This window comes from Dermacentor andersoni, chromosome 10, assembly GCF_023375885.2.
Source record: "Dermacentor andersoni chromosome 10, qqDerAnde1_hic_scaffold, whole genome shotgun sequence".
NCBI lineage: Eukaryota > Metazoa > Arthropoda > Arachnida > Ixodida > Ixodidae > Dermacentor > Dermacentor andersoni.
The window spans coordinates 116,592,855-117,169,570 of NC_092823.1; the positions used below are offsets into that span (position 1 = coordinate 116,592,855).

At 46.5% G+C, this 576,716-nt stretch overlaps 8 protein-coding genes, 3 long non-coding RNA genes and 5 other non-coding genes across 21 annotated transcripts; 6 read left to right on the plus strand and 10 right to left on the minus strand.

The window, feature by feature from the left end:
• Positions 1-28,718: 28,718 nt before the first annotated feature.
• Positions 28,719-33,566, minus strand: LOC129380316 (uncharacterized). The gene is made up of 3 exons (XR_008608315.2): positions 32,690-33,566; positions 31,988-32,050; positions 28,719-29,951 (listed from the first exon to the last, which is right to left on the minus strand). It is a non-coding gene; the product is annotated as an uncharacterized lncRNA (long non-coding RNA).
• A 100-nt stretch (positions 33,567-33,666) lies between these two features.
• Positions 33,667-33,739, minus strand: TRNAH-GUG (transfer RNA histidin (anticodon GUG)). Its single transcript has one exon. It is a non-coding gene; the product is annotated as a tRNA-His (tRNA).
• Positions 33,740-33,967: 228 nt separating this feature from the next.
• Positions 33,968-34,039, minus strand: TRNAH-GUG (transfer RNA histidin (anticodon GUG)). The gene has a single exon. It is a non-coding gene; the product is annotated as a tRNA-His (tRNA).
• Positions 34,040-34,127: 88 nt separating this feature from the next.
• Positions 34,128-34,199, minus strand: TRNAH-GUG (transfer RNA histidin (anticodon GUG)). Its single transcript has one exon. It is a non-coding gene; the product is annotated as a tRNA-His (tRNA).
• A 3,716-nt stretch (positions 34,200-37,915) lies between these two features.
• TRNAN-GUU (transfer RNA asparagine (anticodon GUU)) lies at positions 37,916-37,989 on the minus strand. Its single transcript has one exon. It is a non-coding gene; the product is annotated as a tRNA-Asn (tRNA).
• Positions 37,990-38,291: 302 nt separating this feature from the next.
• On the plus strand, positions 38,292-38,505 carry LOC126546458 (small nucleolar RNA U3). The gene has a single exon (XR_007602597.1). It is a non-coding gene; the product is annotated as a small nucleolar RNA U3 (small nucleolar RNA).
• A 4,956-nt stretch (positions 38,506-43,461) lies between these two features.
• Positions 43,462-83,243, minus strand: Stip1 (Stress-induced phosphoprotein 1). The gene is made up of 9 exons (XM_050192312.3): positions 83,133-83,243; positions 79,984-80,110; positions 78,522-78,624; positions 68,644-68,764; positions 67,443-67,539; positions 47,925-48,086; positions 45,979-46,082; positions 44,571-44,734; positions 43,462-43,811 (listed from the first exon to the last, which is right to left on the minus strand). The coding sequence occupies exons 1-9, from the start codon at positions 83,154-83,156 to the stop codon at positions 43,739-43,741; spliced, it is 975 nt and encodes a 324-aa protein (XP_050048269.1). The 5' UTR covers positions 83,157-83,243; the 3' UTR covers positions 43,462-43,738.
• A 1,807-nt stretch (positions 83,244-85,050) lies between these two features.
• On the plus strand, positions 85,051-94,107 carry LOC126544816 (uncharacterized). The gene is made up of 6 exons (XM_055077848.2): positions 85,051-86,112; positions 86,382-86,608; positions 88,364-88,535; positions 90,769-90,885; positions 92,112-92,224; positions 93,884-94,107. The coding sequence occupies exons 1-6, from the start codon at positions 85,518-85,520 to the stop codon at positions 94,034-94,036; spliced, it is 1,377 nt and encodes a 458-aa protein (XP_054933823.1). The 5' UTR covers positions 85,051-85,517; the 3' UTR covers positions 94,037-94,107.
• Positions 94,108-103,481: 9,374 nt separating this feature from the next.
• On the plus strand, positions 103,482-117,000 carry LOC126543655 (uncharacterized). Of its 4 annotated transcripts, XM_055061115.1 has the most exons (4): positions 103,482-103,680; positions 107,623-107,956; positions 115,791-115,913; positions 116,642-117,000. In XM_055061115.1, exons 2-4 carry the CDS (start codon positions 107,624-107,626, stop codon positions 116,846-116,848), a joined length of 663 nt encoding a protein of 220 aa, XP_054917090.1. In that variant the 5' UTR covers positions 103,482-103,680; position 107,623; the 3' UTR covers positions 116,849-117,000. The 4 variants fall into 4 exon arrangements, with proteins under 4 accessions (XP_054917090.1, XP_054917089.1, XP_054917091.1 ...); XM_055061114.2 differs by lacking the exon at positions 103,482-103,680 and having other exon boundaries at positions 107,207-107,956; XM_055061116.2 differs by lacking the exon at positions 103,482-103,680 and having other exon boundaries at positions 107,220-107,956; positions 116,657-117,000.
• Positions 117,001-121,144: 4,144 nt separating this feature from the next.
• On the minus strand, positions 121,145-143,867 carry LOC126544811 (3-oxoacyl-[acyl-carrier-protein] reductase FabG-like). 3 transcript variants are annotated; one of them, XM_050192302.2, is made up of 10 exons: positions 143,761-143,867; positions 136,529-136,616; positions 135,370-135,509; positions 133,324-133,416; positions 132,202-132,287; positions 127,775-127,868; positions 124,876-124,945; positions 122,133-122,169; positions 121,849-121,912; positions 121,145-121,499 (listed from the first exon to the last, which is right to left on the minus strand). In XM_050192302.2, exons 2-10 carry the CDS (start codon positions 136,578-136,580, stop codon positions 121,341-121,343), a joined length of 795 nt encoding a protein of 264 aa, XP_050048259.1. In that variant the 5' UTR covers positions 136,581-136,616; positions 143,761-143,867; the 3' UTR covers positions 121,145-121,340. The 3 variants fall into 3 exon arrangements, with proteins under 3 accessions (XP_050048259.1, XP_050048260.1, XP_054933824.1); XM_050192303.3 differs by having other exon boundaries at positions 136,529-136,598; positions 143,761-143,849; XM_055077849.2 differs by lacking the exon at positions 143,761-143,867 and adding an exon at positions 143,177-143,519.
• A 17,172-nt stretch (positions 143,868-161,039) lies between these two features.
• LOC126544807 (uncharacterized) lies at positions 161,040-398,419 on the minus strand. The gene is made up of 10 exons (XM_050192297.2): positions 398,049-398,419; positions 198,730-198,919; positions 173,581-173,973; positions 171,492-171,835; positions 170,581-170,724; positions 169,298-169,356; positions 168,508-168,576; positions 167,372-167,468; positions 165,832-165,878; positions 161,040-164,889 (listed from the first exon to the last, which is right to left on the minus strand). The coding sequence occupies exons 1-9, from the start codon at positions 398,139-398,141 to the stop codon at positions 165,834-165,836; spliced, it is 1,434 nt and encodes a 477-aa protein (XP_050048254.1). The 5' UTR covers positions 398,142-398,419; the 3' UTR covers positions 161,040-164,889; positions 165,832-165,833.
• Positions 398,420-400,701: 2,282 nt separating this feature from the next.
• tctn (tectonic) lies at positions 400,702-411,156 on the minus strand. The gene is made up of 2 exons (XM_050192287.2): positions 410,099-411,156; positions 400,702-403,541 (listed from the first exon to the last, which is right to left on the minus strand). Exons 1-2 carry the CDS (start codon positions 410,829-410,831, stop codon positions 402,301-402,303), a joined length of 1,974 nt encoding a protein of 657 aa, XP_050048244.1. The 5' UTR covers positions 410,832-411,156; the 3' UTR covers positions 400,702-402,300.
• Positions 411,157-411,181: 25 nt separating this feature from the next.
• B9d2 (B9 domain-containing protein 2) lies at positions 411,182-442,971 on the minus strand. Its single transcript, XM_050192308.2, has 3 exons — positions 442,620-442,971; positions 438,808-438,936; positions 411,182-411,513 (listed from the first exon to the last, which is right to left on the minus strand). The coding sequence occupies exons 1-3, from the start codon at positions 442,705-442,707 to the stop codon at positions 411,197-411,199; spliced, it is 534 nt and encodes a 177-aa protein (XP_050048265.1). The 5' UTR covers positions 442,708-442,971; the 3' UTR covers positions 411,182-411,196.
• Positions 442,972-457,318: 14,347 nt separating this feature from the next.
• Positions 457,319-471,212, plus strand: LOC140213735 (uncharacterized). Its single transcript, XR_011890660.1, has 3 exons — positions 457,319-457,763; positions 466,267-466,407; positions 471,033-471,212. It is a non-coding gene; the product is annotated as an uncharacterized lncRNA (long non-coding RNA).
• Positions 471,213-507,617: 36,405 nt separating this feature from the next.
• On the plus strand, positions 507,618-522,843 carry LOC140213736 (uncharacterized). The gene is made up of 2 exons (XR_011890661.1): positions 507,618-507,700; positions 522,691-522,843. It is a non-coding gene; the product is annotated as an uncharacterized lncRNA (long non-coding RNA).
• Positions 522,844-531,964: 9,121 nt separating this feature from the next.
• On the plus strand, positions 531,965-570,834 carry LOC126544806 (uncharacterized). The gene is made up of 8 exons (XM_050192294.3): positions 531,965-532,723; positions 552,899-553,037; positions 555,634-555,802; positions 560,036-560,233; positions 563,154-563,404; positions 565,952-566,158; positions 567,230-567,422; positions 570,588-570,834. The coding sequence occupies exons 1-8, from the start codon at positions 532,589-532,591 to the stop codon at positions 570,739-570,741; spliced, it is 1,446 nt and encodes a 481-aa protein (XP_050048251.1). The 5' UTR covers positions 531,965-532,588; the 3' UTR covers positions 570,742-570,834.
• The last annotated feature ends 5,882 nt before the right edge of the window (positions 570,835-576,716 follow it).

Sequence of the window (576,716 nt, forward strand, 5' to 3'; positions counted from 1 at the left end):
GAGGGTGCTAAGAATCTCTGCGTCCGGACAGGCCGCCAATGGAAACTGACCCTTGCAACGTTTAACTCCCGGACCTTCCCGAGTGAGGCTAGCTTAGCAGGACTCTTTGAGGAACTATCAGACATTGTTCGGGATGTCATCGGCTTTAGTGAGATAAGAACTGGTGAGGCTTATACATTGCTGAATAACGGACATTGTCCTCTGCTATAGAGGTCTCCTAGATAAGAAGCAATACGGGGTAGGATTCCTAATCTATAAGGACATAGTGCGCAACATTGACGAATTCTACAGCATTAATGAGAGGGTAGCTGTATTCGTAATCAAACTTAATAAGAGGTATAGATTAAAGGTAGTACAAGCCTACGCTGCAACATCCAGCTACGACGATGAGCAAGTAGACCAGTTTTATCAAGATGTTCAATTAGCGATGTGAAAAGTGCAAACTCAGTATATTGGAGTAATGAGCGACTTCAATGCAAAAGTGGGGGAAAAGTAGCTTGGTGAACAAGCAATTGGCAACTACGGCGTCGATTCTAGAAACACTAGAGGAGAGATGCTGGTAGAATTCGCCGAAAGGAATAAGCTTCGAATAATGAACACCTTTTTCATGAAGCGTAGCAACAGAAAGTGGACCTGGAAAAGCCCTCATGGTGAAACAAGCAATGAAATTGACTTCATACTTTCTGCTGATCCCAGCATAGTGCAGGATGTAGAAGTGATATGTAGGGTAAAGTGCAGCGACCATAGTTTAGTGAGGGCTAGGATTCACCTCAGTTTGAAGAGAGAAAAAGCAAAATTGGTCAAGAAGAAACAGGTCAACCTAGAGGCAATGTGGATAAAAGCAGACAAATTCAGGCTGGTACTTGCAAACAAATATGCAGCCTTAGAACAGAGATGAGGATGACATAGAGCTAATGAATGAAACCGTAACTGGCTTCAGAGGCAGCAATTGAAGTGGGAGGCAAGGGACCAAGGCAACCAGTAGGCAAGCTCTCCCAAGTAACAAAGAACCCGATAAAGAAACTAAAAAAAATGAAAGTATCCAACTCAAGAAATAAGATAGAATTCGCGTAACTGTCAAAATTGATCAACAAGGCGAAAATAAGTGATATTCGAAACTATAACGTGAGAAAGACTGAAGAAGCCGTAAAAATGGACACTGCCTGAAATCAGTGCGCAAGAAACTTGGCATAGGACAAACCAAGATGCATGCCCTAAAAGATAGGCAAGGTAATATCATCAGCAATCTCGATGATATAGTAAAAGCAGTGGAAGAATTCTATACTGACCTGTACAGTACCCAGAGGAGTCTGAATACCTCAACTGGAAACAGTAATGAGCAGGATACAGAAACTCCTTCTGTAATTAGTGATGAGGTCAGAAGGGCCTTGCAAGACTTGAAACGAGGAAGAGTGGCAGAATAAGATAGAATAACGGTCGATTTAATCAAAGATGGAGGAGACAATGCATGGAAAACTGGCGGCTCTTTAGACGAAGTGTCTATCGCTGCAAGGGTCCAAGAAAATTGGAAGAATGCAAACATTATACTAATCCACAAAAAGGGAGACGTTAAAGAATTGAAAAATTATAGGCCCATTAGCTTACTCCTAGTATTATAGAAAATATTTACCAAAATAATCTCCAATGGAGTAAGGGCAACACTGGACTTTAGTCAAGGGAACAGGCTGGGGCCGTATTCTGTAGCGGTTCGCTTTGGAACCGGTTCGGTTTGGCTGTTACGTCTGGATTACGTCACTCGGAGAAAGAGTGGAACGGGGCGGCGTGAGGGGAACCAATCAACGAGCGGCGGTCTGCCGGAAGATCACGTCATCATTTCTGTTTGTACTTGGGGGACGATATAGCAATTGAAGGATGTTGCTGGTTTGATAAAAAAAACATTGGTTTGTATAAAACACTTGCAAATATAAGTTTCAGTAATAAATGTGAGCTTGCGGCGCAGACGGCTACTGGGAGTTGTAATTTTATTTGTGTTGTTTTCTTATTTAGTCGCTAGGTGGTGTGCCATACGTTATGCAAACAACTTGCCTCGCTTTGTTTACGTTTTGGACTTGTTCGCGCGCCGAAAGTGAAACGACGTCGTCGCACAAGGACAGGCGGCTGGCTCCTCATGTTTCAGCGAGGCAGCGCGAAATACTCGTTTCATTTGTCGAGGAGCACCCCTACCTAGCAAAGGCGTCGTGTGTGTTGGGCCAGCACAGCTGACGGCGGCTTTCTGTTGCGCCGTGGATGGGAATCTAACCCATCCCTTTTCTTTGCCCACAACCGTAATGGCCTTGGCGACGGCTGTAATGATCCGGCTGACCGAAGGCTGCGACAGTGCAATCGCTTCTTCATTCCCGACGCACTGTTGAAAGCTCCCCGTGGCAAAAAACCGCAGCGCGCACAGCACTTTCATCGTAGTGCCGACACCACGAAATCTTTGAGGTCCGAGATGTTCTTCCAGCTCATCGCAAAGGCGTCGCACTATGTCTTTGGAAAGCCTGAATTCCCTTCGAAACTCTTCGGCCATGCCAAAAGCGTCGCGTCGTTGTCTTTCGGCGCTCGCCAGCAGCACAACCAAAGCAGCCGCCATTGGCGTCTCTGTCTCGCCTCGTCTAGGCTCGTCAGCTGACGCGAGACTAGCCGGCAGCCACGGTTGCCCTAGCAACCCTCGACATCATGCTCGCCACCGCGCGCGACCCTCGAGCAAACCACTTCTCCGCGGTTCCTCTCGTAGCTGGGAACCGGTTCCTTTCCAGATGATTGACAACCTGTGTGACGTCAACAAAATTTGTCGTCCCGCCCACCAGGGATGACCACAACGAAGCGCCGACCAATGGCAACAGCCAGACCGAACCGGTTCCAAAGCGAACCGCTACAGAATACGGCCCCTGACTCTACAATGGATCACATCCATGTCATCAATCAGGTAATGGAGAAATCCGCAGAGTACAATCAGCCTCTCTATATGGCTTTCATAGATTACGAAAAGGCATTTGATTCAGTAGAGATACCAGCTGTCATAGAGACATTATGTAATCAAGGAGTACAGAACGCTTACGTAAATACCTTGGAAAATATCTACAGAGGTTCTACAGCTACCTTAATTCTGCACAATAAAAGCAGGAAGATACCTATAAAGAAGTGGGTCAGACAGGGAGACACAATCTCTCTGATGCTATTCACTGCGTGCTTGGAAGAAGTATTCAAGCTATTAAACTGGGAAGGCTTAGGAGTAAAAATCGACGGCGAATATATCTCGGCAACCTTCGGTTTGCCGATGACATTTTTCTATTCAGCAACAATCCAGACGAATTACAACAAATGAATGAGGACCTTAACAGAGAGAGTGTGAGAGTGGGATTGAAGATCAATATGCAGAAGAGAAAGATAATGATAAATAGCCGGGGCAAAGGAACAAGAGTTCAGGATCGCCAGTCGGCCTCTAGAGCCTGTGAATGAGTACGTTTACCTATGTCAATTAATCGCAGGGAACTCCGGTCATGAGAAGGAAATTCGTAGAAGAATAAAAATGGGTTGGATCGCATACGACAGACATTGCCAGCGCCTGATTGGAAGCTTACCATTATCATTGAAAAAGGAGGTGTACAATCAGTGCATTTTGCCAGTGCTAACATATGGGGCAGAGACATCTAGACTTACAAAGAAGCTTGAGAACAAGTTAAGGACCGCGCAAAGAGCGATGAAATGAAGGTTGCTAGGCATAACGTTAAGAGACAGAAAGGGAGCGGTTTGTATCAGAGAGCAAACGGGTACAGACGATATTCTAATTGACATCCAGACAAAAAAAATGGAGCTGGGCAGGTCATGTAATGCGCAGGTTAGATAACCGTTGGACCATTAGAGTTACAGGATGGGTACCAAGAGAAGGCAAATGCAATCTAGGACGACGGAAGACTAGGTGGAGCAATGAAATGAGGAAATTCGCGGGCGCTAGTGGGAATCGGTTGGCGCAGCACAGGGGTGATTGGAGATCGCAGGGAGAGGCCTTCGTTCTGCAGTGGACATAAAACAGGCTGATGATGATGATGATGGTGATGATGATGATTGTGGTGTGGTGCTGCTGATGATGATGACCTACTTAGAAGCACGTCCAAGGTGGCATGACTGTTCGGTGGCATGATGCTCGTTTCGAAAAGAGATGCTCATGTCATCATCTCACGCATCTGCGGTCTTTTTTTTTTCTTTCGTGGCTTTCCGTCAGCTGATCTCTATGGCAACCGACAGTACCATACACGAATGTAGATTTTCCTGTTTCAGAAAGAGCAGGGCCGGGCGAACTAATTACATATGCAAATACGATAGCTTTGGAATTTGGTAGCTCGAAATAACACACTGGCAGGGAGGAGAAGTGAGACGACACGCCTGCTTACCAGCAACTGAAGGCTAGCTTATTCACAAAAAGAATGCTTATGTGTGTGCGTACCCAAATAAAACGCAGCGCAGGGGAAATTACTTTTAAATTTCCCCTGTGTTGTCTTTGGTGCCCTTGTTTGTTGGCTTCTTACGATATGATTAATAAAAATTGGGCCTCTTGGTTAACCCCCTCTCTTCTCGTGCGCCAACTGAGGGTCATTTACGCAACGAATAAACGGACTGCGAAGATTGGCTTTTCTGAAGAAAACAATATTATGCAGATTCCATGAACTGTGAAAGTCAATGTAAGCGAAACTTTCTGTACTGTTTGCTTTCATTTACGATAATTAACGATGTTGTTGACGGCGAATGTTTAATTTCTTCAAAGTTTAGTCCAACATGAGAGGGGTGAGCTGTGTTAAACGTTACCTTGTGTGCACCAGTGCTGTTTGTCTGCGTAGTACACACAGAACACACAGGGAAAGATGTTTGCTTGAGGCGTTGTTCTTCGTCATATTTCACAACCTCATGAGAGGGTTAAGCGTTGTCATTGCCTCACATGAGACATCGCATCATGGCAGAAGTATTAATGTTGAATTGGATTATGTCGCTGTGCGTGCCAAAATCACACTTGGATTATACGTACGCCGTAGTGACGGACCCCGGATAAATTTTGACACCGTGGTGTTCTTTAACGTGTCCCGAAATTTAAGTGCACGTGCTTTATCTATTTCGCCCCCGTCGAAATTCGGCTGCCGCGGTCGGGATCAAGTCCGCGACCTCGAGCAATGCCATCGCCGCAAAGCTGCCGCGGCGGGCACAAAAGTGTTGATTTGGCGTGCGACTGATTCCGTAGTGTCGCCTGGACACTGCGGCGCGCTTCAATTAATGTGGCTCTGCTCCTGCACGCTCCGCGTAGGTTGTCCGCTTGACATATTTGGATGGTGGTAATTTTTCAGAAATAGCAGAAACGTACCGTACCGTACCTTCAACTTTATCCAGTTTCCTCGCAACGACTGTCTTGTGTATAGTAGTTACGTTTCCTTGCCTTCTCACGCCACCTTTTCCCAATCCCCTCCCCTCACTTGTATGGGAATGCAAGCGAAGAGTGGCAAGGCTGTTATTCACTAGGTTCAAGACCGCTTTGATTCTACCAATTATCTGCCTCCTCTCCCCACTCCTCTAAGGGGTGTTGGCTCTACCAGCCTATCCAGCTTCCCCCTGGACTTGGACGTTAGTAGAAAGGTGGGAGTCGCGGATAATTACAGCTGTCATGAGGCTAATGTGGCGACGTCCAGGGAGTTCCAGAGAGCATTGTGCACATTCGATGCAGTGGAAATGTCCAAACGAGTTTCTCGCGTCTCCTCCTCACTGCCACGCTCCTGTCGTGTATGCACACGCTCTGAACAACCCCCGACGCGGCGGAGGTGGAGGCGGCGGCTAGTAAGTAAGCAAGGCAAGGCAAGGCAAGGCAAGGCAAATCAAAGCAAGGCAAATCAAATCAAAGCAAGGCAAATCAAATCAAAGCAAGTCAAATCAAATCAAAGCAAGTCAAATCAAATCATAGCAAGGCAAATCAAAGCAAGGCAAATCAAAGCAAGGCAAATCAAAGCAAATCAAATCAAAGCAAGGCAAATCAAAGCAAGGCAGAGCAAAGCAAGGCAGAGCAAAGCAAGGCAGAGCAAAGCAAGGCAGAGCAAAGCAAGGCAGAGCAAAGCAAGGCAAATCAAAGCAAGGCAAATCAAAGCAAGGCAAATCAAAGCAAGGCAAATAAGAGCAAGGCAAATAAGAGCAAGGCAAATCAAAGCAAGGCAAGGCAGAGCAAGGCAAAGCAAAGCAGAGCAAGGCAAAGCAAGGCAAGGCAAGGCAAAGCAAGGCAAGGCAAAGCAAGGCAAAGCAAGGCAAGGCAAAGCAAGGCAAAGCAAGGCAAGGCAAAGCAAGGCAAAGCAATGCACGCAAGCAAAGCAAGCAAAGCAGCAGCAGCAGCAGTGGCAAAGTATTGTTGAACAATAAATGAAATTTAATATTATGCATACATGGTTTTTTTTTACTCGGAAGCTTAGTAAGAAAAAAAATTAAGTGCATGACACTTGAGCCTGCGAACCTCTAGAGCTTTGGCTACAAAAACGTTATAGCGTGACAGTCATTACTTTTATCGATAATTAGATGCGGATATGTCCACCATGAATGTATTTTAATAACAGTACAGCCAGTACTTGCACTCAGCGACCACAGAATGTTGAATTATCTTTACCTCTTTAAACATAAGTGCGTTCAATTTAATGCCATAAGGATCTTTATTACTCGCAGCGCTAAAGAGTGGCTACATCATATTGCCTCTGAGCCCCAGGTCGGGGGTCGCGTCGTGTTAAAATCAGCAGCATTAACTTCTGAGGTAGCCTCTGTACAGCGGCAAACGTCGCAAGGCACATAAACGTTCGCGATAATTGGACGACAGTGCATGTTAACGCATGTGTGCGGCGTACATGCAACACTGCACCGTTCTGGACTAGCGATTTCTCGAGCCGTTGACTGCTGGTTGCCGGCGCTAGATCCCAAGTCCTCAAATGTGGCCTTCGTTTGCAGTGACGCTTTTTTTCGCGTGTACGGCTCTGCCCTCACTTCAAGGCTTCTTGGCACCCGTAAAGGAAGGAAGGAAATCAACTTCATTCAAGGTCCTGCAGGCCACGATAGCTTTGGGGCTCTCATGGAGTGGGCGTCTGCCTTGACGGAACCGGGAGGTTGAGTTTCCTGGCGGCGGCGTGAAACTGCCGGACGGCCCAGAGTTGGGGAGCGAGTTCTTCGCTCCGCAGCAAAACACTTGATGACGTCGATTTACGCGACGAATAAACGGCTTTGAACACACTGGTTTTTCCGGAAGAAGAAAGGTAAATCTGTAGCCCACTACAAGGTCAGCACAGCCAGGTCAACCCACTTATCAAGAAAGCGCGGGTTAGGCCGATGCCTCACTCTACAAGCTAATGCACTTGCTGACGTCGATTTACGCGATGAATAAGCGGATGTGAGCAGATTGGTTTTTCCGAAAGAAAAAAGGTAAGTCTAAAGCTCATTACAATGTCAGCGCAGTCAGGCCCAACCATTTCTCTGGAAAGCGTCGATTAGGCGGATACATCACTCTCCATGCTAATGAACTTGCTGAAGTCGATTTACGCGATGAATAGACGCATATTCACAGATGGGCTTTTCCGAATGAAAAAGGTAAGCCTATAGCCCATTACAATGCCAGCATAGCAAAGTGCACCCACAACTCTGGAAATCCCTGATTCGCCGGATACATCACTCGCCAAGTTAACTCTTACCACGCCAACGAGCTTTGGGAGAGAGCCTTGGCCAGCACCGACCTCGAGGATCAGCAACGGCTGAATGCGAGGGCCCAGGACGCGGCCCGAGCTCAAGGCGTTCTGGAATGAGGACGCCTCTCCAAAGCTGCATTCACCAAATAAAAATGTTTATTCTCTCTCTCTCACACACTCTCCATGTTTATGCACTTGCTGAAGTTGATTTCCGCGATGAATAAACGCATATGCAAAGATGGGCTTTTCCGAATGAAAAAGGTAAGCCTATAGCCCATTACAATGTCAGCATAGAGAAGTGCACCCACATCTCTGGAAAGAGCTGATTCGGCGGATACATCACTTTCCATGTTTATGCCCGTACTGACGTCGATTGAAGCGATTAATAAACTATATGCACAGACATGCCGAAAGAAAAAGTTAAGCCTAGAGCCCATTACAGTTTCAAAGCAGCCAAGTCCACCGACTCCTGTGGAAAGCGTTGGTTCGGCGGATACATCCCTTCCCACGCTAATGCACTTGTAAATAGGCGCAGAATAATTTTGTCAAATCAATGAAAAAAAATTTACATATCGTTTCAGAGAGGCAAACTAAATTTACTCGGAAGTGCATCTCACTAACTTCAGCGAAATAACTACGCACTATAACCTTGGTAGGAGGACTTCTCCCTCTCATTGCAAACTGGCTAGACATCTGGCGTCCACATTACGCATGCTTCAGACTAAGTGCTATCCAAAGCTGATCCTTTTCCATACGATCACTGTGGGGCGCTTAACCTAACAGCCCGACTGTGGGGCTGTTAGCAATCTCGCACACATGCTCTTGCAATGCCTCTCGTTACAGGGACCCAATCGCATCACGGAAAAAGAATGGAGCTCTGCCATCCATAGCTCAGAACTTTCACGGCAAACATGGGCTGTCCAGAGAGCCCACGATGCGGCGGTTAGGCTCGGCCTACCAGGCCCCACGTGTCATCGGCCCGCAGCTCTGACCTAGAGCAAAGCTTCCCAGGAACTTGTAAATAAAGTTCTTTGTCTGTCGAAAGCGCAGATTATTCGCAGAGAGGACTGCCCCCACAGATTTAGGCGATAAATAAGCGAATAGGCATAGAACAATATTCTCGAAAAAAGTGAAAAACAAGCCCATGAAAATGTCCTTTCGGAGGGGAAAAATTAATTTGCTCGGTAGTGCCGATTATTCGCAGACAGGTCTTCCCCCGCACGCGCAGACTACTATTTAGGCGGTAAATAAGCGAATAGGCAGAGAATAATTTTCTCGGCAAAATTGAAAAAACAGTAAGCCCATAGCCCAGGAAGATATCGTTTCAGAGAGGAAAAATTAATTTGCTCGGTAGTGCCAATTATTCGCAGAGAGGTTTTCCCCCGCACGCGCTCACTACTATTTAGGTGGTAAATACGCAAATAGGCCAAGTATAATTTTCTCAGAAAAATTGAAAAAACACTAAAATATCGTTTTTGAGACGAAAAATAAAGTGCCTCGAAAGCGCCCGCACTCGACATATATCAGTCCCTGGGCATGCGTAGAAGCCGTTTAAAGCGATTAGACAACGATCAGGCACAGAATAATTTCGCCCCGAAAATGGAAAAAACACTAAGCCTATAACCCAGGAAAATATCGTTTTTGAGACGAAAAATAAAGTGCCTCGAAAGCGCCGGCACTCGACATATATTAGTCCCTGGGCATGCGTAGAAGCCGTTTAACGCGATTAGAAAACGATCAGGCAAAGAATAATTTTCCCCGGAAAATGGAAAAAACACTAAGCCTATAATAGCCCAGGAAAATATCGTTTTTGAGACGAAAAATAAAGTGCCTCGAAAGCGCCGGCACTCGACATATATCAGTCCCTGGGCATGCGTAGAAGCCGTTTAACGCGATTAGAAAACGATCAGGCAAAGAATAATTTTCCCCCGAAAATGGAAAAAACACTAAGCCTATAGCCCAGGAAAATATCGTTTTTGAGACGAAAAATAAAGTGCCTCGAAAGCGCCGGCACTCGACATATATCAGTCCCTGGGCATGCGTAGAAGCCGTTTAACGCGATTAGAAAACGATCAGGCAAAGAATAATTTTCCCCCGAAAATGGAAAAAACACTAAGCCTATAGCCCAGGAAAATATCGTTTTTGAGACGAAAAATAAAGTGCCTCGAAAGCGCCGGCACTCGACATATATCAGTCCCTGGGCATGCGTAGAAGCCGTTTAACGCGATTAGAAAACGATCAGGCAAAGAATAATTTTCCCCCGAAAATGGAAAAAACACTAAGCCTATAGCCCAGGAAAATATCGTTTTTGAGACGAAAAATAAAGTGCCTCGAAAGCGCCGGCACTCGACATATATCAGTCCCTGGGCATGCGTAGAAGCCGTTTAACGCGATTAGAAAACGATCAGGCAAATAATAATTTTCCCCCGAAAATGGAAAAAACACTAAGCCTATAGCCCAGGAAAATATCGTTTTTGAGACGAAAAATAAAGTGCCTCGAAAGCGCCGGCACTCGACATAGATCAGTCCCTGGGCATGCATAGAAGCCGTTTAACGCGATTAAAAAACGATCAGGCAAAGAATAATTTTCCCCCGAAAATGGAAAAAACACTAAGCCTATAGCCCAGGAAAATATCGTTTTTGAGACGAAAAATAAAGTGCCTCGAAAGCGCCGGCACTCGACATATATCAGTCCCTGGGCATGCGTAGAAGCCGTTTAACGCGGTTAGAAAACGATCAGGCAAAGAATAATTTTCCCCCGAAAATGGAAAAAACACTAAGCCTATAGCCCAGGAAAATATCGTTTTTGAGGCGAAAAATAAAGTGCCTCGAAAGCGCCGGCACTCGACATATATCAGTCCCTGGGCATGCATAGAAGCCGTTTAACGCGATTAGAAAACGATCAGGCAAAGAATAATTTTCCCCCGAAAATGGAAAAAACACTAAGCCTATAGCCCAGGAAAATATCGTTTTTGAGACGAAAAATAAAGTGCCTCGAAAGCGCCGGCACTCGACATAGATCAGTCCCTGGGCATGCATAGAAGCCGTTTAACGCGATTAAAAAACGATCAGGCAAAGAATAATTTTCCCCCGAAAATGGAAAAAACACTAAGCCTATAGCCCAGGAAAATATCGTTTTTGAGACGAAAAATAAAGTGCCTCGAAAGCGCCGGCACTCGACATATATCAGTCCCTGGGCATGCGTAGAAGCCGTTTGACGCGGTTAGAAAACGATCAGGCAAAGAATAATTTTCCCCCGAAAATGGAAAAAACACTAAGCCTATATAGCCCAGGAAAATATCGTTTTTGAGACGAAAAATAAGGTGCCTCGAAAGCGCCGGCACTCGACATATATCAGTCCCTGGGCATGCGTAGAAGCCGTTTAACGCGATTAGAAAACGATCAGGCAAAGAATAATTTTCCCCCGAAAATGGAAAAAACACTAAGCCTATAGCCCAGGAAAATATCGTTTTTGAGACGAAAAATAAAGTGCCTCGAAAGCGCCGGCACTCGACATATATCAGTCCCTGGGCATGCGTAGAAGCCGTTTAACGCGATTAGAAAACGATCAGGCAAAGAATAATTTTCCCCCGAAAATAGAAAAAACACTAAGCCTATAGCCCAGGAAAATATCGTTTTTGAGACGAAAAATAAAGTGCCTCGAAAGCGCCGGCACTCGACATATATCAGTCCCTGGGCATGCGTAGAAGCCGTTTAACGCGATTAGAAAACGATCAGGCAAATAATAATTTTCCCCCGAAAATGGAAAAAACACTAAGCCTATAGCCCAGGAAAATATCGTTTTTGAGACGCAAAATAAAGTGCCTCGAGAGCGCCGGCACTCGACATATATCAGTCCCTGGGCATGCGTAGAAGCCGTTTAACGCGATTAGAAAACGATCAGGCAAAGAATAATTTTCCCCTGAAAATGGAAAAAACACTAAGCCTATAGCCCAGGAAAATATCGTTTTTGTATAGCCCAGGAAAATATCGTTTTTGAGACGAAAAATAAAGTGCCTCGAAAGCGCCGGCACTCGACATATATCAGTCCCTGGGCATGCGTAGAAGCCGTTTAACGCGATTAGAAAACGATCAGGCAAAGAATAATTTTCCCCCGAAAATGGAAAAAACACTAAGCCTATAGCCCAGGAAAATATCGTTTTTGAGACGAAAAATAAAGTGCCTCGAAAGCGCCGGCACTCGACATATATCAGTCCCTGGGCATGCGTAGTAGCCGTTTAACGCGATTAGAAAACGATCAGGCAAATAATAATTTTCCCCCGAAAATGGAAAAAACACTAAGCCTATAGCCCAGGAAAATATCGTTTTTGAGACGAAAAATAAAGTGCCTCGAGAGCGCCGGCACTCGACATATATCAGTCCCTGGGCATGCGTAGAAGCCGTTTAACGCGATTAGAAAACGATCAGGCAAAGAATAATTTTCCCCCGAAAATGGAAAAAACACTAAGCCTATAGCCCAGGAAAATATCGTTTTTGAGACGAAAAATAAAGTGCCTCGAAAGCGCCGGCACTCGACATATATCAGTCCCTGGGCATGCGTAGAAGCCGTTTAACGCGATTAGAAAACGATCAGGCAAAGAATAATTTTCCCCCGAAAATGGAAAAAACACTAAGCCTATAGCCCAGGAAAATATCGTTTTTGAGACGAAAAATAAAGTGCCTCGAAAGCGCCGGCACTCGACATAGATCAGTCCCTGGGCATGCATAGAAGCCGTTTAACGCGATTAAAAAACGATCAGGCAAAGAATAATTTTCCCCCGAAAATGGAAAAAACACTAAGCCTATAGCCCAGGAAAATATCGTTTTTGAGACGAAAAATAAAGTGCCTCGAAAGCGCCGGCACTCGACATATATCAGTCCCTGGGCATGCGTAGAAGCCGTTTAACGCGGTTAGAAAACGATCAGGCAAAGAATAATTTTCCCCCGAAAATGGAAAAAACACTAAGCCTATAGCCCAGGAAAATATCGTTTTTGAGACGAAAAATAAGGTGCCTCGAAAGCGCCGGCACTCGACATATATCAGTCCCTGGGCATGCGTAGAAGCCGTTTAACGCGATTAGAAAACGATCAGGCAAAGAATAATTTTCCCCCGAAAATGGAAAAAACACTAAGCCGCCCAGGAAAATATCGTTTTTGAGACGAAAAATAAAGTGCCTCGAAAGCGCCGGCACTCGACATATATCAGTCCCTGGGCATGCGTAGAAGCCGTTTAACGCGATTAGAAAACGATCAGGCAAAGAATAATTTTCCCCCGAAAATGGAAAAAACACTAAGCCTATAGCCCAGGAAAATATCGTTTTTGAGACGAAAAATAAAGTGCCTCGAAAGCGCCGGCACTCGACATATATCAGTCCCTGGGCATGCGTAGAAGCCGTTTAACGCGATTAGAAAACGATCAGGCAAATAATAATTTTCCCCCGAAAATGGAAAAAACACTAAGCCTATAGCCCAGGAAAATATCGTTTTTGAGACGAAAAATAAAGTGCCTCGAGAGCGCCGGCACTCGACATATATCAGTCCCTGGGCATGCGTAGAAGCCGTTTAACGCGATTAGAAAACGATCAGGCAAAGAATAATTTTCCCCCGAAAATGGAAAAAACACTAAGCCTATAGCCCAGGAAAATATCGTTTTTGAGACGAAAAATAAAGTGCCTCGAAAGCGCCGGCACTCGACATAGATCAGTCCCTGGGCATGCATAGAAGCCGTTTAACGCGATTAAAAAACGATCAGGCAAAGAATAATTTTCCCCCGAAAATGGAAAAAACACTAAGCCTATAGCCCAGGAAAATATCGTTTTTGAGACGAAAAATAAGGTGCCTCGAAAGCGACGGCACTCGACATATATCAGTCCCTGGGCATGCGTAGAAGCCGTTTAACGCGATTAGAAAACGATCAGGCAAAGAATAATTTTCCCCCGAAAATGGAAAAAACACTAAGCCTATAGCCCAGGAAAATATCGTTTTTGAGACGAAAAATAAAGTGCCTCGAAAGCGCCGGCACTCGACATATATCAGTCCCTAGGCATGCGTAGAAGCCGTTTAACGCGATTAGAAAACGATCAGGCAAAGAATAATTTTCCCCCGAAAATGGAAAAAACACTAAGCCTATAGCCCAGGAAAATATCGTTTTTGAGACGAAAAATAAAGTGCCTCGAAAGCGCCGGCACTCGACATATATCAGTCCCTGGGCATGCGTAGTAGCCGTTTAACGCGATTAGAAAACGATCAGGCAAATAATAATTTTCCCCCGAAAATGGAAAAAACACTAAGCCTATAGCCCAGGAAAATATCGTTTTTGAGACGAAAAATAAAGTGCCTCGAGAGCGCCGGCACTCGACATATATCAGTCCCTGGGCATGCGTAGAAGCCGTTTAACGCGATTAAAAACGATCAGGCAAATAATAATTTTCCCCCGAAAATGGAAAAAACACTAAGCCTATAGCCCAGGGAAATATCGTTTTTGAGGCGAAAAATAAAGTGCCTCGAAAGCGCCGGCACTCGACATATATCAGTCCCTGGGCATGCGTAGAAGCCGTTTAACGCGATTAGAAAACGATCAGGCAAAGAATAATTTTCCCCCGAAAATGGAAAAAACACTAAGCCTATAGCCCAGGAAAATATCGTTTTTGAGACGAAAAACAAAGTGCCTCGAAAGCGCCGGCACTCGACATATATCAGTCCCTGGGCATGCGTAGAAGCCGTTTAACGCGATTAGAAAACGATCAGGCAAAGAATAATTTTCCCCCGAAAATGGAAAAAACACTAAGCCTATTGCCCAGGAAAATATCGTTTTTGAGACGAAAAATAAAGTGCCTCGAAAGCGCCGGCACTCGACATAGATCAGTCCCTGGGCATGCATAGAAGCCGTTTAACGAGATTAAAAAACGATCAGGCAAAGAATAATTTTCCCCCGAAAATGGAAAAAACACTAAGCCTATAGCCCAGGAAAATATCGTTTTTGAGACGAAAAATAAAGTGCCTCGAAAGCGCCGGCACTCGACATATATCAGTCCCTGGGCATGCGTAGAAGCCGTTTAACGCGATTAGAAAACGATCAGGCAAAGAATAATTTTCCCCCGAAAATGGAAAAAACACTAAGCCTATAGCCCAGGAAAATATCGTTTTTGAGACGAAAAATAAAGTGCCTCGAAAGCGCTGGCACTCGACATATATCAGTCCCTGGGCATGCGTAGAAGCCGTATAACGCGATTAGAAAACGATCAGGCAAAGAATAATTTTCCCCCGAAAATGGAAAAAAAACTAAGCCTATAGCCCAGGAAAATATCGTTTTTGAGACGAAAAATAAAGTGCCTCGAAAGCGCCGGCACTCGACATATATCAGTCCCTGGGCACGCGTAGAATCCGCTTAACGCGATTAGAAAACCACCAGGCAAAGAATAATTTTCCCCCGAAAATGGAAAAAACACTAAGCCTATAGCCCAGGAAAATATCGTTTTTGAGACGAAAAATAAGGTGCCTCGAAAGCGCCGCCACTCGACATATATAAGTCCCTGGGCATGCGTAGAAGCCGTTTAACGCGATTAGAAAACGATCAGGCAAAGAATAATTTTCCCCCGAAAATGGAAAAAACACTAAGCCTATAGCCCAGGAAAATACCGTTTTTGAGACGAAAAATAAAGTGCCTCGAAAGCGCCGGCACTCGACATATATCAGTCCCTGGGCATGCGTAGAAGCCGTTTAACGCGATTAGAAAACGATCAGGCAAATAATAATTTTCCCCCGAAAATGGAAAAAACACTAAGCCTATAGCCCAGGAAAATATCGTTTTTGAGGCGAAAAATAAAGTGCCTCGAAAACGCCGGCACTCGACATATATCAGTCCCTGGGCATGCGTAGAAGCCGTTTAACGCGATTAGAAAACGATCAGGCAAATAATAATTTTCCCCCGAAAATGGAAAAAACACTAAGCCTATAGCCCAGGAAAATATCGTTTTTGAGACGAAAAATAAAGTGCCTCGAAAGCGCCGGCACTCGACATATATCAGTCCCTGGGCATGCGTAGATGCCGTTTAACGCGATTAGAAAACCATCAGGCAAAGAATAATTTTCCCCCGAAAATGGAAAAAACACCAAGTATAGGCCGCGTGCACCGCCTATAGAGGCGCCACTGATAGCCACCTAGCGGGCGCTTCCAACAATACGCGTGGGAGCAGTTGCAGACGACAACGCTTTGCAGCAAGGGTGACTGAAGTTCGCGGCTGCGATTTGTCCTTGGTTCGGGCGCCAGACTGATTCTTCTGCGGTGACATCTGTAGGGAAGACGCAGACCTCTGTGGGAGCGGGTATGAACAAGGTGTTACCGGTGTTTGGGGCAACATGGTCCACATACGCGCCAGGTGCGTCCCGCAGACAAACGCCATGAAGACCATTTACATGAAGTGGAGCTCATGTAAACTAGCCGACAAATTTTGTTGAGTAATGGGATTTCTCGACCGTTTTTTTTTTTCTTTAATTCTACCCTTGCCGTAATGCTGCTTCTGTACCTCAATAATAGGCACCCGTCGTTAGTGCAGACTTAGATAACAAATCCGCAGGGTGCGATGTCTGCATATACCGTTGTGATTTTTCTGCCGATGAATACATGTGACGCCGCCGAATAAGTGTAGTGAAAGTCGCCTGAAGTAGAATAATTGCGAATTTATTGATAGAAACGCGTACACTATAGTCAACGAAGCCACCAAACGCACGGGTTAATAAAAGCGCGTGTTAGCGCTGTACCGCCGATGAACTGCCGTTCGCGCTGCAGTTTTTGCAATTTTAAATTCTAAGGGAACTGCTTGGAAACGTACAAAGCTATAGTGTGACTAACATTGCAGTACTTTTTTTAAATGTTACTAGAGAGAATGGCCACATGATATATTTAAAGGCAGAGCAGCGCCAGTCAAATTAGATACAGCGCTGGCGGCAAGGCCGGGTTTAGTCCTATGCGGCGTAATCATAATAAGAAATAATTCAGCTGAGTGCAAAATTCACTTGCAAGAAGCGACTACGTTGTGAAACAAACAAATCACTCGGCGTGTTAAGTCTGCTCAGACAGCATCAATAAGGTATGATGATGTGACGCGAACTACTCAGCGAAAAATGGATCAGCGAAAAATAGAACAAAAATACCATATGCAGTAACTATTAGCAATTCTCGCCCTGAGCTACCTATTTTCTAAACACATTTCCCAAAAAACCACAATATCTAAGGTGCCCTCGGGCGAAATGAATAAAGCTGTTAAAGAAGCACTTGCTTGGTGTCATTCCGATAAGACACAGCGTGATTTATACCCTTTACAAACGAGGCAGGGTGAAAACCTCGCAGCTCAAAAGAATCAAGAGTTATGCATGAAGCAACTAGCAACAGTTAAACATGGGCGAAGCCACGCATAAAATAAATGTAAAAACATGAAGTGCGCGACAGCTGGTGCGAGGATTTACCGGGCCACATAAAACTAACAATTTCAGTTCTTGCAAACTTCTGTAGCTTTAACATGCAAAACAATGCGCTCATGCAGTCGTGCTGCCTAGCTAGCCCAACGCGGTAAAGAAGCGGAAAACAATATAAGCGGCAAACGGCATTCCGAACTTTAGCGAAATGCCTTTCAACCGCAGGTTGCACTGCAGACGAACTTCGTCGCTTACCCGTCTAACTACAATTGAGTAAAAAAATAATACCAAAAAAGAAAAAACACCGAAGCGACAAAGGAAAGGATGAGAACAAGAAATTTCGCGCCGAAGCTACGATCCATTGCCACCGTTGCTCCTGCTGAAGAGGCTTTGCGGGGAATAATTAGAACCGTATCACCGGCACGTTTTCGCCGGTATTTGAGCCCCCCCACCCTGCAACAATTCTTCTTCGACATTCTTCGGAAGCTTTGGCCATCCCACACATGCGAAGGGTGTTGCTTATTTTGCTCTGAAAACACAAATAAGACGGAGAAGCACTATCAGCGACGCAACAAACTACGGCGTGCTACGGCGCGCGGCTCGCTCCTCTCCCATGCGTTCTGCGCAAGGCCGCCACCAGTGGCGCGGCCATCGGCGTGCACGCCGCGTATAGCCCAGGAAAATATCGTTTTTGAGACGAAAAATAAAGTGCCTCGAGAGCGCCGGCACTCGACATATATCAGTCCCTGGGCATGCGTAGAAGCCGTTTAACGCGATTAAAAACGATCAGGCAAATAATAATTTTCCCCCGAAAATGGAAAAAACACTAAGCCTATAGCCCAGGGAAATATCGTTTTTGAGGCGAAAAATAAAGTGCCTCGAAAGCGCCGGCACTCGACATATATCAGTCCCTGGGCATGCGTAGAAGCCGTTTAACGCGATTAGAAAACGATCAGGCAAAGAATAATTTTCCCCCGAAAATGGAAAAAACACTAAGCCTATAGCCCAGGAAAATATCGTTTTTGAGACGAAAAACAAAGTGCCTCGAAAGCGCCGGCACTCGACATATATCAGTCCCTGGGCATGCGTAGAAGCCGTTTAACGCGATTAGAAAACGATCAGGCAAAGAATAATTTTCCCCCGAAAATGGAAAAAACACTAAGCCTATTGCCCAGGAAAATATCGTTTTTGAGACGAAAAATAAAGTGCCTCGAAAGCGCCGGCACTCGACATAGATCAGTCCCTGGGCATGCATAGAAGCCGTTTAACGAGATTAAAAAACGATCAGGCAAAGAATAATTTTCCCCCGAAAATGGAAAAAACACTAAGCCTATAGCCCAGGAAAATATCGTTTTTGAGACGAAAAATAAAGTGCCTCGAAAGCGCCGGCACTCGACATATATCAGTCCCTGGGCATGCGTAGAAGCCGTTTAACGCGATTAGAAAACGATCAGGCAAAGAATAATTTTCCCCCGAAAATGGAAAAAACACTAAGCCTATAGCCCAGGAAAATATCGTTTTTGAGACGAAAAATAAAGTGCCTCGAAAGCGCTGGCACTCGACATATATCAGTCCCTGGGCATGCGTAGAAGCCGTATAACGCGATTAGAAAACGATCAGGCAAAGAATAATTTTCCCCCGAAAATGGAAAAAAAACTAAGCCTATAGCCCAGGAAAATATCGTTTTTGAGACGAAAAATAAAGTGCCTCGAAAGCGCCGGCACTCGACATATATCAGTCCCTGGGCACGCGTAGAATCCGCTTAACGCGATTAGAAAACCACCAGGCAAAGAATAATTTTCCCCCGAAAATGGAAAAAACACTAAGCCTATAGCCCAGGAAAATATCGTTTTTGAGACGAAAAATAAGGTGCCTCGAAAGCGCCGCCACTCGACATATATAAGTCCCTGGGCATGCGTAGAAGCCGTTTAACGCGATTAGAAAACGATCAGGCAAAGAATAATTTTCCCCCGAAAATGGAAAAAACACTAAGCCTATAGCCCAGGAAAATACCGTTTTTGAGACGAAAAATAAAGTGCCTCGAAAGCGCCGGCACTCGACATATATCAGTCCCTGGGCATGCGTAGAAGCCGTTTAACGCGATTAGAAAACGATCAGGCAAATAATAATTTTCCCCCGAAAATGGAAAAAACACTAAGCCTATAGCCCAGGAAAATATCGTTTTTGAGGCGAAAAATAAAGTGCCTCGAAAACGCCGGCACTCGACATATATCAGTCCCTGGGCATGCGTAGAAGCCGTTTAACGCGATTAGAAAACGATCAGGCAAATAATAATTTTCCCCCGAAAATGGAAAAAACACTAAGCCTATAGCCCAGGAAAATATCGTTTTTGAGACGAAAAATAAAGTGCCTCGAAAGCGCCGGCACTCGACATATATCAGTCCCTGGGCATGCGTAGATGCCGTTTAACGCGATTAGAAAACCATCAGGCAAAGAATAATTTTCCCCCGAAAATGGAAAAAACACCAAGTATAGGCCGCGTGCACCGCCTATAGAGGCGCCACTGATAGCCACCTAGCGGGCGCTTCCAACAATACGCGTGGGAGCAGTTGCAGACGACAACGCTTTGCAGCAAGGGTGACTGAAGTTCGCGGCTGCGATTTGTCCTTGGTTCGGGCGCCAGACTGATTCTTCTGCGGTGACATCTGTAGGGAAGACGCAGACCTCTGTGGGAGCGGGTATGAACAAGGTGTTACCGGTGTTTGGGGCAACATGGTCCACATACGCGCCAGGTGCGTCCCGCAGACAAACGCCATGAAGACCATTTACATGAAGTGGAGCTCATGTAAACTAGCCGACAAATTTTGTTGAGTAATGGGATTTCTCGACCGTTTTTTTTTTTCTTTAATTCTACCCTTGCCGTAATGCTGCTTCTGTACCTCAATAATAGGCACCCGTCGTTAGTGCAGACTTAGATAACAAATCCGCAGGGTGCGATGTCTGCATATACCGTTGTGATTTTTCTGCCGATGAATACATGTGACGCCGCCGAATAAGTGTAGTGAAAGTCGCCTGAAGTAGAATAATTGCGAATTTATTGATAGAAACGCGTACACTATAGTCAACGAAGCCACCAAACGCACGGGTTAATAAAAGCGCGTGTTAGCGCTGTACCGCCGATGAACTGCCGTTCGCGCTGCAGTTTTTGCAATTTTAAATTCTAAGGGAACTGCTTGGAAACGTACAAAGCTATAGTGTGACTAACATTGCAGTACTTTTTTTAAATGTTACTAGAGAGAATGGCCACATGATATATTTAAAGGCAGAGCAGCGCCAGTCAAATTAGATACAGCGCTGGCGGCAAGGCCGGGTTTAGTCCTATGCGGCGTAATCATAATAAGAAATAATTCAGCTGAGTGCAAAATTCACTTGCAAGAAGCGACTACGTTGTGAAACAAACAAATCACTCGGCGTGTTAAGTCTGCTCAGACAGCATCAATAAGGTATGATGATGTGACGCGAACTACTCAGCGAAAAATGGATCAGCGAAAAATAGAACAAAAATACCATATGCAGTAACTATTAGCAATTCTCGCCCTGAGCTACCTATTTTCTAAACACATTTCCCAAAAAACCACAATATCTAAGGTGCCCTCGGGCGAAATGAATAAAGCTGTTAAAGAAGCACTTGCTTGGTGTCATTCCGATAAGACACAGCGTGATTTATACCCTTTACAAACGAGGCAGGGTGAAAACCTCGCAGCTCAAAAGAATCAAGAGTTATGCATGAAGCAACTAGCAACAGTTAAACATGGGCGAAGCCACGCATAAAATAAATGTAAAAACATGAAGTGCGCGACAGCTGGTGCGAGGATTTACCGGGCCACATAAAACTAACAATTTCAGTTCTTGCAAACTTCTGTAGCTTTAACATGCAAAACAATGCGCTCATGCAGTCGTGCTGCCTAGCTAGCCCAACGCGGTAAAGAAGCGGAAAACAATATAAGCGGCAAACGGCATTCCGAACTTTAGCGAAATGCCTTTCAACCGCAGGTTGCACTGCAGACGAACTTCGTCGCTTACCCGTCTAACTACAATTGAGTAAAAAAATAATACCAAAAAAGAAAAAACACCGAAGCGACAAAGGAAAGGATGAGAACAAGAAATTTCGCGCCGAAGCTACGATCCATTGCCACCGTTGCTCCTGCTGAAGAGGCTTTGCGGGGAATAATTAGAACCGTATCACCGGCACGTTTTCGCCGGTATTTGAGCCCCCCCACCCTGCAACAATTCTTCTTCGACATTCTTCGGAAGCTTTGGCCATCCCACACATGCGAAGGGTGTTGCTTATTTTGCTCTGAAAACACAAATAAGACGGAGAAGCACTATCAGCGACGCAACAAACTACGGCGTGCTACGGCGCGCGGCTCGCTCCTCTCCCATGCGTTCTGCGCAAGGCCGCCACCAGTGGCGCGGCCATCGGCGTGCACGCCGCGTATAGCCCAGGAAAATATCGTTTTTGAGACGAAAAATAAAGTGCCTCGAAAGCGCCGGCACTCGACATATATCAGTCCCTGGGCATGCGAGGAAGCCGTTTAACGCGATTAGAAAACGATCAGGCAAAGAATAATTTTCCCCCGAAAATGGAAAAAACACTAAGCCTATAGCCCAGGAAAATATCGTTTTTGAGACGAAAAATAAAGTGCCTCGAAAGCGCCGGCACTCGACATACATCAGTCCCTGGGCATGCATAGAAGCCGTTTAACGCGATTAAAAACGATCAGGCAAAGAATAATTTTCCCCCGAAAATGGAAAAAACACTAAGCCTATAGCCCAGGAAAATATCGTTTTTGAGACGAAAAATAAAGTGCCTCGAAAGCGCCGGCACTCGACATATATCAGTCCCTGGGCATGCGTAGAAGCCGTTTAACGCGATTAGAAAACGATCAGGCAAAGAATAATTTTCCCCCAGAAATGGAAAAAACACTAAGCCTATAGCCCAGGAAAATATCGTTTTTGAGACGAAAAATAAAGTGCCTCGAAAGCGCCGGCACTCGACATATATCAGTCCCTGGGCATGCGTAGAAGCCGTTTAACGCGATTAGAAAACGATCAGGCAAAGAATAATTTTCCCCCGAAAATGGAAAAAACACTAAGCCTATAGCCCAGGAAAATATCGTTTTTGAGACGAAAAATAAAGTGCCTCGAAAGCGCCGGCACTCGACATAGATCAGTCCCTGGGCATGCATAGAAGCCGTTTAACGAGATTAAAAAACGATCAGGCAAAGAATAATTTTCCCCCGAAAATGGAAAAAACACTAAGCCTATAGCCCAGGAAAATATCGTTTTTGAGACGAAAAATAAAGTGCCTCGAAAGCGCCGGCACTCGACATATATCAGTCCCTGGGCATGCGTAGAAGCCGTTTAACGCGGTTAGAAAACGATCAGGCAAAGAATAATTTTCCCCCGAAAATGGAAAAAACACTAAGCCTATAGCCCAGGCAAATATCGTTTTTGAGACGAAAAATAAAGTGCCTCGAAAGCGCCGGCACTCGACATATATCAGTCCCTGGGCATGCGTAGAAGCCGTTTAACGCGGTTAGAAAACGATCAGGCAAAGAATAATTTTCCCCCGAAAATCGAAAAAACACTAAGCCTATAGCCCAGGAAAATATCGTTTTTGAGACGAAAAATAAAGTGCCTCGAAAGCGCCGGCACTCGACATATATCAGTCCCTGGGCATGCGTAGAAGCCGTATAACGCGATTAGAAAACGATCAGGCAAAGAATAATTTTCCCCCGAAAATGGAAAAAAAAACTAAGCCTATAGCCCAGGAAAATATCGTTTTTGAGACGAAAAATAAAGTGCCTCGAAAGCGCCGGCACTCGACATATATCAGTCCCTGGGCACGCGTAGAAGCCGCTTAACGCGATTAGAAAACGATCAGGCAAATAATAATTTTCCCCCGAAAATGGAAAAAACACTAAGCCTATAGCCCAGGAAAATATCGTTTTTGAGACGAAAAATAAAGTGCCTCGAAAGCGCCGGCACTCGACATATATCAGTCCCTGGGCATGCGTAGAAGCCGTTTAACGCGATTAGAAAACGATCAGACAAATAATAATTTTCCCCCGAAAATGGAAAAAACACTAAGCCTATAGCCCAGGAAAATATCGTTTTTGAGACGAAAAATAAAGTGCCTCGAAAGCGCCGGCACTCGACATATATCAGTCCCTGGGCATGCGTAGAAGCCGTTTAACGCGATTAGAAAACCATCAGGCAAAGAATAATTTTCCCCCGAAAATGGAAAAAACACTAAGCTATAGACCAGGAAAATATCGTTTTTGAGACGAAAAATAAAGTGCCTCGAAAGCGCCGGCACTCGACATATATCAGTCCCTGGGCATGCGTAGAAGCCGTTTAACGCGATTAGAAAACGATCAGACAAATAATAATTTTCCCCCGAAAATGGAAAAAACACTAAGCCTATAGCCCAGGAAAATATCGTTTTTGAGACGAAAAATAAAGTGCCTCGAAAGCGCCGGCACTCGACATATATCAGTCCCTGGGCATGCGTAGAAGCCGTTTAACGCGATTAGAAAACCATCAGGCAAAGAATAATTTTCCCCCCGAAAATGGAAAAAACACTAAGCTATAGACCAGGAAAATATCGTTTTTGAGACGAAAAATAAAGTGCCTCGAAAGCGCCGGCACTCGACATATATCAGTCCCTGGGCATGCGTAGAAGCCGTTTAACGCGATTAGAAAACCATCAGGCAAAGAATAATTTTCCCCCGAAAATGGAAAAAACACTAAGCTATAGACCAGGAAAATATCGTTTTTGAGACGAAAAATAAAGTGCCTCGAAAGTGCCGGCACTCGACATATATCAGTCCCTGGGCATGCGTAGAAGCCGTTTAACGCGATTAGAAAACCATCAGGCAAAGAATAATTTTCCCCCGAAAATGGAAAAAACACTAAGCTATAGACCAGGAAAATATCGTTTTTGAGACGAAAAATAAAGTGCCTCGAAAGCGCCGGCACTCGACATATATCAGTCCCTGGGCATGCGTAGAAGCCGTTTAACGCGATTAGAAAACGATCAGACAAATAATAATTTTCCCCCGAAAATGGAAAAAACACTAAGCCTATAGCCCAGGAAAATATCGTTTTTGAGACGAAAAATAAAGTGCCTCGAAAGCGCCGGCACTCGACATATATCAGTCCCTGGGCATGCGTAGAAGCCGTTTAACGCGATTAGAAAACCATCAGGCAAAGAATAATTTTCCCCCGAAAATGGAAAAAACACTAAGCCTATAATAGCCCAGGAAAATATCGTTTTTGAGACGAAAAATAAAGTGCCTCGAAAGCGCCGGCACTCGACATATATCAGTCCCTGGGCATGCGTAGAAGCTGTTTAACGCGATTAGAAAACGATCAGACAAATAATAATTTTCCCCCGAAAATGGAAAAAACACTAAGCCTATAGCCCAGGAAAATATCGTTTTTGAGACGAAAAATATAGTGCCTCGAAAGCGCCGGCACTCGACATATATCAGTCCCTGGGCATGCGTAGAAGCCGTTTAACGCGATTAGAAAACCATCAGGCAAAGAATAATTTTCCCCCGAAAATGGAAAAAACACTAAGCTATAGACCAGGAAAATATCGTTTTTGAGACGAAAAATAAAGTGCCTCGAAAGCGCCGGCACTCGACATATATCAGTCCCTGGGCATGCGTAGAAGCCGTTTAACGCGATTAGAAAACCATCAGGCAAAGAATAATTTTCCCCCGAAAATGGAAAAAACACTAAGCTATAGACCAGGAAAATATCGTTTTTGAGACGAAAAATAAAGTGCCTCGAAAGCGCCGGCACTCGACATATATCAGTCCCTGGGCATGCGTAGAAGCCGTTTAACGCGATTAGAAAACCATCAGGCAAAGAATAATTTTCCCCCGAAAATGGAAAAAACACTAAGCTATAGACCAGGAAAATATCGTTTTTGAGACGAAAAATAAAGTGCCTCGAAAGCGCCGGCACTCGACATATATCAGTCCCTGGGCATGCATAGAAGCCGTTTAACGAGATTAAAAAACGATCAGGCAAAGAATAATTTTCCCCCGAAAATGGAAAAAACACTAAGCCTATAGCCCAGGCAAATATCGTTTTTGAGACGAAAAATAAAGTGCCTCGAAAGCGCCGGCACTCGACATATATCAGTCTTTGGGCATGCGTAGAAGCCGTTTAACGCGATTTGAAAATGATCAGGCAAAGAATAATTTTCCCCTGAAAGTGGAAAAAGCAGTAAGCCTATGAAAATATCATTTTTGCGATGAAAAATAAATTTGATCGGAAGTGTGGATAATTCGCAGAGACGACTCCCCGCGCACGCGCTGACTACTATTTAGGCGGTAAATAAGCGAATAGGCCAACAATAATTTTCTCGAAAAAAATTGAAAAAAAAAGAGTGAGCCTATAGCCCATGAAAATGTCGTTTCGGAGAGGCAATATAAATGTACTCGCAAGTGCCAATTATTCGCAGAGAGGACTCCCCCCGCACGGGCTGGCTACTATTTAGGCAGTAAATAAACGAATAGACAGGGAATAAGTTTCTCGAGAAACACTGAATTATGTGTTAAGGTTTTGTGAAAAAATAATTTTAAACAGTGGCGGCGGCGGCATGTAAATTGTTGTATGCCCATGTGTTCATGTACAGTACATTTTGTGCATGTTGAAAAAGCCGATGTGGTCAAAATTATTCCCCACTCCGTGCCTCATTATCAGATCGTGGTTTTGGCCCCTACCAAGGACAAACAATATTACCGACGGCAGGAAGAAGAAGGAAAATTGTCGCATAACTGGTCGGAACAAAGTGTGGTGTCAAGCAAAGTCGGAATGTCAGTTTTCATTATAAAAAAACAGCGAATAAAATTTTTGCTGTGACGAGGTTTCGAACCTGGGTTATTGCAGCCACAACCACCATAAATTCATGCCTGTCCCCAGGGACAGCCGTGATCGGTGTCTGGGAGAAATGGGGTGTCGACTACAGCATTACAAAACTTTTTACAGCAAAGCTGTTATAGGCTCTAGTTCCCCCAGGATCTCGTCCATGTGTCGACTCGAAACTCGAGCCTTCTCCCCCAGCGTCCGCGTCAGACGGCACCTGCATTCGCGCCGTCGGATGCGCGCTGTGATCGACGCGGTCATTCTATAATAAAACGTCGCCAATTGCGTGGGCCGATCTCAAAAATAGTGCAATGCCGCCGCTACCCACGGCGGAGGTGAAGCAGGTGTTAAGCACTCCCCATGCGTGGACCGATCCCGAAGATGGTGCAATGCCGACCCGACCCGCGGTGGAGGTCAAGCAGGCGTTAAGCACTCCCCATACGTGGGCCGATCCTGAAGATGGTGCATTGCCGACCCGACCCGCGGTGGAGGTCAAGCAGGCGTTAAGCACTCCCCATACATGGGCCGATCCCGAAGATTGTGCAATTCCGTGCTGACCCGCGGTGGAGGTGAAGCAGGCGTTAAGCACTCTTCATGCGTGGGCCGATCCTGAAGATAATTTTTCAAAAGAACATAGAACATATCACACAGTTGAAGCATACAGTAGAGAGAAAGGAAGAAACAAAGAAAAAGGAAAGAGGGAGAGAAAAAAAGGATGTTGCTAGGTTAGTGGTTTCATTATACGCTGAAGGATACATAGACGCAACGCAGCATAGACACGGATAAAAGAAGTATCAGGAAATCAACAAGAGCAGAGAAACTATCACGAAACTGGTTTAAGCGAGGTGTGGATCGGAATAAAGGGGGCGAATCAGTTTGTAATCCCCACACGCCAAAAAGAAACATTAAAAAAACTTGCCGCGACCAGGATTCGAACCTGGGTTATTAACCACTACTAACCACGGTACTAGTACTACCACTATACGATCACGGCTGTCACCGGGGACGATGAACGAGCAGAAGTAGTCAGTTTGTAATCCCCCACACGCCAAAAAAGAGAAAAAATTACCGACGATTACGTTACTTCCTAATGCGAAATTTGAGCGCAGCAAATAAGCTGTTTCACCTTTTCGATAGATTGAGGCAAAGAAATCGAGCAACACATGTATGCGCTATCACAGAATTTTTTTGTTGCATTTGTTGCACCCTGACTGTTTGCGAGCCTTTGTTTGCGTTTGGCCTCGGCCTCGGCCGCGCGAACGGTAGAGTCTTCTCTGCGACGGCGATGAGCTTCTGCTTCAGCCTCGCTTACTGCTGGTTGCTCTCGACGGCGGCGATGAGCCTCCGCTTCGGCGGTGCGAACGGCAGAGTCTTCTCGGCGGCGGCGATGAGCTTCTGCTTCAGCCTCGCTTACCGCTGGTTGCTCTCGACGGCGGCGATGAGCCTCCGCTTCGGCGGCGCGAACTGCAGGGTCTTCTCGGCGGCGGCGATGAGCTTCTGCTTCAGCCTCGCTTACTGCTGGTTGCTCTCGACGGCGGCGATGAGCCTCCGCTTCGGCGGCGCGAACGGCAGGGTCTTCTCGGCGGCGGCGCTTAGCCTCTGCTTCGGCGACGCGTACTCCTGGATCATCTCGACGGCGGCGACGGTAAGCTTCTGCTTCGGCGGCACGCACCTCTGGATTCTGACGGCGACGGCGCTGGGCCTCTGCTCTGGCAGCTCGTTTAGCAGCAGCAGCAGCAGCAGCAGCAGACGGAGGACTTCCATCGGTCGTCTCGCTCATGGCTCAGAAAGAACTGGCAGATAATTTCGCAGTGGCGAACGGCAGCGGCAATTTCGGCTCGGGCGGTGCACATATACAGATCCGCCGCCACCGATCTGGCTCTCTGATTGCCACCGCACAGGGCGAACGGCAGCGGCAATTTCGGCTCGGGCGGTGCACATATACAGATCCGCCGCCACCGATCTGGCTCTCTGATTGCCACCGCACAGGGGTTGCATTGGAGGAGGAGCGAAGAAAGGAATTAAGTTCGAGCCGGCGCTTTGACAACCGGAGACTCGCAGGAAGAGGGGGGAGGGGGGCGGCGTGTACACCCAGCGGCAAACGATGGGGGCAGAAGCGCGCGCAGCAAGCGGACAACACGATAAAGGGAGGAGGGAAGAGATAGCAGCGACTGACTGATGCCGCTGACGCCGATAGTGAGTCAACCCCAGCTGCGGAGTTGGTTTCAGGGACAACGCCGCCGATGCCGACACAAACAATATGATACCCTCGCTTCCGCAGCGCTAAGAACCAGGTCTAGCCGTGGGAAGGTGGTCACGTATTCGTCGACGTGCCGGGGCCTACGTGAAATAACCGGCGCGTCGGCAACTGAAGAGCACCCTATCCGCCACACAAGAACAGGGGGGGGGACCCTTTCCTCCTCTTTCTGCATGGCGGCGACGGTGTTCTATGCAGTCACGTTATCTTGAATCTCTAGCGGCGTCAGCGGCATCCAGCGGTATCAGTCGGTCGCTGCTAGCGCTGGGGGGATGAAAGGGGGCGGAGCTGGTTACGAGGCCGACGACAACGCCGACGACGACGCGAAACCCAGGAACGGACGCCAAAGAGCTGCGCTCTAAAAGAAAACTTTCCGTGGCCAGGATTCGAACCTGGGTTATTGCGGCCACAACGCAAACCACGAAACACGCAAGCAGCTATTTGATGTCTAAAAGATGTCTTGAACGGCTAATTCAAAAGCCTAGTAGCTGTCTTGATCAAGACATTTTGTAGCCATGGACGTCTAGAAGTACTTCAGTAAGCCCTGCTAACGTTACGCTAAAAGTTGGCTAATGGACAGCTTGACAAGAACAACCGAAGACTTTTATTAGACATTCCCTCAAATTTTTGCGGCAGCTGTTACAGTAACACGACGTTTGCCCACAGTTACAATTTATTTTAAACGAGGCATGGATATCAGAAAAATAAAGTTTATATTGTCGGATAGAGTGATGCACAGGTAGTTTTTCCAGATGTGAACCATGGGAATAGTGTAGTACAGCCTCATTGGTCAATTAGTGCTTTTTAATTAGACCAATCAATTGAATGCCGCCTGTCAGAATTATTTTGCAAATAAAACAAGATCTGTATTGTATGCTGATATCATTCTAATGTTCACCCATTGACCTAAACAAAAACATCTCTGCGTTAAACACGTCATTATTGACAAAACTTCGCCCTGCTGCGTCTCCACCAAATTGAAAGTTTCTAGCAAAGAAACATTTTGTCAGTGATGCTGCAGTTCAGGCAAAAATTACATCCTGGTTTCAGCTACAGGGGGCACAATAGCCTTACACCAGTATACGAAACAGAACACTGTGCTGCAATGAGTTAAGAAATAAAGGATAGTACATCTGGAAAAACACCCTGCAAACCACTCTAACTAGCAATATAAATATATTTTTTCTGATGTCCATGCTTCATTTAAAAGTAAATTGTAACTTACTTTGTGGGTGCCTCTTGTAAGGTAACGCCACATGCTTGCACAGCATCACACCGAAATAATGGCCAGTTCGTCGGCATACCATCCATTAGTGAATTGCTTGCACGTTGCATGTTACCAGAACTGAAAGATAAATCAAAATATGCTGTTATTTTTTTTCATAAACTGTACGATGAGCTTTTCATGCATAAAAGATGATTGCAAGTGAAAATGCAGCAAGACATCTACTTCACACCATGTCACATACTCATACTTTATTACCTAATAAATTAGAAAAGATGCAGAAAGTGCAATTAATAAGAGTGACAAATAGCAGCAAAGGTGATCATGGATAAATCTTGAAGATGATTGCCGCCGCTGCCAGAGTAGGCCAGCCTTCGTAGGAGAGCACTTGCTGCCCACAAAAGCTTGCTGTCACAGGCCACGCGTGACGGTTCTTGTAGACATAGGCAAGCAGTACCTGTACAGAAGAGGAAAAAAAAGGCGAGGGAGGAAATGGGAATATTGAAATTGGAACTTCAATTAGCAATATGTGCTAAGCAAGAAGTTTGGCTCAAATTAAAAATAAATTTAAGCACTCCTTTCTCTTCAATTACGGGTATCTTAAGGTATGTATGCGATGACGTTTAAAATGACTAGTATATTTCCTATCATAAGAAGCCAACAAACACTGACACCAAGGACAACATAGGGGAAATTACTTGTGCTTAATAAATGAAATAAAGAAACAATAAATTAATGGAAATTAAAGTGGATGAATAAACACCTTGCTGCAGGTGGGAACCGAACCCACAACCTTCGCATTTCGCGTGCTATGCTCTACCAATTGAGCTACAGCGGCATCGTTTTCCCATCCACTTTCTTGGGTATTTATGTGTCCTAGTAGAACCCTGGGAGTGTTAGCCAGCGCCACAACTCAGAGACCTTGTTCCTGTCATACAGTCACTAAGTTGCATAGCAGAGTCAAAGTCAGCCTTTAAATTATTTTATCGTGTTTTGTGGCTAAAAAGCCACTTATCAACCTGCGAAACAAGTCTCAGAAGTTTCCTGCAAAATATAATCAGTTTAAAACAGTAATTCACTCTGCAGGTAAATGGTGTACTAACTTAATTAAAAAGTGAAATAGCGTTTTATGTTGTTGAACTAAAAGCAAGTTTGGGATTTTGCGCTGCCTAGCTGTTGCCTTTCTTTCAAACTTAAACATGACACAGTACAGAGTAAGCAGGTAGCATGTAAAGGAGGACTGGTGATAAAGTAGTGTTCCAAAGCAACACTCCTAGCTGGATCAATCACTTTTGTTGATATATTTTCATGTGACCCTAATTGGCTTAGGGCAATACCTCACACAAATGATGCAACACCTTGGATGATGCGTCATACAATATTGAAAGTATCTCATGATGTGATCAAACGATAACATTGCCCATTGTCTTGGAAGTGTTAACATGCTGTTTGCGCGAGAAAGTGCAAAGTGATTCGTATAAGTGGCAAATTCATCAGTGCATCTATAGCCTCAGGTAATTCTGAGCATGTATGTTGACTTGCAATTGAGAAGCCACTGCACATAAAAAGGTGTATTCAAGTGATGGTCCATGCTGAACAATTGCCCACCTAGTGAAAAGGCAAATGTGGCAGGCTAATGGGCCAGGGCAAATAGATTGCTAAATTCTGTTAACACCTCCAATGATATTATTGAAGTAGGTGACAAAAAACAGCACAGGTAAAATTGCAGTTATGACAAAATTTTAAGAGCACCTCTGCAAACTGTTGGAACCCTCAGCATCATGCCTGTTCTACACGCACATATGTTGCAGCGCAATCTATATCTCAGACGCAGGCGCCTCCACACATCACTTTGCGATCTCCTCACAATAAGGTTAAAAAACAGTCTGGCACAAGCTACCTGATGTGATTCATTTTGCAAGCGCCAGCCAAGTGCTGATGGTGGTAGAGCGAAATTGAAGTTTGTCCTTGTATGAATGCCTCGGCCCATGTTTTATCAATTCTAGCGGCAAAGCACACCTTTTACAGCACACATAAATCTTAAATTAGACTGCTTGCTGATGCTGTACAGTAAATTCCTGTAAAGAAACTAGATCACACTGAAAACATTTAGAATACCAAACTAATCACATACTGGCTTGAATACAGTTGTGCATTAGGGAAGCAAGGTGTAATGTACACTGTTGTAGCAAATTTTTACTCATGTATGGAATACTTGTATGATACAGCAGAGTTAATTTTTGAGTTCTTACATAGCAATGACTACCTACAGGTACATTTTGTAAGGCTTAGGGAAACTAATTATTAGTAGAACTGTGTATGTACTCTGGCACTGAGTAATTGGTTATAAGAGTGGCAGCTTCTAACGGACCAGTGCAAAAAAATGCCCGTTTGTGAGACACCAACTAGCTATTTTACCACGAAGTGCTCCCTGGCCTTAAACCATATAGAAAGCACTGGGAGGACCAGAGAGGGTACAGTACATTGGCTTACACTGATCATGATGAGGTCCCGTCATCCAGCTAGCGCCAAGGTACAAGAAGGATGTCCAGCCGTCTATAGAGTGAAAGGAACAAAATAAGATAGCATCAAGTCAGTTGAAAGGCATATTTGCAGCTACAAATAAGGTGACCCAGTCACAGTCATTCATTAATAAATGCCAAGCTGTCGTGATTTCACTCCCACATGAAGCACCTACTAGGTTAAAGGTTTTGCTGCTTATTTAGAACAAAACACAAGTGAAATTTGTACATCAGCAGACGATTTAATTTGGAATTGTATAGATGAAGTTAACATTGCAGTTATATTTTTGTTTTGCTATAAAGTGGGAACGCTACAAACTGCATAGTCACTGACACACCCGCGCGCACACGCAAAAACAAAAGGACACAAAATAGGGCGAGTTCAGTCTGGTTCAGCATTACAGCCAGCGCGTCGTCTTCGAATGCACTCCTTTCGGTTGGTTCGTGCTACGTTAACCACAAAGACTAACAAGCAGGGCAAAGTTCTGACTGGTGTTGCGGAAGTCGTGGAGCGCGGTAGTGCTGAACGGCTGAACACAAGCAGAACCCTCGTATAAAAGTAATGACGAAAACTCGTAGGGCAGAAGAGCCCATATATCAAGAATTGTCGCGGGTAACACCTAAAAATATTCACATTGTTGACGAAAAACGAAGTGCAATGTATTTCACTTACCGGAAAAAGTGTTATCCGAACGTGCGACGTACAAAGACGCACCGAGACACGAAGGCGGCGAACGTAGATCCCGCCATTGTGGTAGTAAGCCGTCGGCGAAAACGCGCAATACAGCTGATGTCACGAAGCACTGATGCAAAACACAGGGCAAACAGCATCAGCACAGCTAAATGACTCCAGTTAATATCCAGTATAAATGTACATAACGGCTTAGAATGACACACAACTGAATAACGAACCCACGACCGAGACAGCGAGACATGGGCGGCAGTGGCCGTTTTTTCAAACTTCCTGCCTCCCAGTGTTTCCAGCACAGAATAAGATGTCCGGCAAATTTGGATTGTGCCGCCGAAGTGATCGCAGTGCGGTGGCTCTGTCACACCGCTGTGCAACGCCGGCGTTTCGCTCCTGATGCGGCGCGAGCATAGAATGGTTTCCAGGCGTCGTGTGCGCGCCCCGTATGGAAAACAATAACACGCCCTTGATTTTTGAAGTTCTGGTGTGAAATTATTTAATATTAAAGCCAATTAACTTATGTTGCTTCCAACGAGTTCGATTTGTCTGTGGCGTCTTTTATTCGCTAACGCCAACGGCCGACGGTAACCGCACTTTTAACACGTCGTTTGGCATTTTATGCACTTTTAGACAAAAAGATCTAGAAAAGTTCTTGAGTTAGACATTCTGAATGTGTTTACCAAAACAGACTCTAGTGACACCAGTAGTGGGTTTTGCCGCAGATAGAATATATACTAGCATATTGCAAGTGCTGAGGTCATGTTTAGAAAAAATTCTATTTTCTGTCTTATCATAGACCAAGACGTCTATAGCCGTTTGTAGCCGTTTCAAGAAGTTTTTAAGAGGTTCTGTGTTTCGTGGGAAGGTACTAACCACTATACGATCACGACTGTCACCGGGGACGATGAACGAGCAGAAGTAGTCAGTTTGTAATGCCCACGCGCCAAAAAGAAAAAAAAACTTGCCGCGACCAGGATTCGAACCTGGGTTATTGCGGCCACAACGCAAGGTAATAAACCACTATACGATCACGGCTGTCCCCGTTTTTTTTTTACTTTATGGCCTGGCTGTGGTACATAGTTTCACAAGAGGCAACGCTCACCAAAACGAATACGAAAGTAGAATATACATTTTCTCTATGTGCACATATTACAAAGCATTTTGCGGGCTCAGTCTAATCAAAATTCGCGCGGACGATGAACGAGCAAAAGCTTTCTGTTAAATTGTAATCACCACATGCCAAAAAGAAACACAAAAAAAACTTGCCGTGACCAGGATTCGAACCTGGGTTATTGCGGCCACAACGCAAGGTACTAACCACTATACGATCACGGCTGTCCCCGTGGACGATGAACGAGCAGAAGTAGTGTGTTGACAACAAATTTTTAATCCCCACACGCCCAAAAAAAAAGATAAAAAAACTTGCCGTGACCAGGATTCGAACCTGGGTTATTGCGGCCACAACGCAAGGTACTAACCACTATACGATCACGGCTGCCCCGGAGACAAGAAACCAAGAGAAGCAATGTGTTGACAACAAAATGATAAAACAGTTTTTTTTTTAAGTTTGTACACAAGAAATGTTGGCGCTCAAATGCGGCTTCAAAAACAGTTCTGCGTTCAAGGGCAGGAACGGGCAGAACCGTGACAACGTACAGTTAGAGCGGTGGCATGACGGACGAAGAGACAGCACTGGTGGCGCCATCTCATGCTACCGACATCAACTAGAGCACGTATAGCTCTACGCAAACAACGTTGTAACCCCTGGTGGTGCCAGAAGGGGAGGGGCGGTTTGGGAGCCTGCCTTCCCCCTCCCCCAGTGGCATAGCAAAGGGGGGGGGGGGCGGGGGGCCGATGGCCCCGGGTGCAAGGGGCCATTGGAGGGGGGTGTCATATGCGTCTGAAGACACCCGGAAATTGTCGATATCCTCGCCTTCCTCGACTACAAGCGGGGGTGGGGGGTGGGGAGGGGTGGCAAAAGACCTATGGGCCCCGAGTGCCAGACGACTTAGCTACGCCACTGCCCTCCCCTTCTAAAATACGGGCATTTAGCAGTCACACTACAAAGTATGCAGAGTTCGCCTCCGTGTCCGCCTATTTTGATGAGCTCCCCTCATCCCTCACTCATTGAGGCTGCCCTCAATTCGCCCTGCTTGTAACGAAAGAGGTTATAAAGAACTAATCGAGATAACGAAGTAATCATAATTCCCCTTTAAATTCTTATATATACACATGCATCGAGTGTTTAAAGTCAGGGGGAGCCCGGGGGGCCCCCACTCGCCAGGTATACAGTAGCACTGCGGCATATATATATATATATAAGAGCTTGTGTGTCTGCACTCGTGCTATACTGGTCGCCGCCCCACAACCCTCACCCGAAGGCAGACTTTTAAGAGGAAGCTTTAGGGGGCTCGGGCCCAATCCCGACGCGACCTATTGAAATAGATGTAAAACACAAGAATGTTTTTCTGAGTTGACCCCTGGGCCAATTTTAATGAAATTTATTGCATTCCAGAGAGAAAGTTAAATTCTAGTGACTGTTGGAAGCGGAATTTCGATCTAGGTCCTGTACTTTGTTAAAAAGATTGTCAAAAATTCGTAAGTTCGAAAAAAATAGAAGCGCGAAGTTTACAAATTCATATCTCTAGATTAAGAACAGATATCGCGGTTCTGTAAACGGCATCCGTTAGATCATTGAAAGCGGACAAATTCGGTATGTCATTTTATATCTTACGTGAATTGGTTACGTTGTGTACAAGGGTTCTGCAAAAGCAGTATTTATCTAGTACTGAATATTTTTAGATTCGTGTGTAACATAACAATTTTGTCCGCTTTAGATGGACTATTAGATGCAATTCACAGAATTGTATTATCGTTTTTCGGTGCTGAGTTACAGAGTTGTAAACTTTGATATAGTTGCGTTTTTTGAATATTTTCGATATTGCCAATTTTTAATAAACAATTGAGGACTTAAATGGAAAATTCAATACCAAAAGTCGCTAGATTTTAGGTTTCCTTTTAAATGCAACAAACTTCGTCAAATTTGGTGCAGTGGTTGCCGAGAAAAACGAATTCTCCTTTCACATGTATTTAGATAGGAGCGCACGAGCTAAATCTTCCCTGCATGCATCCCATTTGCTCCCGAGTTTTCGACGTTGCGACAATATGGTTTTAACGAAGTGAAAACCTGTAAAACAATATAATGGACTTTGTTTGTTTGTTTGCTTGCTTGCTTGCTTCAGAATGATGACTTAAATGATCATTTCGCAGCACAAAGCCATCACGGACTTCTTTGTTGCTAAGATGGCGCTCCCATGCATACTGCCGCCGACGTCTCTGGCTTTCTGGTATTCCGTAATCTGTATTATTCTCTCCATGTCTGCGAACTATGGCCTAAGAAGTGGAGCATCTGACCTATGTGTAGAGCATTAGAGTCGAGGGGCCCATGGCTCTAATCTCATCACCAGACACATTTTGCTGAAGAGGTCCCAAATGCGAGGAAGGACATGCCTTACCTAGCGCAAAATGCGCCACAGGCAGAAAAAAGTCTCATTAAGAACCTGTGTGACCGTTTAATGCTTCCTGGGATCATTGCGTTGAAGAATCACTTCACAACGCGCTTAGATCATCTACAACGTGCTCACCACGCGTCGACACCACATTACGGTGTGTAAGCCGAGACACGCTATTTCAGAGACATTCCCCCTAACGATATCTTTTTTTTTTTTCAGATATCGCTAATCGGACGAGAAATGTCCCTGAAGAGGTCGCCGTCACGCATATCGCCTGGTGGCCATCTGGCTTTCCCGAGGAGCCCATAACTAGCTCGCCACTTTCGCGAATAAACTTCTCTCTCTCTCTCTTCCTAAAGTAAGACTTTTTCACTGAAACGCCAGGCTCCAGCTCTCTTGAAAGCACGCACAAGGAGTCGTAGCGTGCTAATCGGCTAATTGAGCTAGTTTGCACAATGATCATCGTTACATCGATATATATCTGGCGCGCCGTCACGCAGTAGTATCTCACGATATGTAATCAATTCAGTATACTCAGTAATAGTATTCGAAAGAACTTTCCTAACGCAGCTTATGCGCCAACGGTTCATCACTTTGAGAGACAGGTGTATAGCCACGATAATGATGGCCTGCAGACTTCTGTTTCCCGAAAACAGCGCCGTTGGTGAGTCAGGATGACGTCACGGATTGCAGTGCATTTATTTTGGACGCATTATACAGTGTGTGCCAGTTATCATGCGCCAAGATTTAAAAATGTGGAAATTCCACGTAGCCAGAGAGAATTAACCAAGGTGTTTGCCGTCGCTTGCAGATACTCAGATTATATTTTGCATTCCGCGTAATTAAATCATTAGTATTAATTCATCAATAAACTTCTCAAAGATTAAAATGAGATGAAAAGTGTCAATGAGAAAATTGTCAGAGCAACATGAAGAACTGCCGATATAGCTTTCTGTTGCTCAATACATGTTACATAAAAGTGTTTTTACGAGCGTGAAAGAAGCCCGCGAATATATACACAAGGTGCCTCGATCGGCCAGTCGTGCGGCAATAGCCCATATGTTCACACAGATAGGCTTATCTAATTTTGGTTAGTCTGCTATTTTAGCATGTCCTCACTGATCGCTTGAGGACACATATTCACACTACGACGATATCGTGCGTGTTATCGTTCCTTAATTCAGACGAATGTGGATCGAGTCATTCTTGCACGCGTAGTTCTGCAGACTCGGGAACGCATATCGTATTTGATTCAGGGATAATTAGGTGAATTCCCAGACTCGCACAAACTCGATTTCACTGTGACCCCATCAGACTCAACTCCTCATGCATGTCCACTCTAACCCGACACTCACTCAAGCTGGGATTCACCTTGATTCTTTCGATTTTATTCAGCCGACCGACGAACATGCCACGTAGACGAGTTATATTGAGAACGGTTCGTATTATAACTTACTCAAGTTGCTTTATATGATAGGATAAGCATAACTGTTTAGGAACTGTGTTGAGCTACGAAAAGAGGAGCGTGGGAATTTCGATTTGTACGTACAGAGCCTTCATACAGATTTGAAGCGCTAGCAGCGGTAGCTTGATAGGCCTAGAAACAATGACGAGGTTTAACAAATGCACTCATATATAAAATAAACGTGAAAATAGCAACAGTGAGCAATGGCGAAAAAAAAATTGAAAAAAGAAAGCACGCCCCCGGGAGGGCTCGAACCTCCAACCTTTCGGTTAACAGCCGAACGCGCTAGCCGATTGCGCCACGGAGGCGGGACGACAACATTGTTCTAAAGGGCTATGTCTACGGTGGTCGCTACTCTGAAGTTGAACAACGTGTTTTTTTGCAGATTGCAAAATGCTTTTCCTAAAACAATTTTCTTGCATTTTAAACATCATTTACTACAATTTTAGCATAAAAGGCTGATGCTAGGACTACTTATAGCTTCCTTTCTTCAATTATGTTGGAAATTATATTGATAGTAGGTAAGAAATCTGTAATAAGTTTTCCAACCAACTTGTACTTTTGATAGGGCCATTATGAGTAGGCTGCGATCCTTACAGTGTGTCAGGTTAAGATCGTGCTTCATAGGATCATTTCTATAGTGCGATCGCCGAGACGCATCCGCGAACTCGGAACACACTCGACCACGATGACGAGTCGAGGGTCTCCGCCTGAGCGCGAAGCCGGCTTAGGAATTCCGGGTTTCAGCCCGGAGTCCAGCCATTGATGACCGTTCCCTCAGCCTTGATTGGCTGTAGGGAGGGCGGAGACTCAGTCTGAGTGGCCGAGTGAAATATTAAAGAAATCAGAGCTCAGCCAATCTTTGACACGTAAGTCGTCTACCCATCTGACAACGTCACCGGTACGCTGCACCGGGCGTACCTACACCCGGCGATTTGCTATCGATTGTTCTAGTAGCCAAAACCGGGGGAGGGAAGCTGTTTTCTCGCGTTCAGAATTGTGCAAGTTGGCGCGAAGCTTTTTAGAGGTGAACGCTGTCCACTTCCATTCTGTATGCCACACTTCCCGGTACGATCGGCGATATTTGCTTTCAGTGGTTTTGGTTGTCAAAACCTGGGGGCTGTATTTTAACGATGAATTTAGTTCTTACGTACTTTCGCCCTTCGCTAAGGACTCCAACTTGCCACTTAGATGAAGCCGCCGTGGTGGCTTAGCGGCTATGGCGTTGCCGCGAGCGCGATCCAAGAGCTAGGCCACATTTTCACGTGAGCAAAATTTCTGCAAATACGATCGTGTACCGTGCAATGGGGCGGGACGTTGAAGAACCCCTGGAAGCCAAAATAATACGGAGCCGCCCACAACTGCATGACATAATCATATCGTGGTTTTCGGTACGTAAGACCCCACGATTTGATCACTAGAAATGTGCTCATTGTCGGTTTTTGTTTTTTATTGTTTAACGCTTTATTTCAAGACGGATGGTAGTCTCAACGAGCACCGCGATACATAAAATTATAGCCTGATCCCTGCAACGTTTTGAAGGGGTGTATATCAGTAATAATTACTCATAAATTTTTTGAGAACCCCAAGGAACCCGAATGAAAGTAATAATTAGCTAGTTATAGGCTAAAAAAAGTGAAATAAACAAAATAGGCTCCTGGCTCCTAGTTTGTAACTTTTGTAAGTCAGATTAAAATATTATTATGATTTGTGGGAATCGGTACTAGCCACCGTGATGATGCCCATGCTATGCGGGAAAGCAGTAACTTCACAAATGTGAAAACGGGCAAGTTCCTATTACACAGGAGCATTTGTTTTTACTCACTGCAGCAGGCACCTGGTTCGTTTTTTTTACTGTATTCTTTAGGGTCGAGAAGCAATGGTTGTCAGGTCAGGGAGCATGCAGAATTTTCTTATTTGATTATTGTGTTCAATCAGCTTTTCTGTGAAAGCAATTAGGCAATCTAGTGCATGTTCAACTGGTGCTGGAGCCTCCATGTGCTTTGTTCAGTTCCTGTACAGGGCTGTACAGCAGTGTGGATTCCTGTGCAATAGTGTATAGTAATGCATTAAGGCACTAGCTGTGTAGAGATTAGACTGCTGTAGTCAAGCTTCGGTCAAAGCTCAGTCTGAAATTGACTGCATGCTTTTTTTGTGTAAGTGAAAACTGCACACGACGGGAAGGATTGCTCATAAGAATTTTTACATACACTGTTGAAATACTGATGGATAAAAGCAACCCACAGTAAAAAAATAAGTAGCAATTTATATTAACCGAATATAATTATCAAAATAACACATACTCATGAGCACCTACTGTTGTTTGAGACATTGTTAAAACAGCCTGGACATCAGATCAGAAAATTAGACAGCCCAACACAAGTTTCCGTGCCTTCACTGCTGCTGTGATTAAAACATTATGTTGCCGAGTCAATCAAAGCACAAAATTAGATTGCTTTATTGAGGAAGTGTTAGTAGCCCTGGAGGCTAGTTTCGACGATACCTCCAAATGAAGTTCTGTTCTTTCAGACTCCAATCTGCCAAAAATTGTCAAACCTGATAGTTAAAGTTCAGTCATCATTTCAGACGGTGCAAATAGCATTGTTGGTAGAATCATAAGCCAACAAACACTGACACCAAGGACAACATAGGGGAAATTACATGTGCTTAATAAAAGAAATAAAGAAACGATGAAAGAATGGAAATGAAAGTGTATGAAAAATCAACTTGGCGCAGGTAGGGAATGATCCCACAACCAAATCGGGCCCCTCGGTTTACCCCTTTTCTTCTAGTCGTTGGTAGAAGAATTTCAAGGGAAATGTTTAACAATACGAAGAAAAAAAATAGATCAAATCAATTTATTTCTGCAGGCACGATAATGAAATAGTTCATTTCCTCCCTAGATCGGCCACTCAAAGCGATGCCTGCATAGTAAGAGTGATGGAAAATGAAATGTAACCTTCTTCAAAGGTGTGAACACAGGTTGTCTGTTGGGGGACACATGCTTCAGTATGGCCGTGGTGTGTCATTAGAAGTGGTCAATTATATGGTCCCAAAATAAGCATTGTTCAATCACGGTGCACTCGATTGTGAATGCACGAATAGAGCAGTCATTAACTGAAGTCTTGAAGGCAAGTGGTGTCATCGTATGGCTCTTCAGGTGGCTCATGACAACACATGTTGCAGTCTGGCATGCCTTGAATAAGTAGTGAAATTTTCCACTAATGCAGGATTGATTAATCACTGCGAGAAGGTTTATATCCTCGAACGAAGATGTAAATGTCCTGAGCCACAATTAAAACGAGTCAGTATATGCGTGCTTTGCCGTCCACTAGTGGATCACGAGTATTGATGTTTGAATCTTCGTAAGTTGGGCAGTTCGATCCTTAGTGAATTTAAATGCCACATTATGCCAATGTCGCAGCAGGATGCAGTTCACTTTATGTCACTATATATATTCTGCGTTAAAGGCATTTTATAAATGACAGGTGATGCAATTCAGTGCAATTGGAGTAGCTTTGACAATCAGCTTGGTTTTATGCGAAAAGATGAAAAGCAACTTTCTTTCCTGAACACTTCTGTGGCAAGGCGAGTAGGCATAATGATATGACCCCGAGCATTTGCATTTACGTTCATTCTCGATCCTCTTATTACTTTTCCTACTACAAAGTTTAAACTAACTAGTGCCACTGCTGGTTAAGACAGAGTGAGAGCAAATTTTCATTAAACTGCAGCAGGAACCTGCTGCTTAACGTGTGGAAGATATTTAATGCCATGCCAACTTGCATTTTCCTGTTGAAATACAAATGTAATATGTACAGTAGTGCTCAGCCTAGGCTGTTGTGGAATGTGATGCACATATAAAAGAAATTAACTTATATTAATTTTTGTAAGCAGCACTTTGATGCAGGGTCTCACGGCTTAACAAAACTTTCATAGAACTGGTCAAATAAAAGGAAAAAAACAAGAGTGAAGCTTTAAATTTACGCGTAGCTCCATGATGTAATTCACGCCAAATACAGATACATAGTGCAATTCTGTAAAGTTTATTTGAGAATTCTCCTTCCAGGGAAGCTATCAAGATCGGAGACCAAGAACAGCTTTACCTCATCACCTTACATTTCAGTAGTCTCTCCTATGCTGGACAGAGGGTAATGAGGAACACTTTAATGGTGGGCACCACGTTAGTTTTGACCACCTGGGAATCTTTTAACCTGCAGCAAATTCCCAACGCAGAGCAATCTTTTTTCATCACCATAGCCATCAAGGTATTAACACTATTGTGGCTGGAGCACCCTATTGTGCAAATGATGAGGCATTTGCCGTACATACACTTCCGCACAAATTACCTAAAAAACTATTATCAAAACAACTGCTCTGTTCACCTGAGGGTGCTACAAAAAAACATCAGAGTATGTCACAGCTGCTGCCGATACCTAAAAGGTCACCAGAAGCATGGGCAAGCACTTATCCATGCAAAGAGCTTTGTGTTGGCATTTGAGGGCACAACAACATTGACAACTGAAATTTTCCACAACCAAACAAGATGCCTAGGCCCCTTGGCTGGAAGCCTGCAGGTTAAACAGTAATCCTGTTGCCAATCCAGCTGCCACTGCAGGCCCGGTATTTGGAACACAGCATAACGTGTAAACGCTATTGGGCCGCATGTAGTAGTGCAATAGTGACAATGCGGAACATGGTAGCACAGAATTTGCACTGCCTGTTCATTATATGCAAGCTACTACAGTCAGTCAAGTATTTAAACCTAGTGTTCAATGCACTTTTCTTAATAAGGTTGTTTACTGCTTAGTAAAATTTGCAGACACTGTTCTGTAGAAATGCTATGTAGAGACAGACTGCTCCACAGTCACAGCTTCAGTGATCTGTGCCACAGACAAAGGATACTCAGGTCTATGTTAAAAAATTTTGATGTGATAGCCAAAATTTCTGCTGCCGATATACATTTACACCAAGCGGGCAGCACTGCTATGTATGTCAATAATCAAGCAGTTGAAAAATGCACAGCTCAGCTAATACCGCTGGCAACTGTATTCACATCTTTCGAAATTACTTCCTTTGCGACACAAACACAAATAAACAAAATTATTGCTTTCACCACTACTGTAAACAAGCTCCAGAAATCGGGAACTGTAGAGTTCACAAATATGTCCGTGCCAATCCAGAAAATATTACTTGATGTATTCGCAATCAACACATACATAATGAATTGCGGGATTTGCCGCAAAACTACACAGTGTGTTACGACTTGACACTGTAGCGGAGGGCTTTGGTTAATTTTTATTGGCTGGGGCTCTTTGATCACCCGATGTATAGGAATGCAGCTGCTGGCGTCGGGGAATGGAACCCCGGACTTTGTGCTCAGTAGCCCAACACTGTAGCCACTGAAACACCGACGCAGCTACATCGACAACTACCTTTATTTCGGCAAAAGATTGTGCTGCTTTAACAAACACGTTGGAGTCTTATGTGAAGGTTTCGTAAAGCAAAGCCTTTGCAACGTATTCTCTCAAAGAGCCACTTGACGTCGGCACAAGAGAAATGTGCATGCAACTGTGGCCTAAAGTAATGGTTAGAGCATCAGGGTTGCCGCCCTGGGGTACCCAGGTTCGATCTCACCAGTGTACATCCAATTATTTTAGCTTTTTTCTAAGAGCCATTAGGCATGGCAGCAGCACTCTGCAACCACGGTCACTAAAGTCCGGGAAGGTTCGCAAAAAAAAAAACCGGCTAAATTTGAAAATGGACACGAGACAAAGAAATGCAACAGAGTTTCTTTTAATGTGTCAAAAAAACACAAGACTCAGATACAAAGTGCCCTCTGCAAATTGTACAGAAAAGGTAAACAATAATAATAATAAAAAAAAAGGGAAGAGAAACAAAGACACTTGACATTATATAAGCAAGAGTAGCCTGAAGGGAGCAGTCTGAGGATGTTACATTGTCCCAAGAAACAGGTGATGTTCTCTTGTCACTTCCCATCCTGCGGAAAAGTGGCGAGGCGGTGTTGCTTTTTCCCATCTGCTCGAGGTTGTCTCGTCAACGAATGGCAATGAGTCCGGATTCCAAGAGTTTCTGAATCTTGGCAGCAATGTCGGGATTCTTCAGATGCCTGCGTTTCGAAAGAAAACGAAAGTGCGCGCGCAGTTATTACTACCTGTACCCGCAACGATGATTGAACACACTAGCCGGTTAGCACGTTTAAATTCCGGGGCAGCTGCAACTACAATCCAAAACTGCAATCTACTTACGAGGCTTGCAGAGTTTGCGAAGCTTGCGCATTTGCAAGATTACTACAAAAAAGTGATTAAGTTTAAAGGGACACTAAAGTGAAAAATGATTTCTTCTGCATCAGTAAATTACTGTTCTACAACACCAAAGACAACCAAAGACACTCTTACAACGATAAGACGTTTGGTAAGCCAGATAAAGCGCAAGAACGAAATACGAGTGGTGACGCCTACATAAGTTCCCGCACCTGGGGGCTGTGACGTCTTGGATTTTGATGGCATCTTCTAGGGCCTACTAATCATATATAGCGGTGCAGATTGACTACATTGTGTTCTAAAGGAACCAAATATGAAACATGGCAAGTTTCGGAAACCTTTATTCAGCCAACCTGGCCCAAATGTGATAACATACTTTGGAATCCCTGACGTCACGCTGACGTACCGGCGCTGGGGTTTCGGCACAAAATTCAAATACTGATACTTGGACCTTCATTTTCTCATCTAATAATCAAACTGTATTTTTGATATGACTGCCTGCAGGGTTCTCAAACAATGCTCCATTAGTCTAAACTGATTTATTGTTTCGCTTTAGTGTCCCTTTAAGTATATATTCTGCTGTTCATGGTAGGTGGCATACTCACTCCTGCAACGCCTTGGGATCACTCTGCATCTGCTCCAGGATGATGCGCATGGCGGGGTCCCCCAGGATCTTCTGCACCTCTGGATCCATCATGGCCCGCTTGCGGACTTCCTCAGGGTCCGCGTCCGACGCCATCAGGCACCGCTTGTATCCATCTAGCGCGTCCTGCCAGCCAGAAGACGGCGACACAAGCCAACCGTGAACCATTGTTGCAATAAAGCCAATTGCAAGAACATGACGCACATTCCCTATGTAGAGCTCTATTCTGTTTGTGCTCACTAAGCTGCATTCACGTGACGGATCTAATCGCACGTGAATCAGTCGTGGTGACATATGTACATTAGATCACTTTGGATCCAGCATTTACAAGACATAAAAATGCTGTCTACGCATAAGACCTAACCCCACTCTCACTTCCCAAAGCATGGGCCATGGCACGGATGCATACTAACAGTGCAAACCAAGCATTTGTTTCACTAACTGGATCGAAGATGGCTTCTGCCAGACTAAAACATTCCGCGAGCATTTCTTGGCCAAAATCCCAAAAGAGATTTTGGCTTTTGGCCATATTATCAATTACTTCGTGCAGACCACACAAGTACAGGTGGAATGGGTGGTGGAAAATGCAGTGATGAGCAATCTGCAAATTGAAATTTAAATTCACTCCATCGCATGTATCCAGGTTTAAAAGCAGTGCAAATTTGACTTTGGCACAGCGAAGTACAATTTCACAACTCTTTCTCTGCCCATCAGTAGATATTTTTTCTTTCTTTGACATCGCACATGAAATCCTTTTTTCAAGCTCACCGCTCCTAATATTACAAACTGCAGAAATACTGTACTGCCTCCTGTAGTAAAAAAAAAAAAAATGCATGCACTTCATGCACTTGAACATCAAGGAAGTGTACAAAATGCTAAAGAGAGATATCATAAGACAGTGATCCCTTCTTATGGACAACTTTCCACTGCATTCTCAGCAGAGCTAGACCTACTATAACAGCAGTCATCCACCCCATTACTGCAATGGTGCCTCTCAAGCATTACCTCGCTGGTTTCTCCTCAAAACTAGGATGCCAGGAACTTTGGCCAATGCTCTCAATGTCGCCAGTGTCCAGTTCTTGAGGAAAAAGTGGCAAGAAAATGCTGTCTCATGGTGGGAGCCAATGCCACATGGAGACTAATTACAGCCATGTCGATCAGGCTCTATACTTCCCTAAAACATGAAGTCTGGCTAATTTGTGCTTAATAATAGGTGAACCAGAAGTGCATTAGGCAACGGAAGACTGCAGTGATCCCTTGGCACAATCCTTGTCCCCGCCTGCGGTCTAACAATGAGCGCAAGGAGATTGCGGTTGTCTCTTGTCTGATGCGGCTTTATTCATCTACTCGGCAGAGCACTGCAGCCTTACCTGATTGTTCGGGTCGATTTCCAGGGCTTTCTGGAATGCAGTGAGTGCCTTGGAGTGCTCCTTCATTGCCATGAGAGCCATGCCTTTCCTAACGTACCCCTTCACTGCAACAACGGAAGCAGAGGAGCAATAAACACAGCTGCTTCCTGACCAGAGCATACAGAAACCCAAATTAAGAATTTTCAACCAAAGCTACACATCAGTCATCAGGGAACATAGGAATCAACACAACTGCTTTCCGGCACAGCACACGAACACAGAAGTCTGAATGTTCAGGTTGCAAAGCCACACGTCAGCCCCTGTCAATGTCCCTCCTCGCATTAAAAAAAAAAATTGAATTGTTGGGCTTTCATGTCCCAATACTGCACAGTGGATTACGAGGGCCGCTGTAGTGGAGGGCTCCGAATAAATTTGTGCCACACGGGGCTCTCTACCTTTAATGTGCACTCAAAGCATGGTAAACAGGCATTTCTGCACTCCACCCCTATCACAATGCAACCGCTGTGACCAAGAATCGAACGTTGACCTCATTCTCAGCAGAGCAAGGCCGCAGACACTGAGTTACCGTAGCGGGCAACATCCACTTAAAGTGAAACATTCTTTGCCTCTTCTCTATACGTTGCAGGTGCATGTTTCTGGCTGTTTTCTTGTAGGGTTGCAGAGGACAGCGCCAAGCTTTCCCCCTTCTTATTCAGAATCACTTCTCATGTCGGGTATACAACTGAGGCCGCTGGGTATAGGTGAAAATTTTTGGCCAATCGCCCAGAATGGGTATGTACCGCTGGGCCGCTATGTACCGCCCAAACAGACAAGCAGGACGAGAGGCAAGAAGTGAGGAAGTCGCAAAGCTGACAACAGAAGCAGCCGAGCGTGGAGAAAGAAGCAGACAAAATGTAACCGGAGCATGCATTCGACCAGGAGCACTGGCCTACGTATAAGGAGAGGAAGACATTTTAGCAAACACCAAACGAAGCTTCACTTATCACTGATTCACAGGCATGCGTGGAATTCGCTGTTTTTTTTTTTAATTTTCTTCTTAGTGGCAGTTGACGTGGAGCTACGGTTTGTGCCAACAAGCTCAGAAAAAAAAGCAAGCATCTTGAGCTTTCCAAGCCAGACCACTGTGCCATATCTGTGTTCCCCGAGAACCGAGAAACACCAGAAAACAAGGTGGAACCAGCATCCGGAGAGCCAGTCAGATGACGCGCATGGTTTTCATCACAGCTTTTGGCCAGGCAGCTTCAGATGGAAGTGGCATGGGCTGGAACTGTACGCCCTTCAGTATGACACAGTTAGCCAGTTGGTGGGATTAGAAAAAGGCGTTCAGACATCGACACAAGAAGAGGGAAACGGAAAACGCCGATCAGAAGAGTGCAGAGTGGTGAACTTGAAAATGGAGGTGTCCATGAGAGTGATGGAGGAAGAACAGGTTTGACAGAGTGCAGTCGTCAGTTTGTACATGCGCTAAGGCACAGGTATGCCACACACATCGAACTCCGTTTAGTTTTCAGGTACTACAATGGCTCGGTTACTGCCTGCTGCTATGGTGCTTGTTCCAGTACCCAGCTCCACCCCTCTGGCTTGGTGAAAAAACGCAGCCCCCCCCCCCTCCCCCCCCATTATCTGTCAGCACTTCACATACCCTCAACAGGTATGGACATTGCAAATAGACACGTGCATTGCTTAGACAACATGTAACAAAATGCTGCACAGTGTGAAAACAGCTGAAATTTCTAAGTAGGATCCTTGCGCCCTTTTTCCATTACTGTGGAGAATCAAGGCTATTTGTGTGAACGCCTTAAACGTAGTCAGACTTCCTGTAACGTGACCAATTATGGCGAAAACCGAATTGTTACAAGACTACGGCCTCTGGTTCTGGAATGTGCCCCAATGAACCCTGCCCAAAAATAACCGTACTACAAGAAGGAAAGATGTTCAAAACATACGAAATTCGGGGTCCAGGCGTATGCACTCCTCGCAGTCCTTGAGGGCCAGGTGGAACTCAGCCAGCTTCTGATAACAGGCGGCCCGGTTGCTGTACAGCCGGGCATCGTCTGGGTTGCGCTTGATCGCCTCTGTGTAGTGACGAACCGCCGAAGGGTAGTCGCCTGCATGCAAGCACATTTAAAGGATAACTAAAGAGAAATGATAAAGGGCCAACCGCAACGATACTTCACTATGGCTAAATTGGTTGAGCAAGCAGTCACCCTGTTTGTGTCCACCGCAAGACAAAGGCCCCTCTCCCAGTGATCGCCAATTACCCCGTGCTGCACCAGCTGGCCTCACTTTATACCCATTCCAGTCATTTATTTCATTTGAGTCGACAACAAATTGGTGGTTAGCAGATGCGACAGCTCCGAGAATACGGCCTCCGAGATCCCCCAGTGAACTGGGGGCGGCACACCCAATTTCCAAGGTCATGTGCGGGTGCTGCCGCGCCCTCTTTCACCGTTCTCAGTTGTTGTCGTTTCCAATGAGTGGTAATGGCAATAAAAAAAAAATGCTCACTTTTGCAAGGTTCTCATGATGCATCGACTCACATTTCAGACAAAATTTTGCAAGGAGGCTACTCGTAGTTACACTATCTGGAACTAGGCTCTCTATGTAGTGTAAAATTTCGTTGCAGTTGGTCATGGCTGTGACTTGGCCGCCCACCTGGTATACACGTGTATACCAGGTCCTTTATTAGACTATACAGCACTTAAACAAATTGTGCGTGGCAGATATACCACTATTCCTTGAACTGCTCGAAGAGGCGGACACTACTCGCACATTAAATTTCAATGCGCAATTAAATCACAGACAAGATCTCACTGATTACTGCGCAGCACAAATTGCAATTTACAAATTGTAGCTAGTGAGGCTGCAAGGAATATCCACTGGGAATAATTCCGAGGATGGCACTGGTTTTGATATACGCACTGTTACGTTTCGCCTACAACGCGCGGTAATGCCGGCGCGGATGCAACGGACGCCGGGGCTTCGTTCAAAGCGGCGGACATTTTGGGCCGTTCGCCGCCGCCGCTACGCCTCCCCGCCAAGTGTGTCCAGGCGTGTTTCAGTGCCACGTGTCTTCGTATGTGCGTGTGTGTGTGTGTGCCCACGCTTGTCAAAGCGCGGCAGCCGGGCAGCGGAGCTCCCCAAGTGAGGAGCCAGCCGGTTTGTCCGTCGGCGGGTTGGCGATGCGTCACTACACTCGGTTCAGCAGGTCTCTCGGCTCGACCGTGCGCGCCGTCGTGGGCTCATGCTCCGCCGTGTCGTGGGCTCATCCCGTGACCTTCCTTCTGGCCCGCGACGCCGAGAGTATAAGAGCAGCTGCCCCCGGACGCCAGGAGAGAGGCTCCGATTTGTACTGTTGAACTACGTGCTCTCCCGTCTCTCCACTTCGGTCGACCTGACCGGCCGCTCTTTTGCTATGTTAGAATAAACAAGTTGTTCTGTTACCAGTCTTCTCATGCTTTGCCGGGACCTTCGGATGCTTCCAGTGCCCCAGGCCGCCAGGCCAACGCTACCCTTGGGGCTTGCGACCCATTGGCAATAACGGGCGTCAGCACCGAGACCCCAACAACTGGTTGCCAGCGGTGAGATCGCGACAACGGAGGCCAGCAGCGAAGAGATGCGGTTGACTGTATGCTGAGCAGCACATCGACCATCCGGGAGCAGTGCAACGAGCCCTGTGTGATGACTGGTTGCCTGCAGCGGAACGACTGCGCGGAATTCTTGGCTGCGAGGTTTGGTGAGTGCGGGACTTTCTTCTTCTGAGTTTTGCCAGGCTTTTGTTAGTGTCAGAAACAGAGCTGGTAATTGTGGTTGTCGTTGCTGCCGGGTTAGTTTGCGGCAAGACAATAGTAGGCAGTAGAGAAAGCAGCATTCAGAGCAGACATGGATTTGAAGTCGTTGCGCAAACCGAAATTGCTGGAGCTTGCAAGAGAGTTGGGTCTGGATGTCTCAGACAAACTCAGAAAACCAGAACTGCTAAGGGCTATTCTTGAGTTAGAAGCTGAGGATGACGAGCTGTCGGAATGCCTTGAGACCATTGAGGAGAGGGAGCGTGAACTTAAAGAACAGAAAGAGAAAGATGAGCGCGAACTTAAAGAGCAAAAAGAGAAACAGGAGCGCGAACTTAAAGAGCAAAAAGAGAAAGAAAAAGAAGAGCGCGACCGTCAACACGCTTTGGAAATGAAGCGTCTCGAGTTAGAGATGGAACGCGCTCGTAATGGAAGTCAGGCACACGGTGCAGGAGAACGAGTATTGTTCAAAATGACTGACCTGATGCGGCCGTTTAAGCTTGGAGAGGACATTGGTTTGTTCCTGGTTAACTTTGAGCGAACGTGCGAGAAGCAGGGGTTCTCTCGGGAAACGTGGCCACAGCGCTTGCTCACTTTGCTACCCGGCGAGGCGGCCGACGTAGTCGCTCGCTTGGAGAGAGAGGAGGCAGAGGATTTCGACAAAGTGAAATCGAGTCTGCTAAAAAAGTACCGGCTGTCAGCGGAGGCGTTCCGTCGGAAGTTTCGGGAAAATGAGAAAGGCAAAAGTGAGTCATATACAGAGTTTGCCTACAGGCTTATGTCAAACATGCAGGAGTGGCTCAAAGAAGAGAAAGCGTTTGGTGACCACGAGAAAGTTCTGCAGTGTTTCGGGCTAGAACAGTTTTATAGTCGGTTACCTGAGAACGTGCGGTACTGGGTCTTGGATAGGCCAGACGTTAGTACGGTGGCTAGAGCCGCTGAGTTAGCCGAGGAGTTTGTGACGCGTCGGGCTCGCGGAGCTAAGGACGGTCAAAAGGGTGAATTTGGCTCCAAGTTTGAGAGGCCGAAGTTCACGCCCATGAGAAAGCGGTTCGAGACGAGGCGAGCGCGCGTGTGTTATACGTGCCAGAAGCCGGGTCACTTTTCGGCGCAGTGTCCGACCGAACGTGAGGAGACGGCGGCAACCGAAGCCGAACGCAGAAAGCGGTTCGAGATGAGGCAAGCGCGCGTTTGTTATACGTGCCAGAAGCCGGGTCACTTTTCGGCGCAGTGTCCAGAAACAAAAACAAAAGTCGTGTTTTTGTCTATATGCAGCACTGACGAGAACATGAAGCTTCTCGAGCCTTACATGCGAGACCTCCTCGTGAACGGGAAAGAGTGCCGAGTGCTTCGCGATTCCGCAGCTACAATGGATGTAGTTCACCCCTCTTACGTAGAACCCGATATGTTCACGGGCGAGTGCGCATGGATCAAGCAAGCAGTGGAAGCTCATAGCGTGTGTCTGCCGGTAGCAAAAGTGCTTATTGAAGGACCTTTCGGAGCACTTGAGACGGAGGCCGCAGTGTCATCTATGCTGCCCCCCCAGTACCCGTACCTATTTTCGAACAGGTCCGATCACCTCCTGCGCGAGAAGGGGCTTTTGTTTGGTGAGGCTAGCGTTCAGGCCTTAACCAGATCGAAGGTTCGGGAGCTCGCTGCAAAGGCGGTAGTTGCGGGGCCGACGTTGTTGAACGATGAGAAAGGGTCAGAGGCGCAGCAAGCTGGTATTCAGAGCACGCCCGAACGGAATAAAATTGAGCCTGTAGCGTTAAAGGCACCAGATACTGGAGAGGAAAATCCCGACACGGGAAGGTTAGAAGAGCTGTCTCCAGATTTGCTCATCGCGCCTACGTCAGACGGACTAAACAGGTTGCTAAAAGTCAGCCGGTCGGCTTTGATAGCCGAGCAAAAGAAGGATGGCAGCCTAGAAAACATACGCTGCGTTATCAAGGAAGGTATCGCCAAGAAAAATGCTCGCTTTGTGGAAAGAGGTGGGGTCCTGTACCGGAAGTATCTAGACCGCAGGGGAGTGGAGTTCGATCAGCTGATCGTGCCTCAATGCTATCGTCAGGATCTGCTGCGCTTGTCGCATGGGGGTTCGTGGTCCGGACACCTAGGAGTTAAGAAAACTAAGGACCGTCTCTTGCAAGAGTACTATTGGCCAGGGTGTTTTCGGGACGCAGACCACTTTGTGAAGACATGCGACACCTGTCAGCGGGTGGGCAAGCCAGGGGACAAATCGAGGGCGCCGTTGAAGTTGGTACCTATCATTACGGAGCCTTTTAGACGGCTCGTTATTGATACAGTGAGACCTCTGCCGGTAACAGCCACGGGGTACCGACACATTTTGACTGTGATCTGCCCAGCGACAAAGTTCCCTGAAGCAGTGCCGCTTAAAGAACTCAGCTCAGTTGAGATAGTCAATGCACTACTGTCCATATTTGCGCGAGTTGGTTTTCCTGCAGAAATCCAGTCAGATCAGGGCACAGTGTTTACTAGCGCTTTGACGACAGCCTTTCTCGAAAGGTGCGGGGTAAGGCTGTTACACAGCTCAGTGCACCACCCCCAGTCGAATTCCGTTGAGAAGCTCCACTCCGTCATGAAGCGCGTGTTGAGAGCATTGTGTTTTGAACATCAAACTGACTGGGAGCTGTGTCTGCCTGGAGTGATGTTTGCGTTAAGGACCGCGCCGCATGCGGCTACGGGGTTTTCGCCAGCTGAGCTGGTGTACGGTCGCTCGCTGCGATCTCCGCTTCGCATGCTTCGAGAGTCATGGGAAGGCAGGGGCGACGACCCAGTCGTGGTAGAGTACGTGCTTAAGCTCCTCGAACGCTTAAGAAGGGCACAGGAGTTGTCAGGTGAAGCAATGGCAGAGGCCCAGCAGAGGGCCAAGGTTTATTATGATCGGACAGCCAGGGCCCGTCGTTTTGAGGTGGGCGATGAGGTCATGATATTGCGCACATCGCTAAAGAACAAACTCGACGTGCAGTGGGAGGGCCCAGCACGGATTGTTCAAAAACTGTCGGACGTTAACTACGTGGTGAGTCTGCCAGGAAAGTGGAAAGCACAGCAAGTTTACCACTGTAATCTGCTAAAACCCTATAAGCAACGGGAAGCAGTGGTGTGCATGATGGTAAACGTGCCCGAAGAGCTTCCGGTCGAGCTTCCGGGACTAGGCTCAGTGACGAACAGGAAAGACACCGATCAAGTCATTAGTGACTTAATAAGTAAAGCATCGCTGTCGCCTGAGCAGAAAACCGAACTACACCAGCTCTTACAAGAGTTTCAAGGTCTGTTCTCTGAGAGGCCTGGTAGGACTTCTGTCCTTACTCATGACATAGAACTTACCTCCCCAGAGCCAGTACGATCCAAGGCGTACCGGGTGTCACCCCGCCAGAGCGATATTATGGAGGCTGAGGTAAAGAAAATGCTACAGCTCGGTGTTATTGAAGCGGGTGAGAGTGATTATACCTCCCCTTTGATTTTAGTTGAGGTACCGGGCAAGGAACCTCGTCCTTGCGTCGACTACCGCAGGCTTAATTCCATCACTAAGGATCAAATTTATCCGATCCCTAACATCGAGGAGCGCCTTGAGAGAGTGAGTAGCGCTCAGTTTATTTCCACCCTAGATCTTGTCAGGGGTTATTGGCAGGTTCCACTTACAGAAGAGGCTAGTAGGTATGCGGCGTTCATTTCACCAATGGGGACATTCCGTCCTAAAGTTTTGAGTTTTGGTTTGAAGAACGCGCCATACTGCTTTTCAAGCCTCATGGATAAAGTGTTGCGGGGACAGCAAGAATTCGCTTTACCGTATCTAGACGACGTAGCGATATTCTCCGCATCCTGGCCTGAGCATATGGCGCACTTGCGGGCAGTGCTAACCCGCCTGCGCGATGCGGGCTTGACAGTCAAGGCTCCCAAGTGCCAGTTAGCACAGGCCGAGGTTGTCTACCTCGGACACGTGATTGGTCGGGGTCGTCGCCGCCCCTCTGAAATAAAGGTGGCCGCTGTGCGAGACTTCCCGCAACCGCGCACGAAGACCGATATTCGGTCGTTCTTAGGTGTCGCCGGCTACTATCAGAGGTACATCCCCAGGTACTCTGATATCGCGGCTCCCCTAACGGATGCTCTAAGAAAGACAGAGCCGCAAACAGTCGTCTGGGACGAGGCAAAGGAAAGAGCTTTTAGCGCCCTAAAGAGCGCCCTAACAAGCCAGCCTGTGCTACGATCGCCCGACTACACAAAAGGGTTCGTTGTTCAGTGTGATGCTAGTGAGCGAGGCATGGGCGTTGTACTGTGCCAACGGGAAAATGGAGAAGTAGAACACCCCGTCCTGTATGCTAGTCGTAAGCTGACGAGTCGTGAGCAGGCGTATAGCGCCACCGAGAAGGAGTGTGCGTGTATCGTGTGGGCCGTTCAGAAATTGTCATGTTACCTAGCCGGCTCGAGGTTTATCATTGAAACGGATCACTGCCCTCTCCAATGGCTGCAGACCATCTCTCCCAAAAATGGCCGCCTCCTGCGCTGGAGCCTCGCTTTGCAACAATATTCCTTTGAGGTGCGTTACAAAAAGGGGAGTCTCAACGGTAACGCCGATGGCTTAAGTCGAAGCCCCTAACGTGGGAATCAGCCTCAAAATTGCTTGTTACTGATGTTTTTCTTCCTGAGGCAGGATTTTTAACCTATTGCTTTCGTGTAGTGTTTCAAAGTGATGATGTGCTTTCTAGTGCAATTTTCCAATTTGTGGACGCGTTCTGACTGCTGCTAAACTACTGTAAGGAACTAGGCAGCAGTATAAAAGGGGAAAGAGCCTGGCAGGGCTTAGTGAGGGTTGTGCCGTGCTTGCTGACTGAGCGGTTGACTTTCAGGCGTGGTTCTAACGCTTGCCGGAAACGAGAACAAAAATGTCAACTCTCCCGAAGTCACTTTGCAGTGTCCTGTGTGAACCTGAACGTGAGAACGAGGCCTTCTCTGTGCGCTGCGCTCAAGAAACGCCAACGGACGCCCGACTTCGGTTATGAGCATCATCGAGCGACATCCCTCCGGACAGCGGATGCAGTCCCCTGACCATCGGGATCTCCTTCCCCCGGCGGGGCGGTCTGTTACGTTTCGCCTACAACGCGCGGTAATGCCGGTGCGGATGCAACGGACGCCGGGGCTTCGTTCAAAGCGGCGGACATTTTGGGCCGTTCGACGCCGCCGCTACGCCTCCCCGCCAAGTGTGTCCAGGCGTGTTTCAGTGCCACGTGTCTTCGTATGTGCGTGTGTGCCCACGCTTGTCAAAGCGCGGCAGCCGGGGAGCGGAGCTCCCCAAGTGAGGAGCCAGCCGGTTTGTCCGTCGGCGGGTTGGCGATGCGTCACTACACTCGGTTCAGCAGGTCTCTCGGCTCGACCGTGCGCGCCGTCGTGGGCTCATGCTCCGCCGTGTCGTGGGCTCATCCCGTGACCTTCCTTCTGGCCCGCGACGCCGAGAGTATAAGAGCAGCTGCCCCCGGACGCCAGGAGAGAGGCTCCGATTTGTACTGTTGAACTACGTGCTCTCCCGTCTCTCCACTTCGGTCGACCTGACCGGCCGCTCTTTTGCTATGTTAGAATAAACAAGTTGTTCTGTTACCAGTCTTCTCATGCTTTGCCGGGACCTTCGGATGCTTCCAGTGCCCCAGGCCAACGCTACCCTTGGGGCTTGCGACCCATTGGCAATAACGGGCGTCAGCACCGAGACCCCAACAGCACCGTCGGACTAGCAGTAAGAATACCGTGCTCCTCCATTTATTTTAATGACACGGCATTTTATGCACTGAAGAGCAAGAATAACTGATGCCAATGTATTCAGTTGCATAATTTAAAAAGGTATGTCGAAATTTGCGCCATCCAGAGAATTCATCCCAAGTAGGCAACTCACCAGCTACAATTAAAATATTGCAATATGTGCCGTAATCAGTTAAAAGTTAAATGAAATTTTCTTGTACAATTATGCATTTTAATTTCTGGTGCAAGTAATACCGCTTCTTTGAGTATACAAGCTAAAAGACTGGAATTGGGCTATTTGCCAACAGCGATTATTAAAGAAACACAAAGATTATATCAGTTTAAGACTGCTAAAATATTTAAGAACTTAATTTTCATTAATTTTGTGCTAACACATTGATTATTGAAAGAGTAAAATGAAAGTCATGGACTTCAAACCACTATATTGTGATGGGGCCCTTGATGCTCACCAAGGTTCTTGAAACTCGCTACATTCAAGTTTTTGACTCCCTTAGAACAGAATGCAACCAAACACTACCGATAAACAGGGCTCGTGCTGAACATTTGACACAAGTTCAACGACATCTCAAGGATACCGAAGGCCAAAATTCAAGGACGGGAAACAAGCCTTATTTGTGCAGATATACTGAGAAATGGTGAAACCTTTTTCGCAGCTGCAATTTGTTGTAGCTAAGCCGTTGCCAAGTCGTACACACGCTTCAAGCTCTTCAGGTCGCTTTTCCAAGTTTACGTCCCCATTCTAATGATTTCAACGCATTCTGGCACGATGGTCTGTTGTGTACGACTTCAGCTCGTCTTGTCAAAGCCAAGTGGCTTGAAAATGGACTCGTAATGGAGTTGATGTGAGCAATCAATTTTTCGTTTGTAGCGAAATAACGAATCAGTAGCACGGCTTGGTCACTTTGATCTAGCTTTGTCTAGCTCCACGATGGCAACGGTGATGCAAACAAGCATGTCGTTAGTGGCTTTGGACATGCCCCATTGCAATCGTGTGCTAACAATCTCAAAAGAAAATATCAAGGATTGCTTCCCAATAGACAGTGTCCATGTCATAGCTTTGATGCGGTTTGTCAGTTTAATGTTCAAAAAGTCACAACCCAACCCCAGTTTTCAAAGAATTCAAGCACATTTATTTTCAAGTTCTCGGTGCCATTGAATTTTTTTTCCCAAAATCGAAAGTAGCTTAGGGACTTCAATGATGTTGACGAACCCTGAAAAAAATAAACTGGGCTTGCTGCAAATATCGTCAAATCCACAATGCCACAGCGAACTGGTGCAGTAACTTCAAGGCAGCGTCGCCACCAGTCTTGCTTTTGCGCCTTCTACGACTTACCGGGTCATTTATCATGGCTAGAGTGGCTTTATTGGCATTGTAGAACTGTAATTTGATAATGAAAGTTAAATTACCTTTTCTCGTCTGTGCAATCTAAGAAAAAACACCTGGTATAATAATAACTCTTTGTTAATGCCTTTCTAGTTCAGACCAATGTTTTTGCCAAGACGCTCAGAAATAAGCCAGCATCTCGAGCTTTCCGATACCAGACCCTTCCGCTATGTATCTCTGCCCTCGAGAACCGAAAGGCACAGAAAAGCGAGGACGGGACGGCAGATGGAAAAGCCAGTCAGATGACGCGCATGGTTTTCATCATGGCTATGCTTGGCAAGTTTGTTAGCTATGAAAATTCAAGTGTACATGGGTCAGTACAGTTGAACCCATTTAACAATATTCACTGCGATAACCTGGTTTCGTGGAAAAAACAGTCGAACCCACTTAAGGGGGGACACTGCTCCTTGCGGCGAAAAAATCGCGAAAAAAAAATGATCTTTTGAAAACCAAATTTTCGATATCTACAGCTAATATTCCTTTTATTCACCAAGTTTCGAATCTCGGGGAAGAGTATTTCGTCCGCAATATCAATTTATAACATCACTGTGGGCTGAATTCCGCGCAAAAACAGCCCTTTTTATCGCGGCGCGTAGCTCTTTCTATGCGCGCGATCGCAGCCATCTTGGTCTCGTTGGAAAGAGGAGCTTTCCTCCTTGAATTTCCCGCCAAAAGTGACTCCGTCGGTGCGCCAGTGACGTTGCAATCCGGGGAGGAAAAAAAGCCCGAATGCGCGATTCGATTCGTTGACTAGCGCACGTGACCAAAAGTGCGTGCTGTGGTTGGCTGCGCGAGGTTCCCATCGTCTGCTCCACTCCGCAGGCGATGCGACGGCGCGTCTCGTAGGTTTGTTGGCACATGCCGAACGATGTCCGATCCACCGGGGAAGTTCGCCACGAGGCACAAGTTCGGCAAAACGAAGAAGCGATCAGCTTATAACTTTCAAAAGCGCTCCATTCCTTCTGAAAGCATCGAGAGTAGCTCGCCGCCAACCGCAAATGATACCGAAGCCGCGGACGATGCCGAAGTAGGCCTAGCCAGCTCACAAATGAGTGAAATCGTTACGGACAGCGGCCGCGTTCCGCGTGACACTGCAATGTTGCAGCGTGCGGATTTGTTGCAGAGGGAGATGAATGCTCAAAAAAACTTCAAGTTCTTGCGTCAACGCTAGCAACAAAGCGGGTGTTGGATTTGCTCACTCGCGCCGACGGCGTTGCAGCCGCGCCAGTCGACGCCGAGGCAGGCTTTGCTTTCCTCAGTAGGACTCGGTGAACGCACTGATGTCGTTTGTCAAGTGCAAGGTGTGCGGCGGCAGCGTCGCAGGAGGCAAAAGCGATCGGTAATCTGGCCTTGCCATAAAGATCGTTATCACGTGCGCGTGTTACGGCGATATCGCGTCGGCGTGAAGCTCGACCCGCGTGAACGACAACCTTGCCGCGCGCGCGGTGTAAGCCACCGGGAATCGGCGAAAGGTGCTAAACGATGTTTTTGCCGCATTTGGGTGGCCGTGGTCACAGCGACTACATTCCTGGTGGCTTTTAGCCACTTTCACTGCAAAATAATGCAAAATTATTTCTGTACTTTTGATTAAAAGTGAATGTATTCCTTTTTTCTCGTTTTCTCAAAACACCGACTTTTGACTTGTTGCTGATTTGCAGCGGCGATATCTCTGCCTTCAAAGCAGGTAGAGCCATAATTTTTGTTGTGGCTTGTAGCTGAGTGTGCAAAGTACACAGTGGTAGGGTCAGATTTTCGAATTTATGCTTTAAAAATTTTCAATTCTGCTTAAGATCAGACAGTAGGGTAGCCACAATTCGAACAGTAAAGATTGAATTGCTATAAAATTAGTAATATTTGATGTAACAAAATAGTATTCCTACAATTGTGTTCCTTATGTTTTCTAGAACCCAGGCATGTGCCAATATGAATTTCGTAGCGCATCTTTTCTCCCTATTGTTTCTGCAAATTATGAACAATGAATTTCATTTATCTTCAGAACTAAATGGCCTATTGTAAAAATAATTACATATTTGAAATCAGCACAAAAGTCTTAACAAGAATGGAAAGTTTCATGAATATTGATGGAAAACATCATGCACATTATTTGAAAAACAGTGTCTCCCCTTAAAGGGAAACTGAAGAGTCTGTCGAATTCAATAAGACGCTCACATACGGATGCGGGAACCTTATAAACCATGCAGGTAAAATTTTACGGGGGATTTTTCACTTAGGAGCGACGCAATCGTCGGTTAAAATTGCGCTGTAGCTCCGCCCCCCGTCGAGCGCCGCGCGCTGCTGCTGACGCTGACGATGCGAGCGGAGACCGGAAACCGCGGCGTAGTGACGTCAGCACTGGTGCTCCGCTCCTTCGCAGTCTCCGCGACCGTGCCTGACTGTTGGCCTGACCGGGCTTATTTCTGCGTGCGTGCCGTTCTAATCTGCTTCGCTAGACCCTACATTCCTTTGTTTGTGTGTATATAGGAGTAGTAGTTGACGTGCGCAGCATCAATTGAACTTGTAGGCCGATCATTCCGGCATTCTGTGCAGCCTACGCTTGCACGAACACCAGCGGCCGCGACGATGTTACGATGTTCCATTAGTTCCTGCAAGACAAAAAGCTTTCAGCTAAGTGGGAGGCTGCTGTGAAGCGAAAAAACTTCAAGCGCTCAAGAACAGTGTTGTGCTCTAACCACTTCCGTGACGATTACTACCGGAGTTTATCAATAATGCGTGCTTTGGGTTCTCCTTCGTGTTAGCACACTGAACGGAAAGTGCATGTTTATCTCCCACCCTTGACGCAGGTTTCATCGCCAAGCGCCGCGAATTTTCTATTCGCACGTGTGTTGTGAAACAGCCTGCATGCAGCTACCATAACGTAGTGCAAGCGTAAAGTTTGCATGTGTTGGAAAGCCTGCTCACGCCAGGACGCTGCGCTCCCCCTTCTCTCGCACACATAGAGAAACCGACCATCTCACGTAGCCGACAGAATTCGCCGGTTACGGGTAGCGTGCGGATGGCGCGCTGATGAAGGTTCTATACTACACGTGCTACAACAGCCGGTAAACTTTTCCCGCGTTTAAACCGTCTGTGTAGATTGCCGACAGCTTTGGGGCAGCGCACAAATGCTGAAGATCGCATCGCCGCTTACGTTCTACGAGGAGGCATTCATGAACATAACACTACAGTTGTTTGCCCGGAAACGTGCTCACTCGAACGCTGATTGCAGCTTAGCAAAAAATATACTCGCCAAACAACATTTCCAACACAAAGAGATGCTAACATTTTGGCTTCATTCGCGTGGAAAACAGTGCTTGCACCAGCATCTTTTGCTTCTTGGAGAGGCCGTCTCTTCGCAATCGGCTCGTACATGTAGGGAGTAAAGTATAAACCCCTTACAAGTGATCTTGCACGCGACAGCGCGACAAGCGAGGCGATGGCTGTCGCGTTCACTCGTCGCCTGCAAGCCGAACTCCACGCCAGCGACGGCTTTGAGCGACGACTTCCCGGTATGAGGGCAGCAATATACGCGCCGAAACTAGCGCGACGCATGCTTTATCAATTTAAGTTGATGTATTTTACTGAAAAAGGAGCATAAAATATTTCTGAAGGTCTTGCACTAGGTTCTTATTCTTGCACATGTAAAATTCTATAGTTTGCTCGTTCCGTGCGACAAACAGTAGTATTTGAGTTATGTACATTCCGACTTCGCACTATTGGCTAGTCGCTCATAGCACTTCCGGGCGACGAGCGACGAGTTCTAGATTTCTAGAAACGAGCGATCGAGCGACAACACCGTGCGATCTGTTCAAGTGACGGCCCGTTTTGTCGCTCGAAGCCGTCACCCGTCACCGTCGCGCGCAACATCGCTCTCGTGGAGTTTAGACTTAACACCGAACTCCTCAGAGAAACGCAAGCTCTCGAAATTTTCCATGACCGTCTCAGCAAAACAGCACCAAACTACCTTGCACCGTGCTTCGTGTGTAGCGGCAGCAGTCGGTCCGGACGAACACCATTGTTGACGTCACGAGGCGCCCGACCCATCACAGGCGGAAACGAGGCGCGCGAGCTGGGCGTGTCTGCTGCTGCACTTTTCGTCGAAATAAAATATGTTTGCGCAGTCTTTCGCTCAATTTCGATGCGATATTCGAATTCAGAGGGTTGAAAACCACGACGTACTGCTCATCACTCGTTTTTTCTGGAAAAGCTTTCAGCTTCCCTTTAAGGGGGACACGGGTTGTGGCGACCAAAAATCGCGAAAAAAACTCGTTTTTTTCTTGCATTTTTGGAATGTACAGCTATTATTGCATCTATATTGTTAATTTCATACCGATAACATCAGTATTTTAGCCGCAGTGACGCCTTATACGACATGTACTAGCTGAATTTCAGGCGGAACTTGCGCTGAAACGGCATATTTTCCAAAACGCGCGCCTGCTCTTCCACGTGTGCTAGCGTGGACATCTTGGTCTCATTTGAAAGAGGCGACTTTTCCCTTCAAATTCCCGCCAGAACGGGCCCCATTCAGCCACTGGCCACTTATAAAATGCGCGGCAAAGAAAGGTACTAGAACGCCCTCCTATTCGTCACTCGGTGCACGTGACTTGAGCTTGCCTCCCGATTGGCGGAACTGCATGGCCATCGTCTGCTCCGCGCTTGGAGCCGCGCACTGAGGTGCGCCATCTTGCCCCAGTGTCAACGCGATATCTGAAACGGAACGCAAATTTCGAACGCGGCACAAGTTTGGTGCGCAAAAAGTGGGACGGACACTCATCGAAAACTTCAAAAAACGCTGCTTAACACTGCAAAACGCTCAGGACGCCACAACCTCAGCGACCGATGCCGAAATCGTCGATGCAGCAACGGCAGGCCTAACGACCGCATCGGCTGCTGCGGATACTGTGACAAGTCCGCCTGCCGTTGACCCTTCGACCCAGCGCTCGCGTATGGCAAGATACGATCTACCGGCAACCCTCCAAGCGGGAGGAGGAGGAAGCGAAAGCCAAAGCAAAGCTATCGGAGTTGTCTTCCGCTCCAGCGACGGAGAGGAAACGCGAGTGTGGGTGACAGTACCGACGATGCACTTCGCCCGCCTCATGGGACTACGTTTACGATTGTGGATTTGAGTGCCGTGAACACTTTATTAACATTTGCGAACTGCAACATCTGCAGTGGTGCCTTATAAATCGTCCGAGACGAGCGGGAATACGGACTCGCTGTGAAGCTGCGTTTTATGTGCGCAAATTGTGGAGAGATTGCGTCGGTGTGGAGCTCGCCGCGCGTCCACAGTGCTGAACGAACGAAACCCTTTGCTGTGAACGTTTTGGCTACGCGTGCCATGCAGGAAACGGAGAACCGACAGACCGCGTTCAATGACGTTTGTCTCGTTGATGGGCATCAGCCGTCGGGCTCTTCACACGAAAACGTGCCAGAGCTACGTGAAGACGAAGTTGACGCCGGCGGCCGATCGCGCGGCGCGTAATCTGCCGAGCGACTGCGCGCGGTCGGTTCGCGAACTTTACGCCGAACTGAACGTGGGTCATACTGGGAACATCGTTGTGTGCAAGGCCAAGGGCCTCAAAGGACATAATGAAAGAACTATGTCTAAATCCAAGCGAGCAAAGTCGCACCCTCATGGCCGAGAAAGATAGGCGTCGAATGACAGCATCAGCCAAGAAATGCAAAGCATCAGAAAATTTGCGCCAGTCCCTCAAAAAGTGCCACACCGGGGCTGGGAGTCAGCAGGACTACATGTCTGGTGCCTACTGAGCTGTTACAGCTGTAAATTTGTAAATAAAGTAGGGTTTTGCACGTTTTCTCACTTTTCTCAAAACATGTTTTTGGGTCACTTCACTAGACTGTCGAAGTGATATCTCATGATCTAGAACAGCTAGAGCACTAATTCTTTCTTTAGCAGAAAGCCTAATCTACATATTACAAAGTGCTGAGAGCAGAATTTCAAATTTGTGCGTATGTATATTTCCATTTTATGAATTTTCTTTTGGTGTGGTAGCCTTAGGTCAAGGAAAGAATTTTGATCACCTGCAGAATGGCTAATTAAAATTTCATTTGAAAACTTTTTGCAGCATTGCAGTTATTGCACATTATAGTATCTAGCTAAGCAATAATATTCACTTTCTGCTGAGCAGTTTTTTTTCCATTGTCTCCGGAAACAAAAGAGTGGCAGCACCGTCAATCTCCTGAACTAATGAGCCTACAAGAAAGATTATTGCATATTTGAAATCAGCACGAAAAACTAAGTAAGCTTGTATATTTCCATCAGATTTGGCCATAAGATGCAGGTAATAATCTCCACAACCCATGTCCCCCCTTAAGGGGGGATGAGGGGATCGGAACTAACTTTTTCATTTTTTATCTTAGAGTGATGAAATTTGGCATACAGGTTCGAAATAGCATCAAACAGACAGCTGCAAAGTTTCACAATCATATCTTCAGTAGTTTTTATTTTATCATTATTTATATATTGCTCACATGTTGCTTGCTCGTGGAAAGCCTAGCGTGACAGCAAAATGGGTTATGGGTCTGTAAATGTTTTTAATAGTTACTAAGAAGTATAGTCTAAGTCAAGATTCTCTTAATTTCTTTTTAAATTTCTCTGCTCTTCTTCTAAACGATATAGTATGCACCTTCTCTTTATGTTTAGAATGTATCATGCTCCAATTATTGTGTAATAAAAAAATGGTGAGCCTAAATGGTAAATCTGAGACTGTCTTGACATAAGGCACACTTCACCAATTGCAGCAAAACAAACAGGATTAAAATCCGTGCTCCCATTGCCGTGCTATGCTTTCCACGAGCGAGGTGATAAGCTCAAAACAAACTTTTGAGAAAACAAGCCTCAAAGTTCCATACTGGCACACACTGTCTAGAATGCTCCTGCATTGTAGAATTTGGTGTCCTTGGCAGCAGGTGACTTCTTAGCCCTCTGTCCTTTCAGGAGATGGACTTTGTGTGCCTTCTTCATTCGCTGGGAGTCTTTCTCGACAGCCCGCTGAAGAGAGAGGGCACCAGGGCGCAGGCCCAATGTTGTGCACAGGTCTGAATAAGCTTTCAGACTGCCCGAGTTGTACTTTGAAATTGCCTCGTGCACTGCTGTTTCCACAGCAAACAGTGAGGCATGCTGGTCTTTTGATACTAGTGACCATATCACTGAATGGAGACTCTCAGCCGCGTTTTGAGTTTTGCCTCCTCTGCACCGGGCCAGCAACTGAGGGTCTGAGAGGCGCTGGTACACAGGCAGGAGTGCTTCAGCAACTTTAGCTGAAAGCTTGTACTTGTGAGCTGGTGCTGGCTGCCCTTCTGCCTCAGCTGACCGGTGGTTGCACCAGCTAAGGGGGCCAGGGGGACACAGCTCATGATGGGGCTCATCATCTGTTGATGTGATGTGGTAGTACGTTGCCATTACTGCCCTTTGCATTTCCTCGACTTCCGAGTGGTTCCGCAGAGCAAGGCCATAGTAGTTTGTCAGTTTTTTGATGAGCTGCTGTGTCAGGCCCCCCTTTCCACCTAGTGGCTCTCCTTTCTTTGCCTTGGCCACCAAAGAGCGAAGTGCAGCCCCCATTCGTTTTTTAACATGATTTATGCAGTCCTCTTTAGATAGCTGCACAAAACCATAAACTTCTTCATCACATAGAGTGCGAAACATGCGGCTGTCCCCGTCACAAACTATGTTTGTGTAACGTAGATCATTTCTGCTCAAGGAGCGCCTGAAGAGCTGTAGTGCAGCCTCAACCTCCATTCTTCCAGAATTCACATCAGTGTTTTTCTGGCACTGGTGTTGCTGCTTCCATTCAGCATAGTTGGGGTCACTTTCTGCTGGCTGTCGGCTGCACCCAAGGCAGAAGTTGGACAGAACTATGCAGTCCAACACAAGCCCTGTATGGAAATCAATTATACAGCCTACGCCGGTATGGGAGCTGTGGCCGCGTGTCAACCATGTGCCATCATACACTACTGTAATGTTCTTTGAAAATGTTGTCTCCATTTCAGTGTACACCTTTTTCACTGCCTCTACAGCATCTGTGAAGATGTTGTGTGCAGCTGCCGCTGCGGCAGGCTTGAAAGTCTTTTTGAGGTGCCCATCATATGTTTTGTGGTGTAACCCACGATGCGAGACATTCATGGTGGCCCAGAAGTCATTAAGAGCAGTTGGTCCTTTCCCAATGCTCTTTATTGCTTGCATAGCTCTGATGTTGACCTCGAAAGCTCTAGAGCCGCTCTTCCTTTGTGAGGACCACTCAGACTGTAGGGTACTACCACAGGAAATGCATGAAAGTACCATCTTCACAGCTAGTCCCAGTTCAGTCTCGCGGTGCACTGCTAGGCCGGGCTGCTGACAAGTTGGGCAAAGCGGGGAACCAATCAGCGAGTTCAAAGCAGCAACTTGAACAAGCATAAACTCCTCTTCTGGAGGTGCGGGAATGGCATTTTCCTGTGAGCCAGTCAGCCCGAACTTGCGCTCCGTTGCTGAAACCGCGCGAAGCGATTCACGAACTCTCGACGCTTGCAGTTCTGCAGTTTCCGCGGACACAAATCGTGTTTCCAGGTGAGCTTGAATAGTGCGACGTTCACTGGGCGAACAGTCAACACTGCGATGAGCGGCAAGGTCGGCCGCCGGCGCATCCGCGGCAGCGAGCGTGCGCCCGCGTTGCAGCTCCGTCGAAGCGCCGGAACTCGTCGATGACATGGGACTGCCTTCACTGGCGGTTGTTGGCTGCGGAGACATCTCGGCGTTGAACGACACACCGCGGAAGCGCGTCTCCGATGCTCTGCAGTCGGGCGGCGATGACCGCTGCAAGCTCACTCCGTAATCTGTGCTGGACGAACTTGCGACGGGACGCTCGCGTACGGCGAGACTCACTGGCATGTCGATCGTCACCGGTGAAGTAACACTGCGCCCGCGCTTCGACGGCAAAAGATCATGGTTCGTCTCACTATCGCTGGCTGGTGCTCGACTCGGCGCAAGATCCCGCAGCACGTTGGGCGAGAGATCGCACAGCACGTTGGGCGCGTACTCCGCCGATTCTGAACGGACGCTCGGCTCGGCCGAACCACCTGCTGACAATCGCCGCTTCTTCCTTGCTGTGACGGGCTTGCGTTTCCGCTTCCCGTAGGCATGCTTCGTCCGGTACTTCTTTTCGAACGTGCGCGGATCCATTGCACGTGGCCGACGTCCTCGAAACACAAGAGAAGGAAAGTCCAGAAAGGCTTCCCAGCAGCGGACAAAAGCAGACGCTCCTTGCGCTCCTTGCCTCGGCCGCCATTATGGCGCGGCGTCGACCAATGAGGAGGCGCCTTACAACGAGCCGCGGCGCAGAGCCAATCGGGGCGCGGCAGCCATTGGCTGCTCCGTGCTGCCACTCTCCTGTTTTTCTTTTTTTGTGCGCTTGCTGGCTGGCAGGGAAGGAAGGGAAGGGCTGGGACAAAGAGTCAAAGAGTCGGGCTTTCCAACGATACCAAAATGGCGGCGCTCCGTGGCGGGAAAGCCGAGCAGTCGCGCGTTGAACTTCGCGGCTTTTTCGCGATTTCGGGCGGATTTGTGGACGCCGGCACCGACAAATATATTTATTTTAAGTGCTTAGAGTTTGTTTTTCGGTGAAATATTTCAGTACAAGATAGAAATGATGCTGTAGATTCTGAAAAGCGTACTTTTCAAAAATCGATTTTTTTCGCGAAAATCGCGATCTGATCCCCGCTTCCCCCCTTAAGCCTCATTGGTTTTACCCTTCCCCCAAGTGGTGTGGACAATTACTCAGTTAAAATATTGTTTTTAAAAGTAATGCAGAGGACGGCTCTGTCTCGTCCACGTGTCTGGGCACTCAAGAGTTGCCATGCCAGTCGCAAAAGCGCGGTTTTCATTTCATCGAGCCATCAAGCCCCCTGGATGATCTGCTTTTGCATGAAAGCACTGACGGTGGTGGAACTGCTTTCTGTGCTATAGACGCATCCAGTGACTGATGCTGCCGATTACGACGACAGTTCCGTTATGGCAAGGCAAGGAACGAAGTTAGATGGGCAGAACCTTCTGGCAGTGCCCAAATTTGTGTACTTCAAGACACAGCCTTGTGAATTTACTACCCCCATTTATATTTCGAATTTGCAAAAGACACTATCCAAATGTGCGATAAAAATTATCTTCTGGACGCATTTCTGGATTTTTGGCCTGCACTTGGAGTGTTACCAATGCTTTGCAAGATTTCTGAAACTTGCCAAGTTCAGTCTTGGCACAGTCAGAATGCAATGTAGTTCATTTTAACATTACAAAATCAACTGGCCTAAGCAGATGGTGTCGAAATTCACGACGTTGCGGCAGACTGGTGCAACAACTTCAAGATTGCGTCGCCACCCCTGTCTACCGTTTTCTTTTCCCCTATTTACAATGCCCCTTTTCGTGGTTAAGAGCGACTTTCTTGGCATTGTAGAAGGGTAATTTACTAATACTGCTCAAGTTCTCTTTAGTGTCTCCTTTAACCCACTACAACGAACAGAGAAGTGGGCAGACTTGCCTTTCTGGAAGAACGTATTGCCCTGGTTCTTTTCTTCTAGCGATATTTCTGGGTTAATATATGCTTTTCTCTCCTGCTCCTTGATGATTTTCTCGACCTGTGAAAAAAAATGCAGGCTCATCAGCTCAAAGCAGGTATTACACTCTTCGAGCCCACTATGACAGTGACTAAATTGTCTAGGAACTGGTCGCAAATTAATAACCTGTGTTTCATAGAGATTCAAGTAAAAAACCATGCTTCTTAATTTTTAGAAACTACTTGTTGCACAGTAAAATCCCCTGCACAATTGAAATCAGCATGTCAAAGTGCATGAGTGATGAAAATTTTAACAAGATGTGAAATAAAAAATACCCACTGAGAAAAAAAGAATCAAAGAGATAAAAGTGGTACGATAAAAAGTGGTTCAGGGCCCCTTTAATCCTTTCTGGCCCAATGATTCATGTAGGAAATATGCAACAAAGAACGAATACCAAACTAATCTTGGAAATCTGAGAATCAGCAACTTCAATGACATCGCTTGCCAATTCGATGCCACAGATAAATGTGGTTCTCCCCTATATTTTGCAAATGTCTGCACGTTGCATGCCCACTGACGCTAGGCCTCTCCACAGTAATTTTGGAGCATGCTGCATGTTCTAATCATTTGCTATATGCTACGATCATGTTGTATTACTCGCCTGGGGCGGCATGAAAATGGTCTTCGAATATACTGAGGCTGCACTCCACACCATTACGACTGAATTAAGGAGTTCAAGGAACCACACGCTGCCTCCAATGCCTTGATTTGTTCGCAATTCATGCGAAAAGAGTTTCATAGGCTGCCGGAAACTGCAGTGAGCCTAAATATTGATCTGTGCTTGTCTACTGTCATTTAGATGCACGAAAAAAATTTCTCACTTCAGTAATAAAATACGCACCAGAAAGAAAGTTGAGGCATTGCCTTGCACAACTAACATGGAAACAAGAATGTTCAAAATTTCAACTACAAATTTGTAACAGCCTTTCTACTAGCTCATGCTTTTTTTTTTTTACAGGTACACTAAAAAGGTACATTGCACTAGTACTGAGTACTAGTGCAGTAGAGTGCAGTGTTATCAGTAGAGACTGATAACATTTTCTTGAAGAGCTCTACTTTTGCAGATTTCATGGTAACAGGTTTATTAGAAGAGAAAATGATGCTTCTAGTTTCACAATTGCACACCTCACTGAGCTTGGTCAACGTGTCTGGTATCCGGTGCTCGGTCAGGGACTTCTGGTAATAGGTCCTAGCATTGGGGTAGTCCTCTAACTTGACGTATGCTCCAGCCATTCGAGCGTAGGCCCTGTGGGAGAGTGGGATATTGCAAGCTATCAGAACACGGTGAAGGCATCAAAAAGATTTCAACATAACTTTTTAAAAAGGAAACACGGCAGTGATTTCCATAAAAGACTGTGCTTTTGCAAAGACCTAATAAAAGGATTTGTCTGGGTAATGGCAATGTGATGTGAAGTCTAGAATTTCACCGATGGCATTGAACATTTTTGCAGGGATGACAGCAGCTTTACAGAATGGGCAAAAAAAGAACCAGCTTGAACACAAAAGATTTTCTCCATACAGCATTTGTTGCAAACAGGTATATAAAGTTTGTTGTTAGATTGTACCCTTTTCTTTTTAAGGATTGCGGCAAGCTAACGGTCACGACTTGGCAATGCCTGCTGTAACCACACCCAACCACTTTATTTTACTGTACATTTCCTTCTCGTGATCAGAGACCCCAAGACTAACTGGCTTACATAAACCTACTTTTGCATATTCTTGAGGCTGACTGAAAAATCACAAATTCTTGTGATTGGAAGCCTTGTGACACACACACACTTGTCTAGCAAACCAACAGCAACTGAGTCTACGTGTATGGTGGCTTCACTGCACAAACATGCTGACCAGACTCAACCGGTATGCGCTAACGTTGGATCTACGTGTTTCAATAGAAAATATCAACGTGAGAATGTAAGGGCACACTGTCCACATTTGCCGGTTTTTCTCCTCAATAATAGCTCATGCTGTGTTCGAAGTTTTTGTATGCATACTTTCTTGTACTCCAGTGGGGGTTGATCTGCATGAAGATGTAGATTGTGCCCTGCAAGCTCAGAAAAAGCCAGCATCTTGAGCTTTCCATACCAGACATCCTCGCTAAAGTCTTTTGTCACCCGAGAACCGAGGGACGCAAGGAAGCAAGGATGACCTGACAGCTGGAATGCCAGTCAGATGACGCGCATGGTTTTCATCATGACTACAGGCAACACCTTCATCAACTCCGAGGTGGAACGCTTCAATCACATGGCAGGGTATAAGACAAACTTGAGCATTCTAGCTAAACAGACGTTCTACTAGCTTATTCTTCATTCTGGTTGAGGCTGGAAAATTGATAACAATAAAAAGAAAAGCTACTCAATTTCAAGTTTGTCACGTTGGTCTAGTTACTGACAGTACTGCTCTTGTAGACCCCATTCCTAACAGCCATGGCACTTGTTACAACTACTGCAATCTAATAAATTTTTGAAATTTATTGCAAGGAGCCAACATTTTAAGAAGTGTTGCTTTTGCAGACAATTTCCTTTAGTCCCAATACACAGAAGGTCATCAAATTTCAAGAAGCCAAGAGCCCAAGAAAGGCACAGAAGAAGGCTTCACAAGCAAACCTATGCCAAACTTCAAAGATACAAGAAAGCTAGTTCCCTTGGACAAAGTTGCCAGCTAGACTGAATGGTTTGCATCAAATCTGGATCCATGTGTCCATATAAAGAGCACCCCATACAGTGGAACCCCACTGATATGTTCCTCGCTGTTGCAATTTCCCGGCTACTATTCGTGTTTCAGTGGTCCCTACCTGAATCCCATGTATTATGTTCCTATTGTGCAATGTTCCCGCTTCATAGGTTGCATTTGAACATGGCAGCAAGGTAAATTTAGCAGAGGGATGGAAATTTGCTTTCAGTTGTTTTACTAAGCTGATAAATGTATACACTGAAACATTCAAGCAATCGGTACATTGCAACAGTCAACCAAAGTTGGCGAAGCACCCGAAGAATTGTGCATCAACTAAAATCTATTGAGAACAATGCATGCTGGGCCAAGTTCTCCAACCGCATGGCAACATTCATTTTGGGTGTGGCAAGGATCTTATATGCATTGCATAATTGCTGGTTCGCTTAAGTCAGCTTTGCCGCGATAAAGCTGTGTTATGCGGTGAAGCATATTGAGAGTTATAAGAGGCCACTGTCACGGAAAATTGTATGTTGTCTGTTAACTATACACGTGCACACGCAATGCCCCTGGTGCCAGTGAGAACGCCAAAGCGTCGAATAGTAACTGCACTGGCAGCCATTCAGAGCTGTCACCGATGCTGCTGTAGCAATCTGCAGCTTTCACAACTGTTTTTTCCCAGTCATTACAATTTTCCCCCCGAAGTCCCTTGAAAAACATATCGCTGCTATACTGTACACAAGTGCACAACACACACATTCACTATAAACAAAAATACACAAAAGAGCATTTTTCCTAATTTTACTGGCTTTCCTCCTCAATGATAGCTCATGCCACGTTCAGTGTCTGTGCACATGCACCTTTTGCGGTACAATGGGAGTGCCTTGTACAAAAATTTCGATTGTGCCCTGTAAGCTCAGAAAAAGCCAGCATCTCAAGCTTTCCATGCCGGACCCCCTTGCAGAATCTTTCGTCACCCTGAGAACCAAGGGACGCAAGGAAGCAAGGATGACCCGACAGTTGGAAGGCCAGTCAGATGACGCGCATGGTTTTCATCATGGCTGCGGGCAACCGCTTCAACTCAACAAGGATGGAATGCAGTCCTATCTACCGGCCGTGTAACAATACGTGTTGAACATCATAAGGATGTTGGGTGCGCCGACAAAAAGCCAGTGAGAAGGCTTGATATATCGATGCTATGCTGTACTCAAATGCACAACACACACATTCACTATAAACAAACATACACAAAAGAGCATTTCCCCCAATTTTACTGGCTTTCCTCCTCAATGATAGCTCATGCCACGTTCAGTGTCTGTGCACATGCACCTTTTGCGGTACAGTGGGAGTGCCTTGTACAAAAATTTCGATTGTGCCCTGTAAGCTCAGAAAAAGCCAGCATCTCAAGCTTTCCATGCCGGACCCCCTTGCAGAATCTTTCGTCACCCTGAAAACCAAGGGACGCAAGGAAGCAAGGATGACCCGACAGTTGGAAGGCCAGTCAGATGACGCGCATGGTTTTCATCATGGCTGCGGGCAACCGCTTCAACTCAACAAGGATGGAATGCAGTCCTATCTACCGGCCGTGTAACAATACGTGTTGAACATCATAAGGATGTTGGGTGCGCCGACAAAAAGCCAGTGAGAAGGCTTGATATATCGATGCTATGCTGTACTCAAATGCACAACACACACATTCACTATAAACAAACATACACAAAAGAGCATTTCCCCCAATTTTACTGGCTTTCCTCCTCAATGATAGCTCATGCCACGTTCAGTGTCTGTGCACATGCACCTTTTGCGGTACAGTGGGAGTGCCTTGTACAAAAATTTCGATTGTGCCCTGTAAGCTCAGAAAAAGCCAGCATCTCAAGCTTTCCATGCCGGACCCCCTTGCAGAATCTTTCGTCACCCTGAAAACCAAGGGACGCAAGGAAGCAAGGATGACCCGACAGTTGGAAGGCCAGTCAGATGACGCGCATGGTTTTCATCATGGCTGTGGGCAACCCCTTAAACTCAACAAAGGTGGAATGCAGTCCGATCTACCGGCCGCGCAACAATATGTGTTGAACATTGTAAGGATGTTGGGTGCGTCGACAAAAAGCCAGCGAGGACTGATGAGGCCAATTGCATCCTACAGCTGCTTGGTCGTGGTACATGAGAAGACATAATTGTGGGCGCATTAGCTTTTCGTTCATTTGTCCAAATATATATATGGAGAGAAAATACATTCAGTGAACATCATAATGGACATTTACTGAATACAGAACAGCTACAATTTGCTCTTCATTCCTGTTTGCATTACAAACATGGAATTAATATGAGGTGTAACACCCCAAAACTGAGCAGCGGGATGCCATAGTGGAGGGTAACATTCACGTAAATCAAAGTACCTGTACAGTTTTGGCTTCTATCACCATGTAGCAGCAGTGGGCAAAAGCCGAACCCAGGACCTCAGCGGCAGAAGGTCACAGCCACCAAACCGTTGCCAAAGGTGATTGGGAAATTGTTAATAATCAACGACTTGTATGGAAGTGCCACATCCCATGTCTCGAAATTTCCCAATGCACATATATAGTATATATATATATATATATATATATATGAAATTTAATTCCGGGGTTTCATGTACAAAAACTATGATCCGATTGTGAAGCACGCTGTAGTGGGGGACTCCGGATTAATTTCCACCAGCTCGGGTTCTTTAATGTGCACCAAATGCATGGTACAAGGGCACTCTTGCATTTCGCCCCCATCGAAATGCGGTCGCCACGGTCAAGATTCAATTCCATGACCTCGCAAAATTTCAAAATTTCATTGCACTACCGAGTTGTCTGCTGCCCTTGACTGCGCTTCCCTCCTCTTGGAATCTATTATGAAACTCTTCACTGACCACCGGTCATCTGCCCTATGCTTTACATGTCCCACCAAACTCTTTCTTCCTCCTCATGTGAACTAAAATATTGGCAACACCTGCTTGCTTCCTAGTCTACCCCAATTTGCTGCGGTCTCTCAACATTACGCCTATTATTTTTCACTCCAACTCTCATTGCACATTCCCCAATTTCTCCCAGTCCCAGATGGCCTGAAAGTAGCAAAATTTTAAATTACCCCTTTTCATGACCCTGGGAATATGCCACGCTTGCAGAGGTCACATATAGGCTTCAGATAGACATATGCTATATTTCAAATTATTTATATATCAAACTATTTCACTATCCTCTTCAAGTTCAATACATCATGGATTGACTGTGTATGAACACCCCCCTCCCCCCCAAATTTCCTCCTTGTGATCCAGCCCCCCCCCCCCCCCCCCCCCCCCCAAACTCTTGTTATTGGCCAATTTGCGACACCTGCATACGCATTTAAGCAAGCAAACCAACACGAACTGTAAAAAGTAAGGTGGCTTCCTTGCACAAAGTTGCCGATCAGACTCGACTGGTATATATAAACTGTAGGTCCACGTGGCCATACAAAATGCGCACACGCAAGGAAAGTACTCTGCCTAATTTGCTTGACTTTTATACTCAATAATAGCTGGTTCTACGTTCCATGTTTGTGCACGTGCACTTTTCACACCATGGTGGGGGGGCACTCTGAAGGTGGAGTATGTGCCCTATGAGCTCAGAAAAAGCCAGCATCTTGAGCTTTCCATGCCAGACCTCCTCGCAGAGTCTTTAGTCCCCCGAGAACCGAGGGACGCAAGGAAGCAAGGAGGACCTGACAGCTGAAAGGCCAGTCAGATGACGCGCATGGTTTTCATCATGGCTGAGGGCGACCCCTTCATCAACTCCAACGAGGAACGGTCCAGTCATGTGACAGGGAATAAGACAAACTTGAGCATTCTAGCTTAACAGACATTTGGCGCAAAGTTCTTGGACGCAGCTAACAACTTATGGCGAGCTGTCAGCGTCTCGACAACGATGGCGGCGACAAGTTGTGCCTTCACATCTCCGTGCGCTCGAGCCAGAGCAGTAGAGAACGTCCAGGCAAGATCGAAGGGTCCCGTGGTTGTCTGCGTTTTGAGCGAAGATAAATAACATGTGGGACAAGAAACTCCTCACGTCTCCCCAGAAGTGGTGACCCGGACGGCAACGCACCACCTGCTCATACCTTCTCCATCGCTTTCCGGGTCACGACAGCAAATGCCTTGAGTACGGACCATCACAGCAGATCATGGACACATCACCCCTCAATGACGCAACGCCGAATGCCACGGTAACTGACCCTGTCGTCGCTACTATCAAGTTATTGGAGTTCTGGCAATCCGACCCGGAACTCTAGTTTCTGAGCGTCGAGCCACTTTTCTGACGACACCGCATGGCGCCACAAACTGCGAGCTATGACTATGTCATAAGTGTGCCACTGCCTGCTGTCACTGCCATCGTCAGGGGCATTCAGTGCTGTCCGCCTCCTGAAAATCCAGACTACATTGCGAACCCGGAACTTATACGGAAAACCACCGAGTCAGAACAGCGTAGGCTGCAGCGGAGAGCGACCAAGAGGAATGCGACCAAAAGTCCACGGAGCTTCTGCATCGCATGCGGTGTCTCATTGTCGATCACTCTGCTGCGCTGGACGCATCGATTCTATGCGAACTCTTCCTGCAGAGACTGTCTCAGCAGGCGTGGATGGTTTTGAGTGTGTCCTCCTCTGAATCCCTCAACTCACTGGCACAGACAGCCGACAAGCTCACGGATGTCGGTGCCCCCATACTACCTGGCATCGAGAGATCACGCGCTTCATCAAAGCGCCAGTCCGCGACGACTGCTTAGACCGCCTTGGAACGCTAACGAGCAATTCAACTGCAAAGTAGGCCTGCCTACTGGTGAGCTCAACTTGCTCAAACTAGACTGACACTGCAGTGTGTCACCACACCAACGCTACAGTCACGACATTCCCAGTTTCAGTTTGCCCTGTACAATTGGTGATCAAAAACAACTTAACTTTGGTTGGTTGGCTAGCTAAGGTTTTTATTACTTTACTACAGGTTAAGATGTTTACTACTTTCACTCTTCAGGCATCTGCTGCCACATGTCAATGAGTTCTGTGTTGTGCAGATATGCGAGTAGAAGTTTGTCTCCTAGCATGGCTATGACAGGGCTGCTCCTGTAGGCCCATCATTAACAGTCGTGACTCTCATTACAATTACAGTCACCGACCAATATTTGGGATATGTTCACTCTCATGGACAACTTACCAGCACTGTCACTCGCTCCATAGACAATGTATAAAAGGACGACCAAAATTTTGTACACCTTACGTAGCACTATTCAATACTTTTTACCTGGTCTGCATGACTGCAAACTAAATGCGCCACCGAAATTAGCTGAAAGTATGACTTTTATGTTCTGTTATATCACCAGTGCTTCATCACAAGCAGAAGTCTAGCTGATCCAGCAGTCATTGCAAGAAGCCATGGGATGAGCCAAGCTATGCTGCCATGTCGTTGAGGCTGAACTTGAGGGGTATTTTTGTGCATGTTCCACACCTCCAGTAATTAATGGCTTTTGTTGTTAAAAATTTTTGAGGCTCAGAATCGTGAAGCAGCTTCAAATGGCACCACTTCTACCACAAGACGCCTGCACTGACAAAGGCAGCAATGAGGGGAGGTTAAGAGTTGCACAATTGCTGCAAAAAAAAAAAAAAAAAAAAAAAAAGAAAACTTGCTCATTTGGCATGGGTACGGAGTTGAGCTCTGTTCTGAGTTGACAGGGAATGGAGATTTGGTGAATGCAAACACTGCACTTTTTTCTGTCGGTTGCTACAGACCAAACACACCAGTCCAGCAAACAATTTCCACATGTGCAGCATTCCCTATGTAAGGCATGTTTAAAGAAATAGGTAAATAAATAAATAAATATATTGGTGCCCGGCAAGCTCAGAAAAAGCCAGCATCTTGAGCTTTCCACGCCAGACCTCCTTGTATAATCTTTCATCACCCCGAGAACCGAGGGACGCAAAGAAACAAAGATGGTCCAACAGTTGGAAGGCCAGTCAGATGACGCGCATGGTTTTCATCATGGCTGCGGGCAACAGCTTAAACTTTGTGAACGAAAGTCTACCTTGGTCCGTTCTAGCTACCGCACGATTAGACATAATCGCGAGTATTCTAGCTTGATAGACATTCAATAGAGTTTTCAGAACAGCTGCAACTCACTGTCCATTCCAATTGCAACTGGGGAACTGGAAATAGCCCCTTCAGGGTACACGTGTGCAAAATTGTGCACGCCAAGTTGTTGCATCAAAGCAAACGCACCAATAAAAATAAAATGTATCGCATTTATCTCAAAACACTCCTGATTGGACCTGCACTGCAAACTTGAATATACATAAAGTGTTTCAGTAAAGGGAGTTGGGAGGTAGATGGCCGAGTATTTGCTCTTGGTGTCACCGTGCAACGGCCTGAAATGGGCTTGCTTCGCTGTTTTTCACACCGTTTCACATCAAGCATCTCTTTCAAGTGGCTGGTCCTTTAAGTTCTCTCGCATAGAGCTCGCTATGCTGCAAACATGACAAAACTCACTGAATAACTGACAACTCTTTGTCCATTCAGAAGCAGTGCAATGTTCATGATCCCGAAGACGCAAGAAATGTGATGAAACGAAATCTTTCACTGGATAGAATAGGTGCCTAATGGGACAGACTGTTACGTAGCACACCTATGGCGGTGGGTAACATTCACCTAAATCAAAGTACAAGAGTACTCTTGCATTCTGCACATCACCACATGGACCCCAGTGGTTGCGAGTCGAACCCACGACCTAGTGCTTAACAGCAGAAGGCCATAACGACTGAGCCATTGCATGGGCGATTAGGAAATTGGTTACAATCAAAACATAAGCAACGGTCAAATGCAGTTCGGCCCAGAGACTGTACAAGACAAACGTGAGCATTCTAGTTCAACAGAGGAAGAGAGACTGCTTGACAGAGAAGCCTGCTGACTGCAACAAAACTACCAAGTATGCTGATGGCACCTGAACATCAGTCAGCTGAAGTGGTAAGGAGCAGAAAGTGCTCCGAGCTGGCAGCTCTGCTAGTATCAGCTGCTTTGCAAACACCAAACAAGCTCAGCAGAAATGTGGGAATTAAGGAATGCCATTGCACTCGCTTCTTTTTAGGTGTGAATCCCACTAGCTTGCGTAAACAAGGCACGCCATCAATCCTACCGAATCAATGCAGATGGTCAGGCTACAATGTGCCTTATCTCACACACGGATAGATCAATGTGGCCAGAAAGGCATTTCACATTGGTCAACAGAAAGGCCAAGAGCGCAGCACGTATGAAATAGTGCTTGACCACTGCGGTGCAGCGTAGCAGCATATGTTCAAGTGTCTTTGTTTACGCAACTTACACTTTAGGAAACAGCTACAGCTTCTCTGTTCATTTTGGCTGCATGAAGAAAATTGGTAAACCTGAAATTTATTCAATCTTAAAGGGGCCTCGAAACACTTTCTAACTAGTCATAAAATGACCTCTTCATTAAAGTATGTTGCCTCACAAACCTCATGCCAAAACTTTTCTCGAATCCTTCAAGCATAAGTGAAGATGCACGTAGCTGTCACGGCAAGAAAGCTCGTCACGGCACCCGTGGAAGCCTCGACAGACTAGACTACGCAGGTACACGCAACCGTCGTGCGTAGACCGGCAGTGCCAAGATGAAATGATTTTTCTGTCTTTTTGAGATTCAATGGCATATATAGTTTATTCACTCAAAATTAGCGTAACGGTATTACTGAGAATGTTCTCACAATCATGAAATCAGCCAACAGCTACTGGCAGGCATTACTGCTTGTGATCACGCTGCATGATGACATTGCAGAGGCAGGAGCAACTGATTTTTCTACGTTTCTGACCCGAGGCTGTAAATTTTCCTTGCTGTGTGCTGGGCAACAATATTTGCTTCACGTGTTCACAGGAGCATCTTCTACACATTGGCAACAATTTCTAACTATCTTCAAAAAGTGTTTCAGGGCCCCTTAAGTTTGTCTTACATGCACTGTTAATGACAGTATCTCTCCTGCAGACCTAGCAGTTGTAACTCGCATTACAAATACTGCAAGCAACATGATTTGAGATTTTTGCAAATAACCTACACTTCACAAGATATCGGTTCCAAAAAAAAATGTACACTTGTGTCACAATACACACCTTGGGTCGGCTAATTTCCTAAAGTCAAGCACTCGCAATTTATTGCGAACAAAAAGGACAGTCTGAAAATGCAAAATATTAAAAGTCGTAGAAATTAATTTCTCAAGCGCATACCATGCAAAATGGTTAACACTAAAAGACTATTAGAGAACACACAACAGAAGTTCCACGCAACACTCACTTTGCCATGAGCTTGAAGTCTGCCCTGTTTTCACGGCCAACTTCAATGGCTTGATTGCACTCTGCGATGCACTTCTGGTAATCCTTCTGCTCGAAATAAACGGCTGCCGAACAAGACAAGCGACAACAATCAGCATCTTAACTACATTAACCAGCCTGCAAAAGAAATTAAGTCCTTGGCCATTCCACAGTTATCACAGCCATCATTCACAGATTCGCTTGCTTGGAGAATCGGTGTGTTGTACAACTGTGGTGAATGGAAGAAGCTGGGTTGCGAACTTTCAGAAATAACTGACCTTTTTTAGCAACTCCCGCTGGTGCCAATTTCGCCCCTTTTATTTAGGCATAAACTTGGTTGAAGCAAGTACTCTATGGCACGTTGCCTGTCACATGAGGGTGGCGTAGGGAACAATCGCTTCTCTTTTGCAAGCATTCCGTTGCACTCTTGCCCACTGCCCCATCCTTCAAAGGCTTTAATACATTTTTGCGCACAGAATCTGTTTTTCGTAAAGCTTAACGTAACATTCATAAAAGCGTAGAACGAGCCCAAAAATTCATAAGCTTTGAGAAATTTGGGAGACTTGGCAGGTGTGGGATAATGACAAATTTTCTCTTGTCCACAGGCGTGAATAATGTACCCCTGTTTTTGAGGTCTGCTATACCCAGGTTACACAATGTGATAAGCATTCAATCTGTAAGTAGCACAAAAGTAAGTAGCTACATTTCAGCAATGACTGCATTCAAGAAGGAGTACTGACACGACTTTTTCAACTGTCGTTTTTTGTTTGCATTTACTGAAGGTTAATGCCCTCTACACCCTAGAAGAAAAAATACCAGCAAGCATTAGAGCACCCTATATATTTTCTACATACTTATTTCTACAAACCAGCTTTCGTTTTGGTATATAGGAAGGAGGTAGGTGCGTCCCAATGTCACACTATTCTGGCTCACTTTGTTCCCATCACTGAACTGTCACACAAGTGCGACCAGTTAAAAAAAAAAAAACCACACACACACACACACACAGACAGATTGCACCATGCCTCTTTATGCCTATGAGCAACACCATCATGCCTAGCCTTACAGAAACTAATTTCCCCAATGTCCATACTTGCCAGGTGCAATTCCTTTAAATGCAAAAAGCACATGGTAGGGTTTGTACCTTGCAACTAAGTGTCAGTACTCATTCAGCTGACAATTACTACTACTCAAACTGAAACAGTTGGTACACACAGTGCTCGGCACAACCATCACTGTCTGGCAGCTAAAGCAAGCGCTACGTACAAACTAGCCGAGACACATCAGTAAATTCCAACAATAACTGCATTGAGCAGCCGCATCACATGACCTCTTGGCTGCTTGTGATACATTTTTATGCCTTAGAAGGCAGACAATGAGAATGGCCCATCTATGCAAAAAATTGCGCAGCATCGTTTTTTGGCAAGACAAACCCAACAACGCACCTGCTTTGTTGGTCCTAAATGACATGTCCGTCGGGTCCAGCTCGATGGCCTTGTCATAATGTTGGTGTGCGGCCTCGAAGTTTCGCTTGCGGTATGCCGCATTCCCGGCTTCCTTGGCTGCGAGCGCCTGAAGAAAAAATAAAAGCATTTGTTTGTCTTAAGGGGCCACTAAAGAGAAACACAAAATTAGTTTTAGACTGCTAAAGTAGTCTTTGAAAACTCTTTCTGGTAATTTCATAGTAATCTGTTGGTTGCTGGAAGAGAAAATGAAGGCTACTGTTCTATTTAAATATTTTTTTTTCATAACTGTCTTACTTGGCAAGTTACCGCCTCTTTTATGTATGGGGTGTGCCTGTTTTCTAATTTCTAGCCTCATTCCTGAGCCGAAGATAGCGCAGTTTAAAAATGTAGGCCAATCCCGACAGAGATGCTATCTAAAGTTCCTATGATTTTTCTATGCCCTCCACACGAGAGGCGACGCGATAAAAGTGCCCAGCGCAGTGATTCTGCCTTCAGCCTGTGGAAGAGCCGTGTGAAAAGAGACTGCCGCTTACTCACTAGCCTTCGCATGTTCATGCTGTGTCCAAACAAATTGCCGACAAAAGCAACAGATGTTGAAAGAGCGAAAGGAAAAACTTGCAAAGGGTGCTAGAAGTTGCTAATAACAAAGTAAAAAAAATGCTTGAAAGCGTTCGACCTCCAGCTCACGTCAATCGAACAGTGTCGCTTCAGCACAACTGGCTCTAAATAAAATATATGGTTCATACACCCCCTTCTCACCCCCCAAGTTGCCCAGGAAGACGGGTCCTTCATCAACTTCCAACTAGAAATTGAATTGCCTTCAACATTCTAAATTTCATACAAGAATTACTGCACCAGAATGTCAGTGTGACGTTACATAATGACGCATTATAACGTTCACGCCCTTGTGGTTTGGTAAAATTTTTTGAAATTTCCTAGGTTCAGTTTCTGGCTCTGTTAGAATGCAATACAATTCACCTTTACCAATAAAAAAATTCACCAGGCCCGAACAGATGGCGTCAAAACTGACTATGCTACAGTGAACCGGTGTGGGAAGTTCAAGGTTGCATTGCCATCTCTCATTTATTGCACCTCTCTTGAGTCTTCTTTCAGTTTATGAGTGCCTTTTTCGGTATTGTAGAATGGCAATTTAATAATGTGCAGCTCACAAAATTCTCTTTAGTGTGCGTTTAAAGTTCAAGGCTGTCTTTGACAGGTCCCCCCCAACCTCCCCTTGATTTTGCAGTTCAACACATGACAAAAGGCACAGTTTCTTGCCTTATGTGTTTCACGTGATAAACAGGGGTATGTTTGACATGCGTGTGCATGTTCTTTTACGCATCACACACTGCTGTGTATTCTGAAACGTACCTACAATGTAGGTGCAGCATATTGAACATTTATGTGTCCCCTCGCAGCCTGTTACGCTATGCTTGGTAGTTTTTTTCTGCTGTAGTGACCTTTGCTAAACCAAGGGCTGCTTCTACGCGCCATTTCACACTTAGCAGGAGGCACTGTGGAAGCTATGCAACTAGTGCAGTCATAGAATTCTAACTTCGTGCAATTCGCAGTGCAGTTTTTAACCCTAGATGCTTTCTATGGAACTACCACCTCATATATACAACTTGTCAAAGTAAGGTTACATTAAATTGTGTACTATTTGCACACCCCTCTGCTTCCAGTACACATCATGCCATGTTTTATTCACAAGTGCAAGCCATGCACTGCAGCCGCTAGCTGCAGAAACATGTCCCTCTGCCCATTCAATGGCAAATAGACAGACCTGTCACATCTTTCATGTAGTAATTATGCCAAGTTTGAGATTTAGGAGTCTGACACTTAACTCGGGATCGAATTACAACAGTCCCTCTAGCCTTCGTACCGTTGCCTGCTATGCGTGAAACAGCGCATGGGCGTCTCATCTGTTTGGTGTGCTAGAGCAATGTACTTCTGTTGGTTCATAAGGACTCTTGATTTTTGCGAGTAATTCATTCCTGTGTTGGAGAACGGCCTTGGATGTGTGGCCAAGTGATCTAGGATGCCCAGTGATGGTTTCCTCGCACGACGACCGGCAGGTAATCGGACGGAAGCGCTCGCAAGCCGGCCCACGCGAATTCCTCTAGTCTAACGGCGAGCACGCATCACTCGAATGGAACGTGTAAATGACAGTGCCTTTCAACGTACACCCGACGCCAAGCGCTATCTCCAGCGTAAACTCGGAAACATCAGAACACGAAGGCGAAGCTCGTGTCTGATTAAAGAACGATAACTACGGGAAGTTGTGGGCGTTTCAAAACGCGATACCTCGGGGTTAGCACCTAAACAAACACGCCCCAGCCGACAGCATGCTAACAGCAAATTCAGCAGTTTTTCGAGTAGGAGTCGAAAAGGGAGACGCTGCACGCGTTGAAGAGACGTTCGGCAAAACACCTCTTGCACCTGGGGGGGTACAGAAGCAGAGCTTGACACCTCAGTGTTCGCCAATCTTCATTAGGTCAACTATGAATCACGCGGGCGACCTTGAAACGTTTAGACTCACTAACCATAAACAAGCACTCAGCAAAGCCGACCAGGCGACGCAACTTAATAAAAACTCCGACGAGCTCAGACTAAGGTGAAGCACTGCTTTTACACGTTTCCCTAAGCGAGATGTCGGCTTATGCAAATGGCTAGCGTAGGCGACATAATCCGCGGGGCAGCGCACGACAGTGACGAAGACTCGTTACCAATGGCAACAAATTAAATACGAACAGCGCCAGGATAAAAGCGTCAGAGCCGTGCACACAACTATAAGCCTAACGGGAGAAACATCCCGAGACACCTCGTGCAAGTGATTTCAGCTTGTTTAGAGGAAAAAGACAGTTCGTGGTTGGTAGACGTCGATTCTAGTCAGCCTAAATAATCTGAGAGGCTAACACCTGCACAAAGTGACCAAGCGCAACGGTGCCTAGATTATTATTAACTACGTGATGAAAAAAAAAACCGACGCCGGCACTCGTGCTAGAGCGTCCCACGAGATCGCTGTTTCGAAGAAGTTACGTAACTCGCGCCCTTTAAACGTTTACCGCTTTCTCCTAAACAATATGTAGGAAAACAACGGCAGCTTTGGACTACGTCGTCGTGCTTACCTCTTCACGCCTGTCACCAGCCATGCCCGCAGAACTGCAGAACTCTCTGGAAGCGCCGGTCGCTGACTTCACGCTGCGTGCTACGGCCGGCTTTCAACCAGTTATCTAACGTGCTCCGGTCGGCTTGAACAATCGCGCTGGCGCCGCTGGCTCGAAGGAAAATTCGAGAAAGACGATCGATCGCTGCGCCACCTACTCGCAACATAAATGGCCTCCGAGATCGGATGTCAAAACTCCTTTAGTCAATTTTCTGGCTCCCGCAATGTGCAGTTTAAATCCTTGGGACATGGATTTGGACAGCACCTATGGAATAAAAACTGTGTTCGTGTTTGATGAGTTCCGGCAGAACTGGAATTTACCCGAAATGAACATTGGTTCTATAAATCAACGTTGCTATAAACGTCCCCTGGAATTGTGCTAGAACATCCAGTGAAACTCAAAGACGTTGCAAAGACTTAGGAGAAGTGCAAACACGGCGATCACGGACGTGTCAGCTGGAAACAGCGCAGAGTGCGAATAATTTTTCTCTCTAACTCTCCGTATACATATTAGTGGCACGGCTGCAAGTAGGTGACGCAGTAATTGATTTTTCCCAAGCAATGGGTCTCTGTGGGTAGCAAAAGTCAAAATTAAGTAACAGCACCATGTTTTGCACGCTTTAAGCAAGTCGGCCATAACGTGCGTGTGCCTACTGCTGCAAACTGAAAAAGAAAAATGAAAAGAACTGGCTGTAATTTTATTTTTTGAAGCCTGCAGTAGAGGGACCTCCGAGACTCTCCAATAAAGTCGCCGTTACGGGATGTGATTTGGACATAAACAGTGTCAATATTTATCAGTATTTATGCCGAGCGAGTTGCCAAGGAAAACCCGCAGTAAGTGCAAAAGAGAACGCTTTCCGTTTATCGCTGAACGTTATGTTTATTTTCGTGTTCTAACCAAGTAGGGCCCGGCTTCATTACTGGAGTGCATTCTTCACTCCAGGATGTTCAAACTCTTTACAAATCTCGGAAGCCATGCAAAGTGTACTGTAGCTTTTTCTATTGTTACTAGGTTGCGCAAATTCCCCAACCAATTCGAACTTGACGTTTCGAAAGACAGTTTTTGAAAGACAATTTAACTTTCTAGTGTGAGCGAGAAAGGAGTAGCGCTTGTCTTTGTCAACTCACACAGGAAGAAACGAAAAACCAATTAATTCCTCTAGTTTGTTCACTTGCCAAATATTGTTGCAGGTGTTAATAATGCAGCAAACTGTTTCATCGCTCTTGCAATTCTTTTAACAGAACTCGAGCCTCAATATGCACATACTGCATGAAATGGAACAACGTTGCAACGTGAATACGTCGTTCAATAAATATACATCTGTACTATTTTGCAGCATGACACGCAACAACATTCTCAGTTACTGTTTTTAATAATGAATGAAGACATCTTTTGAAGGACTATGGGAAACATTGGTCGATGACAGAAGCATACATTTAGCTATCTCTGTCCATGTGAACAAATGACATGGCTCGTCTGTGGCACTCATACGTGGCCGAACGCACTCACGCACAGGCATACAGGCTCTTGAAGTGTCAAATAACTACTCTTCAGGAGTGGGACCACCGGTACACTCTTAAAGCCTTTGGGGTGTATACGCGTATATTTGTCCCACAACAATCGTCACCTGTCTTGCTCGCGTTTATTGCTCTCTTTCTCTGGACCAGCATTTCCAGGGGACCATGTTGTTGTTAAGGAGCCTCGTTGAAGAGCAGCACATAGGTACGCAATGTCCAACTTGGACATACCCAATGTCCACGTTGGTCCGACGGCTCGTTTCGAACTCTGTTCCATGCGCTCACCAACCTGACGCGATGTCCATTCGACCATGGACTGCCCAGAGACCAAGGTTTGCGGGTAAACGGTTAGATAGATAGATAGATAGATAGATAGATAGATAGATAGATAGATAGATAGATAGATAGATAGATAGATAGATAGATAGATAGATAGATAGATAGATAGATAGATAGATAGATAGATGGCGGAGAGTGGGTGAAACCCTAAGAAGATAATCGCTACGCTATTCCGACCCTGGACTCTTTCAAGTTGCGCCATGCTGTCAGAATTTGCAATACTGGGATATTGAGCCAATGAAAGAGGGAGTGTCCACCCTGTGAGCCGATATCACAGCTTACAAGCTGGCGAATAGCAGAATTCCAATTCTCGGCAGGATTTATCAAAAGTTGATTGCGTGCCAACAACCCAGATCCACCAGCCGATATTGGGTCCGCAAACCGACGAAGAAGAAGAGGACGAAGGGGGAAGGAGCCATTCCGATAACTCGGTCCCTCCGAAGTCGTGGATTAACTTTCGTGATATTTCTATTCTTTTCCCTCTCCCGATATGATAAAGCGCCTCTCCACCCCGAGGCTTCGCCGATATGGCTTGGTGGCGTGCGCCGACGCCGTGGGACGCAGAAGAGGAGGAAGACGACGACGACCGCGGACGACACGGCGCCGACGTCCGGGAGCCCACGTCGCTCCAAGCCCCGCGCGAAGCGGACGACGCCGGCGTGCTCGCCAGGCCACCATGCGTCACGGTACCGCCTCCGGCACACCGTCGTCGACGTCGAGGTACGCCCGGAGAAGAACAGTGTCGACGCCTTCACAGGCTGGGACTAACAGCGGCCTCGGAGTTGCGTTGATCCTGCTGTCCTGGGCGCTGGCTCTTCCAGCTACCGGCGAACCGCAGGGCAGCTTCGAACGCCTGATGGAGGCCGTCGGAAAGTCGTCCCACAGGCGTCGCGACCCGGCCGACCTGGACGACGGCAGCTACCGGTATCCGCGGAGCAGCTTCGACCGTTCGGACGACCTGGACGACGCAGGCTTACAGGAGCCCCCGCGCAGCTTCGAGCGCCTTATGGCCCATGCTGCCGGGGAGTCCTCGTCACCCATCAAGCGCACCAAGCCTACCGACATGGACGGTAGCTACCGGGCGTGTGAGTATATACGTGTATATCGATGCGCCCGTACCGTGAAGTGTATACTGTATGAAGTTTTCTACACAACATTACAACAGGCGAGCTATAGTATCTAGCGGAGCTGTAAGTATGGAGGTTCAGAGATGTGTAGGAATTTAGGGTTTAGCAGCTGGACGGCGGTGGGTGGCAGGAGGGCGGCGGGCACAGCAGGAACGTGACCCCCGTCCCCCCGTTAAAATTTCTGTGCAGTATACAGTGAAGGTACACGCGCCTAGTCTTACGCGCAGACTACATGAACGACTACTGCAACGCGGGCCAGAAGGCGCTGCCCGTGCACCTGCAGCTGCACAGCGACCAGGCGGGCGTCGTGCTCTACTCGCACCGGCGCAATTCGACGCCCCGCTCGAGCGTCTGCCAGCTGCCTTTCCAGGTGGAGAATGCCGCCAAGTTCACGCTCTCCTTCCGGTTCTTCGACACCGTCTCCGACTCCTTCATCTGCTTCATGTACCTGGAGGCGAGTTCTCGCGCGCGACCTGAAATGCGTAATGGACGCGAGCAATATGAGAAGGAATTCACGGCGAAATTAGTTTTTTCGACAACTATATACACTTGCGATGTATGAATTCAATTCTGACACGCTTATCGGGACCTTAGATAGAGAGAAAAAAAAAGTTGACAGACACTTTAGCATACGCTAACGAAGATGAAGGCGAAAGCCTGAGCACTCGCGAGACATTCATTAAATTACCTGGCATGCTCATTCTAATGCGTTGTTACTTCCTATTACCTTTCCCCCACCAAAGGTCGTGGGTTCGAGTGCCTTAACTCTACCTTAACTGTGCCTTAATTCGCCTTAGTTAACACCAAAGGTCATGGGTTCGAGTGCTAAATTAACTCTATCCTAATTAGCTGCGCATTAACTTCGCCTTAACACCAAAGGTCGTGGATTAGTGTGTCCTAATTAACTCTACCCTAATTAAGGAATAGTTAATTAAGACACTCGAACCCACAAGCTTTGTTGGTGGCACCAACACATGGTGACACTATGAATTTTGGTGCCATAACGCCGGACATCGGATTTTTCGACCCATAAGCCACCTAAGACTTTCGCCTTAATAATCTGAGCTGCAATATGGCGACGCCGCCTTGAAGTCCCCGCACCAGCTCGACGTGACGTCACAGGTTTAGACGATGCCTGCGAGAGCTCAGTTGATTTCTTATCGGTAAAGATCGACTACATTGTGTTCTCGATAAGCCAAAGACTGACCTCATCAAGTTTGAAGAATGCTTGCTGAGTTAAAACGCCGCAAATAGGATATACAAATATATTTCAAATCCGTGACGTCACACATGCTGGCGCAGTGATTTCGGCGCGAATGCCAAGAAATGGAACTTTGGCCGACATTTTATCTTCTACTAATCAATTTTGCACCGCGAAACTGACGAAACTAGAACTTGGAAAAATACTTTACCAGTATAAACTTATTGGACCTTTAATATGCGAGAACTAGCTCTCCCACTGAACGTTAATTGAGACTCGCGCAGCACTTTTAGGCGGGGCAGGCGTATTCAGCCAACTAAGCCATTTTGAAATCAGTTTAGTGTTCCCTTACGTATCGCTCGAGGGTTACCTTCGTTGCCACCACTACGAAAACTTAAAAGTGAGAAGAAAATACAACCGACAATTGTTTTGAAGTAAACGGCGTCTCGACGTTGTGAAACGAATGTTTTATGGGCGCCTCGGAAAGAAATGAACGGCTTTACTAAGTTGTTTCATGCACCTCTCGCTGTAGACGTTTTCTAAACGTAACTCGAAGACATGTTGAATATTTCTTGCGCAGCTGCGGACGTTGCAGCTCATTTTACTGGTGTGTGAAACCTTATTCGATCGGTAGGTGAAGGAGACGGCACTAGACGTGGGACTGTGAAAATGCGGCAAAACAAAAGCGAAAACGTCGACGTTCTGACAAGCGTGTATGACTTGACGTATAGTATGGTGTCGGCTAGCAGAAGCCAGTGATTAGGAGGTCGCTGCAGGGGCCTCCTTCATAGCCCAATTATTATGATTATGTAGCTTGAAAACTCACCATTATATCTTAGTAGCTAAGTATGAACTAGTATTCTACATCGAAATGCTATCTTATATGCGACACGCAGTGAAATCGAGGAGAAATGTCGCTGTTGCACTCAGCCCCGGGCTCGCAACACTCTCTCGAAACCGTACACAACCGTTCACGCTACTTATAGCATGTGCGGCTCTCTGGTGCAGTTGGTGTCCAGCACCGAGACGACAGACCTGCTTTGTGGCAAGGACTACACGGGCACCAAGAGCATGGTCAAGGCTAGCTCGTCTCTGACGCTACGCTGGACGGTATCCGCCCGGGAGGTGCTCAAGCGACTCGGGGGCTTCGAGATCGTAATCACCGGATTCCAGCAGCCCGGTGAGATACACCGGCACGATCGCGCTGTGTATGGGGACCCTTTGCGGGGGATACCAATGCCAGCTTTACTACATAGCAAGTACACTCTGAAAAAATGTTTACGCTCTTTGGGGCTTGTCCCCAAACAACAATCGCCATCTGCCTTGCCTGCGTTTCCTCTCTTGAAAACTAGGCACTCGCTACTTTCCTGTCGATAACGCTGTGTCAAGCTGATAACATGCAAGCCGTTCGTGACTAGGAAGTACCGGGCTCGCAGCGTTAAAGAAAGGAAATGCGGGCAATACATATGACGATTATCGTTTGGGGACAAAATACAACCAAAAGGGTGTAAACGTTTTTTAGAGTGTAATTATTCTGCAGCTTAATCGATTGGCTGGCTAGTCGACTGGTTTGGTTGAAATAAAAGGCGCTGCAGAAAAATAATGAACTAGCCTAGATTTTACGCATTTCACGCCTAAATGTTGGTAACTCCTCTCCAGTACCATCGGTCACTGAATTTACTTATTTGTGGCGCTTTCTTTCGCCCTTGTATTTAAATTCATGTACAATTTGACCTAAAACGGAACAAGGTAAGGTTTCCATCATCATCACCATCAACCTGTTTTATGGCCGACCGTCCGCCGAGCCTGTTGCTTATCAAGGACGACGGCGCTTTCTTTCCGTGTACCAACGCCAAAAATGCTGGCGCACTGTGAAGCCTCATTTCACCACGGTCCACGCGTATACGGTTCTTTCGCACGAAGCGCGTTCGAGGGCGCTGCGATACGATAGCGCATGCGCGCGGTCACGTGACATTATTTCATATTTCGCGGGCTTTCTTTTAAACACCGAAAAAAAATCGTCACGCAGCATGTGCGTTGCAACGAAAAATTGGATCGGTCGTTTCTGAAGCCCGTCCACAGCGCAACGAAACGCGCTCGCATCTAAAGTGAATATTAAAAATTTTGCATAATTCATCTTAGTTAACCAATTAAGAATATAAAAAAAACGCTAAGGAGCGCCACATGACGGCAAACCATATGCCGTTAGTTTCATTCAGCTGCGGCGAACCACTTCTTTTTAAATCCTTGGTTCAAAACGTGAAACACCCTGTATACGTATTGTAGTTTCTTATTGTATTTGCCACCTTATGTATCATTAGTCATGTAACCCCCTTTACACAATGCTCCAACGAGGAGCCTGTAAGGTACGATGAATAAATAAATAAATAAATAAATGTGTAAGAGATTACTCCAAAATTATATTTCCGTTCACTTGACACGGAAAATGATAATTATTGCCGAACAAAATGATTGCCCCCCCCCCAACTTTCCTTCTCTTTCTTTTTTCCATTTCGCGCCAAAACCTAATAGCCTTACATCAATCACTATTTATGATTGATTCTGATTAGTTTTGTAAAATTTGGGTCGTTTTAAGCGGAAAGTGTTTTCTGAAAATTGCAGGGTAGCGGTACAAGTCAGTGGTATTAAAAATGCGATTTAGTCCTGCAATGCAGTTTGCCGATAAACAATTTTAGACTCGAGTCAAGGCGGTCAACTTTGCCAACTACTTCAGGGTGGCGTGGCCAGCCACCCCGAGGGTTTTGCAATTTCAAAAACGTAATCTACTAACATAATTTATAACACTTACTATTAGACATACGTAAAACGCAGCGTTCACACAGAGAGACGCATAGAAGGCCGGTGAAGTGCTCTAGGTGAAAGCCTTTGACGAACAGCTTGAATGTGCCTTAAAGGCTTAAAATACGAATGCAGTCGTCATTGAATATAGTATCGCATTTTGTACTTCACGTGGCAGTTTTTATTTCATATGAAGCAATAAATAAAATGAGATCGAAGCAACGCGTTTTTAACTGGTGGCATGCAACATTGGATGACCTCCCGTACAGCATCGGAGCTGTCGCCAGTCCATCAACCGTCATGCACTGACGCCGTCACGACGTTTTCTACGACGTGGTCGCCCTCATGAATTATATTTTTGCCTTACTCCCACCTCTTATCCAATGCCCCCAGTATGAGGCCCTTAAGGAAACAAAGTGAAAGTGAAGACGCACAGCCTATATGACCCACGGGTACTCCACTCTAGCCACCCTTGAATAGTTAAATACACGGTATAATAGTTACATACACGGTATATATTGGGGGTGTTCAGACAATGCCGCTATCGCTGGAACCGCGACTCCATCATTCACTGTTATGAAAGTCAACGGTTTCCGTTTCTCCGCGCGACGCAGAGTCCAGCGGCTGTGCCAAGGGCATGTCCCGCTGCTCCAACGACCGCTGCGTCTGGAACGGCTTTAAGTGCGACGGCAAGGACAACTGCGGCGACTTCAGCGACGAACGACTCTGCTGTGAGTGCGGACGCTTGCTACAACGCGGTCGAGTCATCACGGCTCGACCGACTCGACTCGACGCACTCAACTCGACAATCCGAGTTTATTCTGTGCGAGATTCATGTTATAAAAAAGTTAGGTTTGTAGATGGCGCGCAAAAGAAGAGGGAAATTAACAGCACGAACAACGACTATGAAATGAAAAGGTCGCACAGTGGCGGTATACGATGAATACTAACATAAATTACTACTAACTATAGCTCAACTTTCAGTTATTCTAAGCTTCCACATAAGCATCAGCGTCACGACTACCGAAAACGGACTCAGAATAGCTTGCGCAAACTGCGTGTGATGTTTGCTCCTCGATGCTCACGCACAACCTCCCCTTTAATCTCAATAAATACAAAGATATCGATCACCGCAGTCGAAAGCTGCAACGGTCAGACTTCGTTCATTCGTGATGCCTCCCGCTCTTCTTGTGTTGACTGCTAATGTATGCTCATAGCCAATTTCATTATAACTATCAATTACGTTCCTTTCTGACGTTGTCAAGCTGTCTAACGTGTTGAACCTACGTCTACTGTTGCGAGATGTTCCAAGTATTTACTACTCTTTTACGTTCTTGCTTTCTATTGCGGAGAACAATGCTGAACCATCTTACTCGTATTTTTTTCTTCCAGTGTCGCATTTTCAGCAATTCCAGCGTTCGTTTGCTTTTAGTTATTACTTGTACGGTTAACTGTGCACACATTGTTTCCCCTGCTATCGTCATGTAAGGTCTTTTGAGACATGTCAAGCCACTTATGTAGCTTTCATCCCAAAATCGACATCCTGCATCCCTGAAAAAACAACATTGTTTTAATTGCGTTCACATACCACCGTGCTTTTGTCTGCTTGCTATTGCTTTTGTTATCTGTTATTTGATCTTTTTAACATATTTTTTCGTCGCCAACCCGATAGAAAAGGTGTGCGCGCAATTAGTCATCATCATCATCGTATTCCTGATTAAATTTCAATAAACACAGTAAAACCTTATTACAGTTATTTGTTGCCGACCCGGTTTACAGGGGATTTCCTCGCTTATCATCATCGGCATCAGCATCATCATCATCCTCATCGGGCTCTAGCGCGTTTTCAAATATGGATATTATATCTATAACACCGCTTTTAACCGTGACGGTGACTAAGCATGTTGTTTGCGTGGCTGACATAAGCGCTCAGCCTCAAGCATTGTCTTCCTCGCAGTCGCCGGCAAGCAAGACTTCACGCTGTACCTGATCGCGCTGTTCGTCATCACGCTCATGCTTCTGGCCATCGGCGTCGTCTTCAAGATCATGTACAACAAGTACCCCGTAGTGGTGAGTCGAATCCGACGTACTATAGCGAACACGGATAACGCGAATTACCCTCTAAATCGAACACGCGGAACTCGCTGTCCAATAGTAATAAAAAATATAACTCGCTCATACCGAGCGGGACATATTTGTTATATCGAACTCTGGCGTCCGCTGCCATCGCATTCAGATTTTATTACCGCGACATAGTTGTACATACTGGCCTGGCGCTCTTTGGTCGTACTCGGCCCTTGCGCCACAAAACACTATATTCATCAGTTGTACATATACTTTGATGCGTGTCATATACAGGAAGGGGTCCCATAGTCGGATACTGTACGAGGACCTCCCATCATGATAAACTTAATTACCAGAAAGCAATTATAAAATTCTGGGGTTTTACGTGCCGATACCACGATTTGATTGTGAGGCACGCCGTAGTGGGAGACCTCGGATACATTTCGACCCAGTGGCGTAGCAATAGGGGGGGCCGGGGGCCCCGGGTGCAAGGGGCCTGTGGAGGGGGGGGGGGGTCATATACGTCTGAAGACACCCCTCTTACCGCCGGCTACACCCGGGGGGGAGGGTGACAGAAGACCTATCGGCCCCGGGTGCCAGACGACCTAGCTACGCCACTGTTCCGACCACCTGGGGTTCTTTAACGTGCACCCAATGCACGGTACACGGGCGTTTGTGCATTTTGCTCCTATCGGAATGCAGCTGCCACGGCCGGGATATATAATCTCGCGACCTCGTGCTTGGCAGCGGAACGCGAAAGCTACTAAGCAGCTATGGCGGGTTCACTAGGAAGAATAAGTTGGAACGACAAAACAAATTATCAAGTTCTGACGCATGCCGCAGCCCATCCAATCACACATTCAGCAACAGACGACATTGATTTGTGCACTAAATGGACACTTACAGAATAGCCCCCCCCCCTCAACATTTTAGGGTATCAGACTCAGCCTATAGCATATACGATTACGTTGGCCATTACATGACTTTTTTTAAAGGTGAAAGCCTTAGATCTCTGTTTCAAGGTCGCGTTGTGAGGTACAGAAAATCGGAGCGCTCGTGCCATTGCGCGCCTTCGTCGTCGTCGTCTTCCACATCGATGCCACTAATCATGCCAAAAAGAAATGCACGGCTAGAACCCACGACCTTTGGTGTTAATTAGGACGAAGTTGACTAAGGCACAGTCAAGGCGGCTTTAATTAAGGCACTGGTACCCACGACCTTCAGTGGGAGAAAAACAAGTAATAAGTTCGAAAAGTGACCACGCATTCAAATGAAAATAAATTATGGGGTTTCACGCGCCGAAACCACTTTCTGATTATAAGGCACGCCGTAGTGGGGGACTCCGGAAATTTAGGCCATCTTGGGTTCTTTAATAACGTGCACTCAAATCTAGTACACTGGTGTTTTCGCATTTCGCCCCCATCGAAATGCGGCCGCCCTGGCCGGGATTCGATCCCGCTACCTCGTGCCTAGCAGCCCAACACCATAGCCACTAAGCAACCACGGCGGGTGCGCATTCGAATGAGAATGTCGAGCAATTTAGCGGACGCCTCTTCAGCGCGCACGCTTTCGCCTTCACCCTCTTCGGCGTGTGGTGAGGCGACTGTCAATATCGATTTTTCTTTTACGCATTCCGAAACCAACGCGACGGTTTTGCGCGCGCAGATCACCGGAGGTCCGGAGCAGGCGGACGCGAACCGCGAAGGGATGGTGCAGACCGTGCTGTTGCCGGGACCCCCGCCCGCCATGGTCGTGCGTCGGAAGGGCTCGCTGCAAGACTCCGCGTCCCGTTCCAGGGCCGGGAGCTTGGTCAGATGAGGCGCGCCACGTGGCGCCTATATAACGTATCGCCGCACCGCGCACAACGAAATAAAAATTTACGGAAACGAGCCGTGTCCGCAGCGTCCCGCTATACCATCGCAGGTTTGAGCGGATCTGTTCGCCGTCACGGTTTCGGACATGCATGCCCTTCCTGGGACAAGGGCTTTCATAATGGCGATCGGCGCTCTACGCGAAACAACGGACAGACAACAAAATTCGGTGAGATACCTAAGTACTTCTTGCGAGTTGTGAAAGCGAAAGCATTAATGTGCAATTGAACGCCGATGAGCGGTCCTTCGAGTAATGAACTCCTCGCGGGCAAGCGAACGCGTTTTCGATTTGGCCTTACCGAGGCGCAGTTAGAACGCAGGCGAGAGCTAGCGCATGAGAGAGAGAGAGAGAGAGAGAGAGAGAGAGAGAGAACTTCATGTAGTCGCCTGCAGAACGACACCATGACTAAATGGCGCCGTGACGCGGGCCCTGACGTCTTCTCAGCGGGCGGTCTCGACTCAACTCCAGCGCGTGTTACTCCCGCGGTCGGTCGCCCTGAGGGGCAACGTTCCGTCGGTTTCGCTCGGCCTTTGTCTTTCAAGAGCCGCCGAGACCTGCTGGACGGCCCAGCTTTGGCTTTCGTGGTCGTAGCATTCCGCCGCAGCCGCGAGCTAGCGCAGGAAAGAACGCGAGGGTGACACAGACTCGCGAAATCGAGGTTGAACTGTCGTCGCTGTGACGCCTCTCTCCCCTCGAGTAACAACACCTGGCGCGCTACTGGTGCAGCACGTGACCCCGCTACTGGTCCAGCACGTGACCCCAAGCTTTCACCCGCTCTGCTCCGTCGAGGCGCGCTCGTGACGTCGTGTCGCCGCCAATGTGCAGCACGTGACCCCGCTACTGGTGTAGCACGTGACCCCTTGCGTCGGCTCTGATCCGTCGAGGCGCGCTCGTGTCTTGGCGTCGCTAGTGTTCCTGTATATGCTCCCGCAGGGAGCAGAGTTGCGCATAGTTCCGCCGCCGTGATCCAGCTCTGCAGCGAAGCCACTCCTCGCGCGCGCAGGAGCCAAATGCCGCGCGGTGTTCCGCCTTTTTCTCTGGTGGTCGCGAGCTACAAGCGCCAATTGTTCGCAGGCGCTTAGCAAAGGGCACTTGTTAATACAGGCTACGCTCGAACGAGTCATTCGTGCAGCCGGAGGGGGTGGGCTTCCAACCAACCGAAACTTTGTATGTACCTATGTAAACACGCATATACAAACACACACACGAACGTACAAATATGGGGTGGGACCGCCTTCGATTCCCCAAAATAATATACTCCCGTGGCTCGAAAAGCTCGCAAACGCGCAGTACGTTGCCACAAACAGCGGTGCAATGATTTTCAGCATGCATATGAAGTTCTCTTATCATGGCCAGAAAGCAAGGAATGTTTTAAAGGGTGTTTAAAACTTCACACACGTAAGGGGGACACTTAGCGCATTTTGGCTGCCGAAACCAGCCGATTAATGACCGTCGCCAAGAGAGCTATCGTGCCTGCAGTTATGTCAGTGACCCTTTATCACTAACCATCGTTCACAACAGCTGCACGTTTTCGATACATGCGGTGCAGACACAGATTTAGCGCATTTCAAATGTTGACATGTGCACATTTTAAGCAAAGCTTACTTTTATTTACTATTACTATTTAGTAGTACTTACTATTTAGTAGTGCTTACTATTTAGTAGCAGCAAATCTGCAAATAGAAAAAGATTCAAGATGCAAGAGCTTCTAGCTGCTCCTCTGAACGCACGATCGACGGTCCACTGATTGCAATGGCGATGGTACTGACGGAAACGACGAGTTCGCATGAGTCGGCGATGCGCCCGTAAAGTTGGCTTCGCAGCGGCGCGGATCATTTGACGTCATTTTTCGCGCTCGGCCAATAGCGGTGCGAGCGGCGCCGGAAAAGGTATGCGCAACTCTGCTCCCTGCGGGAGCATATACAGGAACACTAGGCGTCGCCGACAATGGGAATTTTATAGGTGCCGTTTTGCCGATACACACGCAGGACACCGACATTTCCGCTCATTGAGCCATTTCACGCTTTCACATAAAAAAATAAAAGCGCAGAATGCAAGAACGTAACGAGTACGCAACAGTGTCTTCCAACTAAAATTTATTAGACGACCGCATACGCTTATAACCGTATAGACTTACTTTTTCTCGATTTCACCGTATATTTTCACCGTCTTCTGGTTTTTACCATCTGATACCAGTTTCCACATCAGAGCGACAAAAAATTTGGAGGACGCTTAAGCTGAGTGGAACGCGATGGCGTTCAAAGACCCCTTACTGCTTTTCATGCTTCCCGGCCACTGCAGCTTATGTAACCGTAACGTTTACCGGGGAACGCTGGCTGCGAACGCTACGTACGAAGGCGATCTTTCTGGTAGAAACGCGGCCTCTTGTGTGGGTCGACCTCCTGTTATTGTTTCGCACTTTTAATATTTCAGTCTGAGAAGAGCTAACATAAAGGACATTCGCTGTCGGTGTTCTCTTTTCATTAGATTTGCTTGTGAGCTGCCGTTCTCAAAATTCCGAGGAATAACTTTGTAAAGAATTAAAGACAAGGTATGAGGAACTTTGACGGTAGAGACGTGATTGGGTATGCGTGCGTGGTTCGCAAATTGCGCGGTTCGAAATTCCTTTTGTCGAGGTCACTGTTTCTGCGACACGGGCTCCTTAACGCTGTCGCGTTTAAACGCAAATCATCGCCGCCGAATGTCTCTCCAACCGGTGGCGCGTTTTTAAAGCCACGTACATTTATATTGCTTCCTGCAGCGCCCTCCTCCAATGATGTGGTTGCAACGTTGCAGTAAGAACACCCCAGTATTTAAAAAGTTCATTAGCCAATGTTAGTTAATTAGCGAACGGTCTGCGGCGGTTACTCAATAGTGAACAACGCATCATCGCATCGGTTAAATCATATTTAAATAAGGTATATTTTTTTTAATCGATCGCACGGTATAGTACCGATTTTGGCTGAACCATCACCCTTGCAACTCCCGTAGATAGTAACGCCAGGTTTCTTTTTTACTAAAGCATTGAAAGAAACACCACAACCGGAATGAGGCAGAGGAGGACGCACTGAATTTGTGACATATTCTCTTCGGTCTTTGTAGTCGTACGTTGAGATAGTAAAGTTAAGCAGCCTGCAAAGCCCCCGAAGCTGTTTAGGATACGTTTATTTTGACGCTTAGAATGATGCGATAGTTCCACATACCGTGACAGACACGCTCGTGGTTTAGAAAAAGCTTGATAATAATCAGACCATGACTACAGACATACCAGCGCCTTATATCCGCAAACAGTCGAATATACTCTCTGATACGTGCACAGCCAGGAAAATATGCGTAGATGCACTGCACCTGCCTTGTTTGTCCCCGCTTTACAAAACAGCTACAGTTCCAGAGAGACGTCGATATTGAAAGAAGCTTGCTTTCACCGTCATGTTATGGAAATGAGTAACCTAATTAACTAGTGCACTTATACAAATTCTCGTAGAGGTGGGCAGTGGTGTATCTTTCCACTTAACTCTAAGGTTGTTCCAGGCAGTCTTGAGAAAAGTTCAGTAAACTTTATGCAAAATACCAAAACAACAGATGTGATTAGAAAAAAAAAGTTTATTTTAGCAGGAGACGATACCAACACCGACTCGCAGTCAAGGCACAGTTTCACCAGGACGATAACACCTTACGGTCTTTGCTTCTAATCATTTTCAGTGCAAACTTTCTTGCTCCTGGCTATCTTGCACAGCCACCGTTCATGATCGGGTGCTCGAAGAGGTTTTTGTTTACCCTCTCCTGGAAACTTTGCGAAAACCGTACACATGAAGGACAAACCGCAATGCAAGTTACTACTCGTTGATGTCTTTTAATGGATATTTTAATTTTTGGACAATCCAAAGGGACATTTGGCACGTTTACGTCGTCAGGATGCTTGGGCGCGGAGGCACAGCTGGTGCGCATACGAATGGGACGGTTCATACAGGCTGCTTAGCTCACAGACAGCGACAAGCGTGCGTGCGTGTGTCTGTCTGTCGTCGAAGGAGACAAGCATGCGAACACAAACACAACTATACTAACGTTTCGGGTGGTGGTCGTTCCTTATACTTCGTAAAGTAGCGCCAAGCTTTGAAGAATGCCGCCTCCTCCTCGCCGCGTCGCTATTGGCCTAATAGCATCACGTGGGCCGTCGCGCCGTGCTTCAACGCCATTTTCGCTCGAGAAGCGTCTACGGAGTGGCGAGGAGCCCATGTTGGCGCCGTTGTTACGCTCCAGCGGTGTAGTGCGGCGCCACGGTCGAGGAGGGAGCGTGAGAGAGAGGAGAAACGAGGAGTAGTGAAGGCGGAGGAGGAGAGTGTCGCTACTTTATGAAGTTTAAGGGGCTTTAGTGGTCCTGCCTTCGTTCGAGAGTGACGAAGTTAGGACGTACCACCTGCGGAAACGTTAGTAAATGTCTTCTTCGACTGCATCTTCCACCGGATCCACAGAACCTCATTGTTAGAAAAATACGAAAAAAATAACTTACCGCAGGTGGGAACCGGACCCACGACCTCCGCATTACGCGTGCGTTGCAATGGCGTGTACGCAACGGTACAATTGGTATGGTGCAACACAAGCTTAATACGGAGGTTGTGGATCGACAAGTTGTCAATGGTACAATTGGTATAATTCAACACAAGCGTAATACGGAGGTTGTGGATCGACAAGTTGTTTTTTTCGTTCACTTTCATTTTACCTCTAGCTCATCATTTCTATGCTTCAGTCAACGCTGCAAATAATTTCGCCTATGCTATCCATGCTTTTATTATCTGTTGGTTTCATAAGGTCGTGAATAAGAAAAAAAAGAACTCAGGCCCCTCGTTCACCCTCCTTCACATTCATTACACAGCGAGTGTCCCGATTCCGACAGCTTTGATGCCTTCAGGTACACTCTTAGGCAAAGTTACACCCTTTGGCTTGCCCCTTCTGCCACACAACAATAATCGTTATCTGCCTTGATGCGTTTCCTTTCTTTAACGCTGCGAGCCCGGTACTTTCCAGTAACGAACGGCACGCCCGTTATCAGCATAGAACAGTTTACACCCTTTGGATTGCCCCTTCTGATAACGCGCGTGCCGTTCGTTACTGGAAAGTTCCGGGCTCGCAGCGTTAAAGAAAGGAAACGCATCAAGGCAGATAACGATTATTGTTGTGTGGCAGAAGGGGCAAGCCAAAGGGTGTAACTTTGCCTAAGAGTGTAGCATATGCGCGGGTTTACTGCTCAGCTGCCTGCTCCTAAGTTCACGTACTATACGTGATACCGTCGGTGAAAAAGATGTTCCACATCCTCCGCGGTGAATCCGAGTGGCACTGACCAACACTCCCCGGGTTACATCTTGTACACGTACATAAAAACACCCAAGGATGTGGACGTGCGAACACCCAATGCCGTATAGCACAATTGGTTGTGGTTTCGCTTCCCATTGACGGCAAGTTGTTTTCTTTTCTCTCGCTAACTATAGCTCCACTTTCTAGGTACGGTATAGTATACCTTAATATGTCCTACGAAATACATTGGCGATGCAGTTGATAGTACCCCAAAAGGGTGCTTCTAACACATCGAGAAAGCCTTAGCTGAAACACCCGATGCGTATATAAAACATATCATCAACGGACAACCCATGAACTATAAGATATATTATTCTTCTAGCATTAAATTCACCAATAATTTTTAAAAAATCGTCATTTCTTTTTTTCACATTTGTGACATATACCAATCAGTAATAAGAACCGACTAGAATTAAAACCGATTTTGTCCGCTGCCTTCAGGTCTCAGGAAGATATAAAAGTCACAAAGTCCTGAGACCTGAACGCAGCGGACAAAATCGGTTTTAATTTGAGTCGGTTCGTATTACTGACTGGTATATATATATATATATATATATATATATATATATATATATATATATATATATATATATATATATATGGTATGCCAACTAGGATACCGAGAATAACTTCACACACGCGGCAATACGTCGAGCCCGTAACCACGCTGGCGTGTCGTCCACTCGAAATCCGGCACGTTCCCACCGCTATGTAAACCGAAGAGAATGCGCGGATCCGAGAACAAGCGGAAAAAAAATGTTGGAGGGGGAAACGGAACCAACCCCGTACACCCCGCATCCGCTTTAAAGACCCGCCTGCCCCCTCCTAATAAACGAATAGAAAAAAGAACACGAATTGAAAGCTGAACGTAAAAGAAAAATTGTAGGTACGGGAACGGACACGTATGGATCCCCCCTCCCCCCCCCGCATGAAGTCAAATTATTAATAATGATTAGGCAGTAGAAGTAGTAGTACTTATTGTGGCAGTACAGAAATATACAACATGAACGCATACACATACAATATGCCCTGTGTCCCAGCTAACGTTAGCCAAGCTGTTGTAAAAAAAAAAAAAAAAAGGTGGTGCAAAATACAAATGCAAAACCTACTGAGTACAAAAAAGCTTTTTCCTTATTGTTATATTGAACTACCCGGCTCCTGGCCAACCCCCCATGGTATACATGCCACTAACACCTAGGCTCTACATTTACGTTTGGATCTGCATCCGGCAGCTATTTTATTTGAAAACGAATTATTTAGGATAATTAACACACATATACTGCGTCCCAGCTAACGTTAACCAAGCTCTTCAAATAAAAATAAAAAGAAGGCGTAGAAACACGGTGCCGAATAAGGTATTTGGCAGCCAGACGTCTGGCAACCCAACACCGCAGGTCATTTAACTGTATCTTGCACCATGTCTTTCTTTCTCAATCTTCTTTGTTTTATTTGAACGGCTTGACTAACGTAAGTTTTCTGGGACACACGGTTCATTTTTTTTTTTAGCCTTAACAGAATGTTTTAATTCGCTCGAGGCATATTATACACTGCCTGAGCAGATTACTATGGGGGGTAAACATTAAGTTGATGAGAATGCATAAACAAAGATATATTTCGCAAAATTGTTAAATTTGATTAATTTCGGTTTTAACTGGTCACTTAAGGCCTCATTCGTATTGCAAGTTGGTGAAGCAGAAGCCGGCGAGACCGCAAGGCACGCGCACTTGAATTTTGAATCTGGGGCCCGTATTACGCTACGAGTCATTTCATTTTGCATTCTTTTTGCATCTTGTAATTGGTTCGCACGTAACCATGCCCGCACTATCGCCGAGATCGCGGCCACTCATCGGTACGGATGATACGAAATTGAATCGAACGAAAAGAATCTTTAGATAATACGGCCCTGGCAGCAGAATTCAGATAGGGCCCGTCAAACGTGCGGCAAAATCCGCTGGTGTTTCACTTACATTTCTGTCATTGACATATTTTCGACACTTCATTTCTTTTTCTCGTTAAAATAAGGCCCGGAACCTCGAAACCCTAAAAAATATACTGCCAAGCCTCAGCGCGCCATAAATAAATGGCGACATCACTTTATCTACAGCCAGTTTTGGTTTCGTTTGCCATGAGGTAGCTGTGTCACGACGCAGAAGGTGGTCACGTAGTAGCAGGACATCGCAACGGTGAACTGCTCTAGGTGAGCAGACTCACCGGCGCGAACTGCTATGTGCGCCATAAAGTTATCATAAAAAGTGAATATTTTCGTTAATTAGTTATTCATTCAGATTTCCCGAGTAATCCAGCTCGAACAATAGAACGATAATTTGCCACAGTCGAATAAAGAAAGGTCTCTGAGGGGAACATAAGAAACAACAACTGGGTTAAAGAAAACACACAGAAAGCACAAATTAGGTAAGTTTCGCACAGGATTCGCCATAATTGCATGTGATTGTGCAGGAATGGGCGGCGATACCATCATCTGCTGCGTATGACTCTGCAGGCACCAAGATGTGCATACATATGTTTCATTTTTCTCATTTAAAACTGGCACAACGCATACGGAACTGACGCTCGTCGATGGCTTCATGTGAAGCGTCGACGCTGTGAGCAGACGATCGCCTGCTCGTCGCTCGCACCAGCGGAGGAATAAAACGGTGCAGCGGTGCTACCTCAACACCAGCTTGGCTTCCGCCGGCTTCATAGCTATGCGCAACGCTGCACGGTTTAATAGAAACGCAGGTGCAGGATCCGCGATGACCGAGTGCATTAGCGCGGAGCGCCGCTCTCGGTATAAACCTAAACCTGTCACCGTGTCCGATGAGCGCCGGAATGTGATCCGGGTTGCCATGGCTGCTTCCCGCTGAATAATTGAGCGTGCTGCGTCGACGGCTATAGACATAGGCGCGAAAAGAGGCGGACCTACGAAGCTATCATCTGAGAACACGAGCATTTGCGAGAATCGAACTGCTTGAACGGTTCAGAGGCAGAGAGAGGTTTTTTTGTCGCAAATTGAGAAACGTGCGTATCTGTCCCATGTACAGGGCAAGTACGCTTCTTTCTATATGAGGTCGTGGGAGCGCAAAGGTGCAAAGTAATAAAAACCTCGCCTGACATGGCATATAGTGGGTGGCATGTCCTGTACAATCTCGTTTCAAAGAAACAATATACCACATAATATACTCTTTTTGGACATCGCTTTACCCTGTTAGAGATGGACGATCCATACGTCACGACGGTGCGAAAGGCGATTAAAACTAGGTATAAGTTTGTAAACTTGCAAAAGCGCGTTACAGAAAGGACCATATACACAAAGAAACTAGTAAATTGATAACATTCTGCTTGTGATTGTTTTACCTGTTTTTTTTTTTTTTGCCTATTTCCTGCGTGTAACGCACTTTCGCAAGTTTGCTATGAGTATATATAAGAACTCGCCCAAGTTCGCTACCAGTTAGGTATAATCTTCTGAACTCATACACAGCAAAGGTCTTACAACGCGTGCCACACTGTAACAAATATAAAGCACTATACTTTAAGCAAACATCCACAAAAAAAAAAAAACCATCCGTCGGAGTGCGTGGAATCTGACATCATACGAACAGTGCACACTGTCAGGCACACAGACAAAAAAGCCTTGAAAATTGGCTTGAACAAGTCAGCGCCTCGCCAGAAGAAATATACACGGTTTTAGATAAACAATACATTATACTATACAAACACAAACGATATATAGTCCATTGTGTTGTTGCGGAGAACGACAACCTTCAGAAGAAGCCCACTTTAGGAACCGAAAATGAATGAACGCCTCCGACTCAAGCGTGATCAAGAAGGCATTTAAATACCAACCACGAAACAGCGATGTCATTGCTTTGCACTCATGACGTCACCGGCTCCGCCTCCCCGCCTCCGCCAATAGGAGTACCGGTAGCGAGAGGCGAACCGGTAGAGGCTGCAGGTGAGTAGACACTTTCGTTTCAGTTTCGGAGGCCCTTTGCCTTTTTATTGCGCGTGGCTGGTTTTTAGTTGTTTCGCGCCTTTTGTTTCGTTTATTCTTTTTCGCATCGGCCCGCTACGCTTCGGAGGAGGTGCGGCGGTCGGGGACCGGGCCGAATGAATGTGCGCTCCCGTTTATTCAACGGACAGGTGCAGGAGGAGACGATGTCGATGTCGCACGCTCGCAACGGACCGGCAGACTGGAGTCCGGGATACGCGTGACCGTAGAGTGGCATACAGGCGCTCAGGTGAGCCGCTTTCCATGCAGTTCCTATCGGTTTCTCATTTGGTTTGATTTGATTTATCTATGTGCTCTTGGTACACTTGAAGCTAATGTACAGGAGCTAATGACACACAGTATACCTGACAGGTGATTCTGCAAGTACTGCGTATAATTGCGTACATCACATATAGCACGGTTAAAATTATAGCTTATATAGCACGGTTAAACATATAGCATGTACTAAACTTCTCAGCGCAGCGCAATGGAAATTTTTTAGAACGCCATTGTCATAATAATTATGTCCGCACCGTATTGTCACAATAAAGACATCGAAACACTAAAGATAATCGCTACAAAATTGCAGTTTTTATATCTTAAGTACTAAAACGCATCAAAGATAAAACTTTTCAGTGTACAATAAAGGGAAAGTGAGACATCCAACCAATCATAGCAATTGCTAAAAAGGAAATCGATACGGTTTCCTCAGAAGAAAAGCCTCGCAGTTGTACGTAGGGATACACTCCAGAAGGACCGTCTTGGGCTAGTTGGTCTAACATTGTAAATTGTAATTACAGCGCAAAAGATACACATACACATAAAGAAGACGCGAAAGATGCGGAAAAGCGCTACATCCAAACGTTTATTCAAATCGACATACCCTCCGTATTATTAAGTGAGCCACGCACAAATGTCACGCCCCTTATCCCATGCGAAGGTGATAGACATAACTAAAAACTAAAAAGGTGAACAATACTGCTGCTTGCTTCAGATAGCAGAATTCAAGAAGTCCAGTTCGGCACAGTGCAAAAGAATAGATGCATAGCTTACACAGATAGGTGAATTTTTGTGGATAGAGAATGCTTATAAAGCCACTCAAGCTAATCTCAGAAAAAAGTGCCTCGCAACCACACGCGATGATATGGGCAACCAAATGTGCATATCTGTCCTTTTTTTTCTTAACTATTATCGCGTGCTTCCTGAGGCGGTCGTTATTGCACCGTTAGGTTTGGCCGATGTACACTTTTCCACACTTCAAGAGAACCGAACATACTACTCCTGTCGCACACCCTACGTGGTGGGGGGGTGTTCATGTCTGGTTTTGCGATCTCGCTTGCTGTCAACGCAAATCGTATAGGGCAGAGCCTGGAAAGCTTATTAGGAGCCGTAAAGACCACAGGAATACTATGCCTGTTCGCGACCTTCTTCAGGTCTTGTGAGACCTTATGCATGTAAGGCGTTACTAAGGGTCTCGTCGTCCGTCCCTGGGTCTCCGCACTTTCCGTTCCGGCTCTGTTCTTTGCCTTTTGCAGGAGAGATTCGGCAACTGCACCAACAAGCAACTCAGGAAATGCCGCTGCCAACAGGCGACCAATCTGATTTTCAAAGCTATGCTGCTTTGTATGCGGGAACTACTTTCGGAGCGTAGCATCTTTGTCAAGGGTAAAACGGACGCCGACCAAAAACATTAAAAGAAAAGAAACCAAGACTTGGTATCTCATCTTTTAATGTTTTCGGTCGGCCTTCGCTTTAGCCTTGACTATAACCAATCCCGACCAGACGAGTTTTCGTCGAATTCTTGATTTCGTAGTATCTTTATGTGTATGTGTATTTTTTGCGCTGTAATTTGAACTTAGACTACATGGGGAAGAAAGAAGAATGTAATTTCATTACATTTCGAATGTCACAGTTCGTCAGTAGGACGTCTTTTACTTCGTTTCGTCCGACATCACCCTAAAATAGGGGCTGGTGATGCGATCCAATAAAATGCAGGGAATTTTGATCTTACGCAACAGTCAGCAGAGGGAGGGGGGCTACCGAGTGGGAAAAAGCCGCAATTTTGACGAGTTTACGAAGTTTGGTAACGCCGTCACCAGTGAAAAAAGTAAACGGTATGGACATATGGTCAGAATGACTTCAACGTATGTTGTAGAAAAATAGCGTAACCGCAGAGTACTCACCAGTGAAAAAAAATTCAGATCCATGCAACGCACGTCTTGGAACCTATGCAAAGATTTTGTGAATCGGTTAGTCAAATGCTATAGTAACCTTGCCCATCCCAGTCGTATATGTCATTGGCGTAAAGTGGCTCTCGCGCATGCGCTCTTGCGCACCCCGTGCTACACAATGTGACACACGATTAAAGGGCCACGACTGTGATCCACGACTGTGATCGAGGCACGCTGTAGTGGGGGGGTCTTCGGATTTATTTTGACAGCAGGGGGTTTCTTTATGGGGCGTACTTAAATATAAGTACACTTGCATTTTTTTTCTGCGTTTCGTCCTTGTATAAAGGCGGCCGCCGCGGTCGGAATCGAACCCGCGACTCCGAGCTCTTCAGCGCAACGCCAAGGACACTTGGAAATGTAGAACTTAAAGAAGCATCAGGAAGAAGGAAGTGCGGCAACGGACCGGAATACAACGATTTGTAATAAGAATCACAAGATATGTACTTCTAGAAATCGTTTGAAACTTGGCATGTGGCAGTCTTAGTGTGGACGTGTAAGTGATTATAAATATTTTATGGCTGAGAATCGGATTGTTTGCTTCTCATAATAAGTACGAACCTTTGGTGAAAAAAAGGTTATTTTTTGCTGGCAAATATAATCTATAGTCGTTATCGTCAGCCTATGCATGGATATATACTGCAGGACAAAGGCCTCTATCAGCGATTTCCAATTACCCCTGTCTTGCACCATCTGGTTCAGTCTTATGCCTATAGTCAAATATAAATCTAATCTAAAATCTAACTTCCGTATTCAGAAATGCAACTTAACTTGAAGCTCATGCGCGACTTGATATAAACGACGCCTGGTGCGAACGCGCCGAAGACGCTCATTGCGTTTCTTTTCGTGCGCTGACGATAGGCGTCGTTTAAATCAAGTCAAGCATGGGCTTCAAATTAAGATGCATTTCTGAATATGGGGTTAAATCTCTAAAGCATATCTTGCTTGAGCGCCTACAGATACGAGCGACATCGATATAATATGAACGTGGAAAAGCTCGACCAAGGTCCCTTGACACTGGACACGGATGCTGGGTCCCTGGCCTTACACATGAAAACAGCGCAACGAGATTTCTTGTTTTAGAGCGCAGCTCTCGGTATCCCAACAATTGCCCTTGGTGCGGATGGCGGCCATCTTTTGACCATATCACATGGTCGTGCCAGAGTCGGCCACAAGAAATTCAATCACCCCTTATGGGGCAAAACTCCAACAGTAGGCAGTGGGAGGTGTGGCTAGCCAGCACGGTGCGGGAGGACCAATTGGCCCTTCTCGACCAAGCCCGGCGTGCCGCGATCGCCAGTGGGGCCCTGGACTGAGGGACCCACCCACTGGACCTGAATGTGATTTTTTTTTAAATAAAAGTTTATACTACTACTACTTGGGCGCCCGTTCCTGGGTCGAGCGTCGGCGTCCCTCGGCCTAACCGCACGAACGCGCTCGTGCCACTGCTCGCGCGTTCGTCGTCGTCGTCGTCTCCCACAGCTGGCTCCGATGCCGCTCATCATGCCGGCGTTCCCGTACTGCCCCTATACCTCTACGAAGACGCTGACGGCACTGGCCCACTGCCAGTCGGTTCGGCGATTACGGTCTCACATTCCTTGCCTCTGTAATCGCGAAATAAAAGCACGTATCCAGCTGCGCTCAAATTTCGCATTAGGGAGCATCGTAGTCCTCGGACACGTTTTTTTTACATATTTTCGTTTTCTTTTGCATTAACCGTCATGTTTTAACAAGATTTCCTATATTCATCGCCTCGGACATTTATTCTGCTGCCGCTGCAATCACAAGATCTGCACTTTTTCTTTCTTTCATTTTTTTTCTTCTGCCCACCTTCTTCTAGGCCCGTTCTTCTGCTTCGTTGGCTCAAATAGGCCGGTTAACCACTCTGATGTTCAATAAAGAGCTTTCTCTCTCTTCTAAAGTTTAATCTGGCAACTCGGCAACTCACTTTTTTTTTTACGCAGCATGGACGACGAGGCGTCACCGTGCCCCGTCGCGAGCAAGCTGTCGACAGGCAGCGAGTACGCAACCCTGACCCCGGTGGCACCGATGTCCTACACCGGGGCACACCACGTGCACCAACCCGTGGAGCTGCAGCCGACGCTGTACCCGCACCACCAGCAGCCGCCGACGGTGGCCGTGTTCCCGACCTTCTTCTGCGGCGGCGCAGTCCCGGAGATGATGACGACCACGTCGACGACGTCGATCGAGCTACAAGACCTGCCGCCCGCGGTGGGCGGCGTTCCGTCTCCCGACTTCTCGGTCAACTCGGACTCGGATGACTCTTCGTCGGAGAAGGTAACCCCGTCTCCCAGCGTTCCTTGGCGTGTGAGGAACGGTGAACATAAAATTTATAAAGGACCGCTGAAGGAGGAGGTCGGAGCCATCGTTAGCTAAAAAGAAACACTATCATTTTAGATCGAGAGTATTCTTGGAATTTTAGGATTTTACGTGCCAAAACCACAATATTGTTACGTGTGGAAAGACACAGACGGAAGAGGCTATTTGCAGGCTATTTACACTGGAGCCAGGCAGCCAGGCCGACACTCGCTCGCGCCAAGGGCACCGACCAACTTCATCGTCGTTCTCGCGACGGCTTGTCTCTTGAGCATCGTTTGATGATATCGTAATACTACACCCCCTCCTCCCCCCTCCCCCCGCCGACGAAAGCGCCGTCACGGTGCTGTTAAATATCCAAGGCGCGTGGAGAGTTGTAGGGCTTGAGTCGGGCGACGTGGACAATGTCACTGGTTGTCACAGCGGAGGACGTAGTGGGCGTGGCTAGAACGATTTCATTAGTGACATCGATCACTTTGCGGAGCACGCGATATGGACCTGTGTAACAGGAAAGCAGTTTTTCACAAACGCCAACTTTACGCGATGGTGACCAAAGCAACACGAGGGTGCCGGGCACAAAATGGACATCACGGTGACGGAGGTCGTAGCGTTGCTTCTGGTTGTCTTGATACGCTTGTAGACGAGCGCGCGCAAGTTGGCGAGCATGGTCAGCATGGGCGATTGCATCACGGGCATAATAGCTTGTTGAAGCACACTGCAGAGTGGTAGCGTTGGTTCGTGGCTATACAAGAGGTAAAACGGGGAAAAGCCAGCAGTTTCGAGCCGGGAACAGTTGTACGCAAAGGTAATGTAAGGTAGAGCCAGGTCCCAGTCACGGTGGTCGTCTGAAACGTATTTAGATAGCATGTCTGTAAGATACATGTTTTTTGCCACAATTGAACACTCACCAAAGGAAGACGCATACGAACTAAATCTTATGAAAGATGGCGTGGCACATTTGCCTGCGCACTGCAAGGCCTGCATGTGCAAACCACGGTTTTCTGAGATTAGGATTCTTGGCAGAAGTAGATTTCAAACAGCACGTGAGCTGATGGAAGCGTACTATATAAAAAGAAAGGAACAAATTGCATTAGTGATACATCTATCGTGCTCTATAAATCAGAAACTAGATTGTTTGACCGCTGGGTAACGTAGATCTGTGAACAGCCAGCGCATGCGTGTATGTATACATATATATTCTTGGGTCTCAGCCCAAAATAAATCAGTTGGAAGTGCCGCCCGTGTTGTCTTTATGTGTCTTCCTTTTGTGAGTGTTCAACTGCGGCAAAAACATGTCTTTTAGCAAGCACCAACTAGGCCAACAAGCAGTTCTGTTGCAACATGTCTGTAAGGGTGCGGTTCAAACGCTCAGTGAGGCCGTTCGTTTGGGGGTGGTAGGAAGTGGTAAATTTATGCTGTATTGAGCAGGCATGCACGCATGATGTCATCAATGACTTTGGCCAAAAACGTACGGCCACGGTCTGTTAGCAATTGACGCGGAGCACCATGCATCGAAATGATACCATGTAGGAGGAAGGCAGCCAGGCCGACACTCGCTCGCGCCAAGGGCACCGACCAACTTCATCGTCGTTCTCGCGGCAGCTCGTCACTTGAGCATCGCTCGATTATATCGTAATAATATGATTGAGGCGCGCCATAGTAGGGGAGGAGCTTCGGAGTAATTGTGGCTCCCCGAGGTTCTCCAGCGTGCATGCAATGCACCGTACACGAGCGATTTTTTGCACTCTGCCACCATGGGAAATGCGGCCGGGGTCAAACCCGTGACCTCGAGCTCAAAAAAGTATTCCATCAGAACACCATTTTCAGTAATTTCTAGGTAATAGGGTGAATGCTATATGGAAGATAAAATAACGAATTTTTTTAAATTTTCGCGTCGATATCAAAGCGCCGGTATGTAAGTGTGACGTCACGGACTTCGAAGTATTTTCTTGTACTTAGGCATTGTGGTCGAAACTTCTCTAAATTCAGTATTTAATTATCTCCTCTATAATGCGATCATGTCCACTCTACACTGTAAAATAATTTACACCCGTAAAAATCAATGTGTGTAAATAATCTATAACTCACATCCTTACACCCAAGAAGGGTGCGAGTTCTAGACAAATTTACACCCTTATTAACATTTAAGGGTGTAAATTATTTGACAATGTATACGGGCGAAAAAATAACACTAAGTCCGAGCAGACGACGTCATAGCAAGCTGGTGCGGGAATTGCACGATGTTGTCGCCCCTCTTTTGTCCATTTTTGCGTCTTTTCTAATGATCCTGTCGATAAGGCATTTTTGTAACTGTAGAAGGGCATAATTAATGAATACTGATATTTTTGTCTTTTTAGTGTGCCTTCACATATCCGGCAGTACCACATTCATTCCGATATTCAAACGTTTACACTCGACAATAACGTAAGAATGCATTACCATATACACACAGCTGTGCAACACCACGACAATTCGGATAGATGGGCTAGCAAATTACGTTAGCTCATTTCCGTAGCGCGCCGCGACGGAGGCGAACTTTTTTTCCGATATCCACTGAGAACGACAGTGGATGCTCGTTATAATAACATCGCTTTATTCGAATTATCGCCTTAATCGGCATCTTCCGTGGTCCTGATAGAAGCGCACTTGATTGTTCAAAGTGCGCTGGCAGGGACCCCGCTTGCTACGAACCGGCCGAAACTCACTGGGCCATATTTTGCACACAAAGGAACGTTCTCTCTTTCCAGCTCTGCAACACGCTCAATCCTTTGCGCTTTGCTATCGAAAGCAGTGTCCTCACTGTGTGTCACGCAGGGGTGACTGAAATTAGCGTTTAGCGCCACCCGAGTGCCGTCGCGTGGTGCATTAGGCTACGCGGGGAACTATCAGCTCGCGTTAATTCTTACCGTGATATTTCTTAACGTGCTAAATCTTACCGTGTTCATTCTCGCTTACTCACGTTCTGCGAACGAGACCTGCAGCGCTTTTAGAGCGAAAGCATTACTGGCCGTGAACTTGCGATTTCGCTGTCATGACGTCATGTGCTCCCAGGAGGCCGCCGCCGTTTGGTATGACGTCACGCCGCGTTCCTCATCGTTGCGCTCGCTTCGCCAGCTGCGTCGCATGTCTGATAACATGTCGGAGGATTGAAAAGGAGAGCTCGCGTGCGCCGCAACCACAGTTGAGGCGGCAGTATGGACGGCGACAGTACTAATAAGCAGGTGGAGGCCTGGAATCGACATCGGAACGAGATGAGGCGCGCTGTTCGCCCATGAAACAGACGAACAGCGCGCCGAACGACTGGCTAAACGCCGCAACATAGCTAGACAACCAGACTAACCTGGACTTGCAATCAAGATTAACCAAGGCTATATGCTATGCCTTAGCTTTTGATACGTATATCCTGGAATAGCCGAGCTAAGTCAATGCCAATTCTTTTTCTTGGTGCTTCTTCGTCTATCCGAGGAGTATCATGTTTTGTAAAACTGCGCCTGCAAAAGTTCGTTATAACGTGCGCCTACTGCGTTTCCTTTGGAACTAACCGCGATTTATCGAGGGTCTAACAGCATGGTGGTACCGATGGTAAATGGAGCGCTTTCTCGCATTCTTACCTCGTGACAGCTAGCGTTTTGAGACGTTTTGAGACGTTTTGAGAATGGATGTTATGAGCGTCCCCTTTGTAACGGGGCGGTGGGTTGCGCCACCAAGCTCTTGCTATTATACTGCCTAATGTCCTACCTAGGTTAAACAATAAAAAAGAATAAAAAACCACCATGAACTCCCACAATCAAATTTTCTGATTCCCTATTGCGAACTGTGCTTTTGTACGTCTACGTTTTTTTGTCGTTTCCCTACTTTTATTCCACGCTGTCGCTGATACGCTGCATCCCCTAGTTGCAGACGCAGACGCTGCACGGGGCTCTGAACCGGCGCTCGAAATACCGGTTGGCTCCCGCGTACGGGTAAGGCCATTGTTAAGGCACGATGGTAAAAGCAGCGCCACCCGTAACACATAGTACAACACAGTGCCACACATAACTTTTCAAAGCATATGCTAAACGCTTTATTGGATAGCCACCGGGGTTGGTTCAAATTTGTTGGAAAAGGTTCCAAAGTAAGTACTTACTGCGCGGAGTACAGTTTCAAAACGAATATTCATGACAAATGTAATACGACACAAACCAGAAGCTGTTTGCTTATGCACGCGGTGTTGAGAGGCTTGGAACCTTTCGGGGGCGCTAGCGGCGTTCCATGTCGGAGGAGGATTAGAGAAGGAAGGGAGCCGGAGAGGGAGAATGGCGCTACCTTGAAATTTACGTAGGAACCTTACGCTATGTTGTGGCCGGAGCTTGCACTGAATTCCTAGACTTTATGCCGACGTGCCGAAGGACGTGAACGAGACGGAAAAAGGACGGACGAAGTAATACTCATTCTGTTCTGGCCGTCATCGACGCACTGAAGGCTTCCTTTAAAGGGCGATTGTCTGTATATATTGAATGCAACATATATTGCACCATATACGGCTCGGCTGCACGACATGACGTCATATGTACCTTAGTGCTCTGTGTGGTGTGGGCACGTAGACGTTTGCCGCGGTAAAAGCAAATGCTGCATAGTAAGCCGACGCAACGCGCGAAACACCCAGTGACTCAGAAGCACCTATGGCGTCATGCGCTCTTTCAGCAGAAGCTCTCTTTTTGACAGATATGTTCCATGCCGTCTCTTAGACCTGACAGCATGACGACACTGCGTCCTGTTGCCTTTTTTCTTTAAATTTTAAAAAGGTTTTTCCGCCTTTCGCTTTCTCGCCGAACAGCTCTCACGCAGGATAGCATTCCCATAGTTACTACCCTTACAGCTGTCCTGGCTGCAGACCTTGTTTTCTACAGAATTACACAGTGAAAGAACAAATGGCATCTAAACATTCTCATTGCAGCAAATTCAAGTCACCAAGAGCAGAATTCTTTTAACAAAGCAAACCTTTCCATGTCTATATTCGTAGGGTTTGGGGTGACACTGTCTACAGGATCGGGCGTGCCGACCCTGCAGAGTGTCACAGCAAAGTGGGCCGATCCCGGAGGCGACAGCGGGGCGTGGCATTTCCCGGCGCGCCCGACGTTTGCGCTCAAGCGTGATTAAGAGCGGCTGAGAAAGAGAAAATATGGGGGATCTTGCTCCTTAAATATCTGTCTTTTCCTAGGTACTACGGGGACAGCTTTCCGTGCTCGTTTTGCACACGTTTGTCCCTAGGCGTGCCGGCGTTGCGGAGTGGGGTCGTGCTTGTTTTTTACGCTCCGACGCTGGCTGCCGGCGCGGTGAAGCAGTGGGCACGCACGCCCCATTTGGTGATCGCTGTCTAAAGCTACGTCGGACGTAGGCGACTCCCAGAAGCTAAAGGTAAATCTACAAGGCACAGCGCCTTAGAAACCGCGGTTGAACGCGATTGGCTGAAACGCCGCAGGCGACGCCTTGAAGTCGCGCGGTGAAGATTATTGCCTTTGCGTCTCGCGCACGTTAGGTAAGGTTAGCGTAAAAGGCGTTAGGATGGCGCGGCGTACTCTCTCAGCGGTTGCTAAGGCGTTAATTGAGCGCCACAGACGGCCTTTTAGCCAGTCACGTTCAACCGCAGTTGCTAGCACGCTGTAACTTCTAGATTTTCATTATATGTGGCCCGGCCTCTACGGTCCCTACTGCTCCCCCGGGAAAATCGAGGATGATATTTTGAAAGTAGAGCGCCGTAGGGCGCGAGAAGGGCACCATCCGGCACTACTGATTCAGCATGAGCGCCGCAGGTGCGAGAGAGCCTGTCCGACACAACGATCACCAAATGGGGCGTCAGTGCCCGCTTGCTTCACCTGTTTCGCCGCGCCGGCAGCCAGCGTCCGAGCGAAACTGGAGAATTTTAGTGCGTCTGGTATTCCGGCAAGCGCGGGAGGTTTGCCAGTTGAGCGGGGGCGTAAACGTGAACGGCCATATTGGTGGCACCAGCTGGTGGCGCAAAGCTCAACGACACAAACACAAAGCTAACTACTATATTCTGCTTAGCTGCTAGTGCAAATTTACGAAAGCGGTGTAATTGTGTTCACAATTACGCCACTGCCGAAATTTGCACCAGCAGCGAAGCGGAATAAAGTAGGTTACTGCAATTTTAGCTCTGTGTTTATCTGATTGAGCTCTACAACACCAGGCAGCTGCAATGCTCTGGCCTCTCATGTTTACGCCCCCGACCATCCGGTAATCCGCCCAAACTGCCTCGGTTTGCCGGAATAGCGGACACGCTAAAAGTCTTGATCGACCCTACTCTGTAATGCCGGCACACCTAGGGACAAACACAACTTCTCCGTAATGCCTAGGCAGAGTCAGATATCCAAGGAGCAAAAGTCCCCAGATTTTTTCTCTCGCGCCCAATCTTACTCACGCAGGCGCAGAAACGTCCGGTGCATCCGGAACTGCCACGCCTCGCTGTACTTATAGAAATTGCAGAGTCGCATCCCAGAGACAGTGTGTAATGGGGTCACGTGGTGAGGGTCTCCTCGTCTTGCTTGCAGGCTTGTAATCGCTATTGCACAGAGCGCTGTGCAGAACATAATTGCATGGTATTTGATTCACTGCCTCACGAATGCTTAATTCATTTCACATATCAATTCCAGCTTATGTGGGTTAGATCTGCATAATTTTCCCCTGCAAAATATGCGAAAAATGTCTTGAAAGTACAGCCACACAGACGCATGTCCATGGCAAGCGAGAGTAACAACCCTACCACACATTCACTCGAGCAAACTAGCGTTTTGAGACTCTTGGGCATGCACATGTCACATCGCATGGCAACAATTTACTTATAAAAGAGAGCGACAGCATCCGCCATCCCTTCCTGTGGTAGCTAGCGTTTTGATACGCTATGTGACACCGCTCAAACCTTCGGGATCGGCTCAGGTTGGCGGTAGAAAGAACGTGCCTGGCACTGCGTTTTATGCAACACCAGCTACACACGAGAAAAATGATACAAATGTTCATGAAGAAGTTCATGCACAGTCGCACATCTAGCTGTCATACCTGCGCTGGACTGCGACATGCAGTCGTGAAAAAGCTGCACAAGATGATGCTTCAACTATATAAGGGGAAAAAAAAAAGAACAGGTACGATCACAGTAGGATACAAAACAGTATGAGCTTTGCTTTGACAGTTTGCTTCTATAGTTAATACACAATTATTTTACTTGTTGTTTCTGATTCATCCAAATTTCTCAAAGAATAGTATGCACCATTTCACTCAGTAAGGCTCCTCGGACACCAGAAACACCAGTCTCATCACACGCGTTGTAAGGTTAAACAAAACACGAATGGCGACACCACTATGGCGGTCCCACACTATCTGCTCGCGACATCTCGTACATGGACAGCGCCTGCATGCACAGCACTAATTAACATTTTGGCACTAAACAAAGTGGTTCATTGCATGAAAAAGACAAGACTAAACCTTGAGAACTTCCTCAGCACAGAAACAGCCCAACCATGTGGAAACATATTCAAGTAAGTGATGTACCAGTGACGCAGTTCGTGTGCGAAATTCAATAGGGGAAAACTAAGCCTTCATTTTCTCAGCTAGTAACACTTTTAGGGCCAAGTAAATCAGAACAAACGCTCAAAAATACTTTCCAATTACGAATTGATTTATTGTTATTCTTTAGCGTCCTTTGAACTTCATGTTTTATCTTAGTGTTAGTTTATCTTAAATCTTCTTTCGGAGTTCCACATGTGCCACTGCGGTATGGCGACTGGTGTGCATCCATCTGCAGGGAGGCTCGGCCGATCCATTCGCCCCCGAGTGCAAGATCCCGCTACCGGTTCCGTACTCCCCGTACGACTACTGGCTTGAGCCCACCTTCATCCGGCGCCGGAATGAGCGGGAGCGACAGAGGGTAAGAACGTGATGAGGCTCTCGGATAGGAAGGACAGCTAGGTCATGTACGCCCAGTCGCCACGGCTGCTGTTCTGGACTACTGGTGTTAAGTGCATGGATGACAACACCCGGTTTATAATGAACTGGATAGACTAATCAAACCATATTTAAACGAATTGCCTCATGCGCTAAAAATAATTCAACAGAAGTGATTCCTATATGAGAACCGGGGAAATACGGTGAAGGCAGGAGATGGGAATTCAAGACAAACGAGAACGAGGTGAAAGCCGGAGCTAACATTTCGACAAGTGGACTTTGCTTTTTCAAGTGGACTTTTCTTTTTAAAGGCCTTGAAGAAGACAAGTCCACTTGTTGGAATGTTGGCTCCGGCTTTCACCCTGTTCTCGTATGCTCATTCTTATACGAGAGCAATACAATATTTCATGATGGTTTCATTATACACAAGCTTGTGACCTGCTCTTGGGTCCAATCAAACACGGTTGCGCAGTTGTAATTATGACTGGGTGACTGCACTACAGAACTAGCCATTGGCAACCTAGCCATTGGCATAAGCACAGCAAGCTGGCAATATCTGCAAGTGGGTGCCGGAAATGCTCAATGGGTCATCAGTGATATCTGTTGTCTTCATGAGCGGACATTCATACAATTCTGGCAGTTTGGCATAAGTCACGATTGGTCGTATCTAAGCTCTTTCTAACTATTTTTCACTCTACACTTTTCTGACAGCGCATATACTTTCAGGTTCGGCACGTGAACGATGGCTTTGAGCGACTGCGTAGTCGACTGCCTCTTCCCCCACGAGACAAGGACCGTCGGCTGAGCAAAGTAGAGACTCTGCGCTATGCCATCAGCTACATCAGGCACTTGCAAAGGTTGCTGGGACTACTTGACGATGACGAGGATGAAGATGGGGAGAACAACCGATGCCGCTGATAGCAGAGGCCACGAAAGAAGCATGTTCGGACGGTTGAGCACAATGACAGTTTAAAGAGAAATAGTGTGTGTGCGTGCCCAAGTGAACTTCTCAAGTCACATGTGTTTCCTACCTCATAATCAGCAATACGTCCTTTCAATGCACAGAAATAGCTCAGCAGCTATTGCTAATGAATATGGCCCAGCTTGGTTTGTGAATAAAGATTCAGACTTGCAATGTCTGCAGACGCCTTTAGCTATGTGTGCCACCCACATACCCACCTAAAGATGTGCAATGCTCTATGCCCTGCACCATGTACATAATGCGAGCAGCTTGCACATCAACCACTACATTATCAGGGTTATCAGGCGCAGGCAGAAGCTGCTAAGACTATGATGACTATGAGGCAAAATAACAGAGCGGGCACATCTGACAGTCTCGACCATGCGAATACGGGAAAAAACACCGTTTCTGACCGTGAGGACGGTTGGGTGAAGCAAAATATAAACTCTGTACACACCCGTAATCAACTCCAACAGCATTGCACATTCAATTTAGAACAGCGTAAATGAAAGATATACAAGATGTTTGTATTGCGTGTGTATAGGGATATTGGGGGAGGTGAGCGACTATGAAATACAGCACAGTGGAGACTGTGACAGAGCATTTTTTTGGCAGCATAGCATTTGTGGAGCAGACATCAAGGCACATATAGTAACTGTACTTGATGAAATAAGTAACGTAATGAACTCTAGGGGCACATAGTAATTAAAAAATTGAACCTAACCAGTGTATATGCATTGCTAGATTATAAATTTCCTGTGTCTAGCCCCAGTTTTGAGAAAGGTGCACCAAAAATAAGTGGAAAGAAGCACTGCTGTTTCGGTCGACAAATTGAAATAAAACTGGTATTTAATGTTCCAAAACTGAGCATTATGATGGAGTCCTCCAAGTTATTTTTCGACATAATGCAGGACTCGAAATTTTTGACCACTTCGCATATGTCGACACAATGCATGGTACACAAGCGTTCTTGCCTTCCACCAACATTGACATGCCGTCATAACTGAACATGCAACCTCATGCTCACCAGTGAATTTCTATAGCCACTGGTGCCTCGCGACGGGTAAGTCAACAAACTTCCAAATTGCATTTTTCACTATGTTCGCTAATAATTGCCAAGTAGCTGTGCTGCCAAGGAAACTGTTCCTATGCTTTTTTGAAATTTCCAGTAAAAAATGAAGGCATGTTAGCGTTTAATGCATATATAAAGTCTTGCTTTTCATATTGGCTCCCCCTCCCCTCTGCACATGATGCGGTCGACTGAAAAGAAAATGCCCAATTAGTACTTGATCCCTGATTGTGTCTGAGGTAAGATACAGACGCCTGGAAATTGGAATTTGATAGGAGACAAAACTTGCAATACTGGCCACCTTTATTTTTGTCTAAATAAATCAGCTGAAATGCAGAAGTCAGTGCTACGTAACTTAAAGGTTGACTGTGTCCACCACAAGTGTGGCCTATAGTGTGTAGCCTTTGTTAAATGTGTATATAAGGCTACTCCGTGCCTTCAACATTTCTTGTTCGCAGTGCTGCCAACATCCAAAGACAGTCTTCCTTTAAGTTGGATAAAGAAATTCCCTAGATTTTTGTAAGATACAGTTGTTCAGTTTGACAGTATGATCATTTTTGTAAACACAAGCTTTTTTTGTTATGCAAGTACATGGCAAATTTATACATTAAATTTACTTCCTAGCTTGTATTTCTAAATTTAAATCATGAGGTCACTGGACTCAAACTGAAATAATGTTGCAGTGAAAGTTGTGCTAACACAGCATCCTGCTTGAAACTATATTTACACAAGACGATGTCAGCATGTTTATACTTCGATCTAGGTGCAAAACAAATTTGGGCAACAGCAAAATGACAAGATTGACATGGTACCTTATTCAAATTGTAAGGAAGCTTGAACCGGGCAACCATTGCACAATGTAGCTTTGTCAAAACAGTGCGAGACTTAACAGCAATATAATGCACGTGCAATAAATTTTTGTTGCATGCCGTGATGTACAGACACTGCACCACCACGCTCCCATAATTACAAGTCACTTGCAGTGAAGCTTGCAGACAGGCATCGAGTTTTTTATTGCGCTAGGAATTATATGGACACTCAAAGTGAATTTTTGCTGGCGTCTGTGCCATGAGGTACCATATATATTTAGGTATACGTATGCTATATGCCACCACATGCTATATGACATCGGTATATGCGGGTTACATTGCCACACCATTCTACCACTAAAGTTGCTCATACCAGGTCTTGCATTCTTGACAAAATTATCCTTCAGAATTTTGAGAATGGCAGCCCTCAAGCAAATGTCATGAAACAAAACAGCGACAGTGCATGCCTTTTACCTTTAATGTTCTCAGACCTAAATATTATAAGTGCAAAACAATAAGAGCTTATTGGCACGATTGTGCAATACCTCTGGGATTAGCCCAGGAAAGAAGCTTGAAACATACCTGACACGAAAGAGTGGTTGTAAAGTCGCCAAGAAAAATGTTGGCTTTAAATAATAAACATAAACGAAATTGTCCGATGGCAGGAATCAAACAGAGCGCCCCTAGCACAACAGATTGTTTTTACTTAGCTTATGTTTACTTCAATTCATACTGCTGCTATAGCTACCAGTCTTGCACTTCATGTAATATTCTAACGTGTTGCTATCGCATTCATTGCTTCGCCCTTATGGTGAAACAGGATTTTCTTTTCCTTTCCTTCGTGCAAAAATTCACCCATACATGCGACCACGAGGATTCTACAATGCAACTCTGCAGAAAGTTTCTGTGCCTATGGACAGTTCCTAGTAAATCTGTGCAGTTTTTCCAAAATGCTCTTCTGTGTTCAGAGGTAAATCTGTGTGCACAGGTCCTCGACGCAGCTTCCAAAATGCCTTGTTGTGCTCGGCGGTAGATATGTGTCCACCTATCCAGAGATTTGCATCCAATGCTTTGTTTGGTACTACAGCGTATGTTTGTTTTGCCGGTTACACAAATATTTGATTCAACGGGCGCATAAATCAGCGGCATGGCTGTGCTTCATTAACAAGCCCGGCACATCCACACGTTGTCGTTTACTTGGTGAGAGGCATTCGCTGAACTGCCATGTGACCACAAGTCGTACTTCGCATGCTAATGTGAAGATTATTTGAACAGATTCAAATTACAACATGCCGTCAAGCCAAGAGCTACATGTAACGACCAATTTTTCTTTCCTCCACTTGTTAGCACTAACTTTCCCTAGATATGGAAAATATTTCCTAAACCAGGTCCCAAATCCACAGATCTAGGGAAGTTTCCCTAGGTTTGGTAGCCCTGGTCGTATTGCCGTGTGGTGTGGTTCATGTGGTGTTTTTGACACTTCAGATCTCTGGATGGCATTTGCAGAAGTTCTTTTCACTCTCAAGGATGCTGCGACTTCTGCCTTACCAAAGGAGCCCCCTAATGCAGCCTGTAGTCAGCCTGGTCCACCCTTATGACAAACAGTAAATAAAGTACTTTTCTGCGTGTAACCGGCGACCACATATAACCCACACCCTCAATTACAACACGGCAAAGAAAAAAAAACTCTGCACATATAACCAGCAATAAGAACTGCATACAATGCTAGAACCTTTGCAAAACGTCTGCATTTACATTTGCATGACTCGTCCACGTTGTATCTTCAGCCAGCGGCTTGTTAACCCCCCTACCCCCCACCCAACCTTTGGTGATGCTAAGCCGGATTCACACGACGAATGTGATCGAAGATGAATTAGTCAAGTGAAATACGACGTGAATCGAATCACATCGCAGCTAGCATTCACACGACACAGGATGACAGTGCAGATGGAGCAGCCCTCGCATGGGCAATGAGCGAATGCGACCGAGCCGAAAATCCCGACGATGAAATGGCTCTCCGCCATTCCACAGAGCAGTTCGTATGGACTGAGGCAGTGCCAGGGGAACAAATGATGCACGAGTTTGCTAGCGCCGCATGCACTATTCGCTTGCTAAATGCGAAATCATTACCCGTAAAGGGGAGAATGTGCAACCATGAAAAGGGGAGAAAGGAGCTTCAACACGCAGGGGTGGGGAGGCGATAACTAAACTCCGAATGGTGGAGCACCTTGCCTTGTGATGTGGCCTCGCAGCTCAAGGCTAAATTTGCATATACTTAGCACTTCGACACTACTGTTACATTTTCTTGAATTTTTGGGGGGGTTGTACGTGCAAAAATGTCAGAGTAGTCGAGCGAAGAACCCAAAGCAAACATCTGAAGTATACATATTCCTTTTAATTAAACAGAGCACTTAAATAAGCGTAACAGCAAAGCAAACCACAAGAACAAATCGACTCGGAAATGTGTCTGCAGAAGCTCCTTGTAGAAATCGTAGCAGGTTTCTCACAGTAATTGCTGGGGGAATTGCCAGGGAGAAACCCGCCTCTCTAATATGCTGACAATGCCGAGTGTTATCGGGCACAAGTTGCGTGCCGCCCGCCGTCCACTGGTAGCGTGACTCCTGTGATGAACGAAGCAGCGTCCGAGGCCAGGAATGCAATGGCTTTGGCCACCTCATCTGGGTTCCCAACTCGGCCCAGGGGATGAGTTGTCTTTGAGTGTTCCAGGAACTAAGAACAAAGAAAAAGCAAATGTGCTTTAGTTCCTGCACTTGCACAGCTGCAGTGGAGGTGGTGATGATAATGACAAAGGCAATGAAAAGGATATTATTTAGTGAGATGTGTTGTCGGTCCTGTTTTAGACTTAACAATATAATCACCACCAGCATCATCAGCTTATTTTTGGCCTACTGCAGGACGAAGGTCTCTCAAAAGACACTTCCAATTCCTGTTGCTGGATCAACCACATGCAAATTTTCACATATCATCACTCCGTCTAATCTGCTAGATTCCATGGTTGCATGCATTCCATAGTACATTCCATAGTACAGCAACAACTTGATCTTGATCTTCAACTCACTGTTGCATAGGACTCGTCTGACATGCCTCCACGCTTCTGCAGCTCTGTGACCACTACGCCGGGGCTGGAATGAAGAGCACACAAAGCAAAGTTAGGCTTGGCTGCGAGTGTCACGGGAATGAGTTGTTTGCATCTGCTCACATTGTTAGACTGTACGACAACCATACACGCAAACACGTGTGCATGCGTGCACACACACTTTTTACAGCAATAGCAAAGTCATGTGCAACAACCATGTGCAACAACATAAAATGCGACAATGACTGAAGTGCAGGAAAACTTACTTGACAGCGTTGACCCTCACTTGCTTGCTTGCCAACTCTGTTGAAAGAGGAAGGTCACTGTTAAATGTATACATATTGCCAGACCGAATCCTAATGTTACCATGCATTTAGTGTGGGATGGGAGGGTGGAACACGTCACTTTGAAATTTGATATATGCTGGCCCTTCCAGAAGGTGCAAGTGAAATTCTATTTAATTTTATCTGCTTTCTGCACAGGAATTCAAGTTGAGACATGAGATGTTTTACTATATTTTATCTTCTGTGTACGCCTTCATTAAAAAAAAATCACGTCCGACTTCAGTGACAGATTCCCTCAATTTAATTACTATGCACCTGACTCCATGATACATTCAGGACACACATGATCTTAAGAATAACATCTCTGAATGCAATTTCTGACCTATAATTTGGACTCGCCGAGGACCACCTGAGAGTATTAATAACTGGGAGCCAGAAAATAAGATTTGCTTAAAGATAAGCATCTATTTCAACATTTGCGGCAAAAGTCAGTCAACGTGTTGCTTCACACACACATGCTTCCATGCAAACTGGTATGTCTTCTACCACTGTCATGCTGCTGCAACAGCTTGTTGATGTATGCCCCAAATATGCATTCCTTGGTAACCTTACAGAAGTCAACCCCACTTCGAAAGCCAAAATGAGTGTAGGTCCCTTAAAAACAGTCAATGTTTGGCAGTTCCCTGGCTTTATCGCTGCCCTCGTAGGCGACAAAGCAAGAATGGAATTAGTGTCATGTGAACCTGCTTGACGATTCCGAGACAAAAATTCATAATAGCCAAAGACAAAGTCGCCCGATACAGTGTTACTGTTTTACATGTAGAGGAACAAACAAGGGTCGAACAGGAGTGGGACCAAGCTGACCATGCACTGGCAAATGCAAATGCAACGTTGAAAAATTAGCAGATTGGCTAGACTTGTACCATAGTTTCGACACGCCTGTCTACTATATGACTGACTAGGCTTCACTACTTTTGGTTTCGAGGACGTGCTGGTGATGCATCAAAAGAAAAACACAGCTCTTTGCAAAGTCCCAATTACCAAACAGTGTGCTGAACAGAGTCCAAAATTTTGGTTGTTCGGATACATTGTGTATATAACGTCTGTGGCAGGGCTGTGAAGATGTCTGAATATTCAAGCATGTTTAATTAATTGTGGAGTGAATGCACACCTGGAAAGCTTTGAGAAGGTTTCAGTGCCACTAAAACCTGCTGTAAGAAAGGCAAAACTGCTCTACATTACATTTTATCCACAGCGAATTTTTCTCCCTCTTAAATCAGGTGGCCAGCCCCATTTTTGATAGACTGAAATTAAATTTAATTAAATTAAATGGCATAAGACTAGATGGAGTGACGAAATTAGGAAATTTGCTGGTGCTATTTGGATTCGGTTGGTGCAGGACAGGGGTAATTGGAGATCGCAGGGTGAGGCCTTCGTCCTGCAGTGGACATGAATAGGCTGACGATGATGAAAATTTAATTGTGGAGCATTACGCACCAATACCACAATATGATTATGAGGCACACCGTATTTGGGGACTACGGATTAATTTTGACCACCTGGTTTTTTTTAACATGCAACCAATGCACGGCACGCAGGCATTCTTGCATTTCGCCCCCAGTGAAATGTGGCCGCCATGGCCGGGATTGGATCCCGTGCCCTCGGGCTTAGCAGCAATTATGATAGATGATAACATTACTTTTGTTTGTGTGGCATCATCCCAAGTAACACGCAGCATTTTAATTTCTTCCAGACAAAACAGGCAAGTATACTGCATGCAAACAGTGTTTGAGGCAATGCACTAAGACATACAGGGAGGTTTAAAGGTAACCATAAAAAGTGAAAATTTAATCATTCAAACGGTACGGTGACTCGAGTTTTTATCTCATATATTAAAAAAGATTTTGCTCTTACTGCTGCTTCATGTTTTCTCAAATTCCACAGCAAGATTGCATTTTGTGATCCTGATTTTCACGGCAGCACCTGGAGCTGCCACTTGCATGGTTCGCAAAAAAAGAAAAAGAAAAGAAAATGTACTAATGTGAATTTGCCTACGCTGCCAAGTCTTTGCATAAGTGATGTCTGAAACATAGTGCCTATGGCATCACCTGGTCACTTCCGGCTTCTGCAGTACAGCAAAGCCTGGCATTCGAAAGCGGTTTCAATTACTCAATGGAGGAAAGGAGGAGGGGGGGGGGGTGCATGATGTGGTAACCATGAAGGGCGCAGACGAAGGCAACTTCACACTTATTTTTCTTGGTAAGCCAAGCAACCTATAAGTACAGTAGTCTGTGCCTCTCGGCAGGAGTGGTGTCCGAAATGTAGTGGCTGCAGCATGCGACTGCTAGTTTTTTTTGTTATTTAAGGAAAAAGAATTAAATTATGGGGTTGTACGTGCCAAAACCACCTTCTGATTGTGAGGCACGCCGTAGTGGAGGGCTCCGGAAATTTAAGGAATCCCCATGTTTTTCTTTCGGTACATTTCTGAGAAAGCAGCATCCTGCTTCAGCCTAATGATTTAATTTTAACTTTATACACTACCTCTGAGCTACCCTGTACACAACCTGAGAAAAAGTGGGCTATCAGCTTGACTGGGAGAGCCAGTCATACTGGGCTTTCGTACTGACATAACATTCAGCATGACAGGCAGTACAAGTGAGGCAAAGGGGTCACGTGATAATACGGCTAAATGCTCAACCTAGTAAGAAAAGCAATGTGACCTTACCTAAGGCTGAACAGTGGGTCAGCTGATCAACAGCACTTTTGGACATGCAGTAGGCCAACACGTTTTGAAACTGGAAAAAAGAAAACCAAGCATATAGTAAAAGACATGTAACGACTATTTGTGGGTGTACGATGAAGGACTTAATTTGTACTCAATGTTGCACTCAAATTTTGGACAGGAACTCCTCTGCATACTTTGAATGTTTATGGGGCCACCCCTCTGTGAAAGTCCAAAAGTTTAGGCTCAAAAGCAGGCTCAGGCTCAATTTCCATCCCATTGAAGCAAGCACAGCCATGACCCTCGTAAGAACAAACTTCTATATATTGCATACTTATGCAGATACAGCATAAGAATACTACTAGTATCTGTCTTATGCGCAATCCACAACAAAGATGGCACATGCATATGACCATACACCTAAGTCTCTCAAAACCAGTAGCTACATGCCTGCCATAACAATAACCAAGAGTGACTTCGTGCATCAGAAAACAAAGAAAAAGAGATATGAAAAATGCACAGATGGAAGTCCTAATATCAGAGACTGCACTGGAACATTGCACATGCCTATCTACCCATGTCGGATATCGGCACACACGTTGAGGCGACTGGCTGTATGCCCCAACAGGCAGAGGTTCATGGATCAAGGGTAGCCGTAACTGGTACATGCAAATTCCCTGTTTAAGTGTATGCAACGCTGTGGCGCATTCAAACTGTACTTGATGGCGATCACATGAGCGTAGCCTTTTGAAGTGTGGCTGGACTACAGGCCATGGCGTTACATGGAAGAAGCGTACATCTGTGTGCACCTTGTAAGGCCAGTCGCCCGTTCTGCCCTTAGGTGCATACAAATTTTGAAACACAAGCTGACACAGATGAGTAGCCAGACACATATGCACCAGGGTCTGTTTGGGCTTTAGTCAATGCATAATTTACTGTAACACGAAGTTTGCCGCAGATATATACAATTGAACCAGAATATCACAAAACTAATAAAGTGAACTATCCTCTACATCAAAGGTACAAAATTTTTTAATTGATTCTGACGTAAAATAATTCCCTCATAACGAAGTGGACATTAGATATATAGAACTCGGGGCGTCGGCTGCCATCGCCGCAAAGCCGTTTTCATGTTGTGAAAGCTGTGTTCAGGGTATACTTTCTTTTTGGAGTGGACTGGGGCAGGCTTACACAATCTTGCGCATCTAGAACTATGTTTTTAATGATGCTGAGAAAAAGTTCACGGCACTGTTAGAAATTACTGCCTACTAGGCGTAGTTTTGTTTTCAATAAACGAATTCCATCTTGGCATTTTTTCTACGTAGGAGAAGATATTGTCATCCAGTTTTTCGGACTTTTTGCCATAGCCTCAAGTCTGAAACTGCATTTATTGAAGTCACCACCGCCGCCATTTATTCACTGGCACACTGATTCACTGGCAGCCACAGTCGTTGTTTTGTGCTGTCTAAATTAGACCTACTACTTCGACATTTGATATCGAGCTTCCTGCTGTTCAGTGCCATGTTTCTCATTTAAAGAAATTACTCTGTCATTACCTCATTACCCAATTACCCTCATTACCCTGTCGGTAATGGTGCACACTCAGCCTTTGTCATTCTCTGTCAATGGTGTCAAAGTGCGGAAAGAACGGCAAGGGCCTAAAGCGTTGCATAATGCTGGTTCCCAAAAGTCAGCTTTGCTGCAATACAGCAGCATTATAGGGTCAACAATACCCAATGTAAAACGTGTTAATTATACGTGCATGCACCCCCGTCTCCTGTGACAGTCAAAGCACTGAGGCGCCTAATAATTGTACTGGCAGGCCATTAAAGCTATTAGGGACGTGGCTGTGGCAATTCGAGCCCTTGAGGGAAATTAAAGGCACACAGTCATTTATTTTTTTTCAGAATGCCCGGCTTTTCGGATGCTTTTGGGGTCCGTAGAGAGCCCTGAGAAATCTGACGTTGACTATGTAATGAATGCATCGCAAACGTTCCTTCAAGTTCACCAAGGGCAACTTTGCGTACATCAAATTACTAAATATATCAAGAAGAAAGGGGTTACCCGAGGGGCCCGTTATCAAACTGTTTTTAGTGCATAAGTCAATTCGTTAAAACTGGATATGACTGTATATACTTCATTTGTTGCAGGACAAGTACGATTGTGCATCAAGAAAAGTGATCCTGAAGGAAAATTTAACTTAGGAAAGATGGATAGCACTCATCTCGTGTTCTAATCTCAGTCTATGTCTTTTCATGCTACAATAAAGTAGTATGTTAGGAGGCAAGTTCCGCTTATTATAAGCAGACATTTGTGGTACTCTCTAATCACGTGACAGATTGTTTCGGCTTCGCATAGTCAGTGTTTTTTATGTCCTTAAACATGGTAAAAATGTACATCATTCACATGAGAGTATGACAAAATTAAAGTTGCTGTGGATGAGCACGAATGATTATAATCCTTATCAGGACTGGCAAAAGTGACTGTGCACAGAGCAACAATAGTACCTGTGCCTGCTGAACAATAATACTGGCCAATTTTTTATGGAACTTATTTTGGTATTGTCTCCTCAGTGCTTACACTGAAGCACTAGAAAAGGGAAGAGCATAATCTGCAATACTGCAGAGGCAGATTACGATTCTCACAAACCGCTCTACATGCCAAGGGCAATTAGAAGTGCACAATCACATGGCCTTTCCAGCTACAATATTTTCTGCAAGTCATCTCACGGCATGAAACAAACATTTGAATTCTGCACAAGGTTATCCAAAGTTATAGATTAACTCAATGTGTGCCTCTAGAATCCCTCTATAAATCTCTACATCTAGAGATTGTTGAATGATCTTTGTAACGTTGACATGAAAGTTTCTGTATTATAATGGAGGAAGGAGCTGAGGCATACCGATCTGATACCAGTGACACTAGACACGTTGACAATGCTTCCTTTGCTGAAGATCAGATGTGGCACGGCCAGAGACATTAGGTGCAAGACCGTCCTGCACAGATGGGAACGAATATTGAAACAGTGATAAATGCGTTGCCGTCAGAGGGATGTTGACTTTTCCATATCAACGAGACATGCAGCTGCTAGACTGGCTGTGTTGTGTTCCTGTTTGTTCCAGCAAGCAAAGCTGCTTAACTTGATAACAAAGTGGACAGCTTTCTTTGCCTGCTGCACATCAGAAGAATGCAACTTGACATTGTTCGGCCAATGGCCTTGAAAATTGTTCACTCTTAAGATAACCAAAAAAGTTATTGTCGGTAGTGTTTTTTTTTATCTGAACACTCACAGATATAAAATGTACCTAATGCAGACCTGCAAACCTTAGAATTCAAAAATCCCTGCAGTGGTAACAAATACTAAAAAATTATTTGATTGCTCAATATGCTTACTCTTTATCAAAGATTCACAGATTGTTTTGTAGGGATTCTATGAACAGGCACTCCGCTCTATATAGTTGCAGCAACAATGATCTGTGCCGCAGAAAAGCATCTATGTTTATGAAGTTTATTGCAACGTTCTCGTAACAGCTGCAAAATATTTGGTTGCTGTTGTACATTGATTCTATCAGTTGATGTCACTGCTGTGCAGGTATGCGCATATAATCAATAGTTCCCAATATTGGGCCATAGAGAATCCTTTAGTGACTGTACTTTCTTTTCAAAGTTGTTTCTGCCTTAAGCTATATGCACATCAAAAACCGTAAAATATGTGTCACTATGACAATCATAAAAGAGCTAGAAATTCGATTTTGCCAACAAAACTAAAAATTGGCAGGCATATTGTCGCTCGCATTTTTATTTTAGGCAATCTCACCCTTAATTTCTTTTACAGCAGATGGGTGGCAACAGACTACTGCAGTTTGACAGTATGAGTACACGGCTTTAGTTAAAGGAGGCTTCAAAAAATTTAATTTTGGGGTTTTACACACCAAAACCACGATCCGATTATGAGGCATGCCATAGTGGGCGACTCCGGATTAATTTTGACCACCTGGGGTTCTTTCATGTGCCCCCAATACATGTGGCACAGGTGTTCTTTGCATTTTGCCGGGGGCAAAATGTGGCTGCTGCGGACGGGATTCGATTCCGCGACCTCCTGCTTGGCAATGTGGCATAGCCGCTAAGTCACCGTGGCAGGTAGAGGAGGCTTCACTCGGAGCCAACTCCAATTTTCATATTAAAATCACGTGAAATGCAGAAATCCTTTAGACAGACATTCAATTGCTCTGAATGAAATTTATTACATTTAAGAGGGAAAGCTGAATTCTACCGCTTGCAGTTAGCAGAACTTAGATTTACAGCCTCAGTTTTTATAAAAATTGCCAAGAATCTAAGAAACAAATAAACTAAGTTTACAAATATATCTCTGCAAAAAAAATGGATAAAGCTAGTTCCTTAAACTGCATCTGTTAAAGCATCTGCAGTGGTTAAATGCGATTTATAAGTTTACAGCTTACATGTGATCATTACAATTTTATGAGGGTTTAGAAAAAACCTTACTTGCAATTTAGTAGTGAATTTCAGAGCAGTGTACAATGCATAAATAAAATTTTTTCTGCTTCAGATGTTTCGATAGTCATGGTTCACAGAATTCTGATGCCATTTATTTATTTATTGGTTAGACAGGTGTAAGTTTAGTGCTTCAATTTTTGCAAATTATGCTATTTCCAAAAATTGTGAAAAAAATTGATGGAAATAAACGAAAAGATCCCCTTCCTATAGATGATTTTTTTTCTATACCCACTGAGATAGCACTGTGGCTATGGTATGGTGCTGGTCGCAGGTTTGGTTTTGGCCAGGGCCGCAATGATGGGAGTGAAATGCCAACTACTTGTGCACTTAGAAAGGAGCTTGGGCAGTCAAAATTAATCCTGAGCCCCCACCACACGTACCTCAGAATCAAATTGTGGAAACTCCAGAATCTATTTTACTATTTAAAAATGTTCTTTTAAATGTATCTAGGCTCATCAACTTACTGAGTGAAATCATTTCCTTGTTCAATATGTTTAGATAGTGGCTTCTGAGGTGAAGTTCTCTCTTAAGCCTGTGTTTTTCTGATGTACTGGTTTCCCTTGCCGCGTTCGTGCCTTGATAGCATTGTTGCTTAAGGTTTGATGCCTCAGACATGTCGGCGAGCACTTAATGCAGCCAGACTTAAGAGTGTTCGACTTTGTTCCAGTCCATTGTGTAGCTCCCCTATTCACCATTTGTCTGCGTTGACTGCTTGCTAGACAGCAAAGCAGTCTTCATTACTGCACACTTTGGCACTGTTTCCTCAAAGCTATTTTCTTCACAGTCCAAGTTGGAACAGGAGAAGCTGCCAATGCTGCTGTCTGCAATGCTGAGGGGGACATTTAGAGGGGTAGTGGAAAACTATTCAGAGAACCCTATTATTAAGTGAAAAAGTTCTCATTATGCACAAATTTATGTCCTATCAAATGCTGAACTTGCAGTGCTGTCAGCCTCTGAAGCCATTTTCCCCCTAACTCTGAAAAAATTCCCCAGATTTCCCTAGATATATTGCAAAATGTTGTTCAGGTTGTCGATACAATTTCAGTAATAAAGCTTTACGTTATGAAATAGACTGGAAAGTTTTATTTATTTCAAAGCTCATTAAAAAAAAAATCTGAGGACACTTATTAAGCACTTCTTATGAGTTGTGAATGTGAAAGCATTAATGGCCAATTGAATGCTGCTGAGCGGTCCTTTGAGTTATGAACTCCTCGCGGGCCAGCGAGCACGTTTTGATCTTGCCTTACCAAGGCGCAGCGAGAACGCAGACGAGAGCTTGCGCGGACAAGGAAGATGGCTTCCGAGAGCGAGATCGTGGGAGACATGGTGTCATGCCAATGTTCTCTCCCTCACGCAATACCGCGGCAGAAGGTGTTCCCTTTCGCCCGTGCTGCTCCATCGAGGCCTGAGCATGCAAGCGTGACCCAGTGTCATGAGCAATGAGGTGTGCTCCTGATGTAGCGTTGCAGCCAGAGGGAAGTTACTCCGTTATGGACGCTGCCAGTTATTTTTGCTCAATGGACCATTTGACGCCTTTGTATCAATACATTTAAATAATAAAGTCGTAGGACTCAAGCTAAAATGACGCCGCAGTGCAAGTTGTTATGCTAACAACACAGCTTCCTGCTCAAAGCCATATTTACAGAAGACGACGTCAGCATGTAAACACTGTGTTGTTGCCTGAAGTTTTTTTTGCATCTAGACCAAAGTGCCGAGATTATACAGAAGCTTAACTGAATTGTATGGAGGATGGGCACCGGACCTCCATTACAGAATGTAGCAGTGTCAAAACAGTGCACCGCTTATGACCCCAGTGTACACATAGGGGTCGACCCCACATTTTTTAATGCTGTGTACTGATGTAGCACCCCCACACGCTGCATTATTTTGCAACAAAGCACGAAGATACGTGGCTAATTTTTATGTTTCCTTCAAAGCAAAACTCGCCCACACACGACTAATGCGACTCTGTTGAAGGTTGCTCAAGGTACATGTGTCTGCTTACACACAGATTTGCCTGTGCTGCTTTGTTTGACGTTCCAGCAGACGTTTGTTTTGGCAGTTATTAAATATTTCACTCAGACTGTATGGACATCGACAGCCCAGTTAGAGGAACGATAGGCAAAATCACAGTAGCAATACTTCGTTAACAAGCCCAGGGCATCTACACACCGCCTTTTACTGGACTAGATGTTTTCACTGTGCTGCTGTAAAATCAAAAGTCAGTTTGTATTTTAATACGAAGGTAATTTGCAAGTGGCAGATCAAAACACCACATCACGTCAGCAGTTTTGCAGCTTCAATGTCACAGCACGACATTTTTTTTTACATTTGAACAAATGTCACTATTTCCATAAATTAGGCACAAGATAACTAGATCTAGGGAAATTTCCCTAAAGTTGACAGCACTGTCAATATAATTTGATGATACACAGAGAACCATTTTCAAGTTCTCTTGGTAAGCTATAAATCTAAGTTATACCGTCCAGTAAGCTGCAGGGATTTTTTTGCTTCATTCATATTAGTTGCAAGACCTGTTCATTGCGATGCACTTGTACAGGGCAAAAGTACGTAAAAATGAAGTTTTTGAGTCTATCATCTTTCACACAAAAAAAAGAAAGACTAAAAAAAAAAGAATTGAGCACGGGATCAGCAGATTATACTTAAAAAGACACTGCAAATTGTTTAGAGGGAAAGTGGTAGTACTAGCCACACTTTAAGGGTCAGTGCTTCTGATCCGCTCGGAAATCAGTACGCAAGAAAATGAAATACAGTAGGCCCCGAAGTACTAATAGTACTTTGGATAATACGTACCTAACGTTAATGGCAAACATTTCGTCGTACTGTTCGAGAGACGTGTTCTCAATACTCCCATTTGCAATTATGCCTGCACAGTTGACCTGTACGGATAAAAGAACAGCAGGCTAGTTGACAGCACCAGAATCTCACAAAAATTTCCAGTAAACATGATCAATCAGTTCTAAAAGATTCAGTTGACCCTCACTACACTGAAGTCCCATATGACAAAATACAGTGAAACCTCGTTGATACATTTTGAAAAAAAAGAAAAAAGGAATGTGTGAGGAAAACATACTAACGATGGGAATTAATGATCTGAAGTCACTAAAATATTTGGCAGACTGAACTTCAGCCGACATTTACATTATGTGAAGTGCTGCACAAATTGTTAAAGCATGAGACGCGAATGCATGCAGACCTGGTGGGGCCATTTCCTATTGCACACAGTATTTTAAGACAGCAAAGGGAAACCGAAACAAAATCAAGTTGGTGAGCAACTCCAGAATACATTGCTGCCAGACTGAAACACAACAATCATTTCCCACCGACGCCAGCAGGGAACGGCGATGCGTTTGGGTTATCGCCTACAAAAAGCATGCAGTGCACTTTCCGAGGCACTATGCCACACATCCCGTGGAAGAGGTGATGTTAATCGCAGTAGGGTTGGCAGCCATAACTGTGAATGTGACATGCGGTGACCCGCATGGTAGATGCCCATGCGATGGGCATCTACCACTCTCGATCATGCTTGTCTCGCGCCTTTACATGTTCATGTGGGATGTAACAGCTGGAAAACATTATACGATCGCAGTTTGGCAATGTACTGAACGTTGCCGCCAAAGAGAGCATTTTTTGGGAATGTATTAAATGGTAAGGAAGAAGCGTAACTGTATTGGGTCATTTTTTGTGTTCACGATGGCAAAAGTTGGTGCTAGGAAATTGTATGAAATTGGAACATATCAACGAGGTTCTAATTTAACTTTGTTATGTCCAATACTGGTTATAAGCATACATTTCTTACATGCCGATATCACTGACAGACATTTTAGGTTTACTTGATCACATCTGACAATTAATTATATTGAGGTTCAATGTATGTAACAGGGAGAAAATAATGATTATAAAGTAGGGACGCACCAGAATGTCAATTTTACCGAACTTTTTACTCGTTGATTCTACGAGGGTTTCTGCCAACTGGGTATCCCTTAGGTCGCCTGGAGTTTGGAGAATCTGAAAAGGAAAGATATTTTTATGCACATTGCATTCAACAATTTTATGCACAGATTCACACCTTATAATGGCTGTCCGGACTAAATGTCATCAAGATAAAAAAAAACATCATGGGCATTTTTTTTCATGAACGATGTCAAGCTAGCTTGGGGATTTACAGAATTTTGCATGCCAGAACGACAACCTGATTACGAGGCAAACCATAATTGGAGAATTACGATTAATTTTGACCATTTGAGGTACTTTAATGAGCAGCTAAATCTAGGTACACAAGTGTTTTTCCATTTGTTACCCATCGAAATGTGGCTTCTGCGGCCAGGATTGAACCCACGACGTCGAGCTCAGAAGTGCAACGCCATAGCAACAGAGTACACCATAAGTTTAATTCGCTAACTCCTATCAACTTGCCTATAGAATACGGTGTGAATCCAAAAGTCATGGAGGTTGTTGAGAAATTACTGGTAATAGCAACAACCTATGTTTTGTCTAACAAAACGGACTTCAACAAAACGTCAACAAATGGTTTTGTGTGAACCTTTCTTCTAACAAAAAATAAAAAAATAAAAAAGTTGAAAAAAAAATGCCTGTGAAATTAAAAAGAATTGCAACAATGCACTCGCATGCCAGCCATAGCAGTGGTCTCAAGCACAAGCCTAATCATTAGGTATGCTGTGAGCCTTACATTCAAAGTTTTGTCTTTGATACGGAGCAAGGATGCGCACTAAAAGCAGCTGATCCAGCAGGGAAGAAGCTGAGCTGTTTGTTTAAGCGTGATGAACTATGCTCACATTTGATGAGCTTTACGCTTGAGAGAATTTTAATACATGACAAGCAGACATGTTTGCACATGTTCTTTTAATATTTGATGGGCTAGCTTTTTTTCATCGGCAAAAGAGGACTGCATGAAAATTAGGTTTCTTTAAAGGGTGTTGTCGGTCATATCGTCTATGTCCTTCCCAACTTTTGCACTGAAACTTTATCAATTAATTAAGGTTATGAAAAGTTAAAAAGACATTCACGTCTAGTACGAACACACATCAACATAAAGGGAGCACCATTAGCATTCAATACAGCAGTTAGTTGAGAGCTGATATACCTCTAACTACCGAAGTTTTCAGAAGATGAAGCTGTGAAGAAAAGTTTAAGGGACTGCAAAGAAAAACATTAGGACTAAAGCTATGTTTAATGCAGATTAGGTATAGGTAAGGCACCAACCAATAGATAATTGATAAAGTGGTGGCTTAAAGGGGCACTAAGTAGCAATACTAAATTAGTTTAGACTGAAAAGGAGTTCTTTGAAAACTCTCTTCATTCCATCACTGCAAAAAGTGTTAAGAGAAAAAAAGATTAAGGTTGGAATTTATCCCCCCCCCCCTTTTTTTTCAAAGAACTTTATTTAAAGTATCAAAGTCAAGGTTAAAGTATGCCAATGTGATGACAAATTTCGAAGTATTTTCTCATACTCAAGGTTTTGTGCAGAAAAAGTTCCGATTGTATTCTAGGCAAAGCAATTGATTTGACTGGAATGCAAATGCATTTTTTATTTGTCGATAAAGAATTTACCAAAAATCAAAGCAACCTGTCACAGTCCCACAGGGAGCTGGTATAGGAGCATTAGAGGGGCACCGCAACCCATCTTTCATTTCATTTCATTTTGTGTTTCGAAATAAAAATGACTAATTACTGGCTAAAAGAACTGTGAAAAGAAGCTCATGTCTACTCGAGTGACAAATATGCGAGGTTACTTTTATGATCATTGATAATTATGTTTCAAAGCAAAAATTGGGGACTCCAACGCAGGGGTTGTGTCGCTGGCATTGATTTGATACCAAGCACGCCACCGCATGCTGCTGCCACATGAAAAAGGTTGTGGGTGTCCCGGTAATATATTTACTGTAAAAGCTTTTACAACACTAACATTCAAGAAATGAGGCAAAGGTGTGAACTGCGTACTTTGGCGTCTTGTGGCATGTACTGCTGGCATGCTTCTGCCACTTCCTTTAGCTTGTCCTCTTTCCGGCCGTTGAGAGATAACCTGGCTCCGAGCCTTGCAAATAGCTTGGCTGTGCTCCAGCCAATACCTGAAGAGGCACCTGTAGCAATTGTATGCATTAGCACACCCTTCGTATTCTGATTGCTTTGCAGACAAGATACAGAAAAGCATTGCACAGATGTGCCGAAGCGAATCAGCACGGCCTTGAACTTTTAAAAAGATGTGATTGATGAAAGATGTACAATTATTTTAAAAGCAAGATGCAATGACTAACATTAAGGCATCTTCTGCTGGTTCAAGATGACTGATTATTCCTTTGATATGAATGTATGAATGATATGATATGAATGATATTAATGTATGCGATGTGCGGGTGCAACACTGCACAAGCTTGTCAGCACTCATTGAGCGAAGTACTAGTGAACACTTTTATGGCGCGAAACTCATGCAACTTTCATTGTGCAAACATTTAATGAAAAGTACTGTCATTACGTTTTTCCTGGCAGCACTCCATGCAGCATTCGGAGGGGCATTTTCAACGAATATCAGTGTAGCATCACCTTGAAGGCCTGAGCTCGGTTTGCAACTCAGGCTCAGCAATAAATGTCACAATTCTGTAAATCCGTGACTTTAGTTGCTGTAAGTAGAATGGCACAACTAAAGGTATTAAAATTATTACAATTTAAATGAAACACAAGTGTTTCATTATATGCGGGCTTAATATCAAATGAACAAACAGGCGGTAAAATATTTTTACTCCCTTCATTACAAGAAATAACATTTGGAAGTGCATTCAATGGGGCAGTGTCAAAATGATTAAAATGCAAAATGCTGCTATACTTCATGGTCGGTTTACGATGCACAATAACTTGGAATGGCTGGTCTATGCATATACCCTCTATTTTCACAGTAGGCTAGCTCTGACAAAGGCATCAAGTGCTAATGTTTGGTCAAGGTGTCGAATATTCAGAGAAATTGAAATGAAAATTTTCAATTGACCGATTCGATACAGAACAGAAGCATTTCATTTGTGTTTGAAATTTTAAACATTCGCACACTGCCCACCAGTCATAAGCACCGGGCCACTGTGGCAGACTTGAGTATGTGGTCGCCCCTTACCTGTTATGATTGCCACCTTGCCCGACAGGTTGATAATAGCTTCGGGAGGCATTTCTCGTCACAGGTGCAGCTGCAGTTCGAACAAAAACTGCAGCAGAGGTAGTAAGCAGGCAATGTAGCACAAGCAGACCGTTTCTGAGCCTTTAAGCAGGCATGCACAGGAGGTAATAAAGTCACTCCCTGAAATGCCGGTTGTAAGATCACGAGCAATGCCCTCTCAAGTTCCGCCTTCGCTTAATCACTGCCGGGAAAATTTTGCAACATGAAACATCCTGTAGTGCTACACTAGGAACTGAGAAATTATAGGATTAGGAAGTTAAAAAAAAAGCATAAGGGAAATTAACTTTCGTTTTCTTGAACTGAAACGCAGAATTACGAATGAGGATTACATTTAGGTTTAGCACATGTACACAAATACCAAAGGAAGTCAATGGGGAGACAGCTACTGTCGAAGCGTCATGTGAAGGTAGGCCTGTAACCACGTGGATGGTTAGGGAGTCCCAACAGTCCCATGATACTGCTCAGTACAACTGACATTTATGTACATGTCAATGTGTGCATTATATGTAGGGTCCTTCATTTTCGGGTTTTGCACTTTTTTTAGTCAAGGGAGGGGGTAAAAATTGGGTGTTAATAGTAAAGAGGAAAACTGGGGAGAAATTCAGGCTTTTGTTGTCTGGTAGTCCAAAGTTTCCGATTTTCCATAACTTTTATAAACGACTGATCCAAGCAATGGTTTCCTTTTGGACACGAACATTTTATTTAAACAAGTGAAATCACTTACAGGATCATGTAATGGCACATTGAGCTGCTCGCAAATCATATGGCAAACCCATATCTACAAACCTTCATTGGCAGGCACTATTAAAAGAAACCACATTAACAAAACAACAAATAGAGGTGGATTTGGCAATCCATTCTTGACTTTCGTCTCTGCATATTTGTTTAATAAAGGAAAAAGGCGTAAAAAACAGTGCACATGGGCATGCTGCACAGAAGATGTCGTGCTTTTCCTTATTTTGCAAGCCCTTGTTGACAGACCTTATCATATGCATTGCAAGCATTTCTGCATTCATGCTAGACCTGTCAGGCTTTTCGCCCTTGCTTGTTGCCGTCCTGCTTTACCGTTTCCCAATGTACGCCCTTGCAACAAAATGAACAGAATTACCAATCTTTGAACATAAAGTAGTTGGGTAAACATCTTCTCGATGTCACAGCTACTGTTCACAATGCAAAGCACCATCAGTGCTGCATTGTTTCGCTTCCTAGCGCATTACCGCCTTTTAGATGTATGTGATGTGAGGGAAGTGCGAGACAGTGCGCCAATGTCGTGTTCGCAATTAAATGCCACTAATAAAGCAACAAGCTTTCGTTCACATGTCAGTAGGCATGAAATATATTTTTATATGCCGGTTATTGCTGGTGTTAAGCAAAAAATAGGTCTATATGCCACAGTGACACCATATAAGTATTACAATACATTTTAACCACTCACTCACAAAAGGTCAGCAGCATTCATTAGTTTTGTCACACCAGCATTTATTATTATTGTTTCAGAAAAGGAAAACTTCAGAGAGATATCAGGTTAAACTCGATAAATTTTGTTCTAAGTGCAAAAATCTGGCATTATTGGGTTTTACCCGAAAGCAAAGGACCCTAGTTATATGTTTTTACGTGTCAATGATGCGACTGATTAACACTAAATAATTCCTGTGTACAGCTTGTGTGGAGGTCCCGGATTTAGCTTCCACAAGCAGGAAGTTGTCTTTTCTTCTGCTTTCATTTCTTTTATTAAGAACATGAAGCTCATCACAAAATGACTGTCCCGACCTCAAAAGCACTTTGCCGGAAAGAGTGCACAGTAAAACACAGAAATAGGTTCGTGAACTGCACAAGGTGTAGTTTATGATGTTGCCCTGACCTGGCAGCAGGAAGTATGTCCGAGAGGACAGTGCCCTAATGAAAAGTTTCATGAGCACATTTATGGTGAGCACAGTTGTGTTTACATCACTTGGGTATTCACATACATCATCACAGCTTCAGCCCACTGTTCTGAGAACGTATCATATCCAGCGGGCGAAAAAATGATAAGGCTATTCATGTAATTGCAGTGGCCACAGAGATAACGTGGCTGGATGGCTGGACGACTTGCGTGTTATCAGTACACCTTTATGAAAAAGCAAATCTCACTCCTTTTTTTGATTATGAAAGCGCGATGGAGTTATGTGTGCCATATCCCATTGACATGTGTTGGTGCATACCTTGTTTTCGTGAGCAGCATAGATACAAAGGCAGCCCACCTCTGGTGCACGACTAATGGTATTTTATTGTGTAAGGACATCCATAGCCAGATAGTGCCAGAACTAGCAATGTTCTAAAAACTAGTAGTGCAGGTATGTTAAGAACAAATGGTACTCTCGGTGGTGAATGCAGTATATAGCCATAAAGATGTACAGGTAAAGGGATGAATGACCTAGCTAAAAACGATGGTGCTTATGAAAGTTTGATATGTGCATAATAAATAGAAGCTGTGTATAGGTTTCGAGAAAGCACATTTTAGATAACAGTATGAATACTTTCCTGTCCTGTACTCTCACAGAGGCTGGGCACAGGCCCGATCCCATTAGTGGCACCACCGATAACGCATGGAGCGATGGTGAGATCTATCGCTGTAATGTGTGTGAAAACGAATGACAAGAGCAAAGGAATCTGGAATTAAGCGGTCCATATAGTGTCTTAACAATCATGTAGAATTTTTATTAAAGTAAGATACAACTTAAAAAAAGAACAGCAGTTGGCAACCAAGGCACACGAACCGCACGGGGTTGTTACTCCGCCAGCCAATCGCAGAAGCAAACAAAATCATCGTCATGCAGCCTGTCAAAATGGCCCCGTACTTGATACCTCTGGAGCGTCTGCTGTTCTTAAAAGTCTTTTCATTGACGGAAAAGGTGTGCAACAAACATGGACAAAGTGCATAAAGTCTGAGCATTTTGCTCTTCAAAAGTCTACCTGCCGCGATTGCTTAGTGGCTATGGTGTTGGACCAAGTGAAGCTCGGAAGGAAAAGTTTGCCAAAACCTATCGTCAAAGGTATCAGTGATGCACGATTGAAGCGCGACTAGGTGAGGGGGGGGACAAACACTGAAACTAGATAACCTACGTGTAAAAAAAAAATTCTCTAAAATTTTTAACCAGAATACTGGCATACAAGTAAATTTACTGTTTCAGATATTTTTCCTGCACTAAAAGAATGAATGTTATTTTCTTTATATTTCACAATTTATTAGTTCTTTCTTGGCGACCCCAACCAACCAGTGATTCTGGCGCAAGATTTGGCAAGGCTGTGCAAGCCAGCTATTATGTCATGAGGAAAGGCATTGCTCCCTTGAATGAGGCGGTTTTGTCCGAGTTTCTTTTTTTTTTATTTCCTTGCATGTTCTTTCAAAGTGAGGCGTGTGCTTCACTTCAAATTTTGCATGACCAAGCGCACTGCATTCATTGGCAAAAGGTGCGAGTGCAGGTTTCTTGTTATCGTGCAAGTTCACGCTACGGCATTCGACACGCTTGTCTCGTTGTAACGATAAACGTTAAACGCCCCGCAAAGATGCGCCGCGCTATGTTTGCTTACTCTCCGTAACACAGGCTCCAAGTGTCCGACAGGCAGCAAAATTAGTAAGTGGAATGTTTTCTACAAAATTAGTAAGTGGAATGTTTTCTAAATGATAATGTGGGTCAATGTTGTCTGATAAGTGTTGGATATGAATACATGGTGTCGCAAGGAATTATGAATAATTCTGTGAAAAGGATTCGCATACGTTGCTATGCCCTGTGACTGTGTGCTGGCCATAGTACTTTTCATCATTGAAACTTTTGCTTGGTCAGTCATAATGGTTGCATTATTCAAGACGAATAAAAGTTGATTTTGAAAGCTCTTTGGCAGCATCATTTATTTTCATCCTATTCGCTCACTTTCTTAAGGAAGCTACTGGAGCAATTGCTGTCAATAACAGGCTAATTACATTCACATTAAGACGTACGCTACTCCTAATAGTTAAAGAACATGCTGGCGTTTCAGCCGAGACGAGTCGCAAGCTCGCTTCAGCCTCGAAAGAAAAATAACTGCTGTCGTAGCGGCCGTAATGCTGGACGCTAAAGAAATTCAAACATTCACGCCAAGCAGTGAAACATTTGTTGTCACTGCCATTTCCGATTCTGACGTCACTTCTTTTTATTTTTATTTTGCTTGCTGTTAGTTGTCCCCACGATGCGTAGATGGCGACGGTTACAAAGCGCCCCATTTTCTTGACATGTGGTCTTTTACGGAAGCTTTTCTACCAGTTTACATATACCTTGGTTGGGCTGCTAAGCACGAGGTTGCGGGATCGAATCCCGGCCACAGCGGCCACATTTTTGATGGGGGCGAAATGCGAAAACACCTGTGTACTTAGATTTAGGTGCACATTAACCCTCTAACTGGCAAGATAAGAAACACCTGACCTAGAATGTTGTTATTGCTTTATTTCTTCTTGATATTGTTCAAATACATACCAAATAAAATATGAAAAGGTTTCTCTGAAAACCGAGTGAACTAAAGCGCTTTGAAAATATTGTTGACCAGCTGATTAGAGGCAAATGTATAGTCTAAAACTTGTGTTTGGCAATTGGTTTGGCAACGTAAATGTGTGTTCTTGAGATGAGTCTCAATGGAGAAAGAAATACTAGCTTTCTTAAACAAAGGAAAACATTTTCGCATTAGCGATATGACCACCACATCTGTTAAGAAGATACTGATGAGGTCTTCGAGTTTTGTCACCAAAACATCTGCTGCTGCTCACTGTCGACATTTTTGTGACTACCACTGTTGAGCAGGTACATAAATTAAGATAAATTGAAAGGCACAGACTAATATTTTGTTTTGTGTGGTGTTTCTGGATATTTTTGTAAGGTCAGCAATATTGTTGAGCTGCCAGTTAAAGAACCCCAGGAGGTCCAAATTTCCGCCCCACTGCAGCGTGACTCATAATCAGATCATGATTTTGGAACGTAAAACCCCATAATGAATTAAATCTTTAAAAATCTGGGGTAGAGGTCATTTCACTGCTGAGCTCGTTTTGCTCGTGAAATTTCACTGCCAACTGAAGTGAAACTTGGCAATAAATAGTTGCAGCGAAGCAAGCATTTCATTTCAGTTCAATAAGGAATTGGGCTTGCGCCATTCCACTATAATAGGCGAGGGAAAACGTATAAAATTATGTGCTAATAATTTTATTTTTGTGGTTACCGCCTTATTTGGGTAACAGAAGAGGTTTGAAGTACGAATTATTTGCAGCCTCGCAGAGTAGCAGTGACTGGCGGTTATGAGGGCATGGATGGGGCTTCATTGCAGACATAAGTTATATCCGACTATAGAGCATCTACCAAGAACTGTTTCTTGTCACTCTTGCAGAGGCTGAAAAGTAACAGAGCTACACGGAGGAATGCCACAGGCGATATTTATTATGTGGCATTCCATGCATTCTGTGGCTATGCTCTGGCCTGTATTAAAACAATGCCACTGACTAGGATTTCAAAGAACTGGACTGCATGTCTATAAAGCTTCAAAGATGACTCTCAGTGACAATTTTGACATCAGTCCTACAAGCCGCAGTAAAGTATGTGTCTCAGCAAATAGTGTCACGCATGCGGGCGACCCTCGTCTCATAAAGAAGTGCTTCTATAGATGAATAACCAATGTGGCCCTTGTCTTTGAAGAGAGTGGCTACATTTCAGTGCATCTGCTTGCAATGTCACCAGGTTTAAGGAGTTCAATAGACAGATGTTTACCCACACAATGCAAAGAATGGAGTAAATCAATATGGATGACCACAGCTCTTCTTGAATGCAAAAGACCAGCTTCTTCATGATTGTGGGAAAGCGCCTTTACTCAACGACGATTAGTATATGGCTACAAGCTACACACAAATCAATTTAAAAATAATAAAGTAGTCTTGCATGTTATGTGTTTGGTGTGACACATTAATAACATCAAGGCTTTGATTAGTAATTTATTAGAAGTAATGTGAATGATCAACTACTATTACTAACAGTACCGAGTCTGCCGTAACCAGTTGAATTAACACACAATATAAGCAAACTTCTTTCATAAAATGAAATTGCCTGCCAAGTCTCTGCTAGTTTTGTCCGTCAGTTAACGCCCATTTCAATATCACACAGTATTAATAAAGATCTCATGAACTGTCTGTAGGGGGGCATATTCTCAAACGATCACATTAAGAGATATCACTTTCAGTGCGCGCTGATTGGCTGGTTGAGTCAAACCGGTTGAGCCGATTTTGTTGAACAAAACGGATGGAATCAACCAATTAACGCACCGTGTACTGACATGCGAAAGTCATAGCATCGCTAAGAGAATACTACCACAGTGAAAGGCAGGCAGCAAAGGTACAGGAAATGTGCAGATTAAGTGTAACACAGTACTGTGTTAATACAAGCAAATAAATAGCGGTACTGAACGTAAACTAATACTAGGCACATCAGTAGCAAGGCTACATTAGTGTTCTTGTCAGCACTGCCTCACAGCAGAAAGAACAGGGCGTGCAGTGCTTGTAATTTAGGTAACAAAGCAATAACAATTTTCTGCACTCACCACAACTCTTCTGACCGTTTTACTCTCAAGGAACTGGCCTCGCAAAAATAACTGCGACAGGTACGCACACCAAATTGACAAGCCTTGAGGATTCACGGAACGAGTAGACTGCGGCCCACGATGGGATATGCTTGGAAGCTTTCACTTTACAGCCGTGAGTGGGCGTTCGGTGACACAGCGGAACGACATAAGATCAATGCCACCGTTCAAACAACCCTTGCATAACCAAGTGCTAGTAACAGGCAATTACCGCAAGATTTCCAATAGCTAACTCGCACTACTAGATGCCGGGTTAGCTGCCGACCTTCGCCGAATTCACGGAATGGAGATCTCCGCGACAGATGAGAAAGTAAAATCAGTGCACTCGCACCCATGCTTGCACCGCACTAGCCCGATAAAACCGGCGCCGCGCTCTTTCTTTTTTTCTCTATCATTGCGTCGCTTGCAATGTCACTCGCGAGGGTCGGCGCCCTCTGCATAGGAGACGTTATCGCTCGTTCGCAAAGAATAAACAGCGAAATGCAAGCGCTTGCCGGCAGCAAACCTGGCAAGAGTTAAAAGAAATATACAAACGGAATACTCACTCAATGAACCCACGAGAGCCGGCGCCACAACAGCTCGAACGCACAATCTACAAGTGCTCAACTGCCGGCATAAAAAAGCGAAACGAGAATAGTAAGGATCGTTGGATGAATGCTTTGACTGTTCTCTTTGAAACTGGGTGGTGGGTTGCGCTACCAAGCCCGTTTGCGTGTTTTGCCGAATGTCTCCCCTATCTGTCTACCTAATGTCTTTGAAGCAGTTTTATTATGTGGTTCACTCTTCTCACATTGCCTGCAATGCACCTTTAAACTTTAATCTATTCCTTGTGGTTTGGCGTGGTAAAGTTTTGTTCAACAAAGCGGTCTGGTGGGCTAGTTGGTATCGTTAATAGTTTTTAGCGCGAAGTAACGCAATGTAATACAAGAAACGCATATTACAATAAAGCATCAGTTGTTAGTAGCCCTGTGTCCCTTCTCTCGTGTGATGCGTTTCTTTGCGGTAAAAACAATTAACACTAAAAAGTTATTTATTCATTGCATTTATCGTTTCAAAGCAATTGATATATTCATGTGGGCAGCGGACTTCAACTTTATTTTGACTATGGGTTTCTTAGAAAGAAATTATTATTACGAGAGAAAAGTTGAAAAAGGTGCCCAAGTGCAAGCCAAGTATACACTAGTGTTCATCGCTTTCTGCTCCCTTCAGAAGCGGTAGCTGCAGCCGGATTCAAACGAGGAACATCGGGCTATTGCCTCCGAGATTGGGTGGCGCGCGTTGTGTGCGCCGCAAAATTTCGGAGGCCATGCTCGTGCTAGCTTAGAACGTCACTACAACTGAGCCACCGTGGCCCCGCGGCTGGGACTCAGAAGAAACCTGCGCTGTTTCAGAACGTTAAAACAGAAAGGTAAAAAAAAAAACAAAAAAAAAAAAACAATCGCAGTTGTGTTGACGCCATATGATGGACGTTCTCATTAAGCGCCCGTCGAGCGGAAAGCGCTGGCGTCAGGTCGAGAACTCCAGATCTGCCGAGCTCATTCCTTCTTGGCTGACACGATAGCGGGTCGAGCATTGTTCGACTAGTTCGACGTTGTCGGTCGACAGCTTCGGTGTCGAGGAGGCTGCCTGCCGGGTTTGAAAGGACGCGTCCCTTTGCTCTGCCTGAGCACTTATAGTGCTCCCACGAAGCTACACAAGGCTTTCTCAGAAGAGACAGAAAGTTTACAAAAGGGAATTTTCGCTGCTGCATGAATCAACCTGCACCGTTCAGAAGAAACTAAAATAGATAAATGTGGTAAATAGTATACCACATTTGTCATAAAAATTTATTTTAAGGGGAAAGCTTCAGATGGGGGCTCTTAATTGTCCATCCATGGGACGCGAGACACCGTTTATTTTTTTCGGCAATCGTGAACGGCACCGAATTTGATAAGGTTTAGTAGATTCGAAAAAGTTAAAATACAGCGAATTTTGAAAGCAGTTTTTTATATAGGCAGTCAATACTTTTGTAGATATTGTTGCAACTTAAACATATTCAGAAGGCGAAACTATCAAGTTAGTAACTCTCCGACACAGCAATGAAAGACGACATCACAATTCTGTGAATTTCCCCTAATAATGCACCTAAAGGAGACAAAATTCATGTGATGTACACCACTCTGACATTGTCACCGATTCCGGCTGACAGAAGGGGACAATTATTACGCGCAGAACACGAACTACAGGCTTCGAAAGTGTTCTTCAAGTGAGGGGGCTCAAAACATTTGTGGAGATTCAAAGGATCGCCCTGGCTTCGTTCCATGCACACCAAATAATGGTCAGCATATATAAAACAGGTAGTTACGTTAGTTTTCTTAAACAAGACGGCGAGTTTTCAGCGACCCACACTCAAACCAGAGCAGAACCAGAGGAACAAAACCAGAGCGAACCCGAGAACGTATGCTCTGTTATTGGCATGTTCAAGAAAGCGCACGAAGGTCTAGAATTCACGTACGAGACTCCAACCGAAGGGCGATTGCAGTACCTTGACATAATCATGAGGTTGAGCGGCTCCCACACGTGCTTCAAAACTAGAGGAGATAAAAAAGTCCTGTGGTACGTGTTGCCATTCAAAAGTAATAAGAAGAGGCATCGCCAAGGCGTGCATCAGTCAAGCAGTTCAAAAATCATGCCGCCATGCTGTGGGGTAGAGCACTGATTTGCAAGTAAGTCGCTTAAGAAAACAGTGGGCATACCAAAAGTACGGTGGTTCAAATCTGTGAAAACATGTTGCCGGAAATCAGGGCGCACAGAAAAAGACATAAAACAGCGAAAAAACAAAACGCGTGGTGTTGCCTTACATACATGGACTGTCACACAGAATAAAAAAGACAGCGCCCAACGCCATGACGTACAAGTACTGTTCCCCGCTCCTCAAAAGCTGAAATGCATTTGCAAGAGGATGAACGCTGGAACCCCGCCCCCCAAATAAAAAAAAAAAAAGACAAGTACAACATTCTGTCAGACTAAGCACGTGAAAAAGTACGCGGAATGCGCTAGTTGCGTAGTTTACCACATCCCACTAGATTTCGGGAACGTGTATATTGGGCAAACCGGACGCTGCATCTAAACGACAGATTAAGGGAGCACAAATACACGAGCCAGCTCCTGACAGCACCTAGCCACTTGGCTGCGCACTGCAAACAGTGCAAATATGCTCTACGCAACTAGAAAGCACCGAAGCCATTGGCGCAGCAAAAACGAAAACGTAGCGGAAAATATGGGAATCACTTGCGATAGCAAAAGAAAAAAAGTGCAGAAGCACTCCGTCCATCATGTTCATCGAAGCTGAGGTCGAGTATGCTAGGGTCCACGGGTGCAAGTGAACGCTGTTGTTCCGGCCCACCGCACCATCACATGTCGTCACCTTGTCATACCTTATATCCCCCCCCCCTCGCTTTGTATATAAGCGTGTGCTCTAACTGTATTAAATGAGTTGGCAGTTTACGCCACGTACGTCCACATTTAAATTTGTTCCGTTATGTTCGCCCATTATTTCTTTCGTCAGTGTAACACTAAGCGCAATACAATCATGAACGTGCACCAGCTAGCCCCGTTCATGGCTTTACTGATCATACAATTCGCGTTTCTCTCACTTACGCTCGCCGACTATAATCGAATACAACTCAAGTCTGCAGCGAAGCCCCGGCCACGCCCTTATAACCACCAGCCACTGTTCCTCCGCGAAGTTGCAAATAGATCGTACTTCAAACTTTCCCTGTTGCCTAAATAAGGCGGTAACCACAAAAATAAAATTACAAGCGCGTAATTTTGTACGCTTTCACTCGTCTATTATAGCGGAACGGCGAAAGCCTAATTCTTTATTGAACTGAAATAAAACGTTTGCTTCGCTGCAACTATTTATTGCCAAGTTTCACTTCAGCTAGCTTTGAGTTTCATCAGTAAAACGGTGTCAGCAGTGAAATGAACCGCATCGCGAACTTTTGAAGAGTGAAATATATGCTCAGATGCCATACACTTTGTCCATGTCTGTTGCACACGTCATCGCTTCCGCCGATGAAGACTCTTCAAGAACAGCAACAGCACCGGGGGTATCAAGGACGACGCCATCTTGAAAGGGTCATATGACGACGATGTCGTTTGCTTCTGTGATTGGCAGGCGGAGTAACACAGGCGGAGTAACACAACTCCGTGTGCCTTGATTGCCAACTGCTGTTTTTTTAGTTGTATCCTACTGTACATATGTAGAACCCAACAATCACCATGTCGTAAGCTGACGTCGAATGGCAGGTGCAAAATTCATGCCGTGGCCGCCATACAATCGTCTTCCGTGCGTTCGTCATCGAGCTGCCGTCGCAGCAGTAGCGCACCCTCGCGACCCACACGCAACTACTCAATTTGCGCAAACACGCTGGCCCAGCACGGGTATCAAATTGCGGAACCCTAAACAATGCTTCATAGCGAGGTACATGCAAAAATGCTTCTCATAACATCGATTCCCAAAGTGCGTGGAACCTGAACAATGTTTTCGGCTCCTTTTTTTTTTTGCCAGCCGGCGTCGCGATCTTCCCACCCGCACGCACGCGACATACCTGTCAGTCACGACAGAAATATATCGCTAATTTGTGAGCAGGACTTTTGCAAAACCTTTGTAAACGCTGTAACAAATTCACGTAAGCTGTAAATTCACCTATCAAGTTTGTCCGACTTAGGGCTAGGTGCTCTAAAAGACGCAGTTCACAAAACTGCGAAATATGTTTTTAGGTGCAGAACCAGGGATTTGTAAACTTCGTGCTTCTGTTTTTATTGTGATATATTACCGATCTTTTACGGTTAAGAAAATACATTCCAGGCATTAAATTAAAATTCTGCTCCCTGCAGTTGCTAGAATCTAACTTTCACTCTCAAATGCTAAACAGAAATCGTTCAAATCGGCCCAGCGTTTGTATGATAAAACTATTTCTGCGTTTTACGCCTATTTGAATGGGGAAATCAGGGTTGACCCCGAGTTGAAGCTCAGGCCGTCGTTGTGGATGTGGAACATCATTTTCGACCGACGGCGTCATCAATCAACCCTCGTATGGTTCCTAGCTGAAAGTATCAAAGCTGCCGGATCCGAGACCCTGGCTATATGAATGAACGAGAACAAGGCAAACCTAGGGATTCGATTTTAGTCATGACCGCATAAAGCCAACAGCCAACAGCCAATGCACACACACACACACACACACATATATATATATATATATTTATATATTACCTTTGTCTGTAACTGAAATGTAAAGAAAGTAATGAGGAAAAAGGAAAATCAAAGAATGAAAGTGCATCTGAGTCGATAACTTGTCGCCGGTGGAAGCCGAAACCACTACCTCAGCATTACGCGTGCGTTGCCCTGCCATTTGTGCCACGGCGACGTCCATCAATGCGGCCAGTACATTTTGGGTACTTACGAGTACTAGATCTAGCCCTCGGAGTTACGCCCGCCTAATGCGGAGGTTGTGGGTTCGGTTCCCACCAGCGAGAAGTGATCTTTTCGTGGACTTTCATTTTCCTTGTTCCTCATTATTTTCTACATTTGAATTTCATCCCCCGCTAACTACCCTTTACGCTTCCCTTGCCTGTTTGCTTTATATGACGTATATATGAAAATGCTGGGAGTGCTTTTCCTCACTATCTTTATTTAACTTCTCACGTGTCTAGTCTTGTTCTTTATACGTGTATAAAGGACAAGCCATATTCATAAATACACGCAGTTGTCATGTCAGCGTCGTGTCTGGGTGTTCCTTCGTGTCCCGTCCCGTATGGAGGCGCTGTTCGCTTGTTATCATTATACCGCTGAGCATCGGTACTATTGAGGCACCCTATAGGTGACGAACGAACGAACGAACCCAGTATACTACAGACGTTAATGTTACTGGTCTGTATAAGCAGTCGATGTACGACTGCTTATTTCCACTTGCCACGTTACTTGTCTACGAAATGTATTCTCCCTGTATGCCAGAACAGGAGTGTGTTACTCGCATAGTTCTAGCTAGCACTGGCGAACCGTTGCAGACAGTACATTCGTCTAGATCTATGTACACCATCACGAGCTGGCCCGATTTGCCGATCCCAGTAATATCACTCCTAATACAATCAATCCATTACTTATTTTGATCTATGATATCGCTATATGTCGATATTTAAGCTACTCCCCAGCCACGTCTTTTTTCCCTTCCCATGTGGCGCTAATTCCTAAACACCGCTTACACGTCCCACCTTTGTAACTTGGGCGCCTCCAATACTGGGAAGTGGCGCCATCTAATGCCATCTAATCTTTTCCCTCATCTGCGGCTGGTTGCGGCGGCGCTTGGTTGTGCGAGAAGAGCTCTTTGCCGAGCTGCGGCCATTTTTTTTAAAATTTTGGTTGGTTAGCGAGCGCGGGCTAAATGAACAATAACCATCTATTTTAAGCCCGAATGTGCCCATTTCGAGTTATACGCCGGTTGAAGAGTTTAGTCCGGAAAATACGGCACTTACAGATCGGCAGAGAGGTCGTAGAAAACACGGACACAAACGAAAACGAGAAGAACGACCCAAACGCCTTTAGAGATTGGGTTCTGGCGTTTTTTTTTCCAGCCAAAACCATGATCTGGTTATGAGGCACGCATTCTGCGGGACCTTCCCAATTTTAGTGGGACTTGCAGGCAAGGAGGGGTGGGGGGAGTATTCTGTAAGAAACTATGAGTCCTCCTAGCGGACTATCCATTTCGTCCATCTCTGATTGGCTGGGCAGGGATACAAGTCAGAAGGAGACTGGTCGGGAGGCAGGTGCCTTCGACCAGTCTCCTTCTCACTGGTAGCCCAGCTCAGCCAATCAGCACTTCAGTGACGGCCGAAATTAACAGTCCACTAGGTGGACTAACCTTAATTATGGGGTTTTACGTGCCAAAACCACGATCTGATTATGATGCACATCCCTAGGTGGACTGCCGATATGCAACACACCTAGTGGATCAATAACCTGGGCACATGCCACACATGCGACCCTTTCTTTCCTCTTTTGTGCGCTTTCGTGTGACACGGGATCAGAAGCTTTGTTCTCTGCAGCCACTTCTCTGAGAACGTGCCATGCCGTTCTCACCTTGTCTTGCCTGCTGTCCTGGAGATGGAGGGGGGGGGGTGGTATTCCGCAAGTGCCCACCAAGAAATATATAATCATATGCCTTGTGGACTGTCCGCTTCAGCCGCCGCTGATTGGCTGGAACTGTAGCAGCGATCAGCGGGAAAGCAAGCGCGAAAGAATGAGCTCAGCAGGTTAACGTCTAAAACCTTTTCTTAGCTACAGTGGCCTAAATACGCAAAAAATTGAAATCTGTGACGTCACACTGACGTACAGGCACTGGAAAACACCGCGCGAAGTTCAATAAGCGCTACTTCGATCTTTATTTTTACTTTTAATATAACCACAGACCGTGCGTTCAGGAATTGAAAACCTGTTTTACGCCTTTAAGAGGAAATAAAGCAGTCATCTAGGGCGTATATGTGATCCGAATATTGTCCTTTAGGTATGTACAGGCTAAACTAATAAGAACTTACACTGTGCGTAGGAGGAGAAATTATGACTTAAGGAACGCAGCCCACTAAACCCTTGTTTTGTGAAATTCATTTTAGTTTCTCGGTAAAACGGAACGGGGTAAGTAGCGTAGGTTACAAGATTTGTTTTAAATTCAGTGCAGCTAGCCAACACGACTGACGAAGAAGCACTATATACTCAAGATTTTTCTGGTTTCTTGCAGCGCTCTTCTCCGCCGAGCACTAGTTTTTATGCAGAAACGAAAAGCACGACACCCACCGATGTTGGTGGCACCTCGAGCTGGTGTATATGCATTCAGCTTTTGATTTGTTCGGCGCTCGCGAAACAAACGACAGAAACAGGAAGTGCACAGCACACTTGCGTACGCGCACTTCCGTTTCTGTCGTTTTCGTGTTTTATGAGCGCCGCACAAATCGAAAGATGAATACATCTACCAACTCGCACAGTTTTCAATCCCAATGCGCACATACTTCGTAAAGTTCGATGATGAAATGGCCTCTGGAATCGCAGAATGTTCGCCGGTCAGAACCTTCGGCAGTGATTTTTCGGCAGCGAAATTTCGGCAGTGGAGCCGAGATTTTTGTCAGAGGCAGATTGAACTGACTCTATTAGCGACAGGTCCACTGGGGATGGCGACGAATATTTCCTGAATGTCCAAAATGAGCCCAACACTCGGGGTCAGAGTTGCATCCGAGCATTCAAGTTTCTTGATGCTGTCTGCTAAAAACGTGAAGTGAACGCACAAGTACATTAAGCCACCTTCAAGTGCATCGCCACGCAGATCAGTTTTGAACATTTAGTACAGCGATACTCTCGTCTTTAGCCAAGCTGTTAATAACCGCCTTTACGCCGGGAAAACGTTTGTGTTAATAATCGGCTGCCTTAAGCCAAGTTCCTCGGCAGGTTATAACATTGGGATGAAAATGAGGAAAATGATTTTCAAAAAAGGAAAATCATTTTCAGGCTCCGAAAACCTAATATAGGCGCCAACATAGAAACAGGCAATAATATATATAGGCACAGGTAACAGTGTCGCTAAAATATTACTAGACCCATGGTTCATGCCTATATGCTAAATAGGCACGATAAGGACGTAAGGAAATAAAGAAGGCATTTCACCTAATGTTCCTGTATCTAACTATAATCAATTATTGTGGCGAAATGAACAAAAATAGAGTTTTGAAAGAATCACTTGCCTTGATTTACTGTTTCTCTCAATTGTCTCTTTAAGAATACAATGAACGGTAAATTTGGGTTGTTGTCGGGGGATGAGTCGCTCATTGGATAGTCGGTCATTACGCCACAACGGCCCATGAGGGCACATTGGCATGGCGCATATTTGAGCAACAAAGTGGGTCGTAGTTGTGCTTGGCCACACCCAGTCGTACTTTGCGTCATGTGTTTGTTGTATTCTGGTGTGGTGCATCCATGTATTTTTTCCGTATAAGGCATCCATGTATAAGGCTGATAGTAACTTACCCTAATTTACTTCTAGCTCCAGTTAATTGTGTGCAGTTGCAAAGAAGACAAGACAACGAAGTGCGGGCATATCACTTCATATATATTTTATGTATTTCACCATGCACACACGTGGGAAAAAAATTGTGCACATCCCACTTGAGATAAAGAGTGAAAAAAAAAATAACGTGCACAGTTCGCGCATAACAAAAAATAAAAATAAAACAGAGAGACAAGAACGTCTAGGAAACGTAAACGCTCTGTCAATGCAATGGCAACAAGGTATATGAGAGGAAGAAAAAGAAGCTGGTCCCCAAAAGATAAAAAAAGTTGACAACACGGGCACTTTTTCTTTTGCATCAAAATACACACTGTCACACGTACCAACGCGCACACACACACACACACACACACACACACACACACACACACACACACACACACACACACACACACACACACACGCATACACACGCACACGTAACACACATACACACACACGTTCCAGTCACATGTAAAGTCGATGACTCACGATGGCATGACGGGGCATATATGCTTGTGTTGAACGACTGAGGAAAGCACAAGATGGCGCGTAACCGGCCTTTCTCGACGAGATTAGTCGATACCGTGACAACGCACAGTCATACCGTGACAAAAGACACGCGTAAAAGAAAACACGCGGAGAAAAGAAAGAACGACCCCTGCAAAAGTGGTACATGATATCCGGTTGCATCTCAACATAAAGTCTACAGAAGACAACGAAAAGCCACCGGAGAGACAATATTTCTGTTCAAATTGTTGAAAGGAAAAGCACAGAATTGCTAACTACCACGCTTTCTTCAACGCAAGTCCTGCTTGCGCAACAGAATTTTTCAAACACAAAAGCTGTGTAAAACAACTTCAGAAATCTGACTATGTTCTGTGAAGTTCTTTTTTTCATAGTTTTACTTTACACCACCGGTGGACGAGAGTCACCAAGCTGTGTGTGCCATACTGACATCATTCAGTGACCCCAGTTCAGTTAGTCTACACAAAGCTGATAAAACAATCCGCGGACCTCCAAACTTTAAGCTGACCAACACATTTTTATTTAAATGTGACTACCATCCGTAAGTTTGGAGATATTACGGTTAAAGAACTCTGTTGTGAAGAAAGCGTGGCTTAACACACACTTCCTTATGTGAGATAGTAACCACCATTAAAACACAGTAGATGCACTGGCCAACAGTTGCGTAAGCGAAGAAAACGTGGCTTAACAACTTGAAAACTTCCTTTTGTATGTCAGTAACAACCAGTAAGACACAGTAAATGTACTGACCAACAGTTGCATAAGCAAACACTGCGCAAGAGCTCCGTGAGTGAAAGGAATCGGCAACCACTGGCAACGCCATCTATGAACAAGAAATCAAGCGGACTATGTACAGCAACACATGCCGACGTGTGCGCAGCCCTTTAAATTCTGGCCATTTAATGCTATGTCATGAATGCACGCGTCCCCAAGGAAATACAACACAGTTGTCGCGCTTAGAAAACAATTTCTTTAAGCATGTGCGTAAGGACACAATGAAAAAATAAACCCGACTGCGCAGACAGGTGTTCTTTATCTGTATTTAATGCAAGAAAGTGTGATGAGGGTTCTAGAAATGGGCATCGAGGCGAATTGGTGCTGCAAGCGAAGAGTTGAAACGCTCATAGCTGTTGCATGTCATCGTGATGTATGAGGCGAACGTACAAAAATAGAGCACTATAAAAAAATACAAGCGCGCGCAAACATGTGGAAAAGAGCACCAAGAAAACAATGTCCCCGAAAGGGGACATTGCGATTCCGTAGGTCTTCGATGTCGACTGTCTTTTGCCGATAAAGTATACTCGTTTTCCTTCTTGATGACCACATCTGTCAATGACCTTCTTAATGACCATTCTAAGAGCAGGCCTCGTTACAAGTTAATGAAACACTCAGTTGAAAGGGTCAGCGCGACTGGCCTGTGAGGTTATACAGGTACAGTATGGAGACCTACAACGAGAGAAGACTAGCTACGATCTGCAGAGGCGAGTTCGCGAAGGTAGAGTAACAATGGCGGCTCAAGAATACGTTGTACCGTCAATATAACAATGGCGTTGCCTGCAAAAGCCTCAAACTTGTCCTAGTACGCGCTGCAATGCGTTGCCTTTGAACCGCTAGAAAGTTCACTCGTATGATATAGCGAGACGGTTATACTCGGCCATTAAAACAACTGACTCTGTGGAAACATGCCGGATCCGTAATTCTAATTATTTCTAGGTGAAACAGTCAGACATAACTATAATAATGCTGTTCATGATCGTTTGATTTCAGTGATTCGGCGATTCCGGGCGACGAGGAATAAATAAAATACGCAATCATCTAGCAGTCGGTGACTCGGCGTACGGCAAGGTGGAAGGAATACGACTGCTTGTACTCACGGAATCCCTCTTTCAAGCTTTCGACGCCATGGCTGAGTGAGCCGGCTTCTGCAAGCGTACAAACACTATACATCGCAGTGCTTACTCTTCGAGCCTTACAGAACCAGTGCAAAAGCGGGAAGCCCCGAACTACAAACTAAAGAGCTAGACACAGCGCAGGAAACTGCCTTTTCCAAAAAAAGAACGGCCTCTACAATGACCTCTCTTGTGTACAGCGCCAACAGCTATATAGAAAGTTTTGATATGTTGTACGACGCGTTACACATAAATCTTTTCTCTTATACGTGGTATATAGATACATCTCTATTTAATTTCTATACAAACAATATATGTATTACGACGTTGTTAGGCATGACGGGGAAAAGGAAGATTACTCTGTAATCGTATGTACACATTTTCTATGCTATCATATAGTGCGATATCGAAAGTACGTCGGCGATAACGTTCGAGAAACCTGTACAAAACCCGATGTGGGTATAGAGCTCAGAAAAGCTTCCTTATGGTGTGCTAGTCGCTCATTCTAGCCCCCCTGTTTTCTAGTCTCGAAGACATGAAAATGTGCAGACTGTTTCAATGAAGGCTCTAAAATAACTCGCTCGGATATATTGAAAGCGGCAAAAGGCTATTTAAGCAGTGACACTTAGAAGGCAACAGGGACGCTTTCTGTGCTGAGCTAGTTGTGTGTGGTTGACGCCCTCGTCCATCTGTACGCAATCATGCACGGTACATGGCACTGGTATTTCACAGGTTATCACCGTCAACAAATTCAATGGCCAACTGCAGTGAAATTTTCGGTTGCGTAGAAAGCCTAGTCTCAGCCAATGTAGTTCTGAGCGGCTTCCGCTTAAAATTTTGCACTTAGGACACGCCCGAATGTGGCGCGAAGAGATCGTGAAAAACATTTGTTTTTATATCGGAACTCAGCAAAATGGCGCCATCACCGCTCGCCTAGAAATGACGGAAATTCTGTAAAGTTGAAAACCTGCGTGGGGCCTGGACACGGCCTCCAAGATCGCGCTACGTCCGCTGTGGGTCGATAATCTCGGAGGCTATGTTGTAGGATTGGCGTCATATCTCCTAACCACCAAAGTGGCCGCGTCGCCTGATAAGGCGCTGAGTAACCGCTATCACTACAAAAACATGCGATTACCAGTCCTGTACCTTCGCAAAGATTGCTTTCGAAAGTATGCGCTATTAATTTATAATCAGTTCAACCAAGCTGAAAGTTCAGTGCAGTTCGCCTTTGAAGACCTCTTCTATAGATATACAATTAGTCCTGTCTTGCATTAGTTGAACCCATTCCCTGGAAACTGAGGACCAAGGTTTAATTGCAAGATTAATGCTGGAGGTAGATAATGCACTCTAACAACGGAGACAGTGATGCCAACTCCTTCTGCGGTTGCAACATCTTGTCCCATGTTTATCTTGGCATTCACGAGTTCGCGTACCACCAGCAGTCGGTTAGCTAGCTTTGCAAAATTCATGCATACTTTTCAATTGCATCTGAACAGAAAGTACATTGAAGGCACCAAAACTCAACAGAAACACTACACAATTTCTATAGCCCTTGTAAGGACGTTCTGAGCATGCGCAGAGCGAACGCAGTCTACCCGGGTAGTAACGAGAACTCTAAGAAATGTAGTCGAATACGAAGCCAGCACTTGTAAAAAGATGTAGTGAGAACTCCCTCTGCTCATGGAGTTTAGAGGAAGCTAGCGTGCTGAAAGAAGCGCGCGTTCGAAGTTCCTGCCGAAGTTATAAGGCGCACGATAATTCTGCTTCAGCGAGTGCAATGACCTCCGGGAATGAAAGCTCAGAATGTCAATTAGAGGTGCATGGTATACATGGACAATGTTTTAGTCCATGTTGTGCGATAAAAGGCGATGAATAGAACTTCCAGTAGAGAGCGGACTCGGTATCAGCAATAATAATTGCACAGAAATTGCACATAGTTTTCATATGTCTGTCTGAAGGTTACAGAAAATATTCTATCACGACTTTTTTTTTCTCTATTTTCTTTTTTTTTGCGTGGGAAGTCACCAAGGCACGGCCGAGATCACGAAGGCGTAACTGTCAATAAATGCCTTCGTTTCAGAAGTTCCATAAGAGACTGCATTGTAGTGCATAAGATGTAAGTACCATGACCTTATATCGCAATAGCGATAATAAATATACCTTCGTTTGGAGAGGATTCACGCGCCTTCTCGTTCCCTTTTAAGTGGTCAGTGTGTGATCGTAGGAAAGCTGGAATACCCGCAAGCCAAGTGCATCTTCAGCATATTAACCTAACGGGGCTCAGGTGTTTCTTTAAACACAACATATTGAATATATTTTTGAAATTTTGAATATTTTCACGCTTGGTTTAAATAAAAACATGAAAACAAATTTCAAGCCATAACCAGTCGATCAATAAGATAACGGAGATACAAGTCATTATCTTCGTCGGTTCTTGGTCTGTTGACGCAATGATATAGCGTAAAGCACCTTATGATTGCCCTCACCATGAAAGCGTTGGCGATGAGTAAGAGTCGTTAATGGAAGTAGCCCTGACGATTTTGTTCTTTATTACCGGTGTGGCGACTGCAGTACGTTGTTCACCGAGCAGTGTTGCACTATAGCCATTATCAACATTCAAATTTGTTGTCACTGATGGGAAGTTGTGCATGCGCAAGTTTAACACCAAGAACCTACCAACCAGTAAACATATGCAATGTAGCAGATTTCAAGAAGTTAAATGGGCGCTTGGCTTTCCGTCAAAAATATGCTAGCTTTTCTTACTATGAAATCGTGTCACCTACATCCACCGCTGAGTGTTTCAGCCTGAGAAGAAATCGGCAATAGTGCTAAACAAAGTTGTAGAATAACGAAATTCAGTGAGATTCAACAGACATAGCTCGATGACGTATACGATGATAATCAATAATAACCAAGATAACCGAGCTCGTCATGGCATCTCATACTGCACGTCTAATGACACATATATGGTGGTTATCCTTTTGAAACAAAGACACGTCTTCCACGGTCTGGTTACGGAATGACAAAGCTTCTAAAGTTTCCAATATAGTAAGGCTACGTAACGGTATTAGTGAAACACAAGATGTTAGCTTTTGTGCAACTGAAAAGATGTCACGTTGATTGAACGCCTTTCACAAAGACACATTTTCCTAACTAGCGACAATATCAACATTGCTAGTAACTAAAATTTAGCCTTGAGCAGTTTTTCTAAAGAACTATGCGAAAGAACAGCAGTTCAGTTTTTTACACAATACTTCTTTCTTCTAAACCTTGGAATGAAAATTTCGGGTATGCAGGTGTACTGCTAGCGTTCGCTAGTTGCACGCAAATTTTTTCTAAACGAAGTATTTTTGCAAGACATGACCTGGAGATCAGGCTAGGTTAGGTCCAGTCATTCCGAAAGTGGAAAAGAAGATATCACTAGTTTAACATGCCAATTCAGCGAAAGCTTAACATTTCCAGCACTAAGAAGGATTCCAGACTCAACTAATCTGCAGTAGCAGTTTCGATGTTCGCTTGAGATAGCGAATACGATTAATAAGGAAGTGTGGTTGTAAGGTGTTCCGTGCTGCTCGCGTTCAAACGTGCTCTCTAGGAATTATACACCATTCCCGGTTGTAAAATTAATGCATGCTATTAACATATATCTTGACAGAAACGATATTGAAATAATCCAAAGCTCAATAAGAAGACATCAAAATTTCTATTACTTTTGTCAGGAAAACATTACTTTGTCTCACAACAATAACCGTCATTAGTGGCGCGTGCAACATTTATCTAGCACGTTCCTGTCAAAAAACGCTATGCAATGTTGAGACACACATGCTGCTCTTCGAGTAAAGTAACGGGCTTGTAAAACATACTAACGATATTAAATTGTTTGTCAAGAAAAAAAAATCTAACGGAAATACCAAGCATTTATGCAAGGGAAGAAAACGCCTGTAAGATTGCTGACTATCGTTGGCGGTAGGACAAGGTCTAACGGGTAAGAAACCTCCTCATAGTGTAGGTGAACACTGTGACTTTGAATCCAACATATACTGCTTCACTTTGTTGCGATCGTGAAAGTGCGCAGTTGAGAGCGATTAAAACCCGTTTCGGTTCTTTGTTTATATTCTGGAAGCGAGAAGGCACTTGATTCGACACAGCAATGGGGTCTTCAGCTGAGTAATGCATATACCCGAGGCGCGATTTGCACAAAGTCCCTGTATCAAAACATTGCACTTGAGAACAAGCTAAAAAATTATGTTTTATCATTGTCACCAACGTTGCCATTCACAACGCCCCCTTCAAAAAAAAAAAGAAAGAAAAACATAGCATGGCTACGCACTTGGATCACGTGACATCAGCTCGTAACGGAAACAGGTCTCGCGAAACTCGTAAAAGTGAGCAATGGGAAAGTGAGAGCGCGCGTTAAAGATATTGGCGTACGCCAAAATGCGGTAAAAAACACGTGCAGCAATAATTGTCACTTTCGAGACTAGCAGGTTTTATAAGCCTTCTTGTTGAGGATTAAAACACATTATGGCTCGAGAAAAAAAAAAAGAGCCTAAATTTGTCTACAGGTTGCATTCCAACGTTTTGTAACTCCATTCTCTGATCACAGGTTCTGTCAGTGCTACCGAGAAGCGCTTGAAAATATCAGTTTAATTTTTAATCTTATATTTTAAATGTGATTTGACGATTTATGATTCGTGATCAACATTGACAGCTAATCTAATGAACACATAAGGTGCGTCACATTAACGCAAAAACCATGTGATATAAAATGACAACCCGGAACAATAAAAGACGCTGCCAACTACAGCAATTTCCAAGCAGCCGCTGTATAACGGTCTAATGGCAAATGAGAGTGCTTTGAGCTTCACGGGTTTCATACGGTGAATGAGAATAGATTATAGTTTTACGAACTATGACTTCTGATCAAAATCGCAGCCGATTATCCTCCGCAGTTTAAGGTGATTCGCACAAATGAAGCGTACGAATGAATAATAAGAAAAGAAAGACTTCAAAGCAGTGATATATTATTATCACATCATTGCACGTTACGTTGAGTTCGGTGAGCAAAATAGAGCGGTAAAAGGCAGCAACACTAAGAGAGTTCTTAAGACAACGTCAAAAGCGAAGTCGCCCAATTGCATTTCGTGGTTGTCACCCCCCAAAATAAAAATAAATGAAAAAAATAAAACCATTATGCATCTGGTAATGAATGTGACAACGGCAATGATCATTAAAACTTCTTTCTGGGCGAGTTTGTGCATACTTGACATAAACATTGTAACAGCGCAAACACATGCAACCACAAAGTATCAAGGACGAGACACCAAGCGCTGACTGTCAACTAAACTTTATTGACCGAAGACGGATACCTTATATAAGGGGAAAGGCAGAAGTGAAAGGGGAAGGGAGTGATACAATCGGTGGAAAAAACATTGCGCATCGTTGAACGAACGTGGTGGCAGTCAACGGAATGAGGAGCAGAAAAACAAGAAAACGAGAAAGAACTAGAAAAAAAATCTAGAAAAAGGTGAGGGATACTAACATACAATGAAATCAGTAAGCGGTCGCATCCAAAAATTGAAGCTCCGCATCAAAAAGCGATACAGAAGGGGTGCTTAAGCACTTGCTGCCATATTTCTGCACGTGGAACGCTTCCAAACTGACGCGCGCCGTCGGGTCGGCATTCTTACCGAGAATCTTCGTCTCTCACAACCAATTGCGTGCGCGACCAAATGTGCCTACTTGTACTTTAAGTTAAGAACAGTGTCCTTTAAGAACATGTCCTTTAAGTTACTTAAATTTCGGGCAAGTACGCACATTTGTTCGCGCACGTAATTGAATGCACAGGACGCGAGGCTCGATTGGAAGAGACGAAAATTCTCGGTAAGAGTGCCGACGCGACGGCGAGCGTCAGTTTGGAAGCGTTCCACGTACAGAAATATGGCAGCAAGTGCGTAAGCACCCCTTCTGTATCACTTTTTGATGCAGAGCTTCAATTTTTGGAAGCGACCGCTTACTGCTTTCATTGTATGTTAGTATCCCTCACGTTTTTCTAGTTTTTTTTTCTCGTTTTCTTGTTTTTCTGCGCCTGATTCCGTTGACTGCCGACACGTTCGTTCATCGATGCGCAATGTCTTTTCCCCCGATAGTATCACTCCCTACCCCCTTCACTTCTGCCTTTCCCCTTATATAAGGTATCCGTCTTCCGTCAATAAACTTTAATTGACAGTCAGCTTGTGTCTCGTCCTTGATACTTGTGGTTGCATGTGTTTGCGCTGTTACAATTTTTATGTCAAAACGGCAATGAACCGGCCGTATGCTTTAAAAACACAATAAAAACAATACATACTGAGATTTAACGCAAGACAACCTGAAAGAGGTTAGTTGCAAGCGACTGCGATTTCATTGAATTAATAGAAATTTTTTTTCTTCCTGCGTATTCATCCCAAATTAGTAAAGGATAGTACAGCACCTAGATAAGGCAGGCATATGGTAATAGTTAGAATGAGAAACCTGTCGCAGGGACAGCTAAGAAAAAACATCTTAACCCGAATGCACCCGCCTGGAGAAAAAGAAAGGACCACATTGCCACAAACAACCCCTTCTTGTTAACCTTGGCTGCAACAGTGTCCGGAAATAAAGTTGAGAACATTTCAATAATAAAGCGAGACTTAATGTGTTCTCAACACCAAGCAGCGTGTCGCCTTGGTGATCATATTTACCCGAAGTGCGCTAATGATAAAATTTTTGAAACAAGTGCAAGGCTTCCGAACGTTAACACGGCAGTCGGTATGGTAATTTTGCTGGGCCCATGTCTCGGACAGGCCTAGCTTTTCCGGTTGATCCACGGTCTAAATTGTGAGCAAAGCTAATTGATACCAATGACGAAGCAAACAAATATATTCATTTTGCAGAAGTTTCGTAAGGTTTCCAATGTAGAAAGTGCAACTCTGTAGATGCATGCAAAATGTTTCAGAAGAGATGGCGCTCTCGCCAAAACATTCTCTACGCGTCGCAATACAGCTGTTCTCAAACTCATTCAGGGACATTTTGACCTCGGTCCTGGCCATGTCGAAAGAATAAAAATTGATTGATAGACTGATTGGCAGCCTCATTATAGTAGGGAGGATGTACCGGGAAATGAAAGACAATGACGGTTCGGGGGATACGCGCTTGTGCTTCCAAACGAACTGAGGACCGTTCAACGAAGGTGGTTGAAGCCACAGACAGCGAACGATAAATGTGGACATCATGAAATTGATAGCGGGCTTGTAATTGTTGAATTTCCCCAGATGTGATGCATTCGTAGACGGAGCTTATAAAGCGCTGATAGTATGGGACAAACTGCGATACATCCAGAGTCTTTGACAAAGAAGGTTGGACATGAAGGGCACATTGAGGAATGACTTGCAACTCTACAGCCCACTCTCACCGAAAAACAGAAAGCGATTTGCCCGCCAATCAAGAAAAAAAAATTCTCCAAACAACTTCGCCACGATGAGGGAAACAAGTGATGCTAACGGTGTGAACCAATGTTACAATGTTCTTTGCTCGATGACAATAAATTATTTGTGAGCAGCCTACACTGGCTGCCATATATGAAGTTGAGGCGCATATGCACGGGTGCTAAATAGCTGCCTGCCCATTTTTATATGCAAATATGAATACAGTACAAGCGATAATTTTTTTTGGTATTTTCAAATGTCGAGGCATTTGATCAGTAAATTCAACACGATACGACCTGAAACACACAGACTGCATCCTTCGCAGGCCTTGTGAACATCTATGTGCTTGTTAGATTTCTATGAACTTCATGCCCCAGACTTGTACACCGAAATCTCATAGATGCCTCTGGAATACCTTTCGAAGCGAAAGTACTCGACGAACGACTCCACAGCTTTGTACAACGTATGTTCGCATTGTTAACACGATGTTCCGATGAAGCCTGTTGGCTGACGTTAGCGTCACCTGATCCCTCAACGGTTAACACATCACACAGAGCATTCGCAGCTCGGAAGGAGTTGACGCGCACTCTTTCAAAACTAAAGAAATCTCGCGAAATAAGAAAAGGGTAAAGGAAGGAGTGAAATATGTAAATGAAAGAAAAAACAGTGAATGCCTTAACATGCACAAAAATGTGAGCCCTCTCGTCGAAGCAATCTCTGACATACACACACTTCCTCTGAAAAACGTGATCCCGTCTATTGCAACACGCCATCGCAATAATGATAAAAAAGAATAGACAAAGAGAAAAAGAACAAAATAGAAAGTCTAGATGCACGCGTGTGATATAAGTGACATTTGATAATGATTCTCTTTTTGTGCGCTAAGGACTAGTCAAAAAGTATTCTGTTTCTCTCGTGTTTTCTATGTCAAGTGCTGCAGTGTCATAGCAGAGGTACTCGTCTGCAACTTTGTCGTCACCAAGTCAGGAAATAAAAATACTATCTAGAGAGATAACGTCAGGAGAGGACAGCACAAGATGAAAAAAAAATCATTCAACTGACAATCGTTTACAGGTCAAGACAGCGACTTGGCCAAAGCTAGTTGAAGCAAACATTTTTTTTTAAAAAATGCTTTTCTTTGGAGACCGTCGCCAAGCCTAATGCCAAATTTCATGTATCCACGAATGACTTGAGCATAAATGCATTACCCCTTGCTGCGGGGTTTTTGTCGCATGGTTAAGACTGGAGCTTGTAGAGGGTTTCGTTGTTGAGCTGCTGTGGAGTAACCGCCCCTCCTTCATTGATAGAGCTTTAAAGAAAATGTGAATTTGATAGAACTAGCTTTTCCGAGTCAACACAGCCAGCCACCACACATCCCTCAAGAGAGGAACTCTCACGTTTCAACACAGCATAAAATGAAATAAAAACGACTGTAAAATAAGGAATGTGAGCTCAAAGAAATAACAATCATAATAAGTAAAGAGAACAGAGAGTCAAGTAACATGAGAAAAAAAAGTGTTCCCAAACCTTACAAATCCAGAACATAAACAAAAAGCCGAACATTTGTGATTGCGACAAAAAGAGAGAAAAGGAAGTACAACGTAACACGTAATGCCGGAAGGTGAACATGAAATGTCCAAAGAAGGGCATCGATATATCCAGAATGTCTCATTTAGCTCTATAAGCTATTGCACAAAACATAAAAGAAATTAAAACACTTGTAATGTCATTTCTCGTACATGAAAACAAGAAAGAGAGGCACATTGCTGGGCGCCAATCATCTTTCAAAAGAACGCTTATGATAACTTTGGTGGTTGTCTTCTCTCTTTTCTTCTAGCGTTCCTAGCAACAATGAGTGCATATGCGACTATTTACACACACAAAAAAAACTATATATATCGAAAGTGATAGACGCTGTTGCCTTGATGCATTTCGCATATGAAATAAAAACAAAGGATAAGGAATGCATTCCACAAATATTTTCATCAAGGCAACGGCGCTGTAAAAAATATAAACATAGACTGTAACTTCCCCACACGAACGTTTCCAACCAACGTTCGCGGAGAAGTTTCTTCTAAACATCGGTGTAGCCGGAGCGCAGAAGGGAGATGGTAACTGTGGAAGGAAATAAAAAAAAAAAACTTCGGTAACAGAAGTGACAGAAGGTGAGGAGGAAAAAACAAAGAACTTCGCTGCTCTGTTCTCCATCTTTGTTTTGGCACTGCCTGGGGTTTTTCGTCTGCTATAATAAGCAGACCGGTTCCGCGAGCGGTGTCGTCTGTTCGCGCTTAGTACGTCGCCTGCTCACGTGCCCGGATTGTCGTCTGCTAATAGTGCACGCACAAAGTAGTTCACAGACGACAAATGCTCAACGCAGCACGAGCACAGCCAGATTAGCGAGGTTGGCGGCCTCTATAGAAACGACAATACGTCGAACCACCAAGGAAAAAAATAAAAGAAATGTACACGGAACCAACGGTAAAAAATATCAAACCGGAGCGATGTGTTGATGAAAAATTGTCCCTACGCAACACGCAGCCGGCGCAGGAAGGCTCTTCTCCGTCGAAAGGCACTTGGTACGTCACCGCTGGTTCCAGCACGAAAGCCGCGAGAAATAAAAACGTGGTGTCCCAACACATATTCCTTGAATAAGGTGTATCGCACTCTCGAAACGGCGTCGGCTTGAAGACCAGCGGTTCACGGCGGAGAACAGAAGTCGACGGCTAGACGACAGTGGACTGTAAGGAAACGCAAAACGAACTGCCTTTGTAAAGTGCAATGTCGGAGTGTAAAGTTAATACATTAAGTCAAAAAGCAGTCACACCAAAGAACAAAAGCTTTCACATTGCGCATAGGAAAGTGCATGCGCTGCCTGATCGCCAGTTTGTAATAGGAGGTCTTTTCACATTAGACGAAAAAGAAAAGATTCCGCGCTACAGTGTTGAATCGTACAATATTGTGCACTTCAGAGAAAATTTCCGTGCGCGACAGTGGTCTTTTTTCTGCGGTTTCCGCGCTGAATTTCCGATATTAAACTTACTTGCATAGTAAAAGATTGAGCCCGTTTGTGGCGTCGGTATGTTAAGCGTACTGGCAGACATCAAATCTAAACTAAAGCGCTGCCACCTGACTCTCAGCTTTGTATTTGGTGGGCGAGGTACCTTTAAGCAGATGGTGCAAGCTAATATTCCTTCGACAATCATCGAACTTGACAGCCTCTGTTCCGTTCTGATGCTTTGACGAATAACTTATGCTAGAATCGCATGCAGACTACTTCTTATGGGCCAGTAAGTTCTAGTGGATGGGTGTTCATAATGTCGACGACTTGAGATTTTCTCCGTGTTCTGCCAACGTTTCAGTAAGCGGCCAACAAGTTCCCAATTCTGATCGCTCTCCGCTACAGTCATGCCCATACGTCACTTTTAAATTTTCAGTGACAATAAAGGTCTAATTTTTGCAATGTGTAAATGTAGCACGTACAGAGAGATGCGACGAACTACGTCACAGTTTTCCTGTTTGCACTTTCTACTCAGACACGGAGCTCACGAACTAGCCAACTCACCACGGTCAGTTTGAGACAGCTTAAATATAGCCGCAGATAGAAGACATGGCAAGTTCACGTTTACTCGGAGTGCACTGAATTATGTGAACTGTTGTCGTGGCAAGCGATAAGTACTCACAATTAAATTATGTCGACCTGCTCGTCGTCGGTCTCGAAGTCCATATGCTGCGACAAGCAAATACCTATACGTTACACTGGGCACACGTCACACACAAAATGAAGTCAGAGAAAAGAAAATGAGAGCACACAGAACAAGAATTTCAAAGGCCAGATCGCTGCAGGAACGCCTGAAAGTTTAATGCAGAAATGCATCCCTTACTTTACTGCGAAATACATCAGCTCGAAAAATCTGGTCTACACTCTGAACGGGCGGCCTACAGGGCCCTTTGTATGGCATATTCGCTGCACATGTGCGTTAAACGTTCAGCTGAGAGTCCGGCGCTTTGTCCCGCGTAATTCTTTCTTTGTGAATTGTCATCATCTTTTCTTTCGCCATGATGAATATTAAATGACTCGCACCAATTTCATAGATCAATTGTGACACACAAGTGCTCGTGGACACGATACCATAAAGAACAACGGTTTACGAGTCAAATATTTCATTCCGCTTCTCAATTTACACTGTAATGCTTTCTCGTGAACACGCTCCTGTTCTCACACACAGGAAAAACGAAACAGATTAAAACATTTATATGCCATGAAAACCTGGCAATGTAAGTGGGAAAATACAGTTTTATGAATAGGGAAAGCAAGTGGTTTAGATTACCCAAGAAAAAAGCGTCAGCACCGGTGCGCATGCCCAGAGCCTAGCCTCTGCTCGGATTATTTTAGACGCTGAGGCGATAGAAACACTCGCCAAGTTTATAGGTCTACTATGTCTAAAACTCTCACAAGCCCAGCCTGAGTTATCTCCGCGAGCGGATACAAAGGCAAATACAGGGAGTGAGAACATGTGGATGAGCGGGACGACAGAGCTTTACAAATAGTTTGGTGTATTTTTTATTTATAAGTTAATTTGGTGACGCGTGCATTAAATGCGGAAGTTCACACCGTGAAAAATAATAGTGGCGACAACTGAGAAACACACACGAATTAAATTTGCTGCATTGCAGTCGCAAGTCAATTTTACAGTAGCAAAATATCTTTCCTTCGAAACTGCAGAAAATATTTTAGAAATTGACAGGCAGAAGTTGAAGCATCAATGACATTGCGTATACAACGCAGTCTCCATTAGCAAACGAGAATAAAAATCCGTAAAGGTTCCGTCAACTATGCTGATATCAAAACATTTGAGTGTTAAATGTTTGAATACTTCTTGAGGTCTTACGAGAGCGCTGTCAACTAACGCGTTTCCATAAAACCAGCAGCTATAAATAGAAAGCACGTGCGCGCAGCTAACCATCGCGGTTAGTACAGGAGCTGCAGTGTACCGAGTAAATGACTGAATTTTTGTGCACAACCGATAGTCGACAATATTTTCTGTTAACTGTTTGAATACTTCTTGAGGTCTTACGATAGCGTTGTCAACTAACGGGTTTCCATGAAATCAGCAGCTATAAATAGAAACCGTGCCGAGTAAATGGCTCTGAATTATTGTGTACAACCGATAGCTGACTATATTCTCTTGGATATAATTTGACTAATGTGACAGTGCTTACAATCGTCGATGACCTTGACGCCGTCGAACGGTTCTCGGACTTCACTGTCGGGTTCCCAAGTAATACCTGGAGCCGTTGTAACTGTGACAGCAATGACCTGCAAGGAAAATGGGAGAAATGGGTTGGCCAATTGATTCTACACATCTAAATTGCACAAATAATAAGCCCGTATGTCTGACATTGAATGCAGAATATTGTTGTGGTTGATAGTATTGTTACCACGATTTATATGAAAACATAAGAAGATCACATGAAACAGACACGCCGAACCACTTCAAAAGAAATAAGAAATGTCTCTCCAGATGACAACAATGTTACGCGGGCACAACTAATAATGCATAATTTATGACAATAGTTATACTTTTCAAGACACTAAGTTCGCATATATAAGAATGAGTTCAAAGAACAATAAAATAAATACCGACTGGTAAATCTGAAGTATACATTTAAAGAACGACATAAATACCGAAGGACATCTCACAGTCAAAAGACTGAGTGCGAGGCTTTCTTTTAATACGCACATCAAAGAAAAAGAACTACAAAATGAACAGGATCAGGTTATTGAGAATAGCTAACCTCATACAATGTTTCAAGACAAGTTTCATTGATATAATAAATACCACATGGCAAACAAACAGCAAAATATTGTACAAAAGCTATGCTGTGTTGAAATTCGGCACATTTTTCAGCACAGTGTGATTTCACTTTCGTGCAATGACTACCATGTAGCAAGTGTAGCAAATTCAGCTCTCATATTTTTTAGTATTGTACAATCGTCTATTACTTACTGCACGACATACTGCTTTACCTGAAATAAGCAAGTTTTACATTTTCCAGTTAAACATCTCAATGCATTGTATCTCTCTATTTGCAACATGTATTTTCCCTACCTGTAACATACATTGTTCAACTGCAATGTAGACATCAGGCTTGTCAAGAAGATGCAAACCTCCTTGCAAAAATCCATGTGTGCATTAGTTAAATGTCAATATAATCAAGCATAGTTTGCTGCAAATGCTTCTGAAGATAATGTTTTGCAAAGTGCCATTGGGAACATGTTAGTCACTGCAATGGAGCTGTGTGCATTCCTGTATCAGTGAAGAAACAAATAATTCGTGAAAGACTTTTATGCTTACCTGTTGCTGTTCTCTAGGACATCAACTTTTTTCTTGTACTCTTGGTTCTCACTCAATAACGTCTCCACCCTGTGAAAGGACACAAGAAATTCCCTTTGTATTGCTTGCAAGCGATGAGGGGAATTGTACAATTCAAATTTTCTTTGTTTTTCTTTAAATGAAAATAACAGACTCACGTGCGGTAGAGAACCATTTTATAGTTGTAAGTATGCAATTCACCCTACACGATCATTTTATTCATGCAATGGTCAAACGAGGGTGTCTCAGTACGAGGCCAATGTTTTGACGGTTAGACTTGTCGGTCCATAAGCCCACTTATGAAAAACTCTGGTTCCAGCGGCCCCGAGTTTGACTAATGTTAATAATTTCAACTATCCAACTTCCTGTGATCCTCCGTCTGGTTTGGCTTTCATAATACAAGGATTTTACATTATGGAGAAACCTGTGACATATTTGTTGCCAACATTTCCCGTACTGCAATCAATCAATCAATCAATCAATCAATCAATCAATCAATCAATCAATCAATCAATCAATCAATCAATCAATCAATCAATCAATCAATCAATCGTACCTCGCCGTTTGTAGAATACTTCCAAGTTTAAATGAAATCAGTAATACAATATTTTGAGAAACGTAAGTATCTTTCATGGGATGACTCCAGACAAGCTACACGAAACAAATGACAACAGCGAGAAAAGCAACATTCTAGAAAATTATGAATGTACTTTTGTATACTATCAAAATCCTGTAGCTTCCAATGAACAAGTCGCAAGTAACGCTAGCTTACCTCTTTTCTAAGGAATCCATGTACTCTTTCTTCTTCCTTCGGCTTTCTTGAGCTGATATCTGCAAACACACAAATGCTACACAGTTGAAAAAGACAACAGAGAACAGAGAGTTTTAGTAAAGCGTACGCGAATGCCCTGTAATAAGACAGCGGGCTCAAATTGCGCATACGCCGAGCACAATGAAGAGCTTTTTGGGTTATGTATGCGCGCTAACTTTCGGATTTAGCCTTGTGAGAATCACGAAGCGTGAGTAGCCAGTGCAACGACATGTAGGTGCTTAAGCCGCACGTACGCTTCAGTCAAAGTTCATCCTTGTTACTTACTTGCTATTCGTCGTCACAACGAGAAATAATGGTAAAACCAGCTTACGCTTAGTTTAATTTTATTAGAACGCTAAATGTTGTCAACGTTTCATCTAACTCAGCCGTTCATTGGACGCTGTCTCGGGAAATTTGTTATTCCGAGCAGCTTGCACGAAATGCTCCAGCCATCTGGATTTCCTTTAGAGTTACGTCTTTAGTGTTTTGAGAGGGACCAGTGACCCCGCTGTACATCTTGCCGATGCATAAAATTATGTTAAGAGATCTGCGAAAGTGTTTGTTAATATGTATTAACGAATTGAATTCCGACATGGGCCTACAGCAGGAGTCAGTGATTTATGAAGCAGCAAGAAGAAGAATGAAACTCGACGCCTTGTCTGGTCTGGAAGTAAATTATTATTAGAAACACGATAAATAGAATGCCGACCAAAATGGTGTTGTTGAAGGGGCTAGGCGTTTCGTCTTCTACACGGAACATTAAAAAATACAAATGAACACATCACTAAAAAGTCTCACCAACTGCAAAGAACCCATGAAGTGGTAACGTGAAAACCTTTCCAAGCAAGGAATTCGGGCATTCAACGACTTAAGAAATAAAACTATTTAAATGCCTATTCGTTAAGAATTCTTATTTTTGTTTGCCCATTTCCTTTAACTGCGGTTAACTATTGCTATTATTCGCATAGGGTTGGTGTCCTTATTTTTATTCTGGACTTCCTACATCAACATCTTGCTTCTTTAGTCCATTTTGCAACAAATATCTTTGCAACCAGAATCTTTAATGATAATTTACATACATCTTCAACAATGTTCACTCTACTGAAACACATTGCTTGGTAGACTGGCTTAGACATAAGGCTCCTTGGAAGAAGGTGACATTATGCCATAGAATGCCCTATGAAATTGTTCGTGAACACAAGCTCAGCGACATATTTGCATGAAAGCGTCGAACGCCTTGTTACCTTGTTTTTTATTTTTCGTCGTATCTTCTTGAGCGAGCGCTCTTCCGCCTTTGTGAGGGGTAACCGTTGGGGAATGGGGTAGCCTTCTGCCAGGAGTGTCCTCTTCTCCTCATCTGTCAGTATTAACACTCCCGTGGCACCCTTCTGCAAGGAAATGGCACACTTCAGGTCAGGATTTAGGTGCGAACTGCACAGGTACCGGCGTGGGTGCATACGTGTTAGGAGCCGAGAGTTGAGCATTTCACACTTTCTTGGACACTTTTCAGAGCTAGGGTACAGTCAGCGTACTCCATCTTAAACTTTGTATGTTTCTCAACACTTTCTAAATGAAGCGTAGTAGTAAACGAGGGTCGTTGAGTTTGCACTTTTTGAGAAGTCAGGCGTTAGCATGGTAGAGCTGACAAGCTGGTGCAAGCACACACACTCTATCAACTCAACCAGTGAAGTCACTGAAGATGGCTTCTCCTTACAAGGACACTTACAGTGGAGAAACCAGCTTTCCCGAACGCCGTAGCCGCACACGCATGCATGTGCTGATCTTGAAGCGTGTCGCAAGTGTGATAACGAGGCTAACAGTGGATGCATGAAATTAGAAGGTTCCTATCGAGAGTCCAATAAGCACTGGTCAACTGTGGACTAAGCCCCGTATTCAGAAATGCATCTTGACTTGAAGCCCACGCTTGACTTTATTTAAATGACGCCAGGTGTGAATGCGCCCAAGACGTTCATTGCGTTCCCTTTGGTGCGTTCACGACAGGCGTCATTTAAATCAAGTCAAGCGTGGGCTTCACGTTAAGATGCAGTTCTGAACACGGTTCTAAGTGTGACCTTGCAACAGGATTCCGGCTGCCCGCGCAGCTGTTCATTCCTCGTGCGCTTTTCTGCGCCCGGCGAATGTGTAGTGAACTTACTGCCTGGTTGCTGATGAGCTGACTTCCGCCGCTTGCCGAGCCGCGCGACGAAGATGAGGAAGAAGAGCAGGATGAGGACGACGAGGATGACGTCACGGCCACGCGCGAATGTGACTGGCTGCGGCGGCTCATGGAGGACGATGACGACGCGGCGGGGTGGGACGGGCCGTGACCCGATGAGGTGCCCTGAGATGACGGTGTTGCGGCGTCGGGACTGCCTCCTCCGGCTGCCACTGTGAAACTGGTGGGTGAGCGGTTTTCGGTGCTGTGCACGGGGGACAGGCTCCCGTCCGAGTCGCTGCTATGGCTCGACGGAGGCGTAGGTGGCAGCACGAAGCCGGACGCTGCGTGAAAAGACCGCACACGCACGTTGAGGTTTAACCCTCCCGTATACCTCTTCCTCCAGACTAATGAGAGATCACTAGTGAAACAAACAAACAAACAAACAAACAAACAAACAAACAAACAAACAAACAAACAAACAAACAAACAAACAAACAAACAAACAAACAAACAAACAAACAAGTAAATAAATAAATAAATAAATAAATAAATAAATAAATAAATAAATAAATAAATAAATAATCCATCCATCCATCTTTCGACAACAAGGAATAACAGAAGTGGTGACTTATCGACATGGGACTGCGATTGGAGTACCACCGCGAATTCGCCGCACCATTTCTGCGTGATGAGAGAGACTCTGCCAACGTCTGGCCAGCACTTGGAAAATGTTTCATTAAAATGGTGAAAATGCATTAAAAAGCAAAGGAAACTGAACTTCAACATTTTGGTGCACGAATTGGTCGAAACGCAGGCATTCATCTCTTCTCTCGCGCAACATCGCGGCGTCATACGCGCGTCACCGACGCAGCGTTTGGCGCGAAGAAAGAAAAGCTTTGTATAGTGTTTGTTATTCTGGGCAAGTTGGTGAAGCATTTGGAAATGGTTCAAGCCTAGAACACAGGACAAGAGAATGACGAAGGGACAGGCGCTACTGACAATCGTGAATGCTTGTTCACAGTTGCCTGAACTTTATACATTAATATCTGCATTTCATGTCGCTGAATTCGGAGAATCATAGGCGCATACGCGCTGTGAGTCGCTGCGGCAAACAAATTTTACGTATGCATTCAGAGTTGTTAGTACCGCCCATGCCGGCCGTATTGCCTTCCTTGCGGTACCCTGTACTGCGCTTCAACGACCCCCTCTCCCTAAAAAAAGAAGCAAATCTCGGTCTTTGCTTTCACCATTATTAAGGACTCGTTCCGTCACACTGCACACGTGACAATGGATGCACATCAGCGCTGACCCCTGCCTGTACACCCCTCCCTTTGGTCAGTTTGTGCAACTGCTGGCTTTAGACAACATGGCGAGCGATAAGTGCTCAACTAAGGCACCACTTGTCTGACACAACTATACTCCTCATCAACTCCACGCAGTGCCGCGAAAGCTATGGGCGGCGTCAGAGGTCTAGAAAAGACAACCAGAACAAGCGCTCTTCCAGCGGTGTCCGCTTCTGGTCACCGTCGGTGCGGAAGGATTAGCAGCATACAATGGGCGAGCCTTCCTTCCTCCTCTGGAACAGTCAGCGCGCTCGCGTTACTCTAATTTGCCGACACGAGCCCAAGCCTTCGCTGCGCACGGCACGAAAATGGTAGGAGACACGAGCACAGTGAACAACCCCGTCTGTGAATGGGTCGCTCAAGAAGTAAAACGCGTTGTGGGGCTAGTTGGTGCATAGCTTTCAATAGATGAAGCGCCAACAATGACGGCACACTAGGAAGGAACAAAGACAGGACAAGGCGCTACTTGCAACTGTTTATTGAAGTCAAAGGTGGCTGATTATATAGCTATGGGGAGATGGGGACGACAAAAGAGGAACACTGATTATGTGAATGCGCACGTGCGAGAACACTGAAGATATATATGAAGGGAATCGCCATCTTTGACTTCAATAAACGGTTGCAAGCAGCGCCTTGTCCTGTCTTTGTTCCTTCCTAGTGTGCAGTCACTGTCGGCGCTTCATCTATTGAAACTCGCTCAACAACAGCAAACGAACAGAGGTGGGGGGAAAAGGGGGGCTCACGTGGTTCCAACTTGACCTTCGGGTACACCATGTGGCGCTCGTGTCGGGCAGCCGCCAACACGATGGTGGGCTGCTTGAGCAGGCTCTGTTGCTGCTGCTGCTGCTGATGGTGGTGGTGAAGGTGAGTGGCGGCTGCGGCCGTAGCCGCGGCCGAGGCGACGCACGCCAGCGAGGCCGGTAACGAGCTGGCCACCAGGGGCGCCGAGGCGAGCGCCGAGGACAGCAGGCGAGACGACGTTTTGCGGGACGGCGGAGGAGGCGGGCTCGAAGGGGGCGCCGGCGGCGGGCTCATGGGCTCCTGCTTGACCACCACGCCGCCAGCGGCGGCGGCCAGGTCCGACTGGCCGGTGACTGTGGACACGGGAACCGCCGGGAAGCACTCGGAGTCCATGTCTGCGTGCAGGGAACAGAGAGGGAGTGAGGCAAATGAAAGAGTGGCGTAGAGTGATTGCGAGGAAGAGGGTGATGCGGAACGAGATAGAGTGAGTGAAAGAGGCTGGGGTAGAATGACAGAGAGTGATAGAACGAGAGAAGGAGTTGAGTTAGAGTGATGGAACGAGAGAAAAAGTTGAGGTAGAGCGATAGAAAGAGGTTGACATAGAATGACGGAAAGAGGTGGAGGCAGAGTGACAACGTGAGTGAAAGAGGCTGAGGCACAATGACAGAGAGTTATAAAACGAGAGAAGGAGTTGAGTTAGAGTGATAGAAAGGGAGGAAACGTGGAGGTAAAGCGATAGAAAGAGGTGGACGCAGAGTGACGGAAAGAGATTGAGGTGGAGTGATAAAGCGAGTGAAAGAAGTGACGTAGAATGCGAAACATAGGTTGAGGCTGAGTGAGAGAGAGTTCAGAGGACAAGCTGAGATGCTGGCTAGAGAGAGGTTGAGACAGAGTTAGAGGGCAATGTAGGGTATAGTGACAGAGTGAGAGGTTGAGGTAGAGTGAGAGAGTATATAGAGCGCAAGCGGAGAGGCCGGCTTGAAGCATAAGCATTGATGCATATCGGGCTACACTCTCTGGCAAGTAGGTACAGTCTAGAAGAACTTGTTCTTGGCCTCGTCGTTTTTTCGCCTCAAACGATAGTAAGAGCCACGAAAGGGAAGGATTGGTCTGGCGGCGCAAGAGACCGCTCCGAACACTCGGTAGCACGCTGTGGCCTGAGACTGATATACGCACGCGCATGTGTTAGTGCACCTGCAAATAAAGTCTGAGAAAAACATTCAAGTTGTTTATGGTATGGATAAAATATTATTTGTCATGACAGAAGGCGCACTTGGAACAATAAGTCTTGCAGGTCCATATTGTACTGCTCGCCAGGCATCAACTGCGTCATCCTTGTGTAATGCTGTTCATACTGAACGTCAGCCGCTGTAATGGATGGGTCAGCCATATTGGGCAGGGGTATCCAGACACGGCGTGCCCGACTCTATTTCTTTGTTATATTATGAACTAGAACTAAAATGTAACTAGATAAAAACATTAAGGCACCGCAAATTGAAGGAGACAAAGGTATTTCTCAATACCATGGCCAGATAACGATAACTTGAGATTGGCAGTCACCCTCTAGAAGTTGCGCAATAGTGTTTTTGTGTTGGTAAATTAATCATAAGGGACCTTGATCGTGGGACGGAAATTCGCAGAATAAAAATGGGTTGGAGCGCAGACGGTAGGGATTACCAAGTTATGAACGGAAGCTTATCGCTATCCCTAAAAAGAGAAGTGTACTTGAAACCTGAAGGTTAAGAAGGAATGTGGAAAAGTTAAGCATCACACAACGAACGATCGAACGAAAAATGATAGGCGTAACGTCAAGAGAAAGGAAAACAGAGGTGTGGATCAGTGAGCAACCGGGGGTAGTCGATTTGTCGTTGACGTTAAGATGAAAAAATGGAGTTGTGCAGGTCATGTAACGCGGGGGCAGATAACCAGTGGCCTATTGGAGTTACATAATTAGGTGCCAAGAAAAGGGAACCGAAGTTGGGGATTTCGGAGAACTAGGTGGTGTGATGCAATTAGGAAATTAGAAGGCACAAGGCGGCGTTAGCTGGCGCACGACAGGAGAAATTGGCTGACGATGGATTCAGCAATCAATGCGCGATACGAGACGTCACGTGGGCTTGACTTCCGGCTTCGCATCTGCTACAGGTGTCTAAGCTGCTGTCAAACGTCGGGCGCCACGCTGCCCACGTGTACACTATATCGCCCCTCACAAGCTTTTTCTTTCTTTATTTATTTGCGCAAGACAATGGCGCGTGTGCCTATGAACGTGACGGCTAAACGACGGCGCACAATTGCGGATAAAACAGAGTAGCCACTTTGGAAAACACCAAAGCCATCTGTTGCGCTTTAATAAGCGACCTACGAAAACTGCTGCATGAAGCGAGGCGTGTCCGTCCTCGCATGCGGCAACGGCCAGCGGTTCCTTTCATTTCTTTGAGTTTCTTTATTTTTTATTGAAGGGGTGGAGGGATGCGGTGGTAGGGGGCGGGAGGAATGTTATGTTCACTGGTGCCGCCTGGCGGCAGAGTCCGGAAGCACGGGCGAGCGCATCGCCCCCGCCCGGAGCGCCTGTGTTTACATCCCGAATGCAGTGAACCCAACCAAGTGCGGCGGCGGCGGCGGCGGCTGAGAGGACGCAGATTCAGAATGGGTGAGTGGGGTAGAGGGCGCTGCGTGCCATACGCCCTCGCCCATCCCCTTCCTCAAGTTGCCTGCACTCTCACCAAGGTCGGTCTTCCCTCCGCGTCGAGGAAGAGACCGTGGCACGAAGGAGAAAAAGAAAAACGCCCGTAAAGATGCACGAACCGGAACGCAGAGCAAGCCAGGACCGAGACTTTGGAAGGAGGTTGGCACGCCGCAACGAGACGGTCGCACTGCGTGCCATGAGCGCTTTTGAGAGAGCGCGACAACTCTGGAAAAAGAAGCAAAACAAATGCCAGTAGGGGAGACTTCGGCCATCTTTGCGTGACGGCGTGGCTGACGCCCTCAAAACGTCACCCGCGTTGTGAGCGAAGACAAGAGGGGGTGTCCCCGTTTGCCCTGCTCTGTGACGTCATAAGTTGTTGAAGGGAGGTGAGAGACCGCTTCGTTAAGGCGCGGCGAGCGCCGTAGCGATGTTACCTCGCGTGAAACGACGTCGGCGACCGCAAGAAACCGGGCTGCTGTCGGAAGCTTCCGAGCCACCTCCCCCGCCCTAAAGACGTGTGTAAACACACTGCAAAACTTGAAACGACACCAAGACAACGTGGGACTCCGCAGCCCTTGATGACGTCATAGCTCGACGACCGTCCAGGTGCAAAAGGGCTATGACGTCATCCTGACGACGCCATAAGCCTTCTACACGTAGGCGGTGACGCGTTCCTCACTGCAGGAGCGAATGATGAAACCAGGAACTGCATCGCTGTCGCTGTTGACTGTGGGAGTCAGTATTCTTTGACTGGTGCACACTGACACGTATCCTTTGACAAGCGCCTGCGCGAGAAAGTCATGCGACTAGCACAGCTCTTCGATGCTTGACAGCGGGACTCGATGCAATAGTTGTTTGCCTTCTGAGGCTCACGGAGGAGGTTGACGGGTTACTCGAGTTCACAGCGAATGTTACTGCGCCCGTTGCTGTAGACAAGCCTTGCTGGATCATAGGAGCACGTGTTCCAGCAAAAGTGGTCGGGACAAAACAGTGCGACAACAGTACTTGAGAAATGTCAGGCCAATGTCGCTTACCAATCAGTACCAATCAGTAAGGACAGCAACACGAAAAAAAAAAAAAAAACGTCTGGCATCGCTCATTTTTGTATCAGACAATATTTTTGAGCGAACCTGTCATTGCGACTATGCGACAGTGTGCTAAAAATACACTGAGAACAGAAAGACGAGTAGACAATCCTTCTCGTATAACGTGCCTCGCCTTTGTGTCGTTCGTGCCTTTCTTAGTGCATTTAGATAATTCTAAAAACATATGCATACAAGTAATCTTAAATATATAGGATGACATAGTGATTCCTACTAAATTTACTTGGTGGAAATGTGGCGCTGTGATGGTTCAGCTAGCATGGGAATGATGGGTGGTACAGAGATTTGTTTAATCTTCATGTTTGGGGCTTGAGACATTCTTGCGGCATAATTATTGTACTTTATCTCTGTAAATTTTCATGCAAACATACTTTTTACAGACACAGCAAGGTGATAAGTTCACGCGCGATACTAATCATTGCATATTGTTTGATTTTATAAGGCAACTGCACGTTGTATGAAAATGATCAATTTGCACGGTCACAAAGCAATTGTTTGAAGCCATAAGGGCGAAGCTTATACAAATTCGTGCACTTCAACCGTCATTGTCACGCCAAGATACAGGTATGACGCGTCTCCGGCTCCGCAATCACTTCAGCCGTATGCAGTCTCCAAAAGTATCGCCTCAGAGACCCGTTGATCACAGGGAACGGTCGCTGCGCCGTGAATTTAAACACCACCTACGCTATGCACTGTTCATTTCCACCACCATGACATTTTGAGCCAATCACAGAGGCCGTAGCAACCCTAGCTGCACTTTCAATCAGGACTGACAAAATGGAGAGTTGGACTGTGTCCAGAATAGCATCCTCGGTTCGAACCGCCATACCCGAAGCACTCGTAGACACTAGCGCCAAATTCCCCTCTTGTATGGTTTTGCAAGCTCTTAGTACGGTCTTGGCCTCCGAGATTCGGCGGCATGCGCTGCCCCATTCGGAGGCCATGGTATAGGGCACACAGTTTTTTGACGTGGCACAGCCATGCAGTCGCACGTTCAAGGAGCCAGACTCGGAGCCACAGCGGATTGACAGTCACGAACGGGAGTTCACGGCTTCTCTGGCGGCTTGCATGCCACAGACGACACCGCCCCGCCCTCCCCCGTCCCCTCTCTGTCATACACACCCTACACGCTGTGGGCGCGTGCACGAAAGGACGATCCACAAACGCCCGTTCACTCCGGCAATGCGCGGAGTCCAGATCAACGTCCCCGCAGAGAGGCGCCCTCCAGATTTAAAATCTGCGGATTTTAAATGCTACGCTTTTGCTAACTGATTGCGGCGGAATCAATGTTTTTCGAGCCGGAAGCACGTGATAGACGTCAGGTTTTGCTAAACCACCTGTCACCCCATTGGGCAGTAAGTGGCACCACGCCAAACGCTCAAAACATAGCGGGGCCACACTGCGCAGGCGCAGAACGCCACAACAGCTTTGCGCATAGCATGCCTCCACTATAATCACCGTCTAGCGCCAAAAATGTTGTGCAGACGCTGCCCTCGAACCGCACTGGTAGAACACCGGCGGTCGCTTGACAGCTCAGTGCTGGCAACTTGACGAAAATTACGCTAAATCTAGGGAGCTTTTTGGGGGGGAGGGGGGCGGAGGGGGGAGTTCCAGTTACTTTTTCAGTCACCGTTTTTGCTAGCGATGCAATAGCCACAAACTTGCTCAAGTAAGTTTCCCAAATTCAATGGTGATTCAATGCCTCGTCAACATTTTATCACAAGGAGTAATTATATGTATTATGTGTTGCTAATTTTGAAGACATGCCGGAGAGATTATCAATGAGCCCATACGGATGCAACAACGTTGCTTTTCTAGATAAACCACAATTTTGTGATCTAAAAAAAAGCGTTTTTAGAAGATTAGAGGGCTAGTCTATCGTTATTTCTTTTTTAAATATAGCTTAAGTTACCTCTTGCCGTGGCGAATCAATGGCGGGAAAGTTGAAAAGGAGAAACAGCTGTTTTTTATTTTCAAATTTCCAACCATTGAGTCGCCACGGCCGGAGGTAATATAAGCTATATTTAAAGAAGAAATAACGATAGACGTCTAGCAACCATCAAAGCATAAAAAAGAACTTCCCGAGCAACTGACTATTACCATATCTTCCAGTAGAAATTGGGGAGGAGAATAAGGGGAGCGGGTGGCTCAATTTTTCGTTATGTGTTTCCTCAGTTGAGACCCATCTATGCGGAACTTTCATTCCAAGCAAGCTTAATTTGCTGCAGATGTGACCATCTTAAAGGCCGAGCCAGCAACACTAAATCAATAAAGGCTCGGTCGCTGCATGGAAGATTGTCTTTTCTGGAGCACGGATTGCTTCTGACGGTTCTCAATTGAAGCAAAGTAATAGTCAACGTGTTTGCCTTGAGCGGGAGAGTTCTGGTTAGCAAACATCTATGCTTAGACTTAGGCTTAGCGAATACTCCGAGCAATAGTAACGCTTCGTATAAAAGGCGTCGGGAGGCATTCGTAAACACGGACGATGAAAAAAAAAAAAAGAAACCGAGAAAGAGCATGGCGTCATGAAGATAGCCTCGGTACAATAACATCTTCTGATGCCGTACCTCTGTCTTCCTCCCTTCAGGGGGCGCACTGATTCTTGGGAGATAAGCCTGCCCGGGTTTGCCGGACATTACAAGGCTCCTTGTAGCACTTCGTAACACCCGCCACGCTCTCCAGAGCATGCAAGGCGGCTAGAGATTACCGCTTGCCTGTCACGTGGTGAGGGCCCTTCTTAGCACGACCCTTCTCTTTCGTTTATTGATGACAACGCTCTATAGCTGTCAGGTGACAGTCCCTCTTCGGGGTTATTTTCCCCCGTCTCCATGTTTGACGATCAGTACAGAATACACGAACGATTGCATCACGGCAACGCCACTGAATCGCTGAGCCTCTGGAGCACTCGATGGAAGCGCTGGGTCAAGCGCGCGGGTGAGACCCCACGCTCGCGGTGCGGCGACGTCTACAGCGTCATCGTCGTCGTAGACTCACGCGTGCGTAGGGCCACTTCCGCATTCCCGGAGAGCCGAGGCACGCCGCAACGCTTTGAGTCGCGAAGGGATCCCGCACCACTGCGGCGATACTTTCTTTCGCGCGTCTTCTTTGTCCTTTATTTTTCTTTCTTTGCGCACACTCAGCTCACGACCATTGAGTACTTGGAGGGGTGGGGGGGAGGCAGCACAGACCTCCTTCCTTCGGCGCACGCCCCAGCCAGCCGGCACCGAACCCTCACGATCAAACGCGGGCGATCGTCGCCCTTTCCTCTTGCAGAGTGCAGCCGAGAAACGTTGTGAGCTTCCGTTCCTTTGCTTGCGATGAGGAGTTGTACTTAGCGAATGGATGGATGAGTTCTGGCTTTCTTACGTGCCAAAGTCACGATTTTGTTAAGAGGCACGCTGGAATGGGCGACTCCAGATTAATTTTGACCACCATGGAATCGTTAACGTGCCCACATGCACGGGACACGTGCGTTTTTTTTTTGCATTTCGCCCCAATCGAAATGCGGCCGCCGCGACCGGCGTTTGGTACCGCGACGTCGTGCTTAGCAGCGCAACAACGTAGCCGCTAAGCCACCCCGGCGGGTCTACACTTGGTGGTTTCAGCTAGCTTGTGAAGGCGCTTCTGTCATATGCGCCTCCGAGATCTGTAGTCAAGTAAAAATTTTAATTGAGATTTGGCAAGTTGTACTCCCTGTTCGCAGCGGTTTTCGCGTCACCTTAGCTGAAGCCTCCGAGATGTGTTAGCTACAGATATACGAAGCCAATAGACAATTAATGGACAGTGGAAACCCACTATCTTGTTTAATTGGAATGCATAAGACAACTCGCCGCAAGCGGGAGCCCGAAACCCACATCTTCCGCATATATGACCGCTATGCTCTAGCGAATAGAGCTACGGCGACGGCCGCCTCGCCGTCCATTTACTCATGCATTTGTCTATATGCGCTATACAGACACTCCTTGAGCTATATCTAGCTCAAGGAGTGTTATCCTGCGCCACTCACGGTCATGGGGGGGACGGGCATGCAACACCGTTTTCTCACAGGCGTCACGTAGAATGTGCATAAAGCCGATACCTGGCCAATAAACCCTCGTATGCTGCCTCATGAATGGACGGAAAACTTTATTTGCGACAGCAAATAATATTAAGCGCATACGCACCGGTTCGGCGCCACATTGTCTGAAGCATGGTGTGTGTCATGTGCCTACAATCAAGTAAAAAAAGAAAGGTGGAGAAGGACAGAAAGCGCACATGTGCACAGAAATTTCGGAGGAAACAGCCGTCACTCACTGCGCGCATGACCTAATTTAGTTGAAGGAAGCGTTATATCAATCAATCAATCAATCAATCAATCAATCAATCAATCAATCAATCAATCAATCAATCAATCAATCAATCGATCAATCAATCAATCAATCAATCAATCAATCAATCAATCAATCACAAACCGCCACAACACGGAATGATGCGTTGGCGTTTGTATGCGCCGCTCTCTGTTTACACGTGTGCCAAAAAGTCAAGCACCTCTTCTCTACCACTGTGTGACAAAGTATGCGCGGACGCCTGTGCCGCTGAAGTCCACGTCACTAAGTACGGCAACAGTCCCGAAGGAACATCCACCTGACATGCGTGGAGGCGCTGGCTATACCGAGAATCACGGCCGCTGACGTCATATCCACGCGGGATTGAAGGAGAACGCAGTCCACTGTGCCATAATATAATACAGCAAAGTTGACTGCGTCGCCTGGATTCTAAGCCTACATGCTAGTTTTGCATAGATAACATAAAAGTCAACACAACACGTGATTCATTCCTAGGCAAGTATGCAAATTTTATATGCCAGAGCTAAAATAATGCTTTAGTACTGGCACAAAGTTTCAAAAGCTGTCCTTCTTGACGCATCGTGCGTCATTCCGCGTTTTCCGAACCGAGAAGAGCGATAGAGAACGTCGACCGCACACATTGCTTTCCGAGATTAGTTTCGTGACGAAAGGAGAGCCAATAATAACTGTGCAGGAAACGGCGTGTGGTCGCCATGGCTACGCTGGAGCTCCAGGAAGGATTTGGGCCTACAGCCAGGGGTACTATCTGCCAGCGAGCAGGCGCCCCGGGTAGGCGTCATCGAGGTCTCCCATCCACGCCAGTACTAACAAAACTAACGCTCCTCCCTCCTGCCGTGTAGCTGTCATCCGCTCTGGCCACTACACTCGCCGCTTTTCGTCCCACACGGCTTCAGCGCTGGGCACACAAACCGCCGCCGTGCCTTCCTCGGATTGCAAACACGGGAACGCGGTCTCACACGGCGGTGCCGCAAAGGAACTCTTTGCGGGATATGTGCGGTCAGTGACACTATACAGAGCGCACCGTTAGCTTAGCCGTGACTGTTCCGTAGCTGCTTAGGCTTACAAACGATGTCTAGAGAGCTCGATAAGACAAAGCCGTTCCCTCCTGATCCCTCCATCTTTCTTTCTTTCTTTCTTTCTTTCTTTCTTTCTTTCTTTCTTTCTTTCTTTCTTTCTTTCTCGTTATTTTTCCGATTTTGCAACAATTTTGACGTTGTAGGCTGATGTATACGCTAAGCGCCAATAGGAAAAGGAACGTTTAAAAAAATTTAATTTTGGGGTTTTACGTGGCAAAACCATGATCTGATTAGGAGGCACGCCGTAGTGGGGGACTCCGGAAATTTGGACCGCCTGGGGTTCTTTAACATGCACCTAAATCTAAGGGCACGGGTGTTTTCGCCTTCCGCCCCCATCGAAATGCGGCCGCCGTGGCCGGGACTCGATCCCGCGTCCTCGTGCTTAGCAGCCCAACACCACAGCCACTAAGCCAGCGCGGCGGGTCGAAACTAACGTTTACAGTTGTGCTTTAACAACGGTTTTTGCAAACTCGCAGGCCCCTGCAAAAATCATGCGAGACATGCGTTATCTAGTCAGGGAATCTATCGAAGTCAACGAAGAGTCAATAAAAACGCAATATTAATTTTATACTGACTTCTACGATGGAGAATCGCTGTTTAAACGACTACTAAAACTCTTTTTGTCTTAGCGATGATAACTAAAAGTGTACGAACCCCAAGGTTCTGATGGCACATCATGTGCGAGTGCTCCGGGGTTTGATTGACTTTGGTGGTGAATGGCTCGCCAGCGTGCCTTCAAATAGTGATTACTTCTTTATGGCTCGCAGTAAATGTGGCGCTAAAAATAGAAACCCGCACAGTCTCACCGATGTTCCAGCCGACAGGAAGTCCCTGCCCTTACAAAAGCCGTTATAAACATTACATTGTATTTCTACTGACTTACTGTTGATGTCAATTGACTTTACTTTAAGTTGCCATTGAATATAACGTGTTGCGAGAGCCGTGACATATCTGGCCTACGGACTGGCCAGCATGCTTTTGTATGACGAGGAGGAGAACTAATTTTGACCCCAAGTGCGACGATCTCAGTAAACTGTGCGGCAAAGGTGTACCCGTGCGCGACGCATTTTGAGCGTTTATGCTAATTTATTTGCCCAACCACACGCGATTCTCACGCGCGATAAGAACCACCAGCATGCGCAGAGTCATCACGCCCATGCAAGGTAGGCCTGCAAGCCTGTCTTACGATCGGTGGCCATTGACTACAACCTGCAGCAACATGCCCCTAGCGTTGAAACAAGTGCGAGAGATAGAAAACGAAATTACGCGGATCCAACCCGCAGGCTAGAATCTGCACGAAGCGGTTAATTAAGCGTTATAGAACTGTTCATACTGCTCACAGTTTTCAGCAGCACAGAGATTGCGCGCCTGCCCGGCCAGATTCCGAGACTGTCACCACGCCGACCGCGGCTTACGTTGCCTCCGGGATCGCAGCCTGCTTAACACTCGGCGAGAAATTTAGCCGAGTGGAAGTAGGCGTGGAGATATTCGCCTTAATAAATGAATTATGCGCTTGGAGGGGTATACTTGTTGGAATCAGGATATTTACGTGCCATTTGCCGTTTCACAGCGTAATTTCGTAGACAGCAGTGCCGGTCACGGGCACTTCTGTAGGGGTAGTACATACATGTGACTATATATTCGCCGATTCGTTACAGGTGTTTTGTCGTGCATGTGGGCTATTATTGAAGACAGCAGCAGCAGCAACGGTCACCAAAGTCCAGGAAGGTACGCAAACAAAGCTTCGCTTCAAGAACCCTGGCAATGGAATGATAAGCTGCTTACTTTTGAGGAACCACGTGCACGTTCCAGAATGCACTCTGAGAGAGGTCGGCCAGTCATCGCAACCCATTCGCAAGAACGACGGCCCCAAACCGACGCGGCCGCCAACGCTAAGCAGGGCACTGCTCACGTCGGCGTTGCTCCCTTAACGCAAAGAAGAAAAAAAGAAACTCGGCCAAACTGGGGACTGACTGGTACCGACAAACGTTTCTCGCCTGCACTGCCAACAGTCGCTCGGGTCAGATAATCGCCGACCTCGTCAGCATAGCCGTCACCAAAAAAACGTACCGCGAACGGATCGGGATGCAAAGAGCACGAAAAAAAAAAAAGGCTATATGCTCTAACGAAAGTCGGTAAACATTCGTTTGTCTTCTCTGTTGAGTTCGTGTTGACTTCATCACACTTTCTGCTAAGAAGCAAGCGAATTCCACGAACGAATTTCGCAAAAGAAAACGAATTCGCAAATCATAAACGCGTGCTTCCGCCGTAACCGAACAATCGGAAACGCATTCCAAAGAATCGACATGCACGTGCGCGTTAACGGGTGCAAGAGCGAGCCGTGAGATAGTTAAGGGACACCGCAAAAGAGGTCACCAAACCAGTGAACGAGCATGTAGGCGCGGGCGTTCCACTTAAACCCAGCAATGCTCTCGACCGATCATCGCACCAGAGTGTGCGCCCCGGCAGAACCACGGGTATAATTAAGGTAGTTTACAACGTTTCTTCAACGTCGACGACGAAGCTGTGCGAGCAGCACGTCAAGAAGGCAACGGAAATTCAATCGTGTGATCGCCTTGGCATGGCGAAGTAAACGCGGTCGCTGTGTGCACACGCATCACCTCTGCGTATTCCATTGCCTATATTCTTTCTCCCCCTTTCCCCTCTCTCCAGCGTAGGGTCGCAAACCATGGCGTAACCTCGTTAACCTCACGCGTTTCCTCCTTTTTGTCTCTGTCTTTCGATGCACGCAGTTCGCACGTTGACGGAGCCGACAGCTCTCGCTAAGCAGCAGTTAACCGATCAACGGATTCTCGTCAACCCGGCAGCTTAACCGACCAAAGGGTGGTTAAGGACTCGTAATCAGTGGCTTGTTTGCGTGTATGCCGAAATGCGCAGTTCGCATGGCTAACAGCTGCAGTTACGGCGCAGAATGCGTCAGGGTTGCCCTAAACGCCGTAGGTTACGGCGGCCAACGATGCACACGGTGGACATTTGAGAGGGAACGAAAAAAAAAAAAGAAACGAGGTGTTGGAAATCGCCGCAGAGAGCAAATAGCATCGGCAAATGACGGAAGATAAACACCACCTGCTGACTGCGGCTGATCGAGGTTGAACCGAAGAAAAAAAAGAAGAAAAAGCCTTTCAGCAGGGCCACTCTGACCGCGGGCCCACATTTCCAAGCTGTGCCCTTCGCACGTCAAACGTAACACGGCTCGCAGTAGAGGCAAAGAGAGGTGCCCTATACGCCGTGGAAAAGAAGAGAAGTGCTTATATTATGGTATCGACTAGTGCGATAGCGCGACATCCGAAAAAAAAAAAAGACGTCAGGGAGCTGACAAACTTGAAACTTGACTGGCACATTTGAAAATAGCCAATTTTCACCTGACATCACGGGCGCCACTTCTCATCGTGCTATAGGGCCCCAACATGGCGGCCCCGATGACGTCAGTGCGCCGCATTATCACGCGTATACATTGCTTTGCTTTTTTTTTTTTTTGACGGCGACCGCTTTTCACCAGATTATGCCTCATCGATTTGTCGCTCGGCGCTGTTCGGAGAGTGTAAATCAATTTGCACGCTTAAGGATGCTTCCCGTCTATAACTCCCACCCTTACGTCCTTCACTGGTGTAAGGATGCGAGTTAAGACCGATTTTCACCCTCAACGATTCTTAAGGGTGTATTAAGTATATTGTATTTAAAGAATAACCAATTGAAACTGAAAATGGTTTACAGTGCAGTAGTCGTGCTGTCACGTTTCTTCTTTACGCATCTTCTAGACGCGCTAGTCCCCCAAGATGGCGGCCACAATGGCGTCAAAGCAAGCCATCTATACTCCAAATAGAGTAGCCATGTTAGGTTCTGTAGTAGGTAGGCATGGGGAGGTACCATACAGCGAAATACTGGAACGAGAATGAAAAATGAGCTGACCAGAGAATGACATTCTTCTCTGTAGAAACTGTCCTCAACATCACGACGTTTAATATTTATTGGGAAAATCAGATTTGACAAGAACAGTTAAAACTACAAAATTGTGCGTCGGCACGTATTGATAACACGGGTAAAATCAGGGATATACCAGGAGAAAATGAAACTGCATGAGATGTTTTCAGTACAAATGAAGATGCGTATTTTTCCAGGCATGTAATCCTCCATGTAAGCCCCGCACGTAATTGAGAAATACAGAAAGGAAAAAAATAATTTAACGCACGTGTCGTCACTTCTCACCATAATTATTTATTTGCACTACAACATTGTCAAAAAAAAATTACGCAGGTATACGAGACTGCGGAGAGATTGAAAAGTGCTACTTTCCTTTTGAAGGAAAGAGCAATAAAGTCAAGTTTAGCTCTGTTAAGACGAAGTCGTTGCCAGACGGTGGCTTGTATTGCGCTAGAAAGTCTTCATCGTAATGCTCACAATGCCCAATATCGCTTATGCATGTCTATACGCTAGTCTCATTTTTCAAAAAAAAGGAAAGAAAAAGAAAATGACATGGAGGCTGTGTTTTGGAAAGAAATCTTTTGAAATAAATAAAGAAAAACGGTTTCGCGCTCTTACTTTTATCCGCACAGCAGTTGCACCCAGCATTTCGCGAAAATTCATGACAAAATAAAGGTGTGTGGGGGGGGGGGGCGGCGCGGGGTTATTGCAAGTGCGTATACGTTATTTCCTATTCGTGTCGCTGGCCCCTTTTTTGCCACTCCTTATTAGTGTTTATCCAAAGTACAAGCAAACCGTCATTGCGACCGTTCCGCACTTGCCGGCACACAAGAGCAGCCAATCAGGATGAGTTGGGAAACGAGACGGTTGGAAATTTGTATGCGATTTCAACGCCGAAAAAAAAATAAAAGAGAGAGAGAGGACTTCCTGTGACGCAGGTAGGCTTTTTTTTACTTATGATTTGTCTATTCTTTTTTTCTTAGTAAACACGTCAGTTGTCAGTAAAAGCAACACCCGTCCAGTGTACAGTGTTCAGCAATTCGAGCCTGGCACTCGGGGCATGTGACTACCGGCGCTTTTTCGCGCCACCTATCGTCGCTAGGGCAACCGAGATAATGCATTGCTGTATAAGACAAAAAGCGAGAGCCTTTGTGACACGTTCTGAATCCAGGCACTAACTTGGCAGAGATGGGAATGAGGAAAGAGGTGAGGGGGGGGGGGTTGGTAAGGCCGCATACTAACACATAAATTTCGGGGGGGGGGGAAAGCAAGTGGGAGGGGGGAGGTGTGCCCCCCCCCCCATGACTACGCCACTGGCGCGCACAACACTATGTACACTTGACATCTCCCACCACTCCCATGTTCCGTTTCCTTCCTCGTTACATGCCACTTCCCTCGACACCACCCTCCTCTCTCCCTCCCAGGCGCATTCCCTTGCACCTATATACACCGCCTCATCGCCGCCGTCTCGGTTAAAGGTATCGCTTCGACCACCCCACAAAACGCAACCGCGTGCTTATCAACGACTCCCAGTCCCCACCTTAAGTCTCCGGCCCTCGGTCACCATCATTCAGTTCGGTCGTTCTGCGGCAGCGATTTCCCTGCAGAACTCTCTCCGAGGTGTACGACAGCGGGACGGCAAGAAAGAAAAAGAAAGAAAGAAAGAGAGAAAGAAAGAGAGAAAGAAAGAAAGAAAGTAGGGGGAAAGGGGGGAGGGTGTAATCTCGCTCTGACCCGCAAAATGCAAGTGGGCAGACCAGATTCCAGGAGGGACGTTCAACCGAACGCTCGCGGCTAGCGCAAAGAAACCCCGGATAGTGCGAACGAGTGAGTGAGTGAGAGATTGAAAAGAGGGAGCGAAAGAATGAGAGAAAGGGGGAAGGCATCGCCTCCTCCTCCTCCTCGTCCGCCCGGCCGCGCGCTCTGTCTTTCCGGCTACACTTTGGTGACCGTGCGTGTGTGCCCTCCTCCTCCCTCTCCTACTTCCTCTCTCCCTCCCTCTCCAAGGAAGCTCCTCCCACCCCTCTTCCGGCAGAACTTCCTCTTACGCGCGGAGGAGCGACGTGACGTTTGGAACAGAGCCGGGTGCAATTTTGGAGGACAAGATCGAGTGGCGACCAACTGGCATCGCGATTCTTGTTCAACGAAAGCATCACTAGGGTGAATTCAGAAATAAGTGAAGCGATATACAGGAGGATAAAATTGCACGCCGTGGGCACGCGCTAGATCAATTCGCGTACTTTAAGCTGCGTGCTAACCTCGCAGAGAGAGAGAGAGAGAGAGACAACTTTACTGGCCCATAATGAAATGGAGTGCGTTAAGCGTTTGATGGGGTGGCTCCCTCTTCATGCATGTGCATGAGATCCTTTATTGTACAGGGTGTTAGAAAGGCAAAACAACAAGAGCGCGTGCGAAAATCAGTGTGTGGCACTGCTTCTGTAACGCGCTTCATAGCGCTGGAGTGCACAAGCTTCGATAACGTTGAGATGTACGAACTTTTTTACACGGCGATTTTTTCTTTTTTATTGTAAACAGACATGTAAAAAAATATCCCATGGCAGCTAGGTAGCCCAATTATTTGCCCGCCAAGTCTCGGTGTGATATTGACTAATTAAAATTTGTTGCCCAACTCACTTCGTAATTATTCCACTTTAGCGCCCATGTCCTCAATGCATAATTGAAGCCCAGCATTAACGGAGCAACATCCATTCAAAAATCTCTGTTGAGCACATAGAAAAAAAAAAAGAAAAGCTCGCATGCTTAGATTTAAGTGCACATCAGAGAAATGCGGGCGGTAAAAAATACTCCAGAGTCCCTCACTACGACTCGCCTCAAAAACCCATTGCGCAGTTTATGAACGCGAAACCCCGCCTCTTAATAAGAATTAAACGATAGATCACGTGGTTTATGACGTCTCCCGCCTTACTTCGTTCGATCTGATGCGAGGGCACAGGCGCAGCCACAGCGAATGCCTCCAACCGCTCGCAAGCGAAAGCGCCGAGGAGATTTGCAGCTCGGCGAGACGCGTGGCTTGGCTTGGCTTGTCTCGGCTTGGTGGGTGGTGCCAACTGGGGGGGGGGGGGGGGGGAGCGATGGCGCCCCGACAAGATAGCACGCAGATGGCTTTAGATATACCAGGAATGTCACGATGAGCTGTGTCGCGATGGCCTTGAATACGCACTTCCGGCATAGGCGATCGTGTATCTTCTCGCCGCGCTGGTGGTCTTTCAATGAGCGTGCGGATCGGACTGCGTTGGAACGAAGCGCCATCGTAATAGAGAAACTCACTCATTCGAAGTTTAAGTTTGTAAGACCAGCTACTTCCCCTTCGTCAATGCTTATATATATATAAGCTCCTAAGATCGTTTCTTTCCAGGAACGGAAACCGAGTGGAATGACCTTACAAACGGCGAAGTTGCACTATCATTTCTTGGGTGTCTCATATAGCGTACACTCTTAAGCAAAGTTACACCCTTTGGATCGTATATTGCTACACAACAATAATCGTCATCTGTCTTGTCCGAATTTCCTTTCTTTAAAGCTGCGAGCCCGGTACTTAAAGTCACGAACGGCATGCGCATTATCAGCATGACAGGGCATTCTCGACAGGAAAGTAGCGAGCGCATCGTTTTCAAGAAAGGAAACGCAAGCAAGGCAGATAACGATTATTGTTGTGTGGCAAATATACACCCCAAAGGGTGTACATTTGTCTAAGAATGTACTGCCATTTTTTGCTTCGATCATTATTTACGCCCAGTTGCGTGTTTTAGTGAATTTTCCTTTTCGCTATTGTTATAACAGTGATTGGGTAACCTGCACGATATTTCCCGAGGGAGCAGCAGAATGAGCAAGTAGGTAATTAAACGAATAAATTAATAATACGACGCAAAGGATCGTTGCTTGCAGCCCCCGTTGTGTGTCGGTGCGGGGGTATCTGCATTTCGGCACCGTATATATTAATTGGTGTACTTTCACTTTTTTTCTTTGATGTAACACATTATAGAACCACGTTTTATTATTATGATTATTCTGCAATGAAATATTAAGGGTGGTATAGAGCGTTTACAGGTGCAGTTTCGAAATGACTTAGATAATTGCTATCACCGGGCGACCAGTGCGCGCCGAATTCGTGACAAGAAACTAACACTGAATAGATGTCACTCACACAATGTTTCTTTATACGGAATTACATTATTGTCTGTTCGGGGAAGGTTGGGATAATTCTACGAAAGGGAATCATTGTTATGAATACCAGTCAATTTTGACATCTATGCACTCCTGCGCGAAAGTAGTGCAACACCAGGCATGCATCCTCTTCCTGGTGCTCATCGTCATAATCATCATCATAATAATCACCACCACCACAACCACCACCGCCTTGTTGTGCGTCCACTACAGGACGAATGCTCCTCTGAAAGACTTCCCGTGTTTCGCATCAGCTGACTACATTTTATGCCTGGAAATTTCCCCATAAAATCACACCACCTAAATATGCACCATCCTCGGCTACATTTGCCTTGTTTTGGCAACCCATTCTGTTACTCCCTTTACTCAATAAGTTACCCGCTCGCACACTGACCCGTTCATTCACAGTGCACTCACGGTTTACTTAACTTACCAACGAACTAACCGGTTCACTAACGAGAGAACCAACTAGCAAACTGACTAACTTACTGACTGACTCGCTCGTTTGTTCGTTCACTCAAGAACTCGCTCGCCCTTTTAGCCTTGCTCACCAGCAAGCTAACCGGTCATCTAACGAGCTTACCAATCGGCTAACTATAGCTGAACGGCTCACTAATACCGACTGACTAGCTTGCTTGTTTGTTAACTCAAGAACTCGCTCGCAGACTCGATAAATCGCGCACCGACTCATTCACCTGGAAACAGGGGACTCGCTCAATAAACCAAGCACTGACTGACTCACGATATAAATGAATGTAGTATAACCTACTCCCTCGCACGAACCTGCATGCCAGCTAAAACAAGAAAAACAGAAAAATCCAAGAACCAGACGAAGAAGCAGAAGAAGAGTTGAGGAGCTCGTCTTCATTAATTACGTCAGAGCTGGCAAATATATGCACCGGCGAGCAAAGAATGTCTCCGATGACGCCGCATGCAATCTGAGCCATCGTGTGCATAACTCCCGGAGAAGTGGGGCGGAGGGGCTTAGACAGCGGGCCATGTGAACGCACACCTATTACGCCTTTTCCAAGCGTACGCGCCCTCAGAGCCCGCGCACAGCCGACAGGGCTTGAGGAACGTGCAAGCTTCTCAGTGTCACCAGAAAAAAAAAGTAAAGAAAAAAAAATGGGCTTGGGCAGACCCGGCGCCATGAACTCGGCTCCAGCAGCTGTTCCGACTAGCACAGCCGTCTTACTATTTTTGTTTATTCCTGGCGCGTTAGTTGCGTAAACGCGAGAAAGCCCGAGCAGCTGCGCCCAGGTTCGAGACGGCGGCGGGCGTCACGCAAAACAGCTAACTCCTCGTGACGTCATGAGATTGAAAGCGCGTCTGCTCAGGCTTATTTAGCAGCTAACTGCAGGCTAATGGACGCTAAACAAGGATCCCATTGCATTCTGAAAGGACCGGAGACTCACCCTCGTCAGTTTCGTAAAACTTTTTTTCCAGACGAATACTGGCACGTGCGTGCGAGAATATTATGAAATCCGTGACGTCATACTATGACGTACATACGCCCGTATGACAAAGGTTTAGCTGCATTCCACAAACGGAGTGTAATTTTAACTCGTTCGTTAATGGTAATACGACTACGTAGTCGTATTACTGTTTGCGGAATACCCGAGAAGTCGGTAGCGGCACCTTGTGACGCTTTCTTCCACCTTCACACGCTTTAGAAACGTTTTTCTTTAAATATTGTGTCATTGTTTCGTAGAAGCGGGAAAAAGAAAAAAATCAACTATTCGCGCATGACTCTCGCTGCCGTCGTCTCTGCCCGAGTAGATACGTAGAACAGGGTCATTGCACTTATGTGATTGTGTGTGCTCTGGTAGACACCAGGGCTACTAGATGACGCCACCAGCCTAATCCTTGTTTAACAGAAGTGGTGTTGTAGTATCTACGTATTAAAATGTAGCGTGCTCTTTTCTACCTTTAATATTGATTTTTTGCTTTTTAATTGTCTTGATATAATCGCAGAAACTGCAGAACGTGTCGTTTTGTGGCTTTTTGTTTTTGTATAACATTTGTACAAGCTATTTGGGAAAAGCTTTATTGCAGGAACGTTTTTCGCAGTGCCTCGTGTTATCAACTTCTGGTCAATGATGGAGAAGCCGCCGGTACAATAGTTGCCAGTAATTACGAATAAATAAATAAATAAATAAATAAATAAATAAATAAATAAGTCCGCCCGTCCGTCCATCCATCCATGCCATCCATCCATCCATCCATCCATCCATCCATCCATCCATCCATCCATCCATCCATCCATCCATCCATCCATCCATCCATCCATCCAACGGATGGTAACGGCGTCCATCTGTTCGCTGGACGCCGTTACAACGTTGCGTAGTCCGCTGTTAGAGAAGGAACGCCCTACAACACCTTCACCACGATGCACGGAGCTGCCGGGTAGACGCCGGTCTGCCGCTCGTGCAGGATAAAAAAGAAAGAAAGAGAGATGGCTGCGGGGTCAGCTAACCGCCCGCATAGAGCACAGGCAGCGGTTGTCTCTCACGTGAACGCGAAACTCTGTCGTCGCAGTCGTCGCTCGCTCGCCCGCTCAGCTCGGTCCATTCATTGACCAAATGTGGGCCACCGAAATAGGCTGGGACCTGGCTTGCTCTCTTGTGGAGTCGTGTTCTCCCCCCCCCCCCCTCCCTCCCTCCGGACGCTTCCGTGGACTCAACAGCAAGACGACCGGCCCATGTATTGAAAGGACCCCGACCGGCTCTCGCAACTCCAAATGAAGAAGGTGCTTAGTCTGATAAAGACTCCAGGCGGTTTTCTGTTTTGTCTATAAATTGTCTATTAATAGCGTACACGTGGCCTTACAGTCGAATTCCCCGGGAAGTGTGTTTCAGGGTACGCTTCCGTGGTACAAGCGAGGGAATGGACATCCAGCCGTCGCGCCAAGAGTGGAAAGAATTGGGTCTGCTCCCAACTCGCAAAAGATACTTATTTATGCAATGTGAGCAACGCTACAGACTATCTTCTGTTACGTCTATGACTTGTCTACGCGTAGCGGATATATAGCCCTATAGTTTTCTCCGTGAGGCGTCGTGTCACGGCGGATGCTTCCGTGGACTGAGCAGCCAAACGACCAACCAGCCGGGCTCACCAGGTATATAAATTTAGGACTCGATCGACTCCCGACTCAGAAAAAAAATTTGTGAGTGAGAAACCTAGTAGCCATTTTTGTCTTATGCCTATAGAATGTCTCTCAAAATAATGAACATATAGGTCTAATTATCTTGTTTTTCTCGTTTGTTATCGTACGTGTTTCAGAGGACACTTCAGTGGACCATGCAACCGCACAAGACGACCGACGAGCTGGCCTCGCCCGGGGATTGAAATGACTCGAGGATTACTAGCACCCAGGAAAAATAGAGAGAGTGGGGAAGGCCTGAACACAATTTTCTGTGACGTCTACGAACTGACTATGAGTAGCAGAAATATAGCCTTACACATTACATTTCTCCGTGAGGTGTTCCGTCTCTGAGGACTCTTCGATCTAGGGAGCAAGCGACCGAAGAAACCGCTTGACACGCTGGTGTCACCAGGAGAATAAAAACAATCGAGTCCTCTAAACACACAAACATCATTTAGACAGCCTAGAGAAATTCTGTAGACGATCTTCTTTTGACAGTTCTTCATTGTACATAAATAACTAAATAAATAAATAAATAAATAAATAATTTAACATATAGCTTTACGGTTTTCCCTTGCGCTGTCGTGTCACATAGGTGGTTCTCGTGGTCAGAGCTAATGATCAAACCGACTGACGAACCGGCCTAACTAGGACATTGAAACTCACCGAGCCCTTCAACCAGACAATTCAGGTAGTCTGGCGAAAGCCTGCGGACAATTTCTGAGACATATCTATACGCTCCGCATGATTAGCGAACATCTGCCCTGTCGTTTGTTTTGTAGACCAATGTGTATGACTGTTTAATGTTTTACTTCTGAGACTCAAAAAAAGAAGACCTCCAAGCTTTACTAGAATTGCGTCACTATACAGGAAAATTACCTTCCCAGGTGGGCGTCATTTGCAAGAAAAACACGTGTAAGCCATTCACAGGCCGTAACGCCCAGAGCAGTGACCATCTTAACAAAAATATAGTACAAAAAGAAGAGGACGAACGAGCTAGAAAAGCGATTAAAAAAGGTCTGTACATCCTGGACAGTTTCTTGTCAATGACTCCGTACGTGACAAGTAGGCACTGGTCCGCCAGCCAAGCATGAATAATTTGCAGCCTTTTGCGGCAGACCTGTCAGGAGAAGCGCAGCCACAGCCGGGAAAGAAGTCACAGGGTCCTTTAGAATGTGTCGCTCGCTTCCGCCAGGTGGACAGCTGACTCCCGCTACAAGCTGGTCAAGGAGGTCACGCGAGGAGATTTCTGCTACACGTCCGGAGCCAAGAAAAAATACACGTACCTAGCTGTCCTACTCGCCCATTCTCCGAACACGAATAATGTTGCATTTTCCGGAATTGCTTATTTGCCATAAGTGAGAAAAGAAAGAAACGAAAAAAGAGAGCACCCGTTGGAGGCCGCTTAGTCAAGGAGAAACGGGGGGAGGGAGGCATTCTGTAAGAGTCCACCACGTAGTGGACGTGTCTATTTCGTCTGCTGCTGAAGCTCTGATTGGTTGGGCTGGGCTGTGCGTCCACAGCCACCAGGCGCCACGGCCAATCAGCACTTCAGCAGCAGACGAAATGGACATGTCCACTAGGTTGACTCGTACCAAATACCTCCCCTGGTTTCGTCTTTGCAGACTTGGTGTTCGTTGCGTTAGTGACGGCTGACACTCGCTGATTTCGTGATCATTGATTTAGAATTTGCTGATTTAACTTTCGTAGACTGAACACTCACTGGCTTCATGATCACCGATTTCATACCTCTGCAAAAGGAGCTACACCTTTCGAAATTAAAGTGAACGGTTTCGCGCTTTTAATTTCTTCTCCCTTGCATCATTAAAAAAAACAAAAAACAGTAAGCACAATTTTTGATGGAGCCGAATCCGGCAGGCGACCTGGAAACGTGCGCGCTTTAGGTACGCAGAGACTGCTTCTCGACGTCGCTGCCGCTGTTCCTTGAATACTAATTGTCACGCTCTGCTCCTCCCGCTTGCTCGGCCAGATAACCACCCCGCAACGGCGGCAGGGACGCCGCCAAACGCATATCAATAACGGCTAAAACTTAGGCAAATAGCGCTAATTGGCCGAATCAGACCGCGGTTCGTGACACGACCACGAAGCGGCGCTGGCGCGGCGTGACCTGCAGCGCCGCATAGCGACTGGAGCTGGAAAATGATGATGCCCGTCGCGGTTAAAGAAAGACGAGAAAGTTTGGCCGCGGTGCGAAGAGGCGCGGAAGCAAAGGGGGCGGTGCGGATATTGGTGACCTTGAGACCTGCATCAGCATAATTCATGCGGAAGTCCACCTCTTCGTACGCCACCGTTTCCTTATACCGCTATTCTTTGGTTTGTTTGCTTTTCACTCTTCACTATCCGCACCAATCTTTGCGGGGGGGAGGAGGGGTCAAAGTTCGCGCGGGCGCCTCTAGAGGGCAGGCCGATCATCAGCGAGCGCTAAAAGTGGAAAGACCTATTGCAGGCGCACGCATACAAGGGGAGCCGAGGAAGAAGAGCTCAGAAAAAGGAACAGAAAAAAAAAGAAATACGCGCATCACGCGTGTACTCGAAGCCTTGCCGCCAAATAGAACGAGCCAATCAACGTGCCCCACTTTCTTTTCTTCTTTTTCTTGCACTCAAAGACCGGGAACGGCGTAATCTCTCAACCGACGTGCATAGCGTGGTTCGCACTCGACGTGCATAGTCGACGCATATGCAATATGGATTTATCCTCCCGGCTTCTTAAGCCCACTAACACGTGATGCAGCCTATTGATACAGTGTTCACGTTAGCAGGCGCGGCGCAGGAAAAAGAAAAGACGAAAAGAAAACGAAAGAAACATTCAAGAAAAGAAGCGAAAAGAAAGGAGGAGAACGGTTACACGTAATTCTTGAACGACACAAAGCACCAAGGAAGCGTGAGTATGATGTTCAACGCATACATCTGCTCATTGCGGCACGCGCGTTATTCTGACCATCAGCTCCCAAGATCTGCAGCGAAGCGATACGTTTTACATATTCCTTGGGGAGCTGGCCACCGGTCGTACGATGCTACACACAGGGTCTTTCAAGGATATGCGGCAGAGAAGCACGTGCTGGTGAGTAGATAGCAGGGCGCGGGACATTTTGAGGCCGGTCTCGTGAGGCTTTCCTCGTTTTTTTATTTTATTAGTACCGCTTTCTTCGTTTTTTTTTTTCTTTTTTTGAAGAGCGCCCATCGCACCGGGCCCTGATATCCGAGAACAAGCCACTGAGTAATTGCGCAGCGCGCCATTCCTTTTTGGAGCGTGACCGGGTAAAGTTGGCCCACAAGGGGGCCGGCAGTTGAAGTGGCTGAAACGAGGAAAACATTGTTCACCAGTGCGTCAAACTTCGCCAGTGAAGGGGAAGCTGGCATCAAATCTTGGCGGAAGAAAACTCTATATGGAGGCTCGTTGTCCGCGGCGCTGTTACAAAAGCTTGCGTTGAGATTTGGATCGGTTGTCTCTCATCGTAAGAGATCCGGAGACGTCTAATGGCGCTAACAAACCATTCACATAGAAAGGAACGCAAGGACGAGATCAGCAAACGCAAGTGCACTCGAGCCCCGAATTATATAAACCGAATATTAACAAATTCTAGATTTAACGAAGCGCTTACGACTTCTCGACGCATATTAGTTAGCCGAACGCGTTCAAAACCTGGAAGTAACCAAGTGCACTCAACGCCCCACCCGATTGAACGAAGTTTCTTTTTTGTGGGACATCTGGTTAAAATATGAGGAAACTATGGGCATGCAGGGTTTGAGTTTCGGCAACGGACACTATCGCCACTCCCTTGAAGGAACTCAAGACGCGCTCAACGGAATTGCTGTCTCCTTTCCTTTCACACAGACTTTCACCACGGGCTAGCAGCAACTCCTACAACGTTTGTACCTTGGAAGTTTCGGCAATCGGTAACTTGGACTGTGTGCGTTAAGTATCATGATTCCGTTTATTTTTGTTCGATATGCTAACACCATACCTACAACAAATTGGTGGCCTTAAAAAGCATTGCATGATCCCCTTAATGCTTACACATTCTCAATTTTGGTAACGTTGCCGATTACGGAGTATGTAATGAACTTAACAATGGGGTGATCGTGTATTGGTTTCACTTGGTACGTGTTCATGTGAATTTGCATTAATATCTTGCGTTATCTCTTGAGTGTACTATCACTGACTGAACTTATTATTCGTATAGCGGTTAACTATTGTTCTAGCTTGTGTAGAAAGTTCAGCGTATTTTTGTTTGGTTTCTCGTGTACTGACAGCCTTACATGAACTGACTGCACAGAAGTGCTAGAAATCTGAGTTGTGATTGCACGTTACAGTGTTGCAGATGTGTCGTGCTTTCCGACTATGCCATTCTGCTTTCTTCCATACTGATTTTGTCTTCTTGATTTGTTTGTCAATGTTTTGTTTCTTTTGTGTTGTTTCTTTGCATTGCTTAATAACTTGGGTATATTTTTGATGTCCGTGGGATAGCAGGCCCTTCGGCGGCTTATTTCCCTCAGGTTCGCATCATTTAATATGCAACATCAGCACTAGTAAAGTGCAATGCGGATATTTAACACAGACAGTACACACCCCAGGCACTGCGCACTGGAACGCAATGGTGTTTGCAGATAGCCGCAACAGCAGCAGCAGCCGAAACGCGTTCTCACCTTCGATTTTGATGTGCGGCGTTATGGAGAGCGGCGAGTCAGGCCCTTCGTCGCTGGACGTCATGGAGTAGGAGTGCTCTGACTGGATGCGTGGCGACTGGACTGCATCCGACATCATGCGGTCGTGCAGGATGATGGGGTTGTCCAGTATGGTGGACCAGTCCGATTCGGAGCTGATGTCGACCATGGGCTGCGAAACAAAGAATGCGAACTTGAGACAGACGCTTAAATCAATCAATCAATCAATCAATCAATCAATCAATCAATCAATCAATCAATCAATCAATCAATCAATCAATCAATCAATCAATCAATCAATCAATCAATCAAGTCCGTCAATGCGCGGTAACCGGGTTACAGGAGGCACAACCGTAAACGATCTGGTTGGTAGGACCATATCTGGGCGCATAGTTTAACCAGTGAGAACACAGAGCTATTCTTGCAGTAACCAATCCTTTCTTCTAATTAGCTGTTGGTGTAAAGCGTCGACAGTGGCGTAATCGTCAAAGTGCAGTTGTTTCTCCTTTCTATTTTCCTCCGAGGGCAACACCAACGTAACACAGAACGTTTGTAACACATTGTAACAGGATCAAGCTCCAGAAGGTGTCGCTGCCAGCTTTATAGCCGCTGTCCGCGTCGCCGGTATTCCATCAATGCGTGCGCGGACAAGTTAAGAACTCTGATAAAAAAGAAAGAGACTTCTGAGCGCGGGAACATTGGACTAGATTACGTACACGAGCGCTGTACAAACGCGTTGACCAGCCGACGAGAGAAGTAATCGAAGCTGCAGAAACGGCAAGGCGGGGGAACCATCCGTGCGGCGAGTTTGCCATCTATCGCTTTGCCAAGCAACGAATGGCGCTATCTCGGTGTCGCATGTGTAGGTGATGGCTGATGAACAGAACCTGACACGTTACTGGAATTTTAGTATGCTACCCCCCCCCCCCCCCCCCGCCTTCATTATATAGCCTGCGGTTGCCGCTTGTTGGTTTGCTTTTCTGCTAGTTTTGTTAGACTGCCTACACAATTTCATGAATGCAAAGAATATAGACTTCTTGAATACGCTTATAAGTGGCGTTTCTTCGCCATTAGCCGTTCAATGGGGAGAGACACGCTTGCAGCTGTTGCGCGGCGTCTTTCTCAAGTCACCCAGCAAGCGCGGGCGATGCATGGGGACCCCTCTTCAAGGCGACCACCCTGCCTTAGCTCTGCTCTCGCTTTTGTTTCGATGTCAGTCTCGCGGTCATCACGTGGCATCGCGAGCGCTAGCGGCCGTCAGCCTCGGAGCAGCAACAGCAGAACCTCGGGTTGTCGTCTTCAGTTCAGACCTTGGCCCATGCCAGCCGCCGAGCCTGCATGCTCTGAAAAATCTGAGGCCTCGTTCTCGAGAACAGCCGCCATAACGTCGCCCGCGTTCGGGGTCGCGCGTGAGCCTGCACGAGGGGAGAATTGGAGCCGACACCATGACAGATGCTTGACGCATTGTGCGCTGATGCTCGGCAGATGATGTACCGCTTCAAAACCACACTAAAGGCAGACAAAATGATAAGTCTGTTTAGAAAAGGCAAAATAGTCTTTCGAAACAATATTTTCCCTTATGTCGCGGAGTTGGCATGGTGGCTCTGCGGTTTTGGCGCCCTTGCTGTTGAGATTGCGGGTTCGATACCCGGGCCCGGTAGCAGCATTTCGACGAGGTCATAATGCAAAAAAAAGAAAAAAAAACGCGGTTTGCTGTGGTCTGGTTGCCCTTTAAAAAATCCCACAGCTGGTCAAAATGATCCCGGAGCCCTCCGTAACAGCACCCCTCATAATCCTATGTGAAGTTCCGGGAGGCGAAGCTCCACAATATTGTTTTCGTAATAACGTTTGTAAGACACCGCACTCGAATGCAATGCTTATATTCTTCAATACCACAGTCGACATTCGACTTTACGTCAACAGAATATCATGTATGTGAGAGCATGAACGAACCTCCTAACAAAGGATCACCTGTTATTTGTCTTATTGCTCAGCCAATCTTTCATGCCATGACAAGGTCAAGGCAAACTTAATTTCAATTTTCGTGCACGGTGCAGTTTCTCTTTTCAGTCTCGATGAAGCTTATCCACAGATCTTGGCAAGTTTTGCCCGACATACAAAACTATTTTTTTTAACATGTCGCAGTTTCGCCCGGTTGCGGTAGCGAATTAGTCAACAGCCTTACGAAGTAAAGATAGTAGTTTTATCGCCCGTATAAACTTGTAAACATAGGCACGCTAACTTAATTAACAAGCATGGTGTCACTCGCGCACGAGCAAACCTGAGCACATGTCACTCGATGACCGTGAAAACTCGCTGTCAAAACGCTGGAGTGAGGAAGTGCGGCAGCAGCAGCGAGCGAATCGACCTTCGTGCTGCCTCTCGCAGCAAAGCGAACTAATCCGCGGGAACAGAGGGCTCGGTGGACTCCGTCCCCGTCGCACATGGCTTTCAAGATACAGCGGCCCGGAGTGGAACGCCACCCCCCCCCCTGCCTGCCCTCCCCACAGAGCATAGTGCGCGACGGAAGACTGCGCGCTTCATACCCGCTTTCATCCGTGCGCGAGATTAAGCCGCGATCACAGGCTCCCCATCGCGCCCTTTCACTGGAACAAACAGCATACAGCGCGCGGCGACGACTTTGTCGCCCTTGTACTTTATGCTGAACCTCACGGTGACGCCGACGGCAGAAATGCGCCTGGAGTATTCGTATAATTGCTATCGCAATAACAGAATATTACGCAAGTATACGAAACTAATGTGTCAAGGCCCATTTCAAGCGATAATACGAAAGGTAAAATTAGTTAGAGACTGGCAAAATGAGTTAAAAGCTGGGGACTTTGACATGGAAAACTGCCCGTATAGCTCTGTAACACCGAGAAGCTCAGAGTTGCAGTCGACTATTTCCTACCGGGTGGGCGATGTGGAGCATGGAAAAGCATGCCTATGACGTCCTTCTTGCGGATTCTCTCCCATCGCATGGTCCAAGTCACGCACGAGGCACGTGCTAGCCTCACCCGAACCTTTATGCCAACAGCGTCACTTCTCGGAGAAGACCGGTAGTAGGAGACGTGACGACAGTGCGATATTAGATCGGTGTCGACTAACGGTACACCGGCGATCGTGACAGATGAACGGTGAGAGCGAATGGTGAGAGCGGTGAGAGCGAAGAAAAGAATAATAAGAAAAAATAACGGAACGGTAATCGAAGTGAAAGCTAAGTAGCCATAAAGCACAGCCGGCAGCCAGTGATCGCAGGAAAACTCGGACTTGGCAAAAAAGAAGAGAGAGAGAGGGAGAGAAGGGAACAAGAAAGAATAGAGTTGACAACGATGACAGTGAGGGCAACAAGAAATAAAAAGCCAGCACAAAGAAAAAGATAAACATACGAGACAAAAAACGTCAAAATGAGGGAGATTAGGAAAACCGACACGTAGTGCAGAAAATGCAATGGCGCAACATGTTTTAATTCTTGGCTTTTAAAGATATTTCCTCTGAAACCTCCTATCTTCTTGCATTCCGGAAAGCGAGCCGGCGTTTCGCAGGAAAACGAAGAAAAAAATCGTTGCTCGGCGTACCGTCCCGGTCGCACTGTTGCAAACGTGTTAGAAAGAAGGAGGGCAGCTAGCGGACGACGGACGGGGCCGTTGCAGACGGGCAGGCCCAAGAAGCAACAGACGACGGTGGCGTACACGCCGTTGCAGACGGCGGGCATAAGAAGAAGCAGGCGGACGCCGTCTGCATCGAGTACGTGTCAGGGCTTTCCGATGGGGACCCGCCTTCCTCAACGAAAGGCTTCGTTAGAGACGCTTGTCTCCGTGTTAAGCATGCAGCCGGTCGATCGAGCGTGCAAAGTCCCGTGATTGATAAGAAAACTGCGAAAGCTTCGCGCGCAGTCCGTGCTCTGACTTAGTGCAAGCTAACGGGAAAGCTTTGTGCGTGCTTCAGGTGGCGCTATACGAGCGACGTAGCCGTACAGCTGGAATGGGGAGGAAGCTGCCGGCTGATCAAGGTCTCGCCGAGCACACCGCATTACGTGACGGCGACGAAGGGGAGGTGTCGGGAGTGCAAGCGAGCCGCATCTTGCGACAGAGGTCGCGCCGATGGTCAAACACGTGTTCCTACGAAACTGCCTCGGTCTACGCTGCGGTTAGGCACGAGACTGCATTCGCTGTTCTGGTTGGAAGCCTATACACACGGAACGTGTGTTGGTCAAGCGGTGTCGGCGTCGGGTCGCCGCTAATTGCGCAAATTCAAAGTATCGCAGTTGCACTAGCGCAGCCAAGAACGCAAACCTCGTTGCCTAACGCGCGAGGGTTCAGTCGATCTCGCCTCCGGAAAACTTCGGGCGCTTCCTGAAATTAGTCACCACGACATTCCGACGTACACGAAGCACCGGAGCACCACAGAGCGAATGACAAACTAAGCGCGAAAAATCGACGCACCCGATTCACGATTCGCAACAAAGTCAAGCGCAATGTAGACCAGCAGATTACGTATAGAAATTCAGTACAAACACATTTTCGAACTTCATACGCGATACAGATTTCTTTTTCGTTTTTTTGACTAGTCAGCCGCAATGAGCTTATACACTTCTTGACAAATTGCGCCAGTGGTATGATGTATGCACATGCAAAATGTTCACACTGCGTCGACTTCTTGTTTGATGAGTGCGCAATGACCTTTCCCAAATTGGCCCTCGCCCTCCCGAAGCGTTCCGACTATAAGCACTTTGGGTTACTTGCGCTGGCTGCGAACGCAGCAGGGGTACCCCCAAATGTACTTTTGTAGGCCATTAATGGCTTTGCAGCAAATTTTTTTTCATGGCTACAGTGAAATGCTGTCCTCTATATGTCAGGGAGACCCCAAAATCTAGCCTTACTCCCCAGCCCGCGTTATCGAGGGGCAAGTCGAACGTTTGGTGCTCCGGGGGCGTGGGGGGAGAATCAAGAAGAAAGCAACGTCGTGTATTCAGGACGAACCGGTTGTTCGCAAGGCAAATTCAGCCGTTTGCAGTCATCTAACATCCCGGTTACACAGTTAAGCACAGGACACGCCAGCCACCCGAAGAACTGGAAGTCTCGATGCCCACCTGAGCCGGTCGTATCTGTATCCGAGAAAGAGCTGAACACTTGTAGTGTTGCATTCAGAATTGTAGCCTGTGAAATGCACAAGCGAACAGAGTCACGTTGTACGGTTTCTGCGGCTAATTCTTTAGTAAAAATCTCGTTAAACAATCTATAGACATTCCATTGACATTTGTCTATAAGGTTAGTAAAGTGTCTATAAACTCATTTTATATATTGGACGTATAGAATAACATTATAATCAAGTTATAAGAAATCTAAGGGCTTATGCATTGCGATTTCTGTATAATATTGCCGGCAGACAAACCCCATAGACTGGTCTACAGACAGTTTGAGTACTTATGCTCTCGCACTCTTTTTTTATTCTCGATTATCATGTATTGAATGCTACTACAAAAATTTATATAGAGTCTCTGTAGATTATTTATAGCATTACCTTACAATTTTATCGATATTCTTTAGTACAGGTCTGCAGATAACCCCTACCGAGTTGTCTATAGACCGTCAGAATCTACTGCTACAAACTGCTAATGCACGAACTGCCTAGAAAATTCGACGCTTCCTCAGATCCCACAGTCCGTAAACAATTTTGGACGTCGACAGCACATGAAGCGCATCCGTGCCCGCAAAGGCCTATGAGGTATTACAAACAAACAAACAAAGAAACAAACAAACAAACAAACAAACAAACAAACAAACAAACAAACAAACAAACAAACAAACGAATGAATAAAATAAATAAATAAATAAATAAGTAAATGGAGCAGGAAAGAAACACCGTGTCGGGTCGAAAAAATTGAAAATGGCACGTGTAATATCGCAAGCTGTGAGAAAGCCAAGCCGAAGCGCACGTAACGCTAGACGCCATCCCCCCCCCTCCCCAAAAGAAAGAAAAAAAAAACACTCTCTCTCGTCTGGCGAAAGCAAAGTTTGACAAGTACACTTCATCGTCTGCGTTCGGCTGGTTGTCCAGCCACTTCTCTTTCTCCGGAGACGTGGTATACGTCACGGCCGACATCGTAAAGTCCACGAGTTCCAATGCTTTCGCGAGGCGGCATTTGTACGATCTCTCACACGAGCTCGTCTTTTCAAAGCGTTCGTCCTTTAAAAGAAAAGCGAAGTCAGAGAAGGACACAACAAAACGCGAACGCATCCAGCAAAACGAGAAACAGAGAAAAAGAAAAGCAGCCGCTGCTGCGCACTTGTCCGCAGGTGCGGAGTTTGACACCCCATCGCGAGGGGAAAGAGAGAGAGAGAGAGAGAGAGTGAAAGGCCAAGAGCAATATGGCACTGTTCACAATGTCCCCGTTTTCCGAGAACGATCTTATACATCGGGATGAAAATAACGGTCTCACGGCGGCAAGGGCCGGGAATGCCCCGAAGTTGTGACGTATAGGCGCGCGCGAAGCGACTTCCTCTGTTACGTCGGGGTGGTTTGTTGGAAGAAAAGCTGAAGTTTGGGACGGTTGTCACAGTTCCGCTCGTCGCGGTTCGTGGTAGAGCTTTCCTTTGAGTGAGTTGGTCCAGTTTGGTCTATATTATAGATAGTTGGCCTCGCCTTCTAAGAAAAGGCAAGGGACGGTTGTCGTTGACACTAGTTAAGGCGTGCGCGCCCGTCTCTCGCGGATATATTTGCCCTCGGCAATTGCCTGGCACCAGCCTCGAAAGGTTACCATATAAGCGCGCCGCCGAAATAAGAAAGAAAGAAAGAAAGAAAAACAAAGAAAGAAAGAGAGAGATGAAGAGAGAACCGTTAGGCTTTGCTATGTGCGTCGCCCTAACGGAGAGAAACTGATGAGTTGAGAGGCAAATAGGGAAAGTAAACATTTCACTCGTGAAGTAAACCACAATGAACCGACATTCCCTATGGAAATTTTCAATGAAAGGCAACATTCTTCACTCTGGAACTTTCGACAGCTTGCTGTGCGGGTACGGCCCGATGCAGGCAGCATAGCTGCATTAGAGAGAGCGAACAAAGAGCAACTGCCAGACCGCCAGAATGCCCTGCTCCCCCGCGACAACCATCCGCATCACGATAGAGATACCGAGAAACGAAGGCGAAATTGGCTGTAGAAAATGCAATTACGGTACTTTGACCTCTCGCGCCTTTTAACCACTACCAAACTACGTCCGGCGCAGTTTATTCTTTATAATACAGCGCTGGTGCACAGTGGCGTAATACAATCGCGTATCGGCTTACATGGCGTTCAATTCAGACTGCACATCTTGCAACATTTCCCCACCCTCTCGCGAATATCTAATCCCGCGATATATGATCCACGCGCATAGTAGCAAGCGACTTAAACCCGCGGAAAACGTCAGCATGGAAATTTTCGGCCGTAGCAAGAGCAGTTGCGCTTCCTACATAACTGCGAAGGAAAGGTACTCTGTAGTATTAACTAATCAGAAAGAGGGAAGTGACGTATCGGACGTGCATAGAAGAGATTGCAAAAGGATCTTCCGCTTACTTGTGAATGACCCCCCCCCCCCCCCTCGGAGGATCCAGAAACCTTTGAAACGAGAAAGAGAGAGAGAAATAAAGAACACCCGAAACCATGGACAATGCAATACGTAAATCTATAAAGTCCCGGACATTGTACTACATACCATGCGTTGTGTTTCAATGCACCGTTCTTCAAAACCTTCTACATAAACATGGTCAGGGATGTGTTCCGCCTAATATTTATAGCAAGTTATTCAAGACACTCTATAGACTTGCCAGTACTTTTTCTTGCTTTCCTTTTCATTCTTTCTTTTAGCGGTTTCGAAATCCAGGACCTCCATTTAGCGCAGTAACGCAAAAAGAAAACAACAAAAACAATTAAGGTCGAAAATCTCACGCCCAGTAATAGAGCGCCACGGCCCTGATAAGAGGTCGAGTACGCGCTCTATGCTGCCGAGAGAACGCGCTCACGTCCACGGGCAGAGAATGGATGCAAACGAAGGCAACGAACGAACGAAAAGCGCCGGACAGTGCGCGCATCGCTCGTGGCCAAAGCATCGCCGCCACATCGCCGGCGGCAAACTGCGAGCGTCCATCGTCCAGACAACAATGGGACATTGTTGCGCCGTCTCGGCCCGCACGACGTGCGAGCGGCCAAGAAAAGGTCCTGGGAAGAAGACGAAGCAGGCGGCCGTGCTTCACCGAGAACTCTCCCGGTTGATGGGAAAAACAAAAAACAAAAAAGAATAGTGGAGCGCGCCTGACAATGAACGCGCTTGAGCACGGGGCTGTTGGGGAGACCGCACCTGGCGCTGCTTCTTCTCGGCCTGGAACGGCGCCGGACGCAAGCGGCCGGTCGAGGACGAGGCAATGTTGCACTCTGTCGCACACCCTTGCCACCCGAGATGTGTGCAGTGCGCGGCAAGGCACGTGCCTCGTGTAACGTAGATGCGCTGCTCGTGGAGGCGCGGTGGCGTGCGCAACCGCGTTGCCATGGCAATAGAGAGCAGGGAGCACGGTGGAAGCTAGGCTTCCATCGTGGTAGGGAGTGCTACCGCGTCCGGTATCCCGGTATACGCAATGGGGGTTTGCGTAATAACGGGTTAGCGGACGCTGGTAGCGACATCTCGTGACGTTTCGTCCAAGCGCAATGCTTCACAGATACGTTTTCGTGCGTTCCTCGAGTGTTCTTGCCAAAACAGCAAGAACAAAAATATCAGTGGCGATCTAACAGTAAATGCGAAAGAAATGCGTTAGCATGCGTCGCGACTCTTTCGAGGCTCCGCGTTACAATTTAAATGACGATCTGAACCAAGTTATAAATCAAAGTGTTGTCCTTGAGCTCACTCGACACACGTTCTGCCCCTTCGAGGAGTGAAGTGCAAGTCCATCCTTTTTCAACCTCTACCACTTGACCGGATTCCCACACTTCACACACGTACACTTTTTTGTCCACATTGAGACGCCTAATGCGAACGCATTAAAGCCATTTAAAAAGGCAATGCATTCCCGATTACGTCGCCGCCGAAAATTTACACCAGCAGCGAAGTGGAGTACACTTGGTAACTGCAATAATAGCTTTGTGTTTGGTTGAGCTCTGCGTCACCAGGTGGCACCAGCTATCCGGTCACTCACGTTTACGCCTCCGCTCAACCGGTAATCCGCAAGCTATATCGGAATACCGGAGAGATGCACAGGAAGGGCGCCGGTGGCAACATATTGTGACACGGACTTTAACCTGAGGACACTGAGGGCTAGTACTATAATGGCCTACCCATTCTTCTTAACTGCTGTTGAAATATGTTGATGGTGACGTAATCATTAATGTGCAGTCCTTTTGCGATTTTCCTTTAACAATAACACTCAGGCGAGACAAAAAGAAAAAAAATCAAGCACATTGTAGTTGGACGAAACGTTGCAAGATGTAGCTACCAGCTTTGCCACTGGCGTCCATGGCTCCGGTAATCAATCAAAGGCAGAAAGGAAAATTCCTGCAGACACATTTGAAAGCAGATAATTTCGAATCGAAGATCGCATATTTGATCTGTAAACCAAGAAGCATGCAGGAAAGATGAACTGTGACAAGAACGAAATGTTAATATGTTCGGCCAACGCCGTAACGCCATTTCGAATAGCGTTCAAGTGAGCAGCTTGTAAGCAAGTAGGAAGTGAAAGCCTCAGCATGCGTTTTCTTATTTACGAAACACAATGCCTCTTGCCATACACGTACGAAACATGATATAGTCGAGTAAGCGTAGGAACGTCTGGCGTATGAACGTATGAAGCGTACGAACGTATAAGCGTCTTCTGCGGAAGGTGTCTACACTTAGGGTCCCAAAGCTGCACGAATTTAGTCTGACCGAGGGTGAGAGAAGTTCGCCCAGTATGTTTAGGTGGAGTAGTTACCAGAAAGACAAGGCCTGCGGTTCGTAAGTTTAGAGGCAGGCGTCGGCGGCAGCGGCAAAGCTTCAAACAACCACGGCCAGCGCTCTGACACAAAGGGCGAAAGGCTCCGCAACGCCTCAAGCGATTAACAGAAGCGCTGCATAATCGCTCCAAGGAGTGCGTGGCCCGACGCTGTGTGAATGAAAGGGGGAGGCGTTGTGGGGGGAGGTCATCGCGAGGGCTAGAGAATGGAAGTTATTATCTGGTTTGACCGAGAGAAGAACGCCTCTGGGGGGACCTAAGTGATAGTGGAGGTCATTCGCATTGTGCGCTATGGTTGTCGCGCCCTCGCTGCACCTGGCGCCTCCTCGCCATTGCTGAAAGCGTGGCCTCCGAAATCGGAACTGCTGCTGCGAGCCAAGTCCCGTTCAAAGAAGCGGCAATGATGTTATCGGCTCCTACAATCGCTTTCGATGCTTGCAGCGAATAAAAGCATGGCCTTCCAGAGTGGGTACGGTTACTCCGAGGGAGCATTCGATGATGGTGTGATTTGGACAGCACCAAACTGCGTCACTGAGACAGTTAATATACTGCGCTTCGGGCGTCTACTCGCACGCTGTTATAAGCACCAACTAACATATTCTTTGTTGATCGTCAACTACTTCGAGAGGCCTACAACGAGCTCACGATAAGCGTATTGTCTGTTTAGCGTAAAGAATGAACCGCTTGCAACCGTCTGCGGCGGTAATTGGAAGCCTGTTAACGTGCAGCAATTAGGGATGCAAAAGAACACTGGCAGATCCACGGTAGATGCGCATGCATGTCTCCCCAGGTCTCCGCACTTAGAAAATTGTGTCTCAGGTTTTGTTTATGTTGTTTTCGGACGTGGAAAGCATTCCACGCGCTGTGCTTTTTTTATCACTCACGGCGCAACAGAGCGCTCCGCATTTCATTAATGCTCGCAATTCATAAGGTGCATTTAGGTGTAAAGCTGTCCACACAAACACACACACACACACCTTATATATATATATATATATATATATATATATATATATATATATATATATACGGACCAGTGACTACAGCGTCTGATCAACACGTGCTCATTCGGTTTCGATGCACGGTAGTTGCGGTAGGTTCCAATAGAGGGGGACGAGAACAACGCTATCACAATTTGCAAGGCATGTAAGATAACCTTAATGACTCCACGTTAATGTATTGCACTTTATGGCATACCAGAATGCCGCAAGTGTCGATGGCAGATGATGATGATGACACTTATTGGCATCGCCCTTTGAAACAGGGCTGAGAAACATAGTCACCTAGCCAGTAGCAGCGCTAGTAGGGCCGTATTGTGACGCTTTCTTGGAGCACAACGTGTCAGAAACGCCATTTATTACTGCCTTTTGCTGCGCTATTGCTATCGCGGAAAGGGGAATAATGAATCCATTAGGTGCAAATAAGTGTTGCCACCTAAAGTTTGCACCAAGAGACACGTGGAACACAGTCACTGTAAATCACATTTCTGTGCGGCCCAGTTGACACCAAGAGTCGAGAGACGGCGCCCCTTACGCTGTCAGAGAGCTTTTAGCTTGCCCGGTGTTCCGGTAAACGCAGACGGACTGGGCGTTTCACCGGATGGGTGGAAAGCGTAAACGTGAGCGGCTTGACAGGTGCTGTCACCTCGTGGGGCAGAGCTCTGGCAGAGGTGGACCAGACAAACACAGAGCTAATATTTCATCAACCAAGTTTATTCTACAATTCGCTGCTGACTTAATTTTCGGCAGCGGCGAATCGTGACAGAATTACGCATCTGCGAAACTATAGACCAGCAGTGAAAAACTACACATTTTGTTATTGCAGTATTAGCTCTCTCTTTCTTTTTCTGGTTGAGCTCTGCGCCACCAGGTGGCTGCACCGCTCCGGTCACTCACGTCTGCGCGTACGCCCTTCCGGTAAAACGCCCAGTTCGCCTGCGTTAACCGGAGCACCAGACAAGCAAACACTCTATTGTGCATGTATGATTCTTCTGTGTTCCGGTAGTCCGTAAACTGCTCACGCAGAAGCAGTAGAATAATAGCGTGCGATAGATCTAAATCGCCGTCAAGTTGGAACAAAAACACAAAATTCATTTGCCGTAGTTCACATTTTTTCTCTTCTACGGCTTTATAATAACACTCAGATGTGAATCGGGATGCAATAGTTCCGAAAGCTCATTAAGAAATAGTGAAGCATCTTTCGTGTCCTGTCTCTTTTTATTCCGTTGTATTTCTGCGCTTTCCTTTTTGCAGGATAACACTCGTTAAGGTGTTCTATCAATAGCAGGTCCACAGTTGACGGGCCACTATAGCTGCTATGCAGGTGCACAAAGAGCCAAAGTGCAGCCTAGTTCTTGCGCATGCGCAGGTGTGCGCTCTTTCCCGTATATATTATACGCAGGTCCTTTTTAGTACACATATGGCAGCAAAAGTTCAAGAGACACCGGTTTTACGCATGTGCGTTTAAGGCGTATGACAATTCTAATTTCATCGCTCACCGAGTAGGTCGCAAAAGCTGCGGCAGGCAGTGGCATTGAATTCGAGGCCATGCATACACTTGCTTCGTTCGTCGAATTCAGCTTTTCTTTTTCTTTCTTTTTTGCAAGTATCGCATCCCGTAAACGTTTGTGACCGAGCGTACACGATTCAATCGAGGCAGCCGTTTCTAAAGCTTTCTTTACGTTACCTGAAAGTTTACGCTGGACTTTCTAAAAGAAATTTGACACCCTTAATGGTATTTGGTTTCGTTAACGCCTTCAAGGCTACGAAAGTTGATTGCACGCGACAGCGGGTTGAAACTACACCTGAGATGAGAGAAAGTCGCAGTTGAAAACTGCGCACTGACTTTTACGACCTTGTGCGCACTCAAATATCTAACACGAGAGTTTAAACGCGATAAGCTAGTAACGCTTACATATTAGGAGTGAGTGTGTTAGCCACGGGGAAAACCAAGCACCCTTTATGCAACCATAAGGGAACTAAAATATTTAGAGCGGCTTATTCCAGCTGTGAGACAACAAGCCTAAATCAATTCCTGAATCCCAGGCTTAGTTATAGGCGGATAAACCCGGTATAAGGGTCCTGTTTTCTGCCCTTTTCATCCCCCCCCCCCCCCCGCATCGAGTGCTGCTGTATGTACTAGATGGGGAACACGCGCGGTTAGCGGGTGCCCGACCAGCCCCGTGCAAATGTGCGCGAAGCAGCGGGGTGTACACGATGATGACCCGATATGTATACTGGCCAGTGGCTCAATATAGGTGTGCGCTCGCCCGCACACACGTACACACGCACGCACATCGCACATCTCGCGGAAGCCGAGACCGTGTAGTTAGGGCAAACAGTTTTAGCATATCGATGAACGGAATGCAGAACCGTTCCCAGCTCCTGCGACCCACATCTATGCCACCGCGCAAATGAAGATCCCGTGAACTACGGGAATCGCCCTGCACAGAAAGAAACTGTTCGCACGAAGGGGTAAAAAAAAAGAAGAAGGGTAAAATAAGCAGACTCAATGGCCTCATTTCACATGCGACGGTGCAAGGTATACGAGCATGGGGGGGGGGGGGGGGTGATAACGTCCTACTTCCTCAAGTGTGTATATATATGTGTGCGTAAAGTGTGCATTTAAAAGCCATGTCCCATTGGCTTGTAGCCATACCGTGCTCGAGAGTCACCGTCGTGTAGCGGCCTGCGCGTATCCACCGAAGCAAAGCTATACTTGTAGCTGATGCCTCAGGGGCGCGTCAGTGCATGTCACAATTATCTGAGAGGGCGTTCTGGACGCCATGCATGCCTCTATAAGCTGTCGCTGTGTGTCTTTTCACCTGCGGCACGTGGTGGCTCACTGGCTGCGGCGTTCTACGGCTGAGCACAGGGTCTCTCGGGTTCGTATCCCTACCGTTGGCGGGCGCAATAAAAACGAGGGCGGAATGCAGATAACGCTCGCACTGGTCGCGTGTTAAAGGACCTCAGGTTGCGCAAGGTAGTCCACGAGCCTTTTACTAAGCGCATGTCATTACCTTAGCGAAACGTTCCGTACTCACCCCATTAATTCCATGTGTTTGGCGTACGATCCTGGACAATTTACACGGAATTGTCCATCCACACGTATTCCGTATGAACTATACCGAAGGCGTATGGAATATATATGGCATCATTGGAATGGCAAACGGGACCTTGCAGCAGGGATGGTGGTTGGGTTTCTTTAGGATACTAAAAATCACTCACTCACTCACTCACTCACTCACTCACTCACTCACTCACTCACTCACTCACTCACTCACTCACTCACTCACTCACTCACTCACTCACTCACTCACTCACTCACTCACTCACTCACTCACTCACTCACTCACTCACCCAATCAATCAATCAATCAATCAATCAATCAATCAATCAATCAATCAATCAATCAATCAATCAATCAATTTCTCGTCGTAGGATTTACCGAGAGTGCTACTGACGCTCAGTGTGCTATTTAGTCGAGCGGCGGCGTTGCACTCTCATTGGCGGTTGACTCTCTAATGGCTGATGGTGTTCGTGTATCATGCACGTATATACGGATTCTCATGGGTAGCCATGGAAAGGCTTTAACCGTTGCAGTCGAGGCAGAAAGCTTCGAGTCCGGCCGTGCCCGCCTCGTCAATACCGGAGTGACAGAAGGAATACTTGGGCTTAGAAACTCGGCCCTGATTTGAGAGCGTCTACATAAGCCTGAAAACATTGGTTCTTCAGGGCCTGGCAGCCTGTACAAGCGACTCTAGATTGACCTTTGATCGTTCTCCGTGCTGCGTCACTGAGCTACGGCGCTCTGTCGGTGTATCCTAGCAATGGCGTAACAGATGCAACAATAGAGCGTTATATGTCCACGGCACACAATAGCTCTGAGGGATCAGCCAAGAACCGGGTAGCCCGAAATATTTAATATAAAATGCAAAATGAGACAATCGCTAGTTTAGAATGGGTAGGTTAGGATTTAAAAAAAACACCCAAGTTGACGGGTAAGAAACTATGACAATGAAGGAATACACACAAAAAATAGACAAATACTAATCATGCTAGGTATCGCGAAAAAAATTGCTCAGGTCAGAATTTAGGAATTACATTAGTACCCTGTCACGCCATTCTGTCTCTCAATCTTTCTTTCTTTTTCTCTTCCTTGTTTCTTTCATTTCGAAATCGCAGCGTCATTCAAAACGCTTTGCTACACGCAGGAAGCGTACTTCTCCGCAGTCCAGAAAAAGCGGACAGGTGAAAATATTAAAGAAAACGAAAATAAAAAAATAAAATGAGGCCCGCTCTAACAAAAAAAAATAAAAAAAAAGCGGACCGCGCGTCGCGCTCAGAAGGCGCGACGGCATATATGCCAAAGCTGCAGCTGCGCGCAGGGACGCGCAGTGACGTCACAAGACGCGCAGTGACGCCAGAACACACGCAGCGTCTGACGCGCACGCCGGTCCTTTCACGTCGCTGCATCGCATATGCTACGCTCGCTACACTCGTGACGGAATTAATTTCCGTTTCACGCCGTTTCCAGCCGTCGCGACTAATAGATTCTAACCCTGTAAGGCCGAACGTGTCATACACGTTACGCTGAGTTTGACACCCCAAAATTTATATTTCAGCGCAGTAATGGCAATGCAAAACCCATAGTTTCTGTTTTGGTACGCTGAATCGAAGTTTAAGCTGTCGATAGTTCAACAAATAAGTTATTATTACTGCACAAATTATGTCATGACTCAAATAAGATTTCAGTGTTTCTTTCGTACAAATGTATTCTCCATGGCCTGAGATAAAGTCCACAATTCATTGCAATTTTCCTTGACGTGTGTTTGTACATTACAGGGTTAAAGGTTAGCAGAAGTTTACCAAGGTTAGGCTAGGTTATGTTAGGCTTAGCGTCCCGGTGCTCCACAATGGGTTATGACGGACACCGTATGTGCGGGAGACCGGGGCAGTTGCTCGGCATCGAACCCGCTACCTCAAACTCAGGAGCGCAACGCCCTACCCGCTGAGCATTGAGAAAAAAGAAGCTCTCTAGGCCGGAAAAGGCACAAACTCGGATGTACTGGTGACGAAGTAGCCTTGGAGTTTTCGCGCCAGTTCGCAGTGACGTCATCAATTTTGGCACCACCTACTCAGGTTAACTGTTTATCGGCAAAGAACTGCACAGATATTCAAATGAGGTAGAAGACCTCAAACAAGTTTTCAGAACTGTTTCAAGTCACGCACCCGCCTGCTAACGCCTCACAAAAAAGTCTTGCTGACATTCTCAAGAATTCCTCATGAGTTTATATAATGTTCAGCGTGCTTTCTGTTGAGATCCAGCTGAATGTAATGCACGATTTTCGCAAACGGGGCTATTGACAAGCAATTTGTTTTCTCTACTAGCAACCAACCCTTTTTAGACAGATGCCAGGAAGTAGTCTTTTAGCACATTACTTTATCATTCTGAACTGCCCTAGTGTTGTTCTTGCAGGGTTCCTCTAAGAAACAACAGGTTTGAGTATAGAAGAAACTGGATGCCATAAACGGTCAGCTTTGGTTTCTCCAAATTGTCGACTTGGCGCATGCACTGTACCCTGGCCTCTTGGCACGAATGAATTTCAGTTGTTAGCCCAGTCGCTCTCTATTCTTACTTTTTTTGAGCCGTGTTCTCATGTAATTTTTGCTTGTATACCTCTCGCCCTCTATGAAAGCACCATATGGCGAAATACCTTTTTCTTTACAGCTGCCGTCGGACTTAATAAGAAGGAAGACGACATCTCTAGCGTTTTAACTGGCACAAACACTGTTTGTAGGGATCAAACAAAGTGTTTTGGAAAGAATACGCTTTAAGCTAGGAAATTCAAGGCCACCCATTCAGAAATCACTGTCGGCCCTCGCAGTAGGATTAAGAATGCGCTTAAGGCGTGTTCGGACTAAGTATTAGGGCGGCTGTACGTACTGCACATAAACTCTATATAGGTGAAAGGATGTGTCCGCAAGAAAGAAAGAGGAGTCTACCAGGACGTCTACATCATCATAAATCGTCATCATAAGAATAATCATCATCAAATTTTTTACGTTTACCGCCGGACGAAGGCCTCTCCCAGATATCTACAATCACCGTTGTCTTGCGCTATTTCAGCTTCAAACTTGCGCAAGCAAATTTCCTAATTTCATCCGCGCAGCTAATTTTCTGCCGTCCTCGACTGCGCTTCCTTTCCCTTAATTGGCACACATTCTGTAATATTGCTGGTCAACCGGTCATCCGCCATACGCATTACATGACCCGCCCAGGTCCATTTTCTTTCTCTTAATGTAAACTACAATATCGGCTATCCCCGTTCGCATCTCCGATCGACACTGCTCTCTTCCGAACGCTTAACGTTATAAGCCAAGGATTTCTTGTTCTATCGCTGACTGCAGGGTCCTTAACTCGTTCTCGAGCTTCTTTGTTAACCTCCGCGTTTCTGCCTCATAGGTTAGCTATGTACATGCTGTCTGACCTTCGCTTTATGATTGTGCGCACGCAGGCGTCTTTTCTCGAGTCTACATTTCTTTAGAAACAGGTACAGCTAACTTGAGTGTTGACGCGAGCACGGCATCGGAAAGGGCGCGCTGCTGCTCGCTTTCGGAGAACGATCTGAACGCGTGTGTGAGTGCTTTGTGAAAAAGAACGTGCAGCAGACGCTACCCGGCCGCGAGAACTGTTCTCGGCATCGCAAAAGCTGCGTGCGCCTATCTCGTTCCGAGAATCGAAAGACCGTTCGTCTAACAGCCGGCGTGCAGCATATATTGAAAAGCTCTCCCCGGCGTCAGTCGCTTCAAAAATTGCGAGCTCGTTCTAGGTTGCTGCTAAGTTATACCGCGAGCAATTTCGACCGCCTTTCGAAAGTTTTTATAGACATACTGTTGTGTTTCTGTTGACTTTCTCTGGCCCTCAAGTGGTTTTTCTGTTGACATTTAATGGAACATACTACTTCCCCGATTCTTGCAAGTTGTACTTGACCACGATCGACAGCCGTCCCTCACAAAATTCGGAGCGGAGATTCTGTTGTGTTTCTGGCAACTTCTTGCCGTCTTCAACAGACGTCTGTGTCCAGATGCAATTGAGTACCATTGTCCGATTTTAAATAAAGTGGTGGCTGACGACGATCATTATGCTGTCGCTGTTGACGAGGGCGTTCCTGCGAAAAACTGCTGCCGAGCACAACAAATCCGCGCTCACAATGGGTCCAACGTGAAGAGAATCGTCGAAAAAAAAATGCTTCTGAAGTTGCATCGACAAAAACAAGCAACATCGTTGACACCGTGCGCTCCGCATCGATGCTACAACTGCGTAAAAATCCCATATAGTACTGATCATCGTTGGCAATAACCAAAGTACCGCCGCCGGCGTCATAAACGCTTAATCGACACGAGCACTCTCCCCGTCCTTGTGGTAGGCCATCTGACACGGCGGACTATCGCTACGCCATAGCAGAGATGACAGAGGTTTGATAAGGAAGGTAGCATTGCTCTAAGACACCACTGGGGCCTATCGTTCATTATTTAAGGTTAGTACGGGCACTCCAGTGAATGATGTGAAAGGAGATTCGCCCATTGTGTAAGGCTATAACGGGCCAGCCTCCCTGCCGAACATGTAGCGTTTCACAAGTCCAAAAGCTAAACGGTCAAATTGGCAGCCGCTCCCACACCACGTTCAAGTGCAAAAGTCACGGATAACGGTTGCTTGGGAACAAATACAGAAAGTGAGGCGTTCACACTCCTAGCTGCTCGCGGCTATACTTCGAACCCTGCGCGAATTGCGTCTCCGCTGTTCACACAGCAAGGCACGTCCTCCCGAGGGATTCCCGGTTGCTGTTATATATGTATGCGCAGTCACGGACAAGGGCCAGAGAGAGGATCTGAGCGAGCGAGCAAGTGAAAGAAATGGCGGTTGGGGGGGGGGGGGGGGAGTACAAGAGTCGGGGAAGGGAGCCCCACTGTCTCGCTAGGTGGCACGCCGTCGCAAAAAAAAAATCATCCAGTATTCGGGTCATGCATGTCCGATCTGCGAACCTGACCTTGCCGTTCCGCTTAGCGTAACGAAATGGCGGCCCTCTTCTCACCCCCTCTCCCTCGGCTTCCCAAACTTCGTGCTACTGGAGCGGCGCAACAGAGGCGAGAGGATGTGCCAGAAGCCAGCGGTGGTGGCAGTATGGGGGAGGGGGAGAGAGCGCCGCATTGTACAGCGCCCTCTCACGCACGCCTTTTGCATCTGTAGAGTGTTAGCAGTCGTGGTGGCTGTGCGACCGCGTCCCTTCGTCCTCCCTTCAGTCACGGGTCGCCTGCCGCGCGAGTCCGACGCGCTTCGACGGTACGCTGTCCCGTAGGACTACCAAGGGTTTGTGCTGATGCTACCCTGAAATTAGATCGTCTACATAGGTTGTTCGCAAGTTTCTAGTAGACTCAGAAATACAGAAAGCTGGGCTAGTTGGTATGGGTTAATATCTCGGGTGATAGAGCCACGGCAAACGCAGAAGACGGAAATCAAGAATCCGTGGACACAAGCGTCAACCCTCAACTGAAGCTTTAATGAAAACAGACATAACATATAGCAACACGTGATCATGTGAAGTGATGATATCCGTGTAGAGCCAAAATCTTTTTCATGCACGGAAGGTGGTGAATGACTGACACATTTAGATTTTTCTCTTTATGCGTGCCAGGCCTCGACGACCTCCCGTGTTGTCTGGTCATGCTGCTTTGCTACGCTCCATGGTACAGTTCACTGTGTTCTGATGGCTATATGTAGTCTACAGATTGCCTACAGACAGTCTATATAGACAACCTCCGCTCAGTTCGCCTAGACTTGCCTGCTTCTCTGCAGACTTATCCTTTTGCCAATATATATATAGTCCATAGATTCTACAGCCGCTGAATATGAGCCGATTAGTTCTTTGCAGTGCGCACAACGCCGTCGTTTTCGTCAACAGTATTGCCTGTAGCTGTGGCTTTCGAAACGAGCGCACAGGCGCCACAACTATCAGAGTCTTCGTGACGCACAAGAACCGTGCACACGGTGTCTAGCGCAAGTCCAGTGACCTGTCAACGCGCCCGGCTCTTAACAGGAGCATGTGTTTGATCCTGAGTGGTTGAGGCGGGCGGATCTTTTTGACGGTGAAGTTGAGCACGAGGAAGAACAGCTTGACTACAGCGACACAGTAATGACAGCATGAAGATGCAAAGTCGTGAAAAACGTTGGACATAGCAAAGCTACGGTTTCGAACCCTTAACTACTATATCAGTACAAAATGACGTCATAGTGAACTGTGCACTTGTGAGCAGGCTACTCGACTCACTGGCTTGAGTAAACAGTCAATGAGAGTCGTCCCTTAAAGGGACACTAAAGGTTAATATTAAGTCAACGTGGACTGTTGAAATACAATCCCAGAAGCCTCGAAACGCTTGTTTCGTGCGAAGAAGAGACTTATTTTAAGAGAAAATGCGTTCTGAAGCGTCCGCGTACCTCTAGCACAGTTCAAGTCACCCGCCCTCCGATCGAGGAGTATTGACGTCATGGTCTCATAGTGACGTTGCGCCGTCGGTGAGTAAAACCATAGTAAAACGGCTCCCGCAGATGGCGCTACGGCTTTTCTGCACAAAACGCAAACGCGCGGCCAGAAACAGAGCCAAGACAGAGCCGACAGTAGCTCGAAAGCGGAACTGTGGTGGCTAGCGGAAGGGAAAGCGCACGACGATAAGCTGGTTCTTTATTCCATGACGCCAACTTCGACGCTCGTTGCAATGGATAACCCTGACAACGACACATTAGCTCGTGATGCTGGGCTCGAGTTCAGCGATTTAAGCACTGATGAACGTGACCTGCTGTTGAGGGCTCGCGCTGCCGGCGTCGTTGCGTACTATTACGACGGCGGCCTGCTTTGAAAGGCACTTCACGCGACTTCAGTAAGTCGGCGTTGAACTCGTAATCCTCTGGACTAAAGTGCAGCGAGCACACTACGTGATTTCTCGGCTCTTTGCCAGCGCGCTGTGGCAGAGGTACGGCACTTAACCACTTCGAACGGAGAGGTTCAGTCGTTGGCACACAGTGATAAGTAACATTGGATTCGCCGCTGCAAATGCCCTTGGCCAAGTTACGCGGACCGTTCGCGCATCCCACGACATCACATGGACGTAGCATTCTCGCTGCTTGTTCCAAATGCAAGTTTCGCGAGCCAGCAGGACCACCGCAGCACGACACGATAAAGAAACAACTGAAACTCCAAAGCGCGCGCGGCGCTAAGTCGAGCGCACAGAGTCGAGTGAAAACGAAACCTTTCGATCACCCATACTATTCAAGGGTAACGTCAAAATGTTATTTTTTCTTAGAATCGAATAGAAGTAGACAAGTAGCATTTTCTTCCGTCTTATAATCTAATGAAATTATCTTTTTAATACGAGTAGTTGAGTACTAGTGACAAATTATGATGAGGAGTGCTTTCGTCATCGGGCTAGTACCGGAATGTCGTTGGGGGGTCTCAAATCGTGTCATGCATTTACCTCAATTTCTCGGTTACTAAAGCTCTGTTTGCGATTATATTGACGCCTTAGACGTTCTAGAGCATTGCTTGATCACTTTAACTTGACTTTCTGGTAACCTTTAGTGTCCCTTTAATATGTCACTGTAAAATTTCTTTTGAGTATTTAATGACTTCATGTTGCATTCAGTCGAAATCCTGTAGAAATGCAGCGGAACGTCATGCTGCATATAGGGTGCCTGCAACGAATGATCTTATAAAAGTGCAAACAGGCGCACTTGTCTTTCACTTGACTGAGGTGACGCTTCGGTATTGCTGCGGTCGATGCGACTCCACCCACCCAGCCACCCTCTTTCTATTTCAGTTCGCGAAGGACCTAAAACCAAGAACGCTGGTTTGCCGTACGCCCGTATATATGTTGGTTACCGCAGACTATCGCGAAAAACCAACGGCTTCAGCGATGGACTTGTGAAGAAATGTTGAGCGCAGCTCCCGATCGGTTTGCCCAAGAACTAAGAAATACACACTGGACTTGACAGTGGTACAAGCTAGGACCTTGCAAAAGAAGAACACTTTGAGAAGTTCGATCCACCTTGGCAGAAGTCTGTATACAGCAACACACAACCGACTGCGGCGTCCTTGAAGAAACAAAAGAAAGATCTACCTGACATAGAAACTCGATTATGTGCCCAAGTCGCGTAACTCACGAGAGAATCGTCGGCTCTTCACGCCCCCCTGCCGATGCACCAGATTCGATCATCGAGGTCGCTTGTGTCCACTTGGGCTTGTGGGTTTGGGAGACGGGCCGTTGGACATCCCTGCCTACCCCCCCCCCAAAAAAAAAAAAAAAAAAAAACGGATTCCCTCTACGCCGACGGATCCGGAACATTGACCCAAGCCGCGACATGGGTTTGCGAGCAGCGTGTGGCAATCGACAAGAGTGCTTCCTTTGTTTTCTGTCCCGAAAGGGTTCGCTCGGTCAGTAAGTGGCACGTAGTGCGCATACCTGCTAGCTCACCGGACCGTGTGTTTACTCCCGAAAAGAAACAGAGAGCGCGGGTGGTTTGTTTCACCTCGATGACGTCAGTGATCCGAAACCCCGAGCTTCAATGTCAGACTGCCACCCCCCCCCCCCAAAAAAAAAAGGGCAAAGTGCTTTTTGCCTGTTTTGGCCATCCCTACTAACTGCCATTCACAGAGTGCTCTGTCCCTCCACTGGTGCGAAGCAACCAACTCGGGGCCCGACCTTGGTGGACCGCGCGGGCAGCTCTTGTAAGAAGCACACGTCACTCAATTTTATTGCAACAGAAAGTCTGTTGAATGTAAAAGAAAACTCAATAAAAAGGCAATGTAACACTCATAGAATGTGTTGTAAGAGACAGAGCATGTGCGCTGAAACGAAAGAGTCACGTTCTCGTTTCTCGCCCCCAAATGCGCACAAAAGCTGCAAGAAAAGCACAATGGTCACTGCGACATGTACAGGAGAACATGGGTGCTTGATGCCCTACAACACAAGCCGCATGCAAGCCATGGAGCGTTCATCTTAGAACCAGGGAGAACGAACAGATGGGAAAGGAAGCCACAGGACGAGCGTCTTTTCACCCTAGCTCGTCGCTTGCGTTTCGGGCTCATCCTAAGACGCACTTGGAATCCAAGTACGAACTAGACCAATACGCATGTTCACATTGCATGAGATTTATCGAAAAGCGACGTTGCTGTACGCGCGAGCCGTTATCAGCCGTAATGCCATGCTGATAACGGCCCAAGAAAGTACACTTATCAGAGCAGTTCGTTAGCTGTTTAGCGTCACCACTGTCAAAATGTGCAAATTGACAACGGTGACCCACAACCATGCCCTGTATATTTGAGACGGCGCATTACAGAAACAGCGAGCGTAGCAGTTGCTATCTGGTCTCGCACTTAGACAGTACGTTTCGAATGTTATAAACACACGTTTTGGTCTATACGTCGAATTCCCGTAGCGCGCTTGTTTGATAAGTGTTTTTGTGAAACCTCTTGGTCCAGTTCCAGACATATCTATGACGAGACAGGCACATTTAGGTTGCTGTGAAGAGCATTTAGGTTACTGTGAAGGTTGCTGTGAAATGTCCTCCTGTGTGTATTACTCGAGCAGCGCACTTTCGAAAGAAAATCTTGACAATAATTTATCTGGACTAATCTATGGAAGTCTATCGTAGTTATTAATTTGGGCATATAGACAAACTACAAACATCATATGACCTTGCAGGTTTACACAATTTGTTGGCTGATGTCCGTAGAATCTCCGGTCAGACCGTTCTGATGTCCGTGGACCACAAGTAAACGAAATGACTGATTTGTTAGCGAGTTTTGGCTATAGGCTGTATAGATTTCGTATAGCCAAGTGATAAAGTCAAAGCGATAAAGCACTTAACACGACATAATGTAGGCAGAATACAGAATGTCTAAGTTACAAAATTTCCATAAGGAACCATAGGTACATAATACCAGATGGTGGCCGAAATTCATTTTTGCAAGAGACCCATATCTCCCGTCAGCTAGGCTTCCAATTTCCCGCCTCAGACCTGCGGCCGGTTCTAGTGCCTCGGGAAACTGGCCGCTTCCTAAAGCATTCTGGCAGCGGAAACAGTGATAAGAACATAGATACAGATACACATACGCGCGCGCCATGTGTATGTATTCGTTTCTTTTGTGTGTCCGTGTTCCTACTTACGCTGCTAGAATACTTTACGACGGCACCCGCAGTGGTGGCGTCACCGCTATGGCGTTGCGCCGCTAAGCAAGAGGGCGCGGGATCGAATCCCGGCCGCGGCGGCCGCATGTAGATGGGGCAGGAATGCAGTAATCGCCCGTGCACACCGTACATTGGGTGTGCGCTGAAGAACCACAGCTAGTATAAATTTAGAATCTAAGAGTCCCCCACTACGGCTTGACTCGCGATCTGATCGTGGTTTTGGCACGTAATCGTAACTTTGAATTTATAGACACTTCGATGCCGTACCACAAAAATGCCCAGATAGAAACTACCGTCGTCTCGTTCCGCGCGGCTTCCGCCTCGGATGACGCAACCGAAACAATGGCCACACCCGAACCGGGCTTGTTGCTTCGAGCTAGCTACACAGCCCGCCCAAGTGAGCAACGGGCTGCGGCGGCGTGAGAGAGAGAGAGGCACGGTCCTGCAAGCACAGCGTCCGCCGTGAACGAGCACTTTGTATCTCGCGTAGAGCGCTCCTTCTCGCGAGTCGGGCAGTATAGTAGTGGCGCGTCCGTTACAAGCAAGGTACACGCCCTGCCCCCAAGACTCGAGCAATGAACGGTGCGGTGGGTGAGGGTACGGGGCGTCGGGGATTGGGAGAACACCTTCGTCTGCGCTTGCACCGCAAGAGGGTGCCGGAGGAGGAGGAGGAGAGGTGGGGGGGGGGGGGGGCTGCGAAGAACGCGATCGCCTCACGACACCGGCCTTGAACGACGGCTCTCTTGCTCCAAATACCGCGGCCACGGCAGCTCGCCGCCGCGGCCACGGCGTGCCGACGGCCTTCCGACAACGACGCCACTGGCATCGCGCAGCAGCCACCAGCGGCGACCATGCAGTGGCGACGACGACGAGGACGTCGGCTAGACGATGGAAGAGTGCGCCTCGAGATAAGAAAGAAAAGGGCGGCGTCACGTGACCACAAAAGGCGCCGCAGAGAGGCACGCCCTAAAGGGGGGGGGGGGGATAGTCGAGGAATGGATTGCGGACGGCCGTCGCGCGGTTCTGGCGGCCCATTAATGCGGAAGTTTTGATACGCCTACCTTAACCTAGCTTGGCCTAAACTAACCTAACTTGTAGCACAACGTCGCGAGGCAGTGAGTAACCAGGAGTCACGGTCGGTCTTGCGAGGCTTCAAGGCTACCGTCGTGGAAGTAACGGGAAGTAGGGGGCATGGGAAAGCCAAGGTACACATGAGTCACTGTGATAGTCACGGTCAAAAGTAGTCAGTACAATAGTGAATATAGTATAGCGAGTAGCTACTATAGTATAAAAGGTCACGAACAACATGACTGCCCAAGGCCACGATAGTGAACCAAAGCGTGAACGTTGATTACTGACGTTACAGAACGTTGTGTCCTGGAATCCAGAGTACGTGGCTCCGTATAGAGGCTACATAGAAATAAACGATGAAGCTTGAATAAAAAAATGCCTGTGCGCTATCGGTACAAGTTAAAGAACCTCGACTGATCAAAATCATGTTAGCGCTCTCGCCTACACGTTGGCAATTAGTGATTGTAATCACGTCCATTACGAAAAAGCCGATCGTTATAAGGTTGCCATTCACGATTCACAAAGCGCACGCACAAAAAAAACGAACAAAGAAAGATTCCCAGCACGAAGAATATCCTCCCTTCCCCCTTCCCCACATCAGCGTTATTTCTCCCATCTTTTTACTACGCCACATCCGGCATCGGCCGTGTACGCGTACGCTACTCTGCTGGCTCAGCTACACTCCTGACTGACGGTACGGGGTTCGCGATCACGCGATCGTTCCGATGTGATCACATCTGCCCGTAACAAACGCCTCACCTTCACGTCGTGCGCTGCCTCAAAAACTGAGCGAGCCAAACTCATTCAGCACCGACGAGCTCGGGCATTGTTGACGCGGCGGCCAGCTGAGAGCACACGGAACACCGCTACACTCGGCCCGACTGCCCTACTACAGTTTCGATTAACTTTTTTGTTTCCCCGCTCTTTCTTAAACTGGCACGGCCATTCATATAGGGAACGTGACATTCTAGTGGGTCCACATGGTTGTCCACACAGACTGCGCAGAGTTATGGCCGGTAGGAGCGAGGGGCGCCCAAGCTGAAGAAGGAATACAAATATGTTCAATTGTGCGCGTTATTTGCGGCGAAGAAACGTCAGGCTTGCACTTGAGAGAACGCACACCGAGCGTTTTACGGTCAACGGCAGCACACGAAATGTAGCGGAAACCACAGATTACAGAGGAGGCGAGCCGTGCCACTGTGCGCGTTTCGGGTGAAACGAAAAAAAATAAAAGTGCACCAATACAGCTGCTAGCATCTATGCTTTTACGCATGCGCCATGAGGATCATTCGTTGAACCATGAAGCACACACTTAGTAGCCACTGGTACGCGGAACGTTCCAGCGGTTATCAACTCTGTGTACTTTAATCTTCGAGTAACTGTCCCTTACCAAGCTTTCGTTTCTGCGGGTCACTAAAACATCACGTCAAGTGCGCTACTGCAGAGCAGGAACATTTGCCTGAGGAAATTTGAACAGAATATTCCTTAGAAAGTGGCGAACTGGGACGTCGATGGACGCACCTTTCTAAAGAAAAAAAGAACACAAGGCAAAAAAAGAAAGTAAAGAAATACTTGAGCAGTTTCACCGGCTCTCGTGCTGACTCGATCACTGCGATAGCAGCAGGCTCACGCGGCGAACACCGCAGTCGTTTACGAGAACGACCTCTTAGCGATGCCATACTAACTTTGTCTCCGTCAATGCTATCGCACCAAAATTTTTTATGCACTATATATGTACGCTTTAATCTGCGCTGTGATGTGAATGTACAAACAAATCGAAGCATAAATGTTTTTTCACATGTTCATTGTATAATGTACAAATTATCTTGGTTATTTGTATTTTCTACATCGTACTTGCTCGTTCTTGTTATATTTGCTTTTTTTGTACATTGAATCATCATGTAAGCCGAACGCGCTTAGGAGCAAGAGCTCCTGTTAGACCATGTGGCCTTTAGCGCTTGTTTCCTCTTTCTGTAATGAAGAACGAAATAACCTTCAAACAGAGAGAGAGAGAGAGTTGCAGTATTGCTAATCCTTGGCCTCCGAAATGCATGCTTGCACGCCGCCACTCTCGGAGTCCCCGTGACGTCATAGAACACCGCACACACGCACCAAACGTAGTTCTAAACAAGTTTTCAGCCACGTAAGAAGCATACGTTCAGTTACTGCGCAGAAACAAAACAACCTCTTTCCCCCAGCGCAGAGTAGCTGGCTGGAGGAATGTACCACAGGCCGATGCCTCTCTGCCATTTCACCTCATCAAATTTCTCTCCCTCTCTAAAACAAGGCCGGTGCAAAATTTTGTGTTTAATGGGAATACATGCGTCACGAAAAGCTCGCACGAAAGGAGTTTTTGATACTGAAACTGAAAAAAAAACAAAAAGGGCCACCATTACATCAGAAGTTCCCATAGTCTCGGAGGCCATGATCTAACATTTGCGTCACGTCCTTTAACCGCCAGGTGCACGTGTCGTCTGCTAAGGTGTCGCTCAAATGTTTTTGACAAGAAAATTAGACAATCAGCAGGGCTCCAGCTTTGCCGAAACAGTTTTAACAGTACATACTACTCATATATAACAATTTATCCAAACAGAATTTTTTTTTTGCAGTTGGTCTTTAACTGCAGTCGCAGAAAAAAAAACGTAATAAACAAAAGAAAAGGCGATGTCAGATGATGCAGAAGCAAAAGCAAGAACAAGAGACCGCGAGGGCCGCCGCATACATCTCCACTGGCCTTCACGGAAACTGAGCCTGAAAAACGATAAATGAGGCACCGCGAACCCAAATCTGGAACAGGAAGCTTGCGCACGACCGAGCGCGTGGTGTTGCCGGCATAGTGGTGGACGGAATGAGTGCGAACTCATTACGTGGCCGCCAGAGAGACTGAGAGTGGCAGCGTATTGTTTTCCCACCTGCAGTGTCCAGTTTCCCCGCTGAAGTGACAGTTCGTTGTGACAATGTGCGAAATGCAACGTTCGGTCCTTACTTGACGTTTTCTACGCGTCTCTGCCGCTTCTCGTTCTCCAATCAACAATTTACGGCGAAGCGGTTAGCCTCTCGGTGGTCGGCATTTTTTCGTGTTCCTCCGTGAGCAGAAATTATCATCGTCAAGGGTAAAATGTACGCCGACCGAAAACACTAAAAGAAAAGAAACGAAGCCATTTCGGCTCCCATACGGGGGCTTTGTTCACAATCTGTTCACAGCTGAAACGTCTTGGTTTCTTTCTTTTAATGTTTTTGGTCGGCGTCCGTTTTACCCTTGACTATCAGCAGTCCCGACCAGATGAGTTTTCGTCGAACTCTTGATTGCATTTCAGAAATTATCGTCGTCAGCAATGGGTCATAACACCCCCGCCCCGCACACACACAGGCACACACGCACACAGGCGCGCGCGCGCGCACACAGGCACACAGGCACACACAGGCACACACACAGGCACACACAGGCACACACACACACACACACACACACACACACACACACACACACACACACACACACACACACACACACACACACACACACACACACACACACACACACACGCGCGCGCGCGCACACGCACGCACACACACACGCACGCACGCACACAAACACACACACACACACACACACACAAACACAAACACACACATACAAACACACACATACACACCTAAGTAATCAAAAATGCAATGGCTCATCTCCCTCGTAATGAAGAGGCTACAAGCACTCAGCAAAGTGAACGATGCATACATTCATTGGAATCACGCACACAATGTACAGAACAGCGTACGTGTCAATAAAACCACGGTCAAAAGAAGCATCTATCATTATTAGCAATGGCTCGTACCCCCGCAAGGCAGAGGCTGCAAGCTCTCAGCAAAGTGAAGAGAACAGTGCATGCATTCATTGAAATCGCCCATACAACACGCAGAACAGCATGCGTTAGGGAACCACTACGTCTGGTGCCTGCGTGCACCACCGATTTATTTCGGGCCCAGTAAATGTTGCTTCATCATCGTCATCAATAAAGAACAAGCTCGAAACAAGCATCCAACCCATCAGTAAAACACTGCATACCCCCTCATTAGTTGTAGCAGTGGTTTTGCAACAGCTTCGCCGGACATCCGCTTTCACAGGACCAGGACGGGGAAGTCAGTTCTTTTTTTAGAGTTTGGAAGAGTGACATGGCATTTTCAACGCGCCGTGACGTCATATCTACGGCCGCGAAATAATAATAAAAAGAAAACACTCACATACTTAGATTTAGGTGCACGTTAAACAACCCCAGGCGGTCAAAAATTAATCGTGAGTACTCCACTACAGCGTGCCTCATAATGATATAGTGGTTTCGACATATAAAACCCCGGTATTTAATGATTTAATCAAACGAAGCCTTTACTCAAATATTCGTGCTTGTGCAAATGCACTGTTCATGCAGGGAAAAGAAGTGAACTAATTGTTTACATTGTTCTTCATGTGGAATTGTGCTTGGGCATCACAGGGTTCAAGCAACTTCGTCGGCAGTATGCCAAGCATTGAGAGGGACTCCCATTATAGTGAAACGTTCACTATAGCGAACATTTCCGCGCCATGCCGATCGATTTACTACAGCAGGGGTCCTGTACTTCCAAAAAAAAAACAAGTAACAAGTTAGCGGTCAATGTGACAAAAATGTGTTAACATTACGTCGCATGTCTTTGAGGTCCCGGATCCATGATTTGAACCCCGTTTACCACATTGCAAACCGTTGTTCAGGAGCCAAATCGACGCTTCCTTTAGGATCGAGCGAAGCGCAACTGAAGGTGGCTCCGAAGGAGACCACTATCAGTTGCACTATATATATATATATATATATATATATATATATATATATATATATATATATATATATATATTAGATATCATACAAATACACTTTTTCGTGGTTGTCTTTAGTACATTTGTACGACAGTTTCGGTCGGTGGACAGTATACCAAAATACCAAGCATTGAGAGCGACTCAATTTATAGTGAAACTTTCGTTATAGCGAAACCTTTCGCTCGGCAGTACGCGAAGCATCTCTCTAAATACGCTTGGCCCATTGAAAAAATCTAATCAGTACATATATATCTATAGTCACATCATAAGAAGTCAACAAACAATGACACCAAGCTGTCCCTGGTGTCATTGTTTGTTGACTTCTTGTTATATGGGTAATAAAAATCGGGCCCCTCGGTTTGGTTTCTTCTCGTTTATATATACATATACATATATATTTATGCAAATGCACGTTCGTCTAAGCTCTCCAATCCACTCTCTACTACGTGATCGGCTTCCCACACTTAAAGGGACGCTAAAGGCAAATACTAAGACGACGTCGACTGTTTAAATACCATTCCAGAAATCTCGCAACGTTCTTTCGTGTCAAGGAAAGACTTAGTTTACGAGATAATTGCATCTGAAGAGTGCGAATACCTTTTTCGAAACTGAAATCTCCAGCCACCCAACCGGCGGAGTGGTGACGTTGCATACGTCATTACCACCCCTTTCTGCCGTCGGTGAGTAAAGCGGCGCCCGACAGAGGGCGGTACCGAGCAAGACAGAGCGGTGGATTCGCCGCTGCAGCTGCTTTTTGGTCAAGTGGCGCAGACAATTGGAGCATCCCACGACATCACATGGAAGTTGAATTCTCTGCTACTTGCAGTTTGTGCGAGTTTAGCGAGCCAGCAATACCAGCATAACACTACGCGATAACGAAACTACTGAAACGCGAAAGCGCGGGTGGCGCAGAGCCGAGCGAAAATGAAACCTTTCGACCGCCCGCGTCGTTGTCAAGGGTAATTTCAACGAGCGTTTTTTCTAAATATAATATAGAACTAGGCAAGTAGTGTCTTATTTCGTCTTAGCGTACCATACAAGAATGTTTTTTTGCGACGAGTGGTTGAGTACTAGCGACACAATTTAACTGAGGAGTACTTTCGTCCTCGGGCAAGTACTTGAATGTCCCGGGGGAGTCGCTAATGATGTCCTACATTTACCTCAATATCTCGATCATTAAGGTTTTGTTCGCGATAATATTGACGCTTTAGAGATTCTCGAGCACTACTGTATCACTTTAGATCGACTTAATATTTGCCTGTAGTGTCCCTTTAACCACACATACACATTTTCTCCCACTTTGACATTGTTAATGCGAACACACTGAAATGGGAAAGGAGGCGCAGCGATGGCAGTGGAAGAAGACGCGGCGTGACGGGCTAATGGCGGTAGCAGGGGAGAAACGCAATCGCGAATCGCGCGTCGCATCACTGCCCCCGAGTTGCGCCATCGCCATCGTCACGAACAAGCCGCCGCCGCTCACCGTTTTCCTTCCTCCACGCCGTTTGCGCTGCGCGTCCGAGACGGGCGGGAAATTGGGGCGCGCACTGTGGAACGATGTTTATCTCGCCAAAATAAAAACCGGGATGATAAGCTGCCGGTTCGGACGAGCGGCAGCGCGAGGAAGTGCTGGGGGAAACTTCTTGGGGCCTAGGATATGGAGCCGCGCCTTTCGTTAAATCGCATAGTGCCCGCCTCAAGCTTAGCCTCAAACGGCCTGTACAAACCTGTCAATCAATCAGTATAGGTAAGGACGATAGTAAGAGCAGGCGGGCGGTGGTGAGTGGTGAGCAAATCGGTGGTGAGTGGAAATGTTGCCAAGCCAGGGGGCGCTGCAGGCGCGTGCAAGGAGGCACAGCCCCATCTTTATGACTGAAATGACCTCGTGGCCTACACATCGGCCTCCACTAAAGTCAAACTATTTTTAACCTATCTAATATTCCTAGTGCGCTTACCATAACTCCGGTGACTGGACGTCGCGTTCCAGCTGATTGCCTGCCTAGCTGACAATTCCAAACGCCGCGTTTTCCGTGCAGTGCTCTCACTGATATGCTTGCTTGCGCACCTTGCAAATATCTCGCTCCTGACTGCGCCGGCCCCAGCTTTCCGTAGCACTGCGCGCAATTGTCGAAGAAGGGGGCTGACGACGTAGCCAACTTGAATGAAGCCCGTATGGTCTTCGTTCTTTTTCCTCAAGGCGACATTGTTAAGCTCGCGCACGAGCGACAGCCCACACATTGAAGCCGGTCAGCGACGCAGGGCGGTCGCTCTCAATGCGCCGTCGCGGCATCAGCATGACAATGGCGCGTGATGGTCCGCCGCCTGTATTAGCTTCGGCTAACGCAGTGCTCGGTCGTCGCGGGGCGCCACCTACCACCCCGCTTCCTCCTCCTCCTCGTCCCTGACTATGATATCCACCGTGCTATGGCGGCGACCCATTGAAGGCGGAGCCCAAACTACGTGCACTGAGCGCGGCCGCAGCGCATATACAGTGGGCTAAACAGAGACGCGTAGGACACCACGCAGGAGATAGAGGAGGGAACAAGTGGGGACACACCATCATGCCTCTAGAGGTCAGTGCCGCAAATGACGCGTTTAACTGCGCCGCGTGGTGGGCGCGGTAGGAATGAGGAGGCCACGGCGGGAGAAAATGAGGTCGCGATATTTGAGCTGGCGGGCGCGACGTCGCGATGGTCAAATAATGCGCGAACATTCTAACGCATGCTCTTACGCAGGTCAGCGAGCCGCGATACAATCACCGTGGAACCATTCGTATTGCAAGAAGCTGAATTGGACTGGTTCGTTCATGATGAAGGGATAAAAACAACGCGAAGGACAGGACGAAAGCAAAGAAAATGTACACAGTCCTGACTCACAACCACTCTTTATTGCGTTTTGAGTAGCAATATACATGGATCCCTACGCGGAGAAAGGTACAAAAATGCATATATGCCATGCCATTGTTGTCTGCACATTATCATAGATTTGATAAGTAGTGCATTTCGCTGCAGTGTAAGGATACAGAGGGCACGCTAGGACACAGAGGGCTGCGCATACGGATCCATATACATGGCAACTGAAAATGGGATAAAGAGTGGTTGTCAGTCACCGCTGTGTACGTCGACTCTGCTTTCGTCCTGTCCTTGGCGCTGTTTTTACCCTCTTCATATTGCAAGAAAACTTCGCTCCAGAGCTGGAAGGGTGTGCCGCCATCACTTGTACACCATATTAGTGTCATTGCAGAATATATCCCCCACAAAGGAATTCCGTTGTGTTTCTGTAAACTCACTGTTGCCTTCAATTGAATTTCTGTTGATATGTATTTGGATGCCATGCATGATTTTTTTCCGCGGGTAAACAAACGCTGGCGTCTCTATTTTCAATCTTCACGCTATTTGAACGACGTTCAACTATGGGTTTGATGTTCTGGACGCCGATCGACAAACACAATGTTTGAGTTATATTCATTACGTGCTAATTGGCGTAGTACTACATGTCTGCTTAAAGACGCCCCATAGCATGACTAACTATGATTCGCAAAAAATGCCTATTTCTCTCATATCATCTCTGTCGATAATATGAAGAAACAGCTGCGGCAGAGCTGCCAGCTATCGAGCGCGAGAAGTGGGGGCAGGGGAGGGGCCGAGGGCTGCGAATGGAGTGAAAACGACGGGACCTAGTTGTTAGTGCCAGGATCCGCCTGTACATGTGTAACACTATTAGACAATCTTTGTTTTAGTCCTATCATGTCGCGATTTACAATAAACGTGCAGTAGTTACCTGGATAACACGGTTGCCAATAGAAACAGAAGTGCTGTGAAAGGCTAGTAGTCTACAACAGAACTAGAACCACGAAAAAAAAAAAAAAACGAGAGCACTTCGATCGTGATGACAATGCAACAGAAGACAGAAGGGAACGATGTGCAACCGAGCTGTCAAGCATTAAAATTAAAGAAAATATAGTTTATTGATTGTTATTTGCTATAGAAGACAAAGAAGCAAAAGTCGGGACATTCTGCCGTCCTGACAGAGCCAAATAAAAAGACGGAACTTTTACTCAAATGTCGAGGCAGTCTTGCTAAAGTCAGAACGGTCGGCAACCATAATATCCGCTGGTGCTTTACCTGAAGTCTACAGAGCGTTAAGACGCAAGAGGCTGAATAAACAAAACAGTCCTACTTCCTTTGTTTTAGAGTGCACCATGGCCACACAAAGAGATACGTTCCGAAACACAGCTTAATGAACGCCAAACAGCGCGCTCATCTCGCCTATACTTATGCCGTCGCTTGCCCCCTGTAAATCAGTCTCAGTCACCTAAACGGTCATGTGGCAAAAAAAAAAAAAAAACGTGTAGATTAACCGGTCAGCTGAAGTGGTTTCTTGTACCATTCCCAGCTTGTGCCGGTGTTCCGGATAATTCTAATTGATTGCAAATGTGGGCTAAGTGATACCCTAGTTGGAATTGTCGATCATTCTCCACCTGTGATGGCCTGTCAACAGCTAGCCAATTTGGCAAGAGAAACACTCCACGCTAAGTCTCAGCAACCTTTGCAAAAGTTTTTCGTGATGTTCTATTGGGTCTAAACAGACATTCTATCGAGGACAACAAAAACTCAACAGAAACACAATAGCGTAGTTATAGCTTTCGCAATGGAATCCACGTGGTACACTCCATTGCAGTTGCTCACTATTACTTCTGGACAGCTGGCGCTATCGTTACGCGTCAACCATCACTGAACTAGCGTTGTCTTAAAGCCGGTTTCGGTGTTTTTTCTTCGTTTGTTCTTTATTTTTTTTCAGATGCTCGCGGACCAGGAAGTTGTAGCTGTGAAAGCGTGACGCCCTAGTTGCCGCAACTACGGCGACGAGTTCGTACAAAACGCTTCACGATTAGGGAAATCAGCGACTCGTAACGAGCGAGCGTAGCAACCAAGCGGTGCACAAACGGAGGAGACAGTAAAATAGCACAACCGAAATGGCCCCCGCAGCGTCACCCTAAGTCCGCGACAGTGGATCTTCCAAGGCGACGGCCGGAAGGACCACACGAGTCGCATCACTGCGTTTGTTTAAAAGCTGCAGACCAACAGGATGGTACGCTTCAACAGTGCCTAAGTCAAAGCGCGAAATTTGCCAATAAGTACGGACAAACGGTAAGTGATCGGCTACGTATAGCGCCTAGCAGAAGTTGTCCTCAGGCCAGGCACTTCACAGAACAAAAAAATGACGTACAGTGCGAAGGACAAGGACTGTGAGAGGACCCCCATACACAGCGCTTCCTTCCAACAATATTTTATTGCGTTGCCACATCGTGTGTATATATACAAGAGGAGGCATGCGTCGAAAATGGAAGGCAGTCACAAGGGGTGTTCGAACAGCAAGTCATTGTGCTAAGAACATGGTCACTTGAAAAAAAAAAGATTACAATTTCTATCTGTTGAGACACATGACCTCACTAGTGGTCAGCGCGATTTTCTGCGCATGCCCGCTCTTGTATACATACACACGATGTGGCAACGCAATAAAATGTTGTTGGAAGGAAGCGCTGTGTATGTCATCTCTCGCTGTCCTTGTCCTTCGCACTGTACGTAATTTTTTGTCATGAATTACCAACTAGCCCAAGCAACCCCCCTAGTTAACTTCACCGAAGTTCACAAAAGTAGGAATAGTACAATTTGGAGCTTTAAATTTTACGTTTCAGTTACCTTTTTCGAGAATCGAAAACGCCATTGTCAAAGCGCTAGATTTGCCAATAAGTACAGACAAACTGTGGGGGTCAGCTAGATATAGCGCCTAGCAGAAGTTGTCATCGGGCAGGCAGTTCACAGAAGATCACAAAAATGGGATTAGTAAAATTTGAAGCTTTCAATTTTTCCTTTCAGTTATCGTTTTCGAGAATTGAAAGCGCCATTCAATGCGTTAGATGCATTATTTTAGAGCGAATACTTTTTTTCCACACGGACACAGAAGGGACACTTACACGCACTTGTGTGTTTTTGTCCCCTCCTGTGTCCCTGTGGAAAAGGTATTCGCGCTAAAATATTATAGCAAACATATCGTACAAACAAGGCCTGAAGACAATCGTTACCAAGTTTATTTCTAGCACGAATAGTAGCGCTTGTGTGCGTCCCTTAATCTTATAACTATGTCTCTTGTCTTGTCATCTACCTAAGGGCTTGCAGGCCTCGCCAAGCTGTTAAAGGCAGCTTTCATCCAGCAAAACCGCCCTCAAATTCTCTTTTATTTTATCGTTTCCTGGAAAATAAAGCGAATTGCATTGATTGAATTGAATTCATAACGCAGTAACCCTAATGTAATACGATCGTAAGCATTAAACACGTCATGACGATTGTTTAATTGCACGTCAGGACCGGCTTTCGCAAGACAGAGTTAAGAAATTTAAGAAAAATAAATTAAGAGGGGGAAAAATAAACCGAGAAGACATGAGCAGTGAACGCGCAAACAAGAAATAAAATTATCATTATTAAATTACGTTACGTTGGAGAGCCTGACTATTGCTATACCAGAAGCAACAGACACGGACTCTGAACTAATTTTGGCCCAGTGGGGTTCTTCAGTGTGAACCAAAAGGTCGGCACACGATCGCCCCCATCGAAATGCGAAGAGGGTGGGAACGCCCCTCCGTCGGTGATTCGAACCTGTGAAATCGTGCAGCCATGGCAATTAAGCCACCACGGAGGGCGGACAGGCAAGCAAGCAAGCACGAAAAAGAAAATAAAGAAAGGAAGGAAGGAAAGAAAAGAAAACGTGAAGAAACTATCGGATGGTAACTGTCAAAAAATAGCGATAACTTCCCAGCAGACAGACCTTCCGACATGGGCTGCACTTACTGGTTAATGCTCTGGAGGCACGCGGGCGCTGTGACGTTGCATTGCCTCCGAGATCGGCTCTCGTCAGAAAACTACACTGGAACGTTTTGCGAGGACACAGATCGCGCACTGTAGTGTCAACTATCAGCCAGCTTTGATTGCAAGGCCTCTGAGATCGGCCCAGTTTTGGGCCAAACAAGCGACCACGCTACGTGGGGTCAGAGCCAAAGAAAGCTTCGCTTTAAAATACAGAACGAACAGAACGAAAGAAAGGAAAGAAAGAAAGAAAGAAAGAAAGAAAGAATGAAAGAAAGAAAGAAAGGCATGAGAGTGAGCGTCCGTCTGGTCGTAAGCAGCACGCGGAGGCGACCAGGTCAGTCGCGGTCCTCCTTCTGCTGTCCACAGCGTGGTTCGTTACGTTCGCCCGCCTTTGTGTCTGGGCCGCTGTACGCGTCGCCCTACTACACAACACGTATATGCCTGGCGCTTTTGTGATCGGGTCCCTGGCACGCAGGAGCGGCGGCGGACAGCAACCCGACCGCCCTTCGAGCGACGAGAAGAGGCCGTTAACGACCGACCGCGCGCTATGCACGCGGTACTCGTGGGCGACCAGACACGGTCACGTGTTCTTTCGTTCTTTTCCTCTTCTTCTTTTTTTCCCCCGCACGTAAGCCTCTCGGACGAGCCAATGCCGAGCTCGCATCGCTACGCGGGGTGTAACGCCATGGTGGTGGGTGTCAGTCAGAGCGCGTGACCAATGGTTACCTTAATTGCTCGTTTTCCCCTACATTGACGTTACGCGGACGAAGCTCGTCGTTCGAGAGTAACGTCGGTAGACTTGACGACACGAACGCAGAACACGAAGACACTTCAGCCACAGGAGTGCGCTGGACTTTTCATAAGGGAGGGGGGGGGGGGCGGTTCGAGGGGGGCAATCTCGCAGCGACCATGTTCAACCTACCTGCCTTAGTACCTGCTTCAGAAGAACTTGTTTATGGTCTAGTTCATACTTGCTCTGGGACGTAATCGCTACTAAAAAGGACACTACGCAAATCAAACGCACGAAATGTCGTCATGATTGTCCTCTTTTGTGTCCGTTCGTATGATGTTCCACCTATAGCTGTTGGTGCAAGTAGATGTGCAGGAACAATCACTAGCGTATAGTGAATTTATCTTTTCCCCTCTACAAAAACAATGTGAAAACATTAAAAAAGGAACGATTTCTAAAGCGCTGTGCTTGAAGAAAGCGTCAGAAGATGGCGCTACCAGCGTTTCCACTGTCCTCGGCGTCTCGGTTACTCCGGTATTTTGTAAACTGTAATACGCTTACGGACTATAGGATAGAGCACCGTACTGTTTTCTTTTCATAGAGGAGCCATTTCGAGGTGTCTGGCTTTCACCTTTCAGCTTGCAGTGACAGAAAGGAGGACATTTGTAAATCGACTCGCTAGTGAGGCTTTCACTGCAGAAACACGTACATGAAAATCTATAGGCTACACTCATCACATTACCGTAGTGTCATAAAAAAACCTACCTACCCAATAAGTATACAATACCGGCAATATGCTTAGAGGAAGCTTGCTTGCTTTTGGCGACGTCTGCATCCTGTTCTGACGCTGTCACATGTGTGCGTGTCTGTAGATGGGTGCATTGCCAACATTGTTTTGTTTTGTCTAGTGTTACTGTCGACGCAGTGCATGTGGGATTTTATAAATGCGCATTTCATCAATAAAAGTTTCGTTTGCGAGTCCGCGCCTCGTCCGTAAATTCCTTGCCATCCCTCCTCCCCCTTTTTATGTGTGTGAGCGGTGTATTGCGTTAGCGCTGTTCTTTTATGCTTTCCGAGATGATGGATCACCAACCGGCTCAATTACTGACCTTGCAGTTCGAGCGATTGAACAATCGCCGTTCGAAAGCCGAAACTGGTTGCTTTCGAAAACCTCACGGGCCACCACGAGAGTCGAAGCACCACTATTTATTGTATGTTCGAGACATGCGTGCGCAGCATGCTGCTCCAGCACGAATTAAAGATGTGGTGGTACCGCCATGTTCTCGTCCATCTTTAGGGCGACCAGCATCCGCGTCATCTAACGGCCGCTGCGCGAAGAAGAGGTCAGAGACCTCGAACACAACGGCGGCGATCATAACAGCAGTGAATCACTCGGCTTCGCAAGCGACGGCTCCTACAAAAAAAAAACTAAAAACTCTCGGAAAGCGAGCACGACTTTATTTTATTTTAGTCTTCGGACGTGCCACACTTCCGCCCCAGTTGTGGCGTGCAGACAAAACACGTGGTAGGGAATTAAAAAACAAAGTAAATCGGCAACGAAAGGAGAGTGAAAGTCGCGAGCAGGCACAAAAGAACAGGAGGCGGCAGCCGGTGTACATACGGGTTCCGCTAAGAGTGGTGGGAGGTGACTGCGGAAAGCTAAACCCACGCTATGGCCACGCTTCTTATTTTTTTCCCGCTGCGGGCGCCTGAGTCATTAGTCACTCGGCCAAGCCAAGCCAAATCAGGTGCGGGCAAACGGCGCAACCGCTGCGTCTGTCACACGCAGTCGTGTAGTACCGGTGCCGTATAGTCCGGTACATCGGCGTTACGCTTCATCCTGCACAAGGCTACGTACAGGTTGTCACAAGCGAGTGTCTACTAAACGATCGAAAGATCCAAAAATGACCGAAGCCCCTAAGGCGAATGGAACCAGGCTACGGGTTGTTATTGGTTTACTACGCCTGTCGTATCATTCTTTAATTGCATCAACCAAAGGTAATCAAGAGAGTTTGAATGGACCACGTAGTTACCATGCTACTACACCCGCAGAATAAGACGGAGTTTTGACCAGCTCTGAGGGCCTCGGGAAGACGAAAGGCGTCATGACCAGTTCGGAGAGCAAACTATATAGCTTGAGAGAGAGGCCATGAATGTACTGCGTCACCGCTCACTGTCCCCAACCCATTGAAAATGGGTGAGGGTGAGCTAGGAGCGCGTAATAACGATGCTAAAGAAAGCAGTTGCTGGCCTGACAAAAGATGTGTCCCCTTGCCGAAACGTTGGCCCCAGCGACATTCGTTGTTAGACTGTTGCTCATTGCGTCGCACATGAACAATATAGGTGTGCTTCATAAAATTAGACTATGTCTAGTACTCCTATGTCGCAAAATTATGCCGTAATCATTGGACGGAAGGCGTCGCAGATATGAACACGTATACCAGCAGAGGGACACACAGCGGCCACAGCGCACCGCTAGGGGCGCTCGCGACCAGAAAAACATGCTTTGTATTCGCCATCGCAGTAGGCACTGGTACCAGGCGCTCTATAAAGGAGACGGGTTTATTCAGGAGCGCACGTAACTGGTACAACGGCCGCCCAGGCACGGTACCTCCACGCAGGCGGGCACATAGCTTTACGCACACGCGCAACGTATGCTTTGCTCGATACGAACCTTCTGACAAGTGGCTTACGCGTTGCAAAAGGCACCACCAAGACTTCTCTACACACAACGAAAGGAGCGCCCCCATAGGGCATGCTAGCGATGTCCCAGACGGAACGTCGGACATTGGAAGTACGAAACGTGTCGCAAAAAAATGCGTGGTTTGACGTAGCCTGACGTGTACAAGTTGTACTTGTAATTACAAGATTAATTCTAGATCGCCAGTCAGCCCCTAGACTCCGCGAAGGAGTACGTTTATCTAGCTCAATTACTCACAGGGGACGCTGATCGTGAGAAAGAAATTTACGGAAGAATAACAATGGGTTGGAGTACATACGGCAGGCATTGCCAGATCCTGACTGGGAGCTTACCACAATATCTGAAAAGTGTAGAATCAATGCATACTACCGGTGCTAAAATATGGGGCAGAAACTTGAGGTTGACAAAGAAGCTCGAGAACAAGTTGAGGACCGTGCAATGAGCGATGGAACGAAGAACGCTAGGCGTAACGCTAAGAGACAGGAAGAGAGCGGTGTGGATCAGAGAGCAAATGGGGATTGCTGATATTCTAATTAACATTAGGAGAAATAACATGGAGATGGGCAGGCCATTTAACGCGTAGGATGGATAACTGGTGGACCATTAGAGTTACAGAATGGGTGCCAAGAGAAGGGAAGCGCAGCCGAGGACGGCCGAAGGCTTGGTGGGGTGATGAAATTAAGAAATTCGCAAGCGCTAGTAGGAATCGGTTGGCGCAGGACAGGGGTAATTGGAAATTGCAGGGAGAGAGAGGCCCTCGTCTTGCAGTGTCCATAAAACAAGATGATGATGATGATGATGATGATGATGATGATGATGATGGTGCTGCTGCTGATGATGATGGTGACGAGGATGAAGTCCCCCGTGTTGTCGCGTATATTGTAAACAGCCCATCACTCCAAGCCGACTGCGTTGCCGTTTCCTCTCGCGACAATACCAACCATTTATTCCGTATGAGGCGCTGTAGATATAAAAAAAGACGAATACACAGCCAAACGCACGTAGTGAAACTCATGAGACCGAACTATTTTCGTAGGTTCGTCAGCGTTGCTTGCTAATATGTTCGAGACGGAGTATAGATCAAACGTTTCTGTAACGTATAGGTGTTTACGACATGAATGAAACTGTGAAAGATTTCGATACAAATGGCGCGTATTGTTGAATACGAATGGACAAAACAGGAATCGCGAGCGACTGAATGGAACCGTTTCGTCACGCTCTTTCTTTCTTTTTCTGTTTTTTTTTTACTCTCAAGGGCTGCGTGTGTGGGCGTGCGTCGCGAGCAAGTGGTGCTCCAATTTCGGGCCTCGATAGCCCGTTCACAACGGCTATAAAGAGATTCACGTGCGGCGTCAAACGCGGCTTGGATTTATGTAGAGCGGCTGCCCGTATGTAGAAAAGCCAGCCAGCCTCGTTTTCAACCGTGCCAAGGATGCGCACGCTGTTTTAGACGTATGCTTAAATGAAATGTGTAAAATCCGTAGCCAGGCTTTGCGATGCAAACGTAGCCCTGACCCGACCCAGGCGTGTTTAAACCAAGGAGGTTTAAAATTTTTTGGAAAATCTTCTTGCTTTAAACAAGCCCAGATACGACCCTGACTATACTATACGATACGCATAGTAACGTTCCACGATAATATTAATAAAGAAAGAAAAAAGAATTACAGCTCCCGTGCTATTCCGGCAATGTGATGGGTCCAGAACTGCTGTGCTCTACAACACTTTCCGCCTTATAACAGAGACTTGGGTAGTCTATAGATTCGATACGTATTCTAAGAACACTTTGGTTGTACGGCTTGCAGCTGTCATTGACGGTTTCTTGCGCTAGCTGGTCGTTGCTCAAGGAGGCTTATTAGTATTGAAGTTTTATTGAAAAGCGTGCAAAGAAAAGCAGACGTCAAAGCCAGATCAGAATTTATGTCTATCGCTGAAAGGATTACGTTACAGTTGCGCTGTGTGTGACAAACAGTTTACAATCACCCAGGGGGCGTCTACCCGGGAAACGCCGGTTCCGAAACTTTGAACTTACAACTGTTAGTTACAACTTGGTGACTGGCACTAACGATGCTAAGTCCACAGTCTATAATGTCGCATTCTTAGCCTCTGTGCTTGAAATTTGTACGCTTGTTCATTTTTAATAAGAATGCTTGTTCCCGAAGCAGTGACGGCATCCTTGCACGTACCGTTTTCAATACATTACGCTGAAACCAGCAAATCCCCACCGAAGCGGCTGCTGTAAATTCTCCAAGCCTTCCACAAGACGATTCTCAACTGAACTGAAACGGACGAGAACAGACGAAAGAGATCGTGAAAAAAGAGAAGAAAGAAGACAAGAAAGCTAAACATCGGTTTTCCTCTTCAAAGCGAAACGAACCGCGAAAAACGGGACCTCCCAGTTTCCCTTCCCGCTCCAGAAAGAGCGACAGACGGCTAACGAGTCTGGCAACCCCGTTTCGTAAGTGAGAGGAATCGTCTGCTCGGGCGACCACCGCACGTCGTCTGCTCAGAGAAAAAAAAAGGCTCTTCTTCCTCCATGAACCTTGCATAAGCGAAGCAGACGACAAGGGACAAAAGACAGCCCTAGCTGAGGCAGAAAATAGGCGCATGGCTGCCATTGGCTCGCGCGAACAAAGTCACGAGCGCCGCCGCAAACGATCCGGCGAATGCCGACCCAGCGATAAGGAAAAGCACGGGGGGTAGCCGAGACTTTGCCGAGACTTTGCCGAGACTTTGCTGCCGTCTGGAGCGAGTTGGCGTCTTAAAGGCCAACTTCATGGAAACGTCACCTGATCTCAGTACGTAAAAAAACGGACAGTGGATGTCACTGGAGTAAGTGCGGCAAGAAGTAACGCTAACAATCACAGAAAATCTTTTTAACAGCGTTCAGAGTACTTCGTAGCAGACGACAGGCACCCATTGCGCTATGCCGCCCAGATGCGCGATAAGACGGATATTAGAGAGGCTTGGCTTGTCCGGTATTCGGGTAAACGCAGGCGGACGGAGCGGGGCCTTGGGGCGTTGGGGCGGAGGCGTAAACGTGAGCTGCCTGTATGGTGCAGCCACCTGGTGGTGCAGAGCTCAAAGAGATAAAACAGCTAATGGTGATTTAACCAGGTGCATTCTACTTCTTTGCAGGTGTAAATTTTGGGCACTGGCGTAATTCTGTTGCTGCCAAAAATTTACACCCAGAGCAAAATAAAGTACCCTCGCTTAGTCCAATATTAGCTGTTTCTGCCTGTTTGAGCTCTGCGCCACCTGGTGGCGGCACCATGCAGGCCGCTCCCGTGTACGCCTCATCCCCAAGGCCCCAACGTTTACCGTTCGACTGCGTTTACCCGAATACCGGCGAAGCTAAACCTTTCTACTGCGTCCATCCCAGGATCGCACGGCGGCGCGTTTTCCTGGTGGGCATTTCTTTGTCTTGAGCCTTTTAGGAATTGCGCTGGCAATGCCAGGCACACGCACTGTACACTATGCGTGCGAAACAGCGAGCAAGCACGTCACTTGGGGTCAGGCCGACTCCATGTTCTGCGTCACTTCCGGCGAGCTGTAATGAAAGCTCGTTTCCCAGTTTGGGTACTGAGAACGTGTTTATTTAAAGGCGAAAGCCTTAAGTGGCTCGTACCCCCGATGACCTTGAAAAAGAAACGCGTCACCCGGCCCACTGGTACAACTATCATCGTCAGCAATGGATCATGCTCCCACCTCCTAAGCAAGACAAAAATGCAATGGCTCATCCCTCTCGTAATGCAGCTACAAGTACTCAGCAAAGTGAAAAGCAGAGTGCATACGTTCATTTGAATCACGCATACAACGTGTTGCGCGGCGTCTAGTTGAGTGGTACAAAAGAAACACGTTATCTTCTCAATGGCTCATACCCCCGTAAGCATACAAAAACGGGATGGCTAACGTCCCCATACGGCTGAGGCTACAAGCGCTCACCAAAGGGAATTGGAATGTACACACGTTCATTGAAATCACATTAAAATTCATTGAAATTCTATTTAGATCACATTGAAATCACATTGAAATATAGTTGAAATTACACAACACAGGACAGCATGCGCTTCTATCCCCTGCTGAGGGGATGCAACGTAGAGCCAAAGAGAACCTCCGTTGGCGCGAGTCTGATCCCGCTATACGAGCACGCGATGCCGCACTTAAGCGTCGAAAACGAGCCGAAGAAGCCGAACTGGCCCAACTGCGGAAGTGGCCACGCGACGATGCGAGACGCCGCATTACCAAGTGTGCAGCAGGCTTTCGCCTTAACTAATTACAGGAGTGTAACATGCTGCCGAACTTTTTTCTCTAGTTTCAGCCATACGCATTTAGCGTACAAAATTTTCCACTGGGCCTTTCCTGCAAGTGAGCTTTTACAATAAATATTTCTTACACGTTTCGAAATTTCGCTGTACTTCCCCTTTAATCCTCAACTCCCAAGCCGAAGCTGTGCTGGCCACGTGATTAATGTAGCGCTTGTTGATACTCGGTACTCGTGCATTTTATAGGCTGTTCATATTGCACTTAGTGGTGCACACATACTGGTAATTTCAAAAATGAACCGAATACTTTTGTTTCGAATTGTACTGCTGCCTTCGAGAAAATGATACGCCCCATTTCTTGAAGTATAGCATGACGCAAAATTATAAAACATTCTACAATTAGCGGACCAAGTCGGCAATAAATAGGGCGTCTGCCCAGTGTCCGTAGTTCATGACAAGAACACTTAGCGCTGATTCACGAGAGGCTTTTAAATTTCAGAATAGGACTTCTGCCCTAAATAGGGCGTCTGCCCAGTGTCCGTCGTTCATGACAAGAACACTTAGCGCTGATTCACTAGAGGCTTTTCAATTTCAGAATAGGACTTCTGCAAATTCGTCGAAACCGTCGTATTCGACCATGTCTTCAGAAAGTTGCAAAAGTAAGCACATAACACACACAAAAAACAATGATTGAAAAAACAATATTTTAGCGCTTACGGCCGTTCATTTCACATCGGGCTGGGAGCCAAACAATCTTTCAGAGAAAAGAAAATTTCACGAAAGGAGAAGAGATGCGGATAATTTTTTTTTCAGAGCTGACACGCGCAAAATATCGACGCTAGCACTTTTCCCACTTACGGCATCAATCGGGAAAAAAATGTGAAGTAAACGAAAAGGAAAACACCACGACAGGCTTACCTCAACCCCGAGCCGATGCGAAGTTATACTGATACTGTTTTGCGACAAAACGAGTGATTACGTAGCACGACGTATATCTCGCTTATCTAAAGAAAGTAAGGAAAAAAGACCTCAAGAGGGTGAGAGGAGCTGTAGTCACGCGATTAAGCCTATTTTCAAATCAAAAGACACTTCAGTGAACCCTGTTGTTACAGCCATCTTAGAGCGACAACAGTGCTATCACTAGCCGTCAAGCTCCGCTATAGCTCAAGAAGATAAGACACTAGTTTGAGCAGCACAGAGTCGTATCTCCGAATGCCCAACCTTTATTGCGCACAGCTTTAGAGCGTATTTTGCACTAGCTCTTAGAACTGACCTTGACCGCTTTACTTCGTTCTGATAGGACACTTGCTCGGATAGCTTCCTCAATTGCCCTTTTGCCACGTTGCACCTCTATATACGGCTGCTGATATGCCGACACAGCGTAACTAAATTCTGGCGTTTTACGTGTCAGGACCTCGATATGATTATGAAGCACGCCGTAGTGGACTCCAGATTATTTTGGGCTTCCTTAACGCGTATGCAATGCATCACGGCGTAGAAAAGCACATTAGAGACGATTAGAAGCGAGATATTTTATGCTCAAGAGCTTTTCATGAGCAGGAGTGCTTACCATCGGCTGACGGAGGCTGGTATTAAAAGACTATATATACGAGCCTTTTTTTTTGCATAATGTGGGGGAGAGTTTCGCTTCACGAAAGACAGGGCTAATTGTGGTCACTGAGAGAGGTCACGTAGCAGATAAAATAGGCTTACGATGATAATAATAAAGGTGACCTTGTCGTACGAATCCCTTTCATGCCACTTGTCGTCGCTCGCATATACAACGTCACAACGCCGCATAGGTGCCGAGATTTCAGTAGCATGCACTAAGGTTCTATTTAGGATACGTATAAAAAGTAGAGCACGAAAAAACAAACACCGTGACGAGTGAAGAAGAAAGGCGTTTAGTACTACAGATAGCACGAGAGCGAATAAGAATTAACACGTGCATTAAGCACTTGGTTGACTGACGGGTTTCAGCACCCCAATAGGAACTCCTGGGCTATATTACAGATGCTCTTTCGACGGCCACCTAATTAACTTGGACCACCTATATTTCGTTAGCGTGCTCCGTTACGTCTGCAAATGACAGCTCTTGCGTTCCGTCCTCCCAATAACGCGGCATCCACGGGTAGGGAGTCGACCTCGAGACCTCGTGCTCGGGAGCAAGGTCCTATCGCCACTGCTGCCAACACTGTGTGCTGTTATGCTTTCAAGTCATTTGACAATGCACATGTCGACAGCGGAAGCTTCACGACGACGCAGAGTCATCTAAATGTTAAGCGAACATAGAGAACATAACGTCTAGCGACCTATCTATGAAAATTAATATAATAAGTTCGGAAATGGCTCAGAGCTGTGCCTCAATTTGTTGAGACGGCGGCTCAAATCACCGCTACAACGGCGCCATTTTGATTCGCCACGCATCGAAAGCGACGATCATATATACATTGGCGGAAGTGCCGCCTTCAATGTTCATCCACGCGAAACCATCGCAGTCACGCTGAAAGCAAGGGTAAGCAAAAAAAAAAAAAGAAAACCTACGTTTCCCATGCGGTTGACTTCGTTCGCATAAGACGTCAGTTCGAATAAGGAGATCGTGCAAAGGGCGTCAGTCGCTGTACACGCTAACGCAGACAAAACAGTCAAGCTTTAAGAATAAAAAAAAAGAAGAAACAGGACATGCGTGTACACTAGGATATCGCGCAGCAATCGAAACGCGTTGACGGCTCCGAGCGTACGGTGAGAAAAAACAGCCTGGCCAAATGTGGGATCCATTTATTAGTTTGTTTTTACCCGTTTTGCTTCGTAGCGCGCAGGCATTTCGTTCTTCCTTGCACTATTTTTTACGGAATAAAAGGACGTGGAAAAGTATCACCATCATCTCACGAATCTCTCTCTCTCTCTCTTTTTACGCACCACCGAACTTACAGCGAAACAGAGCAGGACCGTTGAAACACGCACAACGCGAGACAGGGAAGCGAATGTTCTGCGTACTCGATAAAGAACATCTTGTCAGAAAGAAAAATAAACAGAGATGCAGTTCACTTCCAGCCTGCTACAGCGACAGCGCCAGCAGCACAGGAGAGATACACCGGGGAAATAAAGTATACAAGATGAAATGCGGGGAGCAATAATAGTTCAGATATGCATAGCTGATGATGGGTGAAAAATCGGCAGCAGAACCAGGACCAATAAAGAAGGGTGTCTTTATTTTAAACCAGTTCCACAAAGAGCCTGAATATTGAAAACCCAGAGAGTGACTAAAATAAATACAGTGACTACCGATTGTTATGGTAGACAGTGTGTCGGTCTTATTCATACAGAATAAAGCACCGTATTACATCTATTAGAAGTCTATAAGGAGTTTACAGATACTGGACATAGAGTTACTGACAAATCTCGAGAAAGGCAGATACATCTATAAGATGCCTGTAATTGATTCACAAATATTCAAGATAGAGGACAAAAATCGACAGGACGGGAGATATACGTCTAGTAGATGCCTATAAGCAGCCTGCAGATATTCAATATAGAGAAAAAAATACATCCTCAGCAAGGCTGATACGTCTATTATATGTCTACACGCCGTCTGCAGATATTCCTAACACATCTTATAAGGCTGCTTGGTAGGGCGACGATAAAAAAAAAAAAAACACTTTTGCTCACAGCCCAATCGTCGCTCATCTCAAAGTGGACATGCCGACGCTGAACAACGCCGCGTCCCAAGGACAAGTGATATGCGTTCCATACGGTGGCAGAGCTTTCTAAAAGCAGCGCAGTAGTTTGTTCTGTCACAGCATTCTTCCCGGACTCAATGTGCATTTATTTGGCGGCATAAAGATCGGTTATTAGCGGAGAATATGCATGGAAATAAACTCACCCCTCCTTTTTTTTAATTTCGCTCCAGAACTGAAGCGCGGGCCCGCCAGTATGACGCCAGGGATATCAATGTGTTTTATGTGTAATAATGTGATGTCAATGTGGATATCAATGTGTTTTCGCGAGGGGGACCAGCTTTCGCTTAGAAAAGAAACTTGCGTGGCTGAGTCTTGAGTTACTTTAGAATGCAGAGTAATCCTGGGTTGGGTCCATTAGGGAAAGAGAGAAAGGAGAGATAAGGTAAGGAGGTGAACCAGACGAGGGTCCGGTTTGCTAATTTACATTAGGGGTAAGGGGAAATAGGTATAGAGAAAAATGAATAGGGTGAGCATTACACGTACGCAGTATGAATCTCAGTATATAAAACAGTCACTACACGCTATTAATTATAATAGTCAAAGGAAAAAAAATGGATGCCGACCCCAAACAAATAACAAAAGGTTCCGACTGCAACAGGGAAAGCATTCCTCACGTATGAGAGACTGAGTGTTTTTTTTATAATTTACTTTCGTGGTAGGCGTCCATTTCTTTCCCCTTTGACTGCGACTAAACCGGACCTGACGAGTTTTCATCGAACGCTTAACTTGATGAACTACGGTCCCGAGCGGAAGCTGTTCCAATCCCATGAACGCACAAGTTGTTAGCGCGGGGAAATTCAAGCCGGTCCTTCTGTGGTCACCTCTTTCCTTGCTCACCAAGACTCCTACCGTTATACGACAAGACTTTTTCCCGGTTAGTAATCCGGAAAGGTAATTCGCAAACCAAGCTTAACATTCGGGCAGTTGCGGCCACGGGAACTTTAACACAGGGATGACAGAAAAGAAACGAGAACTCTCGTCGATATCATCTTTTTTGTCATCCACGTGGATACTCCAACGCTGGCCGTACCTGCGGGTACGCACCAGGATTGCGAAGTTCCACTGCACAGTTCTTGACGATACAGACAGGAACACACGATGAAGCACGCAGAAAGTGACCTGGTGTGTGTGTGTGTGACTGCGTGTTTTCGCACGTATCCTTAAGAACCACGCAACGCAAGGTGGCATTCGTTTTCGCGAAGCAACTTCGTCTCACACACAACCGCTTGTTGGAGATGCACCGACCTAGCCCAACCGAATAGGGTGCCATCATTGTCGCTTTAGTTTCTCTTGAATTCCGAGCACACGAGTGCGGCGCGAAGCTCCCACAGGGATCCGGACACCGTAGCTGCTTCGGGCCGTAAAAGAAACCTGCCAGCAATCGATCAAACAAGGCCACCGCGCCTACAGCGCGCATCGGAGAAACAACCGCGACAACGCTACGCAACAACGCCGTACCGCTGGGGCAGCATTCCACCGACAATGGAAAAATGCCCGCGCCCGCGTATACCTGCCCCCCTCCCCCCCCCCCCAACCCCTTTTGCCGAAGGCAACAAGTGACGGTGTTCGACAAAGCGGTCGGCCCTATTGCGGCACCAAACGCTCTCACAAACCGCACGCACGCGAACCGCTGGAAAGGAACTGCGCAGCTCTGGCGGCCGCGCTCTTGTTCCAAAAAAGCGGGTTATCAGCCGAAACCGGATATTTCGAGAGAGACGAACGAACGCGCGTTTTTTTTTTTTTTGCGACCGACACAACCGGAGAGGAGGGGGAAGCATGCATGCCATGGGGGTGTAGCGCAGGCTTGGAGGTGTTTCTGAGCCTCCAACGCGCGTTTGCGCTGCCTCAGGCGTTGCAGCATTAAGCGTCATTTCCTCCTTTAGATCACTATCATCACCATCATCAAAATCATCACAACACCCGTCCCGGCCTCGTATCCCTGATTCTTTTAAGACTGTAAAAGGATAAAACATGTGGCAGGCTGAACTGTATTTGACGTCTACATAGCGCGAGGAATTCATGATTTGTAAAGAACGGTCAAATGAATAATGTAGCTGTTGTGTAGCCGAACTGTTACGTAGAGATTATGGGCCATAGTGCTTGTACTGTAAGCAGTGCTAACGTACTTATTTGTCTTCACACGTGCGTATAGCCATGGCCATTCCTGATCGTCTGCTTCGCGCGTCAGCTGGCCCATTATCGTTTTTGAACAAAAATCGCTTAGCAGCTCGGTCAGTCTCCGTCTTATAAGTGGTGGAGGTACACGTCGAGATCCCGGCGTCATCTCGCATTCCTGTCCTCTCTGGACCTGAGTTCCGGACATCGCCAGCACCCGGCCACCCCTACAAAACGATGGACACTTCGAGCTCCAGCTCCCCTTCCACGTGCCTCTCAACCTCCAAAATCAACTATTCGGCCTCCTGAGGTGTCCTCTTGGACTCACACGAGGAAGCTGTTGCGAGGAATCAAAAGCGCCAACAAACTCTGCCGGACTACTTCGCGGAGTAACACGCGTGCAGCAGGTCCGACGCCCCTGCCGCTTGCCCTTTTTTGCCACAGAGGAATGTGACAGTATCGCTGGTGGCGCCATCTTGCGACAGGATGTGAATGTTGACTTCCGACGTCACCTTACGGAGTTTGTATGTGATTTATGAAAAGCTCAGTAGAAACCTGAGGCCCGCAGGTGCGCAAGCAATAAATCACACTCTGCTGGCTCACGTTGGATGGGCTCCCAGTTACGAAGACAGTTTAGTTGACGTTTAGAGTTCAGTTTTCCTAAATGAGGTAGACGTGAATTCAATAACAAACGCCGGTATTGAATAAGAACCACAAAAAATAACTGCACGCTTGGTTTACGATTACAAATGGAAAATCGGCATGGAAAATTTGTTGTGGCTATCTTGACTCTTATATTCAGTAGCCTTTCTGTTGAGATATCGTTGCATGTCACGCACGGTCTTCGCAAAGAAAACCTTAAAAGAAGACACAGAACTGGTTGGCTGATACGGAGCGAGGCTAGTAAGCGGATGACGCTGGCGAAGTCGAAGTAGCAGAAAGAACAAAGAAAAAAGCAATACAGGAAGAAGAAGGAAAGACAATAAAGAACAGGGGCCAGATCCTACGGATCAGTCTGCTCGCCTTTCGAAACAAATTTCCGGCGACTGCTTGATACTGACCGGAAGAGGAAACAATAAAAAAAAAAAATAACGGAGGTCTAGATTGCGCTCCGTTCAGCACTTCCGGTTGCCCCACACACCCACACTTGCGTCGCTGCAGACCTCGCCGAAAATAACGAACCGGAGAATTAACACTAAGGGTCTGCGGCATGAAGCAACCGTACGCCTCGCCCTGTGGGCTCGGCAGAAGTACCCCAATTAGGGTAGTGACTTCTGCTTCTTGGTTCTTCTTTTTCTCCAGGGATGACGATGAATGAAGCCACGACGAATTAGCATGACACAATTAGTTTCTCTCACAATGAAGAAGCGTACGCGTATTCATCGTAAGTTACAAAGTTACGCTTCTGTAGCAGCAAAAAAAAAAAAAAAACAGGAAAAGACCACATTCATGTCTTGCAGAGAAGCCTGGTTTAGCGATCGGAGACGTGAAATGACAAGTTATCTAACATTTGCGGTTGGACTTCAGAGGCCAACAGCTACGCGCTGTCGTTGCTTACTGGCTATGGTGTTGGGGCGCTAAGCACGAGGTCGTGGGACCGAATCCCGGCCGTTAAAGAACCCGTGCACGTTAAAGAACCTAGGAGGTCAAAATTTCCTGAGTCCCTCACTACGGCGTGCGTCATAATCAGAAAGTGGTTTTGGCACGTAAAACTCCATAACTATTTAGGTCAACAGCTACGAAATTTCACTTCGGTTAAATTAATTTCGAATGAGCAGTACGCACTATTGAAGCAATCGCGGTAAAGCAGTGCAGGCAGACGATGCGTGTACCTGGTGGTTAGCGGATATGACATAAATCTCACGCCATGGCCTACGAGATTCTCAGCGCGCCTAATGTCGGAGGTCCGAAGCCGGGGTTTCGCGCTGGTTCTCAACGTTCCTGGCTTTTCAGTGATTGCCATCGAGCGGCAATTTCGGCATTGATATTTCCGAGCTTTTCGCGACACATACACTGGTACTTTGAATTGAAGATTTTACATGGAGCAAATATATATATATACACACACGTACTATCTGAGACTACACCTCCTAAGCGGCACAAATTTTCATTGTAGTTGGCTTTTGATACCTTTTCAAAGTTTGACAACCACCTGGAATGTACGGAGTAATAAGTACTAAGACGTAAGCCGAAGCGAGAAATAATGAAATGTTATGAAAACCCGGGGAATGGGTAGTGTCCAAACCCACGCCACAACGACGACTCCCTCTGAGCAACAAGAAGAGATCTCGAAGGCAATGATTTTACCGACTACATGCGCAGGAAGCGATTGCTAGTGTTATAAATACGTCACGACCGCCATGTTAGGACACCACCTACATATTGAAACTCTGGATGACGACAAGTCTGGCAACTTGACGACGCACAGAGCTTCCTACAAAAGTCAGCAGAGGGAAACCTGGTGCTAATATGTACGGGGGCGTTCAGACACAGCCGCCCGGGTCGAGCCATCGCATCATGCGATGGTGGGCACATGGATTTGTCTAAACTTAGTCGCGGCTTCAAACGGGCCTCTGTGACTTTGCAAATTGATTAATTCTCATCCAAAACATTGTGTTACAAATGCGGCAATCCGCAACAATTATGTATTGACAGGTTATGCACCTCGCTTCCATGATTATAGACATACAGATATAGCGCAGCCTAAATAGGCGGACAGGGAACGTACAAGGAACGCACACACACACACCAGCGTATCCTTATAGGCAAGAAACTAAACGCAAGAGCGAAAGGAAGCTGCCGTGCTCCGCGTGTCGAAATGAGAACAGTTATCAAAGACACTTGCGTAAATCAAAGTACGTGTAGCTGCATGCAAGTGCAACTGCCGCTACCGGTCCTGAGAATCAGGCGCCGGTTTCAGGGCCACATCAGGGCCTCGTCCTCACCCGTCTCTTCGACATGTTATAGAAGGAACTACATCGGGATATCATCGTAAAGCACGCCAGCGTCTCCCCCTCTTTTTTTTTTTTTGTTCTTTACTTTGTTTCGACGTTTCTGACAAGTCGCTTTAAACATATGCCTGGCTATACAATTACCTTGCCTTCCTTTAAATTATTTTACTTCGCGGCTGTGGAGTTATACTGCTGAGTATGAGGTCATGGGTTCGACTCCCGACCATGGCGGCCGAATTACGACAGAAATGAAATGCAAAGAAAAACCGTCGGGTACGTAGAATTACGCGTAAGCCGAACAACTCCAGTTCGTCAAAATTAACCGGGACCAACCGCCTCTACGATATTTAAACAGCTGGCGTTAACCGCAATTAACGAATGAATCGATAGATAGATAGATAGATAGATAGATAGATAGATAGATAGATAGATAGATAGATAGATAGATAGATAGATAGATAGATAGATAGATAGATAGATAGATAGATAGATAGATAGATAGATAGATAGATAGATGAATGAATGACCGAATTAACTAATTAGTCAATCAAATTATTCCAACAATGCTCTGTGGCCTTTGAGTGACTCACTGGCGCTGTCAAGTGGTTTCAAAACATCTTTCTCGCCAAGGAAGGCAACAACACTTGTGTGTGATGAGAAATGAAACACGAACACAAACACGCACATACACTAAAACCATGCAACACTGAAAGAAGGCACGCATAGTTTCCATAAAGATGTGACGGCAAGCCCGGCGAACTAAGTGAATACACACGGAAAGCTTTCAGTACGGAACAGGCACGAGCAGCAGGAGACCACAACTGTCGCGCATTCTTCCGGACGGACGCTTTCCAGCAAAGTGATTTAACGAAAACGACACATCCATCTTCTGGCGCACTACGTGGGGAGCATTACGAGCATGACCACCGCGTTACGGCGTTAAACGCGTCTTCGATTTCCACACCGAGCTAGGACAGGGCGCGAGGGAGAGTAAAGCGAGGAGGAGGAGGAGACACGGCTCGAGCGCTCGCGGTCTACTCTGCACGACACGGCGCCATGACCTTGGGCGAGCGGCTCAGTGTCAAGGCCAGAGGAGAGTTCGCAGCACCGAGGGAAGAACTTTGCGAGAGGAGGCAGACGTTAAGAGGAGGAGAGAGAAGGGAGAGGGGGTGGGTGGGCGTTATCTCGTCTGCGAGGGGGCTTCGAAGCGCATTGCGCATGGCGAGCCTTATCGGAAGCACTCCACGGGGTGGAAGGCGACTCAATTTGGGGCTGCTGCACCTCCTACTGTAGTAGCAAGAGGGGTGGGAGGGGAGGGGGAGGCGAACGAACAAAGTAGCACTGCTTGGGACTGTACGCGTCGAATCTAGTCGTTCGGGCAGCCGACAGCGGACAAAAAAATCAAAAGAAACACGTCTGCAGGAATTAAAGAGTTGAACGTTAGAATTATGTGAAACTTGCGTTCCCCAAAGCCACACAATTGAAATAGCTTAATCTAATCGATCAACCTAGCTTGCGGGACACAATATGCAATAATGAATAGTACAAAAAAATAAAAGAAGAAAAGGAACAGAGCGACGCAAAAGTGTGGGATAACAGCAACTACGACAAAAAATTGGCAGTGGCTTAGCTCGGCTATGCCAGGATATACGCAGCGAAAGCTAAGGTTGCTAAGGCATGGTTAGCCTTGCTAAGGCATGGTTAGCCTTGGTTAATCTTGATTGCAAGTCCAGGTTAGTCTGGTTGTCTAGCTATGTTGCGGCATTTAGCCAGTCGTTCGGCGCGCTGTTCGTCTGTTTCCTGGGCGATTCGTTTCCTCTTCATCTCGTTCCGATGTCCATTCCGGGCCTCTTCCTGCTTATCAGAATTGTCGCCGTCCATACTGCCGTCTCAACTGTGGTTGCAGCGCAAGCGAGCTCTCCTTTTCAATCCTCCGACATGTTATCAGGCATGCGACGCAACTGCCGAAGCGAGCGAAGGCGAGCGCAACGATGAGGAACGCGATGTGACGTCATGTGTCTCCTCGGAGCACGGCCACGGCGAAATCGCAAGTTCGCGGCCAGTAAAGCTTTCGCTTTAAAAAAAGGGGCAGACTGTTTCGTAATGTGTCATGTGTGATTGGACCGAAATGGTACGACGGCGACTCTGACTGGCTCAAAGCGCGAACATGGCGAAATTGGGTAACCTGGCAGAGTTTGACAGAATATACGTTAATGAGCTTATGTTAATGACAGATTACAATGGATAGAATAATAAAATTTAATCCTTTACCAGATAAATGTTTAACCAGAACTCGGAAGGCGCTGCAAAACGCAATGACCGCACGGAGAGCCGGTGAGCCACCCTGTTATCTTTTTTTTTTTCTCCCTGCGTGTCTTCTGGTTTTACGTAACGACCTCTCGCGGTGAGAGAGGCGCTTTTGATATTGAAGGAGCGTAATTTAATAACACTCGCTCATCTCAATGTTCCTCTCTATAGTCCATTCAGGTATGCGCTGCGTATTGCCGCATACTGCTTTACTATTAGTTACCATATGAGTTTACTAGCTTGACGTAACTGTCCTTAGTGCCGGCCCTGCAGCGTGCTATAAGTCCCACGGAAGCAACTTAAGTGAACACCGGCACTCCACTGCCTTGAACAGCCATATTAATTAATTTATTTACGTCATAGTGCGGGCCTTCTGACCAAAGTGGGATATAGGCCAAGGTGCATTGGTAAATATGTACACGAAAGGCTAGAACTCTAACATAACATTGCCAGTCAGGCTAGGTTCCGTAAGGCCGCAGTTGTTTTACAATGCGACTCCCTCAGCGAAACCCGTCCCCCTCACCCACTTTCCCTCCAGCTACCCCAAATTCTTACATGGCCGCTAAAATGTGCAGCGCGCTCGTACGATGAGTATTCCGCAGCACACACAAAAAAAACCTCGCAGAACAAGAACTTCACATAAGTAGTGAAAAAAAAAGAGAAGAAAGGGTAGCACCGACGTACATACACAGGTCACGTGTAACCTGTTTTACAGGAATGGTAAAAGAAAAAAGAAAAATACCGCAAACACGTCGCTGCCTGCACAAGGAAAAAACGTGCGAAAGGGGCAGGGGGACCGAGGAGAAATCATAGAAAAAACTGCACAAACAGAAAGAAAGAAAGAAAGAAAGAAAGAAAGAAAAGAATGCTATAGATCAGAAGGACAGGCCTATATCTTTTCCCAGGCGTACCGCATGTCCAGGCGGAGTCTAAACGGGTGTCCCAGGCGTTGAGCCGTGCACTACACATCATAACTTGTCCCTGCAACATCTATAAAACGCAGATACATTCTCGAGAGAGATAAGAAAAGGAGCAACCAAGTACCCGCGCACTCACACACACACATCGCCTCTTTCTCACTGTATATATATATATATATATATATATATATATATATATATATATATATATATATATATATATATATATATATATATATATATATATATATATAGAGAGAGAGAGAGAGAGAGAGAGAGAGAGAAACCACAAAAAACCCCGTCGCAGTCCCCGACTTTCTGACCGTCGTCTCTGTGTTGCCTATAATCCACTCACTGTCTATTGAATGACATAGTAAACAAACCGAAAAGGGGGAGTGAGGGAAGCAACGTTCAGTTTTGTGAAGAAGTAAGTCGAGAATGAAGTCTGCAAGTCGAGAATGGAGGGTCCAACCAGCATTAGAGTAAGACAAAATAGAGAACGATCAGATATACGCCAAATGAAGAAGGAGGCACAAATATGCAATGAGGGTGTTCCCGGAGCTTCCGTTGGAGCCCGAACCCGAGTGTGAGAAATCTGTTATTGCGAAATTCCGGCTTGAAGAAGAGAGGCCGTATCCTTGAAGGCCAGCGGAGATGATGAGAAAGGGGGGAAAGGGGCGGGGGTAGATCATGTGGGAATGTCCGCGAATAGACGGTTGCGAGGAATATAACGTAGCAAACACATTATAAGCCAACGTCAAAACTGCATTACTACCGCGTTGTCATGTATCGCTGTCATTCATTTCTTGTTTTTATTATGTTTTCCTTTTTTTCCTCTCGTTATTTAATCTCTAACAGATTTTTGCTTTGTTGCTATCGTGCTCATTTACCGGTAGTTGCCGTATGTTTTTTTCTTATGTAATCATGCTCTTCCTTTATTTTGCATTTATTTATGTACTGATGTACTAAAGTGCCTCCCCTCTATAATACTTCTTGTAAACGCTAACGGTATAAATAAATAAATAAATAAATAAATAAATAAATAAATAAATAAATAAATAAATAAATAAATAAATAAACCGACCTCGGAGCCCATAAAGAGGAGTAGGCGCAATGCCCACGACGACGGAGAGATTCCATTTGTTTCACTCGCATTCCTGTCATCGAGCCAGCGGAAAACAGAGCTCGTGGTGACAACTGCATTCCGCGTCGTTTCGAAACCAGCCCATGCAGAGATGAAATGCACTGAGACCTTTCTCTTGGTAAATGTATTATCGCTAGGAATGCGGCGTCTGACTTGTGCTGCCGCCTGAATCGCTAAAGAGAACGCATGCGACGCCAGTGAGGACCCCAGCCGGAGAGAACTTACCGGAAGGCGCTACACATCACGCCGCTGTTATCCCTCGATGCAGCGATGTACAAACCTACCGCGTCTCCTGTATCCCTACGAGTCTTGTGACACGCCGAGACAATAGCCCCACTAGCGAGTATACCCGCGGTCCATGCGTTAAGCATAATTCCTCACATCACCGACGACGTCCAAGCGCGAGAGTTGGATGCCAGGCACCCGGAATGAAGCGTACGGGTCGACGGAGCCAGAGCAGTTCGGCGCTGGCAAGTGTCCGAGCAGTTCGACACCGATAAAGAAAACACACCCACATACAAAAGAAAACAGCCATGAATTTTATGGAGGTGATTGGAGTCTTCCACAGAAGGGTCGTTCATCTTTCCAGCTAGGCGCTATCATCGAAAAGAAGAGCCAAAAACATATCCAAGACGAGCCAGAGGTTCGCCGTGCCAGGCGGCGGGGTCACGTCGGGGAACACATTAAAGATCAGGAAACAACCGGGAAACATCGCACAGGCTTCACCAGTCGAAACGAGACATAGAAAGAAAATGGAGAGAGAGGGAGAAACAACAACGCAAATGATGTGGAATCGTGCACGAGGCATCGTTACGTAACCTCGCGGATATAAGACAAAAGCTACTCATCGCTTTCACCGGTTCACCTCTCCATGGCCCCATCGGGGGCGGTTAGCGGAGAGCGGGTGGTGGGGGGGGGATGGAACAATAGTGGTTGAAAGATCGCGGAATGGGGTCAATCACGGGGCACGCGGCCGGTTATTAAACGCGAGCGGGCAGTTCACGAAATGGGTCTCGAACGCACGAGTTACGGTGACGGTGAGTACGGACGTCGTGTAGAGGTCGTGCAGCCGACGTTGCAGAGAGGAGTGAGTATGCGCATATGGCCATGCGGTAAGTAGATCGGCCACAACACCCGCACTCAAACAGGAACAAGCATCCCTCTTCGTTCACTGGGGCACCAGAGCACGAACTCGCCAAACTTGCAGAGTGCAGATGTAGTATGGGAATACGCACTTTGCAAACGCAAGTTTGGATTTGACCGCCGTCGTGCACAGAAAGCTCGTAATGAGTGCGACGGAAAGCCAACAGGTTACTGTTGAACCATTTCCCGTTGCAGTTTGTATTTACAGCATTACACAACTTTTTTCCCTTTCTTGTTATTATATCGCCGATGTACGCGGGATCGAAGACAATAACGGAAACTGGCTGGCAGCGAATTTCTTCATACGAGAAAGTCGATGACGGCGTAAATGTCCGAATCGTTCCCGCTTTACGTGTTTGCCACGGGCTAGCGACCAATTAGATGGCGTCACTTTCCTGCGCGCAATCCACAGGTGCGCATTCTTACTTCCGACCGCCTGAATGAACTTGAGGAAAACGACAAACGCAAAATAAGTTTGATCAGTACATATTGCTGTGCGCAACTCACGACGCCAAAAAAGTGACTCAAGCGAAACGTGGCATCAGGAAAGAGTCAACGTCTATCGCCGCAAGTGTAACCGCTAAACTTAGAAACCCGCTAACTACCCGCGGAAAGATGAGTCACTATGCGAAAGGCAAAGCGCAGGATTAGTTCATTACCATGAGAGCATCTCTAATGAAGGCACATCAGTGTCAAGGCTTAACGCGCTGCGAATAGAAACATGAGAGTGGGAGATGCGTCCGAGTCCGAGCCGCTTCTCAGATTACCGGCGCGCTGCGCATACTTCCTGGACTTCCCGAGTCGCTGACCGTGGCCTCAGAGATCGGGGGGGGGGGGGGGAGGGGTGCGCGCCACGAGAATTCGGAGGCCACGACACTTACATATTCTTTGTGCACGTGGTCGCTACTGTTACGGGGAATTTCTAATCAACATAGATGTCGCTCGTAGCAGCTTCACTTGGCGTAAAGGCTTGCACGTAAGATCTTACATAATTATTTGTGTCAACTGAGCATCATATCGGCACATCAACACCTGCCCCCCCCCCCTCCTGCAATGAAGTAAACGAAATTTCGATGTCAATGTATCGTAATATAATGAGGCTTTGTTAATTACTTGTAACTGGGAGCACCTGATGCTACAGATGCAATACATCCGGCTAATAAAATGTGGCGATCAACAACTGCACCCCTCTGACGTAAATTACGTTATCCTTATCACCGTTAGTGACTAGTGACAAGTGAGAACATCTCAATATATATTATATACCGCCATGAACGGAGAGAGCGAAAAAATGACTTTTGAAAGGACAGCTTTTCGCATCGAGCCGTACGGCGTACATGAAACGCGGCTCAAAAAGAAACTCCAGCCCGTTTCGTGACGGGAAAACGGACCAAACACCGATGCCCATACCTCGAAATCATGCCGAAGCTATATCTCGCTTCAGCCTCTCGGGATCTAACAAGAAGCAATGCAAATGCGGTTAGCAAAGATTGCTCTACCGATCTAATTTAGTTTCGTCCTTCTCCCTGACGTCCCGTCAAGGAATAGTGGGAACATACCGCTCGCCCCGAAACCTGCCCGTGCGCAGGGCCGCAGCTTAAAGGCCATGACCTTAAGGCACTGAAGGCGCGGCTTCCTCATCGCTCCAAAAGTGCTGCATACTTCTATTTCACACGCGTGTCGACATTATCGACACAATCTCGTTTGCATAACGACACCTCCGAAGTCCTCCTGGGCGTCGCGACAATATCGAAGTTTTAAACCTGTTCCAGCTCCTACTTGCAGAGGCCCGAATTTCGAGAGACAGTGCTTCTTATTCTGAAGAAGCAGAAGTAGGAGAAGCAGACTACAAGAGATCGTAAGAAGCTGCACTGAGAACGGGAGACAGACAAGAATGCGCCAGCGCTGCCGCGCGCACAATTCGGTGACCCAGATACCAGAAGGAACGACGACGCAACGTCTTCGAGAGAGGTCGCCCTCAATTCGGCGCGCTCGCTCACCGGCCGATCCAAGTCAAAGCCAAAGCCGGAGAGCAAGCCGACGGGCCAGTCGAACACCCCCTTCGTCGTCGTCTTTCTTTCGTCTGCCAGCGCGTCTAAAGCCACACGGGAGAGCCACTCACGTCCCCCAACCCCCCCTCCAACTTCCCCCCTAGTCTTTCTCGGCCAAACTTGGCCTAAAAATGGCGGAGCGGCTAGCCGAGCGTGTCCTGAATAGCAGACGACCTGCCTGGCCAGTGGACGCCCGCCGTATCTCATAGGAGAAGCGCGGACAACAACAAATAGAAATGAGTAGACGATCCTTTCGCTTGCGCCGAGGCAGCTAGCAGACGATTCTTTTAAAAGCGAGTCGTCTGCTGCCCTTCTCCCTTCCCATTTCTTTCGTTCTCGGCGTTAAGTTGCGAGCGGACCCCAACTGTGGAACGGGTTTTCTCTGGTCGAGTGAAGCAACTCGACGGCTCAGACAAGCCTGCGCACGCGAAACTCCAACGCGTAGCACGGTTATGTAAAGCGAGACGCCTTGGAGGCTCCAGGAATAACGGAATACCGAAAGAAGAAGAAAAGATCACGCGAAAAACAAGCACTCAGCAGACCTTGCTTCATTCGATGCATCTGGAACGCGATCGCGGCACTTTTAGAAAGTGTCAGATAGCGGTGAAAGTGAGAGATCCCGTCAAGGATTTAAGGGGTTTCAACCTTACGGCCTGTGAGGCTCCCGAAGCAAGCATTGAGTGAAAGCCAGTAAAGGTAAAATTTCGGCGCGAGTTCGTTATTCCCAGCCCTCGCGCGTTTATCTGTGCTCACGATCTTGCTCCGGGTAAATTTTCCTCACTTGACCTGAACATAAGCAGAGAGCGGGCAAAACGGGTCGCACGTGACGTGTGAGAAGCATATGCGTCACAGATGGAAATGTAGGAAGACCACGTGATCATCTCTGACGATCTGGAAGCAAAGAAGCCGATGGCAACAGGTCCACTGACCAGAAATTGTCCAAGCCAATTGGAAAAGGCGCCTTTCCTTCCTTAAAGAAGCAGGTTTAGATACACTGTTGAGTTTCTGTTGACTTTTACGGCTTTATATAGAGTTTCAGTTGTGATTTAAATGAATATAGCATAATATGTGCTGCATCCTAACTGAAACGTTTTTTATGCATTCTAACAATTCCGCATGATTCTCATACACACACTTCGTATACAATCCATATCCAGACGACCTAAGTCATGTAGACCCTTGGCCACGAGACACTGGACAGAAACGAAGCAGCACCAACAGCAGGCCTAGATCATACAAGCCGGGCATTCCTGCCAGAGGGGTTACGAAAGGCAAAGAGGTCCGAGGAGGTTCCCAAGAGATAAACACGTATGCTGCAGCATTATAAATTTGTAGGAATTAAGGTATACCCCTTACCGCACCTCAGGCCAGCCGGAGAACAGACAGTCGCTCTGCGGTGTCTTCAAACGAATTCTTATGTACACAGCATTATAATGAATAGAATGCACCCAAACCGATTCCTTTACCTTAGCCGGTAGTGCCGGACGCCGGACACCTTCCGTCACATGGTGATGGGGTGTCCTAACCTTGTAGAACCCAACAATCAAGAAACTGAAGACGGAGAATCGAAGACCGAAGAACACCGCCAATAATAGTGGAAGGCCATGCTCGTGACCCCGGATTTGGAGGACCAGCACAAGCTGGTGAACCATGCCAGATAAGCAGTAAAAGCCCGTGGCTACATGACGTGATGAGGCTACCCGCCTTGTGTGAAGAAAAAAGCACTATTTCTGACAGATCCGGACTATTAAACGTTTATTCTCTGTGTCTCTCTTTTACATAATTTTTATGGAAGTTATGCGGAATCCACATAGATTCCGTAGGATTTGTTCGCAAACATACAGAATTATTGGAATGGAATCAGGAAGGTTCAATAGGGATGCATCGATCGCTGCCTCTGCATTATGGTTTCGTGGCGCCCCTCTCGAGGCCTACATCGCGCTGGCAGCGACATTTGCAAACAAATCTCAGAGGCCGCGCTTTGCCGTACTGAAGAGGCCGGAAACAACCATGTAACGTTATAACCTCAATGCATTAAACATTACTCATTACCAGGGGGCAGGCAAGGAGTTATTGGCATTCTTCCTTAACAAACCAGGAGGGTAATAGTGTCAAACGTTATATTTAACGATGCGGACCATAAAATGGGATCTTGCCGCTAAATAGGTGCTGTCCAAAACGAGACATTTATGATGTGTTTTCGGCTCTCTAGATCACCTCCACTGCATTCAATAAGCAGAAGCACAGCCTTTAAGATCAACATTTTAAATCTAGGGGGCGCCACCCTCTGTGACGTGCATTTGGTCACCACCAATTTGAGCAAGAACAGAGAAGTGGAAAAGCAAAATCATTTTGCAAGCTTTTCAGGAAAAAAAGCACATGCCAATAGATTTATTGAAGATAGCAAAACTCAACTAAACATTACAACTAAATTTATATAAAAATTTTTGTAATGGTCTGCAGCGTGTCAGTATAGAGGAAGCGTATTTTTGTTACATGCTCCTGATCGGTTGACTAAGTAGCGTCCCTTCCTGCGGCGCATTACTGAGAAACAGACAGGCTGCAGAAGCCTTTTTTACCCTTTAACGAATTAACATAGCTTACCGAATTGCTGTCTATGAACACACTGCCGACCAATTTGCCTTTGCATATATACCTTCACGTTAGGATATATATATAAATTGTATATAGTCTGTATAGACGAAAGTCGTCACACGTCTGCTTCGATTCGTCTACTGCGGCCTGAAGACTTTGGAATGGGTAGTCTGCAGCAAATCTTTGGACGTAAATCCACAGACGATTGTAAAATAAGGTCTCAGGCTGTATGCAGATGACTGCTATATTTCACAGAAAAAAATGCCTGATACATCGTACAGACCATCAACAATTTTTTGAATAAATAAACAAGCCTGCTAGCAGTGCTAGTCACTTGAGCTGCATTTGCCCTCTTCTTGAAACAGTGTTTTCACTCGAAGAGACAACCCAAGCTCACAAGTCTAAGTGTGAATAAAAAAGCAATGCGCTGTCTCCTAAATCAACAATGTGCCCTAAATGCGAGAGAAAACTAGGAGAAAGCAAGGCACACCCGAACACAGAAACACAAACTCACACACAAACACAAGTGCATATGTCGGATGCCTGCCTTTTTTGATAATTAGCATCCCTCAGCGCGCCAAGCACGAGATTTGCATATTACGACACACTTTAGCCACGCGTTGAAGCGGTGGTTGCCGGTTCGCCGAAGTTATCCGTTGCATGACGAAAACGGCGCTAATATATGCGGCAATATACATGCATGTTGTTTCACAACATCATAAAGTAAAAGTCGAAAGTGCAGCCGACTGCGGGAGGTGTTAACGCTTAAAGCAATGAGAAAAAAAAGCAAAATAAAAGCTGGCAGATGGGACTGGTTGTCTGCGACACCGTAAGTACTACACTCCCGCACGCAAGCACATACGTGTGAAAAGCGATCTTGAGCAAACGTGAGTGGTATACGACCCACGAACACGGTTGCGGGGGCGAGTGAAGAGCTAGCGGACGACGCAAAAAAAAAGAAGCAATACACGTAGAAACGTAAACCGTCGCAACTAGTCATCAAAAAATGTGTCGGCGATTTTATCATTGCCCCGTTTTTTTTTCTCTGTCTCTCTCTCTCGACGACTCGAGTATTTCCGTGGACGTTTTCTGCAACTGCCTCCGCAAACGACATCCACGTGTGGATGCTAGCAGACGAACACGATAAAGCGAGGCATTTAAGACGCAAAGCAGAAGAGAAATACAAAGCAGACGCAAACATAAGCGAGCAGACGCGCTTCCACCTCCTGTAGGTTAATGGTTGCCAACCTAAATCGCAAGTTCAAGGCTGACTTGCCAAAGCAGACGATAGAGCCACATTTTTATTTTGTTATTGTTTTGTCTTTGTCGTAGTTCGTCGCCTCAGTGGGCGCATTTTTTTCTGTCTTGGCTTGCGGTTCATTCTGCAGCTTTGTAACGTGTACACTTGCGCCCACTTTTCCCTGCGTTGGCTGCGTAAGCCAGATCGTGACGGAGCAGACGACACCATTGCCAGAAGTGAAGCCGTATGCAGCATAAGAAAGATAAACAAATCCAAGAGATATTCGAAGATGTAGCCGCAGACGAAGCCGCAAGAATGGCAGGAGGTAGACGTACATCGGCTATGAAAAGAGAAAGACAGACAGTAATATCTGTACAAAAACAACTAGACCGAGTGAATTTTCCAGCATTGCGCTTAAAGACAACCGCAGTGTTGGCGCATGTAAGTAGAAGCACACTGTTATACTTACGGTGAAACGGTCTTCCAGAGTTCTTACAAGTGCTGATATAACATTCATATAAGCATTGACGAAAACTTTTCACAGCAAAATAACTCAAGGGTCGTGGTATTTGCGCGTTTTTAAACCAAGAAAAAAGAATAAGCCAGCAGCTCAAATTTACAAGCTTCGCGAGTTCGTAATGCTTCTTTACGCATTTCGCTACAGCAGTTGTATTGACAATATTACGAACAATGGAGCGTTTTATAGTGACCGCTCAGGGAGTGCTGCTTGGAGTTTAACAAATCATGATCGCAATCTCAGAGCGTCATTGAGTCAGTAAATCATTCGTGCCATTCAGGTGCACCTGATCATAAAGTCTATAAAAGTCAACAAAAACTCAAAAGGACAGCAACAAATTTTCAATAACTGCCGTAAGGGGATCTCATGATTACTGTTTAAACTAGAGTACAGCGTCGCGAGTCGAGAGCACTGACAACAAAAATTGTCCAAGAAACGAATCCATAAGCGGAAAAATGAAATGACGGACACCATCATTTCCCGCGACACGGACGACGGTACGTGGAAACCTGTCCAGACATCGTACGTGAGGGGGCGGCCATCGTGCTCAGCGGGCGCTACAAAGTGCAGAAGTACGCCGTCATTCCCGCCTCTTGCAAAGTGTCCGAGAGAGAGAGAGAGAGACAGTGACGCTCATTGTTGTAGTGTCCAGACGCCATAAAGCAGAAGACAAAGGAAACGCTGCCACGGGAGGTCAAGACACCCGGAGGAACGTAAACTGCGAAAACGCACGCGCACGCGCGCGCACACAGGAACAGTCTGGGCTAAACGCAGCGTGAATCGCATACAAGAGAAAAGACAAGAGCGTGAGTCAGCAGAAAACTCTAAACAATGACCAGATTTCACCCGTAAATTATGACATATCACACTCTAACAGAAGCAGTTCCCGGAAATATGTCTGTTTCTTGCGCAGGTCGATGAAGTGGTATACATTGTAGTTCAAGTTTCTTAATGTTTGTCGGTTTTCGGAAATTTTCACGGAGAAACACAACTGAAGCTTGAATCGGCATTCTGCTCGCAGTGAACGGTAAAGTTTGCGTTTCCAGATCAAATGCCAAATATAGCGGCCGAACATATTTCAGCAGTTGCCTAATGACGGCATTTCTGCATTTCAGGTGTGTTTAAATGTGGAAATCGCAGTTGGCCCCGAGTCACATTTTAAATTACCTGTGGTATCAGAATATGCATATATTATATATCGAGAGAGAGAGAGAGAGAGAGAGAGAGAGAGGCAAGGAAAGAGAGCGAGGTTAGCCAGTGTAAATACCGGCTGCCTACCTTGCGAGCGTGCAGTTCATAGATCTTGATGATGATAAACTTTCTGGAAAACAACACCTATGCAAAAGCACGGTAAGCTTAGACGTTATAGAACGAACGAACGAACGAACGAACGAACCAACGAATGAACAAGCAAAAACACATCATTCCCCACCAACGAATGGCGCCTTCATCCAGCGCTCCACTTGCAGAAGGACCTAGAGGTAACCTGCGAAAGGCGTCAACACAACACGGCAGAATATCGCTAGAGCGACTAAAAGTAACGTTCGGAGTCACCGCGCGGGGCCAATCCAGACGGAGCAGACGCAAACGCGCAGGCGGCGGCTTGCACTCTTGCAAAGCTCTAAAATAAGCCCGTAGATACAGTGTTGCCAGACGCGACCGCCGCGTAACAAGTCCCTTGACAGAGCGCCGTCATCGGCTCCGAGAAGACAGCGCAGAATTTGCCTCGAGAAGATTGGCAGCCGTGCCTCGGCTTTGGTACTACGCTGCCAGAGGAGGAGGACAAAAAAAAAAAAGAAAAGAAAGGATGAGAAGAAAAACAAAAGAAGAACACTACGACGTATGAACGACGAGTCAAGTCTCTCAATCCTTCGCGATGTGCTCCCTCCTCCCAAAAAAAGGATAAGAACAAAATTCAGGCCACTGTAGTAACGTCCAGCCGCCATGCACATAGAGGACAAAGCAGCAATGTGTGTCCTTCGCAGGCAAGCGCCAGACAGGAGGGTACAAGCGTGGCTTCAACTGAGACAATCTAAAACGTACGTGACGTAACGTATAATGAAAACGTAAAACAGAATGGGCTGCAAGCGGCACGACGGAAGAAAGACGAGGAATACACGAAAACGAAAAAAAAAAAAACAAATAAGTAAAACAAAAAAGCAAGAAAACAAACTTTTACGAATATTGCAGTGCAGAGAACGCCGAAGCAGACAAGTAGACGGCAGTGTCAGTCGCGCGACCCGACCTTGCCAAGGCGTGCAGGTCTGAATCTGCTCTGTTCGAGCTCCCATTTACTCGGCGTCTGCGTTAAAGACTCGGTCCATGCACGTGACAACCTAATGAAGGTTGAAGGTGCATAGCAGCGACTGCAACCCTCTCTCAACATACCCACCGGGCGGGCGAACTGGGACTACGAATTAGAAATGACAGACACAGACAAAAAGAAAGAAAAAAAGAAAGATTGGGACAGTATTAGAGCCAGGAATGCGAGAAGCCTTTCTTGCAGTCCGCGGGGTGCGGAGAGTGTCGCGACAGCCCGTACCAGCGAAACGATCGACTGTTTCGAAGAAAAAAAAAAGGAAAAGAAAAGAAAGAAAGTCGGGTTTAGCCGATAGCTCGCCGCAAGGCGTTTAGAGATGTCAGCGCGATAAAAAGGGAGGGCCCCGAAGGGCATGAGGCGGTGGCCACCAGATTGAAAAAGAAAGGGCACAAGAAAGTCGAGCATACCTGCGTTGAAGTTAAATGAGGCTCGCGTGATACCGTATTGAGCCGGCGGTAAAATTGGGAGGGGAGACACAATGAGAGAGGGAGAAGGGACGCGACACGACCTTCGAGAAAAGGGCGGTGATCTCGGCGGAACTTAATTAACATGCGAACGAGTCTCCACACTCACTAGACGCACGAGGCTATGGGTGTACAAATAGAGGAAAGGGAGAAATCTTATTCCGACGTGCATTTGGCCTGCTTGCGTATTGGCACATAGAAAGTAGTTCCGTCTCCTGAAAAAAAAAAGACACTTTGCTTTCGAATACACTCCTTAATGGTATGTGTACAAGAGGAATCAAAATCGACATGGAAGTCGACATAGCGGAAATTATTTGGCGCTCTTTGGCCAGAACTGGCCCTTGCGTCATTAAAACCCAATCATCAATCAATCAATAACAGAAATTACGTGTTTTAGAAAACCGTGCGGTTACTGTAAGGAGACATCTCGGGAAACTCCGCAGAAAAGAATTCGTTTTTTTTAGTTCGAGCACGCACATGCCTATAGGAACGCACCCAAATGCGCGCATGCAAGCACACGCACACACATACGCAAACACTGGAATAAAAAAAATAAACCAAACGATTCGCGACTCTCTGTGAACGGCTTCCAGTCGACAGAGCCGGCGGTACAAGAGGAATCTTTGGCGACAGAACTGATCGCGATCGACCGAATTGACAGTATATCGAATCATGCAAAGCAGGAGCGCATTTTCGTGACTGGCGCAGTCGACAGGATTGATGATATTCGCGTTACGAGGCACCAGCGGAAGAGCGACCTACTTTACTGTTTATATCAGGAAGAAAACGTTTTCTATCCATCTATCCAATCGCTCCAAATACTGGAACTCCCTCCCTGTAAGGGGGAAGTTACTCTCCTTGTGGGAAACGTTCAAAACACCCATGTACTTAGATTTAGGAGCCCATTAAAGAATACCAGGCGGTATAAATTTCCTGAGTCCTTCAGTGCGGCGCGCCCCATAATCAGATCGTGGTTCTAGCACGTAGAATCCCACAATATAATTATATTTTGGGAACCGTTCATCTCTTATTTGACTCGATTTTCAAGAGTTGTCTATATTTGACTCCCTTTCGAGAGTTATCCGTATTGGACTCTGCTTTTAGAGTTGTCCTTATTTTACTCACTTTTGGGGAGTTATATGCATCCACTTTAAACAGTTCTCCATGTTTGATTCTCTTCTCCAAAGTTTGTCTATATCTAGCTATAAAGAGTTCTCACAATTTTACTCTATTTTAAAAGTTTTTCCATATCTGGTTATTGTTGAAGGTCCGTTGTTGAGAGTGGTCTACTTGACTCTCTTTTATAGGGTGTTCTCCGCATCTAATATCTATTTCAAACGCTCAGACACTGCGACCGAGTACATTCCCACGCTCTGGAAATTGTCAGACCCAACGAATACCAGGAGAGCCGAGCTTACGTGCGTCCAATACTAAGCGCGAGAACTCCCGAGCATTGAGCATAATATGACACAAGCAGTGACTCCAGCAAGAGGAATCACAGCACTTTCTTTGTTATTAGACCTACTGCAACTGAAGCACGATGATTTATTGTTTTAAGCACATAAAAATACATTCAGACTCAATCAAAAGCCATAAGTATATGACATTAGACATGCAACGACGTCGTAAATATCTAAGCAGTGATATTGCAAAGGAGTTCGGCTAAGCCTCCAGAAATGCTGTGTGTCTCAGAATTGGCTGCCGCCTCTGCTTTTATATCACATTCTCCGTGTAAACCTGTCCCACCCCTCCGGCATACTTATACCATACAAAGTTGACATCAGGTAATCAATGGGATGTCTTTATTACCTTGGAAGTGATATCGTAAAGGAATTCGATTCTATATCGACAAACAAATTGTGTCTCTCTTTTGGCTATGCGTATGCAGACGGAAAAAATTCCAAGGCGGTTACCAGTTTCGAGATATGGCTTCTCAAAGTGTGCGACGACATGCATTAATGTTCAATTACTCTCGAGCTCCGTTTCATGAAAAGGCGTTTTGTTAACACGGTAAACGGAACAACAGCGTAGTTTTACCGCGAGTTTGAGAGCGCTTAGATGAAAGTTGCTGCTGTAGTTTCGAACTTCATTCCAACTTTGACGTGCCTTGTGAAATCCCTCGGTTAAGTTGATAAATTGCAATATGTGCATTAAAGTAAGGAACCAAAACGTAAATTAGGGATTTTTTTATTTAGTCGGCAATGCATTAGCCTTTCTCGGGCAAGTAATGTGAGCTTCTTCAAGCGCTTTGGGGTATTCTAACCCAGTTTATTCAATATATTTATAGTATATTTGAGCATATTACATGCCAGAGACTACATTTTAACATCCTGTAAAGTTAAAAGAAACACGAGTGGTTCATCAACAACGACACCGACAATGTTCCTGCAAAGTGCACCTCGACGTTCGTAACCCTAAAAGCCGAGCGACAGCCTCTGCAGCTCGTGCCGCAAATACTCCCTATAGGCGCACAACAGGGGGGGGGGGATACCCCGCAGGACCTGTCTTCTTCAACCCGTTCTCTTTTTCTTCCTCTCCGCCCTAAACCAGAAGCCCGCAGGTGGCGCCACATGACTGATGGAGCTTCCGAAACGCGTGATAACTATAACCGGTACAACGCGCATTCGCGGAGGTACAGGCGTACGATATAACGCCTGCGCCGCCGCTTCGTTAAACGTTTCGCGGGCGCCTGTTCCGGGTGTGCCGCAAGCTACGAGCGGGCAAGTTCCCGTTACACTTCGACGTGACGTTCGGCCTCGCACCGATCGCTTGATGGGCGCGACAAAGCGTGATTTATCGACGCGCGCTCGCACACCCGGGTGTGGGAGCGGAGATGCCGTACGTCGCCCATCTATTTACCGCTCACTCGTCGCAGGTAATAGTATGCAGCACCGTGAAAGCTACAGTAGGCCGTACAAAAGCTTGTCACTGATGTATAAAAGAACATTATAGTCAACAAAGAGTCAGTAGAATGTCAATATTGTTTCCCAGAAAAAAACGAGAAAGTTACACCGATACATACAAAGGCTTGCCGTTGCATAAAGGTCCCTTCAATAAGAGCTCTACAGGGTCTCAATATTTATTTGAAGGGTAGAAAGCCAGGAGTCTTAGGGAGGTCCACGAGGCTGAACGCTGTTCGTTACCATATAATAGGCAAGGAGGAAAGGAGACTGAAAGTTGAAAAAGAAAAGTTGGAATTCGGCGCATGCACTCGCATACGCGCAATGAGAAGTTCATCGTTCAGTTCGTCACAAATGGTCACGTAGGCTTGAGCACCTTAAGAAAACGCAGGAGTGCGTTTGTGACTTTGCACATCGCAGATGCATCTTCCTAAAACTGTCCAAACGAGAAAGTTACCATGACCAACCACTACGAAAGAGTGTCGATCTATTGCTGGACACGCTAGTCAATAGGAAATCAACAGAAACTCAATGATGTATCAATGATCGTTTGCAGAGAACAGAAAGCTGTCCTAGCCCGCGCAAGTGTTCCTCCGATGTATCGCAGGCCACGAGCCAATAAGAAATAAATATTATCTCAATGCACATTAGCAAAAAAAGGGAACACTGCCTCGATCTGTACAAAGGCTCCGCGATATATCGTAGTACGTGAAAATTTATAAATTTCAAGAAAACAATTTCTGAGAGTTCGAAAGTACTGCGTAAAAATTTCATGGAAATTTCGTAATCATAGCATAACAATCATCTGAATTAATCGTACCGCATACGGTGTATTTAGGTGTGTTTCTGTCGCAGCTTTATGGAGTAGGCTTTTGCATTGTATAGCACACTGCCAACTGTGCGTAGCGTCCGCAATAGTGCACGGTTTTATGGCAAGACAAAATACGAATCGACATACTGCGTGTTAATATCGGCGAGAAAGGCGGGAGCGTCAGTGTTCTGCCACGTGTTATTTCTCAGCACTACACATGGTACTAAGTACAGCTGCACATAGGCGTGCGACTTCCCTCCCACTGGGTTTGTTGTGCTGCGCAGATACGCTGTACGCGCGCGTACGTCGCACATTATATAACACGTGCCGCCGAGGAAGAGGAAGGTTAAAAATAAATGCGCCAACTGTACCGGATACGCAGCTGGTACCACCACCACGAAACTGCAAGAAAATAAGATGTATACGTCTAAATGTAGCCCTAACGGAATGACCTTCATTTACAGGTCGTAGATTTCAAAGAGATCCCCCAGGGACCTTTTGTGATCAGCAGTGGGCAAACAAACCAAGTCTCGCCTTGGAGTTAGTTTTGACAAAACTAGTTTTTGTCATGGCTGAACAAAGGTTCCAATGTCGAAACGTTGTCTGCATTCTGACGCTCACCTTGCTCACATCAATCCGACCCGATGCATCCAATCCATCCGATCCAATCCTTGCATCCAATCCATGCATCCAATCCAATCCAATCCAATCCATCCATCCATTTTTGTTCCATGTCTGCTTCACAACGGAGTTGCATTAGACAGCGCTAATTCAGAACTTTCAGTGGTCTTGCTGTGCTTGACAACCGCGTGATATCATTACTGCAGCGCAAGGAAACGACGGCGAAGAGGTGATACATGCGAACGATATGACAGAGCGCCATTATTGGAACACATTTTGGTAGCAGGTAAACTATTTATATACGTCAGTTAGGTGGACCACTTTGACTTCCTATCGACTCGTCTTTTGGACCATATCGACGTCCCTATCTGCAGACGAAATCCGTTGCCAACGCCACTTCCTTTAGCTAAACGCACTAGACAGACCTAAAAACAGGCTACTTCTAAGTGTGTAGCGGCAATAGGTGGAAACGTGGAAGGCGGTACACGTCCGCAGGCTACTTATAGAAATTCTATAGACTTTTAAAGCAAAGAAACTATACGCATACTTTCTGTAGACCTGGTAGGATGGCTGCGTTGAGCCCTTAACGACAGGTTGCCATAGTGTTCTGTCTCTTTTTGCGCCCTTTAAGATATACTACATAATGAATTCATCCAGCCCAACTCTTTTACCAAATCAGAATTATGCAGCACTCTTGGTAACGCTGTGTAACCTTTTTTTTTTTTCTGCAGGTTGGGCACAGGTCTTCGCCCACCGAGACGTGATCCGAGGCGCGTGGGGCTTCCCCAAATGACATGCGCGCACGAGCGCGAGCCTGATTCATTCCCACTGACGAGCTAACATACATATACAGAATAAATACGGCACCAACGCGCACGAATAGAGCACGAACGCGCAACGCGGAAAAAAGAAAAAGGCGACCGACCATAGCGTCTGCTAATGGAGCTTCTTTGCTTCCCCCCCCGCCACCCCGAAAGAAGTCACGTGATTCCCCCATCGCCGCGAGAGAGCGCGAGACACTCGGTGCGGCGCTTACCCTTCGCGACACCGACGGAGTTCTCGGCTCAGATTATGCGCAAAACGTGATCCCTTCTCTTTCGGAGGGTAAGTGCAGCATCTCGCTGCCTTTGCCAAACAGCAAGATGCATCGCATCACCCCCCTCCCCCACCCCCCATATACCACCCACCGTCGCCCACGTCCACTTTTTTTTTTTCAACACCGTAAAGCGTCGCAGGAAGGCGACGGTTTCGGGGAGTTCCCCCTTGCCTCCATGCGACACGCAGACGCCGTCGGCACATGACGAGGTGGGGGGGTGGAAAGCGGCTCCCGGTGACACGCACAAACACACACAGGCACACATACACATACACACGCATACACATACATATACACACATACACATGCACGCACGCACGCGCCCGCACGCAGCTCGCTGGAGTGAACGCTGCCACGTGAAGGCGCGAGCTCGAGCGCGCGCAGCGAGATAGATTTATGCTGATTATTCGCCGCGAACACCCCTCCCTCCCCTTCAGCTTGGCACCGCTTGCCACACTCGAAGGAGCTCCCCGCGACTCAGATGGCAGGCAACGAAAAGGCGAAGAAGGAAGGGTTCGCGAAGCGGGGCTTTGCAAGACGATCTCGGTCTGGCCAGCACTCGCTGCCACTCGAATATAGGTCTGACAATTATCTCTGTCGTGTTAGTAGTGCACGTTATTCACTTTCACCTAACCTCTGCCGCTATTTAACGCGGAAATAACATGGCGTCCCGCTCCAAAGGTTGCTTAGTGGGATTATTTCGAGGGGAACGTAATGCTCGCGTGTCTCAGCGAAATAAGTCTACACCACGGCTTTTCGGAAACTAATTAACAGATCGGTTTAATCAGTGTTTAACGTCTCGAAGAAACACATGGGCTACGAGACATACGGTGGCCCGGAGCTCTGGGACGGTGGTCGCCACCTCAACTTCTTAAACTTGTAGCGAGCGTTACACACAAGCCTTTAAAAACTCTTCACCGATTTTCACCTAGGACGTCGGCCGCGTTCGCTCCATCGTAATGTGACATTTGTTCTCGACAAAGTTAACGCTAGGCATTTGTGAGCCACATATCTGTAGGTACATCGTATATAGAGTGCATTTGATGGAGCCTTTCATCTGAACGGTTCTTGGTCGTCTAGTTAGGTTCTTGACGCGACACGTGTACTTTGTTATTGTACCGTTATCTCTGTTATTGTACTGTTATCTCACCATCAACGATTGTCGCGTTTGCTAGTCGCCAGATATCGATGCTACATTCATCTCATATGCGAGCCCCGCCTGATACATAGGATAATTATTGCATCACGGGCACCTGCACCTTCTATAACGGTTTCCCTCATCACCATGTGAGCCAAGGAAACCGCTTTTGATGTAGCAGCAATTAACGGCGGTTGATCCAGAAATAATGACGCGGGCCATAATCATCGACCCGTTCAAGGCGAAGGGCACAACAATAATAGCTCGTCTCGCCTTATCATGTCATGCATGGTTCGTTGAAAAAAAAAGAGGTTGTTTCAGTTAAAAGCAGCGATAGGAAGAATGGAACGCGAGGTCCGTGAGACAATTTTGTACGCGCTTGTCGAATCAGAAATAGAGCTTAAAAATGCAGTTACCTCTAGAAATCCGCAACAAAATGTATCGTGTTTAATAAATTTTCATAGCCTACAGTCGACTTTCTGTTGAGAAACGATTCCATATAATGATTTCTGCGAGGATTGTAGCGTGATTGTACCACACACCAGGCACATCGCAAGCTTTAATTGCCGATTAAACTTGAAGTATAAATGAAAAGCGCATTGCTCCTACGAAATACTGGAGTATTTCTGATGGCTTTCTGATGCGTACTAGTGTATTTCGGTTGATATATATATATATATATATATATATATATATATATATATATATATATATATATATATATATATATATATATATATAACTGAATATTACGATTTTTGCAGTGGTTGTGGCAAGTATGCCGGCACTGATGAGTAGTATAATGGAAAAGGCAGAATTCGTTTTGAAGCAACAATTATCCGGAATGTGCCCATTCAAATTTGACATGGTAATATGTGAACTCAAAATTTCGCACTGAATATTAATTATCGAATACTTTTATGTGGACCGTGTCCGTTCACCTGCTAGCGTGCACATGACATTATTTTGCTGTTTCCTCTTAAATTGCTCAAGAGGGTGCATACAGAAAATGCAGCGTAACAGAGTTGCCACCCACATATACTCTTACCGTCATTTACTTTTTCTAATATACTCGTTCCGTCACCATATATTGAAAGAGACAAAGAAACAATCTTTTATTCGTGAGGCGACCCCTCCTCCGGAGAAGTTTCATGAAATCCCAAAACAACGGACAACACTCAAGCCTGTTGAGTGATCATTGACTATTCTGCGTGTTCTCCTTATAAAAAAATGCCATCAGAAATTCCATTTTCAAAAACACTCTTCTCCATCCAATTGACTTTGTCCTGAGATGCAGCTGAATATCTCGAATTTTGCAAGAATCGTTTCAGGCACATGCAAAAAGATGCAAGGTAACGTCAATTAACGCCTCTCAGTGCCGTTCCCGTGATTTCCTTGTGGATTCGAGTTGTCCCCACGTGTTGAAAGCGGTGACGCAAGCACCATTTATTCACGATGCGACAGCTTCTTCCGAGAAGCTTCGTCAAGTTCCCAGTAGTACGACAGCCCACGGCCAAGCTTTTATTGAGAGTTTGTTGACTTTTTAATGTGTTTGGTATACACTGGCAACAGAGCGCGCTCACACGCACACACACGGCCAAGAAGGAAAAGCGACGGCTCAAAGTCCATGACGGAATCGCGACGTTGCTATAAAAGGGGTAGGCACCGAGTGACACACGGGGACACGAAGCGATCAAGGGACTGCGCCGACGACAAGGAACTTGCCCGCATGCGCCGTCAAAACGTGCGCAGCCTGCCGGAGATGGTCGTAAGTATAGACGGGCGTCCATATATGTAGTCGGCGTCAATGGGACGTTCCGTGCCGGCATGTTCACCAGGAAGGGGACGCGCGCGGAGTCAAAGCGCCTGCCGTGCGGAGGAGTGCAACAAGAACGCCCCCTCTACCCTTGGCCTACGAGGAAAGTCTTTCCTACGATGCCTGTAGTAGAAGAACCACGACGCACATTTGCAGCCCCCCAAACAACGGAAACGCACGACATGATGAAGACGGGGGGACGGGCTGGACGTCTTGCCTTCTTCGTGTCGCGTAGTCAGCGCGTCCTGAATTTGATCGCGGTGTATGTTTCCGTTTTTTAAATGCTGCAGATAAGCTTGCAGGTTTTTGAAACAGCGTGTTTTCGCGTATTCAGAGCGTTAAATGAAAGAAGAAAAAATGGGAACACACAACATGAACACAACACAGGATGGATATCGTCATGTTGCAAAGGCAGCACGTCCTGTCTTGCTCGTCTTGTGTGTTTGTTCTTGCCGGTGCTGTGAATGCGTCAAAACACTCAAACCACCTATTCCCACATTTCTGCTTCAACCCGTATGCAATCTCTGTTCAATACGTCGCTACCGGTCAGCTGAGTCGGGCTCAAGTGGCCATTGAGTAGCGTAAGCGGGATTGCATTTGTCATTGCAAAAATATACTTATACTTTCGTAAAACCTATCGAGTTCTCATATGAGCAGATATACGGCACCGGTGTGACCGTAAAAGGCAAAAAAAAAACCAAGAACAAAAAGAAAACAGAATCCAGAGAGATTTGGTTTTGAGAGCAAATGAGTTATAATCTCCCTCTTGCGTGCAAGGACAATTACAAACTTAATGTCTCCGCGAAACCTTCCTGCATATACGTTTCGCACATCATTCAATGAAGGAGATGAAGCTATCGGTGCAAAGCTCTAGCTTGCTCGGTTAAGCCTAGCATTTGTCCGATAAAGTTATCAAAAGCATTAGTTTTGAGGTTGCTGTCTTCATTACAAGGCGCTGATATAAGGCGCATTATCAATTTTTAACGTCACCACGCTGAGTGATGCTCAAGGTCGGCGCAAGTGAAATCTAAAAAAGAAAAAGAAAAAGACACAAAACGCTTACAGGAAAGACAGGCAGTCAAATCCGTGAAGGCAGACGCTAACCATCCGCCTTAACCACTACTCCTCCCAAAACTCACGAAAGCGCATTTCGCCTGTGCATCTCTTCAAGCAAAGAGCGCTTAGCCACTACAGTAATTGCTCATGTTCAGAATCTCCTTAACCGCAAGGAACAAACTGCAGTAAAGAGAAAGGGCTTTCCTCTGTAATTGGTGCCTTATTATTTCTTCTGAGCGGCATGGGCGACCTAATCTTCGTACTGCGCATGTGCGAAGAGGGCACTTCGCACAATTACCAACCGTACTCCTCTCCCCGGAGGCTAGTACTTAAATATGGGGGGCGGGGGGCGAAGGAAGTACTGAATGGCTTTGCCGTGTAAATAACCACCTTCTTCCTAAACGCAGGCTTACTCATAAGTTCGTATAGGAAAGAAGGAACGCTGGCGCTTCTTTCCGATGCGAAACGCCAACGCGGTACTCAACGAAGCGTGCAAATAACGCAGGGAGGTGTTCCTACAAGCCATGTATCACGTCAAGCATGTGTGCGCAAGCCCGTCGTGCACTTGGCAGAGCGTCGGCACTACCGTTTAGTAGCGCGCCTCGCTTCTTTTGCAACGACGCTGCCGACGTCAAACGCCCCGTCTAAGATACAGAAGCATGCACTACTGCGGAGCTTAGCATTGGCGTTTGCCCAGAAGGCGAACAGCCTTGCAGAAGTGCAACGCATCCGTCTGCGCCTTGCACTTTAGTCGTACAACACATGCGGACACGCCGCCACAAGCCATCTGGTCTAGCAAAAGACACTGAGCAGACGACTGACCGCGCCACCTTTGAACCGCGCAGTATTGCGGGTGCTAGAATTCCGGCGTTACTAACGCAGTGTGTACTGCCGAACCGGGCATGACATGCCCGTGGCACAAGCCGCCTTGCTCTCGCAAAACATCTACATGCGCTGCTCTGAAACCGTGCAGTGTTGGGGAGGCTAGAACCGGAGATACTAGCGCAGTGTGCTCTTTCCCGCCGTGCCGGGGCCGTACACGTTCGCGTGGCAACACGCGCCCCCGAGCTACACGCCGTCTGCTCCACCGAAATTGTGAGCAGACGATTGACGGCTCCGTCCTAGAACCATGCACTATTGTGGAGGTTACAGAGCCGGCGTCGCTAACGAAGGGTTTTCTTTCTCGCCGCACACGTCCACGCGGCACGACCCATCCGCTCTTGCGAAAAACTTAGCGGACGACTGTACCTTCCGGGAACCATGAAGTATTGAGAAAACTGGAACAGGTGTTGGCCAGTGAGAAACAGTGCCATACAATGCAATGTCTTCTTCAGTGCTGCGCTGAATCGCGGCGTACACTGTCTGATCTCGCGAAACAGTGACGAAGAAAGTCCACCTCGATAGAACCGCACAGTGTTGTTGAGTTACTATATAACACAGGATCACGTCCTTGCATTGACGCATTGCGTTTATTTAAGTCGTTCAAACAAGCGGAAGTACGTTGTCTGCTAGTTCAAGAGCAGTACGCCTTGCATAATGACACTGTCAAACCATGCAAGCGGGCTCTAGGGCTCCAGAAGCAAGGGCTGAGAGGGAGTACTCGAGGGTGCAACGGGAATACTAGAGGATGTCAAGGATTACTACAAGGAGAAGGGCACATACGACTGGTGCTATATAGCTCAGTCAGGATTTTCTTGTAGTCAGCGCAAGTCGTAACCAGAGTGATGCAAGATTTTTGGCAAGATAGAAAATATATATAGAGACCGAAAGGCAGAGAGAAGACGGCATTTTAAGGTCACGATGGGAAGCGATAACTCTGCTGTTCAGACAATATGTGCGTGGAATGTTGTGTGCAATGACTTTCAAAACTGAACTCCTCGTTCTGTTGCGCGCGCCCACAGTTAAAACACTTGGGCATCCTCCGCCGGTCTTGCCGCACTGCATGCTTTTTCGAAAAGACAGAGCGCAGACAACCCATTGAAACCGCGACGAGCTTTCATGGGTGCACGTCAGCAGCTATCAAGTATTACGCATACGCGTGCCGAGTTCCTGCGTCGTCTGCTACGCTGCCTATACTCTCTACAGCAGACGAGCCGGAGTTTCGAAACAGCGACTATGCGTCTGGCGCTGCCGTTACATCTTAACGTTATAGAGTACGCGAGCCGCCTTTATGCTGCACAACCCAACCAGCGCCGTAGAGCACGCGAATAAACGGTTAGCTTGTTGCTTTGGAGCGTGCACAAGGCAACCAAGAAGCGTGTGACAGAGCACCTGGTGGTGGAAAGGGGAGTCTTTGGTGAAAGATGCGCCCACTAGTTGGAATTCCGCTGCTTCCGGATAGATTGCAGCTAGCAGACGATTGCAACACTACTGCCAGACGGAAAAACTCCCACTGCCGAAGACTGAAGCCGTCTAATATAGACAAACAGAAGCTTTGACGACAGAAAAAAAGAAGCAAATTACTACTGAAGTTGTACAAGCCAGACGAAGAGGCACGACTCCAGAAGGACGCTGCAAGAGGCTGGCTAAGACAGGATGTAACAGCAGAGGACGGGAGGTGTTGATGGGGGTTGTTACGGTTCGGTTTGTGCAGAAATGATTGGAACATACGTCAAACGTCTGGGAGAGAGCGTGCCTAATTGTCACGCTCGTCAACATGAAAAGACCTGTCCATTGGTTGTGTGCGACGGGATTACGCGCAGAATGTGCAAATCCTACTCCCCTCTGTCCTACGTTCAACCCCTCTACGCCAAGAAGTGATTTCCCTCCCATACCCTACTGTGTGGGTTGACCCTACGTGTCCTACGTTAAACCCCTCTAGGCCAAGGAGTGGTTTCCCTCCCATACCCCTCTGTGTGGGTTGACCCGACGTGTCCTACGTTCAACCCCTCTACGCCAAGAAGTGATTTCCCTTCCATACCCCTCTGTGTGGGTTGACCCGACGTGTCCTACGTTCAACCCCTCTAGGCCAAGGAGTGGTTTCCCTCCAATACCCCTCTGTTTGGGCTGACCCGACGTGTCCTACGTTCAACCCCTCTACGCGAAGGGGCGGTTTCCCTCCTGGACCCTTCTGTGTGGGTTGACCTGGCGTGCCCTGACAAAGCCCTCTACCAGAGAGCAGCAGAGAATGAGGGTGCCCGGATGGTGGAGGGTATAAGAAAGCCAGCGAGCCGCCCCGTGTGGTCGCATCTCTGCCCTTGCGTGCAGGTGCACACACGCTGAACGTTTCCTTATTTTTGTCTTGGAGCGCACCGCTCACCCCTAATGATGCATTAAGCGTCTGTTATTTGTTTTTACATCACCTTGTCTTCTCTGCCGAAACCTCTCCGATGCTCAACCTCGTTCGAACTCCAAGGAGACGCTGTTGGAGGTCACAAAACCCCATCCCCATACTAGGGCAAAGCATTACGGTGAACGGCACAGGCGTACGCATTTCTGCGAAGAGCCGATCTGGAACAAATAATGCGCGACTGACAGAAAGTGGTGGGTTCAAAGCACAACCTTGCCTGATCACGTGGTTTAAAACTCCGAACTCGTGCAACAAATTATAGCGACGCATTGAACACAGCAGCATAATTCTCGCGCCATACGGTATGCAAAAATACTCTACCTAATTGAGGCACAAACCTGATTAGAGTCCCGCGCGATGCAACTTTAATATTTTCACTATGTCACTGAATACGTGACAAAGACGACACCAAAGGTAAACATTGAATGAAACAATAATCTGGAGGTCTTTGTTACAAGTACATGCTGCTGCGAGAGCTTGAACACTAGTGGCTTATCTGTTCCCTCGAAGAATGCCCGATCGTGCGCATTCCTTAGATGTGTCAACCAACACTTTCAGCACACGTACAGAAGTACCTCTACACGCCTGGTCAGACAAACATCAACGAATACCACTTCTACACGATGTCTGGCCTGGTCCGGTCTGACTTGGACCGCCATAAATATGGTTGCATTTTTCACCAGTTCTGGACTGCACTGAGTCAATTAAATGAGGAGAAGGTTAACGTACGGTATTTCAATGAGAGCGCCATAAGAACAAATACAAACGAAGATGTTGTTCCGGACTCCGTATTGACTGCTCGTTGAGAGCGCTGGCAGAGGAACCAGCCGAGTGTTGTGCCGGATGCGGTCCCTAAGAGCCAGTTTGCGCATAACGACCTCGCCAGGGTGCTTTTATTACTTTTTTTTTTCTCATTATTCCTCTTCCGCCGCAATCCTTTCCGAGTGTCTCGTCTGATTACAGATGGCGCTGCAGGTCGAGGTCGTTAGATCAGTCGTATAGCGGGGTTTCAGCGCACACAGGAAACAGTAGTCCTCCACGTCTAATCAAAAACCTGAGCGCAGAAGCAAAAAGAAGCATGGAAAAGGCGAAAGGGAGAAGGCGGCCAATAACTACCGCTAGCCGCAGCAGACGACGCAAATCCGCTTGAGTAGACGACGGAGCTGGCGTCGTCTGGGTCGTGCGTCGTCTGCGAGTGGCTTTGGGACGCAGACGACGTCTCCAATAAGGTTCAATGAGCAAAGCGACAAAACGCAAAGAAAGTACCGGGTTCTCTCGTGTATAACTCAACTGTTCTTTTTCCCTCGAATTCGGAACTGAAAAGCGGGGATCGACCATAACTGTCTGTGCTGATACAGAAGAAAACGTTGTGTGGCCTTTAGAAAGCACCGTCTCTGACCTCGAACTTTGGTTAACATTTTTGTAGTGACGGCAAATTTCTCATTTTTTTTCCACCAGCCGCAACGAAATCACTGGGTCTCGAATCAAGGCGGACAGGCCCATGTGACCATGGCGAACCAGAGGGGGGGGGGGGGGGGGGGGAGGGGGACACCTTAGCTCTCACTGGTGTACTGGTGTCAAAGAACACCCAGTCAACGAATAAAGTTCCCTGCTAAATTTTTTTTATTGAGATGCTCTTGATTGACTGCAATGCCGTCATCTAGTAAATGAGTTGTAAGCAGCTTATTATGTCTACTACCGCACGTGTCCATGTTTGGCGCATATTTCTAGCAATCATGCACTTTTACCCTATCCGAGAAATTGTTTGCAGCAATGCGAAAGCTGCAGGACTCCTTAGCCACTAGGAAGTCCGAATGCCGCTTGAGACGTGTTCATCCGCGCCGCGTCGCCTGGTCACCGCCACAGTAATTCGTAGTATACGACAGGCATGTGCAAAGGTCCTGACATGTCACGTATCGCTGTAACATATCGTGTACCAAGCAAAAAAAAAACTGTATAATCCCGCCAACAATCACACAGTTACGATGAGAACTATATCCCGCTGCACAAAGATATTACCTACACGTGTACGCCTCGTAAGGTCGGCAGTGCCGACTTTTGAGATACTGGAGTACGAGTGCCCCGTTAAATGCGAATGGATACGGTAACGCTTCGATTTAGGCCGGGTCTCCGCAGCAGCAAACGGGCGAATGAAAAGGCAAAACGGGTCTCGCGGGCTAAGTGAAACTATGTCGCAGTCGGCAGCGGATAAACGGCCGCCTGTCGAAACGCCTTCGCGGCGGATTAGCACGGGCTGGCCGAAAATAAACGACCTTATGCGGCGTCGCCGAGTTCTCAGATAGGTTGGCCAATGCGAAAAAGGACAAGCAGTCGGCACTCCATTGGGACGGCTGAGAGTTCCGTGCGATAAAAAAAACATGAATAGAAAGAATAAGTACTCGGTAATCTGAATACCTTTCCACATTAGCGCCGCCTGGACTGGATGGTCGAAGCCATAGACCGAAAATGAAACTACTCATTTGTTGTTTGTTTACAAGAGAATTTCCGCTATGAAAAACGTTTAGTCCAGCAATAGCGAAGAGCGGAAGCAGTATTCAGCCCTTGCAATGGCTGTGTTTCGTTAACATTATAGCCTATACAGGAAAGGTAGGGCCGCTAATCAATATGCCAAAAGAAAATGCTGGTTGAATTTTACGGAGAATGTAACCAAAAGCAGTTGAAACATCATCTCATTATCGTCTGGTAAGAAACATCGCACTACTGCCTAGTAAACAAAATCCCGTGGCAATCTTTATCGTCTGGTGAGTATACCACCGCGTGGTATAGTCGGGTAAGTTCTATCATCTCGTAAGTACCATCGTTTATAATAAGTGCAATTACCTGGTAAGTACCATTGTCTGCTAAGTACCTTCGCGTGGTAAAAGTTTTCACGTGGTAAGCAATCTGCTCTGATAAAGCACTATCATCCAGCTAAACATTGTCGTCTGGTGATTGAGTATCGTAAGGAGTATGACTTTGTAAGCCTCCCCCCCCCTCCCCCCGTCACCACGCAGGTAATGACGCTTAATAATCGCCATTGTCCTGGCAAGTACTGTCTGTCAAGTTGCTGAAAAAGCCGATATCTAAGTGCATATTCTCTTGACAGGTAAAACACGTCTAGATACCCAGCTAGATTAATGCCAGCAAACAAGTGCGTTCAGGACCACGAATGACTTGTATGCAGGTTTCTGTTTCGTACAGCTTTCCAGGTACTTTGGGTTAGGTATAAAGAAAGGATAGACGAACGCTGAATTGATCAGATATTTTTGTTCTTACATAAACGTGAGCATCATGCGAAGATTCGTTTAAAGCTCTCAACTGGTTTTTAGCTCTTCGTAACATGGAGATTAAGAATACTAATAAAAAATGCAACGAACTGGAACATAGATAGGAAATGAAGCAATAAAGCCGATCTTGGCTTCTAGAGTAACATCAGATAACGAAAAAAAAAACGCGAAGCTCTCGAAAAAAAGAACGAGAGTGGAATCTAAAGCCGGAACTGGTGGCTGAAAAATAATATATATATATATATATATATGAAAAGTCAGTGGCTTTCAATTATGTGGAAACGACATATGTCCCAGAGAGAGTTGATCCGGGAACTACACGAGGATGTTCGCCCATAAATTAAACGCGAAGGCGTTCAGGTTGCCAGGGGGGGGGGGGGGGGAAATGTGAGAGAGACATACTACATCTCGTTGATGAACGCGAGATAGAACTCTCCAGTAGACGCCCCGTCCTGCAGCCGACATTGGTTATGCAGTTAATTCCAGCCGTTATCTTGCTATGTTAACGCGAAAAGCATGGAGGCCAGAGGCTAAACTCGCGTTACGGTGGTGACTGTGGAAACTTTTTCTGGCGACTATTGTCAGCGCGCTGGCCAGTAAGTTGGACGAGTATAGGCGATGGTTAGTTGCGATAGCCGAGGCAATCACGCGATTTACGATATGTATTATTCGCAGGGGTCACGTAACAGTCACCTTGACCTGTCCCACTCCTGCGTAATAAGATAGACAAACGATTGAGGAAGCATGAATATAGAGGTAATTACGAGGCATGACATTACAAGAAAACGAAACCAATAGGCACATTCGTCAAAAAATAATTGCTGTTTCGTTGTACAGGCGGTAATAACGACTGTACTTAGTTGCAGAGGTTTATCCTGGTCTTGAATTGGTTAATATATAGACTTTGGCCATGGGGTTAAGTGTTCAAAGATTTATTCGGTGTCGTACTACGCGTAGGATAGCTTCTAAATTTTACGGCTGCGGAAGGGAAATCGTTTCAAAGGTGGCCATTTCAGCAGGAATAACATCTTTTCATTGTGCTTTGTCTGCTTGAAGATAAATCGCTTCGCAGTGGTTTCTCAAAAGCTCGCCTAGCATTCTTGCAAACAAGAAATAACGCATTGTTTTGGATTTGCAGCGTTGACAGGGCCACCACAAACATGAGAACACTCACAGAGGTATTTGGCAGCGCACGAGCTTGTAATGTCATAACTTATTCCACGTGGAGATATCAAGTAAGTACAAGTGCTCTAAAAATGCTATTGCGAAATAACTCTTGAAGTCGTTTTTGAAGAACCTGAGTAAGATTTCGTGATCGTTCCACGGCTCTGAACAACCAGCAAATGCTCGCGTTGCACTATGGCAGATTTCTGTAATGGATACACTACAAGCACACAACCTAGCTTCACCAAAACTGTAATAGCCCCCTTCCTCCCCCTACGCACATAACGAGCACTTGGTACCGCATGTATTTGACTACCATATCACTGAAAAAAAAAAAAGAAATCTTGCTTAACCAACCACGTTTAGATCAGGAAAAACACGTGATGTATAAATTCGGGATAATGTAGATTATATCCGAGCTTCACGTAGACCAATCCGCGCGCGCGGAGGTCTCCTGGAAAGCGAAGCTTGATAGCCTTAGGAAACGCTAACAATATTTATTTTATTTTCAATCAGAGGCGCAAATGAATATCATTAGCGAAGAACAGCTACACCATGGTCTTTCTAAGAACGAAAGAACGAAAAAGAAATAAAGAAAGAAGATCTGCTGAAACAAACAACGCTAACTCAAGAACGGGTATTCCGGCCGTTCCCCGAAACGCAGAACATGGAGCGAACTCTCTACGGCGAGAATCACGTTGGAAAAGATCGGCTCGTATGAGGAAAGAGGTTAAGAGTCTCGAGAATCCAAAGTTCCGGTTGTCGCAAACACTTCTTCGAAATGCGGCTAACGTCGAAATCGGCGTAGCCATCCTCCGGCAACTACACGCAGAGATATAGATCCCCGGGCGTCGTACGGGAAACAATATCTTAGAACGACAGAAAGCTGACCTAGTTGGTAAGGATTCATTATGCAAAAAAGGTGAGGCGTGCAGACAGGACACAAGAGAAGTGGACAACACGAACACCGTGTTGTCGTGTCGGCGTCCGTGTTGTCCACTTCTCTTGTGTCCTGTCTGCACGCCTCACCTTTCTTGCATAATGAAACAATATTTGTCATACGTTAATCTATTTTCCAGTTTTGTAAGCTGACAACGTTCTTCGGCTCTGAGAAAAAAAAATTGAAAGCAAGCAATCCACACAGAACAGCACACGAGAAACAAAGAAAAAGAGAATACTCTCATGCCTTAGAACACTATAGCCGAATGCTACGGTGACAGGGCGACGGTAATTATGTATTCTGTCTCACCTAAACACCGCGCATTGCAGCGTGTAGGCTATAGGAATAACGCACCCATCGGCAATGCCCAGTGGCTAGGTATTGCGCTGCTGACCTCTAGGTCGTCGCCTCGATTTTGACCGGGGTGGACGCATTTCGAGGGGCGTGAAATACAAAAACCTCGTGTGTTTAGTTGCAGATTAAAAAAAAACTTCACATTATTATTATTATTATTATTATTATTATTTTAATTTTGGGGTCGCGTAAGCGGATCAGAAACGACAGCCAGCTGCATGTTGCAATGAAGGGAGGAAGGCGCTGGCCGATTTCAGTAAGTAAGTAAATAAATAAATGAATAACTAAATAAATAAATAAACCGAGTCAACTAATAAAATCGAACTCGAGCCGACGAAAGAATAACTCAAAATCGATTTCGCTCGGTTGCTATCCTGAAATAGTCGTCCTAAACCAGGAAAGTACCTTAAGCACGTAAATCAACCGATCTATTCGTGAATAAATCAATAACCTAGCGTGATTGGCAGTTGCTGGGAGCCAGAGATGTCCCGCAAGGTTATCGATAGCGATTAAAGATTGGCGAAACTAATCAGTCCCCAAAACTGGCAAGTCACGACGAAGCATTGTTAGTCGTTTCTAAAAGCAAGGACCTCGTAGACACGTCGCACGTAACCTTCTCAGGCGGCTCACTCCAAACAGAACTACCGAGAGAAAAAAAATAAGGAATATGCGAACGAAATGACAAAAAAGAAAAAGAATGGCAGACACAACGGATTCCATTTCGTATACGCGAATGCCGAGAATTCTCAGACGAGCGGAGCGAACACTGCGCGACTGGCTTGTGGCTTGGCTACCGGCATAGTGGCCTCAACATTACACCGCCGGCATTTGCAATGTTTGTTCATTTCTTCGCTTTCTCGTTTTTTTTTCTCCTTATATTTTTTTTTGTCCGCTCCGATTGCTTTCGCCCTCAAGACGTGCGCCTCGTTCGAAACTAACTGGGCAAGGGCTCCGTTTAACACCGCAAGGGGGAGCGATATACATCGGCGCGTTATCGGGCTCGACGCCTCCCCAGCCATCTCGCCGAGCGCAAGGTTACAGTCGGCAGGGTACGAGGGAAAGTTTCGCATTCCTCCCGACTACGTAAGCGCACACGCTTTTCCGCCTGGCCGGTGCGTGGTTTTTTGCGTGCACGCTATATGGGCGCGTTTAGTTTTCATATCGACACGCTAGCCGTGAATTTGACCCATCGCTTCGCCGTTCGTCGAAATGCGTAAAGAACAGCGTCTCTTGAACCACGAAGTTAACCCGACCTGCGCTGAGCTTTCTTTTCGTATTCCTTCAAAACGATTGCCTCGATGGACAGGATTTAACCTAGATTTAGCTCAACACCATCACCTTTGCCACACGTGTACTTTCATATACCATGATCACGTATATTCTCGCCCTGCTTCTTTTTTTGCAGCCAGTTTATCTCCGTTCTGGGGTGCTATTGAGCAGATAGTCGAACTCTGCAATGGCGGCATTTCGAGCCAATCGGAGAGGCCGCAGCAGCCCTCTCAGCCAATCAGAGTTGAGAAGATGGCGGATTCGACAATATATGGAGGAAATTTTGACGTACGTCCAGTATATAGCGGACCCCGGTTCGCTCCCCGTCATCTCCCTTCGATTTGTCGTACTCTCTCTCTCTTTCTCTAGTTTGCGGTGAAGCTATTACGAAGGTATTGCGATGCCAAGCACGTGGGCTCGATGCGGTTCCGCGCCAAGCGGCACCGGATAAACATCGTGCCCTGCGCTCGATAATCATCCTAGCGCGTCGCGAGCCGACGCCTCCGGCAAGGCTGCGATCGACGTCTGGACGGGCGAAAGTTTCGAATTCCTGGACTGCCTGAGCAAGCGAGTCCGTCTGGCTTCCGGCCGCGCCAAACACGTGCAAGGAAGAGGCAACAGATATTGGCTTGAAGTTACGGCTGCCCACTCAAGAGCTGTCATATATATATATTTAACCAACAAACAAGGACACCAAGGAATATCCTCTGCTGTACAACAAAGAACAGTGTAGACTCACCCGCCGTGTTTGCTCGGTGTTTGTGGTGTTGGGAAGCTGAGCACGAGGTCGCGAGATCGAATCCCGGCGAAATGCGAAAACACCCGTGTACTTAGATTTAGGTGCACGTACGTTAAAGAACCCCAGGTGGTCAAAATTTCCAGAGTCCTCCACTACGGCGTGCCTCATAATCAGAAAGTGTTTTGGCACGTAAAACCTCATAATTTAATTAACAGTATAGACTTATGAGGCGAGCAGATAAAGAAGCCAAGGAAAGCACAGGGGCTAAACTAACTCCCCCTTTTAATTGAACTCGACCGCATTAATGAAAGGTCATACTTCCAGTACAATAATCCTACATTGTCGTATGGGTTTATATGAAAGCTATACGGGTTTTCATACAGGATCCGATATGATCATATACGACTACGACTGTAAGCACACGAGAGGCATGCGGTATATTCTTTTACGGGGATATACATATCTGAAATACCAATTTGAATACGATTTTATCTGTAGTGTGGTACTGCATATTCTCAAGATATCCACTTGAGAAACATCTGAGAAATTCACTGAGAAACCTCTAAGCGTATCCAGGAGTTAGGCGCTCATGAACGTTCACAGTAATTGAGTTAACCCTGAAATACTCTGCGTGTCGAACGTGCAAGGCTGTTTAGGTAACTAGGAATACTGAATTAGGCACAGGAAGCTTGACACACAGCTTATAGCAGGGATGTGGATACGCTGGCGCGAGTGTTCTATTGTGGACAGTTTCGAAAACCCCGTTACTGATGAATTAATTAGCATAGCAATACTTGATTTGTTTACTAAGGATGCTCTGCGTGGCCAGAAATAATTGGGAACGAGTTCTGTGGCATGGAACCTGCATAAACAGTGACAAAGTGCCTCAGAAATGATGGCCTGCGTTTCGATACGCGGACTTATCTTAGTCAAAGATAGGTCCACCTAATTAAAGTCTGTAAATACACTCGATGTGGAAGTGTCTTTGCGAATTAGTGGGTTAAGAGAGTCGACGGGTCTCCGGAGTCCAAGCTTTTTTTTTTCATGTCTTTTTTTTTGAATTATTGTGAAGTCAGTAGCATACAAACACGCCACATGACGCTCGTCCAGCGCGTGAGCACGACTAATAATGGAGAGATGACGGTGCGTCGCGCACTCCTTGAAGCGGAAATGGCGACAAGCGACCGACGCGTCAACAGCCTCGAATTCCCGCCCTCCGCTCTCCCGACTACCCTCTCCGTCGCTGGGCGTAATGCAACATACGCGCTGCGCGGGCCCTCTTCAAACTTCACGGGCTTCTTCCAAGGCGACCGCGATAATGGACGAAACCAGTGGGCGAGCACGAGGTAGAGAGAGGGGGGGGGGGGGGTCAGGAGAAGGAAGAGACACAGCCTGGACGCACATTATTGAATCGGGCAACGGAGAGAGCGCGCATACCACCATACACACACGCACCACCATCACCACCACAGGTAGGCATACATCAGACAAAAACAAAGGTTTAGGCACACGTACGCACAGACAAAACAGATTTACGTACACAAGCAGTGATACAAAGCGGACGAAGGAAGGGGGGAGCGAGTTGAGGGAGAGAGGTCATTCATCGCGAAGTTTTACGGGTGGTAGACAAAGGCGTACGACGCCACACACACACACACGCACGGCAGCTCACGTCGCTTTGGCGCGCGCGGTTCCTACGCCGGCGCGAAGAACCGCAAGTTGGAGATCATGCAGGGCTAAGCCGGCAGGAAGGCCAGCCGGAAATAAACAAGCAGAAAAAACAAAAGACCGATAAATAGAGAGAGAGAGAGAGAAGGAAAAGAACCTTTCTTTCGAGCGACGAGCGACTGCGAGTACGCGCACCGACGGAGCCGAGGCGGCGGTGACCGGGAATTTCGAGGTCGTGGACTGCGCGCGCCGGCGGCCATTCGCGTGCCGAAGCTGCGGCGCCACGTGGTTAGGCTTAGCGAAGAGCTCGCTCCAGCGGTCGCCAGGTCGACCAAGAAGGTCTGATTCGGCTAGCACAACTGGCAGCAGCATCCAGCGGAGCCCTGGACTAAGGGCAACCGACCGTTGTGCTAGAAGATGGACGATTCCATCTGAAGACCGCAGAGACCAGCGAATCTAGAGCTGATAAAGTTTTTCACTCCCTCACTCACTCGCGCTTCGGGAGCACCACTGGGCGGCAACTGTCGGTTTAGAAGGAAGCTTAAGAACGCATCTCAACTCCCGCTTCCACATAATTAAATGCCCGCGAAACGCACATGTGACCTCGGTAGAACACCACTACTGAATCAACGTCAACAAAATACATTGATTTTAATGTTGTTGCGCTTCATTTTCACGTTGCGCCCTGTTCACTGCACATCGCACCATTGCTTGTATTGGGAGGTCAGTGGCCATGACACTCTTACCGCCAACCTCTTCAGACATACCTGCTCATTATAAAGCGTTGTTATCTCTGCTTGGTTGCTTAACGAGTTCGTTTCTAACTTTGGATACGGCAAGGGACCCTCAGATTTGTCCGTACGGACAGAACGATTGCTGACTATCACGTGAACACCAGTTGAGAGACACAGCCACTCCTTCCGGAAGAGCCCGTGTTCTTTCAGCCAACTCTACTATATCGGTTGTAGTTGCAAAAGCTCGGTTCTTCGAAATCGCGTTCAAGGAAAGCGAAACTCGGCACGAGCTCAACACCGAGTGACCTGCTTCGTAAGATCAAACTTGCCGAAGGGCCCGGCAATCTATAGTGTTCGTTTCTAGCTTTATTTTGCTTTCTTTAATTTTTGACAGAGACCGATCTGACATTCGCAAACTCTGCTTCCGCACCTAAGACACTTGGCGTCGGTACCATTTCCTTGTCTGACACGCCGGACAATACGTCTTCTAGCGTAACGACGGCCTAATCGCTCGTAACTTCCTACACAGACAAACCACCGCACACGCTGATTATATATATATATATATATATATATATATATATATATATATATATATGTCCGGTCTGCCACCTTTGACCGCTCGTGTGAGTGTCTGCCGGACGGCCTGGACGCAGAACTTGCGTACAGTAATGCCTGCCGGCACACGCTAGACCTCGAGCGGCCTGGGCGATGTGTGACCCTCCAGCGGGGGAAGCTCGCATAAACGCACGACGGCGGCGTTCTCCTTCCGTCCCAGACCCTTCTTTCCACACCAAGCGAATTGATCAGCGAACTTGCTTCGGCGATCGATCAGCAATCGTTAGTGCGCGCGACCCTCGCAGCTTTCCAGGTAACCCCCTCCCCCCCCCACCTTTGTGCGTCACAAAAGGTTGCACCGCGATTGCCGCGAACGAACGCGCGAGCAAGCATTGCGCCGAACAGGAATCGCACCGAGACGGAAACGCAAACGCTCGGAAGTTGCGTGCAGCGCGTGACAAGGCACGCGCGGAGCGCCAGCAAGAGCCGTGAGAAAGGCGTTCGACCGGTTCGGTGGAGCGCGATTTTGCCACCGTCCGAATTGGGGGAAGTGGCGCAAACGCCACGTATAGCACAAATTGATTTCATTTGATTATACTAAAAATGTTCGCAACTTTTTGTCGCCGGCTTAATTTTATAGAGCACTTGACTGCCACAGCCGTCGCTGCTATCACCTGCCCACCAAGGTTCTCGCAAAGCGTAACGAGTAATGTTTCACACTGAATAATTGCGAAAAATACACCGTTTCTGTGGAAGCCCCTCCTTATATATCACGCTTCGGGAGTGTTTAAGGAAACTAAGATGAATACATAAATAAATTAATCAACTAATGCCTAATGAGCATACGGAAATGAGATGGAACAGAGTAAGTACATAAGACTATGCTCGCATGCGTACGCACATTGGCGAACACTTAATTTCAGCGCGTTAAATAGGAAAACAGTGTAGTAAGTACGTCAGTTTGTTCCTCAGCGTGTGCCACAAATAGAAACTGAGTTACAGATAAAAAAATAAAGGAAACAAATTATAGCTGAACAAGATCATCTCAGGTTGCTTGAGGCTTAGCCATATCTTTGAAAAACGATGCTCAACAGGGCGGCGACCCGCGCAATGACGGTGTCTCTTCAAAGAAAAAAAAGGAAAGACAGCGAGAGGACGATATAAATACATATTTCAGGAAGCTCGAATGCATGCGGCATTTGACAGTTCACAGGCATCTCATATAGGTCTTAGACAATTATATTGTCGGTTGGCTATTGGGCAATTTTATGGGTTAAAAGCAACTTAAAAGCAAATACAGCTTAAAGAAGTTGTGGGACGATATTCTACGAACCCTTCAGAAATGTGTTCATATTATTTCGGTAGAATGGTCGAACAGACATTGTTTCCTTTGACAGAATAATAGAATGGGCCTAAAAAGAATAATAAACTTTCAATAGGTTTTCATTGGCCCACTAACCATGGTTTAGCTGAACCTTACCGTCTACAGCACTCACACTCTGCTACCGGCAAAAGCTAACCTAACACATAGATGCAGCTAACGTGGTTAATAAAATAACCGGGATTGCGTCTTCTGGGCAACACCGTACAACTGCGTTACGCGCCAACTGAAGCCTAGCATAACCACCGCTGACATGCCAGTGCAACTAAGGTGTTCGTCTCGTAATGCGCTGAGTACATGTTTGTATAGGTGATAACCCCGTCAGTTATAGCCGGCGCATTATAAGAGGAACGAACACTAGCTAGCCCTATCTTGGCTGTACGTAACTAGTCAAACCGTCGCGCCCGGACGAACGCTGCACGCAACTAGGAGTCGCCGGACGACGACGGCCGCGGAACGCGAGACCGTCTCCGGCCATCGCTGCCACGGCCGTAGTACGGGAACGACGTCGTCGAAAGAGTTCGAGCGCGGCGCGTTCTTACGGAGAGGAAGGGACGCGAGGAAGGGGGGGGGGGAAGAGGGTAAGGTGAAGTCGCAACGCAATCTTTCTCCCTTTCTCTCTGTCTCCACTCTCTCCCCTTGCTCAGTCGCCGTCGGCGGCGGGCGCGGACGGAGAGGTCAACGCAAAAGGCCAACCGTCGGAGAAGCCGGCAACCTTGATTCGCGATAAGGTCTGCGAGGCGGGCAGCTCGACGCGTCGGCGGTCGTGCTCCGGCTTGTGCGCCCGTCGCCCCTTCCTCCTCCCTTGACCGCGCGTCCTTTCGTATTCACAAACACCCAACCAGCCCTCCTTGAGCCAGGTCACGTGACGAGACCACGCGCGTGATGCCCCTGCGACGCGCGTACTGTGGCCTATGGCGCCGAACGAAGGCGATCGCCACTTAGTGCGAACCGGAACGCGCGGTCTGTTTTCGAGTTCCAACGTTCCCTGGTGTGAGGAACGGGAGTGAACGTTTCAGGCCCTGCGGTTGCGTACCGTCTCGCTCGGTACCTGCCTGCGCTGGCGGCACGTCTATTCGCGCCAAGGAACAAGCTGTAGTAAAACTTGAGGAGTTCCTGTCCTTGTACTTGGCTCATTGAGCGTTCACTTTGGGTCTTCAGGTACTGAATTCGCAAAGCTTTTTCTCTCTTAAGTGCTCTTTTCTACTGACCAACCGTTTTCGCCAATAACACCTCTAACATCAGGATTGCCTGGTAAATATTTGCCTTTACAAGCAGTCCCACAGTAACAGCTTTTCCGTGAATACGAGAGCACCTTTCTTGACATACTAAGCGAGCTACTTATTTATTTATTTATTTGTTTATTTATTTATTGTATCCTTTCTTTCGCGTAGCCTGATGCTCGCAGAACTGGGATCCTTCAGTTGGGAATGCCTGCCTGAACCTTCCTGTTTCTATGGCCTGCATTCTTTCTTTTACTGCGCAGCCATCTCAATCAACTTGCGTACGATCGAGGACGAGTCAAGAGAGAACGAAAATTGTAGTTTAAAAAGCCCTATGAACTTGCGCTGAGCGAAGACATCGCAAAAATTATTCCATTGCACGAAAAAGGAAAAAGGGATCGTTAGAACACGCGAATGCCGACACAACCGGTACAAACATCCGGCAATAATTTCGCCAATACGGCAATAGTTCGCCTTCACGTCGTCGTCGGAACTCGATGCGGTTTCATTTAATGCAATCGTGCGTGTGCGCCTCGGTTCGGATGAAAGACGCTCGTACGTCAGTAGTTTATCGCGCACAACGTATACAGCGTCGTGCGCGCGACGAACGCTCCGGGGAAGCTCGCATAAATAATAAGAGAGAGCACCCTTTCGCGACCGGTCGTGTCCACTCCGACGAGCAACGACTTATACCGAAACGAATCAGGCGCTGCCGCGAAGCGCTCGCCGAAGCCAAGCTCTGACAGCGCGACTACGCCGGAGCCATAGTTGCTTTCCGGCTACGCTATTCCGCAACTCATTTAGGGTCCTTTCTTTTTTAAAGCGAAGCTTTCTTTGCGAATCCTCCTGGAATTTCCTGACCGTGGCTGCTGACTGCCTGCGGCTGTATTACCAAGTATTTTATACTTAATTAAAGAGAAAACAAGAAAAGAAAGAGTCGCAGTTTCACCCTAAAAGCGAAGCATCGATTCATAGCCAATTAATAGAAAGTCGGGATAGTAGTTTTATTGGCCTATACGTATAAACTTGGAAACCTTCGTTTACTAACTGTAGCAGCAAGGACGGTGTCAGCGCGCACAAGCAAACATGAACACATCGCACTCGATGAGCGCGGGCACTCGCTGTGAAAACGCTGGTGCGAACATGCGCGGAAGCAGCAGCGAGCGAAGTTAGCGTCGTGCAGTCTATCGCTTCAACGCAAGAGCGCCGAGAAAACAGCGTGCTCAAAGGTATGAGCTGCCTGCACATCCCTTTCAAGTTACGGGAGCGCGCGACCGTACGCGGCCGTGCAAAGTACGCATATGTCGGCAGAGGCAAAGCCGCCCCCCCCCCCCTCCCCGCACCCCCTCCTTCGAGTGCTGCCCTCCCCGCTTTCCTCCATATATGGCGCGAGAGACTGAGGCGCGATCGTCAGCTCCCTTGGCTCCCGATCGCGAAATGGGCAGTTGCTGCCGGAGCACAACGCTGCCGGCCGCCCTCCCTCCCATCCCCTCCCCCGCCCCCATGGCCTTTCGCGCGACAGAAGACGGCGCGTTTGCTCTCCGCTTTCTTCCTTCGCGCGCTAGATTGAGCCGCGGTCGCCGGCTCTCCCTCGCCCGCTTTCACTCGCACATACAGAATACGGCGCGCGGCGACTTCACCGCCCATGCACTTTATATGGAACCTCACGCCGACGCCGACGGCAGAAATGCGCCTGGAGTGTCCATACAATTGCTATCGCAATAGTGTGTTATTTGTTTTCATTCAACGGTGTTTTTGGTCCACATTTCTTTTGCGATGCTTTTGGGCTTCATACCAGAAGCAGGCTTCTGCGCTTGAAAGATTACAATGTGCAACAGCATCGCGCGGAAATGTGAACAATAGAAGCGAGGTGAAAGCTATGTATATGATATGAAATAGGCAACAGTCATCCGCGGCACAGTGGGCCCATAAAGCTTCGTGCGAGCACACCTGTTATCACCGTCGCAAACGTATGTACGCACAATCGCCCTGTTGTTCCGCTGGGGTTATCTCCAGAACAAATGAATCACGCCACGCCCTCAAGCGATACCATGAAGATTTATGGCGTATGTAGTTGCATATGCATGCTGTAACACCAACAAGAAACGCGCGCGTGAAGCCAGCTATCACGTCAGAAAGAACGCATGCTACTAATGTCAAGCAATCAATACGGACTCTATGTAAACGAGCTGGGCCGAGCTAGGGAATTAGGCCGCGCTGTCCTCGGAACACCTGACGCTTTCCTAAAGAATAAAAGCTGATAGCATCAGCCAGCACGTGCCATCTATAGATCTATTAATTCCGTCGCTTCTCTACATAGTGGACATCTTTTACCGTGCTTCTCTCCGTGCGCTTCTTTTTTTCTCGCTTTTGTACGAAGCCCACGAGTACCCCCAGACAATAGCTTAAGAGTTTAAACGTGAGGGAATGAGTCGATACCTCTGCCAATACAGAAACAGTTTATAGACTACAAGGAGTGCACACGATTCTGGACAATGTCCACAGACATTGTACACAAATCTGACTATGGAGTCTATAGCAGATTTCCCACTACATGCAGTCTTAATAAAGTGTATATATACGTATTCTTACGCAGACTTCCACTTTACAGTGTATGTTATGTTTATATCGACAACAATTAGCTCGTAACAGGCTGCCTTCAGAATTCACATGTAAACGTACACAACATTTTTGTACACTAGGAAAATACTTATTTCTGACCATGTTACGCTGCAGGAGAGAAACAAATGCGTCTGCACAAATACAGCCTAGAAGAGTATTTACTCCTAGGTTAGTTGGTGTACTACGTTGAAGTTCCTGTATGTTTACGCCGCAGAACACGTCAATTCACACATAATAGGACAAACAGGACAAGCGCTTCCTGTCTCTTCAATGTCGGCTGCGTCGTGTGGCGAAAAAAAAAAGACGTAGAAAAAAAGACGAGCTCTCGAAAAGCGCTCGCGTTCAGCACGCACGGAAGCTTGCACGCGGAGACGCGTGCTTGTGCACGTGCCCAGGAGGTATATAAACGGCAAGAGCATGCAAAGCGGCCGGGGTTTTCCCGGGCACGCCCCCTGCAACCACTCCCTCTTCCACCTCGTCTTCCATTTCTCCTACCGTACATACCTTGACGTCCCAAGGTTGGCAGCACGGCTCTACAGGCGACGCCGTTCGTTTCGAGCGAACGGTCAAAGCAGCGAGGAACGTGCATGGTAGACGTACAACGCCGGTCGTTATACGCCATTGGGGGAGTGAAGGGAGTTGGTGGGAGGGGGGAAGGAGGGAGGGGGGTGCGCTGGCGTCCGCGAGACGACGCCGTTGACGCGCGGTTTGATTCCGCGTGGCCACGGTCGTAGTTCGCTTGCTCCGTATGTGTGTGCGTGTGTGTGTCACTGACAGCGGGCTTGCTCGGCGCGGCTAGCCTTGAAAGGGGACGCGAGCTGTTTGGACGACGGCGGAGCCTTGGGCCGCAGACGTCGCAGTCGTCGTCGTCTCGGTCTTCCAGTGCGCGAGCGCGCTTGCCGGACGTCGCGGCCTGCAGGGGCCGCAGCCGTCGTCAACGGGCGACGCAATAAGCGCTCCCGTCTGTGGGTCTCGGGAGAGGCAACAATTCTTGACAGCCAACGCCACGAAAAAAAAAAGAAACAGAAACAGAACAGGAAGAGCAAGCGAGCGGCAACGACTTGTTGGGCGTCCACGTGACGTCCGCGTGGTTACGGTGCCGTCCAGGCGTCGCCGACGGTTACCGTGCTGGAAGACCCAGAGGATTCGACGAAAAGCGCGCGGCTGCTGTATAGCAGGAAACGAGGGCCATTCGACGGGTGTTAATCCATACAGGATACGCATAGAAAAAAAAAAAAAAAAAAAACGGATGACAGCTCAAATAACGGGACGTACATTGAGACATGTAGACAGGCACGCATAGCGTGGAATTTTTTTTTTTTTTTTACCGATTCAGTCGGTACAGTATTGTGGCACAGATTTATGCGTATATACTAGCGTATAGCGGGCTCTCGACGCGCGTAATACAGACGCGCCTGCGCCGGACGACACCTGAAATGCGTAGGAAATACGCTTCATGTAGTTGCCGGGATTAACGTGCTCCTGGCGGCACAATTGGCAACGAGGGAACACGACTATAGCAGCAGCGGGTTAATGTATTTGACCATGTATGGAGTCCGCCTCGCTGCAGAGCGGCAGGCTCCATGAATTTCTCTCTCTCTTTCCCGTCAAAGTATATTTAAGCATACTAAACAAACGCAGAAGATAGGTTGAGACATAAAGTATTATTTCAGCGCTCTATCTTGTTAACTTCGTGGTAATAGGTTGGGCATTAGAGGATAAAATGAAAGTTGAAGCTCAGTCTTTTTCTAATTTCGCGCCAACACCCCAGCGGCGTTACGTCAGTGTGACGTCAGTGATGTCAAAGTATATAGTCGTATTTGGGATGCAGTGGTCCTGTAAAAAAATTCTTGAAACTGGCTAAGTTCAGTCCTTGGCTTCTTTAGAATCATCACCATAATTATCATCATCAGCCTGTTTTATGTCCACTGCAGGACGAAGGCCTCTCCCTGCGTTGTCCAATTAGCCATGTCTCGTGCCAACCGATTCCAACAAGCGCCTGCCAATTTCCTAATTTCATCGCTCCACCTAGTCTTTTGGTGTGCGATCTTGTACGCGTTCCAAAGTCGAACGGAGGCGGTCCGTTCTTTATGTCACGAAATAGGCGGTCCGTTCCGTAGCGTTCGTCCGATAGCAGACGACACGGACTGATTGACAGCAGATATCACGTCACAATTGACGTCATGGCGTTCGTCACGGTTCAAATTGACCAATGGTGTGCGGCTCGGTGGAACGGACCGCCTCCGTTCTATTTTGGAACGCGTACAAGATCGCACCCCTGCCGTCCTCGACTGCGTTTCCTTTCTCTTGGTATCCATTTTGTAGCCCTAATGGTCCAACGGTTGTCTAACCTGCGCATTACATGACCTGCCCAGCTCCATTTTTTTTTCTCATAATGTAAATTAGAATATCGGCTATACCCGTTTGCTGTCTGATCCAAACCGCTCTCTTTCTGTCTTTTAACGCTTTGCCCGGAATTCGTTCCATCGCTCTTTGCGCGGTCCTCAACCTCTTCTCAGGCTTCTTCGTCAGTCTCCAAGTCTCTGCCCCATATGTGTGCACCGGTAAAATGCACTGATTGTACACTTTCTTTTTCAATGATAATGACAGGCTTCCAGTCAGGAGCTGACAATGTCTGCTGCATGCCGATTCAACCCATTTTTATTCTTCTATGAATGTACTTCTCATGATCACGCTGTCCTGTGATTAAATGACCTAAGTAAACGTATTCCTTCGCAGACTCCAGAGGCTGACTGGCGGTCCTGAAATGTTGCTCCCTTGCAAGGCTATTCATCACTATTTTTGTCTTCTGCATATTAATCTGTAACCCCACTCTTACGCTCTCTCTGTTAAGGTCCTCTATCATTTGTTGCAACTCGTCCGCAATGTTGCTGAATAGAACAATGTCATCGGCAAATTGGTTGCTGAGATATTCGCCGTCGATCCTTACTCCTAAGCCTTCCCAGCTGAATAGCTTGAATGTTTCTTCCAAGCACGCAGTGAATAACATTGGAGAGACTGTGTCTCCTTGTATGACCCCTTTCTTTCTAGGTATCTTCCTACTTTTGTTGTGTAGAATTAAGGTGGCTGTGGAATCTCTGTAGATACTTTCCAAGGTATTTATGTAAGCGGTCTGTACTCCTTGATTGCGTAGAGCCTCTATGACTGCTGGTATCTCTACTGTATCAAATGCCTTCTTGTAATCTATGAAAGCCATGTAGAGAGGTTTATTGCACTCTGCGGATTTCTCGATTACCTAATTATTGGCATGAATGTGATTCATTGTAGAGTATCCCTTCCTGAAGCCAGCCTGTTCCCTTGGAGATTATTTTGGTGAATATTTTGTATAATACTGGGAGTAAGCTAATGGGTCTATAGTTTTTCAATTCTTTAACGTCTACCTTTTTGTGGATTAGTATAATGTTTGCATTCTTCAAATTTTCTGGGACCCTTGTAGTCGATAGACACTTCGTATAAAGAGCTGTCAGTTTTCCAAGCATTAAGTCTCCACATCTTTGACTAAATCTACTGTTATTCCATCTTCTCCTGCCGATTTTCCCCGTTAGATGTCTTGCAAGGCCCTTCTGGCCTCATCGCAATATATTTTTACTGATAAAGGAAATTAGGTAGGCAAGAACAGACAGGGTCAATGTCCACGACGTTACGTCAAGCTGGTGCGGAAACTTTAGGACAGTTTCGCAACCAGGCTGCCGTCTTTCTTTTTCTTAATTTCTCGCTTGGCAAGCTTATTGTCACGCTAAGAGTGACCTTCATCTGGGAGATTGTAGCGCGTAAATTTTAAAACATAAATACAGCTCAAATACTGTTTCTCTTAAGTAACGCTCCAAACTGTCGCACGGCGGCAGGGCAGCAGTTCGTGCTCGCACGGTTTGAGGAGTAAACGATGCGTGTAAAACTCACTTGCGGATCCCCAGCAAAAACAGGACCAGCCACACGAGGCACCCCGGATGAGCGCGCAACCAGTCGTTCGCTTAAAGGCGAAACAATGGAGTGTGGACTCACCTGCAAGAAAGAAAAAAAAAAACAGGAGAGAAAGAAAGACAACAATATTAGAAGCGGTGTCAGTACGAAAAGGGCTCTCGTAACATGAAAGGCGACCAAACACAATCGACCCCCCTGGCAAGTTGCCCAACACCGAGTAGATCGTGGACGCTCCCTATACTGGGCTTTGTTCTTTGCAGATGTTTCCAAGAAGGCCTGGCTCTTTCCCCATGTTCGTGTAATGCGAGCCGACAATGTAAGGAGTGCGAGCGCGCGTTCTCAATCCAAATCTCGATAAAGACGGCAGCGAGAGATTATAATGCAGTCGCCCTGATTATATCCATTTTGTGATTATTGTACAACGGAGGCCGCGCTGTTCCCGCTTATCACGAGCTACACACATGTGTTCCGGGAAACACTTTCGCAGTGCGTGAAACCGATAAAAAGAAAGAAAAAAAAACAACTCAGACACTCGGCGGTCCAAACAGGTATTAGAGGGTCAACAGATGCGCATTCCCTCACAATATTTCATTTAGATCTACTGCTATCGCAATTCTTGTGAAGAAACTATACAACAAAATTTGGCACTATGATTTTCTAAATGGGCCACAATTTCAATAGCCCCGACACGCTGTTTGACCGTCGCCCATTTTATTTTCATTTCTGTCGTCTCCCTCTCTTGTGAGCTTAATGTATCACTTAGTTACGTGTGCATTTCCAAACCGTATTACACTCAACGAGCGTGCTCTCCTTTGTCAATGCTACAACTTTATTGTCACAGTTTCTAGTGTTGTAATTTCTTATGCTGTTATGCTAAAGAAACAGAACGTCATTATTTTATAATTTTTTTCTCTTCTGCTTTTTAAGCTTTCTCTCTAAAAAAAAAAGTGTGACAGTGCTCGCAAGCAACCCGCGTGCTAAGTGATCGCCTGTTTGCACATTAACCGCAACTGTACTCCTTTTCTTAGTATCATTTGTAAGCCTAATTTGCAGTCGTGTTTTCTATACGTGTCTTATTTTTCTTTCAGAGGTGGGGGGGGGGGGGGTTCACGTCTCCACGTACTCCTTTGCTTGGTTATACTTTGTCATTATTATATTCCATTTGTGTGTAATCTCTTTTTAATTTTTCATTCATGCCTGCCTTACTCAATGGTCCGCATAGAGTCGCAGTATGTTGAAATAAATAAATAAGTAATTCTCGTACCTCACCCGCCTACCTGTAATTTCCACATCTGCTCCAGTACGTGTTCTTATTTGTTTATTTGCTTAACAATGCCGTAATCCATGACAGAGTAATAATAGGCTCGACAAAACAGCAAAATACACCAAACCGCTCTCTCTCTCTCTCTCTCTCTCACACACACACACACACACGCACACACACACACACACACACACACGCACACACACACACACACGCACACGCACGCACACACACACACACACACGTACGCACGCACACACACACACGCACGCACGCACACACGCACACACGCACGCACGCACGCACGCACACACACACACACACACACACACACACACACACTGAAACGGAAGATGGACAAGACGTAGAACATTCAAATCCACAACATGCTCAACTTTACCGATGTCATTAAACTGAATTTAATTTTGATACACCGAGAGCGTTATACCTACACATTGTCATGCCTTGGCCACTCGATTGTACCACCGCATGCCTTTCCCCTCCCCTCAACTCGTGCCCCCAGCCCTTACCTAATAGATACGGCCGTTTAAGTTAGAATAAACGAAATGTAAAAAAAGCCCCGTGTAATTCGTCACGGCGAATACAGTGCGAGAACGCCTTTTTTTTGCCGGCACCTAAACGACTCCCCGAAGGGAGTCAAACTGGAGACTAAACGCTTTCAAAACAGTTGCACCCTTTGTGGTGTATATTTGCCTCAGAACAATAACCCTCATCCTGCCCGCACTTCCTTCCTATAACGCTGCGAGCCCGTTCCTTACAGGTCACAAACGGCACGAGCGTTACCAGCATGACAGGGCATTGTCGACAGAAAAGTAGCGAGCGCAGCGTTTTCAAGAAACAAAACGCAAGCAATGACAGACGACGATCAAGACAAGACAAACGACTCCGCAAAGGGAGTCAACCTGGAGCCTATACACACTTAAAATGTTGCACCCTTTGGGGTGTATATTTGCCTCAGAACAACAATCCTCATCCTGCCCGCACTTCCTTCCTATAATGCTGCGAGCCCGTTCCTTACAGGTCACAAACGGCACGAGCGTTACCAGCATGACAGGGCATTCTCGACAGAAAAGTAGCGAGCGCAGCGTTTTCAAGAAACAAAACGCAAGCGATGACAGACGACGATCATTGTTGCGAGTCGAATGTGCACCCCAAAGGGTGCAAACGTTTTACGACCGTACAGAAGGTGCATTGTGTGTCAGCAGCAATCATTTTTGTATACGGAAGACAGGCGCACAGCGTTGAGAGAGGGAGAGAGGGAGCGTGTACCGAACCGGAAAATTGCGAAAGTGTGATGATGACGGATGACTCTTTCGGCAGCAGCTGGAGCTTCAGTTTCTAGCATTTGGTATTAAGCGTCGGCGGTGAAGCACATGCGTCGATTCTCGCACTTGCTGCGAGAACATGGCTGCACATGCAAAGCTTTCGCGCTGGGGCGCCCGCCTCGCCGCACGCGAGAGAATAAAAAAATAGTAATATTAAAGAAAGCTAATGTCAGACGATGTCGTTCGCCTTCGGTCACTTTTTCGCGCGTTCCCGCACGTCACGCACAGCTTGCGACCTTTTCTTTCCTTTCAAATTTTTTTTTTGTCCAGGCTGCCCACCCTTTTCTTTCGTCCAAGGTCAACCCGCGCTATGCGAGCGATCTACGTTGTCAACAAGGACAGGAACGACGACAACGAGGAGACGACGAGATGATAATGATGACCACAGCGAATTCCCGTTATACCACCTGCAATAACGATTCAATAACAAGAAAGTTCCAACTCCGGTATCTTCTGCAGTTAGGATGCATTTACATCGACTTCGAGAGATCGTCGATAAACAGAGCACATATTCTTCCTTACGGCGGCAAATATTTCCTGTTTTTTTTAATAAGTGTTATTATGGATAGATGTACGCAGAAGGCTTGAGGAGCATATGGCTTCTTGCAAAGTGAAATGCCTTACGTCGTCATTATCATAATAATCGGGTCATCAATTTGTCGATGTCCACTGCAGGGCGTAGGCCTCTCGGAGCGACATCCAACTAACCTCGTTCTGTGCTAGATGACACCATATTATGCCGGCAAATGTCCTAATTTGTTCACACCACCTACTTTTCTGGCGTCCTCGGCCGCTGTTCCCTTCTTTTGATGCCCATTCTAAGCTGTATAATAGGATTGCCGGTTAATCTACCCTACGCGAATGCGTGGCCTGCCCAGCGCTGTTTATTCCTCTTAATGTCAAGTAGAATAGAATATCGGCTACCCCCGTTTGCTCTCGAATTCACATCGCTGTCTTCTGGTCTCTTAACGCTAAACCTAACATTTTTCGCTTCATCGCTCGTTGCGTGATCCTTTACTGTGTCCAACTCAAGCTCCTTTGTTAACCTTCAAGTTTCTTTCCCACATGTTAGCACCACCAAAATTCAATGATTGTACACTTTTCTGTTCAGGGATAGCGATAAGCTGCCGATCATGAGTGGGCAATGCCTGCCGTATGTGTTTCGATAAATTTTTATTAGTCTGTTAATTTCCTCCTCATGAGCAGGGTTTCCTGTGAGTAATTGACTTAGAGATACGTACTCCTGCACCGTTTCCAGACAATGACTGGCGATCATTAGTTCTTGTTCCCTTGTCAGGCTATTGAAAATCACCTGTTTCCCGCATACCAATCTTCAGGAATGCTCGTAGAACTTGTCGGCTAATGTTATCAATCAGTTGTTGCCCTGGCATGCCGTCATATTATTCACTGTAAGACCAGTTCACCTTAAGACCAGCACGGCCAAGCCCTGCTGAAAGCCTTGCGAATTACTGCACGAAAATGATATACCGATTTGATTATCTTTCTCTATTTACAAAAAATATTTGAGACAGCCTGTAGAAAGTATATCGTCGTTTTGTTTGCGAAGCATACAAGAGCCGTGGGCGTCTGGCCTTAGACATTCGGGCAGACCTTCTGCAAAGAGTCCTGCCAGAAGTCTACCGACCAGGGAATTGACATCCTAACGACTTTTGTCTGTGGACAGAACGTAGGATATTGATAGCCAAAACAATAAGTATGCAGCAAGGCAATACGATCTGTGGAGAATGTAAAGGTTGGCTAAATTTATTTTCGTTAGGACAGAATCGTTTAATGGCTTTATTGTATCTTACCCTTAAGTAACTTCATCGCAGCGAATAATTAAAAGAAAACACCCACGTGCTTCAAAGCACCGAGCTGACTCATCTTGGAAAGATAAGAGGAGGCTATAGTGAAGCTATAGGAATGGAACATTTTATCCGTGTCGTTGTTAAAGAAATCATATGAAATTTAGCGGCATTCTTGTCAATTGCGTAAGAGTACGGCACGGAAACGACTGGAATCAATCGCTTGCAATTGAAACGTTGCGCCAGAGAGGTCAAAACACAATTTCATGATTACGCTTTGCTCATTACAGTAAGCGCGGAATTACACTTATATATCTGCGATGTTTTCAGTAGGACATCGGTGATGCAAGACCCCAACATCGCAGTTACATTTCAACTGGGTATCTTACAATTCTGCCTTAGTACTCCTGCAGAAACATTACAAAACGACTAGTTTCATTAACTGCGTCAAGCCTCAGTTATGTAAAAGCAAGAAAGATTTCCGCTGTTGTTATCGAACTACAACCAAGACTGCTGTTCGCACTAATGGAAATCCAAGCGATTTCAGTTCCTATACGGATACGCTTCAAACCGCCTCTTAAGCGTACTTTCAGGTGGAAAATTGAGCGCTGGTGCTTGCAGAAACATTAGTCACGTGACATATACTCTGCTCAATATAGCATTGTTGCTGTGATAGATGCTTCTAAATAACACCCACTAGAGAATGCGTGCATGTGATTTGCATTGATAAACAGGAACCTGCGAATGTCAGAAATGTCATATTTGTCTTATATGTTATTTTTTAATATCATCTATGAAATTTAAATTCCAAAGACAAGTTCGCTGCGCATGTGGGAAAGCTAGTCATACAACCATCGTTCGAAAAAAATTTAACACCTGGGAAGCTCAGCCGCGCATTGCACTAGACGCACACTCCGCTGACCTTTTAGTCTTAGAAAGAGCGGGATGTATAAATGAACTTTGAATTACTGGAAGCCTGCGTCATGATATCCCGGAATCGAAGGGGAATGAGTCGGGTGACCTTCTGTCTGCTTGACAAGAAAATAAGTGGAATTGCTGAGCGGGCATTCGAAGAACAAGTCACGCGGGATCACGCTAAAGACTGCTTTTATCTTCGTGGCACCTTTCTGTATGAATGTAAAACGTCATCAATGCCTGAAACTGGGCTTGGTGATCTTCCGTGGTCCTAAGAACACAGTGGTAAAGACACGAACACTAACAAACAAGAAATACAGGAGAAGTTAAGCGCAAACTTCTGGCGTTTACTGAAAACGCCAGTTTTCTCTTGGTAAACCATAAAAAGGAAACGAAAAGAAAATACAAAAGTTCCTGTCTCACACATGGCGCCTATGACGTGTTTCCGTCTCGGCAGTCACTTTCCGGGCAATGTAGTACCCAAAAAGATAGCCTCCGAGATCGGTTACCGTTACTAAGAGGCAATCGTTGTTGAGGCTTGGAATTCGACACCACCTATAAACAAGAGTGCTACGCACCTTTCTTTTGGCAGCAGTGGCACGTGTAGTGATAGCAGGAATGGAGCGAGTCAGTGCGACATGACGTCATGACGCATCCTCTTCCAGCGCACCGAAACCGAAACTGGTTCGTAGAAACATGTCTCGTAGTAAATTATTTTGGGCGCTGTGTCGCTCGCCAGTACACGTCAAGTGGTCAGATGGCTTGGGGTTTCATTTAACGCAGAGAAAAACAAAAACGACAAGTCGGAAATGTCACGCGAGAACTACATTAAGGAGACTTCAAAGCGGACGCGTCAAGGAAGGAGCTTACGGTGCCGCGAAAGTCTCAGAGGCCATTCAGCTGAAATTGCACTACGACGCGCCTCCCAGCAAGGCTGTTAAGCCTTTTCCAATGAATAAGAGAAGGAGAGAATGGAAACTCGACCGTTAACACTGTCGGCATACATTGCATGGCAGCGCGCAATGCAGCTCTTCCGTCTGTGTACAATGTAGGCGGGCACAGCAAGCTTATGAATGACGGTCCTCTTGAGATAACGTTTGTGTTATCTCCTCTCAACGAGATGATAGTAGTATAGCTCCGCACTGTACGTGGATAAACGTTCGTGCACGAGGTCTAACAAAAGAAGCGTCGAGAGCCCTACGGCTGGGGGCGCGTCTCGGTTGACATTCAGAGTCGAGAGCTAGCGATGACGAACACAAGTGAAGGGTGATGAAGAAAGGCCGTATTTGCGGTGACCCTTGTTTAGAGAGAAATGCCTCTCCGTTCACCTACTATTCCACGGGCAATCCAAACAGGAAGCGTTTAGGCATGCCTGGGACGTACCATTCCAAACGAGGGAAAAGTTCGCAGGAAGATGGAAACATTACAGCAATGGCCGAATAAGGGAAGTCAATGGCTGGAGTATACGTTCCTATATGAGACGAATGTTCTGCTTCGGGAACCCTTCACGAAATCGTTAGATAACTTCTGTACCGTTTCTAGTTTTCTTTTCTGTTTTATAATTTTCTTCCCTCTAAAAGCTTACTTTTGAGACGTAATTGATCGTAAAGTATGCTTTCGTATTAGGCGGTTCTTTGCAGGGCGTTCAAGCCGGAGGGGTTAATCGAAAGCAAGACCCCGGAAGAAAAGTTATTTTTGTCGAAATTCGTCAAAACGCGAGTATTCGACTCAAACGTTCCTGTTCGGCCACTTTTGATAAGCGGTAAGCACTCGTACATGACGTATCGAATAAGTTATCGAACGCGGTAATGTCAAGCAAGCGCCGAGTGGTCGGCGTAATACCTATGCTTGCCCGGAGGAAATATAATCAGTGCACGTTATATCGAGCTTCGATTACCAGCCGCCATTTGACTTGACTTCACTCGGAATGGCTGCCGGATTTGGCAAGCGAAATGGCGCGACGATTCGCAAGTTCGGGCGTACAGCACCGAGAAAAACGTCCCGCAACTCTGCGATAGCTTCAGTGGCATTCGGCGGTGCAGTAAACAATAGTGGCGTGCAAGGATGAAGTCACGCGATTCGGAGGTGTGTGTTCAGGGCGTGTCGACATCTGAAGAAAGCCGACGAAACAGCCAGTGCATATGACGCTGTCTTTTTTTTGAGGGAACCGCTATTCCGGATACTTACTATGATTAAAAAATAACATTTATGTTATGTTGCCGCTTCTCTAAGTTAAAAACAAAAGAACAAAAACACGTATTGAAGTATGTGTATCTAGGTTTGCTCTAGTGGCACTGGTGTTCTGCCAGTGAACAGCAGGTCGCCGGAACGATTCCCAGCCTCGGTGACCCCATATATATATTCAAAGGTAATGGAAGAGAGAGAGAGAGAGAGAGAGAGAGAGAGAGAGACATTGGTGCGCTTCAGTTTACGCGCACATTAAAGAACCCCAGGCAGTGAAAAAAAAAAATCGACTTGGAAAAGGGAGGACACAACGCGCAGGGCTAAACACGACGACAAGACACCGCACATACTGCGCGTGGTTATACAGAGCCGCAGGGTCACCTTCTTTGCAAACGAAAGCAAACGGCAAAACGAGACTCGCGCGGGTTGCATCTCACGGGGTTAATCGGTGACGACGCTTTCCAGGTAAACGAAACGAGGCGAACAGGTTATACGCTCTGACGGCGGCAACGGGGGGTGGCGGGGGGTGCAGCCTCAGGGAGAGAGAGAGAGAGAGAGAAAGCAGGGACACGCGAAGCACGTGTGTGTGTGATCGGAGCAGAAACACCGCGGAGAAATACAAGCACTCTCGCCTTCTCGCCACCTCACAGAGACCGGTGTCTCTGGGTGCGCAAGCGCCAACCAGTCGGCGACGCCGCTGCGCCTCGAGCTACGAAAAGAAACCAACAAAAAAAAGGTGCCCCATTAGCGCGCTGACGATGCGACGCGCTCACCTTAAACCGCGGACCGCGAGCGGCAAGTTGCCGGTCGTAATGACAACGCAAAGACGCGTGTTTCGAGTGTGCGCTGCGTTTTGTTTGCCTGTTGTAGTACGTTTTGTGCACGCGTTCGTGCAAGAGCGCGCGGTAGCCGCTAGTGGCGATGGCGATGGAGGAGTTTCTCGCGTGTGGTGCGCGCCCTCTAAGTACGAGTGCGTTTGTCTGTGCGAGCGTTGAGTCTGTGCTTGCGCGCGCGCTTTGCGAGTTTCCGCGACGCGCTGCTAGCCGTGGGTAATGACTACGTGGGCGTGCTAGCGCGTGCGTGTGAGTGCGTACGTTCCTCCTAAGTACGGACGAGCGGGGTGCGCGAATTGAATGTGCGCGTGTGTGTGTTTGTAGCGTTACGTTTGCGAGTCGGCGAGCGAGGAGCGTCTGTGTGTGTCACTGCCTGCCGCTAGCGCTCGGCCGACCTCTGCCACTCTGCGATGCGCACAAATTGTGGGGAGGGAGCCGCGTAGTGGCGTGGTAAAGAACACAGTCATTACCCCGTTAGGTCACTGTTATGCGCTCGCGCATTTTTTCTCGGGGGGGGGGGGGGGGGGGGGCGGTGCGCGGGCACGTTCACTTTCGTTCCCGATTACCCGCTTGCCTGGCATGTTGACACGCTTCCGATGAGGCAGACGCGCTTCGCAACAGAACGGTAGCCGAGGGGGTTAGTGTTGGAAGCCAACAAAATTTGTGTGTGTGTGTGTGCGTGTGTGTGTGTGTGTGAGAGAGAGAGAGAGAGAGAGAGAAATGCCGGCATGTAACTGCGGCCATGGCAAAGGCGTAAGAGGTCGCCAAAGTCGAACAGGAGTTGCGTGGGGACCATATAGGGGACGCATGGAACGTCTTGCACGAACTGTGTACTTGGGAAAGGGGTATGGCGTGCGACGCGCATTTGAGACCACCTTCGATGGCGTGTGCAGCTGACCCCGGAGCGTTAGCTCTATATGACGCTCTCGTGACGTTAGAAGGGGAGGATCGAACAAGATCCGATTGCAATGACACGTTAGAGTACCGACAACTCGATCACGCGGACAGAGGACCAATTTGAAAGAGGGAAAACTGACTGCCGTTCGTTGACGGGTGGGGTTTTTACCTTACATTAATTCCACACGTAGTCTTGTGAGAGGCGCTGTGACAAAAGATTCTGAACTTGAGAAGGGTAGTGAACTGGACGATTATTTCTAGAAAGAGGTGCGTAAATGGAATTAAGAATGTTAACTTAACTCTATTGTGCGTTAACTGATGACCTTTATTATATGAACACACGAAGACACCCTCTGTGGTTTGTAGCCTCGGGACCTCTTCTTGTTCCCCTGCGTATTACAGCTGTGTATCAATAAAAAAAATAATAATGCAGATCCCACACACTGCGGGCATTGGCGGACACGAAGCTTTCTCTTTTGTGTACGTGCTTGCATTAGTGCTAAATACTATGTTACGTTATGCAGATGCTATGTTGATGTCTTGTAATATATGACAGTTCTAGCGTTGAAAGAACGCACGGAAATGAATTAGGTTGACTCCTTCAATCCAGGAGAGAGAGAAGTGGGCACGTGCCGTACACTGAAAAATAACTTACACTCTTCAAAGTGAACAAGGGAGCAAATTGGTCTGTCACTCCCAGCCCTACACCTTTTGGTGTAACGGTGTGAGTTAGAGACCGATTTACACCCTTACACACCCACATACCTTTGGGTGTAAGGGTGTAAGTTACCAACCGATTTACACCTTTCTCCATTTTAAGGGCGTATATTATTTTAGAGAGTACAAACGCACACACTAATGTCCTTACACACTAATTTTCCCCGCAAACCATATCACTCTGAAACTCACTGCCTCGTGCCATATTAACTTACTGATAACATACTCCACTCTCTCAATCGTGAGGAGCAAACAAACAAAGACACCAAGGAAAACACAGGGGAAATTAAAAAATCGGGCCCCTCGGTTAACCCCCTTTCTTCTCGTTGTTACCCTCTCGAGTAATTCTGCAGCACTTAAGAATTCTCTCCTTCTATATTGCAGTTTGCCGTCTGTCTCACTTTGCATAAAACAGACGTTCCTCGTTATTGTGTAACGCATTTCGAGAAATCCAAAGCGCTAAACAACCCTTTGTTTTTCCGTTCCGCTCTACTTCTTTGTGTTTACATAACGGAATCCATTAATATCAACAAGCATATTTGAATCCGTAGAATATTTCGCGGTTGTTGCTTATGAATTTTCTATCCACTTCTGCTTGCACAAACTTGGCTGGTAGTACAAAACAAACATACAAACAAGCAAACAAACAGATGTTTTCCGTAATTAGGCGGCCAACCAGACAATATGGCGGCGCCCACAGAACTTGTGCACAAGTCACGCAGAGGAGAACGGGAAGGACAAGGTTCGCATATAAACTTCGAGAAAGAAGACAAGCCACGTCAAACGCGCGCGACAGCGCTGACACGAAATTCATTGAACAAAAAGAAAAAGAGAGAGAAGAAATAAAAATGAAGAACCGGAACCTTTATGCTCTGGATACGCGAGAAAAGAAAAGCACTTCGCGGCGCCGGCTGCGGAACGAGAGAATGAATCCAAGACAAGCGTCCGCACAAGGTCGATGTACAGACAGTGGCCAGATGGGACGGAAATACTCACCGCAATAACAATGGGCCAGTAGATATTACTATGCGGATGCTGCCACAGCGGTTTTCGAGAGAGGTACAATTCAGAGCTATGTATATCCGTTGCGGGGACACGAAATAAAATAATTCTGCTTACAATGCAGCGGCAAATGCAGGAGAAATGCGGGAGAAATGCGGGAGAAATGCGTTCGCATTACCTCAGACCTCATTGACGTCCTGGATTCACGGTCGCTCACCGCATCGCAAAGTATCGTTCAGAGCTCCCTCGACACACATCCTGCCTTACCGAGGAGCGAAGTGCAACTCTCGGTGGTCCGGAGCAGATTACCGTCAGTTGCGTTAGATATATAGTAAGTACAAGTGATTTCCCTCCCGTTGGCCTTGGTGTCTGTTTGTTGGCTTCTTATGACATCAACATATATATATATATATATATATATATATATATATATATATATATATATATATATATATATATATATATATATATATATATATACGAACGAGAAGAAAGGAAACCGAGATGCCCGATTTTTATTGGTCACATCATAAGAAGCCAACAAAGATGCTGAGGACATATATGTATACATACAATCACTGTTAGCACTATCACTTGTCGGTTTGACGTGTCTCCTTGTACGTCTTTCGTTTTTTCCCTAGGAACAGCCAAGCAACCTGTCTGCTGTCCTCACTTTCAGTGCCGAAGTGCCACTTTTTTGTAAACCCTCATGAAGACCTGTCGAGCGGTTGAAACAGTGGAAACTCAGTATATATATATATATATACATATATATGATACACTCTTCTAAGCTCCACTCCGATCCATTCTCTACCTCTACCACGTGACCGGTTTAGCACACTTCCACGCGTACCTTTTTTTTGCGCTTAACAGGTGGAACCTACTATGTGTAACCAGATGAAAGTGTGGAACTATATTCAGAGTGACATACAGCAAGGGATGTCGAGAAGCTTGACCCAAGAAAGAACCGACTCTCGAAAACACTCGTTGCACATTGGCTCCACTCAGTTTAAGGGGAACAAATTTCGCAGTCAGTGTTCCGCCTGCTTGGTGGAACCTACGTGGAACGACATTAAGGCATGGAACAGCAGCGCCAGGGCGTCCGAGCCAACTACGAACGCCGAAAAAAGAAGAAGAAAGAGTTGAAAATGAGGTGGATCGTTAGAAAATACACTGTCGGGCTGCCTTTTCCTCTTTTTGCTGGCGTACAGGCTCTTCGCGGACAAGCGTGGTCGACTCGAGCCCACCGGCGAGATAAGCAAGCGTCTTGCTTTATCGGCGAAGGCTTGAAAGTCGAGGAGCCACGTGCGTTAGCCTGAACAAGCGCAAGCGCATATACACACGCTTACGCACGCAAACCACGGCGCACGCAAACAAGCGCTTCGAAGCTGAGCAAGCATGCGAGAGCGCGCAGCAACGTGAAGCCAGTCAACAGCGCGCCGCTTTCATATATAGCACAGAGCATAGATGTTAAAATCGTCGGGGAAGGAATAGAAAGACTTCGCAATTGGGAAAACTTTCGTCACGGCAACTTCTACTTCGAGGTGAACACTTCTCGTCGTTTCGCGCACATGCGCTAATCGAAGGTCGTGCGCGGCACCGTACATCTGCGGCTGCTGGCTTGGGAAATGTATAGACTCGGGATCCTCAGCCGAATGTCTAGCGCGGGTATCAGTCCTGCACATTTCTGTTTTTCATTTGGTCAATTGGAATCATAAATTCGAAACGTCACACCTTGTCCATTTAGACTTATGAGAAGCCGTACCGTCACATATGCGGCTGGGCACGGGGTGCTCTCCCTGACGTCAGACAACAGAGGATTTCTGTGCTGTTGCTGAAAAACAGAAGGTTCCTGCAATGCTACTCCAATATACAATCATACCAACGTTACCAAAGTTATATGATTGATTGATTGATTGATTGATTGATTGTGTTAGAAATGGCATATGAGAGACGCAGTAGAGGACGGCGCTTGTTTAATTTCTACGATTTGAGCTTCCCTGACGTGCACCTAATATCCAAGCACGAGAGAGTTTTTGAATCTCCGTGCCGTCGAAGTGAAGCCCCAACGGCAGGGAATCGAACCAGCGACCTCGGGCTCAGCAGCAGGAAGTCACAGCCACTGATCAACTACGTATAGCCCACGTGTCTTGGTTGCTGGCGCATAAACAATATACGGCAGACTAGCTCCTTAACCAAACTGCCCCCCCCCCCCCCCCCCCCAGGAAGAAGGCTTGGTGGATATTCTTTCCCGTTAACGAACACCCACAAGCGCGACGAACTTTGATTTCAATTCCATTCTGTGGATTCTATTGGAAATCCAAAGCAGATAACCAGTCATGAGCTGCTGCGAATAGGTCAGGTCAGTAGGGCAAGCTATGGTAGCCAACGGTTATGTAGATGAACGAAGAAGAAAACATAGCCAGTATCCAGGCAAAATCCTTCGGAAGCCGTCTCAGTATTCAATCCAATAATTTTGTATGTTCCTAATAAATCTAACGCAGAACCTTGTGGATTTATTGCATTCCTTATAAATTCTTCGTCATTCCCGCAAAAATAAAGATTCGGAAGCAATATGAAGTTTGAGGCCTCACATTGGACGCAGCAGAGAGAGAAAGTAAGATTGCTGAAAGAAACATAGGCAATTTTCAAGTTTTCCATGAGATACCTTGAGGAAAACAACAACCATACACATACACACACACACAAAAAGAAAAGAATTGTCTTCCCCATTGACTTCGAGGCTGGACACCCACGCTATTCCTTAAATCTAAGCACTGCCATCCCGCAACCGCAGGGCCACCAAGGCTAGGCAGTCCTAAGTAGCCGGCTTTCCTGCAAGACTTACGAAAACCGTATATATATACCTATCGCTCACCTATTTTTTCCTTTGAAGTTCAGACGAGTTCACCAGTGAAAGCCAGTTCTTCAGTTGAGGCGGCTGAAGCTCGTATTCCAGCCAAAGTGACCGCATTAGACGTATATCAGACGTATATTAGACGTTTATCATTAGACGTGTATACATTAGACGCATTAGACGTTAGACGTATATCAGCCACACACCGGTCAGTCTGAGCGCTAAGGCGTCCCACACACATCTCTTTGTTCTTGCTACATGGTTATCAAAGGGAAAGAGAAATCACCAACATCGACGTGCGAACTTTCTATGGTTCAGAGGATTTAACCAGCGAAAAGGGAGGCTCTCGTCGCTAAATCAGAAGGCGCCTGTTTCCTATCTTAAGCCAGAAAAGTTCGCATCAGAGAACCATTATCGCTAAAGCGTGTCGGCTCTAAGATATCAAGAGGATTTCACGACGCCTTCTCACAGACGTGTTTCCTCATTCAAGCAAAAAAAAAAAAGTGTCCGTGTCAGAGAACCAATACGACCAAAACGTCAAAGCTAGGAGATGTGAAGAGTATATTGGCGACACAGGGTTTCACCGAGGTTTCACCGAAGCGCCCAAGCTGCAAGATATCAAGAGAACTTTTCCGACACAAGGGGGGCGGGGGAGGAGCGGAGGGGTACTCGGCGAAAGCGCGTTCACACCGTAACGCAGAAGGCGTGTTTCCCATTCAAGCCGAAAAAAAAGAACTCCGTATCAGAGAGAACCGTTATCACGGGTACGACCAGGACAGGGATATCAGCGGTCACTCCGGAACGTCCCGGCGTTGCGCACACCCTCCTCTCCCATTTTCCTTCTCTCCTAAGCCGCCCCACATACTGATACGAGCAACGAAAGTCACGACGGCGCAGAGACCTCCGTGCTCCTTCTTGTCAGTTCCTCTTCTCGGCTCGCGAGAGTTCCTCCTCCACGGTGACATGACGAAGGCCCTCTCGGGGTTTCCCCACTTTCTCGACGCCGAGAGGAGGGCGCGAAACCTGCGGAGCCGCGTTGCCGAAACCCGAGACCCCGGCGGCCGCAAGGCTGCGACCGCGTGCGTTATCGGCAACGCGAAGCGTAACGCTTTCACATAGCCGTGCGCTGATAAAAAAAAGAAAAAAGAAAGACGCGGTCGCCGTGGAACCGGACACTGCCCTTCGGCCGCCGGCGGGGCCGGCTCGGAAGGTCTCGCGAGCTAAGAGATTCGGTCGCGTTCAGGCTGGCCTCGTGTCCCATCTCGCACTTTTTTTTTCTCTCTGTCTCGCAAAACTTGAAGCGGAACAAACTTGCAGCCCGTATACCGCTCAAAAACGTTACCGTGCGCAGTTCAGTAAATTTGCCCATATAATTTTTTTTCACACTGGTTCCGTAGAATTCTTCCGGAACTGACAGGAACTCCGCATACATTTCATTGCGGCGTCTTTTCGATAGCACTGGAAGCTAAAGCACTGGGCTCCGTAAGGAACGGTTTAGAAGAATCGACCACAGCAACGCCACCCGTCGCTGTGACTCAGGTGTCATGACTACGGCGGTCTGTGGCTGAGTCCGGGGACGTGGGTTGGAGCATACCTGCCGTTTCGATCACGTTCCGACTGAAGCAGAATGCGGGAAAGAAAAAACCCGGGTTCGCGTATTCTTAATTTACGTCCGCGTTTATAAATATGCGAAGCCGTGAAAATGAATCTAAGTGTCTCGTCCATCTCTCTCCGGACAACAAATCCCCGAAGAAACCCAAACAGAACTACGCTCCCCCCCCCCCCCCCCCCGTCCCCCAGAACCAGATCAAGAAAGAACAGTTTCAGCCAATACGACCAAATGACTGCTTACGCAGGAATCCCGGAATACTATCGAAATTCTCGCGATAAGTACCCTCCTCCTGACAAATCATTAAATGGAAACTTCTACAAACAGCACCTTCCCTACGCCACTACTCATGCACCGAATACACCCAGGAGTATACTCATCACGCTGTAAGACATGCAATACACCACGTGGAGACCTCCATCACATTATATGGGCATGTCCATACCAGCTCCAAACAATATCAGACACGGCATAAACCGCAATGCTAAAATAAAAACCCTCGAGCAGTGGGAGGCTATACAGCTCAGCGAATGCACAGATGTCCAGCACCGGGCTGTCCGGCTGGCGGAGGACTCCGCTACGGTTCAAGACCTGGCCTGCGCCAGATGAAAAGGGGAGCTTTATGGGACAAGCCTCCCGGCCTCGCAGTTCCCCTTTCGAACCAAGCAGGGACTCTTGAATAAAGTTGTTATATATATATATATATATATATATATATATATATCAAGCCCAAGTGCAGGAGAATTCGGTCCTACATTTCGTTATCTATATATTTCCAGTATTGATATACATAACCACATTGATAAGCATTCTGTAAAAGGTATCTCGCCCCTATATGTTCCCTAAAAGTAGCATGGAAAGAAATACTATCGGGGTGCACACGGAATATCTGAAAGCGAGACGTCGTTCAAAACTTATTTTTAAAAAAATGCTCACATTGTAGCGGAGCCAGACAACTGAACACAAGCTTGTAACAAAGCCGACGCATCTTATCGTTCGGTGAAAGCGTTGGTTCAATGCTGTTTTTCTTCTTTTTCTCGTCTTAAATTTTCTTCATGTTTATGTTGCACTTAGTGTTACACAGACGAACAATAGGGACGTCCGCGTCTTGTCCCCATCGTTCGTCAGCGTAACACTCAGCGCAATACAATCATGAACGTCCGCCACCTAGCCCCGTGTTCATTGCTTTATTAAATTTTCTTCTCGACGTTCAACGTAAGCTGCATTCCGGAACCGGTGGCTGTCGCGAAACTTCCCTCGATACGCGATGCCCCCGTCCCGGACACGACTTCTCCATCCACCGGAGGTCTCGACGCGCCATGGGAACAATCGGTGCTGCAGCCGCTGCCTCGATGACGCAGGTGTGCAGCGTGGCACAAAGAGTTTGTTCCCGACGGACTCGTTCCGCATTCACGGCAGCTGCGAACGCACAGCTGCGATTCACACGCTCTCGACGCGGTGTTCCAATCCGTGGCTGCGCAGCGATGGGCCAAACTTTTTTTTTTATTCCTTCTCCTTTCCCACCCCAAGGGCAGAGAAGCTAGTGCAAAAGTTATAAAGTTCCATTAGTTCACGGGCTTCGCTCGAGCGAATGTATAGTGCGACAGCGTTATGAAATCGTATCATGCGGTCATTGTACATCCGCATCCGCCTCCTCGGCAACCCTCGACCGCAAAGACTGTCCCACGTACGGTGGTCTTAAACAGAATAGTTATGCACCACAGCTACGGTTGTATGCATGACGATAGCTCCATACTTTGTTATCCGTTTGCTTCTGTTGTCAGTTAATCATTTTGTTGTCAATTTTTGTATCTTGATGGATTAAATGAGTTCTTTGTCTTGCATTCCTTGTATCAGCGTATTGGGTTATCTTCGCCTTGTGTACTCTTCCCTATTTAAGTCCCTCTCTCGGAGTTTGTTACTGAGTTTACTCCCGGTACTTGTTACTGATATTACAAATAATAGTGACCATCTCTTATGTTTCACAATGCCGTCATTTTCTTTGTATGCTTTCTCGAATTGCCTGAATTTTCGCCCTCATGTTAGAATCTCCAATTGGGATTGACAGTACGCGTAAATAAATAAATAATAAATATAACACATAACGGAGCTGTCCTTATACAGTTCACAACAGGCTTACTCAAGTTTTATCACAATATCTTTTATTTGAATGAAATTAAAATTAACTTGTTTTAGTATCCCGTTACTTCACACCGGGTTACGAGGAGGCCAACTGGGGTTCTTTTACGCGCATCTAAATTTAAGTACACGAGCATTTCTTTTCCTTTTTTTTTGCAGCAGTTGGTCCCAATCGAAAGACGGCCATTGCAGTCAGCTATCGCACCCACGACCTCGTGTTCTGCATCGCAGCGGCGTAACCCCACAAGTCACCGCGGCGGGTAACATTAAAACTACAGCTTAAAAGTTACACGAATAAGTAAACCATAATGGCGCGGGGCGCGCGCGTTGAGAACCACGCGTATTTCAACGGTCTGACAAAAGAAAATTGAATCGAATTCGAAAATCAGATAATAATAATAATAATAATCATAATATAATAATAATAATAATAATAAAGAAAGGAATAGATGCAAGGGAGAATTACTAGCATATTGGTGGCACGAAACTCGGAATTTGAATAGGAATTTCAGAGTGGCACATAAAAGTAACACTACTTGTAACGCGTGAAACTTATCAATTTCCATGTGGCCACAACAACAACGCTCTAGATGAAGCATGAAAGCGCGCTGGCGAATCACTCCGCACTTCAGTAAAGAGTTCGCCCTCCCCCTCTATCTGGAGCCCGGACACGAGAAGGAAGAGTAATTGCTGAAGTTACAGTGAGGGCAACAAGCCGAAAAAGTTTCCAAAAGCATATCTCCTTGAATTCAGAAAAAAAAACTGACATCAACACACGCACACGCGCACACACACGCGCGCACACACACACACACACACACACACACACACACACACACACACACACACACACACACACGCGCGCGCACACACACACACACACGCACACGCACACACACACGCGCACACACACACACACACACACACACGCACACACACACACGCACACACACGCACACACACACACACACACACACACACACACACACACACACACACGCGCGCGCGCACACACACACACGCGCACACACACACGCGCACACACACACACACACACGCACACGCACGCACGCACGAAGAATAGTAGGTATTTGCAGGTTCGCCAAGGAAATTATGTGGGGCGAAATGGATGATACTAAAAAACTCGGAATTCGCATAGGAATTTCGAACAGCGAAATATAAAGAAGTAACAATCCCCGCATTGTGCAAGATTATTGCGCCGCGAAGGAAGTGGAGCCTGGCGACGCAAACACATTTTTCTGACTGAATGCCCAAGCAGAGAGAAACAATAATCGGCGAAATGACGGAGTCCACGGGCGCAGACGCACAACTGCGAGAAGCCTACTTCTCGTGAATTTAGAATTGAAGGCAGAATAAAGAAAAAAAAAACAATTATTCAGCCGTTTCAGGTTAGTTCATGAATCACACAGAAGGATCTGCGTCAGAACAGGCCTATAAGTGTAACCTAACTACCCAAACCACTACAAAGCAAAAGAAAAGAAAAAGAAGAATAAGAAGAAGAAGAGAGAGAGAAGAACCAAAGTGCACCTGAGCACGTGACTAGTTGAAGTGAGTCATGGACGCTTTCTCAAGACCATCTATTGTCGTTGTCCTCGTCGCAAATTCGCATTGGCGCAAGCAGGCCTCGAAATCATGCGCACTTCGAAAATACACACCCTCGAGAACAAAGCCTTGTGCACGTGATTCCCACGTGCTTTCTCCTTTAGGAGTGACAGCCAAGGAAAGAATATTTCTGATTGGCTCACACCAAGGTGGCTTGCATAAAAAAAAGTAATGAAAGTCCCGCGGTTGGAGAACAGACGGAGCTGACGGAGCCGACGGAGCTCCCTCGACGGAAATAGCCGACGGAGCTCCGAAATATTCGATATTTGTTGGGGTGTTTTAGAACGACGTAATTGAGCAGCAACACTATGCTTTGTGGAGTCTCGGCAAAGAATGAAAAGTGATGATCAGAAAAGATTGCCCACAGGTAGGTCATGCGGCTTCGCGGGCAGTGGAAAGAACGCGCCAGTATCGATTCCTACCTACATGTTACGTCACACGCACCTTGCAGGATCCTATGCGAAAACGCCGGTATGCATCTACCGTACAATCAATATTGCAAAACATATGATTACTTCGGTGCGGTGATTACGCCGCAGGCTGCTTTGGGAATTTAGGGATGCTCGCGATTTACGTCAAGGCGTCCTGTTAATGTTCATCGAAGGCTTAGCTTTTTTGCTTGCTTGACCGACCGAGTGACCGATTGGTTGGCTGATGGACTCATTAGACTAGACTGGCTAATTGACTGATAGGTCGATTGATTCGTTCACGACTGGTCAGTTAAACGATCGACTGGGTTCACCGCCTCAAGGCCACTTAGGGGTTACGAGAGATGAGGTGCATGGAAGTCACGTGATTCGTCCTGCCCGGTCGGCGTTTCTTCATCTAGCGCTCCCAGTGCTTGGCAAATGACCGCTATCGCATTCCGTCGCCTCGGTCCGAACACGACCATCGCGGTCGGGTGTCGCACTCGCGACCTCGGGCTCGCTAGCGGAACGCCCGCAGGGCCTCAGCTGCCGGTGGAAGTATCTTCTACACACGCCGCAGTCGATAAATATAGAAATGAATAAACAAAGAAAGAGAGAACCGTTCTTTCTTTTATCTGTTTGTCCTCAAAGTGACACGCTGGACATACGACGAAGCTCCAACGCATGCGCACGATTCGTTCGAAGAAACAACGTACAATGGCCACCTGCACACGAGAGCCATTGTTGACCGAAGCGGAAGTAGGAGCCGCGAAGCAAATGAGATTAAATGAAAAAAAAAAGAAAGGAAACGGGGAGAGGGGTGGAATCCGCCATTTTAGCACAGATAGGGGCGTACCGCAATATAATTCAGCGCCAGAAAAACGAACTCTATGTTGGCAATAGAGATTACACCGCGTTTGTCTTCGCGACGGGAGGGGGGGGGGGTAGAGGGGGGGCTGCATGCAATCACCCGTCTATGTTTGCAGTGCGAGGATGCGATGACGTTCCGTGTAAGCAACCCAGCTTGCGCAGAGCTGCATATCGGAGAGCCGGGAAAGTATCTGTCCTGACACGCAAGAAGCAAAAAGAAAAGAAAGAAAAGGGGAAGAAGCAGTCGGCTGCTAAATGTGTCAGTAGAAAACGAACGAGTACGCAGCCCGACTCCGAGTCTCACTTTGTGTCAAACAACGGCGACGCGTATTATTTGCCGTTCGTGCAAAGCTGCTAAGCGCTTCCGCGTACACTGTAAAATAATTTACACCCTTAAAAGTGAAAAAAAAAATGTAAATGTGTCTATAGCTCACACTCTTGGGTTGTGATTTATATAACTGACACCTTGAGGGTGTGAGTTATAGACACATTTACGCCCTTTTTCAATTTTAGGGGTGTAAATTACTTTACAGTGTACGCAACGTGGAAGACCAGCGACAGAAGAAGCACTGCTCTGGGGATGCGAGGGTAACCCTCCCCCACAATCATTACTGCCAGCTCCCTCCGACGAGGGTTGGAAGCAGCTGCTGACAAGAACAGACAAGAAAACACAACTGGCACTCGTCTCGTGGGTCCAAGACGACGCCCCCACCTGGGAGCCACACTAGGCCGACCTGCCCCAACTTCCAACACTGCAGTGGGAAATAAAATTGTTTCTCTTTCTATCTCTCTCTCGGAGAGGCTCGGGAACTTGATTATTTCTAATAGCTTTGGGAGAGTAAACTGGCCAGCGGTGTCGATCGGCTGGTGATGGCTGGAATATTGGTCGAAAAACAAGAATAACAAGAATAACGGCGAGAACGGAACCGTCATACACATAGGTAACATAGATACAGGCGGAACGCTAGAATGCTGTTTAGTAGCGCGCAGTCATAATATTAACTTCAGGGGTTTCAAATGCCGAAACCACGATATGATTATGAGGCGCACGCTATAGTGAAGGGCCTCCGGACGCACCCCCCCTCCCCACCCCCGCGCACAGTAGCATACTGGGGCCCCCGAAAAGCTGCAGCCAGACAGGTGAAGAAAACGGAGTAGTCGCTAAATGTGCCAGCAGGTGATGAACGAGCAGGCCGACGCGATATTTCAATTCTCTTTCCGAGATCGAGGACGCGTCGTGCCATTCACGCCGGAAACTGCTTTGTCACGTCTGCGTTTGACGTTGCAGACAAATGTGGGAGATTTGCTTTCTGCGAGCATGCGTTAAGTTCGCAACAACTTACTGCTCAACATTACCGCCGAACCGAGATGATGCAAAGGGGGGGGGGGGGGGAGAGAAAGAGGTTGGTCGCAACTCACGAAAATAAGGTGAAATACGTGACGTCACCATGACGTCGCCAGTACCTCCGCTTTGGGCATCGACTTCAATAGTACCAACTCACCCGCCGTGGTTGCTCAGTGGCTATGGTGTTAGGCTGCTGAGCACGAGGTCGCGGGATCGAATCCCGGCCACGGCGGCCGCATTTCGATGGGGGCGAAATGCGAAAACACCCGTGTACTTAGATTTAGGTGCACGTTAAAGAACCCCAGGTGGTCGAAATTTCCGGAGTCCTCCACTACGGCGTGCCTCATAATCAGAAAGTGGTTTTGGCACGTTAAACCCCATAATTTAATTTTTAATAGTACCAACTCGGTCTCCCCCCATTTTTCGGCGCTGATTACACGCCTTTGGCCAAAGAAATGCGACTTTTCTTGAATCCAGCGCTAAAGCTGCGAATCCAGGCGGATTCAGTGCTTCCCTTCGGTGATCCTCTTTAGGAACGTCATCAATAATCATTGATCATCATGTACGCATTCATCGTTTGTAAGCGGCGACATTCTACGCGCACCCTCCTGTTGTCGCGACAGAACGCGGAACTTCCTGGTCGCTGCGCATCATGGCCCACGCTTTCTTTCCGCACATGTGCGACGCTCGGTGTCATCTCGTCCATGGTTTACCGCTTCACCGCTAATGCTCGAACTAAGCCAGTTGCCGCCTTGCGACGGTGTCATTGTGCACAGTCGTAACTAATGGTTCCGCACAGACGCGACAGTTCTTTTCCTGGAAGGAGCTGAACCCCTTTCGCAGAGCCACCGCCGAAAGCTGTTCAAGCGCCAAGCGCTAAACTTGATGCAGGTGGCAGAGAGTACGATTATAGTGCTCGAAGTGGACAACTGGAACAGGCGTACTCGCCCGAGAAATATAAAAAAATATATGCACACTCTCAAGTATTGAACGTAAGACAAGCAATGCGAGTTACTTATTGGACACGGTGAGTTTGCAAGGCCTATCCACGTTGATCGCGCTCGTCTGAATGCTCGTGCAACGGTATTAACCTGCGGTCTAAATGTGCGGCGCTTCCAATTCTCATATAATGCGCGCGCGTCCACACGAACAACCAACAGAAAGAACAAACAAACGAACGCGCACCCAGACACACGCACACGCACCGCACACACACAGATACATATGCTAACATGAGCAGTGTTGACGTCATTGCGTCAGAGATGTACGTTATGGCACGTCGCATAGTTGAAACGTTGCGAGCGTCACAATATTGTTGAACACATTGAAATGGCGCGCATAACGGCACAAAGGGCTACATGATTTCTGGGCGAACAATTGGAAGGTGGAGGCATCTCTTGGCTCCGCCGTACTTTGCTCAGTCACTCCGAGTGTACAGCGCGACACTCCAGAAGCATCCAGTTCAAGATAGAACGACTTGTATGCATGCATCTGCAAAGACTGCAAGCCTGCACTCGCATCTACTGTTGACGTAAAAGAAACTACATTGTATAAATGTCACGCCGTCTGCAGCTTACTGGCCGTCATCTGAACGCCAGAGACGTCGGCAGTATTTTTCTCCCTTCCATCACAATGACGGGAATGTGGATGTTCTCTATAAGCTCAAAGTTTCAGTAAGAAAACCGATCGCGTTTTTGTATGCGAGGTACCTCATGCGCCTTCTGAAATGGACGCCGCTTCCAATTAATCTACACGTTACATGGTTCCCAAGAGTGTGGCGGAAATATTTAGCATGCCGTAACGAACGACGGCTACACGAAGCGCACATCTGTGCTGCTGTTTCCAAGAATGAACTGCACAGGGCCCGGCTGCGTAGCAAGTTGCGAAGAAAATGTCACACAGGAAGTAATACGTTTTGTTTATGCATGCGCGCGTGTGTCGGTGTAACAAGCTCACGCTCCTCGTCGAAACAGCGTTAACGCAGTTCGGTGCCGTGTGCCAGTTTCGCAATTGTATATATGAAATGCCAGAGGTCTAAAGTGAAGCTAAGCATCTGGGTGATATTAAAATAATTTGGCTAGAAGAGCGTGATTTCCCGCCAGCTAGTATTGCTAACCTTGTGCCGACAACCAGCCTACCTCATAGCCCAGTTAGGGCCGATTTACGCTCGAGCCGCCCATCGCCGCAAGCCGCACCACACGCGTGCGGTCGCGCGAAAAATTGCACGTATCCAGCACTTGTGCACAAACTACCATTTACACTGTGTGCACAGTGTATACCATACAGATTGTAAACCGAAATTCGTGCACAAGTGTTTGATACGTGCAATCTTTCGCGCGACCGCACGCGTGCGGTGTGGCTTGCGGCGATGGGCGGCTCGAGCGTGAATCGGCCCTTAATGCTTTATCGCAATCTCTAGATACGTTAATAGGTCAATTTAGGTCTGTGCGATGCGTGATGCGTTTCTGTGGTACGTCATACGTGAGGGCACGTTGGGCGTGCGCCTCTTAAGCCGCCAACTCCCGCTGGAAGTTACCGTGATTGCGTAACAACATGGCAGCGCCCCGACCATCCGCCTCGATCTGAGTTCGTCCTTGCATGTTGCTCGGCGTCGTTAGGGCCAAAAATAGATGTTGAAATCACCCATCGCTTAGTCTCATTGCGCATCTCAAACACAGGACGAAGCGTTAGCGAAGTTTTGTTGTTGCTGACATCAGAGGTTTGTTTCGAAGCTGCTAGGCCTAAAGATGCGGCACCGACCCGAGAAAGTGTTTTGATTTGTACCAGCCAAATGGCGCCGCAATAGCGTTAGCGTTGCGTAGGGTGATACAGAGCGCTCTGAAAGCCTAATCCCCCGTATTTTCAAACAGTCCTCGACTCAATGTTGTTCCTACCCCTCCACCGAGTTGGGCCCGGCGTGTATTGCGTCTTCTTCGATTGAAGAAGACGCTATCATTGTCAAGAATTGCCGTGGTGTGTCAATGAAGGGCAATGCCCCCTCTTCTCGAAGGCCGGTACGGTCGTCCACTTCCGTGAGTCGAGGTGAAGTCTTGAGTGAAGGGACGAGCTAGATTGCGGGGTCAACTCTTGCTGCACGAATAATTTGATGCTATTCTAACCCGGTACGTGAGGACGGCATGCCGAAAGCTTGAACTCTCGCAATGTCTACCCCGCCTCTGCTGAGAGGCAGCGCATGCGCAGAGGGCCTAACGTATCACGTGTCACGCAAAGCTAAAGCTGGTTATATAGCTACTGCGCTGTGTACGACGGTTGGTGCATGAACCACGCGATCCAGTGAACAACGCTGCTACCGAAGATGGCTGCCGTCTTCCGTCAATGTCCCATAATAAAAGCACGCTTTTTCGAGTCTCCACCAGCAGAAAGATCGCCTGCCACTCGACGCAATGTGCTGCGATCGAGTGCTTATCGGCGGATGAACCTCGGCTGACCGTCCCGCCGAATGACGCCCCCATCGAGGGTTATCAGACCCGTTAGCACATTCATCGAGAGAAACCACGCCACAATCGTGTCCTGCTGCGACACAAAGATGACGCCGCCGCCTGTCTCCTTTCCCTGGCCTAGCTTTTCACAGCTTTCCTTTCGCGTACAGCGACTATTGAGGAACACCTCACCGTTTCGTTGAGAAACACGTTATCGCAGATCTGGGCTCTCATAGGTGACGGTACATCATGCAAACGCCTTCAGCACTTCGTTATTTTTAAAGCGAAACTTTCTTTGGTTATTTGCCCCACTTTCTGTAGACGGTTATCGGGTCGAGTAAACTGGGACGATACCGGAGGCTCATAATAAAAGGTGGTGACTTGTTAGGTCTTTTACGGCAAAGGGGCATGATGTGTCTTCGATTCTATTTAAAGGGACGCTAAAATAAAAATTGCTCAAGCTGTGTTCGTAAATCACGCTTCTGCAATACCGATGTACTCACTCTTGACGTAAAAAAGTGGCATGGTAAGCCGGAATTGACGCAAGGAATGAAAGACCTTGAAAGATCCCCCTGACGTATCTCACCCGGTCATCACAGATTTCGAAGGCCTAGTCAAGTCGTTATCCGCAAGGCTGGGGCTAAATTGTATTATAAGCTAGCCAGAGAGTCAACTTGGCTAATTTCGAGAATATTTTACCGAGCAGCAACAACATGAACGCGCAAACATTCTTTGAAAATCCACGACGCCACAATGGCGCAAGGGCAACAGAGTTTCGGCCCAAAATTGAAAAGCAAATCACAACAAAGGGGAACGTCAAGTGTTATTTGCTTTTCTATAACAAAATTAAAACCGTGAAATTAGCGGAAATAACGTTTCCGATGAATAATTTAACAGACAGTCGAACTTATTTACTGACTCTAGCGCCCGTTTATGCGGTTTTCAATGCGTGCCGATCTCGGAGGCAGTGAAGCGTCACCATAACTTAGAACCTCCACTGAGGTGCCATAATGTAGGTGGATAGTGATTAACAGGAGGTAAATTAACCCGAAAACAAAGAAATGGGCCCCACGTTACAGAACAGGGACTATAATGCCATAACATTGTCAGGATCGGCTAACCCCACGCTTTTGATTTACACTGCCTCCGGGATCGGCCCGCTTTCGCTTGAGTTTCAATCAACAGCGAAGACACGTAAGTGTCCCATTTTAATGCTGTCGCATTAAAAAAAAAATAAGAATTGCATTGAATTCTGAGGTTTTTACGTGCCAAAGCCACCATTTGATTACGAGGCACGCCGTAGTGGGGGACCCCGGATTAATTTTGACCACCAGGGGATTATTCACTTGCCCACAATGACCGGGACGGCAACGTTTTCGCATTTCGCCTCGATCAAAATGCGGCCGCCGTGGCCGGGATTTGATTCCGCGAACTCGAGCTTAGCAGCCCAACACCATTGCCTAAGCAACTGCGGCGGGTACATTAAAGAAGAAAAAAAGAAAAAAAAAATGGAAGGAAAACTTCAAGAAAAAGTACTCATATCAGGTGAATGAAAAGAAAGATGGATACAGATCCTACAAAAATAAAAGAAAGGCGCTATGAGCTGACGGATGAGCGAGAAAGTAGGCCAGATATTGTTACACCATGTTTATGATAAGGAGTGCCGGTTCAACTTATCACAAAATGGCAGCGCGTTGGATGCAGAAACGATTTCGTCGGCAAGAATACTCCAAAGGGAGGTAGCGCAAAGCCCCGCTGATGAATGGAATGACAGCGTGCGACAACGGTGCGTCTGAAAGTTAAATTGATTATGCAAAGTTGATTTACACAAGGAATTTTCAAACATATCGCCTGTGGCAGGTAGCAAAATTTTTGTCTCTGGAGCTGGATTATTCAAAGAGGCGGACATTACTAGCACGAGAAATCAAAACACAGATTCAGCTGACAATAAATATGTAGTAATTAACTTCTTAATTATTTTACGGGACATATTGCAATTTACGAATTGTAGCCGGTGAGCTTGCGAGACGTATCCAGTTCAAATGAATTTCCAGGAGGACACCAGTTTCGAGATATTACTTCCCGAAGTCTGGGCCGAAATACACGAGGGTTCCAGTTACTTTCGTGCTTCAATGCATGATAGATCGTCCTGTTAAAAAAAGTAAGTGGAACAACAGTGCGTTTTACGGCAAGTTTGATGGCGCACATCTCAAAACTTGCGTGATTCTGAAAATTCATTGCAAGTGCATACGACTTGCAAACCCACCAGCTACAATTCGTCAATTGCACTATGTGACATAAACTAATTAATTCAAGATCATTAGTGGATTTTCGTTAATTACTTGAATATGTGTTTCGATTTCTCGTGCAATTAATGTGCGCCTCTCTGTGTAGTTCAGCTCAAAGACTATAATTATGCTAAAGACTAGAATTGTGCGATCTGCAACAGGCTATTCCTAAAAATTCCATAAAATTAAAAATGATCGCGCTGTATATGGCCGACATGACAGGATCAACGGGCTAGTGACAAAAGATATCACAAAACCGTGCTTGAATTCGTAGAGAACAATGACCGTATAAGACACCGATAAAACAAACATTATGCCCTGGGGCAAGTCTCAATAGCAATTATACATAGAAATAAATATTTTTATATATAGACGTGACGGAGTGTGTGATGACATTTCAATTTAACGCGCGTTCTGCACGCATTATTCAAGTAAACAGTGTATACGAGTGCATTGACAACGGAGTGCGTGAACTTAACTGCGTGTGAGCGAACGGGTTCATCGAACGATGCACGCAGCATTAGCAGAAACCCTCCGCTGACTACTCTGATTATCGAAAAATAAATAATATATGCCCCAGATTCAATAATCTCACACGAACATATGGAGGTCCCATATAAATCACATATGTCCCCATATACCCTATGGGGGCATGTTCCATGTGACCCGGCCCCATATGCATACCATCGGGATGCCACATAAAAAGAACGCATATGTTCTCCTATATCATATGGGGCAAGTCCCTTATGACCACAGGAGTATGCGAATCCCATACAGAAACCAACACACAGTAGAGCACCTTTACAACGAAATGGCCTGTATAACGAAGGACTAATTCTGTCCCAGTTCTATTGAGAATGGTGCGGTGCGCAACCTATACAACGAAGTGACCAGTATAACGAAGGATTTTTGAGGCTCCAGGCAGTTCGTTATAAAGGCATTCGACTGTACTCCCATATATTAGACGGGTTCATGTGCAACGTGATATATGTTCCCATATATCATATGGGGCGTATCACATGCGGTACGTTCCATACGTTCCCATAAGTTCATACAATGACGCGCGACTTACCTCATAAATGGGAACATATAGGTTTTTACCTGGGTCCCCGATTCGGTCGTATGGGATGAATGGATATGGGGCTTATGATTTCTTTTCCGGTGGGACAGACGAATTGAAACATTGTTTGAAGAATTCTCTATGTAATTAGTGCTCGCGAAGGAGCATTTCTCGTTGCAATGTTTCTTCTCCACGCTCTTATTTTTGTCGACAACGCTTTACGGGTTTTGAAGACATAGGATGTTTTTTTCAACATTCCGTTTTATAGCTGCGTGCGCTGTCCCGTCGAACCAAGTTGCTTAACGCTGTCCGGGAAAGCTACGTGATGCTAACGGTTGTGTCCCACCAAACAACTGCGAATGTTGCGAACCATCGGAAGAACGCGTGCGCTAGCGATTGCTTCGTTTAATGCGTTACCTGGTAAATGACACGTGATGCGCTGCGATCCGCATTCGGCATCGTGGACAGCTGCTACTCTGCAGCAAAGATTTACAACGTCGCGATTGTAACGGCACACTGAACATACGAACGGCTGACAGTTGCAGTTTCGTTGACACTGGGGTCACGCGGCAAGCGCATTGTGCTGCCCGGGGGAAAACAAGCAGTAGACCAGTCGCGGTGCTATGGTCGTTCTGTCAGTGAGCAAGGAGGTGGTGACGGGTTCGAATCCCGGCCGTAGGGCGGCCGCGTTCCTGATCGGGGCGGAATGCAAGATGAGTCGTGTAGTACCAGGCATTGCGTGCACGTACAAAAAAGGCACCCGGTGGTCGAAATTAGAGCATTGTAACAGTGTCCTTCGTAATTCTCTCTGCTACAGAGAGGACGCCCTGCAGGCAGCCCTCGTGAAGAAGAGCGACGCTGCCTCCACGTACGCCCCGGAGAAAACCTGCCGAATGTGATCCCTGTTCCCGATGAGCCTTTTGCTCGGAGGAGCACATGCCGGGGGATACACGTTCGTCTAATTAAGGCCAGAGAGGGAGGGGGGATGTGCCATGACAGACGACGTCACCGCCTGATATGGAAGTTGCGACGGCAACGCAATGAGCCTGACTACCCCCATCCACTGGTGACAAACACACACACTATATATAATGTTCGCAAGTGATACCATACGCGTGCGCATAACTTTGTGGGGCAACGCGAAGTGAAGGGAGCAAAGACATTCTGCGACAAGCCCCGGCCTAAGGCTGCGACGGCGTTCGAGAACTGGGTGCGGCCGCGGGCTGACGTTAAACAGACGCTCAGCTCACTGTGGAGTTCCGGGTGTGAAGCTTCCACGGTGAGTTAGACTTAGCCATATGTCCCTTCTCTTTACCGACTACTGCAAATAGGTCACCTTGAACACTCACTGATATGTTATATTCATTCTTTCTCACTCTCTCTCTACCACAGCGAAAAAGCAGACGTCCTAGTTCACATGAAAAAAGAAAGTTTACAATCACTAAAGTATCCTTACGCGATTTGAATCCGAAAGCACTGTGTCTTGTCTAAGTTATCACCCTAAATTAAAGCTCTACCTTAACCCGCCTTGACGCACCGTGCTCCAACCCCCCCCCCTAATATGTATCTACATTAACTCACACTAATGAACTTTAATAGACCTTCATTCACTTTACTTCAACGAGGGATATCGCAGCGCCAGCCGCAGCAGGTCCAGCGCCAGGAACATGACGTCATCACTTGGTCGCGCGAGTTTTTGTACCATCGGGTCTTAACGCCAGACGAACGCCGGATTTTTCGCTTCGTGTGGCATAACAAGACTGTCGCCTAAATAAGTAGGCAGGAAACAGTTTTTAACTAAAATGACTGCTTCAAAAATGACGCACAAGCCGGGAGGCCCATTGAGCCCGAAACTTTCTTTGCTTCTTTTTCATCTCTCACCGAGTTGGCTCCTCAAAATCCCAGGTACGAAGGCTCATCGCGCGAACGAACATCTGGTGAGGAGTAGGTGAAACAGAAAGAGAGAGAGAGAGAGAGAGAGATAGAAAGAGAAATGGAACAGTAAGGCGTAGTGATAAGAGGCAACCCTTTCTCGCCGCATCCGCCCAGCCCTGCCCCAGCGATAACGGAACGCGCGCGACTACAGGTGACACGCGAAAAAAAAAAAAAAAAAAAAGAAGGAAATAGAGAGCTCGTCGCAGCTGCGGATAAGCGTCGCGAGAAAACGGGGCTGCATATACGTTGCGCACGGCGTCCCTTTCGTAACGCAAGGACGTATGCGCTCGGCGCGTGCACTTTACAGCACCTGTTGCGTGTGTATTTGGGCGTATGTGCACGCGGTGACGCGCGTCGCGGACGTCGGTGCGCGTTCCCATGGCAACCACGCGCGTACGCTCCAAATATTGTTCCGTACAGGTTCCACGAAGCAAGCGGCGCATTCTCGCGAAAATGTCCCACTTATTAAGTGGAACTAACGTAGGCCCTTCCTTCGGTCGAGCTTTATGCCCCTTTTATACTGTATATTACTCTTGATATCGTTCCACATAGCTTTCACTTAGTGGAACATCTTGATCTTGTACCACAAAGGTTCCACTTGGTCGAATGCTTTTGCAAGTACGTTCCACTTTCAAAGTGGAACGATGTCCTTAAACGTCGGATCTTGCACCGGTCAAGCTTCTTGCCACCTTCACTTAGTAGAACATCTTGGTGTTAATTGGCCCACAAAGGCTCCATTTTGTGGAACGTGGGCATGCCGAGAGACGCAGACGATGGCGAATTTAGTTTTTCTTGGCAAGCCAGGAAGCTAACAGTGTTAGGCCCCTATAGTGAGCGGTCCGGACCATAAAATCTGAACTTGCAGTGAAACTAGAAAAAAAAAGAAAAAAATTAGAAGCAGAGGTAAGCGCTTTTTTTTCTCTTCGAGGCACAGACATCGGTCGCTGTACACCCAAACCCTAAAATTAACTCGGGCGGGACTAAGAAACAGAATAAGGGCACTGCGGAAATGGCCTCTTAGAAAGCGGTGATCGAGGATGCGACTGGGGGGACAGCTAGCGCAGCAGACAAAAGGCGAGAGAGACAAAATACAGGCGCGACCTCTTTTGTTTCTCGAGTCTTTTGTTCAGAGCGTCCTGAGCGCCGTCACAATACGTAGTCCTGGACCAGCTGGGCCAAGCGCTCCCGAGTTCGATTCACACGATCGCTGTCGGATTAAAATTGTTAGGAGGAAACTCTGGTGATGGCTTGGTTGTTCAGCTACGATGGGAATGGTGGCCAGTACACCGATTTGTCCAACAGGTGGCGCACAAATCGAGCGCGGAGCGATCGAATTCCTTGGAGTAACACGAAAACAGGTTACGAAGGCGACGCTTTTGCAAACTGAATACGCGGGACGCAATTGCAGAGCTGGAAATACGTCCTAACTACCATGTTTCTGAGACCACTTGAAGTCGCGCGAGCAGCTCCTCACGTTCTTTTGGACTTTTATTTAATTACGCGTTATTTTTCCATATTTCCAAGTTATCATACCCTTCTTGACGCATGAAGGCAATAACTATCGGCGCACAAGAGCGGTCATTGTGAATTGTTGCGTGTGCAACTCACTGCTCTGTTGAAAACGATCAACTTGCAAAGTCACGAAGCCGTTTGAAGCCACAAGGACGAAGTCCAATGAAAGGACGAAAGCAAATCTATGCGCTTATCATATTTAACAAGCTGGCTGAACCGACATTTTCGTATCTCACGCAGAAACTTAACGCCCAGTTATCTATAGTCATTTTTGTAGGAAACTGTATGAATTCGAGGAAACATACACCGAAGTTTATAAAGAGCTACATGCAGCGGAGCGCTGAACGTACACGCCTGTAAACTACGAGCCACCAACAGGTGCAAACACGCACAACGTGACTGGAGCACCTACGCGTGACGCGTCCAGAAGAGTGCGCTGGCCTTCTTCTAATTATCGCTTCTTTTCACAGTCCTGCCAGAATTAAGTAACATCCGCCCAAACGGCTCTCGCAATTAACACAAGCGCCGAAGGTTGGCATTCTCGACGAGCCCGTAATTAGCCCTCTGAAGTGCACACGCAAGTGGGTCAGCCAACCATGTCGCCGAAGAGAAGGTCTCGCGGGAGTCACAAGAAGGCGCGCGAGAAGTTCCTCACTCTGTAAACAGACGACGACACGTGCAGAAGGCATCCGGCGTTTTTAAAGGAGGCGCAGACGACACCGCTGTCGGTACAGCAGCAGACGACGCGCACTGCTGCGTTCCAGTATAACACAGTCTTGCTTTTCTTTTCAGGTACATGAAAATGTCGTTGGTTTTTCAATCGCTTGGGTAGTCAGTGTGTTTCTCCAAGCTGCTTTGTTGCCGAGCGTGCCGGTTTAATTGGACAGGCGGGCTCGCAAAATAGTTGTTGTAGTACCACTGAGAGGTATCGCAAGCGGTCACACTTTCCCGACGAATCCTGTGATAGATGAAAACGCGAAACATTAACACGGCTTAGGCAACCATGGTGGAGAGCTCTCAACCAGCGTGGTCTTGTTCGAACAGGGGAGCTGGCGAGAACTATGAGTGCTAAAACGCCCTTGATCGATTTGGTACCGCGGATTAGCAAACCGAAAGTTAAAAGGTACGTGTTGAGAAAGAATTATTTTGTGAACGGTGAGAAATTTCGCGTTTCCTAAAATTGCCGACGATATATATATATATATATATATATATATATATATATATATATATATGAATAGATGCCGAGAAATGTCCTTGACTACAAACAAGGGGACAATTTAGCAAAACTTCACAACTGCACGTGCCGCAAGGAGGCACTCAGTAGGAAGTAAATGAGCAAACAATGAGAACTACAATCCGTATATACCGCATGTCATATAGCGCGGCATGGCATATAGCATACATACACCTAAATATATACGGACACCTCACGGTGACGGCAAAGATTCGCTTGGAGTTGTCCATGTAACTGCTGTCGCAATAAAATTCGAATATTGTCTTAAGGATTCCCCCCCCCCCCCCCCCCCCCCCCCCGCACACACACACTACGATCCATGCATCGAAAAATAACAAAAGTGTTCCTGTGAAGATATAAATTTCGGCAGAACGCGAAAGATTGAAAGCGATAACAGAGTTTAGCGTTTCGCAGCGTGCAGAAGGCGGGCGCGACCAGAGCCCCGTCAACGGCGTTTCAGGTGTGGCTTTTCGATGGTCCAGATGGGATATCGAAGAGCCAGAAGGCACCAAAAGTCAAGGCACCACAAAAACGATTTCAACGTACATTGACGTTCGCTCTGCGGGTTCTTCTCAGATCATGCGCAAGCGCCACGGTGCGGCATGGACACAGCTGCTTCAGCAGGAAGGCTGAGGCAGCTGTGGCCCTATAGCTGTGACCACACATATGGCACGAGCACTGAGACACCGAGGGGCGACACCTGCAACGTCAATGGCATGCTCGTCGCGCCAGCCTTCTGAGACGCGCCTTCAGTGCAACGCTAAACCATACTAAACCAGGGCAACGCTAAACGAACTTCTTTTTTTAAGACCTCCTTGAGTCAAACGCACTGCATGTCTCTGGAGACCTCTCTCCAAGCGGAGTGTCCTGCAGCTGCGTCGGTGACGGCACGACAACGGCATTGGATAACGAGAAAAGTTATAAGCATGCAGTCGTTCCGATCTATAGGAGCATACAATGAAAAAAAAAAGAAAGACAAGGAAAACAGCAGTTGGCAACAAAGGCACACGAACCGGGCGGGGTTGTTTTACTCCGCCAGCCAATCAAAGAAGCAAACAAAATCGCCGTCATGCGACCTTTTCAACATGGCGTCGTACTTGATATACCTCCGGAGCATCTGCTGTTCTTGGAGAGTCTTTTCATCGGCGGAAGCGATAAGGTGTGCAGCAGGCATGGACAAAGTGTATGGCGTCTTAGCATATATTTCACTCTTCAAAAGCCCGCGCGCTCCGGTTCATTTCACTGCTGAGCCCATCTTACTCATGAAACTTCACTGCCAACTGAAGTGAAACTTGATAATAACTACTTGCACCGAAGCAAGCGTTTTCTTACAGTTCAATAAAAAAATTAGGCTTTCACCGTTCCACCATAACAGACGAGTGAAAACGTCTAAAATCACGCGCTTATAATTTTAATTTTGTGGCGACCACGTTATTTAGGCAACAGGGTAAGCTTGAAGTACGAATAATTTGTACCCTCGCGGAGGGGCCGTGGCAGCCGGTTATGAGGACCTGGGCAGGGCTTCACTGCAGACTTAAAGTTGTATCCGACTACAGCTCAGGAACTAGAAAATGGCGTCAGAAACTTTCATGTGGCTAAAGCACAAAACGGTAGAACTGATCCAAGGGAACAGGGGAATAGAAAGATCCTCCAAAAGAGTTCATAGTTCGAACACACACACACACATTGCAATGGAAAAAGCGAAGGGAATGGCTTCACGGAGAGTTCGTTTGCCATGGCTGACTACGTGACGTAAAATTCCTTCCTCATTAATTTTCTTCCTCCATGGTGGCGAGGTAGACTACGAGGAAGCGTGGCTACCCTCGACGAGCCAACTCGAGCAAAGCCAACTAGCTGGCCCCAACAAGCCACAGTCCTACGACCTGACCTACTACTACGGTCCTACTCCTACGGCCCCTAACACTAACACCTTTGGAGCCTGTCGGTGTGGTGGCTCTTGGGAACGCCCTCCATGGGTGCCGGACCCTTCAAGGCAGTGTCTGGTTCGTGGTAGCTTTTAGTGACGCCCTAGTCACCTGCTCTCCGCTCCACTCTCTCCCCATACTCTCCGCGCGTTCTGCGGATAGAAATTGACGCTTCATTGTCACGTGACCAGGCGCCTATTTTCCATGAGCCCGTGCTTCATATCATTTATGACTAGGCTCTAAATCTGCCACGCGACGCTTCCTCTTAAGTCTGTTTTTTTTCCCTCCCTCCATAGGTAAAGACCTTCGGCCCTTACAAACGACAGTCGTCTGCTTGCGCCAGGTTGTGCTCTATAGAACATGAAATACGGTCGGGTCTGCATTTCTATGGGTTACGGAAGTCTCAATGACGATCGAGTCATCCAGCGGCACGTGTGGACCAAGCTCTAACACTCTCCGGAAACCTGCTCGCGTTAGAGCGTCTGGTTATGCTAACTGCGCATTTTTTACACAAGTTCGCGTGCTTGCAAAGAGAGAGGGAGAGAGAGACAGAGAGAGAGAAAAGAAGAACCACACGGGGCTCTTTTAGTGCGCGGAATACAGGGACTGGGACATGTAAAAAACAAATAAACACAACAGTTTAACGAGACAGCTAGCAGGCCCGACACAATGCATCCGGCTTCATTTGCTCCATTGCACACACAGCTGCCGCTGCCGGTGCGCCATAATGCGTTCCGGGGCTCAAAGCGCCGGCAAGAGCAGCGACGCCTAGCAGTATGCGACGCTGCGCATCTTGCGAGCCACTAACACTGACTCCGGAGCTTAAAAATATTTACAGCTGTCTTCCTGAGTCTATACGCGGGAGTTGTTCACTTCGAGGCCTTAATTAACGGCTCAGCAGAAGGTCGAGATTTTTCGGCGAGTCGGTTGAACTTCACCTGTGCTATCCGTTGCCATATGTCATTTCTTAGTCGATTATGGTAGTTAACGTTCCGACACAATTTACGGTATGTGAGGGATATAGATGAAGGGAAAGGGCGGGCGGGCAGGGGACGGAGGGCAGTGGGCTAATTTTTGTGGGCCAAACGTTTTTGCACATTAGCGTTTCGTCATCAGAATGCCGCCGCAGTCGCTGCACTGCTGCCGCAGACTGGGATCGAACCCAGAACATCATGCCGCGAGAGCGGAAAGAAGTGGCCACTCATCCAATGAGATGCCGGAGAGGGGCGTACCGGCCGTCGTGTTAACTGTCCGTGCTCTGCTAACGACTCGGATTCCTGGGTGTTTCGATTGAGCGGACTTGTCAACAAAGGAAGCTAGAAATGGCTGAATACGCACGCGTTCAGTGACGCAGATAAAGCTGCACGCGCGCGCACACACACGCACATAGACACACACTTTAGTATGAGGCAAGTAAAGTAATAAGAATAAAAGCCTCAGCCCGCACCATATAAATAAAGCAGGCGAACACAAACAGACAGAGCGACAGACAGAGAAACAGACCGTATAGGAAGTCCCACAGCGAAGAGATATATAACAGGAAAGCCTTGGTGCGTTCTGCGGGCTAAATAAAGCGCCACAGGCGCGACATGTAAAAAACAGGAGCGCGCGCGACAACTGCACAAATAAGCGACGAGTAGCCCGAGAGGGACTGCGCAGTATGCCCCAACTGTTCCGGCACGATTATGTGGTTTGAAAGCATAGTTCTCAGGGCTAGTAGCGGAACAGTTAGGAAAGATAATAGTACAACTTAGTAAGTCGTAGTAGTAGGAATAATAATAATAGCTAGCATGTATATTAGTAAAGAAGTGGTCACCCTAAGAGTTTAATGGAAGACGATTTGATGTCTCAGTGCCGCAGTTTGTCCACGCGGGACGCCGTAGAAAATTGACATCGGCCCGGTTTACAGATCTGGCCAATCAAACGCCGATACAGGGGCCTAAGCAACCGGAAGTGCACAAGAGAACGAGCAAAAGATGGTTGCACATGCTGCGAGCGCTTCGTTCTATTCACCCCTTCGAATTTAACCAGCCCGATTGAAAACAACAGTGAAGTGTAAAACTAAATTCGCTTGAGTGGACGAGTGAGCCAAAGCTGTCTCACAGTTATTTCACAACTGCGAATTCAAGAATGACGAAAGCAACAATGACCAATGTTTGATAATGAAAAAATAAATCTAACGGCGTAAGTTTTCGCGGTGAGCAAGCAGAACCGACGTGGTCAACTTTTCAAAAGCTATATACTTTGCCAAGACTGTCTTCCGGGTGCGACGGACAGCGATGGAAAGTAGTGCCTATGCCGTCGTCTCCTCTTTTTTCCCTGTTCGTTGGCGAACATACCAGCTTGCCTACACGGAAGAACGCTTATCGTTAGCACCTGGCGTTAGGGTTACCACGTTTGCCAGGTGGAAGCCTCGTGCGCTCTAGCTGGCACACCGCATCAGCAGTTGCTGCTTGCAGCTATACTTGTAACGCTACGCCGGGAACGATGTGTTACCTCTTGTGTGAGGATGCGTTAGGGCAATCTCTCTCTTTACATCATGCATCTACGAAACCCCGCTGCCAAGTGTTCCGGATACAACAGGCAGTCGGCGCTCGAAGCAGATCCGTTCAACGGGGCCGTGGAAGACGACACGAACGCAGAAGAGGAAAGCAAGAGAGGCAGGGTTAGAAGAGCGGCCCTACAGAAACACATAGTGCAGCAGGCGCAGAGAGAGCCAAGAGTCCGGAACCGCGTAGAATAGGGGAGGGTTGGTGCGTGGGAGATGCGTGCGGAGTATGGGTGCAGAGGCCGTTCGCGAGGGGGGAGGGGAGCGGGCAGCTTGTTTCTCTTCCGGCACCGTGGCCTCGAACGCGGGGCCTGGAGCGGAACTCTAGCAGCTGCCGCCTGCGCTCTTCGACAAAGCGCGCTTATGACGGCAAGAGGGTTTAGGGAGGCAGTGGGGTTGTCGCTCGTGACTGACGGGGTGCGAGAATTCCAAGTGGAGCGAGGCGCACTGGCGTGCGAGGCCGTGCGAGGACGCGCGTGACGCCTTTGCCGAACGCTGGCTGCCCAGCTGAGCCTGCCAGAGAGCTCACTTGGCGCGTGTCGTCTGCTCCCCGTTCAGAGGCAGACTATGTAAGCAGTTATTACACTATTGGTGCCGGAAGTTTGCAGGAAACGACTGAATGCGAGTGACGGGGCTGACACAGAATGACTGTCTGACTTACACAATATATTGACTGATTGGCACTAACATTGACTGACTGACTGACTGACTGACTGACTGACTGACTGACTGACTGACTGACTGACTGACTGACTGACTGACTGACTGACTGACTGATCGAACGACTGACCGTCTGACTGACTGACCGTCTGACTGACCGACTGACTGACCAACCGACCGATTGGCCGACTGACTTGCCAACTGACTGACTGACCGACTGATCGAACGACTGATCGAACGAATGACCGACTGACTGACCGACCGACCGACTGGCTGATTGACTTGCCGACTGACTGACCGACTGACATACATTGACAATGACATTCTGTAAAAAATGCTGGCAGTGATTGATTGACGCTAAAGGTTACTGACCGGCATAAACAGTGACTGGCACAAACACTGACTGACAGTGACGGACTGCCTAACAGTGACTGACTGACATTAGCAATGACTGACTCTAAGACGGGCCAGCACTGACTGTCTGCCGATAAAGCTTGCTGACTGGCACAAGCACTTACTAACAGCGACTTACTCACAAAAAGACATTGATTGGCAAACAGTGACTGACTGACAGTTACAATGATTGGCACTAAAACATGACTGGCAGTGACCGACTGACTTGACAGACTATTATTTAGCACTAAAACTGACTTACTAACGCTGACAACGACTGGCTCACTGACACTAATTCACAGCGACTGAGTGACACTGATTGACCGACACTAACATTGATTGGCAGTGACTAACTGATTCGTGGTGCTTAGCATTAAAAAAAAAAGACAGGCTATGAAGGTCAACGTATGGGAGGTCTCCGAATTCCTATCGACTACCAGTGGTTCTTTACGTCCAGCTACATTTAGCACAGAGCGTTCTTCGGATCTCATCGGAATGCACAGGACACGGGACCCAAGGATCGCCTGAAATTCAAATTTAGGCAGAAGCAGCCGAGCCTTCGCTGGTCTATGCTTCCCATCATTTTCGTGATAATTGAAGCGAGTGTTCTACCAAAGCGTTGTAAACGGCAGCGTGGAAACCGGCGGAAGCCCACGTGGACACTGGAGCCAGAATTACACCTAGCGGTGATATCCGGAAGTTCTGCGATATTGCAGAAGGTATGGAGTTTCCTATTAAATTACAAGACGGAACTCTAGCCCGGAAGTCATTCAGCTACCATAGTAATGAGGGTCAGTACATGGCTTTGTCTCACCTTTGTGCTTGCGCTTTCAGACGTCTATGTGGCTTTATTTGCAATGCCTTATCCGGCCTTTATCGGCCTAAATTCCGAGCCAATCCACTGATACCTAAACGCCGAAGGAAACAAGATCGCGCGACCAATGCACAATCAGCGCAAACCATGGCAGTGAATTATAATACGACACTTTGTCGAAAGTGATCAAACTTGCAACTCCACGAAGCCGTTCAAAGCTTGAAGGACGACGTCTAGGCAAACCGACGCGCTAACCGTCGCTTCGCACGCTAGCTGAACCCCGCCAGTTGTTGTCTCTCGTAAATGTTTTGCGGGCAACTCAACAGGCACAATCGACGAACCTGCGTCACGCTCGCGTTTTTACAACATCGCCATTTGTGAATGGATGCGCGTCCGTTTCTGAATCACTTCCGCCCTTCGTCGGTTCAACGTTCTCAGGCACCCAGCAGGGTGAGCGGCTCTGCTACTGCAGCTGTGCATTAACGACCGATTAGGTTTTCTGATGCCGATACCTAGGTTACCGATCCGCTTCCCAGCTCCTCCTCCCATGTGGCGCACCAACAAACAACGACGCATGCATAAGCACACAACGAACACATGTGTATAGTGTAGCGACTTCGTCTGGTACCCTATAGAAAGGCCTTAGACCTTTTTTTTTTACTACCTGCAGCACGTAGACTCCGGTCCTTAAGCAAAATCGGCATTTACTCTCTCCCTTCGTGATGCTACTATCGCACGCTTGCAGGTTTTGCATAAGTAGCAACAAACTTTAGACATGAATTCGTGGTATTCCCAAGGGCTTCTTTTTTTTAGAAGCTTGCCGTAAATACTCGAATCTAACTACTGCGTTTTTTCACGCACGTGGTGATCAATCAAAGGAAGAATTGGATTGTATCGCTACTTTATTTTCTTTTACTGCGGCTACTTTAAGTAAAGCCCCTGTTGGGGCCATTAGAAGTGAAATAAACGATGATGCTTAATGTTCAGATGTGTAGCTAGAAAAAGGAAGAAATAAAGGGAAAAAAAGAAATAAAATAGATTACAATGTTTCGGCATTTTCCGCCTCGACATTAGGAAGGCGCCAAGTTTCAGGGAGTGATTAAACCTAAAACATGTCGTACACACAGGTAGGCCTGGTTTTCCTCGAGCAGGCCTTTGGCGTTTGCAAACTATGTTCTCTCATTAAAGACACAGTAGAGATAGAGTGAGACAAAAATAGAATTTATGACGCCAGGAAACAGAAGGTTGGATAGAGGTAGCAGAGGGCAGTGACACTGCTGTCGTCTGCTCGCAGATGAAAAGAGCCGTCTGGAGTGAGTAACTGTACAAGCTAACGCAAGCCTAGTCGGACGTGTGTCAGTATTCCGTGGATGACATTCCCTTTCCTGTAGAGGCTAGTTTGATTAATGACACCACTAAATTTAAACCTCACGTGACGCTTGAGGCTAAGCGCGCGGCACGGAATTTAGGCACTGCTCCCCGCAGGTTGTCACCGCCATCTTTCTGGATATGAAAACCCCGGGTCCAATATTTTCCAGAAGGCAAGCATCGCAGCCTTTCACAAGCACTTTCCAGAAGGCCAGCGTCGTAGCCTTTGACAAGCGCAGTCACGTGCCATTTGAGCTGGATCACGGTGCCCGTTGTTGAAGGAAAAGCAGGACAGCACGACGGCGCCGACATACGAGAACTTGGGCAACTAAACAACATGCATTTATGAAAACCATACCGTAGTGGCATTTATGAAAACAATTTTTCGCATGCCGGCCGGCGACGCCCTGTACCCTTAGGTGACATTAGATCTCGGGCATCGTGTTGCAGCTGACATTGCGCGCGACTGTACCTCAACTGTCCTCTATTTTTCAAAACTAGGACGGATCCATACTTTGTCACTTAAATTCAATTGAATTTCAATAAAATGTCTAGCGAATGCAACATAAAGTCAATATAATATCAACAATAATTCTGTTGCAACTCTTCTAAATGGTTAACAGAGCAGACGACGAGCTGCGTCAAGGTAGTCGCCTGATCGTTTTGCCAGTTAACTACGCTTGTTAACAAACCTTAGGCTTGTTTATTTTGTAGAGCGGGGATATAAACAGCGGAATGGATCCAGCGTCACAGTGCGCACGCGCAATAGGTGTCGAAGATCGGGGCCCGACGACCGGGACCGGAATCATCGGTCTCGCCTTGACTCGACGTGATGAACGCGCGACCTTGCGGAAATATGGAGGCGCGTTACGTAGTGCATCCATGCGCGACCGTTGACGGCGATAACGCGGCGTACCAGCGCGCACACGAACACCTTCCAGTTTCCGCAAGATGTAGCAGTTATACGTGGAGCGCCATTCCTCTCGCGTAAGTTCACTTTTACTTGCACCGTATTCCGCGAAGAAGACCTTGTTTTTCTAGGGCTACATTTTCATTTTTTTTTCGTTACAGCTGATCCACCTCTCCTAGGATTGCGGAAGCGGCACTTTATCAACGCTTCGATTTGCTTTGTTTATTGTCTCTCATCAGCTGCAATTTTTTGCATTCAGTAAGATTTAGACCGAAGGCTAAGCTTTGAAACGTGACGCTATTTTCTATCGGCCCATTTCATTTTCTGCCATGTCTGACCTTCCCTATTGGTTAAGACGTCCCACTGCCGCTGTTATTGCAAAGGTTGGCCACTTGGCACGACGAATCGTAAGGAAAGAAGAATGGGAACTGAAATGGATTGTAATAAAATGTGTCGCCACAAAAAATGAACATAAAAATAAAAAATAAAATAAAAGAAAGTTGAAAAATTAAACACATCATTACAATTAATATATGGCCCCACAATAACCGCGAAATGAAATGAATTATTAAAACATAACGCTCTGTAGTGAAATGGGGGAAATGAAGTGGATCGTTACAAAAAAGAAGAACGATCCGACAAAATAAAATGGGGCGGGGGAGGGGTTGAAACGTATCGTTACAGTATCACGCAGCACTCTTTACAACTCCACATTACCGCGTCGCATGCATACGAATGAGTTTCTGCTGGGAAGGACGAAGCTCAAAGAGCGCCAGTTTTTTTATTACCCCCATAATGCGTAGCTCCGGATCGGACGATCAAACGCACGCGCGCTCTCAGAAGGCGCGCGCATACCGACATGCAAATCAGAGAGAGAGGCCCAGACGCGCCACATTCTGAAAGGGGATTCCGAGACGTCTCGACGCGCTCAGGTATTTTGTTTATACCCCCGCAGCACGCACACACTGAGCGGCCTCGCAAGGGCCACAATATGCAACTGCAAAGCTTCGCGCGACCTCCAAACACAGGAAGAAGATAAAGAGGAACGGCACGGGCACAAACCGGAGATTTCGCAACTCCCCGTTCGCCTGCAGCCGCGCGGCGTTCGCCTAACCACACCACACCGCACCGAACGGCCAGCGCGAGCGACAAAAAAGCGACGGGGACGCGTGTATACCTACGGGAACACAGGTTAACTAGAGCAGAGCGCGAGGTTCCAGATAGGATATGCATCGCGAGCCACGAAGAGAGAAGACGCGTGAGGTCGGTGACGAGAGGGCATCACAGGGGCTGTCGGGAGGGAGGCAGGTCCATTGGCACCACGGGAGAGGCGTCACGGCCTCGAAAAAGCGACACCGACTCCCCCTGTCACCCCGCCAATGCGAAATCTTCTCGAGACGTGTCGCGTGGCCACAGAGTTTCGAGCAAAACTTGCTAGACGGAAGGAACACTGCACAGCAGGTGTGTTTCCACGGATGCTGCAAGCGTGGCGGGTTCAGGCAAAGCATGGAAACGATCGTACGCATTTTTGTTTTGTTTTGTTTTGGCTTCATCCTTCCGGCTTTCAGTCGGCTTTGCGATTAGGCGAACTCCTCGGCTTCAACAAAAGAAAAAAAGAACAATGAGTTATAAAAGCAACAATTCGCAATGATCATGCGCATGTGCGCAGCGTATATTATGACCTTCGTTCGTTTAGAAATGCACGAATGGTTGGAAATCTGTAAAAAAATTACCCAAAAGGTCCACCGTCGCTTAAGTATCCTCACGTGACTTGAACGCGAAAGCATAATGATTTTCCTAATTAACAGCTTACGTCCATGATACGTGACGTCATGCATTGTCACGTGTCCTTGACAACTCTATCTTAGTCCACCTTAATCCACCCTAATACAACTTGATCTAATTAATATTATTACGATATTATCGGTAGATACCCGAGAGACGAGCCGCCGCGAGAACGACGACGAAGTGGGTCTGTGCCCTTGGCGCGAGCGAATGTCGGCCTGGCGCTCTGGCTCCAGTCCAGTGTAAATAGCCTGTAAATAGCCTCTTTCGTCTGTGTCTTTCTACATGTAAAATTCTGGTGGAGGTGCTGGGTATAAGTGGCGGCGTATGTCCGAGGAGCGGTGGCCATCGGTTGCGGCAGTGACGAGCGACGTGGCCGATGCGACAGCAGTGGAAGAAGATTGGTCTGTCCTCAGGGGTACGCCATTAGGACGGGTTGCGGCGAGTCTTTCGTCTGTGTCTTTCTACACGTAACAATATAAACCGTAATCCACCTCAATCAACTTTATCCTACCTTCATCTATCTTGCTCTAATTTGTACCAACCTTATTGCACCTTAATTCACCTTGCTCTAATTTATGCCAACCTTAATCCGCATTAAGCCACTGTTATACCGTTTAATCCACCTTCATTCACTTTACTTCAGGTTAATTCATTTTACTCCACATTAAGTCCCCTTACTTTAACTTGTTCTAACATTATTCACCATAATACAGGGAAAATCAGACTTCTCTCCCCCTTGCGGGTTTTCGCAGAACTATTACGTCATTATTCACTTTAATTCACATTAATTACCCATAGTTACTGTTAATTAACGTTCTTACCCCATTTACTATATTCTGTAGCACTTCTCACGTCATACAAGACGCCGATGACGTCACACCGATTTTTGGTACCGCTCGCTACGAACAACGCCGGCTTTTCTGCCTCACGGGTACTATAAACGCTCTCCACGTTAATAAATATTTGCCACAACAACTTTCGCAGCCACAACCTGTACATTAGACGGTTGCACGCAAAAAAACCCAACAATTCCCGCGGTATAGTTTCGTACACGATCGCTCCGCCAGGGTTAATTCACTCTCCCCGTGCATCAGGCCTAGCACGTTATAAGGGGGTAATTTCCCCACCTCGAAAGCAAAACAGCTGACGCACTATGCAACTGACGACGACTCGGGGAAATGGAGCTGTTGTGGGCGGTATTCTCTCCATCTCGTAATTCGCGCAGGCTTACGCTAACGGATCGGGCCTTCCAAATGCCGCATATCATCATCATCATCCTGGTTACGCCCACTGCAGGGCAAAGGCCTCTCCCATACTTCCCCAACTACCCCGGTCATGTGCTAATTGTGGTCATGTTGTCCCTGCAAACTTCTTAATCTCATCCACCCACCTAACTTCCTGCCGCCCCTGCTACGCTTCCCTTCCCTTGGAATCCAGTTCGTAACCCTTAGTGACCATCGGTTATCTTCCCTCTTCATTACATGTCCTGCGCATGGCCATATATTTCTTGATTTCAACTAAGGTGCCATTAACTCGCGTTTGTTCGTTCCCTCACCCAATCTGCTCTCTTCTTATCCCTTAACGTGACACCCATCATTCTTCTTTCCATAGCTCGTTGCGTCGTCCTCAACTTAAGCAGAACCCTTTTCGTAAGCCTCCAGGTTTCTGCCCCGTACGTGAGTACTGGTAAGACACAGCTGTTATACGCTTTTCTCTGGAGGGATAATTGCAACCTACTGTTCATGATCTGAGAATGCCTGCCAAAGGCACCCCAGCCCATTCTTATTCTTCTGATTATATATATATATATATATATATATATATATATATATATATATATGGCCCATCACCGACGCTAAACCTCGTGACTTAGTACACGCGCCGATGTCCGCTACAGCAAAAAAAAAAAGAAAAAAGAAAGAGGTTTACGTCGCGTCGAGCTGCAGGTTCGTATACACAAGGTGAGATCGGGTTATCGCTCAGTCCAGCGCGTTTCCAGCTGCGCACGTGGCTTCAGACCTCGCAACGCGCCAACGTAAAGCGAACAGAGATAAACACGCGCTCGGTGGAGCGATAAAACGCAAGCACGGCGGGTGAGATCGATAACGCCCACGAACCGCGGGGCGATATACAGACACGTATACAGTGAAAACAACGGAAATCGATAGCCCAGACGCTTGCCGCACGATAACACAAATACCTCTAAGAGCGATAAGCAAAACACAAATGTTTTCAGTTTCGACGTCTTATGTAATTGAGAAAGCCTTGAGAACGTGTCCGCGAAAGCAGGATGGGCGTGTCAGCGATACGGGTTGTTTGCGAAGATGCTTAAGCGGTTCATTTATATATTTTTCTCCCTGCTTCCTTTGTATTGAGTTTTCGCCCGATTGGAACGCAAGGCTCACGTCCCAATCGGCTGAAACTGAATAAATTACGGAGATAATTCATCATCTTCATCATCATCATCATCATCATTAAAATAATAATCATCATCATCATTCTATTTTATGTCCACTGCAGGACGAAGGCCTCTCCCTCCGATCTCCAATTACCTCTGTCCTGCGCCAACCGATTCCAACTAGCACCTGCAAATTCCCTAATTTCGTAGCACTACCTAGTCTTCTGCCGTCCTCTACTGTGCTTCCCTTATCTTGATACCCATTCTGTTACCCGAATGGTCCAACGGTTATCTAATCTGCGCATCACATGACCAGCCCAGCGCCATTTCTTTTTATTATGTCAATTAGAGTATCGTCTATACCTGTTTGCTATCTGATCCAAACCGCTCTCTTGCTGTCTCTTAACGTTATGTCCAGCAATCTTCGTTCCATCGCTCTTTGCACGGTCCTTAACTTGTTCTGAAGCTTCTGTGTCAGTCTCCAAGTCTCTGCCCCATATGTCAGCACCGGTAAAATGCACTGATCGTACACCTTCCTTTTCAATGATAACGGCAAGCTTCCAGTCAGGAGCTCACGATGTCTGCCGTATGCGATCCAACCCATTTTTTTTTTCTTCTGTGAGTTTCCCTCTCTAGGAAAGGGTTCCCTGTGATTAGTTGACCTAGGTAATCGTACTCCTTCACAGACTCGAGAGGCTGACTTGCGATCCTGCACTCTTGTTCCCTTACCCGGTTATTCATCATTATCTTTGCCTTCTGCATATTAATCTTCCCAACCCCACTCTTACATTCCCTCTGTTAAGGTCCTCAATCATTTGTTGTAACTCATCTGCAGTGTTGCTGAATCGAACAATGTCATCGGCAAATCGAAGGCTGCTGATGTATTCGCCGTCGATCGTTACTCCTAAGCGTTCCCAGATAAATAGCTTGAATGTTTCTTCCAAGCACGCAGTGAATAGCATTGGAGAGAGAGATTGTGTCTCCTTGTCTGACCCTTTTCTTTATAGGTATCTTCCCACTTTTCTTGCGTAGAATTAAGGTGGCTGTGGAATGTCTGTAGATATTTCCAGGGTATTTACCTAAGCGGTCTGTACTACTTGATTACGCAATGCCTCTATGACTGCTGGTATCTCTACTGGATCAAATGCGTTTTCGTAATCTACGAAAGCCATATGGAGAGGCGTATTGTACTCTGCGGATTTCTCGATAACCTGATTAATGACATGGATAGGATTCATTGTAGAGTATCTCTTCATGAAGCCAGCCTGTTTCCTTGGTTGACTAAAGTCCAGTGTTGCCCTCATTCTATTGGCGATTATTTTGGTAAATATTTTGTATAATACCAGGAGCAAGCTGATGGGCCTATAACTTTTCAGTTCTTTAGCGTCGCCATTTTTGTGGATCAGTATAATGTTTGCATTCTTCCAGTTTTCTGGGACCCTTGCAGTCGATAGACACTTCGTATAGAGATCCGCCAGTTTTCTAGCATTATGGCTCCTCCATCTTTGATTATATCGGTCCTGGATCCGGACAGGCCGCTAATGGAGATAATTAGTGGTGCATTAATTGTCAACTACAGCTGATTCGATACCTGATTCGAAAGTAATGCCCACGTCTTTCCAACATCGAGCCGGATGCGACAGAAGTCCGCCGTCCGGCACAGAAGAACTTGATTGAGTCTGTGTCTCATAAAGAGGAGAACAAACACCTGGTGCGCGCTCAACTATGAATTATTAGGTTAAACGCGAGTGGATGAAACATTTTTTTCGAATTCACCCAGCTGATAAGACGTTATAAAGACATATATATATATATATATATATATATATATATATATATATATATAAACGAGAAGAGAGGGGGTTAACTCGTGACGCCTGCGGCAAAAAGGACGTCCTACGTCCGCCGCCAAGGTCTGTGAGTGGTGGCGCTGGCTAACACTCCCAGGGTTCTACTAGTACACATAAATACCCAAGAAAGTGGATGGGGAAACAGCGCCGCGGTAGCTCAATTGGTAGAGCATCGCACGCGAAATGCGAAGGTTGTGGGTTCGGTTCCCACCTTCGGCAAGTTGTTTTTTCATCCACTTTAATTTCCATTAAGATATCGTTTGTTTATTTCATTTATTAAGCACAAGTAATTTCCCCTATGTTCTCCTTGGTGTCAGTGTTTGTTGGCTTATGATATGACTAATATATATATATATATATATATATATATATATATATATATATATATATATATATATATAACATTACAAGTTCCTTAAGAGTACTGTAGCGTATTCATCTGCTTTCTTGTCATACATGTTTACGCAGTCCTTGCAGAGTTCAACACTTCCGGACGACTGGAGGACGGCGAAGGTGATTCCAGTCCACAAATCCAGTGATGCACATAACCCCTTAAACTACCGGCCGATCTCCTTAACTTCTATTCCATGCAAATTATTAGAGCACATAATCTGCTGCAACCTGATTAGCTTTCTCGAGTCTAATAATTTTTTTTGCGTCACAGCAGCATGGTTTTCGCAAAAATTATTCTTGTGAGACTCAATTATTAACCTTTACTAATGATTTGTCTTCAGCTTTAGATAGAGCTTCAGTTATTGACTGCATCTTCGTTGATTTCGCGAAAGCTTTCGATACCGTCTCACATCGACTACTATTACTGAAACTTAGCACACTCCATCTTGATTGTAACTTGCTTAAGTGGATTGCATGTTTCTTGCAGAATAGAACACAGTACGTTTCTGTTAATGATCATGACTATAAATCATGCAATGTAACATCCGGTGTTCATCAGGGGTCAGTCCTAGGGCGTCTTCTTTTTCTAATCTATATTAATGACCTGCCAGATTCTGTTACTTCTAACATAAGGCTCTTTGCGGACAACTGCGTTCTGTACCGCGTAATTTCTAATGAGTCTGACTTCACCGTTCTTCAAGCTGACTTAAATAAAGTTGCTTCTTGGTGTGATGCATGGCTTATGAAACTAAACATTAACAAATGTAAAGCAATGAGGGTGTCTCGAAAGATTAACCAGCCCATTTCATCTTAACGGTTGCCCTCTTCAGTTCGTCGGCAGCTACAAGTATCTAGGCGTCCATATCACTAATAATCTGTCATGGCAGAAACATATCCACCATGTTATTAACAAAGCTAACAGTTCCCTTGGTTTTCTTAGGTGGAATTTCCGCCTCGCTCCTGTTCCGTTGAAACTACTACTATATAAAACACTCGTGCGTTCTAAACTCGAGTACGCTTCATCGATATGGGACCCGTACACTAGCTCGTTAACACAGTACATAGAATCGGTTCAGAACCGCTGTTAGGTTTATCCCCTCTAACTACTATTGCTTAGCCAGCGTTTCTCGCATGAAGCAAAAGCTTGAACTACCTCTCCTTTCTACTAGACGTGGAATTTCCCGCTTATGGCTATTGCACAAAATATACTACACTAATAATGAGCTAAAAATGACACTTTTTTCGCCACCGAGCCATTTGTCATTCCGTATTGATCATCGAATGAAGGTTGGGGTGCCTCAGTGTAAAAGCAATGTATACCTCGAAGCCTTCATCCCGAAAACAAGTCAAGACTGGAATCGCCTTCCCGCATCCATCCTCACTATCACAGACCATGATATGTTCAAGTCGGCTATCTGTGACCATGTGCTGCCTTATTAGCTATTTTTTTTTCTTTTTCTATGCCACTCTTCTCTGTAATGCCTGTACGGCCTTGTGAGTAAATAAATGAAATGAAATAAAGAAATAGATGTAGGCTCAACGTTCCGAAATTTCACAGTAGGTTATAACTCAAGAGTGGAGTATTGGATGGCTGCGGAGTAAATTTGACCACCCTTTTTTTTTTAACGCGCACCCAAGCCCAGCACACGAGTGTTTCTGCATTCTGCTCCAATCGGAATGAGGCCGTGGTCGAACCCGCGACGTCATCGGCGCAACGGCATAACCACTTAACTAAAGCGACGAGCCAGATATTAGTTATTTCCTTCTTTTTTTCTCTTCCTTTTTCTTCTTTGCTTTTCTTTTTGCGAGATGCAGCTCACCTGTTATGCGCAAACAATCGATCGAGATGCGATTCAAAAAAGAAGAAAAAAAAAACGGAAACAACGAAATATTCCCGTCACTGCCGCTCGAAACAGAAAGGCAAGCTCACCGACTGTCTCTCGCCAAGGAGGCAAGGACCATCCTTAATGAACGACCTTTGCGCCGCATCGTGGGACAGACTGCCACGCGGCCTTCGTACAACCGGAAGGTCTGATCTCTCTCTGTCTCTCTCTCTCTCCAAGGAGCACCGCTTGCTCTCTTTCCATATACCGGCCGCTCGGTTCTCCGCGATGCTCGATGGACGAAACGAGGTCATCGTTGCTTGCCCGTATGCGCAAGTGACGCACGCGTGCGAGCCGATGACAGAGACGGAGCGAACAATACACATCCGGCTTGATTCATAATTCATTACTGGCGTACATTCTCGCGGCATCACAGCACTGTAGTCAAGCGCCAGATCGGTTTCAACCCCGACCACCGTAACACTGCGTGCTCACGAAAGGGTTACGTTCCTTTTTCTCTCCAGCATTTGTTCGTTCGGTTTTTCGTTCGTTCATTCGTACATCGTGGTTTACGTATCAAACTGATTCACGGGCTGCAAGAGATAACCGCTGTGGAGAGCTCCCGAGTTACTGGGAACATCCGGGGTTCTTTGGTGGGCGACAAAATCTCGTTACGTTCCAGCATTTTCTCATTAAGTGAATCCCCACCAGAATAAAGAGTAGACCAATGGAAGAAGAAAAAAAAAAAAGCTAGATGGCGATATAGCGCTAAATGCGAGAGAAATGCATAACGTCGCACCTCTTTGAGGTCCCGGATATCCGCGATTTAAGCCGCATTCGCCGCGTTGCAAAGTGTTCTTCAGGACCCCACACGGCACACTTCCTCAAAGTTGTTCGAGGTGCGAAGTGTAACCGACGGCGGTCCAGAGCAGGCTAGAGTGAGTTGCACCCCACACCACGTGACCGCGTTCACCGCACTTCACGTACATCTTTCTTTTTTCCCCACTTTGACACTCCTAATCATAACGCATTATTCACATCGAAGGACATCTGCGACGTCTGCTAGAAGCTTTGGTATAGTGCATGTTTCCCGATTGTGTTCTCCCCTACCCCCCCCCCCCCCCCCATGCCCACTGTGGTAGCTTAGTAACTAAAAGAATTATGGGGTTTTACTTGTCAAAACCACTTTATGATTATGAGGCACGCCTTAGTGGCGGACTCCTGAAATTTCGACCACCTGGGGTTCTTTAACGTGCACCTAAATCTAAGCACATGGGTGTTTTCGCATTTCGCCCCCATCAAAATGCGGCCGCCGTAGGCGGAATCCGATCCCGCGACCTCGTGTTCAGCAGCCCAACACCATAGCCACTGAGCAACCACGGCGGGTCTTCGTAACTATCGCGTTGCGCTGATTAGCTAGAGGTTGCGAGTACAAGTAATCCCGGTCGTTGCTACTGCATTTAGATTGCGAAGAAATGCGAACGACGCTCGCATACACAGATTTACGCGCGTTTTAAGGTAGCCCAGGCGGTCAAAATGAATCTGGAGTCCCCACTAGACGGTAAAATAATTTACACCCTCGTTCACTTTAAGGGTGTGAATTACTTTACAGTCTACGGGATGCTTTACGTTCATATCATGGTTTTAGCAAGTAAAGCTAGAGAAAAGTTGACATGCCCTCTTTCTCGCTCTCACTCCTACATATTGAGAACGCGGACGTAAGCAAACACGCAAGAAAAAGAAAAGAAAAAAAGAAGAGAAATGGAAACCATACATAAACAGACGTACAGTCGACCACAAAACTTTAGGGACCACAGGGTCTGAGAACGAGCTGAATATCTGCGCGGCCTGGTATTCGCAGTTGGAGCCGCTTCTAGCACATATGCGAAACCACATTGTTGCGAACACAACGCGCTCTTTTTTTTTTTTTTACAGGCCACCGTTACGGGACGCTCGGAAATTCAACGCTTTCCCGAGATCCCGTGGTCCGCGTAACCTTTTGTGGTTGACTGTGCTACTCTCTCTCTCTCTCTCCCTCACACACACACACACACACACGCGCGCGCGCGCACGCACACACGCACACACGCACGCACACACACACACACACATAGCGCAAGCGCACGCAAAGGCGTCATTTGGATGCCCGGTTTTAAAAAACAGAAATAATAAAGGGGAAAGAAAGGAAAGGAGCTCGAGAGCCCACGACGCAATCCAGGAAGCCGGCTCGCGCCTATGCCCGACTCGGACGCGGCGGCGGTGACTGAAGCGCGCGGCTCATCACAAAGGCAAGGACCCAATCCATCACGCGGAAAACAGGATTAGAACGCGCCCGCTCGCCCGGCGGAACGGTTGAGAGGGCGCACAGCAAAAGAAGGAAAACAAACACCGGGGGGGAAAAAGAAAAAAAAAAAGTTTGAAGCCACCAGATGCATGGAAAGGGGAGCACACGCACGCAATGCCGGGGCAGCGAGCGATGGAGGCGGGCGAGGAGGAGGGAGCAAAGAGGGGGAGAGTAGTGCAGTGTAGGAGAGAGAGAGAAAGAAGAGCGCGCACATTTGACGGGACAGCGGAACAAACAAGGGTGAGGGAAGAAGCGAGAGCGTCTATAGTTGGTGAGAGAAAAACTCGCAGAAGAAGCACCGACGTGTGAAATATAGAGAGAACGAGAGCGAGGATGAGAAGAAGGGGAGGGGAGAGGGTAATACGAGTACAGTACGATACACTCCCAAAGAGAACACCGACCTCGTTATGAAACTAATGCAGTAGGTGCCGCACTTGAGGAACCTTGGCGGAAGGGCAGTGGTAGGCGAGACGCGGTTAGATGGCAATCTATCCATGCAAAAGGGAAAAGCAGGGACCGTTATCTACAAATATCTACCGATGGGCGCGTTCCACGGCTGCTTATATGCAAGAGAAATTTTGTGACTGCGAGAACAAATTGATGTACCCACTTTTTGTCAAACACGAGGCGACAGCAAAGCCTCTGAAGGCTTCTTCAAAGGATTTCGACGTGCTATGGCCCGTTCTCAAGAACTATGTTATTTACGGGCGTTAGAATATTACCAGCAACTCTTAGAGAATCAGTGGTACATCTACAGTTCGGTACCACCATCCTCTTGCTTGTGAAAATTCCTGCTAAGCAAGTTGAAAAAAACTTCTCTGAGGACTACGGTGTGACGACATGGTTAGTAAACTCTGTAGACTGTAACACTTTTGAACACACAGCAAAATTCTGTAGTGCTGTTCTTCATTTGCGCTATAATGTAGTGTGCTGAAGAGAGCACAAGAAATCTTCTGCTGCCTCTAAATATTCCTTGTAAGTACGCTGACAGAAGCTTAGGTAAGATGTCGATAGCTGCAAATTCAGGGGTGTCAGTTTCGTAAACAGCAAAACGTTTACGGACAAATTAAAACATATCTAGTATTGGTCTTGACTATCCGGTGGACTCCTTTCTGCGAAGATTTCTTATCTGCACGTTGACGAAATCTCCGGTGACGACCGGAGCCCGACGTCAGCGAGCGCAACTCCGTAAACTGTGACCTCCAAACAGGAAGTTCCGTGAACTGATTTAGGATTACGGAGACGAGCTATAACCCTTTATATCGTTGATCCTTAGTGTCTCTTTAATGCACTATGCAGAGTAATAACATACAGATTTTTTTTTTGTAACTACGTTGACAAAAGTTTCGGTGAAATTTCGCAAGCCGAAAACTCCGAAGTGTAAGTTCCGTAATTTGAGAATCATTTTCTGACAGGACCAAAATCACTAGTATTGGCCTTTAGTGTCTGATAGTCTCCTTCCTGTGACATACATTTATACATACACTGCCGCCGAAATATCAGCTGACGCTCGGAGTGCGACGTCACCAAGCGTAAACTCCGTAATCCGTAAACTCCGAACAGTAAATTCCGTAAACTGAAGTACGCTCACGGAAAGCATTATTCTAGCGCTCGTCTTTAACGTCTCTGTACTGAGATATCTCGAGAGAGAGAGAGAGGGAGAAAGAGAGATGGGGGGCGGGTAAGCGAAAAGAAATTCGCTATCGCGCAGCACCGACGGCAGGGAGAGGAGAGGCACACGAAGGAGTGTGAGAAGGAAAATATACAGTTCGCTACAAGGCCCTAGTCCTTCGTCACCTCGGTGGTCCGCCCTCTCAGACGTCCCAACGCATTTTCCGTCATTAGAGAGCTTCAGTTTAGGGGACGCAAGCGGCTTGCGTACGCAAGAACTAGGTACGACGGTACTGCGCATGCGCAGATTAGTGGGGGTCTGCGCATGCGCAGTACCGTGGCCCCTAGTTCTTGCGTACCCAAGCCGCTTGCGTCCGGTAAACTAAAACTCTCTATTGTTTGGCGGCGGCAGCGTCTGCGGGAACGCGCGCTTCCCCAACAATGGAACAGCGTTGGCCACAATGGCACAAGACGGCGAGAGGTGTGCACTTCCGAAACGCTTCACGCGTGTCGAACGCCCCCTGGGAGTAGCGTCTGCGGGCCGGAACAACGAAGAAAAAAAAGTGGGCGCGCGTAACGCGTTTCTTAGGTACACACCTTCGACATCACGTGCACCAGATGTTTGGATTTACTGCGCTAGCACATTCACCAGCTATAGTTATCGGGATATCCCCCTGTCACATCTCGGCACACCGCCACGGCGGCGTAAAGTTGCTGTGGCGTTCCGTGGATGAGCACGAGGTCGCGGGCTCGAATGCCCGGCAGGGGTGGCCGCGTTCCGATGGCGGCGAAATGCCAAAAAATAGAAAGAAACAAAAGGAAAGAACAGAACAATCGTTTACTTACGATATAGGTGCAAGCGTTAAAAAAATCTGGGTGGTCAAAAAGTAATCCGGAGCGGGTTGCCTTGGGACGTTAAAATCAATCAATGTAACATCCTGGCAGCTTGTTAGATGACGTGTGCTTGTGATAATGCGGTTCATTGGAGCATCGGAGCTCCTTGTTACACAACGCTCGAAGCCTCAGAAGCGAAAAATAAAGGGTGGCATAAGTTTGCGTGCTTGCAGGGGGCAAGTAGTGACAGCAGTGTACAGTGGCGTTCAAATGATGACCAAGCTTAAGCAATGTTTGCAGAGAGAGAGAGAGTGCTCCTTATTGGAACGCAGATGACACTGCCGGTGTGTGTATAATCACCTACACGCTATTACTTCGCGTGCAGAAGGTGGTGAGGGACTCTGAGGCCATAGGAGAGAACAAGGGTGGAAGAACGAGAGAGAGAGAGAGACAGGGCGTGAGTGCCAAATCCACTGGCAAACAGTGGATTTGGCACTAACATTGAGAAGGAAGTTTGACGCGTTGCGTGCGAAATAAATGCAATGTAAAAATAAACTTCGGTCGTTCCGACAGACACAAAGCGTCTTATAAAACACTGCTCATGCAATTGGGGCTATTGAGTGTCTTTCTTGGACCCTTTCCTGTCCGAATTTTGCAAATGAATGGACATTTGTGGAGATTAAGGGACAGCCATATTTATCAGGACCGAAATTTGACGAATTATGTTATTAGCATTGCCGACACATGTTATGAAATTAGTTTTTTTTTTCTCTATGTGATATGTCATGGCAAGACATTGTGATCTCTGCGGGAATCATCGAACCGATAAAGTTTAAGCCTAATGGAATTTCTAAACTTGATGCAACTGGCAGAGAGTACGAGTCTAGTGCTCGAAGTGGATTACTCGGACAGGCGTACTGGCGCGAAAAAATTTAAAAATATTCAGGCTCCCAAGTATTGAATGTAAGACAAGCAATGCGAGTTACTTATTGGACACGGCGAGTTTGCAAGGCCTATCCACGTTGATCGCGCTCGTCTCAATAATGGTACCACCATATTAACGTGCGGTCCAAATGTGCGGCGCTTCCAATGATCATACGATGCGCGCGCCTACACGAACAACGAACTGACAAAACAAACAAACGAAAGCGCGCCCAGACACGCACACGTAGACACATACACACGCACACGCACACACACATTCGCTTTCTTGAACAGCCGTCTTGTGTAGCCTATACTTCGACGACGCACTATTCTCAGCACAAATGTCGAGAGTCAATATCGCGATCCCGGCACACTGACATCCACTCGTATAACGCGCATAGAATAACACCTACAAAAGTGTAGCATACGTACGCATGATTACTTTTGTTCATTTTTAAAGACCTCCCGCCTCTCTCTACGAAAAATATACGCTCGCGTGTAATGTATGCCGCGCGTCAAAAGTGCATTCGCTCGCCAAATACAGAGCGACACCACCAGCCATCTGCATACAATGAGAGGTGTGGACGAACCTGCTGACGTTTTCAGCGTGTGCGCTCCACGAAATTCGTAGCTGGAGTTTCGGATCCGCCTGACGCAGAGTAACGAGCACGTTCGTTCCCTCTATGTCACACATCAATCCGAATGCCCCGCTTAATGTAACACAACGTCCGTTCGCGCCTCTTTAATGTCGCACAGCTATCGGCGCACATTTCGCTTAATGTCACAAGGCAACCTGTACGTGATGTGCCGCTCTGTAGAAGAGAAATGTATTCGCAGGAGTAAAAAAAAAAAAAAAGAAAATATACGCGAGTTCTTTCCCCTTGGCTTGTTTACGGTTTTGTACACTATAGAGGCGACGAGACGATCGCATCTGTAATTTTTCGCTATATACGGAACTTAAAGCTATAGCATAACAAAGAAGGCGCGAGCAGTTTTGCGACCGCAACAATGTTTTAACACTGCTATACATACACTTGCGTATCCCGTTATCTAATTTTTTTATTGTATGGATATCAGCTCACATTGTATACTTCTTGGCATGCACGTGAAACACGGCGTGTGATGCACGGCCAATCTCGCGAAAGAAGACAACACAATGCGCGTCACAGATGTGCCCTTCATCGCCATCTTTTTTCTGAACTTCGCAAAACATGTTTTGCCGCGAAATCATGCCGAGCCAACACCATAACTGATCGACGTATTTTGCTATCTTGTCTCAATCATTCGGTTAACTGGAGCCAAAAGGTTAAAAAGGCTACATATTACTTCACTTTCGCCCCAGGCGAAGGTCAAGAGTAGTCATGAAAAAAGAAAAAAGAAAAAAAAGAAAGAAACGATTGTAAAGCGAGGTTCCTTATTGTTCGACGCATTTTATTGCGCAACATATAGAGACAACCGGCCGAGCTCCGCAGAGGGGGAACACAATTGTGCACAGTCAAAGGTTTTGTTTTAAACGGGCGTCGAAAGCCTGCGTCCTCTGCGGACGAGAGAATTGGTCGATCAGTCAGCGTCAAAGCCACCTGGCCCGGATACAAGATACGGCTATATAGTAAAAAAAAAAAAAAAACTGCGACACCAAATTTCCCGGCTCAAAAAGGTTACACCGCACGCGTAACCGCGGCAAAACGGCAAAATTTGAGCGCATTCGGTGAGGTGCAAAGTTTGCATTTGAAAATTTTTGAAACGAAAACAAAGCTAGATTACGTTTCTAGTGCTCGGTGTGTTGCGTTCCTGGGGCAAGCCATTTACTTTTGACTTCTTCGTTTAGCTGCCTTCGTTAATTAGGATTCTTTTTTGCTGAATTGCTATTTACCTTCCTTCGTTACGCGTCACGTTAGAAGACGTGCGAGGAATGTATATACGTACAGGATTGATTATGCTGGAAGTCGGCGTCCGTCCTCTTCCGCTTGTTTTTTGTATAGCGTCACACGCTGGTCACACGCCTAAACTGTAAACCTACAGTTTGATTACAGGTTAACGTTAAAGCTATAGCTTAGCTTTGGCATTCGTTTATCGTACAGCTGCATCACATTTGCTATATTAGTGCATTGCCGCATCTCCATCAACTGAGACCCAGCCACCGTCGGTAGACCAGTAGCCATGAAGTTCTGGTACTGAGAACGGCGTAGGCTGTTCTCAGTACCAGACTCAGAGTCCAGACTCAAAGAGTACCAGACTGAAAGAGTCGGCGCAAGGCTGTAACATACGTGTCCGTAGAGTTATGTGAACGTTAATGAACAAGAGATCGTCAAAAATATTCGACGGCCATGACTCCGGTGCCTCTTTTGTTCAGTAAACCAAAACAAATCAGTTAATCAATCAATCAATAAATCAATCCATAAATCAATCAAACAATAGAAAGTGAGGCTTCTGAACTGCGAAGGAGGGTGACAGGAAAGCGAAGCCTTTCGTGAACAATTAGCTGCTGTACACAGATCATCAGCATCGTAATCATCATCATCATCATCAGCAGCAGCAGCAGCAGCAGCAGCAGCAGCAGCAGCAGCAGCAGCAGCAGCAGCCCCGTATTTTATGTACACGGCAGGACGAAGGCTTCTCCTAGCGACCCGCAATTACCCCCGTCTTGATGCAGCTGGCACTGTCCTGTAGTTGCAAATTTCCCAACTTCATCTCACCAACTAACCTTAGGTCGTTGTCGACTGTGTTTCCCTTCTTTTGCCACCCATTTGTTCATAATGATAAGTTATAATAATGGGACACTAATAGAGCACCCTAATCGACCAATAATAAGTCTGCTCTATGCGCACACAGATCCCAGCTTGCTAATGGATGCACGGGCTGCAGACTCCGAAAAAATACGGTCAAGAACATTGTCCTCTGCATTCAAAGAGGTCAGAGGTATCTGACCGCTTGTTCTACTAGCATCGACTGAAATTTAACCTATAATATATTATGTGACTTACTTTTTTTGCGGGATGTCGTTATGCAAATGGATGACGCGATAAGACAGAAAAATCTCACGGCTGCTCGAGGACAATGCCCGTAGCCTATTTTAATTATCTGGAGACTCGCTTTTCTTTTTCGCCTATAAAACACGATATAGACCTCATATATAGAAAAGCGAGTTTAGCTATTTAGTTAGGTTCTATATTCGATGGGCTTTCAAACGAGTTCATTGTAGAAAGCCTGCAGACAGTGGTCAACAGAAGTTGATGTCATATGGACACAAAAGTGTCTGTAAGCAGTTTGAACCACTGTAGTAGAGCACTCACTGACTTTCCGTAAGCTGTCATTATAAAAATTTGTACGGGAAATGTTTGTGCGGCTCCAAGTCCGCACAGAAGCGGCATGTTTAGGAGTTACACCGGCTCTGTTAACAGTGTGCATGTCGCAAACACTGGAGCTTCTCCTGGCTACATTCCCGCGTCGCCATAAGACATTTGTGAAGGGCAGGTCAAGGCTCTCTAACGAGTCTAGGAGTAAGCATGATTGATACGTTGCAGTAAGGAGACAAGACGGTTGAATATTTTACTCTTAATAACGCACGCAACAACAAGAGGGTCCTACTGTGGTTGCTACGTTCCACTATCGCTCTGATACAGTGACGCTATACGTATACGACCAACTCCAGCTCTTTAATCACAATACTGAAACACACAAAGCTTTAGAGAGATATTTTGCGCTGAATTTCTCATGCAACCGTGAGGGGAGCGGCTCACGAGGCATACGTGCTCCCGGCTACGCCCCAATATTGCATTGTTAAGTGAACGGCAGGCTAAAACTCTCTAATTACGATACGTACACGTGTTACTGTTGCGGGAGATGAACGCCTAATGCTCTTGGCGCAATGCCCACAGATAGGTATGTTGTGCAGGACCCTACGTTTCATACTCCGCACAGTACGGAGATTAGCGCCCCATGAGGCACACGTACAATCAGGCTACGTTACGACATCGTGGCAATACGACTACGCTATAACACGGAAACGGCAGGCTAAAACTCCCTACAATCGCAACACACACACACACACGGATATCGGGAGACCTTACGCTTCCCCTGACAACTTTTTAATGCAGGCACACGTATGCATGTCTCGGTAGATGTTTACCCTTACTATAACGCTCGTAACAACAGCAGTAACAAACAAACAAGCAGCCTTCAATGAGGCAAACGAACCACGCGTCTCAGGCACAGCGTGCCGCCAAGCAGTTTTTTGACTGTTCGGGCGAGTGATTTAAATTCCACAACGAAATACTGAACTCCTCGTAGACAGGCCACCCGTAGCGGTAAACGCGCGAAAGCGGGAACCAGAAGAGTAAGTGACTGGTACGTCACAACAACGCTCATAAGAAGCCGCGAAGAGCGTATAGCACACCCTGTACATGTATGCGTGCTTTATGTCGACATACCTCCGACGCGCTGATCCTTCAGAGGTCACGCTGTGTGCTTTCTCAACGCTAAAGTGCTAGCAGCGATATGTCACGACGCGCTATGGCACTCCAGGCTAGCTCGTGCAGCCCATTTCGCAAGCGTAATGCCGTCACAAATCTTTTCCACATTGCCGTATTGCTTGCCTTTTGTTCTTTTCATTTTGTGCTTTTTTTCGCGTTTATTCTGCATTAAAGGGCGTAATGTGCATTAACCACGATGATGACGACGATGACGTACTTAGGAAGGGCATTGCATCTTGCAGTAACAGGTGCCGCTTCGGTGGGATTGAATATCGCACGGTATGGCTTGTGACAAATGATTTCCATGGCGAAGGTTCTACAGGCGATAGGCGAAGAGGTAGAAGGTGCAGTAAAATGTCGACACTTAATACAGTGGAGAATCTGCAGTCACGTTGTTCTATATATATATATATATATATATGTATATAAACAGTATTCAGCCCACAAACACGCACATAAATAAAATCCTAGCCCTGGCAAGCGCGCTTGAAACGTGAAAGAAAATATAGGGTATTAGATTAGGGGGAGGCAAGCTTAGAGGCCTCCGGGCGCTTGGGGCGACGGTACTGCGCATGCGCAGAGGGGTCCCCGCTTGCGCAGTACAGTCACTCCAAGCGCCAGGGGGCCCCAACGCTTGCGTCCCCCTAATCTAAAACTCTCTAATATGTCACCAAACAGCCCACGTACTGTATATATAGGAATTTGCATGCGCCATCTGTAAACAAACACTGTGATGAAAAAGATGCGACAAAGATTATTTGCTGGCATCAGCAGCTTCTACCGCTGCCTCGATTCTGTTTCTCCCTCTTGGGTTCATTTTTTTCCCCAGCATATAGTTACAGCGCTGACACGATGAGCCCAAACAAATACAAAAAAAATCTGAAACGCACGTTTAACGTACGTTTCGCTTTCCTTGACACTTTGTATTTGCAATCGTCCGATTTTATCCGGCAATTAAAAAGCAAAATTAGCAATTTAAAAAGCAAAATTAGATGACCCTAGGGAATGTAACGTGGTACCATCAGGAGGACCGGCCGGCCCAAGTATGGGGGGAAATTCAATACGTGCTGAAAAATAAGTTGAACAGTAGGCACTGGAAGCTCGGCAGTAAATGGTATGAACTGTAAGAAGACTGTCAACAGAGATTTTCGAAAGGATATGGAACTCAACGGGAACTTGTCAGAATGTCAACAAGAAGTGTAATGTAGCTTTTCAAAAGCAATCTTACTGAACACCATGCAAACTCAACGGAAAATGGTAAGCATATCACTGATGTTAATAAAGCTTCTCAAAATAAATTTTACCGACTGCTACGAAAACTGAACAGGAAATTGCACGAATATCAATGAGGATATTTATATTGCCTTTCAAATGCAATTTTGTTGATCGCTGTAGAAAGACAACATCAATTCATAACATCAACAAGAACTCAGCAAGCGACACACTTAAATTAGCCTATACTTCTAGGAACTGTCCGCTTTATTTCGGGTCCACACCAAAGATAGTTGGCTGTAAAAATGCTCCTTACAATGGACCCTAAATGAATATATTAAATTGAGCTAGATTGATAGATTAGACTTCTGTAATAACAAATTCGTCATTCGGAGCGAGAACAGAGCTCTTGTAGGAGAGACAATGACAAAAATAGAAAATCGGAGTGGCGCCATCAGTTGTGGACTATGGTACCTCTCATGTGACGTCAGCAGTGGCCGATTCACAGAGAGCGGCAGGCATGGAGGTCCCTTAGAGATTAGATTCAGATTTTTTTTTTGCAAGGGCAATTCAAATTGAGAAACAGCAGTAGAAGCGGGACCCTCGGTATCAATTTTCTACCCGATAAATTCGTACATTGGCACACAGAAAAAGATTGTAGACACGTCGACGAATAACCGGTCTAATACGGCGGACGCACGGGCGCATCAAAAGCCTTTGTACTAGAGGACATCTACCGGAAAGACGTTCACGTGACACCCGACAAAGGAGCAACTCCTTATCGATGAAAGTCCCTTGCGGAATGGGAATTATCGGAACTGATTTACGGACCTAAAGAACTCTTGAGCTGAAGGGCTTGCGCGCTGGCCTTCAGCAAGCCTGTGGCATGTGGCGTGTTTCGCGTCCAAGCCTTGGGGTGGCGCCACCATCGAAACGACAGCGCACCGCCGGCGGCGGTAATCGAAACGCCAGCTAAGCCTTTACTATGTAAACTTTATTTGCAACGCATCAAACCAGCACGCATAGAAAAACATTTCTATCTGAAGTTATAAACTTTTCGAAGCAAATCCAGCTTAAACGCTTAAAATTTTTATAACGTGACTTCTCGAATGGTTAACTGCAAGAGAGAGAGAGAGAGCAGGGATTCTGGACCAGAAGACGAACAGTTGCGACAGAATTCGCCGTTGTGAAAGCTACGTGTTTCTGCTCAAACAGGAGGCGCTCGCTCAAATCAAGGTGCAGTTTATGAATATTGTAAACGAAGTGGCGTGACATCTTCACCTACAAAATTGGAGGAACTTTAGCAACATACCAGCGTGGGAAGGCTTTATGTGGTCGGATGCATTTCTTCACTCAGCGGCGGACAGCTTGTGTTCACCAGAAATGTACGTAGTATCTTTTTGCACATGAACAACTATGCATGTTACGCACCAGTATATCTTCTGAAACGCTATTCACGTGCTTTTTATTTCATGTAAAGATCGATGATGGTCTAATAAAGCTGTTTATTGGCCGCAAGTTAGCGTCGTGATTAGCGTCGTGATTTCTCTCGGCCTATGCAGCAGTGCCAAGCTTCAAAGGTAAATGTACAAGCTAATTCTGAGTCCTAAATACGAATATATATATATATATATATATATATATATGTATAGTGGGATATACCTGGCCAAAGCAAGCGGGCAGCGCAAAAGCGATAGCAGAAGCAGACGATGCCGGTGTCGGTCGTCTGCTGTGCGGTATTCCTCACAAGCGTCATTGCGCTTTCGATACACATGTAACTTTCTAAGCAACTAGAAATTATTCAGACGTTGCCTTTCACTTTTAAATTTAGATTGAAAGGGAATAATATTCAGAACATTTTCTATTATTAGTAAGTAAACATTTTTCTGGCATCAGTGCAACTACCGTTAGAATCCAGGCGGCGCTAGCGTCGCCTGCGAAAATCGGCCCCATTGGCCTTATGGGAATGTCACGGGCTTGCCTTCAGCAACACAAAACTTGAGGGAACACAGTGGTGGCATGCTAACAATGTTAGTGCTTGCAAAAATGATTTAAAAGTTAGCAGTGCCGCATTTCAACCACATGCACTATTACTCTAACATTTTGGAAGTCTCAGGTTAAAGAAGCAGCTCCATATGTTTTGCTGCGTTACTTACTGAAAACATATAAAGGAGATCCGCGCCGTACCGTGTGTTAGCTGCGAAACAGCGTTTGATGAGGAATTCTACAACGCAAAAGAAATGGGCCTACTTCGAAGGACTTTTAGTTTGCCCGCATGCCAGGGGTAGAACTCGCCATCATATTTTCATCTAGATGTTCCTTTAACGCTTTCGTAAAAAAAAAAAATTGGAGAAATGAAAAAGCGAGCCTTAAAGTAAAGGAGAAGACTAGCCGAAGGTGGACACCAAAGCGCACACCCTGAATTTTTCTCACGGACTCGCTCGTGGCCGCCTTTTTTTCTATCAGTGGGTGTCAAAAAGAAAGTGCATCGTTGCGCTGATAAAGGAGCGGCGATCCTGCAAGGCGCCAGGCTGCCGCAGTTTTCTGCACCGTACAGACGCAGGCCACTGAGGTCAGCACCTCGTGGGCGCCACCGCCTCCTGACGCTGGACCTGCGCGCCATTCTGTGCGGCTTGAAGCGTATGACTTGCGTGCTACATTGAATGCCGTCAAATCCCGCCGTGTCGGAGTTACGAGCCAATCAGAGAAAGCGCGTAGCCATCATGCGAGCCAATCGGAAGTGACAGAAGCAGGTGGCGTTCAAATCCGCGCTCCAGCGACGGCTCTCTAAGTAACAGAAACAGATCTCATAGGCTATGCTTGTGCTGGCTCCGCGCGCCGGAAGTGATTGTGGGAGCCAGACAGACGTCATAAACCGCATGTCTTGGTCATTATCTATCGCCGGTGCGGTGCGATTGTATAGTTACCTTTGATATGTTCTTGATCAAGTTCCGCGGCAAAATGGCATTTTAGGGTTCAGATCGTTGAAATTCAATGCAACACTTAATGCCATTACTTCACTTCTTTGTCACGAAATGAACGGGATGTTTCCTTCGTCTTCACCCCTCGCCGTCAATGATGTCCTGAACATCGCAGCCATGACACTTTTTTGTCTCTTCCGGCGCCTGCAGCAAGACAAAGCATGGCCTTCGAGATTCATTGATAAGCCGCTAACGGGAGGGAGAGATGGGGTGGGTGGCGTGGGAACACCAAGAGAGGCGCAGACTAAGACAATTCGGATTTTTTTGTACAAACCAGGCAAGTGACAATATTAAGAGTTACATTGAACAATTCGGAGCATTAGATGTGATCTTCATGCACAATTCGAACAAGAACAAAGCAGGGCGGAAAGCGCGAAATAGTTTAACAAGGAAATACGGGAGCTTCGGATGCATATCGTTCTTGGAGGGCCAATACACCTTGACGACGCACGTCTGACGAACAGTGCTCCGTCTGTGACGATGGTGGATTGCCTCAGGCTATCAAGATGTATAAATAGTGTAGATGCATGTTTACGCCATGTCTTTTATCTTTAATCCTCGCAGCGTTGTTGACATGCGCCGGGTGCAAAAAGATTGCTCGCTCGGCGACATAAATCAGGCAACCGGCTCTGCCGGTGTTATGCCGACAACTAGCTTCAACGTAATCGCTGAAGGCGGCAGAAGCAGCCGCGGCAGCAGCGGCAGCGCCAGGACAAGCCCACTTGAGAAGAAAGCTCAGACTCAAGAGGCCCTCCACCGGTCCTCGGGTATCGCCAAAGTGCAAACACGAGTACAGCCACCGGACTCGCCGTGTTTAGCTGAAGGCTGAGGAATCTCTTCTCTCTTTTTCTTTGACTTAGATTTGCGCTTTATTTATTTCTTCCGTGGCTGCGTCGAAAGGGCTGATATATGCGAGAAAGTTCGCCCAAAGGCTACTGACCTCTCTGACCGCGAAAGTTCGGCCACTTCTGCGCGACAGCGTATGCAAGTAGCTCGGAGACATTTTCGCTGTTTCATTTTTATCACAGGTTCTGACGCGTTCGGTGCCTCTCGCCTCTATCTTTCTTTTTCTTTTCTTCTTGTCTCTGTCTTCTATGCATAAACGGCTCTTTCCTGGAACATTTTATCGTAAGCGAGAACTGAGTGTCTTGACGCTTGCATGGGTTGTGTGAGCGTACGGGTCCCTTTTTTTCCCGTATTCAGCAGGCAACCACGGGTTAACTGACGTAGCGGTCTGCAGACGGCATGAAGCAGAAGGCATCAATATGACAAAAAAAGAAAGAGTAAGAAGTAAAGCACGAGAACTTACACTAACAGACAAGAAGAAAACTTTATACAAACACCCGACAAGAAAAGAGGAGAAATGGGAAAGTAAAAAAGAAAGAAAAAGCTGAACTGGTACAAAATAAACAAAAATCAGTAGCCCAACCACTTAGCCAGCAACAGCGACGTCAGCAACAGCGAAGCTGCAACCGTTGCAGACGAAAAAAAAAAAAAACGACTGCCGTAGCAGACGACAAGGGTCTCTAAGCTACAGCGGTCTTAGTGGCGAAATCTAAGTGAAAAAAATGCAAAAAAAGGGAGCGACTCTAGAGTTGTTTTCGCTGGCTGCTGAAGACACGACACGTGAAGAAGGTCCCACAGTGCACTCTAGCATACCGTCAACTGGCAGACGAAAACGCAAAACGAGAAGGCCAGACCGCAAGTGTGCGAAAAAGGTCGCCGTCCTCGAGAACGTAGAGGAAGCGGTGCCCTGAACTTTAGCTGACGGACTACAAGAAGCTCTCAGTGAAACGGCAGTCGGCGCGTAAAGTCAGCAGCATGGACGCCAGTCGTTGGCGAAAAATAAGAGGCAAATCCGATGCACGTTAACGTTGGGACGGCTGTTCGCCTGGTTTTCTCGGAAGACGGTGCGTTGCCCGGAAAATTATATTAACACCAAATAAGCGTTGCGAGCTCAGTGAGATGGATCACTGCGTTTTTCTTTTTTTGGTAAGCGAATCCTGATTAAAAACTAGTTAATTTTTGTTTCCGTCGGAAACATATCTTCACAACTGTAAGTATTGAGAACCATGCCGTCGACAGTGGAGAGCAAAAAGTACGCTCAATTTGGAAATCAACAATCAAGAGAAATTTAGGTGTGGTGTTCAATGTTTCGGTACCTCACAAGTGAACTGTAGTACAGACCGCAGGGGATGAGGCTCCGGAATAATTTTCACCCCGAAAGCACGGTACACGAGCATTTCTGCATGACCCCCCCCCCCCCCCCCCCCCACCACGTTATGCGGCCGCCTTGTCAGGAAACGAACCCGCTACTTCGCGAACAGCTGGAGAACGCCACAGCCACAAAGGCACCGCTGTAGCGGGTTGAACAAAAATCAAAGTCCTGACATAATCAAGGGCACCGACGCAAGAAAACTTCCGTGTATAAGTAAAAGAAAAAAAAAAGGAATGCACAAAATGGGCTGTATACGCAAAACGTTGTAGGAGCGCTTCTGAGGTAATAAAAGAAGCAGGAAAAAAAGAAGAAAACGAGTCAACAAGTCAAACTTAACGGATGCCAGCTGGCGGTAAAATGAAAGAGCCGAAATTCAAAGGCAAACCCTATAATTCTGCCATCGAACCAAAACCAGCTCCGCCGACAGCAGACGAGACAAAAAACAAGAAAAGAAGAGCCGGCTTACGCGCGTGCAGACGATAGGCAGACGATAAGCAGACGGAGCGAATGTGCGGACTGGGCCCGGCAAAAAACAAAACAAGGATAATGCTGCACCCACCCCGACGCATCCGAAAACAGCAAGTACAGAGTCAACTCTACCGTACGCAAGGCAAGCGGGCATCTCGAACCGAGAAGGCCGAGTTATGTTTGGTGAAGGAACGAACTGGAAAGAAGGAGAGCAACTCGAATTGCTCCGGTGGTTTCGCGTCGAACTGGGAATCCGGGAGGAAGTAAAAAAACGGTACGTGATTCGCCGAGAAAATCCAGACGATGTCCGTTGCGCCTACCTATATCAAGTTTATCTTTATTATTCGACCTCTTTTACTCTCACTCTTTCTTTTTCCTCTTCGCTTTTTCCAACATACTGAGTAAGTTCGTAGCGAGATAAATACTAGAACACTAGACAGGGACGTGATGTAATAGAAAAAAGTGAGAAATGCGCAAATATATATCAAGCATTAGTTAAAGAAACCACATGTGGCCATAACTAAACTACAACACCCAACTGCGGTGTATGCAGCAGTGCCTGCGTTGCTTTGGGTCCTCAACTCTTTAATCAGAACGATAACAATGCTGTAGACACTATGAAAATGCCTCCGAGAGAGGAACGACCAAGTATGAATAGCTGTGTCCCTATAGCTTTCGATTTTCTTTGATATGCGTATTGTGTTTATATAGGATGAATTTCTCATAGTGGGAGCAAAATATCTGTGGGGCGCGAGAAGAGCGACTTTTTTATCCTTTACCATGCACTTCACGTGCAATAGAGATAATGCTAGTCTGTCCTACTCGTGGCACGGCTATACGTTTAAATGTTACCGAGTTTCTGGCTCAAAATATTTTCTGGCGTGTGGCCATCGCCAAACGTGTGGAACACTTATAGTGTACAACGTTCACTTCCTATCCAAGAAAAATATTGTACATATATAGGCCGACTAACAGCAAGAGCAAAGTGCAGAACTATTCAAAGAAACAGCAACGAATATCTAAACGTCTCATGGCATTCAAGAAAGCGAGTTCTTTGTCAGGGGGTGTAACAGACAGCTCACTAACACACATATACGCGCGCTTTCTGATATTTTTACCATGAGAAATCACCAACTCACCCAACATTGAGTTCTTTTGCAGTTCACTTCCTAACCCTAACAAGAAAGTTACACTGTTGTTGCGTTTATAATTAATATTCATTGCTTTTCACTTACTTTCCGTTGATATGTGATTGAATGTTTGAATACGCATGGTTACCACAAGGGACAAGCGCCAGATTATCCTTGTGGCCGGCCTCCATCGCCCTTTGCCATGTTTTACGAATGTATTCAAACACGGCTTGATGTTCGTAAACCACACACACAAGGCAGCAAGGAAGACGCTAATAAAGTAAATGCGCCAGTTAAAAATCTCAACGCCATCATCGAATCAGTTCCTTCTCTCAACCTTTACAAAAGTACTCGCTGATGTTCTGAAGCATTCAATAAGCTTTCTTCAGAAAAACTACCGAATTTCCATTGGTACATTTGCAAAGATTTCCCTTCGTTCACCCCGAAGAAGAAAGGCGTCGTCCATCAATGCTCGTCGTGCCATTTCTTCCCGTCATTGGCAATGACGAGTGTCTAGACGAAACGGTTGCCTTGGAAACGTTCCATAGTTAACTAGAAGCTCGATTTGCAAGGCGCAACAGTAATGCGCCGCCGTAACATAGACGCTGCCTCGAATGAAGTCATCCGCCTTCTCGGGTCGCCTCGCTGACACCAGGCCAGGGATCGTATCCATATGGCGGCGTGGTATGCTGCAATGCGAAGTACGCTCGAGTGGCAGTGAGAGAGAAGGTGGATTGTTCATTGCCTGCGAGCTTAACCCTTTCCTGTAGAATGTCCCTGATAAAAATCACGCATGCTGTTCAACTGTACCTCAACAGAAAAGACGTTCAAAGCAGAGCAATGTCAATAGAAAGTCAATGTAATGTCATAAATGAAAATTTAAGGCTGTGTTACACAAAAGGATTACCAATATAACAAATACGTTAGATTTGCATGCCTAATGAAATCTATGTGGCTACAAAGGGAGAAAAATGCTATACAACGGGAAAGTGTCGCTAAACACGTCACTCTTCGAGAAAATTATTTTAATGAGCTCGCGAAATGAACTGTTGCAAAGTGATACGTGATGTTGAATTCAATCTGAACAGAAAGCCTACCTAACACAACAAAAAGTCAACAGAGAGATAATTTTTAAAGCAATTTTTGTGAGGGCAAGCGTAAAGCGATCTGGAATACTGTGAAATATCTGTCGGAAAAGAATTCAAGCCACTCTGCTCTTTCATTCGCCACATGGACATTCACCTCCTGGCCAACTAAATTCACGGACTAGCTCTTTGGTACTGCCCCGATCGGCATCAACGATCCTAAAGGGAAAAGGCGTGGACGAGACACTTAAAGCGTAAAAAGTCCAGCTCCTTCATAGTAGAGAGAGAAGGGTATTGTAATTTTGAGTACATTTTAGTCAATGACTAATCATTAGTTGCCCATATTCATTCTACACAAGCCTCACGCGAGATAAGAAATCAATACGACGCCCACAATGCCATTTACGAAGAGCGGATAACGGAGGAACACTGTGAACATGTTTAGGAAATGTCGCTTATGTACTTCGGAGACGTTCTTCGCATCCCAAGAATATCTCAGATATTGCTTAGCTAACATTGAACAACGAGGTCATCTTACTGTATACTAAACGAAGCTCCACTCGTTTTTGTTTCTTTTCACACTGGGCCTGAACTCATACTACATAAATATAAACATCAACATAGCCGACCTCATACATCTGGTCGGAGGTTGCCAGACGATTTATTTAAAAAAATGTAAAACGTACAGCCATATTTCTGCGTTCCATAAACTAAAACGGGCATAGAAGCCATTTGTTGTGGGGTTATATTTATTTTCTTTTTGTTTTCGTCTGCTGGTAGGTGCCGACTACACATACGGTCTTCATGTTGCTGCCCAAATGCATTCCGCGAACTCGCTCGACTCCGGATGTCGCAGTTGTCGAATGTTGACATTGCACATAGCAACGCTCCGTTGCCAACGAATGACGTTATATGCCAACGTCATTTGATAACGTTGACATTAAAGTCTGCCCGAATGACTACCGAGACTGTCGCATATCCCTTGCTTCCCGTTTATTAATATAGCCCCTTGAGTTGGAAATTACAGATGAGTTGTGAATTATGATTTCATAAGGTCGCCCAATTGACATGGCGCTAACGCTAGCAGAGCAAATTCAGAACCGGTAGCACGAATAGTTAAGGCGTGCGAGCTTATTCGTTAGAGTTAAAAAATTATTTGATGACAGACATACACGCTTAGAGATGATGCGTGATACAAGGAAAAAGAAGCAAATATTGGTTTAGGTGCGCTGGCTATTCTGGAGTTTGCGGCGTTCAGATGCATTAAAGAACCGTAATTAACAGTAATTATGCAGAACACCACATCGAACTTCTTGCCGCACCTGGAAGTGCGCTTCTTAAAATAGCATTTGCATCACTTTTCTTACTAAAGCAAATTAGGACAATTTTATTGGTCAACAGAAGGTTTTGCTTAAAATAAGCTTTGTTCCTTGTCACTGGAACATTTAAAGTTAGGTCGCGTCTCTAAACGAAAACACGGAGTGAAAAGGACAGAAAGGTTAAGCAAAAGCTTTATAATTTTCACAATTCTGGTTCATGTATACTGCAGAAATCATGTGGAATTACGGGAATTCATCGTAACCTTCAGGTATAGGAAGAAGTATAGCCTTTGAATATAATCTACAGAAAGTGTATGTATTTTCCAGTTAACGCCTATAGGTGTATATGTGTAGATTATCCTCTTTCTATTCCCCTTTCCCCAACCCCCCCTGTAGGGTAGCAAACCGAGTGCTCCTCTGGTTGACTTCCCTGCTTTTCCTGTCCTTGCTATCTCTCTCTCTCTCTCTCTCTGTGAGCAAATCAACTTCACTTTTCTGGACTGGCGTTTGTATATTTTTTAGTACAACCAGACTCGAAGCGGTTAGACAGATCAACTGGGTAAGCAATGTCTCTATATGGACAATACGTACGCGATAGCCAAAGGGATCCATTTCATACCCAGCACCGTTAAACGTACCTTTGGGCTTATGAAACAACATAATAACCTTTAGTATCATAAACTATCGTGAGCAATACTGCAGCATTATAATAAATATTCGAGTACAAAGCTGTTCTTTTTTTCCCCAGACAAAGTAAAACCCCAATACAGGCTACCGGAAGTGGAACTTGGTTAACTGGATTTCTTGAACGCAGTAGACGCTATTTTATGAGGAATAAAATGTGTCGCCATATTTCCCTTGACCTTTTTTGAGTATTGTGTATTTCTTGTGTTTTGTGTATTCGTTTGTGTGTTATACAACAGCACGTTTGCAGGGAAGCTTCGAAATTAAAATGTAAATGCAATGCTTTTGCAGGCTGCCTGCACAGACTCCCTGTTTAGCCTTTCCATGAAGCAAACAGAACTTACACATTTTCAAGAAAAAAAGTCAGAAACATTGCAACGTTATATACTAGGCCTAACAGGTTTCTTTCGGTCGCTTGGCGGTGCACAAAGTTTCGAATTTGCTACACTTTGAGCCATTCGTGTGAAGTTTTAGTACCACCTGAAAGTGCAAGTTGCACTACAGGGAAGAAGAACTTCACACTGAGGTGTACAAGGCGCGGGGCACGAAAAATCCCGCACGGCATTCAGTTTAGTTTCAACAGAAAATCCACTGAGCGCAATTAAAGTCAACAGAAACGCAATCACATTTCTTAAACATTCTTGGAAGGGCAAGCTGCGCGCTAGCGCTTTGTGGCCGCATCATGAATTTCAACGACATCGAAACCAGAAAATGAAGCAACTGTCATATACTGTACCGGCATAGGCGAAATATTTTCCGTCAATAGAAACATCTGTCAGACAAATATCAAAGTGACATTAAACACATTGTTTGAGGCGTGCAGGCATTGTCACAACGCGAACAACTCCATCCACTTGACTCCCTGCCTTTAGCGACACGGCGAAGGCGTCCAATGAGTACAATATATCATCCCCCAGCGAAGGTAGAGCCACTCGTCAAACAGTAGGATACGAATGATGAAATTGCAAAAAGTAAATAAGTTGTTAACACTGCAATGTTTTTACATCCTTTATATTTGTTAATATTAGTGTATTTTTTTTAATTCGCGGTCATGAAAAACTCTGGGCCACACATGAGGCAAACATTACTCGTAAAGCATTATTCTTAGGTTCTGCAAACTGGAGAATCATAGATGTAAGAGATTGAAAAAAAAAGTTTGTGACAGTTACTTTCGCGGCTCTAACTTGTATTGGCACAGAACTGTATTTTTGTCTTGTTCCACAGTAAGCATACAGAAAGGAGAATTTAAGTTCGGTATATTTTTTGAAATGCATCAAGAAAAATCAATATACCAATCATATTGAACATGGGGACACACTCAGAAGACACCATAATTTACAAGTAACATTTACAGAGCTCTCCGCCAGAAGCAGAAAAGTCGTGACGTCATTCCTGACGTCATGGCAACGAAAGAAGCGCCTGCTTTACCCTTGCAAATGTCTCAACATAAACAAAGTCGTCTTCATGTTGGCATTTTGCAGCTTGCGATAGCCTTTCCGACGAGGTGCAGCTAAATTTTATGGATGACTTTTGCGAAGGCATGGTCGGTGACGTTAGAAGCCTAATAAAAGAAAAAAAAAAGAAACGGTCCTTCTGTAAACAACACGCATGCGCTGATGCTATGTTTACCGACGCCTTTCGGTCAACAGTGCATCCTCGCTGAGTACCACGTAAGTAACAACTATATGCGCACTTCATCACTGACGGGGAGCAGAGGCACTTACTTACTTCCCAGTTGACGTCTTTCCCATAATTTCTGTGACGTTAAACTATCGCAGGAAACGCGCGTATAACGATTTCGAAATAAACTGTCCTTCCCTATCGGCACGGGTCACAGAAAGTCAAAGACTGCCTCGAAAAACCAAAGGACGCGCTCCTATCGGTTTACTTCTTCATCTTAGAATTGTAGTTTAGCTCATTAATCTAAGACGCGTCACGCAAAAGAAAAGCTATGTCGAAGAGTCCTTACTGATGATGAAGGAGCTATAAGATTAAGTAATAAAGTTTTTGAAAAAAAAATACTTACTCAATGGCACTCTGGGCGCTGCGATCACTCAGCTACCACGGGAATTATGGGTAATATACATGGTTTTTTTTTTATCTTCGCGCTTGCGGCTTCACATGCTCTCGAGGCGTGGTCTATAACGGTTGGTCTGTCTGAATTTCCGACCCGACCAATCACAGGTTATCGAGACCAGGCCTCGCTATGCGCACCTGCATAACCATAGCGAGCTGTCACACTCGTAACGCGACGTTTCATTGAAAATGACCCGATACGCAAAGCCACAGCTCCGCTCGAGAATCCAGGAGGACGAGGTTTAGTCCTGTATACTAACCGTCATTCCGATGCTGGCTGAACCGCACTGCCTACAGTTACCGCAAGTACTAGTGCCCTCTGGAACACACTAATAAACTTTTTATAGGAAGCTGTATGACCGTTGTGGCTGTACATACTTTGCACACCACGAGGTAAAGAGGAATTGTCCTGTGTAAAAACGCCAGCGGTAAAAAACAACCGCCACCCACCACCCAACCAAACAACGGTTCACACAGACGGTGAACGGACGTCACTCGACACGTTATTTCGGTGCAGTAGAACGGGTGGCGCGGCGCATTGAGTTTTCATTGAAGGAACCGGCGGACAACCACTCAACTTGCAAGCCGAATCCTCTCTTGTCTATCCTTTTCTTTTCGTTTCTTCCTGCCTTTCCATTGCGATCTGCGCACGCAAACTACACACCAAGATCAAAGCGACCGCGTGGGCATCTATGAGGATGTAAGTTTGAGCTGCGTAGGACGCGCGTCTCGACGTAGTTCGGGACCGTGGGTTGGGCCACCAAATGCGAGAGCTTTCGTGTTTATTATTGTTGTTATTTTTTTTTTTCACGTTGAGTCTTTAGCCGTTGCTCACGTTGCTCACATAAGGCTTTACTAGTCAGTTCTCGCGCTCGAACCAACTGCGCCCACCCAGTCGGGAGCACTTCCCGAGATTTGCCGCGGCTTTACCGTTATCCGTACAGAGGAGCCACGTTCGCCCACAGGCGTCCGTCAATTACGCAGCACCTGATTCTATCGCACAGAAAAGGTTCCCGATGACGTCAGGAGGCGCGCTTCGCCGGATTTGGTTAATTCGATCTTACCCGGACAAACCGAGGCGACTGCGTGGGAATGCAGTTAGGAGGCGTAGATCAATTGTTTGTGACATATAATCAAGGATGTGTGCATGTTACTGTACATCTATTTTAGTATACGGTTGATCCGGGTAAAACGTTGCGACTGCGGGCGTTTCGCAATTATTTTTCTGGAATTGCACACATTCTCGCTTTCGTGCCTTGTTCTGTTTTTGTGACCCTTAGTAGCGCGGTCGCTGCTAGTGTATGTTTGAAACGATGCGCCCACGAGCGACCAGATTCACGCCTCCACAGGAATCTGAACTATTACGTCAAACTCTTGCTCCTTTGCTTCTGAGTTGTTGATAAATTCGACTTCGTCTGGCATCTGCTAACCGCCTGGTTAGCTCAGATGGTAGAGCGGCTGCACCGGAAAGGCGGTGGTCCCGGGTTCGAATTCCGGTCCAGGACGAATTTTTCTTCCGCTGCGAAGCTTTCCTTTCGAGGAACCCGTATGGGTTTCCTTTGTAGCGATTAGCTACGTTTGGGTGGATGTCTCATTTTCCCTTTAATAATTATTTCTCTCTGCCTTGCGGGTTTCCGCAGGACTACTACTTCAAAATTTATATTTTGTGAACAGCCCAACTCAATTTCTTTTTAGAGATATATATATATATATATATATATATATATATATATATATATATATATATATATATATATATATATATATATATATATATATATATATATATATATATAAAAGAGAAGGAAAGAGAGGAAAGGCAGGGAGGTCTACCAGACCTTTTATTATATTGTCGAGCTTAACGTCTCGGTGTTGTCACAGTGAGCTTTCAAAGAGGCAGTGGCAGGGGGCTGTGGGTTTTAACTTCGATCCTCTGGGATTCATTAACCTCACCCGAAGCGCGGTATACAAGTAGCTATGCATTCCATTTGCATCGCGATACGGGCCACCGAGGCAGGCGATCGAACCCAGCACCTCGCGCTCAGAGGCAGAATGTAAGCCTGGTATTCTGACAAATGGGACAAAACCGGAACTTCGGTGCCCTAGCGCCCCTAGATGCAACGGCACTGAAAGAACCCAATAAAGATACCGCTTCAAAAGTTCTGTCGGTCACAAAAGTTGACGGGACACGGCTTTCGCAGCAAAATCTGAACTTACGCCGCGTTAACAAGTGCCGTGTCTAATTTAATGAATCACTGTCTGAGAAACGCTGCTAAGCACTTGAAGCCTTAACTAGAGGCTATGAGCTCAGCGTCCATGCCAGCTTAGTCTTTTTTTTCCTGCAAACCCAATGCCCCGGAAACGATTGTGGCCGCCTGCATTCCTTAAAACACAAATTATTCATTAGGTAACGTCACTCGGGACTCTTTTTGGACTTGCGGAGAGTCGTAACATACGGAATATTGGCATAGAACGATCTGACAGCGTTAGAAAAGTCCTGCCATGGCAGGTCCAATGCTGCTTTGTTTGAATAAAAGAACTTAGAAGTGATAACGCGCTATCCTTACCGCCAATGGGGACAGTTTACGCCCGCAGTAGGGCCTAATATGACACCTCGCACGAGCCTTGTAGTCTGTAGCGACCGGTCGAAAATACGCCAATATACGCGCATTATTCTACGCTCGGACAGTGGCGGGGGCGTCCGAAAGGTCAGCGCCCCCCCCCCCCCCCCCCCCCCTTAATCTACTACGTGAGGCACAGCGGGGCTGGCGTTGCAAAAATAACCCCGCGTCCCACACACTGGGGATAAACTCAGCGAGCACCTCGCAGACTAATCAAGGCACCGCAATGACCGCTACGGAAAGAACGAGAGTATGGAGGGGGGGGGGGGCAAAAGGCGGGCGAGGGTCATCACGGAAGGTGAGGGATAAAGTGGGGAGAGGGAACTTCAAAGGTGGGCGGTATACGAACTGAGGCGAGGGTCACCGCAACGATATACGCCTGGCGAACGTCAATAAACAGTTGGACCCGTCCAGCGGGACCGCACGGGCCTTTATTGCGTTCCCCGGGTGGAAAAGACTCGCAGAGGGCACACAAGCTCCGCTTAGACGAACGCCGCACCGTAACACGGTCACACGGACGGCGAACGGACGTCTCTCCACACGTTAGTTCGGTGCAGTAGAGCGGGTGCTGCGGCGCATTGAGTTTTGATTGGAGGAACCGGTGGACGAACCGAGCTTCCCGTAACGCTTAGAAAGGCCATTTTCATATCGCATGAGAGTAATATATTAACACGGTTTAACATGCTGTTCACATGCTGCGGATTCAGTGTTTATGGCGTTGTGCTTCGCAAAACGGAGTTGCGGGTTCGATGCCCTTAGGCGACAGGGAGGAGGCTGAATGCAACATATCCCGTGTTAATCAGATTTTAACACGCTGAAAGCACTGTAGGGACGCCCAGGGTGGTCGAAAATAAACCGGAGGCGTCTACGGCGTTCGAAATAGCCAGTGTTTGGCTTTGGGACGTTAAATAGCCACAACTTCTTCTCTTTATAACTACTCATTCCTGCTGTCTAGTTAAGCCGAGCGAAAAGCACGCTGACACTACATCACGGAACCCCCCTGTCTTTCCTCTCAGTCATTACAAACTTTCCCGCGGCGAAACCGGCCGGTATGCGCGATAAGGCCCCATCGCGGTGACTGTTCACGCTTAAATTATACCGAAGAACTGGAGGAGCTAGAGGTAGGCAAAGCGGAGTACGACAGGCACACCGGCTAGGCCTGCCAGCTATACGCTATACTTAAGGCGCTGCTCCTGTAGGGCTTGCGATCCTCGCTGCCGCTAATCCGGGTCTATTAATAGGACGCGTGATAGAAGGGGGGGGGGGGGGGGGTCAACCCGTTCTTCTTTCCCTAAGCCAACCCTCCCGCCCCCTCTTCTAACTTCTGCTGGCCGCTCGTGGACCGCGTCAAGTCCTATCGCCGCCGTCGCCGCCTACGAACCACCGTGTTTGCGTTGGCCGGGCATCGGCGCTGGCTATCTTTAGAAGCATCCGCCACCACGCGAAGACGACGCGTGCGCTAGCCGGCCGCAAGATGGCGTCTCGGCCGTCTGCTAGACCAAGGACGCCGTCTGCGCGCGAGGCTTTCTTTTTTTTTTTGGGGGGGGGGGGGGACAGGATGCATGAGCGGGCATGTTGGTTATCGATGCTGCATAGAACAGCACAATCAAAAAGGACGAGCAAGGACAGGACAGCGCTTCGTCTTGCATTTCCTCGTGTTCCGGCTGCGCTGTTCCGTTCGGTGGTGCGGCGTAAAACAGCCGCCATTTGTCGGGAATTCCGTGGTCGGAGAGTGAACCAAGAAAAACGAGCACATGAGAGAAACCGGTTATTTAAACAAGTGTTCCTGATAAAAAAATGGAAAAAGATATCATTTGGGCAATGCTGAATAGTGTGTGAAAGAGCATTTTCTGAGACGCAGTGTCCAGGAGTCTCTAGAAGTTCATGCCGGTTCATATGTCCGTCACTAGGTGTCGGCCGCACCGTGCACAAAGATGGATAGATTACATACATACATACATACATACATACATACATACATACATACATACATACATACATACATACATACATACATACATACATACATACATACATACATACATACATACATACATACATACATACATACATACTTTACAAATAGTGCACAAGTATGAGGTGATAATGATGCGCCTAGTTTCAGTCCACTGAGAAGGATTGTAAATGTAGTTTGTCAGGTTCTCCATATAATAATATTTCGATCTTGCCACTCCACCGAAGTTCATTAATCAAAAGACTAGCGCAAATACCAGGGACGCAGACGGCGATCCACCGGTTAACGACCTTTTATGTTCCATTAGCCTCTGATTGATACACCGTCCCGGTTGCCCTACGTTGAACTGGCCACAGCTAAGGGGAATTTTATAAACCACACCCATACCACAGTCAGTAAAACTGTTGTTCTTATTGTGCTTCACTGGACAAATATCTTCTTTCTTTGCCTTTTGCCTGCTCCTGTTTCCTCTGTACGGCAGCGCATATCTTACCTAGCTGAGCATATCTTACCATATCTAGCATATCTTACCTAGTGGCTGAGCGCCTAAAGAAGTCGGTTTCGAGGGGGACGGACGTGATTACAGAAAGCAGTAATAGCAAAAAAAAAAAAAAAGAGTAGTGGCTATTCGGTACATTCATTCAGTGTCGCACAGGCTTAAATAAGTTACAAGTAGACATGATGTTAATGTTGCTTTCACTGCTCCCAATAAGCTAGGCAAGATATGCGCTGCCGTACAGAGGAAAAAGGAGCAGGTAAAAGGCAAAAAAAAAAAAACAGATATTTGGCCAGTGAAGCACAATAAGAACAACAGTTTTACTGACTGTCGTATGGGTGTAGTTTATAAAATTCCCCTTAGCTGTGGCCAGTTCTACGTAGGGCAAACGGGACGGTGTATCAATCAGAGGTTAATGGAACATAAAAGGTCGTTAACCTGTGGATCGCCTCCTAACCTTTCCCTACATTGCCAAGAGTGTAACTGCACGCCAGAGTTAGAGGAATGCGCAATATTGTACAGGCATTAGAATGAAGATACGCGTCTTATGGTAGAGGGATGGCATATCTATAATGGTGGAAGCGCATGCGTGAGTCAGCCTTCGATTACTTTACATAAGCAAGAGATTAAGTGCCTTAACAGTTGTCTCTCGCGTAGACCGGCACATGTACCCAACTGACACATGGTGATACTATTCCTGAGCTTGCGCAGATGAGTTTTTTGTCTTCTTTCTTTTTTCGCCTCAGTGCTTCCGTCAGTTGATACTCTGCGTTCGTGTTGTCCACTTCCCTACTCTTGTGTCCTGTCTGCACGCCTCACCTCTTTCTTGCATTATGCACACCTATTGTTCTGTGGGCAACCACGTTCCCGCTTTGCTCTTAATTACTGTGCACGTATAGAGACATTCAATTGTATTTCATATCGACGCACTAACCGCCGTTCACATACGCTAACCTGGAGAGACGGAGTGCGGTACGTTCATAACAGAAGGCGACAGCGAGCTGAACGTTTTACTTTATTAATTTATTCATATTTTACTTCCCCTTTCCGTTCATTCTTTCGATGAAGCCACACCATGGTCGCTCGTTAACAACTTTCATTCTTGAATTCGGCGTCCTCTCGTTTTTAACACTGAATTAGGTCGAAGTTTTTTAAACAGCTGCAGCAGCAATGCACCTGAGTTTGGAGCTCGTGACGAGTTCATTTCACTGTTTCCAGCCTCATGCATTTGCAATAATGCCGGCGACAGAACTGCCGAAGGAAACGAATGCGTACCAGACGAATAACTACCCCAGCGTTTATTGAACGCAAGGGCAGTGTGGTAACGGACAGCGATCTCAAAACATCGTTCTCAATATTCAATTGCAGCTGAATACGAAATTTGCTGAAATCCATATGTAACCATTAGAAACATGACATGATTTCTGTGAAGAGTTAGGTAAGGGCTCCACGTGATGGGTAAAATAGATTGACTGGTAATACATATAGACTGAAAACTTCTGCAAACGGAATTCGAACAGGAATTAGTCGTAGTCCTTGAGCTGCAAGGTTGGCTGCCACAAGTGGTCAAGTGAACATGTTTGTAGTTATACATTCTTAATTAGGTTGATCTGAATGTACAGTGTATGTATATTGCTGTATGTAAATTGTTGTAGTCTTCCTGTAAAAAAATTTTTTTTTGTGCTTCGTAACTTACCATGTCGAAACTGTGCCTGCGTGAATTCAGGGTGTCTAGGGCCTAGTCAGGTGACCACGTGTGCCACCTTTAGCCCTCTTCACCCGGACAACTGTATATTGTCTAAATTTCAATAAAGTCGAAGTCAAAACGAACACACACACACACACATACGCACACACGCACGCGCACGCACACACACACACACTGTAGTTAGGCGCACATGAACAAAACGACGCATTATCGAAGACAGTTGAAATACGAACAAGTCATCAGGCATAACCAGAACGCGTTCCTTGGTTTCCGCTTTCGCCAATACTTGCAATACAGGCTTGATCTCCGCTTGTGTGCTTAGTAGGGTGACTACGCCATACACATACAGTTCCACGCGCGTACAAACGCAAAATTACCCATGCACACATTGCAGTTCGGCGCGCACAAATACAACATAGGTATATCTACACACGCAACACAAACGTAAGCAGAAAGAAAAAAAAACGATAAATACATAGAAGAGACAGTAAAAAAAAGCGCCAGCAATAGCGCACACACGCACACGCACACAATAATACATTCACTTACACATGGGACACCCTCACGCATGCACACACGCACACTATTACACACGAACTCGGGCAAGCGCGCTCACGCATACACGCACGTAGTTACTACGCGCACACCAACACAACAACGCACCCCACATAATTGCGCGCAACACATAAACGCAGCGCGCTCACACTGAGGCGCCGCAGCGTCGACCCTGTCCGAAAAGAGAAGAGGGTGGGGGGAGGCTCTGTCCTTGTGGAGGGTGCCGGCGCCGCGCGTGAGGCGTGATCTGTCGCCACCTGTGCATCGTAAAAAATTCGGCGCCCACGAGGCTGACGCCGCTGCTTAAGCGAAGCCAGGCATTCGCGGAACACATCACTGTACGGAACGTTCGTCTCTCTCTCTCTCTCTCCCTCTTTCCAGGTCTCGAGGTGCAATCCGTTCACTCGGCCTCCCTGGCGCCGAGGAATTCCTCTCAGCGAGAGGCGTCCTCTCTGTGCGCGAGCGTTTGCGCGTATAGACGAGCCGTCTCGAGTCCGAAGGGAGAGAGCGAAAATGAACACACAGGCTGACCTGGATGACCTGGATGACTTCTCGTTGACCACCCCCCAAAGACTACAATAGCGAATCCCAAGGGAAGAGAGCCAGAGAGATGCAAACAAAAATCAAATGGCACTGGAAACCGCCAATCTCGAAAGAAAATCACGGGGAAAATTCAATTGAATTTCACCAAAAATGTGCTTTGCAGGGCCGAGACAGAGTCCGAGAACCCCCACAACTGTAGCCCAAGGTGGGACCAGTTTTCGCGGTCTACTCTCTAATGTCACGACGCCGGACGGGACTCGAGGTTTCCCAAAAGTATTAACAGAAAATACAGATCAGTGTTCAGCTCTAGCAAACCCCCTTCCTTTATTCTCCACCTTCCTCATCGTGATCATCGCCGACGCAACCATCGCACAACTGCATTCCGTTTGGCCCGCCTCCTAGCAACAGGCTGGAACGCACAGGCTCAGTCAAATCCCTCTGATTCTGCCAAAAAATAAGTTCTCCCGCTTTTGTCCATGGAATTATCATGCACCGGATGCAACCCACCAAACTCTCACACCTATGCCGATGTTGTGATGTACCAGACACCCTCCAACACGTGGTGTTGATGCGCACACACCGCAAAAAAAAAAACAGTCAAGATGATGCCTCAGAACCGCTACAAGTGATCGAATAAACGTGGGAGGCAATGTTAAAGGCACATAGCCTGGAAGACCAGCGAAGTCTGGTGGATCGGGCTCGGGCTGCGGCTTGCTGGACAAAGAGAGTCACCCACCTAGGGCGAAGAAAGAACACTTTCTCGCTGTTTCTCTCAATAAACGTTCATTCCTGCTCCCGCTTTTGAAGAATGTGGAAATGCGTTCTCTCAGGACGACCGAGAGAAAACGACCGCGAATGTCACTTGGTCGTCTCGTACAGGCTTGAAGCTGCGCCGTCCAGTAAAATTTCGCAACGGATAAATATACGCGCGTGCGGACGCGGGTATGTCTACAACATGATGAAGTCCTTACAGAAATTCTGTTGTCTCTCTATAAACTTTTCATTGAGTCCAATAGACTTTCAATTGCAGTGCAAAAAAAAAAAATATTTCGCATGATTCCAGCAACGGGTGCAAGGGATGTTCCACAACGACCCGCATGCTGTCTACGGCTACAGCAAAGCACTGAAAAAAACAGTCACACGCCTATAACGTAAGTGCTATAGTATCTCGCGCGCTGAATATTGCGAACGCCGTCGTCGGCTTTTGATTCCAGCACAAATAAAGACGCACACATTAATCAAGCGCGAGTAGCGGTAGTTATTGAAAAGGAAAGTCAGCCCGAAGTCGATACAACGACGCTGATAGTGCGCGCCTGTGCAGGCATGCTTGGAAAAATAAAGATAAAAATAAAAAACGTTGGCAACCAACTGTGACGGGGAGACGTCGAAGCGTGCACGTGCGGTCGTATAATAACGGCCTCCCAGAACGTAATGAGGTCCGCGGTTCACTGGGGAACACGGACAAACCCCGGGCTTGTTATGGTGTATAGGCTATTCTCTTTTATCAGTCTTTTTCTTCTTTTTTTTTTCATCCCGACAGCATTTTCGACATGTCAGAGAGCTGTTTTTGTGCGGTGCAGACGGATTGCGAGAACGGTGTAGCATGAAATGGACCCGCTATAGGAACGAAACCAGATGGAAAGCAGAAAAAAAGAACAAAGGAATCGACCAGTCTGCAAATAAACACGACGGAGACATAAAACAACTACGCCGGGCAGAAGGGTTGTATTTCGACGCTTTAATCAGAGGTTGCATCGACGCGGACGGTCCGGTTCTCCTGAAAGAGAGGTGCCCAGCTCTGCTTCCCACAATGGGCAGTAGTAAACGCGTTAGGCTTCGTTCCCTGGAGGCTCGAAAAGAACACCGAGACTGATAACTGAAGCAATGCAATGCGAAAGCTCAGATAAAACAGAACGATAACGTTGCGGATGCTGCGAGTGATACCCTGTTTGACTCAGGTCGGCTGTCCCAAGCGCAAATGAGAGAGCATCCCGCAAAGATTAGGCGTAACACTTCCCTCGAGGGAGAGTGCAAACAAATGATAGATTGATAATTGAAGCGACGCAGCACAATAAAAGCCTCGCAATGAGATATCAGGACATTAAACGACTGTGGCGAGTGATACGACACTTCAGCTGTTGATGAATATTGATGAAAGCTAGGAGCCAGTTGCGCAAATGTGAGGCTTCTTTCACGACACACTGCCACAGAGGGCCAGGAGTGATAACCGAAACGACGCGGGAAGCACTGATAAAAACGGACGTCTTTACGGCTGTTGTTGGCGATACCCCATCTGGCCTGGTTGGCTATTTCTGGCGAAAATGAAGCCGCGGTTAGGCCAAGCGTATAGGCGTGAAACTTCATTCTTGCGAGCGTGGAAACAAATCGTAGAAGTTGCTAACTGAAACGATGTAACACAAAAGCCTGACGATACGGTGTGGGGATGTTTTTGAATTGTAATGAGTGACCACATGATCATAGCGTGGTTGGTGGGCCCCTGTGAAAGCTAGACCACGTGACAAAAGTAGACGTGAGGTTTAGCTTACACGAAGATCCTTTTTTTTAACAACGCAGAGACTGATAAATTCAGCGACGTAATGTGAGAGCTTGGCGTGGTTGGTGGTCTTTGGTGAAAGATAGATTACGTTACATGCAGAATGGGCGCGAGCTTTCACTCGCAAATACTGATAACTGAAGCTACGCAACGTGAGAGCTTAATGATAAAGGTAATGGGGACGTCACACGGCTGTTGCTAGTCAGACGCTTGTTGGCATGGTTCACTGTTTTCCGACGAATGCGGGGAACCTGCCACAGCGAGCTGGCACTAGGCTTAACTTGAACGAGGTCGAAACAGGAACGCCGAAATTTATATCACTGAACGCATAAAGCACGGTCCCACGAGAGCAATGACAATAAAAACGGTACACACGTATTTCCTGTCCTGTTTGGAAAGTGCTTCGGTAAATCGGGAATTTCGTTACGCCGAAACAAAATCCTGCGTCACTTATCTGCGCACCTCTCCTTTCACCTATTCAAATGTGTAGCCGGAATATCTTCCGCAAGGACATCTTGGGAAGGCTAATTGGTACGTTTCCGTTAGCATGATCGACTGATTGGGTACATAACCACGAACCACACAAGGAACCCCAAATTCGAACTCGTCCTGTCCACGCGTCCGTGCGTGGTTTACGCTGATGTGCGCCATCAATCATGTTGACAGACTAGCCCAAAAATTAAGAGACGAAGACTTACTACGAAACTATGGTATCTTTTTACAGCTCTTGGGAAGTATAAACCGGATTTGTAACTTACACCAGACGAGAACTGATTACACCGATTAGAGCGGGAGACAAAACTAGCACTATATTACAGAGCACGTTCATGCTAGGAGATGTGGGGACGCGCTAAACGATTTGGAGTAGTAAAACTGATGCCCTAGCACAGTGCCTTGTGGCTTTATGAGGCTGAATGCAATCGATTCGCCACCGCCTCCTCTTGTTGTGCTTCGGCTCATAACTATTAATATCCCTTGCAACACACTACTACAGCCGTATGTGTGTCAAAATGAATAACGACAGCTCGGCAATTATAATAAGAACATTCACAGAAGATAAGTCATTCTTGTAGCGAAACAATAGAATAGTAGCGCTGCATGAGGCATCATTATGTAGTATAAAATATCACGCAAAAGATGATGGTGTGTGGAATGCTACAGTAACGCCTGCAAACATATATTTTCTGTACAACGTCGAGTGAAGTAGAAGAAAGTGATAAAAGAGAAGAGTTTTTATTTAAACCTGTGCGCAGGAGAGAGTGGCATCATGGGTGACCCGAGATTATGGAAACAATACAAATAAGATACCTGGCTCAGAGAATCAAACAGGCAAGTATTAAAAGAAAATGCAAAAAAAAACTTATTGTATTGACGCCCAGTTAACGAAAGTTTAGTGACAAACCGTACGCCTCAACACACAGAATTCGCAACGCAAGAGAAGGCACGAAACGGAAGGAGCAGTGTCAGTCCGTATAAATAGTAGTGTCCTCCGGTTAGTGAATGCACAAAATGATTGCGCTCGTACTTCACGGATCGAATCTCTTGCCTACTCCAATTCTGTGCGGTGCAAAAAAAAACAGAAAAAACAACAACCATGTCATATCACTGTCATGGCGGCGTCCGGCGACGGACGACAGCGGACTAGGCCAGCGCCAGAAAAAAAAAATACGTGAGGAAAATGAGTCCACGAACCGCGCCATGAGGAGAGTCGCACGCCGAAAACGCGGAAACATTCCACCATGTGGAGAGGCGAGCGTTAGCGACGAATCTTTCCCGAGAGACAGGGGTGAGGACGTTGCCGCCGTAATATACTCCGCAGCAGCAGCGGCAGCAGAACGAGGAGGAGGGTTGGCGAGTGAGGGGAACAAAAAAAGGGGGGGAAGAGGATTGCAACAGCGGCGGAGGAAGTTGTTGCGCTCGGACAAAGGAAACCGAAGTAAAAAAATAAGGACGACAATAAAGAAACCGCAACAAGAACACGAGAAGAAACTCGGAAAGAGCGAGTGAGTCGCACGCAGTCAGTTCATTCACCGACCGGACGGACGGTGCAGGCATAAAGGAGGAAACGGACCCGATATACCTGGAGCGGGCTCTCGCTGCTATTCGGCCGGCAGTTGGTTGCCAGACTCGCCGGCGGAACGCGCGCCGAGAACGGAGCGGAGGAGAGGGCCGGCGGTCACACAACAAACGAAGCGCCGGTGGCCCGGTTAGCTGCGCGATTGCCCGGGTAGGAGAGAAAGAACAACCGATGAAAGAGACAGGCAACGCCGGCGTAACGTGGGAAAGGGCAGAATCTCTCGTTGCGCCACATTTGTTTCTTTCGTTTCTTTTTCTTTCTTTTCTTTTTGTTTGAGAGAGGGGATCAAACGATTCTCTTTCGAAGGTAGTATTTCAGGCCTTCTCTTGCCCTCTCCTTCATTTTTCCCGGCGCTGCAACTGTTTCCGCGTCTAAGCCTAAAGCCACGCGGTTCGGTAAGGCAGCAAGGCTTACTTATACTCCGTCTCGTAAGAGCCGTGTAGTCCAGAGAAAGCGAAGGGAGTGAAGTCTATAGGATGACCTCGTCTCAGCCAATCAGCAGCTACAGTCAGCTGCGGCATTCCCGAAACGGGAGGAGCAGGAGGACACGCCCATTGTAGGCCACTAATCCTTCAGTGAAGAAATTCGCTCACACGACGCCGCGCCTAGGGTGATCGGGGGTGGACAAAAAAAGGAAATACTTTTTCTTGCTTTTTTTTTCTTCTAATCGGGTGTCGCCACCGAAAGCTTTCGTTACATTCCTCAAAGTCCCAAAAAGTCGATGTAAACTATAGGTGTAGCTTTGCTTCTTCTCTGCGCTGTTCTTTCCGTCTTTCATTTCCCTTTCCCTTCCTCCAGTGCAGGGTAGCAAACCAGAATATTGTCTGGTTTCACATCCCGTTTTTCTCTCTCTCTCTCAATCTCTCTTGCTTTACATGAAACTCTAAGAAAGGTACCCTTAAAATTTGTGTATCGTCTAGTGGGATCACATGCAATAGAAGGTGACACAGTTAAGTACTTTGCTTAAAATGGGACGTTAACATGGGATGTTCACATTAACCAGACGTGCAGAAAAGCGTGTACACAGCTCGAATATTTTCGCAGAAAGCTTGCAATGGCACCTGCCAAAGTTAGGCTAGCAAGTTATAAAGCCCTTGTACGGCCAATCCTTGAATGCGGCAGTATTACGTGGAGTCCGCACCAAACCTACCTACTTAATCAACTGGAGGGAATTCAAAATAAATCTCTTCGGTTTGTGTATTCGCAGTATTCAGGTGACGTCAGCATAACCGCCACTACGCAACAGGACAAATATTCGATCTTTGGCGATCCGACGATGCATAGCCGCCTTAAAGTTTCTTTACCTTCTTGATCATGACAGCATTCATATAAGCAAACACAGAGGCTCGAGAAGAAGTTGAGGACCGCGCAAAGAACGATGGAGCGAAAAGCAACAAAGTGAGGCTCGAAGAAAGCGGTGCAGCTGAGCAACCAAATGAGAGGGAGGTATAACCCACATTTCAAATTGAAAAAAAAAAAGAGAAATGAAGCTGGGCAGGCAACCATTTCTCTAATACAGATTGCAGAATGGCTGCCGACTCAATTCGGGAAGTGCTGTCACGGACGGCAGAAAGCTAGGTGGTGCGATGAAATCGGGAAGCATGCAGGCGTACATAGAATGGTTGGAAGCCCTACAGACGCACGGCAGGGGCCTTCAAAGGTCGTTGAGAAAGAGGCCTTCGACTTGAAGCCGTCATAAAAGATGTCGATGATAGATAGTTAACTGTCCGTGCTGTGCTGATAACTATACAAGATGTGCTGATAGTTATGCTAGCACTCGGGCTAGAAGCAATGCGCGCTTGCAAACGCTGCAGTAAACTGGGAGAATCGTACACGCCATGAGCGAACGAAGCGCGGTTCGGCCTTCTGTGGCGGCGAGAAAAAGAAGGCGCCGACTACTTCACCGACACGCGAATGCGAGTCGCAGTTTTCAACGGCCTTTCGCAACTTCCACGACAAGCAGCTTGACGCGAACGATGTACGCACACGCGCGATGCCTCGTGAAGAGTGCCATGATCTTTTCGTGCGTGCTTCCACGCATCGAAGCCACACACAGAAGCTATAGCTACTGTTCGTGTCCAATTCGATGAGTGCAGCAGGTATGATGGTGGCGTGTCGTCGTCGGTGTTGTTGTTTCTGAACTATGAAACGCGCCCACTTAGATGGACTCTGGAGGAGGATATTAAATCGAGCTAGGTGAAAGAGCGGGCCATTCGTAGCGAAAACAACTTTTCTAAAGGGAGAATAAAAATAAGGAACATGGAAGATCGGTGGTGGTACCTGCGATAAATTTTAGACTATGACGCCTCTCACGTGACGTCAGCGCTGGCTGATTTACACACACAAAGAGAGAGAGAGAGAGAGAGCGTTACGTCAACTCGTCCATTCTGGCACGCGGGCGAATCAAATTGAGAAGCAGCGCTGGGATCTTAGATGGCAGTGATTTTCTACGCAAAAAGGGCCACATAGTGTCACACGAAAAACGATGGTAGAGTTCGCAAACGGAATCACTATATACGTACGAACCAAACAATGTCAGAGCAAGATGTCCCCGAGTCCCGTAATTGCTCACTTTTAACTCATACTGCAGTGTGCTTACGAGTTCATACTATATATATATATATATATATATATATATATATATATATATATATATATCAGAGCTCTACTAAGCTCTTCCATTCCCTATCTACGTATTTCTAGCAAGCGAGGAAATCACTTGCACAACTGTAGAAATTTTGACGAGAGAGAGAGAGAGTAAAAAAAAGGAAGAAAAAGACATTTCAATTTTACGTCATCTGTTCGGACTGTCACCAGCAGCAACTCATGACGGTTGCTAAACTTCTGGCTAAGCGCAAAGCAGCTGCTAGGAACTAAAAAAAACGAGAAAAAAAAAAACGGGGCGGCTTCTCTCGCTAACACGCACGAAAAAAAGAAAGAAAGAACGCGCAACTATTGCGCATAAAAAAACAAGTCACCCATACGGAGTCGTGAAACAGGCTTTTGCAAGGAAACTCAACAAATATATTTGTAATGTCCGCACACAATCGAGAACAGATTGCTACGTCCACTCCAGGGTTACAGAGTGCGGAAAGAAATGAACGCGTGCAGTGGCAAGGAAACATGGAGTACGGAACGAAGGCGTTCGAGAGACGGTGGCCGTGGTCGCAGAAATCGAGGCGAAGCCATCTTGATGGAAGAGAGCGACGGTTCGCGCGCATTTGGAAAAGAAGGGGACGTTGTTACACGGTCGCGAAGCCAATGAAGTCTTAAAATTGTAAGGCACCAGGAAAAGTGGCGGCCGTGACAGCTAGCTTCAGCGTATATGTCCATGCGCCCACACAGGGGCATCAACGAATGTCAATTAAGGCCAGGAGGCTAACGAACAATCCGCCATCATTGCTTGGTGGCTCTTTGCGTTGAGCTGCTGTAGGCATGAGGTCGCGGGATCGAATCCTGGCCGCGGCAGCCGCAATTCTGGGGACGAAATGCAAAAGGTGCCTGCGTGCCGTGCAATGGGTGTACGTTAAGGAATCCGAAGCCCCTCCCCCACCATTTCGCCAATACGGCGTGCCTCATAATCACATCGTGGTTTTGGCCCGGAAAACCCCAGCATTTAATCTTTAACTAACGAACAAATGTGTGCCTCGGAAACTTCCCAGCCACCTTTCGTGGCTTTTCGCTCCGAGGTCTCCTTAAACATATTGTGATGGGAAACAATAAACCTGAAAACCACATTGAGAGAGAGAGAGAGAGAGAGACACTAAACGAGCCGCAATAAGTTTGTTCAGACTGGTAAAGTGGAATTGCCTATATTTGGCAGGAAACAACATTAATTCAGCGTCGATTAAGCGGTAAATGCCAGAGAAATGCGGTGGCAGTGCGTAGCATCTGGAGCCGAATACAATCTCGCTGTATATATATATATATATATATCAACGCTCTTCTAAGCGCTCCGATACCCATTTCACCTCTACCACGTCACCGGCTTTGGCTTCCCACACTTCACAGACATATACTTTTTTTCTATTTTCACGCTCCCAATGCTCTTACGCATTAAACAAAAATAACTAGTTCAGCTGGTGACATTTCAAGCACGGGGGCTGTGCTTGGGTTTCAAGTATAGTGAGTCTACTTTCCGGGACTATAGTGTGATGGGCTATGCGGTCGCTCAACTCGTCGCGAAAGCCATGTCGGCTGCCCGTGCGCATCTAATTAAGAGGCGAGCGATTGAGAAAATTGCACTCTCGCGTTCAATGACACCCCTGTATGCAAAGTAGAATGCCGCCGACCAAATAACTTAAAGGACCATGGAATCTGAGAAAAAGAACTGAATATATCCGCCACCTCACAACCCATGCCTGGTATTCGCTTATCCAACTTCTGCTATAGTTTATGCAAACAGGATTCTGATAAACAGTTCTACTAACTACTGATACAAGCTACGCAGAAATTCAATGTTTTCTTATACCCCGTGGTCCGCAAACAGTTTTTTTTTGGTCGACTGTACATTATTGCGACCACATTTATCTTTCAACATGCCCCAAGTTTCTTAACGAGGAGTAGGAATCGATGGGCCATGTTTTCAAAAGCCACAACTGCACAAAGCCAATAGACAATGACAACAAGGAAAGCAAAGAGGGAAGTACTTGTTTATTGAAATGTACAGGTTCTAAATATACGAAACATGAACTAAGGAGAACGAAAGAAAACGACTAACCGCAGGTGGGATACCAATTCACGTCTTCACATTACACGTGTGATGTTCTTACCAACTGAGCTACCGGAGCATTGTTTTCGCGTACACATTTTGTGTAATTTATGAATGGGTACTAGAGTTAACCTTGGGAGTGTTATCCAGCGCCGCTATTTAGGGCCTTGGCGGTGGAGGTATAAAATATTTTCTGCCACCAGGCCTCACGTGGTACATGAACTTGAGACAGGGCTACTGGACAATAAGTCCTTGCATGCTACCTAAAGATGTTTCTAAATAGTTTTTAAAGAAATGATAGCAGCTACCATATACGTAAAGACGCAAATTGAAGTTGTATATATACTGTAAAACTGCTTGCTGGCTTATGCGGCTTTAACTATATCTTGATTTACATATGCCTAGAGTTACAGGTTCCCGGTTAATGGCAACACGCACGCACGCCTCCGCTTTCATCGCTCTCGGTAGAATCTTCAAGCCTTAGAAAAATGTCTTGCCTGTGCACTGGGCGTCTTCGATTTCGCCACTACCACTGACGCAGAACGTTGACCGAACAGTGATTGCAAATCTCTCGAGATATTCAAAGTGCAACACATTCAAACTGAAATGCAACTCTCTCGAAAAAGAAAATGAAGCGAGGCGATAAGACAGATCCGAGGACATCTAAGCACTTCTTATGAGTTGCGAATGCGAAAAGCGTTAATGTCCAATTGAACGCCGCTGAGAGGTCCTTGCTCTTGAGATATCCTTGCTCAACACGGAACAAGCACACGTCCTTCGCAAAGTTCAAGCACTCTTCTCACGCCACTAATTCTCTACAACTTCGGTTGGCGTAGCACAGCTCACTGCCCCAACTATTCGGTGGTAAGGGCAGATACAGAACACATTCCGTGCTCATGTAACACTGCCATTACCTCTCCTTAATTTCCTTACCCTACCCCTCCTTCCTGGAGTGCTTGGCTTCACTCGGACTCGGCGGATCAACAACAGGCCTTAGCGGAGCAAGCGCTCTACTTTACTGTGTCTTAGTGCTGGCCTCAAATAAAGTTTTTTCCTCCTCCTGCGCCTCCTCCTCGCGGGCAAGTGAGCGCTTTGCGACACTAGGCGCGCTTTAAGTTGGCCTTACCGAGGCGCAGTTACAATGCAGGCGAGAGAGAGAGCGTGGCCAGGGAACGCAAGGATAACACATGCTTCCGAGAGCGAGAGCGGAGGGGACGTGGCGTCGATAAAACCCCTTAAACTTCGTAAAGTACTGCCACGCTTTGAAGAATGCCGCCTCCTCTTCGCGCGCTCTGGCCGAGGCCGACGCCGCGTCATTGGCCTAATAGCATCACGTGGGCCCTCGCGCCGTGCATCAGCGCCATTTTTGCTCGAGAAGCGTCTACGGAGTGGCAAGGAGCGCATGTTGGCACCGTTGCTACGCTCGAGCAATGTAGGCGGCGCCACGGTCGAGGAGGGAGCATGAAAGAGAGAAGAAACGAGGAGGAGTGAAGGCGGGGGAGGAGAGCGTCACTACTTTACGATATTTAAGGGGCTTTATGGCGTCGAGGGCAATCCCTACTTTCCTCGCGCAACACCTGGCGCGCTGTTGAGGACGCAGTTGTTACCTTTCGTCTAGCCACTATACTTTTCGCCCGCTCTGTTCAGAGAAGGCGTACTCTTGACGTGGCGTCGCAGCCAATGGCAATGGGAGGAGCTTAGGCACCGCTCCTCTGCTACAGAAGACAGACGCGAGGCTTTGTGCTGAATGGGCCATTTGACACTTTGGCATAAAAAAACGTATCACAGTTTCGCCATAAGGGCCAATCGATGAATGCGATAGCAACATGTTAGAAAATTACACGAAGTGTAAGACCCGTAGCTGTAGTGGCAGTATGAATCGAAGCAAACGCAAGCTAACTAAAGGCGAGCTGTTGGGCTAGGGGTCCTCTGTTTGAATCCTGCTATCGCAAAATTTCATTCATGCTTACTAATTAGAACCAGCGTCTTTCTTAGCGACTTTACCACCACTTTTCTGTATCGGGTATTTTCAAATCTCAATAATATTACAGCATGTTCAGGTTTGAGCTCTGTTATTATTTCGTACTTTTAATATGTCCGAGAAGTTTTAAGATAAAAGGGATGCGCTGTCGCTGTTTTGTTTGATGACATTTGTTGATCGCTAGGAAACGTCCAGAAATAAAGATCTCTCGAGTAACGCCATAAGAACGACTGACGCCACAAGCATGGAAACTATACAAATGTGTCTACTGACCATCGTTCCCGAAGTAGACGAGCGATCGCAGCGCCAAAGTTTATCCAAGTGACCTTAGTAGGAAACTATGCTATCGAACCTACGTCGAAGTCAGTTTGCAGAAACCCTGTGTAAACGTGCGGACACGCATGCCGAGTCCACAGCCTAACACACGTGAGGGGTGGGAACCCCACCGTACTCGTTTACACAGGCTCACGTTGCCCTGCGCGCGTACGAGAGAGAGAGAGAGAGAGAGAGAGAACAGCTAGCCCTATAGTCGAGCCCCTCGGCTTCACATTCAGTCTTCCATTTTTTTTCTTTCTTGTTATTCATATCTTTTTGTCAGAGCGACAAGTGCTTTAGGCCGGCTCGCAGTGTGACCAGCTGTTCGCTGTCGTACTTCCATCGTGCGCCGAGAGCTAGCGCGCCAAACAAGCTTCGTCGGCGGTAAAAAAAAAAAAAAAAAAAAGCGAGGAAGGTAGGTGCAAAGGCCTCTAAATTAAAGCAATAGAAAAAGACGAGGAGGAAGGTATATGTCACAAAGGCCACCCGGAAAGGAGGCGAGGGAGGGCGGGAGGTTGAGGAGGAAGGAATCGCAGTACACGTGATATAAAGCGAGAGGGATTGAAAACTAGCTGCGCTGCCTCTGCGAGGGGGTGGGAAGGAGACGTCGATACAACGCAATATATATACAATGACGGCGTATGAGAGCACGAGTGAATACGGTGGCGGCTCCGTGCCGCGTAGATCTAGCGGCAGTTTCTTCTTCCTTATCACTATTGTTAGATATCTTTTCCCCCATGAATGAGACGCACAAATCCGCGGGGTACTTCTCACTCACACAGTTTGGTGTAATAAGATATACAGTGAAAAATCTGGCGCTGTAGTTAGTGTCAACCTAAGCACGCAGTGGTAAATAGACCGCTGTCTTGCTGCAAGAGGATATGCTAATACGTGGCCCGGTCAACTGCATTCACTCATATTCGAGACGTCAAGGTCGGAGGCTACCACTTTCACTGCGTTGAGGTCACCTCGAGAACTATTGAGATATGTATTTCTTTTGGATCGCGGAGACGCAGACGGCCAGTGTAGTTCTTCCGATTGCCACTGCCAGTAAGTAGAGAGAATATGACGCTATAGTGTTTATTGACTGCTCGGTTGAGTGCACGTGAAACTAAAGCGACGCCATTTCGACCACCGCACCTGATCAGGGTTCGAGTGTGAACCCCGTGCACGGAAACACGAGATTCCTCGCACTTGGGCGCCATCAGAATGACGCGTAAGGGGATTCCAACCACTGACCTGGACACATGACCTGCGAAATAGAGCGGCACGCGCTGTGCTGCCCCAATCTCTGAGGTCATGTTGGGCCTCCGAGATCGCCTCACATATTTGCCCCACAATTGACCCTCGCGGTTTTCGAACGACATTGTAAACTCTTGTATTGGAGCCAGTTCTTCAAGCTAGTTTCCCAACGCGAATTGTCGTTGCACATGTGACAAGCGAAACGCAGATTTCTAGCATAATTTTTCTGAGCAATCGTAGTATGGATTTACCTACTTCCAGCCGAATCCAAGGAGTGTGCCTAGTTATTTGTTGTGTCCCTGTAAGTCCAATGGAATTTCCCTAGTTTTGCACCTCCCGTTTTCTTTACCTTCGCCTGCCTTCCGTAAACGCAATTTACCTGTTTATTTACGGACGCTTTCTTATCAAAGCGTCTTTCCCGGGTGGTCACAGTGCGGATGCCAAACGGAGTATACGCTAGAAGGGACGATAAGGAGGAATTTCGTGTTAGCCACTCTTATACTCGCGTGAAACTTGCAATAGAAATAAAGAGATAGCTACGAAGGCCAAGCGAAGACGCAACGTCACTCTTCAAAATAGTCCCGCAGTAGTGCATCTTTAAGCAGGAGAACAGAGCAAGAAAACTGCATTTTACCTAGCACAGCACTTATATTAAAATGAGATGTGAAACGCCCTACTGAGTGCGTATCTGAATGCTTGGCTCTACTTTTCCGCGCTTGGGCGAATCCGAAACCTTCGCAAGTAGCTAATGTATGCGCTGTTTCTGTATCTGCTCTGAGAAACAAAATCAGAAAGCACTGTCAAACTGTACCGGTCTACTTGTGCCCTTGCCACACGCGCACAAGCTCCGCCCTCCCTCCCGTAGGTCTCTCTTCATTGCCACAGAAAGTAGTCCGCGAGTTTCATATTAAACTTACGCTTGCTCTCTGCAAGACAGCCGCTTTAACCACGAGAATCGGCTTGGCAAGCCAGAAAAGGCGTTTAAAACAAAAGGAGCAAGCGGGTGGCGACACCGTCTTGAAGTTCGCGCACTAGCCAACCGTGACGTCATGGGTATTGACAGTGCGGGCTCGTGTCGAGTTAACAGTTTACCGGCAAATGAGTACAGCGTCGTATTCTAAGCGAACGAAAGACCGTGCGCTTAGCAAGTTTAAGCAACTCTTTCACCGCGCCAAGACAGCACAAGCGCAAGAAAACTATTCGATATCTGCGAAGTCACTAAATACTCCAGGCTCTGGTGTTTATGCGCGAAATCCAACTAGAACATACAAGTCTGACCTCTCGTTTTTCCGCTAGGAAACAACCTGCTTCAACCAAATTTATGTAAATTGAGCTGTAAAATACTACCTTATCAGCTAAACTGATTTAATAATGCTCGCTTGCTCTTCAAGGTGGAAGGAACGCATGGGTATCAGGTGTTTCCTGGGGCACGAGTGGACAGTACGACGCTTCTGACAGACGCCCATTACAGAGATAAGAAGCGTGGAATCATTCTTGTCTTCTCTGGGCTCTGATTAGCGTTCGAATATGAACGTAGTGTGTTCCACTGGGAGAGAGTACGTAAGCGGGATGTTCAACTGTGACTTAACAGCCATCGAACTTGATAAGTTAGGCCATGTCTATGAAGAAAAACGAATTGGAATCATCTGCGCAGAGCCCAACGCTGACACATTGAAAAGTAATATTGAAAAAGTAATTGAGGAAAAATAAACCTGTTAACGAGGATGTGTAGCTTTAATGCATCCTAATAGAAAAAAAAGCATTACAAATTTCTTTTCTGTTACAAGGAGCAGTAGAAAAAGAAACGGAATAATTATTCAGGTAAAATACAGCTGTTGTTAACTGCTGTGTATACGTAACAGCTGTTATGTAAGCATGATCACAAGAGCGGGCCTATAAGACAATTTATGCTTACTGTATATGTACACAATTCAGCTGAAGGAACATCTTCGAGACAAACTCGATTGCCCTGTGTGCATTATACCTGGACATCCACAACGAAACTGTTTTATACTTGCGAAGCAATAACCTCACGAGAAGGCACCAAAGTGATAATCGTCAAGGCAGACAATTCATTAGGGTTAGGAGAACCTTTTTACTACACAACATGGCGATCTTGCATAGCGAATATGAGAGTGCGAATCGTGTAGTCACCGAGAGGGCAACACCGACTAACTTACACATTACCTTTCTAAGCAGAAAAAGGAAGGTGACTATCTCTTATCGGACGACAACAATAAACGTTCACCCAGTACGCGGAAACCGGCTCGCTGTAAGCTCTTCAGGTAAGTCAGTTGCAAAAGCACGGCGACGGAAAATGCGACAGGAATACGAATGAAACGTACCACACCGAAGTCAAAGCTTTGACTTTGATTTTAACCACACAAAAATTTGGAGGACGCTTAAAGGGACACTAAAGTGAGAAATGATTTCTTCTGCATCAGTAAATTACCGTTCTACAACACCAAAAACACCACTCTTACAACGATAAGACGTTTGGTAAGCCAGAAAAAGTGCAAGAACGAAGTACGGGTGGCGACGTCTACTTAAGTTCCCGCACCTGGGGCCTGTGACGTCTTGGATTTTGATGGAATCTTCTAGGGCCTACTAATTATATATAGTGGTACAGATAGACTACATTGTGTTCTAAAGGAACCAGATATTAAACACGGCAAGTTTCGGGAACCTTTATTCAGCCAACGCGGCCCAAATGCGAAAACATACTTTGGAATCCCTGACGTCACGCTGACGTACCGGCTCTGGGATTCCGGCGCGAGATTCAATACTGATACTTGGACCTTCATTTTCTCATCTAATAACCTATTTTTTTGAAATGAATGCCTGCAGGGTTCTCAACCAATGCTTCATTAGTCTAAACTGATTTATTGTTTCGCTTTAGTGTCCCTTTAAGCTTAGCCTTCAACAGTGGAACGCGATCGATTTCAAAGATCCGTGACTGCTTGTCACTCATCCCGGCAACCTCAGCTTTCTTGCGGATGCGTGGAGCCGAGCGTGATGAAGGAGTTGCAAGCAACCGAGCGGGCCGGGCCGCTCGGAAAAATGGTTTCCGTTTGAGCTTCCGCGTAACAGAGTTGTTTTTTCTGCTATATTCAAATTAAAGACCGATGCCATCCTGCTTGCAGGTTGTGTTTAGGTCGTACTTTGCGACTTTTCTCACGTATTTTACTTTGAGGAATACGAATGCTTCAGTAATGCATCTGCACCAAGCGGATGGACTGCGTGGTTGTGGTTCGGAGCGATATTTCGGCCTAGTGGCGTCCGACGCCGGCATCGCGTTTTTTGTTTTTTTGTCATGGGGCCCTTAACGCGATCGCGTGAACAGCAACGATCGCACCTGTTCCCTATAGTTGGTGAAGTGGGAAGAAATTACACGTGCGTATGTGTAAATATAGCGCGCACTGCGCAAATTAAGCAATTTGCATCAAGTGAGGAGCTCGCGAGCAACAGTCGGAAAAGAAGCACTTAAAAATATCGAAGTCAGGAAAAAAAAGAAGATAGAAGAAAACTCAAGAAACAAGGATCAGGAAACTTGTCCATAGTTCAACATTCGTCGCGATGACGATAAGAAATTTACGCAACCACGAATTCTGAGACACGAAATGAACACGAAAAGTGTTGCGGCCCCAGTCAGGCTAACTAGTGCCCCTAGCCACGTTCCTCTAGCCTGCTGTACATTATTTGTACTGCGCATCTAAAAATCATAAATAAAGGAAATCGCTGCAAGCAGACGACATGGCAGTGCCCGACGAGCGAAAAAAGCGAATCGCTCTCAAATTCGCGGAGAGAATCCATGTAGTATGTATCGGGCTTTCGCTTGCTTGCAACTACATACACCCCGAAGCAAGGACACCGCGCGTTAAGGCGCTAGACCGGTCACCGGGCCCTCGAGGTAGAAGAGGTCAAAGATCCCGTTCCAATCCGCTAAGCGGCACGAGGAGTAATGCGGCGAGGGGAAAGGGGGCGGGGGTGCACGCAATCAAACTCAAAAATAAAGAAAAAAGAAAACGAAAAGACCTGGTCGGACGAAGCACAACGGGCGCTGCAACACTCCTCCCCCTCGTCAGTCTCATCATCAGTAGCACTACTGATCACACACTAACGCACGCAAAACACACGCACACACACACGCACGCACGCACACAGGCACGCGCCCTCCAGAAGCATCCACACTGAGCGGGGCCCACAGCGCACGCACTACTCTCACCGATTCGAAGGAATCCTGGGCCCAAAGCTCCTTGAGGTCCGAGTCGCCGATGTCGTAGAGGGACCGGTCAACTTCGATGCTTTCCATGGCCATCTCTCTCCTTCGCCGGCTTGGCACGGCGGTCGTTCCTTCGCTAATTCCCGATTGTACGGTCCCAGTCGTGATCGAGACGCCGGCGTTCGTAGCGTCGGCGGCGAAACGGCGCGCCTTTCCTTTTTTTCGACGAGCTCGCTTTGCTGGCGGTGCAACGGGTAGGGTCGAACGAAAAATCTAGCCACCACTACCACCAGGCCTCGCTTGGATGGCCGCACAGCGCGCACTTCACTCACACAGAGATAATTCTCGACTGCAACAAGTTGCCGAGCGCCGAGCCGCCGTCGGCATCGCAGGGAGAGGGTACACGAAAGGGGGGGAAAGCGCAAGCGGAACCGGAAAGGAGCGACGGGAATCACTCCGCTACTGCGCTCCGCTCAAGAAAGTAGTCCGCCGAGCTCGCCGCGTTTAGGGAAAGGACAAAAACAAGAAACGGGGGTGGGGGGGGCTAGCTTGGGCTTTCTGGGCAAGGCGCAATCTTACGCGGACACTGCAATGGAGCAATCTGAGACGCTTGGTCGGTGACAAATGGCGGCTTCCTTTCGGTTGATAAAATTTGAAGCCCCGCCGCATTCAGCATGGCCGGCGCGCCTCTGCACTCCTTTCGATCTTCTTTCTTTTTCGAACCCGACACGCCACGGTCGCTGATTGGTTGCTAGGGGGGCGGAACCGGACGCCATACTCACAGAAGGACGCACGAGCGCGCGCTTCTATGCCGGCACTGTGGCATGCGCACGAGACAGGAAAGAAAAATAAATGCAGCCATAAGAGCTAGCCTGAGGTGTGGGAGGAAGGGCAAAAAGGAAGAATCGCCGGCTTTAGATATCGCAACGGCAGCGGATTTAGTTTCATCTAAGGATTCTTCTTTCTTTCTCCTACCGGTCAGCGTTAGTCCGCGTATGTGGTAAACGTCGTCTGCTGCCGCGGAAAACAGCGGTGGCGTCGTCTGCTACTCGCCGAACCGCCGCGTCGTCTGCTACTACGCCGAGGGGCGGGGCGGCCTCGTAGCAGACGACGCGGCTGATCGCCGGCGACCTCAATTTCGAGCGGGGCGCTCTTTCATCGCACTAGCTTGAGAAACTAGATGGAAACTTCACGCTTGGAAACAGCTCGTGGTAATTTTGTAGATTCAGCAAATGTTTACGAAATGTACATCCGTGGGGCGCATAACTACTAGACGTTTGCAAAAGGTTAATCGCTGAGCGGTGAATTGACGCCTCTACCTAGAGTTTTCAGGAACACAGGCACCTGTTGCTGAAAGAAAAAAAAGCTGCATAAGATGGCCTAATACAGCTGGCGGAGCTCCGCTGTTGCCGAGATTAAATTACCCGATTTCAATGTACATATTTCAGAAAACGCTGTGGCGTCACAAAGCCTTGCCGCGCTGATTGATATCGGGAACAGATTCCTCGCTTACAGCCCGACGCCCCTAGCAAACGATGTTTGCTTAAATGAAATTTCACCAATAATGAGCTACTTCTGGTACACATTGTCCATTGTACACACTCTGTGTCCTTGCACGTACGCGATCTATTCTTCCTACAAAGGTGAATATTATGATGTACAATGCATTAGTGTCCTCTCTGTTGCAGTACTGCAGCAGAGTGTGGTGTACTACTGGTGTAATAAATTCGCGCAAGCTTTATTTGCTGCAGAAAAGAGCCATACGACATATTGCTGGTGTACATTATGATTCTTCTACAAAGCTTCTTTTTACAAAGTAAACAATTCTTCCAGTGTTCTGTTTATATAATTATAGGCTGATGTTGTGTTACAAAGCTTTTGTTAAGTATGGTACCGATGCTGTAATTAATCGTGCTAAGTTAAAAGCAAACACAAGTGTTCGTCCAACCAGGCACAAAGAAATGTGGACTGTACCCACCCATAGAACTACTTATGATGAACAAAATGTGTCCTACAAGCTACCTACCCTTCTAAACTTATTGAACTATGAAGATTGTGATCGTACGTGTAATTAAAATTGTCTCATTAAATGCTTCGCCCAGTCCATTTATTTTCAGGAATAGCCCATCCTTTCGAATTTTTTTGTCCCTCTTCTTGTCGATCGCTGCTTTTCATGTTCATGCCATTTCAAGCCTATGCAAATGGTTCTATTGTTTAGTGCTTTGTTACAAAATTTTGTGTTACTCGAGGTTATGTAATATTCGTCGATTTATTTGAACTCCTTGTGCCCGATGAACTGTCATCCTGCTGTTTAGCCAACTGTAACTCGTCGATTTATTTGAACTCCTTGTGCCCGATGAACTGTCATCCTGCTGTTTTGCCAACTGTAACGGGGTCGGGACCTCGTCAAGCTGCTCAAGCTTTAAGTCCCGTACTCCTCTTATCCAAAGGAAATAAAGTTGATTGATTGATTGATTGATTGTGCTTTCAAAGTCTGTTCCTAGATTTGAATACCTAGAAGCACTGAGCTAACGTACTTTTTCAGGCTGTATTGACTGCGACGTCTTTAATCAAAATCCGTTGGTCATACCCTGTAAGTTCCGAGGCCTTCAGTACTGTTCAGGAGGGTCAGATATCGTCAGAAAGACTGTGCCAGTGAAAATATAGGAACATTTTATTTCCAGTTATTTGCGTACATACCTTGCTTCAGGACAATCACTGGAATTAAAGGTTGCACGTTTTATTGCGCGCGTCCTTGTGCCATTTTCGTGAGTCAATAACGTAGCCCGGTTTTTGGACGTCATTTGGCTTGTTCAGCGTCACAAGCGATCGTCGACAACACGTGGCTGTAGATTAAATATCCACGAATATTGCTTACCATACCTTATTCAGTGCGATCTTTACCAACTAATGACTACGCACCGTTTTCTTACGAGGTATTGTTTAGTTTATCGAGAACAGCACTGCTCTAGGACCGCCCCCCTAATCTCACACTTATGAGAAGAGCTTTAGTCCTCATACATCAGAGAAGACAGAGAGATGCTATTCAACGAGGAGCTGGAAACGTTAGGCCGTGGCTGACGATTTGGCTCCAGGCGTTGGGCGGCTGACAGGATGAACACAGCGATTACACAAACCCACAAACGGCACAAGCACCCACGGACACTGGAATACACACTAAAGCTATATTCACAAAGTTTCATTAAGACCTCTATAGACCTCTATATCTTAGAGACACCAGAATCACTTTCATATAGCGGACAATGCACAGGCAGCGCTTCCTTATGGACCGCGATCAATGTTGCGCAGCGCAATGTTCCATAACGACAGCAGTCACCAACATAGATCGTTGTTGCAAGATCACGGGTACATTGAACGCGGAAATAATCGGCCAGTCTGTGTGCACTTAAACTATAGCTTATCATCGGTGAAGAGCGTTCACAGAGCATGCCGATGGAGTAGCATCTCATTATAGGCTTGTCCTGACAACACAAATATCAAGGTCTTACAGACTTTTTCGCGACTACGGCTAGCGAGCTGTCATTGGCAAGAGCCGCAAATTTGAGGATGCGGCAACGTTGCTCGGCTATTCGAAGCAGTGTCAATGAAATACGCGAAACATTAGAGTTGGCAGAAATATAGCTGTTCCCAGGTAAATTAACTGAATGAATCGCCATTGAACACATAAGCAATAAACTGCATTGCACGACCAGAAACAATGACTTGAATAGCGAAAACGAGTACTTAGTGAACTCTGGCAGACAGAACTCCGAAGACTGCGATAACGCTTCTAAGCTTATTTTTACAGTCAAAATATTCGAAAACAACAATAATAGGTCAGAAAACGCGAAAGATGCACGCAAAAGAGAGGCGAAAATGAGAACGCGCAAGTTTGCTTTTATTTGCTCTCAAAGCAAATAGCCCCGATGCCTTGAGCACGAAGCGCTCAGTAAAAGATTTACGATTCAAGTCAAATTTTAATCGCCAGCTGGGTTAGTGAGTTTTCATAACCAATGGATCGAGGCGCACTCGCACTTCCAAGCGGCGCCGAACGATTAATGCGCAGCTCTTGGGAAGGGCTCGTTACACGGAAAAAGGGGTCGTCTTAAAGATCTCTCAACACTCCACGAAAAGAAAAAGAAAACTCGCTGCCTTATACGCCACGTTCATTTCGTCCCGAAAGGTCGGCCGCGAGCAGATGTTGGCCTTGAAGCATCCGCCGCCTGGAAGAACCAAGCAGTTCCAGATGTTTCTCTTAACAATGCTCCAATAACGGCACAAACGTCAGCAGCCAAAAGTCGGCGGCTGCGGCGACGACGAGCGCGAGGGACAAAGAACAACAGATCGCACTTGGGCTGTGGTATTTCGCCGCCGACTCCAGAAAGAAGGGATAGAAAAAATCCTGAGGCAGCCGCGCGTCGATCGTGGGCGGAGGCGCGAAGATGCGCCGAGGCGCTCGTGTGACGTCGACAAAGGTGGCTAGGTACGTCACTTCCACCGGAAAGCGCCGAGAGAGCCGGACTTCAGCCGCGCCGCCGCCGCCGCTGTACGAGCGTAAAACCGAAACTACCTTCTCCTGAGGCTTGGACGAGTGTTCGGTGCGGGCGTGCATGACGTAGACGCGGACTTCCGTCGCGGGCAGGACGCAGACGTCACTTCCGGCAGTCGAAGAAGCGCCCGCTTGTCTCGAATCGGGCGAGTTCTCGACCAGAACCGCAACAAAGTCCGCGACCTGGGACCTGTTGGCGTTCCCGAAGCTCGCGACGTGGGTCACGTGACGGTCGGCGAAAGTGACGTAGGCCAGCAGAGCATCCTGCAGCGCCGAACAGTTCGGGAACCTGGAGGGCCACAGGAGGCAGCCGGTTCTGACGTTGTAGCGAAACTTGACCGCGGTCCTCCCGACGGGAGAAGAGCAGTCCCCGTCGGCTGTTTCGGGAACCGCGAGGAACATCGAGGAATCTTGCTCCTTGCAGGCCGACCCATTCTGAGCGAAGCAGCCCGCCAGTACTGGAAGCCCTGATAAGTATCCCGGATTGCCGCTCACTTTAATCGCTTCAGCTTCGTTCGAAGATGCCCAAACGAAGGAGACGCTGAACCGTTGGCTAAACTCCATAGTGTCAGGTTGAAGCGTGCCGAGCTTGTAGTGAGCTTCAATCCTGTCGATGCCGTCGGCGCCGCTGTGGAAAACTCGGAAAGAGGCATCCGAAACCACGTGGACGCAAGAGCCGTCGACGTAGCGAGGCGCACAGTCGCTCGTGTTGGCCGCCAGGCAAGAGTCGTTATAGCACGCGAACGACTCTATTCTCAACCTTTCCTCGGGTCGCGACAGTATTGAGAAGTTGCTGTGGTAGGCGAAGGCAGAGAATGCAGGGTCTGACGAGCAGGATTGTTCCAGCGTGCCGACGATCTTACGTCGGCACTCGTATTCGGCGTCCCGAAGGTAGATGATCGCTTCGGTCGCTTCGCAGCGAGAGCTGAACAGCTTGGTTGGCAGTCCTGCAAAGATAAGGGTTGCTCTTAGGATTGTGTAATCATCATCGGCATCACTGTTACGATCATCATCAGTTCAAAAGGATCACTGCAGATTTTTTCCGCTTATTTTCAACCCTTTATACAAAAAAATCTCAAACGCATAGAACAAATTAAGGAATGTTGTACTAAGGTTGTTGGTTGACTTGGGGTAAGTTAAACGAAGAATACATTTGGCCTTCACTTTATTCGCTAATAATGTATCTGCTTTCAGGAATACTGGCTATTGATTGATTACTAAAAAGTTTTCGGAGCTGAAGTAAAGCAAAGACAAAGTAATGGAGTAGGTCTAAAAGCTTAAGTATTTCTATTTAGCGACCCTTAATTCTATAGCCGAAAAGCATAACTTTAGTATAACTTTAGCATAAGGTCCCGTATACATATACGACAAGCGACTACCAGAGAAATTTATATGGTTGACTACCCGACCGAGGAAGGTATAGCACGATAGCCAGAGAGGAGATAGACGACAGAGAGGAAGACGGTGAAGATGTTGATGCAAAAGCAAAATGCGACATTTTGTGCAATTGGCGCTGAGACGATTTAGTTTGCTCATTGGCAGAGCATGGCTCGCTCCACACGACATCCATCCGGAGTTGCTGCACGCGGCATTCACTGCTGCATCTTGTTTTCTATCGCCTTCGACGTGGTATGGGAATGCCGGTAGGCAAAGGCCGGTGTATGTATGCTTCAGTGGATGAAATTAGGGCAGTTTGTCACGAGCGTACCTTAATCGGCCTCGTTTTGACTGTCCTGTAATACAAGCTGTTTCTCCAACACGGAACCGTTTATCTCTTCTACGCATAAATACGCTACGAGTTCAGAAAGTGATAAGGATTGCGGTAGTGTCAACCTATATATAGCGACGGAGCAAGTGCAGTAGGAATGAACAGAATCAAAGTTTGTTTGAAAGGCGTGCGTGACCTCCTGATGTACGCGGAAAAAACCCCTCGGGATGCCCACTGCTGAAATTGTGATCGATGGTCTTTGGAGAATACAGAGTGCATGAACGGGAAGACGTCGGGAACAAATAAAAAAAAATAAAACAAACGTGAGAACACATTGTGAACGAAATGATATGTTGCACACAAGAAGGGGAAGCAGCCACAGTGCTTTACCTGAAACCAGATTCTTGCGTAATTTAAGATTTCCACTATGGTGGTCTATGTTTGTAACAATGACGCGTGATAACCTCTCGGCTCTTGCACACGGATGAGCATGCAGGGAAATTTACGAGGCAAAGACGCGCAGACAGAAAATCAAAAGAACTTGGCTCATGAGGCTTCCTACAAGGTTACCGACTGCTTTGTGCGATGCAGACATTGAAATGAAACCCATCAACGAAAAAAAAATGTATACGCCACTCAATGTAACCGCTCAAGTGCCAACTCAGCCCCCGGCAGCTGGTAATACCACACGAACGAGGACGACAAGACGGTTTATCCTAGGTGTAGACAATTAAGGCTGTTCTGTTGATTTCTCGGGAGGGGAGGGGGCAAGGAAACATGTCAGTTGTAAAGATTATGATGATGCTTCGAGAGATAAGTGAAGCAGAGAATCTAGTTCAGATAGCTTTTTGATTGATAGCTGCTACTAACAGCCGTGTCGGCTGTAGCAGCGATAGCGGCTAGTACTATCGGTGCTATTATTATTGATGCTACAAAGCTACAGCTATATCTACTAAGCAGTACAGTTGGTAATGTAATAGCTACTGCATCTTAGCTTCGAATTGCTGTTACGTCGTAAAGGTGCTATTGACATCGCTATTACTACTTAGCAGCTATTACTACATAACAGCGACAGCTGCCAATTAGTTGCGCTGCTACCACAGTTGCTGCTACAAGTCAGGAATTATAGCTATCAGTTATCGCTGGTGCCAAGCAATAATCACTTTGAAAAATAAGGAACAGAGCCATGCAGGGTGGCATTGCTGAATGCACTAAGTGCTGAAACAATGTCTCTCGTCAGCGTGTCTACGACCTTTTTTTTTCATTGACTGCTTTACCACCACATTGAATTGTACTTTTTTGGGGAGAGGGTTTGTGAACAAAGAGGGTCAAAACAATAAAGCAACCTTATAAGCTGTTAGAAGCATAGGTATGATTGCCAATGGATTTTCTTATCGATGCTTTATATAGAATTCCTTGAATACTGGAACAGAATCAGATGAAGTACACCAGCTGCACTGCAGGTGACCTTCACGTTAGCAGCTGCATCCCATACGGCGTATTCTGAGGCTCAGCGAATCCGGTGAGGTTTTCTAGTGTATTTCAGCCGAAGTGTAGGGGAGTGTTGTTGACGGATAAACAGAGTATAGAGCACGCATAGGCCCCGGGTGTCATGTTTTCAAAAACCAATAAATTCAGCCCGTTGACGTTCTAGAAAAATGTTATCGACCCCTAAATATTTCGGCCACCCGTTCATAAGTACAGCTAGCAAGCGGATTGTATTGCGCCGAGATAAAAAAAAACACAATTAAAAGAAGGGCGCCAGGAAAGAAAAAGAAATTTTCCCCCTTTGTGTATGAATGAAGTAGTGGGCACTGAATCTTTATGAGCATCTACTTTTGCGTGTGTCTCTACCAACAGCGGGAAGTAGATAAAAACTGCATTCCAAAATGAAGTACCGCCAATCCCTAGTCTTGTGTCGCTTAGAAATTCCACTGAGAAGTTGCGAAGCGCCCGCTGACGTATTCATGCTTTTTTTTTTTTTTGCGTGTATTTCACTAGTACCATCCCTCACGAGCAAATAGGGTCCAACCATGCCGTTTGGAAAAGTAGCATCAGAGAGCGCAAGGATCTGTAGTACTATTGAGTCCCGATATTAGCTCCCCGAAGGGCAGATAATATCGGAGATAGCATTTAAGATCCGCATGTAGATATAAGAAAGGTAATGCGAAGAGATGCGTTAGTTGGTGACAATCCCCACTGCTTACCTTGAGCAGGGTAGAGGTAATGAACGCGTTTAAATATCGCGAGTACAAACAGATATTGAGAAATAAGCGTCGTTTCACCAATAAAAAAGTGGTGACATTACCTGAACACGGCTATAGAATCCCGTTGCCTGCAATGAGGCATTAATTCCACTGAATGCTGCGAAAAAGCGACGAATTTTGCGAGAAAATCGCTACATTATCATAAACGGCAGGGGACGTAAAACCCCATTATAATATTACGCTTAAAATGGCACCGTTTCTTCGCTCGTTTTTTATTCGCGCGTTACCTTGTATTGTGCGCAGTACCGCCAACTCCAGGGTAGATTCAGTAAACCTAGCTAGGTATCTTTTAGGCCTTGTTGAGGGGAAAAAAGACGGATTGGTCCGAATCTCGAGAAATTTCGCGCTCAGAAATCGAAACTATGGAACGGCTAACGTCAGGGTGCGCGCTCACTTCATTCAGTACACATTATCTTCGCAACAGCACGCGGACTGTCAAAATCTCACTGAAGTTCATCTATAACCCATCTCGCCAAGTAAACTACAGGGCACGAGTGCGCTGGGCTCTTTTAAACAACGACTGCTTCCGCGATTTTGCCGATCCACACTGTAAACGAAAATAAACCCACCTGGGAGGTTTTAACAGGTGATGTGCCCCAAAACCTCCCCCCCCCCTCGAATATTTACTCCGATGTATGGGAGCAATACAGCGCCATTCCCTCGTTTCACTCCGTTGGCTAGCTACGGGAGTATTAAGGCGACATGAGGCGATTTTACTCCGCTTCAAAATCTTGTTCTCCCGTGAAAACTCCGACAGGGAGTTTTAAAAACTCCCCTCCGCCGATACAGCTTGGTCACGTGGCGCTTCCCATGAGGCTGTGCGCCTCGCCAGCGACCGGGCGCGTTCGGCGGAGTCGGCAGTGCTCATGGCTAACGGTTTGTTTACATCTGTGAAGTGTCGTTCCGTGGCAGCGTCTCGTCAATTTGTCTCCCGTATTTCCTTCCGGAAAGTGTTATATGCATGCCTAAACCTAACTGTATCCCAGATTCATGTACGTTAGCTCGGATCACTTTGCTCACAACGATGAATGCAAGAGCAACGTTTTCAAGTGCGGAAAAAGGCTTAGGTATACCTCGAAGCTGCTCACTGGCTCGTGATGTCGGCTCAGGTTCTGAGTGCGTTTTCGTGCTGCGTGACCATGGCTTGTGTTCTTCAGTACGTGAAATGCGACTTTTATGTTCTTTTGGGTACATGCTGACAACGTCCGGTGCAATGTTCGAAAGGACCGCGTTGCGATTCATGGCAACAGCAGCCACTGTTCGAGCGAAGACGTCCGTGCTAGTCGCACTTGAATGGCGTACCCCAAGTTCGTTGCGGTGCTGTGTTGCCAGTGAGAAAGACCGGAGTGCAAGCAGCTGTTTTTATGTATCTGCGTACGGATATCCTCGCCCAAGAAAAACAGTAGGACATAAGTATATATGCGTACTGTAAATAAAGCTAGTGAGCGATGTGAATCGAATTGTTATCGCTCATATCGGTTTTGGTCACGTCGTTGTTTCCGATATTGCATTAACATTGTGCTCTATCCCAAACACTGATTTAGACAGATGCCTGCTGGTACCGAGTTTAAGGATTCGCTCGACAAATCAGCGATGTAGTTCCTTTTCACAACCGAGAGAGGTTACTTGGACGCTGAGGAAGCAGTGCGGCGTAGAAAACGTATGACTGCGCACTTTTCGGTGTTACGTCGTCTGCTGCGGGTCATGCACACACGTAATAATTTCTAGCTACGCTACCACTATATCCCAAAAATTTAATTTTGCTATGAAGCACACGCACTTACATTTTCCTTGCTTACTGTAACTAACGCACTACTTTTTGGCCGCGAACGCCGGCAGTGTGCGAAGTCGCTTCAGCACTCACAAAACGGCATGCTAACTTGGAAAAATTACGTCGTTAACTTTTTCTAGCACTACTCTGAATTATAAGTTTTGTGTTGATTAAGGTATTCTGTTAATTTCAAAGAGGCAGATCTCTTATGAACGAGCATGTGAGTCGTAATTCTGAAAACAGCCCAGCTGCTTCCTATAGGCGGTTTCGAGGCACGCAGTATCGTGGCTATATGTACCGGCAGCGTTGCTTCTTGAGTATCGCGTGTACGTCGGATGTCTTTCAAAGTTCTGCATTGGGCGTTTTTGAAATGTTTATTTATGTCATAATTTATGTGCTTTCATTGACTTGCTTCGTTGAATTTAACGCGGTCTTGTGTGTGTTTCGAAATTTGAACAGTAGGCCCTGCACATAAATATCTTCACGCAAACTAATGCGGTACCTTTTTTTATACTCCCGTTGCACCTCGAAAAAACTCCATCCATTCCAAAGCCAAAAAAAGAAAAGAGACGAAGAAAGCTCCCATGGTTGCACGCGAAAATTCCCCTATCACGGAGTAAAAATTCCACTCCGATCATACCGTGCATGATAAACTCCCAACCGGGGGGGTCTGTAGAGGACAAGCATTATTCTCCCACCTGGGAGTCATTTCCGTTTACAGTGTAGCTGTGCTGCCGATTTCTCCGCACTGCCAATGAAATAGTTGTGTGTAATCGGTGAAACAAACGTATGTCTCAACATTAAACAAAGCAGCAAAGGCGAATCTGGGTGTGAGCAGAGACGTATATATAGAGCCGAGCCCGACAATGCGGTCGTATCGACGAAGAGCCGGCTATATATATGTGCGCGCACAATAAAGCTTACCGGGAACCGCCCATAGGCAGGACAACTTTGGAGAGAGTCCAGGTGGTCACGTGTTTGGGCGAGATTTAGGTTTGGAGGAACATAGAAATTGGCCGCCTTTTGCATGCTTCGCTGCAAATCACGTGTAAGCGCGAAAGTGTGGCAGTGCAACGTACGTACACCGCGTTCAAAAGAAACAGAAAGAAGAAAAGAATTATTCACACTTTTTACAAAGGTGCCGTGAAACTAAACACTGTTTTAATATTGTTACGTTCTGCAATGAAGGTTTGCATGGCGCCCAACTTCCTTGCAAATTCGAATAAAGTGCCGTGTAGTCTTCACTTCAAACTCAGTGCAGTGACTTCATTATTTGAACGTTTTAAAACGGGTTAAAAAATGAATTTAAACCAATTTGCAGTCAGTTTTAACAGTACAAATCAAACCTCTCTTTGCAAAAATAACATTTACAAACTAACCAAATTTTACAGAAGTCGAGGGAAGCGTAGATATTTCATTCTTCTTTAAATTAATCTTACGGGAAAACTGGCTTCGGAGACTCGCAGCACCGGTTGTGCGTTTGATTCGTTCTCATGGTCAACTTGCTATAGTAACTGCTATAAACATGGGCAATACAAGTAGTTTTTCATCATGGGGACGTTGTGCAGCTTCTAGACCTTGAACAGGAAGCTAGGTTGAGATGAGCACAATGACGTGAGCAGGGTCAACGTAAGTTTTTGGAACGCTCGAGCTTGGTTAACAGCCTCTCTTCCTCAACAACCTCTGGCCTACTGAAGTGCTTATAAGACACGGCGAATAAGAAGTGTGACAAAATTGGAGGAAGCGCAATGAACTCACTCCACTCCTCGATGATGCCGTTATCGTCCACCCGAAGCAGGGGGCTTCCCGCTTTGAACAGGGCCTGTGGCTCGCGCCTAAAGCCATCGGCAGGCAGCCAGTCGTGGGTGACCTTGTCCTTAATAAAGCTGTGAGCATCGGCCAGTGTCTTTATTTGCGGAGGATCTGGATAGACGTCCTTCTTCAAGACATTGTCGACAACGATGCAGAGCAAGTCTCCTACCGGCCTTTTCTCGAAGAGCGTCCTGTTGCGAAAGATGGCGTCTCTCTTGGTGCAGTACCTCAAGTCTGGCTCTTCGGTTTTCTTGTCGATGCAGAACTGGAACGCCCTGGAGTCGTTGGGACTGCAGTCTCCGTCGCAGCAACAGTCCACGTCACACGAGCTGGCGGTCAGGTCGCACCCGCAACGGTCGCTGGGCGCCACCACAAGTGTGGTCCTAGGAGGCGCTGCTGTCGTCGGTAGTGACGTCATCGTCGTTGCGGCGTCGGTCGCTGGTGTCACCGTTGTCGCTGCGGCAGTTTGCTCGGGTTGCGACGTTTCTTCGGCGAGTGTGGTGGAGTCGAGGTCGAGGGCGAGGGTGGTAGCGAGTGCAGTGGTGACGCTGGTCATTTCCGCGGTTACGTCAGGTGACGTCTCGTTGGCACGGGCCGAAGGAGTAAAGATGAACGTGCAACAGATGCTGAAGACAGCCAGGAAGAACAGCGCGTTAGGCTTCTCAAATAGGAGTTGCATCTCGGATCTTGCGCTTCTTACCGCAGGTTGAAGATAACCAATACGCAATACATGAAAGCTGGCACCGCACAGGTATCTCCAAGAGGACCAATGCAGGTAAGCTGTAAAAAGTTACCTTATGCGCATCCCAGCCTCATTCGGAATTCATGTCCATGTCCGCACGGGCAATAGTGGCAAAAGTGTGACTTTACCATTTCTTCATGGCAGTAAAGGCAAGTCCGTCAACAGCGTGGTGTGCCTTGAATAAGTACCGCTTCTGCCGAAGAACTGGCGGAGAAAAATACAGTCTGAACACATTTCTTTCAATTCATAGCAGGATCTTGATGTCAGGACATCATCTTCCACAGGAACCTAATCGGGAGGCATTAAACCTCGATGCCGTACTTATGAAAATCTCTGTGAATGGCATACAGTTCCAAGTGAACAGTGCCCATTGCTTCGGTGCGCAACCTGAATCGGTCGCCCACGCTACCGCAGACTTCCTCTGGGTCCCTGAGATGAAGTCCACCACCTAGGAAGTGTCTCGACACTTCTTCCAGCAAGGTGCCGACTGGGCGCCAGGTTGGACAGTCTACCTTGGAGAAACCTGGCGTGCTGGGAAGGTGGCACGAGCCGTAGCCGACGAGTTCGTTGCGCCCGAAGCCGTCCTGGTGCCACACTTGGACCAGCAGCTTCGGCCAGTCTGCGAGAGATGAAAGAAAAGTGAGATTACTCACACAACGCAAGCGATAGGTGCACATCGCTATACTATCGCTATCGCATAGTGTTACTGTGTCAAAGAGCTCGCTCTGGCGATGTCCGTGCCGAATGAAGAAATAAAAAGAAACAAAGCTTCTGAAGACAGACTGAAACTATATCAGTAATCACATATGAAGAACAGTGTCAGCTGAAAGGGTGGCGCTGCGGTTCCATACGGGTGTCTAAATACAATATTTCGCTGATCTGCCCACATAGATAACTAAAACCTGCAAAATGCTCGAGATGGTTTCTCGGCTGACAAAAAAAAAAGATCACCAGTGTGGTGATCACAGCACTGTATGGATATATCCGGCCTCGTCAACTCGTTAGTCGAGAGAAGAACACACGGCTGGTCACTGCAAGGTGACATTTCCGGCTGCCTGGTACATCTACCACACTGAGAACCATTTGAGCAAGGAAGACACGATGTTGTGCACATTGTTGACAGCGTCCTTGTTCAGTACACGGAAGACTACAGGTCTGCATCAGTTGGCGTCAGTCAACGTGCAGACTGAATTTGCGACGTGTATACTGAACATCGCACCAGTTAGCTTGTCGACAGCAACATCCAGCCCGTGTACTTACCTGCTCGCCAGCTGCACCGAACTCCTCTACCCAAGCGGTCTAAAGACCGACAAGGTGTTCAAGACAGCCATGTGAACGGCTTGACTGGTTGTACGCTGTGTGCCGAAGGCCATGCAGAAGTGACAGAGTGCAGGAGGAGGTATTTTTTTAAGTGTCCGCTAAGTGGGCATATCAATTTCGTCTGCTGCTGAAGTGCCGATTAGCTGGAATTGCCTGTATCTTCCTGACGCGTAACCGAGGCCAGCCAATCAGAACTTCAGGAGCGGACGAAATATACATGTCCACAAGGTGGCGACTTACAGAATACCCCACCAGCAGACGCCCATTTGGATTTTCGTGCCGGCGTGAGGGATTCAGTGCAATCAGCGTGAGTGGCGCTAGTTCAGCACGACAAAGCGAGGCCAAGTTACTAGAAACTGACGCAAGAAGAGTTTCATCTTTAAACGTTTGCGCGCAGACAAACAGGGACGAAGAAAAGGAAAACACAAGGACGAGCGCGTTCTACAGCCCTATTCTTGAAAGCACCCTTGTCTACATGACAGCCTAAAATCAAGTAGTCATCGACATATCTGTATACCTTACTTACTACACCTTCTAAATCCTTGGCCAACTCTCTGTCTATGCTTCCCCAAAAAATGCTGCTTAGGATGGGAGCTACGTTTGACCCGATGCACACACCCCTTTCCTGTATATACGTTTCACCACAGAATCCTACATGTGTATTCGCTAAATAAAAATGCAGAAGTTCAAGAAAGGATTCAACGGCCATGCCGCACGCATTGCGGAATGACACCTCGTCATTCTCATTTGTTATGCAATCTTTAACACTGCACATTAGGGGCCCATGCGGTAAGGAATAGTAAAGTTCTTGGACATCTATGCTGAATCCTCTATGCATTTCTGTAATTATCGGTAAATCCCCCCCCCCCCCCCCCCCCCCGGAATAAGCACTGCAGGAAATGCAGCGCTTAACTTTGAACTAACGTGCAACAGCCCGGAGGGAAGGCAGATAGAATGAGAGAGCAGGTAGAGAGAGGAGGTAGCTAATGGGTCATGAAAGTTCGCAGTCACGAAAGTTCGCTCACAGTTCCCATACATAGGGGGAGGGCGGGAGAGGGAAAAAGCGCAGTGAGAAGACAAGAAAACGCTATTACTAGACACGACAGCGGTTGCGGACTATTCGAGTAAATTTAACTTCACGCTATGGTGCGGGACGTTTCTGATATTTATGCAAAAATAAACACCGTGCAAATATGTCAGCAGATAAATGACGCAGGCATGGTATAGGATATACACTACGAAGGTGGCCGCACGTGAAATGAACACTTGGCGTTCTTAGAGGTCGCGGGTTCGATTCTGACCATGGCAGTGGCATTTTGATGGGGGCGAAATACAAACACGCTTGTACACATAGATTTAGGTGCACGTTAAGAAACCGCAGGGGGTCGAAATGACTCCGGAGGCCACCACTACGGCGCCTCGTAATTCGCTTATGGTGTTCGCATCTACAGCCCCATAATTCAATGACAGTTTAATAGGAGTGTACGAATATTCGGAACCTACGAATAACGATCAAGCAGTCACTAATCACCAATGCGAATATTTCTCCAATAGCTTTCGAATATTTCAGAACTTCAACTGCGCCCAATTAAACACAAAGTTGGACCAAAAGTACGGTAAATTTTCAACACGCGGGCATAGTAGGGACATAAAACATGAGAACTTGAATAGTGGAGCAGGCTATGTCACTTAGGAATCCATACTTTAGAGGCTGTATAGCGATCCAGGAGTGCAGATTTTTGGGCTAGTTGGTTCGTTAAATCAATTGAAGAGGATAGCGCACGTCCTGTCGTCTTTCATGTCCGTGTCAAGATCCAGCGCTATGACTTCAATTGATGTACAGCGATCATTCCCGCTCTCTGAAGAGTTCTGTGCATGCGATGAAACCACTTGTTTGCTCCTGATGCTCAATATGAGCTTTTAGTAAACGACGCTCCATAACGCACTATGTAATGGCTAACGCACTATGTAATGCTTAACGCACTATGTAATGCTTGGACGTGAAAATAGTTTCACATTAATTGTCATACCGGCTTATCAATATTAAAAAAAACTAGCCGACATCCGATTCCATTCGATTCGCTTCGGGCACTATTAAATTCGCATTCGATTCGGCCTCAAAAATCTCAATCCGCACACTGCTAAAGTTTCTGCCACGATGCGATGTGCCGTGTCATGCAATGAAAATGCTAACAATATCAGAGGTTATGAACGATGGCGCACAACAACACATCAAGTAAACACGTCTCACTGCGTGTTCTGTTCTGTTAACAAACGCTGAAGAAATTAAAGAGTCGCTGTGAACATCACCGCTAATTACCATCAATCAAAGCAAACAGCGCAGAAAGCTTCGCTTACATCGATTCCCACAGTGCGTGAAATCCGCATGATTTTAACGGCTGAAGTGTATCTGACAAGCATCCATTCTTACCTTAAGTGCACGAAAGCGCTTCAGGTAAACATGAATTCCTCATTTCAAATATTTTGTTTGTCACAGCATTTGGCGGAAGCTACAGGTTGATAAATTACGCCAACTCTCGAATATTGCAAAAGTCAGGTAATTTAGAGTGCTAAGCAAAGTATCCTGCATGCGCGCCGTGCGACGTTCAGCACGTTGAACATTTTCAAGGAACTTTCGGGCACTGCAGCACTGTATAGACATTCGACGACACAGTCACCTGCAGACACCTTAAATAGACATTTTTTGGGGACACAAAAACGGTTGTTTCTTGAATGAAACTGTATCAGACTCAAGCAAGTTAGACACTAAAACTTCAATGCCTTGGGATGGCCGGCTGCGGCTATAGTCAGAATGTCAAAGTACACTTAAGGCGAATGACGCACTATAACGTATTTAACATCTAAGAGCGTTTGCGTCAATACAGTACGGTGGTATTCTTTCAAATACATTTCACCAGATGTTTCTATCTGTCCTTTTTTGCCTTTTAAGGGGTGGCGTTTGACATACACGTACTTGATCCAAGCGGAGCGAGTTGAACGAACGCGCATGTGGGCGTATTAATTCTGAAACGAGTATCGATAACTGTTCCCTTCTGGCTGTCCTCAAATGACACATCTGAGCGACAGTTCAAGAATACCTGACGCCTACTTAGCGGGCGCGTGTGTACATATTAAACACCTCTGAGGGGGCTTTCGTCACTGCATTAGCGAATCATTCTACAGCAATGCTGAGAGAGAGGCAGCGTAGAAGAGGGTCGGTAACATGAAGAACATATGCTTGGCTACACTAAGCCTGTCAGCGCTAAAAATACTTGAAGTCGTGTTATTTTGCGTATTTCCCAGGATTTCTGTCTGCCCACCGTATCTCGTCTATTGCTGTGCGGAAGGCAGCGACCATAGGTCAGCAGTATGAAGGGAACTCATGCTCACAAAATACATTTCTTTGCTTAGGGCTCAGTCCGATTCGGACGCGCCAAAATTCTACTCAGCCGGGCTCAGCCGTACTGAAACTCGCCAAAATTCTACTTAGCCCGACCAAGACTCTCATTCGCGAGTCTGTTCGAGTCTGAGTGGAATTCCGGCGAGTCTGAGTGAATCGGCAGATGAGCTGGCCGGCCTATGGCACCGACACATCAAAAATGTCTGTCACAATGATAAATAAACCAATGAATCAATTAATAAAGAGAAAGAAAGGCAGGGTTTCATGAAAGCGCGAGCGTAGAAGGGCAGTAGAATGTTCTCACTACGTTTTTTTGTTTAAACTTCACCGTTTGAGACCACTCGTTCATAGTCAGTCAGAAGCTTCAAAGCACGGAATTCCTTCACCGCAAAAGTATGAGCCAAATTCCTCAGCCTATTGTCCTGACTCCTGCATGTGTCTAGGGTCTATACATATGCTATTCTAGGGCGTTAACACACGTAGACATTTTAGCCGTCATTGCTTGAGCACATTACTGTTAAAGGGATGCTAACTAGGATACAATGAACATGAGCTCAGACTCACATTTAGTTTCGCACGTTGACTATTGTGGTTGAAGTTCTACATTTACCCAGAAATCCGTCAAAAAGAACAGTTCACAGAGATAGTGACGGGCTTTCTGTGCAAGAAAAAAAGAACGATTTGTGTATCAGTATGCCGTTCGCCAGAATGTCTGAAGCTGAATTAGATATCATTTGAACGCGCGGATGTGATATATTAACTGGTTGTAGCAGTGTTATTAAATTACGGGGTTTTACGTGCCAAAACCACTTTCCGATTATTAGGCACGCCGTATAGTGGGGGACTCCGGTAATTTGGACCAGCGTCGTAGTGTTATTAGTTTTGTGTTTCTGTGACATACTGCATACGCGTATTTGGTCATTTAAAGTTGCGTGTATTGTACTCTTTCACGAGATTCAAAGAAAGATAAGCTGCGAGGCCAGGGAGGTGCTATTATGGCATCCTTCGCTGTGTCGCACCCAAGTTTTGCAGCGTAAGCTGTTACGGGCTCATTTGAATAGTCGTTCCGGATGGCGATGGTGTACGCTGCCTCCGCCGCCGGTGTACGGCGATAATAACAGCCATCACCAGGAATTAAAAAAGAAACCTGGTTCCACCAGGATCAAACCCGGATCCGCTACGCTGTAGTCAGCTACTCTACCACTAAGCCACGGTAGTTTTTTTTGTTTATTGCTTCGTTTGACACAGAGTTTACGAGCTCAGAAGAACAGAATAACAAGACCATAGTACCGAGAACCATGAGCTGTTTGCTGACTACAAGTAATCGGTGTTTCGGCATGTACAACAACATTTCCAATCTCGGAACCAACCCTGGTACATACGTCTGCACATTCTGCACTTCGACAAAATGGGACACATATTCGCAAAAATATTCGCGAGCTGGTCTAACGTCGATATCCGCGATGTGTACAGCAGTCTGAGTAAGCCATGGTAGCGCTTGCTAGCTTGGAGCGAAGACATGCCCTACACACACGTCCCAGCGCGCTAGGAGACATACGATGTGACACGCGCACCACGTAGCGGCGATGCGCGCACATTTTGCCGTTGCAGTTGCATATTAATGCACCACGTAGAACGCCATGCAGCAGATGCACAGGTTGCGGCGCAAGGCAGTTAAAGAAGGTTTGAGGAAGAAAAAAAAAAGCTTAAGGAGATGTGTACAAGAACGCTAGAAAAGAAATATATATTTTGTGTACCTTATTAAATCAAGCTGCCTAGCTGACTATGTCACCGCGCCGCTTCTAAGGGAAGGACAACAAATCATCATCATCATGATTATCATCACCATCATCAAGATTAGCATCGTATCGCGTCACTTGTCACGCGGTGTGAGATGCGCGCCGTGTAGCGTCGATACGTGCACACTTTGCACTGCAGTTCCATGTTATTATACAGGGTGTGATGCCATGTAACAGCTCACAGGTAGCGGTACAAAGGAGACAGAGAAGGATTGAAGAATGAAAAGAAGATTAGGAAGATGTATACAGTAATGCTGGAATGAAATCCATGTATAGCATACCAGAGTATTCAAGGAGGTTGGATGACTGTTTGCCACCACCCCGTTTGAAAGGGGATGGCAATAAATCACCACCACCACCACCACCACCACCACCACCACCACCACCACCACCACCACCACCACCACCATCGTAACCATCATCATCATTAGCACAAAATTGCGCCACTTGTCACAAGTTGACTTGCGCGCCGCGTAGCGTCGTTACGTGCAAATTTTTCATTGCGTTTGCGCTGTACTGCACCCAGTGTCCCGACACGTAGCAGTTGAATGTTGCATGTAGCTGGACCTGGTCAACTCAAGCAGGCTAGGTGACAGTTTGTCACCGCCTAGTTTCAAAGGGAATGCAAACAAATGATTAAATTATGGGGTTTTATACTCCAAAACCACGATCAGACTATGAGGCACACCCGTTGTGGGAGAATCTTGAATAATTTGAACCACCTAGGGTTCTTTATTGTGTACCTAAATCTAAGTGCAAGGGTGTTTTCGCATCTCGCCCCCATCGAAATGCGGCCTCGGTGGCCGGGATTCGATACCGCGACCTCACGCTTAGCAGCCGCAAATGAATGATCACCATCATCAACAACGACAGCACAGTGTCGTACCAGGGGTCGAGGGATGAAAAATGCGTGCCACGTAGTCTGGATACCTGTGTTTACTCTTCGGTACACGTTATTGCGCCTTCTCTCAAGGCAAGAACCCTTTACTGCGTGCTCCCGAAAATGGAGCTCCAATGGAGCGGCTCCTCCAGCTTACCCTTAATTACCCTGTGACTGCGTGGGCAGCGCAGTCCTGCGACTTTCTTTTACGCTGCAGTTTCAAAATGCATCTCACACAGCTTGCCCAAGTATTGTTCCTATTGTACACGTTCTTCATACATCTGATAAGAATTTAGCAAGCCGAATATGTTAGACGATGACTCTTACCTTTCTCTCTTCGTGCCTACAGGCATGCCCCCGGTGCCCTTATTCTAAATACTCCTAATAATATCCCGGCGGCAACGCCGAGATACGGCTCGAACGCGTTTCCAGCTCGGTAACCTGACCTGTAGCACAACGTAGACTCCTAGCGCGAACCATACGGTCAGGAATGGGCCTCCGAGATCCACGGCGTAGAGCAACACGCAGTGCCTGCGATATTGGAGGCGATGTTGCAGATGGCTAATGGAATTCGTGCAAGGTTTTGCGTGCTCAGCGATTGCATAGTTTGGCGGTATAATTGCTGTGCATCGCGCGGCGCACCTAGACTATAGACAAGGCCGGCGAGATGCCTTCTTCACTAAGTATGGACAGCTGGGATAGTTGGTTATTATTAGCATTATGAAACATCGTTCCAGCGCACAATTGAACACGGACGAGAAGGGGAAGACAACACGAACGCCGGACTTCAACTGACTTCAGTTGAAGTCCGGCGTTCGTGTTGTCTTCGCCTTCTCGTCCGTGTTCAATTGTGCGCTGGAACGATGTTTCATAATGCCTTCTTCAGCTTGCGGCTAATGTACTTCGCGCACAGACCCCGTCTCAGGTGAAAAAAAAGGGAAAGAATATTACGATCATCCGAGGAAGGTTGAGAGCTGGGTTGACGGATGGAGACGATGGTCACTAAGACGATGGTGACGAAGCACACGGACAGCACTGACGATGTCGACGACGTCGCATTAGCTCTAGAAACACGAATGCCAATTTACTAGGCCGACGAAATGCGTTAAGTCGTTCTGTGCATTCTGGTGCGCGTTATAATTAACAAATTCATCTAAATTACTATGAACTCCGTCAGCCAGAGCAGGACAAGGGTAACTGGGGATCGGTGGGAGACGCCTTCGTCGTGCGGTAGACGTAGCATATATATATATATATATATATATAAATATGTGCAGGAAAGAGACGACGGCCTTTTGGGAAGACTTATTTACTGAACGTTTGCGCGGCTGGTGGGCCAGCCTTTGTCAGGGTACAGTACATATATATATATATATATATATATATATATATATATATATATATATATATATATATGTATGATAAATTCGGTGCAGTCCCCACATTCCGACGATCGTGGCCATGCGATACGGCGAAGTGGATGTATCCGAGATATTGAAGGCACACCTGCACGAAAAATAGACGTGAGTCATGCAAAGTGTCCGTTAAATATATGTGAAAAACCTTTCCTTGACTCGTACGAGAAAGCGCGCCACATTCTCAGAGTCCTGTGCTGTCGTCTTCACGCACGTCATGAGCTGCGCGCAGCAAAATGTTTGCATCAAGAACGAATCGTTTGAAAGGACAAAGATAACGTGACGTGTCTGTAAAAGTGGTATACTTCGGCGATTTCTCCGGCCTCGAACACATGTACTCCGACAGCAAGAAGGTGCCTGAAATGTAGACGTAGATGTACAAGGCCTCAGAGTTGGTGGCACATACTAAACCTGGGGGATTCACCAAGAACTAGGCGGTTCAACATAAACTAAAGAAGAATAAATGTAAGAAATGAGACAACAAGATTTACGAATGCGAAGGTATAACTCAATAAGACAGCTTGGAGAGAATAAAATTAATGAAAGTGGAGAATAATTTAAAGAAAGATAAATATGACCCAAATCGAAATTTGATGGAGAGAAAAGGAAACTTCAAGCGATAGGTACAAAGTTTAAATCACTTTGTACCCTACAAGGAAACCCTGGGTGACAACACGAACCTTCCCGTCGTTCCCAAATGTCGAGGCGCCCAAGGATGGCAAATAAGTAGAAGTAACAGGAGACGAAGCGGTGTTTCTAGCGCTATTGTTTTTCTTAAGATAATAGAACGTCGACAAGAAAAGCCAATTTGCAATGGAGACTTTCCATGCGAAGGTTGTGGGATCGTTCCCCACCTGCGGCAGGTTATTTTTTCATCCACTTTCATTTACATTAATTTATCGTTTAATTCTTCCTTTCCTTTATTAAACACAAGTAATTTCCCCTATGTTGTCCTTGGTGTCAGTGTTTGTTGGCTTCCTATGGAGTGTCTATGTAGCACAGTGACCGTTCTAGTCGAGGGGCGACGCTGCCATCAAGTTTCGTTGAAGGTTGAAGCGTGAACCCAAAATGGAGGAAAAGGTGAAGAAAGCTGGCAACCAAGTACGGGGCGGGTGAAAGTGTAGATAGACAACCAGGAGCCATCAGGAAAGTAAGCGAGATAAACGGAGACGAATAGGATGCAAGAATGGAACCAAAAGAAGAAGACCATGGAGATCTATAAGAATGGGAAGAAGGAAATTAGAACGGAAAACCTGTACGATAACCTAAAGGGCAGCGGATTGTTACTTGAGGTTCATGCTAGTTGCCTAAGGAAAAAATGTTACCTGGGAAAATATGCGGAACTAGATGAGAGAAGGAGGAGGAAAAACTTTATTTGCTCTAATTGGTTAGAAATTAGCGGTGGCAGATGCGGTCGGCCGTCTTCACGGTCTTCTTCCCCATCTGCGCAGGGTCGACGCCCCTATTCCAGGGCACCACTGAGGGTGGCTACTCGGCGAGCGTGCCTTACTAGTCCATGCTGGACTTTCGGGTCGCTGCTGGCGAGCACCCTCTCCCACTGCTCCGCACTCGGGTCTTTTATTTGAAGGAATTGTTGATTCTGAACGCATTCCCATGTAATGTGATATAAGGTGGGCTTGGCGCCGCACCAGGGGCAAATGTCTCTATACTGGGTGGGAAACATCTTGCTTAGTGTGTTTAGGTTTGGCTATGTTCCTGTTTGCAGCCTCCTCCAAGAGGTTGCTTCATGCTGATTTAGGCTGTTGTGGGGTGGAGGGCATTCGATTCGGACCCCCTTATAGTAATTCAGAATGTCAGAGTAGCTTGCGTCGACTAGGTTCCTCAAGGTTGGTGCTTGTGGCCACTCGGTTTGTGTGCTCTCGAGCTGCCTTGTCCGCCCTTAGGTTCCATTCTATTACAGCGTGTCCCGGTACCCAGGAAATCGTATGCCTGACTTTGTAGTTAGCCCTGCAGGAGCGGAGGATGTGAAGCGCTCTGCGTCCTATTCTGCCGTTCATGTAATTCCGACACGTAGTTTGAGAGTCGGTGAGTATTGTTAAAGACCTTTCGGATCGGTAGCCCTCCACTGCCGCTAGAGCTACGGCTATTTCCTCAGCTTCCGTTACCGAGCAGTCCTTCATTGACGCGCTGCTGATCTCTTTGTAGTCCTGGCTTATTACTATCGCGGCTGTCTTTACTATGTTTGTGCTTCTTTGCTTGGCGTATACTGCAACATCTGTGTATACTGTTGTGTTTTTTGTGGCCAGGTACTTTTCGACGTATTTCGCCCTTGCGTCCCTTCGCGCCGTGTGGAGGTTTGGGTCCATGCCTTTGGGTAGGGGGCTAACAGTGTATGTTTTCCGATATTCATCAGGAATCCCCTCCGTTCTTTGGGTTTCTTTGATTGATTCCGCGAAGCCTAGCCTTATTAGCAGTTCCCTTCCCGTTTTGGTCTCCTGGAGTCTCATGAGCTGTGCGATATTTTGGGCTTCTTTTAGTTCTTCGAAGGTGTTGCTTAAACCAAGTGCCATTAGTTTCTCTGTCGATGTATTGTTCGGCAGGTGAAGTGCTGTTTTGTACGCTTTGCGTAAAATTGTGTCCGCTTCCTGTATTTCCTGTTTGGTGCAGTTGAAGTATGGGAGTGAGTATGCGACCCTGCTGACCACCAGGTTGCCAACCAGCTTAAGTGTGTCTCCTTCTTTCATCCCATATCTCTTTTGTGACACCCGCGTGATCATGCGGGCTATTTGGGTTGTTGACTGCTTGAGTGTTTTCAGCGTGTGGGTGCAGCGCTGGTTGGATTGCACCCACATTCCAAGGATCCTGATTTGTTGGCTTTCGGGTATCGGCTGCCCCTTTAGCCATATGTTAAGGCTTTCTTTACTTTTCTTGCCCCGTGCAATTCTCAGAAGCTCGGATTTCTCCGTGGAGCACTCAAGGCCTCTCTCCCCGACGTATTCTTCCGCGCAAGTGGCTGCTTCTTGCAGATAGCTTTCTTTTTGGCACAGCGTGCCTTTAGTGGCTCAGATGGTGATGTCATCTGCATAAATGGCGTGTTTTATGCCTTCGATTTTGCTTAGTTTATGCCCTAGGCCAATCATTGCGATGTTAAAGAGTATCGGGGAAATTACTGAAGCTTGGGGTGTCCCCTTGTTTGGTGTGGGGAATTTTTGCGATCGAATCTCTCCCAAACCTATTGTTGCTGTTCTATTGGAGAGGAAGGCTTTGACGTATCCGTGTACTTTCTTCCCGCAGTCTACGCTGTTAAGGCCTTCCAGGATTGCCGCGTGGCTTACATTGTCAAAAGCTCCTTTTATGTCTAGTGCCATTAAAACGTGTTCTCCGTTGTATGGTATCTTGCTGAGAACCTCATGTTTAATTTGGAGAAGGACATCCTGTGTCGAAAGCTTGGATCGGAAACCGAACATACTATGGGGGTATAGCTCGTTTTCCTCCATGCAATGTTGTAGCCTTTTTGTTACTATCCTCTCATATAATTTGCCTAAGCACGATGTGAGGGAGATTGGTCGTAAGTTTGTTACCTGCAGCAAACATCCGGAGACCACACAGTACATCCTAACGGAATGCCAAGGGATTCATCCAGTGAGAGCCGGAGGTAACGTACATCTTCCAGAAGGGCTTGTATTTAATGTGGACGGAAGCATCAACCGGTCAGCTGTAGAGATAAGCAAGAGGCGTTTGTAGCAATGGTGGGAAAAATAGCAGGGAAGAAATCGATACGACCGCATCCGTTACAGACATAGGAAGCGATACAAGCTAGATAGACAAGTTTTGATGACAAACAAAACGTTTATGGAGAGGTATACAAAAAATGCTAGAACAAAAAACACTTACAACACACCTCATTAAACCAAGCAGGATAGGTGATTATTCGTCAGTGACCCATTTCAACGAGGATGCCAAAAAATCATCATGCTCATCCGACTTCACATTGTATGTTAATGGCACGTAAAGATGAATGAAAAGCAGTAATTTGGTTTTTCATCTATCTTACGTCCGCAATGGCCAAAACGTGCTACAGGAGGCCACTTGGCTTATGTAGGCGTACGAGACAGAGCTTATAGTTGACAATGTAAGGGATTCACAGAGACTTGCGAATGTAAGCTACAATTCAGCGACCAATCTAGGCCCTAAGTTTAGCACTTAGGAATATGAAATTATATGATCCTTAGCGTGGAAGCTTATGCTTGTTGGTAATTTAACGAAAAAAGGGCAGAGTGCAAAAAAAAGGACACGAGAGAGCGACACGCACACAGCGCTGTCTTACAACAGTTCATTAATAAAGCCATGAAGGAATAACTATACACTTCCTAATATAGTTCACAGCTGACACGTGAACTAATTCAGGCAGATTTCATTGGACAGTTTGATAGTTCGTGCGTCAGTTCTCCTCCCATTGCACTTTAATCTTGGGAAATAGCGTGTCTTGACAGGGTTTGAATGGCACGCTTTCCTTGTGCTCTGTAGGTGTGTGGCTATCATTATAAGCATTTAAAAATTATGTCCCAAGCTTTTTGTCGATCATTCACATATCGCGCCTGGTAGCACCCCATATATTTATTCCTTCATGGCTTCATGAATAAACTGTTACAAATCAGCGATGCGTGCGCGTTGCTCTCTCGTGTTCCTTATTGAGGAGACGAGTAATGACGTGGCATTCATTCAATAGGAAGTTGTAGCCGTTGCCCAACAATATAAATGCCTAGGTGTATACATAAAGCAAGCAAAGACCTACTCAAGTACCCACCAAGAGAAGCTAAGATAGGGAAGCGAAATGCAGCAATGGTGAAACACGGAGCACTGTGAGGCCCCAATAAGAATGGTGTGGCGCTCGGAATCTAGAAAGGAGTAATGGTGCCACCGCTAACGTCCGCAAGTGCCATTCTGTAATTAAATTCGGATATCTCGTCGGGTGAGAATGATGGGTGTAACGTTAAGGGATAAGAAAAGAGCAGATTGGGTGAGGGAACAAACGCGAGTTAGTGACATCTTAGTTGAAATCAAGAAAAAGAAATGGGCATGGGCAGGACATGTAGTGAGGAGGGAAGATAACCGATGGTCATTAAGGGTTACGCGCTGGATTCCAAGGGAAGGGAAGCGTAGCAGGGGGCGGCAGAAAGTTAGGTCGGCGGATGAGATTAAGAAGTTTGCAGGGACAACGTGGCCGCAATTAGTACATGACCGGGGTAGTTGGAGACGTATGGGAGAGGCCTTTGCCCTGCAGTGGGCGTAACCAGGCTGATGATGATGATGATGATCTCGTCGGGGTTGGAAGCTGACCAAAGATCTTGGTTGGCTTTGGGAGCCCACGGCAAAACCAGAAATGAGGCAGTGCGGGGCGACGTGGGCTGGGCCTCTTTCGAAGTCAGGCGGTCTGAGAAATTGAGAGCAAAATTACTTTTCAAGAAAGGCTCATGAACATCGATGAAAATAAATGTGCGGCTAAAGTACAGAAGTGTCTGTACCTGAAAAAAGCGCGAACACCGAATGGAGGAAGAGGTGAAGAATGTTGGCAACCGAGTACAGGGTAATTGAAAGTGTAAATAGACAAGTGGGAGTCACAAAAGATAAAATGTGAGAAACAGAGACGACAAATTTGAAATAATGAATGTAAGCAAAAAAAAAAAAACAAACAAACAATGAAGATTTAGAAAAACGGCAAGAAAGATATCAGGAGGGAAACTTTGTATGATAACGCAAAAGGGAGTGCCCCGCTATTTGAGGTCCGAGCTCGCTACCTAAGGAAGAAACCATACCGGAACAAATATGCGCCACAGGATGAGGCATGCGTTTGCTGGAAAAAGAAGGCCGGAAGCCATTCGCAACGTCGTAATGGAGTGCTAAGATACTGACCGAGCAACACCCGTAGTGTAGGGTCCACCTTCCAGAAGCGTTAGGATTCACAGACGATGGAATGATTAACTGGTCAGCAGTTGAGATAATAAGAGGACAATGAGAGTGCTGTTGGAAGATGGGCAAGGAAGATACTGATAGAACCAGAGCTATTGCAAGTGTAATGGTACAGTATATGGTAATAGAGGTTTTAAATACGAAAGATCGAGATCAGATAGGCAAAAGGCTATGTAGCGATGTATGTGGTAAATCCTGATTAAATCAAGCAGGCTTGATTTAATCCGCCCCATTTCACATGGGATGCCAATAAACACCGTCATCATCATTTGAGTCGATGTGGAATGTGGGGTGGAGGAACGTTCTAGAATACGGGGATTACTCCCGCATTCTAGAACGATATTCCACTCTGCCCTCCACCTTGACTCGATGATGTTGCCGATGATGACTTGCTGGCATCCTCCTTGAAACGGGACGGGGACAACTCACCACCTAGCCTGCTTGAGTTACTCAGGTATGCTGCAATACTTTTCCCTCTAGCTTTCTTGTGCATATACATTTCACATTCTCAGCCTGTCTTGTACCGCTGCTTGTGCCAGCAATGGATCCAGTCGTCTCTTCTCTGCTTTTTCCACCAACACTCGAAACATCTCTTGCTTATCTCAATGGCTGACCAGTGGCTTCTTCCGTGTAATTTAAATCCAAGCACTTCTGGAAGTTGTGCGTTACGCACTGGTCTCGCTGGGCGAGTTCCTCCGCATGCCATTAGGATGTTCTGAGTGGCTTCCGGATTTTTTGCTGCTGCATACGCATGTCTCATCTAAATGCGAATATTTGCTCCGGTATGTTCTTGTCCTTAGTCAAGCAGCTGCAGTCATATAGAACAAGTTACTTCCCTTCGTGTTATCGCACAGATTGCAGCGCTGCCTCTCGGCAGAAAGGGTCACTGCTCTTCACTGAGGCTCCGCGGAAATTCTCGGGAAGCGTGGCATGTTTTTTATACATAGAGGGTGCGCGCTGTGCTAAACTCGGTGGAGTGGACGGCGGGCTTCGAGTCACGGATCATCTGAGAATACGGGGGTTAGATTCGCGGTTGGCAGTTTTGCCACCGCCTTGTTCTTTGATGACATCATGTCGCGATAATAGTGGGTTTAATACATATCGGAGCTATAAAGCATACGTGTTCTTTAGATGCGCGGGTGCCAGACAAGCTTTATTTCAAGACGAAGAAAGCCGTGCTCTGCCTGGCGCTCTATATTCTGGACATTCCGCCATTTTCTTCGATGCGTGATGTAGGCGCGACGCGCACAAGATGGAGCTGATGGCCCCGCTTTGCTTTCGTAATGTGGCGCAAACTTGACCTTTTGCCTCAGAAAGTGATATGAGGGCACCGAACGTAACGTTCTTGGTAGAGCAAAACAGTTTTCCTACTCAGTAAAAAATAAAGCAGCTAGCTTAAAGCCTACGATTACTCCGTCGAAAACGCTTCTCGCTTCCGTCGTCTGCTGCGGACAAGCCGTCGTCTGCTTCATTAGCTATAGGGCGCGTGTACCCGGAAAAATGGAATGAGTCATCGTACGTTGGCGCCAACGCGCTTGTTTTCTACCTCGAAACAACTTGCGCGACCTACTAGCGGTGATGAATGCACGTTCTAGGCTACGTTATCGCTATCTCACCAAACGCAAGTGGCTGAGCCCGACTAGGCTGGCCAAGAAACGGCCGAATATCATAGCGTTGCGCGCGCCAAAGCTGCGCAAGCGCCGGCGCTAGCATCGCTTGTTCACTTCGCTGGTTACTCGCACCGCGTGAGGAAACTTCAAAGCGCCGCCTTACGAACATTCATTTTTATGAATAAAAAAGACGCCGTCGTCATAACTTCGGATTGTGCGAAAAGGCAATTAATCTTGATTACAATGCAAACGCAGCAGCGAAAAGTGGACAGCGTTGTGGAAAGTTTGTTATGCTCAACCAATATTACTTCATGTATAGTCATTCTTTTAAAAAATGATGACCCAAAACGAAAATGCCAACACCACCTAAGAGCGATGCAAATACTATGAGAACGCTTTATGAACAAAAGATTTTCATGGCGCCAAATGACGGGGAAATTGCGGCGATACGCATTCCTCTCGGCCGCCATTGCATATGGCTGCTCATTAGCATAATTTGCGCGGCTCGTCACACCACAAATGATGGCGGAAAATATCTGCAATGGCGGCCCAGCGCAACGTCACGCAACGTCAAATTGACGTTTACGAAACGACCGTTCCTGTGACGCTCGGCACAGCATATTCCTTCAGCCAATCAGCAAGCTGACATGGCGCCTATCTTGAATCGCCCACCACATATTGGCGAAACTGCCGATGCAGTGCAATGGCTTCTCTACGCTACCGCTCACTTTCTTCTTGAAGCGCTAACCTCGCAATATAGCTGCCAAGGACGAAGAAAATGCATTAGTCAAAAAAATATGCAGTACCACGTCACGTTCCGTCATCTTGATGAAAACGCAAAATTGCATTTTGCAGAACTTCCGTTTCCCGGCGCAAACTTCAAGGCACGTGAGCTCTCGACAGCCAATCGGAGAGTCAACACGGGGGATGATGGAGGTCGTGCAGGCGCCATGCCTGCCGAGAATAGAGCCTCTGATGCCGTACAGTTACTGCCTTGTGAAATTTCCTTTGCTGTACGATCAATGATTCGTCAGCCGCACCGTAATACAAGGAACCATGAAACACGGCTGTCCGATACGACAAAGTAGCGCACGCACAGAAATTTTCTAGCGACACATGTCCACACGGAGTGACGCAGTTTGTGTTGTGGCTCATTCACAAAGTGGAGGCAAAAATAAAATAGTACAAAAGAAAATAGAAGGAGCTGCGAAAACAGCATGGAACGTGCGGCCCCGCGATTAAGAAAAGCGCGGCGCCTTGAGTCAGGTTAATTCTAAGAATTTTAAGAAACACCTACAATTGTTTCTCTAGATACCTTACTCAGTTTGGCGGCTGTAGCAAGCTCGTTCCAAATAGGTCGCGAAGCTTCGGGCGAAAAGCGGTTCAGTACAAATTGTCACCGACGTCAGCAAGGGTGATTATGGGAGCATGGATTCACGCGCAACTATGTTTGGAGGGAACGAACATTGGGAAAGAAAAAAGCGTTTTTTAATTCAAGCGAGACACAGTCAGATTCATTCAACGAAAATCAGGTCAATTATATATATTCGTGACTTATTAAGAACATACAAGTTTATTTAATTTTATTATTATAATAAGTACATTTCTTTTCAGCGCCCATCGTTGCAGGGGGCGTTGACGCCGCTATCACTTGCAATGCAATGCACCTCTTGAAATGCGTAAGAAAGGCACGCTCGTAAAGTTCACCTGTTGAAATACGCCCGACTCACACGGTGTGCTTTTTTGCTTGTCGACGCTTGCCTGAATTTGTTGACGCGGGTAGCGTCATCGCTTCTTAACCTGTTCAGTCAAAAGTAGTGAGTTACGACCACCAGATAATTGTTTAGTGGTTTCCGTGCGACTGCGCTGGCCCACGGGCTTAGCGTCCGACGATAGGACCTGCACTCTACACCTCAAGCTTTCGTCGGCCTCCAAAGAAAGTATGTTCTGTGCAGGGGCGCGATTTCGACAACCGTACGGCTGGCCTTTTCCTGCATCGCTTTCCGCGCTGAAAGCTCGAAACGCCCATCGAGTCGAATGGCGGGGCATTTGAATATATACACTCTTAGGCAAAGTTACACCCTTTGGCTTGCCCCTTCTGCCACAGAACAATAATCGTTATCTGCCTTGATGCGTTTCCTTTCGTTATCGCTGCGAGCCCGGAACTTTCCAGTAACGAACGGCACGCGCGTTATCAGAAGAAGCAATCCAAAGGGTGCAAACTGTTCTATGCTCATAACGGGCGTGCCGTTCGTTACTGGAAAGTACCGGGCTCGCAGAGTTAAAGAAAGGAAACGCATCAAGGCAGATAACGATTATTGTTGTGTGGCAGAAGGGGCAAGCCAAAGGGTGTAACTTTGCCTAAGGGTGTAGCTCAAAAGGCAGGCCAACAAAACGAATTTCGCGCCTTCGAAAACAAAAGGACGTCACCTCCCTTTTAACGAATATGGCGTCAGATTTTTTCTTCCGCCGGAAGTGTTCCCTCCACATACAGATGGCGCTAAGTCGCATGAGCCGCCGATGAACCGCCCTGTTTTGAACGTATGGGCCCCTATGGAAGCTTCGCTGCCAGGTATATTTACCTTGGCTACAGCTTTAACGTGTTCAACTTGACTAGTGCTCTTAGCGATTGTTTCTTTTTTTTTCGTCAGGACGTCACATATGTTAATAACTTGTACAAATGCTTCCAACGAATTTCACCTCTCTTCCGTAAACGACGAAGCCTAAAACCTAGCAGCGCTGTATCCAGAATTCGTCACTCACTGTACGACGTTCACGTGCGAGAACTGGCCGAAATATCTGCGGTTGGTGCGTACTAGAATTATTCGAATAAAAAGTGGCCATTGCGCCTGCCGCAGCGTGGCCAACGCCTCCTTTACTAGATGCCTGCCGCGTTGCTCGCTCTCCCATCGTAGCAGCGGTTCCCTTAGTTCAGCATAAATTCCGTGAGACGGCGCTCGTTGCCTTTTCAACTTCCTGAGGAAGCGGCAGCGGAGGCTGAATGCCTCCGCCGGCGCGTTATATGCGCGGGCGTCTGTTAGCGAGCGTTATCGCGGGCCTCCGAGACGGTGACAGATGCAATGGTAATCTCAGAGGCCTCAGCAAGTGATCTAAGTTGAAGGCGTTCGCCATCAGAGGCGTTCGTTGCCTTTTCGCGGAGACGAGAAAAGGGAGAGGGCACGGAACCGAGTTTACCTGACAACGCGGCAGGCATCTAGTAAAGGCGGCATTGACGTGGGGCGTTTGCGGCAAGCAGCCGCACCACGGCACTGCTGTGGCGAAACCGAGGAAACCGAGCATTGAAATATCAAAAGTAGAAAGCATACCGCTTATCTGAGGCCTTTTTAGGCATTACAGGAGCCCATGACAACGTATACCGCAACATTTTGTGGGATATTCTGGAAGGGGAAGGTTTAGGTGACGATTGCCTACAGATTTTGAGGGAGATTTACCTAGAAAAATACCGTTTGCGTTGAATGGGAAGGGATGAGGAGCGATGAGAAAGTTCATATCAACAAGGGACTGAGGCAGCGGTACTCTTTATCCACGCTGCTGTTTATGATGTACATGGTGAGGATGGAGAGGTCACTAGAAGGAAGTAATATCGGTTTGAATCTCTCATACAAACAGGCGGGTACAGTAGCAGAGCAGCAGCTTCCAGGTTTATTTTATGCGGACGATATTTTGTTGCTAGCTGACAAGCAAAGTGATTTGCAACGTCTGGCTAATATCTGTGGACAGGAAGGCGACAATTAAAAGTTTGAAATTTAGTGTTAGAAAATCAGGTATTATGGCATTCAATGAAAACAGTGAACAGACAGTGGCCATACAGGGCCAGGAAATACCTCGGGTAACAGAATATGGATACCTTGGTATATGGATAAACGAAGGCAATAGATATATGGAAACACAGGAAAAGACAATAACAGCCCAAGCGAAGAGAAATGGCAGCCATAATGAAGCACAGAGCGCTATGGGGATAAAATAGGTACGAGGTGCTCCAAGGTATGGGGAAAGGTGTAATGGTTCCAGGACTTACTTTTGGAAATGCGGTTGTTTGCATTAAATCAGGCGTACAATCAGGACTCGATGGGAACCAAAGGTCAGTGGGTCGGCTTGCATTGGGCGCTCACGGGAAGAATACAAATGAAGCTGTGCAGGGTGATATGGGCTGGACTAGTTTCGAAGTGCGGGAAGCTCGCAGTCAAGTTGAGTGTGAAGAACGACTGAGGAATATGGAACAAAGTAAATGGGCTGGGAGAGTGTTCAGGTATCTGTACAGGAAAAACGTTGATTCCCAGTGCAGGAACAGAACTCGGAAGCTTACCAGCAAATATGCGGCCTGTAGGGTGGGCAACACAGCAACAAAGAACGTCAAGCGGAAAGTCAGAGAGGCCGAAATAATCTCATGGGTGGCCGCAATGGAAAAGAAACCTGCCATGAGTAACTACTTAAGAGGAAAAAACGAAATCAGGAAAGAAACAATTTATGATGACTCAAAGGGAAGCTCTTTACTTTTCGAAGCGAGATCGGGACGCCTTAGAACACGCACCTATAAAGCGAGACATAAGAACGAAGAAGAAGCATGTTCTTGCTGCGTTAAAGCTAGGGAAACTATGGAGCATGTTTTATTAGAATGGGAAGACGTCTACCCAGCGGTCGATTTAGGCACCACTGGCCTCCTTGAAGCCCTTGGGTTCAGCGAGACCAGTGGAAAAGTAAACATGTCCACAATAGGGATTAGTAAGAGGCGATTAGAGGATTGGTGGAATAAAAGTAGGGAAACGGCAAAAAAAAACGTAAACGCACAAAAGCAAAGTTCGCAATAGGGTATCAGAAAATTTTGTTGTGGGAGTTCATAGTTTTTTTCGTTTTTTTTATTGTTTAACCTAAGTAGGACATTAGGCAGTATAATCGCAAGAGCTTGCTTGCGCAACACACCGCCCCGTTCCAAAGTGGACGCTCATAACATCCATCCATCCATCCATCCATCCATGGAGGCGTGCCTGTCTTTGTTTTACCGGACGGCAAGAAGAGGGAGGGGGGCGGAGGGGAGGGGCGTCTTCAACGCGCTGTAAATCTGTTGCTTCCATTTGCTGCGCGAGGCGCTCTTGGGCGTTATGAACTTTTAATGGTGAGACATGACATGTGACTTACGCGTTCCTTTAATGAACTGGCATTGAGAGTGTGAAAGTTAAAAAGGACGTGTGTGTGCAGTGTGTGGGGAAGCCGGTCACGTGGTACATGTGCAGACGGGATGTGAGCGCACACACCCACACATGCGCACACACACACACACACACACACACACACACACACACACACACACACACACACACACACACACACACACACACACACACACACACACACACACACACACACACACACATATATATATATAAACCTCAAAGGGGTGCGACCTCAAAGGTCGTATAAAGGACCTCGAGGACCTCAAAGGACCTCAAAGGTATAAACCTCAAAGGGGTGTGGGTAATCTGCACGCATTTCTCCCACATTTACTGGTAAACCACAACGGAATTCTTGACATGTTGCTTTAATGCCAGGGCAGCAAGCCAGTGCTAGAATGACGTGCGAACCAGCAGCGTGCACGAACTTCCTGCAGTGCTAGAGCACGGGTAGCGGTTATGTTGCAACGGACCATGCACGGAAGCATGCAGACAAAAAGTGTCATGACAAGGACATCTCGAACGATCACAAAATTTTCCTCGTCATTTGAGCAGCTATGCAGGAAGTACATGACTTGATACGACAGCTTGTTAGCTTAGCACAAGCTAGTACCATTATCGTGCCCCCCCCATTTATATATATATATATATATATATATATATATATATATATATATATATATATATATTCACACCACTGAGAAGTAGGTAACGTGTACTGATTTCGGATGAGAGCGCGCCCACCAGCCACAAGCTTCGTTGTGCCTAGAAGACGCTCGCGATGAAGGCGCAGTTGTATAGATTATTATTATTGTTAATATTATTACTATTCGATACGAAGACGCACACAGACAGAAATAGAGAAGGAGAAGGCTGGTAAATAGCGCCGAGAGCGGCACAAAGCCAGCCTGTTCTTTAGGAAGGAGGGAATAGGAAAGGAATTTGAAGGTAAGGAGAAGGGAAGTAGAGAAGAAATAAACAGCGAGATGGACTAGCCACAATGACGAAAGTAAAGAAAGGCACATATCGAGCAAGTAGACAAAGAACATGCACGTAGAAATTTAAAAAAAAAAGAAAACAAAAGACACGCAGGTCACACTGATTACAGAAGGATGCAAAAATATCGAAAAGGTAACTTAGCGAAGACATATTTCGTTCCTTGGAAAGTGTCGCACAAACGGGAAGCCAAGACAGTTTCTTGTAGAAAAGAAAAAAAAAATGTAGAAAGGAAACAAATGCCAGCCAGGCAAATACACTTCATTTCAGCGCAAGTTTATTGCCGTATATGGAGGAGTCCTGTAAGAACAAGCTTCTTTAAAGTTATCCAAATAAATTTACAACTCGCCAGAAAATACCAGTATTTTCGGGGTATGAGCTAAATCACCTTTTGCTGCGTACACCTCGTGTCGCCATTATTCCCTCGAAAAACGATCCAACATCGCCGTCTAAACGGTGCGAAAGACGGCACAAAATAAATACTAACACAAAAAGGATGAAGTGCTGACCTTAAAAAATAACGGTTGTTTCGTGCTGCGCACGGAACATAAATGCGCACAACTGGTAGGGAATCTTGACGTCATGACCAATGATTTCATACCGATTTCCGGAGCCAAGCCACCCACGCGCAAAAACAACAAACGTATTCCTCTTCCACTTATTCACCAAGCAGATTAATTCAAGGTATGCTTACGCACGCAGCACCTTTTACTTTCCTTTTGTTTTCTTTTTCTATGTGGTGCGCTTCATGAATTTCGCGGCATCTGTTGTTTGGATGCTTTCGTCGAATGGCTGTATCGCTCAGCTCGGGAGAACGTGCAGCTTTCCTGCACTGCAGTAGCGAGGTTGCTGCCTGATCAAACATACCGCTTCGTATTCCTGAGATCACTGCGTGGACTTTTCACTGAGCGAATTCACATAGACTAGCTAGCATAAGTGCATGGCTATCATATCATATCATATCATATCATATCATATAGCATAGCGTAGCGTAGCATAGCTAGCATAGCATAGGTGCCGCGGGCAGACGATATCGCTGCGTGGCGTTAATGTTGAAATCTGTATGTGCGGTGGAACAACATTCGACGAGATCAAGCGTTGCATCCGATTACAATAAAAACTTGGAGGACGCTTAAGCTTCGCCTTTAAGAGTGGAATGCGATGCCATTCAAAGATTCCTGACTGTTTCTCACGCTTCCCGGTAACTGCAGCTTATGTAACCGTAATGTGTACCGGGAAACGCTGGCGGCAGACACCATGCACGAAGGTGAGCTTTCTGCTAGAAACGCGGCCTCTTGCGTGGGCCGCGATGTGGCGGTAGCGAGTGCCATCTGGAGGTGTTGCAAGGAACCGGGTGCGCCGCTCCTTGACCTCGAAGATTTGCGCGCGCCGGCGCGCGCAAATGGTGGACTCCGTGGTCGGTCTATGAATGGTAGAAACGCTGGAAAAGGGGTTCGTTTGAGTTTGCGCGTAACAAAATTATGCTTTCTCGTACATTCAAATTACAATCCGACTTTATCATGTCTGTAGGTTGTGCGTAAGTCGTACTCTAAGATTTTTCTGACATATTTTACTTTGAGAAATTGAATTAGTTCGGTAACTTCTTTGTGCTACATGGAGGGTCTGCGTGGCTTGGTGTGCGTGGTTTGGTTTGCATCATTCGGAATTGCCGAAACGACGGTCGGCAATGGGAGCCGACATGCCAAATTGTACGACACGGGGCCCTTAGCCCTCTCGAGTTAATATACAAAAATATCAGTGGTGGTTTAGCGGTGAATGAGAGAGAAATGTGTTAGAAATATGCCGCACCTCATAGCGGTCCGGGATGCATGATTTAAATCGTGTCTACCGTATTGAAAGGTAAGTGCTCGGGATCTCACTCGGCCCACCGCCCACCTCCTGCCTCTTCAAGCAACATATATATATATATATATATATATATATATATACGGTTGCGTGTGGAAAGACACAGACAGGAGCGGCTATTTACAGGCTATTTACACTGGAGCCAGGCAGCCAGGCCAACACTCGCTCGCGCCAAGCGCACCGACCAACTTCATCGTCGTTCTCGCGGCGGCTCGTTTCTTGAGTATCGCTCGATGATATATATATATATATATATATATATATATATATATATATATATATATATATATATATATATATATATTACTTCGACACTTCTAATTCAAATAATGCATTCAAAGCACTTGTATCATGGTATTGAGTTTTATAGCACTTAACCGCTTGACGTGCATGCGAATCTTCGCTTGAGATCTCAACATGTGCATCGATCCGTATGTTTGCTTTCCTTTCTATGTGCACTTTCAGAAGGATCAATTAATTATTCAATCAATCACTCAGCGAATAAACAAATGAATAAATGAATCAATCAGCCAATGAATGAATGAATGAATAAATGAATAAGTTATAAGTTATTATTAGTGCTAGTAGTATTGTCGAGATTATTATTATTATTGCATGGGCCTCTCCTTGAGAGAACGCGATACATCTTCTGAAGCTTGCAAAGAGTCATCATGCATACGTAACCGATTTCACTGCTTATGGTATACGGGAAAAAGAAATGCGGTCAGCTTACTAAACACTGCAGCAATTTCGATCGCAAGGCCAGCGATTGAAATTAAACGCCACGTTATAGTGACTACCATGAGCCAAATTTAGCCTAGCTGCAATTGACACTTTTAGAAGAGCGGCAATTATCGTGTAAATGAAGGATTGCGGGACACTCAAATTCCCCCCGCGTATAGCTAGAGTCAAGAACAAATGTCATACAGCTATTACTTTCAATGGCGGTAAAAACGTGAAGATTCAACGTCCTTGTGATAAATGGTCTCTCATGAGTATAATCTATATACCAGTAGGTCTATTTACTTCGTACGAACCGGCAAGCATACGCAAATTAATTCTTAAGCTCATTTTTACTTCCACGTTAGGAAACAAACCGAAAATTGCGGAAGACGACCTCGTCAAGCACAACGAATGTCTCACTGGAAAAAAATAAAGAAACAGTGTGAAGGGCACAGCGTCACAGTGCGCTGGACGTTTGTTACACCCACATCTGCTACGCTTCGCTGGTTGTCCGCGTCGTCTCGTACTTTTTCCAGTGCATCGTGTTTTACGTCGGTCATGCTACAGTCCACTGACTGATTACACCACGCTCGAGAACTACATGCGGATGGAATGCCCTGCAGGAAACGTGAAATCGGGGACCTTCACCGTGGAAAACGCTCCAGCCGTGGAAGGAAGCACATAAGTTCCCCGCGCTGACAACACACAGACGCGTAGTTGGTGAGGCCGATTCGCTGCAGTAACACATTGCAGTGGTGTACAACTTAAAAGCACCTGCGCTACCGCGTTAATGACTAATAGCAGCCCAAAACATCAAGCACGTAGCACACATTCCTCCGTTACCGCGATCAGAGACAGCCCACGTGTTCAACACAGCAGCGCCTCTGGCGGCTGATCACCGCAGAAACTTCAGGCTGCTTTATACAATTAACCGCCGCTGTGGCCACTCTCCCAGTATTTTCAATAGTACACTTCAACCATGATGGCTTCCGACTGTTTCGCCGCGCGGAAGCAGGTTGCCTCGAGATCTCACGCGTAATTTCTTTCCACAGAAACTCTTGTCATCGGCGACACAAGGCCCGTGAAATAGGTAGCCATGTTCCTAAATAATAATAATTATCATTTTTTGACATATTCGCCCCGTTCACGGCAAGTGTAGAGCGTTGTACACTGTCGCTACCGTTTATCTCGCCTAGGCAGGAAAGTTCCGGCGTTATCTCGACGATCTTCTCAAGGTGGGTTTCACGATATCGAGGGAAGAAGTCCCTAGAGGAGTCTCATCCTGACACTGCCTTTGGATTGGCACGGCTTCAGGTGGCATGCACCCTCCGTTCCCAAGTAGCTGGCTTCTTGACACGACTTGAAACACTCGCGACATGCACAGATGCACGAAAAGTTTGATAGATGCAATGGTGCCAATTAAAGAAAAAAAGCATCCGCACTATTACCAAAACGCGTAAAGACGCAGACGTTGAAGGCATGAAAAACTCGGACTCTTACTGCGGTCTTGGTTTGCTGGAGCACGGCCGCTACGCGGCCGGTATGCGGCCGGAAAAAGCACGCGTCTCGTGACGCAAGAAGACGCTCGTTCACGTTCGTCAGCGCAATAACGCGCGGTAGAACGCTTTCTCAACTCCTAAACGAACACTTGCCGACTGGCCCTGATCACGTGGGTGCTACAGAGACCTTACAGTTTCAGTTTCGATTTACTATTTCTAGCAGTGTGTTCAATGGGGCTGGTAGGGTCATCTTTAGAATAAAAACAGGAACGGCGCAACACAGGACGAGCGAGTAAAGAGTACAGCACAGAGCGCTGACCAGCAAGGCTGCTAGTCAGCTGCATGGAGGCATCTCGTTTAGGTGTGCTATCCAAACAACCCCGCATAGATCCATCGCGAGATAACTGCATCAATGGCAAAGATGTCCACGGGCCTTGTTAGCAAGGCCATAGGAAATATCCGGCGCGGGACCTCTGACGAGAACTATAGGAACGCCGCGAACGCCTACGGTGTTACTATTTACCTAATTAACTTTTTTATGAAATATCCAGTTAACTAATTATCTGTTGCCAACCACTTGCCGCTTTCACTGCCTATTGCCATTAGTACTTTCACTGTTCCTGCCGCGCTCGCCAGTCTCCGCTTCTTCGGTCACCTAGTTGGGTTTATTTATTTATTTACTAATAGAAACTTCTACAGCGCCTAAATTACATTGCTAAAGAGGGCAAAACAGATACGAGTAAATCCTGAATAAATCGACAATAGAAAGCACACAGCAGGTGCTTGGCATATAATGCAACCGTAAGACCATATGCCAATAAAACAAACCCGGTCATTTCAACAATGTCTGAGGTCACAGTAAGGAAAAAAAAAAAACAATGATAGATCAGCAGATAACAATTTATTCTGCTAAGCGGCTCCAGTCAAGTACAGTATATATGTGGGAAGCGTATATTTGAATAAATTTTAGGTGTTTGTAATGATGTAAAATTACCGGAGTCTTAGGAACTTACGCCTTTCAGATAGCAATGGCTACTCCTTTCGTTTTACAATGTCCGGCGAGATTATTCCGAAATTGTAGTCGCACGTGTCAAGGTATGACTGTCAGGTATGACGGCAAAAGAGTCACCAGTGATTGACCATATATTACGCGACGGCAGTGGTTAGAACGGAGTGTAGAATTAATTATTGCAAACGCCGGCAACGTGCCAAACGACTCGATATGTTCAACTGCGGCGCGTCTAGGAACTCAGCTCATATGCACGGGTCGCGCATTTAAACTTACCCTGGATGCCTCTGGTGCTGAAGTGAACGTCGAGAGGATGGCACCAAACGACCCTGCTGTCTTCGTACCGGTGTCTGTCCACTTGCGTTTGACCTTCTTTGAATCCCTCCAAGAGGGTCCAGTTCTCCCCTGCAAGCGAGTTAGAGACACTTTTGATGCGAGTCAAATAGCCCCTTGAGATGTTTCTTTACCCGCCGTGGTTGCTTAGTGGCTGCGGTGTTGGGCTGCTAAGCAGGAGGTGGCGGGATCGAATCTCGGCCATGGCGGCTGCGTTTAGATGGGGGTGAAATGCTAAAACACCCGTGTACTTCGATTTAGGTGCACGTTAAAGAACCCCAGGTGGTTGGAATTTCCGGCGTGCCCCACTACGGCGTGCCTCATAATCAGAAAGTGGTTTTGGCACGGAAAACCCCATAATTTTATGTAGATGGCCCTTTGAGTGAAAAGGCCTGTCGTCTGTAGCAGCGAAGCAGCTCCTAAGACATCATTGCCATTGCCTGCGAGATCACGTCACGAGCATGCCTCGCCGGATTTACCATAGGCTGCAACGCAACGACACGAGCGCCTTGACGGAGCAGAGCGGGCGAAAGGGACAACCTGGTGCCGCCATAGCGCGCCGGCTGCTTCGTGAGGGGTGAGGACACGGCCGCGACGCCACGTCACCATCGCTCTCGGAAGCCTGAGTCATCCACGCGTTCCTTGTCCGCGCAAGCTCTCGCCTGTGTTCAAACTGCGCCTCGGTCGGCCAAATCAAAATGCGTCAGGCGTCACAAGGCCTCACTCGCCTGCGAGGAGTTCATAACTCGAAGGACCGCTCAACAGCGTTGAATTGTACATTGATGCTTTCGTATTCCCAAGTCATAAGAAGTGCTGAGGTGCCCTCGGATATTTTTTACTGTAGGCTGGGAATGTCTGCTTTGTTAAACGCATACTACTCCAGACGAAAAGCACAATAGGGGGAACAGACGGGTTTGATTTCTTTCCTTATTTACAACCACATGGAGGCAACAGGAAATGAAGCCACATAACATGCAATGTAAAATATATGCGAACATTTCTAACTATAATTTACATTCTACAGCACGCAATATAGATTAACTACGCTTCTAACCGAAATGTAGGAATAGCAAGAAATAATCTCGGCCAGAACCAATTACGCGATGAATGTCGACGTTAATGCGATGCACTGTATTGTCAACGCCGAAACGCGTCACGTATAAAACGTTCACTGGATCGGATAAATTTTAGAACATCCTTTTTTTTGCTGTCCTTGGAGAGGTGCGCTTGTGGCTCAGGCCCACTGGCTCGAATGGAAGTGAAAGAGGTTTGCCCCTGGCCACGCCACTGAAGGTGCTGTAGGATCACACTTTTTCTCCTTCAACGAGCGCACCACTGTGCGCGCATCTGGAGACAAGATGTCACCTTGTTTCACTGTTGTCATTGTCACAACGCACCCGCCAGCTGAAAGCACATGTTTCTCATGTTCAAGCTTGTCAGTTCAGCGGACGTCCAATATCGAACGATACTACAAGCATATATAAACAACGAATGTAGGCCTGATTTCTCTTTTTTTTTACTGAGTGAACTCACCGCAAGACTTTATAATTCACTTTGTTTAGATGTTAGAAAATATTCAATCTTTGATCCAATTTTCCAACGTCGCGTTTATCAAATGTTCATGTCAGAGTAGATTGGAACACCCCTATGAGTTTCATTATACAGCTATGACTTATTATTCATATTTAATGTGTCTCTCTATAAGCTCAGAAAAAAGCAATGGCACTTCCGGTACGCCGCGACAGTTCAGCGGTTCCGACGCTGAGCAAATGTTTTGAGCCGAGAGTTTGCATGAACACGGTGTCACACACTCGACGCTGAAGTGTTTCTCGGGGCCGAGCGTTCGCGAGGCCGTCTCACCTCATTGTGACACCGTATTCCGAAGCAAAGCTCATAATAATTTCCGTAGGCAATCAGCCGGAAACGCGAGAAAAGGCAAGCGGACTCTTCTCTCTCCCCCATTGAACATCTATTCTACTGATATGCCCATCTATGCCCCACGAAACTATCGGAACAATGAGCAAAAATTAATCGATTAGTTTAACCTTACTTTCCTCCCTACTTTTATTAACATTGCACAAATATAGTAAATATAGAGTGAACTGGCTTGACCTTTCTGTGTGTCCTCTGTAGCCCTTCACACGTTGCTTACCTTCTCTAACAATGGCTTTTCAAAATTAGCTTTGTTCATTTTCCCTCGTTTACTTGTGAATACAACTAGCAGCGACAACGAAAGCTCCGTCCACGTGCGAGAAGGACTGCGCTGTAACGTACCAACACCTTCCGCACAAGATGGTGGTCAATCAATGCCGCTGTGCTCCTGTTTCGGTCTTCTATGAAGCGCAGTGCTTCGTTCCTGCTGCGGCTATAAGAGAAGGTACTCCAGGTAGGGTCAGTGAAAAACTGAGAAAAGGCCCATAGACGATTCCCTGACGTCAATGTCCGAGTAGGGTAGCTAACCGGGCACGTCCTTGGTTAACCTCCCTACCTTTCCCTCTTCGTCTCTCTCTCTCTCTCGATGTCCGAAGCGGGCACTGACATCGAGCCATAAAAGTGTCAACTTGTCGGTCAGCATATGATCAACGTCCACCCGGCACCCTCCACTCGATAGACATTTAGACTTGAACGACTAATTGTAATGGACGACAGCCGCTATTCAGGTGGCTCGAAAATGGGACTAAATGTGTAATATAAGTTAATATATAGCTGCATATTATTGAGTCCTACGATTATAGCTCCTGTATTACAATACCAAAACTAGGTGTATACAAGTCACGCATGTATCAGTCATGTAAAAACATAAGCGTTTAATGGCCAAGAACTTCTGTCTGTATCAGGGAAGTCATAGGCTGCTTTAACCGAAGAAGAAACATTATGAAACTTTTTCTCGATAGAAACTTTCGAGAGAGAGAGAGAGTGTGAGAGAGAGAGAAGCTTATTATGAGAGAAAAGCTGAGAGCTTGGGCTTTCAATAGAGGTGTGTTAATCTACAAGCCTTCTATGTTGAGGATATGGAGGAGTAGCTGCTGGAAGCTGATTTCGGGAAGGAGGTTACACAGGAACATGTGTTGATCCCCTTGAAAGCTGTAGTTCCCGCCAAATGTAGGTACTCAAAGCTGCGGCGTTTGTTTCTCGGGGAAAAAAGTAAGTGGTTAATGTTATTGGTTACTGAAAAAAAAGTAATTTTTAAATCACAGCGAGAGTTGTGGATAAACCAGAGTAACCATTCCATAAAGAAATGTCAAAAACGCAATTGATTACAAGTAATTACATGTAATTCGTTCCGCGCAAGCCTGAAATCAGACACATGATAAAGTGTATGTATGTATGTATGTATGTATGTATGTATGTATGTATACATACATACATATATATATATATATATATATATATATATATATATATATATATATATATATATATATATATATATATATATATGTTGCGTGTATGTATGTATGTGTGCGTGTGTTTGTGCGCTGCATTGTGGTTAAGTTTTGCTCTTTTTATGTTTAGCTCAGTGTTTCTTGTAATTGACATAGCGCATCCCATTAATGCAGATGATGATCATAACAATTTGTTAGGCGCTATACGTTAACCGAAATCACTGGCGGGCGAGTACTTGCGACGCCACAGATCACAGCCATGCATTTTCGCGGCATTTCTCGCTAACCCACGTGCGTTCATGCTTACATTTGTGGCAGGCTTGGCGCTGCAATGAGCGACGCTCCCGGAGCATTTTCTCACACACTCACCGAATTTCAAGCTCCACTTGCAAAACAGGCTTGAGCACGGAAAGTCAGACGCGCCCACAATCTGGCCAAAAACGTGCAGTTCGGCCATTCGAACTCATGGTGTCGCGTCAACAGAACCCATCGGTCTTAACGACGCTCTCGCTGAATGCAACGCTGCGGCATTATTAATGCCGCGCGATGCCGAATACTCTCTGACATGCAGCACACCAGGAAAACGCGCCGAAGTATGCACCCTGCCGCCGCAGTAAATGCCACTGAAGCGCGAGTTTACTAAAAATGTAGTTCAGTGTGTTTCATTTGCGGCTCCCATGGCAACGCAAGCGAAATGAATACAAGCGGCTGTCAACGGCTTGACTCGGTGCTTTTGTTTGTTTCGTGAAATCCGCTATGAGAACGCTTTAAACGCTAAGCTTCTGAAACTCGATTACGGGCCGCTGATCTCTTAGTCAAATTTAATTATATAGTTTACTTTAAACTGTGGCGAAGTTGCAGATTTGTGAAGAAGGGCAAAAATTTAAAGCGATAGTGTTGAAAGTAAAAGTAGTAATGAGAACACTGTAGAAACCGATTGTCTGACAGGAATGTCAGGTTGGTAATGGATTAGGGAGACGCATGATCAGCTCCATTATCGGTTTCGAAAAATTTTATTCTCTATATTTTCATTCCCTTCTAACTATATTCTTTTTGATCGCCAGCAATGGCTCAAAACAAAGTTTAAAGAGAACTGGAAACGCACTGCATGTAATGGCACAGCCATTACACAATTACGCACTGTGAAGGAAACCCTTCGTACACCACACCATGCCCTGAAAAGTATGGTGCACTTGCTTTCGTTTTGACGGCTAGCTCGGGGCACTTGTCGACGCTGTAGAGTTCACCAGGCGGAACCCTTGCCGGAAGCGTGGAGCGCGTGGTTGACTCTCGCCATCTGTCGGCGGGAAAGTGAGACCCGACAACGCGTTTCCAAGGAAGCTACGATAGAGGGAGGGCTATGTCGTCGAACGAGCAAAAGTGGCACTAATTTTGAACCGTGCTTTGGACAACTAGGTGGAAAATGCTTTGAACTTCGGTGAACTAGATAGTACTGGTAAACGAAGTAATTTGAGCGCGCGAAGGCAGGTTTTAGTTTCGATTTCAACTTTCCGATTTCAGTTATTTTTCATCGAAGGAGGTTTCCGAATGAAGAGGGCAACCAAACCTTGCAAAAATGGTCTATGGCAAAAATATTCATAGACTATTATCCTCGCATTAAACAAGCAGCAAACAATGGAAACGGAATTCAACTACACATGCTGTATAACAGACCATCAACAATCTGTATAAAGTCAATAGGGCGTATTAGTCTAATAAAGAAACCAGCAGACATGCAACACTGTTTCTATAAGACTAATACGTCTAATATATGGCCTATTGGCCTTATAGGTCAATCATTACAACTAATAGAAATTTCTATTCGTCTAATACAAAACTTATACAACCAGTACAAAACTGTATTAGACTAATTCAAACTTCTATTAGAATTTTCGCTAGGGAAAGCGTGGGAAGGAAAGCTTTTATTTAATAATACAAATACAGGAATTCATACTAAGCATGTCAGCTCACTTACGCGCATGAAAGAGCTAACGCTTCAATTTGTGGAAATGTTGAAGTCTAGGAGATTATTCAAAGCTTTCTTTATCCGGAACTAAGCATTTAAAACAACTTTTATGTATGTATGTATGTATGTATGTATGTATGTATGTATGTATGTATGTATGTATGTATGTATGTATGTATGTATGTATGTATGTATGTATGTATGTATGTATTCAAAGTATGGCAGGCAAGGAAGTCTTGCAGCATCCGTATGCAAGCGCATACTGCAATTCTAGCTAGCCGGCTGAAGGTAACCTGCCTAATGTTTCTTGTTTGTTTTCACAACTTCACAAACATACATAGGGACGAATACTTAAAATATCCCAGCTGCCGCTCAAGTAGATCTAATCACGGAAAATTGCCTGCCAAGTGACGTCGCTGATGAGCCGGTCGATTCATTTTTGTCACCAGTACAATCGCATTTTTAATTGTTGCTGGATAAGGCGACCAATGCAAAGGTGTTTGGTGCACAAAGAAGCTAAAGCCGTTATACTGCGCATGTACATGCTGTTCTGTTTCAGCGCTTGTTTTATTTTTCTTGTTCCTAGGCTAATCTACGTAGATAAGAGTGATTCGTGCTTTCCGCGTATGATGGCAGTGTGGTACTTGATGTGATCGCTTCGACATTGCTGCAAAAGTATATGCTGCTATATTCTTATGTATTTATCTGTTTAGTTAAGAATTTTACGTATGCTCCAACTTAAATATTCAAAATTACAGTTCCTGACATATTATTGCTCTTTTTTCTACTTTGGTCACATTCTATTGTGATTTTTTCTCTTTCCGGTTCTCTGTATCTTCCATGCGCTCTTTTGTATGGGCATGAATAAGCGTATATTATATTTCAGTGTGTATGTATGTATGTATGTATGTATGTATGTATGTATGTATGTATGTATGTATGTATGTATGTATGTATGTATGTATGTATGTATGTATGTATGTATGTATGTATGTATAGTGGAAACAGATGTATAGAAAGAGAGAACGGATAATTGTATCACTGAATATGGTTCGCGATCCCAAATATACCATGTAAAAGGTAAATCTGACTAGAGCACATTTCAGAAAATAAATAACTTGTTATCGCGATACAAAATTTCACGTTCTCCGTTGGAACCCCAGCATGAATGGGAAGTAAGTGCATGTGCTGATGTGTATTTGTACGGAGCCGAGCCGGATAAATGTATCACTGAAATAAAACTGTACTTCGCAAAGTTTTCAACTTCCAAGACGTCGCCAGCCAGCGTTCGCTAACCTGCGAATAAAAAGAAAAAAAAAGAAACACAGATAAGATATCGCGTCCTGCGAGTCGCGACCCCGTGTAGCCTTCTGCCGACTGCTGATCTCTATCTCCAAGAGCCACGCGCGGTTTCGGCTTTCAAAGCGTCGGGCGAAAAAAGCGCTCGCTGGAATGAGACTCAAAGGTCGCCTTTAATGGGAGGCTCCAGTAGCTTCAGAGACATTTTGAGGCCCGAAGACAGCATGCCGCGGGCTTTAGGGAGTTCTAGCATGTCCGTGGGCTAGATAGCTTTAGCCTTTGCATATAATGCATCCCAGTTTATGGAATACCGGATACGCCAGATACCTGCATGACAGCAGCAACAGACAGTGACAGTGTAGACAGCAGACAGTGGTGCCATGCCGTGGCGCTTTGTTCAACAGTGCGTTAACGTGCCTCCTGTTACCCAGATGCTTCGACGAAGCAAAATAAAAGAAAGAATTCACACTGTAAAAAAAAAATTTCGTCACAATACGGAGGATTTCCGTCATTGTACGGAGGAATTGCAGGTAAAAATACGGAAAGTATGTCGTATTTCAAGAATACGGCAGAAGCTTCCGTTAATATAAAGAAGGTACTCTCTGTCTGAAGTTTTACGGACATTTCACTGTAATAATACAGAGGCTGAACTGTTTTGCACGAAACAGACAGAATTCCGCATTTTTGTTAGGCGAACATCCGTGTTTTTGCGCGCAAAACTATAACCGCTGCATGTCTGAATGAGGCTTGTACTCACAAAGTTTCATCAAGCAATATTTTATTGAACACGCGAACTGCACGCATTATAAAGAAGCGCACAAAATGGGAGAGCTTGCCTTCTACCAAAAGCTGCAATAAGAGATCGTACAGATATATATATACGCGTACTCTATTCCGGTCGCAGTTTACCGCACATACGGGCCTTGTATAACGCTGATCTATGTGAAAATATATGCGTGTGTTTGCCATTTTCACAAATTAAGCGCTTTGCAGTTAATAATACCGCACATATATGTTTAAGTAAACGAAGAGCCGTGGCCATACGTGCCAATGTAACCAAACTTGGGCAATCAAGTGCTGGTGCACTTGGAATGATATTGATGCTCTACGCCAAAAATTGTGCGCACTATAAATCAGTACTGAAACACAGGTAGTGGCACAATGACGGCAAATGCATTTACATTTAGCAACAAATGGTCTCGTAGGGAAGTGGTGGCCTATAGATCCAAGTAAAACGGCCGGATGAAATTTTCGAATGCGGGAAAGAATTAAACCAATAGTGAAAGGGCTTTGCTGAACTATAATGTAGTTGGTTTAACTCATTCCCATAATATTTACGAAATATCTCGTATCTGTCAATAACTGGCTGTGCGCTAGCAGTGTGTTCAAAAGGGCGGGTTAGTTCATCTTTAGAATAAAAAACAAAACAAAACAGAAAAAGCGTGACAAAGGACAAGCGAGCACAGGACAGAGAGCTGATATAACAACCAATTGCTTTACTTGCAGAAGCAGCATGTTTATGCTCTTTATGTCGCCTTCAGTGGTGTCTTTATATGCTACTTCCACAAATAAAGCATTCGGTTGCTAGTCAGGTCTTGGTCCTCTGCTTTTTACTCGCTCGTCCTGTGTCGCGCTGTTACTGTTTTTTATTCGAAACTGTCTATTCATTAACACACAACGATTACGCATAGTCTTCACTGTTCATGCATTTCCAATTCTTGCGGCAAGATGTAATCGCAAACATTTGGCGCTTCATTTTTAAACAAGACCGGTAAGCGCGCACGTTCTCCTACGGCAGAATAAAGATCGCGAACATGCACCGACATGTGTGCAAACTACGAGTAGGTGACTGAAGATGAAGGACCTAGTACCGTGCTAGTACTGTGTGTACTGTCGAAAAGAAAAAAAAGGAAAAGGAAAGAAAGAACGCCCAGTGACGAGTTGGCGTGAAGATTCAAGCTTTATTTCTTTTACAGCGAAGCTGTATACCTGTACCATCCAAGGAAATTTTAGTGTCGTTGGCGTGGCAAACAAAAAACTCCCCATACGTGGGCCGATCTCGGAGATAGGGCAATACCGGCCCGAGCCGCGGCGGAGGTGAAGCTGGCGTTAAGCACTCCCCATACGTGGGCCCATACCGAAGATAGTGAAATGACGGCCTGACCCGCGGCGGAGGTGAAGCAGGTGTTAAGCGCTACGCATACGTGGACCGATTCCGAATATAGTGCGATACCGGCCCGACCCGCGGCGGAGGTGAAGCAGGCGTTAAGCACTCCCCATACGTGGGCCGATCCCCAAGATTGTGCAATGCCGGGCCGACCTGCGGCGGAGGTGCAGGTCGCCGTTAAGGGGCCCACATACACAGCTTCGCTGGTCATCCTTCTTCACAGAGTGGAAGGGCACTGAGTTTTTTTTTGACCCAGCATGCAAGTCCATTTGTTCCAGGTGCTTTATCCTTGGGTAAATGTTAAGACACAACTCATTATTTACAAGTTCATTACATGCCCCGAGTAGCCCAAATTAGCACTATACTTGAGTTTATTGACGGATCGCAGTGCACTGCTCTGCACTGCATTGCAACACTGGGGTTTGCTATCCCCAGCAGCAAACTGTCTGGTTGACCTGAGTGCCTTTGTTATTCTTGCATTCTATATCTTTTTGTATGAAATGCACTACCTTGTAGGAGAGAAAGCGCTCTTCTTTTTCAGAATTCAATTATTGGTGAAGCAATTGTTTCACTGTTCCAGCAACTAGAGCACAAATGCGAAAACGAAACCGATTCTGTTTTCTTCTGCGTGCTCACAGAATGCGGCACCAGGGGGCAGCGCGCGCTCCGCTTCCGTCAAAGAAGGTCAAGCGGAAAGTCAGAGAGGCTGAATTAATCTCATGGGTGGCGGCAATGGAAAAGAAACCTGCCATGAGTAACTACTTAAGGGCAAAAAACGAAATTAGGAAAGGAACCATTTATGATAACTCAAAGGGAAGCTCATTACTTTTCGAAGCGAGATCGGGATGCCTTAGAACACGCACCTATAAAGCGAGATATAAGAAGGAAGAAGAAGCATGTGCTTGCTGCGGTAAAGCTAGGGAAAGGACGGAGCATATTTTATTAGAATGTGAAGACGTCTATCCAGCGGTCGATTTAGGCACCACTGGCCTCCTTGAAGCCCTTGGGTTCAGCGGGAGCAGTGGTAAAGCAAACAGGTCCGCAATAGACATTAGTAAGAGGCGATTGGAGGATTGGTGGAAGAAAAGTAGGGAAACGACAAAAGACGGAGACGTACAAAAGCACAGTTCGCAATAGGGTATCAGAAAATTTGGACGTGGTAGTTCATAGTGGGTTCTTTTTTTTTTCATTGGTTAACCTAGGTAGGATATTAGGCAGCATAGTAGCAAGAGCTTGGTGGCGCAAGCCACCGCCCCGTTCCAAAGGGGACGCTCATAACATCCATCCATCCGTGCTGGCTGCGGTAAAGCTAGAGAAACGATGGAGCATGTTTCATTAGGAAGGGAAGAAGACGTCTGCCCAGTGGTCGATTTGGGCCCCACAGGCCTCCTTGAAGCCCTTGGGTTAAGCGAGAGCAAGGGAAAAGTAATCATGTCCGCAATAGAGATTAGTAAGAGGTGATTGGAAAATTGGCGGAAGAAAGAAAAGTAGGGAAACGACAAAAAACGTAGACGTACAAAAGCACAGTTCGCAGTAGGGGATCAGAAAATTTGGTTGTGCATGCACAAATGCATGCACATTTTTACAGGCATGCACATTTTTATTCTAGTGAAAAAAATAAATAAAGGGCTCTTCGCTCTGGCATCTCGGCTGCGTGTTCACTTGGTACAACTGCTTGCAGTGCAGCAAGACGTTTTGCTTCGAATGACGTCGGGGCAGTCAAGGCATTCGTGTGAGTAAGGAAGCTGTAAATGTTGCATCAGTTACAAAAAATTTGGACATACAAGAGAAGCGTATGCAATCATCATATACTATTTTAAGAATAATTAAGTTATATTACTAAAGCATAGAGTAGATATGCATGGAAATCAGATTGTATCGATACTTAGCAGGACCTAGGTAACTTATCATTACTAATTAATAATTTTCATTTACTGAAAACCTAGTTGCTGTTGTCCTGCTGGAGCTGAAAGAGGTCTGTTGCCTGCAATGGGTCCATCTCTTTCAAGTTATCGCAGTATTGTCGCTCTCAAACTGGGTGGATTTTTTTTCTCTCAGCTTTTCGCTACCTGAATTATGACCATCTACTTAGCTGTGTAGGTGATCACTGTTAGTGACATTGGAGTGCCGGTGAACAAGCACTCCTTCATTATTGCAACACATATGACAGATTGCAGCTGTGGCAGTATGCGAAGGTGTTAACATATCAGCCACATTAGGTTCTCTGAGCTAATATACTAATATATTGGATGTCATTCGATTGTAGTCTCACAGGCAAAATGCTAAACAGGAAAAAAATTATTTTAATTTGCACTTGATAAGTTGTGCAAGCAAATCACTTAAGCTGTTACACATGAAATGGGACATTTGTAGATGTGTTCTACAATGCTACAGTCCTGAATAGCTTAAGAGTTGTGTCGTACAACTGTAATTTCTCTGTAAAGCATGCAGCAAGGTTCAGCGTTGTAGCTGGTTGGCATCGACAGAGGTCTTATTACTGTGAAGTTCAAATGAGGTTTGTTCCTGTTAGGGTGACTGTATAAAACTTATGCTTTAGTTCTAATCTTGTATGAGGTAGACTTAGATGGAAAAATTGCTTTCTTTGGAACAATGGTAGAAATACATGGGTAATACTTGTATGCATAGACATTACACCGCTATTGTTTAACCAGTTGGTGCCCCTGCTTGCTAAAATTTGCAGGGCTTTGATTAAATAATGTCAACTTTTGTTGTAACGTTAAGGCAACACTTTTATATTATTAAAATTACCATTACTGAGTATCATCACAGTGTGATATTTGCACTTAGTGTATTTGAATTTGACTATAAAATCCGGCACACTGGTGCACCATGAAAATTTATCATGTGAAACATGTCATGCAGGCTTACCAATTTTCATGAATATAATGCAAGATTTTTTCGATAGTTTCTCCCCTCGGAATCCACTTCACATTATATTCTTCTTCGCGACAAGAATATAATGCAGTTTTTCTCTTTATATTTTCTGGCACTTGAAACTACAGCGAGCTAAACCATTGGGCAGCAATACTGGCGTCCCTACCGCGTGTGGAGCTATGTTCAAACACACACGAGGAAACACGGTTTTGCCTTGTTTGACTCTGTCGCGGGCACTTCTGAAGTACTGCCTGTCCAATAACGTTGGTGGCATGGAAGTCAATTTCTATGCGTTGCTTTCTGTTTCATTGTGGCATCACATCACATCATAATTGTAATATATGTTCTTTTTTTAAGAGACCCAGAGTCCTCCTCTTGTGTTATATTTGCAGTCACATTGTTTATGTGCATATGACCAGTTACCCAAGTTTGATGTTATTGTAATGTAAGCGACTATTAAACTATTCTGTATAACAGGAAGCCAAAGCAGAACTACCGAACAGGGTCAAGCAGCAGCCTCAGTGCAGTTGCAAGCAGACAAATTGCATTGGTCATGCAGAGGTGCACGGCTTACCAATTCATTACTTGCTGAACAATTAGGCTGTTTATGTAGCTTCGACCGCGTGCTATTGGCCGTCGCTCCTGCCCTCAGCACATGCGTGGAAGATTATCGTGGCACTTCATTTTTCGAACTCATTTTTCTTATTGCAGTGGGACTACTGTATGGGCAAGCATGAAACGAATCATATAAGCGATGAAAAGCTAACAAATTGTAAACTTGGAATATTGATTGTGCAGTTTGATGACTCAGAATAAGTAGAAATACGCCATAAACAATTGACAGTTAACTTTTACTTGACACAGGGCTAAAGCATACAATAACCATACTGTATGCTCGTACAGTGTCACGTAAATTTAAATTGTAGTGTAGCTTTCCTGTGTATGCTTTTATTGTTGCATTCTGTCAGAGGGCTGGTGACATGTTTCGCACGTCGAGCAACTAGTCTGTCTATATACAGTGGTAAAACTGTGCCAACCGTACTTTTATTGATTTGATAGAATGTGTAGGCAGTTCGCTTAGAAAAATAAAGCCATGGAATCATCGCACAGTGATGTGACTTTCTCTGCACATGCTGCAGGTTCAAAAAAAAAGTAACATGTCAGCTGTTGCCAAGGTTCCGACCAGAAAGGAAAGCCAGTTTAAAAGGGCCCACACCAGTGCTCTCTACTACAGGGGGTGGATAGCACATCGAGCACGCTCAACTGAAGCCAACCTTGTCGCGGAAGTTGGCGCTTAACGACTCTGCAGCAGCATTTCGTCTGCACGTGTGTGTGGAATTTCTTCCCCTAAAATACCTGCCTGTTGTGCCGCAAGCTGCCCAAGCAGGCCAGAGCAGTGTTTCGAGAAGGTGTCCAGAATTTTTTCATTGCAGCGCCAGAGAGAGAGAGAGAGAGAGAGAGAAACAACTTTACTGTTCCATTATGAAATGAAACGCGTTAAGCGTCTGATGGAGTGGCTCCCTCTTCGTGGGCTCCATATGCCAACAGCGTCGCTAACATAAGTGGAGCGCAACGGAAACACTGGTAAATGAGAAAACACTTTATGTATGGAAACACTATCGTATACGGGTTCAGATTGTCATAAAAGCGCTTACCAGACATGTAGAGACATCTACTAGAATGTGCAAAACCACAAAGAGATTTTTTTTTACGGCAGCAATATTATCTGATCACACGCAATAGTTGTTGCACCATACGACCTGCTTCCAGGACAAGCCGCGTCACGACACCACATTTTCACTGGCTTCACCTGCATCCAGCGCGGCGAGCGGCATCCAGCAAAACATATTAGAAATCAGTGGTGCAGTGTTTTGTGTCTCCTTTCTCGACGCCAACTGAACACATGGCAATTTCTCTGCCACTTGCAGCATCACACTAACAATTTTTGACAGCAAATGTGAGACAGAGAGCACATGACACTCAGGGTGGTGCTATTCACCAGCAAAACATATTAGAAATCAGTGGTGCAGAGTGTTTTGTGTCCCCTTTCTCGACGCCAACTGAACACATGGCAATTTCTCTGCCACCTGCAGCATCCCCCGCTAACAGTTTTTGACAGCAAATGTGAGACAGAGAGCACATGGCACTCAGTGTGGTGCTATTCGCTTTGATTGTTTGGAAATGAAGATCATAGAATCAGAATCAGAATCGGTTTTTATTGAGATCATTAGAATGATTACAAGTTGTTAATATTCAGGAGGAGGTCCCGGAGTCAAAGACTGCAATGGGACCTCCTTTACAAAGTAAACGTAATAAAACAAAAGTACAGCAGTTTTCAACAAATTGTTAAAAAATTACAGGTTTTAGTATGAATACCATGATTGAAGAATTACATATGCATAAATGTAATGAAAAAAAGGCACTGTAACACAATCTCGTTGACAACTGATGAAGTAGCTGCGTAGATGACGTGACGAACACAGTAGAATTTGTTAACTCGAATGTATATGTGAGGCAAAAACAGAAACCTAACGGTATGGCAATGAAAATGAAATGAAGGGACCCTGAAAGAATGGTTATGAGTATGGACTAGGCATCAGTATTCGACAGAATGTAATCTTTTAGTTGTTTCTTGAATTCGTGAATTTTAAGTGTTTTTATGTAAATTGGTAGTGTGTTCCAGAATGCGATAGATGAAAAATGGACGCTCTGTTTGCCATAATTAGTATGGATTTTAGGTAAAATGAAGTTCCTATTTATTGCAAACCTGGTAATATTAGTATTTAATAGAGAAGACTGTGGTAACAAGCTATCGCATCGTGTGTAATTGATTTGACGGAACAAAAAGGTACCTAGATTATATTTAACGAGTTGTGTGACTGTAAGAATATGATTAGTTCGTAAAAGATATGAGGCGTTGTTATTATATGGGCTAAATGTAATTATCCTAATAGCCTGATTCTGTAGAATTTGCAATGAGTTTAAATGGGTTACGTAAGTGTTTCCCCAGCAAGTAACACAGTAATTAATGTGGGAATGAATAAATGAAAAGTATAGTGATAGTAATATTTGATGGTCAAATATGTTTCGTGCTTTTAGAAGTACCCTAATCCCGTAGCTAATCTTCTGTTTTAGTTTGGTTATGTGATCAGTAAATTTAAGAGCTTTGTCTACTTCTATGCCAAGTTAATTGCATGAAAAACTTGCAGGGATAGGACTTCCGCCCAATAAGATAAGAGGAATGGAGTGAAGTGTTCGTTGGTGGGAAGTGAATACAACAAATTTTTTTTTAGACGGGTTTATGTGTAGCTGGTTAGTTTGGCACCACTGCATCAGGCTGTGTAAGTCGCTGTTAAGGTTAGATACTAAGGTTGTAATACATTTATTGGAATTAATATTAGTAGTATCATCTGCATAAAGTATACATTTCGAAAAGGACAGGCAGTTAGGCAGATCATTCACGTATAATAAAAACAAAAGCGGACCCAATGTGGAACCCTGGGGCACACCAATATTAGTGCACATGGTTTTAGAATGAACGGCTGAAATGGTTACTACTTGCATTCTGTCTGTTAAGTAATTTTGTAGTAACAAGAGCGCTGGGCCGGTGATTCCCAATGATTCAAGCTTATGAAATAAGATGCGGTGATTTATTTTCTCAAACGCTTTGCTTAAATCTACAAACACTGACGCTGCATAATTCCCTTCATCGATAGCTAGTTTTAGTTGATCGGTTAGAGCAACGAGAGCCAGTTCAGTCGAGTAACCCGAGCGAAAGCCGTATTGGAATAGTGAGAGAATGTTAAATTTTGTAAGGTAATTAGTTAAACGTTTTTCTATTAGCTTTTCAATTACCTTACTAAAGAATGGTAATACACAGATGGGGCGATAATTGCAAAGTAAAGAGCGGTCACCTTTCTTAAAAATGGGTGTGATTTTGTCTTGTTTTAGCTCTTGTGGGAAACTGCCTGATTTAAACATGACATTGATTATGTCTGCAAGGACATCACTTATAAGGGTGCAATTAATTTTATATGGGAAGGGTGTAATTTATCGATGCCGGCGCCGGTTATTTTCATGTTGTTTATAATGTTTAGAACTTCCTGAGATGTAGTTGGAAATAAAAAGAAAGAATGTGGCAGGCGCTGGGGCACGGGATTGTCATGCGCAGGTGGCTGTAGCTCGCTGCTAAAGAAGAAATGAACAAACGCATCAGCTATTTCTTTGGCGGTCTTGTATACCGTACCCTGATATGCAATTTCTGTTATAGCTTCACGATTATTTGCCCTGTTTAAGAAGGAGTTAAGAATTTCCCATTTCCTTTTTACGTTTTTACCGCATTCCAAAATTTTCCTTTCGTACCATGTTTTTTTAGCTTTTTTCAATGTGGCAGAAAGCTGGTTAGAAAACGTTTTGTACCGAATGGCTAAATTCTTGTTAAATGGTTGTCGTTTGGTTTTCTTATAAAGATTATCCTTTTTGCGCATTAAAGCTAAGAACTTATCTGTTATCCATGGATTTTGAGGCGACGCGTACTTCTTCTTGCATTTAACTTGAACGGAATGACGATCAACACATGACTTAAGCATAGAGATGAACAGTGCAAATGCTTTTTGTGGATCATTTGTAGAAAAGATGGGGGACCAGTCAAGGTTTGACACGGCGTCTAGGAATGATTGTTTGTCTAATATAAACTTCGTGTAGGTGATTTTTTCGGAGCCACGAGAATAGCGAAAATTTAGAAATATAGGATAGTGATCAGTTATGTCGGTCATAATAACACCTGCGTCTGGTGGATATGCCAAATTTGATAATGCATGGTCAATTAATGTACCTATGGGGTGGCTAGCATATCGTGTCGGTATCTTAATTAAACATTCATAACCAAAGCTGTTAGAACAATCAGAATAATGTAAAGCATTAGTAGACGTACTATCAGCGAGGTTAATGTTGATGTCGCCTATAATTGTTACATTTTTGTTTTCATCTGCTAGCAGTCCCATGACTTTATGGAGAGCAGTACAGAAGTCTATTGCTGATGACGAGGGTGAACGATATATTCAACCAATTATTAGGTCTTTGTTGTCTATGTTGAGGAAGTCATTTTTAAGTTCAATCCAAACGTCTTCACAATTAGCTACATTAAGTTCAAGATCGTTCCTTCAGTTGTAAGTAATATCTGAATAGATGTACAGCGCTGCGCCGCCATGGTTGCTGAACGGACGATTGGAGTATTCAGGAACAAAACTAGAAAAACAGAAAAGGTGTTTATCGTGGTAGCTCAACCAAGTTTCAGATACTCCGATGATTGAAAATGGGAAGGTGAATGAAGAAACGAGATAGGAGAATTCATCGAAGTGCTTGCGCAGACTGCGTGCATTCAAGTGCAAGACAGATCGCTGATGATTTGAAAGAAGATTGCTTAACTGGTTAGCTGTGAGATAGGTCAAAATTGTGAGACTTGCCTACGGGACAGGCGTGGCACAAAGGTGGATTAGAGTTAGGTTATTACTGAAAGGTCGGATTCGGTTGCGATGCGAAAGACGCGGCTTTCAGTTGTTTTCCGGGCCTTGATTTGACAGTTTTCTGTCCACAGAAATCTCCAGCTCTTCGTTTTTTTTCAGACTCAAGGCTTTGGAAAAGAGAGCTTTGTTTTCAAGTGTTAAATGTTCATTAACGAAGACAGGCAGAGTCTAGCTTTCCGTGATTTCGCGGCGGCACCCCGCGGCGGCCGCGATATCTACGCTACGTAGCAGACTACAGCTACCAATAGCACCAGTGTATGGGAATCCGCTTTGTTACGAAAGAAAGCAGCCAGAGGAGAGTGAGGAGCAGGCTTCTTTTGGAAAGAGAGCGTTTGAAAGGAAGGCGACTTCGCATTCCGCCTGCGAGCTCCACGAACCGCGTGCGACAGCAAAACTTTGCCTGAGATGTTCACAGCAGCGTACGCTATCCGCGGACTATGTTATTTCGCCAAGCCAGAGGAGTAGTTCAAGGCCCCTTCAAGGAGTGTTGCTCCTCACTACTTTACACCAGCGGCTAAGCAGAACGCGGTCGTCGCAGCTTAAGCTCTGGGAGCTTTAGTTGAACACATCCTCACAAGATGACGCCACTCGCGATCCGCACCTTGCGGTATTCCGTAAACAACACTAGTTCACGGACGAGCCAGCGATAACTCTCCTGCGCAGGGTTACTGCAGATGGTGCCCATTCGTTGTTTCCACGCGGAAAACACTTCCTTTTCGAGAAGCTGTCTCAAGTTACTGGGTTACAACTTGTGCACCCATACCGCCGGCGCCACGGAAAATACAAAGGTGTGAGCAAAAACGCAGCAAAGTGCTATCTGTGGTTGCGTTAGGTAACCCTCTTATCTCGAAGAGCTAGCTGTGGCACGGTAACGCAAGATTTTGTTTTTGTTTTATATATACAAAACTCCCGTTATCTCTCTCACCGTGTGCTCAAGACGCATCAAAGTCCAACCACGTTGCCGGCGACAGCCGACCCACATAAACACTCGAGGTTGTGTCCACGATAGCGACGATATGATCGAATATGAATGTTACGGACTGCGGTCAGTGATATTTTTTTGTTGTAAATTGGATTCTTCGGTTAATATTTTCTGCAATAAAGGAAGAGAGGAGAGATCCGCTTCTGATGCCTTATCTCGGTATACTGCCGTGCCTTGACGATTGGGCACCAGAGCTTATCACAAGTCAACGTGGTCGCGCCTCATATTCTTTCCCAGTGGCGACATTGAGTCTGATGGTGCCATGGGTATTGCAAAACCCATCGAGCAAGCTCGTACGATAGATAAGTTAGGCATTCGGAAATAAAAGTAAAAGAAATAGAAACCCGTGCTGGCAAACCTCGAACGCGTTTTTTTATGTATAGATAAGGACACGGAGTGACACGAGGTAGGGTGTTGTAACAGGTGTGTCTACGCCAGGCTTGTGGTGGCACGTGCTCGCACATGGGCGGGAAGACAGTTTACGTGTTTCAGATAAAACGTTTCCAGCTGCATGTCTACGCAAGTTCGGATGTTCCCCTTGCAGGCCCCCGTTGGTAAGGGCCGTTTCCGTACGTTGAGACAGTGAACAAGAAAGCGACCATCACACGCTTGGATATTGGAATCACCTCAGGACTTCAAGACGCTGAGAATTATCTTGAGACCGTTACAAACTTGAAAGGTGAGTAGAAAGATATCAACTCTTTATTGCTCCCTACTCCGCGGCGAGTGCCTGGGTACCGCTGAAGCTTTCGATAGCGTTCTCCCGGCCACCATGTTTGGCGACACGGCATCACTTCCGATTTGTTCCGTCACTAATCCTGCCGCGACTGATGCCCCTGTAGACGTCTTCGCTCGCGCCGTCGACGCAGAACTCACACCTGCGCAGCAAACAGAAACCATCAAACTCCTCCAACGTTTTCGTTCCTCATTTGACATTGACCAACCATCCTTGGGTAGAGCGTCCGCAGTCGTTCACCGTATCGACACCGGTCAGCAAACGCCATTGCGCCAGCGTCCCTATCGTGTGTCGGCTGCTGAACGCCGTATCATCGACCAGCACGTTGACGACATGCTGGAGCGTGGCATCATCCAGCCCTCTAACAGTCCCTGGGCATCTCCGGTTGTCCTCGTTAAAAAGAAAGATGGCTCCATTCGGTTCTGCGTCGACTATCGCCGCCTTAACCGAATAACGCGCAAAGATGTCTACCCTCTGCCGCGCATCGACGATGCCTTGGACTGTCTGCAGGGTGCGGAATTCTTTTCGTCGCTCGATTTGCGCTCCGGGTACTGGCAAGTGCCAATGGCAGAGGCCGATCGTCAAAAGACAGCCTTCGTAACGCCTGATGGGCTATATGAATTCACTGTCATGCCGTTCGGCCTCTGCAACGCGCCTGCCACTTTCGAGCGAATGATGGACACCATTCTTCGAGGGCTGAAGTGGAAAACGTGCCTCTGTTATTTAGATGATATTGTGGTTTTTTCCACCGACTTTGCGTCGCACCTCAACCGCCTCGAGCAGGTACTTGCGGGCCTCTCCACTGCAGGACTGCAACTAAATTTGAAGAAATGCCACTTCGGCGCTCGTACACTTACTATTCTCGGCCATGTAGTTTCAAAAGACGGTATCCTTCCGGACCCCACAAAACTTAGCGCCGTATCCGAGTTCCCTAAACCAACCACCATGAAAGAGCTTCGCAGCTTCATCGGCCTGTGCTCCTATTTCCGACGCTTTGTCCGTAACTTTGCCTCTGTCATTGCCCCCTTGACGCAGCTTCTCACCGGCCGTTCTGACCTATCAGCCTGGTCCTCGGCGTGCGACGACGCATTCCAAGAACTACGACGCGTTCTCACCTCGCCTCCAGTACTGCGACACTTCGATCCCTCTGCTCCAACTGAGATCCATACGGACGCTAGTGGTGTCGGGCTCGGCGCTGTTCTTGCACAACGCAAGGACGGCTTCGAAGAGTACGTCGTCGCATATGCCAGCCGCACCCTTACCAAAGCCGAGGCGAACTACTCAGTTACTGAGAAGGAATGTCTGGCCATCATTTGGGCTATCGGCAAATTTCGTCCTTATGTGTACGGGCGTCCATTTGACATCGTGACCGACCATCATGCCCTATGCTGGTTATCTTCACTAAAAGATCCAACTGGTCGGCTTGCCCGTTGGGCATTGCGCCTACAAGAGTACGACATCCGCGTTGTTTATCGCTCAGGCCGAAAGCATTCAGACGCAGACGCTCTATCCCGGTCACCACTGCCCTCTGGCCCTGTCCACTCGTCTATTTCTACCTGCGGTGCCTTCGCCCTCAACATTTCCGACATGCCATCAGAGCAGCGCAAAGACCCATGGATCTCTTCGCTTATTGACTTCCTGTCCAGCCAGTCGCCAGCACCGATCTCTCGGACGCTTCGTCGCCAAGCCACGCACTTCATCATTCGGGATAACCTGCTGTACCGCCGCAACTACAATTCCAGCGGCCGTAAGTGGTTGCTTGTTATACCCCGACACCTCCGCTCCGACATCTGCGCCACGTTCCACGACGACCCACAATGCGGCCACGCTGGTGTATTAAAGACATATTCTCGCCTGCAGCTTCGGTACTACTGGCGCGGTATGTACCGTTTCGTTCGCCAGTATGTCCGGTCATGCCACATATGCCAACGACGCAAGACGCCACCTCAACATGCCGCCGGCTCCTTGCAACCTTTACCATGCCCCGCGCGCGCGTTCGACCGCGTCGGCATTGACCTATACGGTCCGCTTCCCAACACTCCAAGTGGCAACCGCTGGGTTATTGTCGCTGTCGACCACCTCACGCGGTACGCCGAAACTTCAGCCTTAGCATCTGCCACAGCAAAAGACGTCGCCAGTTTTATCCTCGGAAACCTGATTTTACGGCATGGAGCACCTAGAGAATTACTGAGCGACCGCGGTCGTGTTTTTCTCTCCGACGTCATTGCAGCATTGCTAAAGGAGTGTCGCATCATTCACCGCACCACCACGGCATATCATCCTCAAACTAATGGGATGACAGAGCGTTTCAACCGCACCCTTGGCGACATGTTGGCCATGTATGCTTCATCTGACCACTCGAATTGGGATCGCATTCTGCCTTTCGTCACCTACGCTTATAATACCGCCACGCAAAGCACCACTGGGTTCTCCCCTTTCTTTCTCCTTTACGGACACGAACCTTCATGCACTATGGACACGATTCTGCCTTACCGACCAGATGCTTCGGAGTGCACGACTGTTTCTAGAGCGGCTGCTTACGCCGAAGAATGTCGCCAGCTCGCTCGTTCGTTCACATCCCAGGACCAGTGGCGCCAAAAGCTTCGCCACGATTCATCCACTACGGCTCAGTGCTTTGCGCCTGGCTCGCTGGTCTGGTTGTGGGTGCCCTCTACTCCTCCAGGCCTTTCCTCCAAGCTGCTCTCCAAGTACCACGGTCCTTATCGGGTACTGAAACAAACATCCGCGGTCAACTACCTCATCGAGCCACTGGAAACGCCTTCCGACCAGCGTCGTCGGGGCCAGGAAATTGTCCACGTCTCCCGGCTCAAGCAGTGCCATGACCCCCCTGTGTTCTCCTGTCCTTAAGTCGCCAGGATGGCTACTCTTTCGGTGGGGAGTGATTGTACTGAAGGCACTGGGCAGTGGGCATGGTGCTGGTGTGCTGGTGCAAGAGAAGACGACGAGAAGTGCTTGCTTCCCCGTTACGATATAGCGCCGACCTGTTTACGCCTAGCGCTACAACCTATATCTAGTTACCCTTCTGCTAGGCGAACACCCCCATTGCACTTGCAATCTTCGTGACCCCCTTCGAGGCGGGAAGTCTGAACGTAGATTTCCTTCAAGGTGATGAGGACTACCCGTGGGAAATGCTGCGCTGCGGAAAGTCGAGTGTAAAAAAAAAACAAAAGAAAAACATGGGCTTTAACTTTTCTTTTGGTTGTCCATCGCGCGATCATTGCATACTTGAACGGCGAGTTGAACGACACGAATTTTAAGTTCTCATTGATTATAAGCATCCTGCCAAGTGAGCACGGATCCTGCCTCAAGGCGTAGGATGTTAGGCATGAGAGCTGCAAGATTTCACGCTTGGTGTAAGGACTTAGTCTATTGCTGTCCTACAGGTGTCACTGTTCTTCGGTTGTAAATCACGAGAGTAGCGCGAATTATAAGACGTGAGTTAAGTGTCGTGAACGCAAAATTTTTATTGATCATAAGCTTCGTGCTACGTGGACACGTGTCTGTTCTTCAAGTTGACGAATACCCAAACGGGAAGTTTCGCAGTTGAAAGTTGAGTAAAAGAAAGAAAGTCGCAGTCCTGCGTAGCACACGCAGCGGAGTCACAGAATGTGCTGGAGGAGCGGCTTCATAGAAGCTCCATGTTCGGTACCAACACTACAGGGTCTTCGCGGCGAAGTGTCCTCGCGTCTTTGTCGCGAGGACGATCTGAACTGTCCTCCCCCCGTAGACGGCGAGCTGCGGTTGTCCTGCCCTCTGCATGGCGGTCTGCTGAGCCCGACGTTGCCTGGTTGCAGCCGTGCGTGTAGCTCTACGATTCGCTTCTTCAGCAGCGGTTCGTACCTTGTGAGGAGGCACCATAACGTGTACCGAAGAGTAAGCACCGGTATCCAGACTACGTGGCGCACATGTCACATCCGTTGATCCGAGGTACGATACGATGCTGTTGATCACGATGATCGGGCATCAATTTACGAGCATCCCCTTCGAAACGGGGCGTTGACAAATGGTCACTTAGCCTGCCCGAGGTACCAGGCCGAGCTACATGCAGCATGCAACAGCTACATGCAACAGCTACGTCTCGGGTAATCTGGTGGAATACGACGCAACTGCAACGCAAAGTTTGCACGTATCGACGTTACGCGGCGCGTATGTAATCATCATCATCATCATCATCAGCATCATCGTCATCATCATCCTGGTTATGCCCAATGCAGGGCAAAGGCCTCTCCCATACTTCTCCAACTACCCCGTACATGTACTAATTGTGGCCATGTTGTCCCTGCAAACTTCTTAATGTCATCCGCCCACCTAACTTTCTGCCGCCCCCTGCTACGCTTCCCTACCCTTGGAATCCAGTCCGTAACCATTAATGAGCCTCGGTTATCTTCCCTCCTCATTACATGTCCTGCCCATGCCCATTTCGTATGTCATATGTATTTCGTATGCGTGATAAATGGCGAGACACGATGCTAATGATTATTATTATTATTTATTGGCATTCCCTTTGAAATGAGACAGTGACAAACAGTTACCTAGACTGCTTGATTTGATTAGGTACGCTATCTATGTTTTTCATTCTTGCGTTTTGTTTGTATACATCGCCTTAATCTTCTTTTTCTTCCTCACACTTTCTCTATGTGCCTCGTAACACTACGTATGCAAGTTCTGCATGGCGTGCCACCTGGCGTAATAATATGGAAGTGCAATGCAAAGGACGCACGTGTACATATGATACGCGACGTGTATCTCCCATCGCAACGGACACGATACGATGCCAATGGGAATGATGATGATGTATTGTAATCCCCCTTGTAACGGTGAGGTGCAATAGTCAGTTAGCCAGCTTGATTTAATCAGGTATACATGTATTTTTTCAGTCTAGCATATTTGTGTACATCTCCTTAACCTTCTTTTTCTTCCTCAAACCTCTTCTATCTACCTTGTACCGCTAGCTATGCAAATGCTACATGGCGTGCCACCTGGTGTACTAATATGAAGCTGCAATGCAAAGTGTGCACGTATCGGCGCTACACGGCGCGCATGTCACATCGCGTGTCTCCTCGCGCGCTAGGACGTGTTTATAGGGCATTTTCCCGCGGCATGCTACCAAGTGCTGGCGTGGTTCAGTGGTAGAGTAGCTGACTCCGGCAGAGCGGGCCCGGGCTTGATTCCGGCGGGAACTGGGTATTTTTTTTCTCATTGCCGGCGATAGCTGCGACGGACACCGGCGGCGGCGGCGGACAACATCGCCGTCGAGAACGGCTACTGGAGTGAGCCCATAACAGCTTACGCTGTAAAGGGGCTTAATTAATCATCATCATCGTCCTGGTTACGCCCACTGCAGGGCAAAGGCCTCTCCCATACTTCTCCAACTACCCCGGTCATGTGCTAATTGCGGCCATGTTGTCCCTGCAAACTTCTTAATCTCATCCGCCCACCTAACTTTCTGCCGCCCGCTGCTACGCGGCACTTTAGTTGTCACTGCTGAGTGTCCACCGACTGTAAGTTTCGTGCTCAGTGTGAGGAAAAGTTCCATCGTAGCTTTGTTTCAAGGCATCGAGAATCACACAGGAGGGTTGTGCCACCCAAATCTTTAGCGTGAGAACGTGGACTACAGCGGTCCCTTAGTAATCAGTTCTATTTGGTCATCAATCACGGCGCTATTGCACACCAGGGAGGTGGGCACAGTGCCACAAACGCAAGCTTTTGATTAACTATATTTGTGTTGCTTGAGGCGAGAATTTTGAACGTACCTTTCAAAAAACACCACTGGACGGTGGCACCGTTTAAAGGTAAGCTTAAAAAGGTGCACTTCTTAAGCGGTCCATTATTTCTAATCCTTCTTTCTGGTAACGCTGGTAATTTAAAGCCAAAGCGCATTTGGACCAAGGAGTCGCCGGTAATAAAATACCTAATGTTTGGAACAGCGATTAAGGCTGAACTCTAAACTTCTTAATTATAACACAGCTCCTTCTCACATGAGTACAGTTTACGTAAGCATAAGGTGGCCCTACATTTTATTTGTTGTGTATGGTGGTACTCGAACACCAATACCAAAGTAACACCAATACAAAAAATTATGGGGTTTTACGTACCAGAACCACGATCTGATTATGAGGCACTCCGTAGTGCAGGACTACGGATTAATTGCGACCACCTGGGGCTCTGCAGCGTGGACCTAAATCTAAGTTCTCGTGTGTTTTTGCATTTCGCCCCATCGATGTGGCCACCGTGGACAGGATTTGTTCCCGTGACCTCATGCTTAGCAGCTGGCACAACACCAAAGCCACTGAACAACCACGGCGGGCGGTACCAATATGGTGTTGATGGGTAACAAAGAATAATTGCACATCTGAGGGGTGAGTACAGTGACGCGAATTCATGCTCTGTTTTTACTATATCGCTTCTTCACAATGAGCCTTTCGCTGGCACCGAAAAGAGTGGACATCGCTTTTGTTGCCCGGCGCGCAGATCTCGTTCGCCCCAATTACGTATCTGTCAGTGGCCTACGACCCGAAAGGCGGAACATCACCTTGCTGTGGAGCTCTGCACCGACAGCGGGAACAAATAGGCCGCAGCTGCATCGTGTGACTACAGGAGCGATCCGCGCACAATGAAAGTGATTCAGGCTGTAGTGTGAGTGCAGCGAAAACGTTACAGAAGAGCCTTCTTACATTAGGGATCTTTATATACTTTCACGTAGGCCAGCAGCAGCCACCACCCCAAGTTGAACCCATGGCCTCGAGGTCAACCACAAAACGCCTAAACCTATCTGCCATCTCAACTGAGATTATTAGTAAGTAAACGATGGCTACACCACCTCTAGCCGCCTAATAATTGCCAGTAGTGACAAACTGCTGTTGTTAACTTTCCCGAAACATCTATGCGAACCTTTTTTCCTACTGAACGTTTACGTGGTAAACTACACAGAACATGCAAACTTCATGAATGCGGCGAATTAGTCAGAACTAATCAGTCAAGGCCCCTTGACAGGGCCCTGTCCAGTGCAAGCTGTCCAGTGGCGACACCTACAAACCAAATCACAGAAGACTCTGATACTAATGCACCCTATTTATCCAGAAACATACACAACAGATAGGTGCAACATGTGTGGCACCAGAGCCACGCTAGAACACATGCTGTAGGAGTGCCAGGGACCAATAACACACGATAATGAGAGCGAGACCTCCATCGACATCCTCCGCGCGGGATGGCAGGGCGCGCTGCTCAGCTCGAACCTGGAAGACCAACTCTGGGCAGTCCAGCGGGCCAAGGAAGCCGCCGGGAGGCAAGAACTCTTGGCCGTAACCTCGGGCGGGCGCCCCAGCCCAGTAGCTCACCGGAGGCGAATAAAAAAGAAATTATGGTTTTACGTGCCAAAACCACTTTCTGATTATGAGGCACGCCGTAGTGGAGGACTCTGGAAATTTTGACCACCTGGGGTTCTTTAACGTGCACCTAAATCTAAGTACACGGGTGTTTTCGCATTTCGCCTCCATCGAAATGCGGCCGCCGTGGCCGGGATTCGATCCGGCGACCTCTTGCTCGGCAGCCCAACACCACAGCCACTGAGCAACCACGGCGGGTTCTCTCACTCACTCACTCACTCACTCACTCACTCACTCACTCAAGGCTGCTTCGTCGGCATGACATACAGTGGTCGGGCCACCATGTTTATGACAAGCAAGCGGTAAAGGGTCACTCGTTATCTCTGATGCGATCAGCTCACGGTGCGTGGATATCATATCCACAGCGTGGTGCTAGGATTATCGAAGGCCGATGCACACGTTCATACGATATGCACAACGTGACCTAACCTGCATGCAAATGGAAGCTGTGTGATCACGCCTGCGTCGACACTGACGATGCTGTTGTTGTCGCAGTTGTTGATAGCTTCCAAGGATGCAAATTAATTTGTTTCAGTGTTGGCTCGCCGGACACGCTAGCAAATAATCCGTTATTTGTCGAGAGCATGGCAGCAGCATAATGTCAATGCTCCCTCCCCCTCCCCCCCATCAACCCTCACTCGCCCCACCATGCAAAAATCTTATCACCACATCACTGCGGATGACCCGCGCGTACACGTTTAACCGAAATGTGTTGCGCTTATATCTCTATCGGAAGGGCATTGCATATCTGGTGACACAGAAAGCACTCTCGCACGCTGCAGGTAGTTCGCGTGAGAGATACGTGAGGCGTTGAACGGGCAAAGAGATAGGAAGTGTAAACTCGTGTTGCGAAACATCGAGTGGTTTTCGCTAGATAACGAGGTTTCATTGCGTGATGGCAGATAAGATTCTGAAGCTCTCGCCAACCCCCCTTCGCGCAGGTGCACTCTCGATACAGGCGCTTGCATGGGATTTGTTCGTGTTTCGATAAGGCGTCCAGTTGTAACTCCTTGGGTGCCGCGTACTTTTCCCTTCAGATTCTTGCCTGTCGGTGCTAAGTGCGTTCTCCGGATCGGGAACCCGGATTGAGGACCTCCAGATGCGCAAGAGAAATCGCGGAGCTTACCTAGGTCAAGGTTTTCAAGTCACAACAGCCAGATCTACTGCACTTGCTAAAGGTCAGTAAAGGAGGTACTGCTTATATGGGAATGCAAATTCCATTTGTTAACTTATTTCTTATTTGTACTATTCCATCGGTATGACTAGTTGGCTTGTGTCTAACTGCAGAAGTTGCAGAACGTACCATATCGTTGCTGTTGTTGCTATTTACTTTATAAGCACGTTTGCTAAACGTGCTTTATTGCCTAAAATTTGCAAGTCACGTCAAATCATTACTGTAGGAATGTTGATGAATTTTGCTTTGCGGAGAACAAGGTAATACAATTATTGCAAACGTTTTAAACTCCGCTCTGTCCAACGTATCATTTTTGACATGCTCATCTGAACACCTCCATACATTCGTTAAATCGTGCGAGAATTATTGTAGAAACAATAATACCATTTTTAGATATACTGGATCAAGTTTTAAGTTGTACATACACAGTTTGCCACACCAATTACTAAAAATTACTACACATGAATTTTCTCGCTAAGAATGTCATGGTTTATTGTTTTGCCGAATGTACTCGCGATGACCAGAAGTAATGGTGAACAATTTCTTTTAACGATCTTTCGTGGCACATTATCGTTATCATTATCATTATCGTTATTATCGTTATCATTATCGCATTATCATTCATGGCGCATTATCATGGCGATCCTTGGCGCATTATAGTCTGCACGGCTGCTGCGCCATAAAAATCCCAAATCATCATCAACGATCCTTCATGTGGAATGGTGTTTAGGCTCTGGGGGTTAATTTCATATAAATAAATGATTCAGTAAGTCAATGCAGATTCATAAACTGACGGTGACACTTGTACGGCTTCATCGAGAGCCCTTGGAATTTCGGATGTTGTCTTCTCTCTTTGTACCTTCAAAATTACCACGCTAACACTGTACGAGTCTTACTCCTAGGAAGTGCCTTCCTCTAAAACCATGGCGAAGCATAAGGCTCCTGTCAACGCCCTTTTGTAACTCCTGTACTCTCCCTGTCACAGTACAAGAGTTACTGTGGATCACGCGGAACGTAAGCTCCTATGTGGTTTAAATGAATAGAAAAGACGAATATTAAGTCGAGCCAGATTACTATATTGCTGCATTGCACTACTGCTATCCTAAAGGGCCGTAACTTGGAGAACAACAAAGAGGCCTGAAAAAGAGCCAATTACAGCGCAGTGAGCCTCGCAACAAGAAAAAAAAAAGACAACAACAAAATAATTTTAAGCAGGTTCAATGCAGTTGTTGGAATCTAGGCTAAGCGAAGCTTTAGGGAAGTGGTTAATTGAATTGTTCACAACTAACGGTGATGTGGACACTTTTGCTTACTTTTATCTTTTCAGGCAATGTGAAAGGCTAGGTAATGTTAGCTATTGTCAGTGCTGCACGCTATTGTGAATCGCGACATGGTAGGACTCAAGCATGTTCAGCTTTGTCGCATGCAGGCACGGCTGGTGCTGGCAGCTGGCGAGGTCGGTAGTCGCCAGCTCCCCTCTCTCGTTTCTCAGCCAACCCCTCTCCTTGCTCTGTCTCGACTTCATCTGCCCGAGAGTTCGCAATCCTAGCATCAGTATATCCTAGTCCTAACGGACGCGTGCTCTAAAGGCAGCCAGTCCGATAGTGCCTTTTTTGCGGTCTACGGGCCTGCGTGACAGTCTGTAGGCTTTGATAGTGGACGTGGGCCGATTTCCGTTTCTCGACTTATCTTTCTCGCTTCATATCATTCTAAAACACTTTGCCGCCGTACAAAGTAGCACATCCGACCTTTTGTTTTAGTTACCTTCACTGCCTTTTCTTAGTTGCTGTCTCTCTCTTTTTGTTGCGGGAAAATGGGCGATCACAGGTGCATGCACAGAGTCGTGCGACACATAGCTAGCTACATTTACAGATTCTGTGCCTCTCCTGTTACAGTGACACGCACTCATTATGGAGGTTTGACCAAGAATGGACACAAATCGAGTGGCGCATACCAAAGGGTTAAATTAAAGAAAAGTAAAAAAAAAAACAAGAATCGAGGGCATACATTGCGCCACCCATTAGCAGGTTGTTGTGCTTTAGAGATACTTGCGAGCCGACATTAAGCACTGAGGTTTTGTCCAGATTTATTTCTTTGTAGCACAGAACAGAGATGCGCTTACTCGCAATACTTTGCCGGTCAGCATACAAAGGTTGTGCAGCCGAACGTTCGCTAGTATTTGCATTCGGTGCATATATGTAACCTTCGTATATTTATCCACATATGCGCCCATTGACAGTCTGACAGAGACAACAGCATAAAGCAGCCACGCCCCACCCTGGATTTTGGGCAAGGACCGCCTCGCTTTAAATATGATAGTATTAACGTTAGTAGTCGGGAATGCAGTGGCATGAGTGGCCAGCCGATATTCCATAGTTTAAGACTGGGAGGAAAAAATGGTGGTCGGCAGGCAATGCTATGCACAAAATGGATAATCAATGGTCTATAGATGTTGCAGAATGCGTGCCAAGGGGGTGGGAAACGCAGTCGAGGAAGCAGCAGATTACGTGGATCGACGAGATTAGCAAAACTCGCAGGCATAAGATGATGTCAGCTGGCGTAAGGCGGGGGGTAATTGGAGATCACTGGGATGGGCCTTTGTCCTGCACTTAACATGAATTAAGCTGATGCTACGGTTGCTCACACTGCAGGATGAGCGCCTCTACAATAATGAAAAAAAAAAACAGTGGTTAGCAGAGTTCTGATATCTCATGAAAAGGAAACACAAACGAAACAACTGTGGTATATATGCGAGAGGTACAGGGATCCATACACAGCACCTCCACCAAATGAAATAATGTTTAATTAAAGGTGACAAGCAGCAGATCAACACCAGCCTAGCAGCAGCGAACAGCCCGAGCTCTCGTGTAAATCACCGCACGGGTCGTCGTCGTCGTCGTCTCCGAGCTGTTATCGGAAACACGAGGGACGTCTGCTTCATTGCAATATATATAATACGACCTCAAGAAACCAACTCGAATGGTCTCCTTCATATTGATCCTCCAGGGAACACAGAGTTTTCTTTTGCACAGAAACAGCATTGCCATCGCAATAGATAGCGACACTTGAGACAAAGATATGTGTCATAATGACTGGACTCTCCATTACGCTAGAGAAACTCCCGATCCAACAACAAGAAATCCTGCCGTTGCTCGGACCAATCGTGGGGCCACAAACAGTGGCTGAGTAATGGGAGCATCTGTCTGAGCTAACGTATCGCACAAGGGTGTTGTTTTCGTCCACCAGGCCTCACAGCGAGAATTACGGTCCCATTAAAAAAAAAACGCTATGCAAGACAAGAAGTTCGGTTGCAACACGCAAATGACTGCAGTTAAAAAACATTCCTGTTATAACAGTGAGGGGTCATGAGGTTGCACAAATGACATTTCTGCTCCAGCAATAAATCGCGTTACTAACAAGAATACGTGAGGCAATGCGAGAGGAACTTCGGTTGTTCGGCACAATCTTGCAATTTATCGCCAATGGCAGGATGCGATCAAGAGAAAAAAAAAAGCCACTAGCCACAGTTCCTGTGCTCCATAAGGTGACATTGGTTGCCACATGTACACTGAAATATGTACAGAAAATTTTGAACGTGGGAATAATCACAATGCGAAGTTGTGTGCGCACAAATTAGCGACCGAGTGGGGCTTGAAAAGTATTGCCATCGTTAGCATTAAAAAAAAAAACGTGAGGTTCTCCACGAAGTATTTCTGTTCCACCAAAGAAACAAGCTCCATCGCTACTATGATCAGAAGACGGCAGATGGCGCAACAAAAATTTCCGTTTGAGCAACGACACCTGTCGTGAGCACAACACAACAACAGTGATGGAATTCGAAGAGCATTTCGGCCTTGAAAAGGACAGTAAAAAGAAGAAGCACTGCGTCAGCTTAGACTGATGAAGTACTTTTCTGGAGTCTGCTTTTGTTAGTAAACTTGTAGAGGTTTGGTTATAGTAAGATAAAACGAAGGCAGAACTTCAACTGTACCGAATTTGGCACTAGAATCCCGGCACCGGTATGCCACTATAACGTCACGTATTCAAAATATTTTCTCGCTTTTTGGGCATTTTGGTACACAACACTTTCTCCGAGCATGCTCAATTCAGTCTGACTTCTTTCCGATGCAATGTCATGCCCCCTTTTTCCGATGAAGTATTAAGCCGGGATAGACGCCGTCGATATCTAGAGTCACGACAAGGTGCATTGTGCGGAAACTCGAAGCCGTTTTTTTTAAGTGCTTTATTTCGAGCGTATCTAGTCTGCTCTAACGACAAGAGTGGCTTTTCTGGTACTGCAGTTATAAGCGTAGTTTACTAATAAAGATGAACTTATATTTCGCTTTAGTGTCCTCTTGACTGTCCTCATGACTGGTTGCTGCGACGGCGTAGCAGGCATTGCCTCATGCATTTTCTCTTAATCTGCAGCTATCTTGGCCAGCTGCCTATCATCATTCACACGTGAAAATCAAGCACTCATTTTCGTGGACGACAACTTCTTGCAAGCCCAACAGGTGTTGTGGGCTTCATTGAGCACCGCTCATCACAAACAGGACCATCACCGAGGCTTCACTGGTGGCAGCGACGACGTAGCAGGCATTGCCTCACGTATTTTCTCTGAATGTGCAGCTATCTTGGCCAGCTGCCTATCATTATTCACACAGGGAAATGAAGCACTCATTTCCGTGGACAACCGCTTCCTGCAAGCCCAACAGGTGTCGTCGGCTTCGTTGAGCACCGCTCATCACAATCAGGACCATCGCCGAGGCTTCACTGGTGGCAGTGACGGCGCAGCAGGCATTGCCTCACGTATTTCCTATGAATGTGCAGGTTAGTTTCGTTAAAATATTGCCTTATTTTCTGCTTGTGACCTGTTCGCTGCCACTACTGCCACAGTTTCATTTTTTTTTTCACTGTGCTCTTGTGGACGAAGCTGTTTGGTTAGCGCTTTGTTGTGAGCCCAAAATGCCGACAAATTCAGAGCTTACCAAGAGGATTGAGGCAATTGAGGCTAAACTGGAAACTGAAAGCAGCCAATTCGCTGATGACATTCTCGGTAATTTTACGTTAAAGTTGCAGTCCACTGGGCTTGATGCTGTTGAAATAAAAAAGCAGGTTGAAAACCTGGAAGCAAGTGTAGGTGTCAAACAACATCGTTAAAAAATGCGGGATGAAAAACTGAAGCTTCCACCTGACAACAAAAAGCTCATATCGGAGAACAAAGCACTATCCGAAAGGGTGGCTGAGCTGGAACATTACTCTAGAATGAACAATGTTGAGGTCAGGGGCGTCCCCTGCGCCCAAGGGGAGGGCTGCATCGCAGTCATGCAAACCATTGGCACTGAAATTGGGTGCCCAATAATGGCGTCTGACCTCGATGTGGCTCATCGGGTCCCTACAAAAGTGGAAGACAAGAAAAACATCGTGGCTAGAGCCTGTCCTCGCACATGGAAAGTCGAATTTGTCAGCAAGGCCCATGAGGCCAAGCTTCACCTAAGATACATCGGTATGAAAGCTTTTGTTGACAGCGCGGTCTACACCCATGAACACTTGACGCTGCGAAATAAAGAGCTCTTTTCGAAGGCGCTGGTTTTGAAAAAACAACGCAAAGGGCCGTTTCTGTGGATCAGCAGCTGTCAAATCAAGGCCAGAAAAGCCGAGAAAACCAGAGTGTACCGCATTGCCGATGAGTAAGATCTAGAGGTCATTAACTAATCAGCATTAAGTTTGCGTCTCCCTGAAGCCCTTTCTTCCATCATGGCATCATATTACACAGCGAGTGAGTTAAACGACTTCCTTCTGAATAGTAATCGCTCTCTTATTCATTTCAATGCGCGCAGCAACCGCAAACATCACGATGACTTCCGGAATCTGCTTTCAACTCTTTCATTCACGTTTTCAACCATTGCTGTCTCAGAGACCTGGCTTAGCGAAGTTGATAACGCCTACTGTTTCCCTTCTTATAAATTGGAGTATACTCACAGACAATCCAGTAACTACGGTGGAGCGTCTGTCTATATTTAGTGTTGAATCCCGCACAAACGAAGACTCGACCTCGCGTTAAACATTCAAAACTGCGAATCAGTTTGGTTGGAGTTCGCCCCGAACTTTCTCAACACCGATAATAGAAACTTCATGTTTGGTTGCCTTTACCATTCACCTTCCTCTTCAATTCCAGACTTTTGTATATCTCGCGAAAAAATAATGGCAAAGTTACCCATGAAGAGAGAGGAGAAATAACTTTTATTTATATAGCCGGCAGATTGGCGGGGGGGCCAACCCCGCCTAGATGGCGGCCAGAAGCCCTTGAGCTCTAGCGGCATTCTCGGCCTGCTGGACAGCCAAAAGTTGGTCTTCGGGGGCGGAGCTGAGCAACACGGTCTCCCACTGCTTCCGATCCTGAATTTTTGGCCCTGTCGGGGCACCCGAGGGCAGGCCCAGATAATGTGATCCAGGTCCGCCCTTTCTTGACCAAATTTACAATTGGCCGAATATTGGTCTGGGTAATAATGATCATAAGTTACCGGATTTGGATATGTATTTGTTTGAAGGAGGCGCCATGCCACCGCCTGCTGGGGAGGAAAACGCACCCTCCCCAATCTGTAATGATTAGTTATCTCCCTGTAGCCAACCATCCGGTCCACTGTCAGCCCCAACCGCGGCGCCCCGGTGGCTCGGCTTGCGAGTCCTCGAGCCACGGTGTCGGCCGCCTCATTGCCGGGGAGGGAGGAGTGCGCAGGCGCCCAGATGATATGGGCAACCCGCTCACCGCGGAAGTTTGCCAGGATACGTTGTGATTCCGGCGAAATGCGCCCCTTTGCGTAATTTAAAATGGCGGTTTTAGAATCACTGACTATTATCGTGGCCAGTGTGGAAGTCATTGCGAGGGCAATGGCCGATTCCTCAGCCACCTCGGCTCTGTTGGTTTTAATAGATCCGCTTACCTTACACTCACCTTCCGAGTTCACTGCAACGATACACATATTCTGATTAGTCGTGTACTCTGCCGCGTCGACGTACACCACGTCCTGAGAGCATTGGAATCTCCTCTGTATAGCCCGTGCCCTTTCCTCCCGCCTTTCCCTGTGGTGTTCGGGATGCATGTTTTTGGGTAGCGGTAGAATAAGCTGCTTCCTTATGTCGTGGGGAATATCTACTTTAGTGCCATACTGTGATGCGTATGTTACTCTAAGCTTGTTAAGTATGTGTCTGCGAGTAGGTGTTTGTGAGAGTCTTTCATATTGCGCTATCGTATGGGCTTCTATGAGTTCTTCGAGCGTGTTGTGGACACCTAAGGCTAGGAGCCTGTCATTCGATGTGTTTATCGGCAAACCTATGGCTTATTTGAATGATCGTCTAATGATGCTTTCGATTTTCGTCTTTTCTGCTACTTGGAGATTTAAGTAAGGGGCTACATATACCATGCGGCTGATGACAAAAGCCTGGACTAGTCGTACCAGATTGTTCTCTTTCATCGCATAATGGCGATTAGCTATTCTCTTAATTAGTCTCATTGTTTGTTGTGCGCTGTTTTCTAGTATTCTGATTGTTTCCCCGTTGTGACCGTTCGCTGATACGTGGAGTTCGAGGACTCTAATGCTGTCGACAATAGGTATTTGGTTGCCATTCACAAAAAGCGTGATGTTTGGTTTATCCGTAGAACTCTTACGGCCCCTGCGTGTCGGTCGGTATAGAAGTAATTCTGATTTTTGCGGCGAGCATCTCAATCCTTTATCCACGACATATTTCTCAACCGTATGTATGGCTGTTTGGAGGATTTCCTCAATCTGCCCATCACTTCCACCTGTTACCCAAAGGGTGATATCATCGGCGTACAGGCTATGCTGTAATCCTTCTATATTTTCTAATTCTGCTGGCAGGCCAATCATAGCTACATTGAAAAGAAAGGGAGATAAGACTGATCCTTGTAGTGTGCCCCGGCTTCCGAGTCTTATCTCTTTGGATTTCACTTCACCGATTGTGATTTGCGCAATACGGTCAGAGAGAAAGTCTTTAACATACGCGTGGGTTCGTTGCCTCACTCCTAGGCCTTGTAAGTTTTCTAAAATAGCCCTGTGGGTGATATTATCAAAGGCCTTCGTAAGATCAAGAGCAAGGATAGCTTTTGTATCTAGTGTTTGAGGCCCCGCGTCTATTATTTGGTGTTTGATTTACAACATAATGTCTTGTGTAGACAGTTTTGGTCTAAACCCAATCATGGTGTGCGGGAAAAGACCATTATCATCCATGTAATTAGTTAGACGTGTGAGGATGACGTGCTCCATGAGCTTGCCAGCACACGACGTTAACGATATAGGCCTGAGATTCTCAAGCTGTCCTCGCTTCACCGCTGGAACTCGGCAGTTGTTGATCAAACGCAGGCAGGAAACGATGCAGATCAGATGTACAAGAAATATTTATAGTTGAACTTTTCTATATACATGGCAGGTAAAACAAATACATTACAAACATGAACAATTGAGAAACAAAGTCTCACTCATCGACTGTCTCAATGACTGTTAGAGCCCAGACTCGTTTTAACGTACATAGTACGGAGGCTCACTGATCTATCAGCAATCCTGATTTCAGCCAAGTCTGAGGGACAGCATGTCGTCCCGATTTTTATAGCCCAAATATACAAAGAAAAAAAAGGCGGTAGGGCCGTTGGCCCGTCCCACAGGTTCACTTGCCAATCAGAGTCAACCGTTTGTTAAGCCACAACCCAGAGGGATGGGCTTACTCTTAAAAATAAACATATTGGAAAACAAAGCTCTTTTCCTTTTTCCCCAAAACTCCGTTGCCCTCTCGTTTCTACGTAGTTAGTGACGGGCTCAGCAAAACACGCCAGGCCCGAACAAGTTATCGCTAGACCGCCTCAAATCCCAACGGCGTCTAGGCCGCAAATGTCTCGGAAGCAGGGGCATCGACACCACGTAGTGCCGCTGTACTCAAAGTTTGGCCGTGTGGGAGACGGATGGCCCTCCTTGTCCTTCAAACTTATTGTCTACAAGACAAAGTTCTCCGAGTGCGTGTTTACAAGACGCCGCCGTCCGAATGCACTCTTCACGTGTACACCGCACCCCTACCGCGTGCACTGTAAGCTGACCTTCGACACCCCACAGGCAGTCGCACCCAACAACACGGCTGGCGATTGCGTTCCGGACGCGTAGAAGAATAGATTCCTTCTCCGTATATGCGGCACGGGGTCAAGTAAGCCCTTCTTAACCTCGCCGGCGCCTCCAATTAGTCAGGCACTCGGGCGCCAGGCCCACGATACCGTGTACAGCTGTCCCTTTCAAGGCAGGTCGGTGCGGCTCGTGTGACCGTCGGCAGACTGCCAACGCCCTGCGCACAATACCGACTTTCCGGAATCGGCACTCGCCCGCCTGGCGCCTGCCGCGACGCGTCATCCAACACCGCGCGGTCCGTGACCCCACATAATACAGAAACGGTTGCCCCGCTGACATGGGGGGGGGGGGGGGGGGGGGGAGTGAACCCCCTCTCTATACACACCGCACGTGGCCGATTCGTGACACTTAAGAACACGAACAATCAGAGCGACCTTACACCGGCTTTGGAATCATTATAACTTGGGCGGTTTTCCATTGACGTGGAATAATACCCTGTTCCCAGCAGTTGTTAATATACTTGGTGAGGGCCGAGATAGATTCGCCGATGACCTAGCACTTGCATCTCTTACTGAGTAATTAAAGAAAGTCATTGATGACGGTATATTCACAGCATCCTTATTTGTAGACATTTCAAACGCATTTGATAGCATTCAACGCAAGATTCTTAATCTTAAACTAGATTCAATAGGTATCACAGGTCCCCCTTTACTACTATTACGCAGCTACTTACGAGACAGATACCAGGTTGTAAGCTTTTTGCGATGCTTATTCTAAACCTAAAATGACTAAGTTAGGTGTACCATAAGGATCCATTTTGGGCCCGTTGCTCTTTTTACTTTATATTAATGATCTACCTAACTGTCTCACACCTTCTAGGTGCATACTATATGACGATGACACTACAATTACTAATTCTGGCCAATGTCTGTCAACGGTAATAACCAGGCTTAATAGTGATTTTCATAACTTAGAATGGTGCAAAATGAATAGACTTACCATTGATCCCACTAAAACTAAATGTCTTTTATTCTCATCCCAAAATAAATAATCACTACGCATTCCGCCCATTTCCATTGGTAACCACTTATTATCAGGAAGTGAAGTATGCACATACCTAGGTGTTATTATTGACTGTAACCTAAGATTTCATCGCCATATCAATCATATTAAAAAGAAGTTATCACATGAAATACGCATTCTCATTAGGGCACGTCCATTCTTTTCACGACCTGTGTTGCTCTCACTTTATTACGCGTTTGTGCACTCACACATCAACTACTGCATAACCTCCTGGGGTAACCCGTACACTGCTCACCTAAAGCCGATACAAACCATCCAGAACCAGGCAATTAGAATAATCACGTCGAGTCCACACACCGCCAGTGCCACACAGTTACTACAAGCAAATACCATTGTGGACGTTGATGCCTTTGTCAAGTACAACCTTGCCACTTGTCATACTAATAAATGACAAAATCTCATTATCGCTAATTCCTTATCATCTCTAACAAACACAAACTCAACTCGTTTCGCGCTGTATAATAACTTAATTCTGCCAAAAGTGCGCACTAATTATGGCAAACAGACAACTCACTTTGGAGCCATATCATCATGGAATACATTACCATTTGTCATAAAACTCCAGAAAGCCCATCGATTTTGTAATGAAAAAAAGATTATTTATTATGTGATATGTGTGTGACACCATGTACTGTATAACTCAATTTTGGTTTCACACTGCCATTTTTATGTACTTCAACATGTTACTTAAGTTATTTTACTTAGTTTACTCAAGTTAAGTTATATTTCAACGTATCGCGCACTACATGGGTGTGCTTAGTGAATACAGGTGCGAGCGGCGACTTTTTCCTTTCGAAGAGCTGCGAACGTCGTGCATAAAATTGGTAACACGTTGCAAACCCAGCTGGGCCATAACGTTTGCCAGCGGCCTCGGATGACGCCGACAAGGTAAAGGTCGATGGCCACAGGATGTGCACAGGCCTCGGCATACTGCACCGGTAGAAGTGACAGGTCACTGGCAATGTTGTCCTGGCTGGTCTTAAGCTCGAGGCAACGAAGGCTTTCAAATCGCAGTTGCCTAGTGTGCTGCATGTAGCTCACTCGTTTTGTTTGCCGTTACTTGACACATATCTTATGGAAAAGCTTGAGGCTTCTAGCTTGTATTCGCGAGGTGATAGCTATTGTCTGTGTGAAATTTGGTAAGTGCGTATTTAGAAGCGTTCACGTGATGAAAAGTGCAACGTCATGGGTGTGCGGTTATCAAGAAGGGCGCATTCTCACGTCCGAAAAAGACGACATAATCACGTGTTCATGCTTCCACCACGAAGGTCAAGCTGTGCAGCTGATGATGATATATGCAGACGAGGAAGATGTACAGTGGGGGATGATGAAAGTCAACCACGTGTTGCATTTACAATATCGTTAATTGTGGCCGAGACTGTGAGTACCTGTCCTTGAGGGGGCAAAATGGACGTACGACAGGATATCTTTGACGTATTGTTAAAACTTTGTCACCTTTAACGTTTCAAAAAGCGGAGTCTTACATGTAGAACAATAGGCAGAATGGGTGCCGTCTTGAGAGCATATATATATAGTAACGGATGTGCCAGACACGCTATCACATTGAGACTAACGTAATTAAGAATTCGAGAGCGTTACATAACCTGTCTGTTTCATTTTTGTTGGGAGGAGAGAGATGCTTAGCCCACGCTCTTGCAAACAAAGCATTATCCAAAGATTGGATATTATTTCGAACGAAAGTGACATTTGTGATGAGATGTCTTCATATGTCTATATTCTTTTCGCTAGAAACTCACTCTGTGTCAGTAAGTGATGAGGAAATAAGTGATCAATGCACCACCATCATGAACCGTTCGCTTGGAAGCACTTTTCTGGCTTTCGATTACTTGTTTGATTTGAAATGTGAAGTAATAGTCGATGACTGTGTGTGCTACAAAACAGTTTTAGTCGCCTATAATTCTCACGGTGTGGAAAGCAAACGACTGGTAATGACACAATTGAGCGAAAGCAATTCAAATGTCGTTGTGAAAAGCCAAAACATCTTTTATACATCGGGTATATGCTAGCGGAGCGACGGAGAGACGAGAACTAGGAGTCGGATTCCTGATTAATAAGGAAATAGCTGGTAACATACAGGAATTCTATAGCATTAACGAGAGGGTGGCAGGTCTTGTTGTGAAACTTAATAAGAGGTACAAAATGAAGGTTGTACAGGTCTACGCTCCTACATCTAGTCATGATGACCAGGAAGTCGAAAGCTTTTACGAAGACGTAGAATCGGCGATGGGTAAAGTCAAAACAAAATACACTATACTGATGGGCGACTTCAATGCCAGGGTAGGCAAGAAGCAGGCTGGAGACAAGTCAGTGGGGGAATATGGCATAGGCTCTAGGAATAGCAGAGGAGAATTATTAGTAGAGTTTGCAGAACAGAATAATATGCGTATAATGAATACCTTTTTCCGCAAGCGGGTTAGCCGAAAGTGGACGTGGAGGAGCCCGAATGGCGAGACTAGAAATGAAATCGACTTCATACTCTGCGCGAACCCTGGCATCATTCAAGATGTAGACGTGCTCGGCAAGGTACGCTGCAGTGACCACAGGATGGTAAGAACTCGAATTAGCCTAGACTTGAGGAGGGAACGAAAGAAACTGGTACACAAGAAGCCAATCAATGAGTTAGCGGTAAGAGGGAAACTAGAGGAATTCCGGATCAAACTACAGAACAGGTATTCGGCTTTAACTCAGGAAGAGGACCTTAGTGTTGAAGCAATGAACGACAATCTCATGGGCATCATTAAGGAGTGCGCAATAGAAGTCGGTGGTAACGCCGTTAGACAGGAAACCAGTAAGCTATCGCAGGAGACGAAAGATCTGATCAAGAAACGCCAATGTATGAAAGCCTCTAATCCTACAACTAGAATAGAAGTGGCAGAACTTTCTAAGTTAATCAACAAGCGTAAGACAGCGGACATCAGGAACTATAATATGGATAGAATTGAACAGGCTCTCAGGAACGGAGGAAGCCTAAAAACAGTGAAGAATAAACTAGGAATAGGCAAGAATCAGATGTGTGCGTTAAGAGACAAAGCCGGCAATATCGTTACTAATATGGACGAGATAGTTCAAGTGGCTGAGGAGTTCTATAGAGATTTATACAGTACCAGTGGCACCCACGACGATAGTGGAAGAGAGAATAGCCTAGAGGAATTCGAAATCCCACAGGTAACGCCAGAAGAAGTAAAGAAAGCCTTAGGAGCTATGCAAAGGGGGAAGGCAGCTGGGGAGGATCAGGTAACAGCAGATTTGTTGAAGGATGGTGGTCAGATTGTTCTAGAGAAATTGGCCACTCTGTATACGCAATGCCTCATAACCTCGAGCGTACCGGAATCTTGGAAGAACGCTAACATAATCCTAATCCATAAGAAAGGGGACGCCAAAGACTTGAAAAATTATAGACCGATCAGCTTACTGTCCGTTGCCTACAAAGTATTTACTAAGGTAATCGCAAATAGAATCAGGAACACCTTAGACTTCTGTCAACCAAAGGACCAGGCAGGATTCCGTAAAGGCTACTCAACAATAGACCATATTCACACTATCAATCAAGTGATAGAGAAATGTGCAGAATATAACCAACCCTTATATATAGCTTTCATTGATTACGAGAAAGCGTTTGATTCAGTCGAAACCTCAGCAGTCATGGAGGCATTACGAAATCAGGGTGTAGATGAGCCATATGTAAAAATACTGGAAGATATCTATAGCGGCTGCACAGCCACCGTAGTCCTCCACAAAGAAAGCAACAAAATCCCTATAAAGAAAGGCGTCAGACAGGGAGATACGATATCTCCAATGCTATTCACAGCATGTTTACAGGAGGTATTCAGAGGCCTGGAGTGGGAAGAATTGGGGATAAAAGTTGATGGAGAATACCTTAGCAACTTGCGATTCGCTGATGATATTGCCTTGCTTAGTAACTCAGGAGACCAATTGCAATGCATGCTCACTGACCTGGAGAGGCAAAGCAGAAGGGTGGGTCTGAAAATTAATCTGCAGAAAACTAAAGTACTGTTTAACAGTCTCGGAAGAGAACAGCAGTTTACGATAGGTAGCGAAACACTGGAAGTGGTAAGGGAATACATCTACTTAGGGCAGGTAGTGACCACGGATCCGGATCATGAGACTGAAATAACCAGAAGAATAAGAATGGGTTGGGGTGCGTTTGGCCGGCATTCTCAAATCATGAACAGCAGGTTGCCACTATCCCTCAAAAGGAAAGTGTACAACAGCTGTGTGTTACCAGTACTCACATATGGGGCAGAAACCTGGAGGCTTACGAAAAGGGTTCTGCTGAAATTGAGAACGACGCAACGAGCTATGGAAAGAAGAATGATGGGTGTAACGTTAAGGGATAAGAAAAGAGCAGATTGGGTGAGGCAACAAACGCGGGTAAACGACATCTTAGTTGAAATCAAGAAAAAGAAATGGGCATGGGCCGGACATGTAATGAGGAGGGAAGATAACCGATGGTCACTAAGAGCTACGGACTGGATTCCAAGAGAAGGGAAGCGTAGCAGGGGGCGGCAGAAAGTTAGGTGGGCAGATGACATTAAGACGTTTGCAGGGACAACATGGCCACAATTAGTACATGACCGGGGTAGTTGGAGAAGTATGGGAGAGGCCTTTGCCCTGCAGTGGGCGTAACTAAGCTGATGATGATGATGATGATATGCTAACACGGGTAAAAGGAAAAGACGGCCAAAACACTGCAGTATCCTGTACCACCAGGTAGTCGAAAAGTGGTATTCATTGCTACTTACTTCCCCTTTCTTATGTGAAAGTGAACAATGCGTTCCAACTGTACAGCGTGAAAGCCATAAATATCACTGGCTAATATTTTAAAAGCCTATAGTAGGCTTATAACAGAAGGCTCATGGCTATAAGTCATTACATGGGAGAATACCGACAGTATTTGATGAAAAGAGAACGGTGATTTCGCTAGGCTGACAACAGCGCGACTCCGCGGTATAAACCAATTATTTATTCCCAGTGTGATAAACAAAATAGCGTGCATTGTAAGAAATGTGCCATAACAGTTTGTGCGAGATGGTTTATATTTTATCACGCTTTATAAGGACCGCATATAGTGTGCTCTATGTAGGACGGCTCAAAACCGGCAACTACAACAAAAAAATTCTGTCAATAAACTGCCGATGCTACATTCTGACGCCTCTGAAAGGCCTTTTGTCATACAATATCTTTAATATTGCCACTTGCCAAAATTTAGGCATACATGGGTTAATAGGAATCTACGCATCGGCAACTGTTATGAACCATTGATGTACAATTCTAGTGCTAAGCTTTCCTTGCCGTTTGGCCAGATTTTGGAGTTTGTTGTCGCTTCCTCGCCAGATACCGTTTCGCTCCCGAAACTATTGGCACAAATAAACTTTCAGTTTTCGTTTAAGGCAACGTCGCGACTGTGCCGTGATTTATTCAGATAACAAAACTAGCCCACTGATCTCGTATACCTTCTCCCGATAAAGCTTAGACGCGCTTAGAACGCAAGTACCAGCAAAACAGCTTACAGGAAGATTGTACAAACCCCGTATGCCGACCGCTCATGTTTATAATAGCGTTGATGCAACTGCTGTAATTTGCTCAAAGTAATTTTCGCAGACCATGTTGCTCCAGACCAGGTTACTGAAGACCAGGTTACTGCAGACCAGGTTACTGGAGACCAGGTTACTCCAGTGTCGGGAGTCACCCGCTGAGAAGCCGCATCTTTTTCCCAAATTAAGACGACGTGGCTCGAGCATGCGAGGTCCGTCTGCCGACACACACGTCAAGCTGCACTCAAGTGTAAATTGAGGATAGCAAAGAAACAAACAAAATTAATTTCGCTCACAGTATTCGTGACAAATTACTCGTTTCAGTATAGCGACCAATTCTGTTAAAATTGATAGTATTTTCTTTCAGCTCAAACCGAAAAAGAAAACTCGCTTTCTAAATAAATAAATCTGTAGTTACTGTTCAATAATTTTTGTTCTTCTTTAAAAGCGTTCGTTGTGAATTATTCTTCCCTCTTGGTTATTGTCCTGAGGGGTTCATTAGAAAAAAAAAAGGAGTCCTGGCACCTTGGAATTTGGCATTGTAGCCCACTAAGAATTTTGTATTTTCCCTGTGCTCCTTTTCAGTCTTTTTTACAGAGTGCCAGATGTAGTTTACAGAACCACAATATGTATATTTGGTGCAACTTACGGATTTCTAAACGCCGAGCTTCAATTCTCTAAGCTTCCTGATTCTCGTGAGGTTGTCCGAAATACTTCAGGCGCTAAATCAAAATTCTGCTGGTTATAGTCGGTAGTAATCTGTTAACACTTATAACTGTGATAACTTTCATACGTGTAGATAGCGCAGTTCGTTGTCCAACGTTTTCTTTCTTCGAATTGTTCATTTAGCTGAATAAGAAAACAGGCAGCTGGAGCCGAGGGTGAGCTCCCTCTTAAATCAGCTGCTGCGTTTCTTGCGTCACCTTATCGTCAGTGGTTTCGTTCTGCCCAGTATTGTTCCTGCAAGCTGCTCACCTTTCTTCTTATAAAGTGTTTTTTAATGCCAAGTATTGTTCTCCGCATCGTCCGCAATTTAAGTAGAACCCATTTCGTAAGCCTCCAGGTTTCTGCTCCGTACGTGAGTACTGGTAAAACAGCTGTTATACACTTTTCTCTTGAGGGATAATGGCAACCTGCTGTTCATGATCTGAGAATGCGTTTGGCAGGCATACTCAGATCATGAACGGCAGGTTGCCACTATCCCTCAAGAGAAAAGTGTATAACAGCTGTATCTTACCAGTACTCACGTACGGGGCAGAAACATGGAGGCCTACGAAAAGACTTCTACTTAAATTGAGGACGACGCAGCCAGCTATGGAAAGAAGAATGATGGATGTAACGTTAAGGGACAAGAAAAGAGCAGATAGGGTGACGGAACAAACGCGAGTTAATGACATCTTAGTTGAAATCAAGAAAAAGAAATGGGCATGGGCAGGACACGTAATGAGGAGGGAAGATAACCGATGGTCATTAAGGGTTATGGACTGGATTCCAAGGGAAGGGAAGCGTAGCAGGGGGTGGCAGGAAGTTAGGTGGGCGGATGAGATTAACAAGTTTGCAGGGACAACATGGCCACAATTAGCACATGACCGGGGTAGTTGGAGAAGTATGGGAGAGGCCTTTGCCCTGCAGTGGGCGTAACCAGGCTGATGATGATGATGATGATGATGATGATGAATTAAGCCCCTTTACAGCGTAAGCTGTTATGGGCTCACTCCAGTAGCCGTTATTAGGCACACCGTAGTGAGGGATCGACTCAGGATTAATCTTGACCACCTGGGGTTCTTTAACGTCGCACCTGCAATGCACGGGTCACCGGAGTTTTTTTTTTTTTTGCATTTCGCCACCATCGAAACGCGGCCGCCTTGCACGCGTGCCACCGGGATTTGAACCCGCGACCTCGTGCTTAGCAGCGCAACGCCACAGCCACTAAGCCGCCCGCGAAACGGGTGAAATTGGAGTCATCCTGAGAATTTGTTCAGAGTGCATAGGCATTTCGAACTCACTGGTTACAATTTGTAAATTGCGGCATGTGCAGTGAAAGTGATTATTAGTTCGAAACTTAATTGTTGCAATGTTGTTAGTAATTCGATTACACCATTTTGATCTCTCGTGCCCATAACGTGCACCTGTTCGAGTTGGCCAGTTCTAGGATTACAACTCTGCTATCAGACTCGGGCAATCTTCCGAAAAGAAAAAAGAAAAGGTTCCGTATAAGCCAACAAAAACTCAATTCCCTTACACTTTGTGGAGAAGGATGACCGGGGAAGCTGTGTATGTGGGGCTGCTTAATGGCAAACTTCACCTCTGCCGCGGGTCGGCCGAGCATTGCACAATTTTCGGGATCGGCCCACGTATGAAGACTCTTTGGTCTACGCGCGGACGCGATCCGCAGGATCCCAGCCATAGACAGCGTCACTGTAAAGACAAACGAAGAAAAAGAAAGGAGACAAAACAACTCATCGCTACACGCAGCACGCGCGTGTTGCATCGGCGGGGCTAGCGCACAGCTGTAATAAGAGCGAAGCTGTGGACAAAGGGCCCAGACGGTAGGAACCTCCTCACACCGCTAACAGTGCGCTCGCATTGCGCGCTCACTGCATGCGGGGCGCTGTTGCCGGCGGCACACGTTGGCCCTGAAGTGGATGGAGGGGCTTTAGTTGGCCCGACGTCGAACCTGGCCTCACACGCTCGCTTACCGGCAGCGCCGCGGGGGAAGGTGCTACCGAGTAGCAGCGAACGACGTGTTTCGCTGTCGGGCAACCGTGGCTCGTCGGCTCGTCGGCCCGTCGGGGCTGGCTTCTTGTTCGAATGCGTCGTGCATAAAAGCCGCACATGCCAGCTGCAAGCGGAGTAGAGCCGTAGACAGGCGCTGAACTTCCAACTTCTCGACTAGCCTTCTCTCGCCTGCTGCGCGATCTCGACCGTCGGCGCGTGTCTACCGTTCAACGCTGAAAAGAAAGGTTGGTGCTCTGTGGTCTCTGAGGTTATTCGTTAGCAGCGAGACGGTGCCTTTTACGTGCAATATCTACGAGAAACGAACAGGCGGCGTCGCCCATTTTTCGCCAGACGATGGGGCGGCGAACTAAATCTGCTTTATTCTGAGTTTTGTCATTGTCGTCATCGTCATCATCATCACCACGAACCCTACCGCCACCGTCGTCGACATCAGTTATCGCCACCCATAATTATACTTGCCATGATCATTATTCGTGTCCACTGCAGGACGAACGTGCCTCCCAGCGATCTCCAATAGGACCCTGTTTCGCGTCAGCTCTGGTGCAAGTTTTCTCGTTTCATCACAGAGCTCCATTTTCTGCCGTCCTCCACGGATTTTCCATTCCCTTGGCATGCATTCTGATCGTCTAATTAATCATCGCTTAACCCTTTCGTTAGAGAGCCGCAAGCAGTCCTTTATACGCAGTGCCTCACGACTTCAAGTGTACCAGAGAGCTGGACGAATGCCAACATTATAGTAATTCATAAGAAGGGAAACGTTGAAGAATTGAAGAACTGTAGGCCCATTAGCTTGCCTTCAGCGTTGTATCAAATGTTCACGTAGTTAGTCTCCAGTAGAATTAGGGCAACGCTTGACTTAAATTACCCAGGAGAGCAGGCTGGCTTCACGAAGGGGTATTCTACAACGGATCACATCCATCTCATCAATCAGGTAATTGAGAAATCTGCGGAGTGCAGTCAACATGTCTATATGGCTTTTAGAGATTATGAAAAGGCATTTGATTCGGTGGAGACAACAGCAGTCATGGAGGCATTGCGTAATCAAGGAGTACAGCAGGCATACTTGAATAACTTAGGAAATGGATGCCAAGATTCCACCACTACCATGGTTCTCCACAAGAAAAGTAAAAAAAAATTACCGTCAAGACCGGGTCAGGCAAGGAGACACAATATTTCCAATGCGATTCACGGCATGCTTAGAAATATTCAAGTTATTAGACTAGGAATGCTTGGGAGTGAGGATCAGTGGTGAGTATCTCAGCAACCTCCAGTTTGCAGAGGACATTGTCCTGCTCAGCAACATTGGAGATAAAGTATGACGAATGATTGAGGACATTAATCAAGAAAGTGCGTGAGTAGGGTTGATGATTAAAAAAACAAAATTGAGGTCGCGTAAGCACTTCTTATGAGTTGTGAATGCAAAAGCATTAATGTCTCATTGAACAACGCTGAGCGGTCCCTCGAGTTATGATCTCCTCGCGGGCAAGCGATCGCGTTGAGACTCTTGGCGCGTCTTGATTCCATCTTACCAAGGCTGAGTTAGAACACCGGCGAGAGCTTGCGCGGACAAGGAACGCGCGGATCACAGAGGCTTCCGAGAGTGAGAGTGAATGTGACGTGGCGTCGAAACGATGCCTTCTTCTCTTACGCAGCACCTGGCGCGCTAGTGTGCGTGTACCTTTCGCCTGCTCTGCTCAGTCGAGACGTGATCGTGCCGTGGCATCGCAGCCAATAGGAATTTAGGTGCTGCTACGGACGCAGGAAGCCGGCGGCTTTTCGCTCAATGAGCCATGTGACGCTTACGCACCAATATGCAGAAGAGAGAGGTAATGTAGAGTAGTCTGGCAAGAAACAAAGAATTCATGATCGTCATTCAGCCTATAGAATCGATGCAGGAGTATGTTTATCTAGGTCAATTACGTACTGATGACCTTGATAATGAGAAGGAACCTTACAAAGGAATAATGATGGGTTGGAGCGGATACGGCAGGCATTAACAAATCCTGCCTGGGAGCTTGGTACTGTTGTTGAAACGAAAAATTCGCGCCGAAACTCCGCTGGAGTTGGCTGAATATGCGTAAGCTAGGCTGGTTGCTTGGGCTAGTGGGTAATTCATGGTAAAAGATGACGTACAGCGCGAAGGACAAGGACTGCGATAGACAACATACACTTCCAACAGTATTTCATTTTGTTGCCGCATAGTGTGTATATATACAAGCGGGGGCATGCGCATAAAATGAAAGGCAGTCACAAGGGGTGTTCTAACAGCAAGTCGTTGTAATAAGAACATGGTCACTTAAAAAAAAAAAACGAACATTGCGACTTCTATCTGTTGAGATACAATACTTCACTATGGGTCAGCACGATAGAGGGGGCACTAACGCACACACTACCCAGTTTTCTGATGAAATCAGCTTCTATAGTTTCCAGTGTGAGCTGCGAGCTGTGTCTTGCTAAAGCTTCCTTATCTTCAAAGAGAAGCACGCAGCAGCAGTCCTGGCAATGGGTGCCCAAGTGGCCTTCAACAGTGTTATGGACGTTGTTATATGCTCTCTTAAACGATCGTTTAAGCACTTCCCTGTCTGTACAACATATTTACTGCCGCAAAACAGGGGAATTTGGTAAACCACATTCGTTGCGCATGTCACAAAACGTTTTCTGTGCCCGACAGAGCAGCAACTCTAACGTGATTTTGGCGCGTTTACACACTTACAGAGCCTTGCCAGCTTTACCGGGGCTGAGAAAACGACTGTGATCCCTGCACACTGCCCAATCTTTTTTTAGCATATGGGAAACATCATGCACATACGCTAGCACTGCAAATCAGCGTCTTTCAACCGGCTGGTTGCTTGACTGAGCTGGTTCATTACGTTTTGTGCGCCTCAGAAGCGGTTTCGCTATGGCTGAAATTAACGCCAAAGGGTAGCCAGCCTAAGAAAGGCAATCAGACTGTGCAGCAAGACTATGTTGCATGTCGTGTGAGCAAGATTTATTGAGCCTGTTAACGAGGCATAACTTTATAACAGCTCGCTTAACGAGCATTGAGTGAGCATTGAGTTAAAGGGAAAGAATGGCTTCTTACTTCTCGGTTCGAAGCACCAGCACAGGTGTTTGTTAGCAAGGCACAGCATGAGAGCTCGAAAGAGCAAGGAATCATCAATGGGGACCTCGTAAGTTTTAGAAGGTGCAGCTGTTTCTTAAATATCTCCAAGACTCCCGAAGCAGCAGGCTCGAAAGCGTGATCAGTGCAATCAATAAGTACCAAGTAGTCGTCCACAAACCTGCACACTTTGACAACAGGGGAGGCGTCTAGGTGACCTTGAATATTACGACCATGATGAGCTACATTAGTATTACTTAGAGCCGGCGCCAGGCATGATCCTATACAAACCCCATTCCTTTGTATGTAATTTCAGTCATTCCATGAGGTCAAAGTTGATTTCAAATAGAAGGGCAGCAATTCAAGAAAGCCGCTAACAGAAACACCTGCTGCATTCTGAAAGCCAACTGATCCGAAGTCATGAATGCAGTCTTCAACAAACAGTAGCAACTTGTCATGCGGAAGTGAACAGCACAGATCTTTAACGTCGATCGAGAACATCTAGAGTCCCTTTTCATTACCTCTTAAGAAGCTAGTAACTTCACCAGAACCTCTAACAAGAAAAGGATCGTCAAGGATTACAAGGTATAGCTTTTCTTTAGTACCCTGCATATGTGAAATTGAAAGGAAAAGAAAACTATGCACACTTTAGCTAGCCTTGACAAGCTAGCAAAAGTGATTGAAAAAAAGACTAGAAAGCTAAGCCTAGATATTTTCTTTTCAGCTAAGACGCATAAGATTGACTGCCTTCTGCGGGTAATCGTAGCGGAATCAGCGACTTGGCAGAAAGCTGTTGGCTTGATTTTGCAAAAAAAAACTAAACCTTTCATCCTTGACGATCCTTTCCTTGTTAGAGATTCTGGTGAAGTTATTAGTTTTTTAAGAGAAAATGAAAAGGGAATCAAGATGTTCTCGATCGACGTTAAGATCTGTACTATTCACTCCCGCATGACAAGTAGCTACTGTTTGCTGAAGAATGCATTGATTACTTTGGATCAGTTGGCTTTCGGAATGCTGCAGGTGTTTCTGTTAGCGGCTTTCTTGAATTGCTGACCTTCTATTTGAAATCAACTTTCACCTAATAGAATGAACGAAATTACATGCAAAGGAATGGTGTTTGTTCAGGATCATGCCTGGCGCCGGCACTAAGTGATATTTATCTAGCTCATCATGATCGCGATATTCAAGGTCATCTAGCCGTGTCCCCTGTTGTCAAAGTGTGCGGGTTTGTGGACGACTATTTGGTATTTATTGATTGCACTGATCACGCTTTCGATCCTGCTGTTTCGGGAGTCTTGGAGATCTTTAAGAAACAGCTGCAGCCTCTAGAACTTACGAGGTCCCCATTGATGATTCCTTGCACTTTCTATATCTCAGGCTGTGCCTTGCTAACAAAGAAGTGTTCCGGTGCTTCGAACCGACAAGTAAGAAGCCACTCATGCCCTTTAACTCCGCACACTCAAAGCTCGTTAAACGAGGTATTATAAAGTTATGCCTCGTAAACGGCCTCAATAAATCTTGCTCACACGAGATGCAACGTAGTCTTGCTGCACAGGTTGATCGCCTTTCTTGGGCTGGCTACCCTTTGGCCTTAATTTCAGCCATAGCGGAACAGCTTCTGAAGCGCGCAAAACGTGGTGAGCCCACTCAATCAAGGAACCAGCCGGTTGAAAGACGCAGGTTTGCAATGCTACCGTATGTGCATGGTGTCTCCGATAGGCTAAAAAAGATTGGGCAGCGTGCAGGAGCCAGTTGTTTTCTCAGCCCCGGAAAAGTTGGCAAGGCTCTGTAATTGTGTAAACACGCCTAAATCACGTCAGAGTTGTTGCTCTGTCGGGCCAGAAAACGTTTTCCGACATGCGCACCAAATGTGGCTTACCAAATTCCCCTGTTTTGTGGCAGTAAATATGTTGAACAGACAGGCAAGTGCTTAAACGATCGTTTAAGAGAGCACTATAACAACGTGCATAACACTGTTCAAGGCCACTTGGGCATCCATTGTTGGGACTGCGGCTGCGTGCCCTTCTTTGATGATACGGAAGTTTTAGCGAGACACAGCTTACAGCTCACACGGGAAATTATAGAAGCTGATTTCATCAGAAAACTGTGTAGTATGTGCGTTATTGTCCCCTCTATCGCACTGACCCCTAGTGAAGTCATGTATCTCAATAGACAGAAATCGTAATATTTGTTTCTCTCCAGTGACCATGTTCTTAGTACAACGACTTCTTGTTAGAACGCCCCTTGTGACTTATTTTCATTTTCTGCGTTTGACCCCTCTTGTATTTACACACACGATGTGGCAACAGAACACAATATTGTTGGAAGTCAGCGCGATGTATGTCGTCTCTCGCAGACCTTGTCCTTCGCGCTGTACGTCATTTCTTATCATACGTAAGCCTTGTGCGGCTTGCGCATCTCAACGCAACCTGGTGTCCTTATCAATCTTACCATACTTCCATATGACCTGTATAAACACTTATCAAACTTTATCTGCCATTGTCAACTTGAGTGGGCTAGATCCGACCCCTATCAACTCTTATGGGTTGCTATCGACCTTGTCGAATTCGACCCGAGCCTTATCAGCCATTATCAGTGGTTATCAACCTTATCGCAATTGATCCTATTCTTATCAACCCTGATCTCTCTTTATCAACCTAATCGGACATGATCCTACCTTTATCAATTGTCATTGGTCTTTACCAACCTTATCGAACTTGATCCGACCGTTATCGGTGCCTATTCACCTTGTCAGAATTGCTCCGAACCCAATAATCCTTTATCGCTCTTAAGCACATTGTCCTTCCGCGTCAAGCCATTATCAACCGTGGTAGACCACTATAGCCACTCATCACTCCTTATTATCCTTATAAACTTATTGACTGCTTATCTGCCTGTGTAAATGCGCGACGTGAAGCGCATGAGCGCTCAGAAATTGGTGGAATTTCGGTCGGTGAAGGAACGCTCCTACAGAAGGCGCCTCCCGCTACCATCGAAAAGCGTCGGGGATGTGGCGTGTTTGGTATTAAAGTTTCACAAAAGCGGAATTTTCCTGATGTACACAATGCTCCAAGTCAGCTTTACATGTGCTCCTAGAGATGGCTTTTATCCCACCATCAATCAAATATTTGAGCAAAACCTTCATAGAAACTGTTTTCTTTTGAGACTTGTTTTCTACCACTGGTACAACACATTCATACGGTTCAGATATATCGGTCCTCTTCAAGCGTGACTGTTCAGCCCAGTCGGTAAGACAGTCTGTCTGTGAGCGTGTGCGCGTCGTAGGTTCGAAACTCACCACCGCAAACGTTTCTCCTTTCGAATTTATTTTGTTTTATACATTAATTTACAGCGATTCGTCTCGTGTGACAGACGGACGGAAGGACGGCTTGCTCGTTGGATAGACATAGAACTGCTTACGCATTTAAATGAGTTGCATTCTACCGGTGCTAAGATATGGGGCAGAAATTTATAGGTTAACGAAGAAGCTCGAGAACAAGTTAAGGACAACGCAAAGAGCGATGAAACGAAAAATGCTAGGCGTAAGATAAAGAGACAGGAAGAGAGAGCGGTATGGGTGAGAGAACAAACGGGATTAGCCAATATCCTATTTTACATTAACAGAAAAAAATGGTGCTGGGCAGGCTATGTCATGCGTAGGGTAGATAACTGGTGGACCATAAGAGTTACAGAATGGATGCAAAGGGAAGCGCTGTCGAGGGCAGCAGAAAATCAGGCGGGAGGATGAAATGAGGAAATTTGCAGGCGCAAGTTGTAATCAGCTAGCGCAAGAGAAATTTAATAAGAGATCGCTTAGGGAAGCCTTTGCCCGGGCAGTCGACATAAAGATAGGCTGCTGCTGATCATGATGATGATAATCTTGTTCGTTATGCATACTCGTGGGTGGGAATAATATTAGCGAATAGAAAAATATTGAAAACACGTTCTTCGGTATATTGCGAGGTTTGTTAGAAAAAAAAAACAGAAAACGCATAGCGGTAACGTTTGTTGCAACCGCGCAGAATAAAGACACACGAACATTCGTTCCGGAACGCCGTAGTCGAAGAACAGTTTTGGGATGAAAGGGAACACCTCCAAGTTGATCGCTTATTCCCGCAGGTCCCGGGTGCGAATATCGGTTGCGGCGGCCGCAGTTCTATATGGGCGAATGCTAAATACACCAGTGTACCATGGTTTTTTGTCGATGTTAAAAAGTTAGCATTGTCAAAAATATAGCGGAAGCTGATCTCGATTCTTTTGGGCGTTAAACCTTATCAGTCGGTTGGTCGGTCGGTCGGTCGGTCGGTCGGTCGGTCGGTCGGTCGGTCAGTCAGTCAATCAATGAATGATTGATTGATTGAATGAATGAATCAAATAATACATCAGTCAATGAATCAGTAAGTCAGTAAGTTGACGAATGAATGAATTAGCTAGTCAGCCAGTCTACCAATAAATAAATAAATAAATAAATAAATAAATAAATCAAGTGATTAAATAAAAAGTAAGGGAATCAAACAACTAGTCAGTCGTCGGTCAGTCAATTAATTTTTGAACGAATGAATCGCTGATTAAACGTTAGACATGTATAATTACTTAATTACTATAAGTAATTGAATTCATTTGGGTGTTTATATTATTAAGTGAATAAATCGTTCCTCCGGTCAATAAATGGATCACTCTATCAATCAATACGAGATGGTAAAATTAATCAATCAGTCAATCAATGACGAGAACAGTGCAAAACGTTTTAGTTACATTCGTTAAAGAATACGTTGGAGCGGCGGTATCAGCAGTTTTTGGTGATGACAGATTCCGATAATACGGCCTCACGTGACGACTGACGCACCGTCAGGCAAAAGAGCACAACAACCTGAGCAATGACCAGGGATATAAAACAATGGATTCCGCGGGGCACTGTGAAATTCAACGCTGTATGTACGTCACATTCGTTTTCTCGGAATGCACAATGCGTTGGTATTTATATGCAAAGAGTTCTCGGGCGACTTACACTGTTGAAAAACAAGAAGAAGAGAAAAGAGCAGAGCTACAGCTTTCACAGCAATTCCGCCGGCGAGCTTACAGATGTTTTTATTCTCCGGCGTCCTTCGAGCTGAATTGTGTTTGCGGCAAGATTCTTGACCAAGTAAGCCGTTTTTTTGCGTCGTAATTGTTGCTTGCATATTGGCACACGTACGTTAACTTTTTGCTGATGACTGTTTTCCCCGGATTGTCGCTGTTATCGAGTTTTCACTCGGCTCAAGACATACTTACTCGTACAGTTGTATGCTAAAATAACTACAGGGAACTCTGGCACTGCGAGCCTTCTGCTACCGTGACAATGAAGGTTAGTACACACATTTGTCAAATCTTCGTACTAGTCCTTTCGGACGTTCTGGTGGCTTAGTTTATTACGCTTCACCTCTCTAGATTATATATCTCTAGATCTCCACCGCGCATATTTTTTTCTAAACGCATGAAGACAATGAGTTGAGGCGTACTTGCAAATTGGGTCGTTCATGAGGCTGTATCTTGTTGGAAGTGATCGACTGGGAAATCCGCAACGCCGTTCAAAGCCGTATGGACGAGGCTTAGGCAAATCGATGCATCGACCGTCGTTCCCAAGCTGAATGAAGCGCCGTACCTACAATACTCGGAACTCCTGCCGTGGACACTAGCGCCCCACATCTCTCTAGTGATTGGTGCGGCGAACTCTGAGCACCTACTAGAATGTAAAAGTTTTTAAACGTCCATCTCAGTCTGTGCATCATCCTGCGTGCTCTTCGGATGTGTCCCATTACTCGTCGCGAACGTCTAAACAGACAGCTAGACGCACCGTGGTTGCGCACGGAATTTGACATCGCACTGCTAAGCCCGTGGGGTCCCGGGATAAAATACCGGCGCGGCGGCGGTTAGATTTAGATGGGGGCGAAATGCAAGAACCACGCATTGGATGCATGTTAAAGAGCCCCAAGTGGTCGATATTAATCCAGAGTCCCTTACTACGGCGTGCCTCATAATCATATCGTGGTTTTGAAGTTCGAAGTTTATTTCCTTTCTTCATTACAGAAAGAGGAAACAAGAGCTAAAGGCCATTTGGCCTGACAGGGGCTCTTGCTCGTAAAACCTCAGAATATTTAACGAGACAACTAAGCGGGCATTGGCCATCTTAAGTATCGCTCTAATACTGACGACGGCGGCAAAGTGACCGCTTCACGAATTCAGCATTGAACTAAAAAAAAACAAAAATACAAAAAAACAATGATGGTTACGTTGTTGTCTCAAGAAGTTGGCAGCTGAGAAGAAGGCTTGGAAACTCGACGGAAAAGTCGTTTGCTTGCTGGAAAAAAAGTATTAACACTTTCTTCCCCACATAATGGGGCACTGAAACACTTTCTTAATTAATCGTGGAGTAACCTCACTATTAATGAACGTTGCCTCACGAATCTGCTCTCGTGAAAAAGAAAGATATCAAATCCTTCAGTTATAGGTGGAGTTATCTGATCCCCTTTCTCTCCTTTCTCCTCTTTCTCTCCTCTTTCGTCTCCTCTACCCGGCTGGAAGCTACACAGGGAAGATGGAAAAGGGGCTATGGTGCCCCAGAGCGCGTGTGTGGGCTAAATAGGGTGCCTCGATGATTCGGTTAGGGTGCTAGGGTGCTTCGGTGCTATCAATAAGTGATAGGGTGCCTGGGTGTCTCGAATAGGGTGCTTCGAGCACACCCAGGCCCCTACCGCTAAAGGGGGCAAGACCCTGCATGTGTATACCGGCAGGGCCTTTTTAATATCACACACCAACACGCACGCACGCACGCACGCTCGCACGCACGCTCGCATGCACATACATACATACATACATACATACATACATACATACATACATACATACATACATACATACATACATACATACATACATACATACACACACACAAACGCACGCACACACACACAAGAGTGGACCGTACTCTTGGTAGGTTTTATTTCCATTCATGGGTTTACTATAGGGATAGCAACTCGAGCGAAGGCAGGACCGTTTATCCTAAATTCTATCCGGCTTGATAAACCAAGTAGACTCGAGGCAACGAGATACGAAGAGAAGGGTTGAAATAGTTAAGTTCGAAAGACCCGGTGGATACGCGGACTTGAGGAGTTAACGCGACGGTGTTCAAAGGGTGGTTCGCAAGACTGGGGCAGGCTTGACAAAAAGCAGCAGGACGCTTTTCTTCAAAGCCTTGTGATCCGGCAGTGGTGAGGTCGCGGTGTTCGAGTATCTTTCTGAGATAGAGGCCAGTCATCCAGGCGCCTTAATGGTGTGGGAAAGCTGTTCGGCGCTGTAGCACTATAGTGGCTGCGGGAGTCGAGGTGATTAATGGTCTTCGCGCAGCCGCGAGGAGTGCCGTGTTGGAGTTATCAGCTGGTGTGGCGAAATTATGCTGTGAACCGGAAGACAATTTTCCTCTAATGCGTTCGCGCTCTCTTCGTTTTGTTTGACGGTTTACTGTGTTACCTTATCAGCGATAAAGATTCGGGATAAGTGGCTCCAAACTACACATCTATACTTGCCGACAATTTTCGTTAGAAGCAGGCAACAGCAAGCGGCAGTGTACGTGTGCGCGCACACACACACACACGCACACGCACAACAAGCAGCAAGTAAATGTGTTTGTGAGTCCGTGCCTCAGCTTTGCTTTAAAGTACCTCATATAAGAATATATGAATTGTGGATATAAGGGCACAACAAACATGAATTAAGGCCTCCTGCGTCCACCCTCTGGAGTAAGCAGTGTCTGACTGGCACTTGCAGCAATAGTTGAGTTATAGGCTTCTGAAGGCAGCGTCTGCTCCCACTCGAAGAGACCGGTGGTAGAGACTAGATTTCTGGCAGCTATTCACTGATGAAACCTCCGAGGACCGTAGCCGCAATAAACACTTTTTTCAAATGTAGACTTATCAGCTAGAGAACATAAAACAGATATATAAGTAGATAGATATATAAAGGTACAGACAGACGTGCGGACGCACAAACGGATAGGACAGACAGACGTGCGGACGCACAAACGGATAGGACAGACAGACGTGCGGACGCACAAACGGATAGGACAGACAGACGTGCGGACGCACAAACGGATAGGACAGACAGACGTGCGGACGCACAAACGGATAGGACAGACAGAACTGCGGACGGACAAACGGACACGACAGACAGACGTGCCGACGCACAAACGGATAGAACAGACAGACGTGCGGACGCACAAACGGACAGGACAGACAGACGTGCGGACGCACAAACGGACAGGACAGACAGACGTGCGGACGCACAAACGGACAGGACAGACAGACGTGCGGACGCACAAACGGACAGGACAGACAGACGTGCGGACGCACAAACGGACAGGACAGACAGACGTGCGGACGCACAAACGGACAGGACAGACAGACGTGCGGACGCACAAACGGACAGGACAGACAGACGTGCGGACGCACAAACGGACAGGACAGACAGACAGACAGACAGACAGACAGACAGACAGACAGACAGACAGACAGACAGACAGACAGACAGACAGACAGACAGACAGACAGACAGACAGACAGACAGACAGACAGACAGACAGACAGACAGACAGACAGACAGACAGACAGACAGACAGACAGACAGACAGACAGACAGACAGACAGACAGACAGACAGACAGACAGACAGACAGACAGACAGACAGACAGACAGACAGACAGACAGACAGACAGACAGACAGACAGACAGACAGACAGACAGACAGACAGACAGACAGACAGACAGACAGACAGACAGACAGACAGACAGACAGACAGACAGACAGACAGACAGACAGACAGACAGACAGACAGACAGACAGACAGACAGACAGACAGACAGACAGACAGACAGACAGACAGACAGACAGACAGACAGACAGACAGACAGACAGACAGACAGACAGACAGACAGACAGACAGACAGACAGACAGACAGACAGACAGACAGACAGACAGACAGACAGACAGACAGACAGACAGACAGACAGACAGACAGACAGACAGACAGACAGACAGACAGACAGACAGACAGACAGACAGATAGATAGATAGATAGATAGATAGATAGATAGATAGATAGATAGATAGATAGATAGATAGATAGATAGATAGATAGATAGATAGATAGATAGATAGATAGATAGATAGATAGATAGATAGATAGATAGATAGATAGATAGATAGATAGATAGATAGATAGATAGATAGATGTTTCTCTTTTGGACAACAGCGGAGACACGTGTAAGCATGTCATCAGAGGAAAAGAATTACTGCAGAACTCATGTCACAATGACCGTCGAAAGTAATGAAATTAGTGTTCGAGCAACGTAGCGGCACGTCGTATTTCTGAAGACACTTTTGTTTAACACCTGTAGTTGTTATTCCGAGACTTCCAGAGTTTTGGTCATGCGCGTCATAATCCGGTATCCTCCCATGTTGCTATGGCACTGAATTGCCATAGTAACGCTTAAGCACGGTGGCATGACGACGACTGTATGATGCTGACGCACTAAGGACTGTGGATTGACAAAGGCGCATGAGGATAACGGCATGATGACAATTAGGTTACCTAGATGACGTTGGTATAACAAAGACAGCGTAACATTGCCGACATGATAGCAATCGCATGACGACGAGTGTATGAAGATGATTGCATTATGACGATGGTATGACAACTGGACGACGAAGCTGTAATGACAGCGGTGGCACGAGGAGGACGGCATGGCGACGACGGTTTGGCAACGGATGCATGGTAGTGACTGCCTCAAAAAGACACCATGCTGACAATGGCATGACAACGCCGGCCTAATCACAATTGAATGACGACAGCATAATTACGATAGAATGACGAAGAAAGATTGACGTCGATGGAACGACGAAAGCACTATGACAACGGCTATGTGACGGCGATGGCATCACGAGAGTTGGATGATTTAGAATGACGACAGGATGACGGCGACAGCATAACATCTACGTTATAGCGATGAATGCATGAAGATGACTTCTGACGACGACGCAATGACGATATCGGCATGACAACGGCACGAGAACGATCGGATGACGAGTGTATGACTACAATAGCGTATAACGATGACTGTATCACGAAGCCTGTATGATGACAATGACATAACGAGAGGCGATTGACGAAGCTAGAAGGACTATACTGCAACGACCCCGACGAAAACACCGCCCCTAACACATACCTAGTGGCCAAGTGATTAGATAGCTTGGCCCACTGGGTCAACATAGAAGGCTTGGCGACGATGGCATGACGAGAGGCAGGTGACAAAGCCGAATTGACAACAGTGGAATCACCATGGCGACATCACAACCATGAACACATACCTACTCGCCCCAGCTGGTAGACAACTTAGGCCACTGGGTTAGATTGATAGGCTAGATAGATACGGTCAAAACGCCTGCAGTAGGCAAAAAATGCTAATTGCCTCAGTATATAGGAAGTGTACCTATTTCTCGCCTAATGGATATGTTCTGTGGCATTTCTCTTTTTTATTGCCCTAGTCTTCTCTAACATATATATACTTTAATGCGAAGCCTTATACAGGAAGCTGTCAGCAGGTCACGCAAGATCACTTTAAATTTTTCGTTTCAGCTTATAAAATAGTTTTACGCTTATAAATGCATAAAAATAATGCCACACTTTTAAACTAGAATCAATGTCTACAATGCTGAAAAATAATGAGGATATAGGCAGTAGTTGATAATAAAATGTAAAATAAAATTTAATTTCTGCGTTTTTGAGAGGAGTGTGAAAGAATAAGTTAACTTAGGAGTTGAAAAACAGCCTGTCAGTATTACCTGTTTAGTAAGAGTTCATTCGAGGTGAGTAATGTGACCATACGATGGTTTGGGAGTACTGGTTCCTGGGGGCTGGGAGGCCTCATCACCAGCAGCAAAGACCAAAGCTTCACCACAGCACGCGCTAGAGGCACAGCTACCGCGCAACTGGAGCGGATGCGCGCGCTCATTGGTGCAATGGTGGTACACCAGGTGGAACTCGTCTCTGTCCACAGCAGTAGAGGTATTAGTACGGGAAAAACATTGATTCACAGTGGAGAAAAAGAACTAGGAAGCTTACCACCAAGTATGCAGCCTGTAGGGTGGGCAACACAGCAACAAAGAACGTCAAGCTGAAAGTCAGAGAGGCTCAAATAATCTCATGGGTGGCAGCAATGGAAAAGAAGCCTGCCGTGAGTAGCTACTTAAAAGGAAAAAAAAAGGAATCGGGAAAGAGACAATTTATGATAACTCAAAGGGAAGCTCATTACTTTTCTAAGCGAGATTGGGATGCCTTAGAACATGCCCCTATAAAGCGAGATATAACAAGGAAGAAGAAACATGTGCTTGCTGCGTTAAAGCTACGGAAACTATGGAGCATGTTTTATTAGAAGGTGAAGACGTCTACGCAGCGGTCGATTTAGGCACCATTGGCCTCCTTGAAGCCCCTGGGTTCAGCGAGAGCAGTGGAAAAGTAAACATGTCCGCAATCGGGGATTAGTAGGAGGCGATTGGGGGATTAGTGGAAGAAAAGTATGGAAACGACAAAGAACGGAGACGTACAGTTCGCAATAGGAGATCAGAAAATTTGCTTGTGGAAGTTCGCAGTGTTCTTAGTCTTTTTTATTGTTTAACCTACATAGGACATTAGACAGTATATTACCAAGAGTTTGGTGGCGCAACCCACTGCCCTGTTCCAAAGGGGACGCTGATAGCGTCCATCCATCCATCCATCCATCCATCCATCCATCCATCTATCTATCCATCCGTCCGTCCGTCCGTCCGTCCATCCGTCCATCCGTCCATCCATCCATCCATCCATCCATCCATCCATCCATCCATCCATCCATCCATCCATCCATCCATCCATCCATCCATCCATCCATCCATCCATCCATCCATCCAGCTGCTTCTGCTCTCACGAGGACTGCACACATGCCTCAACCGAAAGAGGTCAGTGTGGTTCTACGTCATGCACCAGAACAGCCAGGGGTAGGTAGCGCTACCCTAATCTAACGGAATTAGAGAAGCAGGAACGTTTAGCTCGCAAACGCGTAAATAAGGTCATGCTATGTCATGCTTCGTACCACGATAATTCTCCTTCAGGGAGTTTCGGCCATATTTTTTGATGCAACAACGCCAAAGGGCTCATTCAAGGAAGAAGCCAGTGTCGCGCGTCCGCAGCATCTGTAGCAGCACTTCTATTCCTATTGTATGCGACGCCACGTTACGAGCATTCCCTGAACAGAGCAGAGATTGCGAAAGGGAAAACCTGCTGCCCAAGTAGCTCGCCATGTGTTGCGTGATGGGAGAGCTAGGGCATCGCCTCGGTGCCAACCCCTCCCCCCCCCCACCCCCAGCTCTCGCTCTCGGAAGCCTGTGCTATCCGCGCTTTCCTTGCCCGCGCAAGTTCTCGCCTGCGTTTCAACTGCGCTTCGGTAAGGCCAAATCAACGCACGCCGAGCAACTCAACGCGCTCGCATGCCCGCGAAGAGTTCATCACTCGAAGGATCCCTCAGCGGCATTCAATTGGACATTAACGTTTTCGCATTCAGAACACATAAGAAGTGCTTGGTGGCCTCGGAGTTTATTTATTTGTTCACAGCCATACTCCAGTCTTCGGTTGAATACGAAGCAGGTGTGCAAGGAATACAAAAGCAAATGAAGACAAAAATATACATGAATATGAATGCCTCTTGGCTCTCTTTAATCAAAAGAGCTGTATGAAGTTCTGTACTTGCATTATTGAACTGGCTGCAGAGGAATTTCAGTGTGAAGGGCATTACACTGCGGTGAAATTTCTCCCATTTGTATAAGTGGTGCCGAAATCGCTACCACCGACAGGGCATCTTGGATTAACGGAAGTCAATCTCGAAGGTTTTGCTTTTGTTTTTTGCTTGCGCCAGAAGCATGCAGGAGTCGCAAACGCGTCATGGCTGCCGTGCGTTGGAAACTACCTATTGCGTGCTTGCATGTCAGAAAATCCGACACAAGGACACCTGTCCGCAAAAATTAAAGTGGGCTCCGCGAAATTGTGCTTTCCTGCTTTGAACCTGTTCATGTCGACAACGCTATAGCAGAAATGGCCTAGAACTCGAACGACACGTGTCCCGTCAACGCAAATATAAATAGCAAGAAAAAATTACTTTTGCCTTTGAAACGAGGGAGTGACTCGATAGCTGGTGGAATATAATGTGTAGTAAGCCTTAGACTATTAGTACGGTGCTTGTTGGAGTGAGCATTCGCAGGTACGCTGGCTAACGCTGATGCGAGTGAGTAATTTTTTTTTTGGAAGTGACTGTAGCGAGTCACCATAGTCACTTCATTATAGCCATAAAACTATATTGACAGATAGCAGCAGCTGATTCAGAACCTTTGTAATTGCGAACTCCTCCGTCAGTTCCATAGTGAAACCATACCGGTAAAACATGGCTACAGAAAAAGGGTGCCTTGGTCTCTTCTGTTAACGGTCGTCTTTGTGATGTTCCAGAGACAACTGAACATTGTTTTATTATCTGTAAAGACGCCATCATATTTCGCAATGTCCTCCAGCGGACTTTAAAGAAAGACTTTCAAATCAACGCTCATACTGTGCGATACCTGCTGCCGACCTCTGATGATATAGCGCACCTTCTGTTTTTTCCCCCATGGGAATGCAGCAGAGTTTGTGGAAAGTGAGAATGATGGACCGCAACGCCGAAACAATTGTACATACAAGGCTGCATTTCATGCAGATGACTGTGCACCTAAAACGCGTTTACGATGGACATGATATTTGACCGCAATGCTACCTCGTTTTGAAGAGGTGCCTGTCCTTACCGCCCTTCTAAAGTGGAACCAACGTTTCCCCCCAAAGCACGAACGCTCCTGTGTGTGTCTGTCAAACCCGTCCTGTGTGTGTCTGTCATTGTACCCGCCATTCCATGACTGTGTACAACTCGTGAATGTTTTATTTGGTTGCATGCCACTGCAATAAACAGCACGAAAGAAGGAAAGAAATTGTTGATGGCGCCGCCGAATAGCGTTGCGAACGTAGTTGGAGGTCGTGGGTTCAAACCTCGTTGTGAGAAAAACATATTTAAACAAGTTGCTGGGTTATTTTTAGAGAGAGACAGGAAAAGGCAACTACCGATTTCCCCCGGGTAGGTCAGCCCAGGGGTGCCATTTACTTGAAGCTTAGGCCCAAGGGGCGTGTTACCTCCGCCGAGGGGCCGTAAAGGTCCAAACTCCCGGCATCAGCTCAACCTCCAGGATCCCCTTTTCCCCTGACACGGCTAATCTGCGCACGGTTAGACGCGGCGAGGTCCAACCCTCGCGTGCTCGGGTACGTGGTGTCGTAACACACCAAACGCCTGCTGACACAGATGTCCCCGCGGGCAAAATAACGAGTACAGCTGTGAACGCCAGCTGCGTGAATGTAACACAAGACATGCATCATGCTTGGTGGAAAATAGCATATGCGTAGTTAGTATTGGAATCAGTGGGTGTTTAAGAGGGAATGATGAAGTGCTCGTAAAATCCTGCATTTTGGCAGCTCAGACGGCGTATACCTGCATAGCGCATTAGTTGGTTATACTCACAGTTAGAGCTGGGGCTTTAATGGCAAGAACTGACGTTCTACCACTTTGGGTTTCTAATGTTCACTTGCGGTATGTGCAGATGAAGCTATTATAATTATTCGCCAGAAGAGCGGAAATGTGCTGATTAGAATGGTGTGTCAGGCAAGTACACGCGATCTCTCCAACGTTACTTGCTGCATGCTGGCAACGAGTTCTCAAGACGCTAGATGGGAGAGGATTAACGGTAAAAATAAGCGGAATTTATCATGAGCCTACGCTTTACATATGACACTGTCCTCTTCAACAATTTTCGAAATGACTAGCCGAAAATGTCTGAGTACTTGAAGCAGCAAGGCCTAACTCTACATTCGAGGATTAACATGGAAATGTATAAGGTAACGCATGGAAACAGCATCACAGCATGGAAATGGAACATGAGTACCGAACAGGTAGGCGGTCTCTTGAAGCTGCAGATATGCTTATCCGTAAATTGCTCGTAGCACATACGCACTGTATCTTCAAACAACTTTACGACAGCGTACCTACATTCTTGAAAAAGTATACAGAAAGTGCATTGTACCCGTAGTCTCACGGAATGAATGTTGAAAGCAGAGTGAAAGGCTTTGAGAAGAAACTATAGGAACAAACAATCGACTGTCGGAGTGAAACTTGGCAAGTGTGTTGTTACCAGCATGGAAGATGGCACTAAGAAGTGTAGCGCACAATGGGCGTAGCTGAGAGTCCGCAAGCAAGCTTCACACCTTGTTGTCGCATTTCTAAGAGACACCGAACTGTTCCGGAGATGGTGAATACTCCAGCAACAATGAAGGAGCCACTCAGGCGGAACGATTGGCCTCTGTCGCCAGGTTGAAGACGCCCTGTAGCTGCAACATACCGCCATTTTCCCAGCCGATTCAACGCTACAGGCAACGATGCAAGGCACACGTGTTTTGGGCAACAAACTTGCGGGGGCGGGCACTTCGCCGAAGACTAACTATTCTAACTATTGGACATGCGCGTACTGTCACGAGAGAGCTTCTTGCACTGTCTGAAGGTTCAGATGCTGTGGAGTAGCCCTCGGCAACGATGGCAGTGCTGCACTTTCTACCGCAGATCTCTCCTTCTGTGGCGGCTTCCAGAGAAGCCGCCTTCCACGTTGGCGCCACACGTCGCTGGATACAACACACACGTGAAGGATCTGCTGATATTTATAGCCACTCATACAAGCGCTGCTGACGTGCTGGTTAACGGCTGTTTTTTTGCCGAATTACGCCATTAGACAACAAACGCTACTTAAACGAATGTACGCCGTCAAGCGCCTCGCACCTTTGTTAAAGCAAATAGCCTTCGAGAAGCGTTTGGCTTTTCACGAATTGCGTTGACTATTATCGTCGATGGATTCTGCGCAAGTGTTTTTTTTTTTTGTGTGTGTGTGTGTGTGTGTGTGCGGAAGGGCTCTTAGCAGCTGCGGCTTTGCAAGGTGTCCTTCGTGCGTGCCGATTGGTACGTCCTACATTCTGAGCAGCTGCGCGATGTCACACAGATGCCAGGCGCTTATGGCGTAGCGCACTATGTATGTATCACGTCGCTCATGTCCTTGCTGCTCCAATTGGTACCGTTCTGTTTGCGAACTTTGTGCCACGTAAATAACATCTCTCTCCCATTTGGAGGGAAGGAGGGATGAGCACAACTGAATGTAAAACGACGCCCCGCGTGCGACTGTTCCGAGAAACGCATTGAACGGCTGACTGGATGGCGCTCTTCGTCGCAGTAAGTGAAATAATTGCTCAGGAATACATGTCCGGACGACTATCTACGAGAATGTAAATAGCATTCAAACGTTACGGGTGCATATTGACGCGATGGGTAACTTTGCTTTATACCAATAGCATCGCTGGCATTGTCAGAACGATTTTCGTTCCAGCTATCTATCTAGCTATCTAGCCATCCCACCAAACATGTGGGCGGATGTCAAATATAGGGCAACGCAGAAATGTGGGGCATTCACGTGGAAGTTTGCCACTTGGTATGTACTGCTCTTCCGTGAACTTCTTTGACGCTATCTTTTATATGTGCTCCTGCATATGTGCTCCTGGGTACGTGTCACTCTTCAATGAACCTATTCGGCGCCAACTTTGGCCACTGTGCATACGTCAAAAGGTATGCGCGAACTTCAAGGCTGTGCAACCAGAAGGAGCAGCATGTGCAGAACCTCCCTGTGTATGCTCCCGCAGGGAGCAGAGTTGCGCATAGGTCCGCCAGTATGTTCCAGCTATGCAGTGAAGCCACTCCTCGCGCATGCAGGAGGCAAATGCCGCGCGTTGTTCCATTTGCCTCTTTGCCTGCTGGTCGCGAGCTACATGCTCCGATTGTCAGGAAGCGCTGAGCAAGGTGGCACTTTTTAAGTTAGGCTACGCTCGAATCATTTGGAATGGGGCAGGGTTCCCACTTCCCGGAAGTTTATTTGTATGTATATATATACACACATATACAAACACACGCATGAACGTACATATAGGTGCTAGGACTCCCTTCGATCCCACGAAATAAGATTCTGACTATGCCCGTGGCTGGAATAGCTCAAAAGTTCGCGTGCAAATGCGCTTTACTTTGCAGCAAAAAGCGGTGCAATGTTCTCCAGCATGCATAGGAAGTTTTCTGACCCAGGCCGGAAGGCAAGAAATGTTTTAAAGGGTGTTTAAAGAAACGTTCACAGACGTAAGGTGGACAATTATATGAGCGCAAATAAGCAAATAATGCAATGGCTCAGAGTCCCATAAAGCAGAGGCTAAAAGAACTCAGCAAAGTGAAGCGAACAATGCTTACACTCTTTGGAATCACGCATGCAACATACAGAAGAGCATGTCGAAAACTGTCATCATCAATGGCTCACATCCCCCTAATCAATGGCTCGTACCACCGTAAGCGAGCGAAAAATGCAATGGCTCATAGCCCCGTGAAGCATATGCTACACGCACTCAGCCAATTGCAGTGAACAGTGCATACGTGCTTTGGAATCACGCATAGAATGTACAGAGCAGCATACGTTTTAATAAGAAACAAGGTGAAAAAAAAAAAGCATTCGAACCACGCAATTGATGATGACGCGCTTGTGTTAACAATGCGAAGCACGTAGCGCTCCCCGCTTACGATTCCCCGGTAAGGATTGCTGTTGCGCAAGCTGCCGCGGCGACGGCAGCTTACGACGTGGGGAGTGACGTCACTAGCCTTTCGTATATAAAATAACCTGCCTAGCAATTGATTGCGATGTTGTTCCAGCACCGATATGGGTGGCGACGTGCCGCCAAAATTACGATTGCTCCCATTCCTACCATTACTCTAACATAGCACTACTACCGTTACTCTAAAGCCATAAAGCATTGCATACCACCCTCAGAAGTTGTAGCTGTGGCTTTTTAACAGTTTTTCTGGACATATACTTTCGCAGAGCCGGGATGGCGATTTCTTTTTCTTTTTAGCTCACTGGAGAAGATGAATTATTTCGTCAAGAGGTCTACTACGCCGGCGAAAGATTGTTATGAAGGGCATATAGAATTTCTAAAGTCTGTCAACAAATAGACTATTAGGTAAGTTACGCTCGTGAGCCTTCGAGGCCAGATGGCTAGATTGAGAGGCTAAAAGGCTATCATATTTAAAAAAGTAGCGCTGCCCGTACAGTACAATTTCGAACGAAAAGTGAAAAAAAAAATCGGTAAATTCCACGCTTAGGGAAGCCTCAGTGCTAAGTGAAGCTTTCTGTGATGTTTGCGCAAATGTTAGCAGAACTGTTACGCAACCGTAACCCTCAGGCACGAAAATGCTTGTACGAAGTGTCGCAAGTCAAATGCAAGTTTACGCACGTGCAGCAACGCTGATGACGGTAATGCGACGCCATGTTCCAGACGCAAATGTTTCGGTGCAGGTGCTCGGCTGCTTGAGTTGCCGACTTCTCTCGCACGCTTCTCCGTAGCCCACTTCTTCAATTCTTCGGTCACCTACTCCTTCACTTAATTGCTCTTGTTCTGCTTGTGCATTTAAGCTCATACGAAGGGGCACACATCCTCTACAGGACGCTGGCGAAGAATGGGCAACTTGCCCAGTGTCACCCAGCGGGCTAATGCTGCCGCTCGGGCACGTACCCTGTAGCCCGTACCTAGTTGGCCTGAGTTGTTGCCTACATGGTAAGATATCAGCCGCAATGTGGAAAGAAGATGCAATGCTCCCTTCAGAAACTGTGGAGATCCAGCGTTCTAAGTAAACCCCGGGTGTCCATGTGAGAGTCCCCAACATTGTAGAGTTCCGGACCGATTTTGACCGCCTGGGAATATTTAACGTGCACGCACAGCTCCACGGGGGCAGGTAATAGCAACGGTTTCACGTTACGAACGCTTACCACTGTATAATGCCGACGATTGCCAGCGCAAGTCTGTACAAATACGACTCTGAGCCAACGGCTTCGACGTCACTTTATCACTAGAAGTTGGCGACCGCGGCAAGTTACGCTGCCGGCTCGCGTCAAGCTGCACACAAAAGGGTCGCGCAGACCGGTCCTAACCATAGAGGTTTTCTTTTATTGTTATAACCTCGTCGGGGTCCTAACCAAGGATGTTTACGTCCTAACATGTCACGGAATCTCTATAGCCTTGCGAGGTCAGACGCATCCCTTTGCGTTCGGACACTCTCCCCTCGACACTGCGCGAGAGCTTCGAAAGGCAAGAAAACGCACCGCAAAGCGTTTTGCAGCGGTCGCGCGTGAATTGCATTGCCCGGCGGAGCTGTCGCGATGCCGCCGCCGTCAAGGCAGTGTGACGTCCGTAGGTCGTGCGATCACGCATGCAGGCGAGACGCCGGTAGCGGCAGAGCGAGCTGGGAAGGTGAAGTAGTCTGGGATGGGGGGAGGGTGTAGCTTCGCAGGGGCTTATGGCCGCGTCTTTATAAGGTCGCTTATCTCGACTCCAGATGTCACTGGCGGAACACGCGGCATTGAAGAGCCGGGCGCCGGACGAGGGGCCGATAGCCAAGATGTACGGCACGACGAAGGTGAGAGAGCGACGAGCGCATCTTGTTTGTTTCGCGGATGACCGTCGAGCGCCTCCGCGACGAACGCCTCTACAACGTTATGACCGATATAACGAAGGAGTCAATTCTGTCCCGGTTCGATTGAGAGTGGTGCGGTTCGCAACCTTTATAACGAAGTCACCTTGTAGAACGAATGATTTCGTTATTGCGCTTCGTTGTAAAGGCGTTCGACTCTATATCCCAATGGATAAGCCTGAGATGGTGCCTGGTTTAGTTTGCGCGAAGGGCCGGATGGAATTGAAAAGTACTAGAAGGCGAGGAATGGGAGAATTGCCTTTCTTGTTCTAAAAAGGGGGGCAAAAATACCTAGCGGTTAGTAGTAGTGGTAGTTATATGTTAGTAGTTCGTTGTAGTAGTGGTAGTAGTAATATTAGTATTGTAGTATTAGTGGTGATAGTAGTAGTAGCACACAGGTATTTGGTAGTAGTATTAGTAGTGGTTGTGGCATTTGCAGTGACAGTACAACGCAGTACCTTGTGAATACTCCTTATGTGTATTAGCAGGTACCTATTGGCATAAGATGCTACATCACATACTGAGACACCGTAAAGACTGAGTTATGCCGACTGAATTTGTCGATATTCATACCGGCATTATATGTATAGAAACAAAGTACTGAGTGCTGGTGTCAGTACAGCTAGCAGCAGAAAATAAATGAATAAATAAATAAAAATACCATATATACATGTATATATGTACAGTGACACAGAGAGAGAGACAAAGAGATAATTGTCTGAGAGCTGCAAGACTCTACTTCTCTTTCTCGAATTTCGCGCACCAAAGCACAGCGGAGTACGTCAGTGTGACGTCACGGATTTCACAGTGCCTCGCCGTGTTTACTTGGGCGTTTCGAATGCAGGAATAGTGAACTACAGTTTGCCACGTTTATTTATCATTCTTTTTATTATATCTTTTTGGTTTTCGAATGCACTGTGGTTCATTGTTTTAGAAAGGAACTCACAATCGGTCTCAATGGAAAATGAGCGAAATCTGTGATGTACCGCGGAGCTTTAGCGCAGCACTAAATATTGTGATAGCTTTCAATGCTGGGCACTTCGGGTGAAAGTGGCAATTTATTTTTCGTTTTACTTTTCTGTACACCAAGTTCGGTGTGGTTGACGTATGTTTGTAATTTGGAAACTAAGACGAGCTCGTCTGACACACTTGCGATTCTAAAACAGCTAAACAAGAAGGAACAGCAGACCGAAAAAGACACAGTCTCAGCGCTGTTATATGTGCTCATTGTACAAACGTAATCTGAGTGTCGAATAACCCATTTCTTTGTTGTGTCCTTAAATATCCGTGAAAGAACTCGCACATGACTGAAAAAAAAGTTCCGGGAAATCAGCAGACACTTATTTTGACGGGACGGAAGCAAGACGACGCATTTCTAAAAAGTAAGGCAAATCAAATCAGATTGAATAAAATCAATTTTTTGTTTCCCACTATAGTGCAGAATTTGCAGTGTCTAATGAATTCCCGGAAACTATAAGCCCGCCAACTCAGCTGAGAACCACCGGAATGTTACGGGGCTACACTACTGCGCAACAAATTCGGCACCGTCGGCGAGAATCGTTCGGTCACGACAAACTCTATGCACATTATACAACATTATAACTAATATATTGTGTACGAACATGGTCCACGCGGACACACAATACGGAAGCTGTTTGCCCACTCGATTGGTCATCACTAAAATGGTGTAAATGATGAGCTTGTTTACTGCGAAGCGCTGCAGTGCAGTGTCTGCAATTTCGTTTATTTTTAGAAACATTGCTCCAAGCTTGGTGCACTGTAAACACAGGTGGTCACGTCAGTGTTGGTTTGCAAAGACGCACGGATTGGTTTGTGCATTCGCTGTGGCCATTACACTACGTTGCAGATAATACATATTGTATCATCCGTATATGCAATATACAAAGATATATATTACAGTGTAGATAATATTGCAGTAACTAAGTGTATTCTATTTCGCTGCTGGCGTAAATTTTCGGCAGCAACGGAATCACGCAACTGCCGAAAATTCACGCCAGCAGCGAAGTGGAATGAGATCGGTTCCTGCAATATTAGACCTGCGTTTGTCTGATTCAGCTCTGCGCCGCCATGGGGCTTCACCACACTGCCAGTTCCGCTTTCACCTCCACTCATCCGGTAAAACGCCCAGTCCGCTCGCGCTTACTCGAATACCGTGACACGCTAAAAATCTCTAATGTTAAGTAGCAGCGCAGCGTCTCCCCTAATTTATGTGATCCTCCCTTTCTTTGGACGCTCACCAAGTCCAATGGCTTTCCTTCGGTCTCGTCTCGTCGACCACCTAGGCGTAACCCCTGGCACGCCCACTGGCACGCTTCTCATTAGGCCAACGTTCTGAGACGATCACACGCAACGCTATACCTTGCTTCTGTTGGTTTTTCTGTCCTCCTCATGTCAATTGAAACACCAGCCCTTTCTGAAGCGGCAAGGCCTGAATTATGGGAGGGATCATTAGACTCTCTCCCTCTCTCTCGCTCTCTGTCACACACTCTGGTTTATGCCCGTTTGCTAGCAGTATGCGGCGTTCGTAGTTTTCGACCTGCGGTCGTACCGATGACCTGCGCCACTATCTTTATGGGGTAATGCCGACCCTGCGGGCCTCAGTCATAAATGTATACTGCGCATTGCAAAAATTTGGAAGACGCTTAAGCCTCGCCCTTTGAGAGTGGAAAGCGATAGCATTCAAAGACTACTGGCTGCTTCTCACGCTTTTCGGCAACTGCAGCTTATGTAAATGTAACGTTTACAGGGGAACGCTGGCGGCGAGCGCTATGCACGAACGCAAGCTTTCTGTTAGAAACGCGGCCTTTTGCGTGGGTCGATCTCTCGTTATTGGTGCGCACTTTTAACATTTCAGACCGAGAAGATATAACATAATAGATGTGCGCTGTCAGTGTTCTTTATCCATTACATTTGTTTGAGGGCTGCCGTTCTCAAAATTAAATCTCCGAGCAATAAACTTGCAATGAATGAGAGACAAGGTAGGAGCAACTTTGGTGATAAAGGAGGGGTTGGGTACGAGTGGTTCGGAATGATTTTCACCGGGAAGACTGTCGATGCTGGACGCGGGATGCGGACGCCGGATTTTCTGCGACCGCGGGGCATTTAACGTCATCGCGTTGAAACAAAATGGACATTCCAGTCACTAAGCGCCTGTCTTTCATTCCGCGTCTAACGCTCGTGAGATATTGCTGCACGTGGGAGGCAGGTCGACACACAGACAGAGTGATTATTTTTATTTAAAGATATTGCTGTCTATAAGCTGAGAGACCACAGGAGGATATTTATGTTTTAGTGTCAATTCTATATTTGTTTACAAACACACGTGCGCAATAGCCCATATATATATATATATATATATATATATATAGCTTTGCTAGACAGTCAACGTGGACAAGAGAGAGATGATTGCCCGTCTTACGCAGTACGCAGCACCACAAATAATTTGCAAATTACATTCAAAATTTTGTTTATTGGATACCCCTAACTTTCGTGCAATAGAGTGTATATCGGTCAGATAGGCCGATACGTTTATGAGATCCTAAAGGAGTCGGAGTATTATTTTTTTCTTTTTCTCGAAATGACACAATTCTGCTAAAATTCAATTGAATTAAATAACTTTGGGCACGTCTTCTCTCAATAGACGCTTCAAATATGAATCGGTATGCCACAATGTGTTCCCGTTTCGGTGGTGCATGTCCGAGACGCTTTCAAATTACCTTTCATGTCGGCAAATTGCACCATGTCGGGCTATTCGGCGAATCAGAGAAACCGCAATGGCCCCCTGGGCCAATTGGAACTCGCAAGATGGAGAATTAGACGATATCGTCAATGTCTAGAATATGACCCGGAGCTGAAATTATATAAATCCTATAAAAAATGTATTTTGAGATATCTAGAGTAAGAAATGCACATATTGCGCCAGAAGTAGTATTACACGAACGTCATACACGACCTCGAAGATATGCGCTTGCAGACTCCGACGTCTTGGTTTTTTATTTTTATGCGCGGTACTTATCTGCGACAGATAGTGGCAGTGTCCACACGACCTAGTAAAGATAGCGACACATGTCCCCCTTATACAATTGTGTTTCCCCGGCGACGAAAAGAGCAATGCGTGATCAAACATATATGAAGGAGACTGTGCACTTTATTGTAGATAAATTTGGCTGCTTATACAGTGAGCTTCGTTTCTTATTCTACCACTTTTAATATATTCATTGGATATCGCTGGCATGTTATAACTCAGGTCTCGCAATAAAGGTTACACTTTTTAATGTGCATTGTATATTGAAACACTATCGGCTCCTTTGCTTTACTGTTCAGCTGGAAAAAAAGAATTAATAAAAAATGTGGGAATTGATGATGCATTACACCAAGCAATCATATAGGCGAACTTTTTGAGAGACTCGTTTCACTTGCTCGCAACTAAATCGCATATTCTCGAAAAAAAAAAAAAAAAACTCCGCTCGATGGTCTACGTCAACTCCCAGTTGACTCGGATGATGATGATGACAATGACAATGACGATGATGCGATAAAAACATCACCTCTAGAACGGGTCGGCAGTAAGGGCCGTCAAGCTCGCTATTCCAGACATTCCCGAGATATCCGACATTCGGTGAGCAGGCTTTTCCACAAAGCAAACTTGGCACCATCAAGATGTCCGCGTCGCAATTAACATCACTGTTAAGCTTGAGACACGCGTTTTCAGAGGTTGGACGGTGCGGGCGAGGAGAGGGAGAGAGAAACAACTTTTATCGAGTCCTTGATGGGGTCAAAGGCGCCCAGAGGGTGTGCCATCGTGGTAGGGTCAAACTAGGCATGTGGAAATGCCTGCTTACAGAATTTCGCAGATCCCCTGTTGGAGCTTTAAATGTCTCTATAATCTAGGCTGCATTACCAACTGTAGGAGGCTGACTTTACTGCGTCTCCTCCTTCCCACGGTGCTAGCAATCTTCCAGCCTTGCTGCGCACCTCGAATGTGTGCCCGTATGCAATACTGTCGAGTGCAGTTTTCTGCATAGAGGTGCTGAAGAGGCCGAGAGGTCGCGTGCGCCGCTTCCGGCCACAAACGTGTCGAAATGTGGGCGCTGGACTCTGCACCACGATAATGACCTGCGCGTTCTGCATTGATAGCGCTTGAGTTTTCGCAGCAACGCAATGACCACTACTGCGCTGGGACACCTTTCCTACTCGCCGGATTTAGCGCCCTGCGTCATTTATTTTTTCGTTACCCTAATGGCAAACTGCTGCACCAGTTGCGACAATTGAATGACGTGAGGACAATTTAAAACGGAATGACGTCGCTGCTGAAGCACTTAACAGAAGAGGATTTCCAAGGATGTTTCAAACAATGAAAAAAGAATACAGGTAGAACCAAGGGATTGCGTCGAATGGGGAATATTTTAAAGGTAACCTAATTGATGCATCTGAAAGCTTGCGAGAGAAATTTTATTAAACGCGCTGCATAAAATCTTGTTTAGACCTCGTATATATCTCTTCAGTTCCCACTTCGTATGCGTATAACGTATGCGCATAACGTATAACGTATGCGTAACGTATGTGTATGTGTAACGCATAACCTATGCGTAAACCTCGTATGCGTAAAGGATACAAGATGGTAGCGCTGTAGTACAAGGCGTCGCAAGCGTCGCAATGAGCGCGGCTGCCGCGGTCAGTGCATCCGTTTCAAGCACGAAATGCTTTTAGGTCCAGTTGTTGGCGACGTTCATGTAACCTTGAACGAAAAGCCCGAGCAGTTATCCGGCCACTCAAACGAGAACACCTGGGCAAGTTGCGAGAACAAAACGTGATCATCCGGGCAACCAGTCAAAATTTAATAAAATGCGGTCTCTGGCCCTCAACCCTTTGTACAGGACCGCATTACACACGCTAGGTGCTATCCAAACAAGTTACAAAAAATATTGCTTCTAAGTTCTCCCTAATGTTTGTTCACAATATCACTCAAGCTGCAACTTCTACACTCTATGCCATGCATAGCAGTCAACTCTGTGGAGGCTAGAGGGACCTCTTGCAGTGGCCTCCTTCGCGCTTGGATATAGTCCGATGTTTCTTGACTGCAATTGTGCGCAACAGTTTTTTGTATAGGCTCTGTATTGAATAAAACAAGCTTTAATCTTTATAAAGAAACGCACTGTGGTATATGGCTGCTAATTCGTTGGTTCATGTAATCTTATTTTTGTTGTTTCTTTAGTTTTTTTTAAACTTGCAACCCGTCCCGAGGTGTCTCATGTGCATGCTCCCACGAGCTAACGCTGTTGGTTCCCAGCGAAGCATTGACGGACCGTGCGGAGTGATAACTCTTCTTGACCGAAATTCTTGCGTAGCTTCCATAACTTTGACTGAAATGCACGGAACGGAATACAGCACACCGGCGGCGAATACCATCGCCACCCGAAACGGCTGTTGGAATGAGCCCATAACAGCTTACGCTGTAATGCATAGATAGATACACAGATACACATTACAAGCTTGGTGAAGTACTCTAGTTAGGATATCGCATTAAAATCAATAAATGTTTCATCATCGCTTCTCCGGCGCACGGCCTATCCCGCGCCTTCTTCCTAAGCAGCCTCCAAATTTTTTTTCCCTCGAAGCCGTGTAGGAAACTGGCGTGCCAAAAGGTGCTGTTTGTATGAGGCGGGATGAACGCGCCAACTGTCTCAAAGCAGTAGCTGCCACTAGAGGCAGAGAGCGGAGAGGTTGAAAATTGTTAAAGCATCTCATGCCTTCGTCTGTGTGTGACTTCATGAACCTCGGTTCGAATCCCAGCACTGGGCAAATCTTGTTAACGTCCCCTTAGGTCACAATCGAACTTGATGGATTGCCAATAAATGCGTCAAAGCTGCATAATTTTGTTGCACGACACTGCACATTTCACTGTGGTAAAGTAGAGGTTATAGGTTGACGCTTTGCACACTTTCTATAGCCGGTATGCGCAATTACCGAGTCATTAAATACGGATTTAGTGCTCAACCACTTGTGTCATAACTTTAGGTCAAAGAATTACTGAAAGCAACAACCATACAGGTTGAGCGCGCGTGATCCTTTATAGCTTACGAACTAAACTACTTCCGCTTCAACGTTGTGTTGCACTTCTCTATTCGTGTTATGTGATTTGTTTTTGCACCGGCTACCATCATTAGTAACGAAACGACTAATTAATGCGCCTTATGAACCATACACGCTCCACCAAACTTGCGATCACGCTGCGAAGCAGTTGCGATCGCAGCTCTGGGTGATGAACAGAGATCACAAGAGACTTACGGTTGCGCCATCTGAAACACCCTGCTAAATTGGTGGGTAACATAGGGAATAGTGAGTTACAGGGCTTAGTAATTATGTACGACACTGTAGCTGCCACTGATTTCATTGCACAGTTATAATGTAGACTGATAAATTTTACGGAGTCCGCAAGAAAGCTCACGTAGGCGAGCTTGACACACGGGGCGTGTTTCTCATAACTGAGAACAACCGGAATAGTTAGCTGCAGTTGAGAACGGGACAAAATGTTTGTTTCATTGGCGAGCTTGGGTGCCGAAAACGTTAGAACGGAAGTTTTCTGGGACCATGTACAGTCAACAGCAAAAGTTTACGGGATGCGGTTTCCTCTTCAAATGTGAGTTCCTGCACTGTTAACGTATGACACTTCGTATTTAATGAATCACTGTGCAGGTGGCGAAGGGTACTACATGTTGGAACATTTAATTCGAGGCTGTGTGACCATGCTTCGCGAGAATTCAGCTTCTTGGCAGATCATGCGTCCCGTAAACTATTGCGGTTGACTGTACACTAATGCCACAGCACGCAGGTTGGTATAGGCCACTTGCTATTCAATAACTGCACGATAGAACCCACGGCAGGTGCGCAAGGATCGGTGTGTGCCCGCGCACATTGAAACGAGGGCTTGGAGGGGCCATTGAACCGCAGTGCATGGTTCAAAGCACCTGGTATCATCCTGCACGGAAAAATAATTTTTTTTCGCACATGTTTATACGAGTGTCGCGAGAGTGGTAAAAAGCGTACAATTAGGCGCACAGCGAGTCGTAGTGAAACCGGCACATGTTAAGGAAATAAACTAGTGCACATTTAGCAGCCATCCCCAAGTCGTGAGCGATAGTTCACTGGCATCCAGAAATGGAAAATTGTGCAAATAACTTCAACAGATGCATGTAAACGTTACAGGGAGCATTCACGTGGTGTCACTTACACCAGATCGTTGTTCTATTAACAGCTTCAACTGTGCTGATCTAAATAAGCGAATCGAGATAGCGTGCAGCTTTTCACCGCGCTGGCTATACAACAACGAGGCCGCGTCGATGACGTGAATGCATAACCTCATTTGACGTCACACGCACCATATTGTTTTCCTAATCAAAGCTTATGGAGATAAGTGAATCGAGATAACGTGTGGCTTCTCACCGTGCCGGCTGTACCGCAACAAAGTCCCTGTGATACCCCCAATGTATAACTTTCATGCAATGTCATGTACGCCATACTGTTGTCCTACTCAGACACGGCTCTGCTGAACTGCGGCGACGATACTGCGCATGCGCACACTTAGACGAAGGGGTCTGAGCATGCGCAGTACCGTGGCCCTTAGTTCTCGCGTACGCAAGCCGTTTGCGTTCCCTAACCTGAAGCTCTCTATTAGCACGGGCGCACCCAAATCTCGGAGCTCATGCTTGAATCCTGGTGATCGAACTTTGTGCGCAGTAGGGGACGCTCATGGTCATAGCGGGGACAGACGTAGAGATGTTGCATAACGAAGCAACTTGAAATCGAGCCAACGACCGCGCAATGAGTGATGTAACAGGAAATGATAGGCGGTATGTTAAGATACATGAATACGGTGGTGCAGATTACAGGACAATCTTAATTGAGCTGTCTTTTTTTTTATTGATATAATAGGCGGTGTCCGAATTCATTGCCCCAGCGAAGACTATCTCAGGATAACAGAGCCAGATCTGGAAGGCTATGCTTTTGCTGGCTGCATTTGCCGATAGCGATTCGGGAGCCGCAAACACGCCATATGCTCCTTTTAAACGTCATATTTTTAGAGCACCCGTAGAACAGATATGTTGGTGTGCTTTGGAAATGTTTTATACCTATCATGCTATGCACTCTGATACTCTCTTACGCGCAGCAGGTAGTAAATCTAGCATACTGTACATTTACGACACACCCTTCTAAATGCTGTACATAGATAAGAGACCCATATACTGCATACGTACATAACACGCACTCTTCTAGATAAGAGGAAATACAGCACAACATTCTGAAGAAACTTTCAACAGTGCAAAGAAGAAACAGCGCTCTATACTACTCAGCAGGAGGACAGTGAAGATGGAGCAGGCATACGAACAAGACTTTTAGTTAAGAAAAAAAAACGTGTTCTGTATGTAGATCCGTTGAGATTAGGAGAAAGAAGCTAGAGGGCACGTAATGCGCACTTGCGGAGGTTACCAGCGGTCTTGTACACGTAATCGAAAATTGGCAGGTTCGCCCGGAGGGTGAAGCAGGGACTGCGACAGTAATGTTTCCCGCTCATTTTTACCAAGGTTTGCCGTTGCACTGGAACTACTCGAACGGTGTTCTAAGTATGCGTGGTTCCGGCTAACGTAGACACGACATAACTGGGCGCAGCGACGTTTCTGGCACGCTTAAAAGCAGTAGTGGATGACACAGGCCAGACCTCGATCCATTTCGAGAACACGTCGACGACTAACAACGCCTGGCAGCTTTTTACAGCATAGTCGACGTGTACGCGTTGCCAGGGTTTTGTGGGATAATTCCATGGCTCCAAGGGAACCAGTCAAGCCGCGCCTTACACTCCCGACACTGTCGAACGTAGCTCTCAATCGAAAGGTCGAGACCCAGCCACCACACAAAGCTTCTTGCTAGCGCTTTCATGCGGCTAGCTTCCGGGTGGTCTTCATGCAATTGATGCAAGACCAGTAGCCGAAACTTATCAGGTATGATCAACCTTGATCCCTATGTTATGCATTCTTGCTCTAAAGATAGCTCATAGCGACGCGAATAAAATGGTCTCAACTCTTCGGAGCGCTGCGAAGGCCAGCCATTTAGAATGAAGTGCGTGATGCGAGACAAGGTGGGATCACGTCTGGTAGCTTTAGCCACGTCATCCGATTTTGGTGGCATGCTGTCAAATAGAAAGAGACACTCGGGAGATTCGTCGGCAGCTACAATAGTCCGTGGTAGCCTGGACCGAGCATCAGCCACTTAAATGTTTCTTCCTTTCCGATATCTTAGTTTATACATGTGCGCTGCCAACGTAATTGCCCACCCTTGCATTCGAGCTAGAGCAAGTGTAGGCACAGATTTGTCTTGGCCTAAATATTCCGAGCAGTGGCTGATGGTCTGTGCAAAGAGTGAACCCTCTTCCATACAAGTAGCGGTGAAAATTTTTTTTAACCCAAACATCAGTGGTAATGCTTCCCGGTCACCATGAGCATAGTTGACAGCTGGTGTACGTGTTCTAGACGCAAACGGCACTGGCCTCTCTTGTCCCTCTGCGGTCTCATGAAAAACAGCACCCAACCCATACGACGAAGCATCACACGACAGAGCAATTGGTTTCGCTACATCGTAAAAAGTGAGCACAGTACTCTTGAAAAGCAACTGCTTCGTTGCAACAAAAATTTCGCTACAGTCCCGTGTCCACAACCACTTTTCGCCCTTGCGCAACAGACGATACAACGGTCTTGCCATGCAGGCAATGTTGCTTAAAAACTTTGCGTAAAAGTTTAACATGCCTGGATAAGCCTTTAGCTCCGTTTGGCACGTGGGGTCTGGCGCTTCCGTGACCGCCTTTATCTTTGCGGTGGGATAGATACCGTCAGCGCACACAGTGTGACCTAGATAAGTCAGTGTTCTGAATAAAAAAAACGAGTTTTCTTCTTTGAGTCACGTTGTAATCATTAAGCTGCCGCAAGACTAGTTCCAACGTCTTTTGGCAGTCTGTGAAGTTCCCCCGACACAATGACGTCGTCTATGTAACATCCCACGTGCGGTATGCCCTTGAGCACCGCATCCATGAATGACAGAAAAATGGCTGGCGCGCTGGCTGCACCAAACGGCAAGCGCTGGGATTCGAAAAGTCCCATGTGCGTATTAATGGTTAGCAGTGGTCGGGACTCGGTAGTAAGTGGAAGCTGCTCATACGCGGCTGAAAGATCCAACACAGAAAACTCCTTGCTACCCGCTATGGCAGCGTACAAATCTGGTTAACCTCCCTGCCTTTCCTTCACTATTTCCTTTGTTCCTTCCTTCCGGTCGAGGCCATGGGTAGTAGTCGGTCTTTAGCACGAGATTAATTGTCACTTTGTAGTCCCCGCACAATCTTAGCGAGCCATCTTTCTTCTGAATCACCACCGGCGTTGCCCAATCGCTTTGATTCACGCGGCGTGTAACTCCGCTTTTTTGCAGCTTTTCCAGCTCCTTTTCTATGTTATCTCGTAGCGCATATGGAACATATGCGCTACGAGTAGGCACTGCCATATGTTTCTGGCAGTGCCAAAGACTGGCGTACAGTTCCGATTTAGAACTATTTTTGCTTCGTAGTTCTTCACTACTCCGGGTTGCCTAGAAAACACCACTGGGAACTTGTTTCACTGCTTCCACTTTGCTAGCGTCGCTTCTATTTACAGACAACACTTTTGCAGTCAAGCCCAAGCCTCTCGAGCCAATTCCGCCCCATCAGCAGTGGGAGCTGTTTGCCGTGATCGGCGACAATGATAACTAGCAGTCGCAAAGACTGGTTTCTGGTCGCAACGAAAACGTTGCATTGCCCCTTCACGGGAACGGGTTCCCCAGTGTATGTTCTTAGGGTGACTCGCGATGGCTCGCACTTGACATGAGGAAATCCGTTCAGCCTAACACTCAGGAATTAAGATTACAGCAGCTCCCGCATCCATCTGCATGCAGATGTCTTTCCCTTCTTCGTTTACTTGAACTTCGTATCCAGAATGGACTGTATTAATAACATGGTACACCTCTAATTCAGAGTCACTATCAGAGCAGTCCCCGTTCGCAGTCGTTAGTTCTCTGCGCTTACTGGGACACATCTGTAAATGGCCAATTTGTGAACAGCTGTGACACTGGAGATTCTTATACGAGCAAACACTATAGCGCCATGCGCCTTGCCACATCTTTCGCAGACTAGCTTGACGTCCTTGAACTTCCGAAGCTTCCATTTCTTTTCGGTTCCCTGTCCTCTTATCGCCATGACATGCAGCACCGCTTCCTTGCCTTCTGCATGCAGTAACACTGTTTGTCGCACAGCCTGCTCCCGGTCCAAGGTTCTCTTGCACGCCTTATCACAGGTTAAATTTTCTTCAGCAAACAATGCTAGTTGCGTTTCTCGCAGCGAGTCTTGCAGGAACAAACCGAAATCGCACTTCCTTGCTAAATGCTTTAAGGCCACTATGAAGTCCTCGACGCTTCCTTGTTCCTCTTGTGCTCGCCTGTTCAATTTCAAACGTTCGGCGATGACTGAACAGCTTGGGCTAAAGTGCTTCTTATACAGCACTGTCACCTCTTCAAAGGATTTGTCCCCAGGAACGGCAGATACTACCAAACGTTTGAGCATTTCGTACGTTCGGGGTCCTATCATGCTCAAGAATACGGCCAGCTTCTTTTCCTCTTTGACATAGTTTGCTGTGACGAAATGCTCAAAGCGTTCTAAACAGGATTCAAAATTCTGATCCTTCTCGTCGTACTCGTCTAGCTTCCCTAGTCGCGCCATTTCCAATGAGGTGACTGTATACTTATCGGTTCGCTCTCCCGTTGACTGCGTTGACTCGTTGCTGTGGTACCGACGATTTCACCCGTGCCGGGCCATGGCTGCCGCCGCTTTCCTTCCCGTGGCTGTCTACCACCTATGATACTGCTTCCGTACTGAGCTAGTGGAAGCGGGCACGTCCCATCCTCGTCGCCAGTGCAATAAAGCGGGCAGGGAGCATTCCAACAAGCAAAAGGATGATCATTTATTTCACAGTGCACTTATATAGACAAGCGGTCATGTGATCCGTACAAAAGCAATGCTCGCACTGGCTGCGCAGTGATATGCGACGTCACGCTATAACACTGCGCCAGTAAAATTACTGGCGGTTTGATAGCAGTTTGAGCACTGCTGCCGTTTTGAGCTCGTAATATTGAATAGTCTGGAAGATTTAGGTTAGGAAGGCATGCTCCCCTGAATGTTACTTTTTGTGACTGTTGCTTGCGGGCTGCCATCCTCAAGATCTTGAGAAATGAATTGGTCAAGCACGCGAGACTTGGAATCAGCAGTTTTTTTTTTACCGATTGAATAGAGTAGCAACATAATCGGCACATGCGACACGCATAAGCGTATGCCATACGCCTACGTAAATGTATGCGGAGCCTCACAGCGACTCCGAACACAGAAGGCCGAAATTTGCCAGGAGTATCCATATACGTCGTGATTGTTATCGCAATGATATGACGGGTACTAAGCGAAGTGAAACACAGTTTAGCACTGCACGTGAGTTGACGGAGGAGGGTGAGATCGGGAAATGAGCACGCACAGCTGACGGGGGAGTCGGCAGACGGAAGGGAGGGGCAAATGTAGACGGCCGGAAGACGTCGGAATGTAGACGGCCTGAAGAGTGGGCCTGAAAACGAAGCAACGGTGGTACACGAAGAGTTGCCCCATTTTTGAGTGACGCACTTCGCAGTAGAAAGAGAAAGACATTCGCAGCGGTGCCCGAATAGTGGGCTTTGGAAAAGCAGTACTCTTGCATTTTCCGTAGCTCTGTATACCTTCTTTTTCAAAGTTTGGCTGGTAGACCCATTTAAGCCTTTTCTTTTCTTTTTTCACCGCTGCGCTGGGTTATTGCTGCGTCGTGCACTGTGGTGCACACTGTGTGGGAATCGTTTACCGGACCGCATGCGAGGCAGCGCTGCTGTTTATCCAAGGTGCACGAAAGTGACTTTATTGACGAAAGTTTATCCAAGTGTACGAACGCCAGGACGTTACCGGCGCGGTTAGTTGGACCTTCGTATTTATTTTAAAGCCACGTTACGTGTTTCATAGCGCCTGGTTTATGTTCAAACGTGCGTTTAACATCAGCGTTCACAGATGGCGGTACCGTTCGGTTTCAGCGAAATCGACATTTTTCGAGTGACCTCGTCGTAAACGATGCACGCTCCAGCTTTACTGTGAAATAGTACGCGTACAGATAGTAACGCTCGCAAACGTAGCATTAAACCTGAACCCACCACAAATTGCTGCCTCAGTGTAAATTTGAGTGGAATTGGCATGCGCGCGTATCCACTATTATTTATGCAATACCGAGGACATTATTTTTGCTCGAAGTATCCACGCGAAGATTCTGGGAAATTACCCACTCACTGAGAATAGGGAGTCACGAGAAGGGCCAGAAATAGATGTGAGTTATTTGCTCTTTAACGTGAACAATGCGAGATGTAGATTTTGGTGAGAATCGCTTACTCCAGTTTAAAAAAAAAAAAAAAAAAAAAAACTTGGCAAGAATAGTGACGTGGAAAGACCACCGTAGGTCAATCCTGCCGTCGTAAACCGTGACGAAAACAGAGCACCATGGCCCGAAAGAAGTTTATAAAAGCGCCTATAGGCCACTTTGAGTACAGGATAGACCTGAACCCATTAAAGAAAAAGGAGAAACGAAACCGACCACCACTTCTAGCTCCTTACTTTTAACGTAATGCTTATCGCAGTCGTCGTCGTCATCATCATCATCATCATCATCATCATCATCATCACCTCAGGTTATGTCTCCGGCAGGGCGAAACCTTGTGCCAGTTATCTACATGCAATTAAATTTGTTTTACGTCAAATAATACTAACCTGTGCTTGCACATTTCCTAACTAGGTTACGTACCCTGAGGGACCTTTTGAGAAGCATGCAGCGCCACGCTTTGCCCTGGTGGCATCTTTTGGCGATAGGGTGTGCAATGGAGCTGCCGGCAATGCTATTTTGTAGGCGTCGTGCGAGTTTTTCATATCAAAATTTTTTTGTTACTTATATTTCGTGGTTGTCGGTTGCGAGCTGCTAGTTCGCCTACTGAGGAACATTCGCCAAGTATTTTACGATTATTTTACTGCCTTAATCATGCCGCAGACAGAGCAAAAAGGTCGGAAGTGAAGGTGCTGTGTACACGGCGAAACATCTTCGATAGACAACATCAACAAGAGCTGAAAAAAAAAAAAAAAAACGCCACAAGGGGTTTGTTTAGCTTCGCCGCAGCACCGCGGAACGATGTGGTGAAGTGCACACTGTGTACTGTTGGGGGAAAATGAGAATCTCGGACAGCCGATCTCGCGAAAGCCCCTGGCAAGCTCTGGTAGCCCCAATCCACGGACCGCACCTGAGATGCTGCGCCACCCGCTTTAACATAATCTCAAGGCTTCGAGACCTAGCTCCGTTGGCCGGTATTATTTTATCTGCACGTTCTTAATGATCTCACAGTAATACAAATAAGTTATGCGGCGAACCTTAACTCAACCATTATGGAACCCATACAATCGTAGAAAGAAAAAGATTTTGCGTTTATCGCAGTTACAGTTTTGCAGAAAGATACCATCTTATAGCCGGGATTGTTCAGTGAAACACTTTTCGATGTTCCTTGCCGAGTCTGTCGAAAAAAAAAACTGTTAATTTGTCTTCGTCTGCACCTCTCAGATGCACTTTTGAGGAATTATTGCGAAGTGAATCTCGAAGGCCATGCTCGGGCTTGGTGCAGGTGACTGAAGTGACAAAGGCGGCGTGCTTTAGACAATATTTAGACATATAAAACCATCTGCAATTACTTGTCAGGTTTGCTAAAAAAAACTGAATTTTTCTTTGTCTGTGCTCCTCGCAATTGGTAACGTCTGCAACCTGCCTGTAATGTCATTTCCGTCGTCTGCAGTGCGGCAGAAGAGAGCCTTCAAGATTCTATTCTAAACCTGGCTGTGAGGTGTATCTGAGAAGTGCAGACATCGTTCAAGTAACAATGATGTGTTACTTTGAACGATGCGAGTAAGGAAATGCGATCCTTCTGAAAAATTTTAGCAAGAACGGAGTCTACGGTAAGAGTAAAATGTCTCTTTCTACAACTTTAAGGGAAAAACACATGTCCCTGTATAAAACCATTGCCGACGGTACTACCGCTAAAGAAAAAGAAAGGGAGAAAATGCGGACTTACATGATTTTTTTTTAGTTTTGGATTGCAATGAGCGAATATTTGTACACATGGGAAAAATTCAAGAAGCTTGCGCAGCACTTGCTGACCTAAAGCAACAAGGAAATGTTTGATGTTGCTTGCGCCCGTCACAACGTCCATGCCAACACTCGGTGATAGCAGACGATAGCGGAGCCAACGCGCGGGTTCCTCAGCGGTCTGCCGCTAGGGGCCACCCGTGTCCTTCTGGAAAGGTTTATTCTCTGCAGCCCTCTGCAATTCCTCGGCTGCGATTTCCTGCCCTCGGAAGCGATTTTGTTATTCTAACAGACAGCCATGGTTATTGACTCCCCGCTATACATTGTCTTTGTTTTCCACTAAGTGATCGAGTACTGGCGTTGTTTCTAACCCGCGCCGCTGTCTGCCGCCTATGCTTATCTCACATTATTACCCTCGAGTAGTGCTCGCGTGCTCCATCGTTCGTGTACAATGCGTCCTCTATGGATATGAAAGAAGAAGAAGAAAAAAAAAAGAGCCTGTCCGCCGGGAGCGTTACCCATCGTTAGAGTAGCATTAGGGCCACACAAACGCGTAAACCGACACCGTCTTTCTTTGCTGTTCAGCGGATCACGCTGAAAGCGTACTGTAAGTACTGCGGCAGAGCATGCCCGACGGGAGTGCACCGATCCTCGCTCGGGATTTCCTGGCATCTGAACTGACGAGTTCGTCGGCGTTTACGGTAAGGTTCCGCTATCGGATAATAGAGAATTCTAGTGCGTCTGGTATTCCGGCAAGCGCGGGTGTTTTGCCGGATGAGCGGGGGCGTAAACGTGAGCGGCTAAATTGGCGGCGCCAGCTGGTGGTGCAAAGCTGAACCACACAAACACAGAGCCAATGACTATATTATGCCTAGCTGGGGTGTAAGTTTTCAAAAGCGGCTTAATTGTGAACCCAATTACGCCGCTGCCGAAAATTTGCACCAGCAGCCAAGCAGAATAAAGTGCGTTGCTGCAATTTTAGCTCTGTGTTTGGTTGAGCTCTATGCCACAAGACGGCTGCGCCACTCCGGCCGCTCACGTTTACGCCCCCGGCAATCCGCCCGAACCGCCCCCGTTTGCCGGAATAGCGGACACGCTAAAAGTCTCCAATGCCGCTCCCAGTTCGGAAGTGAGAAGGACACCGTGACGGGTGTTGCCAGCGTCATGCCTCAATGTGTAGTTAACTTTAGCTTGTGATACTAAGTTGCCTTCGTACTGGTTCCTGTAGCCTCTTGTCCGAAGCCTCGTTTGTGTCCTATGTGTCTCCGAGGTGTTTGACCGTGTCAGACCTTTCTTCTGATAGGAAGTTTCTCTTGCCGTCTGCACTGATTCGTGCCACCTTGTACCAACCCTTATGTGCGTCGCGTGTCAAATCACGCGAAATCGCGTGTAAGTGCGAAAAAACGCGCGAACCTGTGCGCAGAAATCTCGGAGGCCACAGTCGAGCGCATGCCCCGTTTCGCCGTCACGGCGCGCCGGAGGAACTGTGGTAGCTTCTAGAAGGCTCACATATGGTATCGACGAATCTCCAGCGTAGAATTGGAACTTCTAACTTCGCATAGTGCCGGTCCTTAGCTGAAGTCCCTGCGCGTGAGATTTTCTCTTGTTCAGGTAAAACAAATGTGTCGGTGAGCAGAGATTGAGGTTGCAGATATATCGGTGTCCCGACTTAGGCTCGAAGTGTTAGCTTCTCCTGAGTGGTGGCATCCGGGGGCGTAGTTTGATGCATGGCTTTCTCCAGTTGCCGTCATTAATGAGACAGAGGTATGTTCAAAACAGAAAGCGGTAATATAATGGGAACCTCACAACAACAAAGCAAACAGGTGTCAATTTGTAGCTGTGAACTTGTAAGACAAAAAAGTATGAAACTGACAGTCGCACAGAACTGGTGTAACAATGTAGAAGACTAACGATATGCAATCGCAGTATGAAATAAAGAACTATAATCACCGATGGAAACTAAATTTGTAGATTATAAGCGGGAAAAAATAATCTAAGAGTGCACATTCCACCGAATCAAAAAACGACATACGGCAAACCGGGAGCTTTAACAGTCCGTCCACACCATTGGGGTGGGTAAGTGATCCTCCAAATGGGCGCCTCGATGTTGGCAGCTGGCTTCCACGCGGCGGCAAGTTATTTGGCCTGGGGTTGGATCGGCATTCAGTGATCGTTCCCAGGGCAGACCTGGTAAAGTGTCGTATCGGCCCGCTTATATAAATACAAACCTCAAGAGGCGTCCGCATTCACCTCTACAGCCATCCTCGACGCTCACGTGAAGCTTACACGTGCGCAATGTTTCTTTTTGTTGTTGTTGTGATTCAGACTCTGGATGTACCAGCAGTCGCTTTCGCTGGCAGGCAGTTTAATCACACACACAGCACTGGCCACGGAGGGTAGTCAGCTTCTCATAGCCCTGGTGTGCTCTCACCGTGGTTCAGACTGTATTAGTGTTCACCGTCTCCGGCGACACAAGTTAATCACACACGTAACTGTGTCCGACGCAAATAGCTCAACGTGCTGTGGTTGAGCCAAAGATTACTGAAGCAGCGTTTGGGGCACGGGCTAGTTGGCATTCTATTGGAAACATCACTTAGAGCGCGCACATAGAGGGACAGCGCTTGTCTTCTTCGTTCTTTCTGTCCCTCTGTCTATGTACGCGCTATAAATGATGCTTGCCAAAGATTACGTTCGCTACCGCTTGTGCAAAAAGAAAGGGGGTACACGTAGGCTTGGGCCCCATTCTTGGAGGAGAGTTGCTTAGGAAGCGTGTATAGGCTTCGGATGCGGACAGGTAGAGGCTTGAAGAGACACTGGGACTCTTGTGGCAATCACCTCCTTCTTTTCCGCCTATTCTGGGCAAGTAAGTAAAACCAATCAAGAACTGAAATACGCTTGTAGTAAGGCTGCTGTAACGCAGATCCCGATGAATAAGAACAACGGTACGCGCCCTGCCACGAATGCAAGATACAATTAACAGTTTTTAAAACATTTGGCGGAGCCACGCTCAGACCACGGCTATGCAATGAGGCCTTCTCGTCTTCAGACAGTTTCAGCGCGTATTCGAAAGCTTCCGATGGCAGTCGCTTTTCTTAAGCAATTCACCGCAGCAATCATTGAGTTGACTTACTGAACTGCAGGGACCGTTTCGTCGGACAGGTGGCGTTGCATTCGCGGAAGTTTAAGATTGGAGGATGGAGCCTAATGAAGTTCCGACGTATACGAGATGGTAACTCAGTACGGTTGCAGCTTATTTTTTTTCCGTGGGAATGGGGGTGGGTGGAGGATGTGTGGGCCTTTGCTCAGCTGCAGAAGCCGTAACCTCTCGGTGTGTGACGCCTATAGGGTTTTCGAGGCTGTTTGAGCACAACGCGTACTTGAGAAACGTCAAGGACGTAACTTTGCTGCAGGCTTAGACGTAACTTTACGAACAGCTTCACTGTGCCCGGAGCGTTGTAGGCGATGAACACGGGCTTAGATTAAAAAAAGAAGCGCATAAATGCGACGTCGGATAAAGTGTGGATATGACTGCTCCGGCATCGGGGTGCGTGCACCGAGATACGGGGTCATTGGCCCTGCTCCGAGTTTTGTGTCCCAGTTTCGGGCAGATGCAAGGCGCGTTTCCGGAAGAAGGAGGGGCCGAGAGAGAGACAGAGAGAGACAGACAGCGAGAGAAGAAAACAGAAATCTTGGCGCGGAGTAACTCATCGTTCTTCTAAAGCAGCGACTTCGCGGGTGAGCGTCGCCTACTTACCCTTTCCACTGTGCCCCGTGCCGGCCCACACACGCGTACACGGGCATCCCGCTATGATAAATATTATTTAAGAAGACCTGTCAGGGCATACTACGCGGGGGCACGGAATAATTTGGGCTGCGCAGAAAATTGCGTTTGCAAACATTCATGCAAATAGACAGAGAGCGTAGGAAGGGAAAAAGCCAGGCTAGTAACCACCATCTTACGAGGCATTGTGCTTTAGAAAAAACAACAAACAAACAATAATAAGCGCAGAAGCCATCAAATATATATTTCAAAAGGCATTTTGTAATTAATGTAAGTGCGACGCGCTCTGTATTTTCACATGAAATATTACGGTATGCACGGGTACGACTAACTAACTACGATATAATACTACGAAAATGGACATTGACATTAGGAAATGTACACAACAAAAGTACCAAGCCTACACAATATACACAGGGCATACGAGCAAGGGAATGTATGACTTCCCCGAATATATATATAAGCGAGAAGGTATGTGGGTATGCAATGCTGGCGTCAATCAATAGTTTATATAGGAAATACGGAAGAACGAATGAAATGTATGGCTCGGAAACGGGCCATGCAGAATTTTGGCGAGGTGCTTCGGCAAGGCCTTCGTGAAGGCTTTTGATGCAGACAAGCCCTCTTGTCCAAACATTGACACCGAAACAAAGCAGCCCCTTGCCTCGCTCTTCCGTATCTACTTAAAAGCCTTTATCTTTCGAGTATCAGCTCTTGTACCCAAGAAATATAGGCAGTTGCGACATCGCTACGGCACTGTATCGATAGCTGCGAGGCAAGTCCCGGCGCTGAGGACAATGTTCGAGCCTGAGCACGTGGTGCCCTGAGGAAGTTGGTCACGTGGCGTATGGACACGTGCATTTGGGTTATCGTTTACTTAATGGCCTGACATCAGCTGTAGCCTGAACTGCAGAGTCAGGTTATTTGGAGCGTGGTGACCAGCAGCAAGAAAGTGATGAAGGGGTTTTGGGCAGTTTGTAACCTGTTCGTGGTACTTGCCAACAAGAGCGGAGCAGCTGAGAAGTGTTAATGGTACATGTTCACGGGAGACGAACTATTACTTGCTCATGACAGATGTTCATAGGCGAACAGGAATTTTAAACTATTACTGACAGATATACACAATCATGAAAGAGTAGGTCCATGTTCAGGATAGATGTCCATCACTTAGGAGTAGCTGTTGAACGTTAATTCTAAATATGTATGATTACTGAGGAGCTGTTGCATGTCCATGATGGCGGTCCATGGTAGATGTACAGGGTGATCGAGTAGTTGCGTGTCAATGGTAGATGTTAACGGGGGAAGATCAGTTAAGTGTTCATGGGAGATGTCCGCGGCGAACGAATGTTTACATATACATGGCAGGTGTCCATCGCTGAAGAGGAGCTGTCAAAATTTCGTGGCAGACAGACATGGTTATTTAGGAGTCGCATGCATATGGCATACGTCCATGGGACGAGTTAGTAATGTTGTTGGTGTCTTCAAAGACGAATGGTCACGTCCTCCTGAAATATTTTTATGGCGGAATATGACCTAATAACGTTACATGATATGTATCTTTGGCAAACGAGGCGTAGTTACGTTTCATTGTAGACGAACACAGCAGAAGAAGCGTGTTTACACCTTCGTGGTACTTGTTTCATTCAAAACAAATCGTTCCCGGCTAGGCGTAACGTTTTTCTGGAAAATCCATATTCCATAGCGTTAGAAGTGAGTAAAACAAAGCAGCGCATGCGACGTGCGCGCATGTTCGACGTAGTGGGAAACAGAAGCCAACATCTGCTCACCACTTCGCTTGTGGGTGCTGCCTGTTCACGTTGGAACACGGACATTTCAATAGCAACGAAAATTGTCCACGGTTCCAAAGTAAAAAGAAATGTGCTAAGATGCGCGGAAACTTCTCCCACTCGACCAAGACGCCTCTGACAGAAATGGCTAGTGGCTTTGCATTGACTGTTGTTTCATGCGATCCTCGTGCTTGAATGGTAGTGGTTCGCCAGAGAGAGAGAGAGAGAGAGAGAGAGAGCTAGAAAGCCAAAGGAAAGACAGGGAGGTTAACCAGTGACTATCTTTGGTTGGCTACCCTTACCAGGTGAGGGGGAAAGGAAACGAACACCAGTGCGCCTAGCGGCTAAGCAAACGACGCACCGAGTCTCCACACTGTGAGGTGTGCAATGTGACTGAGACTATAGGTCATGTGCTATGTGACTTCCCTAAGTACGTGGAAGAGCGTGAAAGGTTGGACAACGACCTTACGCGTTTCGACAGCGCACCGTTGTCGGAGGACGTTATTTTAGGCCCTTGGCCAGATGCTCAATCGAGTTTCAAGGCCATTCAGGCATTACTGAACTTTTTAAAAACTACGGGCCTGGATTGCAGACTTTGAGCATGCCAAATTGCTTGCGATATGTTCTACATCATCCTTCTATCGTCATCGTCACCCATCATGCACCTCTTCCCTCTTTCTTTCCCTCTTCCCCTTTCCCCAATGCCGAGTAGCTGGCTAGAGGAATATACCTCAGGCCGACCTCTCAGCATTTCGTATCATTAAACTTCTCTCTCTCTCTCCGCTAAACAGTAAACGTGTTGTCACGTTGCTGTGGATAAGACACTTTTCGCACGTTCGAACGATTTACCATAACAAAGTGGCCACAACCACATATCCGTTTCCAACATTTCACTGCGATAGCCATGACAGGCACACTCCTGGCGAATTTTAGCCGTCGCCGTCGCCGTGATGTTCCGTATATGTTAATGTATATGAATGCCGCATGTTTATCTTTGCCGTATGTGCAAGGTCTATGCTGTTACATTCTGCCGCGAAATTGCTCAGAGATGGCACCGTCGTTCTTACTCATAAATACATTATAATTTTTTTCGATTGAACTACGCAAACGAAAGTGACGAGATATTTCATTTACACAGTATGATTTTTATCTGAAATATTGTGACTCCGTCAAAAAATGCGAACCAATAATAATGCTCACAGTCTGAAAGTTGGGTAACTTAACTGACGCCATGCTTAACGGCCAGCGCAGTGGTACCTGCGCGATGCAACTGCACGCTGTACATGCCGCGTTCAAGCTTTCAAGGGTGTCAGAAATTTCGCGCTTCAGCGTATGTCGCATCGGTCTACAGTCACACCTGCGTATAGTTATAGAATACCGTCCGATGAGTTCAAGTGGAAAGTTAAAGCTTGCTATCACTGCCAGTGGTTCGCCATTCGCACGAAATTGCCGTTTTTTTTTTCATTTTAATCACAATCAAGTCAAACGTTACATGAACTGCGAAAACCCTAAGGGCAGAGTGAAGTCCACTGCGAAATAGAGATGGAAAATGCATTAATAAAAAAATCCTCAAATGAAAATTACTTCACGCCTCAATGGACCAATAATCTCGGGCCAAACTGCAAATGCGACCCTTTCCAGGGCTTGGGAATAGGACAGCTTAGGCCTAACTAAAGTGACTAAAAACGAGAAATTCAATTTGAGGCGAGAAGGAGTAAGAAGTCCTTCTCTGTACATCACTCTATTCGTTCTTTTCCTTCCATTCTTTTGTTGTTTTTAGCGTTGTACGAGCAACGCACTCTATGAATGGAAGTGTACTGAGAATGGACGTCGCACTTAAACTGACGTGGATCAAGTGAACGCACACACACACGCGCGCGCGGTCACGGCGTGTATATTCCAAGTCACGGGACACTCGCTGGGAGTCTGGCACAAAAAACAAACACAAAAAGAAACACAACGCGAAGGCGCCCATTCCACGACATCGCCGATAACAGGGCGCGCGCGCTGTCTTATATCACCCGAACCCGAGTCCCTCGCTTCGTACACTGCCTTGTTCGATTCCACGAAGTGGACGCTGCCGGGCCGAGCCCACACATTTGGGGACACTCCCCTCCTCAGGAACGCGCATGTGTGCGTGCATGCCCGTGTGTATGTTCGTCTGTGCGCGTGCGTAAGCATGTGTGTGCAAAGTGAGCTAGCGCGCGCCCGCGTGTGTGTGTGTCTGTCTGCATGTGTATGTGTGCGTGTGTGTCTAAAACACATTGCGCAACGCGGCCAGCGCCCACCCACCCCGGGCTGGCTGGAGGCTCGCGGTGTCACTTTGAGAATTCCCCGCCCCCTGCAGAATATCGCGGCTACGATGCCGCACCCCCCCCCCCTCGCCTCCCGACTCTCCGCGCCACTACACCACTGCCACCACAGGCGCCATATGATAGCCCGAAAGAAAAAATTATCTCCCGGACGCTCTGTTTTTTATCTCGGGTCTCGCGCGCGCAACCGTATACCGTTCTCCCGACCTCGTCTACCGCGAGAGGCGAGGCAAGTCTCGGCGGGCCGGCGGCTTCTTGCCTTACGGTCGTCCGCGTCTGTTAAACGAAAAGAAGAACAAGAAGAAAAAGAAAAAGAAAAAGAAGAAGAAGAGGAAGAACAAAAAGAAAAGTTAAGAAAGGACCGCGCGCGGGCGTCTTGAAGCATGCCGCGAGCATCGCACCACTGAGAACCGCGGGAGGAGCGTCTGGGACGACGCCGAAGTCACGGGATCTCAGATTGCGTCTAACTCTCGGTTGGCGGCACGCGCTCGGGTTTTGTGCCGACTTGGTGGAAGAAGCTTCTTACTTCACTCCGGGGTCGTCAGTGCCTCGCGAGACGTCCCAAGAGACGGTCCTGCTTCTCGCGCGCCACCAGCCCCAGCCAGCCAGCCAGCCAGCCAGCCAGCCAGTAGGCCACGCTTTTAGGGGGACCGACGTATAGCCAGACCCGGGGTTCCGCAACAACGACCATGCCGCCAACATCGTCGCGCACGAGAGGCATCGGAGAGAACGGCGGCGAGGACCTGACGGCCCCGGTCTCGTTCCAGCTCGAGCAACCTCCGTGGGGAGACTCGACCGATGCGACTAACGGTCGGAAACCACAGGTGTGCTTTCGTTTTGACTGGTCACCCGTCTCGGTACATTCTCCAAGGGGGGTGGGTGGGAGGGTGCTGACTTGGTGGATCGTGGTGGTTCGGACGCTTTGGCTCTCTGTTTCAGAGCGCGAGGTCTCAGGTTCGCTTCTTGTTCACTCAACTTTAACAGCAGAGAGCTGCAACTTTAACAGCGAGGAAAGAAGATGGTGAGAAAAGCTAGCATGCCCATAGCGCATCAGAATTGTTAATATAAATCGGGATCTCTCCAACGCGGAGTTTTGAATTGCGCTGAATGCGGGTTTCGGCTGGAAAAAAAAGGAACTATGTCAGAATCTTCATGTGCCAGAGAGGCTAACAACAAACGAAGACACAGTATAAGAAATTAGCCGTTGAACGATTAGCGCGACCGATGCTCAAAAAGGATAAAGAAAAGAGCACAATTTTCCATGCAGCAAAGAAATTGTAAGCAAACATCCAAACATCCGAGCCGGCACTTTTCAGTGCAGTCTTGCACAGAGAAGAGCAATCGTTCATTCAGAGAGCATGAGTTCGAGTCCTCGAAAGATGCTCTCTTCTAGAATTCCTAGTTTCCTTATCGGAATCCTTACTGGAAGGTCAAGCCCTTAATGGCTTGCGAAAGAGACGGAAGCGAAAACTGCGCTCCTTTCCAGCTTTTTGGCTGACTACCTACAATGCGTCGTGATGACAGGGCACGCGTCCACCGAACATGTAAACGTGGCTTCTTTATCGTCGCGTCCTGCGATCCCCCCCTCCCTTCTCTCCTACACTCCTTGCTTTTTCTTTTTCTTATCAGTAGCAGTGCGCTGTGCTTGTGTCGGCTTTTCGCATCTTTATCTTTCTTCTTGCACGTGGATGCAGTTGTGCACTGGGGTATTGCCGGATGATAGCCTTTGCATCTGAAGGAGCTGACAGGCCAAAACCGGTGAGCGTGGGTGTAAATAGATGCTGACCACATCGCTGATAACGAAGGGAAAAAAGAACACAAAAGACAGCCTGGTTTGTTTACTGAGAGGGTGATGCTTTCACTGGGCAGAAATTATACGGCTTTGTCGCTCTTGAGGAGTGAAGGACACCACGGAGCTCCTTATGGCATAAAAATAGCCGCGCACGTTGTACGCAGCGCCCTCAATGTCGCAATGAGAAACAGTGCCACGTGGAACCTCTTCGCAAAGATGTTGTGATGGAAGCAGGCCTCTTTCGGAGGTCATCTTGCTCGTTATGGTTCACTGATATTAAACTGGTGATCCGTATGGTTTACGAATTATATAACTCTCGATGATTACTCTTACTCCCGATTTTGAATGATCTTGATTGTATCATTCGAAATAAACATTTCGGCTACGAGAGACTGTGAGGAGCTGCAACAGTGAAGGGCTACGGATAAGCTTCTGACCGGACGGTTTGCTTCGATCTTGCAAAAAAGCTTGTAGTCCGTCTCATCGGCCGTCGCTGCCGCTGTTGGACGGGAATCGTATACCCTCGACCTGGCGCTGAGTGGCCAGAGTGGTGGGTTTTTTAACAGAAGATTCCAAGAACTTCCGTGACAGCACCTTCCAGTCCCGGAGACTGCTCCCACAGCAGACGAGCAGCATTGGCATAGCGCATCGATGTCAAGCTCGTCGCGAGCCTTGACATCCCTCCGCGGAGCAGTCGTTGGTGCTCTGCCAAAACCGACGGAGTGAAGCGGAACTCTTCGGTACTGCCCAATTCTCGGAAACGGCTTAGCACGTGCTCCTCCATGTCTCGGTATTAGTCCTGATGTGGCATACTTGCGTTCTACTCGCGCTTGCGAAGGCGTCGTAGAAAGGCAGACATTCGCGGTCTTCGTTCGAACCCCTGCTCTGTCTGCAATCTTCGCCGCATACATAACTTCATCTCATAGGCAGCCCGCTTTGGTAGGCCCCAGAGGCTTAATTCTTTCTCGACGCTTTGTTCATCGTATAGAGGCTACTTCGGGGATAGCGAAATGCGACATTGTGGTGGCTGGTCCGATAACGCCCATGACTTACGGACCTGCACAGGCTTACAGGCTTGGGCCAGTCGGTACCTATTCTTTGATGGTGGGTTTCGTGCACAAACTAGAAGACAGTAACCCTCGAACAGACTTACACGAGCGGTTCTGCCGGCGCGTTCGTTGTGTCAAGAGAACCAACCATCACGGATCGGCCCCCCCCCCCCCCTTGTAAACGTCCTCCAAGATCTCCTTGCCCATAATAGGGAGTTTATTAGATATAGGGGTCTCAATGTTAGGGGACGCTATCGAGCAGGAGTACTAAAAATAATTCAGAGACAGCCCTCCCCCAACTCCAAAACAGAGTGAAAGGCGTAAAAAAAAGATTGGGTTTTTATGTATGCGAAGCCACTTGAGGATGATACTTGTATAACTCCCAAGTACTTCACCTTCGCTTTCGGCCCACATCCATACAAAGCTGGATATCACCTCCCCATATCCTGAAGGGCGCGAAACTGTGTTTTATCTCCTCTCTCTCTTTTCATCCATGTACCCCTTCCCCCAGTGCAGAGTAGCACCTTTCCTCTCTTTTATTTCACTCTCTCTCTCTCTCTCTCTCCATATCCTGCCCTCACTGCAATTTTCACAGCAAACCTCGGTATTCCGTACCAGGGACGTCCTGGAGCCACAGGTCATGGTATTAGGCGCTGAATAAAGATGGTAATTCCCTCTGTCCTTGTTGTTACTGGTCCAGCTGTATACCCTCGAAGAAGCTATTGTCTCCCTGTCGCTCGCTCTGTGCTGGATGGAGAAGGTCAGTGGGGTTCGTAGGGTCACTCAGAGTTTCGCATTCACACTCGGAACAGCTTAAGCAAATGGATTCGTCTGTCACCTGGCTAGTCGGCGACGCGGGTCCAGACATGCAGCTTTGAGATGTAAACTATCTAAGCGATAGCTTCAACGTGGCGATGCCGAAAGTGGAGGATTGAGAAAACAAGAGGGTTGAGGAGGGTAATGTTTCCCACCATGTTTTCTGCCTGCTCCTGTTACAGCAATAGAGAACGTGTCGCGCGTTTTTCGTAGAACTGAGAAGCTATACATTAGACATTCTTCGATCTTTTCAAAAGCTTCCTAAGGCAATTTACCTTCGCGCCAGCGATGATGGTAGTTCCATCATCTCCTCTGCCAAGAAACTGGCGTAGAGACTCAGTCAAAGAAAAATGAAGAGAAAAGAAAAAGGCCCCTCCTGCGTGAAAATCGGCCATTTGTGCTTTGAAACATTCCCGGTCACTTCAAGCACGCTTGGATGTTGCCGGACGGTGAATATGTCTGAGGGTAGTGAGTCTGCCTACGATTGGGATATCTCGGCCAGATATGCTGGCAGGCGAGCAGGCCGAAAGCGCGATAAAAAGAAAAAGAGAAAGGGTGGCGAAACGTTTCAGGAAAGATAAAACTCGACTAGATGAGGCGGAACAGCCTACACATGTCGCGTCTCTGACATATGCATGCTCTATAGCACTCACGCAGGGCGCCGAAAGCAAGCACTCTCGAGTCAGAGTTGCTTATTGCGCGACGAGCAGATAGCGCCACGACCTTTTCTTTTTTTCTCGGAGGTGCCAAGGCCGGAGCAATGGCGCGCGCACCGGTGTTTGAGATGCAGTAACGGTCATCCCGTAGTCTCCACCAGACGAGCACACGTAGTGTTCCTCTACTTTCTTTGGCGCCGTGTCGGACGCGGGGCATCCTTCACGGTAACCCGAGTCCCTTATTGAAGAAAGAACTGATGGCGCGCAACCACTTTTCCGTGGTGCTGTTTTGAGGCATCGCGGAAGTACACGTGGCGTACTCGCAGTGGTGGAATAGTGGCTACGGCGTCGGCGCTGCTTAGTCCGAGGTAGCGGGATCGAATCCCGGTCGCAGAGGCCGCATTTCGATGGGGGGTGAAATGCAACAACGCACGCGTGCACCGTGCATCGGGGGCACCTTAGCGAAAACCAGGTGGTCAAGATTAATCCGGAGTCCCCTCACTACGGTGTGCCTCATAATTAAATCGTAGTTTCGGCTCGTAAAATTTAGTTTCAAATTTTAACACGTGGCGGTCGATAGCCGGGATATCGTTCCCCGAGAAATAATGGAAGTGTGCACGAGGTTTGAACCTTGTAAGGTCTAAATAAAGGCTAGTTAGTACTGCGGGGAGCCCTGGTTAAATTTCAACTGGTCGTTACTGTGAAGATCAAGAATCAGAAGACTTAGTTCGGCAGGTCACCGTTAGGGGGCTAAGCTGCGTAGCGCCACCTGAATGCTCTGCGGTGTTCCAAGGCGTTAACCGTGTGGCTCTGTTTTTATTGAACATTTCTTAAAGCTTTAGTGAAAGTTCTAAGTGCCGGGCTGTTAGCGTGGGCCTCTCAACAAAAGTCAGCGGTCCTTCCTTTGGAACGCAATATAATGGAACATTATGTTGTAACTACTCTCTCACGGTATTTACATTATCTGTGTTTGTTTAAAAGAGGAATGTTGCCAAACTATGTTGTTCAAGTTTACTCGCTGAAATGCAGTGCTTCTACCGCACTGGTGGACGTGTTGAGTTGCTTCTCGTGTTGCACTGCGACTTTTTGAGGAAGAAGAAGTATTCAACAAGCCTCGAGCGATTTCTATGGTTATGTTCGCACGCTGTAATTTTCGCTTATCCTTGTTTCGGCAATTACGCTCCCATTACTAGCCTCACAGCGCGCCTTTGCCATTTAGGAAGTGATCCCCATCCTTATTACAAACGCGCCGTTGTGACGTCGTACCTCGGCATCAGGTATACGGAGGCGAAACTATGCTTAGAATGGAACGCTGAGCAGTCGGTGCGAGCTACGCTTGGGTTTCTCGGCGATTCCGCTTGATTGGTAGGCTGCACGCGACAGATTGCACAACGCTAGGAGCCCGCGATGGGGAAAGCGATAGCTGCCGGCGAGGTATAGGGTTGGCCGTGCTTGCCCATCATTCGATGTGTCAACCGTCCCGTTACTTCACTTATTATCTAGCTCGGGCAATACGTGGTACTGGGTGTCAAAGTTAAAAAAAAAAATTCCCGTAATGCGGCCTCCATACGTTGACCACCTAAGTTAAAGTTGGCCACAAGTGAACCCGTATTTAGGACAGTTTTGTTTGTTTGTTTGTTCGTTACTTGTTGCCCTTCGACTGCCGGACCCGTCACGTTGGCGCAGTGACTATGAAGTTTTGCTCTTAAGGACGACATTGCGGGTTCGACCCCCGACTGACATGGCCGCCCTGTGACGGGGATGGAGCGCGAAAAAGCGAGCGAGTACCACGTCCTGCCTATGCTCGTTAAACTAACTTCTGCAAGCACTCGGCCCCGTTCCTTGGACCAAACGACGTCCAGGTGCTTGCCCAGAGCTTGGATATGTTACGGTGTGGACAGAGGGACGTTTCCGTTTTCTGCTCTTTTTGCACCTCGAGCAGCTTGCATAATTACATACCAGCCAAACTCTTATGAAAATTTTTCGTAAAGTTCACGAAATCGGGCTTGTTCTACGATTCTACGAATGTTGCGTCAAGTATCATGAAAAAAAAAATGTTTTTGGAAAAGTTGAGGAAATCAAAAGATGAGGTCGGGCGAGATATTGCGAACAAAAAAATGCGTTCAAAAACTAGTTTGTGATGGTACCAGCGCCGTCATCTCTAGCGCCGGATCGCGAAAGAACCCTCATGCCAGAGGGGTGCTTGCTTAGAAGTCCATAAAGACACGTTGGTTAAGTATGCCAAATCGGGCAGAGCAAATTCACTGAAACAGCCATCGTGATACTTTGTCTCTTGCAAGTTCCTTCTGTTCCAAATTTGCTGCCGCTGGTGCGCGGCGTCTGAAGGTAAAGAAGGTAAACACAGATCAGATGTCCGCAGAGAAACTGTTTGTGCTCGTGGCAGTTATTTAAAAAAAATGAGTTATATACACTTTCAATATATACAACGAGAAGGCTTGACGAGGCCGACTCACCCTACTGAGGCTTGGCAGTGATACCCGAAAACAGACAAAGAAATAACGTGAAAACATTTTCAGAAGAAGAAAAAATAAAGAAACTTCTGGCACTCGCTTTCCCCGTATCTCTTTGCGGACGCTGCTGTTCCGTCCTCTTGTTTACGCATGAACAGAGAGAGCTCCGCTTCATTTGATTTGATCTACGTGCGTGTGAGCCACGCTATCTGGCTTTTCTCTTCTTAAGGCGGCTGGTTGATAACCACTCGGTCGTACGCATTCCCGTCACGGAACACCACACGGCTCGAGCGGCACCACCAAATAGCGCGAGAATTCGTCACGCTTTCTTGGTAGGGGGCGCAACCCGCGTGTTTATTGGAACGAACCTGAGCCTTCGTGTTGCACATTAAGACGGACATCTTTTAAGCGTTAACTTTTAAGCGTGAGGTAATTTTCGCGCTTCTTTTGGTTTAGTTGCAAGTGACACCACCTGCCTTTGGGTACGAACTGGCAATGTTAGCTAAAAGGTTTAACTCCAGCTGTCAGCACATTCATTTAACGACTTAACGTTGCGGAGAAACCCGGGGCGGTGGCAATGGCGTTTCTGCTGCCGAGCAGGAGGTCGAGGGTTTGATTACCGGCCGCGACGGTCCCACTATGGTGAGGGCGAAATGAAACGAAACAAAGTAAAAATAAAATAAGAACAGACCACTTGTACACTTACATTTCGGCTCACGTTAAATAACCATATGTCGTCGAAACTATACAATCCGCAGCATTCCCCTATGCCGTTCTGGGAAGCCAAATCCGACAATTGATCAACGTTGCGGAGGAACCAGGTGACTCACTGTTCTTAGTGCCAACGTTTCGAAAGAATCAAGGAATCGACTCCAGGAGATCCGTGCAAACTCTTAGCAGGCGTACATCAAAATTAGTGTGATTTGTTAAGGGCTGACACCCAACGTGCTTTAAAGGGACGCTAAAGGGAAATATTAGGTCAAGCTAAAGTGAGGTAATAATGCTCGAGAACGTCTAAGGTATCAGTGTTATCGCGAACAGTGCTCTAGTAAGGCGAGAAATTGAGGCAAATGCGGGGGGGGGGGGGGGGGGGGGAGGACGACTTGAGACAGCCCCGGGACATTCAGGTACGAACCCGATGACGTAGGCACTCCTCATAATTCTGTCCCTAGTGGTCAACTACTCGTAATGAAAAAAAAAATGTATTGCATTATAACACTGGAGAAAAGGCTACTGTTATATACAAATTCTAGAAAAAAAGAAAGTAAGCCATTCACCCTGGACAGCGACACGAAGGGCTCCAAAGGTTTTGTTCTCGATCGACTCTGCGCCACCCGCACTTTCACGTTTTAGTAGCTTTGTTATCGTGTGGTGCCGCGCTGGTTTTTTAGGTTCGCAAGACTCGCATAAGCTGCAAGCAGAGAATGCCTTGTCCATGAAATGTCGCGGGATGCCCGATCAATTTGCACCGCACAACCAAGACCAGCTGCAGCGGTGAATCCAACGCGTCGATGCGATTTCGCTGTCGACTCCGCCGACCCGCTTTGCGGAGACGCTCGTAAACGCGGTCGGGTCGAGTTGAATCCGCACGACTTCCGACTCAATCCGATCGCGTCGAGGTAATCAAAACGAAGCTAGCGTAAGAGCGGCGGCCTCGCTATTGCAGCAACGTAACATGCAATATAAACTGTAAATGCGACACCCACAATTACCTCCGTACTTTATAGCTCAGGCGACGTTCTGAGACGTGAGCCAATCTCTCGATCAGCAGCTGTATAAGTACGATCCCGACGGTGACACCATAGCCATTTGGAATTTTTTTTCACCCAATGCTTCCAGATACATACGTATGAAACACCGCTTAGCGTAAACGTAACCGAGCGTGTATGTGAGGAAGGGGCTGTCAAGTGAGCCAGCGAGACGGCTTATAATCTTCGTGACAAGCGATATCATTTTGCAACACCCCGGCGAAGGGATCAGTGACACGTCCGATAGAGCTCGCTTGCGGGCGAAGGAGACGCTTAATCGCACTTCGCTGGTGTGCGTTTGGTGACGATGTCACTTTACTGCGGCAGCCGGGTTATACTAAGGGTGGCATCCTCCATGGGCCGTCCACAAAGCGATAGGCTTGAAACGTGTTTTGGCAGAGGAACGCCTGTAACTTAGTAACACGGTAAGCTTGGGCGAGTCGGGTGAACTTCATCGCGGGAACAGAAACACAAACAAGACGACAAGACGGAGCCATCCGCCGTGGTGGCTTGTATAGTGACCATGGTTCTTGTGCTGCGAGGCACGAGGTCACGTGTTCAGTGTTTCTGTAAAATGTAGACACGCTCGTGCACCGCGTGTTGGGTGCACGGTGAAGAACACCGGGTGATCGAAATTAACGCAGAACTCCCCCACTACAGCGGTGCCTCGTAATTAGGTCATGCACTCTTAAACGAAATTACGCATCTTGGGTCGTATCTCGCCGCACAACGATAGTCGTCATCTGTCTTGTCCGCATTTCCTTTCTTTAACGCTGCGAGCCCGGTACTTCCAAGACAGGAATGGCATGCGCGTTATCAGCATGACAGCGTATTCTCGGCAGGAAATCGGCGAGCGCCGAGTCTTCAAGAAAGGAAACGCAAGCAAGGCAGATGATAATTATTGTTGTGTGGCAAATATGCACCCCAAAGCGCGTAAATTTAAGTGTGGTTCCGGCCTGTAAAACCACACAATTAATTTTTTTAGGATGGAGCGGGAGAAACACAGATGACGCGTTTTTAACTAGTAACTGAAATTCGAAATAGAAGCACTACAGAAGTGAAGCGCGAGCAGGGACTTTTAACGTGCAAGGAGAACCATGAGGGCGACATCGTCAAGCCCTGTTTGCACTATCATGCCTAAAACCAGAGCGCAGTTTTACGGCGTCATCTGATAAGAGCAACCTCAGCGAAAACCTGTACCGTCCTGTTACGCCCACTAAGGCCCGGATTCGCCACGTGCACGTGTACACCTACGAACGCGGTCGCATTCCAGCTGTTGACACAGTGGGAGCGAAGGAACCCACGGAGTTGTTCTCTAGCGAAAAGTGCTGTGACGGGTGCTGGTTGGTGAAATGGTGTAGCTAGACGCGTTGCTTCGTAGCGTAGCGGACAAGTTTGCGGCACGGCGACAGAGGCAGGACGATGCGTGAACACACAGTTTGTTTCCTTGCTGGCATGCGTTTTGAGTGGGTCACATTTTATTTTCCTTAGTTTCTTTGTCCCGTTTATTAACCCAGGATGTGTTCTTAGTCAACAAAAGTCTTCATTCTTTTCATCCATTGTCATTTCATTGTCACTTTTCCTTACCCTTTTAACTGCACTCGAATGTGCGTATGCATACGAGATGCTCTAGTGAAAAATTAGCACGTTATCAGTTCTTTCACTATCCATGCCACTTTGTTACTAACTTGTCCTCTGTTACATTGCGAAGCAGAAGCCATGATGATTTTCAGACTATCGCAGACGAGTCATGAAGGGAGGCGAAACTATGCAATATTTGAGTACACCTGTTGATCATATTTTTGAAGATATGTAGAGCGTAAATATTGCAGGGTATACGGTTGGTGGGAGATTTTAGGTCGTCATTGCACAAGCGACTGTAGTCCTGAACTGATGCCCGTAGTGCTACAAGTGCTACTGTGCGCTGATTGTATGCGGTGATAGTGACCGGTTGTGAATGTGTGCGTCTGTGTTCTCTTTGTCCCTCTCTGGTCTATTCCACCCCTATACCTCTCCCTACCCTCTCTTCCCGCCGTAAGGTAGCAAACCGGGATTTTTTCTTCTGGTCAACTTCGATGTCTTTGCCATTTCTTCTGTCTCTACCTACCTCGAGGTCGTCGTCTTTCCGAGCACTGCTCAAGCACGACGTCTCTTAGCTTCTCTCGTCCGACGATCGGGGGTGCCATTACATCGCCACTTTGTCCGCTCAATTTAGCGGGCTGTTCGAACGGGCCAAACTAGAAATCTCCTATGCGACAAACTACGTGTCGATTTAAGTGCACTTATGAAGGACTGCAATGACATTAAGCCGACGTTTCGTTTCTTTATAGTTAATTACGTGGAAAGGCACACGATGTGCTGTCATTACGGCTCGATCTAATGGTCATGACTTCATATAATATACGGTGCGTTAGCAAAGCAACAGGACGGCGTGAGTCACGTGATGCAGTACTTCCTCACTGTAAAATCCTATTTTCAATATCTTTTCAACATCTTTTCAATATTGCGGCGTCCACTATCTTCGTCGAAAGGATATACCGAAAGTGTACCATAATTAAAGAAAATACTTAATTTTGGTTTGAGTAATGATTCTACTAAAGGCGTCAGTGTGAACCACACTCACAGCTGTTTACTCTAATACTCGCGATAGAGAATCTCTCTTACATATCTTTTTTTTCCTATCGCAAACCACACACAAAGAAAATTAGGGGCTGTAAGCGCAAATCTGGTGTACCTTTTCATATGGGCAAAACACTGCCATCGTTTGAAGGCAGCAGATAATTATTATCCAAGCCACCATAGCTTCAATATTTCTTCTGCTTTAAATGAAAAGAAATGCTTGATATAATGCTTATAAGTCACAAATATTTCTTCATGCCAAAACTGGACAGCAGGCAAGAGAGTGGTACTAATTAGGTGCTTCAGTTAAAATTAATAATATTTACATTGCGGCCTCAGCATTTACGGATGCACACCAGGAGACTATCGCGGACGGTCCCAACACGTTTAAAGCCACCTGCAAGTCAGTGCGGGACTTGGGAAGACTTATTCGATGATTATGGTAAATCTTGTTTATGCTGTGTAACCCGTGAGCCTAGAGAGATAAGGGCATTGGAGAACCAGACATCGAAGGAGCGATTTATGATCACTAATTTGAGAGAGGGATTCTGGTATAAAGATGAGTACCTCTATATATACACGGCTCCATTTCAAAACTAGGGCAGAACGCGAGTTAGTACAGGTGGCACTTAACTCATGCGAACGTGCAGAAACAAATGTACGCAGCGCGCAGGGTGTATGCATGAACCTTATATACCTCATCGGTCAGTCGACTTTCACAGTCCTTGAGGGAAAACACGTCGACGACATGAAAGGTAAAAAAATTTATCGTCATCAACGACTCATATCCCCGTAAGCAAGAAAGATGGATGACTAAGCGAATTAAGATAGATGACTCAGGCGAGTTAAAGGCAACAAAATTAAGATTGATGAGCAGGCGATTTAAGGGGATGACTAAGCAACTTAGACCAATCCAGTTAAGAGGATGAGCAAGCGAATTAAGGGGGATGTGTATGTCACGTGTCCGCGTTTAATGGATCGTCACTTGGCCTTTCGCTTTCGCTGTCTTAAGGATAACATAACAGACAGTGCAAATTTTTAAGCATGAAATGCTTTCAGCTCCCGTCGTCGACGACCTTCAAGCGACGTTGTACCCATTGCAACATAAGTTATCCAGGCACTCAAACGAGATCATCCGGGCAATTATTCGAAACGTTAAGAATACGCGGTCTTTGGCCCCCAACCCTTTATACGGGACCACATTACATACGCTAGTTACTGCCCAAATAAGGTACTAAATTATTGCCTCTAAGTTCTTCCTAATATTTGTTCACAATATCGCTGAAGTTGTAACTTCTAGTACGCAGAAGTTTTATTTCTCATTTCCAATAGCGACGTTCAAAAGGCAGGTACATGTACGCAGGTACATACGCTTCCTTGTCATCGTTTGGTACTGAGTGGGGAACGCCAGCGGTCCGTGAGTTCCGCGGCGCGGGTTTTGCGTCACCTCCAGAGATGGCGCCACGCTGTGTGGTGCCGGCGCTTCTGCCCGCCGCGGTGGCTTAGCGGTTACGGTGCTTCGCTACTAAGCACGAGGCCGCGGGATCGAATCCCGGCCGCAGCGACCACATTTAAATGGAGGCGAAATGCAAAACCTCTGGTGTCCCGTGCATTAGGAGCGCGTGAAAGATGCACTGGTGGTCAAAATTAATCTGGAGTCCGCTACTATGGCGCGTCTCATATTGAAATCATGGTTTTGGCACGTAAAACCTTAGAATTCAATTGAATCTTCGTCTAGGTGGGCAATGCGATCGGTCTTCCTGGCGGCTTTCGCTGCTTGTCGTGCGGCCGGTTTTCTTCTAGCTGGGCAGCGTCCATATGGACCAGTGCGCAGTGTTTGTGGTGGGGTGTGTCGTTGCGAACATGCACTACCTTCATTTTAGATTGTGGCTAATATATTCTCCAACCAATACGTTTTGCGGGTTGCCGTGTGATGCTTACATGCCCTCTCGATTACGGGAGAGACAGCAATGTTTTTTATTGTTTTTGAATGTTCTTGTAGGTTGCACCCGCAAAACACATGTGTATGTTTGTACAGAACTATTTCTTGCACTGATCCTTTATATATTGCGCTTTACGTTTTGTGCATCTGGTCTGTGGTCTATGCTCGGCTGTACACCACCGAAACATTTGGCAGATTTAGGGCACCCCCATTTCGCAGCTGCATCATTTACGTTTTCACTCTTCTCTGCGGTGTACATTTCAATGTATAGCTGAAAGCGAATGACACGTTCGGGGCCAATGACCCTTTCTAGCAGCATAATTTGTGAGTTTATTTTTCTGTGCCTCCGACAGTACGTCAGTGAGGCACCGTAGAGGAATCGAACAGAAATATAAAATTGAATATCAACAATTCTCGTTTTTGACTCCCGCATGCTCAATGCATGCTTCCGCGTTTGCAAAGACTAGATGAAGATGAGGCGAAACATCGATGCTGTGAAAGGATATTGTATGCGAAGACAAAAACACACAGATCTAACGCAATGGTGGCATCACATTTTTTTTCTCTATAGCTGATTCGGAAAGGCAAATGTAATATAGCCGTCACTGTGACAAACAGAAACATTCATAATACCCTACGTGCTAAGTGTTATGGAAAAAGTATCACGCAAGTTTTGTGTTCCATTTTACTTTAAACAAAGTAAAGCGAGTCAGTGATATCTAACTATCGTCGGAGCGAAATTTTTTTAACAAATCGCTGCAACCAAAAGGGAATCGGATTAACAGTACCGAACCCGGCTACGGAGATTGGTCCTCCGGGACCCAGTGCGGCAGCACAAACCAGCTCGCAGACGCCGATGGGAGCCCCGGGAAGAGTTTTCCCTTCTCTGTATGGAGATGGAGTCCCTGGAATGGGTTCACCCCGAGATAGGGACGGTGGCTCCCTAGAGCAGTGCGGCTCTTTCGCTGTCCGGTGCACTCCTGTCGGCCCTTGAAAATCCGAGTGAGGGAGTGTGATTTTCGTGCCGGACCGGACCCACATCCACAGCAGGTCTCCAAGGTGAACAGCCTCTAGTCGATAGCCCAATGTAGGTAAGGGAAGTCGTCAAAACGGATCCGTAACCTTGCGAAAAGGATTGGCTCTGAGGGCTGAGCCGGTCGGGCTGGGGTCCAGAAGCAGGAACGGCACTGAGCCACAACATTTGTAACAAATGCAAGTTTTTGCTAGTACGTGGGTTTATTACTCTGCGCGGCATCACGTCTGCATGCTGTTTTAAATGCGCACTGCTTCTTTGCTGAGACATCTGTTTTATCTTATGGTCGGTGTTTTTACCTTAGGCTGTGTTTAAGTGTATTTTATTGACAGTAACCTCAACAACTATCGCTGAGAGTGTTCAACCCCGCACACGGGCGGCTGGCATTTAGGCGGCCTGGCTATTCTTATATATATATATATATATTTATTGGAGTAGAGTTATTATTATTATTATTATTATGATTATTGAATGTAGCGAAGCTTTTTCTAGCTAGTGACGTCGCGGTAGTAGATCATATCACCTATACGGCTAGATCGCCTGTAGCTGTTAGCTCCCTGCGCCACGCAGAGGAAGGCGATGTGTGACGCCATGCTTTTAGAGCGGAAGAACGTTGATACAAGCCGAATGCACACAGAACTAAACACGAATGAACACATTTAAGGCTTCACGCAGGTTTTGTTATAATGGCGCACACATTCTGGGGGAGTGGCCACGAATGGGCCCACAGACAGCGACACGCATCCAGTTGCACGCACCCAGATGACCGGTGGCGAAGTTGTCCGAGCACATGCCTAGCGGCGCATACCCAGTGAACCTAGTTGTATAATAGGCCAAAGAGAAGCCAACAGCAACCTGTCAATTCCTGCACATGTCTGCCGTAGACCATGTCTGCTCGGTGAGACAGCGTCCAGCAGGTACTCAGTGGCCCATGTTGTCTATGTACATATCCATCAATATATCTGGCAAGAAAGTGATGACAGACGCCAAACTCCCGGGAAGAGGCAAATTAGGCTTGACTTTAAAAGAAAAGTCAGAAGCCTGCGCGGCACACACAGCCTAGTCACTGCTTAAGCTGGAGGAGCGGCTCCATGGCAGCTCCATTTTCGGCAGCACGCACCGGAGGCTCTTCGCGGCGAAGTACGAGGGTCTTCGCGGCGAAGTCTCCTTGCGTCGTTTTCTCAAGAACAATCTGAACTGTAACGCCCGACGTCGACGGCGAGCTGGGGCTTGCACTGCTCTCTGCAAAACGGTCTGCTGAGCCCGACGTTGCCTGTTTACAACCGCGTGCATAGGTTCACGAGTCACCTCTTCAGCAGCGGTTCGTATCTTGCGACGAGGCGCCTCAGCGTGTAGCGAAGAGTAAACAGAGGTATTCCTTGACACGTGGCACGGTACGACACACCTGCTAGATGTCGTGACACCTCGTTTAATGCAATGCAACTGCAATGCAAAGTTTGCACGTGTCGTCGCTACGCGGCGCGCAAATCGTATCGCATGACAAGTGGCACGATATGACGCTGCTCCTGCTGATGATTTATTGGCGCGCCCTTTCACACGGAGCGCTGAGAAATAGTTACCTAGCGTTCTTGATTTAATTAGGTATACTTTACGTGTTTTTCGTAAAGTAACTTCTTTTTCTTTTTCCTCACACCTACTCTATGTGCCTCGTACCACTACCTATGCAATTGCTACATTGCGTGCCATCTGCTGTAATAATATGCAACTGCAATGCAAAGGACGCACGTATAGACGTCACGCGACGCGCTTCTCACATCGCGTGACTCCTCGCGCGCTAGGACGCGTGTGTATGGCATGTTTCCGCAGCAGATAGTAAGCGCTGGCGTGGCGCAGTGGTACAGTAGCTGACTCTCGCATTGCGAGCCCTGGTTAAATCTCGGCGGTAACTGGGAATTCATTTTGCTCATTCGGGGTGATAACTGCGACAGAAACCGGTGGCGGACAAAATCGCCAGCCGAGACGGCAATTGGCATGAGTCCATAACTGCTTACGCTGTAAAAATAATAATAATAAAAAAAAGAGCTCAGAGATCCCACCGAGTTGTGTATTATTTGGAGGGCAGCTTATATAAGATAAAAACACACAAGAATGCAGAGAGACATCGCTGTGCTTAACGGTTGTGAGCTGCAGCTTAAGCTGTCTTCGTTACGACCAGCCCACCAGTTCACGCGAAGCTGAAAGTGTTCAGGCTGAAAGAAATCGCTTTGGCAGGCTGGCGTCTACATTTGAGCATAAAATTGCTGTAGTAAGTTTATAGCTTACGTACGTTCCCTTGAACCCACTAGACAGAAACGAAAATACCAGCAGATACTTCCAAGAAAGCGTTGGTCACATATGGCTTTCCTGCAGTGATACCTTTTGTGCGGTGAAGCCCATATTCGTAATTTCGATGAGTTTCACAGATGGACAACCAGTATTGAACAATTTATCTGGGCCAACTAGCCTCACTCGCACTGACAGGATTGTGAAGCTCATCAATGTTGAGCCAAAAACTGACTGGTAGCGTAGACTTTTGTAGAAAGGCTACTAGACGGAACCCTTGCCCTTACATCGCGCAGCTTTTGAAGCTTGAGCAGATCTAGAACCTTCATGTGTATGCATTCGACATTGTCGTGGCGTTATTGATTACGCCTCATCTTAACAAATTTTTCAGAAATCATGCTCATCAAAACGCGCGATGGCAATAAGATGTCGCGCACCTCCATATTCACTGCAAAATCGATTAATTGAAAAGGCCATATTTTGTGTCAAATGAGCGATTTGCAAGGCGACCAAGCCGTCTGAAGCCAGAAGGACGACGTTTAGACAAGTTCATGCGCTCTCTGTCATTCTCCTACTGGCCGAACCACGTTGTTTGCTGCTCCCTTAAACGCTAGCACCTTCTAGAAATTTTTCTAGAAAGCCCTAAGGTCTATGGGATGTCTGATGGGGTTTAGAGAAGTCTGAAGTCCGTACTACGACAGCAGGGCCTGTAGCTTTGACAGATTGATATTGCGAAGAGGTCACTGATTCTTTTACAAGTTACCTAATGAAATACTACGAAGAAAGAGAGAGAGAGAGATACACGGCTTTAATGATATACCGATGACGATGACCAGGCTGATCATGTAACATGCTACTCCAGGCGCTGGATCATAATTATCATATACAAGGATAATCAAATAAACACACAAGCAGCCCATACCGCCACTAATAGGAAACACTAAGTCAGCTTATACGGCCCATATATTCTGTCAAAAGTCTAATTTTAATAATAGCTAGAATGCAAATTTTCGATTTTGTTGTATTAAATGAGCGAATGGTTCACTATCAATTAAGGAAATGAACATGAAGCTTCCGTTTTTGAATATCGCGCTTCAAATTTGGAGCCGATGCGTCAGTGTGGAAGTCACAAATTTCAAAGGATTTTTTTACTTCTCAAATAGATTTGCGCTACAAGACGCAACAAAAAAAAAAAAGGGGGGGGGGGTACACGACACATGAAGCACTTCCTGCGTCCGGTACCCCTTTATTTTTCCGCGTCTTGTCGTGAAAAACCATTTCGAAATGCGTACCAACACGCCCAAATCACCACTTTGCCTAGGATTCTTTGTTTTACTCCGACCTGCCATCGTTGCAACAAAATTTCTCGAAAGTGACTAGAATGGCTCTATGTTTGCTTTAGAGTTTAATGTAGTGCTGCTTTACGAAACGCCATTTAACGAAAACCCAATACACGCCGTAACAGTCTAAAGCGTTACGTCAAACTGGTGCTGCCTTAGGGGCCACCGCCACTTCCGGGGCTTTTATTCTTGCGTTTTTTCCCGGTTTATTAAGCCTTCTCGGTTGTAAACGCGTCGGCTGTTGCTGTCGCAGAAGTTTTTATTTACTAACACAGCTGAACTTAATCTTCAACTTCAGTGTCTCTTTAAACGCACAGTTAGCTTTATTTAGGTTTCACTGATAAGAGCTGGCACGCTTCCCGGCTTACCGCGAGTATGCATGATGATGGTGTGAGTTGCGCTAGGAAAGAGGACGAGGTCACGTGCATTGTTGGTCAAGGATGATGGAGCGCTTTGCCCTTGCTTTAAGCGGCCGCATATGCGGTTACGCTGCCTTTTTCCCACGGAGCGATAGTTGAAGCCCTAATTACCCGACCACGTTTCTTTACACTTTGCTTCCGTGGCTCCTGCTTGGCTTCTATATCTGTAGCTTTTAGTCATTGAGAATGGCCTCGCGAAGGGGGCTGGTTGAAGATTTGAAGAGAGAGGCGTGGGTCGGCGTTTGCATCTTAGAAGGAAACTTTATATAAAAACGAGGGGGAGTAAGAAAGAGAGAGAGAGAGAGAGAGAGAGAGGGAGATAGGGAGAGGGAGGCTCTATAAAGAATCCTAAAGAGGCTTGTGAGCTACTCCAGATGGGGTACGACAAGTAATGAAACTATATATACAGTGCACGTCACCGATACGGAACGTACGGCCCCTACGACATCACAGCCTTCAACAAAGTGAAGTGTCTCATTGAGACGAGTGTCTCTGAGGAAAGCTAGAGGTGGCTTCGTTGCACGAGATTCGCAGGTAGCTTGAGTCCACGAGCCTAGTAGGTGCCGCAGCTGAAGGGACGGCAGACGTTAATCTCAGGAACTCGTGTCTAAGCACATGGAAACGGAGAACTCGTATTGGTCAGCAAACACTGCACCCATTTACATGAAGATTGTTTCATCGAAACTAAAGATTAGTAACCTAATGACTGGAAGCACCGCAATTTTTATTTTCATCATCAATAATGTTACAAAAATGAAATGCTCAATACTGCCAAAAAGTAAAGAATGCTGAAGCATGAAGGTTGAAATTCTGCGACTCATCAATAAAAAAACATATTAGCTAAACTGCGCTTACTGGTGCTTCTAAAGCAGACAAAATTTGTGTACATACAGCGCTTTGAAAAATGCCAATCATTTGTAAATTGGATTATTACGGAACTCTCGTAAATAGTGCAACAATTTCACGTAAGCATTAGAGTCATAGATCACATCTGTTCGCTTCAGATATTCTAAGAGATGCAGTTCGCTGAGCTCGATATCGTTGTTTGGTGCCGAGTAAGAAATTAGTAAATCCGTACGTCAGCTCTTCTCGAAACTTACCAATTTTAGCGAATTTATTTAACAGAATTGAGGAGCTAAACCAAAATTGTGTTCTACTCAATGCAAGCATCTTCACCGAAATCGGATCAGCGTTTGTCTTGTGAGAGTATTTACGCGTGCCATATGCATTTGAACAGAAGTTCGTCTAGAGGCAAAGCTTCCTCTCAGGCAATCAATTTAGCTAGAAGAAATGAAAGTACGGTGACGATGTTTGAATGCGCGTAGCACAACGTGGTCTTCGTTTTTTTTAAAGCTCTGGGCAAATATTTGTGATATTAGGTGCCGTAACCTACTCCTCTATAAAGGTTTTATAATTGTGTTCCAAGCAATACATATGATACAAGAAGTGATTAAAAAAACATATTTAGGCAGAATCGATATCACGATGATTGTTGACATTATAGCAAACAGCACTGAAATCAATGCAGCGAGGCACCGTACTGCCACCCCACAGAGACGCGCTATGCATGGATGGATGGATGGATGTTATGGGCGTCCCCTTTGGAATGGGGCGGTGGGTTGCGCCACCAAGTTCTTGCTATCATACTGCCTAATGTCCAGCTGGGTTAAACAAGAAAAAAAGAAAAAAAGAAAAACTCCCACAACCAAATTTTCTGATACCTTATTGCAGGGGATCAGAAATGTAGACGTGTATGCGGCGCCATCTAGTGGCGCCGCAGCGAAGTATACACGTTGCGCGTGTGACATTTTTCTTTCTTCAAGCACAATTGTGAGACAATATTACACAGCGGGTTAGATTCCGCCCTGCACAGGAAAAGTTCTCGTCGAAGAGCGGCACATACTTGGTAATTCAAGTTTGGCCGATGGTTGGTTTCGAACCCTGTTCACACAGTATAGCAGCCTGATGTTGTACCCTTGATACCGCGAAGTACCCATTAATCCAAGTTGGGAGGGGGGCCGGTTACATAGAAAGGGAGATTGACCTCTGAAAGTGCCTGAGGCTCCTAAAGAATGCTAGCTGCATTAAATTAGAGTGGCTTCAGTTCTAAAGTATAATTACAAATTAAATGTACAGTGTTGCATTGCGTTACAGCAAAGCACTGTTATAAATTGTCTGATGATCTTGGACCTTGAGATCCTTCCTAATGTTGTTGGTCTATTATGCAGAACATGTAGAGTCTTCCGACCGTGTGCATAATATATTTATTTACAGCACAAAGGAAATGTACCTGTGTCTTCGTTAGCACAGTTTTTAAATGTGCTTTGACATTAGCAGCACTCTACCGACAAGTGTATTGGTTAGAGACCAAACGGGTACAGAAGGCAATCTAGTTGAAGTTATGAGAAAGACATAGGCTTCAGCAGACCACGCAATGCGAGGAGTAGATAATCAACTACATATTAAAGTAACATCTTGGGCACCACCGGGAAGGGAAATGCGCTCTAGGGCGGGCATACAAGCCTAAGCTTGTTACACACATAAAATACTCACGCAAAAAGTTCCAGTTACTAAGTGGAACCCATTCGAAACGAGATTAAATCTTTGTGAGTAGGTGACAGTACGAGGAGATTACGAAATTTGCAGGGACAGGATAAAGTTGCCCGAACACGAAAAGAAGGTGCACGCGGTGATCACCGAGTCTGCTGCTGCCGCTGCTGCTGCTGTTGCTGATGACGATGATGATCTCGACTATGATGATAATGATGGCGATGGCAACGGAGCTGATGACCGCACTGCGGCCTGCACTAAAGTCCACATGACGCGCGCAGGTCAAATCGGCGGAGAATGGCAGCCTGGAAGTGCCCACCAACCCGAAAGGAATCTCGCTCTTCCTCGCCACGGTATTCGTGGTCGGTGGTGTCGCGGGAATCGGCATCCTTGCCCTGCCCTACTCCATCGTGGAAACCGGTGAGTGGAAAGCGAGTGGACCACATTGTCGGTCAAGATGTTATAGACCAATGCTAACAGTGTGACTCACTCCGTCCATTGGTACCCAGTTGCGCACCTTGCTCTTACTGCTTTGCAAAGTTAACTCGGAAGCGTTTGCGCTATCTGTTAACCCCGGGGGGAAAAAAGTCAGATTCGCGCGGAACAGTGTGGATACTGGTTTAAGCGCATGACTCGCGCTAGCATTTGTGAGTGCTCCCATCGATTTGGTGTAGACCGTTGCGTCGTCACAGATGACAATAAGTACCAGTGACGTGCATTTCAAGTGCCGCGAGTCGATGTTGAAATTCAGGATGCCGCACCAAACGTCAAAGCACCAACCCGCGTGGGCAGTGAATACTTAGGTGAGAGGTGCTTGGTCTTACAAGGTTTCTCTGCGAATGGTGAGCCTTGGGCGTCGACGTGCAATGGGGTGAAGTTTCTTCGGGACCGGATGCGGTCGTGTTACCGGCTGGAATGTGACCGGCTTTTGACGACAACTTTTGCAGGCGTAGGTCCGCCTACAGCAAGCCCACACTTCTGCTCCTCCTCCTCCTTCTCCTTCCTCAAATTAGAAGCAAATGATGACTTGAGCATCTAAACGCGTTACTTTAGCAACAAAACATTGTTTTGTTTTGACGTGCGTGACATACCGGTTGGTAATGTGAACCGACTTCAAGCGCAATTATGTCCCTAAGTGGTCTTGCGGTCTTAGTAGGGTGAGAGAATGAAGCCCACGGAAATATGTTCAATAATTTTGGAAAGCTGGTGATGGAACCAGCATAAGCTAGCGTGTGCTGCGGGAATTCGCGAGGTGGGGAGAATTTCATGAAACGGGAGGTAAGCTGTCAGCCTCCCGAAGGGACCGCATAAAGTGGACAGACGATGAAGCCGCAAAGACCATAGGGAGAATAACAGCTTCTAATCTGACAAGCGCAGAAACACGGTTCCACATCAAGGAACAAATTGAAACAGCTTGTTCATGGGCCTTTTTAGACATGGAAATTACAATCGTAAAAAAAAGTGAAATTTATATTTTAATCAAAACCTAATTAGTAAGCTAATGTATTAATAAATAATTTGTTTTCTGAACAGTCCACAACTGGAACTTGTCTCCAGCGTATCAGAAACGCTACAATGGCCTTTTGGTTAAGCCGCCCAAGCTGAAATCAGGAATTGTGGAGTATTACGCCGAGCACATCAAGTTTCTGGGTTTCTGCGTGCTGAAAATAAATGAGAATATTTTAATACTATAGATTAGGTTAACCGAATTATAAAATTCGTTGAAAGCAATAAGATAAAAGGGTTAACAGCCGGTCGTCAAGATTAATTTCTTGCCTTACCTCTTTCGGGAACTGTGCCTGGTGGCGACAAGCGAGAGCTTCGATTTAGGCCCCATAAATATCCGGCCTCATAAAAAAAAAAATTATAGTTGCCCAATTATGCGTAAAATTTTTTTTCATAGATTATTATGGCTCGAACGGCTAACAAGCCCAAAAAAGCGCCCTTGTTGCCCGAAGAAATTTGCTAGCGAATCATTGGAAACATGAAGCGCTGATCAGGTTATAGCAAAATGAAACGTGCCACTTTGAAAATAACGTTTTCGCGTTCAGAGCAGCGATGTGAGCCAGTTCAGCACATTTTATGTTGGATGCAGCAGGCAGGCGCGGAAATTGAAATTGATTTATCGATTCATTCCGAATCCGCGACAAGAAAGGTACGAGACAAAAGGGGATGACAAAAGGACGGTGCTTTCGATGGTAAAGGGAGGGTGTGATCCAACTTGAAGCGGACACGCAATGAATGAGTGGGCAGAGTACGTGAACCGTCAATGCTATATGAAAAATGAACGCTGCGTTTCAAAGATAGGGCCAAAAGGAAAAAAAAAGATAAATATATTTTCATTGGTGTGGAATAAAAGAGCCATTTAATATGCGCGAGCAGGGATTGTTGCATGGCACTACGATGTGCAAACTAAACGCACTGATGTTCTACGTAGCGTTAGAATTTTGCTATTCGTATTTGAATCTTCCAACTTCGTCATTTCTGCGAACGAATGCTTGTAGACGTGTCTTTGTATTATCATGATTCCGTTTCAGAACACCTTCCCCCTTTGTCAAATAATTAAATAAGTAATAAACAAGAAGTCTTTTTTTTACTGGTACGCCGCATTGATGACGCATGTATCACGTTGCGTTCCTTGCTGAAAATTTCCAGGCTCTTCCAGTTATAGTAATAGTTTTGCCATTGTTATTCTCACTGCTGAAATGATTTATTTGCTTTGAAGCTTTTCTATTGTAGTTACACGTGGGTATGTATCATGAGAGCATCGTTACAAATCATCACAAAATGTTGTATGTGCCTTCCTTGCTACAAGCACTGATATTACTAGTACGCGTTCATCAATCAATCAATCAATCAATCAATCAATCAATCAATCAATCAATCAATCAATCAATCAATCAATCAATCAATCAATCAATCAATCAATCAATCAATCAATCAATCAATCAATCAATCAATCAAACTTTGTAGGTCGTCTTTTTCACTACCGCAGACTAATGCTAATGTCCTGCAGGTTGGTTTGGGCTGTTCCTCATCATTGCCTCAGCGTTCGCGTCAGGCTACAGCGGCTGGAAGCTGGGCGCCTGCTGGACCATCCTGGAGGAGCGATGGGCCGAGTACAGGGGCCACGTGCGGGATCCCTACCCGTCCATCGCGTTCAGGGCGTACGGCAAGTGGGCGAGGTACGTAGCAGCTCTGGAACTGCCGGCCTTAGGCTCTGACGTCTTTGTCGAAATTAATCGGGACGCTTTACTGGAAATCGGCGGGCCCGCGGAACCATCTGTGTTGCCCGTGGTTGTGTGCTTCGGTGACACAGAACTGCAGTGTCTTGGGAAAGTGCGTACGCAGTGGACCAGGTATCGCAGATTATACTTCTGTTGCGCAGCCCTTGTCAAGCGCGACTTTAGGTATGACCATCCGGTTGACATTCTGGATGCTGGTGCTAAGAACATGATTTCTATTAAATGAATGCTACTTCTTGATTGTTCGAGTACAGTTCCACATTTGAGTCTTCTGTCCTAAGCAGAACAATTACTAAGGGAATTACTGTGACATCGTTAATATTTTTTTAAGCTATAACTGTGGCTCGTCGAGCAGGCAATGTCAACATCGTCTAGTAAAACAGCGATGTGACAGAAATCCACTATTTACCATACCTGAGATTTAGTTAGTGTGGTTCACTAAAAGGTCACATGCTGTGTTCACGCGAAACGTACCCCCCCTCTCTCTCTCTATGACTGCGCGCGTGTGCGTGCGTGTATGTTTAGTTACAGCGAGGCGACCGTTGCATCTCACCAATCACACCTAATTGTTTCTAGCTGATAAAGTTATGGTCAAAGAAATACAGATTAGCTTGAATCAAATACAAGACACACTGAAGAACACAGGACAGACGCTGTCACCCGTGATTCATTACATCCACTACATGTACACAATAGAAACGCTGATCCAAAGCTCGGTAATTATACCGCGCATTACACAGTCGTAGCTTGCGATATTATTTATATATATATATATATATATATATATATATATATATATATATGAACAAGAAGAAACTGATCAGAGGGGCCCGTTTTTCGCAAGTTACAAACATAAATAGCCAAGATACAAAGACAACACGTACAAACGCAAATGCAGCTGCGTTTCGCAGGAACAGGAAGTCGTATCACGTGTGCTGTCATTACTGCCTGTTGTACAGGTGCATTTGGAGATGACGAATATAGAGAGAAATAACCTGGTTTTCATGGCACAACACATGTGGGACCCAGACAGGAAACTATAGGGGCCTATGTATAGCGCGTGGGGGCGGAAGTCATTCACGAGGCTTAGCAAGTTTGGCGGCACATTCGTAATCGCAGAATTACCAGTCGCTTTGATGCGCTGACATTCTGCGGAAAGTTCATAAAGTCAAAGTGAATCCCCGATTATCTTCGTGTCATTAGTGATGCGAGTTACCAGGTTATGTTGAAAGTAAGGAAATATCAACGTGCTTTCGGCTGGGCATTTGAGAATGTATGGGCGCTGCAAGATAGTTGCGTTTGAAAGAAAAAAAAAATATGGAGGTTAACGTCCAATCGCTACTTATGGTCTATGAGAGGCGCCACACTGATGAGCTTCACGTTAATATCGAAAACCTCGGGTTCCTTAACGTTCACATATATTTAAGTACAGTACACGAGTGTGCTTGCACTCCGCCACAAACGAAGTCCATCCTTTACAACAGGGAGTCAAACCTGCGAACTCGAATTCAGCAGGCTAGCATTCCAGCTGGGGAGCCATCGAGGCTGATATGCCGATGTTCCTAAGCCCTCTAGTAAAAGAATTGTCTGCGGCAGATAGCCCAACTCTAACGCTTGATCTAAATACTAGACGAGGCGGCCATTATTTCTACAAAAAACAAGATGCTTAATTGAATAGCTCCGTTACGGTGCATGCTTCAGTATACGAATCGTAGCTAGTGATTATGCAAGGCACATCGACTTAAAACAGATTCTGAGGATGGCTCCGGTTTCTAGATATGCGGCACGAAAGTTGAGGTAAATATGCACTATTGTTCGACTTACTTTTACAGCGGAGCGGTATATATGACTAGGGCACAGTAGAATTTTCGTGTCCGCGCACAAGAACTGTCATCATCAATGACTCACCGCCCGCTTAAGCACTAATACCGTTGTAAGCAAGCAAAACATTCTATGGCTCATAGCCTCGTATGGCAGAGGCTACAAGCAATCAGCAAAGCGAAGTGAACAGTGCTTACATTCTTTGGAATCACGCGCACAACATACACGAACGCATGACGAAAGCTGTCATCGGTTGCCTCGGAGAAACGTAGCCGGGTGTAGTGCTGATTTGCGATGGGGAGGCCAGGCGTGGTTGGGACTCGCCAAGAGCAGCTCGCTTACGAAACGCAAGGGCACGAACTTAGATGAGGGTGAGACGGTGGCGCGGTGCAAACACAACCGAGGAACGTGCCCGAGAGGCCGACCGTATAAACGGCAGGCCAGACGGGACGAAGAGTGTCGCGAATCCGAGAATGCGGCGAAGAGACGCAAGATATTCTTCGAAGTCGAAATGCGATGTTGAAATACGATGTCGAAATACGATGTAGAAAGATTCATGGTTACTCACTTTGCGTGGGTTAGTTGCGATGACACTACCCCTCTGGTCGTCGTCGGCCGTTTCGATGTGGATGTGGACCGACAAGGGAGCGGTTTACACCTCTCGTGTCGGAGACGTTTCGCTTGCGATGCCGCACCGATCCGGCCCAAGTGAGCACTCTGCGGCGTACGTGCCTTAATTTGACATTATCAAAGAACGTGTATGCAGTTGCGAGTATGCCGATTAGTGTGTATCATAGCGACGACAAAGCCATTGCGACCATCGTTAATAAGTGACAATGTGTGATGCAATAAAGTCCTTGCCACAAGTTTTCTTGCCACGATGTTTACAGCTCCGCTGTTCATACATCTTCGCATGGCGGAATCGCTTTCGAGTGTTTAAAAGGAAAGCATTCTTTTATGCACTGCAACACAAAAGTAATTGGAATGTCAACGCATTTCGCTGGACACATCGAAAATTAATATCTCTAAAGTGGCGTAGTCCGAAGAACTCGCTCTTAGTTAATACGCCTTGCGAGCCCACCGGCTACAATTTGTAAATTGAAATATGTGGCGTAAAAAGATAATTAGTCTATTTATGCCGATTATTCAATTAAGCAGTTGGATTTCTCGTAGAACTAGTAGGCTGCCTCATCCGGTAAGTTATTTCGAGGGATAAATTTATTGAATTTTCGGAAATTTGGCGCAGATAAAGAAGGCCACCGTGAATTATGAATATTGTGGTTCCACTTTTCACCTGTGAAGAACAGGAGTCACACATTTTATTTAATTTGTTTCTCCTTAAAGGGCCGAGGGAATTTCCTAAGGGGAGGCTTGAGCACATATTTTATTTGATCTCAAGATCGTCTTTGCTAAAGGCAAAGGCGTACAGGTCACCAACACCACTAAGAGGAAGCTCTAGTTCGGGGACTCCTATATATATACACGGGAAAGGAGAAATCGTTCTTCTGGGGCAACCGCTACAAAAAATTTGGTAAGAGTTGTTGCACTTAAAAGAAAGAAAAAGTTAAAATCTGGTGGCTGTTGGCAGCGTATTTTTTAAAACAATAAATGGTTGAAAGTCGCTAATTTTCGAAAAATTAAACTATCAGGTTTACAATTCTGTAACTTAGCATTGGAAAATGGATACCACAATTCTGTACATTACATCTAATAGTACATCTAAAGCGGACAAAATTGATGTAATATACACCGTTCTGCGGCACATGCTTCTTATGTGAGTATGACTTTTGCAAAACTCTTGTGAACATTGTAATAAATTCACGCAAGCTGTAAGTCTATGCATCAAATTTGTTCGCTTTATATGCTCTAACGAATGCAGTTTACAGAATGACAATAGCTATTTTTGATGCAGAGGGCGAGATTTATACACTTCAGACTTCCATTCTTTTAAACTCAGAATTAAAAAAGATATTTAAAAGTATTCAGGCCATCAATCTCAATTGCTCTTCCAGCAGCCGCTGGACTTTAATCTTAAAGAGAAGGTTAAACAAGTTTTCCTAAAGTCTTCCCAGGGGTTATCCCAGAAAAGCATTACCGCATTGGCCATACATTTGAATAGGCGACATCAGAGTTGGGCCTGAGCTAAAGCTCCTACTTAAGCGCAGCCTCTCTTCTGGCTGGTGGCCCAAAGGGGCCTCTTGGACCAGGCGGAGAGAGTTGCCAGGATCACTGGTGTCCTGGAATAGGGACCCATCCAACTGCTTCCCTCCCACCTACCTTTTTCCTTATTCCCCTCTCCCCTCTCAATAATTGGTAAAGTTATTCCTTCTCCTCCTCCTCCAATGCTCGCAGGTTGTTCACGTCCACTGTGCAAATCATGGGCCTGTTCGGCTACGGCTCGGTGTTCATCCTGCTCTCAGCCGAGCTCGTCATGGACGTCATGAGGCAGTTTTTCGGTGACAAGGTCACGCTCACCTTCTGCTACTGGCTCATCATCATCTCTGCCGCCATGGGCGTCCTAATGCTGCTGGGAACGCCAAAGGACTTCGGGTGAGCAGCGTCATTGGTCGTGCGGAACCTCTGTACTCGTGACGTCAGCACTAAGCCACCGCCGAGCGTTTAAAGCTCCACACGATGAAAGAGAGACATCAAGTTAAGCTGCGTTAGTGAGTTATACTTCTGAGAATAGCACTGCTACGAATATGACTACTACTTGGTTGTAGTATGTGGTAAATAGTAAACCACATTTGTTTTGGAACACATTGCTTAACACAATGTGAGTGTTCTTTTAAATTTTGTGTTTTAAACAGTGAGCCTGATTATTGGCATTTTTGAGTACTCTCTTTCACTTTCTTTTCTGAAACAGCAGGCCTAACCATGTACATTTGTCAATGCTTTTTTGTCCATGTCTAATGTTTTAAAAGAGAAAGTTTTAAAATCTACAACGCCAGGTCGGTCGTTGCTTTAAGTGTTCTGCTGCAAAACAGCGCGTTTGATGATCTTGAAGTGCTCATACGCTGTAGCAGAAAAGTCGGTTTTGCAACGTGCGGAGACTTAGCGGAGCAGAGAAAGCGCGGAAAATGAATGACAGCTTGTGATGTCATCTGAAGGTTTGCATGCTAGCTACCCGTGAAGGCATGGATTCGACAGTGTCTTCACTATGTAAATCTTTATAGCGCATCAATAGGCAATGTCTTCATTGCATTCTCGAGGAGGTCACAGCTCACCCTAGCGAATTTCGATAGCCGCTACCCTGCACAAAAAGCGAGCAAGATACGACGAAGACAATTTTAAATCCTTGTCGTCGCACTGACGGCACTGCGCTTCAGTTTTTGCGTGGAATTCAGCAACGGGACCTTCGTCCTTCATTTGTTCCACTAGTAAGTGGCCCAATTATGCAAAGTAAAAAAATAGTCCCTGTGGAATATTTTGTCGATATAAGCTGATTTTACTTGGCTCTTAGTAGTCCTATCCGCCGAAGTGGCGTATAGTGCCTATGGCGTTGTGCTGTTAAGCCCGAGGGCACGGGATCGAATCCCGGTCGTGGCGGCCGCATTTCAATTGGGACGAAATGAAAAAGAAAAAGAAAGCCAGTGTGATATGCAAAGCATATGTCCACCTTAACGAACCTCAGGTGGTCAACATTATTACGGAGTGCCCTACTACGGTGTGCTTCAGAATAATCTCGTGGCTGTGGCACGTAAAACCACATAATTTAATGTTTTGCTTCTGTGTACTTTAATGCGCAAGCTATGCTTGCTGATCAACTCTCATTGTTGGTCCATCGAAACAGAGAAAGACTATAACTAGACAACTATAAAGCGATTTGAATGAAACGTGCCTGATTTCGATATCAAAGGTCCCCAGGTCAAATTTAGATGAAGTCATGCGGGTTTTTTACCTGCGATATCATGTTTTACATGGAGTTTGCATTGCTTCGTGAAGCCTCTTGTTTCAAGCCTATAGTGTGCCATAGCTGCCCCCGAGTTGTGGAATCAGCGCCATGGGCGTGCGAACAATTCGAAACTAACGAATAATGAATCGTACGGTGTCCTATTTGATTCCCTCCTCGAATAGAATAGTCCATATTCCTAAATATGAATAGTTTTCAAATATTAATCTTCGATTATGGCAAAAGAGCAACTGCGGGCAAAAAAGAAGAAGAATTCGAACATAGGCAGGATAAATTTCATCTCCGCGGGGATAGTACGGGATACTATATGCGCGCTTACATAGTGGAGCAGACGACGTCGCTCAGGGATCCAGACGACACCGGCTATGCAGCGATCATTCAGACTCTCCAAAGAGTACTAGGTATGCGAACAAACTTATAATTTGTTTCTGATGCTCAATTGGTGCTTTTACAAAACGACCCTGCATAACATGAAATGTTTTGACGGAAACTTGCTAACGCTATGAATACTTGTACTTGAAGATCGTTTTGTATCAATTGTGAAACGGTTGCTGATTATTCGAAAACTATTTCACATTCGATTTAATTCCTTGCTGGAAGGACCTCATTAGTACTTGATCTCGTCTCAAGTACTATTCGCGCACCCCTAGGTATCACGCAGAGCTTTACTTGGGTTAGCCAGGTATAATTACCTGTTACGCTGATCCATGCAATATTGTCCGAAGTACTTGTGTGTCATCTATTATAGGGATAAAATAGGTAACATAAAGGCGATAAGGACAAAAGGTGTGTGCACCAACATCTCAAAAACAGCAGCCTCAATTTGTCGACTGCATGCTACACACGTTGCCACAAACCCGCGCGGCAGCAGACTTGGAGACTGTGGTGAAACGATTATTATCTGCACCTTGCTAATTGCACCTTGCTACAACCGCTTCCACTACCATACACCGTAGGGCAATACCATTTCTCGAATAAAGAAGTAGCTGCGCTTTACGTTCAGGTGTGTTCTGCTGCTAGTAGATCGTTGAAAGAGATTGAGTAGAAGCTGCGTCTTGCTATCGGAAAGTGCGTCAACTTGCAGCTGAAGCGGTGATCAATGAGCAGGGGCACGTGCAATTGGCATCAAAAGTCTAGTCACCCCGAAGGGCCGATCAGAGAAAGAGTGCAATTTCTACGCAGAATGTGACGGTGGCCAGTGGCAACGTGAAACAGTGTTTCTCGCACGCGCTAGAACAGGCTGGAAATCCGCATAGAAGGCTCTGTGTCCAGACTGCGGAAGTATCCAGCTTTTCCTATAGCGCTTTGTACTCTTTCGGTGCCTACTTTACGCCAGTGGACCCGTATGCAAGAGACCCTTCCCGATGTTATATTTGGTTGTTTGAGCCGCGGGTTTAGGGGAAGAGCTTTTAGTATTTTCTTTTTCTGGTGTTTACCTTTGTTCACACGGACGACCACCGCATGGACGACAACCGCCGAGGAAACCTGGGGCGGGCGGCCATGATAGAAAGCCTGCGCTCTGGATGCAAATGTGCCTTCTGCAACCGCGGTGCGCAGGTTTGCCGCGTTCGGCGCCATGGGCGCGACGGCGGCGGCCTTCTTGATCATCGTGGGCGTCTGCTGCGCCTGGATGCACGACGGTCGGGCGGCGTTCCCCCGGGAGTCGCCGCACGTGGGTTTCGCGGCCTTCTTCCGGGGCTTCGGCACCATCATGTTCTCGTACGGTGGCGCCGCCATGTTCCCCACCATCCAGAACGACATGAGGGACCGGAGCCGGTTCCCCATGGCCGTGGCGTACGCCACCATTGGTGAGTGCACGGCTCGGAAGGGGGAGGGCACGGGTCAGCCAGATCTTACTCGACGTTAAAGCGGGGGCTACATGGGGCGTTTTTCTCCTGCAATTATCGCGCGCCAAAAAAAAAAAAAAAAAAAAAACGCGCTGGCGGGACGCCGGCCAGGCTACATGAGGCGTACGAGCGGCGAACGCAGCCGCAGTGTGGCCAGACAAGGCAAAAATGTTTTGGCTGCCACTAAATGAACGAACAATGCTTATATGTTGTTTGCTTGTGTTATAATTAATAAATTATGCAATAAATACCCCACTAATATGTCTATACACATTACCAGGTATGTTTAGTATTGTATCGATATTTTTGTGGATGTTCAGCGGAGAGAGTTGGCCGGAAATGTTTCGTCTGTCAACCTTGTGCGACTGAAACGGGTGTGCGGATTGCGCAGAGTTTCTATCTGAGCTTCGTTCTGTACATTGCTTGTGGCCCTCGTTGCTGAAAACTAATTTTAAAAAGTGTTTTCATTTACTTCGCGCGGACGGCAAGCAGGAAGTGACTCCGACAGGCACTTCCGGTAGCGTCAGACGCGTGCGCGCTGCGTCAAAATCTAGCCGGTCCTGATCGGCGGCGGCGGGCGTTTTTCTCGACGCCGGGTGTCAAATGGGCGCCGTGAGGCGACAATCGCCTCAAGAACGCTCCATGTATTCCGGGCTTAAGAGTAAGCTTTAGCTCGGGCCCAACTCCGACGCGGCCTATTCAAATACATGTAAAACGCAAAAACGTTTTTATGAGATAGCCCCTGGACCGATTTTGTTGAAATTTGTTGCATTTGAGAGAGAATGTCGAATTCTAGTGACTGCTGGAAGCGGAATTTTGATTTAGGACCTGAATTTTTTACAGGAAGTTTAAAAAATTCGTCAGTCTGAAAAAATTGAAGCTCGAAGTTTACAAATTACTAGCTCTGCACCCAGAACAGATATTGTGGTTTTGTAAGCGGCATCCATCATATCTTTGAGTGTGGACAAATTTGATATGTGATTTTATGTCTGACGTGAATTTGTTACGTCGTGTGCAAGGGTTCTGGAAAAGCCATATTCCCATATTACTACATTTTTCGAGATTCATGTGTAACATACCAATTTTATCCGCTTTAGATGTACTATTAGTTGCAATTCACAGAATTGTAGTATCATGTTTCATTGCCAAGTTACAGGGTTGTAAACTTGATAGTTTCGTTTTCTGAAAATTATCGATGTTTGCCACTTTTTAATAAAAAATTTACCATCTCAATCAAAAATTCAATACCAAGAGTCACTAGATTTTAAGTTTTCTTTTAAATGCAACAAACCTCGTCAAATTTGGTTCAGTGGTTAACGAGATAAACGAATTCTCCTGTTACATGTATTTACATAGGTACACCCGAGCTAAAACTTCGTCTTAAACAGAAATGCAATCGGGCGGGCCACATGATGCGTTAAGCGGACGACCGGTGTCTTTATCAGAGTGGCGGAGTTGGTGCCAAGAGAAGGGAAGCGCAGCCGAGGACTGCAGGGAACTCGGGTGTTGTGTTGAAAGTAGTGAATTTGCAGACAGTAGTATCGAGTCAGACAGGGTTAATCGAAGTGTGCCAGCAGAAGTGTACCTTCGGTATTAGATCATTAATCAAATCACGAGCACATTTCCACAAAGACACATTATTAGCATTATACTTTTCCTTCATTCACAGTCACATTAATTATGGCATTGTTTTCTGGGGAAACACATATAACTGTTATATCTCGTTTATTCAGCACTTAGAAAACCAAGCAGTACGCATTATCACTAACACTGGGTTTTTCAAGAGTGCTACTCTCTTACTTCGTGAAAATAACATCCTTGTTGTAACGAACTTGTTCAACTATCATCTAATAATTGTTTTATAAATTACTTACTAAGCAGCTCTCATACCAATTCATTGATTCCACGCACCTCATCAATAACAATAACACTAGGTTTGCACGTAACACCAATTTTCTACTACCTATGGTTCATTCTAACTATGGAAAAATGACATCACTATTCGCCGCTACAAAACTGTGGAATGGTTTACCCAGCAGCATTAAATCTTCATGCTTTCATACATTTAGTCATGCCCTTAAGCTGTTTTATATGTATAACTAAGTTTAAGTCATTCATTACAGTACCTTTGCCATTTGTATGTATTCGCAGTTCTTTTATGCACTATAGGCTTGTATACTGACAATTTGTTTTCGTTAATTTTATTTTTCTATGTTGTATTTTTGCGATTGTGTGTTTTTTTAGTTAGCTTCTCTCCTTTAATACATCTCTCCATTGTTATTATTACCCGGGGGTCCAGTTGCAGTCTTTGACTTTGGGACCCTCGTCGGTATATTGTGTCTTACCAATTCATTGCACTTAAAGAATAATATACTGAAACTGAAACTGAATGGGAGATCGCTGGGCTAGGCCCTCTACCGTTAGCGGACGGTCTACGCGTTTGCGACAGCTTGAGCGCAAGAGACACTGCTTTGCAGTCGGCCTTAATGAATGCTTTTTTCTTGCCAGCTCTTGTGGGCCTGTACGTGGTCATGGCCACGTTGGGTTACCTGACCTTCGGCAACGAAGTCGGGGCCAACATCCTGCTCTCCATCGGTGATGGCGGTGTCAGCATCGCCGTCCAGCTGCTCTTCATCGTGCATCTTGTGACCGCCTTCCTCATCGTCATCAACCCCATGTGCCAGGAAGTCGAAGGACACCTCGGCATCCCTGCAGGTTTGTGCCTTCAATGTACTATAAGGGTGTTCCAGCGAACACTTTTAATTTTTTTTAATGTTGCCTGCAGTAGACAGGTGAATTCTAGTTCATGAGGTGGTTTATTCGAAGCGGCGGACCCTAGTTGCACAAAAAATTGAAATGGAAAATCGACTAATTAACAGAAGTTGACTAATGAACATTTCAACTGTTTACCTTATGGCCCATATTGCAATTTACAAATTCTAGCCCTGGAGTTAGCAAGGCGGATCCACTTGGGACGAATTCTCAGGACGACACCAGTTTCGAGACATTAATTCACGAACTTTGCGGAGAAATGTATTGGCGTTCTAGTTGATTTGTTAACAAAACGTCGTTTTAGGCATTGAAACACACTTAAGTCATACGACTTAAGCGGGTGGTACGATTTAATTGCTCCCGCATAGTGTGTGGTCCAGGCTTTCTTACGAGGTAAACACATATGTCGCCGAATCGCCATGCTCAGGCAGTACTTCGCATAGTTTTTCCAACCTTACGAGGAAAAGATCAGGGTACTGCTCACCGCAAGAGGAGAGCTTCTCGACATGCCGATGACGGGCAACAGATTGCCATGGAGCGAGCGAAGTTTTTTGCCCACCAGCTCTTTGCACATGTCTCGCTCTTCGCTTTGCGCAGGACCCGTGGCGTCGCGCTGTTTAAGAAAATGGAGACGTTCGCAGTGAGGAAACGCGCGATGAAAAAGTTGTAAAATGAACCAAAATTTCCAGAATACATAAATGGGTGGCCCTTATTTCTGCCAGGAAGTTTAAGCAGGCCAAACCAAGCTTCACGCAGAAGCACTGACGCGACAGTGTCTAGTAATAACGCAATTAGAAACTGGTATCAACCGTTAGGAAGGACTAGAAAACAGTAGACAATCATACTCACTCCCACACCTACGCGAGAACAGGGTATAGGGAAAAAAAAGAAGTGCGTCGTTTTGCTAACAATTTGCCAGCTTGTTCAAATCATCGCCTCATGGCAGAATTCTTATACATAATTACGCATATGACTTATCGTTATGAATACTCCCTCTTCAACTTCATTTTACAGAGTTCACGTGGAAAAGGGTGGCCATGCGATCGGCCATCATGCTGGCTCTGCTGTTCACCACAGAGACAGTGCCGCATTTCGGCAAGGTGCTGCCACTCGTGGGTTCCTTCATGGTCGGCCTGACCACCTTCATCCTGCCCTGCCTCTTTTACTACAAGCTATGCTCCCAGACGGCGCCCGAGTGGAAAGAGAGGTGGGCACACTGACCTTGCTTCACTCTCTTGGATTGAATTGACTGGTGGGGTTTGACATCCCGAAGCACTGCATGGGCTTAACACGCCGTTATGTGTTGGACTACGAATCATCTCAGATCACTTGCATTCTTTAAAGTTCGCAAAAAAGCACCATACTCAAGGGTTATTTTGCATTCATTCCTCAACAAAATGCGGTGGCGTGTCCTCGAGCTCCGCAGCACAATGCTAAGGCGGTGTCTTAATTAATGCGGGTTCCAGCGACAGTTGGCCCTGAGGCAGAGAAACGGATGTCTAAGGCTATGCATTTGCAGTGTGTTTACGCCGGAAGTGATTGCGAAGCCGGAAACACGGCACACCAGCCACGTTCCAGACATTAGCTATTGCCTCTGGGCCACCGCGGTGGATAGAATCTTGGGTTTATTATCAAGAACTACGGGGCCTGTTCCAGAGCTGGAGTAGTGACGGTTTTAACGTTATAACACTTTGGCTGGTCTGTATGCTGTGCAATATAAGCTAAGGAATAAGCTAAGCTGAGCTAAGCTGAGCTAAATAATAAGCTGAGCTAAGCTAAGGATAAGGAATCCTCTCGACTATTCTGACGAGAGGAACAGGCTGTGCCTAATTTGACTACCGTTTCCTGAACCCTATTGGCGTATGTAGACTCTTTAGATGGAGTAACCCTTAGAGCAATAGAGATGGAGTAACGCTTTGAAAATATAAAAGGGAACTTCGGATATAAAAAAAGATGTTGTGCGCTGAACAGACACCACAAAGAATAAGATCGACAACAACAGGATTATTGCATGTTTAATTCTGAAACTGACCAACTAGCCCAACGCAACATCGTTTAGAAAGGAAACACTCAGCTTTATTTCATGAGGCCATAGTGGCTAAACCCAAGTGGCCCGCACTAAAGTGTTCGGTGAGACTAAATTTTGAACATATTAGCTTAATTTTAGCTATTACAGTGTCATATTCAGATACCAAGTTAACAAGTAATCGTTGTTTAGAAACGACATTTGTGTTCGTTCTAATATTGCGAACCGTTACTCCACTTAGCCTGTGACTGAACGAAGTGAACCTACTCCATCGCTGAGATGGAGGACTTTCTGTAAAGGGGAGTAAAATAAGATACAGTTGCTCTCCATAAAATAATCACCGATGCTACCTTTGTTGTCAGAGTGCCGCGAAAGGCTTGTTAGCATTCGCTCCACCACAATTCAGAGACGCACACTCAGAAAGTAGAACTCTCGAAAAAATGAGATTTAAGACAAACAGCTAATTCTTAACGAACAGTCACCAGTACTCCTGTGCTCGGAGGGTGGTGTAGGCTTGGCATTATTCGCCCTGCTAGGCTTCAGAGCCCCACACTCGGAGAAAGAGAACTGGTATAAGAGGGAAGGTATACAAAGGTCACACTAACAGTAGTCCGAATCACCAGTAGCCCTTCTGCATTTACAATGCGGCGGAAGTTTGTCAGCATTCGCGTTCCCAGGTTTCAGAAACGCGCACTCTGGAAAGGAGAACTCTCGAAAAACCACAAACACTGACTAGCTGAAAAAAGATATAATAAAGGCAGAACCCATCTCACAATGACTGTCAACGTTAATGCGAATAACATTGAAGCAGCCAGACGCTGCGCCGTCATTCGCCGAACCCAAGTCACGTGCAACTCCAAATTGCTGCAGTCGTTGGCGAGAGTGCACGGGATCATGCAGAAAAGCAATAGTGGTGGTGCATAGACGGGGCCCTCGAGAGTGGGGTGACCCGACAAGCCAGCGAGTGCCGCATTATCCTGTGAAGGTGCACCCTTGCCGCACGGAAATTAGGGGCGGTCGACAGGCAGAAGTGTCCAAGCTGGATCGCTAGAACAGAGCCGTAAAGTGCATGACTGCTCGGTGCTCGTCCATTGCTTCCGCATGGCGCTGGCGTGCACACGTGCCCGAATTCAATCCAACTGATCGCCACGAGCTTCCGCCGTCTTCGCCTCAGAGACCCGCGAGCGGCTTCGAAGTGTTGCTTCGCCGCGCGGCCGCATGAATTCTTCTGATTCTTGGACGCTAAAAACTTTCGGGTGATGCAAGGCACGCGAAACGGCACGGAGCGATGCTGCTTGCGCCCGTGAAGTGTCCTTTCCGTTCGAGTTCGCGCTGATTCTTGCCGACGAAGCGTCTTTCTCCGGTGTCAGACGAGGCTCAGTGTCCCTTTTTCTTTTCTTTTTTCAAACTCGCAACTTTCTCTTGGGTCACAGGGAAAGAAAGTTGTCGGTTCAGAAACAAGCAAACCACCCGGTTTACGCGACCCCGTTAAGCTGTTCGTGTAAAGAGACAGACGGAGCCTAACCCAATTGCTTCCCTCTCCCCCGCCGCCAGCGTGTCGCGCGAGAGTAGGATCGTTCGTACCGTGTAAGTGGCGGATCATGTTTCCGCGGGGCTGAGGAGTGGCCTCCCTCCTGCCAAACACGCCGTCCCAGCCGTTCTTGTCCGGGAACACAGTTAGAGACACACACATCGGAAAGCGCGTGATGTATCCTAAGAAGAATGATATTCGCATTAAAGGAGTCACCGGTAACAGAGGGAGTACTGGTAACACAGGAGTAGCGATGATTACCTTTAAGGGAGTAACTGTTCTTAATGCGTGAGCATTAGGAGAGTTGAAGTGAGAAAAAGTATATATATAGTGCTGCTGATAGTGGTCTGTTTCCGACCAACGTCAGTTCCACTTAACTCCTCGAAGTGATCGGAAGTGTGTCGAACGAGATCCTGAATAGCACTTTGAACTATGGGGAGCGTGAGACCTCTAAGAGGCGCGAGATAATGCTAACGCACTTCTCTCACATTTACCCCCAAGTCACCACTGCATTTTTCCCTCCTCTGCTTTTGAGAGTTTGAAAATACAGCGTGGTGGAAATCTCTCGGCATTCCCTACGCAAGGGTTTAGAGCGGACACTCGGAAAAGGAGAAGTCTAGAAAAAAAGAAGGGAGTTTAATAAACTGCGCTTACTCCCTCGAGAGGAGTGACAAGTACTCCTCTTCTGATGGTGCATGTGGTGGAGGTTCGCCAGCTTGCGACCCGCCAAGCTTCGGAGACTCGCATCCTCTCATGCGATGACCAGCAATGCGTGCAACCAATCAATTTATTCATTTAAACTGTTTTTTTTTCAGGACCATACCCACGTGGGAGAAAGTGGTGATACTGATCACTCTCGTCGCCGGTTTAATCGGAACCATCGCGGGCACAGGAGCTTCCATAGAGGACCTCGTCAAGCCCGGCTCATTCGCCCTGCCTTGCTTCATCGACCCGAACGTGAAGCCTTGACAGACAACCACGACATGCAGAGAGCACGACACGACCAACGTCTGGGACAGCATTTTCCCTCATTGGGAGCGAACAGCGCTGTTATGGCCCCAGCGAAAGAAGGACCTGCCCGAGGAAACGCAAGATTCGAGTGTGACTGGTGCTCAGTTGCCAGCGTGTTTTGAAACTATACACTTCAGTCTGCATAATTTTGAAAACCGTTGTGGACTTTGCCGACGACAAATGCAGGTGCTAAATGCTTGCGTTGGAGAACTCTTGTATCATATAACGCGTGTCACATCACGAAGAAATAGTTTTCGGTTGGCCTTTGGGAACATGTCAACCAGCATTCTGAATAGCATACGCGTCACAACGTTGTCTGTTGATAGAACCAGGAACGATATTGAACAAAACCGTTTTTGTTGTCACGTAAGAATATTTAACATCAATTAACTGGCTACATAATTGTGTCTGTGTTATGTACAGAGTGTTTTGTTCAGCTTATACTGCGGATAAAATGCCAGGCTTGTATATAAATTAGCAATATTCCATTATTTTAGTCAGCTGCTTGAGGAGGTGGATTTTACTGGTTACGCGGTGAACTCAATATATATGAGCTCATTAACAAAGTTTGCACAAACTCAATTTTGATAGCTTTAGGTCGGATACTGTTAAAGTGGAAATGAGGCCAGTTCTTGCACAAAACATGTAGATGTAGTCGGACTGCCCACATTAGCATCAGTTGTGAAATATCTGTCTAAGTGGTGAGACGAGAAATATTGGTATCCTGCCTGACACCATCGCAATGCACCAACGCTGCGCATTTCGGAAGAAGACTAAGCAGAACATCAATGAATTTAGTGACGGAGTATCGTGAAGATGTGCAGAAATTAGCTCTAGTGTAAAAATTACTGGCCACCAGGCATCACTGAATCCTTGCGTTCATTCGTCAGTGTCGACATGTGCTCATAGGTAAGTGACTAAATTGGTGATTACTTGAAGTACCTTAACAGGCATCGAATATATGTATAGACTAAAAGATACAGGAAAGAAGACACTATGGCATGGCACTCATCACAGAAATCTACACCATATAGGTTATGCTTGGGGACAGGGGCTTCGGGTCAAGACTTGTTTGCGTGGATGTGCATCTCATGGCTGGAGACTTCGAAGTGGCCATTTGCGGAACTATCAGTCTTCGCCGACGTCGTACTCTGTGGTGGAACCTGACGGTACAAAGTGGGGTACGGCGCAGTACTGCGACTGCTAACGCTTGCTTCTGTGACTCAGGATGCTGTATTCTTGTGCTTGTGTGGCGACGCAAAGCTGTTGTTTCGACCAAAGGACTGCTAGACGCTGAGGAGACAACGCAGAACAGGAGTATTTCCTGTTCGTCTCCTCTTATTGCAGCTCATTTTTAGAGCTTTTATTAACGTGTACAGTTCAGCTGCATGCTCGTTGAACATAATCGCGAATCTTTCAATAAATACATATTTTTTTACACACATCCAACTCTTGTTTTACTTGGCGTACCAAGGCCGGGAAACCACAGTTAGGAACATTTTGAAAGCGAAATCAGTGTTGTCAAAGAAATCGGCTAGGAAAAACAAGCGGCAGGGCAACTGACACAAATGAACAACTTAGTTGACGCATTCTGCCGGTATTTCTGGTAAGACCTCGGGAAAGTAGTTTGCTAAATGACCCTCAGCATATGTTCTTGCTTATAGTTTGATCAGCGTGTCTGGCAAAACCTTGGAATCGCTGGCACGTTCGGAAAAACCGGCCCTTGGGGTCATCCACATCTACGCGTCGTACCGGGAAGGATGTGAGATAGATTCAGCTGTTTCGAACCCCGCGAATTTTAAATTTTAGGCTAGCAGACGCGTGAACAATGGAAAAAGGAGATGAAATACGGAGTTTGGTCTGGTGCTTTGATTATAAAGTACACTCTTTCAATGGCGCAGCAGGGATGCAAGGTGTAAATATCTTGGAAAAATAAAGCCCATGTGTCGTTTCAAGATTGAAGTTGGCTAAAATGATGGCTTAAAAAATGTCACTACCTGTATTTGATATTTCATAACAGGAGCCAGCTCAAGCAATTAAGAAACTTTGTTGCGGAAAACAATTTTAAGCTATGTGCACGATCTTTGCTGTGCAAATAAGGGATTGCTTCAAAGTTGGCCGCAGTCTCTGAAGTTCCGTGTTCTCTCAGTCCACTTCCACAAACAGAGAAGCGTTTGATCCAACCGATACGCCACTGGTGCTCCCAGCTAATGGAACCGCCAGCTGCTATTCCCTCACCCTTCCCCCTTTCTGTTGTTCACTTCCTTTCTCTCTTTATTTTCACGCATATCTGACTTATGCATACGTTACGTCATCACCAACCATCTCGTTAGAAGACTTGCTTGCGCACCACCTTTCAAGCTTATGAATGCTGGAGCACGAAGGCATGGTTTCTTGGCAAGATCGAATTTAGCGGCATTTTTCGCAAAGTTGCAGCTCTAGATTTGGTGTTAGGACGCCAGTTTTTGTCTGGAACTGATTTACCATTTATGTTCTCTCTATCCTGCACCATTCCCGCATTCGATTGCCGCGCACTCCAAGCCGGGATTAAGTTTGAAGATTTTGCAAAGAAAGCTCTGAAAGGGCTTTTCAGTAGAAAAGGAAACCAAAGGAAATTGCCTAATTGGGCGAATAAATCAGAGCGACGTCTTAGTTCCCGGATGCTGCGAGGCTTAATGAGGTATTACCGGAGACTTAGCTCTCAAAGACGGCTCGATACGGCCTAGGAGCAAATTGGAAGGATTTACCGTAGCTGGTCGAAGTGAAATGGCCGCATCGGATAAGAACTTTAGCAATATCTAGTCCTGCGTTTTATTTATGGAGTCATGATTTCTTTTTATTGTGTTGACTTGAAGAGATTAGTAGAGCTGGGCTGAGTCTTCGGTTCTAAGATAGCGATGTCGCGCTAAAAGGACATAAGAAAACTGAAGGCACAACGAAGTTTTTGTGGCGGTCCGGGAGATTGGCCCTTCTGTAAAATACAGGCGTTGAAATTACTGCTTACTCGTCTTTTCAATATGCTATAACGGCAACGACGAATTTGATACCTCAGGGAGTAACTATCAGGCGTTTTTCGGCGGTTTCATTCACATCAAGAAAGCTTCAGAAGAGCATTTGTGAGCATTAAACTTCGTACAAGAGCATATATGTGGTTCTTTTCATGGCTGCAAACATTTTAAGAAGACTCTGGGTAATTTATAGAAGAGCATATATGCTTCGTTTTATAGTTTTACTCAATTCGAGGAAATACTTGCTTGTTCCCATAAGAGGTCATATGTTTTTTTATCGTGCTTTTGTGTAATTTTATTGTGAAACGGCAAAAGTAAATAAGAAGATGGTTCTCTGGGGAAGTCGCAAAACTACGGTCGGCAAGGCGATATTTGAACATATTTTGACTCAAGCTATTCTGCAGCGCTTATGGCGATTGCCATGAATTGCCAACATAATGAACCATACAGTAGTGCCCGGATGAAAGCTCGTGTCTTCGGAGACCAAGGCGACAAAAAAACAGGCAAACATTATTCCAAGCAACCGAGCATATTATAACTATGGAGGCGCGGCAAAGGCCTAGTAAGCAAGCGAGAGTGCCGTGCTATCTTAACTTCCACGACACGCTTATCTTTGATGCGAAATTCGCGCACACCCTGCGCGACGAGATAATATCCGAACGCATTATTCTGAAGTCAAAGACAGGATAAGCATTCACGATGTATGATCAGGAATAAGGAAGATCACGGAGGAGCTTGAATGCCCTACCACCAGGTGGTGGATCGTCCGAGTCATTTATTACTTCACATCAGTAGGTATGGCTCACGTGGTACGTGAGACTAGGCGTAGAGAGCATAATTCCACTGAACACCACTTCGCGAACATCCTGTAGGATAAGTTGCACTAGGTCTTGGAAAACAAGAACGGTACTTTCCTGTACAAACTACACACGTTTCTACACCCGTTGTCCTTTGCTTCGATGGTTCTTGGTGTCCCTGAGCTTTGAGAACGATATCGGAAAGGTAAATGAATCTGGAGCTAGGGAGACTACGGTGTGAGACAGCTGCTTGACTGGTGCCTCAACTGAATGTCGATCATGCAAGGAAGCGAACTTTCTGTATTGTACAACGTGCATTAGTGCAGGGAGTATTTAAATTGGCTTAGTTCATTTAAGTGCAGAGTCTCTTCAGGCACTGCGTGGACCACAGTGCTCGCGAAGATACTAAAGAAAATTACGGTATTCAGAACGTGTGGGAATACATAGGGAAACAGTTCTCATTGGACCTTTGCTGCGAGTTGACCTGGCAGTGTAAAATGCTTTAGCAAAATATGGTGGAAGGCAGGCTGCAAGGTGTTTACTCCCGGCGTCAACACATCATTATGTTGTGCGTTCACTTAAGTCATTGTTTTTACAATGTCTTACTGCCAGCATATAGTTCAAGTGACTTGACGGGAGCTGTGCAAGTATGCTAGACATTAAATAGTTGATCTTCTCGTATCTGAAAGTTCCCGCGGAGAGTCATCGCACGGAGTCCGTGATAGGGGATTTACGAAATTACACAAGCAGGCTTTCCCACACGTCTCACTTGTCCTTACCTAGCTGGCTGCGTTGCCGTTAGTTACACACTTAAAGGTAAGACGCGCTTTTTTTTGAAAGCTTGGGTGGCGGCGGGACACAAGGCGGTATGAATGATGACACAGGCTAGCACGTCGACGCCTTATTTACGATTCTAGCCCGAGGTCCGCCATATTGGTTATGCCGGGTAAGGTGTGCGGAAAAGCGCACTTGCAGGATTTCGCACATCCCAAATAGAACAACATTGACAAAATTCAATCAAGAATTGAAGATTAACAATCTGTTCTGCGGGTGTACGTTTTTCACTCCTTCTGGAAGTGTAAGAAATGGGGTGAAAGTACGTAGAGTCTTCAATATGAAACTAAGTCAGCTTAATAAATACAGGATGCTGAGTACGCAATATTTGCTTGCACGGGCTGTTTATGCGCTTTCATGGACAACATTTTAGCGAATATATTAGCCACTAAACACCTAATTAAGAAGGAACCTTCACAAATAATTCTTTCTATCGCGATTGTGGTATGTGTTTAATGTGTTTAAGTCATTCGTGTAATCTCATTCGAAGGCAACTTCACTTAGTGTGATACTCCTGGATCGCTTTCGTTCCGAGATGTTCGCAGAAATTTTGAGGCTGGGTTCACTGATTTCGCAATCAGGGGCGTGGATCACGACACAACGTAAAGCCGTGAAGGAACGTGAAGGTGAGGCGAAGGGAGAAAATCACCCATTGAAAGTTTTCGCCAGCCGACAGCAAGAGCGCAGCTCCTATGGTGCAGCTGGCCAACGAGATGTCACACGCTGTGAACTAAGTCACAATGGAGTGGACGTTTTGCCGATATCCATACCTCAGAATCGTAGGGGGAGGGGCGGACTCGAAGTTATTTCAGTGAATCTCACGTTTGACAATACATATCTCGGAACAGAAGCGCTTCGGAAAAATCAGAGTCAAGTAGTCATCAAATAAAATCTCACCCTAATATAGTTTCAAATATAAACAGGTACCACAATCGCGATAGCAGAAAACTTCATGAAGATCTCTTCGTTAAGTACGTGTTTGGCAGCTCGAATATTTCTCGAAAATTGCGCCCGCCAAAGCGCATAGACCGCTTGTGCAAGCAGTGTTTGTGAAGCTAGCATAGAGTTGTTATGAAAATTACAATTATTTAACGTTGAAGATTTTGTATTTTAATTGGAGCAACACACTTGGTCACGAAAGGGGTACATATAGCGGAAAGTTAAAAAAAAGTGAGAAAGCTTGGTGGCATGCGCAACATTCATGTTTCAAAAGGGATACTCATATCATCATCATCATCATCATCGTCATCATCGTCATCATCATCATCATCGTTGTCGTCGTCGTTGTCGTCGT

Coding starts and splice junctions, on each gene's coding strand:
- LOC126543655 (XM_055061115.1), top strand. CDS start 107,624: ATGGACGACGAGGCGTCACCGTGCCCCGTCGCGAGCAAGCTGTCGACA. Junction 107,957..115,790: donor ATGACTCTTCGTCGGAGAAG/GTAACCCCGTCT, acceptor ATCCATCTGCAG/GGAGGCTCGGCCGATCCATT. Junction 115,914..116,641: donor ATGAGCGGGAGCGACAGAGG/GTAAGAACGTGA, acceptor CTTTTCTGACAG/CGCATATACTTTCAGGTTCG.
- LOC126544807 (XM_050192297.2), bottom strand. CDS start 398,141: ATGGCCATGGAAAGCATCGAAGTTGACCGGTCCCTCTACGACATCGGC. Junction 173,974..198,729: donor GCCGCACATCAAAATCGAAG/GTGAGAACGCGT, acceptor CCCTGCACGCAG/ACATGGACTCCGAGTGCTTC. Junction 167,469..168,507: donor GTCCTAGAGAACAGCAACAG/GTAAGCATAAAA, acceptor TTTTCCTTGCAG/GTCATTGCTGTCACAGTTAC.
- B9d2 (XM_050192308.2), bottom strand. CDS start 442,707: ATGGCCGAACTGCACGTTTTTGGCCAGATTGTGGGCGCGTCTGACTTT. Junction 438,937..442,619: donor CAAGTGGAGCTTGAAATTCG/GTGAGTGTGTGA, acceptor ACTCGCTTGCAG/GGGAGAACTGGACCCTCTTG. Junction 411,514..438,807: donor CAGCACCAGAGGCATCCAGG/GTAAGTTTAAAT, acceptor CATCTCTCGCAG/ACTGGCCGAAGCTGCTGGTC.
- LOC126544806 (XM_050192294.3), top strand. CDS start 532,589: ATGCCGCCAACATCGTCGCGCACGAGAGGCATCGGAGAGAACGGCGGC. Junction 553,038..555,633: donor CTACTCCATCGTGGAAACCG/GTGAGTGGAAAG, acceptor AATGTCCTGCAG/GTTGGTTTGGGCTGTTCCTC. Junction 566,159..567,229: donor ACACCTCGGCATCCCTGCAG/GTTTGTGCCTTC, acceptor TTCATTTTACAG/AGTTCACGTGGAAAAGGGTG.
- LOC126544816 (XM_055077848.2), top strand. CDS start 85,518: ATGATAAAGCGCCTCTCCACCCCGAGGCTTCGCCGATATGGCTTGGTG. Junction 86,609..88,363: donor TCTGCTTCATGTACCTGGAG/GCGAGTTCTCGC, acceptor TCTCTGGTGCAG/TTGGTGTCCAGCACCGAGAC. Junction 92,225..93,883: donor ACAACAAGTACCCCGTAGTG/GTGAGTCGAATC, acceptor TTGCGCGCGCAG/ATCACCGGAGGTCCGGAGCA.
- LOC126544811 (XM_050192302.2), bottom strand. CDS start 136,580: ATGCCTCCCGAAGCTATTATCAACCTGTCGGGCAAGGTGGCAATCATA. Junction 124,946..127,774: donor GTGTCACTGGTATCAGATCG/GTATGCCTCAGC, acceptor TCTTTTTTCCAG/TTTCAAAACGTGTTGGCCTA. Junction 121,913..122,132: donor GTGAGGGTCAACGCTGTCAA/GTAAGTTTTCCT, acceptor TCTTCATTCCAG/CCCCGGCGTAGTGGTCACAG.
- Stip1 (XM_050192312.3), bottom strand. CDS start 83,156: ATGGCTGGTGACAGGCGTGAAGAG. Junction 46,083..47,924: donor ACGCCTGGACCCCGAATTTC/GTATGTTTTGAA, acceptor CCGTTGTTGCAG/TGAAGGGGTACGTTAGGAAA. Junction 43,812..44,570: donor GATCCCAAGGCGTTGCAGGA/GTGAGTATGCCA, acceptor TTCGAAACGCAG/GCATCTGAAGAATCCCGACA.
- tctn (XM_050192287.2), bottom strand. CDS start 410,831: ATGCAACTCCTATTTGAGAAGCCTAACGCGCTGTTCTTCCTGGCTGTC. Junction 403,542..410,098: donor CGGCATCATCGAGGAGTGGA/GTGAGTTCATTG, acceptor TTATCTTTGCAG/GACTGCCAACCAAGCTGTTC.